Here is a 576716-nt window from a genome sequence, read left to right as displayed (position 1 = left end):
GGGGCGTGTCAACTGTGTGGGAGATTCGTGTGGAAAAAACGGAAATCTGATTTTCCCTTGGAGCAGGAACGGGTCCTGTTAGGATCCACCCGAAAATGGTTTCTTGCCCGAGGACAGAGCCACAAATATTCGGACGGGTGCCGCTTAGGAGAATGGATGGCAGTATGTCGGCCCCGACCAGAACATCTATCTGTGCGCTCTCGTAGAACTTTGGATCCGCTAGTGACAGTTCGGGAAGATCCCGTAGAAACTGTTGCGGAATCGGACAAGATGGAAGGTTTCCAGCTAATTGAGGAAGAACATAGGCCGTCGTGTTTATTTGCAAGCCAGGCCTGGTCGGAGAACGGATGGTAAACTGACAGAGCTTTTTGGATTCAGCGGATACTGTCTGGTTTAAGCCTGATACTTGGGCTCGGATTACCTGGTGAGGCAACTTAATCAGTTTGAAAAGCCGCTCAGAAATAAAGGTTGCCTCTGATCCTGAATCTATCAAGGCGCGAGCTTTAAAATTTGACCCCAGGTGACATATGTCAATTATGGCGGTGCCCAGCAAGACGGATCTATACCCCGTCGCGAAGTAATTTTGGACTGTAGAGTCCGTGGACCGGGAAGCGGTGGCAACTGGTGTACTTGGTCTTGATCTGGGTCTTGGGGCGGGATTCGAAGGCGATTGGGAGGAGTTGCCTCTGGGTAGTAAGGTGTGATGGCGGCCGCGGCACGTAAAGCAACTATGAGTGCTCTCACAATCTGGCAGCTGATGCCCTCGTGCGAAGCAGTTTAGACACAGCTGCTTCCTCTTTATGTATGCCGAACGCTCGTCGACCGTCATCTGGAGGAACCGTGCACATGTGCGGACAGGATGGTTTTCCTTCTTACAAAGGTCACATCCTTTTGGCTTGGGTGCTACCCTTGTCTCGTAAGAATTTATTCTTCGAGGCGCTGCAGTGGGGGCGGATGTTTTTGGCAGAGATTGACTCGAGCCTGACGGCCGTACGTCGTCTATGGCTTCTAAGGTCCGGTGACGCTCCGTAAGGAAGGCGTTCAGTTCCTGCCACGTCGGAATCTCTGCCTTATTGTGCAGGGACTGTTCCCACAAGGATAGCGTGAGCTTAGGAAGTTTGGAGGAGCACATGTACACTAGAAGGCAATCCCAATTTTCGGTTTCAATTCCGGACATTTCTAAAGCCGTAAGGCAACCCTGGATGGTACGTTGAAGTTCACGGATAGCTGACCCAGATTCCTGATTAACGGACTGCAGATTGAAAAGTATTTTCAATTGGCTATTTACTAACAATCGCTTGTTTTCGAAACGCTCAGTTAGGTTAGCCCAAGCTGAGCGAAAGCCGTCGTTAGTAAGGGGGGAGTTCGACACTATCGTGTGTGCATCGCCGCTTGTTTTGGCATTTAGGTGAAACAATTTTTCGACTGGCGTCAGCCTTGGATTATTTATATAAATGGCTTTAGATCCCTAAAGGTCGGCCACCGCAGATAATCTCCGGTGAAAACCTCGGTATCGCACGGAGGCAACCGACATCCAGAGGAAATATAATTCTGGGTAGGAACAGCTTGAACTTGGGGAGCCTGGGCTATCATATCCGCGATCTGAGCCCCACATCTCTCGTAAACGGAATAGCAGTAGCCGTATTTAGCCTTGAGAACTGGCAAACTATCAGCTGCACTGTCTCCGGCTGCTGCTATGCACCCGGTGCATTCATCGTATTCTGCTTTGATGCGGTCCCATAACGCGCGTATTTCTTCGCGGCGGATGTTCAGCATGGACAGAGTAGGAGGGATCGGCGAAGGAGTGTTTGCTCTGGATTCAAACTCACTCAGCCGATCTGAGACCTCAGTAAATTTGCTTAGAGCGATTTGGGAAGGTGTTAGTGCCATTTTGACGTTTGCACGGGTGGCCCTTTTTCGGGGCGACGTGGTCTTGGCGGTTAGTTCGGGTGTGGGCGGATCTACGGATATGCCTGGGACTACGGCAGGTGGAATAGACAACGTGTTGTTATCACTTCCAACGGACATTTAAAAGAAATGACCTTTCTTTTTTTTTGGGTCAGAATCTGCTCGCCTTTGTTTATGTCGGAGAAATAGGAAACCTGGCCCACTTCGGGAGCAGTGGAACGAGGTGTCGACACAAAAAAGTAGTGGATCGGAGAAATAGAAATTGGAAGCAAGTACCGACATGGTTACTTTGCGGAATTAAACCCAATGATACGGATTAGGAACGGTGAGTAAGGAGTTCGAATATCACCCGTTGAGAAGTAATACTATAATATTTAACCCTTTTGGTATATGTATTATGGTTGGGATCAAGTTTGGTATATTTTTGCTGGTATTTTTTGCGTTTGGATAAATTGAGGGGGATAAATACCAACTATGTGTTAATATATAGTCCCCGGTGGAGTAATTGTAATATTTCGCCTTTAATTAAACTTCTGAATGAAGAAAAAATACCAAATTATGCCAATAAGTTGTTGGCTGGAGGATGCGATCGGTTGATTATTTAACATTGGAGTATTGCTTTAATTTGATTTAATATTCCGAGGGAAAAATACTAAAAATATATACCAAAAAAATTGGTGGACGGAGAATGCTATGCATGAGGTGGAGTGCTGGTATTTTTCTCGTTTAAATAAAATAAATTTTACGGAGTAAATACCAAATACCGAAAAAAATACTAAAAAGTTTGATGGTAAATAAAACACAGTGACCAAAAAAATTTTCACGTCGGTTGGTGTAAGTTTTATTTTATTATTTTTGACCGGATGGCCGACGGAAAACTTTAATTAGTCGGAACGGGATGGTGGAGTGACTGACGTCCAAAGCACCGCCAATGTGATATACACCGTAGAGATCGTTGACAACCAAGATGATATTCAAGATGTCAACAAAACCATGAAGCTCATCGTTGGACTACTACTGGTTATAGTGATCCTTAAAGTGGTCAAGATGTACAAGCGCTCTGTTCAGAGACGCCGCGACCAACATCATGCCCTGGAGAAAGTGGTGACCCACATTGGAGCATAAGCCGAGCCGATACAGTGAAGTGAAACCACAAAAAGACAATAAAAGCAGCAAAAAGACAATAGAAACAATACAAATAATAATAAATAAGTTGCACTCCAGTATTATAAACAAAAAGTGAATCGCCAAAACAGTCAAAAACAATTTGCGAGTACATGCATTTCTGAATGCAAGTGTAAACAGAATCCCCAATTACATACGCTGAACAAGAAATTGGAGCTGCACCGACCAGCCCAGCCCGAGCATTGGAACTGACGTGTGCCTCAGTGGAACTCTCATACAATGCATACATACATACATATCTATACAGCGATAGTGTTATTTTTTTTGTGTAACGTAATTTTTGTGTTTTGTTTTTGTAAGCCACCATCAAATCTTGCACGTATATATATGTATAAACCAATTCTAAAATCTCCCAAAGCCCAGGATCCGGAGCGTCGAGATCTCATCGCCCAGGATTAAAAAGAAGGTAAGTTTGTCGGAACACGGTTCCTTTTCTTATACATACATATATATATCCTTTCGACATGATTACATCAGAAGCTTTAGCAAAAACAATAGATACCGATCCACAATTTAACGTAAGAATTTTATACTTGTTATCCAAAGCCAAACTGCCAATAACAGTGAGTGAATTAGAATACTTATATATTGAGACCTTCCGTCTAGATTTTTCACCACTTGTCCACTGCAATAAGACACAAAAGGCTATCATTATCTCTACCGTTCCAACGGTCATTGTCCTTTCCCGTCTGGATAAGAATTTGTTTTTGGGCAATGTTAATACTTTCCTAGTTAAGACAAAGGATTAATCTGTTAGGAATACATATAATAATATATAATATCCACATATAATAGTTGTTTCATATATATAATCATTTAGATATACTTTTCTTTTTATTCCTTCTTTATACATAATAATTAAATGTTAATTTTTCAGCGGCGAGTATCAGCCTTGTAATTGTATGACAATTGCAAGAGCCCTCTGAGCGACGTTTGTAGTCGTGAATAGTCAGCATTTTGCTGATGTGTGCACCTTCACAGGTGGTCAAATCGATACTCTCCGCTAAAACAATAATTGTCAATTAATTTAACCCCCATATGAATTAGCCAAAATTATGTTACTCAACACCGGCACACGCCGACCTAAATATTATCCAATAAATTTGTAATGTGAAAAAGTATTTAAAATCATGGTGTGCTGAAGCTTTATTAAAGGGGTGTGCTGACGCGAGAAGTGGAGTAGGTCAAGAACCATGACATAACTTTTGACGGACAACCTTGACAATAGGGGATCGTATTGCGCGGCCCGCGACGATCCATTGGCACACGAACGTGTGAAGGGGAGGGAATATGGCCAAAGCACAGCCCGATCGTATTGCGATCAAGCTACAGCTAAGCTTGTGGGGCAGTGTGGACTGACGACTGACGAACTTTACGAACTAATATTATTTTCCAGGCACTTTTAATATTTATTCTCGTTATGTTGGAGAGGAGAGAGGCTGACCAAGATCCCACGACCCGAATACGACGTAGCTTATGCCGGCAAATGGTGCCAGAATATCGGACGCCTCTCCCTCGGCCCAAGTCCCAGTCAGGACTCGGGCACTAATATGCCCACGTAACAGAATTGGCGCCCAACGCTAGGATTTTTCATATTCCTTAAGGTATATTATTAGGGTCAACCATCTCGATGCCTGCGGTATCGGAGTGGATGCACCTAAGTATGGCAAAGCTTCCATCTTTATTTGCCATGAGTAATTTGACTATTTTATAGAGCAGGGAACTTAAATAATTTTAAATATGCACCTACTTATTTGTTTTTGTCCTTAAATTAATAACTATAAAGTCCCCAACTTCTGTGACTGTCAGTATTGAGTGGCCACTCAATCAGAACTGTCGCAGAATAGAGGCCTGACTTTGAAATGTTTTTAACCTTAGAAATTCTCTGTTTGTTCAGGGACAAATTTACCAGAACTTCCTTAAACCAAGAACTATGAGATATCCTTTTTATAATACTAAACCTACAACTACGTCCTGAACGACTATTTGTTAAAATTAACGTAAATACAATTTATAGGTGCTTTCTGGCCGACGACACACGACGTACTAGGCATTTGCCCGGTCGTTTGAATTGGTTCGATTCCAGAAAGAGCAGGAGCAAGCATTACGGTAACGCATTTAGCAGTTGCGATGCGGGTCTACTGTTCGTTTGTCGATCCAGGACAGAATGGGGGTGGGGGAACTGACAGGAAACGCAAAGCCGACGCCCTACAACGTACTGGGCATTTGTCCGGTCGTTTGCTTGGTTCGAGCCTTTGCTGTTTTCCTTTACATATTTGGGCGGTGGACGATTTTAGTTTCTCTGGCCGACGCCCCACAACGTATTAGGCTAGTTGGTCAGATCGTTTGCTTGGTTCGAGTCCAGAGAAATAGGAGACGGTTGTGGAGCCCGAGAATGATCGGTCAAACAACTTGTTTTCCGACGACTGGCGGGAGGGGGTTTTTGGACAGATTCCTTATCTAGACACAGCCATTCCGTTTGGAACATTTGGGATGTCTAGAAAAAGGGAAAGTAAAGGCATGTTAGCTTAGCGGAACTGCGTTGTGTAGAAGCGGCTAACACCCCTAGTTAGGGAAATTTATTTTGTTTTTGTTTGGGGCTTAAATATCGGACGGTTCTTGACCGAAGAGAAACTTGAGAAGCAGAGAGAAGCACCCCCAGTTTATAAACATTTTTATTGTCGACTTATTCAGCGTATACGTCGCTGACCGGGTGTTTTGAAAAGAATCACGTGAACCTTTTATACCAAAACGCAAAAAAAAAAAGTGAAGACAAATTTTAGTGCGTGTGTTAATCCGCACAAAGTGACAATCTATAAAAAGAAAGCGGAGGCCTTTATAGAAGGTCCAATCATATAAATGAAGGGGGCCAAGAAGAAGGTCTTATTCCAACCCAGCACCGGAAGAGTGACCCGAGCAACAACGCGCGGAGACAATCACTAACCCCGGAGTGCGAGAGCGGCAAGGCTAGGAGACTCATCTGAAAGAGAGCCGTGGGAGCTCGCACAGAATCAGCCAGGACAGGTAGATACCCTGTCCGAAGAAAACAATTTGGACCAATACACTGAAATGGAAGGAGCCGCCGGAGGGGAGAATCTACCCCTAGGACCGCCGAAAGGGAGATCAAGTATGCTTCCCCAATTTCAGAGGCACGAGGAGGACAACCTAGAGGCTGCCGAGCGACGTGAACAAAGATTGATGGAGCTCTTGAGGCAGAGCAACGAAATGCATCGTGGAATGAGTGCCCAGATAGAAGCGCTGAAAGCACAAATAACAAAATTGCAGTCTCCGACACTCAGGAGACCCGAACAGAAGGGACTGCCTTCGCCGCCCCGAACTGTTCCGAATCCAACGGATTCCACTACCGGGAGTGACCTTATGAAAGTCAAGGAACTGATGGAAAGGAAGCAAGGGCCACACGAAACCTTTAGCGATTATGTCTCGGATATGCATAACTTGCATTTCAAGCTCAAGCACAAAATCGCTGAAGATGAATTCGTTGAGCTCTTAAAGGACAACATGAACTCCCAGATGGGGGGATTGCTACTAACATCCCCAATAACCTCATTAGCGGAGCTCAAAAGAGAAGGTCTCAGAGTGGATCGCTGGTTGAGAAATACTAGAAGAAACCTGCGCAGCCGAGCTGCAGTCAACGAAATAGAGGAATTCCAGACACTGGAGGACTTGCCGGACGCGGTCACGGTAGAGGAATTCAACCGGCAGCGGAAAGATACGCGAGGGCGTTACGAGGATGGACAAGGATGCCGAGGCCCATTACACGCGCTGGTGTGTTACAAGTGTGGCAAAGGAGCAGACTTCTACAGGAAGCATCCTTCGAAGGAAGAATCCTGCCCGATCAAATTCCACGATGCCACTTGCAGGTTCTGCGAGAAAGTCGGGACGGATGCAGATGCTAACCAAGCGGCTTTTGCGCGGAGTCCGTCAGGCAAGACCGGGATAGCCGGGCGGACCAGGACCAACCCTTTCCGGTAAAAACACCGAAGCCCAACCAAATCTCCCCCCATAAGAGCCTAGAACAACGAGAGAGGGAGTACGAACTTGCTCGTGAACGTATCTTCAATCGCTCGGAAGATGCAGACAGCCAGACACGAACAACACGGAAAATACTTAAATTATATGATGCCCGAGCAGACTATCGCCGGCTCAAGCAAAAAGTGGTGGACACGGTGGTGAGCGTGCAAAATGACAACCGTTTCTTTGCCAAAACGAAGGTCGATGGAGAAGAGATACTCGCGTAACTGGACACAGGCGCCAGTGCGAACTGTATTGGCAGAGGAGCACACGCTTTCTTGGAAAACCGGACGCGGCCGATAAGAAAGCTAAGCGAAGAATGCGTACGCACAGCAAGCGGTGGTGACCCAAGTAACCGGAGCCATAACGTTACCTGTGGCATGGGAAGGAGAAACCAAGGACCTAGAGTTTTTGATAGTGCCAGGTCTGACACAACGATTTTATTTCGGAATTAATTTCTGGGATACATTCGGCCTCTCCTTCCTCGGTAAAGGTAGACGCGAGGTTGCCGCCGTGGAAGCAACACCGGATCTCGACCTTATGACCGGCGACCTAGACATGAACAACACGCTCAAGCCCGAGACCGCCTATACCCCACATCAGCTTACACCAGAACAACATTGTAAGCTGCAGCAAGTGATAGACACATATCCCTCTTGTCTAGAAAAGGGATTAGGAAAGACGAGCTTAGAGCAACATGTAATTGAAGTGACCAACGAGGACCTACCAATCAAGCAGCGTCATTACCCGATATGCCCAGCTAAACAGAAGCTGGTGTACGCCGAACTAGATCGCATGTTAGGTATAGGCGTGATCGAGGAGAGCAATAGCAGCTGGAGTTCACCAGTAACTCTGGTGCAAAAAGGGCCGAAAAATCGCCTATGCCTCGATGCGCGTAAAGTAAATTCCCGGACAATCAAAGATGCGTATCCACTACCACATATTGAGGGTCTGTTGAGTCGACTACAGGAAACGTATTACATTTCCGCAATTGACTTAAAAGACGCCTTTTGGCAAATACCTCTCGAAACCAAAAGTAGAGAGAAAACCGCGTTTACAGTGCCCGGCAGGCCACTGTATCAGTTTACAGTCATGCCGTTCGGCTTGTGCAATGCCGCGCAGCGAATGTGCCGACTAATGGATAAAGTTATACCAGCGGCGCTACGCGAGAATGTATTTGTGTATCTGGATGACTTACTGGTCTGTTCACCTACATTCGAAGCCCACATGGATATGTTGAGCCAGGTCAGTGCCTGCTTACAGCGGGCAGGGCTAATGATAAATGTAGACAAGAGCAAGTTTTGCTACAGCCAGGCAAGATATTTAGGAAATGTAGTTGGGGGAGGATGCATCCGAACGGATGACACGAAAATACAATCGATACAGGAATTTCCCCAGCCTAGCTCCGCCAAACAGATGCGGAGGTTCCTGGGAATGACAGGCTGGTACAGGAGGTTCATCCAAAACTACGCCCAGACTGCTGCACCGCTTCACGACTGTTTGAAGAAAGACCGCATAAAGAAATTTGAGTTGTCAGAAGAGGCAATCAAGGCGTTTGAACTTTTAAAAACCAGCATGGCAACAGCACCTGTACTCGTCACCCCGGATTTTAAGAAACCATTTACCATCCAATGTGATGCCTCGACCACTGGAGTGGGGGGAGTTTTGTTCCAAACAGATGACGAGGGCGGAGAACATCCAATCGCCTATATGTCAGCCAAATTGAACAAAGCACAGCGGAATTACAGCATAACCGAGTTGGAGTGCTATGCCGCTATCCTCAGCATTACCAAATTCCGTGCCTACGTAGATGGGATGCCCTTCAAAGTGATCACTGACCACGCTAGTCTGAAATGGCTGATGAGCCAGAAAGACTTATCAGGCAGGCTTGCGCGATGGAGTTTGAAGCTACAAGCATTTGACTTCACCATAGAACACAGGAAAGGGTCACTAAATGTAGTCCCAGATGCTCTCTCACGAGTTCATATGGACGAGCTACAGAAGGCTGGAGCGGAAGAACTGGACATACACATCAACCTCGATTCGACAGCGTTCCAGTCATCGGATTATGTCAACCTAGTGCAGGCGGTGGACGAAAATTTAGGTAAAAGTCCAGACCTTCAAACATCAGAAGGCTATGTATATAAACGGATGGGATTCTGCCTAAATGACGCTGTGGATGAAGCCCGAGCATGGAATCTCTGGATTCCCGCCGAGCTGCGTCCTGATTTAGTCTGGAGAGCACATCATGCCATAACCGCAGGGCATGGGGGGTTGCACAAATCGCTAGCCAAATTGAGACAGTTTTACTATTGGCCAGGCATGGCTGTAGATGTCCAAAAGGTAGTGAAGGAATGCGAGGTCTGTAAGATCACCAAGACCGCCAACAAAAATGACCGACCACCCATGGGAGAACAGCGAGTTACGGAGCGGGCTGGCCAAAGGTTGTTCATCGACTTTATGGGACCATACCCGAGGACCAAAGCTGGGAACTCGGTGATTTTTGTATGCCTAGACCATTTCTCCAAATTTGTCTGGCTGCAGCCGATGAGACATGCAGTAGCTGCAGAAGTCATCAAATTCCTTGAGACAAAAATTTCCATCAACTTGGAGTCCCCAAGTTTGTACACTCAGACAACGGCAAACAGTTTGTGTCTCAAATTTTTGGCGAGCTAATGACCCGCTACGGTATTCGACACGTAAAGACTGGACTTTACTCCCCGCAAGCGAACGCGGCTGAGAGGGTAAGCCGATATGTACTTCAAATTTTGCGAGCAACAATTGCCACCGATCAGCGAAATTGGGATACCGAACTAAGTCGAATAGAGTGTGCCCTTAGGAATGGCCTACACGAATCAATAGGCATGGAACCATATTACGCAATGTTCGGCACGCGAATGGTTACCCATGGAACAGCCTACCCGATCCTACGGAAACTAGGGGGAATACAGGCAGGAGATCCACAGATAAGTCTCCCAGACAAAATGGAACTTATCCGACAAAAAGTGACCCAAGGATTAAACCGAACTCATGAACGAGCGGAAAAGGCATATAACACCCGTAGCAAGCTCATAGAGTTTTCCGTAGGACAAGTTGTCTATAGGAAAAACTACAAGCAGAGTAACAAAGCTGACGGATATAATGCCAAGCTTGGCCCGAATCGAATTCGCTGTGTTGTACTCCAGCGTAAGGGCAAAGCGCTATATGAGCTGGGCAATGCAGTGGGGAAAAGTGTCTGGGTATTCCATGCTAAAGACCTGTATGTCGCCTGAACCTCCGAACGTAATCCGACAACTCCAGAAGGCGACAAACTTAGAACTGTGGGATAGCACGAGTTGATAGAAGGTCCCGATCACCTGATGAGGTGAACACGTAATCAGAACTACCCTGATTCCGCTATAAAAGCCACAGCCGGGGACAGAAAATTATCCAGACATTATGAACACGTTCAGCACTTATGAACACGCTATCCAAGCTGCTCACCAGCTTAGGAGGCTGAAGAAGGAATACGAGGGCAGGGCCTCCTATCTGACGGTCCTGACGGAGTGGATGAGTGGGCTCTTCCACAGTATCCACATTGATGAGGAGTGTATCCAGCAGCGCTGGATACAACTCCTTTCGGCGCCTCAAGAACGAGAGACGATAGAACAGGAGATCGGGTAAAGGACCCGAAACCAGGAAAATGACCGTAATCAGTTGCTCCAAGTACAGAGGCAACTTGTACGGACTCAAAGACAGATAGTCAGGATTCAGGACAGTCAAAAGAGGGTGGGGCGGCACATGAACCGCCTCGCCAGAAAATTGGCAAGAAGAAGCCCGCGCCTAGGAATCCTAGTGCGAGAAGACATTGTACTTATTTTAAGAAAACCTTAAATTAAGATTGTAACCATTACGTAAATAAATATATAATAAATAAATATAATATAAAATATACTTATTCTTATTTTCACTTTTCAGCTGAGTAGCCCCTGGTCAAAAACCATGGTTATGGCACACTCAGCAATTTTATTCTCAACTTTTTAGCTGTTACTCACTTCTGATTTTTATATATATATTTATATATTGTTTTTCATTAAAGCTATATTATATATTTTATTATGAGCCATATTTTTATTTACAGGTATAAATATGTATGTATGTATGTTTCCGTGCGAGGCCGGAAAGCTTTTCTTTTTCAGCGTATATAATAATAAAATAAACAAGTACCATAATAAAACGATAAAGTAACAAGAAAGGAAGTTAGCTTCGGCAAGCCGAAGCTTATATACCCTTGCAGCTATAATTATTAAATTTAAAAACACAAAAAATGATATTCCCAATAGTATAAGATAATATGTCAAAAAACACCGAAGCTATAATTTGTTTCATATTATTTTCCTACCAATTTTCCGATCGTTCCTATGGCAGCTATATGATATAGTCGTCCGATTTTGATAAAACTAAATTCGAAACTCAGAACTAATTAAAAAATGTTATTTCCAAGCGTAGGAGGTTATATGTTAAAAAACACCGAAGCTATAATTTGTTTCATATTATTTTCCTACCAATTTTGCGATCGTTCCTATGGCAGCTATATGACATAGTCGTCCGATTTTGATAAAATTTAATTCGAAATTCAGAACTAATTAAAAAATGTAATTTTCCGATCGTTCCTATGGCAGCTATATGATATAGTCGTCCGATTTCGATAAAATTTAATTCAAAATTCAAAATTATTTAAAAATTGTTATTTCCAAGCTTAGGAGTTTATATGCTAAAAAACACCAAAGATATAATTTTTTTTCATTTTTTTGTCCGATTATTCCTATGGGAGCTATAAGATATAGTTGTCCGATCCGGCTGGTTCCGACTTATATACTACCTGCAAAAGATATAAGACTTTTGGGAAAGTTTCAGCCCGATAGCTTTAAAACTGAGAGACTAGTTTGCGTAGAAACGGACGGACAGACGGACAGACGGACATGGCTAGATCGACTCGTCTAGTCATGCTGATCAAGAATATATATACTTTATGGGGTCGGAAACGTCTCCTTCACTGCGTTGCAAACTTCTGACTGAAATCAATATACCCTCTGCAAGGGTATAATAAGCCCGACTAGCTCATCTGAGACTGGGTTAATGTAGTGGGTCGAAGCCACACGTAAATGGCCGCCTAAGAAAAGAATAAAGGAGAAGAAGGAGATCTAAAGAAATGGCCGTACGAAGATTTCTTTTGCGAAGTCATTCCATGCGTAGCCGCATCGATCACTTCGAGCCTGTTACGTACGCCCTCCCCCATACAAAGATTAACCCCGGCAAAACAACTGCCATTAGTTGAGGGTAGGGGCCGTAATGACTAACCACTCTGCGATTGGTAAAGGCAAAACAGCAAAAACAATTCGACAACTCATGGGTGTCGCGTGGCCAGAACAACGACCACGATCGACCTGCTCGTAACCGTACTCCAGTAAAGTGGCAAAGTGCACCAGCCGGCCATTGACTCCTAAAATAGGGGAAATGGAGAAACAGTACCCCTAGGTGGGAACACCTAGTTAATTCATCCAATATGGGGGCTAGCGAAAGCTCTAGTCCGGTATAAAAGACCCCAGCCAATAGGAAAAGAGTACAGAAATTGTTCTGATCTCTCCCTGACGGTGGTCTAGAAGTACAACTCCCATCGACACAGACCACGACTGGAAGAAAGCTGGTGTCCAGAAGGATGTCTTGACGTTTCCCTAGGATCAACTTCACCCAGGAGAAAGTCCCGATAACCGGTCCTGCGATCGACCACAATCTGGAGGAAGTCAACCAGCAAAATCCCGAAGGACGAAAATAACTAGTGAACCAAGTGAATGGCCTAAAGACCCCAAGATGGGTAGCAAAACGTCCAAAGTGACTGGCAGCACCGCCAATGTGATTAACACCGTAGAGATCGTTGACCACCAAGATGATATTCAAGATGTCAACAAAACCATGAAGCTCATCGTTGGACTACTACTGGTTATAGTGATCCTTAAAGTGGTCAAGATGTACAAGCGCTCTGTTCAGAGACGCCGCGACCAACATCATGCCCTGGAGAAAGTGGTGACCCACATTGGAGCATAAGCCGAGCCGATACAGTGAAGTGAAACCACAAAAAGACAATAAAAGCAGCAAAAAGACAATAGAAACAATACAAATAATAATAAATAAATTGCACTCCAATATTATAAACAAAAAGTGAATCGCCAAAACAATCAAAAACAATTTGCGAGTACATGCATTTCTGAATGCAAGTGTAAACAGAATCCCCAATTACATACGCTGAACAAGAAATTGGAGCTGCACCGACCAGCCCAGCCCGAGCATTGGAACTGACGTGTACCTCAGTGGAACTCTCATACAATGCATACATACATACAAGTTATCCAGCTCATGATCCCAGCCTCTTTACCCAATTTATAAACAAACTCTTCATATACAGTTTCTTAGCTGAGAACGACTTCCAGCTCGAGCGCCCAGCCGCCTTACCCAAGTCGTAAACAATTTCTTATAAACAATTCTTAGCTGGGATCCCCTTACTCAGCGTTCCCACAGAATCCCAATTAGCTCCCCCACTTCAATCGAAGTTCATTATTAAGATTCAATTGCGCCGCAGTCCTCCTAACATAAACTAAGCTGGGTCCAGCTAATGTAAACACAAGCATCCGGTCAACACCCGGCGAGCCCCAAAACTGCAGCGTAATCCGTTTGGCAATTGAGCAGAGAATTAGATCATCCGATTTCCCGACTCTCTTGAGTCCAACCCTTGTCCAACTCTTAATGAGTTCCCCAATTCTCTTAAACCGAGGTTTGATTATCAGATAAGCGGCCCTTGGCCAGTCAGTCCGTTTTTGCATCCGAGAAGATCGGTTGTATAAGAAGTTAATTGTGAACCGCCAAGAATAAAAGTCGATACTAAGGAAATGTTGTGAAGTTTAAACTTAGTGAATAAAAAATAAAATAAATTTTTTTAAATAATTCACTAGTGAAGTTATTAATTGGCGCCCAACGTGGGGCCACGCCTAATTTGTTCTAAATAAAGCTTTAAAATAAATAACCAACGGTTTTAAAGTGAAAAGGAACTTGCGTGGTCTAATAAAAACCCAACCGACAAAAAAGTTTGTGTTAAAAATAAAAGGAGGAAATTAATAAATGAAATAATCCCCTTTTACTTACAACAATCTGCTAATTAGTAATCGACATAATAAACCTTCGGTTCAACAAAAAACTAAACGGTCTCAAAAAATAAAACCAAACAATTTACAAAGTTAAACAACAAATATAATAACTGTGAAAGTGAAAGCTGATACAAAAAATTTTTTAAAAAAAAACTGTGAAAGCTGATACAAAAAACAACTGAGAAACAAAATTCAAAAACAATTAAAAATTCAAATATCAAATCCAACAAGAAGGAAGAGCTGAGGGCAATCCCTCGCTAAGCAGCGACGACCAGAAATCAAATTGAAGGAAGAGCTGAGGGCAATCCCTCGCTAAAAATTAACGACCGAAAAATATATTGAAGGAAGAGCTGAGGGCCATCCCTCGCTAAAAACAACCAAGAAGGACGACCCCAGCAGGATCATCAAAGGAAAACAGACGATATCACACTAAATCCAGAAGAAAAGAAAACAATTAGTGAGCGTATACTGTTTATTTTTTATATTCTATTTAAGTACTATAAGCAGACAAATTTAAATAAAATCAAACAAGGTGGAAGACCTCATTTACGATTTTGAAAGAATTCTCACCATGCCCCTACCACAACCTGCAATGGCTTCTAGCAGCCAAGCTAATAACCAAGTGAGCGAATTAATTGCACATATTGTAAATAATGAATTGAATCCCTTTAGGAATGAGATCGTGAGTTTAAAAGCACAACTAAATCAAAATATAAAAAAGGTTGAAGATTTTCAAGTAGAAGTCATTGACCCAAATATTAAATGTGAAACTTCCTTTGAAATTATCAAATCAGTCAGGGAATTTAAAGGAGAAGAAGACAAATATGTGAGTTGGAGGGAATCAGCAGAAATAGCCATGGGACAATATGCTAGAGGTAGCGAAAGGTTCTTTTCTGCATTATCAATCTTGAGGAACAAAATAACTGGCACAGCAAACGATGCCCTAACACACAATGGAACTGTACTAAATTTTGACGCCATAATGGCAAGGTTGGACTTTGTTTTTAGCGACAAACGTCCAATCCATATAATTGAGCAAGACTTAGGAGTACTAAGTCAAGGGAAACTGTCCATAATGGAATATTATGGGTTAGTTAATAAAAAACTAACTCTTCTAATAAATAAAACCATTATGACTTATGGCAGAAATAAGCCTTTAACTGCTGAAATGAACGAAAAACACAAAAAGACAGCTCTAAGAGTATTCATAACTGGCCTCAACGGCCATATCTCAGACGTCATATTTTCTATGAATCCGCCAGACTTACCGAACGCTATGGTAATAGTACAAGAACTAGAAAGCAATAATTTGAGGGCCCAATTCGCTAACAATTTCACATCATCACAGCGCAGGAGTTATGAGTCAAATTTATTCGGGTACCAAAACTCAAATAATAGACCCAAGCAAGGTAACAATAATAACCTTAATAGTAACCAAAGGAATACTAACAACTTGAGGTTTAATCAACCCGATAGCCAGAATAGAAACAATTATAATCAAAATAAAAATCATAATTGGAATCAGGGCAGACAGTATAATCCACAATATAATTCCCATAATCAATGGAATTCCAATAAAGCTCAGCAAAGCAAGCCAGAACCGATGGACGTAGATGAATCCTTACAGATTCAGAATAGGCCAAAATACAATCAGGGTTATAACAATTATAGTAACAACAACTATAATCAGAATAAATGGAATCAGAATAAAAAACCAGAGACACAAACAACTCAGCAAAATAATCCTCAGAACAAAAGAGAACCAACAGGTACGGTTAACCAACCGGCAAACAAAACTATGCGATTAAATAATATCGAAGAGGACCATTTTTTAGGCCAGAATCCGGAGTAGGATTACCCTACCTAATTCGATATGATAGCAAAATAAATAAAAAGCTTAAAATCTTAATTGACACAGGAGCAACCTCCTGCTATATCAAAACAGGAATTTATAAAAACAAAAACGAGCTTCCTATATATAAAAGAGTATCTACGGTTAATGGATATTCTATAATTAAATATTATCACATGGTAACGATCTTTGACACGCGTTACACATTTTATGAAATAGACGGGTTAAAATCAGATTTTCTAATAGGCTACAACCTATTAAAAAAAATAGGAGCTGTAATAGACACAGAAAAAGGAGTAATAAAATATGGGGGAAAAGAAGAAAAATTAATTTATGATAATGACAGTTCTTTTAACCAACTTTCCTTATCTGAAGATAAAACAATTCTTCCATTAAAGGAATTTATTATACAAAAATACTTTGATGAAAAGGCCAAAATCAGAACTGAGTCTGAAGAGGCAAATCAAAGCGAAACAAGTTTGGGATTAAAATATCCTGAACACGCCGTCGTTGAAGTATCCGACAAAAATTCTAGTTTGGGATTCAAAAATCCTGAGCGCGCCGTCGTTGAAGTATCCGACAAAAATTCTAGTTTGGGATTAAAAAGTCCTGAACAAGCCGTCGTTGATTTATCCGACAACAATGAAATAAACAATATAAGTAAATCAACTCCAGACCAAAGAATGGATTTGGAAAATGAGATAATAAATATTATCAATAAAGAGCACTCGAAGATAAACATGCAAGTCCCATTCAGGACTGATATTCGCGGTGAAATAAACACCGAAAACGATAGAGCTATTTATAGCAAGCAGTATCCCTATGCTCTATCGGCTTCAGATTTCGTAAACTCTGAAGTTAATCGCATGTTAAAAGAAGGAATTATAAGACCAAGCAAAAGCCCTTATAATTCTCCAGTTTTAGTGGTACCAAAAAAGGGATTTAATGAAGATGGTACTGCAAAACTAAGATTAGTTATAGACTATAAGAAACTAAATGAAAACACCATTCCCGACAGATATCCAATGCAAGATCCTTCAGTGATTTTGTCAAATCTTGGAAAGGCTAAATACTTTTCCACGATCGACTTGGAGTCTGGGTTTCACCAGATTCTAATGAAAGAAACAGACATTAAAAAAACCTCATTTTCTATAAATAACGGAAAATATGAATTCTTGAGAATGCCATTTGGGCTAACGAACGCTCCCAGAATATTCCAACGAGCAATGGATGATATTTTGAGAGAACAAGTAGGTAAAACATGTCACGTATATATGGATGACATTATTATATTTTCTAAAACAATAGAACAACACTACAAGGACTTAATCGTCATAATTAATATATTGCTGAACGCAAATATGAAAATTTCAATTGAAAAATCAAAGTTCTTTAAATTAGAAACCACATTTCTTGGCTACGTTGTTTCCCAAAATGTAATCAAAACAGACCCCGAAAAAATATCTACAATATTAAAGTATCCAATTCCAAAAAACATTCGAGAGCTTAGAAGCTTCCTAGGCCTTACCGGCTATTACAGAAAATTTGTACAAAACTACGCAAAAATTGCAAAACCGCTAACAAAGTACTTGGAAGGTCAAAATGGTAAAGTATCCAAAAAAATGTCTCGTAAAACTTCCATACAGTTGGACGATTCAGCTGTAAGAGCTTTCAACGAGCTCAAAGATAATTTAATTGCACAAATCGAATTGGTACAACCTGATTATAATAAAAAATTCACTTTAACGACCGATGCGTCCGATCTAGCCATCGGTGCTGTTCTTTCTCAGGAAGGAAAACCAATAACCTTCATTTCAAAAACTCTAACAAAAGCCGAACAAGTATATGCCACCAATAAGAAAGAACTTTTAGCAATAGTTTGGGCATTTAAAAATTTGCGAAACTATTTATACGGCGTTAACAACATAGAAATCTATACAGATCACCAACCACTGTCTTTCTCGATATCTCAAAAAAATCCAAACATCGAGATGAAAAGATGGTACTCATTCATTGAGAGTTACTCTCCCAAAATAATTTATAAACCAGGATCTACCAATGTAGTTGCTGATGCCCTATCAAGAATTCAAATTAACAACCTAACGGACAGTAACGAGTCGGTCTCAGATCAAAACACTCAGCATTCTGCAGAGAGTAGTTTTGAGAATGTTATACAAGAAACCCGCAAACCCTTAAACCAGTTTAAGCAACAATTGCTAATAGCAACGGGGAGGTATACAATACATGAGATGGTCAATATATTCGGAAATACCAGACATATAATAGAATTTGATACCCCTGAAAATTTGGTATCAATCTTAAGGGAATATATCCCTCCTAACATAACAATAGGTATTCACTGTACTTTAGAAGACTTATACAAAATTCAAAACTCACTTAAAGAAAATTTCACGAATAAATTCCTTTATACAAAAATATTCGTCCAAGATGTAGAAAACCCTGAAGACAGAGCATTAATAATAGAAGAAACTCATTGTAGAGCACACAGGGGACTGGACGAAAATTACAAGCAAATCAACAGGCTATACTATTGGCCAAATTTGAACAAAAAACTTCAGGAGTACATAAAGAACTGTACAATTTGTAATAGTAACAAATATAATAGACACCCTGTACTAATTCCTATTGGTCAAGCACCCATCCCAAATAAAGAAGGAGAAAATTTGCATATCGACATTTTTTACGCTCAAAATTTAATGTTCATTACTTGTATTGATTCATATTCAAAATACTTAGTTGTAAAGGAGATTCAAAATAAACTCAACATAGAAACCAAAATTTCAGAAATATTGCAACATTTTCCACTTGCTAAAACTTTAATGATGGATAACGAGCCTAGTTTTTCATCAACACAATTTAAATCCTTCGCACAAAGATGCGGTATTAATTTATATTTCGCAGATCCTCGCCATAGTACGTCCAATGGACAAATAGAAAGAGCTCATTCAACCCTTACTGAAATCGCTCGTTGCATCAAAGATGAACTTAACTTAGTTGATTATTCTGAAGTTATAATTAGAGCAGCTCAGAAATATAACATGACAATACATTCCATTACCAACCAACGACCGTACGATATATTATACAATAAAATCGAACATGATACTATTCCACAGTTATTAAAACAGGCACAGGAGAAAATGTTAAGTTCTCACAACAAAGGTATAAAGGAAAAGGACTATCTCGTAGGAGAAGTCATATATGAGAAAAAACACGGGGAAAGGAATAAGCTTAACTCTAGATATAAAAAACAAGTAGTTAAGGAGAATTTACATAATAAGGTTATCATAAACAATAGAAATCGCACGATTCATAAAGATAACATCAAATCTTAAACACAGTTTGTCTTAAATTACAGAAAATGAATTCAATAATATTTGTATTATTGATAGTAGCGGCCACCAATTCCGAAATAATGGATTACACGAACCATGATTTTTTCCTCTACAAGGATACAAAAGACATTCTTATTTATGATTCATACGCTGACCTATTTCATATAACTAATTTAAGTTTATATAAAGACATAATCAAACTCGAATCAGCACACATAAACAAAAATAATAATGTACAGTGGGAAATTTCCTATGATTTAGATATTATCTCTTATCTCTCACAAATTTTACCAAGTAGGGCAAAAAGAGGAATTAATGAATTAGGCACCCTTTGGAAATGGATAGCAGGGACTCCCGATCACGATGATTTGATAACGGTGCAAAATAAAATTGATGATTTAATCCAAAATAATAACAATCAATTTGTTATTAACTCTAAATTATTTAAAGAAATAAAAACCCTATCTGAGAATCTTCAAACAGTTATTTCAAATCAAGAATTTCCATTCAGAAAACACCGCCTTCGCTTGCTCACTTACGATCTGATGAATTTAATGGATACAATTACATTAGCAAAAATAGATGTTTTCAACACTAAAATTTTGAACGCTGAAGAAATCCAAGAAATATATAAACACGAACAGAAACCTGTAGTAATTACTGACATATTAGATATATCAAAATTTAAAATCGCCATACACCAAGAATTAATTGTAATATATATAAAATACCCCATCATAACAAACCGTTGCGAAGTGTATAACGCAAGATCCATTTCACACAATGATGGAAAACTATTAATTGATAATCATGTCGCCAAATGTAACAATAGGTACTATGTAATTTCTAATTTTAAGACAGAAATATTTAATAATTATGGCACTTTAAGCCCAGAAAGTACTTGTTTTACTAGGCTGCTAAATGGAGAAAAATCCCTTTGTAATAAAATCAGGGAATATAACAAAAAAATTGATGTAATCCAAGAAGGAGCTATTTTCATAAATGGTTATAATACTGTTAATGATACTCATTTAAATGGGTCATTTTTAATTACTTTTAATAGTACTACTACAATAAATAATATACCCTACTCTAATCTGGACCATAAGATAATAGAATATGTCACTGCTAAACAGTATAATGATTTTTTAGTATCCGAATATCTTATGTCAAATGATTCGGAACTTTCATTCGATAACATTAATATATTAAACCCATTTATTCAAATTAAACAAACTCAAATCCCAATAACATTTATACTGATCATGTTAATTTTAATATATGTAATTATCACGCTTGTATTTAAATTCAAAAAATATCTAATATTCAAACCACGGCAAATTCATATTGAAATAACCCCCGAAAATAATCTGTCCGAAAATGAAAGTACCACTGAGGATCAAATTATAGTCGAATTGACAAATCATCTAAATTCAGTTTATCCGACACTTCCAATGAATCGGGACGATTCAATTTAGAAGGGGGAGAGTTATCCAGCTCATGATCCCAGCCTCTTTACCCAATTTATAAACAAACTCTTCATATACAGTTTCTTAGCTGAGAACGACTTCCAGCTCGAGCGCCCAGCCGCCTTACCCAAGTCGTAAACAATTTCTTATAAACAATTCTTAGCTGGGATCCCCTTACTCAGCGTTCCCACAGAATCCCAATTAGCTCCCCCACTTCAATCGAAGTTCATTATTAAGATTCAATTGCGCCGCAGTCCTCCTAACATAAACTAAGCTGGGTCCAGCTAATGTAAACACAAGCATCCGGTCAACACCCGGCGAGCCCCAAAACTGCAGCGTAATCCGTTTGGCAATTGAGCAGAGAATTAGATCATCCGATTTCCCGACTCTCTTGAGTCCAACCCTTGTCCAACTCTTAATGAGTTCCCCAATTCTCTTAAACCGAGGTTTGATTATCAGATAAGCGGCCCTTGGCCAGTCAGTCCGTTTTTGCATCCGAGAAGATCGGTTGTATAAGAAGTTAATTGTGAACCGCCAAGAATAAAAGTCGATACTAAGGAAATGTTGTGAAGTTTAAACTTAGTGAATAAAAAATAAAATAAATTTTTTTAAATAATTCACTAGTGAAGTTATTAACTTACATATCTATACAGCGATAGTGTTATTTTTTTTGTGTAACGTAATTTTTGTGTTTTGTTTTTGTAAGCCACCATCAAATCTTGCACGTATATATATGTATAAACCAATTCTAAAATCTCCCAAAGCCCAGGGTCCGGAGCGTCGAGATCTCATCGCCCAGGATTAAAAAGAGGGTAAGTTTGTCGGAACACGGTTCCTTTTCTTATACATACATATATATCCTTTCGACATGATTACATACGAAGCTTTAGCAAAAACAATAGATACCGATCCACAATTTAACGTAAGAATTTTATACTTGTTATCCAAAGCCAAACTGCCAATAACAGTGAGTGAATTAGAATACTTATATATTGAGACCTTCCGTCTAGATTTTTCACCACTTGTCCACTGCAATAAGACACAAAAGGCTATCATTATCTCTACCGTTCCAACGGTCATTGTTCTTTCCCGCCTGGATAAGAATTTGTTTTTGGGCAATGTTAATACTTTCCTAGTTAAGACAAAGGATTAATCTGTTAGGAATACATATAATAATATATAATATCCACATATAATAGTTGTTTCATATATATAATCATTTAGATATACTTTTCTTTTTATATCTTCTTTATACATAATAATTAAATGTTAATTTTTCAGCGGCGAGTATCAGCCTTGTAATTGGGTGTGCACCTTCACAGGTGGTCAAATCGATACTATCCGCTAAAACAATAATTGTCCATTAATTTAACCCCCATATGAATTAGCCAAAATTATGTTACTCAACACCGGCACACGCCGACCTAAATATTATCCAATAAATTTGTAATGTGAAAAAGTATTTAAAATCATGGTGTGTTGAAACTTTATTAAAGGGGTGTGCTGACGCGAGAAGTGGAGTAGGTCAAGAACCATGACATAACTTTTGACGGACAACCTTGACAATAGGGGATCGTATTGCGCGGCCCGCGACGATCTATTGGCACACGAACGTGTGAAGGGGAGGGAATATGGCCAAAGCACAGCCCGATCGTATTGCGATCAAGCTACAGCTAAGCTTGTGGGGCAGTGTGGACTGACGACTGACGAACTTTACGAACTAATATTATTTTCCAGGCACTTTTAATATTTATTCTCGTTATGTTGGAGAGGAGAGAGGCTGACCAAGATCCCATGACCCGAATACGACGTAGCTTATGCCGGCAAATGGTGCCAGAATATCGGACGCCTCTTCCTCGGCCCAAGTCCCAGTCAGGACTCGGGCACTAATATGCCCACGTAACATTTGCTAATGAATTTGGTGAATTTTCCAAGTAAAATAATTTATTTTCGTTATTTACAAAATATTCATAATTATCATTTATATCAATATGTCGGCCCATATGATCTGGATATTTAATAATTCTATATTTTTGTGTTTCTTTAAATGAAGTGGGTATATGGGCTAGAATAAAAGTGTCTTTAGTTTGACTGCTTAACCAAGCTGAAGTTTTGATTGATAGTAATTTTTCTTCGTTTATGTTCTCTAACTCTTCATGGGTTAGTATTTTAGGATTAAATATTTTAACTCTTGTTAATTGTAAACTCATTTGTAAATCTTCAATGTATTCTAGGAATATATTTAAGGAATATCTAAAAATGTGCAAAACTTTTTCTTCTTGTTTAGGTTTTACGAGTTTGTTTATATCTTTTGATTGTTCATTTATTATTTGAATTATTTTATTAAATTCTTTGTTTTCAATTATCATTTCTTGTAAGTTTTGTAGTTTATCTTCCAACTCTTTTTTATCATCTTCACTTAATGTTCCAAATAGATACTTGTGAGCTGTCCCTAAAAAGTTAATTAATCCCCGTTTTTGTCTCGATGACGAAGTAATTCCCTTGATTTCATGTTTTAATTGTTTCAATGTTAATGCAATGTCTGGTACGTTTTTAAATTGGTTTTCGTACTTTATAAATTCCTGATATGTTTCAAATATTTTAGTTTGATTTATTTTAATCATATGATGTTCATACTTTAGAGGTATTTTTATAGTCCCTGTGTTCAGAAGTAAATAACCGTTGTTCGAAGTAATGGGAGTAATGCTAATTTGTTGAGCTGTTGTCTATGGTATTTTCGTCCATGTCACTATCATGATCAATTTCATTATCAGAATCAAAACTGTCAGTTTCCCTGGAATGAGGAGAGAGAATTTGCACTTTAGCTTTTTTAAATTTACTTATGTGTTTTACTACTTTATGACCCCTATTAGTTTCTTGCCAGTGCTTTTCGTCTTTTTGTTCTAACGCTCCTGTCTTTTTGAATGGGTTTACTAATTTAGCTTTACGTTTCATTTCTTTATCAACTTTAGTGTATTCCAGATCTACTTCATGTTCCTCGCGGTCTTTATGAAGTTTATCTATCTTATGTTCTTTTTGTTTTTGCATATTTTTGCTTGGTTTTATTCCATAAAGAAATATTTCAGCAGGAGTTTTACCTGTGGCATCATGGGTTATTTCGTGATTATAAACATATGTTGCCTTTTCTATGTTCATTAACTTATTTTCAGCGTCCGGAAGTGTATTAATAGTTCTAAGTTTTTCATTGATTGTTTTATGTACCCTTTCTATATCGGCTATACCATTCTTGCTAGTTGTAATTTCAATGTTAATATTTTCCTTTTGTAACCAATTTTGTAATGATTTAGATACTAGGCCAGGATCTTGATCCATTTTAATTGTTTTCGGTTTACCTATCATATTAAAGATTTTAAGAAGAGCTTTTTTACTTTCAATCCAATCTGTGGTTTTTGTTTCAATAATAGAGATGAATTTTGAATGTCGATGCATGTTAAAAATTTACGTTGGTCAAAAAAGTAATAGTCTGTAACATATTTATCGCGAATATTTTTGGTTTCTGGAGTTTTTTAAAACGAAAGAGCAACTTTTCTGTGTTCTGCTTTGCATAAATTACAAATTTCAAATTTATTAAAAATGTTTTGAATAAGTTTTTGTGCGTCTGGGAAGTAGTATTTCGTTTTAAAAGTGTCCATTGGCTCAGACTTACGTTGTTGATCTGAGTCTGAAACTCGGGGACGTTTTTGGGGAATATTGGTACTCTGAGTACTTTGGTTACCCTGTCCTTGATTGTTTTGAAAAGTTTTAGGATAATAGTTATTTCCTAAATTATTATTATTAGAATTATTGTTGTTACCCCAATTTCTTTTAGAGTCGAATCTATTCTGTCCCTTCTGGTTGTTGTTATATTTGTTTTGATAATTGTTATTTTGGAATCTACCCCCTTGGTTATTATCTGAATGATAGTTGTGTTTTGTATTTGAATATGATTTTGATGTTTTAAAATCCTGAAATTCATCATCTTCTTGAGAGTTTTGGAACATATAAGAACGATTGTTTATGGATTTATCTTCATAGATTCCTACAGCTTGGGCAGCTTGTTTTAATTTAAGAGGAGAGGAAATATCAAATTTACTTAATGTAATAAAAGTTTTGACTGGTAATTTTTCACGAATCACTTCAGCTAATGTATCACTCAATGTCCTCGAAACTAGAACTGTGTTTGATGGGTTATTGTCTAAGCTCAATTTACAACAAATTCTACTAGTCTGTTCCTCTAATTCTTCAACAAATTTTCGTAAATTAATTTTATACCCTTGCAGAGGGTATATTGATTTCAGTCAGAAGTTTGCAACGCAGTGAAGGAGACGTTTCCGACCCCATAAAGTATATATATTCTTGATCAGCATGACTAGACGAGTCGATCTAGCCATGTCCGTCTGTCCGTCTGTCCGTCCGTTTCTACGCAAACTAGTCTCTCAGTTTTAAAGCTATCGGACTGAAACTTTCCCAAAAGTCTTATATCTGTTGCAGGTAGTATATAAGTCGGAACCAGCCGGATCGGACAACTATATCTTATAGCTCCCATAGGAATAATCGGACAAAAAATGAAAAAAAATTATATCTTTGGTGTTTTTTAGCATATAAACTCCTAAGGTTGGAAATAACAATTTTTAAATAATTTTGAATTTTGAATTAAATTTTATCGAAATCGGACGACTATATCATATAGCTGCCATAGGAACAATCGGAAAATTTGTGGAAAAATAATATGAAAAAAATTATAGCTTCGGTGTTTTTCAACATATAACCTCCAACGCTTGGAAATAACATTTTTTAATTAGTTCTGAATTTCGAATTTAATTTTATCAAAATCGGACGACTATGTCATATAGCTGCCATAGGAACGATCGGAAAATTGGTAGGAAAATAATATGAAACAAATTATAGCTTCGGTGTTTTGTAACATATAACCTCCTACGCTTGGAAATAACATTTCTTAATTAGTTCTGAATTTCGAATTTAATTTTATCAAAATCGGACGACTATATCATATAGCTGCCATAGGAACGATCGGAAAATTGGTAGGAAAATAATATGAAACAAATTATAGCTTCGGTGTTTTTTGACATATTATCTTATACTATTGGGAATATCATTTTTTGTGTTTTTAAATTTAATAATTATAGCTGCAAGGGTATATAAGCTTCGGCTTGCCGAAGCTAACTTCCTTTCTTGTTATATTTAGTCTCACGTAATTCTGCTATCATTCGACGTGGAGGTGTTGCGCTGTTGAACACGCTGATAAGTAGGGTTCTCAATTCCTTCCAGTCCTGTGGTATGTTTCTCATCAAGAGTGATCTGGCTTGTCCAACTAGGAGGTTCCTGATGGCTGCTTGGATAATTTGATTTCGGCCCTCTGATGTTGTAGGGTAATGGTAGACTAATTTATCGACTTCTTTTATAAAGAGAGCCAAATAGAGGTGGTCTCCATTGAATTTATTTATCTGTTTTAGTTGCAGAAGGAAATGATTCATGGATACATCTGAGAGGGTTTGTGATGCTTTTGCTGCTGCGGCTACGGCTGCTGCTGCTTCTGATGTTGATGGGAATTCCATTTTTAACGGTTTTTAGGCGAAATTAATTAGATTTATTATCGCTGGGTTAGACACTAGAAATCCTCATTCGTGACTTAACTAATGTTGGTAAGTTCGTTTTGCGGATACAAATAATGTTTTTATTTTCGAGAAATGATTTTTTAAGTCCTTTTTAGGTAGTCACTCGCGAGGATATTACTTGTATCCTACCGACTGCGCCAACTATGTTTTTTCTTTGGGATATATTAAAAAAAGCGATTTTTATTTTAATATACAGCGGAGTTTTTATTGGTAAAGTTCTTTCAAGTTAGATCCCCAGTCTTAAACTGATTTTACAAAATGCATTATTCTTATAACTATGGCTTTTAGCGGTGACAGCGACGCGAGCAGCGCAAGTGGACTTTGATTGAGAATTTTGATTGGTCAAATCTGTGGCCCGATGAAACGGTTTCTAGGCTGCATCTTTTGTTTAATTAATTTGGATTGGCCAAAGCTTTTATGCTGACGAATGGGTTCTCAGGCTGGACCCTTTGTTTAAATGTTTGAATATTGTTTATGTCTACCGTCGTCGATAAAGGCGTGAGAAGTGTTTATAATTCTGGTGCTGCCGATTGAAGGCGTGGGAAAGATTTGTGTCTGAGGGGTTAAATGTTTATGTCGGATTGATTTGAATAACTGCGATAGGTTGCTCTGGACTTATGTTATTGACAATTGGAATAATGGGTATCTCGGGATGTACTGGTTGTATGTTGGGTTTGGTATCCAGGGTATTTGCGTATACGTCACTTGCATTGTTAGAGCACAACCCCGCCCTTAAGGTGTGTTTCACAATAGGGAATACGGTTTCCCTTAAACCTGTTTAATGACGTACAGCCCATTTTCTCGATATTAATGTGGGATTGGTTTTTCTGATTTAAATGAAAAGTCCCACTAATTGTAATTTTATTATAATATGTTTATAGTTTTATTTAAAAGGAATAGTGATAAGTAGTTCTGAATATAGTTTTAGGTATTGAATTGGAATTTTAACAGCGTTTTAGATTATTATTCGCGTCGTTCTTTTACTTCGTATATATTTCACGTCTTTCTTCTTCGTCTCTCTCGTTCTAAGTGCTCGTCAAAGACTTCCTTTTTCACCTCGCTCATAATTAGTAGTGCTGTTCATCTGTGGTGGGTTCGGCTGACAAGGATGCCATACCTATTCCCACAACTCGGCCATCCTTCTAAACATTCGTCCCGAATGTATCCTCGTCGTCCTCGGAAGATATTTTCATCCATGGCTTCATATACTCAGCGCAAGAGGTTGTGTATCTTGGTCCGTCCGTAGTTAGCGATTCTTTTACAACATCGTAAGTGTCCTTCGGCTTGACTTTTGTAACGCGGTAGGGACCCAAGTACTTAGGCTTTAACTTAAGTCCACCACCAAGTTGCGTGCGTTTGATAGCGACAATATCGCCAACTTCACGTCTGAGGTTGTATGAGTGCTTGTTTTCATTCTGCATAGCCAGGATCTGTTGCTTTGCAGCTTTGCGGATCTCGTCTCGATTGTCCTGAAACATTTGTATCAACTCTTGCTCAATCATTTCTTTCAACTGGACGTCTGTTTTAGTGCGCATCTTGATGCCTACAAGAAGTTCGAATGGAGTTGTGTGTGTACTTCTGCAGTACGTCGAATTAATTGTCTGCTGCACCTGGTTTACGAACTTATACCACTTGCTGGGATCATCTAAAGACAGTTTGGACAGTACAGATACAATTGTGGCGTTGAGGCGTTCGACTTGACCGTTTGCTCTCGGAACTCCAGTTGTTACTGCGTGAAGTTCAATTCCCTCGCTCTCGCAATACTTCTTGAACTCGTCTGAAGTGAACGCTGTGCCTCGATCGGATATTATTTGAGCAGGATTTCAAAATATTGCGCTCTGAGCCTCTAGTCTAGTGATGACGTCCTTAGAGGACGTTGATTTCGTAGGATATAGCCAACAAAATTTGGTGAATCCGTCAATGACAGCAAGAATGTGCTTGTACGCCTTGTGGGTTGATTAGAGAGGTCCCAAAAAATCAATGTGGAATGTTTGAAGTGGCTCCGCTTTTTTGGGCAATGGGTGCAACTCTCCTTCTTTTTTCCCAAGTTTGCGGTTGGATACGATACACGGAATGCAGCATTTAATCTGTCTTTGGATCTTGTCTTCAAGTTTCGGAATGTAATATTTCTTTCCGATGATCTCTTTGGTTTTCTTTACAGAAAAATGTCCTTTTTCATGAGCCTGCCGAATGATTTCACGTTGAAGGATCGGTGGTAAAACTATAAGCTCATCGTCGTTCACCAATTTGTACAGCAATCCAGATCGTAAAAAGAAATTCTTGTGGATAGATTTCTCAGCAAGGATGTCAATTATGGCTTTTAATTTATCGACTTGCGATTGAACAGACTTCAATTTGCTGTGCAAACTTTCGTCGGAGATCATCATTACAGGGTAACGGCTTAGAGCATCAGCATGGCGTATGCGTGTGCCTGATCTGTGTTCGACTTCAAAGTCAAACTCCTGAAGTTCGAGGATCCAACGTGCGACTCTGGTGCAGACTTCTCTTTTCTCAATCGTCTTCGTGAAAGCATTGCAATCGCTGATCAGCTTGAAGTGCATACCCAGCAGGTATACTCGGAAATTTCTGAAAGCTTCTACCACTGCAAGGATCTCCAACTCGTAGCTAGAAAACTTTCTTTCTGCGTCTGTAGTTTTCTTACTCATGTAATACACTGGATGAACTTGGTTATCCTTAGGAGATTTTTGGAGTAAAACTGCCCCAAAACCGTCAATCGAAGCATCTGTATAAAGTTCTGTTTCGTGCTGTGGATGAAAAATTTTGAGCACAGGTTTTTGGGTAATCAAACTCTTAAGCTTGTTAAAAGCGTCAATCTCTCTGCCAGAAAAACCAAACTTGGCGTCATGCTTCATAAGATCGGTCAAAGGTTTGGCGATGATCGAAAAGCTCAGGATGAATTTGCGAAAATATCCAACCAGACCCAGAAAACTTTGTAATTGCTTCTGGTTTGTCGGGAGAGGAAACTTCGTCACAGCTTTCGTCTTGTCGTCTGAGATGCTGATCGATTGGTTTTCAATACAATGGCCTAGAAACTCGATTTTCTTTTTTAGGAAGCAGCATTTCTTCAGGTTGATAACTAAACCATACTCCTCACATCGCTTGACGACTGTCTTGAGATTGGCTACTGCTTCGCCTTCGTCTGCAGCTGGGACAATGATATCGTCGACGTAGGGAATCGCAATACCAGATCGGGTCAAGTCTCGGAAAATGGCGTTAACGTGTCTTTGAAATACGCCTGGAGAATTCGTGAGGCCAAAAGGGACTTTCAGGAACTGGTACTGGCCATTGTGAGTTAAAAAGGATGTGAACTTGCGGCTTTCTTCATCGACATTAACGTGGAAAAATCCGTTTTTGAGGTCCAGCGTGCTGAATACATGGGCATCTTGCAGGCGGTCTAATTGGTCTTCGATCAAGGGAAGGGGAAACATATCTCGTACTATTACCTTGTTAATCCTACTATAGTCAATGCAGAGTCGAGGTGTGATATCGCGTTTCTTTACCAGGACGACCGGACTGCTGTACTCGGACTCAGAATGCTCGATGATTCCGTCCTTGAGCCAATGTTCGATTTGATCGTCTATAATACACCACTCGGAAAACGCGAATCTACGCGGGCGCGAATGTACGGGAGTGTCGTCCTTTAAAACGATACGCATTGAAACGTTTGTTGTTTTTGTACTTATCAGCTTATAGTTATTAATTAGATCGTAAACTTCGCGTTTTGCCTCAGTTGTTGCACTCTCGTCAATGTTTATGTTTACATTTTCGGCATTTTCGACGTTGATTTTCATTAGTGCACCTAATTCAGTTTCGGCATGCTTTTCTTGGCTTTGTATTTTTATTCCGTCACGATTAATTGTTATTTCAGCGTTGTTACAAAATTCGGCACCTAACACAACTTGCACGTCTAGAAAGTCAGATGAGACAACAAGAAAGTGTTCTTCAAACACTTGATCGTCAACTTCGAATACTTCTTTAAAAGAACCGAATGGTTTTACCCGGTTGTTGTTCCCGAAACCGACAAGAAAAATGTTCGCAGCACTTAGTTTTGGCTTGTTCAAGCTTACGTACGTTGTTTCACTTACAATGTTGTATTTGCTGCCTGTGTCAATAAGGGCTGTGTACTTGTTGCTTTTCATATAAATGTCTTTACACATCGAAAGTTTATCATCGGATACTTTGCGCGTATTTTTCGGAGTTTCAAACGTTTCTATCTTGCCTGTGGGGCAGTCTTTCGATTTGTGTCCAAAATTGTTGCAGTTAAAGCACTTTCGACCACTGTTTCGATTGGGGCACTGATTTGATGTATGGCCACCGGCACCACAGTTGAAGCGATGTACCTTTCTTTGCACTGACACTTCCTTATGACCCGCACTTTCTTTACCTATCGGGTACTTCGACTTGTCTTCGTAAATTTTAGGCTTTCCGGATTTTTCGCGAATTTTCTCGTAGCACTTCAATTTTTCCTTGAACTCTTTCAAGTCTTTGGCATTGTACAAAATCGATTTGTTTACACTTAAGTCATTGATGCCATCGATTACATATTGCATGAGTGCACAGTTGTCTACACTGCCACGAGAAGCAATTTCTTTCATTTTGAGAAGATGTTCTTGAACACTTTCATTGTTTTTGATTTTCCTTTCGGACAGTTACTTATGCAATTGATCGCTATTTACTTCGGCCTTGAACTCTTTGCTCAACGCGTTTTTTAACATTTGCCAATTTTCGATACCACGTTCACTCATAATAAAGACTTTAGCGAGACCTTTTACAGAACGTTTCGCGAAGATGAGTTTTTGCAGGTCATCCCAATACATAATGGAAGACATGTCCTCGAAATCGGAAATCCACACCTCAACTGCAAGGGTGTCATCTCCACTGAACGGTCGAATAGAGTCTTCTACATCGCGGAAGTTTACAGAAAATTCACAGCGAAATTTTGTACAGAGGCGGAATCGTTATTATTGGACGCCACTGTGCCAGCCCGTGCGTTTTTCAGTTTCATCTGCTTCTCTGCGTTGCTTCGCACAGAGCGAAACTCGTCGTCGTCACCGTTAGAACTTTTCTCGTCGTTATCTTCGTCATTCTCTTCTCGTTCGTCTATTTCATCATCTTCGGAGTCGTCTGTATCTGCATCTTCCAGCAGTTTTCCTGCGCTCAAATTTCGGAAAATGTGAAGCATGAGATCACTTTTGTCGTGTTGCAAGCCCAAAATGTTGCAAATTATGGTAAGGTCGCTATTTGATAAATTTTGCGCAACGTAAGACACCTTCTGGTTGAAAAGTCCATCAGATTCCGAAAGTCAAACCCATCGAAACCTCGTAGTCGCTTTCGGTTATGCCGATCGCCTTGATTTTCGTAGACAAACTTATGCAATAGGTCGACATTCTTCTTTTTTTCAGATTTCAGTGCCTGAAAAACTTACTCAAAATCAGCTAGACTGGACATGTTTGCAGAAACAGTTTTTGTAAGTGTTCGCTCGTACTCGTTGTTCTTCCTTACACTCGTATTCGTCGTTCTCACTCACGTTCTCTACCCGTCGTTTATATACACATACGCGTCGTTATATATGTATATGGCAGATCACAGTGGTGGTTGTAGCGTCGTTTTCACACACTCGTACGTCGTTTTTTAAAGTTTTCCTCGTTTTCCACAGCTTTCGTCGTTTTAAATCTTTTCTTAAGCACACTTTTCGTCGTTTTACTTTTCACTTTTCACGTAGGTTGAGCCCCCATATTTGTGGGATTGGTTTTTCTGATTTAAATGAAAAGTTCCACTAATTGTAATTTTATTATAATATGTTTATAGTTTTATTTAAAAGGAATAGTGATAAGTAGTTCTGAATATAGTTTTAAGTATTGAATAGGGATTTTAACAGCGTTTTAAATTATTACTCGCGTCGTTCTTTTACTTCGTATATATTTCACGTCTTTCTTCTTCGTCTCTCTCGTTCTAAGTGCTTGTGAAAGACTTCCTTTTTCACCTCGCCCATAATTAGTAGTGCTGTTCATCTGTGGTGGGTTCGGCTGACAAGGATGCCAGACCTATTCCCACATTAATGAGCTGACGACTCCCAAAAAACGTCGTTGAAATCGTTTATTTTCCACACCTTTACAAAAAATTTGTTTTCCGCTTGTAATTGTCCTTAAATACTTTCGAGTTTGCGGAATACTGATAGAGACATCGTTCCAAAAAATGTTGTGATGTGTATTAGTTAACCAAATTGCAGTCTGGTGGCTCAAATAAAAAACTATTATTCAAGTTTGGATCTTTTTCAAATACAATTCCAATATCCTTTAGAATAAAATTATTATTATTATCAAAGAAACCTTGAACATCATTCCAAACAGTATCTATCAACATTTTTCTTATGCTAAAGAACTCGTTGTACTAGTCCGTTTAATGGGTTACATTCAACTAAACGGTCATGTACGAGGAGACAATAAGCTTGGGTATTTTCATGACTTGGTGTCTTCAGCTCTATTGAAATTCTCACATCAATAGGACCAGTTTTCACTGATTCGTTTTGATATGAAAGATCAACCACAATAAGAGGGGCCTTCAATTTAAATTCATTTGGGGTCAAAAATGGTTGTGACTCACGATTATAGTAACTATATTGAAATATTTCATGCATTTCATATAGGTGAGCATACTGATTCTTACTAAAATCAACATTCAGATTATCATATGGATATGTCTAAAAAATCTGTGAACTTTCAAGTTTTATAAAAAATTTGTGATAAGTTCTCCATTTAGTGTAAATCCAATTATTGCAAATCTTGGTGTTTCGCGGTTAGCCGACAATTTCACATTCCAGCTGTGTGGACTGCCATACCCCAATTTGGGGTTAGCATATGAATGCCAACTCCGAAATACAATTGGTAGGATTACACCACTTTTAATAATATTGTACATCTTAGTTTTTGCAAAATCGCTCGGAGTTACATGGGGAATTTTCTAGGGTATATTCGTCATTTCCAGTTTAAAAGCTTGTTCAATTCTGGTTTGTTCAAACACATCGCCAAAATTCTTAGTTAGCATCAACACAAGTTCGCGTTTACAATTTAACAAAACTTTTTACAATCATGTGTACTATGGTAGATACTATGTATAGTACCTATAAAGTACTTCGTTTTGGATGGTTACTATCTGTATAGTATCTGTAAAGTGCTTGGTTTTAGATGGTAACTTACTTTTAACAAGTGTTATGAGTTGTTTTAGTCTCTTATTAAGAATGATCAAATCACACAAGTTAATATTTCTCAGATGTGTTCGCAATTCCGTCCCAGAATCATTAACTATACAAATGAGAAAGATTCTCTTTTTTCCGCAAATGATCCATAAACATGTTACCAATAATAGGGAGGCACACAAGACCTACCCCGATCATAAACCTGACTTACAAAAAACCAACCTGCCGTGAACTATCATCACATTCCCAAGACCCAAGGCGCAGGACGACTGATAAGATCATACATCTCAAGACCATTAATAAGGGATGAAACTACGACCGTGCAACAACTTGCAAGTAGCCGACGTACCTCATTGAATAAAATACTTTCCCTTCTTTTATACCTGTAGTTTTAATTACAGTCAGAATCATATTTTGTAGGATCATTTAATAGTTTTTTATTTATTTTATTATTGTAAACATATTTCATTATATTCATAATAAAATAATATATATATATATATTATATATATTATATATATATATATATATATATATATATTAAATAATATATAAAATATATTATATATATTTGTTTACAATTAATTTCCTGACTCCACCCTCTGAAAGAAATATATCGGTTATTAACCTTCGTTCCAAACGCAGATTTTCGCTTGGTTTCCATTAGGTTAGGTAGGTTAGGTAGGAGTGGTTGGAGACTAAATATTATTCCCCTCACTTAGGCCACAATGGGCCCCTTGTGATACCACATGATCTCTGAAAGATCCGTTTCCCTAGTTCATGGGTTTTCTGCCTTCACGAAGTATTCTGTTCTTCTTAAGAAGCATAGTAGTTTTTGAATGCTTACGTCCTGAATGGCCGCAAGGTTCGGAAGTGTGTAACTACCTAGGGTTTGAAAGCGCTTTAGGTTATGCGCTGGGCAGAAGCATAGGAGGTGTTCGATGCTCTCCTCTTCGTCTATCTCCTTGCAGCTGCGGCAGAAGTCGTGGTTACTTAGACCCAGCCTTATCGCATGAGTCCCTATAAGACAGTGGCCCGTGAGGGCATTTAGGAGAGTGGAGATGTCCTCCCTGCTACATTGTAGGAGAGTTTTTGTTCTTTTCGTGTTATAGTTTGGCCATGTGAGTCTAGAATTGTGGCATGTTGAGATTGAGTTCCAACAATTGTTGGAAAGAGTATACAATCTCTGCCTGAGATGGAGCTTGCAGGTAGCCATGGGCATCCCTACCGTGTCCTTATCACGAAGGATATCGGCGGTTGTCCCCTGTCTTGCCAGCTCGTCTGCTATGCAGTTGCCCTCAATGTTGCGGTGCCCAGGCACCCAGATGAGGTTGATTCTCAGATGAGTGGCCATCTCGTTAAGAGAATTGCGGCATTCAGAGATTGTTTTTGAGCTCGTTGTGTAGGAGTCGAGGGCCCTGAGGGCAGCTTGACTATCCGAGAATATGAAGATATCACTGTCTTTATGTACAGACGTGTTCAGGTGGGTAGTGGCTTCTTGAATTGCCATCACTTCCGCTTGGAAAACACTACAGTGGTCTGGTAGGCGGAATGAGACTTTAATGTCTAATTCGGGGGAGAAGACTCCCCCACCTGTTTGGGAGTTAAACTTGGAGCCGTCCGTGTATATGTTGACGGCGTTTACGAATTGATGTGGGAGGTTGTCCCAGTCTGAACGGGTGGGTATATGAATTTTGTATCTTCTTTCGAAGTTGACTATGGGTGGGACGTAGTCTGTATAACGTGGTAGGGGTGAATTTTTTGATAGGATAATGGAGTGACCCGTGGAGCCCGTTGTCCATGCCGCTGCTTCACGGAGCCTCAGCGCTGTTGCAGATGCCCAGCTTTTGGCAAGTAGGTCCAGGGGTTGGAGATCGAGAATTGTGTTTAGAGCCTCAGTGGCGGTAGTGCGCAGCGCCACACTGATGCAGAGCTCTGCGCTCCTTTGGATCTTGTGAAGGATCCGGAGGTTGCAGTTCTTATCTAGAGAAGGCCACCAAACGATGTTTCCGTAGAGGAGAATGGGCCTGACTATTGCAGTATATAGCCAGTGAGCTATCATGGGGGAGAAACCCCACTTCCTCCCTATGGCTTTTTTACAAGCGAAGAGGGCTATGGCCGCTTTGCGTGTGCGATCTAGGATGTTGTCAGTCCAGAGGAGCTTTTTGTCAAGGATGACACCTAGGTACTTTGCTTGGTTGCTGAAGGTTAGGCGCGTTTGGTGTAGTTTTGGGGGAACTAGAATTGGTACCTTGTACTTCCTTGTAAAGAGAACCAGTTCGGTCTTTTCCGGGTTAACTCCCAGTCCACAGCCAGCCGTCCACCGGGAAAGGGTGGATAGGGCTGTCTCCATTAGATTACAAAGGGTTTGCGGGAATTTGCCCTGCAGTAGGATAACCACGTCATCCGCGTAGGCTACCACTTTTGTGCCCGCCTCTTCTAGAAGTGATAGCAGTTTGTTGACCACCAAAACCCATAGAAGAGGTGAGAGTACTCCCGCTTGTGGGGTTCCTCTACTGACATTCCTGGTCGAGAGGGCCGATCCCATAGTGGAGTGCACTACCCTGCTGGTTAGCATGGTGTGTATGAGTCCCACTATGGGCTGCTCAATGCCCAGTTCAGTCAGAGCACCAGTGATCGCCGTTGGGGTGACGTTGTTGAAGGCGCCTTCTATGTCTAGAAACGCTGCAAGAGCGTATTCCTTATTGTGGAAGCCTCGTTCTATACTGTACACTAGAGAGTGGAGGGCGGTATCGGTTGATCTACCCTTACGGTACGCATGCTGTGCGTCAGAGAGTAGGCTATGGTCGATGGTTAGTCTGATATGGGTGTCAATTAGCCTTTCCAGGGTCTTCAACAAGAAGGAAGAGAGACTGATCGGGCGGAAGTCCTTTGGGTTGGTGTGGGAGGGCTTGCCGGCTTTCGGTATAAAAATTACCTTAACGTCCAGCCACCTTGTTGGAATATGGTTTAGAGCAAGGCAGCCGTGGAAGATGGCTGTCAGCCAGGGAAGGGACATATCTAATGTCCGTTGTAGCTGGGCCGGGAAGAACCCATCTGGGCCAGGTGATTTGAAGGGCTTAAACGAGTTAACAGCCCACTGAATGCGGTCAGGGTTTGAAATGTTGGCAATACTCTGGTCGTCTAGATTCACCTCTATGTGGAGGTCCTCCACTACCTGGGTATTGTTAGGGAAGTGTGTGTCTAACAGCAGTTCAAGGGTTTCCTGACTGTTTTCCGTCCAGCCATCATCATTGGTTTTAAGATAGCCAATGGTAGCTGGAGCTTTAGCTAGAATTCTTCTGAGTCTGGATGCCTCCGCAGTAGATTCTATGCCACTGCAGAAGTTAGCCCAGGCTCTTCGTTTTGATATTCTTATTTCCTTTTTGTATAGGCTTAGTTTTGAATGATATAGATTCCAGGAGGACTCGCTATTGTTATATTTAGCTTTGTTGAAGTAAGTTCTACACTCTCTTTTAAGGTTCGCCAGGGTTGGGTTCCACCATGGGGGTTTGTGCTTTGTTTTGACTGTTCTACTTGGGCAAGCCCTTTTTAAGGCCTCCCCGCAGATATCGGTAAAAGGGTTAACTAGGTTATCTAATTCTTGACGGTTGTGTATGCGTGTCGGGGGAGCGAGTAGGTTCCTGCTGAGGAGATTTTTGTAGTATCCCCAGTTGGTTAATCTTAGATTAGTGATGTTCTCGGCTGGAGGATGGTCTAGACTTATTGTAAATTCTATGTACCGGTGGTCTGAGAATGAGTGTTCGATCCCCACCTTCCATGTTTCTAGTTGGTTAAGTAGGGGATCAGATATTAGAGTAATGTCTAGTACTTCCCTCCTATTTCTAGTGATGAAAGTTGGGTCATTACCTTTGTTGCAGATGAATAGATTTGATTGAAGGAGATAATCGTAGAGTAACTCACCCCTTTCGTTGGTGTTTGTACTTCCCCATTGTGTGTGGTGAGAGTTAGCGTCCCCACCCAGGATGAGTTCCTTAGATGAGTGAGTGCGTATGAGTTGTTGTGTGGTGGTGTTTGGTAGTGGCCCTTCGTAGTCGTGAGCCAGATAGAATGATGCTATGGTGTGATGGGTGTGTTCGCTTAGCTCCAGTCTGACCGTGGTAAGGTCGCCTTCGCTAAACTGTGGAATAAGAAATGTGTTAAAGTGTGTTTTTGTAAGAATGCAGGTTCTGGTTTTACCCTTGTCCTTGGTGTAAAATAGCTTGTATAGGGGGGTTGATAAGCCACAGATGTTGTTACCAACAATCCATGGCTCTTGAATGAGGACTACGTCTATGTTGCCTGTTGCCAGGCGGGTGAGGAGGGCAGCGGATGCTGCCTTGCTGTGGTGCAGATTAATTTGCAGAAACTGCACCATCTTTGGGACTGGGGTCGGGCTGGGTACCCTCCGCTTCCTCCGCTATGTCCTGGAGGACAGAGCGCCCTGGTCTGGTTGTGTCCTGGGTGCACAGCTGTTTCAGGCTCTCCGTCAGCTCCGAGTCGGTTGACACGTAGCCGGTGAGGGTGGCCTCCTCGTGATCTGGTTCGTCGTCGCTCGGGGGTTCGTACGACGCACAGGCAGCCAGGTTGTCTGCCGCTATCTTATCTGTGTCATAAATACGAAGCTGCACCTTATCGAACCCGTAGTTCACTCTGTGCTGTTGGGCTGCGAGGGGTTCCAAGCATGCTTGGTTTAGGAGGATGACCACGCTCATGGTGACTCGCTCGGTCTTCTCCACCTTGACCACCTTCCAACCGTCTGTTGGAAGTTTTGGGTTGAACCTGGTCAGCAGGCTGAGTATAGCCTCTGGTTCCGATGGTTCCGACGGCAGCCACACCCTCGCTCTCGGTCGAGACGGGATGTCTGCAGCCTCACAAACTGCCAGCTTGGCCCCGGGGTAGACCTCGCCGACTTTGTCAATTGCAGCCTTGTAGAGTGCTGCCGATCTCTCGTCTTCGCAGGCGATCAACTTTACGTTGCCCTGGTACCACCCTGCATCTGTGCAATCGGGTGGCGGTCCTGGGTTTTCGTCCAGCACTTTCAAGGCCACTGTCGCAAGGGCCCGTCTAACCAGACCCCAATGGTTTCTTGGGATCCTTCCGCCTTCATCGCTCTGGTCGATGACTCCAATGATCTTCCGATCCTTTACCACTTCCGCAAAGGATCTCGACCATGTGCCGCGGTTGGTTACTTTGGCCTTCTTGCTCGCTGGTTGAGCTGACTCCATCGACCTCTCACGCTTGTTGCTGGTAGTCATAGCGATGTCGAAATTTGGGATAACTGCCTTCGCCCAGGCTATGTCCTCTTGGATTTTCTGGTAATCCAATTTCGAGGTCTGATCCTCACGTATCGGATTGGTGGCCAGCCGTTTGAGGATCCTAGAAGCCTTCTTTCTTTCAAGAGGTCCTGCCTGGTTAGGTGGAACCCTCTTAAACTCCTTTGCCCTGGTACTCACCACGAGACCGGCTTTGGCGCTCCCCCCAGGTTGGAGTGGCTGGTTAGCCACACCTACGCTGGTGGGAGGCTTGGGCTTGTCGCTATGGCGAGTTGGGCTTAGCCGGCTGCGTTGTTCGCTGGCCTTGGCAGGGGTAGACGTCACGTGGACTGGGGTAGTCAGAGCCGTGATCTTGCTCTTTCTTTCGTCGTTGGTTACGACTTCCGACTTTATAAGAGTGTCGGGCTCTCGTTTTGTGCAGTCTTTTTGTTTAGTATTAGTTAAGTTCTCCATGTTAAATCCCACGAGCTGCGGAGAAAGGACAGGTCCACCCGGGCAGAGATCCGCCTTACCCGGGTAAGGCTGACTTAGAACAGGCGGTCGCCACTTGCCTGAGCTCACCGTTAGAGACTGAGTTATTTGATGACTCGGGCTCCCAGCCAGATTGACTCTCGGCACGGTACGAGTGACACCTTAGTCCAGCCCGGGGTGAGATGAGTTGTGTGGGTAGGGAAGAGGTAGGTTCAAAGAGTGTGGGAAGGGGTGTGTGTGAGCTATTTGTCGGAGGCGGCAGCACAAGCGCGACGTCGGTACTGCTACGGCGCAGATACCCGCTGACTGTCCGGGGCTACTTATTTGCGCTTCGTGTTGGGGGCTTGGCGGTAGCCGGGCCGTGTCCAACTTCCATGCTTATTCGTAGCTACCCTGGAGAACCAGGGCGCTCGCTATCCGCAACCTGCGACCCGTTCGGTAGCCTTCAGCTCGGCGCCCTCAGAGCCATCCCACTAGCTCTTTGGCCGAATAGGTTTCCATAGATATGGTTTCCATAGATAGATGTAAAATTATTCTTACAATTCAATGTTTCTCGGATGTTGGATTATTTTTAAAGCATTCAAAAGCATCATTGGTTAACATAGGAGGGTCTTTTAATTTAATTCAAGTTTATGATAGAGGTGTTGGGAACTAGTAATATCTGTTTCTAGTTGCCAACTATTTTTCTTATTTTAGTTTTCTAGTTTTATTCTATTAGTACACTATTTGTATGAGTTAGGCATCATTTTCTAAGATTTTGAATAAGTTTAATAAACTCTTTAATTACAAAACTTATCTTGTTTTCGTGATTCATGATGGGGGTTGAGCTGCTTGGACTTATTTTATTGCTGTTATTAACTGTTATGAGCTATTATTAATCAGAAGTACTTCAGTGTTTCAATTTTCCATCAAAATCCTAGATATAAATAATTGTTTGATGGTCTCTAACTAATTGAGTATTGAGTTTTCACGTCCCTATTTAATTTACCAATAACAGTATAAGTTTTCTCTCATAAAGTAAATGCATTAAAATTGATCTTTTGGATCACTCTTAAACCCCACCGGTGAAAAATATGTTGGTCATATTTAATAATGATGGTTTGCCAACCCCGCCCCTCCTCCGCAACATAGATGGATACTTGTAATTCATATTTAAGATATTTCTATCCTTCTCCAAGTAATTTCCTTTTATCCATTATGTGAACAGCCTTAGAATTGTATTGCATGCATCAACCCCTAGCCACACCGACCACTGTAACAGCTTTTTCTTTTCAAATGGCTGCCCCATCTACCTTGTAACGAACTGATTTTGTTGGTCTGCTCGCTACGAGATTCGTGCGGCTAGCTCAGAAGATTGTGTGTTCGTCCCACCAAATTTATATGACGTGACTGCCCTTAGATCAGTGAGAAACACAGGCTTCGAATGCTAACAGTGGGTTTTATTCTCGTGTTGTTAATACAGCGGGTGTGTGGCTGGGCTGGCCTCGGTATCTCCTCGCTCAGGTTCCATAGGCTGCTGATGTTCCTCGTCTTGGCTTGCCGACGTGTTGACTTGACGACCGCTGGCTCCTGTGTCTCGGGATGCTCTTAGTGGCTGCCGCTGCTCGCTTGCCGACGCGCTGCCTCGGGGCCGACGCGCTGCCTCGGGGCCGCTTGTCGCGCCTTGGACCCGCAGAGACTTCGGCCTTGCGGGCTTAGGGAAGCGTCACCGTTCTCAGACTAGGGTGAACAAGCCTCGCTCTCCAGCGCAACGCTTTTCGAGGCAATACCTGGTCCTTGCTCTGTCCCGGACGGTCCCGCTAGGTTCTTGCTCAGATCGCGCTGAGAGTCAAGGCTAACGCCAGGAAGCTGCCTAGCAGTTTACTTTGCTTTACGCCTAGCGCAGACGAACGTTCCACCCAGCTTCACCATAATGCTTGACGTCCGCGTCGCTCTTGCGCTCCCCAATGAGCTCCGCGAGGCGATGGTAACGTGGCTGCCGGTGATGTCTGCTGGCCGATGTCCTCTGCGCTGTTTCCTGTCTTGCGTGTCCTTGGGGAACCGCCGTTCTGGGACTTTCCGAACCGCTGGGCTTCTCCAGGACAACGCCTCCTGAATGCCTCATCGGGTCGATCGCTCGCCCTTCCTGACTGGTAGCTTGGCGTTTCTGGCACTCGGGGTTGTGGGTATTTGCTGTTCGGGAACTTCGCCGGTAATCGCAGGGCTCTTCAGGCCAACGCCTCTTGAAACCACAAATCGATCCACCGCTCGCCCTTTACGCCAGGTCCTTCTTGGTCGGGCAATTCGCCAGGGTGTGGTCATGACAAAGTTGGAAACCAAACGCCTTAGATGGCTTAGCCGTGTGATGCCTTCCGGACCTCAGCGACTTGTGTCTCAATTCGGAGATTCCTGATGTCCCAATCCCGAACGTCTCGACGTGGCGATCTGGCTCCTTGTAGGCTTCCCACGGCGCTGCTTCCGACGACTCGCCTTGTTGTGGGTCACTTGAAGTTTACGTGGTTGACTGACTGTTCACTTTGGTATCTAGACTGATCTTGATGATTTGACTCCTCGTGATCGACTGATCCAGCTATCAGCCCCCTGCGGCTTTATATAGGGCCTCCGGGAACCGTTATTTCCCTTTTGCGCACGGCCTGCTGAATCTCTCCACTCTGGGTCCAAAGTCCGTGGCTCCTGTTTGACCCACTTGTCCTTTACGCACAGCTTCAAACCGAGGTGCCGCCCACTGATGCCGTCGCACGCCTGTGTGCCGCTCCGCTGCCGCAGCAACTTCAAATCATCCGCGCCGATATTTCACACGTTTCCACTGGGACATCGATACTCATCGGCTATCGATCCCCAGCTCATTGCTGCGTCCCACTCCTTTTCATGGTTCCTCCGTTAGGTCACATTATCCGACATTATCCGATGTTTCATCGACTATCGACACCGACAGTGAGGCTTTGCCACCTGCCCGTTGCGATATTTTCATTTGCCGTGTGCCCATCGATCGCACTATGGTCCAGTGCCAATCGATCGCCAATCGATGCGCCCCCTTCCCTGGCTCATAGGTAAGTTTTCGCATTTCTTTACTCCTTTCTATCTCATCCTTTTTCTCTCCTTTTCATCCCGTCTCGCCTTCACTCGTCCTCAGCCGGCTGATCCTGGCTCCATGCTGGCAACACTCGAGAGCGGGTCCGGAGAGGACTTCACATTTGCTTCGCAACTGGGACAGCAGGTAAGTATTGTGATGTTCGTTTTATACTTTCTGCGTTACACCCCTTTGAATTTCAGGTTGCTGGTGCGGCCCGTGTATGCCATCAACTTTTTGGCCCCGTGTTTTTTTTCGGGAATTCATTGTTTTGTACATTTTGTTAAATGTTTATTTATTGCGAAAGCCTCCGTCCGCCTTCGGCGACCAGGACGCACCGGCTGCCACCATTTCCCCGCGCCGTCGCGACCGCGGGTGCCTCCTCGATCCCCTCCGGCCACTCGCTCCGAGCTATCTGCCGCCTTCCTTCGGGGCCGATACTTGCCGCGCGAACTGTGGCCGTGGGCGCGTCACTCCGGGCGCCGAACTCTGCCGCTGCAGCGGGGGTCTATGGGTGGCCGGTGGCTCGGGCCACATCCAGGGTCCCTTCTCCAGTGCCTCCGCTTTCCCCGTTGGGATCCTGTACGTGGGCCTGTACTTGGCGTCGGCGGGACCCACACATCCTGTCGGCCTCTCGTCCGGGGATTCCGAGGGCTCACCTTGGGGCCCCTCTCTTCCCATATCCTGGGCTCCCTCGCAGTCTCCGTCACGGGTCCCTTCGGCCACGTCCACACCACGGTGGCACGCCCTCGGCTACGAATGCCCGCGTGCTGTGCCTCACGTGGGCTGCCGGCACCTCTGTCCGCACCACCGCCGGTTCCTCCGCCTGCGCCCTCGGCTGCTGCCCTCTGGAGCCGCTACTTCCTTTCATCGGCGACGGGATCGCCCACCACCTCCACGTCGCTATCCGAGCTCCGCGGGTTCCGGTGCGGAGTCCTCGGCGTGGGTCCGCTCCAGGGCCCGCCGCGGAGCTCGGGTAGGCCGGGTCACCGACCATCCTTGCCCCGGGCTGGGTCCCTGTAGGGCCGCCGTCCTCCTGCGCGCTTCCGACCTTGTAATTCTGGTGCTCATCTCGACTTCTTGACTTGTAATGCTCGACCGCCGCAAGGCTCCCCTTACATGAAACCTCGGTTGTGCGCCTTCCTCTTTGCTTGACACCGTTATGTCATCCCCTAAGGCGCTCGCTCTCTTACGGTACAGCTCTCTTTGCTGTGCCGTCTTTCCCCTTCCTTCGTAAAACACAAACGTCAGATCATAGTGGCACTCTGAATTCTGCGGTTCTTTGTTCCTCTGGGTTCCCTAACTAACTTGCTTTGACCTTAACTTTGATCGCCCTTGGTGAGTATCCCTGCAGGTTGACCTTGGAGGGTATCCCTCGGGGTGTTCCTGTGCGGTATCCTTGAAGTATCCTTGGGGCGTCCCTGTTTGAATGATGTGCTTTTGCTACTGTTGTTGCGCCGTCCTTGTCAGTGTCCTTCCCGCCTGGCGTAACCACGGATGACTCTGGCAAAAGCCAGACTCCGTTGCCTTGCGGGTGGATCCCTTATCCTTACCAGTATCCATGTGTCGTCCTCGTAAGTGTCCTTTCCGCCTGGCGTAATCACGGATGACTCTGGCAAATGCTCGCCGCCGAATCCTGCCCGACGCAGCGAATCCTTCAACCACTACGTCGCCCACCGCTGGTGACCATTGCCTCCTTCTCAGATTATAGTGTCTGGCTTGGTCCTGGGATGCCTTTTCCATATTTCACCGTACGATCTCAAATACCTTCCTTAGCTTGCTGGCGGTTTCCTCCGGGGTCTCCGTAGCTCGTCCAGTGCCTAGGGTTTCCTTATCATATAGGCTGCTGGGTAGACGCGGATCCCTGCCCTGGGTAAGAAACGCCGGTGTATGGCCGGTGGATTCTGATTTGCTCGTGTTTACTGCTAGCATAATCTCCGGCCACTTCTCGTCCCAGTTTATCTGGCCCTGCCCTGCGAATTGACTGTTCTGTTTGCTCGTTCGGTCGGATTCTCTTGTGGTGTGTATGGCGCGGTGAATTGCTGACTGATCCCCATCTCAGCCAGGAAACTTTTAAAGATACGGCTTGCAAACTGTACTCCGTTGTCCGTTATGACCACCTTCGGGACCCCGTACCTTGCGATTATGCGCTCCCTAAACGCCTTCTTGAGCGACTCGGCTGTCGCACTGCGCAGGGGCACCAGTTCCGTCCATTTCGAAAATCTGTTTATCATGACCAACAGCATTTGGTTGCCGTGCTTAGATTTTGGTAGGGGTCCAACGAAGTCTGCACATACCGTGGCCCATGGTTCCTCCGGGACTTGGATCAACATCTTTTCGGCCGCCTGCATTTTATTGGGCTTAAACCGCATGCAAGTCTCGCATTTTCTTAAGTGGGCTCGGGCGTCTCTATGCATGCCTGGCCAGTAGTATAGGGCTGCCAACCGTGCAATTGTCCTTCGGCTTCCTACGTGTTCCGCCGATGGTGCGTCGTGGTTTTCCCGTAGCGACTTTGGGACTAGGTGTGGTATGTTTCATAGCATAACATCGCATCATAACATAGTCCGGGTACTTCTGCGGTTGGGTCCTTATCTTTTCGCCCATGTCCTTGATCCAGCTGCACCCTCCTGAAGCTATTGTTGCCGATGCCTCTTTTAATCCTCGTAGCGTCTCTGATAGTGGTTGTCTTGATAATGCGTCGGCCACCACGTTTAGCTGACCCTTTCTGTACGCTATCTCAAAGTCGTACTGTTGTAGCTCCAGGGCCCATCTGGCGATCCTTCCTGAAGGGCTTTCGATGCTGTTGAGCCACTTCAGGGCCATGTGGTCGGTTACTACCTTAAAGTGGTACCCTTCCAGATATGGCCTGAGCTTTCGGATCGCCCAGACGATCGCCAAGCACTCCTTCTCCGTTGTTGAATAACTTTTTCCGCGCTGTTCAGTGTTCGGCTCGAATAGGAGATACCTCTTTCGCCGTTTTCGGTGTCCTGGGTCAGTATTGCTCCGACGCCGCAGTCGCTGGCGTCTGTTTGTAGTGTAGTATGCATGTATCATTGTAGCGAGTACCCACTGTACCGACACCAACATTGTGTTACAGTGCACTTAACCAAATACAAAAGTGCCGGCCGCTAAACTCTTGCGGCCAGCCGAAATATGAATGCGCCTCAGAGCCCAACTTATGGGAAGTGCTAGTGTCAGCATATTTCCATGGCCTGAGTGCAGACACATACAAGGCACGCATATACAAACAAATACAATTGTGAGCATATACTTCGATATATACATGACGGCCGCTGCCAATGTTTGCAGGCAGCGCAGCCGCGAATAGCTAGCTGTAAGACACTCCAATATTGAAAGCAGAAGAATAAAGATCAAGCTTGGCCGTTGGCCACTATAAGCAAAATTAATTTTACTGTTTTAATAAAGAAGATAATTTATACATGGCGACCGTGACACTTATGTCGCAGCCGGAGACAAACAAAGTTGAAAATAAGTGCAACAAAAACTGAAGGAAATGATTATGATACAGATTGTGTACAACCAACAAAAATAAGTGCAACAAAAACTGAAGAAAATGATTATACTACAGATTGTGTACAACCAACAAAAATAAGTGCAACAAAAACTGAAGAAAATACTGATACAGATTGTGTGCAACCAACAAATGCTAAAAAATGCAAATGCTGAGAAAAAGCTATTGATGAGATAATCTGCCTGTGCGAGGACCAGCACCGGCGCCGCCTAAACCCATAGGCCAAGGACGACTAAAAGAGGATAAAAAAGTGTGGGAGGCATGGCAATTCCTCCTACACCTACGATGGAAAAGTAATGAGCATAAACGACGACGTTGGACTGGACAAAGCTGCTCCTGTCGAGCAAAGGGATGCACCGAGTCTAAAAGAAGCTCTAGAGGTGTATCCAAACGATGGACCACGCCCCCTCACAATAGCTGAGTACAGGGCACGCCAGCAAAAGAAGAACAAACCCAAAAAGAAGAGGAGCGGCAAGAGAAATAAACTCTTGCCTCAACGGAGGTTGGCTAAGGATTTAATAAAGGCGGCAGCGACACCTGGAGAAGCACAATTACACAAGTCCGAGCTAACTAATATTGAAAACAAACTTCGTACTGGTGCGACGTAACGTAACAAGGCTGCATTAATTGCCAATGCCTAAGTTACCTTTAATATTAAAATCTTACACTCAAGCCGATGCGTGAAAACGCTGCTTGAAAACTACTAACCCCTTGTTAGGCTTTATACTAAAATCATATGGCAGATATTTTAATTATATAGAGCGACAAATTGTAAATCTGCCATGTGAAAAAATTACTATCCAAAATATTTTCTTTACTTTCCAAATTTTTCTTTATGAACAATAGTATATCTAAATCAAAAGATTCGCCATATATACTTGGCATAAAATATAGAATTTTGGAAAATATTTCCAAAATGGGTTTTGTAGACACAAAAGTTGTCGATTCAATGGCGAACGTCGTTAATAACGTAGAATCGAAAAATATTGATTTAGAATCGATAACAATACTATTAATAATAATTGTAATTATAATGTCAGCAAGTGTTTTTCTAAAAATCTATAAATTACACAATAGGTGTTTGAAAAAGAGATTCCAGAGTCGAGCAAACGACCTGGATAAAATTTAAAAAAAAGGATACATAAAAAAAATTGGCGTTTATAATTTCAAGAATTATTGAAAGTAAAAGAAAAAACAAAAAATTACTTTAAAAAAAATATAAATAAAAAAAAAACAAAAACAAAATATTACAACTTCTTCTATTGTGGCCACAAGTATAGGTAGATAAACAAAACAAACAGAATGAATGCAGAGGCAGTTTTCAATACCTATATGAGGAATACACATTTTAGTGAAAGAATAATCACACTGGTCTCAACGACCCCAATTACTATCTATGAGTTAGAAAATTTATATATGTCAACATATAATCTAGAAAGCTCACCATTAATACATTGCTCTAATAAACAAAAAACGATGATATTAAGCACCATCCCGGGTGTCCATGTGAGAACAATTTTAAGCGAACATGACATATTAGGTAGTAATAAAATTTCAGTGGTGTACAAGGATAATTCATATCCATATTATAATGGAATGGAGTGAATTATATTAGGATCTAAATAAATAAAAAAGTGATTTCGATAAATCATATAAATCGTTAACGCAAAATAGATCAATACAACAAGCCACTATAATTAAACATGCTGAAATATTAGTAACTCGCTTTAACAATGCGCGTATGCTAATACATGAGCAAAGAGATCGACTAGATAAAAATCGTTGGTCTAAAGTATCACAATTTCTGACGAGACTTCGATCAAACCTAATAACTATAAAAGAAAGGTATAACTTAAATATTTCAATACCGACCATTCTGAACACCCCTTTGAAAGTAGAAACTGGGGACAAATTGGAATCATCAGACCCACCAGAAGTCGACTCAGTACAGGTAGAAGAATCTGAATTTGACAGCCCAGAAGTAGAAGAGAAAGATTTAAATAATCTCACAATTCCAGCTGTACTTTTTTAATCTGATTTATCAGATCAGGAAACAACTGATTCCGATTGCGAAATCGAACAACACCAAATAACAACAATGACGGACCAAACTGTTGCCCAACGGGCATATATTAAGGATATAGCAAATGAATTCAACTGAATTCAACGGACAAAAAATCATCCTTCAAAGATTCATAACAGCCTTGAAATTAGTAAACCTAACCAAAGGTACATTTGAGGAAATAGCAGTTGAAGTCATAAAATCAAAAATAGTGGGCTCAACCTTGTACAAAGTTCAAAACGAATCCACAATAAACGGAATTATAAAAAAATTACAAGACACAATAATGTCCGCTTTACCCAGCCAGTTTCGGAAAACTCACAGACGCCCTTAGATACGATAAATTAAAAATACCAAAGGTATATACAATTAACCTCAATCTCAATATCTTCGTACCATTTATTAATTCAGAAACAGGAAGGCAGCTTACGTTCCTTGTGGATACGGGAGCAAAGATTTCACTTATAAAAGAAAATGCAGATACCTTTAGCAATATACAAATAAAAAATACAATATGTTCGTTACCAAGGTTACTCGGTTCGATCTAGCCAGGTTGCGTTGCACTGGTCAACAACTCATCAGCGAATAAGAACATATGATCAACGCAACTTATACGGAACAGAGACCAGGCGCACAGTAGCAGAACGATATAGTGTCGACGCTGCAAGTGTGGCACAATCGACCAAGACTCAGCAGAACAGCCCAACAGGTAGCATTGCTGCTGACATTGCATCCAAGATGACCAGCCAACGATGCCAAGGCCAAACTAGGTCAACGCAAGTACCGGGCAGCACCAACGCAGATGCCTGACATTGCAGATAATGTAGACACCCAGTTTTTGGTTAGAATAGTATTTAAGCCCTGATCAACAACCCAATAAAGATAGTTATCAACACACCTCATAACTCCGCGGTTCTACTTCCTACCTCTAGGAATAGGGCTCGTAATACACTATCTCAACTAGCAGCAAACCACGTTAGCTCAACCTCATCGCAGTTCCCGCATCGCCTGTGGTCCGGCATTACAGTAACCATCGTTACCATTGCCCCGTCGCGATCGTCCTGCAAGTGTCTACTTCGGTTAGGCACAAACATTGGTGACCCCGACGTGATCCTTTACCAACAAAGGATCACACTTCAGCAACCCCCTTCCTACCAAAAGCTGAACCTCTGACTGGTGAGAAGACCCGTTAAGTTCACTACATCCACCCGCCCTGGAAACCCTAGCTCATCCAGCTTCAGGGGATACGCTTCGTCATCCAGCGTCACAGGATCGTCAGCTTTATCCAGCTTCACAGGATACGCTTCGTCATCCAGCGTCACAGGATTGTTAGCTTCATCCAGCTTCACAGGATACGCTTCTTCTTCCAGCGTCACAGGAACTCAGCTTAATCCAGCTTCACAGGATACGCTTCTTGTTCCAGCGTCACAGGAACTCAGCTTAATCCAGCTTCACAGGACTCACAGCTTCATTCGGCTTCACAGGATACGCTTCTTCTTCCAGCGTCACAGGAACTCAGCTTCATCCAGCTTCACAGGATTCTTTGTTTCCAAGACACACAACATTTCTACTTCATTCATAGAGGAAACAAGTCACACAAGAATCGATTTACACAATCGATTACTAGACACCCTAAACGAGCTGCAAGGGAAAATCCAACAGCTCATTAAGAATTATGGCAAGGATTCTGTCGACCGACGCCACCGAGACGGCTATTATTCCGGTAAGCTAACTCAGTTGAACGATCTCTGGCAGCAGTTTTGCGACCTAGATGAAGAAGTTCAGCAAGCGGCATTACCCACTGGAAGTGAGTACTCTTCACGACTAGTAGCACTTAAGGAGCTGGTAAAAAAATATCAGAATATCTTTCTGGACAACATGCCGACTGGAAGCGGGCTTCCAAAGGTCCCCAGACGAACTTCGGTCAACTTCAAGATCACAACAGGAGATCAAGTCAAAGGAGACTCCACAATTGACACGGTGATCCGACAGTTGCAGAGAAGATGCAACGAATTGGAATCATCATTAACATTAGCCTCGAACGCCCCAACCGTCACCCCAGCCCTACAAAGGCACTTGGAACTCCATTGGGCGTTACTTAGGCAAGCCCACGACGAATTGGATAGCACACCTGGGGCCGCAGCTCTGGCAGAAGCAGAGCTAGCCCAATTCCACACATTATACGAGGAATACGAAATGAACCTGCTTCGAGAAAACGACGCGCCAATGAGCCTAAACTTGGCACTTCCGCCAATTAGCATTCCGGAGTTCAACGGCGAGTATCTAGACTGGCCACGGTTCCATGATCTCTTTGTGGAATTGCTACATAATAAACCATATTCGGTCAGTCAAAAACTACATATTCTACAGAGTTCACTTCGTGGTGAAGCGAGGAACGTCTTGACAGACACAACCTTCTCACAGGGCGGCTATGACGACACCTGGTTGCGATTGAGGGCCAGGTACCAGAACGGCAAAATACTAGTATTCGCCGCCATAGCAAAAATTATTGACCATAAGCCTATAGACGGCTCCTCGCGCCAACTAAGGGCCTTACATGACACTATCAAAAACTCAATGAGTACTCTTAAAAACCTCGATGTCAGCACGAAATCCTGGGATCCCCTCCTGTGTTTTATTATCAGAAGAAAACTAGACCAGCAGTCTCTAGCTGCACTGGAAAATTCAGCGGATGCACCAGCGGAAATTCCAATGTTAAGAAGGGTTCTGACGTTTATTGAGCGGCGCGCTTGCATGTTGGAGACGAGTAGCGCTCAACCTACAGCAACATTCCGCCATCAGTCAGTTCACAACGAAGAGAGCTGTAAGATTTGTCACCTGGGACCACATCATTTTAGAGCATGTAGCCGCTTCCAGGAAATGGACCCCGAAACGCTGCGCCAAGCCCTTATTCAAGTAGGAGCATGCACAAATTGTTTGTCTACAGCTCATAAGATTGAAAACTGTGGATCACCAGGCACTTGTCGAGGCTGCCAGCAACGGCATCATTCACTGTTACACCAAGTACCGACTAGCAATCTAGTGGCCGGAGCAGTAACCATTGCAGGCTACGACCACTTAGGAGGATATACGCTGCTCGCGACCGCCAAGGTTTTATTACAAGGGTCAAACGGCCAACTAAAAACACGTCGCGCTGTAATAGATGGTGGATCACAGGTGAATCTTATCTCAAGGAGGATGGCAGATCTTCAGGTACAGGCGCACAGTAGCAGCACAATATAGTGTCGACGCTGCAAGTGTGGCACAATCGACCAAGTATCAGCAGAACAGTCCAACAGGTAGCATTGCTGCTGACATTGCATCCTAGATGACCAGCCAACGATGCCAAGGCCAAACTAGGTCAACGCAAGTACCGGAGTAGACGCAAGTACGCAAGTAGACAACCAGTTCCGTCTTAGAATAGTATTTAAGCCCTGATCAACAACCCAATAAAGATAGTTATCAACACACCTCATAACTCCGCGGTTCTACTTCCTACCTCTAGGAATAGGGCTCGTAATACACTATCTCAACTAGCAGCTAACCACGTTAGCTCAACCTCATCGCAGTTCCCGCATCGCCTGTGGTCCGGCATTACAGTAACCATCGTTACCATTGCCGAGACGCGATCGTCCTGCAAGTGTCTACTTCGGTTAGGCACAAACACAATAAATATTCAAGGAATAGGCGGGGGAATCATAAAATCCAAAGGACTTGCTCCAGTAGAACTCCAAAGAGACAAATATATAATTTCATATAATTTTCATATGTGATGGAATAATAGGAATAGATTTTATAAAAGAATTAAATTGCCAAATAGATCTTAACCCTACAGAGGATTGGTTTATAATAAGACCAAATAATATAGACATTCATATTTATATTCCAATAACATATACTTCTGGTAATAATGCAATTCTCCTACCAGCCAGATCTCAAGTTGTACGAAAAATCAAAATAATGTCCGATACTGATACTATATTAATACCAAATCAGGAGATTCAACCTGGTATTTACGTTGCCAATACTATCACATCAAAACAGAATACATTTGTCCGATTACTGAACACAACCAGTACTGATCAATTGATTAGTATAACAAATTTAAAATGTGAAACAATTGCCGATTATAATGTAATTCAAAACACTTCAAGTAATAGAGAGCAAAACATCATAGAAGAACTGAAGAAAAATTTTCCAATTCAATTTAAACAACAAGTAACGGAACTATGTGGAAAATATACTAACGTATTCGGTCCTGAAACCGAATCAATAACAACAAACAATTTTTACAAGCAGAAATTGAGATTGAAGGACGATGAACAGATCTATATAAAAAATTATTGAAGCCCGCACAGCCAAGTTGAGGAAATTCAAGAACAAGTAGGAAAATTAATTAAAGACAATATAGTCGAGCCATCTGTATTAGAATACAACAGCCCACTTCTACTTGTCCCAAAGAAAACCCTTCAGGGTTCAAACGAAAAGAAATGGCGACAAGTAGTTGACTATCGTCAAATCAACAAAAAACTTCTGTCTGATAAATTTCCACTCCCAAGAATTGATGACATCTTGGACCAACTAGGTAGAGCAAAGTATTTCTCATGCCTTGATTTAATGTCAGGTTTCCATCAAATTGAACTAGAAGAAAATTCAAGAAACATAACGTCGTTTTCAACGAGCAATGGCTCATATCGTTTTACGCGATTACCTTTCGGTTTAAAAATAGCCCCAAATTCATTTCAGAGAATGATGACTATTGCATTTTCTGAACTTGAAGCTTCGCAAGCATTCCTCTATATGGATGATTTAATAGTCATTGGATGTTCCGAAAGACATATGCTTAAAAACCTAAAAGACATCTTTGAAATATGCAGAAAATACAACTTAAAATTACACCCACAAAAATGTTCATTTTTTATGCATGAAGTGACCTTCCTTGGTCATAAATGCACAGACAAGGGAATCTTACCAGACGACAAGAAATATAATGTCATAAGAAACTATCCAGTCCCACATGATGCAGATAGCGCTAGACGATTTATAGCATTTTGCAACGCTTCATTAAAAACTTCGCCGACTATTCACGGCACATAACTAGATTATGTAAAAAGAATGTTCCATTTGAATGGTCTTCCGAATGGCAAAAATCATTCCAATATTCAAAAGATAAACTTATAGAACCAACTTTATTACAATATCCTGATTTTCTTAAAGAATTTTGTATAATAACGGATGCAAGTAAACAAGCATGTGGAGCGGTATTAACTCAAAACCATAACGGACTCCAACTCCCGATAGCATATGCATCACGTTCATTTACAAAAGCTGAAGGCAATAAAAGCACTACAGAACAGGAACTAGCAGCAATTCATTGGGCAATTACACACTTTCGACCATATTTATGGCAAACATTTTACAGTTAAAACCGATCACAGACCACTAACATAATTATTTTCAATGGTCAATCCTAGTTCAAAACTCGAATTAGAGGAATACGACTTCACTGTCGAGTATCTAAAGGGAAAAGATAACTTCGTGGCAGACGCCCTTTCTAGGATAACAATTAAAGATCTTCAAAATATTACGGCAAATATATTACAAGTCACTACAAGACAAAAAAGTAGACAAAATTCCTGCGCAGGAAAAGATAAGGTAGAATTGCCTAGGCAATCTCAAGTAAAAGCTTCTAAGCCCAACGTATATGAACTCATTAACAATGACGAAGTACGTAAAGTAGTGACGTTGCATGTGAATAATAATTTATGTTTTTTCAAACATGGAAAAATAATTACAGCAAGATATGATGTTGGAGATTTGTATACTAATGGAACTCTTGACTTAGGTCAATTTTTCCAAAGGCTTGAACTGCAGGCTGGTAAACAAAAAATTACCCAACTCAAAGTGGCACCATGGGATAATATCTTTGAAAATATTTCAATAGATATATTTAAAAAAATGGGCAACAAAATATTAAAATCATTAAGAGTAGCGCTACTCAACCCGGTGACCCTAATAACAACTAATAATGAAAAAGAAGCAATATTGTATATATTACATGACGATCCTATTCAAGGAGGACATTCAGGTATAACAAAAACCTTGGCCAAGGTCAAAAGACACTACTATTGGAAAGGAACGAGTGAAGACATAACCCGGTACATACGTAAATGTCCAAAATGCCAAATGTCAAAAACGACAAGACATACTAAAACTCCTTTAACACTTACAGAAACACTAGAAATGGTTTTCGATAAGGTAATTGTGGATACGATCGGTCCACTGCCGAAATCAGATCAAGGAAATGAATATGCACTCACCTTAATGTGTAATCTGTCAAAATACCTTGTTGCCATACCAGTACCTAATAAAAATTCAAAAACAGTAGCAAAGGCTATATTCGAAGAATTTGTTCTAAAGTACGGTCCAATGAAGACGTTCATTGCGGGCATGGGAACAGAATACAAAAATTCTTTAATCGAACACCTATGCAAAAACTTAAATATCAAACATATAACATCGACAACACACCATCATCAGACTGTCAGAACTTTGGAACGAAGCCACAGAACCTTTAATGAATTTATACGTACATACATCTCAACTGATAAGACGGATTGGGATATCTGGCTAAAATATTTTGTTTATTGTTTCAGCACGACACCCTCTATGGCACATGATTATTGTCCATATGAGTTAGTATTTGGTAGGACTTCGAATTTACCAAAACATTTTAATAGCATAGAGAGAATAGAACCTATTTATAGTAGTGGCGAACGCCCCTTTAACAAAAATTTCTGATATCAACAATTGTGACGAAAAAAGATATTACATTCGATAAAATAAATAAACTATATTAAATTTATGATTTCGGTTCGCAACAGTACATATTTATTTACCTACATGTAAATTTTCTGTTGTAGCGTGCCGAATACATAAATTTAATATAGTTTATTTATTTTATCGAATGTAATATAATTTTTCGTCACAATTGTTGATATCAGAAATGTTTGTTAAAGGCGCGTTCGCCACTACTTTCTACCTCGTTAAGAGGTGTTTTTGTTTGATATCAGAAGTTTTTTTTTGCTCAAGAGTTTAAGTACCCCAATAACATGACTAGGAGTCGTCCCCATATGGCTTGGCTATTGAAAAACCAAACACACAGTTTCGACCCCTAATCTTAGCTGAACGCCACCTTAAATTAGGCACAACAAGTTTTATCGCTTCAATTACCTATTTTAATAGCACAAGTTTAGAATCTCAAGGGCTGTATAGTTTCAGATTCCAAGAGAAATCGGTCGTTTCTTACATTTCCCGCCGAACTAGCGGGTTTTTCCAAAGTGGTAGAACAAATAGATCAAGTTTCCTATTTCGATTAGTTTCTTGCAAGTAAAGATAAAAGATTTTCCGTTTGAAAAATCTAATAAGAATTTTTTTTCATCAAATAGGTTTTTTTCTTGTTTACTCGAATAAGTATGAAATATTACGTATACGGAGCTGAAACGAGTTGCTTTTTTTATCGCTTAATATCTTGCAAACGGTATTTTTTAGGGCAAAAAGTGTTAAACATCAAAAGTTGAGGAATCTCAAGGGCTTTAAAATTAAAATTAATAATATTAATAATATTAATATTAAAATTAAAGAAAATAGTCAAAAAGTGGTTTTAAAAAATTACTTTTTATCATAACTCTAAATCTATTATATGCAGACAATTTTATTGTATGAATTTTTTTTTTTTATGAAGAGTATTTAGAAAACTAAATTATCTTTTCAGAGATTTTTTTATTTTATTTATTTATTCTCAGGCTAAAAGGCAATTGAGAAATTACCTATAGCCTATGCTTTTCATTGTAGCTATAGCTACTGTGGCCTTAAGCTACATCTTTTCAGAGATATATAACTCGTTTCTATAGCATTAGTTGTTTAGATACTATAAGCATTTTAAATCTGGCTTTTTTTTTTTGATTTCCCGCTAAACTAACGGGTTTTTCCAAAAGTCGTAGAACAAACGTTTTCTATTTGAAGCTGCTTTATACACGCATAGGGTTTTCAAAACCCTAAAACTAAGATGGGATGCATACAAACCCACAAACAAAGGGACAAACATTTTCATTTTGGGAAGAAGAAGAAAATCTTGTTTTTGAATTACTTTTGAACGGAACATCGGATTTCAACAAATGAGGTGTCATTCGACGCGTATTCTCAGTAAGCCGGGGGTTTTTATCCCCACCGTATCCAGCAGCTCCAATTTTCTAAATTTTTACTTTTACACTTTCACCGCTTTTTCTTCCAAACAAATCTATATTTCGAAGTCTTGGTATGCAATCTTCTTAGTTTTTACAATACCTTTCGATTGGTGTATTACTCGTTGCGATCGGACCATAATTGCAGATTTTCAATTCTGCGGCTATATATAGTAGTTGTCTTCGCACGCTCTCTTGCGCGCTTCGCCACTACGTGTACTGCCGTCCACAGTGATATAGATGAGTACCCAAAAGAAACAAAGTTTAGATTAGTGCAAGAGCCAGATTAATATTAAAATCAAATAAAAGAAAACAAAAATGTCATTATGATAAAAACTGTTTAGATTTTGAACTAAAAATTGGAGATCAAGTTTTATTAAAGAATGAAACAGGTCACAAATTAGAATACAAGTATACGGGACCATATACAGTAATTGGTATAGGAGATAATGATTATATAAGAATTTCAAATATTAAAAACAAAGAACAAAAAGTTCATAAAGATACGTTAAAAATTTTTATTTCATTATAATTTTTATACAATTTTTAAGTATGGCCATACATAGAATAAATACCATAAGCAAATAAATAAAAAAAAAAAAAAAAAAAAAATTATAGAAAAAATATAAATATAAAAAAAACAAGATAGGAAGTTAGCTTCGGCAAGCCGAAGCTTATATACCCTTGCAGCTAAAATTATTAAATTTAAAAACACAAAAAATGATATTCCCAATAGTATATAAGATAAATGTCAAAAAACACCGAAGCTATAATTTGTTTCATATTATTTTCCTACCAATTTTCCGATCGTTCCTTTGGCAGCTATATGATATAGTCGTCCGATTTTGATAAAATTAAATTCGAAATTCAGAACTGATTAAAAAATGTTGTTTCCAAGCGTTGGAGGTTATATGTTGAAAAACACCGAGGCTATAATTTGTTTCATATTATTTTTCCACCAATTTTCCGATCGTTCCGATGGCAGCTATATGATATAGTCGTCCGATTTCGATCAAATTTAATTCAAAATTCAAAACTAATTAAAAAATGTTATTTCCAAGCTAAGGAGATTATATGCCAAAAAACACCAAAGATATAATTTTAAGAAATTTTTTTTTCCGATTATTCCTATGGGAGCTATAAGATATAGATGTCCGATCCGGCTGGTTCCTACTTATATACTACCTGCAAAAGATATAAGACTTTTGGGAAAGTTTCAGCCCGATAGCTTTAAAACTGAGAGACTAGCTTGCGTACATGGACATGGACATCGCTAGATCAACTCGTCTAGTCATGCTGATCAAGAATATATACACTTTATGGGGTCGGAAACGTCTCCTTCACTGCGTTGCAAACTTCTGACTGAAATCAATATACCCTCTGCAAGGGTATAAAAACATGATATCAATATTTTCTGATTAGAACAACATTTTTGAATAACATGTTTTCCAACTTTCTTATATTTCTTTTACGATACAAAATAATGTCTAAACCTTTTAAATTTTCAAATATATAAGTACTAGAAGATAATTTTAATAACTAGAAATAATTTCATTTTTATTACTTTTTAAAATTAAAAAAAAAAAATAAAAAACCAAACATATTCTTTAGAAAATAGCTTCATTACATTACGTTATTTTTCAAAAGGAGGGAGATGTAGTATTCATGTATTATTGTAGCGAGTACCCATTGTACCGACACCAGCATTGTGCAACAGTGTACTTAACCAAATACAAAAGTGCCGGCCGCTAAACTCTTGCGGCCAGCCGAAATATGAATGCGCCTCAGAGCCCATCTCATGGGAAGTGCAGACGCATACAAGGCATGCATATACAACTTCTCTCGCGCTCTTGGTGCTACCAGCACAAATACAATTGTGAGCATATACTTCGATATATACATGACGGCCGCTGCCAATGTTTGCAGGCAGCGCAGCCGCGAATAGCTAGCTGTAAGACACTCCAATATTGAAAGCAGAAGAATAAAGATCAAGCTTGGCCGTTGGCCACTATAAGCAAAATTCATTTTAATTTTTTAGTAAAGAAGATGATTAATATCGTAGGGTGAAAGTTCTACTGAAGTCTGGGCATGCTAGGACCGGGTCTGCCACGAGACTTGCCTTCACTTTCTCAAATGCAATCTGGTGCTTCGGTGTCCACTCCCACTTACTGCCTTTGCGTAGCAGGTCATTCAGGGGTTAAATGATTCTCGGTTCCGACTTGTTTCAGGAAGTTCCATCCCAACACCAACAGATCCACTACTCCGGGTAAAATCAACGGGCTCATGGTCACTTGTTTGTGACCGAATTTGACCTCCACCTCGAGTTGCGCATTAATTCCGCCGCATCTTCCGTCTGCCAACCTTACTTGCCGTCTCGTCCTTGAAATCCTTCCTAGAGCAGCAATATATTTCGCCATTTCTTCGGTAACGAAGCTTGCCGTTGCTCCGGTGTCGATTGTAGTCTCGTAGCTTTTCCCACCAATCATCACAATCATGGTGATGCCAACTTGGTCTTCGAGAACTTATTCTCCTGTGAGAAAGCTTCCCGTTCTTTTTCGAGATCTTCGTACTCATCAGCTAAGGTCATTAGCGTATCCAGGAGTAGACTTGGTGTGCAGTTCTCTTTAATGATCCTTAATGTCTCTTTCGTAGAAGAGCTAAGTGGCCTCACCATCGTCTGCACGTCAATCATGTAGACCTTGAACGACTCGCTGATCCGCCAGCCTGGTGAAGAAATCTCTCGGTAGAATGTAGGTGTGGAAGCTTTCTATGAACTCCGCCCAGGTTCTCCATTGCTTGTTGTTGGCGATGAACCACTTCAAAGCCCTTCCCTTAAGCAATTCCGGCATCGCTCGGGGGATCATATCTAAATCCAAGCCGTACGTGTTGGCGCACCATTCCAGGTGCTCCAGGAACTCAAATGGTTTTCCGCCCCGTCGAACCTGAACGACCATTCACGGACCTGTTTAGCGACCTTTGCATAGTCCGACTGGCTTGGTCTCGGGGTCAGCGCTGCTGCTTTCTTTTCTTGGCTTGATTCTCTCCTGTGGGCCTCTTTTTGCATGTTGTCCATGCTCAGGCTTGCCACCAGGTTGTCCCCTTCAGCGTTCGTTAGCGTAATGCTTGGGCCGGCTCTGTCGTAGTATGTTGCCTCCAGCTCGGCCCAGATGTCGACGAGTTGTGGATCATTCTCTGTTTCGGAGTAGTATTCCGATAGTGCCTTCCTCATGTCGTCTAGCCTGCCCTCCAGGGTGACATTGAGCCTCTGTGCGACATGGGCGAAGTCTTCCTTCTTGAGGCGGTAAGTCCACTTCTTTCTCATTTTTACTGTGCTGTTCTCACTGTTGGGACAATCACGTTGGGCGCCAGATGTAACGAACTGATTTTGTATGTCTGCTCGCTACGAGATTCGTGCGGCTAGCTCAGAAGATTGTGTGTTCGTCCCACCAAATTTATATGACGTGACTGCCCGTAGATCAGTGAGAAAACACAGGGTTCGAATGGTAACAGTGGGTTTTATTCTTGTGTTGTTAATACAGCGGGTGTGTGGCTGGGCTGGCCTCGGTATCTCCTCGCTCTGGTTCCACAGGCTGCTGATGTTCCTCGTCTTGGCTTGCCGACGCGTTGACTTGACGACCGCTGGCTCCTGTGTCTCGGGATGCTCGTAGTAGCCGCCGCTGCTCGCTTGCCGACGCGCTGCCTCGGGGCCGCTTGTCGTGCCTTGGACTCGCAGAGAGTTCGGCCTTGCGGTCATAGGGAAGCGTCACCGTTCTCAGACTAGGGTGAACAAGCCTCGCACTCCAGCGCAACGCTTTTCGAGGCAATACCTGGTCCTTGCTCTGTCCCGGACGGTCCCGCTAGGTTCTTGCTCAAATCGCGACTGTCAGTCAAGGCTGCCGCCAGGAAGCCGCCTAGCAGTTTACTTTGCTTTACGCCTAGCGCAGACGAACGTTCCACCCGGCTTCACCCTAATGCTTGACGTCCGCGTCGCTCTTGCGCTTCCCAATGAGCTCCGCGAGGCGATGGTAACGTGGCTACCGGTGATGTCTGCTGGCCGATGTCCTCTGCGCTGTTTCCTGTCTTGCGTGTCCTTGGGGAACCGCCGTTCTGGGACTTGCCGAACCGCTGGGCTTCTCCAGGACAACGCCTCCTGACTGGTAGCTTGGCGTTTCTGGCACTCGGGGTTTTGGACAGTTGCTGTTCGGGAACTTCGTCGGTAATCGCAGGGCTCTTTAGGCCAACGCCTCTTGAAACCACAAATTGATCCACCGCTTGTCCTTTACGCCAGGTCCTGCTAGGTCGGGCAAGGTACGCTGGGTCTTAGACAACATTCCTCCCCGAGGAATGCCCGCCGGGCGATTCGCCAGGGTGTGTTCGTGACAAAGTTGGAAACCAAACGCCTTTACTTAGCCGAGTGATGCCTTCCGGACCTCAGCCACTTGTGTCTCAATTCGGAGATTCCTGATGTCCCAATCCCGAACGTCTCGACGTGGCGATCTTGCTCCTTGTAGGCTTCCCACGGCACTGCTTCGGACGACTCGCCTTGTTGTAGCTCCTTTGTAGCTTACGTGGTTGACTGCTAACTTTGGTATCTTGACTGATCTTGATGGTTTGACTCCTCGTGATCGACTGATCCAGCTGCCAGCCCCCTGCTGCCTTATATAGGGCCTCCGGGAACCATTATTTCCCTTTTGCGCACGGCCCGCTGAATCTCTCCACTCTGGGTCCAAAGCCCGTGGCTCCTGTTTGACCCACTTGTCCTTTACGCACAGCTTCCAACCGAGGTGCCGCCTACTGCTGCCGTCGCACGCCTGTGTGCCGCTCCGCTGCCGAGATGTGGCACTTCTTCTCCCGGTCCAAAGTTCACGGCAGAGTCCAAAGTCCGGTGGAGTTCCGTTATCCGCTTTTGCACACGGCACTATTGCTTTGCCCGCCAAGTCTCCACTCTCTCATTTTCCGTTACTTGGTCTCCAAACTCTCTTCTTCTCCAACCGCTCCTCGCCGCGCCGTTACTACGCGAATTCGCCGCGTATCTGGTATGCGGCCGGCCATCTGTTGCTGCTGCTACTGAGAATTGTGGGGAGTTAATCAACCCTTCACAGCCTGCAATGCACATTCATTATGACTTTCCCATTTCTCTTCTAAGCAATGTACACAATTTTAAAACTGGTTCTGACCTCCCTCTTTTATCGCATCCTCACTTTATTTTCGTTATATTTCAGATCTTTCACTAAACTTTTATCATTTTATGGGATTATTGATCACCCCAAATCTCAGATACTAACTCATAACATGTAACTAGCAGAATATAGTCAAAAACATCAGACTCTAAAAAGAAAAGATTTACCTACAATTCAATTTACCATCTACAATCCCAGGAGTACCGTTTAGTACAGTTCAATTTTCTAATTTCACAGATTCCCGCCGGTGAATACCAATTTTTAACAAGGATGGAATCCAACTTCATCCCATTCAGACACATTTACTCCTAAATTCAAAACTGGTTTACAACGTCATAGAACTGACTTTCAAGGTGTCTGTAATGTACAATATATTTACGTCTCTTTCCTTTTAATCAATATAAAAAAATTTCAAAAAGTTGTTTTGGAGTTAATTTTATTCTTATAATAAAAATAGGAAAAAATCCTTAAGCCAACAGAGAGAAATATACTATCACTTGGTTTCGTGTTGATATCTCAAGAAAAATACATACTTCTTATATTCATATTTTCAAAATTATTTATTTTTGAAAATTATTTAATTATTGCATTCAAATAATTATCAGATAAAAAGGGACTATCATTTCGATAGTAGTGAACTGTTGTTATACTAGTATGTATTTATTTATTTACATTTTATTTGGTATTTTTTGATAACGGTGATTAAATAATTAGTATAAATATCATATCCACATCATGTCAGATCAAACACAAACCAATAAACATATCAACTCAAACCGAAAACAAGTTCATGGCTTAAGTACAGGTAAAACTTTAAAACTACTTGTAAAACCTTTGATTACCACCGTCCTGGGCTTAAAATTAATAAATGAAGGTGATCTTTTTCTAATTCAATATATTCTCTGAATAAAGGAGGAAACGGGTGTTAGTTACTTGTTATATTTTTTGATTTATTTATTATTTGTATATTATTGTTTTTTTTGCTAAGTTACTTAGAAAGAAAATCGCCGAAATGCCCTCTTTTCCGGGAAGAGTGGCTCCTCCGCCTCTCTGCCAGCCGCCGGCGGTATTCGCTCCTCGGTCGGGAATAAGGCCAGACCTGGGTGGATGCTCGTCCGCCTGGTGGCGGGAAAGGCCGGGAACATTGGTCCTCAGCGCGCCTTCTGCATCGCTTCTGCCTGTTGGCTCGCCCATTCTAAGGTCGTGTAGGACTGTCCTTTCGCGCCCCACTAGCGCCTTTGCTCGCTCAGGCGAGCGCGCATTTTAGCGATGTCGCTAGGGAATTCGTGAGCGCTCATAGATCTGCTGTGGTGTCATCAAGCAGCGAACAGCTCTTTAAATAATGTTAGTGCTGGCGAGAAATTTATGACTAACCCTTGTGTTAGTTTTGAGTCTGTTATTCCATTTACATTTTTTTAAAATCTTGAATGGATATTGCGTTGTGTGTGTTTACTTTTTGATGGTAACAGTTATTACTTTGAGTGTATGGTTTGCAAATAAAAAAGTACTTTCCTAATTATATTTTGTATGTCTTTTTTTATGAAGGGATAATATTCCATGAATTTTTTCCATTACCTTTTCGCCTGCGTCGAGGCATTTAAGCAATCCTTTACACCTCCACGTTTTGTATTGTAGGCAACCAACTTGACTTTGGGATTATGGTACGGTTAGCAATGGGTGATTTGCTTAATGGGACTACACATTCATAAGTGAAAGTCACAGACATTTTGGACAAGATACAATTGGTCATTTAGGTGTGGGTACACCCTTTTTTATATGGTGATAGAAAATGGGATAATCACAGTGTTTTTGTTTTACTTTCCCAATTATAGGTAGTTTCAAATCTTTTTTTGACATTCATATTTTTGTTTCCTTCTAGACGTTTTATTGTAGCTAATAACTTTAGTTATGGGATGTAAGGCTAGCTATCGTAGTTAAGGATAAATTTATTATGGGACCCTAGAAGCAATCGATACCTACATAAGATGAAAGAACAAGATAGAAAAAAATGTTTTATTTTTACATTATACTAGTTTAAGTGGATGATATTATTACATGTTCTTAATATCTGTCAACATTAATCGAAATTGTTTATTAAACGAGCTTCTAAACAGCCTTTAGACAGCTCGTAAACAACTTATGGGGTTCATTTGATTTCTTAATTAGTTTTACAATTACAGGATACATCTTTCCCCAACATAATCGGACATGTTCCTCTAAGATATCAATCTTCAGATATTTTGGTAGTGCGATCTTTCTCACGTACACAGCAAACACATTGAAAATCAGAGTTTAAGTTTTTACTTCACATCGAATATCGTCTAGTGGTCAAGAATTTTAGATCATTCTTAACAAAAGACTATTACAGCTCATAGAAGTTAATAACAGCTAGTAACCAGCTAATAAGAATTAATAAAAATATAGTAAGCAGCTAATAACAACTAGTAGAGATCTACTAAACAGATAGTAACCATTTAATACTAGCTGATAACAGTTAATAACAGTTAGTAATCAAAGTCCAATCAGCTTAACCCCCATCATGAATCACGAAAACCAGATGAGCTTTGTAATTAAAGAGTTTATTAAACTTATTCAAAATCTTAGACAATGATGCCTAACTCATACAAATAGTGTACAAATAGAATAGAACTAGAAAACTAGAACTAGAAAAATAGTTGATTTGTATGAACCTTGAGATGAGTTAAGAGGTTTTTATGTCCACAAGGATCGAGGTGTTCTTGGCGAAGGCAAGAATTTCCCCTGGTTTCCTGCTGGAGGCGTCTCGTAGTGATGCCAGTACTGGGGCACCGAGGTATCTTCTTCTTGCTCGTGAGAGAGCCGGGGTTCCAGGGTTTCGCTAGCCACCGATCGATGTTGAGTATTCCGAGTGTCGTTGCGTGTGATATGGTCAGACAGTGGCCTGTGAGGATTCCCACTAACAGTCTGCAGTCTTTCCGTGGTAGATGCAGTACATAGTGGCTGAGTTTCCAACAGGCGGCTCCAGGGCGCTTTGTAGCGTTTGAAAGGAGCTAGGCACGTTCTCCGTTCTGTCGTTCGCCAGCTCTATGTCCTTCTTTGCGAGAACGTCAGCTGTCTCGTTGCCATCGATGCCCTGGTGGCTGGGAACCCAATAGATCCGCACTGACTTTGTCGTGCTGAGGCTGTCTAGTGCCTCCCTGCTCGCCATTACATTTTTGGAACTGACCGTTTACGCCGCTTGGCTGTCCACGAACAAATTGACCACCTCATGTGGTCTGTTTATATTTTGAGCCACTTCTGCTGTTTTTCTTATGGCAAAGACTTCTGCCTGGAATATGCTGCAGTCGCTGGGTAGCTTATAAGACAGCCTAATTTCCGTCCGTGCAGTATAAGCCCGCTCCTACTCCCCCTTCCATCTTGGAGCCGTCTGTGTATTTGTTAAGGTGTTGAGTCTGGACCCGACCCGTTTTCCAGTCGTCTGGGCCTATGAGCGAGGTTGTTTTAACCTCCGGGCACGTTCTGGGGATCATGTAGTCCGTTTTGTTGATCATGCATGCCCAAAACTTTGCGTCGTTATGATACGTGTTGCAACTAGACGATGTGCTGCCTTTCCTGCAGTCAGTTGGGCGTGGATATCTATGGGGTCGATTCCGAGGATCGTTTCTAGAACTTTAGTTGGGGTTGACCTCAGCGCCCCCGTTATGCAGGTTATTGCCTGCCGCTGAGTTCTCGCCATAACCTCGGTGTCGCCTTTTTAGGGTCTTTCCACCACACTAAGGCTTCATACAGCAGAGTCGGACGCACCACCGAGATGTGGGTCCAGTGCATCAGAGCAGGTGACTGGCCCCATTTGCTGCTAAGCATCTTCTTGGATGCATATAGCGCCTCGGTGGCCTTTTTCACCCTTTCCACTTCATTGGGTCTCCATGCCAGCTTGCAATCCAGTATTGTGTCGAGGTATTTGACCTGTGTTTTCGGGGTCAGCCTGGTTGCGCCAATTTTCGAGGGGGTCCATTTCGGTACCTTGTATCTCTTAGTAAAGAGAATGAGGTCCGTCTTGTGCGCATTGATACTGAGTCCCACCTTTTCCGCCCACTAACAAACCTCCCAGAGTGTTGATTCCATTGTGGAGTTGAGGGTCGATGGACAGACTCCTGTAATAATTATGCCTATGTAGTCCGCATAGGCTGTTATTATACCCGTTACTCGTAGAGTAAAATGGTATACTAGATTCGTCGGAAAGTATGTAACAGGCATAAAGAAGCGTTTCCGACCCCATAAAGTATATATATTCTTGATCAGGAGCCACAAAACTGTGGCTCCTACAGTTTTGATGCTAGAGAAAAAATTTTTAACTGAAATGTATTGCTCTCGGCAATACCTATCGATTGACCCAAAAAAAAGTTTGCCACGCCCACTTTAAAGCCCACAAACCGCCCACAAACTTCAAAAAATCGTAGGTATGAACGTGGATATCTCGGAAACTATCAAAGATAAAGAATTGGGATCTGAGATTTAGATTCCGTAGCCTTGTGCGCAGCGCAAGTTTGTAAAGCGAATATGCCACGCCCACTATAACGCCCACAAACCGCCCAAACCTTGTGGCGCCCACAATTTTCATGCTAGATAAAATTTTTTTACTGAAATGTATTGGTCTCGTCAATACCTATCGAAAAATTGCCACGCCCACTCTAACGCCCATAACGCTTAAATCTGTTTACCGCTGGTAGGTGGCGCATTTCAATCTCGCTTTGCTGCTTGCGTATCTCCATTTCCCTTTGGTCCCTTTAGCTGAGTAACGGGTATCTAATAGTCGAGGTACTCGACTATAGCGTTCTTCCTTGTTTTTGGTGTAGTATGCTTATATTGAATATCTACTGTACCAAAAGTACTTAGAGCGAACACACTAAAACACTTTGTTGCAGTGTTTACATAAACAAAGTCCCGGTCAAAAACCTAAGTGGCCGAAACATGAGTCGATCGGTTCGCTCACAGAAAGTGCAAGTGTCAGCATTTTGTTACACATGCAGGCCGCTTAACCGAACTCAAGTACACGCATCTACCCTTTTCTCTACATGGCGACCGTGCCAAGTGTTCACATGTAACCCAACAACAACAATAACAAAAATCAATTCATTCAACTGCAACAACAAAAATTGAGAAAAAAGTTCATAAGTCTTTGCGGCCAGCAGCCTACAAGTACAAGGGGTAGTCCGCCGATGATACCAACGCTGGAATAAAGCAGCAAATATTCAATCAAATATAGAGGACGTCTTTCTCCCAATATTCAACAAGTGTGCGAGGCAATCCGCCCCTTACGCCAACGCGGGAAACTGGCAAATATGAAGGAAAAATCGAAAGTCTGAGTGAGTAGAGTGCGAGTAATGGGCAAACGCGGAGGCCAGAAAAACAAGATAAATAAAAGAATAGCACACATTAAGTGGCTATTATATACAAATACGCCGCCCACATGAGCAACAGCAGAAAAATTAACTGCTGAGCTTGATTTTCCAAAAGAATGCCTTCAGCAAAGAAACCCAAATACCGCAACTCACTCAGCAAATATCAAAGTTATAAATGAAACAGTAATTAATAAACCACCATCTCCAAAGCCTTTGCCGAAGAAACCTGACGTCTGCCCGAACGACTGCCCTGGACCACTAGACGCTGCTGCATGCAAATACACATGCATGAAAAAGACCAGTTCTACTTGGAAGATTATATGAAAAGTAGAACAATAATCTTTTTACACAAAGTTATATACACTAGGGAGCCATCGTACTTATTTGAAAAATTACAATTCTCTAGATCTACAAAAACAAAGAATATTATCTGCATCCGACACAGGTTTCTGCTTTCAAATGGACAATTTCTTATAAATGCGATTAGAACGTGGAACGAGCTTCCCAACTACATAAAAGAAACTAGGAGCGCAACACTATTTAAGACAAAACTTCTCTCACACCTAAAAAATAGCAGTTCTAGTCTACTATAAGATATATTATCCTATTTTAACATTGCGACTTATCCCCAAAACCTTTTCCTTAGTTTTTTAATTTCGATTTAACTTCATTTCTATTTATCTAAATGTTCAACAATAAATGTAACAATGTATGTCATTAGATTTAAGAACTAATTTTGTCCAAATTTAAATATGTTTACCAGTTGTGACTAGCGCTGTAATTTATAAGTTTTAGAACTTGTAGCGTTAGGAAGCCTAGAACAATAAATAATAATAATAATAAGACCGGCACCAGCCTCGCCTGAGCCAATAGGCCTCGGACATCAGCAGCAGTGAATCCAACAGCGCGAGGGGCACCCCGCCCCTTTCGCCTACGAAGGAGCGTCAGCGTAGCCAAACCGGCGGCGACCAGCTGACGCGGAACATATCCGATGCAGTGAGCGGAACCTTTTCTGCCCAATTAGAAGCGTAGCCCGTAAAGCTATACAAAACAATAGGTATAAAACTTATAAAAGTAGATGCAAAGTAATGCAATAAGTAAATTTTCTGAAGAATCAGATAGTTATAATTATAATTTAAATATATATAAGCCAAAAATGGCTATAGTAGTCGTTAAGTCAGTGGACTCCACTGCTAATGTAATTAATAAAGATTAACAATGACTTAGAATTAATACACACACTGTTAATAATAATTGTTGTTATAATGTGCGCAAATTGTGTTTAAAAAAGAAATATATGAGCCAGGCAAATGATCTGGACAAAAATTAAAAAAAAAAATAGAGCACAGACAACATTAATTGAAAAATAATTCTGCAATCAACTGTTAAACATTAAGAAAATGGATTAAAATAAATACAAATAAAACAAGAAAGGAAGTTAACTTCGGCAAGCCGAAGCTTATATACCCTTGCAGCTATAATTATTAAATTTAAAAACACAAAAAATGATATTCCCAATAGTATAAGATAATATGTCAAAAAACACCGAAGCCGATTTTGATAAAATTAAATTCGAAGTTCAAAATGTAACAGGCTGGCTATTATATAGTGTAACAGGCGTGCTAGTTTATATACAATACACTAGTTCTAAGTATTATATTGTTATACTTAAAGTTATAGGAACAGGACAGAGTATATGAATCTGCTCTGGTCACACTATTCGATCCTCGAGAGAGGAGATGCTCTCTCGAGAGAACCTGAAAACGGGGTTGAAAGGAGAGTTGCTTGCGAGCAGCGAGTTAGTTCTAACCGAGAGTGCGAATAAAGAAGACCTAAAACTAAAAACCGTTTGTGAACTTCATCCTGATACAATCTCAGAAGTGGGATACCGGAAAATCTAAAAAAAACTTAAACAGTGAAATGGATATCCAAATTAGTGACGTGTCTGTGACACAACTAAAACGGTGGTTGGAACTCCTTAATTTGCCGACAACTGGATCCAAGGCCGAACTTTTTTCGCGACTTAGCAGTGTTCCGCCGGAAAATCGGGGAGTCGTTCCGCAAGTCGATCAGGAAGTCGGAGAAATTGTGGACACTGTGACTACAGACTCGGAAGACGAAAATATCGAGTCACAAGGTCCGATGGAGCCGATTTGTGGCTTTGAAACCATGGACAAGTTGCGCTTGGAAATCGAGAAGGCCCAGAAATTTCTAGAATTTCTGCATAAGCAAGTCGACAGCGTTAGTTCAGCCAGTGGCGCCAAAAGCCACAATTCGCAGAATTTTACGAAGTCGGACGCCGGTGCAAGCAAGAGTTCGGAGAGCTCCAAGAACGGGCATGAACGAGATGGCAAGGCAAGCAGCGGTTCGGAGAATTCCGAGAGCGGGCAAGAACGAGATGGCAAGGCAAGCAGCGGTTCGGAGAATTCCGAGAACGGGCAAGAACGAGTTGGCATGGCAACCAACAGTTCGGAGAATTCCGAGAACAGGCGAGAGCGAGTTGGCGAGCGAAGCAGCGGTTCTACGAACATTGTACAAGGAAATTTCGAGATCTTGCAACAACTTGGCTGCGCAGATTACGGTGGCAACAACGGCAGAGATGCGCATCGAACTTCTGACGAAGTTGTGACCCAGCGCCCCGTGGGAAGGGCTGAGTTTTCGTCAGCTGGATTTAATCTAGCCAAGGAAATTTTGATGGACTTTGCCGAGAAGATTCCTGTGCGGGTAGAGATTTTATGAAAGCCTGCGACTTGGAAATTAATTTAGAAACTTTAAATATAATAACTGTAGAGAGTACTGAGACCCAAGATAATAGAAAAATTGGGTCAATTTGTAAGGTGCCTTGCAATTTAAGAAAAGATTTGGTATGTGAACGAAATGAAAAGTTAGGAAATGAGATGTTAGAGGATGAAATGTTAGATAGTGAAATATTAGGAAATGAAAAGTTAGGGATTGAGATGTTAGAGGATAAAATGTTTTTTTTTTTTTTTTTTTTTCTTGGACGTTGATGCACTATGGTCAGTACAAACAAGTGGCTTGTTACGCGCGGAGCCCATCACCGTTTTGGGCGAGTAAACATAATCGCGGACAAAGAAAAGGACAATGTAACAATAGACAATTAAAAATACAGGTCAATATACGAATAGACAAAATACATCAAGTAAAACTAATTAGTTACTAGGGAGGATAGTATTATTGATTTAAAGATAGGAAGTGAGTCAGTAGTAGATATTAGATGATATAGTCTATTATAATCATTGCAAAGTACTCTAAAAGGTTCATGCATTTCGTAATTAGAGATACAGTGATTTAATACTAAAGGAATATAGTTTCTAGTGAATCTATTTGGCACATTAAAATGCAGGCGACCCAGTAACTCGGGACTCTCTACATCACCATGAATAAGATTTCTAATAAACGTAATACCAAGCATAGTTCTACGGTTAGCTAACGATGGTAAGTTAACTAGAAGTAGTCTACTAGAGTAGGATGGTAGTATTAGGCTTGTATCCCAGTTAAGTCTCCGTAAGGCAAATATTAAGAAGTTTTTTTGCACAGACTCAATCCGGTCTATATGCACCCCATATTGGGGACTCCAAACAGGAGCGCAGTACTCAAGAATTGGTCGGACTAATGAAATAAACAAGGTCTTTGTGACATAGGGATCATCGAATTTCTTCGACCACCTTTTGATAAATGCAAGCACGCCCCTGGCTTTATTTACCATAGTAGTAATGTGATCGGAAAATTTAAGTCTAGGATCCATGTAGACTCCAAGGTCGTCAGCATGCGTTATCCTATCTAACGCACAACCACTCAAAGTATACGTTGAGTAGTGGGGGCTGACACGAAAAAAGGTCATTAGTTTACACTTAGAACCATTTAAATTCAATTCATTATCCATGCACCATGTTTGAAATGCATTTAGATCCGATTGTAAAGCTAAACTTTGTGCGGGGTCATTATATTGCAGGCACAACTTAACGTCATCTGCGTACATAAGAACCCGTGACTTCGTTAAGACTAATGGAAGGTCATTTATAAATAATGTAAACAGGAGCGGACCAAGATGACTTCCTTGTGGTACACCGGAAGTAACTCGGATTAGGGATGACAAAGAGTTTTTAAAAATGACCCTTTGAGTCCTATCATTCAAATAACTTAAAATCCACCTCAGAAGATCTCCTGGAAACCCTAAAAGGTCCAATTTCCGGACTAAAATCGGGTGATTTACAGAATCAAACGCCTTACTAAAATCAGTGTAGACCACATCAGTCTGACGATTCTTTCTAAAACCTCCTAAAACAAATGAAGTAAACTCCAAAAGGTTGGTTGTCGTTGACCTACGTTTTATAAATCCGTGTTGACAAGAGGAAATAAGGGACCTACAACTGTGTTGTAAATGAGGCGTAATAATGTTGTCAAAGAGCTTCGGTATAGCTGATAGCTTTGAAATACCTCTGTAATTACATGCGTTCAATTTACTCCCTTTTTTATGAAGCGGGATAACAAACGATTCCTTCCATCTGTGTGGGAAATCGGATGTTTCTAAAGACAAAGTAAACAGTTTGTGCAATGGTCTACACAAAGTCTCAGCGCAATACCTAAGCACACATCCAGGGACTCCGTCAGGACCCGGAGAGTAGACTGGTTTGACCCTTTGCAAATCTAAAAGAAGTGAGCTTTTACTTATAACAGGACAACAAATAAAGTTTGATTTAGGAATGACATATGGGTAAGACTGATCTGGAGGACTTGATGTTGAATAGGTGGTTTGAAAAAACTGTGCAAAAAGATCGGCTATGGCTTGATCAGTGCTAGCAGCCGAATTTTCAAATTTAAGTGATGATGGGTAACTAGAAGATTTACGCTTTGTGTTAACAAACTTATAAAACTGTTTTGGATCCAGTGTAAACTGGGTCTTGCAACGAGCTAAATAGTTTTTATAACACTGGGCGTTAAGCACGGTGAAATCAGACCGAGCACTTAAGTATCGGGAAAAGGCAGCTTGTGAACCTGAAGCTCTAAACTTTTTGTAGAGTCTAGACTTTACATTTTTAAGTCGTGCCAGCTCTTTGTTAAACCACGGAGGTTGATTTGAAATTTTAGGATAATACGTAGGAACGCATGTATCAAAAACTTCGTTTAATATGTTATAAAATATATTAACCGCTTCATTTATATTAGTACTTAAGTACAGATTGGACCAATCCGAGCAAGCTATAAGGCTATTAATGAGTGCAAAGTTCGCTCTACGAAAGCAGGGGATGCGTTTAGCTATTTTTTCAGATACTTCATACACTTTTGTACCCGTGTCAATAGTCAGCTCTAGCGTTGGGAGATAAGGGTCTTCTGGTAAAGTAATTGCAGAGGTTCTAGCTATGCAGACACAATCTGGACTGGAAACAAAGCATAGATCCAGTAATCGTCCTAAGAAATTTAATACATGATTTACTTGAGACAATGAAATATCAAGCAAACCGTCAAGAAAATCATGCTGCGTTGAAGGTAACAATATATTTGAGGTTTCGACGGTGGACCATGTCGCCCTAGGTATATTAAAGTCACCTAAAACTATTAACTGATCCCTATCTGATAGTTTACTTGAAATAAACTGGATAGCGGACAGATGATTCGCATATGTCGGGAATTCCGATGATGGCGGAATATATGAACATGTTATGTATATAGAAATACCCGGAAGGGATAGTTTTATACACAGAAATTCAATGTCATTTATTTCGTCGGACGTTATTACTTCAGACGTTAATTCTGAGTCAACTGCAATTAAAACTCCACCTCCACGTCGGGACGGACGATCAAGCCTGTAAGTTGTGTACTTACTTGGAAAAACTTCGGAACTTAGAACTTCCGGTTTTAACCAGGTTTCAGTAAAAACAATAACATGGGAAGACAAGGAAAAACTATCAGTATACAATTTGGTCAACTTACTTTGTAAACCTCTTGTATTCTGATAATAAAGCTGAAGAAAAGAATCTAGTTTTTTGAGGTAGATGGGGATGTAGATGTGGATGGCTCTTTAAAGGGATTTCCAACTTCCTTTGAACGAATTTTCTTTTTTTTAGCTTCGTACTCTTTAACAAAAATGCCAACAGGCCAAAAATTGGCTGAGCACATAGTTGCAAAATGAGCACAGGGAACACCGATCTTAAAAGATGATACTTCCCTAGCATATGGAAAATTAAATCGTTCAACCTTTAGATCATCAATCTGAACTTTGTTACGGATATAGGCCGTAATGTCCAGGGATGAAAGGTCAGGATTTAGCCGAGAAACAAAAATTTGCTTCCGCTGCGGTACACAGGTGACTGTTTTAGGTACCACGCATGTGACAGGTTTTGGTACTACGGCATTTACGGCTGCTCTACCAGTTTCATTCGGTACTCCGGACGTTAAGTCAACATGCAGCGTTGGAATTATTAAAGTATTGTTTCTAGCAGATTTTTCGGGCGTCTCATGCGGCAAAATCTCGCGTCCTTTGCATTCGGAAACCGAATCTTTTTTAGCTTTCGATCTCAGTACCATTTGTGCGGCGGCTGAGATCGACTGCTGTGCTGCAGACCCCGGATCGCCAGAGAGAGTTATACTAGCGGCTACCGTGGGTTGTCTATCGACCGCGATCTTTTTACGCTTAGGAGAATCGGGCTCAGATAGCATACGGCTAGTGAGCTGCGACTCAAGCGCCACAAGCAGATCCGTATTTTTACGGCTGTTCCGGATTAATTCCGTAACAGTGCTTTTTGTAAGCCGCCTTATAGAGAGTGCCTGGGTTTCATAAGCAATGCATTCATCACAATAGTAGCGCAAGCCACTTCTCATGTCGATTGCATCGCGTACCAGGCCCGAATAGCCAAGGCATTTTGCATGAAAAATATTCTCACACGAATGGCACGGAATGCTCTGTTGTCCAGCCGAAATTAACGACTTGCATTTCTTTAAATTGCAGACAGCCATTATCGCGATATTCCGAACCACAGTGCCAAGAGAATAAAGCTACGCAAGTAAAAGAGAGAGTTAGAGAGCGGGAGAGAATGAGCGGGAGTAAGTAAGCTGGGGGAGCGTAAGTTTTAGATGTTCCAAAAACAAAGTTATACGCGGGAGTGCGGGAGAGCGGGTAACTACCGTTTAGACACTTACCGCTCCAAACAGCGTTTGGAAGAAAAGAAGAAGGAAGGCAATTAGAAAAAAACAATAACAACAAACACTGCACAGAGATTAGACGTGCAAACTAATTTTGTTAATTTAAACACAAAACAATCACTATGCACTCGCGAAGCGAACGGATGTTGTTAGGGACATAAAAAGTTATATAGACGTATGAAAATATGAATTAAACCCCGATGGTTTATGGACAAAAAGAACAAAAATTCGGAGCGCAAGACAAAAACACGACCGTTCACTGAAAGAGTACGAAATGTGATATGTTAGGTAGTGAAATATTAGGAAATGAAAAGTTAGGAAATGAGATGTTAGGGTATGAAATGGTAGGTGGTGAAAAATTAGAAAGTGAAATTTTAGAAGAAACTTTAGAAAGTAAAATTTTAAAAGTAGAAATGGAAACAATTTTTAATAGTTTTGAACAACAGATGATAATTATAGTAAGATGATAAATATAGTAGAAGATTCGGAAGAGGAAAGTGTTTATAATATTGGTGAACAAGTTAGCTATATGGATCAAAACAAGTTAATTGAATTAGTGGAAAATAAGTTAGAATTGAGAATGGACAAATGCAAATTTTTACAAGACAAGGTCAAATATTTGGGATTCTTCATTTCATGCGATGGAATCAAAGCTGATGATAGGGGTTTAGAAGCCATACAAAATTTTCCAATTCCGACTAAAGTACAAGCAGTCCAAAGTTTTTTGGGGCTCTGCTCTTATTTCCGCCGATTTATTAAATACTTTTCAATAATAGCGAAACCCTTATACGATTTAGTGAAAAAAGATAGGGTATTTAAGTTTGATGAAGATGAATTAAATTGTTTTTCACACTTGAAAGCGAAATTGATGGAAGCGCCCGTTTTAGCTATATACGATCACAGAGACGAAGTTTAGTTACACTGCGATGCCAGTGCTTTAGGGTTTGGGGCGGTACTTCTTCAACGAAAAGCAGACAAGAAGTTGCATCCTATATTCTATTTTTCAAAAAGGTCAACAACTACAGAAGCGAAATACCACAGCTTTGAGCTGGAGACTTTAGCCATTATTTACGCATTAAGATGATTTAGGATATACTTACAGGGCAAGCGGTTCAAAATTGTAACGGACTGCAACTCCCTTACGTTAACGCTTAATAAAATTGATCTGAATCCAAGAATAGCAAGGTGGGCTTTAGAGCTTCAGGAGTTTGATTACGACTTAAAGCATAGGGCAGGTAGTCAAACGCAACACGTGGATGCACTGAGTCGTTGCAATAACATAATGGTAATAGAATCGAACACATTTGAAACTAATTTAATAATTTGCCAATCAAAGGATGATAAAATACAAGAGATTAGGAAAATTTTAGAAAATAGTGAGCATAAATGGTTTGAAATGAGGAATGGTGTTATATACAGGAAAAGTAATGACAAGAGGATATTATTTTATGTGCCGAATCGGATGCAGGATCATGTCTTATATAAGTATCATGATGAATTAGGCCATATAGGAAGGGACAAAATGATTGAAGCAATTGGCAAAAGCTACTGGTTTCCAAACATGAAGAGTAAAGTTTCTGATCATGTTCAAAATTGTTTGAAGTGTATAGCACATTCTCCAAAGGTAGGCAAAGGTGATGGATACTTGCACAGTATCCCAAAGGGCAATAAGCCTTTCGAAATCATTCACATAGATTATTATGGACCTGTGGATAATAGTAGATCGAAAAAACACATAATAGCTGTTGTAGATGCGTTCACAAAATTTGTTAGGCTGTATACGACCAAAACAACGAATACGAAAGAGGCAGTAAATGCATTGACAGATTACTTTCGAGCTTATAGCAGGCCCAAATGTGTTATTTCAGATCGCGGAAGCTGCTTTACTTCGACAGATTTTGCTAAATTTATGGAGGAAAATAACATAAAGCATATTAAAATTGCAACGGGATCGCCACAGGCCAACGGCCAAGTTGAGCGAATCAATAGAAGCTTAGGACCTATGATAGCGAAGTTAGCGGAACCAGAGAATGGTTTATATTGTGATAATGTCATTGAAAAAGTAGAGTATTCTATGAATAATACAATTCACAATAGTATTAAGCAGAGGCCTAGTGAAACGCTGTTTGGCATAACTCAAAGGGGAAAAGTTTGTGATGAGTTAAAAGAAATATTAGAGGAGAGTAGTTATGAAATAGAGGTTAGGAAAACGTTAGAAGATATTAGAAAAGAAGCTGAAGAAACACAAGCACATTCGCAGAGGAAAAATGAAGCATACTACAATGCGAGAAGAAAAAACGCAACCGAATTTAGAGAAGGTGATTATGTCATGGTTAGGAACTTTTATAGTACGGCGGGTGTAGCGAGAAAACTTATTCCAAAGAACAAGGGACCTTATGTAATTGAGAAGATTTTGAAAAATGACAGATATTTGATCAAAGACATTGATGGGTTTCAGTTATCTCGAAACCCATATCAGGGTGTTTGGAGTGTTAATAACATTCGACATTGGATGAAAAAATAGTAGTATAATATAATAATGAATTGTATACATATATATATTTACTAGATTGTAAGCAACAGATAACCAAATGATTCAATTGTAAAAAGTAAATTATAAAATATCAGAGATAGTGGGATATCTCAATGTCAGGACGGCCGAGTTGTAACAGGCTGGCTATTATATAGTGTAACAGGCGTGCTTGTTTATATACAATACACTAGTTCTAAGTATTATATTGTTATACTTAAAGTTATAGGAACAGGACAGAGTATATGAATCTGCTCTGGTCACACTATTCGATCCTCGAGAGAGGAGATGCTCTCTCGAGAGAACCTGAAAACGGGGTTAGAGTTAGTTCTAACCGAGAGTGCGAATAAAGAAGACCTAAAACTAAAACCGTTTGTGAACTTCATCCTGATACAAAAACTAATTAAAAAATGTTATTTCCAAGCGTTGGAGGTTATATGTTGAAAAACACCGAAGCTATAATTTGTTTCATATTATTTTTCCACCAATTTTCCGATCGTTCCTATGGCAGCTATATGATATAGTCGTCCGATTTCGATCAAATTTAATTCAAAATTCAAAACTAATTAAAAAATGTTATTTCCAAGCTAAGGAGATTATATGCCAAAAAACACCAAAGATATAATTTTAAGAAATTTTTTTTTCCGATTATTCCTATGGGAGCTATAAGATATAGATGTCCGATCCGGCTGGTTCCTACTTATATACTACCTGCAAAAGATATAAGACTTTTGGGAAAGTTTCAGCCCGATAGCTTTAAAACTGAGAGACTAGCTTGCGTACATGGACATGGACATGGCTAGATCAACTCGTCTAGTCATGCTGATCAAGAATATATACACTTTATGGGGTCGGAAACGTCTCCTTCACTGCGTTGCAAACTTCTGACTGAAATCAATATACCCTCTGCAAGGGTATAAAAACATGATATCAATATTTTCTGATTAGAACAACATTTTTGAATAACATGTTTTCCAACTTTCTTATATTTCTTTTACGATACAAAATAATGTCTAAACCTCTTATATGTTGAAAAACACCGAAGCTATAATTTGTTTCATATTATTTTTCCACCAATTTTCCGATCGTTCCTATGGCAGCTATATGATATAGTCGTCAGATTTCGATAAAATTTAATTCAAAATTCAAAACTAATTAAAAAATGATATTTCCAATGCTAAGAAACACCAAAGATATAATTTTTTTAATTTTTTTTCCGATTATTCGTATGGGAGCTATAAGATATAGTTGTCTGATCCGGCTGGTTCCGACTTATATACTACCTGCAAAAGATATAAGACTTTTGGGAAAGTTTCGGCCCGATAGCTTTTAAACTGAGAGACTAATATGCGTAAAAACGGACGGACAGACGGACATGGCTAGATCGACTCGTCTAGTCATGCTGATCAAGAATATATATACTTTATGGGGTCGGAAACGTCTCCTTCACTGCGTTGCAAGCTTCTGACTGAAATCAATATACCCTCTGCAAGGGTATAAATATATTAACTAAAATATGGCTACGCTAAAGGCAATAAGAGAGACATATGATAGGGCCCCTTTTTTTAAGAAAGAGTTCAGCAATTAGTCTCAGCGATTTCAGTAAGCATATACGATTTAGAAAATGTATATACTGAAACCTTTAATTTAGATTTTTCCCCACTAATACATTGCACAAGCACCCAAAATGGAATTGTATTATCCACCTTTCCAGGTGTGCAGGTTAGCTCAGCAATAAACGATCACCCAATACTAGGAAGAACAATAGTGATGATGGTCTTTAAGAAATAATTCATATTATAATCATCATCATCATATAATATAATAAAATGGAATATAACCAAATAAATAATACAAAAATTGACTTTGATAAGTCATATAAGTCACTTACTCAAAACAGGCCAATTCAAAATAATACTATTAAAAAACATGTAGAAATACTAGTAACATGCTTTAATGAAGCACGAATACTAAAACATGGCCAGAGGAAAAAATTAAATCAAGATCATTGGTCCTAAGTATCAAAATTTTTGATCAGACTACGATCTAATTTAATATCAATTAAACAAAAGTTCAATTTAGATGTATCGGTACCGACCATACTTAACACTTCTCTAACAGTTGAAACTGGTGATGAACCGGAATCAACAGAACAAACTGACATTGACCAAATAGAATCAGAAGAGCTTACAGAGACAAACCCTAAAATAGAAGAGCAAGGTTTAAATAATCTTACTATTCCAGCTGTTTTAATGTCAGATCTGGATAATTCTACAGATTCTGATGCTAGTTCAAGCATAATAGAAAATAAACTTAGCAGCAATATCACAATTGCACAATCTAATATTGATTTTATTAATACAGCATCCAAGCTTATACCAGTTTTCGATGGTAACGCTGAAAACTTAACAAGTTTTATCCATGCATTACAAATAATAGAATCAATAAAAGGAGAGCACGAACAATAAGCAGTTTCCATAATAAAACAAGGAAGAACGCTATAGTCGAGTACCTCGCCTATCAGATACCCGTTACTCAGCTAAAGGGACCAAAGGAAAATGGAGATATGCAAGCAGCAAAGCGAGATTGAAATGCGCCACCTACCGGCGGTAGAAAGATTTAAGCGATGTGGGCGTTAGAGTGGGCGTGGCAACCTTTTTTTTTGATCAATCGATAGGTATTGACGAGACCAATACATTTCAGTTAAAATTTTGTATCTAGCATGAAAATTGTGAGCGCCACAGGCTTGGGCGGCTTGTGGGCTTTAGAGTGGGCGTGGCATATTCGCGTAACCAACTTGCGCTGCGTACAAGGCTACGGAATCTAAATCTGAGATCCCAATTCTCTATCTATGATAGTTTCCGAGATATCCACGTTCATATGTACGATTTTTTGAAGTTTGTGGGCGGCTTGTGGGCGTTTAAGTGGGCGTGGCAAACTTTTTTTGGGTCAATTGATATGTATTGACGAGAGCAATACCTTTCAGTTAAAATTTTTATTGTAGCATAAAAACTGTAGGAGCCACAGTTTTGGGCGGTTTGTGGGCGTTAGAGTGCTCAGGAATCTGCACGCCAAATCTCAATAGCCTAGCTCTCATAGTTTCCGAGATCTGAGCTTTCATCCGGACAGACGGACATGGCTAGATCGACTCGGCTAGTGATCCTGATGAAGAATATATATACTCTATGGGGTCGGAAACACTTCCTTCTGCCTGTTACATACTTTTCGACGAATCTAGTATACCCTTGTACTCTACGAGTAACGGGTACAAAAAACAAAGCTAAAAGGTGTCGCCAGAAATCTAATCGGAAATGAAACAACAATAACTGAAGTCATTTCCAGATTAAAAAGCAACGTCAAAGGCGAAACTGTAGAATTGTTGTCAGCAAAACTGATGAACCTACAGCAACGCAATATAACTGCTAACCAGTACACACAAGAGGTTGAGCAGACGACAAAAGCTTTAGAAGGTGCAAGTTATGTAACACATTATTTAGGGGCTCTTACCCAATTTATAAACATCTTTGAGCCGAGAACTAATTTCCAAATAACTCTGACAGACCCGAAATAAATCCGTGGTCAGCTATTTCTGTCAACCAGGCCTCCACCCAGATCATTTTCACGCAGCCCGAATCAAACGGATGCTGTAAACATCCAAGCCGATATTGTAAACTTCGGAGTTCCAAGCGAGCCCTAAGTCCGCTAACGTAAACAAAAGATCTCCAAAGCGAGCCCCGAGTCCGCTAACGTAAACAAAAAGATCCCCAAAGCGGTCCCTAATCTCCGCTAATGTAAACACCAATTTCCGGCCAAGATTGGACTTCACATTTAATTGGCAAATTGCATCATCCTATTTTCCGACTCTGTTGAGTCATTCTCTTTATCAATATTTTGGGGATAAATTCTCTTAAGCCGAGGTTTGATTATTGATCATTGAACTAGAGAGCAGGCAGTCCGTTCTTAAGATCCGAATCGAGCGGTAAAAACAAGGAAGCACGCTATAGTCGAGTACCTCGACTATCAGATACCGGTTACTCTGCTAAAGGGACCAAAGGAAAGTGGAGATATGCAAGCAGCAAATGCGCCACCTACCGGCGGTAGACAGATTTAAGCGTTGTGGGCGTTAGAGTGGGCGTGGCAAAGTTTTTTTTAATCAATCGATGGGTATTGACGAGACCAATACATTTCAGTTAAAATTTTTTATCTAGCACGAAAATTGTGGGCGCCACAGGCTTGTGCGGTATGTGGGCGTTAGAGTGGGCGTGGCAAACTTTTTTTAAATCAATCGATAGGTTTTGACGAGACCAATACATTTCAGTTAAAATTTTTTATCTGGCATGAAAATTGTGGGCGCCACGGACTTGGGCGGTTTGTGGGCGTTAGAGTGGGCGTGGCATATTCGCGTAACAAACTTGCGCTGCGCTCAAGCCTACGGAATCTAAATCTGAAATTCCGTTTCTCTATCTTTGATATTTTCCGAGATATCCGCGTTCATATTTACGATTTTTTGAAGTTTGTGGGCGGTTTGTGGGCGTTAAAGTGGGCGTGGCAAACTTTTTTTTAGGTCAATCGGTAGGTATTGATGAGAACAATACATTTCAGTTAAAATTTTTGTTCTAGCATCAAAACTTTAGGAGCCACAGTTTTGGGCGGTTTGTGGGCGTTAGAGTGGGCGTGGCACTCTTCTGAAACAAACTTGCGCTGCGCAGGAATCTCAGGAATCTGCATGCCTAATCTCAGTATTGTAGCTCTTATAGTTTCCGAGATCTCAGCGTTCATACGGACAGACGAACAGACGGACAGACGGACAGACGGACAGACGGACAGACGGACAGACGGACATGGCTAGATCGACTCGGCTAGTGATCCTGATCAAGAATATATATACTTTATGGGGTCGGAAACGCTTCCTTCTGCCTGTTACATACTTTCCGACGAATCTAGTATACCCTTTTACTCTACGAGTAACGGGTATAAAAATCGAGAAAAAGTAAGCGAGCAGTGAATAAAATAAGTTCGACATATTAAAAAATTGTAATAGTGTTTAAGTGATTAAAAAATAAAAATAAATTTATTTACTTAATTCACAAGTGAGAAATTTAATTGGCGCCCAGCGTGGGGCCGTGTGATTAAGAAATTCTAAAAACAAAGCTTTAAAATAAACGAAAAGCAGTTTTAAAGTGAAAAAAGAATTTAGCGCGGCCAAAAACCCGATACAACCGACGAATATATAAAGCCTGTGTTGATAAAAATAAGGTGGAAATTAATAAATGCAATAATCCCCTTAAACTCTATACAACCGGTCGAGTACCTCGACTATCAGATACCCGTTACTCAGCTAAAGGGACCAAAGGGAAATGGAGATATGCAAGCAGCAAAGCGATATTGAAATGCGCCACCTACCGCTGGTAGACATACTTAAGCGTTGTGGGCGTTAGAGTAGGCGTGGAAAATTTTTTTTTGGTCAATCAATTTGTACTGACGAGACCAATACATTTCAGTTAAAATTTTGTATCTAGCATGAAAATTGTGGGCGCCACAAGGTTTGGGCGGTTTGTGGGCGTTAACAAACTTGCGCTGCGTACAAGGCTACGGAATCTAAATCTGAGATCCTTACGATTTTTCGAAGTTTGTAGGCGGTTTGTGGGCGTTAAAGTGGGCGTGGCAAGTTTTTTTTGGGTCAATCGATAGGTACTAATGAGAACAATACATTTCAGTTAAAATTTGTATTTTAGCATCACAACTGTAGGAGCCACAGTTTTGGGCGGTTTGTGGGCGTTAGAGTGGGCGTGGCACTCTGCTGAATCAAACTTGCGCTACGCAGGAATCTCAGGAGTCTGCATGCCTAATTATAGTTTCCGAGATCTCAGCGTTCATACGGACAGACGGACAGACGGACAGACGGTCGACTCGGCTAGTGATCCTGATCAAGAATATATATACTTGTTGTCGGAAACGCTTCCTTCTGCCTGATACATACTTTCCGACGAATCTAGTATACCCTTTTACTCTACGGGTATAATTAACAAAAAATCTTCGAAATCATCAACAAAAAGACGTTCAAAGAAAACAGGCGGAACGGCAATCCCTCGCCAAATATAAACATTGGAATAGAAGGAAGACCCCAATTTAAAATCCGAAAAAAAAGGAAGACCCCAAGATAAAATCGGAGAACCAAAAATGAAAGAACGACCCCAAACAGGATCATCAACCAAGAAAATGACGACCCCAACAAGATCAGAAAACAACGAGAAGAAAAATAAGGAGGACGATTCGTGAGCGATACTATCTTTTTTTTTATTATTATTATTATATAAGAAATTTGTAAGAAAAGAAATATAAATATACAAAGGAGAAGTATTAATTTCTGATTTCGATAAAATTCTCAAAATGTCAGAACGTTCAACAAGCCAGACTGGAGCTAATAAAAGACTCCACATGAATCCGCCTCAAGAACATACAAACCATCAGGCAATAACAAACAATACAATGTTAAATGTGGGAGATTTAATTAAACAAATTGTAAATTATGAATTAAATTCATTAAAGGAGGAGATCGTTAACTTAAGATAGCAGCTTTCTCACAAAATTAAAACGGTTGAGGATTATCAGATAGAGATTGTAGATCCAAATATCAAGTGCGACAAATCTTATGAGATCATCAAATCTGTTAGGAAGTATAAAGGTGAAGAAGATAAATATGTAAGCTGGAGGGAATCAGCTGAAGTAGCCGAGGGGCAATATGCCAGAGGGAGTGAAAGATTTTATTCTGCCTTATCTATATTAAGATACAAGATAACAGGAATGGCAAACGATGCCTTAACGGTAGAAAAAAAACCGATAACAGCAGAAATGAATGGGAAACATAGGAAGACAGCTCTTAGAGTTTTCATTACCGGCCTTAACGGCCAAATTTCAGATACTATTTTCTCAATGAATCAACCTGACCTACCAAATGCAATGGTCATAGTTCAGGAATTGGAAAGCAAGAACATGAGGGCTCATTTCGCAAATAGTTTCTCAACTACTCAGAGAAAACATAGTGAGCCAAACTATAGTGGAAATGGACAAACACATTTCAACCACAAAACAAGACAACAAAACAATAATTACAGTTACCAGCGAAACAATAATAATTAAAGGTTTAATCATGACAACAACCAGAACAAAACTACTTATGGTTATTATAATCAGAATAAAACTAATTCTTGGAACCAGGGTAGATTTAATAATAACCAACAAAATCAGTGGAACACCTATAGGCAGCCAGAAAATTAGCCAGAACCAATGGAGGAAGACGACTCTATCCAGGTTCAGAATAGGGCTAAGAACGGCTATAATCAAAGCTATAATAAATATCAAAATAATAATTATAGCCAGAACAAGTGGGACCAAACTTAAAAATTTGAGACCAAGAATACTCAGCAAGGACAAGCCGGAAATAAAACGATACCAACTAGAACTGTTAACCAACCGGCTAACAAGACGATGAGACTAAATAACATTGAGGAGAACCATTTTTTAGACAAAAGTCAGGAGAAGGCTTACCCTACTTAATTAGAAATGACCCGAAAATACATAAAAAATTAAAAATATTAATTGACACCGGGGCAACCTCGTGTTATATTCGGAAAGGAATTTATAAAAATAAGAATGATCTTCCAATATACAAAGGAGTATAAACAGTGAATGGATATTAAACTATTATATATTATCATATGATAACTATTTTTGATACGCGATATACTTTTTATGAAATAGATGGACTAGACTCAGATTTACTGGTCGGCTATAATCTATTTAAAACAAGAAAGGAAGATAACTTCGGCAAGCCGAAGCTTATATACCCTTGCAGCTATAATTATTAAATTCAAAAACACAAAAAATTATATTCCCAATAGTATAAGATAATATGTCAAAAAACACCGAAGCTATAATTTGTTTCATATTATTTTCCTACCAATTTTCCGATCATTCCTATGGCAGCTATATGATATAGTCGTCCGATTTTGATAAAATTAAATTAAAAATTCAGAACTAATTAAAAAATGTTATTTCCAAGCGTAGGAGGTTGTATGTTAAAAAACACCGAAGCAATAATTTGTTTCATATTATTTTCCTACCAATTTTTCGATCGTTCCTATGGCAACTATATGATATAGTCGTCCGATTTTGATAAAATTAAAATCGAAATTCAGAACTAATTACAAAAAGTTATTTCCAAGCGTTGGAGGTTATATGTTGAAAAACACCGAAGCTATAATTTGTTTCATATTATTTTTCCACCAATTTTCCGATCGTTTCGATAAAATTTAATTCAAAACTCAAAACTAAATAAAAAATGTTATTTCCAAGCTTAGGAAGTTATATGCTAAAAAACACCAAAGATATAATTTTTTTACATTTTTGTTTCCGATTATTCCTATGGGAGCTATAAGATATAGTTGTCCGATCCGGCTGGTTCCGACTTATATACTACCTGCAAAAGATATAAGACTTTTGCGAAAGTTTCAGCCCGATAGCTTTAAAACTGAGAGACTAGTTTCGTAGAAACGAACGGACAGACGGACAGACGGACATGGCTAGATCGAATCGTCTAGTCATGCTAATCAAGAATATATATACTTTATGGGGTCGGGAACGTCTCCTTCACTGCGTTGCAAACTTCTGACTGAAATCAATATATAAAAATAAAAATGTAGATGTACTCCAAGATGGAGCCATTTTTGTAAATAGAGAAAATACAGTTAATGGCACTAATTTAAATGGGTCATATTTAATAACTATTAATGGCACCACTCAAATTAATAATATTTCCTACACAAATGTAGACAATAAGATATTGGAATACATCACAGCTCGAAAATATACAGATTTTTTAGTATCCGAATATATTATATCTAATGATTCGGAAATCTTATTTGATAATATTAACATACTGAATCCATTTATTTAAATTAAACAAACTCAAATAATAGTTACGTTAATTTTAATCATATTTACATTTATATATTTAAATTTTATGGTTATAATAAATTTTAGAAAATTTTTAATATTTAAACCATGGCAAAGTCATATAGAAATTGAACCAGAAAGCAATATTTCCGATAATGAAATAAATAATATCCCCGACAATGAAAATACCCTAGAGGAAAATAACATTGTCGAATTAACCAATCAATTACATTCAATATACCCATCAGTTCCTATGAATCTGGACGATTCAATTTAGAATGGGGGGAGTTATATGACACATTATTTAGGGGCTGTTACCCAATTTATAAACAATTTTGAGCCGAGAGCTAATTTCCAAATAACTCTGACAGACCCGAGATAAATCCGTGGTCAGCTATTTCTGTCAACCAGGCCTCCAAATCATTCCAACCCAGAGCAATTTGACGCAGCCCGAATCAAACGGATTCTGTAAACATCCAAGCCGATATTGTAAACATCGTAGTCCCAAGCGAGCCCTGAGTCCGCTAACGTAAACAAAAGATCCCTAAAGCGAGCCCCGAGTCCACTAACGTAAACAAAAAGATCCCCAAAGCGGTCCCTAAGCTCCGCTAATGTAAACACCAATTTCCGGCCAAGATTTACTTCGCAAATTGCATCATCCTATTTTCCGATTCTCTCGAGTCATTCTCTTTATCAATTTTTGGGGATAAATTCTCTTAAGCCGAGGTTTGATTATTGATCATTGAACTAGAGATCAGGCATTCCGTTTTTGAGATCCGAATCGAGCAGTAGAACAAATCGAGAAAAAGTAAACGAGCAGTTATAAAAATAAGTTCGACCTATTAAAAAATTGTAATAGTGAATAAGTGATTAAAAAATAAAAATATTTTTTTTTAATTAATTCAGAAGTGAGAAACTTATTTTGCATATATAACAGACGGCTTTCCCCTAGAGTTAGCCAGAAGTTATTCCACTCAGCATCCAGTCAAAGCAATGACTAAAAATTGTACAATGACTAAAAATTGTAAAACATATCATGCAAGCTGGTACCTTCAATACTATGAGTGACGCCATATCAAAATTTGTAAACATTTGCACAGAAGCAACCGGACAGCCAAACACTGTCCTATATAACAAAAATTATCCGCAACGCGGCGGAAACCGCGGACGTGGAAATTACAGAGGTAACTTTCGTAGTATAGTATTCCAATATAAAGGAAACTATAGAGGCCGTGGCAACTCGAGTCGAGGCCACTACAATAATAACCAAAATAATGTCCGAGTAACCAATAGTACATCGGAAAACTCACAAAACCCTTTAGATACTCAACAGTAGAAAATGCATAGGTTCATACCGTTAATCTCAGTCAGAACATATTTGTATCATTCAATCATCTGGCTACATAAAAAGAACTTGTCTTTTTAGTAGACACAGGTGCAGACATTTCAATAGTTAAAGAATATTCTGATGTCTTGTATGACATATAAGATAATTATATTATAGACATAAAAGGAATAAGCCAAAAGGTAACCAAATCCAAGGGACTAACTTCTATTGAGATACAGACCACTATGTACATAATCCAACACGATTTTCATATCGTGGATTTACATTTCGCTATTCCTTGTTATGGCATATTAGGAATCGATTTTATAATAAAATACAACTGTCAATTAGACTTCAAGCTACTGAAGATTGGCTTATAATTAGACCTAATAACTTAACATTTTCAGTTTATGTTCCAATAACATACAGTTTTTGCAACAACTCAATACTTCTGCCAGCAAGATACCAAGTTATTAGAAAAATTCAACTAAATTCAAAAGAAGAAGATAGTGTATTGATTCCGAATCAAGAAATTAAGCATGGTATTTATATAGCAAGTACCATAGCAACATCTAAAAACGCTTTCATAAGACTACTCAATACCACAAATAAAGATCAAGTAGTCAATTCAAATAACTTAGCTTATGAATCACTTTCGAACTACGAAGTAGTCAAAACTAATCCAGAAAATAGAGAAAAATCTGTATTATCTCAACTTTGAAAGAACTTTTCTCCACAATTCAAATCACAGCTTTCAAGCTTATGCACCCAATATAATGATATATTCGAATTGGAAACCGAACCAATAAGCACAAATAATTTTTATAAACATAAACTGAGATTAAAGGATGGTGAACCAGTGTATATAAAAAACAAGGAAGAACGCTATAGTCGAGTACCTCGACTATAAGATACCCGTTACTCAGCCAAAGGGACCAAAAGGATATGGAGATATACAAGCAGCAAAGCGAGTTTGAAATGCGCCACCTACCGGCGGTAGACTGATTTAAGCGTTATGGGCGTTAGAGTGGGCGTGCAATTTTTTTTTTGATCAATCGATAGGTATTGACGAGACCAATACATTTCAGCTAAAATTTTATATCTACCATGGGCGCCACAGGTTTGGGCGGTTTGTGGGCGTAAGAATGGGCGTGGCATATTCGCGTAACAAACTTGCGCTGCGTACAAGGCTACGGAATCTAAATCTGAGATCCCAATTCTCTATCCTTGATAGTTTCCGAGATATCTACGTTCATATCTACGATTTTTTGAAGTTTGTGGGCGGTTTGTGGGCGTTAAAGTGGGCGTGGCAAACTTTTTTGGATCAATCTATAGGTATTGATGAGAACAATACATTTCAGTTAAAATTTTTATTCTAGCATCAAAACTATAGGAGCCACAGTTTTGGGCGGCTTGTGGGCGTTAGAGTGGGCGTGGCACTCTACTGAAACAAACTTGCGCTGCGTAAGAAGCTCAGGAATCTGCACGCCAAATCTCAATAGCCTAGCTCTTATAGTTTCCGAGATTTCAGCGTTCATCCGGACAGACGGACATGGCTAGATGGACTCGTCTAGTGATCCTGATCCAGAAAATATATACTTTATGGGGTCGGAAACGCTTCCTTCTGCCTGTTAGATACTTTCCGACAAATCTAGTATACCCTTTTACTCTACGAGTAACGGGTATAATTACTGTAAGATAAATTTCCACTCCAGGAATTGATGATATTTTGGATCAACTGGGACGAGCAAAATATTTTTCATGCCTTGACTTAATGTCAGGATTTCATCAAATTGAACTCGAAAAAAGTTCAACGTCATTTTCAACGAGCAATGGTTCGTATCGCTTCACTCGATTACCTTTCGGATTAAAATACATACGAAAATGTCAGAAATGCCAAAAAGCTAGAATAACTAAGCACAATAAGACTCCATTAATAATAACTGATACGCCTATAAATGTCAATGTGACTAAATATTTAGTTGCCATACCAGTTCCAAGTAAGAACGTGAACACTGTCGCTAAAGCAATTTTTGAATCATTTATTCTGAAATACGGTCCAATGAAGACGTTCATTACGGACATGGGTACAGAATATAAGAATTCAATTATAAATGACTTGTGCAAATACCTAAAAATTGAAAATATAACATCTACGGCACACCACCATCACACAGTCGGAACAATAGAACGAAGTCATAGACCTTTCAATGAATACATACGCTCTTATAAATCGGTTGATAAAACTGATTGGGACTTATGGCTTCAATATTTCGTATTTTGTTTCAACACGACCCCTTCAATGGCACATAATTACAATTTAATAGTATAGAAAATATAGAACCCTTATACATAATATAGATGGCTATGCTAAGGAAAGTAAATATACTCATAGATTAGAAGAAAATAAGAAAAATAATATGATACTATATATATTATACTATGAGCAGAGAATAAACAACATAGATATGTCAGTAGGTGATCAAGTCCTTTTAAGAAATGAAACAGGTCATAAGTTAGATTATCAATATACCGGTCCGTATAAAGTAACGAAAATAGGAGAAAGAAATAATATTATAATAACGAATAATAAGAAACAAAAAACAAACAGTTCATAAGGATAGATAAAAAATGTTTATTTCATAATTGTATTTAGTATGGCCATGCTTAGAAGTAATTTTTCTTTACGTACTAATATTATTCCCAATTCCATTTTATTTGTAACTAATGAAAAAAAAAGTTTTTTTTAAAGACAGATTATCGAAAAAAAGTATTCTTTTAAGTAAAATATACTAATAAAATAACTTCATAATATTACGTTATTTTTCAAAAGAAGGGAGATGTAGTATGCATATTTTGAACATCTACTGTACCAAGAGTACTTAGAGCGAACACACTGAAACACTTTGTTGCAGTGTTTACATAAACAAAGTCACGGTCAAAAACCTAAGTGGCCGAAACATGAGTCGATCGGCGCGCTCACAGAAAGTGCAAGTGTCAGCATTCTGTTACACACGCAGGCCGCTTAACCGAACTCCAGTACATGCATCTACCCTCGCGCTCCAGCTCAAGAGAGCATAATTAAATACATATAATAAATACACAGCCGTCTCCAAGTGTGGGCAGCGCAGCCACGAGACTTAGGCTTACTTAGAACCTAAGGAAAAATGTAAGATTAGAAACAACTTGGTAGCGGCACCTTTGCTGCTCCAAATTTAAATAAAAGGTTATTAAAACAAATTTTCTCTACATTGGGGCTCTCCCCTCGAATCTCTTAATTGGGGCGTCGACCACCAAATTCCATGGGAGAGGCGAGAGGACCCCACCTTGTGGTGTGCCTCTGTCTGCCCCCTTTACCATGGAAGCAGGGCCCCACTCTGAATGTACCCGCCTGCAGCTAGGCAGGTTTCTTATCCAAAAGCTTTTTGCGGGGTGCGTATTGGTCGCTTCTAGGCGATCTATTATAGCATCCGTTTTGACATTGTTGAATGTTCCGGTTATATCTACGAATACTCCAAGCGCATATTCCTTTCTCAACGGTTACTACTAGCGAGTTTATTGCCGTTTCCACAGATTTCCCTTTGGCGTAGGCATGCTGGTTGGATGACATGCGTCTTCGTACATCGATCCTGCAGCTTTTCCATTGTTTTGAGTAAGAGGTAAGGCTTATCGGCCTGTCATCCTTGGGACTTGCGTGACTGCACTTTCTCGCCTTTGTGAGGAAGACAATCCGAGAGGTCCTCCATTGGATTGGGATATAGCCCGTGCTTAGACATGCCGAGTATATTTCATATAGCCATGGGGTGATCCTTTCCTTGGTCACCTCTAGCATGACTGGAAACATTCCATCTAGTTCTGGTGCCTTATAGCCCGCAAAGGAGTCTATGGCCCAGTTGATTTTCCTAGGTGTTATTAGATCGTTCGGGGGGCGCTCTTCGCCAGTAGCTATGTCCTGACGCGTGCTGGCGTCTAGGACATCTGTACATCCTAGGAAGTGCAATTGCATAAGTGCTGTTAGGGTCTCTTCACTGTCCTCAGTCCACTGTCCGTCGCTGCATTTTAGCTGACTGTATGGTAGGTTGCTTCGAAAGCAGCCTCCGGAGTCTGGCTGTTTCCGGGACGTTCTCGATACTGAAGCAGAAGTTTCTTCACGAGCTTTGTGCCCTGCGTGATTCCTTCTCATTGTCTGCCTTTTTTGGCGATTTTGAAAAATTCTCGGAGTTTATTTCTTTAAGTCAGTTCCCGATTCCACCTTGGTGGCTTGGTCTTCTTCCTTGTTCTTGAAGTCAGGCATGATGCGTGATACGCATTCAGTAATTCCTTGGAGAGGGTCTCTAGGGATTTTACTACGCCCGGGCTAGTCGCGAGTTTCGAGGTAACTGTCCTTATAAACTTTTCCCAGTTCTTGTTCCGGGGGTTTCTATAGACAGTTACCTTTGGAGTACTTTTAAAATCGTACCTGAACTGAATATACCTATGGTCTGAGAAGAATGGTGTTCTTAGGACTCTCCATTCAGAGACCAAAGTACTCTGTCCCCTTAGAAGCAATGCACCAATGATGAGTTTGTCATCCTTCGAGCCGAATTCCACCAAGCTGCTCAGCTTGTGTAGCAGGAGGCTACCAAGAGGAGCTGCTCCTCGCTTTCTAGCATCACAGTATTCAAGTCATCAGAGCTGTAATGAGGCAAAAGGCTTGCATGGATACCCTTCCGCACGGCGCTTCTGTTCCTGCTTACCGTTGGTGAGTGGAATGTATTGTAGTTTGAGGACCTTAGTCCGGCCACGATATTGCCCGAGGCAATCCATGGCTCTTGATCTAGTGCTATGTCGACGGGCCCTTGCTCCTGGGCAATCAGGAGCTCCGCCGACGCGAGTCTGTCTTTATGGAGACTGAGCTGCAGCACCCTCAGTGTCATGGGTGACTCAATCCTTTGTTCTGCCCAGGCTAGCTTTTCCTTCTCCTCTTGGGAGGGGTTCGCTTTGGCCTGGAGCCGGCTTATTATCTTGAGGGTTGCCTTGGTATACGCATTAGCCTGCACCCGTGCGGATTAACTAAGCCTGAGGCAGTAGCATTACCACTGAGATGACCTGCTCCCGTCCTCCCAGGGGTTCGATAGCTGATGACACGCAGAGAGGATTGCTCCTCCCCGTGCCCGCCGATGGTATCAGTCGTACTTCCCATCGACGATTGGTCTGGTTTCCATACTGGTTTGTTCTTCCTGGGCACCACCCACTTGCGTTTTATGCCTACCGCCAGGCACCTCCAGCCAGGCACTACCCCGCTCGGGGTAATGCAGTGTCCATTGCCCAGCCGGCACCCTCGTGAAGGGTTCAACTGGAGGATTTTCGCCAGCCGAGGTGGCTGACTTGATCAGAAATTAAATTTAAAAAACGCTCCTATGTTAGGCAATGATGCCTATGATGTTAATGTGGGATGGAACAAATGAAACTTTGAAAATAATCCAACATCAGAGATACATTAAAATGTAAGAATTATTTTACATGTATCTATGGAAACCAAGCGAAAATCTGCGCTTGGAACGAAGGTTAATAACCGATATATTTCTTTCAGAGGGTGGAGTCAGGAAATTAATTATATAAAAATATTATATTTAACTGTGAATATAATGAAATATGTTTACAATAATAAAATTAATAAAAAACTATTATATGATCCTACAAAATATGATTCTGACTGTAATTAAAACTCTAGGTATAAAAGAAGGGAAAGTATTTTTTTCAATGAGGTACGTCGGCTGCTTGCGAGTTGTTGCACGGTCGAAGTTTCATCCCTTATTAATGGTCTTGAGATGTATGATCTTATCAGTCGTCCTGCGCCTTGGGTCTTGGGCATGTGATGATAGTTCACGGCAGGTTGGTTTTTCGTAAGTCAGGTTTATGATCGGGGTAGGTCTTGTGTGCGTCCCTATTGTTGGTAACATGTTTATGGATCATTTGCGGAAAAAAGAGAATATTTCTCATTTGTATAGTTAATGATTCTGGGACGGAATTGCGAACACATCTGAGAAATATTAACTTGTGTGATTTGATCATTCTTAATAAGAGACTTAAAAAACTCATAACACTTGTTAAAATTTAGTTACCATCTAAAACCAAGCACCTTACAGATACTAAACAGATAGTAACCATCGAAAACCAAGTACTTTGTAGGTACTATACAGATAGTAACCATCCAAAACCAAGACTAAACAGATAGGTTAGGTTAGGTTAGGTAGGAGTTTTTGGAGATTAGATATTAATCCCCTCACTTAGACCACATTGGGCCCCTTGTGATACCACATGATCTGTGAACAGATCCGTTTCCCTAGCTCATGGGTTATCTGCTTTCGCGAAGTATTCTGTTCTTCTTAAGAAACATAAGAGTTTTTGGATGCTTACGCCCTGAATGGCCGCAAGGTTCGGAAGTGTGTAGCTACCTAGGGTTTGAAAGCGCTTTAGGTTATGCGCTGGGCAGAAGCATAGGAGGTGTTCGATGCTCTCCTCTTCGTCTATCTGTTTGCAGCTGCGGCAGAAGTCGTGGTTACTGAGTTCCAGCCTGAGCGCATGAGTCCCTATAAGACAGTGGCCCGTGAGGGCATTTAGGAGAGTGGAGATGTCCTTTTTGTTCTTTTCGAGTTGTAGTTTGGCCATGTGAGTCTAGAATTGTGGCATGTTGAGATTGAGTTCCAACGGTTGTTGGATAGTGTGTACAGTCTCTGCCTGAGATGGAGCTTGCAGGTAGCCATGGGGATACCCACCGTGTCCTTATCACGAAGGATGTCGGCGGTTGTCCCCTGTCTTGCTAGCTCGTCTGCTATGCAGTTGTTCTCAATATTGCGGTGTTCAGGCACCCAGATGAGGTTGATTCTCAGATGAGTGGCCATCTCGTTAAGAGATTTGCGGCATTCAGAGATTGTTTTTGAGTTCGTTGTGTAGGAGTCGAGGGCCCTGAGGGCTGCTTGACTATCCGAGAAGATGAAGATATCTATGTCATGATGTACTGACGTGTCCAGGTGGGTCATGGCTTCCTGAATTGCCATGACTTCCGCTTGGAAAACACTACAGTGGTCTGGTAGGCGGAATGAGACTTTTATGTCTAGTTCGGGGGAAAAGACTCCCCCACCTGTTTGGGAATTAAGCTTGGAGCCGTCAGTGTATATGTTGACGGCGTTTTCGATTTGGTGTGGGAGGTTGTCCCAGTCTGTACGGGTGGGTATAAAGATCTTGTATCTTCTTTCGAAGTTGACTATGGGTGGAACGTAGTCTGTACTACGTGGTAAGGGTGTATGTTTTGATAGGATATTGGAGTGACCCGTAGAGCCTGTTGTCCATGCCGCTGCTTCGCGGAGCCTCAGCGCTGTTGCAGATGCCCAGCTTCTGGCAAGTAGGTCCAGGGGTTGGAGGTCGAGAATTGTGTTTAGTGCTTCAGTGGCGGCTGTGCGAAGCGCCCCACTGATGCAGAGCTCTGCGCTTCTTTGGGTCTTGTGAAAGATCCGGAGGTTGCAATTCTTTCCTAGGGAAGGCCACCAAACGATGTTTCCGTAGAGGAGAATGAGCCTGACTATTGCAGTGTATAGCCAGTGATCTAGGATGTTATCTGTCCAGAGGAGCTTTTTGTCAAGGATGACACCTAGGTACTTTGCTTGGTTGCTGAAGGTTAGGCGCGTTTGGTGTAGTTTTGGGGAATTAGAATTGGTACCTTATACTTCCTTGTAAAGAGAACTAGTTCGGTCTTTTCTGGGTTAACTCCCAGTCCACAGCCAGCCGTCCACAGGGAGAGAGTGGATAAGGCTGTCTCCATTAGATTGCAAAGGGTTTGCGGGTATTTGCCCTGAAGTAGGATAACCACGTCGTCCGCGTAGGCTACCACATTAGTGGCCGCCTTCTAGAAGTGATAGCAGTTTGTTGACCACTAAAACCCATAGAAGAGGTGAGAGTACGCCTCCTTGTGGGGTTCCTCTGCTGACATTCCTGGTCGAGTGGGCCGATCCCATAGTGGAGTACACTACTCTGCTGGTTAGCATGGTGTGTATGAGTCCCACTATGGGCCGCTCAATGAACAGTTCAGTCAGAGCACCAGTAATCGCCGTTGGGGTGACGTTGTTAAAGGCGCCTTCTATGTCTAGAAACGCTGCAAGAGAGTATTCCTTATTGCGGAAACCTCTCTCTATACTGTACACTAGAGAGTGGAGGGCGGTATCTGTTGATCTACCCTTACGGTACGCATGCTGTGCGTCAGAGAGTAGGCTATGGTCGATGGTTAGCCTGATATGGGTGTCAATTAGCCTTTCCAGGGTCTTCAACAAGAAAGAAGAGAGACTAATCGGGCGGAAGTCCTTTGGGTTGGTGTGGGAGGGTTTGCCGGCTTTCGGTTTAAAAATTACCTTAACGTCCAGCCACCTTGTTGGAATATGGTTTAGAGCAAGGCAGCCGTGGAAGATGGCTGTCAGCCAAGGTAGGGAAATATCTAGTGTCCGTTGTACCTGGGCCGGGAAGAACCCATCTGGTGATTTGAAGGGCTTAAAAGAGTTGACAGCCCACTGAATGCTGCCAGGGCTCGAAATGTTGTCAATACTTTGGTCGTCTAAGTTCTCCCCTATGTAGAGGTCCTCCACTACATGGGTGTTCTTAGGGAAGTGGTGTCTAACAGTAGTTCAAGGGTTTCCTGACTGTTTTCCGTCCAGCTGTCAGCATTGGTTTTTAGAAAGCCAATGGTTGCTGGAGATTTTGCTAAAATTCTTCTGAGTCTGGATGCCTCCGCAGTAGATTCTATGCTACTGCAGAAATTAGCCCAAGCTCTTCGTTTTGATATTCTAATTTCCTTTTTGTATAGGCTTAGTTTTGTATGGTATAAATTCCAGGAAGATTCGCTATTGTTGTATTAAGCTCTATTAAAGTAAGTTCTAAACTCTCTTTTAAGGTTGGCCAGGGTTGCGTTCCTCCAAGGGGGTTTGTGCTTTGCTTGGGCAAGCCCTTTTTACCTTTCACCGCAGATATCAGTAAAAGTGTTAGCTAGGTTATCTAATTCTTGACCGTTGCGAATGTGCGTCGGTGGAGCGTGTAGGTTCCTGTTGAGAAGATTTTTGTAATATCCCCAGTTGGTTAATCTTAGATTAGTAATGTTCTCGGCGGGAGGACAGTCTAGAGTTAATATAAATTCTATGTATCGGTGGTCTGAAAATGAGTGCTCGATCCCCACCTTCCACGCTTCTAGTTGGTTAAGTAGGGGATATTAGTGTAATGTCTAGTACTTCCCTCCTATTTCTAGTGATGAAAGTTGGGTCATTACCTTTGTTGCAGATGAATAGATTTGAGAGGAGATAGTCGTAGAGTAACTCACCCCTTTCGTTTGTGTTTGTACTTCCCCATTGTGTGTGGTGTGAGTTAGCGTCCCCACCCAGGATGAGTTCCTTAGATGAGTGTGTATTTATGAGTTGTTGTGTAGTGGTGTTTGGTAGTGGCCCTTCGTAGTCGTGAGCCAGATAGAATGAAGCTATGGTGTGATGAGTGTGTTCGATTAGCTCCAGTTTGACCGTGGTGAGGTCGCCTTCGCTAAACTGTGGAATAAGAAATGTGTTAAAGTGCGTCTTTGTAAGAATGCAGGTTCTGGTTTTACCCTTATCCTTGGTGTAAAATAGCTTGTATAGGGGGGCTGATAAGCCACAGATGTTGTTACAAACAATCCATGGCTCTTGAATGAGGACTACGTCTATGTTGCCTGTTGCCAGGCGGGTGAGGAGGGCAGCGGATGCTGCCTTGCTGTGGTGCGGGTTAATCTGCAGAAACTGCACCATCTTTGGGACCGAGGTCGGGCTGGGTACGCTCCGCTTCCTCCGCTATGTCCTGGAGAACAGTGCGCCCTGGTCGGGTTTGTTATGTGCTAAACGACAAAAATATGCACAAATTATGAATTTAACAAAGCTACATTAAGACTGATAACGATAGGCGAAAAATCGATACACGACTATCGACGACTCGTGAGTTCAGGGAGTCGTGCAGCTTAGTCAAATCATGGAACTGGTTCCTTAAGCCGGATAACTCCCAAATGAACCAAGGCTTAAATCCGAAAAGTTTGGGTGGTTTTTGGCGGAGAGAGGCTTGAAAAAGTGAAACAAGTGATTAAAGGGCAAATATAATTGGTCGCTGACGGTTCTGTTAAAAAAAATATAATATTAGCAGAAGTCAAGTTCCTACCTAGTGAGTGATACAAAAAATACTTGTTGATGTGAGTGGAGTTTAAATATAAATATTTTTAGAATATTCCGTGAGGAATAAGCCTGGATCAGGAAAAATAGACTTACATAAGGAGAGACGAAGACCAGCCACCAGGAGGAGATCTAAATTTTTGACAAGAAAATTGGCCACTCATCCCCGGGTGGCCACAGATTTTTATTCGCCCTTAAAATTACATTTGCCACAAAGAAATAAAACTGCAAGCGGCAAACAAATTCAGCAAGCCGAAAATTAATACATAAAAATTGAGGCTGATATCATTGATTATGTAACCCGCCCAAATTAATTTATTCCTACTTATATCTATTCAAATTATTTATTTATTTAACCTATTTATATACACCAACCCAAAACTATTGGAATATTGTTTATTGTTATTAATTTATTTATTTATATATATTACTGCGCTTATGCGATGGCCACTAGTTTTCATCTCTTATTTTGACGGTAAAAAAATGTTATATTGGCTTGCACACACTTTATCATTAAAATTAGCAAGATTATTTCATGCGAATCGAAAAAAATAATCGGTTTAATAATTTCTAACACCTTTTTTTACCGGTACGGCATCTTTGTCAGCTGAGATTGATAAAATGCATGAATTCGTCCGTCTCGCATAAACAGGAGCAAATTTTATTTCACGCTTTTAAGAAATCATGAAACCCTTAGCATAAACATAGTATATATGTGTTCCCTGTAAATGTTCGGTACCGTAGGTAGGATTATTAAATGTTAAAATTTAAGAAAAAATTCTGAATTATAATGTGAAAACGAAATGATATCGTGTGAGTAGAAATTCGTGTTGGGGGTGAGATGAGTTAGGCGAGGTAGCACCACCCTCAAAACAGAATTGGGAGATGTGTCCAAAAGAATGTTGAGGGATGCACTCATGGTTGGGAGGGACTCCAGGACCACGATGACAACTGTGTTGTCCAGTCCAGATGTTCAAGAAAAATCCGTCGTGAAGATTGCCGTTGTCCGAGTTTGAATTTCCGTTTTGTTTTTGTTGTGTCTGCTGCGTAGACAACATTGTTGGTTGTCCCCCTCCCTGGGACGTTCGATGACTAGCCGGCATCTACACTGCGCGAAAAGCAGGACACGACAAATGGCGCCCAATAAAAATATAAGAAATTAATGAAATGGAATCAATAAAAGAAAAATTTTCAAGCATAACGTAAAAAGTAAATACTCACCAAAGAATGTGTCAATAGAAAGCGACATCGGAAACCAGCTGTTTGGACCGTGGGCGGGCTTAGAAGGTCGAACCCATCGTAGCCACAGTGAGTGAAATTCCGAAAGGTCCTTTCTGCTAAGCACAATCCTTGCTGAGAGAGAGAAGACCGACTAGAAATGGACCCATGACCGAGTAAATGTGGGACATGCAAGGCCAGGCTAGGAGGTTCATCAGTATATGAAATAAAAAAGTAAACAATTATCTTTTTAATATGTTGTCTGTGGTAAAGTAAATTTGTAATAACTTATCTAAATTTGTTGTCTATGTTTGGAGTTGGTGTGGTCCATGTACACTGTGAATAAAGTTTGACATCGTTGCTCAGCTAATTTCAAGTCGAGGCTGAAAGATAAAGAGTACGTAAATTAGTAAAATCGTTTAAATAATTGTAAAAAATTGACACGAACGGATTAGAAACTGAAGGAAAGGAGAGAAAAGTTGGTGGGTAATGTAATGTATTTACAGTAGCTACGTCTCATCCCCCCCAGATTAGAAAAATTGGAAGAGATAAGAAAAACAAATATAAATAAGAAAGGAGCTAGGATATGCCAAATAGTGATAGGAATAGAGTTCAAATCGGAAGAAAATTGAGGAAAAGTTTGGAGTTCATCCGGAATAGGGGACCAGCAGGTATGACTCCGCCAGTAACTCGCTCACAAGCAAATCAAGAGGAGAAATTGGAGAACATATCGGCACCCGAAGGCATGGAGTCGCTAAGGGAGCAGAATCCTGAAGGAATGGGAAGCGGAAGTCCAGGAGAAGCTAGTGGTCTTCAGTCGGTAGGCGGAACCGGGGCCATACCAAAGTCGTTGCCATCTGAAATAAAGTCAGGGGTTAATGCAGCATTGGTTCAAGCACAACATACGTACCAGGTGGGAATGTCGACGGAATACAAGAGTCTTAAACAGCAGATGCAGCAGGATATGATGCAGTTCATGAAGGACATTAATGACTGCATGGCGGAGTGGCGCAGAGATTTCGTAAAGGAAAACGCAGCATGGCAAGCATCCACGTAGGTTCGTCAGGCTCGAGGACAACAAGTTGGACAGGGCCAAATACCCTCTTCGCGGACGCCGATGCCGCCACCTCAAGGCCTTGCAGAGCAGCCGCGGACAAATCCGAGTCAGATGCCACCATTCGACCCTAGGATGCTACAGCAACCTCCGCCAATCATACTGCCGGGGGTACGTCACCACATGGGATTCCCGCCGCCAACATCTGGGACGCTGTCCGAGAAGCAGGAGATGAATCGTCACGCATCGGAAGGGTGTCGGCAAACCGCCTGGTCGACGGAGCAGGAACCAAGGAGATGGAATGGGTCTCACATGACGCCGCCAGAACATCCTCCTGGAAACGGTGGGACACACAACAACTTCAATCCAGGACCAGATCAGCGTCGGTCAAGCGGTGCAGCAGGCGATTCTGCGTTTAAAGTCGGCCAGCTGCGGAAATGCGGGCTAAGTATCGATGGAAGTCCCAGAAGCATGCCCGTGTCAGAGTTTATATTCCGCCTCGAGCATCTCCAAAGGTCGTATCAGGTGCCGTGGAAGGAGGTCCTAAGAGAATTTCACGTGTTAGTGGAAGGACAAGCCAAGGAATGGTACTGGATGTACTTGAGGTCGACGGAGAAGCAAGAGTGGACTTACCTGAGGTACGCACTACAACAGCAGTTCCAGAGTCACTGATCCAACTTCGAGCGAGAGTATGAGCTGCGAGAACGGAAGCAGAAGCCAGGAGAAACCATCGAGGTGTACATCCAGACCATGCTAGCTCTCAGATCTCGACTAGAGATGCCGTTTTCCGACATCGACCTGATAAAGGTGATAAAAATGAACATTAGAGATCAGATTTCGAGAATTATATACCCGATATACATCACGAACATGGATAAACTCCGACATGAACGCTACGATGCGGAGAGAATATTGGCGAATCGATGGACCCGACATCCAAGCAACCTCGAGACTCACCGAGGGTATAAAGATCGTCCGAGGATCGATGAGCTTTGTCAGGAATCAGTCGGAGAAGAGAGTTTACCTGGAGAACAAGAGGAAGTGGAGGCATTAGCTAGACACTGGGAGAACAACAGGGAACGACAGCCACTTACATGCTGGAATTGTGGAACCGTGGGACACCCCTTCAACGCATGTGAATCGGAGGTGTTAAAGGTGTTATGTTTCAAGTGTGGACTACCCGGTGTGAGGACTCCAAGATGTACTCGATGCCAAACGGGAAACGGTGTGAGGAGCTTGGGCAAGAACGAGGAACCACGCTCCAATCCGTTTGCCACGAACAAGTGAAAGCCTCGTCAAATTGCATGCCTAATGATAAGGATAGCTGTAAGGAGAATAAAATTAGTAAGATTCTGATAAATAAAAATAAACCAGTACATACCATTAAATGGTCAAAACGTGAACCTATAGCAGTCCGAGAAGCACACTACCAAGAGGTCAGGAACCGAATATTTGGGAAACATGATTCGGACCGGAACATTTCGCCAAAAATGGCCAGAGCCCGTAGGAGAAGTCAGCAGCGGAAGGCAGAAAGAGGGATGATCTGTTCGGCCATCACAGCTGCGGTGGAAGGCGACAACAGACCATTCGCACAGGTCAAGATAGAAGATCTGGAGGTCGTGGGTCTCTTGGATTCCGGGGCATCAGTAAGCTTGCTTGGGGAAGGTTGCCTAGAAACAGTGGAAGGGTTAGTACTGAGATTAGAGAGATCACAATCGATAATGAAATCAGCAGGAGGTACGCAGCATCGAGTAGTGGGGAAGATTCAACCCAAAATCTCGTATCTCCTTTGTCCTTCCTTGAAACAAAAATTATACCTGGGTATAGATTTCTGGAGAAAATTCGAATTGGCACCAGAGGTGGTGGGGGTAGAGTCCTTACACCAGGTGGAATCCAAATTTATGGCCAAAGGAGAACCGATAGAGGCACATATCCTATCCCCCGAACAGACTGGACAACTGGAAGAAGCAAAAGGACGTTTTCTGACATACGAAAGTCAAGGACTAGGACTTACCATGGTAGAAGAACACTCGATCCAGTTAGTTGAAGGAGCCGCACCCGTCAAGGAGAGATTCTTTCCCGTGTCTCCGGCGAAACAACAACTGCTGTTCGCAGAAGTCGATGAAATACTACGGTTAGGAGTCATCGAGTTAAGTGAAAGTCCCTGGAACAACCGAACGACGCTGGTACAGAAACCTGGAAAGAATAGGCTCCCTTCAGTTCTGCATTAGGGACGCGGTGACATGGCTCAAGCCAAAAAGCTTTTTTGTTTTTTTTTGTGCCTAAAACGCTGTGCCGCTGTTGACGTCAGCAGAGCAGTCGGCGCAGCGTAGAAGACTGCCCACGAAAACGATCGTGCAACAAAGAGAGGCAGAAATTCGGATATTTCCCTCTCTTTCTTGTCTTATAATCTGCCTGCACTCCGCGCTCGCAGAGACAAATTTCGGCCGGTCCGTTATTTTTTTTTGAGTCTCTCCGTTATGTTCGGCTAGCGACTAATATTTCGGCGGAAAATTTTTCGTGGAGCAGCGACATGTGAATGCTTTAATATTTTAGGAGCATCATTGTATATCGAAAATAAAAAACTTTATTGATTTATAAAAGTATATTATTTGATTATAGTAAAATTAAGTAAATTGAATTTACTTATTATACATTTTTATTACAATATAATTTTTTAGTTTAGTTATAGAAATTTAGTTCGTTAAAATTAATTTAAATATTTAAAACATTTTAGAATTAACATTTTTTTAAAAATTCACATTGTGTTTTTACTCAAGAAGTAAAAATTATGTAGTCGGATATTTTTCGCTTTAGAAAGGGTATAGGTGCAGTGGCACGCGCCAACAACGAAGAGAAAACAAAAGAAATCAAGTAAAGGGCTGAGAAGACTTTGTGCATTCTATTTGAGTGATTGAAAGGGAAGCATCCATTTTAATTGTGCGCAGCAGAGTTACTTTAATCGTTTAGTTATAAAGTCAGGTAAGTGCTACACTAAGTTAAAGATGTTGTGCATTGTTCTTAGTTTAAAGTACGTTAATTTTGAAGGTATTCAATGGGTTCCGTTAGCCGAAAGTGGACGATGAAATGTTTTGTGCCAGAAAAAATCGCTCAAAGGGTTTATACACAGCTCTAAAAGGTAAATATACAAATAAACAAGTAAACCGCATTTTTTAATCATATGCCCATACACTTTTTTTTAGGAGCGTTGGCCAAGGACTACAAAGACCCGGACAAATGTTTAAGAAAGGCGATGACGAACGTGAAATACAAGCTAACCAAACAAAAAAACAGAAATACTAACAATAATTGTCCCCTTATTGAAAATCTGAATAATACGATTTAATTAAAATGAACTTAAATGTAATTATAAATTTATTTTTTTTAAATTCTATATTTTCATAAGTGAAAACTCATGAAAAAGTTCTGATTTTCACAAGAGATTTCACTCGGGACGTGTCACTTGCAAGTGATTTCACAAGTAAAAGCTCATGGAAAAATTCGGATTTTCACAAGTGATTTCACTTGGGACGTGTCACTTGCCAGTGATTTCATAAGTGAAAGCTCATAGAAAAATTCTGATTTTCACAAGTGATTCACTTGGGACGTGTCACCGGCAAGTGACAGGCCATACGAAAAATGAGTATAAGGAACAAGTGAAATCCCGTAGGACTTCGAAAAATTTTCATTTGAATTTTCACTTGTGAAAATGCGGACATCCCATACAATTTTCTATATGGAGCGTCACTTGTTCTTCACTTGTGCAAGAGGACATGTCCCACGTGATTCTCAAGGTGATTCACAAGTGAAACTTTTTTTTGGAACTGAAGGGCTGTGCTTAGCCGCGAGAAAACTGATCACACTTACAGTGAAGGATGTTTACCCACTACAGAACATTGAGTCGATTTTAAGCCGGGTGGATGAGACGATTTTCATCAGCAGTATCCATTTGAAACATGCGTTCTGGCAAGTGGAACTCGATGAGAAAAGTCGTCCCTTGACCGCTTTCACAATACCTACAAGGCCACTTTATCAGTTTCCACGAATGCCATTCGGATTATGTAATTCGGCTCAAAGGTTGTGTAGGGTAACGGACAAGGTAATCCTACAGCGTCTTCGCAGCCGCGTCTTTGTATACTTGGATGACTTGCTGATGATATCCAAGACTTTCGAAGAACACTGCATGTTGCTGAAAGAAGTGGCAGAGTGTTTAAATAAAGAAAATTTGACGATCGGCCTACACAAGTCAAAATTTTGTTTTAAATACTTGCGATATTTGGGATTCATAATCGGTTCCAAAGAAAGTTGAGGCGATTATGAAGATAGAGGAGCACAACTCAATTACAGCGTAATGGAAAAAGAGTGTCTCGCAGCAGTAAAAGCCGTGGAAAGATTCCGTCCCTATGTGGAGTTGATGCCATTTACGATCGTTACCGACCACGCAAGCCTGCAATGGCTTATGACGCTTAAGGATTTGAACGGTAGGCTGTCGCGATGGTCGTTAGCGTTACAGGCATTCGACTTCAACATAGAGCAGAAAGGGAAAGACAACATCGTGGCCGACATGCTATATCGGCCGAATGAAACCGCCAAAGTAGAGTTCTTCGATTTTGAGACTACGGAATTCGAGAGTCCTGAATACCTGGAAAGACTTCAGTTGATTGAAGAGCAAGGGAGAGATAAATTTCCGGACTTACGGGTGGAAGAAGGACTTCTATTCAAGAAGACACACTTCAATAGAGAGGAAAGTGAGGAATTTGAATGGAAACTGTGGATTCCGGAAGCATTGACGACAACTCTAATCCAGCAAGCCCACGGCGGCGACATGGCGATGCATGGGGGTATGGCAAAGACCTTAGCGAGACTTCAGCAGATGTATTACTGGCCCAAAATGGTAGTTCAAGTCCGAGAATTTGTAGCAGCCTGCGAAAACTGCAAAGAGAACAAGCACACAACACAGATAAAGCGACCAGTGATGGGGAAGGAAGTACGGACAGATCGACCCATTCTAAAGTTGTACCTTGATTTCTAAGGAAAGTATCCGCGGTTTCGCCGAGGAAATACCATGCTGTTTATCGCGCTAGATCACTTGACCAAGTTTGTGTGGCTAAAAGCGATGCCGAAGGCCACATCGACAGCTGTAGTCCGATTCCTGCAAGAAGGAATATTCACCCAATTCGGAGTTCCGGAAACAATCCACACGGACAACGGAAGACAGTTTATCTCCAAGGAATTCGAGAATATGCTACAAGAATATGGAATTACACACATGAAGACAGGGAGATACGCACCACAATCCAATCCGTGTTAGCAGCAATTCGAGTAAACATCCAGGACGACCACACGCGATGGGATGAACACTTAGCGGACATACAAGCGTCGCTGAGGTCATCCATACATAGCAGCACCGGAACTTCGCCGTATTTTGCCATGTTCGGACAGCACATGTTCATTAACGGGAAAGATTACTCGCTGGCTCGCAAGTTGAATGCCCTGAATGAAGCTGAGATAGCCCAATTGCCCAGGTCGGAACGACAACAGCTATCCAGAGAAAAAATAAAAGAAAAGATACATCAGGCCTACGAGAAAGCAGCGAAGAGTTACAACATAAAGGCCCGAGAGATTCGATACTCACCGGGGCAAGAAATATATAAGAAAAACTTTGTCCTAAGTGACTTCAGCAAGAATAGGAATTCCAAGTTTTGCAGAAAGTACACTAAATGTCGAGTCACAAAAGCGTTGGGAAACTCTTTGTACGCTTTGGGAAACTTGCGCGGCAATCCTTTGGGAGTTTTCCATGCAAAGGATCTGAAACTATAGTGCCCGGCTAGCAAATCACACTCACCAGGCATTAATCTCAGGGTTGTGGGCGGTGGCCTACGTTGGGCAGTACAACCAGCAGCACACGCACATCCTCCACTCCTGTTCCGAGACGAGCATTGAAACCGTAGTGTGCTTGTTATGTGCTAAACGACAAAAATATGCACAAATTATGAATTTAACAAAGCTGTTTACATTAAGACTGATAACGATAGGCGAAAAATCGATACACGACTATCGACGACTCGTGAGTTCAGGGAGTCGTGCAGCTTAGTCAATTCATGGAACTGGTTCCTTAAACCGGATAACTCCCAAATGAACCAAGGTTTAAATCCGAAAAGTTTGGGTGGTTTTTGGCCGATAGAGGCTTGAAAAAGTGAAACAAGCAAGGGTGATTAAAGGGCAAAAATAATTGGTGGCAGACGTTTCTGTTAAAAACAAGGAAGCACGCTATAGTCGAGTACCTCGACTATCAGATACCCGTTACTCAGCTAAAGGGACCAAAGGAAAGTGGAGATATGCAAGCAGCAAAAGCGCCACCTACCGGCGGTAGACAGATTTAAGCGTTGTGGGCGTTAGAGTGGGCGTGGCAAAGTTTTTTTTAATCAATCGATAGGTATTGACGAGACCAATACATTTCAGTTAAAATTTTTTATCTGGCATGAAAATTGTGGGCGCCACAGACTTGGCCGGTTTGTGGGCGTTAGAGTGGGCGTGGCATATTCGCGTAACAAACTTGCGCTGCGCTCAAGCCTACGGAATCTAAATCTGAAATTCCGTTTCTCTATCTTTGATATTTTCCGAGATATCCGCGTTCATATTTACGATTTTTTGAAGTTTGTGGGCGGTTTGTGGGCGTTAAAGTGGGCGTGGCAAACTTTTTTTTAGGTCAATCGGTAGGTATTGATGAGAACAATACATTTCAGTTACAATTTTTGTTCTAGCATCAAAACTGTAGGAACCACAGTTTTTGGCGGTTTGTGGGCGTTAGAGTGGGCGTGGCACTCTTCTGAAACAAACTTGCGCTGCGCAGGAATCTCAGGAATCTGCATGCCTAATCTCAGTATTGTAGCTCTTATAGTTTCCGAGATCTCAGCGTTCATACGGACAGACGGACAGACGGACAGACGGACAGACGGACATGGCTAGATCGACTCGGCTAGTGATCCTGATCAAGAATATATATACTTTATGGGGTCGGAAACGCTTCCTTCTGCCTGTTACATACTTTCCGACGAATCTAGTTTACCCTTTTACTCTACGAGTAACGGGTATAAAAATATAATATTAGCAGAAGTCAAGTTCCTACCCAGGAGTGATAAAAAAATACTTGTTGATGTGAGTGGAGTTTAAATATAAATATTTGTAGAATATTCCGTTAGGGATAAGCCTGGATCAGGAAAAATAGACTTACTTAAGGAGAGACGAAGACCAGCCACCAGGAGGAGATCTAAATTTTCGACAAGAAAATTGGCCAATCATCCCCGGGTGGCCACAGGTTTTTATTCGCCCTTAAAATTACATTTGCCACAGAGAAATAAAACTGCAAGCGGCAAACAAATTCAGCAAGCCGAAAATTAATACAAAAAAATCGAGACTGATATCATTGATTATGTAACCCGCCCAAATTAATTTACACCTACTTGTATATATTCAAATTATTTGTTTATTTAACCTATTTATTTACACCAACCCAAATCTATTGGAATATTGTTTATTGTTATTTATTTATTTATTTATTTATATATATATGTGTTCCCTGTAAATGTTCGGTACCGTAGGTAGGATTATTAAATGTTAAAATTTAAGAAAAAATTCTGAATTATAATGTGAAAACGAAATGATATCGTGTGAGTAGAAATTCGTGTTGGGGGTGAGATGAGTTAGGCGAGGTAGCACCACCCTCAAAACAGAATTGGGAGATGTGTCCAAAAGAATGTTGAGGGATGCACTCATGGTTGGGAGGGACTCCAGGACCACGATGACAACTGTGTTGTCCAGTCCAGATGTTCAAGAAAAATCCGTCGTGAAGATTGCCGTTGTCCGAGTTTGAATTTCCGTTTTGTTTTTGTTGTGTCTGCTGCGTAGACAACATTGTTGGTTGTTCCCCTCCCTGGGACGTTCGATGACTAGCCGGCATCTACACTGCGCGAAAAGCAGGACACGACAGGTTATGTCCTGAGTGCACAGCAGCTTCAGGCTCTCTGTCAGCTCCGAGTCGGTTACGTAGCCGGTTAGGGTGGCCTCCTCATGTTCCAATTCGTCGTCGCTCGGGGGCTCGTACGACGCACAGGCAGCCAGGTTGTCTGCCGCTAGCTTATATGTGTCATAGATGCGTAGCTGCACCTTATCGAACCCGTAGTTCACCCGGTTTTGTTGGGCTGCGAGGGGTTCCAAGCAGACCTGGTTCAAGAGGATAACCACGTTCATGGTGACGCGCTCGGTTTTCCCACATTGACCACCTTCCAACCGTCTGTTGGAAGCTTCGGGTTGAACCTGGCCAGCAGGCTGAGTATAGCCTCTGGATCCGATGGTTCCGACGGCAGCCACACCCTCGCTCTCGGTCGAGACGGGATGTCTACGGCCTCGCAAACTGCCAGCTTGGCCCCGGGGTAGACCTCGCCGACCTTGTTAATGGCAGCCTTGTAAAATGCTGCCGATCTCTCGTCTTCGCAGGGGATCAACTTAACATTCCTTTGGTACCACCCTGCATCTGTGCAATCGGGTGGCGGACCTGGGTTTTCGTCCAGCACTTCCAAGGCCACTGACGCAAGGGCCCGTCTAACCAGACCCCATTGGTTCCTTGGGATCCTACCGCCTTCATCGCTCTGGTCGATGACTCCAATGATCTTCCGATCCTTTACCTCTTCAGCAAAGGATCTCGACCATGTGCCGCGGTTGGTTACTTTGGCCTTCTTGCTCGCTGGTAGAGCTGTCTCCATCGACCTCTCTCGCTTGTTGCTGTTGCTGGTAGTCATTGCGATGTCGAAGTCTGGGATTACCGCCCTTGTCCAGGTTATGTCCTCTTGGATTTTTAGGTAATCCAATTTTTACGTCTGATCCTCACGTATCGGGTTGGTGGCCAGCCGTTTGAGGATCCGAAAAGCTTTCTTTCGTTCAAGAGGTCCTGCCTGGTTAGGTGGTATCCTCTTGAACTCCTTTGCCCTGGTACTCACCACGAGACCGGCTTTTGCGCTTCCCTCAGGTTGAAGTAGCTGGTTAGCCACACCTACGCTGGTGCGGGGCTTGGACTAGTCGCTACGGCGAGTTGGACCTAGCCGGCTGCGTTGTTCGCTGGCCTTGGCAGGGGTAGACGTCACATGGACTAGGGTAATCGGAGCCGTGATCCTTGCTCTTCTTGTCGTCGTTGGTTACGACTTCCGACTTTTTGAGAGTGTCGGGCTCTTTTTTGGTGCTGTATTTTTTGTTGTTATTAATTAAATTCTCCATGTTAAATCACACGAGCTGCGGAGAAGGGACAGGTCCACCCGGGCAGAGATCCGCTGTACCCGGGTAAGGCTGACTGAGAACAGGCGGTCGCCACTTGCCTGAGCTCACCGTTTGAGACTGAGTTTTTTGATGACTCGGGCTCCCAGTCAGATTGACTCTCGGCACGGTACGAGTGACACCTTAGTCCAGCCCGGGGTGAGATGAGTTGTGTGGGTAGGGAAGAGGTAGGTTCAAAGAGTGTGGGAAGGGGGTATGTGTGAGCTATTTGTCGGAGGCAGCAGCACAAGCGCGACGTCGGTACTGCTACGGCGCAGATACCCGCTGACTGTCCGGGGCTACTTATTTACGCTTCGTGTTGGGGGCTTGGCGGTAGCCGGGCCGTGTCCAACTTCCACGCTTATTCGTAGCCTTCAGCTCGGCGCCCTCCGAGCCATCCCACTAGCTCTTTGGCCGAACAGATAGTAACAACTAAATACAACGTGTCCAACGTGTCTAGTCCATGTAGGTATGACTACTACCCTAAAAAATGTAATATCTCTGGATAATCTTCAAAGTCAAAATCTATTAAATTCCCACTTCAACATTTCTGTATCATTAAAAAATTTATTGGATTGGCTGATTATAAAAAGTTTTGTTAAATTGTAAACACGAACTTGTGTTAATGCTAACTAAGAATTTTGGTGATGTGTTTGAACAAACCAGAAATGAACAAGCTTTTAAACTGGAAATGACGAATATAACCTGGAAAATTCCCCATGTAACTCCGAGCGATTTTGCAAAAACTAAGATGTACGGTATTATTAAAAGTGGTGTTAACCCCAAATTGGGGTTGGCGGTCAACACAGCTGGACTGTGAAATTGTCGGCTAACCGCGAAAAACCAAGATTTGCAATAATTGGATTTACACTAAATGGAGAACTTATCACAAATTATTTATAAAACTTGAAAGTTCACTGGAATTCTTAGTCTTATCCATATGATAATCTGAATGTTGATTCTAATAAGAATCAGTATGCTGACCTATATGAAATATATGAAATATTTCAACCTAGTTACTATAATCGTGAGTCACAACCATTTTTGACCCTAAATGAACTTAAATTGAAGGCCCCTATTATTGTGGTTGATCTTTCATATCAAAACGAATCACTGAAACTGGTCCTATTGATGTGAGAATTTCAATAGAACTGAAGACACCAAGTCATGAAAATTCCCAAGCTTATTGTCTCCTCATACATGACCGTTTAGTTGAAAATAACCCATTAAACGGACTAGTACAACGAGTTGTTTAACATTCGAAAAATGTTGAAGGATGGTGTTTCGATTGATGTTCAAGGTTTCTTTGATAAAAGTAATAATTTTATCTAAGGACAATTACAAGCGAAAAACAAATTATTTGTAAAGGGGTGGAAAAGAAACGATTTTAGCTCATTAATATCGAGGAAAAAGGCTGTCCGTCATTAAACAGGTTCAAGGGAACGTGTTTACCAATTGTGAAACACACCTTAAGGGCGGGGCTTGTGCTCTTAACAATGCCTACATTATTTTGAGATTTTTTAAAAGTAGCTCCAAAGCAATAAAATAAACTTATACATCATTTTTATGTTGAGAATAGGTGTGTAAGGACCTACAAGAAAACAAAATTAATAAAATGAAATTTCAAAAAAAAACTTCTTACTTTTAATTTCGAGTTAAGATAACAGGTACGGGGAATGGAAAATATTTCCTTGACTGAGATATGTCGGCTTCCAGCCCTATTATGGGACGTGTTAGAGCTAGCAGTCAGTCGTGAGGCCCATGATCTTGTAATTAACGTGCGCCTTCGGGCTTGTGCATGTGTCCCTTTTATTGCGATCAGATAATGGACAGGTGCGCATGTTCGGGTAGCTCTTGCTTGAATCCCCTTAATGACATGTTTATGACCCATTTGTGGAAAGGAGAGAATCTTAGACAAATTACCAGCTAAACGTTCTGGGGCGGAAACAAAAATGTGTTGAAAATATTCCACGTCTGAGAATCATTAACTTGTGAGATTTATTTTATTGGGGATTCTTTTGATTTCTAAATTAGTTTTACAATCATAGAAAACCGTATTCCCCAACATGATGGGGACATGTTCCTCCAAGACAATCATATTTAGGTACTTTGGTGGTGCGACCTTTTTCACGTGCACAGCAACACCTGTGATATTGAGGCAAAATGGTACGTGATCACACCTTTCCCCAACATGATCGGATATGTTCCTCTAAATAACATCCTTTGGATACTATGGGTGTGCGACCTTTCTCACGTGCACCTTTCATACGTGAATATTAATTGCTCATAATAAGGGGATGAATTCATAATCAATACTGTCACATGGGGATGTGGGGGCGATGTGGGCAATTAAGTTTACTCTTTATGGACCCGATCGTGACATTTTTATGACTTCAAAGCCCATTAAAATTACATAATTTATGGATTATGCTAATATTCCTAGAACTTGCATAGTTCCCCCCGGGCCATCATCCCCTCAGGTTGGAGTAGCTGGTTAGCCACACCTACGCTGGTGGGGGGCTTGGACTTGTCGCTACGGCGAGTTGGACCTAGCCGGCTGCGTTGTTCGCTGGCCTTGGCAGGGGTAGACGTCACATGGACTAGGGTAATCGGAGCCGTGATCTTGCTCTTCTTGTCGTCGTTGGTTACGACTTCCGACTTTTTGAGAGTGTCGGGCTCTTTTTTGGTGCTGTCTTTTTTGTTGTTATTAATTAAATTCTCCATGTTAAATCACACGAGCTGCGGAGAAGGGACAGGTCCACCCGGGCAGAGATCCGCTGTACCCGGGTAAGGCTGACTGAGAACAGGCGGTCGCCACTTGCCTGAGCTCACCGTTTGAGACTGAGTTTTTTGATGACTCGGGCTCCCAGTCAGATTGACTCTCGGCACGGTACGAGTGACACCTTAGTCCAGCCCGGGGTGAGATGAGTTGTGTGGGTAGGGAAGAGGTAGGTTCAAAGAGTGTGGGAAGGGGGTATGTGTGAGCTATTTGTCGGAGGCAGCAGCACAAGCGCGACGTCGGTACTGCTACGGCGCAGATACCCGCTGACTGTCCGGGGCTACTTATTTACGCTTCGTGTTGGGGGCTTGGCGGTAGCCGGGCCGTGTCCAACTTCCACGCTTATTCGTAGCCTTCAGCTCGGCGCCCTCCGAGCCATCCCACTAGCTCTTTGGCCGAACAGATAGTAACAACTAAATACAACGTGTCCAACGTGTCTAGTCCATGTAGGTATGACTACTACCCTAAAAAATGTAATATCTCTGGATAATCTTCAAAGTCAAAATCTATTAAATTCCCACTTCAACTTTTCTGTATCATTAAAAAATTTATTGGATTGGCTGATTATAAAAAGTTTTGTTAAATTGTAAACACGAACTTGTGTTAATGCTAACTAAGAATTTTGGTGATGTGTTTGAACAAACCAGAAATGAACAAGCTTTTAAACTGGAAATGACGAATATAACCTGGAAAATTCCCCATGTAACTCCGAGCGATTTTGCAAAAACTAAGATGTATGGTATTATTAAAAGTGGTGTTAACCCCAAATTGGGGTTGGCGGTCAACACAGCTGGACTGTGAAATTGTCGGCTAACCGCGAAAAACCAAGATTTGCAATAATTGGATTTACACTAAATGGAGAACTTATCACAAATTATTTATAAAACTTCAAAGTTCACTGGAATTCTTAGTCTTATCCATATGATAATCTGAATGTTGATTCTAATAAGAATCAGTATGCTGACCTATATGAATTATATGAAATATTTCAACCTAGTTACTATAATCGTGAGTCACAACCATTTTTGACCCTAAATGAACTTAAATTGAAGGCCCCTATTATTGTGGTTGATCTTTCATATCAAAACGAATCACTGAAACTGGTCCTATTGATGTGAGAATTTCAATAGAACTGAAGACACCAAGTCATGAAAATTCCCAAGCTTATTGTCTCCTCATACATGACCGTTTAGTTGAAAATAACCCATTAAACGGACTAGTACAACGAGTTGTTTAACATTCGAAAAATGTTGAAGGATGGTGTTTCGATTGATGTTCAAGGTTTCTTTGATAAAAGTAATAATTTTATCTAAGGACAATTACAAGCGAAAAACAAATTATTTGTAAAGGGGTGGAAAAGAAACGATTTTAGCTCATTAATATCGAGGAAAAAGGCTGTCCGTCATTAAACAGGTTCAAGGGAACGTGTTTACCAATTGTGAAACACACCTTAAGGGCGGGGCTTGTGCTCTTAACAATGCCTACATTATTTTGAGATTTTTTAAAAGTAGCTCCAAAGCAATAAAATAAACTTATACATCATTTTTATGTTGAGAATAGGTGTGTAAGGACCTACAAGAAAACAAAATTAATAAAATGAAATTTCAAAAAAAAACTTCTTACTTTTAATTTCGAGTTAAGATAACAGGTACGGGGAATGGAAAATATTTCCTTGACTGAGATATGTCGGCTTCCAGCCCTATTATGGGACGTGTTAGAGCTAGCAGTCAGTCGTGAGGCCCATGATCTTGTAATTAACGTGCGCCTTCGGGCTTGTGCATGTGTCCCTTTTATTGCGATCAGATAATGGACAGGTGCGCATGCTCGGGTAGCTCTTGCTTGAATCCCCTTAATGACATGTTTATGACCCATTTGTGGAAAGGAGAGAATCTTAGACAAATTACCAGCTAAACGTTCTGGGGCGGAAACAAAAATGTGTTGAAAATATTCCACGTCTGAGAATCATTAACTTGTGAGATTTATTTTATTGGGGATTCTTTTGATTTCTAAATTAGTTTTACAATCATAGAAAACCGTATTCCCCAACATGATGGGGACATGTTCCTCCAAGATAATCATACTTAGGTACTTTGGTGGTGCGACCTTTTTCACGTGCACAGCAACACCTGTGATATTGAGGCAAAATGGTACGTGATCACACCTTTCCCCAACATGATCGGATATGTTCCTCATGTTGATACAAATTTTTCGAAAATTTTTTTAACTGTCAGTTAAAGGGAATACGTCCGTTTTTAAATATAAGTTCAAAGAATCTTTTTGAGTGGAACATGAGATTGGCGACTAAGCATTAAGAGCGCGGTTATAATCTTCCTGTGAGCATTAAAATTTGGCTAAATTACTATAGAATGCTTACGGCGGTGAAAGAGAAGTTTCCTCAAGTCAACCAGCGGAATCTAAATATTCATACGGAATTATTGAAAAATTATTTTACAGTCCTTAGTTGATCATCGACTGAATGAAATGCTAGCTTGATGGGATAAATCTAAATGTATCGAGAAACCGAATTCCAAAACTAATCACGCCAAAAACATTTTATTTCCTTTGAAACAGAAATATAGTTTTCTTAATTTATTGGTATCACGAAAATGTCACCGGAAATGTTAGGTAATTTTGAATAAATAAATTACAGTCGAATTTCGAAAAATTATGAAAAATAACGGTATTAATATGCTTACTTTATAGTCCAAGTTTTGTTTAGAGTGGGCTGCACTTCTGAAGCACCCTGTGAATTTTAATCGAGCTGTTTAGTCGCCTTATCTAACCTAACTACCCTATACGCTAGTACATTTAAATGTAACATGATCTTGATATATCTGTGATTATTTTTAATTTTCTGAAAGTCGAACATTTTTATATACTTTGCTCCTGCATGACCTGCAAGGGCAAATAAACTTCTCGGATAATAATGATGAACGTTTTTAAAATTGGAATACGCTTGGAAAATTCGTAAAAGATACGAGATTAATGGGAAAACGAAAAGATTTACAGCACTGTAAAGTTTTTGCTCGTCAATCTTACGTGCACTGTCGTCGGTACTTTTACTGCCTTTAGTGCTTTGCCACACTGGGTATATGATCTTCCGTCTCTCTCTGTTTGGCGCATGTGAATGCACTGGAGGTCAGAATGGAGAGAGAAAGTGCAAAGAGCGAGAAGCCCCCTTCCCGCGCCCATACCATTCTTTTTCAGGAATTTTAAATATACCCGTTACATGTAGAGTAAAAGGGTGTTCTAGATTCGTCGGAAAGTATGTAACAGGCAGAAGGAAACGTTTCCGACCCCATTAAGTATATATATTCTTGATCAGGATCACTAGCCGAGTCGATCTAGCCATGTCCGTCTGTCCGTATGAACGCTGAGATCTCGGAAACTATAAGAGCTACAATACTGGGATTAGGCATGCAGATTCCTGAGATTCCTGCGCAGCGCAAGTTTGTTTCAGTAGAGTTCCACGCCCACTCTAACGCCCACAAACCGCACAAAACTGTGGCTCCTACAGTTTTGATGCTAGAATAAAAATTTTAACTGAAATGTATTGTTCTCATCAATACCTATCGATTGACCCAAAAAAAATTTGCCACGCCCACTTTAACGCCCACAAACTTCAAAAAATCGTAAGTATGAACGTGGATATCTCGGAAACTATCAGAGATAGAGAATCGGGATCTCAGATTTAGATTCCGTAGCTTTGTACGCAACGCAATTTTGTCACGAATATGCCACGCCCACTATAACGCCCACAAACCGCCCAAACCTGTGGCGCCCACAATTTTCATGCTAGATAAAAAATTTTAACTGAAATTTATTGGTCTCGTCAATACCTATCGATTGATCCAAAAAAATTTGCCACGCTTACCCTAACGCCCACAATGCTTAAATCTGTCTTCCGCCGGTAGGTGGCGCATTTAAATCTCGCTTTGCTGCTTGCATATCTCCATTTCCCTTTGGTCCCTTAAGCTGAGTAACGGGTATCTGATAGTCGAGGTAATCGACTATAGCGTTCTCCCTTGTTTTTATTTTACTTTTTTTGTGTACCAGCAGATTACTTCTTTTAAAAATTCTCCAATTGCTTTGTTTTCCGTTTGGCAACAAACCTAGCCGCTTGACAGTAAGACCATGCTACATGCATTGCGGGTGAACTTTGTAAACTTCGGTCACACTACAAAGAATAAGATTTTTTGACTAGTGAAACTCTTAGCCGATCTGAGTACTAGGCTTAAAGGTGTGAGTTCCAACCACAATTTCCATACAAAATAGTTTTCAAGGCCTACAACACCCCAGCCTATGTATACAAATCTGTTGTACTTGTGTAGAAATAGGGGGTTAAAAATGGGTAGGAATTTTATCTAAAATACTAAAAATATACTGAAAAGTTGGATTTAAATCTATGGTAATGACAGTGAAAGGAAAGAAACAAATTTGAATTTTAAATGCATAAGAAAAAAATGTGTCTTCTATAAAACAAAATCATTGAATAACAATTTCAATGGAAGAAAAACCCTCAAGAAAGCGAGCCAGGGAGGTCGAAACTAAGCGATGGTCTGAGAGCGAAGTTAATAAAGTCCTAAATTATATGTTGGAGCAATACAAAAATTTAAAAGTTATCTTTCTTTTGTACCTCAATTTCCTGCAACGATGATTTAAAATAGAGGGCGTCCACAATTCTCGTCTGGCAAACTTACAAAGTTTACACTTTTGCTACGCAATTGAATACCTTAATTGTCTACAATCCAAGCATTCGATTCCAACAAATTAAAGTTTTCCGTCGGCCATCCTATTACCTATAATTAAATAAAAATCCACCAACCGAAGTGAACAATTTTTTAGACAAGTGTGTTTTTTATTGCGAGCAACATTCTCAATAAAGCCTAGTACTCACATCGACGAAAACCGCGAGCTAACCATAGGAGTGAGCGAGAGGCAAACAGGCGGCTAAAGCTTTTCGTCGGGTCTGTTTTTCAGCGTGGTACTCAGATAAGCAAAGGAAATATTTAAAAAAAAAAACAGATTTCGCGAGTGAATTTTCGATGAACGCCGTTAGCCGCGGCCCAAAGAATAGGAAGTTTAATCTTTGGCGGTGTTCGTGCACGATCGGAGTGGAAACTAAAAATAAAAAATGGAAAGAAAACCCAAAATACGACTCAGGTGGTCAGAGCAGTTGAAAAAGAACCCCTATTCCAAGCTGTTGCATATTATTGTGGGTCTTCACCGACGGGAAGCAACACCACAACAGGGCAAATCCGCAGAATAGTTGAAGTGCAGGAGGAGATCCACTAGAAAATTTCAGTGATAAGGAACATCCCGAGTGGGACTTCGCTCCCTACATGGACATCCTACCGGCCGTGTCCCCACAAAGAAAGTAATTTCTAACCAAAACAACTTGGTTTCGTTGTACTATAGAAGTATCTTTTTAGCAGAACCACCAGAACGATCTCCGACAAGCTTTTCAATGGTGGACCACAGGACTCCACTTCCACCAGCTATTTGGCAGCTAAAGCGGATATGCAGGCTTCTATAGGGAGTCGGAAAAAAGGGCGCCGGCTATGGGACAGCTGGAGGAGCCATTGCCAGGATGCTGGGCGACTTCATGCAGCATCAGGCGGTACAACCCCGTTCCCAATCCGGCTCCCACTTCCTCAAGGTCCAATATGCATATTGGGATTCGAAGCTGGACTACGGGTGGTGCGGGAAAGATGGCGAAACATCCGTGGGACGAGAAGGAAGCTACATTTGTTGAACATTCAATTTATTTTTATTTTAATTTCTTTGTGCACCAGCAGACTGTTCTTTTTAAAATGCTTCAATCGATTCGTTTTTCGTTTGGCAACAAACAGTAAGACCATGCTACTGTATTGCGGGTGAACTTTCAAAACATCGGTCACATTACAAAGAATAAGATTTTTCGACTAGTAAAACTCTTAGCCGATGTGAGTACTAGGCTTAAGTCTCCTAATTCCAGTGCATTCCTGCCTTTGCACTATAGGCTGGCTCACCCCTTTTTGTGGCCAAAAATCCATTTCTTAAAAGTCGTTAATATTAAAATCTAATGACGTCAAAGTGTTGGGAAAACATCAAACTTCAATGTTACGTAACAGAAATTTTAAACAGAAATTTTAAATTTGAAGACAGCTGTTCGGTGTCACGGGCGCACAAAAGCTACTTTGCGAAAAAAAGAGTCGGCTTAAAATTATTAAAAATAGGGCGCCAAACTAAGTTTGTGTCAAACAAGTTGTAATGGCATCGAAAGAGAGCGGTTTGTACTTTATGTTTGTGGTCGTCACAAGTTGGATTTGTTTGTGCTGTCCATGTAATTGAGTGTTTTTAATAGCCGCTTTACATGTACAAATTAACAATGAAAACTAACATTTAAATATAGATATAAAAGTTTCACCTAGTTTTACCTTAATATTTACACTGTGTTGTCGGTAGTTCAGTTCTTGTTCATATGAATGCAATCCTAAAGTGCACTTTTGCGCACTTACGTCGCAATTTACCTTTTTAGGTCACCGCCTTAGGTTGACCAATACAGAATTGATCGGGACTTGGATTTCTGGAGAGACAAAGCGTGAGAAAGAGCAGGCAATATTTTACAGACTTAGACCTTCGATAGCTGGTACAGATGCTTATGAGGGTGTTTTGAAAAACAAAGCGAAGCTTTTTGTTATAGATTGTCCCGCAATTTCAAAAGAAAGTACTCAACTTGGCTTACATCCTACACTGAGGTTTGCATAAAAAGGCGGAGATCGACAGGCAGGCCAAAATTGCCTTATTTGTTGTCGGGAGCAAAGGCTCAGAGAAGAGCAGCTTCAAGTCTAATCAAATCCACGGTTGGAAATATTACATTATTAATAAATTCAGCTAGTGCTGCTGCTCGTTACGGCGGTAAATCAGATCTTGCATATATTTTAAAATTGTTGGTTATCTGTCCTGAAAAAGCTAAGAGCATGCGCACCTTAATAAGTCAGCCCATCGCGAAATTAGAGAAAATACCAGTTAACGACGCACTAGCTTAAGAAGCTCTGAAGACCACTCCGAGGAGATGGTATTTGATACCGAAGAAGATGTTACAATACCATGATAATAATAATTATTAATGTCCAGGGCTTTCAAAGACCACTTCTTAACAAGCAGTAAAGCGAGATTGAAATGCGCCACTTACCCGCGATCTCAATATATGGATATGTGGGCGGTAGACAGATTTAGGCGTATGGGCGTTAGAGTGGGCGTGAACAATTTTTTTAGGGGTAAATCGATAGGTATTGACGAGATTAATACACTTCAGTTAAAATTTTTAGTCTTGCATGGAAATTGTGGGCTCCACAGGCTTGGGCGGTATGTGGGCGTTAGAGTGGGCGTGGCAAACTTTTTTTGCGTCAATCGATAGATTGATGAGAACAATACATTTCAGTTAAAATGTTTGTTCTAGCATGAAAATTGTAGGAGCCACTGTTTTCGGCGGCTTGTGGGCGTTAGAGTGGGCGTGGCACCTAGCTGAAACAAACTTGCGCTGCGTAAGAAGGTCAGGAATCTGCATCCCAAATGCCAAATAGCCTAGCTCTTATAGTTTCCGAGATCTCAGCGTTCATACGGACAGACGGACATGGCTAGATCGACTCGGCTAGTGGTCCTGATCAAGAATATATATACTTTATGTAGTCGGGCACGCTTCCTTCTGCCTGTTACATACTTTCCGACGAATCTATTATACCCTTTTACTTTACGAGTAACGGGGTACCTCGAGTACCTCGACTATCAGATACCCGTTATGGAGATATGCAAGCAGCAAAGCGAGATTGAAATGCGCTACCTATCGGCGGTAGACAGATTTAAGCGTTATGGGCGTTAGAGTGGGCGTGGCAAATTTTTTTTTGGGTCAATCGATAGGTATTGACGAGACCAATACAGTTCAGTTAAAATTTTGTATCTAGCATGAAAATTGTGGGCGCCACAGGCTTGGGCGGCTTGTGGGCGTTAAAGTGGGCGTGGCATATTTGCGTAACAAACTTGCGCTGTGCACAAAGCTACGGAATCTAAATCTGAGATCCCAATTCTCTATCCTTGATAGTTTCCGAGATATCCACGTTCATATTTTCGATTTTTTGAAGTTTGTGGGCGTAAAAGTGAGCGTGGCAAACTTATTTTTTATCAATCGATAGGTATTGATGAGAACAATACATTTCAGTTAATATTCTAGCATCAAAACTGTAGGAGTCACAGTTTTGGGCGGTTTGTGGGCGTTAGAGTGGGCGTGGCACTCTACTGAAAAAAACTTGCGCTGCGTAAGAAGCTCAGGAATCTGCACGCCAAATCTCAATAGCCTAGCTCTCGTAGTTTCCGAGATCTCAGCGTTCATCCGGACAGACAGACGGACAGACGGACAGACGGACATGGCTAGATCGACTCGGCTAGTGATCCTGATCAAGAATATATATACTTTATAGGGTCGGAAACGCTTCCTTCTGCCCGTTACATACTTTCCGACGAATTTAGTATACCCTTTTACTCTACGAGTAACGGGTATAAATATCCTTGCACAGGGCTTATGTATTTTAGACAAGATTTCGATGGAAACATTCTCCTCCCAGCAAATTGCTCTCTTCGTGGAGCTCTCAAGAGCTAGATATAAACTACGCCAGTCTGAGAATTATTCTTTGTTTAAGAGGGGTCGAAAAGTTTCAATGGCGAACAGTCCTTGACGTACTCCCGCTTGCGTTGTACCCATTTCGCAGTGGCTTGGACATTGAAATGGCTCAAGCAAAAAGAAATTCCGGGGACCGCTGAGCCATTTTTTGGCGTTTTTGAGGCTGGTGGACTTCGTCGCTAGGTTAAAGTGGGTAGGCACCCACCTCCATTCGTTCACGTTGGTATGTTCCAGCTCCGAGTCCCAATGAGCACATTGAACCTTGAGGAAGTGGGAGCCGGATTGGGAACGGGGTTGGTCGGCCTGATGCCACATGAAGTTGCCCAGCATCCTGGCAGTGGCTGGCTATGGCTTCTCCATATGTTCCTAAGCGGGTGCCTTATTTTCCTCCACCCTATAGAAGCCAGCGGGTCCTCAAGCTCCGCTTAAGCTGGCCGAGTAGCTGGTGGTGGTGGTGTCCGGAGGCCTAATGAAGAGGTCGTCGGATATCGTATTACTGGTGGTTCTGCTAAAAATATACTTATAATAATACAACGTAACCAAATTCTTTTGACCAGGTCTTACTTTATTTACGAGGACACGCCCGGGAGGATGTCTATGTAGAGAGCGAAATCCCATTCGGCATGTTCCTTCGCACTGGGATTCTTTAGTGGATCTCCTCCAGCACTTCAACTATTCTGCGGATTTGCCCCTATTGTGGTTTTGCTTCCTGTCAGTGAAATCCCACAATAAAGGGCAACAGCTTTTTTTTAAATTTGAGTACCGCGCTGAAAAACAGACTCGACGAAAAGCGTTAGCCGCGTATTTGCGTCTCGCTCACTCCTATGGTTAGCTCGATGTGAGTACTAGGCTTTATCAACAAACCCAGCTGCTTGCCAGTAAGACCATGCTGCATACATTGCGGATGAACTTTGAAAACTTCGGTCACACTACAAAGAATACGATTTATCGACGAGTGAAACTCTTAGCCGACCTGAGTACTAGGCTTTACGCAGCTTTCCGCAATTCCGGGTTTAAATAAGAATTAAAGGCCATCCACCAAATTATTTGGAATGTTTTCATATTTGGTATTTTGTTCTTTCGTCAACTTATTAAAGAAGGTTCCTCACCGGGTACTACAATAACAAATAAGTAGCATCCTCCAACCACCAAATTTTTGGTATCTTTTGAAATTTTTTTCCCTCAGAGTATTAAATAAAGGCAAAATAATACATGTACCACAAAAAATCTACGTAGATCCGCCCACACCCGAACTAAGCACTAAGTCTTCGTCGCCCAGGAAAAGGGTCACCCGTACAAACGTCAAAATGGCTCTAACAGCTTCTCAAATTGCTCTGAGCAAATTCATTGAGGTCTCGGATCGACTAAGTGAATTTGAATCCAGGACAAACACTCCATCGCCGGTCTCTCCTACTCTATGGATGTTAAACATTCGCCGCGAAGAAATCCGCGCGTTATGGGAGCGCATCAAGGCAGAGTTTGACGAATGTACCGGGTGCATAGTGGCAGCCGGAAAAAGTGCAGCTGATAGTTTATCGATTCTCCGAGCAAAATACAGCTATTGCTTTATTTATTTATTTTGGTTTTGACCTGTCCTAACGCTACAAGTACAAGAGTACTTATACATTAGTGCGCTAGTCACAATTTAATTTACTTCATTAACATAATAAAAATTTCTTAACTATGTAGTTCTAATACAAGACATTAAAGCTATGACATTTGACATATGAAAAATTAAGTTCTTAAGGACAAAGTTTTGTTTTAAGTTATATACTGCTTTGAAGATGTGTGTGTAATTCCGTTTTGAATTGCGTGGCAGACTTAATTGTTTTTAATGGATGTGGTAGTTTATTCCAAGAACGTACAGCACAGATAAAAAAGTGTTTCTCAGCATAGGCATGTTTTACTTTTTGACAAATTAGATTGTTTGTTCTGTTGGAAGCGCTGAATTTTAGTTTACTCAAGAGATATTTTGGCTCGTAAGTTGTTATTACTTTGTGCAATAGTACTAGTGTTTTGTACTCGATCCAGACTTTTAGCGGCATATCAAAAATTTTAAAAGTTGCATCAGATACTCGATCTGTGCCCCTGCGATTAAATATATACCTCGTTACATTATTGAAGGCCACAAGGAGTTTGTGCTAGCTAGTAGCATCACAATTTCCAAAGGCTTCGACTCTATAGAATAGTAGTGGTGTCTGCTTAGTTTTCGCAATAAGCATTTTTAAATTTGTTGATAAAAAGGTTTTCGTGTCGTTAAGTTGTCTATCGTACAATTTACGTGATTACTCCTGGATAGAGTGGAATTTATTGTAAACCCCAAGTTCCTCGTTCTGTCTACATACAGGGTGGCTGATGAAAGAAGCTACCAAAAAAAATTAAATAACTTTTTTTTTATTTAATGAATCTGGTTAATATTTTTTTTATTTTGCAGATTGACTTTTACATTTAACAAAAATGGATACCTGGGACACTGAATCAAGAATTTGGATTGTCCGCCGCTATCACGCACTGGAGTCCGTAGTTTCGTTTCAAAGAAAGTATAGGCGCACGTTTGGCGGCAATCCTCCGAGCAGATGGACCATAATGAGACTTGTAAACAATTTTGCCGAGCATGGGACAGTCAACAGAAGACCTTACCATCGGAACCCTTCAGTTCGAACGGAGGAAACAATCGCTGCTGTAGCTGCTGCCATACAAAACAATCCACGTGTTTCGACAAGAAGCTTATCTGCTTAAATGGGTGTAAGCAGACAGTCATTACAGTCAATTATGCACAAAGATTTCGACTTATTCCCATATAAAATTCAAATGGCCAACAAACTGAACGCTGCAGACTTGCCGATTCGCTTGGAATTTTGCCAGAAGATGCTTCAAATGGTGGTGTCTTTTCATGTCTGACGAGGCCCATTTCGATTTAAACGGCAACATAAACAAACAAAATTGTCGAATATGGAGTGCTTCCAACCCACAGATACTCCATGAGACGGAATTGCATCCACTTCGTGTCACAGTGTGGTGTGCAGTTTCATCACGCTGCATTGCCGGGCTCTACTTCTTCGAAGAAAACGGTCACACCGTTACGGTTACTGGAGACCGTTACTTGAGCATGTTGAGAGAGTTTTTCTATCCAGAATTACGCTGAATGAGAATTTCTTTCAACTCTGTGTGGTTTCAGCAAGATGGTGCAGCTCTTCACATAGCCCAACTTGTTATGACAGAATTGGGACAAAAATTTCCCAATAAGCTGATATCCAGAAACTGCACATTCCGTTGGCCACCCAGGTCGCCTGACCTTACTGCATCTGACTTTTTCTTGTGGGATTATTGCAAACAGGAAGTCTACAAAGCAAAACCAAAAAATTTGAGTGAACTAAGGCAATCCATTCGAGAAACAGTTGCGGCTATTCCTGTCTCAACTCTCCAAGCAGTAATGAACAACTTTTTGGTAAGATGCCGCACATGCATCAACGAGCAGGGGGGCATTTAAATTCCATTATTTTTAAAACTAATAAAGCTATATTTAATAAAATTGAATGAGCTTTAACATGAATAAAAGAAAAATGAATTCCATACACTGAAAAAAAAATTATTTGAGTTTCTTAAAGTAGCAAAATTCATCAGCAACCCTGTAGTTGGACGTCATTCGGCATACATGTGCGTGTCACATTTTGTAAGATTATTTGGCAAATCATTAACATAAAGACTGAACAAAAGAGGTCAAAGAATGGACCCCTGCGGTACACCACGTTTTACGGACAGAATAGATGATTTAGATGATTGTGTAGCTACTAGTTGTGATCGTTGAGTTAAGTAGGATTTCATAAAACTTGTTGCAAAGGTTGAAAACATATAAAGACGACTTAGTTTAGTTAAAAGAATTTCGTGGTTTACCGTGTCAAAAGCTTTACTAAAATCTAAAAGCGTCAATAAAGTAATATTGCATCTATCCATTTGTAGTCTAATATCTTCAGTGATTTTTAAAACAGCTGTTGTGCAACTTCTGTTCTTCCGAAAACCGGACGTTTCTCTGATAAAATATTGTGTGCATCCATAAAACTCACAATTTGGTTAGCAATTAACCGCTCAAGAACTATTGACAAAAAAGGCAGGATGGCAATAGGTCGATATTCTGTACCTGATTTGGGAATTGGTAATATTTTTGCTATTTTCCAGGATTTGGGAAACGTAGAGGTGGTGATGGAGCAGTTTAAAATGTGTGTTATAACAGGAAGAATTTTGGGAAGGATTAGTTTTAAAAATTTTTGATTTATCTCATCTAAACCCGTTGCGTTGGATTTAATGCTTAAAATTGATTTAAGGACATCGCACTCGCTGACACAATTAAAACTAAAAATAATATCACAGTTATTTCTATCACAAGATTCAAGGGATGTCAGGTAGCTGTTATTAGTGAATTCAGGTACGGTCGATTGCAAAAACTTATGATTTAGATCATCAGGATCAGTATCACAGCTTAAAGTTGGTTTAATATTGCCGATCTCCAATTCCCTTAAAATTGACCATGTATTATTATTGTTTTTTGAATGTTGGCATTTATGTATGTAGTAATTTCGTTTCGCCTCTGCAATGGTTTCATTGACCAATTTTTTATTTGATTTAAAATCGTTGTAAAAATTCTCTGTCTTGTAGCGTTTCCATTTCGCATACGATTTGTCGCGCTTTTGTATTAGGTTTTTTTTGTTATAATTAAACCACGATTTGGCCCTGAGCTTACACATTTTGCGCTTCAAAGGAACCGTTCTGTCGTAGAGGATTTTTACCTTCCGTTTTAAAATTTCTAGCTGAGTGTTAACCTCAGCAGTGCAATATAAGGAATTCCAGTCGCAAGGGTCTAAATCAGCACTAAGTAAAGCATAGTCTATGTTGATGAAGTCCCTATACTCTATGTAATAGTCATCGTAGTCAATATAAATGTTGTACGTGAAAAAAATCAGATCTTGTTTGGAAAAGGCAGGCAACGATATTTGGTCAAAATTCTGGACTTTTTTACAGTCACTTACAAAGAATACAACCAGTAGGGTGTTGCAGGTAGTGGAAAAATGTGTAGGATATTTAAAGTTTACAGGAAATAAGCCAAGTGATTCCATATCGCTTGACAAATGCTTTTCAATTAAAATATTACTGTTGAAATCGCCAGCAAGAATTACATCGGAGTATTTCAATGAGAGGGTGGATAACAACTCAATCAGCTCAGAGTATTCTGTTGTTTTGTGTGGTCTGTATATACAGCCAATTAAAATATAAGTGTTTTTTTTTGTTCAAGATACTTAGAAATATATATTCAATCGCACTCGTCTCTGGTTGAACTCATACTTTTTTAGCGTTAAGTTTCTTGTTTATATAAATAGCAACTCCTCCACCTCGACCACTACGATCGGAGCGAAAAAGATTAAAACTTTCACACATAATTGACATATTACTAACATCGGAGACAAACCACGTTTCGGATACACAGATAACATAAATATTTGAGTTTATAAATAAAAAACGGAATTCCTCAATCTTTTTAGCTAAACTTTGCGCGATCAAGTGTATTATTTTTAAGCCTGGCTTTTGTTTGGCTAGAATTCTGATTATTGCCTAGCTGCTTGTCCTGGAGATGAGTGGACTATCCATACTTAATACATAAAAATAGGTCATGCAATTTAAAGTTATGTACACACACAATTAATTTTCTAAAAATATAATAGTAAGTACTAGGAAATATAAAAAGACAAAAATCTAAGCATAATTTAAGGCTAATTTTATGTGCGAAACGAACTAGATGCAGACAGCTGTTCTAGAGACAACTCGAACTGCAGCTGATAAAGCTTATGCATGGTCTCCAGACTCATAACATCTTCTCTCCCATGCACTCTAACGTGAACAAAACCACGACGAGAGAAAACAGCTGATAGGAGCTTTTGTTTTTTCATAGTCATTGCTGTTTGAAAATAATATTGTTTTCCTTCATTAATTGCTCGTTTAAATAAATTGCCGCATTCTAATTTAAACCTAACAGCCCCAGAACCAGCGGTTTCTTGTGAGTACGCCTGTATTCGGCAGCGTGCCGCAACATCGTTATTTTGTCCCTCAAGTGCTCGAATTTGAGTTTTATTATTGGGTCAACAATAGTGCTCGTTTCGTTTCGTGTTTTGACCCTAAAAATCTCCAAAAGTTTTGGTGCCGGTGTGATTCCAAGTGAGAAGGAGAGTGTATTAAACAATGTTTTTAGTGACTCGCCCTCTTTGTAGGGCACGCCGTGCAATCTGACTTCGCACTGGACATCAGCATTTTTCTGAGCAGATATTTTGCGGATGGCTCACCCACTTGCTTCTCCAGACTTCGCATATCTGCAATTTCAAACTCCAGATGTTGTATGTCGTCACCACGCGAGTGCACCTTCTCTACTTTGGCCTTCAACTTGTCGAAGTTCATCTTTAGAGCCTGCAACTCTTTCAACTCCTCCTCCAGTTGTGCCACCCGTCCTGCGAGTTGAACCACTTGGTCGCATACGTCGCGCAGCTTCCCTTCCAGTAAAGTAACAATACGCTCCTCGCAAGAACGCATTACAGACGTTAGTTTTTCGGTCTGCTGCTCCACATGGGCCTTCAATTTGTCCCCAATAAGCCGATCGAGAAGCTGGATAAGATGTGGTGAAGGGGCATCTGAGTCCCGACCAGGCTTCAGATCGGTGGTCGTCGCTTTTCGTGCTCGTTTGGGGGCAGGCATGGCTGAGTGATTTATTTCTGAGTCAATTTTGTTAATTGAGTGTCTTCTGTTGTTTTGTTATACACTTCTTTAGCTAGTGCAAGACAAATTGTAGCTTTTTTTTTGGTTTTCGAGTGTTTCGTGCTTGTTTTATTGAGTGATTTTCGGCTTGTGCCTGCGAGTTAAAATTTTAAATATTTATTGACAATTTTCACGTTTTGCACAATATAAAACAGCAATTTTTGATGATATCGTTGCTCGGAAGCCATAAAACATTCGTTTTCTTCGTTTATTAAAATTATTAGACTGCTTTAATTCAATTTAAATCCATAAATAGTTTAGACCCGACGCTTTCATAAGATAAAATTTCAAGATTTTTTTAAAATCTGCCTTCGCGATTCCGAGGTTTTCACCGGAGATTATCTTCGTTGGCCAACCTTTAGGGATCTCTTTACGGTAACTAATATAAATAATCCAGGGCTGACGCCGGTCAAAAAATTGTTGCAGCTGAATGCCAAAAGGAGTTGCGATGCGCACAACACAGTTTCGAACTCCCCCCTTACCAACGATAGCTTTCGCTCAGCCTGGGCTAACCTAACTGAGCGTTTTGAGAAAAAGCGATTGTTAGTAAATAGCCAATTAAAAATACTTTTTAATGTGCAGTCCGTTAATCGGGAATCTTTGTCATCTATTCTCCTTCTTCAAATCACCATCCAGGTTTGCCTTACGGCATTGGAAATGTCCGGAATTGAAGCCTAAAATTTGGATTGCCTCTTGGTGTACATGTGCTCATCCAAACTCCCTAAGCTCGCTCAATCCTTGTGGGAATAGTTCTTGCACAACAAGGCCGAGATTCCAACGTGGCAGGAGTTTAACGCATTCCTTATAGAGCGTCATTGTCAGGTTTGAGTCAATCTTAGCCGAAACATCCGCCTCCAGAGCAGCGGCTCGAAGAATAAATTCTTACAAGACAAGGGTAGCACCCATGCCTAAAGGATGTGACCTTTGCAAAAAGGAAAACCATCCTGTCCGCACATGTGCACGATTTCTCCAGATGACGGTTGACAAGCGGTCGGCATGTATAAAGAGGAAGCAGCTGTATCTGAACTGCTTTGCACGAGGGCATCAGCTGCGTGGTTGCAAAAGCATTCACAGTTGCTTTATGTACTGCGGCCGCCATCACAGCCTACTACACCAAGGAAACTCCTCCCCAGCGCCTTCAAATCCTTCTCCGAGACCCAGATCAAACAAAAATAAACCCGTTGCCCCCGCTACCTTGTCCACGGATTTCAGAGTCTAAAATTACATTGCGACGGGGTATAGATCCGTCTTGCTGGGTACCGCCATAATAGACATCTGTCAGCTGGGGTCAAATTTCAAAGATCGTGCCCTGATAGATTCAGGATCGGATGCAACTTTTACTTCTGAGCGGCTTTTCAAATTAATTAAGTTGCTTCACCAAGTAATCCAAGCCTAAGTATCAGGCTTAATCAGTACCCGCTGCATCCTTAAAGCTTTGTCAGTTTACCATTCGATCGCCAAACAGGCCTTGTTTTCAAATAAACACGACTGCCTATGCTCTTCCGCAGTTAGCTGGAAACCTCCCATCTTGTCCGATTCCGCAACAGTTTCCTTTTCCACGCGAGTTCCCCCCGCGTTTGACACATCTCTGGACAAAATACTTACCAAATTTTGGGAGGTGGAGGAACTGCCAGTAAAAGTGAAAAAATCATCCCATGTGACTTGAGAGAAAATTGTCTTTCGGAATATCACGAGGGATGAGAGCGGCAGGTATATAGTAAGCCTTCCGTTCCGTGATCCTAAAAAAGTAAAATCCGCCCTAGCACACTCCAGATCCTTTGCGTTGTCGCAATTCCCAATAACCGAGCAACGCCTAAAAAGGCACAGTCAGTTGAAAACCAAATATGACTCCGTGATTCAAGGGTATCTCGATCTCAACTACATTACGCCGTGCTCAAGCCGTAAAGTACGACCCCCAAGCTGCGTGTGGTACTCAATTCCTCCAGCCCTTCAGAAAATGGGGTTGGCTTAAATGATGTCCTTCAAGCTGGCCCAGTCTTACAGTCTGATCTAACCCTCCGGATTCTAAAGTGGCGATATTTCCGATACGTCTACAGTGCCGATATCAAGAAAATTTATCGACAGATCTGGCTAGATCCGAAGCATATCCCGTTCCAACGAAGTTTATTCCGCAACAGCGAGGTGCACATTCGAGATTTTGAATTACAGACGGTAAGCTTTGGAGTCAATTGTACGCCATTCCTGCCGATTCCAGTCCTCTGCAATCCAAGAGCGAGCAACGTCATTCGCAATCACATGTATGTAGACGATGTCCTTTCGGGAGCCGACTCCGCAGAGGACGAAGATCACCGAATCCACGGAGTCAGCCAATTGGTAGCACGTTCTATTCAATCAATCAATTAATTGCTGGACCGTCTCCACGTTTTGGAATAGTTTGCCAAAACAGCGTGTCATTGGACAACGCTCGTTGCCAACAGACTGACGAAAATCACCGAGTCCACAGAGGCAGCCAATTGGTAGCATGTTCTATCCGAACGAAATCCAGCTGATTTGGCAAGTCGAGGAGTTTCCCCTTAAGGAGCAGGTAAATAACCCCCTTTGGTGGCATGGACCCACTTGGCTGGGTGCCTAGCCAAGGCACCGACTTGCCGGTGACCGAGGTCGAAAAACATGCCGTCCAAGCCCATGTGGTGTCTTGTTAAGCGATGTCGAAAACAATCGCCGCTTTCAGACGTCCGTCTAGGGGCCCAGCACGTTGCACGTATGATCATTTTTACTCAGCGCACATATTTTTCTGAAGAATACTGCTGCTTGAGTCAAAAAGGGATGGACTACGCCATGCCTTTTGATATAAAATCAAGATAATACGCTGTAGTCGATGGCCTCGACTATTAGATACCCGTTACTCAGCTGAAGGCAGTGCGAGAGGGATGGAGATATGGTTAAAGAAGCTATGTTTTTTCGCTAACACACCTAGTTAACAGCGCCACCTATCTTCTTCTGTAGCGCCACTTGGCCTACAGCGCCAACTAGCCCATAGCGCCCCTAGCGGCTTGGTGGCGTATAAGTGAAATCGGTTTATGTGCTGCATGCGCAATCTCGATTGAGTTCCAAAATATTGATTATTATTTAAATATAACTTTTAAAGTGAGTGGTCCGAATTCAATAATTTTTGGCATTTAGATTGTAATGCCGCCATATTTTTAGGTTTTCTGTTTTGATTATCACAGTTACAGATTTGGATAGTAAATATAAGCGCAGAGTTACGAAATTATGGACCACAATTGGGCTGCCGATCAGAACATCTTCGTGGTCACCCGAAAGACGGAGAAAAATCGTTACCAACCGGACATCGAGCGACTGGAGAAGACGCACTGGCTCAGCGACTATGCCCCCCTGCCAATGTTTTTTTTTTCCTCCCAAGTAGATGATCGCCAGAAACTGCTACAGTTCTTCCAACTGGTGGCCCGCACCCACAAATTGAGTCGCTGTGCACTGCACTTCGACGTTTACTACCTGGATCGGTTCCTTGACTACTACAAAGTCCGACCGGACAAATTGTTTGTGGTGTCCATCACCTGTCTTAACTAGGCAGCTCAGATCGAAAACTCCGATGCGTTTATACCGCGCTTACAAGAGTGTAGAGAGGAAGCTGCGTTGCTTCCTCAACTTCGAGTTAGTGCGTCTCACAACGGCCAGTTTTGTGGAGCTCTTCGCCTGCGGCTTCCTCACTCGCTCCCATTTCGCGGCCGATACCGAGATGTTGGATGAGTGCGAGTGACGGTAAGGAAGCTTCGAACAAATGCTGTCTAGTTAGGCTTAGCAGCTGTTCCGCATGGCGGACATTGGGCACTTACAGCTTTTCCAATGATTCAACCTCGCTTTAGACCACCGCATGCATTGCTAAGGCTCGACAGGTCAGCGGGGTCGCGCTGGTCGCAGTACCTCATTGAACTGACCTCCTACACCGAAGCCCATGTGGAGCCCAACATGGACGTGCTCACCGACTACTTTTACTATCAAACCATTCAGCATATCTGCGAGTTTCCCTTCGGCCAGAACAACCAGACTTTGTCCAGTCCCGATTCTGGACTTAAGGAGTCGCTGACTGAAATCACATAGCTATTTGTCTCTGATGAAGTGGTCGTCGTGGAGGTGGAGAGCTACAACATTATCACCGTGCAGCTGCAGAACACTGCTCCGGAATCTACGAAATCTCTTCCCGAAAGATGCGATTTTATTTCGGGAAGAGATTTCGCTTTGAAGATAATACAGACACCCCCCATCCATTTAAGCAAGCCAGATTCAGAAACAAAACCAAAGATTTGTAATCCAAAACTAGTTATATTGATATAGACTGTTCAATTGTGTTGAACACGCAACACATCGAAATCGTATTAATCTGCTTTAATATATAAACTAAGTCCTTCCCAAGGGCCCACACATGTCCTTGGGAAGGACCGTCTTATACCTAGCCATTCCCGTAGGGTGGAGTCCTCTTGGAGTGTTCTCCCTCAGGTGATTTAGAGGTGGTTTTTCCCAAGTAATTACTCAGACCTTTGGTTCTTCGTAGTAAGTGTGTTTTATTTAATAAGCTTAAGCTATCCAGATGAGTCTGTTCGCCGGTCCAATTCGTTCTGCCCTTCGATTCGGTGCTCCGTCACCCACCAGGGCTCGGTGAGTGACCGTCCCGGCGTCGGCGTCACCGTCAGCGTCAGCGGCCGGCTGAAATTTGACGTGCTCCACTTGCACGGTGAGCGGTTTCGCAAGAATATTCTAACCTATTTGGGTCAAAGACAAGTTGGTTTCTAAACACGTTAATAGGGGCTTCCACGTGTGGAATTAAGTCCGATGCGTCTTGAAGCGCACTGTGGACGGTAGCAACGGAGTCCGTTGTTGAAGTTGAGGCTGTGTCGGCATTGAGGTAGTTTACATTCGAGGTGATGCGGGAAAGAGCGTCAGCAACCACATTGGATTTGCCCAGCTTGTAAATAAGCTCGCAGTTGTATTCTTCTATGCGCTTTCCAGCGTTTCAGCTTAGCATTATAGTTCCGATTGCCTAATAAAAAGGTTAGGTGTTGGTGATCGGTATAAACTTTAATTGACGCGGCGCCGTAGAGGTAGGATCGTAAATTATCAAGGGCCCATACTCTCGCTAGCATTTCTCTCTCGTTTACTGCGTAGTTCTCCTCCGCTTTGTTCAGAGACCGCGAAATATTGGCGATTGAGTGGTCTTTCCCGTCGTCGCTTTGAGAGAGAACGGCTCCTATGGCATAATTGGAAGCATCGGTTGTCAGATGGAAAGGCTTACTAAAGTCTGGGAATGCCAAAACTTCTGAAAAGGCAAGGATGGTTTTCAAGTTGTCGAAGACTTTCACGCCTTCTTCGTCAAGCGAAATTGAAATATTCTTGGATTGAGATGCCTTGACCTGGGCATGTTCCCCCTCGTGAGGTTCCTCAGAGGTTTTGCGACCTTGCGTAATCGCAGCGTAATCGCAGATATATTTCCTATAACAAGAGGTCATTCCTAGGAAACTTTTAAGTTCCTTCAAATTCGTGGGTGGAGGCATTTCTTTTATCTGCTTCCCTTCATCTGCGCGGATCCCATCCGCCGTTACCACATAACCCAGAAATTCAACCTGGGTGCGCAAAAACTGCGTCTTATCCAAATTCACTTGAAACCTGGCCTGCCTCAATTTTTCAAATACGTCGCGAAGGTTACGCCAGTGAGACTCGTAGTCTTTACTAAAGACAAAAGTATTGTCGATGTATACGTAGAAAATTTTACCTATGCGCTATCGCAATACGTCGTCGATCGTTCTTTGGAAAACAGCCGTGGCGTTTTTCAACCCGAATGGCAGGCGCAGAAACTCATATTTCCCGTTCAGGGTAAAAAAGGCTGTTTTGCGTATGTCGGATTCCTCCATGTGAATTTGGTGGAACCCGGACGTTAAGTCAAGAGTAGTAAATAGTTTTGCCTCTCCCAGACTGGACAAGGTAGATGTTATATCAGGGATTGGGTAGGTGTCGGAGATGGTGACTGCGTTGAGACGCTTGAAGTCTATCACCATTCGGTACTGCTTTTCCCCATTTGGCTTTGGTTTTTTTGGGACTACCCATATCGGGCTATTGTAGGGGCTCTTGGAGGGTCTAATTTTTACCTCGCGCAGGAGCTCGTCGACCTGGTTTTCCACTTCCCCTCTCATGTTCGCCTGACCGGCGAGTCATTACCTATGGGCCTGAAGAATGGTCCGGTCACATGATGCATTATTTTTATCTCCCATCCAGCGGATTGAACCGGGAAGGGTTTCGACAAGGGCTTGCATCCCTTGGCTATCTGGGGGCTAATGAAGTTCTTATTCGCGCCAGTGTCTATCTGAAACTGTAGCTTAGCCCCATCTTTCACGCCATACTCTATGTATGGAACGCTAGAGAGGCGTCGGCCATAAAATTTACCGCCCCAGTACTACCAGCCTCCTGGTGAGGTTGGTGGCCAGCCTGATTGTCTGGTAAGGCTTCATCGTAGTAAGCCTCACAGACGGATTTTTCCTCATGCTGGCTCAAAGCGGCCTCACCCGTGGATGGGACAGCATTTAATTGATACAGTCTTTGGGATTTTCGGAAAGGGTTAAGGCTACCCTGGTTTGAGCGATAGGAGTGGCCGCACTGGTGGGGCTCCATTTTGATTGCTCGGGGATTTGAATATCTATGCGAGGACTGAGAATTCCTGCCTGCGTCCTAATACTGGTATTAGTTATTAGAAGAAGAGTAGTTAGGTTGGGGCCAAGAGTACTTTTGGCGGTAAGGCTGAAAACTTACAAGGGTATGTGACATAATTCATTGAGGCCAGATTCTGTAACTCTAAACAGATTGCGTAGGCCTCTGGCAAATTCTTTGGGCCGCGAATCACTAGTAGCTTAGAGAGGTCACCGCTCAGACCTCTAAGTTTCGACGAGCGCACCAAGAATTTCCGGGTTTTGCTTACCGTTTTTAAGGCAGCGTATTATCGGGGCAAAATTAGCATTTATTCCCGAGTAAAATGCTTCTATGGTCTTCGCCCTATGAGTCATTTGCCCATTTGGTATTCTAGTGTGCGCAGATCTCGCTTATCGGCGCATTAGGACGCGTTTCGTCTCGGGCCAGTCGTCTTCTGCCACGTTGTATGACAAAAGGGTCGTCTCGGCGTTACCCCAAATCTTTTGCCTAATGCGACTATAGAACGATAGAGGGGTCTTGCCTTGATTATTTCGTAATCTTTCAAAATGGCCTCCGCTAAACCCATCCAAGGGTCGTAGCCACCAGCTTCGCCCTCAAACACCTGCAGTTCTTTTACGCAGTCCGGCAATCTGGCTATCTCTTTTAACTAGTACTCCGTGCGGGCAGGAGTCAAGGGCTTCGGTTGGGGAGCAACTAAGTTGCTTGTATATATTTTTTCTTTTTTCTAATTTGTTCCGATTCCTCTTTTATGCGGTGTTATGCACGGTGGGCCGTATCGGTCCTTTTTGGTTTATCACCTACTAAGGTACGGTTGCCAAACAATCCACTAGGCGGCTCTTTCTGTGCTGGTAACACTGAACGTATCTAGTGAACTACCCACACCACTTTCCACGTTATATATTCTTTATTATAGACAGCGGCCGCTCGTAAACAAGTTACCGCAGCGGTTATCGAAATATATATATTTTTATATTTGCAACACAAATGGAAACCACCGCGGCGGTTTCGTCGCTTCTTTTTTTCACGATAACCTTTTGCGCTCGTGAATCAGATCACCGCAGCTATTTTTATAAATTATTTTTTCCTCGTTCATTATCTTTCTTTGGAATCGACTGGGAACACATCTTTTTATCGTATTGTTTTCATTTTTACTTTATTTCCAATATTTTGCACTTTTCTCACGACACACACAATTTTCACTTCCCACCTTTTATCCTAGGGATCCTCATCGCTTAATCGAGAGGTCCCAGTTCGGGCCCCAGTTAAGTCCTTCCCAGGGACCCACACATGTCCTTGGGAAGAACCGTCTTATACCTGGCCATTGCCATATGGTCGAGTCCTTTTGGAGTGTTCTCCCTTTAGTAATTCAGAGCTGGTTCCTTTCTGTAGTCCAGAGTTTAATTCTTCCAAAGAAATTCTACAGACTTTGATTTTACGTTATAAAGTGTATTTTTATTCAATAAAATTAAGCTACCCGTTTGGCTCGTTCGCCGGTCCAATTAGTTCTGCCCTTCGATTCGCTGCTCCGTCATCTCCAGGGCTCGGTGGGTGACCGGCCCGGCGGCGACGTCGGCGTCAGCGTCAGCGGCCGGCTGAAGTTTTGCCGACCTTGCAGTTCTCTCCGTGCTCCACTTGCACGGTAAGCGGTCGGTGTTCCCGTGCCAGGCCGGCGGATGTCGCCGTGCTGAGTCGGCACAGGGTGCGGAGGGCAGGTAGGTCGGTGCTCGGGCGGCGCATGTTGCCGTGCTGAGTCGGCACAGCGGCGGGGGGAATGTGAAGTCGGCCGGTCAGCCCACTTCTTTTTACTAGTCGGGCGGTCAGCCCTCTGTTGTTAACTTATATATTTGAAATTATCATATAAACTTATGAATACAAAATGTCAAAAACTCAACAAATCTCAGCAAAGCGAGATTGAAATGCGCCACCTACCCGTCATCTCAATGTATGGTTATGTGGGCGGTAGACAGATTTAAGCGTTATGGGAGTTAGATTGGGCGTGCAAACTTTTTTTTGGGTCAATCGATAGGTATTGACGAGACTAATGCATATCAGTTAAAATTTGTTTCTACCATGGAAATTGTGGGCGCCACAGGATTGGGCGGCTTGTGGGCGTTAGAGTGGGCGTGGCATATACGGGTGACAAACTTGCGCTGCGTACAAGGCTACGGAATCTAAATCTGAAATTTCAGTTCTCTATCTTTGATAGTTTCCGAGATATCTGCGTTCATATTTCCGAAGGGACAGACGGACATGGCTAGATCGACTCGGCTAGTGATCCTGATCAAGAATATATATACTTTAAGGGGTTGGAAACGCTTTCTTCTACCTGTCACATACTTTCCGACGAATCTAGTATACCCTTTTACTCTACGAATAACGGGTATAAAAATATCGGTTGCCACCGCAACTGTTGCATTGCGCAAAGCAATCGTGGACACTTATAGTTAGGTTGCCCACTCGATTTCTTATGGGATGACGTTAGGAAACCCGAGAATAAACTACCGCTAACTGACCGAAATAGGGTAGTCCAGGGACGCTCGAGCCTCTTTGGAGTGCCAATAAAAGACGAGCAAACACGCTAAAGATCACCTACGTCGACGCGAGCAGAGAAAGGGGAGTTGGATTAACTTTAGTTAGGTTAAGGTACTTCTGACTAAGACCACGCAGGGATGCTCGAGCACCTACGGGATACCAACAGTAAACGAACGAAACACGCTGAAAGGTTTATTAAGGTTAGGTTACTTTGGGCTAAGACCACTCAGGGGCTTGGACATTAAATTATTGGAATCACCTTGGAATAATAGTTCTTTAAGGCAACTCTTCCTGGCCGAGACTAAGGGCCAGACACTTGGCGACCGAGACGAGACAGCGACGTCCATCGAAGAAAGAAAGTTAAGCAATTAACGCGCTCAACGCAATACTGTGGAAAAACACATCTCAAAAATTCATGAAGCTATGCGGAAGCCAGGAGGATGCAGGGTGCTTCAGTGCCGACTACAAATCCGAGAGGGCCACTGCCGACAATTATCTAGCATTCACTCACACATACCGATGAGCTCAACGTTTCCATGGCAGTCCGGCCAGCTCACGCAACCAGGTTGCCGAAATTGAAATTTAATTCAGGACACATCCATTCACCAGGCTTTATTTAGAATTTGTACATAGAACCAATCTTCACGCTGGACCCAAGCTTCTGTTGTCTACGCAAACAACTTTGGATTATAAACGCACGCTCACTGCTCCGACGATAACGTGCTTCTATTTCAAGCCTCGTTTGCTGAAACAAGTGATGGGAGACCAGCCCGCAGATCGGTTGCAAGGAGGTCGACCATTCCTAGGGTCGGGCGTTGACTTATGCGGCCCGTTCTATGGCCTTCGAAGAGCTTCAAACAATCCCAACGATACCATTGCAGTTACCCTGTTAATTGGAACTCCATTTCCCAGCGTTTCCGAAGAGCACCTGTATCATTCCAAGGATGATCACCAAAAGGATAGGTTCCAACGGAATACCTACATCAAACAGCGCTCTCCAGAAGCGTGGGAAGTGGACAAAGGGCTTCCCAAACATTCAGGTGGGTCAGCTTGTAATCGTTTATGAAGACAACACTCCGCCCCAGCAGTGGCTCTGGCTCGTGAGGTCGCAGCTTTTCCTGGCAAAGATGGTCGAGTCCGCGTTACTGATATCAAAACTACCAAAGGAACTTATCGTCGTCCAATTCACAAATTGGCCCCCTTCCTATATCATCAGATCTGTTATTTGAAAGCTACATCTTTAATCCCGGGAAGGATATTCGGGAAAAGCACGATTTATCAATTGGAGTTGTTTATATTTGAAAAAAACCAAATCGATATCGGGATCCCCCGATCTATATCTAAGCAAATTATCGTACTAGGGCCGACGTAAATGGCCGACGTAAAACTTTAATTTGTGGGAATAAAATGCTGGGGATGTAGAAAACATGTGCTTACAACAATTTATGAAATAGTCCATTTAAAAATATTAGGTTGATTTAAAGGTGGACCGAAGATCTAACTGACAAGCATAACATCAAGAACTCTATAAAATCAAAATAAAATCAAAACGCACAACATAATCAAATTTGTTCGAAGGAACCCCAAAGAAGGAAGGCCATTCCCTTGCAACAACACTGGAACAAAATTTTCGCTACGATCGGAAGAAGGAAGAACATCCCACAACCTGAAGGTTGAATAATCGAAAGGCTTATTGAAGTCCGTAAAATGACATCGCTTTATTATTATTTTTAAAAGCGCTTGTAATGACTAAAGTAAATTCGAGAAGATTGGTATACGTTGACCTTTGTTTTATAAAGCCATACTGAGTGCATTGGTGCTGTAGCTGAGCGGTAATAAGCCTTTAATCGCGCTCAGTTTTGCAATACCGCGGTAGTTTTTAATACTTAAAAATTTACTATTTAATAACCATAATGACATAGGGAAAGGACAACGTAATTACAAGGGAAACAAACAAAACAATAAGGATCAATGTTCTACGAATTTGTATCTCTGGACTAAATGGTTCAATCTCAGAAACCCTTTTCTCATTAAATCCAAATCATTGCAAAGGTCCAGGAATAAGAATAATATAATTTCCGTGCCCATTTTGCAAAGAGGTATTATGGTTTTTAAAATGAAAGCAAAAATACGGAAAATAATTTTAGATTTAATTCAACGAATTCCAAAGAAAAAACAAGGAAGAACGCTATAGTCGAGTACCTCGACTATCAGATACCCGTTACTCAGCTAAAGGGACCAAAGGAAAATGGAGATATGCAAGCAGCAAATGCGCCACCTACCGGCGGTAGACAGATTTAAGCGTTGTGGGCGTTAGAGTGGGCGTGGCAAAGTTTTTTTTAAATCAATCGATAGGTATTGACGAGACCAATACATTTCAGTTTAAATTTTTTATCTACCATGAAAATTGTGGGCGCCACAGACTTGGGCGGTTTGTGGGCGTTGGAGTGGGCGTGGCATATTCGCGTAATAAACTTGCGCTGCGCTCAAGCCTACGGAATCTAAATCTGAAATCTCGTTTCTCTATCTTTCATATTTTCCGAGATATCCGCGTTCATAATTACGATTTTTTGAAGTTTGTGGGCGGTTTGTGGGCGTTAAAGTGGGCGTGGCAAACTTTTTTTAGGTCAGTCGGTAGGTATTGATGAGAACAATACATTTCAGTTAAAATTTTTGTTCTAGCATCAAAACTGTAGGAGCCACAGTTTTGGGCGGTTTGTGGGCGTTAGAGTGGGCGTGGCACTCTTTTGAAACAAACTTGCGCTGCGCAGGAATCTCAGGAATCTGCATGCCTAATCCCAGTATTGTAACTCTTATAGTTTCCAAGATCTCAGCGTTCATACGGACAGACGGACAGACGGACGGACGGACAGACGGACATGGCTAGATCGACTCGGCTAGTGATCCTGATCAAGAATATATATACTTTATGGGGTCGGAAACGCTTCCTTCTGCCTGTTACATACTTTCCGACGAATCTAGTATACCCTTTTACTCTACGAGTAACGGGTATAAAAATAATACTAAGCGAAGGGGAAATAATTGGAATTATAATCAAAATAATAACTGGCCACAAAATGAGAATTCTTGACAGAACAATAATCAGAATAACAATCAAAAACAAGAAACTATTGAGCCGAATTCAAAACCAACCTTGTAATAATTGGCAGGTAATTAATAATCGAGGCAGATATAATAATAATTATAAGCAAAACAATAATCATTCAAACTATTATGTGCAAACCAAACCAGAGAGCAAACTGAAGCTCAAGAAAGGGAACCGGAAGGTTGTTAATCAGTCTGCTGATAAGCTAACAAGACTAAGAAATATCAATGAAGATAATTTTTTAGATCAGACCGGTTTGTGGGCGTTAGAGTGGGCGTGGCATATTCGCGTAACAAACTTGCGCTGCGCTCAAGCCTACGGAATCTAAATCTGAAATCCCAATTCTCTATCTTTGATATTTTCCCAGATATCCGCGTTAATATTTACGATTTTTTGAAGTTTGTGGGCGTTAAAGTGGGAGTGGCAAACATGCTCTAGCGAGTTCGTTTGGATGGGTTGACAGCTTTGCATAGTAATTTTCCATGTGTTGCGCTATTACGTCTCGAACGGGGAGTATATTCAAGTCTCTCTGAATATTTCCACTCCGAACGTACCACGGTGCCCCGGTGATAGTTCTCAGGATCTTTGCTTGGGCTCTCTGCACGATTTCTACGTTGCTGTTGCTGTTGCTGGCGCTCCCCCACAACTGGGAGCCATAAGTCCAGATTGGTTTCAAAACGTAGAGAAGGACCTTGTAGTCCAGACTGAGGGGGGAGCGGGAGTTTATAAGCCAATGCAGACTGTTTGCCTTCAGCCTTAGGTGAGTTCGTTTAGCTTTAATATGCGTGCGCCAGGTAAGCAGTCTGTCGAGATGTACGCCAATATATGTTACTTCATCTGACTAAGAAAGCATGGTGTTGTTTAGTGTAAGGTTTGGGCAATTTCGTCTATTTAAGGTAAAGGTTACTTGTTTATATTTTTGCTCATTTACTTTTATTCGCCAGTCTGAGAGCCATTTCTCTACTACATCTAGATGGGCCGCAAGTTGCGCTGATGTTTGTTGTGCGCGAACGCCTCCGCCACGGGCGCATCTGCGCCTAAAGCAGCGATAGGCACTGCCAAGGCGCTCGGGCTACCCGCTGGAGCAAATAAATATACTTACGCAGAAAGGCGGACTGCCTCCCAGACTCTGCGCTCTCATACTAGGAGCAACGTTGCCACACCTTCGCCTGAATGGCTAAAGAAGGTAGAGTGGGCAAGAAAGGTGCTTCCTAACTACGGGCTGGATAAGCCCACTCAAGAAGGGGCTGAAGGTGGTGGCCTTCGGCAGTCAGCGGTCGGCCGACCTGTACAAACAGGCGACGAGCAGGCTCGGTGAGGTCTCCGAAGGGGCGAACATCGTCGCACTAGACTGGTGAGATGTCCCCAGTAGGCCCCGAGCCAGGATTTGGCTCCCAGCAGCGATCAAGGTGCCGGAGGACATCCTCTTCATGTTGCAAGAATGCAACCCGCACCTCCCCACGAAGGACTGGCAAGTCGTGAAGGTGGAGGAGCATGAAGGGGATGTCAACCAGGCGGTGTTGGTCCTAAACAAGGAGTCAGTTGCTCCGATCGAGACTGCTCGAGGAGTGCTGAACTTCGGGCTTAGTGCGATCCACATCAAGGTGTACAAGAGCGACTCCAACGCCGCTAGCAGCTCTGCCGGCAACCCAGCCGAGCAGTTGCTTGCTGAGGAGTTGGAGGCGCCTGGTGGGCTGGAGGACGGCTACTGTACTGATTTGTCGCTAAGCAGAGAGATGCGAGCGCTCGGACTGGCTATCGAGGACGTGGACCTCAGCGACACAGAGGAGGCCGACGTCACTGTGGTGGAGGTTGGTACAAATAAACCTGCACCACAATAAAGCAGCGTCTGCTGCACTTCTGCTTCGCCTGACCGAAGTCGGAGCCGACCTACTCCTTGTACAGGAACCTTGGGTAGTAGGAGGCAAGGTTGCTGGACTAGGAACAAAGGAATACAAGCTAATGCTTGACCCCATGGAAGGTCAAATTCGAACCTGCATATTAGCCAAAAGGCATCTTAGTATATTTCTGCTTCGCAATTACAGCAACGAAGACAACACCGCAGTAAGCCTGGAGCTGCAAAGTGTCTCTATAAGGGTCCTTCCGGCCTACTTGACCTTTGAAAAGGAAAACCCCCCAGATACGCTGGTCAGAGGACTGGCAGAGGAATGCGAAAAGCTCAGTAAAGGTTTGGTAATAGGCTGTGACGCCAACGCCCATCACACCCAGTGGGGTTGCCCAAACAACAACGACAGAGGTGAGTCTCTTTTTGATTTTATTCTAAATTCGAACCTATTCTTATGCAATAGGAGCAATGTCCCTACATTCATAACTAAAGCGATCATAGATCTAACTTTGGTATCAGACTCACTCGTAGGCGCAGTCAAAAACTGGGAAGTCTCTGACGAGCACTCCTTTTCGGACCATAGATTCATAGAAACCGTATTGTCCCTTGATTCGCCCTTGCCGGTCAGCTTCGCTAACCCCAGACGAGCCGACTGGCACAGGTACAAAGAAGTTCTGACGAATATCCTCCCCATGGAACCGTTAGAAAGCATCACAAACCCACAGGAGCTGGACGGAACTGTATATAAATTCACAGAGGCATGCAACACTGCCTTCAAAAAGCCCCCCTGGTGGACCCAACAACTATCAATCCTCAGAACCAACTGCAGATGCCTGTTTAACAGAGCAAAGGCGGGAAATGAGGACTCTAGCTGGCAGAACTACAAGTATGAACTAACCTCTTACAGAAAGGCCATTAGAAGAGCAAAACGAACTGCATGGCAGTCCTTCTGCTCCAACATAGAAAAAACGACTGATGCCGCAAGGCTCAAGAAAATACTCTCATAGACAGCCGCGCCTTTGGGCTATCTTCAGATAGCAAACGGATCATGGTCACACTCTAGTAAAGAGTCCTGAGACCTGCTCCTAGACGCTCACTTCCCGGGGAGCCAACAAACAGGTCATCCTCCAGAAAGAGGAGCAGGAGAGGGAATCGAATTAGATCCACTCCTATCAAACCGCAACATGAAATGGTCCATTCATAGTTTCAAACCATACAAATCGCCGGGACCGGACGGGATAACACCGGCTCACATCCAACAAGCAGGACAAATAGCCATAAACTGGTTGAAAAAAATATTCCAATCCATCCTGGCGGTAGGAGAACTACCAACAGCATGCCAAGAAACAAAGGCGGTTTTCATTCCCAAGGCAGGGAAGGCCACTCACACCACAGCAAAGGATTTTAGGCCAATAAGCCTAACATCATTCCTGCTTAAGAGCTTTGAAAGAATGATAAGCCTACACATAAGGGCGACCGAAGACCTGACACAAATATCAGAAGCACAGCACGCTTACACCAAAGGTAAGTCAACCGAATCGGCGCTACACTTGGTGGTAAGCAGCAACGAGAAATCACTCAGCATCAAGGAATACACACTGATCGCCTTCCTGGACATAGAGGGAGCCTTCAATAACGTGCTTCCCACTGCAATAACAGAATCTCTCACAGAACTAGCCGCCGATGTTGGGGTTGATCTATAAATTGCTGATAAGCAGAATGGTCACAGCCACACTAGGGACCTCTACCCAGACTAGAGTAGTGAACAGAGGCAGCCCGCAAGGAGTTGTACTATCACCCATCCTGTGGAATATCGCAGTAAATAAACTACTGCGGATTCTGGAAGGAGGAGGATGTAAGGTTGTGGCATACGCAGACGATGTCGCCATCATCTTTAATGGAAAATATCCTCAATTTTCGATCTTATGACCGCTAAACTTAAAATACTATCGGAATGGACGATAGAGAACAGACTTGGGGTAAATCCCTCGAAAACGGAACTTGTTCTATTCCACAAATTCCAAAATTCCACAACCCATTCTAAGCAATTGTAATCTCTCTTTAAGCGATCACGCCAGATACTTGGGGTTAATAAAGCGACCATTGCACTTTACTCCTGTAAAAAAATCAATTGGGCTAAGATGGGGCATGTCCCCTAGAATAGTCAACTGGATACACACAGCGGTAGTCAAGCCAATCCTACTATACCGAATGGCTCTGTGGTGGACCGTTCTGCACAAACAATGCATACAGACTCCTCTAAACAAAGTACAGCGAATGGCGGCTTTGTGTATTAGTGGAGCCCTTCGAACCACCCCGAATGAAGCGCTGAATGCGATCTTTAACCTCCCTAGCCTGGACTTAGCAGGCATGGAAAGGGCCAAATCGGCAGCTATTCGACTGGGGGACACAGGGCAGTGAAAAGCACAATTTTATGGCCATGCTAAAATTCTCCAGCATGATAAATCGATTCCGAAGATCACGGATCTATGCAAATCCATTGAATATAGTCACACATCATTTGAGGCCCTGATTCCAGATAGAGAGGAATGGGAGCAGGGCCGACCGGGCACGACGGACGCAATCTGCTTCTATACAGATGGCTCAAAATTAGAAGGACAAGTTGGCGAAGGTGTATACTCCGAACAATTAGATATCAGGAAGTCAGTCGGGCTCCCGAACCACTTTAGCGTCTTCCAGGCGGAGGTCCACGCTATAAAATAAGCACTAACCTGTTTAGGGAACATAAGCCTCCAAAGAGGATACCTAAACATATATAGTGACAGCCAAGCGGCTATTAAATCGATCTACTCGACAAACACCAACTCCCGTACAATAGCAGACTGTCGCAGATCTCTCCACGAGATGGCTAATCAGTTTACTATCAGCCTAATATGGGTTCCGGGTCACCGGGATATCGTAGGCAACTGCATAGCGGACGAGTTAGCCAGGCAGGGCCTCTCCTCCCAGGAAAGGAGAATGTCGGTATGCCCATGGCAACTTGCAAGCTAAATATAAAAAACTACTTTAACAAACTAGCCAACACCCATTGGCAAAACGCACCACAGTGTTGTACCTCTCACCAGACAAGGCCTGTGATAAACAACAAAAAAACCTCGGAATTACTCAAATTCAGCCGCACAGAGTGAAGCATGTTGATTTGAGCTCTTACAGGCCACAGGCTTGTTGGCACACATGCCGGCAGGCTAAACGCCCCACAAAATGATTTCAGCAGAAGCTGTAGGGATGAGGAAGAATAGGAACCAGTTGAACACCTTCTCTGCTTTTGCCCAGCCCTATGCAGACTCAGACTGAAACACTTAAGAAGTCCCTTCATTGACGGTCTTACCGAAATATCGGAGATTAATCTCAAAAACATAAGTGCCTTTATAAAATCTTCCGGGTGGACATGCTGATCAGCTTAACATCAGCCAATTTTACATGCAGCAATTAAGCTATTTTCACTAAAACGCCACCAAGCCGCTAGGGGCGCTATGAGCTAGTTAGCGCCAAGTGGCGCTTAAGAAGAAGAAGATAGGTTGCGCAATTAACAAGGCGTGTTAGTGAAAAAAGCGGAGCTTCCTTAAGCGTATCTCTATCCCTTCCTTCAGCTGAGTAACGGGTATCTAATAATCGAGGCCATCGACTATGGCATAGTCTCTTGTTTTTTTATTTTCTCCCTTAATCGAAAGTGGTAAACGTGCAGACTTTGTGCTCTTCCCGCACTTGTAACTGCTCGTTTGCAAATTTTCGAATTTTAAATTTCCCTGGATACAGTGGTCTGAATTAATCAAATTATGGATACTTTTGTATATTTTGCCTTCAATTAATCAGAGCAGACCAGTCAAAACTGACGTGTTGGCTTTGGGAACAAGTGGCTCATACCAAGTGTGCTGGGTATACCGGTAGGCAGCCTATGGGGAGCACCCCGAAACCTCCGAAAAGTGATGATCAGAGCTCCATCACGGAGCAGAGATCGACCACAACAAATCCTCAAACGCTGTTAGGATCAGCAGCTAAAAAAGATACGGGTTAAATGCAATCTGGATCGTCTGCAATTGACTTAACAACTCCTCTTTCCTTAATTAGCCTGCCACCTTCACTAAATATTAAGCCGATTATACCGGCACAAGTTGGCTGTACAGAAACACAATCTGCCGCACCAAAACCCCTATCAGTGGTTCTGCCAAAAAAAAATATTTGTTTCTCGCCTCTTCCTTGACAAAACGGCCTCCGAGGTGTTGGACTATTTACAACATTAAACAAAGGCCAAAAATATTACCGTGGAAAAAGATCTTAAGATCTCTGTCCCAAACAAGCTCTTTTCAACAATATGTTTTGCAGATTTTTGTCCTGCACTTAAGGTGGTAAAGGAATTCGAAACTAGGAATAGGAATTCAAGTAAAATAAAAAGACCTGCAGAAACAAGACTTCCCAGTAGTGTCGAACCTTTATCTTCCACCGTAGCACCTTCTTCAAAAAATTAAAAACTAGCTTAGCTCTTTCTTATCAGAATACCAGAGGCTAGTGTAGCAAATTAACTAAATTGCATTCGGAAAGTCTTTCTGTACCATCTCATATTATTGTTTTCACTGAGACCTGGTTAAACCAGAGATTGAAAACTCCAACATTTTTTCCTGGTAAGTACACCATTTATAGGCGTGATCGACCATCCAGGCGAGGAGGTGGAGTCTTAATTGCCACTGACTCTACCCTCAAGTCGGAAGAGATACTTGTTAAGGAATCCTATAATATTGAATCTATATGGGTATTTCTATCGTTTCCTGGTGTTCTTATATGTACCACTTGCTCGTACATTCCGCCTGCATCTGAATTTCCCGAGTATTTAAATCATATTTTCGCTACACAGTTTGTCTCGAAAAAGCTGCCTATTAGATATCAACTTGTGGTTCTAGGAAATTTTAATATACTTATAACTTCGTGGTCCACAGATAAAAAACGAATGTCTTACTTTCAATAGCTCATTATGACTTTACTGAAGGTTTGCTTGACGTATCTCTGATTCAAGTCAACTACATTTGAAACTCTTAAGGCCGTTTACTGGACGTGTGCTTTGTAACTAATCCGGACTGCGTGTTTCTGTCCAAAGTAGCACCTCTTACTCAACCCGAAGAATCATATCATTCTGCTATCGAGGTCTCAATCAACACTGTTGCTGTGTTAGTAGAACAATCAGAGAAGTAAACTAAGCGATTATATTGTTTTCGCAAGGCTGACTTCCGGAGGCTACTCTTATATCAAACAAAAACACCTCTTAGCGAGGTAAAAAGTAGTGGCGAACGCGCCTTTACCAAAAATTTCTTATATCAACAATTGTGACGAAGAATGATATAACATTCGATAAAATAAATAACTATATAAAATTTATGATTTCGGCCCGCAACAGTAAATATCTATTTACCTACACGTAAATTGTGTGTTGTAGCGTGCCGAATACATAAAATAATATATTTATTTATTTTATCGAATGTAATATCATTTTTCGACACAATTGTTGATATCAGAAATTTTTGTTAAAGGCGCGTTCGCCACTACTTTTTACCTCGTTAAGAGGTGTTTTTGTTTGATATCAGAAGTTTTTTTTTGCTCAAGAGTTTAAGTACCCCAATATCATGACTAGGAGTCGTCCTTATATAGCTTGGCTATTGGAAAACCAAACACACAAATTCGACCCCTAATCTTAGCTGAACGCCACCTTAAATTAGGCACAACAAGTTTTATCGCTTGTTACCTATTTTAATAGCACAAGTTTGGAATCTAAATGGCTGTATAGTTTCAGATTCCAAGAGAAATCGGTCGTTTCTTACATTTCCCGCCGAACTAGCGGGTTTTTCCAAAGTGGTAGAACAAATAGATCAAGTTTCCTATTTCGATTAGTTTCTTGCAAGTAAAGGAACCTAAAACCATAAAAGATTTTCCGTTTGAAAAATATAATAAGAATTTTTTTTCATCATATAGGTTTTTTTCTTGTTTACTCGAATAAGTATGAAATATTACGTATACGGAGCTGAAACGAGTTGCTTTTTTTATCGCTTAATATCTTGCAAACGGTATTTTTTAGGGCAAAAAGTGTTAAACATCAAAAGTTGAGGAATCTCAAGGGCTATATGATTTGAAATTTAAAAATAAATCGTTCGACTCAATTTTGAGAAAATAGTCAAAAAGTGGTTTAAAAAAAAACTTTTTGTCATAATTCTAAATCTATTATATTAAGACAATTTTACTATATGAAGAGTATTTAGCAAATTAAATTATCTTTTCAGAAATATATAGCACGTTTCTGTAGCAATAGTTGTTTAGATACTATAAACATTTAAAATCTGGCTTTTTTTTTGATTTTCCGCTAAACTAGCTGGTCTTTCCAAAAGTCGTAGAAGAAAAATTTTCTATTTCAAGCCAATTTCATTACAGCCATAGGGTTTCCGAAACCCTAAAACTAAGATGGGATGAAAACAAACCCACAAACAAAGGGACAAACATTTTCATTTTGGGAAGAAGAAGAAAATCTTGTTTTTTGAATTACTTTTGAACGGGACATCGAATTTCAACAAATGAGGTGTCATTCGACGCGTATTCTCAGTAAGAATAAAACTAGCTAAACAACCGGGGGCTTTTATCCCCACCGTATCCAGCAGCTTCAATTTTCAAAATTTTTTCTTTTACACTTACACCGCTTTTTCTCCCAAACAAATCTATATTTCGAAAGTCTTGGTATGCAATCTTCTTAGTTTTTGCGATACCTTTCGATTTGTGTTACGATCGGACCATAATGCCAGATTTTCAATTCTGCGGCTATATATAGTAGTTGTCTTTGCACGCTCTCTTGCGCGCTTCGCCACTACGTATACTGCCGTCCACAATAATATGTCATATGTATCCCAAAATATGGATGATGCTATAAATATTTTCTATAGTACCGTAAATTCGTTTTTTAATTATTGGGTTCCGTTATACTATCCGTCAGCTTCCAACAAGCCACCTTGGCCACACAACTAACAAGGAAGAACGCTATAGTCGAGTACCTCGACTATCAGATACCCGTTACTCAGCTAAAGGGACCAAAGGGAAATGGAGATATGCAAGCAGCAAAGCGAGATTGAAATGCGCCACCTATCGGCGGTAGACAGACTTAAGCGTTATGGACGTTATAGTGGGCGTGGCAAATTTTTTTTGCGTCAATCGATAGGTATTGACGAGACCAATACAGTTCAGTTAAAATTTTGTATCTAGCATGAAAATTGTGGGCGGCTTGTGGGCGTTAGTGTGGGCGTGGCATATTTGCGTAACAAACTTGCGCTGCGCACAAGGCTACGAAATCTAACTCTGAGATCCCAATACTCTATCCTTGATAGTTTCCGAGATATCCACGTTCATACTTACGATTTTTTGAAGTTTGTGGGCGGTTTGTGGGCGTAAAAGTGGGCTTGGCAAACTTTTTTTTTATCAATCGATAGGTATTGATGAGAATAATACATTTCAGTTAAAATTTTTATTCTAGCATCAAAACTGTAGGAGCCACAGCATTGGGCGGTTTGTGGGCGTTAGAGTGGGCGTGGCATTCTACTGAAACAAACTTGCGCTGCGTAAGAAGCTCAGGAATCTGCACGCCATATCTCAATAGCCTCAGCGTTCATCCGGACAGACAGACGGACAGACGGACATGGCTAGATCGACTCGGCTAGTGATCCTGATCAAGAATATATATACTTTATGGGGTCGGAAACGCTTCCTTCTACCTGTTACATACTTTCCGACGAATCTAGAACACCCTTTTACTCTACGAGTAACGGGTATAAAAAGTAAGAAGTCCAGACTTTATAGGAGATTCAAAGATACCGGTTCTCAATCTATTTATTCTAGATATTTATTCTGCTTGTTGATATTCAACGTTTTAAGCCCGTCTATTCACCTGGTCTCGATGGAAATCCTGGGTGCGGGCATAGATATTGCGCGGAGACCTTATGCAAGCCCCTTTTCGAATTGTTTACTTTATCTTTTGAATATTTACAGTTTCCCCGTACGCGGAAGGAATCGTTTGTAGTTCTTCTCCACAAGAAGGGTAGCAAAGCGGAAGCAAGCAATAGAGGTATCTCTAAATTGTCAGCGATCCCAAAGTTCTTTCAAAATATTATTACTTCCCACTTTCATCACCGCTGTAGGTCAGTTATATCTCCGTGTGAACACGTGTTTATGAAACGTAGATCAATAAAGGGATAATAAAGGGACTTAAAAAACATCTTCAAACAGAAGACACTTACACTGACTTTAGTATATAATTTGACTCTGTAAATCACGTTCTTCTGATTAGAAAACTCGATTTATTATCTGAATTGCAGAATACAAAGATTACTTATTAAAAATTCTCTATCTTGTCTACTTTACGATACGTCCGATGTCTCGCAAGGGAGCCACCTGCGGCCGCCACTTTTTACTTTATTTATAAATGTCCTTCCCTCAGTTATAACACATTTTCGCGTACAAATGTACGCAGATAAATTATGCCTGCAGTACAAAAATACTTCTTGCCACTCCATCTTACAATCAGAATTGAATAATTTTCAATTTACTGGATTTAGAATGCTCTAAGTGTAAGGTAACTTGTTACATGACTTATTGTCGAGTCAATCTTCAATATGCGACATAGTGAGGGCTCATTGGATAGAATAACTCTGCTAAACGATTTTGTTTTTTTTTCAATCCAAGATTAAACTTTGCTGATCATATCTCGTGATCTATTAAAAGGTGGTCAAAGGAACTTTATGATCCTTTTATTACTAAAACCTTATTTATTTCTCTAGTCCGCCCGAAAAGGTAAAAAAGAATTTATGGATTATGAAACACTTATGAAAAATTGTCAAAAATGTTCGGAGGATAAACATGGCTTCTTATTAATTAGCAAGGACAATAATATTGAAAATGAAAGGTACAGAAAAGGATTAGATCAGTTTATTATGATTAAAAGAAAAAGATCAACAAATACTTGCATTTCCAAAGTTTAACATCAGACATTGGCCGCGTTCAACAGAGCAAAATAATTACTGATATCAAAGTTAAAAAAAAAAAAAACAAGAAAGGAAGTTAACTTCGGCAAGCCGAACTTTGTATACCCTTGCAGCTATAATTATTAAATTTAAAAATACAAAAAATTATATTCCCAATAGTATAAGATAATATGTCAAAAAACGCCGAAGCTATAATTTGTTTTATATTATTTTCCCACCAATTTTCCGATCGTTCCTATGGCAGCTATATGATATAGTCGTCGGATTTTGATAAAATTAATTTCAAAATTCAGAACTAATTAAGAAATGTTATTTCCAAGCGTAGGAGGTTATATGTTAAAAAACACCGAAGCTATAATTTGTTTCATATTATTTTCCCACCAATCTTACGATCGTTCCTATGGCAGCTATATGATATAGTCGTCCGATTTTGATAAAATTAAATTCGAAACTCAGAACTAATTAAAAAATGTTATTTCCAAGCGTAGGAGGTTATATGTTGAAAAACACCGAAGCTATAATTTGTTTCATATTATTTTCCCACCAATTTCCCAATCGTTCCTATAGCAGCTATATGATATAGTCGTCCGGTTTCGATAAAATTTAATTAGAAATTCAAAACTAATTAGAAAATGTTATTTCCAAGCTTAGGAGGTTATAAGCTAAAAAAACACCAAAGATATAATTACCTGCAAAAAGTTATACGACTTTTGGGAAAGTTTCTCGCTCTTATTGTTTCCAGGATCTCAGCGTTCATCAGGACGGAAGGACAGACGGACATGGCTAGATCGACTCGGCTAGTGATCCTGGTCAAGAATATATATACTTTATGGGGTCGGATACGCTTCCTTCTACCTCCGACGAATCTAGTATACCCTTTTACTCTACGAATAACGGGTATAAAAATATCGGTTGCCACCGCAACTGTTGCATTGCGCAAAGCAATCGTGGACACTTATAGTTAGGTTGCCCACTCGATTTCTTATGGGATGACGTTAGGAAACCCGAGAATAAACTACCGCTAACTGACCGAAATAGGGTAGTCCAGGGACGCTCGAGCCTCTTTGGAGTGCCAATAAAAGACGAGCAAACACGCTAAAGATCACCTACGTCGACGCGAGCAGAGAAAGGGGAGTTGGATTAACTTTAGTTAGGTTAAGGTACTTCTGACTAAGACCACGCAGGGATGCTCGAGCACCTACGGGATACCAACAGTAAACGAACGAAACACGCTGATAAGTTAATTAAGGTTAGGTTACTTTGGGCTAAGACCACTCAGGGGCTTGGACATTAAATTATTGGAATCACCTTGGAATAATAGATCTTTAAGGCAACTCTTCCTGGCCGAGACTAAGGGCCAGACACTTGGCGACCGAGACGAGACAGCGACGTCCATCGAAGAAAGAAAGTTAAGCAATTAACGCGCTCAACGCAATACTGTGGAAAAACACATCTCAAAAATTCATGAAGCTATGCGGAAGCCAGGAGGATGCAGGGTGCTTCAGTGCCGACTACAAATCCGAGTGGGCCACTACCGACCATTATCTAGCATTCATTCACACATACCGATGAGCTCAACGTTTCCATGGCAGTCCGGCCAGCTCATGCAACCAGGTTGCTGAAATTGAAATTATCAACCTAGTGCATAACGATCGAAGCCTAGCAACGAAAGATATATTAAATTACCTTCTGAGTTGTTTGTCAGGTTCGGCACTCGAGCTTGTTCAATCTGTTTAGGTTACGCAGAACAACTACAAAAAGGACATGCGAACATTACGCTGGTCGCTGCAAGGGCATCACCGAGCTGTCGGTTCAGCAGCTCCTCGACGCGGTCAGAAGTACAAACTCAACCACTCACCCGGGCAGTGAGCTTATGACTCAACCGAATACAACAACTAGCAGAACACTGAATGCACGCTGCAATCGGCAAGGCGTTATTCCAACGGCTCTCATCCAATTTAGAGACAGGCAACGACACCTTCGGTATTCGTACGATTCATCTCGCTTCGGACATTGTCCCAGATTCCCAGTTTTTTAGGTCAAACTAAATTAATGTCCTGATTAATATTCAGGGTTCATGGATTTTCAGACGCAACGAAACGAGCGTTTGGGTGTTGTATCAACATACGGACGGAGACTCAAAACGGAGTTCGGGTCAATTTACAGATTGCCAAGTCTAAGGTCGCACCGACTTAATCCGTATCATCAGCCAAGCTCGAGTTATGCGCTGCAGTACTGCTTAATCAGACGTGGAAAAAAATCGCCACAGCTCTGGATCCATTTTGTACGCGCCCCTACTTTTGGAGCTACTCAACAACCGTGCTCCAGTGGATTAAGATGCACCCATTAAGATTGGAATGCTTTATTGGTAAAAGAGTCTCTACACTATAACAGAATTCAGAGGCGGTTACTTGGCAATACGTTCCATCGGCTAAAAGTCCAGCGGACATTGTCTCTTGCGGCTGTCGCACCACGGATAAGATCTCAAACATGTGGTTCCCAGTACCACAATTTCTGCTGCACTTCCATCACCAATAAACGAATGTAATCTAATCTAAAACAAATTTAATCCTGAGAAATCTCATCTCTAACTGTTTGTCGTACATCAGAGTACTTCGCACTGTTTCATACATGTATCACTGCGAAAACAAGATCAAGTCGGACCCATCCAAGCAAGGTGATAACGAACTCCATTTGCCTGCGACCGAATTGAATCTGACTTTCTGGAAAATTGTTTCGAAAACTCAGCATGTTTTCAACGAGTCACGCCATTCTTACAAAATTCGGTTTACAAAGGCGTTGAAGTGTGTGTGATGACAATGGGTAGTAGGTTGGCAGAGGCTCACATACCATTCGACGCAAAATGTCCGGCCTTGTTATTCAGGACACATCCATTCAATAGGCTTTATTTGGAGTTTGTACATAGAACCAATCTTCACGCTGGACCCAAGCTTCTGTTGTCTACGCAAACAACTTTGGATTATAAACGCACGCTCACTGCTCCGACGATTTGTACGAAGCTGCATAACGTGCTTCTATTTCAAGCCTCGTTTGCTGAAACAAGTGATGGGAGACCAGCCCGCAGATCGGTTGCAAGGAGGTCGACCATTCCTAGGGTCGGGCGTTGACTTATGCGGCCCGTTCTATGGCCTTCGAAGAGCTTCAAACAATCCCAACGATACCATTGCAGTTACCCTGTTAATTGGAACTCCATTTCCCAGCGTTTCCGAAGAGCACCTGTATCATTCCAAGGATGATCCCCAAAAGGAAGCCCAGTACGTCGATAGGTTTCAACGGAATACCTACATTAAACAGCGCTCTCCAGAAGCGTGGGAAGTGGACAAAGGGCTTCCCAAACATTCAGGTGGGTCAGCTTGTAATCGTTTATGAAGACAACACTCCGCCCCAGCAGTGGCTCTGGCTCGTGAGGTCGCAGCTTTTCCTGGCAAAGATGGTCGAGTCCGCGTTACTGATATCAAAACTACCAAAGGAACTTATCGTCGTCCAATTCACAAATTGGCCCCCTTCCTATATCATCAGATCTGTTATTTGAAAGCTACATCTTTCAACCCGGGAAGGATATTCGGGAAAAGCACAATTTATCAATTGGAGTTGTTTATATTTGAAAAAAACCAAATCGATATCGGGATCCCCCAATCTATATCTAAGCAAATTATCGTACCAGGGTCAGGCAACGCCTTCAGCTGTGAGTGGTCTTCATTTTGTTCACTTATACTTTGCTACTTTTGTGAAAGAGAATCGTAGCCACAGCGCTACAATAAACTTTTAAACGAAACGGCAACAATTTGGATATTAAATTACTGGAAACATCTTGAACAAGTTGTTTTCAGAAGCAATTCTACGTGGCCGAGACTAGGGGCCAGACAAAAGACACTGACGAAAGAGTTGTTCACGTCGGTTGGTTGATTTTTTTTTCTATATAACGGGATGGCCGACGGAAAACTTTAATTTGTGGGAATAAAATGCTGGGGATGTAGAAAACATGTGCTTACAACAATTTATGAAATAGTCCATTTAAAAATATTAGGTTGATTTAAAGGTGGACCGAAGATCTAACTGACAAGCATAACATCAAGAACTCTATAAAATCAAAATAAAATCAAAACGCACAACATAATCAAATTTGTTTAACTTAAAAAACAAACCAAGACAAAGAAAACAATTCGAAGGAACCCCAAAGAAGGAAGGGCATTCCCTTGCAAACAACACTGGAACAAAATTTTCGCTACGATCGGAAGAAGGAAGAACATCCCACAACCTGAAGGTTGAATAATCGAAAGCCTTATTGAAGTCCTTAAATGACATCAGCTTTATTATTATTTTTAAAAGCGCTTGTAATGACTAAAGTAAATTCGAGAAGATTGGTAGACGTTGACCTTTGTTTCATAAAGCCATACTGAGTGCATTGGTGCTGTAGCTGAGCGGTAATAAGCCTTTAATCGCGCTCAGTTTTGCAATACCGCGGTAGTTTTTAATACTTAAAAATTTACTATTTAATAACCATAATGACATAGGGAAAGGACAACGTAATTACAAGGGAAACAAACAAAACAATAAGGATCAATGTTCTACGAATTTGTATCTCTGGACTAAATGGTTCAATCTCAGAAACCCTTTTCTCATTAAATCCAAATCATTGCAAAGGTCCAGGAATAAGGATAATATAATTTCCGTGCCCATTTTGCAAAGAGGTATTATGGTTTTTAAAATGAAAGCAAAAATACGGAAAATAATTTTAGATTTAATCCAACGAATTCCAAAGAAAAAAAAATAATACTAAGCGAAGGGGAAATAATTGGAATTATAATCAAAATAATAACTGGCCACAAAATGAGAATTCTTGACAGAACAATAATCAGAATAACAATCAAAAACAAGAAACTATTGAGCCGAATTCAAAACCAACCTTGTAATAATTGGCAGGTAATTAATAATCGAGGCAGATATAATAATAATTATAAGCAAAACAATAATCATTCAAACTATTATGTGCAAACCAAACCAGAGAGCAAACTGAAGCTCAAGAAAGGGAACCGGAAGGTTGTTAATCAGTCTGCTGATAAGCTAACAAGACTAAGAAATATCAGTGAAGATAATTTTTTATATCAGACCGGTTTGTGGGCGTTAGAGTGGGCGTGGCATATTCGCGTAACAAACTTGCGCTGCGCTCAAGCCTACGGAATCTAAATCTGAAATCCCAATTCTCTATCTTTGATATTTTCCCAGATATCTGCGTTAATATTTACGATTTTTTGAAGTTTGTGGGCGTTAAAGTGGGAGTGGCAAACATGCTCTAGCGAGGTCGTTTGGATGGGTTGACAGCTTTGTATTGTAATTTTCCATGTGTTGCGCTATTACGTCTCGAACGGGGAGTATATTCAAGTCTTTCTGAATATTTCCACTCCGAACGTACCACGGTGCCCCGGTGATAGTTCTCAGGATCTTTGCTTGGGCTCTCTGCACGATTTCTACGTTGCTGTTGCTGTTGCTGGCGCTCCCCCACAACTGGGAGCCATAAGTCCAGATTGGTTTCAAAACGGAGTTGTAGAGAAGGACCTTGTAGTCCAGACTGAGGGGGGAGCGGGAGTTTATAAGCCAATGCAGACTGTTTGCCTTCAGCCTTAGGTGAGTTCGTTTAGCTTCAATATGCGTGCGCCAGGTAAGCAGTCTGTCGAGATGTACGCCAATATATGTTACTTCATCTGACTAAGAAAGCATGGTGTTGTTTAGTGTAAGGTTTGGGCAATTTCGTCTATTTAAGGTAAAGGTTACTTGTTTATATTTTTGCTCATTTACTTTTATTCGCCAGTCTGAGAGCCATTTCTCTACTACATCTAGATGGGCCGCAAGTTGCGCTGATGTTTGTTGTGCGCGAACGCCTCCGCCACGGGCGCATCTGCGCCTAGAGCAGCGATAGGCACTGCCAAGCCGCTCGGGCTACCCGCTGGAGCAAATAAATATACTTACGCAGAAAGGCGGACTTCCGCCCATACTCTGCGCTCTCATACTAGGAGCAACGTTGCCACACCTTCGCCTGAATGGCTAAAGAAGGTAGAGTGGGCAAGAAAGGTGCTTCCTAACTACGGGCAGGATAAGCCCACTCAAGAAGGGGCTCAGGGTGGTGGCCTTCGGCAGTCAGCGGTCGGCCGACCTGTACAAACAGGCGACGAGCAAGCTCGGTGAGGTCTCCGAAGGGGCGAACATCGTCGCACTAGACTGGTGAGATGTCCCCAGTAGGCCCCGAGCCAGGATTTGGCTCCCAGCAGCGATCAAGGTGCCGGAGGACATCCTCTTCATGTTGCAAGAATGCAACCCGCACCTCCCCACGAAGGACTGGCAAGTCGTGAAGGTGGAGGAGCATGAAGGGGATGTCAACCAGGCGGTGTTGGTCCTAAACAAGGAGTCAGTTGCTCCGATCGAGACTGCTCGAGGAGTGCTGAACTTCGGGCTTAGTGCGATCCACATCAAGGTGTACAAGAGCGACTCCAACGCCGCTAGCAGCTCTGCCGGCAACCCAGCCGAGCAGTTGCTTGCTGAGGAGTTGGAGGCGCCTGGTGGGCTGGAGGACGGCTACTGTACTGATTTGTCGCTAAGCAGAGAGATGCGAGCGCTCGGACTGGCTATCGAGGACGTGGACCTCAGCGACACAGAGGAGGCCGACGTCACTGTGGTGGAGGTTGGTACAAATAAACCTGCACCACAATAAAGCAGCGTCTGCTGCACTTCTGCTTCGTCTGACCGAAGTCGGAGCCGACCTACTCCTTGTACAGGAACCTTGGGTAGTAGGAGGCAAGGTTGCTGGACTAGGAACAAAGGAATACAAGCTAATGCTTGACCCCATGGAAGGTCAAATTCGAACCTGCATATTAGCCAAAAGGCATCTTAGTATATTTCTGCTTCGCAATTACAGCAACGAAGACAACACCGCAGTAAGCCTGGAGCTGCAAAGTGGCTCTATAAGGGTCCTACCGGCCTACTTGACCTTTGAAAAGGAAAACCCCCCAGATGCGCTGGTCAGAGGACTGGCAGAGGAATGCGAAAAGCTCAGTAAAGGTTTGGTAATAGGCTGTGACGCCAACGCCCATCACACCCAGTGGGGTTGCCCAAACAACAACGACAGAGGTGAGTCTCTTTTTGATTTTATTCTAAATTCGAACCTATTCTTATGCAATAGGAGCAATGTCCCTACATTCATAACTAAAGCGATCATAGATCTAACTTTGGTATCAGACTCACTCATAGGCGCAGTCGAAAACTGGGCAGTCTCTGACGAGCACTCCTTTTCGGACCATAGATTCATAGGAACCGTATTGTCCCTTGATTCGCCCTTGCCGGTCAGCTTCGCTAACCCCAGACGAGCCGACTGGCACAGGTACAAAGAAGTTCTGACGAATATCCTCCCCATGGAACCGTCAGAAAGCATCACAAACCCACAGGAGCTGGACGGAACAGTATATAAATTCACAGAGGCATGCAACACTGCCTTCAAAAAACCCCCCTGGTGGACTCAACAACTATCAATCCTCAGAACCAACTGTAGATGCCTGTTTAACAGAGCAAAGGCGGGAAATGAGGACACTGCATGGCAGACCTTCTGCTCCGACTTAGAAGAAACGACTGATGCCGCAAGGCTCAGGAAAATACTCTCTAAGACAGCCGCGCCTTTGGACTATCTTCAGAAAGCAAACGGATCATGGTCACACTCTAGTAAAGAGTCCTGAGACCTGCTCCTAGACGCTCACTTCCCGGGGAGCCAACAAACAGGTCATCCTCCAGAAAGAGGAGCAGGAGAGGGAATCGAATTAGATCCACTCCTATCAGACCGCAACATGAAATGGTCCATTCATAGTTTCAAACCATACAAATCGCGTGGACCGGACGGGATAACACCGGCGCACATCCAACAAGCAGGACAAATAGCCATAAACTGGTTGAAAAACATCTTTCAATCCATCCTGGCGGTAGGAGAACTACCAACAGCATGGCAAGAAACAAAGGTGGTTTTCATTCCCAAGGCAGGGAAGGCCACTCACACCACATCATTCCTGCTTAAGAGCTTTGAAAGAATGATAAGCCTACACATAAGGGCCACCGAAGACCCGACACAAATATCAGAAGCACAGCACAAAAAAAAAAGCATCGAGAAATCAGTCAGCATCAAGGAATACACACTGATCGCCTTCCTGGACATAGAGGGAGCCTTCAATAACGTGCTTCCCACTGCAATAACAGAATCTCTCACAGAACTAGCCGCCAATGTTGGGGTTGATCTATAAATTGCTGATAAGCAGAATGGTCACAGCCACACTAGGGACCTCTACCCAGACTAGAGTAGTGAACAGAGGCAGCCCGCAAGGAGTTGTACTATCACCCTTCCTGTGGAATATCGCAGTAAATAAACTACTGCGGATTCTGGAAGGAGGAGGATGTAAGGTTGTGGCATACGCAGACGAAGTCGCCATCCTCTTTAATGGAAAATATCCACAATTTTCGATCTTATGACCGCTAAACTTAAAATTCTATCGGAATAAACGATAGAGAACGGACTTGGGTTAAATCCCTCGAAAACGGAACTTGTTCTGTTCCACAAATTCCAAAATTCCACAACTCAATCCACCCATCCTAAACAATTGTAATCTCTCTTTTAGCGATCACGCCAGATACTTGGAGTTAGTATTAGATAAGCACCTCAAATTTGGCTTAAATAACCAAGAGAGAACCAATAAAGCGACCATTGCACTTTACTCCTGAAAAAAATCAATTGGGCTAAGATGGGTCATGTCCCCTAGAATAGTCAACTGGATATACACAGCGGTAGTCAAGCCATTCCTACTATACGGAATGGCTCTGTGGTGGACCGTTCTGCACAAACAATGCATACAGACTCCGCTAAACAAAGTACAGCGAATGGCGGCTTTGTGTATTAGTGGAGCCCTTCGAACCACCCCGAATGAAGCACTGAATGCGATCTTGAACCTCCCTAGCCTGGACTTATCAGGCATGGAAAGGGCCAAATCGGCAGCTATTCGACTGAGGGACACAGGGCAGTGGAAAGCCCAATTTTATGGCCATGCTAAAATTCTCCAGCATAATAGATCTATTCTGAAGATAACGGATCTACGCAAATCCATTGAATATAGTCACACACCCTTTGAGGCCCTGATTCCAGATAGAGAGGAATGGGAGCAGGGCCGACCGGGCAAATTAGAAGGACAAGTTGGCGGAGGTGTATACTCCGAAAAATTAGATATCAGGAAGTCAGTCGGGCTCCCGAACCACTTTAGCGTCTTCCAGGCGGAGGTCCACGCTATAAAATAAGCACTAACCTGTTTAGGGAACATAAGCCTCCAAAGAGGATACCTAAACATATATAGTGACAGCCAAGCGGCTATTAAATCGATCTACTCGACAAACACCAACTCCCGTACAATAGCAGACTGTCGCAGATCTCTCCACGAGATGGCTAATCAGTTTACTATCAGCCTAATATGGGTTCCGGGTCACCGGGATATCGTAGGCAACTGCATAGCGGACGAGTTAGCCAGGCAGGGCCTCTCCTCCCAGGAAAGGAGAATGTCGGTATGCCCATGGCAACTTGCAAGCTAAATATAAAAAACTACTTTAACAAACTAGCCAACACCCATTGGCAAAACGCACCACAGTGTTGTACCTCTCACCAGACAAGGCCTGTGATAAACAACAAAAAAACCTCGGAATTACTCAAATTCAGCCGCACAGAGTGAAGCATGTTGATTTGAGCTCTTACAGGCCACAGGCTTGTTGGCACACATGCCGGCAGGCTAAACGCCCCACAAAATGATTTCAGCAGAAGCTGTAGGGATGAGGAAGAATAGGAACCAGTTGAACACCTTCTCTGCTTTTGCCCAGCCCTATGCAGACTCAGACTGAAACACTTAAGAAGTCCCTTCATTGACGGTCTTACCGAAATATCGGAGATTAATCTCAAAAACATAAGTGCCTTTATAAAATCTTCCGGGTGGACATGCTGATCAGCTTAACATCAGCCAATTTTACATGCAGCAATTAAGCTGTTTTCACTAAAACGCCACCAAGCCGCTAGGGGCGCTATGAGCTAGTTAGCGCCAAGTGGCGCTTAAGAAGAAGAAGATAGGTTGCGCAATTAACAAGGCGTGTTAGTGAAAAAAGCGGAGCTTCCTTAAGCGTATCTCTATCCCTTCCTTCAGCTGAGTAACGGGTATCTAATAATCGAGGCCATCGACTATGGCATAATCTCTTGTTTTTTTATTTTCTCCCTTAATCGAAAGTGTTAAACGTGCAGACTTTGTGCTCTTCCCGCACTTGTAACTGCTCGTTTGCAAATTTTCGAATTTTAAATTTCCCTGGATACAGTGGTCTGAATTAATCAAATTATGGATACTTTTGTATATTTTGCCTTCAATTAATCAGAGCAGACCAGTCAAAACTGACGTGTTGGCTTTGGGAACAAGTGGCTCATACCAAGTGTGCTGGGTATACCGGTAGGCAGCCTATGGGGAGCACCCCGAAACCTCCGAAAAGTGATGATCAGAGCTCCATCACGGAGCAGAGATCGACCACAACAAATCCTCAAACGCTGTTAGGATCAGCAGCTAAAAAAGATACGGGTTAAATGCAATCTGGATCGTCTGCAATTGACTTACCAACTCCTCTTTCCTTAAGTAGCCTGCCACCTTCACTAAATATTAAGCCGATTATACCGGCACAAGTTGGCTGTACAGAAACACAATCTGCCGCACCAAAACCCCTATCAGTGGTTCTGCCAAAAAAAAAATATTTGTTTCTCGCCTCTTCCTTGACAAAACGGCCTCCGAGGTGTTGGACTATTTACAACATTAAACAAAGGCCAAAAATATTACCGTGGAAAAAGATCTTAAGATCTCTGTCCCAAACAAGCTCTTTTCAACAATATGTTTTGCAGATTTTTGTCCTGCACTTAAGGTGGTAAAGGAATTCGAAACTAGGAATAGGAATTCAAGTAAAATAAAAAGACCTGCAGAAACAAGACTTCCCAGTAGTGTCGAACCTTTATCTTCCACCGTAGCACCTTCTTCAAAAAATTAAAAACTAGCTTAGCTCTTTCTTATCAGAATACCAGAGGCTAGTGTAGCAAATTAACTAAATTGCATTCGGAAAGTCTTTCTGTACCATCTCATATTATTGTTTTCACTGAGACCTGGTTAAACCAGAGATTGAAAACTCCAACATTTTTTCCTGGTAAGTACACCATTTATAGGCATGATCGACCATCCAGGCGAGGAGGTGGAGTCTTAATTGCCACTGACTCTACCCTCAAGTCGGAAGAGATACTTGTTAAGGAATCCTATAATATTGAATCTATATGGGTATTTCTATCGTTTCCTGGTGTTCTTATATGTACCACTTGCTCGTACATTCCGCCTGCATCTGAATTTCCCGAGTATTTAAATCATCATATTAAATCAAAGCTGCCTATTAGATATCAACTTGTGGTTCTAGGAAATTTTAATATACTTATAACTTCGTGGTCCACAGATAAAAAACGAATGTCTTACTTTCAATAGCTCATTATGACTTTACTGAAGGTTTGCTTGACGTATCTTTGATTCAAGTCAACTACATTTGAAACTCTTAAGGCCGTTTACTGGACGTGTGCTTTGTAACTAATCCGGACTGCGTGTTTCTGTCCAAAGTAGCACCTCTTACTCAACCCGAAGAATCATATCATTCTGCTATCGAGGTCTCAATCAACACTGTTGCTGTGTTAGTAGAACAATCAGAGAAGTCAACTAAGCGATTATATTGTTTTCGCAAGGCTGACTTCCGGAGGCTACTCTTATATCAAACAAAAACACCTCTTAACGAGGTAAAAAGTAGTGGCGAACGCGCCTTTACCAAAAATTTCTTATATCAACAATTGTGACGAAGAATGATATAACATTCGATAAAATAAATAACTATATAAAATTTATGATTTCGGCCCGCAACAGTAAATATTTATTTACCTACACGTAAATTGTGTGCTGTAGCGTGCCGAATACATAAATTTAATATAGTTTATTTATTTTATCGAATGTAATATCATTTTTCGTCACAATTCTTGATATCAGAAATTTTTGTTAAAGGCGCGTTCGCCACTACTTTTTACCTCGTTAAGAGGTGTTTTTGTTTGATATCAGAAGTTTTTTTTTGCTCAAGAGTTTAAGTACCCCAATATCATGACTAGGAGTCGTCCTTATATAGCTTGGCTATTGGAAAACCAAACACACAAATTCGACCCCTAATCTTAGCTGAACGCCACCTTAAATTAGGCACAACAAGTTTTATCGCTTGTTACCTATTTTAATAGCACAAGTTTGGAATCTAAATGGCTGTATAGTTTCAGATTCCAAGAGAAATCTGTCGTTTCTTACATTTCCCGCCGAACTAGCGTGTTTTTCCAAAGTGGTAGAACAAATAGATCAAGTTTCCTATTTCGATTAGCTTCATGCTAAACCATAACAGATTTTCCGTTTGAAAAAATCTAATAAGAATATTTTTCATCAATTTGGATTTTTTTTCTTGTTTATTCCAATAAGTATGAAATATTTCGTATACGGAGCTGAAACGAGTTGCACTTTTTATCGCTTAATATCTTCCAAACGGTAGTTTTTATGGCAAAAAGTGTTATGAATAAAAAGTTGAGGAATCTTAAGGGCTATATGATTTGAAATTTAAAAAGAAATAGTTCGACTCAATTTTGAGAAAATAGTCAAAAAGTGGTTTAAAAAAAAACTTTTTGTCATAATTCTAAATCTATTACATTAAGACAATTTTACTACATCAAGAGTATTTAGCAAATAAAATTATCTTTTCAGAGGTATATAGCACGTTTCTCGTCGACACCACTGTCGCTACATTGTCACAAGCACACTTGCCTTCATCGACGAAGGACAACCCGACGCGTATCGGGAATCAAGCTGGGTTTCTGGCGAGATTGGTTGCGCGAATACCTTGCAAGATTGCAACAACGAACCAAAAGTAAAAAGGACTTCGCAAACATGGTTGCTCGGCATGTTCACTGAAGTGATCCCTGGGTAAGGTGCGAGTGGCAGTTAAGAAAACCAAATGCGGAACCTACAAGCGAGCAAGTTACTATCTGGCCCACTACCATTAGATCGAAGGCCTGGAGCTCTTCATGATCATGTTAGCCAACCCTGTAAGTCTGCTAGAAGCAACCCTGAGCTCAGTTAGCTTTTCGACTCCACGGCGAGTTGGAACAGAAATATATTTTTGAAATCAACAACGAACAAAAAACATCGTGTTTGTCTAATTTCCTACCGACCAAAGGTCGACTGTTAAATATGTTTAACAAAATGGCGGTCGATGTCTCTTTCGTCTCAAATCGTTACTTTAACAGGTTCTTGAAATATTTCCACTCAAGACCGGTGTAGCCCACTTGCACACTGCGAAGCACTGCCCTCCATGCAATTGCTAAATCCTATAATTAGACCACTATCAGTTAGTGAATTTTCCGCTAAAATTATGTCCGCAGATAAAACAATTTCGGCAGAGTAACAGCAGTCTTCTGTGTAGTTGATGCCGGCATAGCTTTGGGCAGCTCCAGAACTAAGCGTAACAAGTCCCCGGACATAGGAGGAACTGGTACAGTTCTGATATTGATTCCAGATTGTCCTGAACAGAATGTCGGAATCGTTCAGTTAAATCAACTTCTCGAAAGCTTCGAACTTTACGGACCGCCAAGTCAAAGGCGTTAACTCAAAGTGTGCTTCTTTAAGTCTCTTCGACTAATTCCTTCAGTATACTTTGTCTCGTCAAAATAACGAACAGGATTAAACTGGCGATTGAAACATATACTTGCCTTTAGCCTTGATAACGAACTCTATAATGACGAGAGAAGGCAAGGGAGAACGCAAAAGTACACTAAAAAGAATTACATGAAGCAACGAATGGTCTAAAATACACTGACAATATATTATGTTCCAACATACTCTTTTATAAAAGACTTTCATTACTTGCATATTATATTAAGAAGGCCACTACTATAACGCTAATAAATAAAAATCTGCTGTGATGCTACACGCTAGTACCAGCCCGTCTCATTAAGGAAGCTTAGAAGAGCTGCAATTGCAATACCTCCTACTACCTGCAGATACTCTAGCTGGTGTCTTCTCAAGTGTCGCACCTTTAGTTGTTCAGCGCTAAGCAGAAGCAGAGTAGGTGCTCTGGTGTTTCCGGATTTGTTGGTTTCCTGCAACTTCTGCAGAATTAGCTGTAGGGCAATCTCGTCATAAAGGCCAGCGTACCTACGGGCCAATGGCCCGTGGTCATTGCTGTTATCCTACTGATGTCCCTTTTGTCCTTGCAGCTCATTAAGCAGCCGTCAGTGTAGAGTGATACCTCCCACGGTTCGATTACCGTTCCACTCTTCAGGTTCTCTCTTGATGAGCATGCAGGCCTTTGGCTAGGTTCTTGCTTAGCCTTGCTGTATATTTAATTCCTTCGAGCGATTTACAATAGTTACTCTTGTACTTACTTTGTAGTACCTTGTATGGTTCCCTTATCTTGGTATCATAGCTGATATTGAAGGCTCTGCGCACCCTTTTCCTAAGTTCGCATAGCTTCTTGGTCCGTGTATGTTTACTTTGAGTAGGAGATTTTGCACGTCTCCTTGAAAGCGTTTGTTAGTATATTCGTGAGCTCTCTTACGTCCTTGTCCAGAGCCTCGGCAGAGGTTTGTTTAGACTTGTATTAGACAATCTTACCAAACTGAAGTGTCATAGAAAATATACATGTGGTCTGAGAAGGAATTTTATTTCCGCACAATCCATTTCTCACCTTTGTGATTGCTGAATTCAAAATGTAGAGTCAGGTCTAGTACCTCTTCCCACCCCTGAAAATCTACTGTACTTGAAAAGACAAAGTACGACAAAATACATTGTCAAAAAGAGACTTACTCCCTTCATTTGTTTGCGATCTGCCCCAGAGCGTGTACCTGGCACTGGCATCGCATCCGTCCACTAGAGTTGTCCTGTTCTCTTTTGACAATGTAAGCTGATGCTGGGAGTCCCAGTCCCTGCTCGGTCGGCGGTGCTGAGGTTGGAACAAAGAAAAGCATTGCGGTTGTTTTGACTCGACCTACCTGACGAGTGTGTGTATATTGTGTAGTATCCTTGAAATTTCAGACCACAGACTAGACCTTCCCTAGTTCGCTAGAACGGCTGATCGACATTCGACATTGGTTGCTGGCGTGGTAAATAAAGTCCTGTCGTTGATGACTATGGTCCAACAGCTTTTTGGCGTCCTCAACCTCCTCCAGTACCTCACTTGATTATTCCGAATCGGACCTTGTGGTCCAGCTTCTCTAGCTGCGGCAGTCAACGTTGACGTCATTTCCTTCTCTACCTTGAGGAAGGCCCAGTCGCTAGACTTTTTCGAAACTTGACGAAGGACGTTGGTCGCACTTTTCCTTTAGCGTCACGTCCCCTCTTTGGTGCGCTCTCGCTGACCTCCTGCTAGAGCTGACGCTTTGATTACGATTGAAACGGCTCCGGGTGTTCCTATTTCTCTAAGCCGGCGATTTCTTCCAGGAATCTGGCCTGGTCCTCTGTGTCCCTAGGGTCCGTCTTAAACGTCTCCTCGTTCTTGATAATCTATCTAAGAATAAAGTGGGCTCGTCTGTCATGAGGCATGAGGCATTGCCTACGATATCCCGGTGACCCGGAACCCACATTAGGCTGATAGAAAACTGACTAGCCATCTCGTGGAGATGGCTACGGGAGTTGGTGCTTGTCGAGTAGATCGATTTAATATCCGCTTGGCTGTCACTATATATACTTAGGTGTCCTCTATGGAGGCTTATGTTCCCTAAACAGTTTAGTGCTTCTTTTATAGCGTGGACCTCCGCTTGGAAGACGCTACAGTGGTCCGGGAGCCTGAAAGACTTCCTGATATCTAATTGTTCGGAGTATGCACCTCCGCCAACTTGTCCTTCTAATTTGGAGCCATCTGTATGTCCAATTGTCGCTTTCTTGGTTATCTCTTGGTTATTTAATCCTCATTTGAGACGCTTATCTAATACTAACCCCAAGTATCTGGCGTGATCGCTAAAGCAGAAATTACAATTGTTTAAAATAGGTGGGTTGAGTTGAGGAATTTTGTATCGTTTTGTAAATAGAATCAGTTCCGTTTTTGAGGGACTTACCCCAAGTCTCTATCGTCCATTCCGATCGTATTTATAGTTTAGCGGTCATAAGATCGCAAAGTGTTTGTGGATATTTATACCCGTTACTCGTAGAGTAAAAGGGTATACTAGATTCGTCGGAAAGTATGTAACAGGCAGAAGGAAGCGTTTCCGACCCCATAAAGTATATATATTCTTGATCAGGATCACTAGCCGAGTCGATCTAGCCATGTCCGTCTGTCCGTCTGTCCGTCTGTCCGGATGAACGCTGAGATCTTGGAAACTATGAGAGCTAGGCTATTGAGATTTGGCGAGCAGATTCCTGAGCTTCTTACGCAGCGCAAGTTTGTTTCAGTAGAGTGCCACGCCCACTCTAACGCCCACAAACCGCCCAAAACTGTGGCTTCTACAGTTTTGATGCTAGAGTAAAAATTTAAACTGAAATGAATTGTTCTCATCAATACCTATCGATTGACCCAAAAAAAAGTTTGCCACGCCCACTTTAACGCCCACAAACCGCCTACAAACTTCAAAAAATCGTAAATATGAACGCGGATATCTCGGAAACTATCAAAGATAGAGTATTGGGATTTCAGATTTAGATTCCGTAGGCTTGTACGCAGCGCAAGTTTGTTATGCGAATATGCCACGCCCACTCTAACGCCCACAAACCGCCCAAGCCTGTGGCGCCCACAATTTTTATGCTAGATTAAAAATTTTAACTGAAATGTATTGGTCTTGTCAATGCCTATCGATTGATCCAAAAAAAAATTTGCCACGCCTACCCTAACGCCCACAATGCTTAAATCTGTCTTCCGCCGGTAGGTGGCGCATTTAAATCTCGCTTTGCTGCTTGCATATCTCCATTTCCCTTTGGTCCCTTTAGCTGAGTAACGGGTATCTGATAGTCGAGGTACTCGACTATAGCGTTCTTCCTTGTTTCCATTAAAGATGATGGCGGCATCGTCTGCGTATGCCACTACCTTACAGCCTCCCCCTTCCAGAATCCGCAGTAGTTTATTTACTGCGATATTCCACAGGAGGGGTGATAGTACACCTCCTTGCGGGCTGCCTCTGTTCACTAGTCTAGTCTGGGTAGAGGTCCCTAGTGTGGCTGTGACCATTCTGCTTATCAGCAATTTATGGATCAACCCCACCATTGGCGGCTCAACCCGTAGTTCTGTGAGAGATTCTGTTATAGCAATGCACGTTATTGAAGGCTCCCTCTATGTCCAGGAAGGCAATCAGTGTGTATTCGTGTTGTGCCTCTGATATTTGTGTCGAGTCGATAGTGGCCCTTATGTTAAGGCTTATCATTCTTTCAAAGCTCTTAAGCAGGAAAGATGTTAGGCATATTGGCCTAAAATCCTTTGCTGTGGTGTGGGTGGCCTTCCCTGCCTTGGGAATGAAAACCACCTTCGTTTCTTGCCATGCTGTTGTTAGTTCTCCTACCGCCAGGATGGAGTGGAAGATTTTTTTTCAACCAGTTTATGGCTATTTGTCCTGCTTGTTGGATGTGTGCCGGTGTTATCCCGCCCGGTCCCGGCGATTTGTATGGTTTGAAACTTTATATGGACCATTCCATGTTTAATCAGAGGAGATCTATTTTGATTCCTTCTCCGGCACTTCTTTTTGGAGGATGACCTGTTTGTTGGCTCCCTGGAAAGTGAGCGCCTAGGAGCAGGTCCAAGGACTCTCTACTGGAGTCTATCCATTTGCATTCTGAAGATAGCCCAAAGGCGCGGCTGTTTTAGAGAGTATTTTCCTGAGCCTTGCGGCATCAGTCGTTTTTTCTATATCAGAGCAGAAGGTCTGCCATGCAGTTCGTTTCGCTCTTCTAATAGCCTTTTTGTAAGAGGCTAGTTCATGCTTGTAGTTCTACCAGTTAGTGTCCTCATTTTCCGCCTTTGCTCTGTTAGGTAGGCCTCTGCAGTTGGTTCTGAGGATTGATAATTGTTGGGTCCACCACCACTTGGTTTCCCTGTGCAACACAGTTGCATGCTTCTGTAAATTTATCTTCTGTTCTGTCCAGCTCCTGTGGGTCTGTAATGCTTTCTGGCGGTTCCATGGGGAGGATATTCGTTAGAACTTCTTTGTACCTGTGCCAGTCGACTCGTCTGGGGTTGGCGAAACTAACCGGCAAGGGCGAATCAAGGGACAATATTATTTCTATGAATCTAAGGTCTGAAAAAGACTGCCCTGTTTTTGACTGCGCCTACGAGTGAGTCTGATACCAATGTTAGATCTATGATCGTTTGGCAAGTTTTAGTTATGAAGGTAGGGACATTGCCCCTGTCGCATAAGAATAGGTTCGAGTTTAGAATAGAATCAAAAAGAGACCCATTCTGTCGTTATTAATTGGGCAACCCCATTGGGTGTGATGGGTGTTGGCGTCACAACCTATTACCAAACTTTTCCTGAGCTTTTCTCATTTCTCTGCCAGTCCTCTGACCAGCGCATTTGGGGGTTTTCCTTTTCAAAGGCCAAGTAGGCTTATAGTATCCGTATAGAGCCGCTTTGCAGCTCCAGTCTTACTGCGGTGTTATCTCCGTTGCTGTAATTGCGAAGCAAAAATATACTTAGATGCCTTTTTGCTAATATACAGGTCGAATTTGACCTTTTTTGGGGTCAAGCATAAGCTTGTATTCCTTTGTTCCTAGTTCAGCAACCATGCCTCCTAACACCCAAGGTTCCTGAACCAGGAGTAGGTCGGCTCCGCCTTCGGTCAGGCGAAGCAAAAGTGCAGCAGACGCTTCTTTACAGTGGTGCAAGCTTATTTGTAGAAGTCTTAGTGACATCTACAGCTTCAACCTCCACCACAGTGACGTCGGCCTCCTCTGTGTCGCTGAGGTCTAAGTCCTCGATGGCCGGTCCGAGCGCTAGCATCTCTCTGGTTAGCGACGAATCGGTAGAGTAACCGTCCTCCGGCCCACCAGGTGCCTCCAACTCCTCAGCAAGCACCTGCTCGGCTGGGTTGCCGGCAGAGCTGCTAGCGGCGTTGGTGTCGCCCTTGTACACCTTGATGTGGACCGCACTGAACCCGAAATTCTGCACTCCTCGAGCAGTCTCGATCGGAGCAACTGACTCCTTGTTCAGGACCAACACCGCCTGGTTGACGTCCCCTTCATGCTCCTCCACCTTGTCGACTTTCCAGTCCTTCGTGGGGAGGTGCGGGTTGCATTCTTGCAACATGAAGAGGATGTCCTCCGGCACCTTGATCGCTGCTGGAAGCCAAATCCTAGCTCGGGGCCTACTGGGGACATCACACCAGTCTAGCGCGATGATGTTCGCCCCTTCGTAGACCTCACCGAGCTTGCTTGTCGCCTATTTGTACAAGTCGGCCGACCGCTGACTGTCGCAGGCCACCACCTTGACGCTGCCCTGGTACCAGCCCGCGTTCATGCAGCAGTGCGAGGTGTCTGGCTTCTCCCGTACCATGCGCAGGCTGATGAGGGAAAGGTGGGACTCCACTGCCTTCCACTTGTTCCTGGGGATCCTGCCCTCCGGATTTCCCCTGTCAATTAGGCCGGGTAGGACGCGGTTCTTCGTGATTTCGGCGAACGAGACCGATGGCTGGATCTTAGATCTCTTCGCCCTTCTTCTTTCGCCTGAGTCCCTTATTGAGTGGGCTTATCCTGCCCGTAGTTAGGAAGCACCTACCTTGCCCACTCTACCTTTATTAGCCATTCAGGCGAAGATGTGGCAACGGTGCTCCTAATATGAGAGCGCAGAGTCTGGGCGGCAGTCCGCCTTTCTGCGTATGTATATTTGTTTGCTCAAGCGGGTGGCCCGAGCGCCTTGGCAGTGCCTACCGCTGCTTTAGGCGCAGATGAGCCCGTGGCGGAGGCGTTTGCGGCTGGCTTTCTGCCACCCGTCATCCCCAGTTTGGGGTGCGGCCCTTTCGGGACCGTGCTGGTGCGGATGGTGGAACCAGTGTTCAGCTTATCCGAGGGTTTTTTGAGAGTTCCCGTCTCTGTGTTTTGTTTTGTTTTGTTAATTGACTTTGTTTGTTCCATAATTGGTCTTATAAGTTGCGGAGAAGGGGAAAAGTCCGCCCGGGCAGAGATCCGCGATGCCCGGGTAAGGCGATAGTTAGAACAGGGGGTCGCCATGTCTCTGGGCTAGTTCTTGATCCGGGCCCCCAGCCAGGCTGACTCTTGGCACGGTCCGTATTACACCGTAGTTCGGCCCGGAGTGAGATGTTGTTTGGGAGGGGAGATGGGTAGGTGTTGTGTTGGGAGTGGGTTTGTGTAAAGCAACTATTTAGATGCGGCTGAACAACTCGCATCGTCGGTATTACTTCGTTGCAATATACCCGCTGGCTGTCCGGGACTGTTTATTTACTGGGGTTTCCGTCCACGATTCCGTGTTTGACTTCTCCCACCAGCTTATTCACGGTTGGCCTCGAGAGAGGTCGTCCGCTATCCGCAACCTGCGACCCGCTCGGTTGCCCCAGCTAGGCGACTTTGGAACAATCTCACAAGTTCCTCAGCCGAGTAGCTAGTTGTAAGTCACTCTAATTTTGATCATCGAACAATAAAGATCTTGCTGTGGCTGATGGCCACTAAGACCGAGTTTATGTACTTTTATCTGGGTTCAACATCTATTCTATCTGATGAAAAGGAGGACAAATAATTCACTTGATCGTAATACGACCGTGCAATACGATCTCCTATTGTCAAGGTTGTCCGTCGAAAGTTCTGTCGTTGTTCTTGACCTACTCCACTTCTCGCGTCAGCAACACCGCCTGGTTGACGTCCCCTTCATGCTCCTTCACCTTGTCGATTTTCCAGTCCTTCGTGGGGAGGTGCGGGTTGCATTCTTGCAAGATGAAGAGGATGTCCTCCGGCGCCTTGATCGCTGCTGGAAGCCAAATCCTAGCTCGGGGCCTACTGGGGACATCACACCAGTCTAGCGCGATGATGTTCGCCCCTTCGTAGACCTCACCGAGCTTGCTTGTCGCCTGTTTGTACAAGTCGGCCGACCGCTAACTGTCGCAGGCCACCACCTTGACGCTGCCCTGGTACCAGCCCGCGTTCATTCAGCAGTGCGAGGTGCCTGGCTTCTCCCGTACCATGCGCAGGCTGATGAGGGAAAGGTGGGACTGCACTGCCTTCCACTTGTTCCTGGGGATCCTGCCCTCCGGATTTCCCCTGTCAATTAGGCCGGGTAGGACGCGGTTCTTCGTGATTTCGGCGAACGAGACCGATGGCTGGATCTTAGATCTCTTCGCCGATGGTCCGGGTAGTTCGAGGGATCGCTGCCTTTTCGCCTGAGTCCCTTCTTGAGTGGGCTTATCCTGCCCGTAGTTAGGAAGCACCTACCTTGCCCACTCTACCTTTATTAGCCATTCAGGCGAAGATGTGGCAACGGTGCTCCTAATATGAGAGCGCAGAGTCTGGGCGGCAGTCCGCCTTTCTGCGTATGTATATTTGTTTTGCTCAAGCGGGTGGCCCGAGCGCCTTGGCAGTGCCTACCGCTGCTTTAGGCGCAGATGAGCCCGTGGCGGAGGCGTTTGCGGCTGGCTTTCTGCCACCCGTCATCCCCAGTTTGGGGTGCGGCCCTTTCGGGACCGTGCTGGTGCGGATGGTGGAACCAGTGTTCAGCTTATCCGAGGGTTTTTTGAGAGTTCCCGTCTCTGTGTTTTGTTTTGTTTTGTTAATTGACTTTGTTTGTTCCATAATTGGTCTTATGAGTTGCGGAGAAGGGGAAAAGTCCACCCGGGCAGAGATCCGCGATGCCCGGGTAAGGCGATAGTTAGAACAGGGGGTCGCCATGTCTCTGGGCTAGTTCTTGATCCGGGCCCCCAGCCAGGCTGACTCTTGGCACGGTCCGTATTACACCGTAGTTCGTCCCCGAAGTGAGATGTTGTTTGGGAGGGGAGATGGGTAGGTTTTGTGTTGGGAGTGGGTTTGTGTAAAGCAACTATTTAGATGCGGCTGAACAACTCGCATCGTCGGTATTGCTTCGTTGCAATATACCCGCTGGCTGTCCGGGACTGTTTATTTACTGGGGTTTCCGTCCACGATTCCGTGTTTGACTTCTCCCACCAGCTTATTCACGGTTGGCCTCGAGAGAGGTCGTCCGCTATCCGCAACCTGCGACCCGCTCGGTTGCCCCAGCTAGGCGACTTTGGAACAATCTCACAAGTTCCTCAGCCGAGTAGCTAGTTGTAAGTCACTCTAATTTTGATCATCGAACAATAAAGATCTTGCTGTGGCTGATGGCCACTAAGACCGAATTTATGTACTTTTATCTGGGTTCAACATCTATTCTATCTTATGAAAAGAAGGACAAATAATACACTTGATCGTAATACGACCGTGCAAAACGATCTCCTATTGTCAAGGTTGTCCGTCGAAAGTTCTGTCGTTGTTCTTGACCTACTCCACTTCTCGCGTCAGCACATCCCACCTTCTGTTAAAAGACCAGCACCAGCGCCATTGTTGAGTAATATAGTATCGGCTATTGCATATGGAATTAATTTAATTGACAATTACTTTATTAAAGGAGAGTATCGAATTTATCACCTGTAAAGGTGCACACATCAGCAAAACGCTGACTATTCACGACTGCAAACGTCGCTCTGAGGGCTCTTGCAATTGCACATTCAACTACTAGGCTGGTACTCGCCGCTGAAAAGTTAATCTTTAACTATTATATAAAAATGTAAATCTATAAAAATATGCTAAGTATATCTAAATGATTATGTATCTACGGTTCTTTACCAGAAACTAATTCTTAAATTTGGTATATGTACGCCGGGGGGTAGCGGGGTACGGCGCTGGCGGAATGGCGTGGGAGGCGACGGCGGGAAACTGGCGGCGTCGGCGGGCTGCTGCGTTGGGCTTCGGCGTAGGGCTGCTGGTGCGGCTGACGGGCGTTGGATGCGGCGATCTGCTTGTGGTCGCTGTAGGGGAGAAAACACACGCTGCGCGAATTGCCCCTTAACCGAAAAGAAGTTACGCACAAAAGTTAACTTGCAAAGTAGGCGGGGGTGCGACCGCGGTTTATTTCAATTGAAACTCCAAAATCGAACTAACTAAGTCTAAGCTCCGCTCTGCGCTCCAAAGCGCAGCGGAGACTTCATGGAGGGAGCTGGGAACAGCGCAGGAGAGCGGGAGCGCGAGAGAGCGGGAGAGCGGGAGAGCGGTAGAGCGGTAGAGCGGTGCAGCTGGATAGCGGGGCTGTATCACCTTCGGGTAGACATCCGCGCCCAGGATCAATGAAATAGTGGCTGGCCGGTGGAAACGCTCATCCGCGAGCGGTAGCTCCTTAAATTTCTGGACGACGCTCTCACTGAGCGCACGGATGGGGGTGCGGATGCGCACGTTCGGCTCGATCTTGAGGACCACCTCCAGCTTGATGGCCTCGTCGACCTTCGAACGAATCGTCGCCGTGCATATGCTCTCATCGCCCACGTTTGTTGTCGGCAAACGAAACGCGGCGACCAGGGATGCATCGATGGAGCTTGTCGGGGTGCACGGATCGATGAGTGCGGCGGTGTCGAACGTCTTCTCTCCGGTCTCGACGATCACCAAAGCAGTCGGGAGGACATTGACGCTATGACGCTGGAGAAGTGCGGCGAGCGACGGAGCTGGTGTCGAGGTTGCTGAGCGCGGTGGAGGGGCAGGCGTTCGGCGAGTTGGCGGATCTTGCCGGCGCGAACGCTGCGGAGAAGCGGGCTGTTGCTTGGAGCCGGACTTTTTCCGGGAAACAAGTTCGTGCATGTGGAGCAGCGTGTGATGATTCCGGTTGCACGTTCTGCACCGGTCACCGCTACGACAGCTCCCAGTGGAGTGCTCGTGTGCGAGACAGTTCGCGCAGTACTTGTTAATAAGAACTGCCCGCAGCCGCTTCTCTGCGCTCAGCTTTAGGAACCTCTGACACTTCCCAAGAGGATGGATTCCGCGGCAGACTCGGCATCGGTAGGACTGAGTACCTCTAGTACGTCTGCTATCCAAGGCCTGAGCGCTACGTGGACGGGGAGCCATTTTTCTGTTTAGAGTGTGGATAAGGAAAAAAACAAACAGGGCTGATTAACAATGACGTGGATAATGGCTACGGACTAAGGTGTGTAAGAAACGCGGCTCGTTACGAGGTAGTTTTGGGCGGCTCTCTTGGAAGAAGAACCAGTTTGGTCACTGGACGTTTGACAATGCCGCGTGTCGTACGAATGTCGACTACGCGGACATTGCCATCGGCTCCCGGAAAAACGGAGTCTATTCTTCCGAGTCGCCACTCATTTGAGGGCAAATTGTCATCCTTAATGACGACCAGATCGCCAACACGCAGATTTTCTGTGGGGACTTGCCACTTGTTGCGCTTGTGGAGCTCCTTAAGGTACTCATCCTTCCATCGAGTGCGGAATTGTTGATGGAGAGACTTTAAGTGCTGCCACCGGTTCAGAATGGACTTGGATTCGCCCTTTAATTCAGGTTCCACTATGGATAGAAGAGGTCCACCAACAAGAAAGTGCCCTGGTGTCAACGCTAAGAGATCAGTTGGATCCTCGGACATGGGAGATAGCGGTCTGGAATTCAGACAAGCTTCGATTCTCGCTAGGAGGGTGGGCAGCTCTTCAAAGGTGTACTTCCGTGTAGCGGTGGACTTGTAAAACAAGGTCTTGAAGCTCTTGACACCAGCTTTCCATAGGCCTCCCATATGGGGTGCCCCAGGAGGAATGAATTGCCAAGTGAGCTGCTAATGACTATACGCATCGGTCACAGACTCCTTAACGGCTTGCAGGAAGTCTCGGGAAAGCACGGTGGAGGCGCCGACGAAGGTCTTTCCATTGTCGGACTGGACTTGACGAGGTTACCCTCTTCTAGAGACGAAACGAGCGAAAGCGGCAAGAAACTTTTCAGTCGTTAAGTCAGATGTAGGCTCTAGATGGATGGCCTTTGTAAAAAAACAAACGAAAACCAACACATACCCTTTCGTAATGAGACAAGCTCTTCCGGTATAATTTTTTATATCAAACGGGCCGGCGTAGTCCATCCCTGTGTACGTGAACGGACGGGAAAAAGACACTCGCTCTTTCGGAAAACTTTCCATCATCTGGACTTGCAATCTCTTTTTGTGGATAACGCAGACCTTGCAGGAGTTAACCACTGCCTTCACCAAGTTTTTTATTCTCGGAACCCAGTATCTGGACCGAGTGAGACGCACCACTAACTGGTTACCACCATGTAACGTAATGAGATGCGTGAATTTTACCAGAAGCCGCGAGAGTGCACATTCGTACGGCAGGATTATCGGATGTCGTTCATCATACCGCAAACTGTCGGAGGCCGTTACGCGGCCGCATGCCCTGATTACCCCTTTCTTATCTAGAAAGGGGTTCAGGGAGAGAATCGAACTTGCCGCGGGCACAGGACGCTTCTGACTCAAGCAGCGGTATTCTTCAGAAAAATACCTGCGCTGAGTGCAAATTGTCATGAGTTCTTCCGCGGCGGCAACGTCCTGGGCCTCTAGACGGACCCCGGAAAGCGGTGATCGTCTTCGACATCGTTGGACAAATCGATGGACATACGCGAGGACCCGCAAAGCTCTATCTAAATTGGAAAAGCGATCTACCACATGGACTTTAACGGCACGCTTTTCGATCTCAGTCACCGGCAGGTCGGTTCCCTGGCTGGGCGAATGATCGCGTGGACGTTGCAGCCAAGTGGGTCCATGCCACCAAAGCGGGTTATCCACCAGCTCTTGAAGGGGAACTCCTCGACTAGCCAAATCAGCAGGATTATGTTCGGATTGAACGTGCGACCGATTGACCGTCTCAGTGGACTCGGTGATCTTCGTCACCCTGTTGGCAACGAACGTTGTCCAATGGCACGCTGGTTTGGCTAACCATGCTAGCACAATCGTGGAATCGGTCCAACAATGGAATTTTGAGGTCAGCCTCGGCATATTAGGAAGAATGGCTTCGGCCATCTCTGACAAAAGGAGAGCCCCACATAACTCCAGCCTGGGAAGGGACACCGTTTTGACTGGCGCCACACGCGTCTTGGCCGTGAGCAAGTGCACCATCGTCTTGTGGCCCACTTCTACGCGCACATAGATCGCAGCACCGTATACCTTTTGCGAGGCGTCACAGAATCCGTGATTCTGGGTATTCTGACCTGGTCTAGGACCGAATAGCTCTGGAGAAAGCTGTTCCACCTTTGGCACAGCTCAATTGGAAGTTTATCGTCCCAGCCTAGATCCTGAAGCCAAATCTCTTGCATAAAGATTTTAACACACTCAACAAATGGAGCGAGCTAGCCTGCTGGATCAAACAGCTTGGCAATTTGGGAAAGGACTTGGCGTTTCGTGTGGGAGATTTCCGTTGCTAAATCTGGTGGGACGAAAAAGAACTCATCGGACGTCGCCTTCCATCGTACGCCGAGAGTTTTGGCTGTGCTCTCAGTGTCGATCTCGAGGAAGTCGGTTGTCAGAAGATGATCGTTTTGGATATGAGCTAATATTTCTTTGTGGTTGGAGGTCCATTTTCTCAATGGAAACCCCGCGGAATTTAGAGCACTTTGTAGCTCGCGAGCAATGAACTTAGCATGCTCGGCGGAGTCAGCTCCCGAAAGGACATCGTCTACATACATATGATTTCGAATGACGTTGCTCGCTCTTGGATGGCTGAGCTGCACGTCAGTTGCCAACTGTTGCAGGACTCGAATGGCCAGGAATGGCGCGCAATTGACTCCAAAAGTTACCGTCTGTAATTCGAAATCTCGAATGTGCCCCTCGCTGTTGCGGAATAAGATGCGCTGGAACGGGGAATGCTTCGGATCTACCCATATCTGCCGATACATTTTCTCGATATCGGCACTGTAGACGTATCGGAAATATCGCCACTTCAGGATCTGGATAGTTAGATCGGACTGTAAGACTGGGCCAGCATGAAGGATATCATTTAAACTGACCCCATTCTCTGAAGGGCTGGAGGCATTGAAACCCACACGTAACTTAGTGGTTGTATTTTCCGGCTTGAGCACGGCATGATGCGGAAGGTAATAACTGGCAGAAATATGGGTAGGACGGACTTCTTTCATGGGATGGAGGTCGAGATACTCTTGAATCACGGAGTCGTATTTGGCTATCAGCTGACTGTCCCTCTTTAGGCGTTGCTCGGTTCTTAGGAACTGCGACAACGCGGAGGATCTGGAGTGACCGAGGGCGGATTTTACGTTTTGGGGTTAACGAAACGGAAGACTTACGACATACCTGCCGTTATCGTCTCTCATAGTCGTTCGGAGAAAATTTTCCTCACATGTCAAATCGGAAGATTTTTTTACTTTTACTGGCAGATCCTCCACCTCCCAAAATTTGGTGAGAAGCCTATCCAGGGACGTGTCAACCGTGTGGGAGATTCGTGTAGAAAAAACGGAAATCTGATTTTCCCTTGGAGCAGGAACGGGACCTGTTAGGATCCACCCGAAAATGGTTTCTTGACCGACGAGAGAGCCACAAATGTTCAGCCGGGTGCCGCTTAGGAGAATGGATGGCAGTATGTCGGCCCCGACCAGAATATCTATCTGTCCGCTCTCGTAGACGGATCTATACCCCGTCGCGAAGTAATTACACCCGTTACTCGTAGAGTAAAGGGGTAAAGGCAGGGGTAAAGGCAGAAGGAAGCGTTTCCGACACCAAAAGTATATATATTTTTGATCAGGATCACTAGACGAGTCGATATAGCCATGCCCGTCTGTCCGTCTGTCCGTCCGTCCGTCTGTCCGTCTGTCCGTCTGTCCGGATGAACGCTGAGATCTCGGAAACTATGAGAGCTAGGCTATTGAGATTTGGCGTGTAGATTCCTGAGCTTCTTACTCAGCGCAAGTTTGTTTCAGTAAAGTGCCGCGCCCACTCTTACGCCCACAAACCGCCCAAAACTGTGGCTCCTACAGTTTTTATGCTAGAATAAAAATTTTAACTGAAATGTATTGCTCTTGTAAATACCTATCGATTGACCCAAAAAAAAGTTTGTCACGCCCACTTTAACGCCCACAAACTGCCCACAAACTGCCCACAAACTTAAAAAAATCGTAAATATGAACATCGATATCTTGGAAACTATCAAAGATAGAGAATTGGGATCTCAGATATAGATTCCATAGCCTTGTACGCAGCGCAAGATTGTTATGCGAATATGCCACGCCCACTCTAACGCCCACAAGCCGCCCAAGCCTGTGGCGCCCACAATTTTTATGCAAGATACAAAATTTTAACTGAGATGTATTGGCCTTGTCAATACCTATCGATTGATCCAAAACAAATTTTGCCACGTCCACTCTAACGCCCATAACGCTTAAATCTGTCTACCGCCGGTAGGTGGCGCATTTCAGTCTAGCTTTGCTGCTTGCATATCTCCATTTCCCTTTGGTCCCTTTAGCTGAGTAACGGGTATCTGATAGTCGAGGTACTCGACTATAGCGTTCTTCCTTGTTTTGGACTGTAGAGTCCGTGGACCGGGAAGCGGCGGCAACTGGTGTACTTGGTCTTGATCTGGGTCATGGGGCGGGATTCGAAGGCGATTGGGAGGAGTTGCCTCTGTGTAGTAAGGTGTGATGGCGGCCGCGGCACGTAAAGCAGCTATGAGTGCTTTCACAATCACGCAGCTGATGCCCTCGTGCGAAGCAGTTCAGACAAAGCTGCTTCCCCTTTATATATGCCGACCGCTCGTCTACCGTCATCTGGAGAAACCGTGCACATGTGCGGACAGGATGGTTTTCCTTCTTACAAAGGTCACATCCTTTTGGCTTGGGTGCTACCCTTGTCTCGTAAGAATTTATTCTTCGAGGCGCTGCAGTGGGGGTGGATGTTTTTGGCAGAGATTGACTCGAGCCTGTCGGCCGTACGTCGTCTATGGCTTCTAAGGTCCGGTGACGCTCCGTAAGAAGGCGTTCAGTTCCTGCCACGTCGGAATCTCTGTCTTATTGTGCAGGGACTGTTCCCACAAGGATAGCGTGAGCTTAGGAAGTTTGGAGGAGCCCATGTACACTAAGAGGCAATCCCAATTTTCGGTTTAAATTCCGGACACTTCTAAAGCCGTGAGGCAAATCTGGATGGTGCGTTGAAGTTCACGGATAGCTGACCCAGGTTCCTGCTTAACGGACTGCACATTGAAAAGTATTTTTAACTGGCTATTTACTAACAACTGCTTGTTTTCGAAACGCTCAGTTAGGTTAGCCCAAGCTGAGCGAAAGCCGTCGTTAGTAAGGGGGGAGTTTGACACTGTCGTGTGTGCATCACCGCTTGTTTTGGCATTTAGATGAAACAGTTTTCGACTGGCGTCAGCCTTGGATTGTTTATATAAATGGCCGTAAACAGATCCCTAAAGGTCGGCCACCGCAGATAATCTCCGGTGAAAACCTCGGTATCGCACGGAGGCAGCCAACATCCAGAGGAAATGTAAGTCTGGGTAGGAACAGCTTGAACTTGGGGAGCCTGGGCTATCATATCCGCGATCTGAGCCCCACATCTCACGTAAACGGAATAGCAGTAGCCGTATTTAGCCTTGAAAACTGGCAAACTATCAGCTGCACTGTCTCCGGCTGCTGCTATGCACCCGGTGCATTCATCGTATTCTGCTTTGATGCGGTCCCATAACGCGCGTATTTCTTCGCGGCGGATGTTCAGCATGGACAGAGTAGGAGGGATCGGCGAAGGAGTGTTTGCTCTGGATTCAAACTCACTCAGCCGATCTGAGACCTCAGTAAATTTGCTTAGAGCGATTTTGACGTCTGCACGGGTGGCCCTTTTTCGGGGCGACGAGGTCCTGGCGGTTAGTTCGGGTGTGGGCGGATCTACGGATATGCCTGGGACTACGGCAGGTGGAATAGACAACGTGTTGTTATCACTTCCAACGGACATTTAAATGAAATGACCTTTCTTTTTTTTTGGGTCAGAATCTGCTCGCCTTTGTTTATGTCGGAGAAATAGGAAACCTGGCCCACTTCGGGAGCAGTGGAACGAGGTGTCGACACAAAAAAGTAGTGGATCGGAGAAATAGAAATTGGAAGCAAGTACCGACCTGGTTACTTTGCGGAATTAAACCCAATGATACGGATTAGGAACGGTGAGTAAGGAGTTCGCATATCACCCGTTGAGAAGTAATACTATAATATTTAACCCTTTTGGTATATGTATAATGGTTGGGATCAAGTTTGGTATATTTTTGCTGGTATTTTTTGCGTTTGGATAAATTGAGGGGGAAAAATACCAACTATGTGTTAATATATAGTCCCCGGTGGAGTAATTGTAACATTTCGCCTTTATTTAAACTTCTGAATGAAGAAAAATACCAAATTATGCCAATAAGTTGTTGGCTGGAGGATGCGATCGATTGATTATTTAATATTGGAGTATTGCTTTAATTTGATTTAATATTCCGAGGGAAAAATACTAAAAATATATACAAAAAAAAATTGGTGGACGGAAGATGCTATGCATGCGGTGAAGTGCTGGTATTTTTCTCGTTTAAATAAAATAAATTTTACGGAGTAAATACCAAATACCGAAAAAAATACTAAAAAGTTTGATGGTAAATAAAACACAATGACCAAAAAAAAATTTCACGTCGGTTGGTGTAATTTTTATTTAATTATTTTTGACCGGACGGCCGACGGAAAACTTTAATTAGTCGGAACGGGATGGTGGAGTTAAAAATTATATGTGAATGTATGTAGATATTTGTATGGATGTAGATATTTGTATGGATGTAGATATTTGTATGTATGTAGATATTTGTATGTATGTAGATATTTGTATGTATGTAATTTTCACCGGTTTTAAATTTATTAAATAATTATTGCCGGCGGGGTATGTGTTGTTGTGGACGTTTTCGATTTATTTGTATGTGGACTGTATTTGGAAAAACGAAAAAATATGTGCAAGTACTTTAGCGGCTGCGGATATACAGTGAGAAAATCTTGGAAGGTTTTGGGGGCCTGAATTGGCAGAACACTGGAAATTAAATAATTCTCACTGAATGCTTGGCTTGTATTTGCACAATATTTTCTCTAAGCTTGAAATATATTTTCTCGATTTTATACAAGTGTATGTATGTATGGATGAGCGGCTAAATGCAATTAAAAAAGGAGTCGGAAAAAATTAGCAATATGGCCGCACGTTGCAAAAGGAAAATCGAAGAAAAAAATGGCGAAGTAACTTATTAATTGCCGTTGTCGGATTTAATCGGACTTGGATTTTGGACAAATCGTACAGAAAGTCAAACGAATTATATTTTCGAGTGGCTGACTGCAGACCGGCAATTAATGAGACGAAAAAGCTTTACTTATCTTATCGGGTCGAATGGACCAAAATGTACGCCGGAGGGTAGCGGGGTACGGCGCTGGTGGAATGGCGTGGGAGGCGACGGCGGGAAACTGGCGGCGTCGGCGGGCTGCTGCGGTGGGCTTCGGCGAAAGGCTGCTGGTGCGGCTGACGGGCGTTGGATGCGGCGATCTGCTTGTGGTCGCTGTAGGGGAGAAAACACACGCTGCGCGAATTGCCCCTTAACCGAAAAGAAGTTACGCACAAAAGTTAACTTGCAAAGTAGGCGGGGGTGCGACCGCGGTTTATTTCAATTGAAACTTCAAAATGGAACTAACTAAGTCTAAGCTCCGCTCTGCGATCCAAAGCGCAGCGGAGACTTCATGGAGGGAGCTGGGAACAGCGCAGGAGAGCAGGAGCGCGAGAGAGCGGGAGAGCGGGAGAGCGGGAGAGCGGTAGAGCGGTAGAGCGGTAGAGCGGTAGAGCGGTAGAGCGTTAGAGCGGTAGAGCGGTGCAGCTGGATAGCGGGGTTGGTCCAGATTCGCCGGACAGTGGGCCTGAACAGTATATAATTTCTACAACTCGGTTATAGTTATCGGTACGTTTACTTCCGACAATAAATACTGAATTCTTACATTGAACTTTGTTGATCGTACTTATTAAAGCTTGTGTGGTAACCATGATGCACGGATATATATATGTATATAAAGCAGCGGTCGGCAGCGTCTCATTAACTTAGCATAGGAAATTGTTCTGCGCACTTTTTTGCTGCTGCGGCAGAGGTTCGGCGTCGCAAAGCAACAGAAATTGGAAGGCATTCAATTGGGCTTATATAAGTTAAAAGAATGATTATTAATTTTATATAAAAAAATCAAACTTCACTTTATTGAATTGGATTAAGAACTGATTTTACTTAAGCTAAACAATTATTCATTATGACTACGCGTCGATCCATCGCTGGCACCGTCTCTGCCGCTGCTGCTGTTTCTCCCAGCGTTCTTTATTATCATTGGCTGCTGCTCTTCATCGCTGTCACTGTTGACCAAATTTAGTTGTCATTAGCCAATGCATTTAAGTTATTGTTATTGTTGTATGCACTTGGCTGGGTTCGATTAACTTTGGAAATGGGCTATTCTGCATTCCCACGATCGTTTATTAAGAGGTGCAAGCTCAGCGCAAGTGGCTTAGCTCGTGTGAACTTTATTAGGGGCATTGATTGCACAATCAATACTTCTACTTCGGTCAACTTTGGCTATTCTGCATTCCTAATCGAAAGGTGCTAGCTCAGCGCAATAATGCAAGAGTATTTGTCATTTGGACACATGTCAGTAACAGACAATGTCATTCCCAGCAAACCCTAATACTTCATCCCATAGCAGTGCATACTCAGACCTCAAAGCTCTTCTACAGAGCTTAGGGTCATGTTCGATGTTTTTTTAAGAAAAACATCTCAGCTCTCACTGAACAACCTTCTTATGGTGGGTGCAACGATCCAACCATGTGTTTATGCCACCTTGCTGAGATTTTGCATACGACCATTCGTTGACCGCCAACATCACAAAGATGTACCATCAAGTGTTGGTAGAGGAGACTCATCGAGATTTCCAAAATATTGCCTGGCGGAGCAGCACGCTTACATATGGCACCGCAAGCGCTCTTGCTATACGTTGCTTTAATAGTTGACCGAAATCTTTGCGAAATCATATTCAAAAGGATCACAGGCAATCTCTTATCACGAGCCGTTTCCCTGGACGATCTCGTATCGCGAACCGATTCCCTGGACGATTTTAAATCAGTCAGGTAGGACATTTCACAAATCTTGGAATCGGAAAAGCTCTGTTAAGGGAAGATGAAGTTCAGGCTGTGCTCCTCGATGTCAAAGCGGTGGTAAACTTATGTAGAGGCTATCACTCCTGCACACTTTCCCGTCGACACCACTGTCGCTACATTGTCACAAGCATACTTGCCTTCGTCGACGAAGGACAACCCGACGCGTATCGGCAATCAAGCTGGGTTTCTGTTTTCGCGAATACCTTGCAAGATTGCATTAACGAACTAAAAGTAAAAAGGACTTCGCAAACATGGTTGCTGGGCATGTTCACTGAAGTGATCCCAGGGTAAGGTGCGAGTGGCAGTTGTGAAAACCAAATGCGGAACCTACAAGCGAGCAAGTTACTATCTGGCCCACTACCATTAGATTGAAGGCCTGGAGCTCTTCATGATCATGTTAGCCAACCCTGTAAGTCTGCTAGAAGCAACCCTGAGCTCAGTTAGCTTTTCGACTCCACGGCGAGTTGGAACAGAAAACAGAAAACTTGCACACTGCGAAGCACTGCCCTCCATGCAATTGCTAAATCCTATAATTAGACCACTATCAGTTAGTGAATTTTCCGCTAAAATTATGTCATACGGCAAAGCTTCGGGCAGCTCCAGAACTAAGCGTAACAAGTCCGCGGATATAGGAGGAACTGGTACAGTTCTGATATTGATTCCAGATTGTCCTGAACAGAATGTCGGGATCGTTCAGTCATAATCAACATCTCGAAAGCTTCGAACTTTACGGACCGCCAAGTCAAAGGCGTTAACTCAAAGTGTGCTCCTTTAAGTCTCTCCGACTCATTCCTTCAGTATACTTTGTCTCGTCAAAATAACGAACAAGATTAAACTGGCGATTGAAACATATGCTTACCTTAAGCCTTGATAACGAACTCTATAATGACGAGAGAAGGCAAGGAAGAACGCAAAAGTACATGAAGCAACGAATGGTCTAAAATACACTGACAATATATTATGTTCCAACATACTCTTTTATAAAAGACTTTCATTACTTGCATATTATATTAAGAAGGCCACTACTATAACGCTAATAAATAAAAATCTGCTGTGATGCTACACGCTAGTACCAGCCCGTCTCATTAAGGAAGCTTAGAAGAGCTGCAATTGCAATACCTCCTACTACCTGCAGATACTCTAGCTATTAGTACTATTAGTTCTAGTGGACGACTTTTGTCCTGTTTCGGCCAGTAACGTTTTGATCTCCCGAGTCCTCCCTTTTCTGACCAATCCTTGCAGCTCATTAAGCAGCCGTCAGTGTAGAGTGATACCTCCCACGGTTCGATTACCGTTCCACTCTTCAGGTCCTCTCTTGATGAGCATGCAGGCCTTTGGCTAGGTTCTGTCTTAGCCTTGCTGTATATTTGATTTCTTCGAGCGATTTACAATAGTTACTCTTGTACTTACTTTGTAGTACCTTGTATGGTTCCCTTATCTTGGTATCATAGCTGATATTGAAAGCTCTGCGCACCCTTTTCCTAAGTTCCCATAGCTTCTTGGTCCGTGTATGTTTACTTTCAGTAGGAGACTTTGCACGTCTCCTTGAAAGCGTTTGTTAGTATATTCGTGAGCTCTCTTACGTCCTTGTCCAGAGCCTTGGCAGAGGTTTGTTTAGACTTGTATTAGACAATCTTACCAAACTGAAGTGTCATAGAAAATATACATGTGGTCTGCCCCAGAGCGTGTACCTGGCACTGGCATCGCATCCGTCCACTAGAGTTGTCCTGTTGTCTTTTGACAATGTAAGCTGATGCTAGGAGTCCCAGTCCCTGCTCGGTCCGCGGTGCTGAGGTTGGAACAAAGAAAAGCATTGCGGTTGTTTTGACTCGACCTACCTGACGAGTGTGTGTATATTGTGTAGTATCCTTGAAATTTCAGACCACAGACTAGACCTTCCCTAGTTCGCTAGAACGGCTGATCGACATTCGACATTGGTTGCTGGCGTGGTAAATAAAGTCCTGTCGTTGATGACTATGGTCCAACAGCTTTTTGGCGTCCTCGACCTCCTCCAGTACCTCACCTGATTATTCCGAATCGGACCTTGTGGTCCAGCTTCTCTTGACGTCATTTCCTTCTCTACCTTGAGGAAGGCCCAGTCGCAAAAGGGTGGTTAAAACCCAAAAAAAAAAAGAACGCCACAAAAATTAAGAATTATAATGTTTCTATGGTTTAGCCTCACGTTTCAGCTGAGAATTGCTCCATAAGATGATTCGTTCTGCTTTCCTAACTGTAAAATTATGACTAGCAACTATCCATGCTACAGAAATCGCGCAGCCCTGATATTTTGATAAGCCCAACCCATTCAGCGCTGTCCGATTCCTTAGGCACCCCGATAATCAGCGATTATAACCGAATACTACCTTATTTTAAGTGTAAATTTGTTATTTGTAAAGGCAGGTATTCAATTTCATTTCATGCAGATGCAGACTTAAGAATTTACCTCCATTCTAATGACTTTATATTATATTGTTACTATTTTTCCTGGTCAAAACAAGTGGGCGCAACACATCAATACATGCCAACTTGCCGATGTGCATGTGTGCCGCTGTGTTTACTATTAATGAGGGCAAAAGGTGAGGTGAATTTGCTTGTAAAATGAAAACTCTTATTTATTCCTTTAAACTAATTTAATTCCCTAAAAAGTAATCCCCTCTCGATGAAATACTTTTATGCCAGCGATTTTTACAATCCTCGAAACATGCCAAATAGTACCTTTCCGGTATATCAACTCGAAACGCATTCCCCGGAGTCGTCTCTTGAGTTTTTGAAAATAGCCCAAATTAAGTTAAGTTTTTGGCGAAATGGTCACGAAGAATGAGTGTAGTGTAAGACGGTACAATATCGTAATGAAAAATCACTCAAATAATATGCCGTAATAACAGTTTGTCCGGGTGGAAGACATTATTAGTGCACCAAAACACGAAAATCGACCAAAACAAATTCACTTCCTTTTTTCCCACATGAACTAAAGTGAAGAATGTAACAAATTAAAAAAATCATAATAAGGAAAGATCCGAAAAAAAAAATAATCTGAGGATTGCACCTTCGACGTACACAAGTTCTGATATCAACTTTAGTGACGAAAAAGGATTTGGAATTCGATTTACCAACTTGGGTGATATATTTTTTAGTTAAGAACTATAATGTCAGGCTTTAATATTGCCGAGTATATTGTGTGTATGTTGATATTGTGAAACTCGAACAAAATCCGACCACAGAAACCTTGAAATAAATTGGTTGGACTCGAACTTTTTGGCTGATTTACTACCTCCTTAACTGGAGGCTTCAACAGTATGATTCGGCGAGTAACAGCTTTGCCTCTGAAATTGGAATTTCAGTACTGATCAATTTATTGGGGTTTATCATATTCCGGAAACCAAGTTTGCTGTTGAAGGGGGCGGACGTGTCTCGTACGAGCTCCGGGAAAAGTGCAAGAAAGTTGATGAATAAAATGCAAACAAAACACAAAAACCTGTTTAATTTCAAATAAGCGAAAAAAAACGCTAAAACTCATAAAATCAGTGTAACGACCTAAACAAGTTTATGTATATTTTATTTTATTATAATAAATAAGTGCCACGCTAAAAAAGCTCAATGACACATGTCAGTAACAGACATTGTCATTCCCAGCAAACCCTAATACTTCATCCTATAGCAGTGCATACTCAGACCTAAATGCTCTTCTACAAAGCTTAGAGTCGTGTTCGATGCTTTTTTAAGAAAGACAGCTCTCACTGAACAACCTTCTTATGGTGGGTGCAACGATCCAACCATGTGTATGCCACCTTGCTGAGATTTTGCATACGACCATTCGCTATGACCGCCAACATCACAAAGATGTACCATCAAGTGTTGGTAGAGGAGACTCATAGAGATCTCCAAAATATTTCTTGGCGGCGCAGCAGAGAGGAGCCATTCCAACTGTATCGACTCAACACGCATACATTTGGGACCGCCAGTGCTCTTGATATACGTTGCTTTAATAGTTGAGCGAAATCTTTGCCAAATCATTTCCGAAAAGATCACAGGCAATAGTCGAAGACTTCTATGTCGACGATCTCTTATCACGAACCATTTCCCTGGACGATCTTGTATCGCGAGCCGATTCCCTGGACGATTTTAAATCAGTCAGGTAGGAAATTTCACAAATCTAGGAATCGGAAACGCTCTGTTAAAAGAAGATGAAGTTCAGGCTGTGCTCCTCGATGTCGACGCGGTGATAAACTCATAAGGAAGCTATCACCCCTACACACTTTCTCGTCGACACCACTGTCGCTACATTGTCACAAGCACACTTGCCTTCATCGACGAAGGACAGCCCGACACGTATCGGCAATCAAGCTGGGTTTCTGGCGAGATTGGTTGCGTGAATACCTTGCAAGATTGCAACAACGAACCAAAAGTTAAAAGGACTTCGCAAACATGGTTGCTCGGCATGTTCACTGAAGTGATCCCAGGGTAAGGTGCGAGTGGCAGTTGTGAAACCAAATGCGGAACCTACAAGCGAGCAATTTACTATCTGGCTCACTACCATTAGATTTAAGGCCTGGAGCTCTTCATGATCATGTTAGCCAACCCTGTAAGTCTGCTAGAAGCAACCCTGAGCTCAGTTAGCTTTTCGACTCCACGGCGAGTTGGAACAGAAATATATTTTTGAAATCAACAACGAACAAAAAACATCGTGTTTGTCTAATTTCCTACCGACCAAAGGTCGACTGTTAAATATGTTTAACAAAATGGCGGTCGATGTCTCTTTCGTCTCAAATCGTTACTTTAACAGGTTCTTGAAATATTTCCACTCAAGACCGGTGTAGACCACTTGCACACTGCGAAGCACTGCCCTCCATGCAATTGCTAAATCCTATAATTAGACCACTATCAGTTAGTGAATTTTCCGCTAAAATTATGTCCGCAGATAAAACAATTTCGGCAGAGTAACAGCAGTCTTCTGTGTAGTTGATGCCGGCATAGCTTTGGGCAGCTCCAGAACTAAGCGTAACAAGTCCCCGGACATAGGAGGAACTGGTACAGTTCTGATATTGATTCCAGATTGTCCTGAACAGAATGTCGGAATCGTTCAGTCATAATCAACTTCTCGAAAGCTTCGAACTTTACGGACCGCCAAGTCAAAGGCGTTAACTCAAAGTGTGCTCCTTTAAGTCTCTTCGACTCATTCCTTCAGTATACTTTGTCTCGTCAAAATAACGAACAAGATTAAACTGGCGATTGAAACATATGCTTACCTTAAGCCTTGATAACGAACTCTATAATGACGAGAGAAGGCAAGGAAGAACGCAAAAGTACACTAAAAAGAATTACATGAAGCAACGAATGGTCTAAAATACACTGATATATATATTATATATTATGTTCCAACATACTCTTTTATAAAAGACTTTCATTACTTGCATATTATATTAAGAAGGCCACTACTATAACGCTAATAAATAAAAATCTGCTGTGATGCTACACGCTAGTACCAGCCCGTCTCATTAAGGAAGCTTAGAAGAGCTGCAATTGCAATACCTCCTACTACCTGCAGATACTCTAGCTGGTGTCTTCTCAAGTGTCGCACCTTTAGTTGTTCAGCGCTAAGCAGAAGCAGAGTAGGTGCTCTGGTGTTTCCGGATTTGTTGGTTTCCTGCAACTTCTGCAGAATTAGCTGTAGGGCAATCTCGTCATAAAGGCCAGCGTACCTACGGGCCAATGGCCCGTGGTCATTGCTGTTATCCTACTGATGTCCCTTTTGTCCTTGCAGCTCATTAAGCAGCCGTCAGTGTAGAGTGATACCTCCCACGGTTCGATTACCGTTCCACTCTTCAGGTTCTCTCTTGATGAGCATGCAGGCCTTTGGCTAGGTTCTTGCTTAGCCTTGCTGTATATTTGATTCCTTCGAGCGATTTACAATAGTTACTCTTGTGCTTACTTTGTAGTACCTTGTATGGTTCCCTTATCTTGGTATCATAGCTGATATTGAAGGCTCTGCGCACCCTTTTCCTAAGTTCGCATAGCTTCTTGGTCCGTGTATGTTTACTTTGAGTAGGAGATTTTGCACGTCTCCTTGAAAGCGTTTGTTAGTATATTCGTGAGCTCTCTTACGTCCTTGTCCAGAGCCTCGGCAGAGGTTTGTTTAGACTTGTATTAGACAATCTTACCAAACTGAAGTGTCATAGAAAATATACATGTGGTCTGACATTTTATTTCCGCACAATCCATTTCTCACCTTTGTGATTGCTGATTTCAAAATGTAGAGTCAAATCTAGTTCCTCTTCCCACCCCTGAAAATCTACTGTACTTGAAAGACAAAGACGACAAAATACATTGTCAAAAAGAGGCTTACTCCCTTCATTTGTTTCCGATCTGCCCCAGAGCGTGTACCTGGCACTGGCATCGCATCCGTCCACTAGAGTTGTCCTGTTGTCTTTTGACAATGTAAGCTGATGCTAGGAGTTCCAGTCCCTGCTCGGTCGGCGGTGCTGAGGTTGGAACAAAGAAAAGCATTGCGGTTGTTGTGACTCGTAGTATTCTTGAAATTTCAGACCACAGACTAGACCTTCCCTAGTTCGCTAGAACGGCTGATCGACATTCGACATTGGTTGCTGGCGAGGTAAATAAAGTCCTGTCGTTGATGACTATGGTCCAACAGCTTTTTGGCGTCCTCGACCTCCTCCAGTACCTCACCTGATTATTCCGAATCGGACCTTGTGGTCCAGCTTCTCTAGCTGCGGCAGTCAACGTTGACGTCATTTCCTTCTCTACCTTGAGGAAGGCCCAGTCGCTAGACTTTTTCGAAACTTGACGAAGGACGTTGGTCGCACTTTTCCTTTAGCGTCACTTCCCCTCTTTGGTGCGCTCTCGCTGACCTCCTGCTACAGCTGACGCTTTGATTACGATTGAAACGGCTCCGGGTGTTCCTATTTCTCTAAGCCCGTCTTTTCTTCTAGGAATCTGGCCTTGTCCTCTGTGTCCCTAGGGTCCGTCTTAAACGTCTCCTCCTTCTTGACAATCTATCTTAGAATAAAGTTGGCTCGTCTGTCCCTTGACTTCCTGTTGATTCATATATTCAGTTATATATTCAGCTTGCAAGTTGCCATGGGCATGCCGACATTCGCCTTTCCTGGGAGGAGAGGCATGAGGCATTGCCTACGATATCCCGGTGACCTGATACGGGAGTTGGTGCTTGTCGAGTAGATCGATTTAATATCCGCTTGGCTGTCACTATATATACTTAGGTGTCCTCTATGGAGGCTTATGTTCCCTAAACAGTTTAGTGCTTCTTTTATAGCGTGGACCTCCGCTTGGAAGACGCTACAGTGGTCCGGGAGCCTGAATGATTTCCTGATATCTAATTGTTCGGAGTATACACCTCCGCCAACTTGTCCTTCTAATTTGGAGCCATCTGTATGTCCAATTGTCGCTATCTTGGTTATCTCTTGGTTATTTAATCTTCATTTGAGACGCTTATCTAATACTAACCCCAAGTATCTGGCGTGATCGCTAAAGGAGAAATTACAATTGTTTAAAATAGGTGGGTTGAGTTGTGGAATTTTGTATCCTTTTGTAAATAGAACAAGTTCCGTTTTTGAGGGATTTACCCCAAGTCCGTTCTCTATCGTCCATTCCGATCGTATTTATAGTTTGTGGATATTTTCCATTAAAGATGATGGCGGCATCGTCTGCGTATGCCACTACCTTACAGCCTCCCCCTTCCAGAATCCGCAGTAGTTTATTTACTGCGATATTCCACAGAAGGGGTGATAGTACACCTTCTTGCGGGCTGCCTCTGTTCACTAGTCTAGTCTGGGTAGAGGTCCCTAGTGTGGCTGTGACCATTCTGCTAATCAGCAATTTATGGATCAACCCCACCATTGGCGGCTCAACCCGTATTTCTGTGAGAGATTCTGTTATAGCAATGCACGTTATTGAAGGCTCCCTCTATGTCCAGGAAGGCAATCAGTGTGTATTCGTGTTGTGCCTCTGATATTTGTGTCGAGTCGATAGTGGCCCTTATGTGTAGGCTTATCATTCTTTCAAAGGCTTATTGGCCTAAAATCCTTTGCTGTGGTGTGGGTGGCCTTCCCTGCCTTGGGAATGAAAACCACCTTCGTTTCTTGCCATGCTGTTGGTAGTTCTCCTACCGCCAGGATGGAGTGGAAGATTTTTTTTCAACCAGTTTATGGCTATTTGTCCTGCTTGTTGGATGTGTGCCGGTGTTATCCCGCCCGGTCCCGGCGATTTGAATGGTTTGAAACTTACTATGGACCATTTCATGTTGCGGTCTAATCAGAGGAGATCTATTTTGATTCCTTCTCCGGCACTTCTTTTTGGAGGATGACCTGTTTGTTGGCTCCCTGGAAAGTGAGCGCCTAGGAGCAGGTCCAAGGACTCTCTACTGGAGTCTGACCATTTGCCTTCTAAAGATAGCCCAAAGGCGCGGCTGTTTTAGAGATTATTTTCCTGAGCCTTGCGGCATCAGTCGTTTTTTCTATATCAGAGCAGAAGGTCTGCCATGCAGTTCGTTTCGCTCTTCTAATAGCCTTTTTGTAAGAGGCTAGTTCATGCTTGTAGTTCTGCCAGTTAGTGTCCTCATTTTCCGCCTTTGCTCTGTTAGGTAGACCTCTGAGGATTGATAATTATTGGGTCCACCACCACTTGGTTTCCCTGTGGGGCATGCAACTTTGAAGGCAGTGTTGCATGCTTCTGTGAATTTATCTTCTGTTCTGTCCAGCTCCTGTGGGTCTGTAATACTTTCTGGCGGTTCCATGGGGAGGATATTCGTCAGAACTTCTTTGTACCTGTGCCAGTCGACTCATCTGGGGTTTGCGAAACTGACCGGCAAGGGCGAATCAAGGGACAATATTATTTCTATGAATCTAAGGTCTGAAAAAGACTGCCCTGTTTTTGACTGCGCCTACGAGTGAGTCTGATACCAATGTTAGATCTATGATCGTTTGGCAAGTTTTAGTTATGAACGTAGGGACATTGCCCTTGTCGCATAAGAATAGGTTCGAATTTAGAATAGAATCAAAAAGAGACCCATTCTGTCGTTATTAATTGGGCAACCCCACTGGGTGTGATGGGCGTTGGCGTCACAACCTATTACCAAACCTTTCCTGAGCTTTTCTCATTTCTCTGCCAGTCCTCTGACCAGCGCATCTGGGGGTTTTCCTTTTCAAAGGCCAAGTAGGCCGATAGTATCCGTATAGAGCCGCTTTGCAGCTCCAGTCTTACTGCGGTGTTATCTCCGTTGCTGTAATTGCGAAGCAAAAATATACTTAGATGCCTTTTTGCTAATATGCAGGTCGAATTTGACCTTTTTTGGGGTCAAGCATAAGCTTGTATTCCTTGTACCTAGTTCAGCAACCATGCCTCCTACTACCCAAGGTTCCTGAACCAGGACTAGGTCGGCTCCGCCTTCGGTCAGGCGAAGCAAAAGTGCAGCAGACGCTTCTTTACAGTGGTGCAGGTTTATTTGTAGAAGTCTTATTGACATATACAGCTGCAACCTCCACCACAGTGACGTCGGCCTCCTCTGTGTCGCTGAGGTCCACTTCCTCGATAGCCGGTCCGAGCGCCCGCATCTCTCCGCTCAGCGACGAATCGGTAGAGTAGCCGTCCTCAGGCCCACCAGGTGCCTCCAACTCCTCAGCAAGCACCTGCTTGGCTGAGTTGCCGGCAGAGCTTCCAGCGGCGTTGGACTCGCCCTTGTAAATCTTTAAGTGGATTGCACTAAGCCCGAAGTTCAGCACTCCTCGAGCACTCTCTATTGGAGCAACTGACTCCTTGTTTAGGAGCAACACCGCCTGGCTGACATCCCCTTCATGCTCCTCCACCTTGACGACTTTCCAGTCCTTCGTGGGTGCGGGTTGCGTTCTTTCAACATGTAGAGGATGTTCTCCGGCGCCTTAATCGCTGTTGGGAGCCAAATCCGAGCTCTGGACCTACTGGTGTCTAGTGCGACAATGTTCGTCCCTTCGTAGACCTCACCGAGCTTGCTCGTCGCCTGTTTGTATAAGTCAGCCGACCGCTGACTATCGCAGGCCACCACCTTGACGCTGCCCTGGTACCAGCCCACGTCCATACAGCAGGGCTATGTGCCTGGCTTCTCCCGCACCATGCGCAGGCAAATGAGGGAAAGCTGGGACTCCACTGCCTTCCACTTGTTCCTGGGAATCCTGCCCTCCGGATTGCCCTTGTTTATGAGATTTCGGCGAAAGAAACCGATGGCTGGATTTTTGATCTCTTCGCCGATGGTCCGGGTAGATCGAGGGATCGCTGCCTTTTCGCCTAAGCCCCATCTTGGATGGGCTTATCCTGCCCGTAATTAGGAAGCACCTTCCTTGCCCATTCCAACTTCTTTAGCCATTCAGGCGAAGGTGTGGCAATATTGCTCCTATCAGCGGCAGTCCGCCTTTCTGCGTAAGTAAATTTATTTGCGACAGCGGGTAGCCCGAGCGCCTTGGCTGTGCCTACCGCTGTTTTGGGCGCAGAAGCGCCCGGGGCGGAGGAAATCGCGGCTGGCTTTCTGCCACCCGACATCCCCAGTTTGGGATGCGGCCCTTTCAGGACTGTGCTGGTGCGGATGTTGAAACCAGTGTTCGGCATTTCCGTGGGATTTTTAAGAGTTCCCGTCTCTGTTTCTTGTTGTATGTTAGTTTTGTTGTCCATAGTAGGTCCCGCGAGTTGCGGAGAAGGGGAAAGGTCCGCCAGGGCAGAGATCCGCGATGCCCGGATAAGGCGTTAGTTAGAACAGGTTGTCGACGTGTCCCTGAGCACACCGTTTGAGACTGGGCTAGGTAGTTAAAGCCCTAAAAAGACCGCCACAAAAAATATTTTTAAGAATTAAGATTTATAATGTTTCTATGGTTTAGCTTTACGTTTCGACTGAGAATTGCTCCATAAGATGATCCGTTCTGCTTTCCTAACTGTAAAATTATGGCTTGCAACTAGCCGTGCTACAGAAATCGCTCAGTCCTGATATTTTGATAAGCCCAACCCATTCAGCGCTGCCCGATTTCTTAGGCACCCCGATATTCAGCGATTCTAACCGAATACTACCTTATTTTAATTGTAAATGTTTTATTTGTAAACGCAGGTATTAAATTTCATATCATAAGGATATATGCGCATAGGCGCATTTGTTCTTTATTTTTACAGACTTAAGAGTTGACCTCCTTTCTAATGACTTTGTATTATATTGTTACTATTTTTCCTGGTCAAAATAAGTGGGCGCAACACATCAATAAATGCCAACTTGCCGATGTGCATGTGTGCCGCTGTGTTTACTATTAATGAGGTCAAAAGGTGAGGTTTTTGTTTTTAAAATGAAACCTCTCATTTATTCCTTTAAACTAATTTAGCTCCTACAAAATAATCCCCTCTCGATGAAATACACTTATGCCAGCGATTTTTACATTCCTCGAAACATGCCAAATAGCACCTTTCCGGTATATCAACTCGAAACGCATTCCCCGGAGTGGTCTCTTGAGTTTTGGAAAACAGCCAGAATTCACACGGAGCCAAATGCGTTCAATTTTTGGCGAAATGGTAACGAAGAATGAGTGCAATGTGAGACGGCGCAATATCGTAATGATATCGCACGAATAATAAGCCGTAATAACAGTTTGGCCGGGTGGAAGACATTAATAGTGCACCAAAACACGAAAACTGACTAAAACAAATTCACCTTCCTTTTTGCCCACATGAACTAAAGTGATGAATGTACCAAATTAAAAAAATCATAATAAAGGGAAGATCCGAAAAAAAAATTATTTAAGGATGGCACCTTCGACGTACACAAGTTCTGATATCAACTTAGGTGACGAAAAAGGATTTGGAATTCGACAAAATAGATGCATTATCTACATTAGCTATAATAGAAAATTCCCGTTTGCGTCAAAGCTTAAACATTTTGCTGGAGCGGGAGAATGACTACATTTTAGATAGCAGTATCCTAAACAAGGATGGGTGTAACTCCCAGTTTCGGAAGAAAACTTCAAGATCGAAGCGGCTAATAATCCAAATCAAGAATATATTACTAGTTAAGGTTCGAAACGCTCTCTTCTTCCTGTGAAATACTTTCCAACCGTTTACCATTTTATTCCACGAGTAACGGTTATAGATACTTACTAAGTTCCACAGCTAAAAATATAATATAATACAAAGCGTTTTATTTAATGCGATATAAAATACAAAAATCGTTGGGTTTTTAGAGATAGAAAAGTTTGTCCGAAAGCGAATCGGCCACATCTCGTTGAATACTTTGTCCAATCAAAAAAGCCAGTTTGTTGATTGATATTTTAATTATGATTAGTTCAATGAAATACAATTTAACATGAAAAGGTGATCTATCTTCGGCAAGCCGAAGTTTATATGCCCTTGCAGTTGATATAGTCGAGTCAAATACTGGATTTCGAAAATAATAATTAGAAAAAGGATAACGGTAGTTCCTGATAGAGTTGAGCCCTTAGATCACAGAAAAAAGTCAAAAAATTGTTTATGGATAATTTTTTTTAATGAATATATAGCAGAAATTTGTTGGTATTTTTTTTCCCCTGCGAGGCCTTTTCTTTATCAGTAATAAATATATATTGTAATAAATATATAATAATAACATATTTAATAATAATAGATACAATAATAATATATTAGCCCGAATAGCTCTTCTGCGACTGGGTTAAAGGAGTGGGTCGAAGACACACGTTAATGGGCACCTAAGAAAAAATAAAAGAAGAAATAAAGAAATGGATGTACGAAGATTTCTTTTGCGAAGTCATTCCATGCGTAGCTGCATTGATCACTTTGATCCTGTTACGTACGCCCTCCCGCATACAAAGATTCACCCCAGCAAAAAACTCTGGTTTAAGTTGAAGGGCCCCTACCCTAATGGCTTACCACCCTCAGATTGATAAGGGCAAACCAGCAATACAATTCAACAACAACGACCACGATCGACCTACTCGTAACCGTACTCCAGTAGGTGGCAAAGTGCACCAGCCGGCCGTTGACTCCTAGGATACGGGAAACAAAGAAAGAGTACCCCTAGGTGGGAACGCCTAGTTAATTCATCCAGTATGGGAGGCTAGCGAAAGCTCTAGTCCGGTATATTAAAATGGCTTAGAAGTACAACTCCCATCAGCGCAGACCACGACTGGTAGAAAGCTGGTGTCCAGAAGGACGTCTTGACCTTTTTCCTAGGATCAACTTTACCCAGGAAAAAGTTCTGGTTACCGGTCCTGCGATCGACCGCATCCTGAACTCCAAAGGACGAAAAGTACTGGTGAACTACGTATCTGGCCCAAGGTCAATAAGATGGGTAGCAAAACATCCAAAGTGGCCGGCAGTACCGCCAACGTTATAAACACAGTGGAGATTATCGATCATAAGGACGATATCCAGGATGTCAACAAAACGCTGAAGCTCGTCGTTGAACTACTCCTTGTTCTGGTCATCCTGAAAGTCGTTTAAATGTACAAATGGATTTGTGCAGAGACGCCGCGACCATCATCACGCCCTGGAGAAAGTAGTAAGCTACATCGGAGCCTGAACAGAGCAAGTTCCAAAACAGACAATTAATAAAAAAAAAGGGGAATAAATTGCAATTAATTACAAACAAAAGTGAATCGCCATACCAATTAAAAACAATTTGCTAGTGCATGCATTTATGAATGCAAGTGAAACAGAACCAACAAATTCGTTGAACAAGAAATCGGAGCTGCACCAAACAGCCCCAGCCCGAGCTTTGGGACTGACGTGTGCCGCAGTGGAACTCCCATACGATGCAAACATACTGCCATAGTGTTATTTTTTTTGTGTAACGTAGCTTTTGTGTTATGTTTTTGTGAACCGCCAACTAACATCGCACAAATAATACCCCAAAGCCCAGGATCCAGAGCGTGGAGCGCGCAGAGCGTTGAAGGGTGACGTTTCTCTGCTTTGCACTGATTTCTGTCGCGCTTTAGCTGAGAAATAGAAGACCCGAAAACCCATGCCGTAGTCACACGAACATCTACGTTGTACGTGAGCGAGTGCGGATGGGCAGAACAATTCCCTATGCTAACTTAATGGGGCGCTGCCAACTATCCCCAGTTTGGGATGCGGCCCTTTCAGGACCGTGCTAGTGTGGATGTTGGAACCAGTTTTCGGCATTTCCGTGGGTTTCTTAAGAGTTTCCGTCTCTGTTTTCTGTTGTATGTTAGTTTTGTTGTAATAGTTGGTCCCACGAGTTGCGGAGAAGGGGAAAGGTCCGCCAGGGCAGAGATCCGCGATGCCCGGATAGTCCCTGAGCACACCGTTTGAGACTGGGCTAGGTGGTTAAGACCCTAAACAGACCGCCAAAAAAATATTTTAGAATTAAGAATTATAATGTTTCAATGGTTTAGCTTCACGTTTCAACTAAGAATTGCTTCATAAAATGATTCGTTCTGCTTTCCTAACTGTAATATTATGACTAGCAACTAGCCATGCTACAGAAATCGCGTAGGCCTGATATTTTGATAAGCCCAACCCATTCAGCGCTGTCCGATTCCTTAGGCACCCCGATAATCAGCGATTCTAACCGAATACTACCTTATTTTAAGTGTAAATTTTTTATTTGTAAACGCAGGTATTAAATTTCTTTTCATGAAGATATATGCGCATAGGCGCATTCTGTTCTTTATTTGTACAGACTTAAGAGTTGACCTCCATTCTAATGATTTTATATTTATACCCGTTACTCGTAGAGTAAAAGGGTATACTAGATTCGTCGGAAAGTATGTAACAGGCAGAAGGAAGCGTTTCCGACCCCATAAAATATATATGTTCTTGATCAGGATCACTAGCCGAATCGATCTAGCCATGTCCGTCTGTCCGTCTGTCCGTCTGTCCGTCTGTCCGTCTGTCCGTCTGTCCGTCTGTCCGTCTGTCCGTCCGTCCGTCTGTCCGTCTGTCCGTATGAACGCTGAGATCTCGGAAACTATAAGAGCTACAATACTGGGATTAGGCATGCAGATTCCTCAGATTCCTGCGCAGCGCAAGTTTGTTTCAGAAGAGTGCCATGCCCACTCTAACGCCCACAAACCGCCCAAAACTGTGGCTCCTACAGTTTTGATGCTAGAAATGTATTGTTCTCATCAATACCTACCGATTGACCTAAAAAAAATTTGCCACGCCCACTTTAACGCCCACAAACCGCCCACAAACTTCAAAAAATCGTAAATATGAACGCGGATATCTCAGAAAATATCAAAGATAGAGAAACGGGATTTAAGATTTAGATTCCCTAGGCCTGAGCGCAGCGCAAGTTTGTTACGCGAATATGCCACGCCCACTCTAACGCCCACAAACCTCCCAAATCTGTGGCGCCCATAATTTTCATGCTAGATACAAAATTTTAACTGAAATGTATTGGTCTCGTCAATACCTATCGATTGATTAAAAAAAAACTTTGCCACGCCCACTCTAACGCCCACAACGCTTAAATCTGTCTACCGCCGGTAGGTGGCGCATTTGCTGCTTGCATATCTCCATTTTCCTTGGGTCCCTTTAGCTGAGTAACGGGTATCTGATAGTCGAGGTACTCGACTATAGCGTTCTTCCTTGTTTATTGTTACTATTTTTCCTGGTCAAAATAAGTGGGCGCAACACATCAATACATGCCAACTTGCCGATGTGCATGTGTGCCGCTGTGTTTACTATTAATGAGGGCAAAAGGTGGTGAATTTCTCGTAAAATGAAACTAAATCCTTTAAACTAATGTAATTCCCTACAAAGTAATCCCCTCTCGATGAAATACACTTATGCCAGCGATTTTTACATTCCTCGAAACTTGCCAAATAGTACCTTTCCGGTAACGCATTTCCGAAATGCATTCCCCAAAGTCGTCTCTTGAGTTTTGGAAAATAGCCAGAATTCACACGGAGCCAAATGCGTTTAATTTTTGGCGAAATGGTCACGAAGAATGAGTGCAGTGTGAGACGGCGCAATATCGTAATGAAAAATCGCTCAAATAATATGCCGTAATAACAGTTTGGCCGGGTGGAAGACATTAATAGTGCACCAAAACACGAAAATTGACGAAAACAAATTCACCTTCCTTTTTGCCCACATGAACTAAAGTGATGAATGTACCAAATTAAAAAAATCATAATAAAGGGAAGATCCGAAAAAAAAATTATTTAAGGATTGCAATTAAGTTCTAATATCAACTTAGGTGAGGAAAAAGGATTTGGAATTCGACAAAATAGATGAATTATCTACATTAGCTATAATAGAAAATGCCCGTTTGCGTCAAAGCTTAAATATTTTGCTGGAGCGGGAGAATGAGTACATTTTAGATAGCAGTATCCTAAGCAAGGATGGGTGTAACTCCCAGTTTCGGAAGAAAACTTCAAGGTCGAAGCGGCTAATAATTCAAATCAAGAATATATTACTAGTTAAGGTTCGAAACGCTATCTTCTTCCTGTGAAATACTTTCCAACCGTTTACCATTTTATTCCACGAGTAACGGTTATAGATACTTACTAAGTTCCACAGTTAAAAATATAATATAATACAAAGCGTTTTATTTAATGCGATATAAAATACAAAAATCGTTGGGTTTTTAGAGATAGAAAAGTTTGTCCGAAAGCGAATCGGCCACATCTCGTTGAATACTTTGTCCAATCAAAAAAGCCAGTTTGTGAGCATACTGAAAATACAATGAAATACAATTTAACATGAAAAGGTTATCTATCTTCGGCAAGCCGAAGTTTATATGCCCTTGCAGTTGATTTAGTCGAGTCCAATACTACTGGATTTCAAAATATTAATTCGAAAAAGGATAACGGTAGTTCCTCATAGAGTTGAGCCCTTAGATCACAGAAAAAAGTCAAAAAATTGTTTATGGATAATTTTTTTAAATGATTTTATACCAGAAATTTGTTGAAATTTATTTTTTTGGTATTTTTATATTTATCTCGAGTTTAAATTTACCAACTTAGGTGATATACTTTTTAGTTAACAACTACAATTGCCGAGAATATTGTGTGTCTGTGAAACTCGAATAAAATCCGACCGCAAATCGAAACGCGTAACATTTTAAAGTTACCGTCCAAACGAACCAAGCAAGGCATTTGGACAAAATGGTAAAATACATTTTATTTTGCTTGTTTAAAGTTTGTGGTTAATTTCAACACCAATATTTTATTCTATAATACGCAATCCTAATCAAGATTCGATAAGTGTAACAATCTTATACTAAGTTTTCTCTATTCTTATATTAACCACGAAAGCCTAGTACTCAGATCGGCTAAGAGTTTCACTAGTCGAAAAATCTTATTTATTGCAGTGTTAGTGTTACCGAAGTTTTCAAAGTTCACCCGCAATGTATGTAGCATGGCCTTAGGTTAGGTTAGGTAGGAGTGGTTGGAGACTAAATATTAGTCCCCTCACTTAGGCCACAATGGGCCCCTTGTGATCCGTTTCCCTAGCTCATGGGTTTTCTGCCTTCGCGAAGTATTCTGTTCTTCTTAAGAAACATAAGAGTTTTTGGATGCTTACGCCCTGAATGGCCGCAAGGTTCGGAAGTGTGTAGCTACCTAGGGTTTGAAAGCGCTTTAGGTTATGCGCTGGGCAGAAGCATAGGAGGTGTTCGATGCTCTCCTCTTCGTCTATCTGTTTGCAGCTGCGGCAGAAGTCGTGGTTACTGAGTTCCAGCCTGAGCGCATGAGCCCCTATAAGACAGTGGCCCGTGAGGGCATTTAGGAGAGTGGAGATGTCCTTTTTGTTCTTTTCGAGTTGTAGTTTGGCCATGTGAGTCTAGAATTGTGGCATGTTGAGATTGAGTTCCAACGGTTGTTGGATAGTGTGTACAGTCTCTGCCTGAGATGGAGCTTGCAGGTAGCCATGGGGATACCCACCGTGTCCTTATCACGAATGATGTCGGCGGTTGTCCCCTGTCTTGCTAGCTCGTCTGCTATGCAGTTGCCCTCAATATTGCGGTGTTCAGGCACCCAGATGAGGTTGATTCTCAGATGAGTGGCCATCTCGTTAAGAGATTTGCGGCATTCAGAGATTGTTTTTGAGTTCGTTGTGTAGGAGTCGAGGGCCCTGAGGGCTGCTTGACTATCCGAGAAGATGAAGATATCTATGTCATGATGTACTGACGTGTCCAGGTGGGTCATGGCTTCCTGAATTGCCATGACTTCCGCTTGGAAAACACTACAGTGGTCTGGTAGGCGGAATGAGACTTTTATGTCTAGTTCGGGGGAAAAGACTCCCCCACCTGTTTGGGAGTTAAGCTTGGAGCCGTCCGTGTATATGTTGACGGCGTTTACGAATTGATGTGGGAGGTTGTCCCAGTCTGAACGGGTGGGTATATAAATTTTGTATCTTCTTTCGAAGTTGACTATGGGTGGGACGTAGTCTGTATAACGTGGTAGGGGTGAATGTTTTGATAGGATAATGGAGTGACCCGTGGAGCCCGTTGTCCATGCCGCTGCTTCACGGAGCCTCAGCGCTGTTGCAGATGCCCAGCTTTTGGCAAGTAGGTCCAGGGGTTGGAGATCGAGAATTGTGTTCAGCCCCACTGATGCAGAGCTCTGCGCTCCTTTGGATCTTGTGAAGGATCCGGAGGTTGCAGTTCTTATCTAGAGAAGGCCACCAAACGATGTTTCCGTAGAGGAGAATGGCTATTGCAGTATATAGCCAGTGAACTATCATGGGGGAGATACCCCACTTCCTCCCTATGGCTTTTTTACAAGCGAAGAGGGCTATGGCCGCTTTGCGTGTGCGATCTATGATGTTATCAATCCAGAGGAGCTTTTTGTCAAGAATGACACCTAGGTACTTTGCTTGGTTGCTAAAGGTTAGGCGCGTTTGGTGTAGTTTTGGGGGAACTAGAATTGGTACCTTGTACTTCCTTGTAAAGAGAACTAGTTCGGTCTTTTCCGGGTTAACTCCCAGTCCACAGCCAGCCGGCCACCGGGAAAGGGTGGATAGGGCTGTCTCCATTAGATTACAAAGGGTTTGCGGGAATTCGCCCTGCAGTAGGATAACCACGTCATCCGCGTAGGCTACCACTTTTGTGCCCGCCTCTTCTAGAAGTGATAGCAGTTTGTTGACCACTAAAACCCATAGAAGAGGTGAGAGTACGCCCCCTTGTGGGGTTCCTCTACTGACATTCCTGGTTGAGTGGGCCGATCCCATAGTGGAGTGCACTACCCTGCTGGTTAGCATGGTGTGAATGAGTCCCACTATGGGCCGCTCAATGCCCAGTTCAGTCAGAGCACCAGTAATCGCCGTTGGGGTGACGTTGTTGAAGGCGCCTTCTATGTCTAGAAACGCTGCAAGAGAGTATTCCTTATTGTGGAAGCCTCGTTCTATACTGTACACTAGAGAGTGGAGGGCGGTATCGGTTGATCTACCCTTACGGTACGCATGCTGTGCGTCAGAGAGTAGGCTATGGTCGATGGTTAGTCTGATATGGGTGTCAATTAGCCTTTCCAGGGTCTTCAACAAGAAGGAAGAGAGACTGATCGGGGGGAAGTCCTTTGGGTTGGTGTGGGAGGGCTTGCCGGCTTTCGGTATAAAAATTACCTTAACGTCCAGCCACCTTGTTGGAATATGGTTTAGAGCAAGGCAGCCGTGGAAGATGGCTGTCAGCCAGGGAAGGGACATATCTAATGTCCGTTGTAGCTGGGCCGGGAAGAACCCATCTGGGCCAGGTGATTTGAAGGGCTTAAAAGAGTTAACAGCCCACTGAATGCGGTCAGGGTTTGAAATGTTGTCAATACTCTGGTCGTCTAGATTCACCTCTATGTGGAGGTCCTCCACTACCTGGGTATTGTTAGGGAAGTGTGTGTCTAACAGTAGTTCAAGGGTTTCCTGACTGTTTTCCGTCCAGCCATCAGCATTGGTTTTAAGATAGCCAATGGTAGCTGGAGCTTTAGCTAGAATTCTTCTGAGTCTGGATGCCTCCGCAGTAGATTCTATGCCACTGCAGAAGTTAGCCCAGGGTCTTCGTTTTGATATTCTTATTTCCTTTTTGTATAGGCTTAGTTTTGAATGATATAGATTCCAGGAGGACTCGCTATTGTTATATTTAGCTTTGTTGAAGTAAGTTCTACACTCTCTTTTAAGGTTCGCCAGGGTTGGGTTCCACCATGGAGGTTTGTGCTTTGTTTTGACTGTTCTACTTGGGCAAGCCCTTTTTAAGGCCTCACCGCAGATATCAGTAAAAGTGTTAACTAGGTTATCTAATTCTTGACGGTTGCGTATGCGTGTCGGGGGAGCGAGTAGGTTCCTGTTGAGGAGATTTTTGTAGTATCCCCAGTTGGTTAATCTTAGATTAGTGATGTTCTCGGCGGGAGAATGGTCTAGGCTTATTGTAAATTCTATGTAACGGTGGTCTGAGAATGAGTGTTCGATCCCCACCTTCCACGCTTCTAGTTGGTTAAGTAGTGGATCAGATATTAGAGTAATGTCTAGTACTTCCCTCCTATTTCTAGTGATGAAAGTTGGGTCATTACCTTTGTTGCAGATGAATAGATTTGATTGAAGGAGATAATCGTAGAGTAACTCACCCCTTTCGTTGGTGTTTGTACTTCCCCATTGTGTGTGGTGAGAGTTAGCGTCCCCACCCAGGATGAGTTCCTTAGATGAGTGAGTGCGTATGAGTTGTTGTGTGGTGGTGTTTGGTAGTGGCCCTTCGTAGTCGTGAGCCAGATAGAATGATGCTATGGTGTGATGGGTGTGTTCGCTTAGCTCCAGTCTGACCGTGGTAAGGTCGCCTTCGCTAAACTGTGGAATAAGAAATGTGTTAAAGTGTGTTTTTGTAAGAATGCAGGTTCTGGTTTTACCCTTGTCCTTGGTGTAAAATAGCTTGTATAGGGGGGTTGATAAGCCACAGATGTTGTTACCAACAATCCATGGCTCTTGAATGAGGACTACGTCTATGTTGCCTGTTGCCAGGCGGGTGAGGAGGGCAGCGGATGCTGCCTTGCTGTGGTGCAGATTAATTTGCAGAAACTGCACCATCTTTGGGACTGGGGTCGGGCTGGGTACCCTCCGCTTCCTCCGCTATGTCCTGGAGGACAGAGCGCCCTGGTCTGGTTGTGTCCTGGGTGCACAGCTGTTTCAGGCTCTCCGTCAGCTCCGAGTCGGTTGACACGTAGCCGGTGAGGGTGGCCTCCTCGTGATCTGGTTCGTCGTCGCTCGGGGGTTCGTACGACGCACAGGCAGCCAGGTTGTCTGCCGCTATCTTATCTGTGTCATAAATACGAAGCTGCACCTTATCGAACCCGTAGTTCACTCTGTGCTGTTGGGCTGCGAGGGGTTCCAAGCATGCTTGGTTTAGGAGGATGACCACGCTCATGGTGACTCGCTCGGTCTTCTCCACCTTGACCACCTTCCAACCGTCTGTTGGAAGTTTTGGGTTGAACCTGGTCAGCAGGCTGAGTATAGCCTCTGGTTCCGATGGTTCCGACGGCAGCCACACCCTCGCTCTCGGTCGAGACGGGATGTCTGCAGCCTCACAAACTGCCAGCTTGGCCCCGGGGTAGACCTCGCCGACTTTGTCAATTGCAGCCTTGTAGAGTGCTGCCGATCTCTCGTCTTCGCAGGCGATCAACTTTACGTTGCCCTGGTACCACCCTGCATCTGTGCAATCGGGTGGCGGTCCTGGGTTTTCGTCCAGCACTTTCAAGGCCACTGTCGCAAGGGCCCGTCTAACCAGACCCCAATGGTTTCTTGGGATCCTTCCGCCTTCATCTCTCTGGTCGATGACTCCAATGATCTTCCGATCCTTTACCACTTCCGCAAAGGATCTCGACCATGTGCCGCGGTTGGTTACTTTGGCCTTCTTGCTCGCTGGTTGAGCTGACTCCATCGACCTCTCACGCTTGTTGCTGGTAGTCATAGCGATGTCGAAATCTGGGATAACTGCCTTCGCCCAGGCTATGTCCTCTTGGATTTTCTGGTAATCCAATTTCGAGGTCTGATCCTCACGTATCGGATTGGTGGCCAGCCGTTTGAGGATCCTAGAAGCCTTCTTTCTTTCAAGAGGTCCTGCCTGGTTAGGTGGAACCCTCTTAAACTCCTTTGCCCTGGTACTCACCACGAGACCGGCTTTGGCGCTCCCCTCAGGTTGGAGTGGCTGGTTAGCCACACCTACGCTGGTGGGAGGCTTGGGCTTGTCGCTATGGCGAGTTGGGCTTAGCCGGCTGCGTTGTTCGCTGGCCTTGGCAGGGGTAGACGTCACGTGGACTGGGGTAGTCAGAGCCGTGATCTTGCTCTTTCTTTCGTCGTTGGTTACGACTTCCGACTTTATAAGAGTGTCGGGCTCTCGTTTTGTGCAGTCTTTTTGTTTAGTATTAGTTAAGTTCTCCATGTTAAATCCCACGAGCTGCGGAGAAAGGACAGGTCCACCCGGGCAGAGATCCGCCTTACCCGGGTAAGGCTGACTTAGAACAGGCGGTCGCCACTTGCCTGAGCTCACCGTTAGAGACTGAGTTATTTGATGACTCGGGCTCCCAGCCAGATTGACTCTCGGCACGGTACGAGTGACACCTTAGTCCAGCCCGGGGTGAGATGAGTTGTGTGGGTAGGGAAGAGGTAGGTTCAAAGAGTGTGGGAAGGGGTGTGTGTGAGCTATTTGTCGGAGGCGGCAGCACAAGCGCGACGTCGGTACTGCTACGGCGCAGATACCCGCTGACTGTCCGGGGCTACTTATTTGCGCTTCGTGTTGGGGGCTTGGCGGTAGCCGGGCCGTGTCCAACTTCCACGCTTATTCGTAGCTACCCTGGAGAACCAGGGCGCTCGCTATCCGCAACCTGCGACCCGTTCGGTAGCCTTCAGCTCGGCGCCCTCAGAGCCATCCCACTAGCTCTTTGGCCTTACTGTCAAGCACTTGGGGTTATTGGCAAACGGAAAACATATCAATTGGAGAAATTTAAAAAGGAGGAGTCTGCTGGTACACAAAGAAAGTAAAATAAAAATAAATGGAATGTTCAACGAATGTTTTTATCTTTGTAAATTTGTAGTTTAAAGCTTCCTTAACGTCCCACGAATGCTTCGCCATCTTTCCCGCTCCACCGCAGTCCAGCTCCGAGTCCCAATGGGCATATTGGACCTTGAGCCGGATTGGGAACGGGGTTGATCCGCTGATGCTGCAGGAAGTCACCCAGCATCCTGGCAGTGGCTGGCTATGGCTTCTCCAACTGTTCCTTAGTTGTCGCCCTATTTTTCTTCTCCCTATAAAAGCCAGCGGGTCCTCCAGCTTCGCTTAAGCTGCCAAGTAGCTGGTGATGGTGTTGTCTGGAGTCCTAATGAAGAGGTCGTCGGAGATCGTATTACTGGCGGTTTTGCCAAAAAGATACTTCTATTAGTACAACGTAACCAAATTCTTCTGGCCAGATCTTACTTTCTATACGAAGACACGCTCGGTAGGATGTCCATGTAGAGAGCGAAGTCCCACTCGGCATGTTCCATCGCACTGGGATTCTCTAGTGGATCTCCTCCCGCATTTCAACTATTCTGCGGATTTGCCCCTGTTGTGGTATTGCTTCATGTCGGTGAAATCCCACAATAAAGGACAACAGCTTGGATTAGGCGTCCTATTTCATCTGCACTGACCTCCTGCAGTCGATTTTGGGGTTTACCTTCCATTTTTAATTTTTAGTTTCCACATCGCCTTTGCACGATAACCGCCAAAGATCAAGTTTCTTATTCTTTGGGCCGCGGCTAACGGCGTTCATCGAAATTCACTTGCTAAGCCTGGTATTTCCTTAGCTCATTTAAGTACCGCGCTGAAAAACAGACCCGGCGAAAAGCGTTAGCCGCGTATTTGCCTCTCGCTCACTGCTATGGTTAGCTCGCGGTTTTCGTCGATGTGAGTACTAGGCTGAAGTCTGTAACCACGAAGTCTGTGACCACGAAGTCTGTAACAACGAAGTCTGTAACCACGAAGTCTGTAACCACGAATTCTGTAATTCCGATGCTTGTCAATATGAATTTTGTACACACTTGGACTCGAACTTTTTGGCTGATTTACTACCTCCTTAACTGGAGGCTTCAACAGTATGATTTGGCGAGTAAAAGCTTTGCCCCTGAAATTTGAATTTCAGTATTGATCAATTTAATGGGGTTTATGATATTCCGGAAACCGAGCTTGCAGTTGAAGTGGCGGGCGTGTCTCGTGCGAGCTCCGGGAAAAGTGCAAGAAAGTTGATGAATAAAATGCAAACAAAACACAAAAACCTGTTTAATTTCAAATAAGCGAAAAAACGGTAAAACTCATAAAGTCAGTGTAACGACCTAAACAAGTTTATATATATTTTATTTTATTAAAATAAATAAGTGATACGCTAAAAAAGCTCAATGAGCAACGAACAAAATAAAGAGCGACTTCTTGCTTAGCCTTCCTATATCTTTGATTCCTTCCAGCGATTCACAATAGTTACTCCAAGATTCTCTCTTCGCTCCTAAGATCGCTCTCTTGTACTTTCTATGTAGTACCATGTATGGTTCCCTTATCTTGGTATCATAGCTGATATTGAAATCTCTGCGCACGCTTTTTCTAAGTTCGCATAGCTTCTTGGTCCGTGTATGTTTACTTTGAGAAGGAGATTTTGCACGTCTCCTTGAAGGCGTTTGTTAGTATATTCGTGAGCTCTCTTACGTCCTTGTCCAGAGCCTCGGCAGAGGTTTGTTTAAACTTGTATTGGACAATTTTATCAAACTGAAGTGTCATAGAAAATATACATGTGGTCTGAGAAGGAATCAATCCATTTCTCACCTTTGTGAGTCCGCCAGAACGGCTGATCGACATTCGACATTGGTTGCTGGCGTGGTAAATAAAGGCCTGTCGTTGATGACCATGTGGTCCAATAGCTTTTTGGCGTCCTCGACCTCCTCCAGTACCTCACCCGATTATTCCGAATCGGACCTTGTGGTCCAGCTTCTCTAGCTGCGGCAGTCAACGTTGACGTCATTTCCTTCTCTACCTTGAGGAAGGCCCAGTCGCAAAAGGGTGGTTAAAACACAAAAAAAAAAAAAGAACGCCACAAAAATTAAGAATTATAATGTTTATATGGTTTAGCTTCACGTTTCGACTGAGAATTGCTCCATAAGATGATCCGTTCTGCTTTCCTAACTGTAAAATTATGGCTTGCAACTAGCCGTGCAACAGAAATCGCTCAGTGCTGATATTTTGATAAGCCCAACCCATTCAGCGCTGTCCGATTTCTTAGGCACCCCGATAATCAGCGATTATAACCGAATACTACCTTATTTTAAGTGTAAATTTGTTATTTGTAAACGCAGGTATTAAATTTCATTTCATGCAGATATATGCGCATAGGCGCATTCTGTTCTTTATTTTTACAGACTTAAGAGTTGACCTCCATTCTAATGACTTTATATTATATTGTTACTACTTTTCCTGGTCAAAATAAGTGGGCGCAATACATCAATTCATGCCAACTTGCCGATGTGCATGTGTGCCGCTGTGTTTACTAATAATGAGGTCAAAAGGTGAGGTGAATTTGTTTGTAAAATAAAACCTCTCATTTATTCCTTTAAACTAATTTAATTTCTACAAAATAATCCCCTCTCGATGAAATACACTTATGCCAGAGATTTTTACATTCCTCGAAACATGCCAAATAGCACCTTTCCGGTATATCAACTCGAAACGCATTCCCCGGAGTGGTCTCTTGAGTTTTGGAAAACAGCCAGAATTCACACGGAGCCAAATGCGTTCAATTTTTGGCGAAATGGAAACGAAGAATGAGTGCAGTGTGAGACGGCGCAATATCGTAATGAAAAATCGCTCAAATAATATGCCGTAATAACAGTTTGGCCGGGTGGAAGACATTAATAGTGCACCAAAACACGAAAATCGACGAAAACAAATTCACCTTCCTTTTTGCCCACATGAACTAAAGTGAAGAATGTACTAAATTAAAAAAATCATAATAAAGGGAAGATCCGAAAAAAAAATAATTTAAGGATTGCACCTTCGACGTACACATGTTCTGATATCAACTTAGGTGACGAAAAAGGATTTGGAATTCGACGAAATAGATGCATTATCTACATTAGCTACAATAGAAAATGCCCGTTTGCATCAAAGCTTAAATATTTTGCTGGAGCGGGAGAATGAGTAAATTTTAGGTAGCAGTATCCTAAACAAGGATCGGTGTAACTCCCAATTTCGGAAGAAAACTTCAAGATCGAAGCGGCTAATAATCCAAATCAAGAATATATTACTAGTTAAGGTTCGAAACGCATTGTTCTTCCTGTGAAGTACTTTCCAACCGTTTACCATTTTATTCCACGAGTAACGGGTTAAGATACTTACTAAGTTCCACAGTTAAAAATATAATATAATACAAAGCGTTTTATTCAATGCGATATAAAATACAAAAATCGTTGGGTTTTTAGAGATAGAAAAGTTTGTCCGAAAGCGAATCGGCCACATCTCGTTGAATACTTTGTCCAATCAAAAAAGCCAGTTTGTGAGCATACTGAAAAAATTGATATTTTAATTATGATTAGTTCAATGAAATACAATTTAACATGAAAAGGTTATCTATCTTCGGCAAGCCGAAGTTTATATGCCCTTGCAGTTTATATAGTCGAGTCAAATACTGGATTTCGAAAATAATAATTCGAAAAAGGATAACGGTAGTTCCTGATAGAGTTGAGCCCTTAGATCACAGAAAAAAGTCAAAAAATTGTTTATGGATAATTTTTTTTAATGAATATATAGCAGAAATTTGTTGGTATTTTTTTTCCCTGCGAGGCCGGAAAGCTTTTCTTTATCAGTAATAAATATATATTGTAATAAATATATAATAATAACATATTTAATAATAATAGATACAATAATAAACTATTAAGCCCGACTAGCCCTTCTGAGACTGGGTTAAAGGAGTGGGTCGAAGACACACGTTAATGGGCACCTAAGAAAAATAAGAGAAGAAGAAATAAAGAAATGGATGTACGAAGATTTCTTTTGCGAAGTCATTCCATGCGTAGCTGCATCGATCACTTCGATCCTGTTACGTACGCCCTCCCGCATACAAAGATTCACCCCAGCGAAAAAACTGGCCCTGGAGAAGTTAAAGCTACATCGGAGCCTGAACAGAGCAAGTTCCAAAACAGACAATTAATAAAAAACAAGGAAGAACGCTATAGTCGAGTACCTCGACTATCAGATACCCGTTACTCAGCTAAAGGGACCAAAGGAAAATGGAGATATGCAAGCAGCAAATGCGCCACCTACCGGCGGTAGACAGATTTAAGCGTTGTGGGCGTTAGAGTGGGCGTGGCAAAGTTTTTTTTAAATCAATCGATAGGTATTGACGAGACCAATACATTTCAGTTTAAATTTTTTATCTACCATGAAAATTGTGGGCGCCACAGACTTGGGCGGTTTGTGGGCGTTGGAGTGGGCGTGGCATATTCGCGTAATAAACTTGCGCTGCGCTCAAGCCTACGGAATCTAAATCTGAAATCTCGTTTCTCTATCTTTGATATTTTCCGAGATATCCGCGTACATATTTACGATTTTTTGAAGTTTGTGGGCGGTTTGTGGGCGTTAAAGTGGGCGTGGCAAACTTTTTTTAGGTCAGTCGGTAGGTATTGATGAGAACAATACATTTCAGTTAAAATTTTTGTTCTAGCATCAAAACTGTAGGAGCCACAGTTTTGGGCGGTTTGTGGGCGTTAGAGTGGGCGTGGCACTCTTTTGAAACAAACTTGCGCTGCGCAGGAATCTCAGGAATCTGCATGCCTAATCCCAGTATTGTAACTCTTATAGTTTCCAAGATCTCAGCGTTCATACGGACAGACGGACAGACGGACAGACGGACAGACGGACATGGCTAGATCGACTCGGCTAGTGATCCTGATCAAGAATATATATACTTTATGGGGTCGGAAACGCTTCCTTCTGCCTGTTACATACTTTCCGACGAATCTAGTATACCCTTTTACTCTACGAGTAACGGGTATAAAAAGGCGAATAAATTGAAATTAATTACAAACAAAAGTGAATCGCCATACCAATTAAAAACAATTTGCTAGTGCATGCATTTATGAATGCAAGTGAAACAGAACCAACAAATTCGTTGAACAAGAAATCAGAGCTGCACCGAACAGCCCCAGCCCGAGCTTTGGGACTGACGTGTGCCGCAGTGGAACTCCCATACGATGCAAACATACTGCCATAGTGTTATTTTTTTGTGTAACGTAGCTTTTGTGTTATGTTTTTGTGAACCGCCAACTAACATCGCACAAATAATACCCCAAAGCCCAGGATCCAGAGCGTGGAGCGCGCAGAGCGTTGAAGGGTGACGTTTCTCTGCTTTGCATTGATTTCTGTCGCGCTGTAGCTGAGAAATAGAAGACCTGAAAACCCATGCCGAAGTCACACGAACATCTACGTTGTACGTGAGCGAGTGCGGATGGGCAGAACAATTTCCTATGCTAACTTAATGGGGCGCTGCCAACTATCCCCAGTTTGGGATGCGGCCCTTTCAGGACCGTGCTAGTGCGGATGTTGGAACCAGTTTTCGGCATTTCCGTGGGTTTCTTAAGAGTTTCCGTCTCTGTTTTCTGTTGTATGTTAGTTTTGTTGTCCATAGTTGGTCCCACGAGTTGCGGAGAAGGGGAAAGGTCCGCCAGGGCAGAGATCCGCGATGCCCGGATAGTCCCTGAGCACACCGTTTGAGACTGGGCTAGGTGGTTAAGACCCTAAGCAGACCGCCAAAAAAATATTTTAGAATTAAGAATTATAATGTTTCAATGGTTTAGCTTCACGTTTCAACTGAGAATTGCTTCATAAAATGATTCGTTCTGCTTTCCTAACTGTAATATTATGACTAGCAACTAGCCATGCTACAGAAATCGCGTAGCCCTGATATTTTGATAAGCCCAACCCATTCAGCGCTGTCCGATTCCTTAGGCACCCCGATAATCAGCGATTCTAACCGAATACTACCTTATTTTAAGTGTAAATTTTTTATTTGTAAACGCAGGTATTAAATTTCTTTTCATGAAGATATATGCGCATAGGCGCATTCTGTTCTTTATTTGTACAGACTTAAGAGTTGACCTCCATTCTAATGATTTTATATTTATACCCGTTACTCGTAGAGTAAAAGGGTATACTAGATTCGTCGGAAAGTATGTAACAGGCAGAAGGAAGCGTTTCCGACCCCATAAAATATATTTGTTCTTGATCAGGATCACTAGCCGAATCGATCTAGCCATGTCCGTCTGTCCGTCTGTCCGTCTGTCCGTCCGTCCGTCTGTCCGTCTGTCCGTATGAACGCTGAGATCTCGGAAACTATAAGAGCTACAATACTGGGATTAGGCATGCAGATTCCTCAGATTCCTGCGCAGCGCAAGTTTGTTTCAGAAGAGTGCCATGCCCACTCTAACGCCCACAAACCGCCCAAAACTGTGGCTCCTACAGTTTTGATGCTAGAAATGTATTGTTCTCATCAATACCTACCGATTGACCTAAAAAAAATTTGCCACGCCCACTTTAACGCCCACAAACCGCCCACAAACTTCAAAAAATCGTAAATATGAACGCGGATATCTCAGAAAATATCAAAGATAGAGAAACGGGATTTAAGATTTAGATTCCCTAGGCCTGAGCGCAGCGCAAGTTTGTTACGCGAATATGCCACGCCCACTCTAACGCCCACAAACCTCCCAAATCTGTGGCGCCCATAATTTTCATGCTAGATACAAAATTTTAACTGAAATGTATTGGTCTCGTCAATACCTATCGATTGATTAAAAAAAAACTTTGCCACGCCCACTCTAACGCCCACAACGCTTAAATCTGTCTACCGCCGGTAGGTGGCGCATTTGCTGCTTGCATATCTCCATTTTCCTTGGGTCCCTTTAGCTGAGTAACGGGTATCTGATAGTCGAGGTACTCGACTATAGCGTTCTTCCTTGTTTATTGTTACTATTTTTCCTGGTCAAAATAAGTGGGCGCAACACATCAATACATGCCAACTTGCCGATGTGCATGTGTGCCGCTGTGTTTACTATTAATGAGGGCAAAAGGTGGTGAATTTCTCGTAAAATGAAACTAAATCCTTTAAACTAATGTAATTCCCTACAAAGTAATCCCCTCTCGATGAAATACACTTATGCCAGCGATTTTTACATTCCTCGAAACTTGCCAAATAGTACCTTTCCGGTAACGCATTTCCGAAATGCATTCCCCAAAGTCGTCTCTTGAGTTTTGGAAAATAGCCAGAATTCACACGGAGCCAAATGCGTTTAATTTTTGGCGAAATGGTCACGAAGAATGAGTGCAGTGTGAGACGGCGCAATATCGTAATGAAAAATCGCTCAAATAATATGCCGTAATAACAGTTTGGCCGGGTGGAAGACATTAATAGTGCACCAAAACACGAAAATTGACGAAAACAAATTCACCTTCCTTTTTGCCCACATGAACTAAAGTGATGAATGTACCAAATTAAAAAAATCATAATAAAGGGAAGATCCGAAAAAAAAATTATTTAAGGATTGCAATTAAGTTCTAATATCAACTTAGGTGAGGAAAAAGGATTTGGAATTCGACAAAATAGATGAATTATCTACATTAGCTATAATAGAAAATGCCCGTTTGCGTCAAAGCTTAAATATTTTGCTGGAGCGGGAGAATGAGTACATTTTAGATAGCAGTATCCTAAACAAGGATGGGTGTAACTCCCAGTTTCGGAAGAAAACTTCAAGGTCGAAGCGGCTAATAATTCAAATCAAGAATATATTACTAGTTAAGGTTCGAAACGCTATCTTCTTCCTGTGAAATACTTTCCAACCGTTTACCATTTTATTCCACGAGTAACGGTTATAGATACTTACTAAGTTCCACAGTTAAAAATATAATATAATACAAAGCGTTTTATTTAATGCGATATAAAATACAAAAATCGTTGGGTTTTTAGAGATAGAAAAGTTTGTCCGAAAGCGAATCGGCCACATCTCGTTGAATACTTTGTCCAATCAAAAAAGCCAGTTTGTGAGCATACTGAAAATACAATGAAATACAATTTAACATGAAAAGGTTATCTATCTTCGGCAAGCCGAAGTTTATATGCCCTTGCAGTTGATTTAGTCGAGTCCAATACTACTGGATTTCAAAATATTAATTCGAAAAAGGATAACGGTAGTTCCTCATAGAGTTGAGCCCTTAGATCACAGAAAAAAGTCAAAAAATTGTTTATGGATAATTTTTTTAAATGATTTTATACCAGAAATTTGTTGAAATTTATTTTTTTGGTATTTTTATATTTATCTCGAGTTTAAATTTACCAACTTAGGTGATATACTTTTTAGTTAACAACTACAATTGCCGAGAATATTGTGTGTCTGTGAAACTCGAATAAAATCCGACCGCAAATCGAAACGCGTAACATTTTAAAGTTACCGTCCAAACGAACCAAGCAAGGCATTTGGACAAAATGGTAAAATACATTTTATTTTGCTTGTTTAAAGTTTGTGGTTAATTTCAACACCAATATTTTATTCTATAATACGCAATCCTAATCAAGATTCGATAAGTGTAACAATCTTATACTAAGTTTTCTCTATTCTTATATTAACCAAGAAAGCCTAGTACTCAGATCGGCTAAGAGTTTCACTAGTCGAAAAATCTTATTTATTGCAGTGTTAGTGTTACCGAAGTTTTCAAAGTTCACCCGCAATGTATGTAGCATGGCCTTAGGTTAGGTTAGGTAGGAGTGGTTGGAGACTAAATATTAGTCCCCTCACTTAGGCCACAATGGGCCCCTTGTGATCCGTTTCCCTAGCTCATGGGTTTTCTGCCTTCGCGAAGTATTCTGTTCTTCTTAAGAAACATAAGAGTTTTTGGATGCTTACGCCCTGAATGGCCGCAAGGTTCGGAAGTGTGTAGCTACCTAGGGTTTGAAAGCGCTTTAGGTTATGCGCTGGGCAGAAGCATAGGAGGTGTTCGATGCTCTCCTCTTCGTCTATCTGTTTGCAGCTGCGGCAGAAGTCGTGGTTACTGAGTTCCAGCCTGAGCGCATGAGCCCCTATAAGACAGTGGCCCGTGAGGGCATTTAGGAGAGTGGAGATGTCCTTTTTGTTCTTTTCGAGTTGTAGTTTGGCCATGTGAGTCTAGAATTGTGGCATGTTGAGATTGAGTTCCAACGGTTGTTGGATAGTGTGTACAGTCTCTGCCTGAGATGGAGCTTGCAGGTAGCCATGGGGATACCCACCGTGTCCTTATCACGAATGATGTCGGCGGTTGTCCCCTGTCTTGCTAGCTCGTCTGCTATGCAGTTGCCCTCAATATTGCGGTGTTCAGGCACCCAGATGAGGTTGATTCTCAGATGAGTGACCATCTCGTTAAGAGATTTGCGGCATTCAGAGATTGTTTTTGAGTTCGTTGTGTAGGAGTCGAGGGCCCTGAGGGCTGCTTGACTATCCGAGAAGATGAAGATATCTATGTCATGATGTACTGACGTGTCCAGGTGGGTCATGGCTTCCTGAATTGCCATGACTTCCGCTTGGAAAACACTACAGTGGTCTGGTAGGCGGAATGAGACTTTTATGTCTAGTTCGGGGGAAAAGACTCCCCCACCTGTTTGGGAGTTAAGCTTGGATCCGTCCGTGTATATGTTGACGGCGTTTACGAATTGATGTGGGAGGTTGTCCCAGTCTGAACGGGTGGGTATATAAATTTTGTATCTTCTTTCGAAGTTGACTATGGGTGGGACGTAGTCTGTATAACGTGGTAGGGGTGAATGTTTTGATAGGATAATGGAGTGACCCGTGGAGCCCGTTGTCCATGCCGCTGCTTCACGGAGCCTCAGCGCTGTTGCAGATGCCCAGCTTTTGGCAAGTAGGTCCAGGGGTTGGAGATCGAGAATTGTGTTCAGCCCCACTGATGCAGAGCTCTGCGCTCCTTTGGATCTTGTGAAGGATCCGGAGGTTGCAGTTCTTATCTAGAGAAGGCCACCAAACGATGTTTCCGTAGAGGAGAATGGCTATTGCAGTATATAGCCAGTGAACTATCATGGGGGAGATACCCCACTTCCTCCCTATGGCTTTTTTACAAGCGAAGAGGGCTATGGCCGCTTTGCGTGTGCGATCTATGATGTTATCAGTCCAGAGGAGCTTTTTGTCAAGAATGACACCTAGGTACTTTGCTTGGTTGCTAAAGGTTAGGCGCGTTTGGTGTAGTTTTGGGGGAACTAGAATTGGTACCTTGTACTTCCTTGTAAAGAGAACTAGTTCGGTCTTTTCCGGGTTAACTCCCAGTCCACAGCCAGCCGGCCACCGGGAAAGGGTGGATAGGGCTGTCTCCATTAGATTACAAAGGGTTTGCGGGAATTCGCCCTGCAGTAGGATAACCACGTCATCCGCGTAGGCTACCACTTTTGTGCCCGCCTCTTCTAGAAGTGATAGCAGTTTGTTGACCACTAAAACCCATAGAAGAGGTGAGAGTACGCCCCCTTGTGGGGTTCCTCTACTGACATTCCTGGTTGAGTGGGCCGATCCCATAGTGGAGTGCACTACCCTGCTGGTTAGCATGGTGTGAATGAGTCCCACTATGGGCCGCTCAATGCCCAGTTCAGTCAGAGCACCAGTAATCGCCGTTGGGGTGACGTTGTTGAAGGCGCCTTCTATGTCTAGAAACGCTGCAAGAGAGTATTCCTTATTGTGGAAGCCTCGTTCTATACTGTACACTAGAGAGTGGAGGGCGGTATCGGTTGATCTACCCTTACGGTACGCATGCTGTGCGTCAGAGAGTAGGCTATGGTCGATGGTTAGTCTGATATAGGTGTCAATTAGCCTTTCCAGGGTCTTCAACAAGAAGGAAGAGAGACTGATCGGGCGGAAGTCCTTTGGGTTGGTGTGGGAGGGCTTGCCGGCTTTCGGTATAAAAATTACCTTAACGTCCAGCCACCTTGTTGGAATATGGTTTAGAGCAAGGCAGCCGTGGAAGATGGCTGTCAGCCAGGGAAGGGACATATCTAATGTCCGTTGTAGCTGGGCCGGGAAGAACCCATCTGGGCCAGGTGATTTGAAGGGCTTAAAAGAGTTAACAGCCCACTGAATGCGGTCAGGGTTTGAAATGTTGTCAATACTCTGGTCGTCTAGATTCACCTCTATGTGGAGGTCCTCCACTACCTGGGTATTGTTAGGGAAGTGTGTGTCTAACAGTAGTTCAAGGGTTTCCTGACTGTTTTCCGTCCAGCCATCAGCATTGGTTTTAAGATAGCCAATGGTAGCTGGAGCTTTAGCTAGAATTCTTCTGAGTCTGGATGCCTCCGCAGTAGATTCTATGCTACTGCAGAAGTTAGCCCAGGCTTTTGGTTTTGATATTCTTATTTCCTTTTTGTATAGGCTTAGTTTTGAATGATATAGATTCCAGGAGGATTCGCTATTGTTATATTTAGCTTTATTGAAGTAAGTTCTACACTCTCTTTTAAGGTTCGCCAGGGTTGGGTTCCACCATGGAGGTTTGTGCTTTGTTTTGACTGTTCTACTTGGGCAAGCCCTTTTTAAGGCCTCACCGCAGATATCAGTAAAAGTGTTAACTAGGTTATCTAATTCTTGACGGTTGCGTATGCGTGTCGGGGGAGCGAGTAGGTTCCTGTTGAGGAGATTTTTGTAGTATCCCCAGTTGGTTAATCTTAGATTAGTGATGTTCTCGGCGGGAGAATGGTCTAGGCTTATTGTAAATTCTATGTAACGGTGGTCTGAGAATGAGTGTTCGATCCCCACCTTCCACGCTTCTAGTTGGTTAAGTAGGGGATCAGATATTAGAGTAATGTCTAGTACTTCCCTCCTATTTCTAGTGATGAAAGTTGGGTCATTACCTTTGTTGCAGATGAATAGATTTGATTGAAGGAGATAATCGTAGAGTAACTCACCCCTTTCGTTGGTGTTTGTACTTCCCCATTGTGTGTGGTGAGAGTTAGCGTCCCCACCCAGGATGAGTTCCTTAGATGAGTGAGTGCGTATGAGTTGTTGTGTGGTGGTGTTTGGTAGTGGCCCTTCGTAGTCGTGAGCCAGATAGAATGATGCTATGGTGTGATGGGTGTGTTCGCTTAGCTCCAGTCTGACCGTGGTAAGGTCGCCTTCGCTAAACTGTGGAATAAGAAATGTGTTAAAGTGTGTTTTTGTAAGAATGCAGGTTCTGGTTTTACCCTTGTCCTTGGTGTAAAATAGCTTGTATAGGGGGGTTGATAAGCCACAGATGTTGTTACCAACAATCCATGGCTCTTGAATGAGGACTACGTCTATGTTGCCTGTTGCCAGGCGGGTGAGGAGGGCAGCGGATGCTGCCTTGCTGTGGTGCAGATTAATTTGCAGAAACTGCACCATCTTTGGGACTGGGGTCGGGCTGGGTACCCTCCGCTTCCTCCGCTATGTCCTGGAGGACAGAGCGCCCTGGTCTGGTTGTGTCCTGGGTGCACAGCTGTTTCAGGCTCTCCGTCAGCTCCGAGTCGGTTGACACGTAGCCGGTGAGGGTGGCCTCCTCGTGATCTGGTTCGTCGTCGCTCGGGGGTTCGTACGACGCACAGGCAGCCAGGTTGTCTGCCGCTATCTTATCTGTGTCATAAATACGAAGCTGCACCTTATCGAACCCGTAGTTCACTCTGTGCTGTTGGGCTGCGAGGGGTTCCAAGCATGCTTGGTTTAGGAGGATGACCACGCTCATGGTGACTCGCTCGGTCTTCTCCACCTTGACCACCTTCCAACCGTCTGTTGGAAGTTTTGGGTTGAACCTGGTCAGCAGGCTGAGTATAGCCTCTGGTTCCGATGGTTCCGACGGCAGCCACACCCTCGCTCTCGGTCGAGACGGGATGTCTGCAGCCTCACAAACTGCCAGCTTGGCCCCGGGGTAGACCTCGCCGACTTTGTCAATTGCAGCCTTGTAGAGTGCTGCCGATCTCTCGTCTTCGCAGGCGATCAACTTTACGTTGCCCTGGTACCACCCTGCATCTGTGCAATCGGGTGGCGGTCCTGGGTTTTCGTCCAGCACTTTCAAGGCCACTGTCGCAAGGGCCCGTCTAACCAGACCCCAATGGTTTCTTGGGATCCTTCCGCCTTCATCTCTCTGGTCGATGACTCCAATGATCTTCCGATCCTTTACCACTTCCGCAAAGGATCTCGACCATGTGCCGCGGTTGGTTACTTTGGCCTTCTTGCTCGCTGGTTGAGCTGACTCCATCGACCTCTCACGCTTGTTGCTGGTAGTCATAGCGATGTCGAAATCTGGGATAACTGCCTTCGCCCAGGCTATGTCCTCTTGGATTTTCTGGTAATCCAATTTCGAGGTCTGATCCTCACGTATCGGATTGGTGGCCAGCCGTTTGAGGATCCTAGAAGCCTTCTTTCTTTCAAGAGGTCCTGCCTGGTTAGGTGGAACCCTCTTAAACTCCTTTGCCCTGGTACTCACCACGAGACCGGCTTTGGCGCTCCCCTCAGGTTGGAGTGGCTGGTTAGCCACACCTACGCTGGTGGGAGGCTTGGGCTTGTCGCTATGGCGAGTTGGGCTTAGCCGGCTGCGTTGTTCGCTGGCCTTGGCAGGGGTAGACGTCACGTGGACTGGGGTAGTCAGAGCCGTGATCTTGCTCTTTCTTTCGTCGTTGGTTACGACTTCCGACTTTATAAGAGTGTCGGGCTCTCGTTTTGTGCAGTCTTTTTGTTTAGTATTAGTTAAGTTCTCCATGTTAAATCCCACGAGCTGCGGAGAAAGGACAGGTCCACCCGGGCAGAGATCCGCCTTACCCGGGTAAGGCTGACTTAGAACAGGCGGTCGCCACTTGCCTGAGCTCACCGTTAGAGACTGAGTTATTTGATGACTCGGGCTCCCAGCCAGATTGACTCTCGGCACGGTACGAGTGACACCTTAGTCCAGCCCGGGGTGAGATGAGTTGTGTGGGTAGGGAAGAGGTAGGTTCAAAGAGTGTGGGAAGGGGTGTGTGTGAGCTATTTGTCGGAGGCGGCAGCACAAGCGCGACGTCGGTACTGCTACGGCGCAGATACCCGCTGACTGTCCGGGGCTACTTATTTGCGCTTCGTGTTGGGGGCTTGGCGGTAGCCGGGCCGTGTCCAACTTCCACGCTTATTCGTAGCTACCCTGGAGAACCAGGGCGCTCGCTATCCGCAACCTGCGACCCGTTCGGTAGCCTTCAGCTTGGCGCCCTCAGAGCCATCCCACTAGCTCTTTGGCCTTACTGTCAAGCACTTGGGGTTATTGGCAAACGGAAAACATATCAATTGGAGAAATTTAAAAAGGAGGAGTCTGCTGGTACACAAAGAAAGTAAAATAAAAATAAATGGAATGTTCAACGAATGTTTTTATCTTTGTAAATTTGTAGTTTAAAGCTTCCTTAACGTCCCACGAATGCTTCGCCATCTTTCCCGCTCCACCGCAGTCCAGCTCCGAGTCCCAATGGGCATATTGGACCTTGAGCCGGATTGGGAACGGGGTTGATCCGCTGATGCTGCAGGAAGTCACCCAGCATCCTGGCAGTGGCTGGCTATGGCTTCTCCAACTGTTCCTTAGTTGTCGCCCTATTTTTCTTCTCCCTATAAAAGCCAGCGGGTCCTCCAGCTTCGCTTAAGCTGCCAAGTAGCTGGTGATGGTGTTGTCTGGAGTCCTAATGAAGAGGTCGTCGGAGATCGTATTACTGGCGGTTTTGCCAAAAAGATACTTCTATTAGTACAACGTAACCAAATTCTTCTGGCCAGATCTTACTTTCTATACGAAGACACGCTCGGTAGGATGTCCATGTAGAGAGCGAAGTCCCACTCGGCATGTTCCATCGCACTGGGATTCTCTAGTGGATCTCCTCCCGCATTTCAACTATTCTGCGGATTTGCCCCTGTTGTGGTATTGCTTCATGTCGGTGAAATCCCACAATAAAGGACAACAGCTTGGATTAGGCGTCCTATTTCATCTGCACTGACCTCCTGCAGTCGATTTTGGGGTTTACCTTCCATTTTTAATTTTTAGTTTCCACATCGCCTTTGCACGATAACCGCCAAAGATCAAGTTTCTTATTCTTTGGGCCGCGGCTAACGGCGTTCATCGAAATTCACTTGCTAAACCTGGTATTTCCTTAGCTCATTTAAGTACCGCGCTGAAAAACAGACCCGGCGAAAAGCGTTAGCCGCGTATTTGCCTCTCGCTCACTGCTATGGTTAGCTCGCGGTTTTCGTCGATGTGAGTACTAGGCTGAAGTCTGTAACCACGAAGTCTGTGACCACGAAGTCTGTAACAACGAAGTCTGTAACCACGAAGTCTGTAACCACGAAGTCTGTAATTCCGATGCTTGTCAATATGAATTTTGTACACACTTGGACTCGAACTTTTTGGCTGATTTACTACCTCCTTAACTGGAGGCTTCAACAGTATGATTTGGCGAGTAAAAGCTTTGCCCCTGAAATTTGAATTTCAGTATTGATCAATTTAATGGGGTTTATGATATTCCGGAAACCGAGCTTGCAGTTGAAGTGGCGGGCGTGTCTCGTGCGAGCTCCGGGAAAAGTGCAAGAAAGTTGATGAATAAAATGCAAACAAAACACAAAAACCTGTTTAATTTCAAATAAGCGAAAAAACGGTAAAACTCATAAAGTCAGTGTAACGACCTAAACAAGTTTATATATATTTTATTTTATTAAAATAAATAAGTGATACGCTAAAAAAGCTCAATGAGCAACGAACAAAATAAAGAGCGACTTCTTGCTTAGCCTTCCTATATCTTTGATTCCTTCCAGCGATTCACAATAGTTACTCCAAGATTCTCTCTTCGCTCCTAAGATCGCTCTCTTGTACTTTCTATGTAGTACCATGTATGGTTCCCTTATCTTGGTATCATAGCTGATATTGAAATCTCTGCGCACGCTTTTTCTAAGTTCGCATAGCTTCTTGGTCCGTGTATGTTTACTTTGAGAAGGAGATTTTGCACGTTTCCTTGAAGGCGTTTGTTAGTATATTCGTGAGCTCTCTTACGTCCTTGTCCAGAGCCTCGGCAGAGGTTTGTTTAAACTTGTATTGGACAATTTTATCAAACTGAAGTGTCATAGAAAATATACATGTGGTCTGAGAAGGAATTTTGTTTCCGCACAATCCATTTCTCACCTTTGTGAGTCCGCCAGAACGGCTGATCGACATTCGACATTGGTTGCTGGCGTGGTAAATAAAGGCCTGTCGTTGATGACCATGTGGTCCAACAGCTTTTTGGCGTCCTCGACCTCCTCCAGTACCTCACCCGATTATTCCGAATCGGACCTTGTGGTCCAGCTTCTCTAGCTGCGGCAGTCAACGTTGACGTCATTTCCTTCTCTACCTTGAGGAAGGCCCAGTCGCAAAAGGGTGGTTAAAACACAAAAAAAAAAAAGAACGCCACAAAAATTAAGAATTATAATGTTTATATGGTTTAGCTTCACGTTTCGACTGAGAATTGCTCCATAAGATGATCCGTTCTGCTTTCCTAACTGTAAAATTATGGCTTGCAACTAGCCGTGCTACAGAAATCGCTCAGTGCTGATATTTTGATAAGCCCAACCCATTCAGCGCTGTCCGATTCCTTAGGCACCCCGATAATCAGCGATTATAACCGAATACTACCTTATTTTAAGTGTAAATTTGTTATTTGTAAACGCAGGTATTAAATTTCATTTCATGCAGATATATGCGCATAGGCGCATTCTGTTCTTTATTTTTACAGACTTAAGAGTTGACCTCCATTCTAATGACTTTATATTATATTGTTACTACTTTTCCTGGTCAAAATAAGTGGGCGCAATACATCAATTCATGCCAACTTGCCGATGTGCATGTGTGCCGCTGTGTTTACTAATAATGAGGTCAAAAGGTGAGGTGAATTTGTTTGTGAAATAAAACCTCTCATTTATTCCTTTAAACTAATTTAATTCCTACAAAATAATCCCCTCTCGATGAAATACACTTATGCCAGAGATTTTTACATTCCTCGAAACATGCCAAATAGCACCTTTCCGGTATATCAACTCGAAACGCATTCCCCGGAGTGGTCTCTTGAGTTTTGGAAAACAGCCAGAATTCACACGGAGCCAAATGCGTTCAATTTTTGGCGAAATGGAAACGAAGAATGAGTGCAGTGTGAGACGGCGCAATATCGTAATGAAAAATCGCTCAAATAATATGCCGTAATAACAGTTTGGCCGGGTGGAAGACATTAATAGTGCACCAAAACACGAAAATCGACGAAAACAAATTCACCTTCCTTTTTGCCCACATGAACTAAAGTGAAGAATGTACTAAATTAAAAAAATCATAATAAAGGGAAGATCCGAAAAAAAAATAATTTGAGGATTGCACCTTCGACGTACACATGTTCTGATATCAACTTAGGTGACGAAAAAGGATTTGGAATTCGACGAAATAGATGCATTATCTACATTAGCTACAATAGAAAATGCCCGTTTGCATCAAAGCTTAAATATTTTGCTGGAGCGGGAGAATGAGTAAATTTTAGGTAGCAGTATCCTAAACAAGGATCGGTGTAACTCCCAATTTCGGAAGAAAGCTTTAAGATCGAAGCGGCTAATAATCCAAATCAAGAATATATTACTAGTTAAGGTTCGAAACGCATTGTTCTTCCTGTGAAGTACTTTCCAACCGTTTACCATTTTATTCCACGAGTAACGGGTTAAGATACTTACTAAGTTCCACAGTTAAAAATATAATATAATACAAAGCGTTTTATTCAATGCGATATAAAATACAAAAATCGTTGGGTTTTTAGAGATAGAAAAGTTTGTCCGAAAGCGAATCGGCCACATCTCGTTGAATACTTTGTCCAATCAAAAAAGCCAGTTTGTGAGCATACTGAAAAAATTGATATTTTAATTATGATTAGTTCAATGAAATACAATTTAACATGAAAAGGTTATCTATCTTCGGCAAGCCGAAGTTTATATGCCCTTGCAGTTTATATAGTCGAGTCAAATACTGGATTTCGAAAATAATAATTCGAAAAAGGATAACGGTAGTTCCTGATAGAGTTGAGCCCTTAGATCACAGAAAAAAGTCAAAAAATTGTTTATGGATAATTTTTTTTAATGAATATATAGCAGAAATTTGTTGGTATTTTTTTTTCCCTGCGAGGCCGGAAAGCTTTTCTTTATCAGTAATAAATATATATTGTAATAAATATATAATAATAACATATTTAATAATAATAGATACAATAATAAACTATTAAGCCCGACTAGCCCTTCTGAGACTGGGTTAAAGGAGTGGGTCGAAGACACACGTTAATGGGCACCTAAGAAAAAATAAGAGAAGAAGAAATAAAGAAATGGATGTACGAAGATTTCTTTTGCGAAGTCATTCCATGCGTAGCTGCATCGATCACTTCGATCCTGTTACGTACGCCCTCCCGCATACAAAGATTCACCCCAGCGAAAAAACTGGCCCTGGAGAAGTTAAAGCTACATCGGAGCCTGAACAGAGCAAGTTCCAAAACAGACAATTAATAAAAAACAAGGAAGAACGCTATAGTCGAGTACCTCGACTATCAGATACCCGTTACTCAGCTAAAGGGACCAAAGGAAAATGGAGATATGCAAGCAGCAAATGCGCCACCTACCGGCGGTAGACAGATTTAAGCGTTGTGGGCGTTAGAGTGGGCGTGGCAAAGTTTTTTTTAAATCAATCGATAGGTATTGACGAGACCAATACATTTCAGTTTAAATTTTTTATCTACCATGAAAATTGTGGGCGCCACAGACTTGGGCGGTTTGTGGGCGTTGGAGTGGGCGTGGCATATTCGCGTAATAAACTTGCGCTGCGCTCAAGCCTACGGAATCTAAATCTGAAATCTCGTTTCTCTATCTTTGATATTTTCCGAGATATCCGCGTACATATTTACGATTTTTTGAAGTTTGTGGGCGGTTTGTGGGCGTTAAAGTGGGCGTGGCAAACTTTTTTTAGGTCAGTCGGTAGGTATTGATGAGAACAATACATTTCAGTTAAAATTTTTGTTCTAGCATCAAAACTGTAGGAGCCACAGTTTTGGGCGGTTTGTGGGCGTTAGAGTGGGCGTGGCACTCTTTTGAAACAAACTTGCGCTGCGCAGGAATCTCAGGAATCTGCATGCCTAATCCCAGTATTGTAACTCTTATAGTTTCCAAGATCTCAGCGTTCATACGGACAGACGGACAGACGGACAGACGGACAGACGGACAGACGGACATGGCTAGATCGACTCGGCTAGTGATCCTGATCAAGAATATATATACTTTATGAGGTCGGAAACGCTTCCTTCTGCCTGTTACATACTTTCCGACGAATCTAGTATACCCTTTTACTCTACGAGTAACGGGTATAAAAAGGCGAATAAATTGAAATTAATTACAAACAAAAGTGAATCGCCATACCAATTAAAAACAATTTGCTAGTGCATGCATTTATGAATGCAAGTGAAACAGAACCAACAAATTCGTTGAACAAGAAATCAGAGCTGCACCGAACAGCCCCAGCCCGAGCTTTGGGACTGACGTGTGCCGCAGTGGAACTCCCATACGATGCAAACATACTGCCATAGTGTTATTTTTTTGTGTAACGTAGCTTTTGTGTTATGTTTTTGTGAACCGCCAACTAACATCGCACAAATAATACCCCAAAGCCCAGGATCCAGAGCGTGGAGCGCGCAGAGCGTTGAAGGGTGACGTTTCTCTGCTTTGCATTGATTTCTGTCGCGCTGTAGCTGAGAAATAGAAGACCCGAAAACCCATGCCGAAGTCACACGAACATCTACGTTGTACGTGAGCGAGTGCGGATGGGCAGAATAATTTCCTATGCTAACTTAATGGGGCGCTGCCAACTATCCCCAGTTTGGGATGCGGCCCTTTCAGGACCGTGCTAGTGCGGATGTTGGAACCAGTTTTCGGCATTTCCGTGGGTTTCTTAAGAGTTTCCGTCTCTGTTTTCTGTTGTATGTTAGTTTTGTTGTCCATAGTTGGTCCCACGAGTTGCGGAGAAGGGGAAAGGTCCTCCAGGGCAGAGATCCGCGATGCCCGGATAGTCCCTGAGCACACCGTTTGAGACTGGGCTAGGTGGTTAAGACCCTAAACAGACCGCCAAAAAATATTTTAGAATTAAGAATTATAATGTTTCAATGGTTTAGCTTCACGTTTCAACTGAGAATTGCTTCATAAAATGATTCGTTCTGCTTTCCTAACTGTAATATTATGACTAGCAACTAGCCATGCTACAGAAATCGCGCAGCCCTGATATTTTGATAAGCCCAACCCATTCAGCGCTGTCCGATTCCTTAGGCACCCCGATAATCAGCGATTCTAACCGAATACTACCTTATTTTAAGTGTAAATTTTTTATTTCTAAACGCAGGTATTAAATTTCTTTTCATGAAGATATATGCGCATAGGCGCATTCTGTTCTTTATTTGTACAGACTTAAGAGTTGACCTCCATTCGAATGATTTTATATTTTATTGTTACTATTTTTCCTGGTCAAAATAAGTGGGCGCAACACATCAATACATGCCAACTTGCCGATGTGCATGTGTGCCGCTGTGTTTATTATTAATGAGGGCAAAAGGTGGTGAATTTGCTCGTAAAATGAAACTAAATCCTTTAAACTAATGTAATTCCCTACAAAGTAATCCCCTCTCGATGAAATACACTTATGCCAGCGATTTTTACATTCCTCGAAACTTGCCAAATAGTACCTTTCCGGTAACGCATTTCCGAAACGCATTCCCCAAAGTCGTCTCTTGAGTTTTGGAAAATAGCCAGAATTCACACGGAGCCAAATGCGTTTAATTTTTGGCGAAATGGTCACGAAGAATGAGTGCAGTGTGAGACGGCGCAATATCGTAATGAAAAATCGCTCAAATAATATGCCGTAATAACAGTTTGGCCGGGTGGAAGACATTAATAGTGCACCAAAACACGAAAATTGACGAAAACAAATTCACCTTCCTTTTTGCCCACATGAACTAAAGTGATGAATGTACCAAATTAAAAAAATCATAATAAAGGGAAGATCCGAAAAAAAAATTATTTAAGGATTGCAATTAAGTTCTGATATCAACTTAGGTGAGGAAAAAGGATTTGGAATTCGACAAAATAGATGCATTATCTACATTAGCTATAATAGAAAATGCCCGTTTGCGTCAAAGCTTAAATATTTTGCTGGAGCGGGAGAATGAGTACATTTTAGATAGCAGTATCCTAAACAAGGATGGGTGTAACTCCCAGTTTCGGAAGAAAACTTCAAGATCGAAGCGGCTAATAATTCAAATCAAGAATATATTACTAGTTAAGGTTCGAAACGCTTTCTTCTTCCTGTGAAATACTTTCCAACCGTTTACCATTTTATTCCACGAGTAACGGTTATAGATACTTACTAAGTTCCACAGTTAAAAATATAATATAATACAAAGCGTTTTATTTAATGCGATATAAAATACAAAAATCGTTGGGTTTTTAGAGATAGAAAAGTTTGTCCGAAAGCGAATCGGCCACATCTCGTTGAATACTTTGTCCAATCAAAAAAGCCAGTTTGTGAGCATACTGAAAAAATTGATATTTTAATTATGACTAGTTCAATGAAATACAATTTAACATGAAAAGGTTATCTATCTTCAGCAAGCCGAAGTTTATATGCCCTTGCAGTTGATATAGTCGAGTCAAATAATACTGGATTTCGAAAATAATAATTCGAAAAAGGATAACGGTAGTTCCTGATAGAGTTGAGCCCTCAGATCACAGAAAAAAGTCAAAAAATTGTTTATGGATAATTTTTTTAAATGATTTTATACCAGAAATTTGTTGAAATTTATTTTTTTGGTATTTTTATATTTATCTCGAGTTTAAATTTACCAACTTAGGTGATATACTTTTTAGTTAACAACTACAATTGCCGAGAATATTGTGTGTCTGTGAAACTCGAATAAAATCCGACCGCAAATCGAAACGCGTAACATTTTAAAGTTACCGTCCAAACGAACCAAGCAAGGCATTTGGACAAAATGGTAAAATACATTTTATTTTGCTTGTTTAAAGTTTGTGGTTAATTTCAACACCAATATTTTATTCTATAATACGCAATCCTAATCAAGATTCGATAAGTGTAACAATCTTATACTAAGTTTTCTCTATTCTTATATTAACCACGAAAGCCTAGTACTCAGATCGGCTAAGAGTTTCACTAGTCGAAAAATCTTATTTATTGCAGTGTTAGTGTTACCGAAGTTTTCAAAGTTCACCCGCAATGTATGTAGCATGGCCTTACTGTCAAGCACTTGGGGTAATTGGCAAACGGAAAACATATCAATTGGAAAAATTTAAAAAGGAGGAGTCTGCTGGTACACAAAGAAAGTAAAATAAAAATAAATGGAATGTTCAACGAATGTTTTTATCTTTGTAAATTTGTAGTTTAAAGCTTCCTTAACGTCCCACGAATGCTTCGCCATCTCTCCCGCTCCACCGCAGTCCAGCTCCGAGTCCCAATGGGCATATTGGACCTTGAGGAAGTGTGAGCCGGATTGGGAACGGGGTTGATCCGCTGATGCTGCAGGAAGTCACCCAGCATCCTGGCAGTGGCTGGCTATGGCTTCTCCAACTGTTCCTTAGTTGTCGCCCTATTTTTCTTCTCCCTATAAAAGCCAGCGGGTCCTCCAGCTTCGCTTAAGCTGCCAAGTAGCTGGTGATGGTGTTGTCTGGAGTCCTAATGAAGAGGTCGTCGGAGATCGTATTACTGGCGGTTCTGCCAAAAAGATACTTCTATTAGTACAACGTAACCAAATTCTTCTGGCCAGATCTTACTTTCTATACGAAGACACGCTCGGTAGGATGTCCATGTAGAGAGCGAAGTCCCACTCGGCATGTTCCATCGCACTGGGATTCTCTAGTGGATCTCCTCCCGCATTTCAACTATTCTGCGGATTTGCCCCTGTTGTGGTATTGCTTCATGTCGGTGAAATCCCACAATAAAGGACAACAGCTTGGATTAGGCGTCCTATTTCATCTGCACTGACCTCCTGCAGTCGATTTTGGGGTTTTCCTTCCATTTTTAATTTTTAGTTTCCACATCGCCTTTGCACGATAACCGCCAAAGATCAAGTTTCTTATTCTTTGGGCCGCGGCTAACGGCGTTCATCGAAATTCACTCGCTAAACCTGGTATTTTTTCTGGTATTTCCTTAGCTCATTTAAGTACCGCGCTGAAAAACAGACCCGGCGAAAAGCGTTAGCCGCGTATTTGCCTCTCGCTCACTCCTATGGTTAGCTCGCGGTTTTCGTCGATGTGAGTACTAGGCTGAAGTCTGTAACCACGAAGTCTGTAACCACGAATTCTGTGACCACGAAGTCTGTAACAACGAAGTCTGTAACCACGAAGTCTGTAACCACGAAGTCTGTAATTCCGATGCTTGTCAATATGAATTTTATATTTGTTGAACGTTGATGCACTAAGAGCAGTACAAACAAGTGGCCCAAACGACACCAAGCACGTGCTTGTTACGCGCGGGCCCATTTTTATTTCGGGCAAATACGGTTCGCGAGGAAGGTACATAGAACAAACAAGGACAGGACAAAACATAGATCAACAAGACTAAAGCAAATGAGCTAAGATTTTAGTTTTTAATACAGGGATAGAGGTTGAGGAACAAATTAAATGATATAGGTTGTTATAATTATTACAAAGAACGCGAAAAGGCTCATGCTGACTAAAATTAGATGAACATCGTGGCAAGTTTATAGGATAGTAGTTTCGCATTAGTTTAACAGGAACATTGAAAGTAAGGCGGCTTACCAAATCTACAGAATCAATATCGCCTCTGATACACACTTGGACTCGAACTTTTTGGCTGATTTACTACCTTCTTAACTGGAGGCTTCAACAGTATGATTTGGCGAGTAAAAGCTTTGCCCCTGAAATTTGAATTTCAGTATTGATCAATTTAATGGGGTTTATGATATTCCGGAAACCGAGCTTGCAGTTGAAGTGGCGGACGTGTCTCGTGCGAGCTCCGGGAAAAGTGCAAGAAAGTTGATGAATAAAATGCAAACAAAACACAAAAACCTGTTTAATTTCAAATAAGCGAAAAAAACGCTAAAACTCATAAAATCAGTGTAACGACCTAAACAAGTTTATATATATTTTATTTTATTAAAATAAATAAGTGACACGCTAAAAAAGCTCAATGAGCAACGAACAAAATAAAGAGCGACTTCTTGCTTAGCCTTTCTATATCTTTGATTCCTTCCAGCGATTCACAATAGTTACTCCAAGATTCTCTCTTGGCTCCTAAGATCGCTCTCTTGTACTTTCTATGTAGTACCATGTATGGTTCCCTTATCTTGGTATCATAGCTGATATTGAAATCTCTGCGCACGCTTTTTCTAAGTTCGCATAGCTTCTTGGTCCGTGTATGTTTACTTTGAGAAGGAGATTTTGCACGTCTCCTTGAAGGCGTTTGTTAGTATATTCGTGAGCTCTCTTACGTCCTTGTCCAGAGCCTCGGCAGAGGTTTGTTTAAACTTGTATTGGACAATTTTATCAAACTGAAGTGTCATAGAAAATATACATGTGGTCTGAGAAGGAATTTTGTTTCCGCACAATCCATTTCTCACCTTTGTGAGTCCGCCAGAACGGCTGATCGACATTCGACATTGGTTGCTGGCGTGGTAAATAAAGGCCTGTCGTTGATGACCATGTGGTCCAACAGCTTTTTGGCGTCCTCGACCTCCTCCAGTACCTCACCCGATTATTCCGAATCGGACCTTGTGGTCCAGCTTCTCTAGCTGCGGCAGTCAACGTTGACGTCATTTCCTTCTCTACCTTGAGGAAGGCCCAGTCGCAAAAGGGTGGTTAAAACACAAAAAAAAAAGAACGCCACAAAAATTAAGAATTATAATGTTTATATGGTTTAGCTTCACGTTTCGACTGAGAATTGCTCCATAAGATGATCCGTTCTGCTTTCCTAACTGTAAAATTATGGCTTGCAACTAGCCGTGCTACAGAAATCGCTCAGTGCTGATATTTTGATAAGCCCAACCCATTCAGCGCTGTCCGATTCCTTAGGCACCCCGATAATCAGCGATTATAACCGAATACTACCTTATTTTAAGTGTAAATTTGTTATTTGTAAACGCAGGTATTAAATTTCATTTCATGCAGATATATGCGCATAGGCGCATCCTGTTCTTTATTTTTACAGACTTAAGAGTTGACCTCCATTCTAATGACTTTATATTATATTGTTACTACTTTTCCTGGTCAAAATAAGTGGGCGCAATACATCAATTCATGCCAACTTGCCGATGTGCATGTGTGCCGCTGTGTTTACTATTAATGAGGTCAAAAGGTGAGGTGAATTTGTTTGTAAAATAAAACCTCTCATTTATTCCTTTAAACTAATTTAATTCCTACAAAATAATCCCCTCTCGATGAAATACACTTATGCCAGAGATTTTTTCATTCCTCGAAACATGCCAAATAGCCCCTTTCCGGTATATCAACTCGAAACGCATTCCCCGGAGTGGTCTCTTGAGTTTTGGAAAACAGCCAGAATTCACACGGAGCCAAATGCGTTCAATTTTTGGCGAAATGGAAACGAAGAATGAGTGCAGTGTGAGACGGCGCAATATCGTAATGAAAAATCGCTCAAATAATATGCCGTAATAACAGTTTGGCCGGGTGGAAGACATTAATAGTGCACCAAAACACGAAAATCGACGAAAACAAATTCACCTTCCTTTTTGCCCACATGAACTAAAGTGAAGAATGTACTAAATTAAAACAAGGAAGAACGCTATAGTCGAGTACCTCGACTATCAGATACCCGTTACTCAGCTAAAGGGACCAAAGGAAAATGGAGATATGCAAGCAGCAAATGCGCAACCTACCGGCGGTAGACAGATTTAAGCGTTGTGGGCGTTAGAGTGGGCGTGGCAAAGTTTTTTTTAAATCAATCGATAGGTATTGACGAGACCAATACATTTCAGTTTAAATTTTTTATCTACCATGAAAATTGTGTGCGCCACAGACTTGGGCGGTTTGTGGGCGTTGGAGTGGGCGTGGCATATTCGCGTAATAAACTTGCGCTGCGCTCAAGCCTACGGAATCTAAATCTGAAATCTCGTTTCTCTATCTTTGATATTTTCCGAGATATCCGCGTACATATTTACGATTTTTTGAAGTTTGTGGGCGGTTTGTGGGCGTTAAAGTGGGCGTGGCAAACTTTTTTTTTGGGTCAATCGGTAGGTATTGATGAGAACAATACATTTCAGTTAAAATTTTTTTCTAGCATCAAAACTGTAGGAGCCACAGTTTTGGGCGGTTTGTGGGCGTTAGAGTGGGCGTGGCACTCTTCTGAAACAAACTTGCGCTGCGCAGGAATCTCAGGAATCTGCATGCCTAATCTCAGTATTGTAGCTCTTATAGTTTCCGAGATCTCAGCGTTCATACGGACAGACGGACAGACGGACAGACGGACATGGCTAGATCGACTCGGCTAGTGATCGTGATCAAGAATATATATACTTTATGGGGTCGGAAACGCTTCCTTCTGCCTGTTACATACTTTCCGACGAATCTAGTATACCCTTTTACTCTACGAGTAACGGGTATAACAAGAAAGGAAGTTAGCTTCGGCAAGCCGAAGCTTATATACCCTTGCAGCTATAATTATTAAATTTAAAAACACAACAAGGAAGAACGCTATAGTCGAGTACCTCGACTATCAGATACCCGTTACTCAGCTTAAGGGACCAAAGGAAAGTGGAGATATGCAAGCAGCAAATGCGCCACCTACCGGCGGTATACAGACTTAAGCGTTGTGGGCGTTAGAGTGGGCGTGGCAAACTTTTTTTTTAATCAATCGATAGGTATTGACGAGACCAATACATTTAAGTTAAAATTTTTTATCTAGCACGAAAATTGTGGGCGCCACAGGCTTGGGCGGTTTGTGGGCGTTAGAGTGGGCGTGGCAAACTTTTTTTTAAATCAATCGATAGGTATTGACGAGACCAATACATTTCAGTTAAAATTTTTTATCTAGCATGAAAATTGTGGGCGCCACAGGCTTGGGCGGTTTGTGGGCGTTAGAGTGGGCGTGGCAAACTTTTTTTTAAATCAATCGATAGGTATTGACGAGACCAATACATTTCCGTTTTAACTTTTTATCTACCATGAAAATTGTGAGCGCCACAGACTTGGGCGGTTTGTGGGCGTTGGAGTGGGCGTGGCATATTCGCGTAATAAACTTGCGCTGCGCTCAAGCCTACGGAATCTAAATCTGAAATCTCGTTTCTCTATCTTTGATATTTTCCGAGATATCCGCGTTCAAATTTACGATTTTTTGAAGTTTGTGGGCGGTTTGTGGGCGTTAAAGTGGGCGTGGCAAACTTTTTTTAGGTCAGTCGGTAGGTATTGATGAGAACAATACATTTCAGTTAAAATTTTTGTTCTAGCATCAAAACTGTAGGAGCCACAGTTTTGGGCGGTTTGTGGGCGTTAGAGTGGGCGTGGCACTCTTTTGAAACAAACTTGCGCTGCGCAGGAATCTCAGGAATCTGCATGCCTAATCCCAGTATTGTAACTCTTATAGTTTCCAAGATCTCAGCGTTCATACGGACAGACGGACAGACGGACAGACGGACAGACGGACATGGCTAGATCGACTCGGCTAGTGATCCTGATCAAGAATATATATACTTTATGAGGTCGGAAACGCTTCCTTCTGCCTGTTACATACTTTCCGACGAATCTAGTATACCCTTTTACTCTACGAGTAACGGGTATAAAAATCATAATAAAGGGAAGATCCGAAAAAAAAATAATTTAAGGATTGCACCTTCGACGTACACATGTTCTGATATCAACTTAGGTGACGAAAAAGGATTTGGAATTCGACGAAATAGATGCATTATCTACATTAGCTACAATAGAAAATGCCCGTTTGCGTCAAAGCTTAAATATTTTGCTGGAGCGAGAGAATGAGTACATTTTAGGTAGCAGTATCCTAAACAAGGATCGGTGTAACTCCCAATTTCGGAAGAAAACTTCAAGATCGAAGCGGCTAATAATCCAAATCAAGAATATATTACTAGTTAAGGTTCGAAACGCATTGTTCTTCCTGTGAAGTACTTTCCAACCGTTTACCATTTTATTCCACGAGTAACGGGTTTAGATACTTACTAAGTTCCACAGTTAAAAATATAATATAATACAAAGCGTTTTATTCAATGCGATACAAAAATCGTTGGGTTTTTAGAGATAGAAAAGTTTGTCCGAAAGCGAATCGGCCACATCTCGTTGAATACTTTGTCCAATCAAAAAAGCCAGTTTGTGAGCATACTGAAAAAATTGATATTTTAATTATGACTAGTTCAATGAAATACAATTTAACATGAAAAGGTGATCTATCTTCGGCAAGCCGAAGTTTATATGCCCTTGCAGTTGATATAGTCGAGTCAAATAATACTGGATTTCGAAAATAATAATTCGAAAAAGGATAACGGTAGTTCCTGATAGAGTTGAGCCCTTAGATCACAGAAAAAAGTCAAAAAATTGTTTATGGATAATTTTTTTTAATGAATATATAGCAGAAATTTGTTGGTATTTTTTTTTTCCCTGCGAGGCCGGAAAGCTTTTCTTTATCAGTAATAAATATATATTGTAATAAATATATAATAATAACATATTTAATAATAATAGATACAATAATAATATATTATGCCCGACCACCTCTTCTGAGACTGGGTTAAAGGAGTGGGTCGAAGACACACGTTAATGGGCACCTAAGAAAAAATAAGAGAAGAAATAAAGAAATGGATGTACGAAGATTTCTTTTGCGAAGTCATTCCATGCGTAGCTGCATCGATCACTTCGATCCTGTTACGTACGCCCTCCCGCATACAAAGATTCACCCCAGCGAAAAAACTGGTTTAAGTTTAAGCTCAACGTGTGCTGAATGTGTGCTTTTTCTGCTGGTTAATCGAGCGCTCAACGTGTGCTTTTTCTGCTGCTGAAAAGAGCGCTCAAAAGATTGCTCATTTTGGTTTTGTTTTGTTTTATTTTTGGGGCTTAAATATCGGACGGTTGGTCAAATCAGATTGCCGTTTTGGCCCGTATAAAGGATATCATTTAAGCTGTGCCCGTTTGACGATTTATTGGAGGCGTTAGACACGACGCGAACCTTTGGGGTGGTACAGTCTGGCTTGAAAACCGCGTTGAGTGGTAAATAAAAATGGCTGGAGTCGTTATTTGGAGATACTGACGATCCCCAACACTGAAATTTTAAAATAATGCCGCTGCTCCCGAATACTGAACTTGGGTATATACGTTTCAAAATCTGTAAAAAATCGATTTACCGACGGATTGTCGTGATCAATGGCTCATATTCTTCGGAAAAATTCAGCCTACAAGAAAAAAACATAAAATTAATTTTGGTTTTTGGGCGTGTATTTTTAAAGAAGCAATTTATGCCAGCGTTTTTGCATATTTTTCAACTTTGACGAAGTGCAGCTTCTATACTAATGAATGGAACTCAATGATGTTTATCAGAACTCGAGTTAGAAAATAAAAGTGTCAAAAGCGCAGAGCGCTGAAGCGTGACATTTCTCTGCTTTGCACTGATTTCTGTCGTTCTGCGACGCCGAACCTCTGCCGCAGCAGCAAAAAAGCGCGCTGTAGCTGAGAAATAGAAGACCCGAAAACCCGTGTCGAAGTCACACGAACATCTTCAGTGGTCGGCATAAGTATTTTGACAAAACAAAAGTTAAATATACTCATAATTTGAACTTATTTCTTGTAAACTTTGGCATCAATGGAAAGGTAATTTAAATGCCGTTTTAATGATACAATACATTTCTTAACCCATTCAGTACTTATTGAAAAGGACGAATTTGTGTTAACATCTACTTTTTAAACTTTTTTCCTCGACTAGAAAACTTAAATTTTTTGATGCAAAAGGTCTCTTCAAACAAATATAATAGTAACTGCAAAAAGAATTTTTCAAAAATCATTTTGCTAATATTTTTTATGATTTTTTGAAATTGCTTAAAAAAATGCATTTGAGCCATATTTTTCTCTTATTCATACAAATTTTTTTGGAATATAAATGGGAACTGTGTGTCTGCTGCATATAGTCGTTTATTTGAAAGAATACAGTTTTTATTTTTATACCCGTTACTCGTAGAGTAAAAAGGTAAACTAGATTCGTCGGAAAGTATGTAACAAGCAGAAGGAAGCGTTTCCGACCCCATAAAGTATATATATTCTTGATCAAGATCACTAGCCGAGTCGATCTAGCCATGTCCGTCTGTCCGTCTGTCCGTCCGTCCGGATGAACGCTGAGATCTCGGAAACTGTAAGAGCTAGGCTATTGAGACTTGGCGTGCAGATTCCTGAGCTTCTTACGCAGCGCAAGTTTGTTTCAGCAGAGTGCCACGCCCACTCTAACGCCCACAAACCGCCCAAAACTGTGGCTCCTACAGTTTTGATGCTAGAATAAAAATTTTAACTGAAATGTATTGTTCTCATCAATACCTATCGACTGACCCAAAAAAAAGTTTGCCACGCCCACTTTAACGCCCACAAACTTCAAAAAATCGTAAATATGAGCGCGGATATCTCGGAAAATATCAAAGATACAGAAATGGGATTTCAGATTTAGATTACGTAGGCTTGAGCGCAGCGCAAGTTTGTTCGCGTATGCCACGCCCACTCTAACGCCCACAAACCACCCAAGGTGGCCGGTAGGTGGTGCATTTCAATCTCGCTTTGCTGCTTGCATATCTCCATTTTCCTTTGGTCCCTTTAGCTGAGTAGCGGGTACCTGATAGTCGAGGTACTCGACTATAGCGTTCTTCCTTGTTTTGTTTGTTTTCCTGGTAATTACGTTGTCCTTTCCGTATGTCATTATGGATTTGTTTATTAGTAAAGTCATTTTTTTTATTGACTTCATTATAATATTCAATAACTGTCATTCTACCCTGTCTAAGGATACATAATTCTGATTCAAGCATATGAAATTATATATCCTTACGTATAAAGTCCAATCTAGACAAGATTGCTTTTAAATATAAAACTGTGCCGCGCTTAGTTAAAGCGTCGTGGGCAAAAAATGGTAAAACGATAAAAAACTGTTGACTCTGAATTTTATAAAGACTCATTTCAGTTTCTGCAGCTTTCCTCCAACCTACGTATTGAGTTGGTTCACCTGTGAATTTTGGTAATGATTTTATTACTACATGAGTTGTTTCACATTTTATAGTTGTGTCGATTTATTGAATTTGTTAGTCCTCCACTGCGATTGCATTTGTAGCTAACTTTTCTTCTAAGCCATCTATTTTCTAAATCACTTCGCTCAGCTGAACATTAGTTAATCTATTAATTGATTCCACTGAACACTGAACCTCCGGTTTCCATTCTTAAATTGAATTCAAAATTATTTATTAAATTTTCGAGATTGTTTTCTTATAAGTCAGTTGTAAAAATATCTTACAGATACTTAATTTTATTTTAAATAAAATTTTATTTTTAAATTTAAATTTAAAATAACATTTTATTTTTAAATTTAAAAATAAAATGTTATTTTAAATTTAAAAATAAAATGTTATTTTAAATAATTTTATATACAATTTATTTATTAAATTGTTTTTTTTTTAACTTTTGATGGCGCAGCCCCACGTCTGAAAGAGACACAAAACTATTATATGATATTAAACTTTCTTTAATTCAAAATCAAAAAGACCTCCTGGGTTTGCCAATTCGCTTTATGGACTTAGAATTTTGAAAACAAACACATATAAAAAGTACAAACCGTCGGGTAAGAGATCCGATTTCTCACGATATGGCTCGATTGAATTTTAATGTTCCAAACAGTCATTTCCTGCAGTTCCACGATTGAATCATCACGAAGTCGACTGCGAAGTCGGCAGAGCAGCCAGCGACGCCGGCAGAGCTGAGCGCGACGGCGGCAAAGCAGACGCGCTCTCAGTCGGGAACCGCAAGGAAGAACGCACAAAAAATAATTTTGTGCCTCTCCCTCTCTCGCCATGTCTCCGCTGGAAAAATGCGGATAAAAGCAAAGGGGCCCAGCAAAAAAAAAATTTTGCTAGTCTTTTGTGCACCCTTGCATTTTAAAAATGTAAGCCAATTAAAATATTTTGTGTGGGCTTTAAAATATTTGTATTTCTTAAAAAATTGCTCAGCTTATTATTTGGTATTATGTGAAGTTAATTAAATGTATTTTTATATAACGATTTGCATAGCGGATATGTCTTTATAACGGAACATGCATAAACAAACGGGACACGCAAAAAAAGCAGAACAACAACGGAGTAGCGGAACCGTTGTTGTTGTTGCTGCTTGTTGTTCTTTTCGTTTTTCTGGAAAGCACGCGCCTTTGTTCGCCTTTTTCACTTGCGTTTACTTATTTGAAGGAATTGAAGTTACCAAAGTTAAAGATTTTATAATAAACAAAACCAGTGCTATTTAAAAAATATATAAGATAGGTACGTCTCTCGCAAACAAATATTTTTTTAAACAGTGAAACTAAAAACAAGTTATTGTATATTAAAAAAGGGAACAAAAAACACAGTGGCGGATAAGAATAGCAGTGAAAATATTATTTTTTCAATTGAAAAAACAGAAATAGTGCATATAAATAAACAATTGAATGGTAATACAAATCTGGGAAAGAATCTTTAAATCTTATTGAGCGCAAACTTCCTAGGGACCAAAAATAAGAACTATTTGGTTTTAGATCTTATATTTGTTGTTAAAGTTCTTTTAAAATGAATAACAATTATATTTAACCACTATTTTTAGTTTTGTGTACGTAAAAAAATTCCTACCATGGCTATTTAAATAAAAATCTCAAACATCTCTTATTTTCAGTCCCTGAAAAAGTGTTATTTTTTCCGCAACCGCAAAATAAGTACATTTTTTAATAAATAATAAACAAATATATATATAATGTGGTATGTTTTTCTTTATCATTTTTTACAACAAAGTTAAATAAATCAAGTGACTGAAAACAAAAACGTGCAAAATTCTTCTCGTTTTTTAAATATTATCTTATATTTTTAGACAAAGCTGGTGGTAAGTCTATTGGAAAATGGAAGGCTAAGTCGTTCCATTTTAAGCATATTATCCAAGGAACTTGTTCTGTTCCACAACTTAATGGGGGAACAGAACAAAAAGAAGCTTAAGGTCTACCCAAATTGTAAGTTTAGCTTTTAAAAGACTTTTGGAATTTTTACATTAAATGCCAAAAAGAACAGTTCCTTTACTCAAAATAAAACTTACAAACAACGATTACTTTCGGTCATTCGTTTTTATTCTTGTCTCGTTCTATTTTTAAAACACATTTTTTTTCTAATGCTAGGTGCAATCGCTAAGGTGAAGCCCTCGGAGCCTCCGAAAATGGAGCTGCTCAAAAAATAACGCGACGCAGACACCAGATGCTGACAAGGAGGTGCCAACGACCCCGAGAACCCCGTGTTGAGTCGCCACAAAAAAAATTTCTTCTTTTTGCCCTACCTTCTTACCCAAGTAGATTTCTTTTGCTTAATGAGCGTGCACAAGTAAATCGTTGAATAATGTTTGGTACTATTTTTATGCATAATCTTATCAGCGGTAATATTGATTTCGTAGATTTAATAAAAAGCCTAACTTGTAATGCTCCTGCTAGACTAACGCGCAATTACTATCCAGTTCACTTGCCGCGATATGCATCAAATTTTAGTCTGCACGAGCCCTTTCGCGTTCTCTTTAATAATCTCATAATACAAAAAATAATTAAATTTGTTCCTTAACTTCTATCCCTGTATTGTAAACTAAAATTTTAACTAATTTGGGTAATTCTCTAATTTACGGTCCCCACCCCCAAAAATTCGCGAAAAAATTATCATCGACGGACCGCGAATTCTTAAGAATTTATATGAAGAAATTAAGGCGCGCGAAAAAAGGCTTTTGAATTTTCGTAACGCAACTACAAAATGCCTCTGTGCGAGTCCTTCCTAAAGAAACACAAATCCCACACCACATTAATTCACGGCATCTTCACAGCGATGGCCAATTTATACAATCCAAAGATAAATTTATTGATGTATGCTTAAAAAAGAAAACTAAAGATTCGTGAACTTAAAAATTTATAAAAATCGTTCAAAACAAATTAGGCATAAAATTTAAAAAAAAAATTGCGGCTGTGGGGCCTGGCCTGCTACAAAAACAATTACTCATTTTTGTCACATTATTCAGAATGCTTATTATTTTGACAAGGGATAAAAACCCCTTATGTCTTTTATAGCAAAACACTCAAAATCATAGTGTGAGGAGTTGAATAACTCCCCACAAATAGAAGCAGCAGCGGATGGCCGGCCGCTTACCAGATACGCGGCGAATTGGCGTAGTAACGGCGCGGCGAGGAGATCGAGAGAGTTTGGAGACCAGCGAAGGAGAGCGAGAGAGTTTGGAGACCAGCGAAGGAGAGCGAGAGAGTTTAGAGACCAACGAAGGAGAGCGAGAGAGATTGGAGACCAAGGATGGAGATCGAGAGAGAATGGAGACTTGGCGGGCAGAGCAAGAGTGCCGTGTGCAAAATCGGATAACGGAACTGCACCGGACTTTGGACTCTCCCGTGAACTTTGGACCGGGAGAAGAAGTGCCACATCTCGGCAGTGGAGTGGCACACAGGCGTGCCACAAACATCATGTGAATCAGCGGGACGGCAGCAGTGGGCGGAACATCGATTGGAGCGGTACGTGAAGGACAAGTGGGTCAACCAGGAGGCGCGGACTTTGGACCCGGAGTGGAGAGATCCAGCGAGCCGTGCGCAAAAGGGGAATAACGGTTCCCGGAAGCCCTATATAAGGCCGCAGAGCGCTGGCAGCTGGATCAGTCGATCACGAGGAGTCAAGCCTTCAAGATCAGTCAAAGTACCAAGTGAACAATCAGTCAAGCAAGTAATCTACGAGGGAGCTACAACCAAGCGAGTCGTCGGAAGCAGCGCCGTGGGAAGCACACAAGGAGCAAGATCGCCACGTCGAGACGTTCGGGATTGGGACATCAGGAATCTCCGAATTGAGACACAAGTGGCTGAGTTCCGGAAGGCAACACACGGCTAAGTCAAGGCGTTCGTTTTCCAACTTTGTCGCGACCACACCCTGGCGAGTCGCCCGGCGGGTCCGTCAGAGACAAGCGGAGGAGTCCTACGACGAGGAACCGTCAGTTTGGGGAGGAAAGTTGTCTGAGACCCAGCGTACCTTGCCCGACCAAGCAGGACCTGGCGTGACGGACGAGCGGTAGATCGATTTGCGGTTTCAAGAGGCGAGCGCCTGGAGAGCCCTGCGAGTACCGGCGAAGTTCCTGAACAGCAACCGCCCAACTCCCCGAGTGCCAGAACGACAAGCTACTGGTCAGGAGACAACGCAGAAGACATCGACAGCGACGCCAGCAGACATCTCCGGCAGCCACGTTACCATCGCCGCGCGGAGCTCATTGGGGAGCGCAGGCGCGTCACGGACGTTAAGCAGTAGGGTGAAGTCGGGTGGAACGTTCGTCTGCGCTAGGCGTAAAGCGAAGTGAACTGCTAGGCAGCCTCCTGGCGACAGCCTGGACTGTCAGCGCGATCTGAGCAAGAACCTAGCGGGACCGTCCGGGACAGAGCAAGGGACAGGTATTGCCTCGAAAGGCGTCGGCCTGGAGAGCAAGGCTTGTTCACCCTAGTCTGAGAACGGTGACGCTTCCCTAAGCCCACAAGGCCGAACTCTCTGCGAGTCTAAGGCGCAACAAGCGACCCCGAGGCAGCGCGTCGGCGAGTGAGCAGAGGCGGCCACTACGAGCGTCCCGAGACCCAGGAGCCAAGCGGAAGCCGAGTCAACGCGTCGACAAGCCAGAAGGAGGAGCACCAGCAGCCGGCGGAACCAGAACGAGGAGATACAGAAGCCAGCATAGCCACACACCCGCTGTACCAATACCACGAGAATAAATCCCACTGTTGCCATTTGAACCCATTGTTTTCTCACTGATCTACGGGGCAGTCACGTCATATAAATTTGGTGGGACGAACGCACAATCTTCTGAGCTAGCCGCACGAATCTCGTAGCGAGCAGACATACAAAATCAGTTCGTTACATCTGGCGCCCAACGTGATTGTCCCAACAGTGAGAACAGCACAGTAAAAATGGGAAAGAAGTGGATTTACCGCCTCAAGAAGGAAGACTTCGCCCATGTCGCACAGAGGCTCAATGTCGCCCTGGAGGGCAGGCTAGACGACATGAGGAAGGCACTATCGGAATACTACTCCGAAACAGAGAATGATCCACAACTCGCCGACATCTGGGCCGAGCTGGAGGCAACATACTACGACAGAGCCGGCCCAAGCATCACGCTAACGAACGCTGAAGGGGACAACTTGGTGGCAAGCCTGAGCATTGACAACATGCAAAAAGAGGCCCACAGGAGAGAATCAAGCCAAGAAAAGAAAGCAGCAGCGCTAACCCCGAGACCAAGCCAGTCGGACTATGCAAAGGTCGCTAAACAGGTCCGTGAATGGTCGTTCAGGTTCGACGGGGCGGAAAAACCATTCGAGTTCCTGGAGCAAGTAGAATGGTCCGCCAACACGTACGGTTTGGAGCTCGATATGATCCCTCGAGCGATGCCAGAGTTGCTAAAAGGAAGGGCTTTGAAATGGTTCATCGCCAACAATAAGCAGTGGAGAACTTGGGCAGAGTTCATTGAAAGTTTCCACACATATTTCCTGCCAAGAGATTTCTTCACCAGGATGGCGGACCAGGTCCGGCAAAGGAAGCAGGGCTTCAGCGAGTCGTTCAAGGACTACATGATCGACATGCAGACGATGGTGAGGCCACTTAATTACTCCGCTAAAGAGACCCTAAGGATCATCAAGGAAAACTGCACCCCTAGTCTAAGGATCTTCCTAAGGGCATACAAAGTGTCGGACCTGGACACGCTGATGATACTAGCAGACGAGTACGAAGAACTTGAAAAGGAACGGGAAGTTTTCGCACAGGAGAACAAGTTCTCAAGGACCAAGTCGGCGTCACCAACACAGGTGACATGCAGAAGATGCGAGGAGACAGATAACCAGGACATACGAGGAAACGACCAATGGTCACCACCACACCAAGCCAGACGACAGCAGGCAACAGACGCACCACGCGGAGGTCATGGCACACCACCCCCACAGCAACAGAGACATCCAAACAACACCTTGTGGAGGCCGCCAAGCAACACACAGAGGCCACAAGATGCCACCCATATCACAGACCCGCAGGAGGCCTGTCGGAAATGCGGTGGGAACGGACACTGGGCTAGAGGATGTCGTAACCAGCGGCTGCTGTTTTGCTGGATATGCGGCAAGGTGGGTGTTAGGAGCGTTGATTGCTGCCAACGATCGGGAAATGGCCAGCGATCTCAGCCGCAGAGAGGCGAGCGGGGATCGCACAATGCCACCTCTCCAAACTAACGGGCGAGCTAATCGAGGAGGAGCAGCAGTTGTCCGCAGCTGTGATGATTGGTGGGAAAAGCTACAAAGCCACAATCGACACCGGAGCAACGGCAAGCTTCGTTAGCGAAGAATTGGCGGACAATATTGCTGCTCTAGGAAAGATTACCAGGACGAGACGGCAAGTTAGGTTGGCAGATGGAAGGTGCGGCGGAATTAATGCGCAGCTCGAGGTGGAGGTCAAATTCGGCAACAAACAAGTGACCATGAGCCTGTTGATTTTACCCGGGGTAGTGGATCCATTAGTGTTGGGATGGAACTTCCTGAAACAAGTCGGAACCAAAATAAGGTGTGCTGGACACGAAGTAATAATACCAGCCAGGAACCGACACAATGGATGGCTCGAGGAGAAGCTATCAGTAGCAGTCGTTCAACAAGTAAACGAGTTGGACGATACTACAGCGTTCCTTGAAACAGAGCTGGCAGACTTCAGCACAATGTCGGGAACATCGAATATGGCAGAACACCAGATCAAAATGAAGGACGACAAGCCAATCAAGCAGAGATACTACCCAAAGAACCCAAAAATTCAAGGGGAAATCAACGCAAAGGTGGACGAGCTTCTCCAAATGGGGTTCATAGAGCATTCAAAGAGCCCATACAGCTCCCCCATCGTGATGGTGAAAAAGAAGACAGGCAAGTGGAGACTGTGTGTCGACTTCAGGCAGATCAACGCGAAGTCAGTGAAGGATGCCTACCCAATGCCCCGCATAAACTACATCCTAGATCAACTAAGAGAAGCGCGGTACATCAGCAGTTTGGACCTGAAGGATGGATACTGGCAGATCCCACTGGAAGAAAGTAGCAGGCAATATACAGCATTTACGGTACCAGGCAAAGGTCTGTTTCAGTGGAGGGTAATGCCGTTCGGACTTCACTCGGCGTCGGCAACGTTTCAGCGAGTCTTGGACCAAGTAATTGGCCCCGAAATGTCACCTCACGCATTCGCGTACCAGGATGACATAATAGTGATCGGTCGCACGCTAGAAGAACACAAAAGAAACCTGAGGGAAGTGTTCCGGCGTCTAAAGGAGGCAAATCTGAGGCTGAATCCAGAAAAATGCCAATTCTTCAAAAAGGAGCTGCTGTATCTGGGACATCGAGTGACTAGCGAGGGAATAGGAACAGATCCAGAAAAAGTAGCCGCCATCGCCGAACTAGAACCGCCATCGACTGTCAAAGAGCTCCGGCAATACCTAGGAGTATCGTCGTGGTACCGCCGGTTTGTACCAGATTTTTCCAGAATCGTCAAACCCCTGAACGACCTGCTGCGCAAAGGCAGTAAGTGGGAGTGGACACCAGAGCACCAGATGGCGTTTGAGGAGGTTAAGGCAAGACTCGTGGCAGATCCAGTGCTAGCATGCCCGGACTTCAGTAGAACTTTCATCCTGCAAACAGACGCCAGCGACTACGGCATCGGAGCGATACTGACCCAGGACACCGAAAAGGGCGAAAGAGTAATCTCCTACTCGAGCCGAACACTGAACGGCGCGGAAAAGAACTACTCGACAACGGAGAAGGAGTGCTTGGCGATCGTCTGGGCGATCCGGAAGCTCAGGCCATATCTGGAAGGTTACCACTTTAAGGTAGTAACCGACCACATGGCCCTGAAGTGGCTCAACAGCATCGAAAGCCCTTCAGGAAGGATCGCCAGATGGGCCCTGGAGCTACAACAGTACGACTTTGAGATAGCGTAGAGAAAGGGCCAGCTAAACGTGGTGGCCGACGCATTATCAAGACAACCACTACCAGAGACGCTACGAGGAGTAAAAGAGGCATCGGCAACAATAACCTCAGGAGAGTGCAGCTGGATCAAGGACATGGGCGAAAAGATAAGGACCCAACCGCAGAAGTACCCGGACTATGTTATGGATGGTGAGACACTGTACAGAAACATACCTCACCGAGCAGGCAGTGAAGACGTCGCGTCATGGAAGATGTGCGTCCCGAAGTCGCTACGAGAAACAGTGTTGAGGGAAAACCACGACGCACCGTCCGCGGGACACGTAGGAAGCCGAAGGACAATCGCACGGTTGGCAGCCCGATACTACTGGCCAGGCATGCATAGAGACGCCCGAGCCCACGTACGAAAATGCGAGATTTGCATGCGGTTTAAGCCCAATCAGATGCAGGCGGCCGGGAAGATGTTGACCCAAGTGCCGGAGGAACCATGGGCCACGGTATGTGCAGACTTCGTGGGACCCCTACCAAGATCTAAGCACGGGAACCAAATGCTGCTGGTCATGATTGACAGGTTTTCGAAATGGACGGAACTGGTGCCCCTACGCAGTGCGACAGCAGAGTCGCTCAAGAAGGCGTTTAGGGAGCGCATAATCGCAAGGTACGGGGTCCCGAAGGTGGTCATAACGGACAATGGAGTACAGTTTGAGAGATGGGTATCAGTCAACAATTCACCGCGCCATACACACCACAAGAGAATCCGACCGAACGAGCAAACAGAACGGTCAAGACCATGATTGCGCAGTTCGCAGGGCAGGACCAGAGAAACTGGGACGAGAAGTGGCCGGAGATTATGCTAGCAGTCAACACGAGCACATCGGAATCCACCGGCCATACACCGGCGTTTCTTACCCAGGGAAGGGAACCTCGTCTACCCAGCAGCCTATACGATAAGGAAACCCTAGGAACTGGACGAGCTACGGAGACCCCTGAGGAAAATGCCAACAAACTAAGAGAGGTATTCGAGGTCGTGCGGCGAAATATGGAAAAGGCGTCCCAGGACCAAGCCAGACACTACAATCTGAGAAGGAGACAATGGTCACCAGCGGTGGGCGACATAGTGTGGGCCAAGGAACATCACCTGTCCAAAGCGGCTGAAGGATTCGCTGCAAAACTAGCCCCGAGGTACGACGGACCTTACCAGGTTGTAGATTTCGTCTCTCCAGTGATCTGCAAAATTCGCCACACACAGTCGAAGAAAGAAAGGACAGTTCACGTTGGCGAGCTCAAGCAACAACAAATCGAGCAGACAGCAGAAACGTCAGGTACGAGGCGACAGGATTAGGCGTCAGGCCGAAGCGAGAGTCATCAATACGCCACACGGAAAGGACAATCAGCATAGCACAAGGACATGGATAAGGATTTCACGTTGATCCAGACTGCGAGGCTACAGGATTATGCGTCAGGCCTAAGCGAGAGTCATCCACAAGCCACGCAGAAAGATCAACCATAAGGATAGGTCACAAGGACATGGATAAGGAATTCACATTGATCCAGTCTGCGAGGCGACAGGATTATGCGTCAGGCCTAAGCGAGAGTCATCCACACGCCACGCAGAAAGGACAATTACAAGGACAGGTCACAAGGACGTGGATAAGGATGGATGGTGATCCCGACCGCAAGGCAACAGGATTCAGCGTCGGGCAGTTGCCAGAGTCATCCGAGATTACGCCAGGCGGAAAGGACACTTAAGAGGACGACACAAAGACACGAGTAACGATAAGGGATCCACCCGCAAGGCAACAGGTTTTAAGCGTCGGGCGCGAGCCAGAGTCAACCGATTACGCGACGTAGAAGAGAGTATGCGCGGAGGGAGACAAGCAAAACAAGGCGCGCAGTCCAGGCATACACCGTAGCATCCGGAGATTCTATACGGAGCACCGAACGAGCTCGTCTAGTTGTTACCCGAGGAAAGGGGGAGGACGGTGCAGAATCAGATCTACACCGTATCCAGTTGGTCACAAGAGATAGGAACACGCATCGCACCAACAGTTGACAGAAAAAAAACACACGAACAAACCCTGAAAGGAAAGAAAAGTAAATGCCGGTTCAACCAAATGTGCAACTCACCACGGGCAGAAAAGCTCTGCTGCAAACGAAGCCCAAACGTTATTCAAGGCCACTGGGGCCATTGTACTGGAGGTTGAGGGCAACGAACGGCATAGGCTGGAAGGAGCTGAGATGAGAAAATGGAAAAGACAGATCAGCCAGAAGCTGTGCGGGCAGATCAAAAGTTGCAAAATCACCACGAGCCAGGGAAGGGGGCGCCTCGATAGGCGATCGATTGGCATTAGATGAAAGTGCGATCGATGGGTACACGTCAAATGGTAATATCGGCCAACGGTGGAAATATCGCAACGAGCAGGTGGCAACGCCGCACCGTCGATATCGATAACGCACATCGATCACGCACGATTGGTGTGACCAGGCGGAGGAAGCGAATAAAAGGAGTAGAACGCAGCAATGAGCAGCGAGCTGGGGATCGATAGCCCAGGAGTATCGATGTCCCAGTGGGAACACAGGAAATATCGGCGCGGGAGATTTAAAGTTGCTACGAGGAGGATGACCCCGCTGTAGAAACCCAAGGGAGTTAAGAGCGTCGAGGGAGCATCGAGGGAGCAACGAGGGAGCGCCGCGGGAATCACAAGGACTCAAAGGCTAGGATAAGCAAGGAAACGCCGGAGAATAGGAACCAGTCTTAAATGTTTCCCGAAGTAAGGGGGGAATGTGAGGAGTTGAATAACTCCCCACAAATAGAAGCAGCAGCGGATACGCGGCGAATTGGCGTAGTAACGGCGCGGCGAGGAGATCGAGAGAGTTTGGAGACCAGCGAAGGAGAGCGAGAGAGTTTGGAGACCAGCGAAGGAGAGCGAGAGAGTTTGGAGACCAACGAAGGAGAGCGAGAGAGATTGGAGACCAAGGATGGAGATCGAGAGAGAATGGAGACTTGGCGGGCAGAGCAAGAGTGCCGTGTGCAAAATCGGATAACGGAACTGCACCGGACTTTGGACTCTCCCGTGAACTTTGGACCGGGAGAAGAAGTGCCACATCTCGGCAGTGGAGTGGCACACAGGCGTGCCACAAACATCATGTGAATCAGCGGGACGGCAGCAGTGGGCGGAACATCGATTGGAGCGGTACGTGAAGGACAAGTGGGTCAACCAGGAGGCGCGGACTTTGGACCCGGAGTGGAGAGATCCAGCGTGCCGTGCGCAAAAGGGGAATAACGGTTCCCGGAAGCCCTATATAAGGCCGCAGAGCGCTGGCAGCTGGATCAGTCGATCACGAAGAGTCAAGCCTTCAAGATCAGTCGATCACGAAGAGTCAAGCCTTCAAGATCAGTCAAAGTACCAAGTGAACAATCAGTCAAGCAAGTAATCTACGAGGGAGCTACAACCAAGCGAGTCGTCGGAAGCAGCGCCGTGGGAAGCACACAAGGAGCAAGATCGCCACGTCGAGACGTTCGGGATTGGGACATCAGGAATCTCCGAATTGAGACACAAGTGGCTGAGTTCCGGAAGGCAACACACGGCTAAGTCAAGGCGTTCGTTTTCCAACTTTGTCGCGACCACACCCTGGCGAGTCGCCCTGCGGGTCCGTCAGAGACAAGCGGAGGAGTCCTACGACGAGGAACCGTCAGTTTGGGGAGGAAAGTTGTCTGAGACCCAGCGTACCTTGCCCGACCAAGCAGGACCTGGCGTGACGGACGAGCGGTAGATCGATTTGCGGTTTCAAGAGGCGAGCGCCTGGAGAGCCCTGCGAGTACCGGCGAAGTTCCTGAACAGCAACCGCCCATCTCCCCGAGTGCCAGAACGACAAGCTACTGGTCAGGAGACAACGCAGAAGACATCGACAGCGACGCCAGCAGACATCTCCGGCAGCCACGTTACCATCGCCGCGCGGAGCTCATTGGGGAGCGCAGGCGCGTCACGGACGTTAAGCAGTAGGGTGAAGTCGGGTGGAACGTTCGTCTGCGCTAGGCGTAAAGCGAAGTGAACTGCTAGGCAGCCTCCTGGCGACAGCCTGGACTGTCAGCGCGATCTGAGCAAGAACCTAGCGGGACCGTCCGGGACAGAGCAAGGGACAGGTATTGCCTCGAAAGGCGTCGGCCTGGAGAGCAAGGCTTGTTCACCCTAGTCTGAGAACGGTGACGCTTCCCTAAGCCCACAAGGCCGAACTCTCTGCGAGTCTAAGGCGCAACAAGCGACCCCGAGGCAGCGCGTCGGCGAGTGAGCAGAGGCGGCCACTACGAGCGTCCCGAGACCCAGGAGCCAAGCGGAAGCCGAGTCAACGCGTCGACAAGCCAGAAGGAGGAGCACCAGCAGCCGGCGGAACCAGAACGAGGAGATACAGACGCCAGCATAGCCACACACCCGCTGTACCAATACCACGAGAATAAATCCCACTGTTGCCATTTGAACCCATTGTTTTCTCACTGATCTACGGGGCAGTCACGTCATATAAATTTGGTGGGACGAACGCACAATCTTCTGAGCTAGCCGCACGAATCTCGTAGCGAGCAGACATACAAAATCAGTTCGTTACAATAGAAAAGGCAACTTTGTTTTTATGGTAAAACACGTAACTTTGAAATTCGATTACAAGAGAACCATGGCAGACCGCGCCTTTATTTCTTCATGTAAATTCTTAAGAATTCGCGGTCCGTCGAGGATAATTTTTTCGCGAATTTTGGGGGTGAGGACCGTAAACTACAGTATTACCCTAATGTTCTTCACCTGTAGTGCATCAACGTTTAACAATAACAAAAAGTATTCAAATCTTAAAATAGTATAATATAATTTAAGTTTATCTGAACTTAAGTTACAAGTTCCTAATATTTATTGCTGGATGGGAAGGTCATTACGACGAAGACGAGAGCAGCTGCTCACTCTGGTTAGGGCTCTTGCGAAGTGGTTTGGGTGTGATACAGTTTATTGTAGTATCTTTCTATGGTTTGCGCTATTTCATCTCTGACGGGGAGTATATGCAGATCTTTCTGAATGTTATCGTTCCGAACAAACCACGGTGCACCGGTGATGGTTCTGAGGATTTTCGACAGAGCGACTGAGCTCTCTGCATAATTTCTACGCTACTTTTACTGGAGCTCCCTCACGACTGAGAGCCATATGTCCAGCTCTCTGCATAATTTCTACGCTACTTTTACTGGAGCTCCCTCACAACTGACAGCCATATGTCCAGATTAGTTTTAGGACTGAGTTGTAGAGCAGTACCTTGTAGTCTAGACTAAGTGGAGAGCGGGAGTTTATAAGCCAGTGCAGGCTACCAGCCTTCAGCATTCGGTGTGTTCTCTTGGCACAGTATTGTTTAATGTAAGCGGAGGGCAATCTCGTCTGTTTAATGTAAATGTAACGTGCTTACACTTTTTTGTGGACATTTTGATCGACTAAGGATTGCAGTATAGTCAGCAAACGTAAACATAGTCAGTCGTCCGCTCGTGGGAGTGTCGGAAGTATAGAGGAGGTAAACCGTTGGGCCAATGGTTTCAATGTTATGGTCAGCAGATATGGTGTTGTTGCATCTCACCGCTAATTTCTCAAATGTTCTTAAATGCGGTTCGAATTTCCGATGATATATGGTTTACCTGCTCGACGGTATCAAAGCCGAATTGATGTGCTGGGATTATGTTGTGGTTTCTTAGATCCGGTACAATACGGGTCAAAAAGGCACTTTTCAAAGAGCTTTGATAGGCATGATAGTATACTTATAGGTCTATAGATGGAGCGGCTGTGTGGTCTTGTCGAGGCTTAGGTATCACTATGATGATCGACTTCATCCACTTCTCAGCCGACTCTCATCATTGCATTGAAGAGCTGGCATATGGTGAAAATGGCACATTGAAGAAGCTCAATGATCTTCGGAGTTATTAGATCACAGCCTGGAGATTTTTGTGGTTGCAGCTGCTCCTTTATGACCTTGGCTATATCACTCGGCTTAAATTCAATGTGATCGTGTACGTTGTCGTCTACTCGTGGTTGTATAGGTAGTACGTCTGATGCTGGGTATGGGTGGAAGACATTCTCAAGATGGATAGCGAATGTTTCCGCTCTTTCTTTGTCACTGCTGGCCCAATTACCAGATGTAGTTCTTATTGGGTAACGGTTTCAACTGGTGTGCTTAGTGTTGAATAAGCACATGGGGTACTTTGAGCTAGTTGGAGATATTTGCTCTACATAGCGCCTTTGGAATCTGTCCTCTTTTTGTCGCCTCGTGTGGCTTCATTTAACTTTACCTTTGCGAATGGCGATCTTAGCATCTCTCGATTTGTGCATTTGTGTAGCTTTGGTTGCACGTTTAGTTTTTCTTTGGGGTGTTGAGATTCGAGCCGCTAAGAGCAATACAGAATCGAGTGTGTTGGTGAAGCTGTTAATGTCTTCTACGTTGTTTAGCCGTGGGTTTAGCTCAATTTGCCAGCTTACGAACTTTTTAAATTTGAACCAGTTCGTTCTGTTTCATGTTATTTTGGAAGGATTGTCTTTGGTTTCTGGTTGCTGGTGTAGACTAAGGAGCATAGGCGAGTGGTGCGATGATAGGTCTGACAATGAACTGGCGCTGATCAGATTACGTTGAATGTTTTTCGTAACTGCGAAGTCAATCAAGTCTGGCCGTTTTCTGGGATCTGTATGTGGGTGAAGCAGGAAAAACACAGTCCAGCCAATTGCTAACCTCTATAATGGCGTTGTACAGTTGCCTTCCTATTAGAGTCACAAGGCGAGAACCCCAGTGCGTGTGCTTGGCGTTACAGTCTTCTGCTGCTATGAAGTGTTCGCCTTGTGTGTTGAAGTAGTCCATAAACTGTGCTTCGGGTTTTGTGAAACGGGGAGGACGGTATACAGCCGCTAGAATTATATTATGACCATCCGTTTGTAGATTTATAGAAGTGGCTTGCGAATAGTTTGTTGCGAACTCATGGTGGAAGTGATGGCTTCTGCGATTTCTGATTAAGATTCCGGTGCCTTCATGTGTTTTCCGTCAGGATGACCTGTACTGTAGAACAAGTAAACACGGAGTTGGAAATTGTATTTGTTTGTAAGGTGTGTTTCAGCAAAAAGCTTGACGTCAATTTCGTTATCATTAATAAATTGAGCTATCTCAAGTTTGTGCCGTGAAACGCCATTAGCATTCCACAGTGCTACACGCAGGGAAGCTATTGATTACTTTGATAAGGTGTTTTGGAGCAACTGAATCAAAATATCTTGATTTCTCATCAGAGATTGCATGGTCGTCTCCATAAATTCCATGAACTCTTGCATCCTTTGTTGCAGGTTACGTATCAATATATCCATTTTGGTACCTGTCTGCTTTATAGGTCTGCCACCATAGGTAGGAGGATGCAGGTGATTTCCATCATTGAAGGTAGTGCCGGCAAGGTTGGATTTTAGAACGCTCGCAAAGCTTACATTCTTGGAAACGTTTGAACTACCCAATGAAGATCTCGCTGCAGTTCAAAAGAAGACGTCTGGGGTAGTTTTCGAAGGTATTAATGGTGCTGCCTGGAACAGAGATGTATGCATTTTGTGTTGGATCCGGATAGTCATCTCCTTGTAAACCGGACAACCTCTTTAGTTTGCCGTGTGGAGGTAACCCCACACCTTCCACACATTTTGTTGCTGGGGTCCTCTTTGTTTAATTTGCATTCCGCAGAGCCATGGAGCTCGCCACAAACTACACATACGGGGCGAAGCTTGCAGTAAGATATCGTGATTCCAAATTCTTGGCAATTTGTGCATTGTACCGGGCCATTGCGCTTATGCGGCTCCTCAACAGAGACTCTGCGGGGAAGTAAGTACTGGAGCTTGTAGATGGGGTGCACTTTATTCCTTTTTAAAGCTTTAAGCGCTGGTACCAGTTCCACCTTGAACTAGGGTTGAGAGCGTCGATTTTTATTAATTATGTTGGTAATAGTTTTTACTTCAAATCCCATCTCCCTAAGTGCATGTGCTACTTTTGCTGGTTGTACGTCTGCTTCAATGCCCTTAATTACTACTTGTTGGTCTTTACTGCTTTTAAGCTGATAAGTGTAGTAGATCTGAGTTCTGACATAATCTTCGTGTTTCACTTGGACTTTAGTCCCATGAATATTTCCTTTTGTTAAGGGAATAACGTTGAAGTTATCATTCCCAATAAGTTCCAATATATAATTCTCGAGGGAGTTAGAAGTTTTCTCTCGTATACAAATTGGATGCGGCATTGGTTTTCTCTTCTACGATTCAGTGGCTGTGTCGACCAGAACATTGGACTGGTCCTCCAGAATTCCAAATCTTTTCTCTCTGCTTGTGCTCTCCACCTTAAGTTGTTTGGAGGCAACACGGTTAACCTTTGCCATATTGCCCGACTAAGCATTCTGTGGGCTAAGTTTCCGCTTTATTTAAATGTAGCGGTTTATTCCAGTCTGCACGGTCGAACTTGTTTTTGCCGGCAGTGTTGCGCTCGTGAAAGTCGTCGATTCGGCAACTTAACCAATCGATGGTATCGTGAGCACGGCTAATACAGTTGCCATTGTTATTGTTGTTGCGGTTGCCGTGATTAGTGAGGTTACTGGTAGAACAAGTTAAGAGAAATAATGTTAAAATGTGGAAGATGTCAATAGTCACCTTGACAAACATAATGGCGAATACATATTTGATAATCAAGGCGCATTCTTAAAAAATTTTAATTTAAGGTTGCACTTGAAATCGGGCACAAACTATTTCACTCATCCAATAATATACGTTATATGAAATAAGATAAATCCGAACGCGATAGTCCACATACTCGAATATTAAATACCTCGTTACTTATATAAAGGGAGTGCAAGGGAATTGAAGATATGAATGCAGCGAATCGGCTATTTCCGAGATATCACACCACGCCAAACTCGTGACCTACTCCTTTACCTGTCTACCTATCTTTAAACTGAATTGTTCTATTTGATGAATTTTTGACATTCTGATGAGTATTGATAATCAAAACAAAACCGATCGAGAGGCCAAGAGATTTAGCGAAGTATTCGAGCCTGTAAGGATCCAAGGCGAGCTGTCGTCCAAAGGGATCAAATGGATATTTAACTGCCCAGCGAACCCATCTGAGGGTGGTGCTTTGGAGAGGATGGTCCAGTGCGTGAAGAAGGTGCTGGCGCATACAATGAAGGAGCTTGCACCCAAGAAGAACGTACTGAAGAATTTATTGATTGAGGCGGAGACCATAGTGAAGTCTCGTCCGCTCACTCATTTACCGGTTACGGTGGACCAGGAGGCTCCACTAACACCCAACGATTTGCTGAAAGGAGTGCCCGATGTACCGAATCTTCCCAGAGATGACGGACAGGTGTCCGAGAAGTGCGTCACCAGGAAGCAGTGGCGCATCGCACGAATGAGGGACAGATTCTGGAAACGATGGGCACATGAGTACCTGCCAACACTTGTGCGCAGAGAGAAATGGTGCCAGCACGTCGAGCCCATACGTCGAGGAGATCTGGTGTTAATCTGCGATCCGGCCATACCACGTAGAGAGTGGAGACGAGGCGTCGTTGAAGAGGTGTTCGCCGGAAGGGATGGAGTACCTCGACGAGCGGCGGTGCGGACTTACAATCGAGCCAAGACTACTATGCGTCCCGCTTCGAAGCTAGCTGTACTGGATGTGGAGAATGCGGCTGCTTCACGGGGGCGGGGATGTCGCGGAACGGATTAGTTTGTCGATAGTCAGATAAGTTTGAATTTAGAGCTACCAGTGTTAGTATATTCTCGTGTGAGATGTTTGAAATTGTTAAGATTGATCATACTGAATCGGCTTAGGTTTAACCGATGTTTACCGCTTTGGATCACTCCGATTGCGCTATCCCATAGAGAGGGAAGGGAAATTGCGGTACGTAAGATAAATTGTGTATTTCAAGTTAGGCTAACTGATGTACATTTATAGAATAAAACAACTCTTATTGCATTCATAGCTCACTGTTATAGAAAGGCGATTGTTTGCTTGTTGTTGAAGGCATTACCTCGGGATAGCAAGGTCGGCGTCGGACTCTAAGCATTATACAGGAGCTCAAAAAATGACGTGACGGCCAGAGGATCCCCGAAATTTGGTTCGCCGTGGGAGTAGCATTTAGCCTCACATTATGCGGCCATGTCCTGCTTCAACAACACTGTAGTCGGAGACGAGCCTCAGTCAAGTTGCAGATGGCTATCATCGTGTTGGTCACCCCCAAGGACACCGATAAACTTAAGGCGGAGTAGTTGACAAGTAACAGCTCTGATTAACGCCAAATAACCGAAGTATTAGTACACATTTTTATATAACAAGGGATAACGTTATAGTCGATCCCATCGACTATCAAATACCCGTTACGTTTCTAGCCTTTACAGTTTCCGAGTTTACAGTTTCAGCGTTCATACGGACGGACAGACAGACGGACATGGCTAGATCGACTCCACTAGTGATCCGGATCAAGAATATATATACGTTGTAGACTAACAAAGAGCGCATAGCGTCTAATTGCAACTCCAGCAAGGGTGTAACTTTATTATTGAAATTGGCTTTTTGCGCCTTAAAGACCGATAGCAACGGATGTTAATTACCTTCCATTCAAATTTACTCCTAGAAGGAAGATCAGCTGGCAACAGACGCTTGCCACGACGGTGGGCGTGGCACTCCGATGAAACAAATTTGCCTTGGGCAGAAAGCCCACGAATTTTCATGTTTTATCCCAACATTCAAACTTTTATAGTTTCCGAGATCTCCGCGTTCATACAGACAGACATGCCTGATTTGTGTGGTCGGAAACGCTTTCTTCTACCTTTCTTCTACGAGTAACGGGTATAAAAATATGATTTCGCCATAAAGGGTGCTCGAACAAGGGTACGAACACGATGTAAATTTATTAGTCAGTATTACATTGAATAATTCTAGTTTAAACAATATTTTCGTGTTTTTAAGATATAAAGAAAGAAATAGGAAGTAAGAAATGTACATTGTACTTACCATACAACAAGCTGGAATCCTTACAGTACCAGCCCAATTGTAATATAAGAAACATAGCTTATAGCTCAACTTTTGAATTATGTCCGGTCCATAATCGGCGTCATCTCTTAGTACAACAAAGTGAGTGGGGGTAACTGTACCCTGTCGTACCAATTGCGAAACCAAAAAGAAATCGTACATCCTCAATCTGGTTATATGTTTATCAACGATAGTTCCTGGCAACGGGTTTTCAAATCGATTTTCGCTCCCCTAAAAAAAGGTTCGTATAACGATAGAGAAAAAGTATTTAGAGGACAATACAATTATAAAAAAAATTCAGAAGAATGTATCGTTAAGAAATTGGGTCAAGGAAATCACGATTACATAGCATTGAAAATATTACGTTTTCTTTCAAAAAGTGTTGCTAAGCTAACTTTCTTAACAAATGCATCGCTTAAGTATTACCCTAATTTAATCGTTCGGTGGTACATCAGTAATCTTAATTACTACACAGAAAAAAATTGATGACAAAAAAACACGAGATGGTTCTTCTCAGTTTGAGAATTTTGTCTTCTTACATTTTCTTCTCGATATCGAGGCGAAAGCGATGTCGATTTTCGCATTTTGAGCTAAAAGCAATCTCGGTTTTTGGGTTATCAGAGTGGGACGTTAGGGAAAGACGTAGACAAAATAAGAGTGAGGGGAGAGAGACCGAACTCCTCTCTTGAAATTCGACTCAGTGTCGCTGCAAATTAACTTCTTTGTTTTTGTACAACGTGTACGGCTAAGTTGATGAAAAAAAGAAAGAGACGAAAAATAGGAAGACGTGACTCGGGAGTTCAACTTAAAAAAAAGCCTTTCCCCACCTACAACGCACATTGGGATGAAAATCATTTTTTTGGCATAAAACCCAAATTTATTTTGTGAAATTTGCATCATTTTTTTTTAATCCGTTTAAATAATGTTCAACTATAATACAACTTTTTTTCAAATATTTTTCTGACCATCGGTGGCTGTTTGACAACCCCCTAAAGTCAGCATTTTGAGCTAAGTTGGGTTGCGCCTTAATTTTTCTACATAGCTGGCCAAAAGTTTAATTTATTATTCTTTAGCAAATATCGCGCATTCCCTTCGGTTAAATTATGGAAAATGTTCGTCGTCTTATATTGCTTACAGGGCTTACACTAGAAACGCTTTTGTTCCGCGCTGTATTTAATTGTTTTATTGAACCATGTGTTATGTTGAAGTTAACCTATAAACATTTGCGTTTCGTGGAGTAGAACTAGCAAGAATACGCAGGATTGCGAAAAGTGCAAATGTGGTAATATGTGTTATTGTATATATGATTAAATGGAGTAAATAACTTTAGCGCATACTTGCTCCATTTCGTAATATTTAAATAGATTTGGAACAACTCCACATTAGTAGGGGCGAACTGCTGGAAAATTGACTGAAGAATATTGTAACAAACTGATTTTATATGTCTGCTCGCTACGAGATTCGTGCGGCTAGCTCAGAAGATTGTGTGTTCGTTCCACCAAATTTATATGACGTGACTGCCCCGTAGATCAGTGAGAAAACAATGGGTTCAAATGGCAACAGTGGGATTTATTCTCGTGGTATTGGTACAGCGGGTGTGTGGCTATGCTGGCTTCTGTATCTCCTCGTTCTGGTTCCGCCGGCTGCTGGTGCTCCTCCTTCTGGCTTGTCGACGCGTTAACTCGGCCTCCGCTTGGCTCCTGGGTCTCGGGACGCTCGTAGTGGCCGCCTCTGCTCACTCGCCGACGCGCTGCCTCGGGGTCGCTTGTTGCGCCTTAGACTCGCAGAGAGTTCGGCCTTGTGGGCTTAGGGAAGCGTCACCGTTCTCAGACTAGGGTGAACAAGCCTTGCTCTCCAGGCCGACGCCTTTCGAGGCAATACCTGTCCCTTGCTCTGTCCCGGACGGTCCCGCTAGGTTCTTGCTCAGATCGCGCTGACAGTCCAGGCTGTCGCCAGGAGGCTGCCTAGCAGTTCACTTCGCTTTACGCCTAGCGCAGACGAACGTTCCACCCGACTTCACCCTACTGCTTAACGTCCGTGACGCGCCTGCGCTCCCCAATGAGCTCCGCGCGGCGATGGTAACGTGGCTGCCGGAGATGTCTGCTGGCGTCGCTGCCGATGTCTTCTGCGTTGTCTCCTGACCAGTAGCTTGTCGTTCTGGCACTCGGGGAGTTGGGCGGTTGCTGTTTAGGAACTTCGCCGGTAATCGCAGGGCTCTCCAGGCGCTCGCCTCTTGAAACCGCAAATCGATCTACCGCTCGTCCGTCACGCCAGGTCCTGCTTGGTCGGGCAAGGTACGCTGGGTCTCAGACAACTTTTCTCCCCAAACTGACGGTTCCTCGTCGTAGGACTCTTCCGCTTGTCTCTGACGGACCCGCCGGGCGACTCGCCAGGGTGTGGTCGCGACAAAGTTGGAAAACGAACGCCTTGACTTAGCCGTGTGTTGCCTTCCGGAACTCAGCCACTTGTGTCTCAATTCGGAGATTCCTGATGTCCCAATCCCGAACGTCTCGACGTGGCGATCTTGCTCCTTGTGTGCTTCCCACGGCGCTGCTTCCGACGACTCGCTTGGTTGTAGCTCCCTCGTAGATTACTTGCTTGACTGATTGTTCACTTGGTACTTTGACTGATCTTGAAGGCTTGACTCTTCGTGATCGACTGATCTTGAAGGCTTGACTCTTCGTGATCGACTGATCCAGCTGCCAGCGCTCTGCGGCCTTATATAGGGCTTCCGGGAACCGTTATTCCCCTTTTGGGCACGGCACGCTGGATCTCTCCACTCCGGGTCCAAAGTCCGCGCCTCCTGGTTGACCCACTTGTCCTTCACGTACCGCTCCAATCGATGTTCCGCCCACTGCTGCCGTCCCGCTGATTCACATGATGTTTGTGGCACGCCTGTGTGCCACTCCACTGCCGAGATGTGGCACTTCTTCTCCCGGTCCAAAGTTCACGGGAGAGTCCAAAGTCCGGTGCAGTTCCGTTATCCGCTTTTGCACACGGCACTCTTGCTCTGCCCGCCAAGTCTCCATTCTCTCTCGATCTCCAATCTCTCTCGCTCTCCTTCGTTGGTCTCCAAACTCTCTCGCTCTCCTTCGCTGGTCTCCCAAACTCTCTCGCTCTCCTTCGCTGGTCTCCAAACTCTCTCGATCTCCTCGCCGCGCCGTTACTACGCGAATTCGCCGCGTATCTGGTAAGCGGCCGGCCATCTGCTGCCGCTTCTATTTGTGGGGAGTTATTCAACTCCTCACATTCCCCCCTTACTTCGGGAAACATTTTAGACTGGTTCCTACTCTCCGGCGTTTCCTTGCTTATCCTAGCCTTTGAGTCCTTGTGATTCCCACGGCGCTCCCTCGTTGCTCCCTCGATGCTCCCTCGATGCTCCCTCGATGCTCCCTCGACGCTTTTAACTCCCTTGAGTTTCTACAGCGGGGGTCATCCTCCTCGTAGCAACTTTAAATCTCCCGCGCCGATATTTCCTGTGTTCCCACTGGGACATCGATACTCCTGGGCTATCGATCCCCAGCTCGCTGCTCATTGCTGCGTTCTACTCCTCTTATTCGCTTCCTCCGCCTGGTCACACCAATCGTGCGTGATCGATGTGCGTTATCGATATCGACGGTGCGGCGTTGCCACCTGCTCGTTGCGATATTTCCACCATGGGCCGATATTACCATTTGACGTGTACCCATCGATCGCACTTTCATCTAATGCCAATCGATCGCCTATCGAGGCGCCCCCTTCCCTGGCTCGTGGTGATTTTGCAACTTTTGATCTGCCCGCATAGCTTCTGGCTGATTCTGTCTTTTCCATTTGCTCTTCTCAGCTCCTTCCAGCCTATGCCGTTCGTTGCCCTCAACCTCCAGTACAATGGCCCCAGTGGCCTTGAATAACGTTTGGGCTTCGTTTGCAGCAGAGCTTTTCTGCCCGTGGTGAGTTGCACATTTGGTTGAACCGGCATTTACTTTTCTTTCCTTTCAGGGTTTGTTCGTGTGTTTTTTTTCTGTCAACTGTTGGTGCGATGCGTGTTCCTATCTCTTGTGACCAACTGGATACGGTGTAGATCTGATTCTCGGGTAACAACTAGACGAGCTCGTCCGGTGCTCCGTATAGAATCTCCGGATGCTACGGTGTATGCCTGGACTGCGCGCCTTGTTTTGCTTGTCTCCCTCCGCGCATACTCTCTTCTACGTCGCGTAATCGGTTGACTCTGGCTCGCGCCCGACGCTTAAAACCTGTTGCCTTGCGGGTGGATCCCTTATCGTTACTCGTGTCTTTGTGTCGTCCTCTTAAGTGTCCTTTCCGCCTGGCGTAATCTCGGATGACTCTGGCAACTGCCCGACGCTGAATCCTGTTGCCTTGCGGTCGGGATCACCATCCATCCTTATCCACGTCCTTGTGACCTGTCCTTGTAATTGTCCTTTCTGCGTGGCGTGTGGATGACTCTCGCTTAGGCCTGACGCATAATCCTGTCGCCTCGCAGACTGGATCAATGTGAATTCCTTATCCATGTCCTTGTGACCTATCCTTATGGTTGATCTTTCTGCGTGGCTTGTGGATGACTCTCGCTTAGGCCTGACGCATAATCCTGTAGCCTCGCAGTCTGGATCAACGTGAAATCCTTATCCATGTCCTTGTGCTATGCTGATTGTCCTTTCCGTGTGGCGTATGGATGACTCTCGCTTCGGCCTGACGCCTAATCCTGTCGCCTCGTACCTGACGTTTCTGCTGTCTGCTCGTTTTGTTGTTGCTTGAGCTCGCCAACGTGAACCGTCCTTTCTTTCTTCGACTGTGTGTGGCGAATTTTGCAGATCACTGGAGAGACGAAATCTACCACCTGGTAAGGGCCATCGTACCTCGGGGCTAGTTTTGCAGCGAATCCTTCAGCCGCTTTGGACAGGTGATGTTCCTTGGCCCACACTATGTCGCCCACCGCTGGTGACCATTGTCTCCTTCTCAGATTATAGTGTCTGGCTTGGTCCTGGGACGCCTTTTCCATATTTCGCCGTACGATCTCGAATACCTCCCTCAGTTTGTTGGCATTTTCCTCAGGGGTCTCCGTAGCTCGTCCAGTTCCTAGGGTTTCCTTATCGTATAGGCTGCTGGGTAGACGTGGTTCCCTTCCCTGGGTAAGAAACGCCGGTGTATGGCCGGTAGATTCCGATGTGCTCGTGTTCACTGCTAGCATAATCTCCGGCCACTTCTCGTCCCAGTTTCTCTGGTCCTGCCCTGCGAACTGCGCAATCATGGTCTTGACCGTTCTGTTTGCTCGTTCGGTCGGATTCTCTTGTGGTGTGTATGGCGCGGTGAATTGTTGACTGATACCCATCTCAGCCAGGAAATTTTTAAATATGCGGCTTGCAAACTGTACTCCATTGTCCGTTATGACCACCTTCGGGACCCCGTACCTTGCGATTATGCGCTCCCTAAACGCCTTCTTGAGCGACTCTGCTGTCGCACTGCGTAGGGGCACCAGTTCCGTCCATTTCGAAAACCTGTCAATCATGACCAGCAGCATTTGGTTCCCGTGCTTAGATCTTGGTAGGGGTCCCACGAAGTCTGCACATACCGTGGCCCATGGTTCCTCCGGCACTTGGGTCAACATCTTCCCGGCCGCCTGCATCTGATTGGGCTTAAACCGCATGCAAATCTCGCATTTTCGTACGTGGGCTCGGGCGTCTCTATGCATGCCTGGCCAGTAGTATCGGGCTGCCAATCGTGCAATTGTCCTTCGGCTTCCTACGTGTCCCGCGGACGGTGCGTCGTGGTTTTCCCTCAACACTGTTTCTCGTAGCGACTTCGGGACGCACATCTTCCATGACGCGACGTCTTCACTGCCTGCTCGGTGAGGTATGTTTCTGTACAGTGTCTCACCATCCATAACATAGTCCGGGTACTTCTGCGGTTGGGTCCTTATCTTTTCGCCCATGTCCTTGATCCAGCTGCACTCTCCTGAGGTTATTGTTGCCGATGCCTCTTTTACTCCTCGTAGCGTCTCTGGTAGTGGTTGTCTTGATAATGCGTCGGCCACCACGTTTAGCTGGCCCTTTCTGTACGCTATCTCAAAGTCGTACTGTTGTAGCTCCAGGGCCCATCTGGCGATCCTTCCTGAAGGGCTTTCGATGCTGTTGAGCCACTTCAGGGCCATGTGGTCGGTTACTACCTTAAAGTGGTAACCTTCCAGATATGGCCTGAGCTTCCGGATCGCCCAGACGATCGCCAAGCACTCCTTCTCCGTTGTCGAGTAGTTCTTTTCCGCGCCGTTCAGTGTTCGGCTCGAGTAGGAGATTACTCGTTCGCCCTTTTCGGTGTCCTGGGTCAGTATCGCTCCGATGCCGTAGTCGCTGGCGTCTGTTTGCAGGATGAAAGTTCTACTGAAGTCCGGGCATGCTAGCACTGGATCTGCCACGAGTCTTGCCTTAACCTCCTCAAACGCCATCTGGTGCTCTGGTGTCCACTCCCACTTACTGCCTTTGCGCAGCAGGTCGTTCAGGGGTTTGACGATTCTGGAAAAATCTGGTACAAACCGGCGGTACCACGACGCTACTCCTAGGTATTGCCGGAGCTCTTTGACAGTCGATGGCGGTTCTAGTTCGGCGATGGCGGCTACTTTTTCTGGATCTGTTCCTATTCCCTCGCTAGTCACTCGATGTCCCAGATACAGCAGCTCCTTTTTGAAGAATTGGCATTTTTCTGGATTCAGCCTCAGATTTGCCTCCTTTAGACGCCGGAACACTTCCCTCAGGTTTCTTTTGTGTTCTTCTAGCGTGCGACCGATCACTATTATGTCATCCTGGTACGCGAATGCGTGAGGTGACATCTCGGGGCCAATTACTTGGTCCAAGACTCGCTGAAACGTTGCCGACGCCGAGTGAAGTCCGAACGGCATTACCCTCCACTGAAACAGACCTTTGCCTGGTACCGTAAATGCTGTATATTGCCTGCTACTTTCTTCCAGTGGGATCTGCCAGTATCCATCCTGCAGGTCCAAACTGCTGATGTACCGCGCTTCTCTTAGTTGATCTAGGATGTAGTTTATGCGGGGCATTGGGTAGGCATCCTTCACTGACTTCGCGTTGATCTGCCTGAAGTCGACACACAGTCTCCACTTGCCTGTCTTCTTTTTCACCATCACGATGGGGGAGCTGTATGGGCTCTTTGAATGCTCTATGAACCCCATTTGGAGAAGCTCGTCCACCTTTGCGTTGATTTCCCCTTGAATTTTTGGGTTCTTTGGGTAGTATCTCTGCTTGATTGGCTTGTCGTCCTTCATTTTGATCTGGTGTTCTGCCATATTCGATGTTCCCGACATTGTGCTGAAGTCTGCCAGCTCTGTTTCAAGGAACGCTGTAGTATCGTCCAACTCGTTTACTTGTTGAACGACTGCTACTGATAGCTTTTCCTCGAGCCATCCATTGTGTCGGTTCCTGGCTGGTATTATTATTTCGTGTCCAGCACACCTTATCTCGGTTCCGACTTGTTTCAGGAAGTTCCATCCCAACACTAATGGATCCACTACCCCGGGTAAAATCAACAGGCTCATGGTCACTTGTTTGTTGCCGAATTTGACCTCCACCTCGAGCTGCGCATTAATTCCGCCGCACCTTCCATCTGCCAACCTAACTTGCCGTCTCGTCCTGGTAATCTTTCCTAGAGCAGCAATATTGTCCGCCAATTCTTCGCTAACGAAGCTTGCCGTTGCTCCGGTGTCGATTGTGGCTTTGTAGCTTTTCCCACCAATCATCACAGCTGCGGACAACTGCTGCTCCTCCTCGATTAGCTCGCCCGTTAGTTTGGAGAGGTGGCATTGTGCGATCCCCGCTCGCCTCTCTGCGGCTGAGATCGCTGGCCATTTCCCGATCGTTGGCAGCAATCAACGCTCCTAACACCCACCTTGCCGCATATCCAGCAAAACAGCAGCCGCTGGTTACGACATCCTCTAGCCCAGTGTCCGTTCCCACCGCATTTCCGACAGGCCTCCTGCGGGTCTGTGATATGGGTGGCATCTTGTGGCCTCTGTGTGTTGCTTGGCGGCCTCCACAAGGTGTTGTTTGGATGTCTCTGTTGCTGTGGGGGTGGTGTGCCATGACCTCCGCGTGGTGCGTCTGTTGCCTGCTGTCGTCTGGCTTGGTGTGGTGGTGACCATTGGTCGTTTCCTCGTATGTCCTGGTTATCTGCCTCCTCGCATCTTCTGCATGTCACCTGTGTTGGTGACGCCGACTTGGTCCTTGAGAACTTGTTCTCCTGTGCGAAAACTTCCCGTTCCTTTTCAAGTTCTTCGTACTCGTCTGCTAATATCATCAGCGTGTCCAGGTCCGACACTTTGTATGCCCTTAGGAAGATCCTTAGACTAGGGGTGCAGTTTTCCTTGATGATCCTTAGGGTCTCTTTAGCGGAGTAATTAAGTGGCCTCACCATCGTCTGCATGTCGATCATGTAGTCCTTGAACGACTCGCTGAAGCCCTGCTTCCTTTGCCGGACCTGGTCCGCCAGCCTGGTGAAGAAATCTCTTGGCAGGAAATATGTGTGGAAACTTTCAATGAATTCTGCCCAAGTTCTCCACTGCTTATTGTTGGCGATGAACCATTTCAAAGCCCTTCCTTTTAGCAACTCTGGCATCGCTCGAGGGATCATATCGAGCTCCAAACCGTACGTGTTGGCGGACCATTCTACTTGCTCCAGGAACTCGAATGGTTTTTCCGCCCCGTCGAACCTGAACGACCATTCACGGACCTGTTTAGCGACCTTTGCATAGTCCGACTGGCTTGGTCTCGGGGTTAGCGCTGCTGCTTTCTTTTCTTGGCTTGATTCTCTCCTGTGGGCCTCTTTCTGCATGTTGTCAATGCTCAGGCTTGCCACCAAGTTGTCCCCTTCAGCGTTCGTTAGCGTAATGCTCGGGCCGGCTCTGTCGTAGTATGTTGCCTCCAGCTCGGCCCAGATGTCGACGAGTTGTGGATCATTCTCTGTTTCGGAGTAGTATTCCGATAGTGCCTTCCTCATGTCGTCTAGCCTGCCCTCCAGGGCGACATTGAGCCTCTGTGCGACATGGGCGAAGTCTTCCTTCTTGAGGCGGTAAATCCACTTCTTTCCCATTTTTACTGTGCTGTTCTCACTGTTGGGACAATCACGTTGGGCGCCAGATGTAACGAACTGATTTTATATGTCTGCTCGCTACGAGATTCGTGCGGCTAGCTCAGAAGATTGTGTGTTCGTTCCACCAAATTTATATGACGTGACTGCCCCGTAGATCAGTGAGAAAACAATGGGTTCAAATGGCAACAGTGGGATTTATTCTCGTGGTATTGGTACAGCGGGTGTGTGGCTATGCTGGCTTCTGTATCTCCTCGTTCTGGTTCCGCCGGCTGCTGGTGCTCCTCCTTCTGGCTTGTCGACGCGTTAACTCGGCCTCCGCTTGGCTCCTGGGTCTCGGGACGCTCGTAGTGGCCGCCTCTGCTCACTCGCCGACGCGCTGCCTCGGGGTCGCTTGTTGCGCCTTAGACTCGCAGAGAGTTCGGCCTTGTGGGCTTAGGGAAGCGTCACCGTTCTCAGACTAGGGTGAACAAGCCTTGCTCTCCAGGCCGACGCCTTTCGAGGCAATACCTGTCCCTTGCTCTGTCCCGGACGGTCCCGCTAGGTTCTTGCTCAGATCGCGCTGACAGTCCAGGCTGTCGCCAGGAGGCTGCCTAGCAGTTCACTTCGCTTTACGCCTAGCGCAGACGAACGTTCCACCCGACTTCACCCTACTGCTTAACGTCCGTGACGCGCCTGCGCTCCCCAATGAGCTCCGCGCGGCGATGGTAACGTGGCTGCCGGAGATGTCTGCTGGCGTCGCTGCCGATGTCTTCTGCGTTGTCTCCTGACCAGTAGCTTGTCGTTCTGGCACTCGGGGAGTTGGGCGGTTGCTGTTTAGGAACTTCGCCGGTAATCGCAGGGCTCTCCAGGCGCTCGCCTCTTGAAACCGCAAATCGATCTACCGCTCGTCCGTCACGCCAGGTCCTGCTTGGTCGGGCAAGGTACGCTGGGTCTCAGACAACTTTCCTCCCCAAACTGACGGTTCCTCGTCGTAGGACTCTTCCGCTTGTCTCTGACGGACCCGCCGGGCGACTCGCCAGGGTGTGGTCGCGACAAAGTTGGAAAACGAACGCCTTGACTTAGCCGTGTGTTGCCTTCCGGAACTCAGCCACTTGTGTCTCAATTCGGAGATTCCTGATGTCCCAATCCCGAACGTCTCGACGTGGCGATCTTGCTCCTTGTGTGCTTCCCACGGCGCTGCTTCCGACGACTCGCTTGGTTGTAGCTCCCTCGTAGATTACTTGCTTGACTGATTGTTCACTTGGTACTTTGACTGATCTTGAAGGCTTGACTCTTCGTGATCGACTGATCTTGAAGGCTTGACTCTTCGTGATCGACTGATCCAGCTGCCAGCGCTCTGCGGCCTTATATAGGGCTTCCGGGAACCGTTATTCCCCTTTTGCGCACGGCACGCTGGATCTCTCCACTCCGGGTCCAAAGTCCGCGCCTCCTGGTTGACCCACTTGTCCTTCACGTACCGCTCCAATCGATGTTCCGCCCACTGCTGCCGTCCCGCTGATTCACATGATGTTTGTGGCACGCCTGTGTGCCACTCCACTGCCGAGATGTGGCACTTCTTCTCCCGGTCCAAAGTTCACGGGAGAGTCCAAAGTCCGGTGCAGTTCCGTTATCCGCTTTTGCACACGGCACTCTTGCTCTGCCCGCCAAGTCTCCATTCTCTCTCGATCTCCAATCTCTCTCGCTCTCCTTCGTTGGTCTCCAAACTCTCTCGCTCTCCTTCGCTGGTCTCCCAAACTCTCTCGCTCTCCTTCGCTGGTCTCCAAACTCTCTCGATCTCCTCGCCGCGCCGTTACTACGCGAATTCGCCGCGTATCTGGTAAGCGGCCGGCCATCTGCTGCCGCTTCTATTTGTGGGGAGTTATTCAACTCCTCACAATATTCGCAGCTTTGTCGATACCCCTAACTGGTTGTGATTAAAATTCAATAATAAAAATCGACTGTCTGAAAATTCGCTGAATGACATCAAGACATTAAAAAATTTTGTTTCACATACAAGGGTGGTAAAAAGTATTTTCACAAAACAAATGTTAAATGTACTCATAATTTGAACTGTCTTATTGGTAACTTTGGCTTCAATGGAAAGGTAATTAAAATGCCGTTTGAATGATACAACACATTTATTAACCCATTCAGTACTTATTGAAAAGGACGAATTTGTGTGAAAATCTAGAATTTTTCAAAAATCATGTTGCTTATATTTTTTATGATTTTTGAAAATTAAAAAAATGCATTTGAGCCATCTTTTTCTGTTTTTCATACAAATTTTTTTCCGACATTGTCAACTTCAAGCAAGAAGAACGCTATAGTCGAGTACCTCGACTATCAGATACCCGTTGCTCAGCTAAAGGGACCAAAGGAAAATGGAGATATGCAAGCAGCAAAGCGAGATTGAAATGCGCCACATACCGGCGGTAGACAGATTTAAGCGTTGTGGGCGTTAGAGTGGGCGTGGCAAAGTTTTTTTTTGGATCAATCGATAGGTATTGACAAGACCAAGTTAAAATTTTGTATCTAACATGAAAATTGTGGGCGCCACGGGCTTGGGCGGTTTGTGGGCGTTAGAGTGGGCGTGGCATATTCGCGTAACAAACTTGCGCTGCGCTCAAGCCTACGGAATCTAAATCTGAGATCCCATTTCTCTATCTTTGATATTTTCCGAGATATCCGCGTTCATATTTACGATTTTTTGAAGTTTGAGGGCGGTTTGTGAGCGTTCAAGTAGGCATGGCAAACTTTTTTTTGGGTCAATCGATAGGTATTGATGAAAACAATACGTTTCAGTTAAAATTTTTATTCTAGCATGAAAACTGTAGGAGCCACTGTTTTGGGCGGCTTGTGGGCGTTAGAGTGGGCGTGGCACTCTTCTGAAACAAACTTGCTCTGCCTAAGAAGCTCAGGAATCTGCACGCCCAATCTCAATAGCCTTGCTCTTATAGTTTCCGAGATCTCAGCGTTCATCCGGACGGACAGACAGACGGACAGACGGGCATGGCTAGATCGACTCGGCTAGTGATCCTGATCAAGAATATATATACTTTATGGGGTCGGAAACGCTTCCTTCTGCCTGTTACATACTTTCCGACGAATCTAGTATACCCTTTTACTCTACGAGTAACGGGTATAAAAATAGCTCCCTTTCCACGACTTCTTTGTCGGCGCCCAGCTCTGATATAAATTCAAAAAACTAAATTTTCTAATTCACTATCAGAATGTTCGAGGGCTTCTTAGTAAACTCTCTACGCTTTATATAAATAGTTCAATTTTTGAGGCCAATGTTATTGTACTCACTGAGACCTGGCTTAACCCATCCGTACACGATAGTGAGATTTTGTCTAATAACTTTTTTGTTTATCGGAAGGATCGTCAGACCCGTCGAGGTGGAGGCGTTCTTATTGGAGTCAAATCCAATTTAACTTCTGAGTTTGTTGATATTACTGAATCATCAGGTATTGAATTTATTTCCGTAAAATTATCTTTCCCAAAAAGTAACATTTTTTTAACCTGCTCGTATATACCTCCTGGCTCTGAATTTAACGTGTATCTATTGCACCTGTCTGCCATACATTCTATCTCCTTGTTGCTTGCTGAAACTGACCAACTTCTTGTGCTTGGTGACTTTAATCTTCCCAATATCTCTTGGTTGGAGAGTAAGGACTCATTGACAATGATTCCGAGGATGCAAAATGATTTTATTGATGGTCTTGTTGAACTATCTTTGCAGCAAGCTAACAGGATTCCTAATCATATTGGTCGTCTTCTTGACTTAATCTTTGTTTTTGATAGTATCGATGCTGAAGTCAGTCGTATTTCGCCACTATCATTACCTGAAGATTGTTATCATCCTACCCTTCAGCTCTGTATTAATGGATTTTTTAATAATCCTCGGACTGCAATAAATGTACAGCCTAGGTTGTGTTTTAAGAGGACTGATTACGGCAGACTAGTGGAATCTTTATCGACAGTAAGCTGGTCCTTTCTAGTTGACCTTCCTGTTGATGATGCAGTTAAGTACTTTTATGAGGTCCTTTACCGTCTACTTGATGAACATGTCCCTCTTTCCTCCATGAAGAATTCTTACAGCTCTCCACGGTTTACCCGTCAACTATCTTATCTAAAGAATAAAAAAATCAGGCTATTTAAACGTTTCAAAATATCCGGCTTACAGACAGACTTCACCAAATATAGTTCAGCTAAGGTGGAATTTGTCCAGTACAATTCTGATTGTTACAAAAATTACCTGTCTCGTTGTAAGCGTGATTTCAAAAGTTATCCTAAGCTTTTCTTTTCTTTCGTCAATTCTAAACGGAAATCTAACTGCTTCCCTCCCTCTCTTTTTCTCAATAATAATGTAGCATCTGATGATAATGATATTTCCAACTTATTCGCAGACTTTTTTCAATCGACATATACGAAATGCAATAGTGTTATTAATAAAGACCGGCGAGTGGTCCGACGATAAGGCCGATAGAGATTCGCGCGTGGTCGATTTCTTGGGATGTATTTTGTCACAGCGAAGTCAATTAAGTAATTAAGAAACTTTCCTGGGGTCAACTGGCCTGTATGTAGGGCTGCCAGGGGAAAACTTAAAGTCCGGTTTCTTTCTTTTTTTTGCTTCTTGTAAAAAAACATTTATCTTATCGCTAATGGAGGAATTTGTTTGTGAACTTTGAATTTTCGTCAAAAAAAGTCTTTTTTTTTACATAGGAACACCCTTTTTTTTTAACTACCGCCATTTCCGATGCAATCAAAATTTTCCAAATTTCTTCGTTTAGCGATAAGATAATGGAAAAACTAAGGGCTGGTCTCTTGAGTGCCTGTCTGCTACTTATCTGTTCAAAAAATTATAAATAATGTGTTTCACGACACCAAAAACCGATCTTGGATAAAACTTCTCCTTCATATACTATGCTATAGTTTCATTTAAAAATTGCATCCAAAGATACAACGGATGAACGGTCAAGTTTTTGTTTCGCGCTCCGAATTTTAGTTATTTTTGTTAGAAACCTTCGGTGCTTAACAAATGTTTTTACATTAATATATTTAGTTTTGTTTCCTACAACATTCGTTCGCTTCACGAATGAATGCACAGTGAATTTTATACCCTTGCTGTGTAATGATTTCAGTCAGAAGTTTGCAACGCAGTGAAGGAGACGTTTCCGACCCCATAAAGTATATTAATTCTTGATCAGCACCACTAGACGAGTCGATCTAGCCATGTCTGAACCAGTCTCTCAGTTTTAAAGCTGTCGTGATAATAAGTCAGAATCAGTCGGATGGGACAACTACAAAGTCGGCATAAGTATTTTGACGAAACAAAAGTAATATACACTCATAATATGAACAAAATTCAGGTTGATGATCTAAAAGTTGAATAATTTTAATTTTCATATTTATTAATTTATTTATTTATTTATTTCGCGAACGGAATACCGTCGCAGGGATCAAAATTCCGAAGTTGTCTAGGCGGAGCGTAAAATCCAACTTTCGAGAGTAGTTTCGGACAGTCAATACCACCATCAAATGAGAGATGAAGCAAATGGCGAAAATACTTCTACGATGCGCAAGGGATGGTAGGTAACCAAGCCAACATTGCTGGTGATATGAGGGGACAGGGTCTAATAACCTTAGCGGCAACCCAGCGAATTTCAGAAATTGTTTCTGTAGTCGTTCTATTCTATTTCCATGGGTGGTAGTAAAGAGATTACAAATAAGAGCTGCATATTCTAGTTTAGATCGGACAAATGCAAAATAAAGCGCAAGTCTGGTGTAGGGATCGGTGAATAGTGATGCCTTCCGTTTCACAAATCGAACTTAAATTTCGAGTCAAACATCACACTTAGATCCAAGTATTCCTGCCACTGTTGTAGAGGTTGACCATTTTTATTGTAGGATGTGACGAAATTGTATACCGATTTACTTTAAGTAACAGAAGCACTTATTTATATTAAGAGGAAGCGAATTTCGGCTACACCAAAAGCTCAACGAATCTAAGTCATGTTGAACCAATTGTGAGTCTGTCGCTATATTAATAGACTTAAACATTTTTAAATCATCTGCATACAGTAGACACTCTGAAGATAGACAGCACTGTGGCTAACTTTGTCAAAGGCTTTCGCAAAATCAGTGTATATATCATCAACCTGAGATCGCTTATCAAAGGCTTGAATGCAATAGTTGCTGAAAACTACAAGGTTAGTCGTGGTTGACCGACCTTCTACAAAATCATGCTGAGAAGTGCTTATGTATGTTTTTACAAGAAATGATCATTTATGGGCAACAATGCGTTCGAAGAGTTTAGCGATATTACTTATCTTTGCTATAGGCCTTTAATTGGCAATGTTATTCTTCGGCCCTGATTTTAAAATTGGAGTCACGATTGCGACTTTCCATGTATCCGCAAAGTGTTCACTGGAAAGGCATTTATCAAGGAGAGTTTTTAGTGCTACGCATAGCACCTCTATACAATGTTTCAGACTGTAAGTCGGAATCCCTTCACAGTCCTGAGTGTAAGAATTCATCAACGTCTTTTACAGCCATATCAATAAACTACCTAAATTCAATAGAGGAGTGATCGCATTTATGGTTTGAGAATCATGTCGATTTAGCGTCGCTTGTGAACAGATGTGTTTACTTTTGTGCTCTGAGTTTTTGTCTTTTTCGGTGATTTTTTGCGAGTTTCTTGTGTTTGTTTTTTAACAAAGCTTAGCCTAATAGTTGTGTTAGTGTTTTTGACTTGATCCCCCATTAAACGGGTATGTGGTTATAGATATTTTAACATTTCTATTAGATTTGTTTAATCTCCTAGCTTTGTTAGTGTAATTTTACACTCACTAATCTTGCTAAAACTCTTTTATTCCCACTCTCTCTCCCGCTCTATATTACAACTGTAATTTAAACTCTCTTGGAACCTGCCGATTTTCTGGTAGATTTTTGGAGTGCTTTTCTCTTATTCTCTCTCTCTTGCTTGCTTTACATTGTAACTGTTCGTGCGTAAAGTTGTCAGTGTCCCACAAGCAACGCTCAGTCGATAGAAGATTTATTCTCTCGTGCTCTCTTACATTTAAACTAAAACGCGATCTCGCGCTCTTATTTTTTTTCGTGTTTTGTGCCTTTGTTTTTGGAATTTGATCCCAGTGCCAAATTTACTTAAGGTATTTTTCATATTTTATTTTATTTTTATTTCATCTCCTAAAATGGCTCTTGTCTGCTGCAAGAAAAATTGTACTCTTTCGGCTTCGACTAAAGACCCTTTTATTTTCTGCTGGCTCTGCGAATCGATGATGCACGTTAAATGCGCAGGATTTACTGGCAGAGTCAAAGACTTCATTGATCTGAATTCTGGTCTCATGTGGTCATGTGGATCCTGCAAGGAAATGGTAGTTGAGATGAGCGGCTTTATGAAGCAGACTCGAGACAGCCTTTTGAATCTCTCAGGTGCTTTTAAACAGCTCAATGAGGGGTTTAATTCCGTTTGTGCCCAATTTAATAATAAAAAATTACTAACTGAGTCGCCTAAACGCAAAAAAGCCAGCTTAGCGGCAGTTAACACGGTCACGGTATCCTCCCCTAATCCGAACTTGGTAGCTGCAGCAGTTTCTGTCGACACTGGGGTAAGCGAACCAACTGCGCCTAGGGATACAGCTGATTCAGGTGGAGTCACTGTTTCTCGAAGTCTGGTGGTAAAAAAATCTTCAGTGCCGGCTACGGTGCCGACCGTACCTATAGGTACAGTAGGAACCGATTCTGGCTCTCAGCTTAGTGTGGTTCAATCTGCTGCTGGGGGACGTAAGAAACTGTCAGTTGTTCCTCATAGGAAGCAATTATTTGTTTCTAGATTCACCCCAGATACTACATCTGAGGATGTTTTGGAATTTATACGTGAAAAATTCCCATCCGAGAATATTTCAGTTGAACAATTTCGATTTTCATACGCTCGTAGTATATCCTCTTTTAAAATATTTGCACCGCCAGATGTGTTTAAGGTACTACTTTCTGAAAGCTTTTGGCTTAATGATGATTTAGTAATAAAAGAATTTGTTCCCAATAAACCGAGAACAAATAACAGACCTTGCACTGCGCCAAAAAACTAAAAAGTTTATTTTTGGCTTATCAAAATGTTAGAGACTAAATATGAAGCTACCCAAGCTTTATGCTGACTCCTCTGCATTTACCGCAGATATTTTGGCTTTTACGGAAACTTGGCTGAAACCTGAGATATCTGACTCTGAAGTTCTGTCAAATAGCTTTAATGCCTATAGGACCGATCGCTCCTCACGTAGGGGAGGCGGTGTGCTGATTGCCGTTACCACTAGCCTAACATCCGAAAAAATTCACTATGATACCCCTAACGAAATTGAATTTGTTAGTGTGAAAAGTTTCCTTGCAATCCTTATCCATTTTTGTTACATGTTCCTATATTCCACCTGGCTCTGATTTAATAATTTATGAGCACCATCTGTCTGCGATAAAATCTGTTCTATCCCTTCTTTCTAACAGAGACTTTTTGATTGTTTTGGAATGACTTTAATCTCCCTGATATTTCTTGGTCTCCTCCTACTGACTTACTTGTCGCTAAACCCTTATCCGTCCATGATTTTGTAGATGGCCTTTTAGAATTATCGTTACAGCAAGTAAGCTTTATACGGAATTCATTAAATAGACAACTAGATCTCGTGTTTGTTTCAGACCCGTCTGAAGTCACGGTATCTAGAATTGACGCTCTTGTTGTACCTGAAGACCGATATCATCCAACAATGGAATTGACAATCTGCCTCCCATGCGTCGATACCCTCTCTCCTTTAGTTCCTCAAACTAAAATGAGATGTTTTCGAAAATGTGACTATAAAAAACTTAACGATATGATTTCTCAATATAATTGGACAGACTTGTACAATTGTATGGATATTGAAAGTGCCACTGAACTATTCTATATAGTGTTAAATACTTTTTTTAATGAATGCGTTCCTGATAGGCTTCCTTCAAAGCTAAACAGGCCTCCTTGGTTTACCAATGCGCTTCAAAGACTTAAAAACCTTAAAACAAACACCTATAAAAAGTATAAAAAATCGGGTAAGCCATCTGATTTTTCGAAATATGTGGTGGCTCGATCGGACTTTAATGTTCTCAATAGTCATTGCTATTCTATGTATTTAAGTCGATGTAAATTCGAATTTTCAAATGATCCGAAGCAGTTTTATAACTTTGTTAATGCCAAGCGTAAGTCGTCGGCATTGCCTTCATCGGTACGTTTTAACTCAATGGAGGCATCGACGGATTCTGAAATTGCTGATTTATTTGCCGAGTTTTTCCAAACTACTTATAGTTCGGCTGCTTGGTCAAATTCTAACTACCCTAATCCCTTAAATAGGGCAAATTGTATTTTTACCCCTGAAATTACGGAAAGTTCTCTCTTAAGAGACTTAGCAACAACAACGCCAACTTATTCTCCCGGTCCAGGTGGACTCCCCGGGTGTGTGCTTAAGTTTTGTGCGTCAACCATATGTAAACCGATTCTTAAACTTTTTAATTTGTCTATTTCATCATCAGTTTTTCCTACTATCTGGAAGGACTCTTTTATCATTCCACTTCACAAAAAGGGTGCGAAGGCGGATGCACAGAATTATAGAGGTATTTCCAAATTGTCGGCAATTCCTAAAGCATTTGAACGTATTATTACTTCTCATTTGCAACATTTATGTTCCTCGCTAATATCACCGTGTCAGCATGGTTTTGTTAAGCGAAGATCGACCACCACCAACCTTCTTGAATTGTCATCTATTGTAATTAATGGATTTAAGAAAAAAATGCAGACTGACGTTATATATACAGATTTTAGTAAGGCCTTTGACTCAGTCAACCACTCTCTTCTATTATTCAAATTAAATCAGCTTGGGTTTCCATGTAAGCTATTAACTTGGATTTCAAGTTATTTGAATTGTAGGACTCAGAGGGATATATTTAAGAACGCTGTTTCAAAATTGATCTACGTGACATCTGGAGTGCCTCAGGGTAGTCATTTGGGTCCTTTGCTGTTTACTTTGTTTATTAACGATCTTCCCTCTACCATAAAACATTCTCGTGTACTAATGTATGCTGATGATGTTAAGCTTTGTTTATCATATAACGATATAGCGTCGGGTTTCAACTTACAGTCAGATATTGATTGTTTTCAGGGATGGTGTGAGTATAACCTTTTAAATTTGAACTGCCTTAAATGCAACGTTATGACTTTTTATAGGGGTACTCCTACTTTTGTTAGTTACTCTCTTCAAAATACGTCACTCGACCGTATATATTCCGTTAATGACTTAGGCGTTCTTCTGGACCCAAAACTTAAATTTGACTGCCACATAATGTCCACTGTCAACAAGGCCATGAGTGTTCTTGGGTTTATAAAGCGTTGGTCAAAAGAATTTGATGACCCTTATACAACCAAATTATTATTTACCTCCCTTGTCCGTCCTATCTTGGAATATTGTTCTTCGGTTTGGAGTCCACAATATCAAGTGCACATTGACCGTATTGAGTCGGTACAAAAAAAATTTCTTCTTTTTGCCCTTCGTAGTTTGAACTGGGATCAAAACGTAAGGCTACCTTCCTATCAGAGTAGATTACTATTGCTTAATTTACCTACACTTGTAAATCGTAGAACAATGCTTGGTACTATTTTTATGCAAAATCTTATTAGAGGTGATATTGATTCTGTAGAACTAGTAAACCGCCTAACTTTCAATGTCCCTACTAGACTAACACGAAATTATTATCCCCTAAATTTGCCACGATGTACATCAAATTTTTGTCTGCACGAGCCCTTTCGCGTTCTATGTAATAATTATAACAATCTTTACCATTTAATTTGCACATCATCTTCTATCCCGGTATTAAAAACTAATATTTTAACTCATTTGCTTCACTCTTAGTTGCTTCTTTCATTTTCATTTGTGTCCCGTCTCTATTTGTTTTTTGTATCTTCCTCGCGAACTCGCATTTTTGCCCAAATTTATAGAAGGGCCCCGCGCGTAACAAGCACGTGCTTGGTGTCGTTGGGCCACTTGTTTGTACTGCTCGTAGTGCATCAACGTCCATCATATATCATTCCAGGCTGCTGTTGACTCAAAATTAGCTTTAAAATAAGAGGCAGAGATTTGCAGTTTCTGTATTTGAACGCGCAGATAAATTCCCTAGGAACGTAGCAGATGGGACTGAAGAAGCGTTCTTCTTCGAACTGATAAATCGCCAAAAAGAGTTGGGATTAATTTTTAGCCCGATCTAAATTTTCGCTAGTACTGTAAAGTAATTTATTTAGAAATTAAAATTCTCGTTTGTCCTGCAAGTGTCTATTCCAATCACTAGGATCCTGTGTAACTAAGAACCTATTATAGAATTTATTTCTAAGATTTTTAAGCTTTTTCCAACCTTTCTTATACCAAGGCAACTTAAAAGAACTGTGGACCCTTTTCCGAGCATTTTTTATGATGTTTAAAGTAACAACTAAAAAAGTGTCATAACACGACTCCAAACTGACGCGATAAAACTGATTTCCAATTAATGGCAGATATCTCATTTCTGATGGAACAAAGGCTAGTTTCGTTGAAAATAAATCTAGGAGAATGTTCAGTTGAAGGCGCAAAACCGTAAAAGTTTATACCTAGTAGCAATAGTCTATGATGGATATCACAAATCCTTATAGGTGAATTACAAGTTAATATCAGCGCTAGCGAATACTAAGTCTAAAATTTTATGTAAGTTTTGAATATATTATTGACTTGTATTAAGCCTATACTGAAAATATCATCGATGAAAAGAATCTCGTATGGTTGATGTATGTTGCTTGACAGTGAAGAGTGGTGCTCAGGATCCTGAGACCAAACGAGTGATGATTGATTAAAGTCGCCAGTCACAGATATGTTGATAGTCTTGCAGATTATTGAAGATGCCGGTATTGTTTTCCAGATGATCCTTGTATAGTTTATATGAACCATTCCGTGGTATGTATGACACAACAATTTGCAGCGTTTCCGATTCTCCAATTATCGACACCGCAACTTCAATGATAAGACCAATTGCAGAGCAGCGCAAATTGCAGCGCAAATTGCAGCGAACAGCAACAATTACACCACCCCCTCTAGCACAGTGGGTTTTCGTGATATCTCTGTCTTTGCGGAACACATGGAACAAAAAAAAAGTTTATGTTGAGCCAAGTTTCAACTAAAACTATAACATCAAACTTGCAATGTGATGTGGAAAGGTATACTTGATCCGCGTTTGTCTGCATTCCAGAGATGTTTAGAAAATAAACTTTTAGTGGGGTTGTACTCAGAATAGAACGATCAACAACCTCCAGATTCGCATTTAAGGCATCATAGTCCAATGACGTAAGAAGTATTTGATTTTGCGTTCCCAATGTTGTAGGCCCGCAGATCGCCTTCAGTAATGTAGTAACTTTGATACGAGTTTTATCATGCAGACTAGGATCGATACATTCCTGAGGTTTGCTAGATACTTTTAGTAAAGAGCAACTAGTTCTTAAGAGCGATGGCAAAGCCGCCGTTAAATGTGCATATCTATCCAAGTTGAGAAGAGAAGGGCAATGTTGTTGTTGATGCAGCCATCGAAAAAAGCCACACAAAGCAGTCGATGAGAAATCCAAGCAATTTTGAAGCGTCAGAGAGGAGAGCGCTCATAAGGCAATGATATTGTGACCAAGAGTATTAATCAAAGCAAATTTCGAAAGCTCAAACCGTTGAATTTTTGTGAGCATCAGACGAACGTAACACAAATCAGGCAACGACAACTCCAGCTGACGTTGTTGTTGGTTCGATTGTGATGAGCGCACAACTCCGATGAGCGCACAACTCCGATAATCGCACAACTCCGAAGAGCGCGCTTAGAGCGGGAATCTTTATGGAATCTAAAATAGGATGAGAGCTGATTATGTTTTTGATTTGGCATTGACGAGCGCCCAATACTTAAGAGTGCACTGCGACCGGCGTATAAGTGGGTAATGGTAGCAGCTAGCGATATCGAATCCAGCAAACGTTGACATTGCAAATAAGTAGCATGAAGATGAGGAAGAGGATCACACAAATTTGCCGTAGTAAAATCCACACCAGAGGCACCGATTATTGCGTGTTTTTTCAGTCCGATGTATGATTATTGTGCAAATCCAAAACGTTCCCATCAACAGTCGGCCTATCTCTAAGGATGAATCGGCTGACTTTGATTGGATTGGGCCAGAATGCATCACTAAACACAGTCTGAAAGTGCTGCTCAGGTATTCCTTTTTTAAAGTTGACGAATTCCAATGTAGCAACATCTAGACCATTTTTGACTAAAGGCTTGCAGATTATGGTGGCCGTATCCACGCCTAGCTTATTTGCAACATATTCACACTCAGAATCAGATTTTACGTGCGCTTTGAATCTACCAATATGAAGGAATTTATTGCTCGGCAAAACTTCGAGCTGTTCACAACTAGGAGCTTGACCAACTATTTTCCTCTTGTTCCTGTGAGTAGAAACTGGTGCGGGGGGTACCAGGTCTGCATGGCTGGCTTGACGACCAATTGAAGAAGCTGGAGCCAATGGTTTCACCACTTTATTACGATGACTGACATTGTTATTGTCATTAGCAGAAATGGGAAAAGCCTTCAGAAACTTTGAGTTTAAACCAATTTATATATAGGTCTTCCATTACTTCATCGATTTTGGAGTGTGAATCATTACTCACAACAGAGCCATCACACTGCCAGAGTAGGTTCGCAATATTTGTTAATAATCTAAAAGCATCCTCCGGGAGATCAACACATGCAGTGTGAAAAGTACGACGACAAAGCGATGGGCAACGAACCGCCTCAAAACCGAAAAGCTGCGCTGCTGTAACTTCAGCCTTGCACTAAGAGCACGAATATAATTTCATAGCGAAAATAATGCTATTCTTTTCATATTCAACTCCTTTTGTTCATTTTGCAACTATCTGGTTGGTATTCATTTTTGTTAAAAGGAAGTTGAAAATTTCTTTAAAGAGCTATCTATTTTAGGTTCTTTCCCACTTTCCTATTAAGATACAATAAATTTATTAAGTAAGCAGACTAAATTGTGTTCTTATAGTTAGTTATGTAAAAGGAAAGCGTTTTCGACCCCATAAAGTATATAGTTATATTCTTGATTAAAGTCACTGACCGAATCGATCCAACCATGTCGCCTATCCATATGAACGCTGTGATCTCGAAAACAACATAAAAAAGTTCGACACTCGCACTCTAACCTGTCAGACCTGTCTGAAGTACTAACATTCGAGAAAGATGACAGAAAATTTCTAAGTATAAAACTATCCCTTCTCGGTAGTTCTATGTACATAATGTGTTTCGTAACGGGTATACAAATCGAAAAAAAATTTGGTACATGGATTTTGTCCAATAAGGCTTGTTTTATTCGTTTGGACGATAACTTTAAATTGGTTTACGTCTCGATTTGTGGGGGCGACGAAGATTTATTGCTTAGTTCGGGTGCGGGCGGATCTACTGAGATGCCTGGGACTACTGCAAGTGGAATAGACAACTTGTTGTTATAACTTCCAAGGGACATGGCAAAAATGTGGTACTGTTTCGATTCGGAATATGCGCGCTTATATTTTTGTCAAAAAAAAGGAAACCTGGCACACTTCTGGAACGGTGAAACGAGGTATAGACAAGAAAAACGCTATATGTGGCACTTGGTCGAGGGTTGGAATTGGAGCACGGACCAACCTTAAATTAGTGTGCGAAACTAACCCCAATAATATTGTATAGGGACGGTCCGAAAGGAATTTATATGTCACCCGTGGAAAAACAACAGTATTTATTTTGGGTATTTTTGTTGTATGGTATAATTGGGACCGAATACTGGAATTTTTGCCTTTTCAATAATTTCAGGAAAGAAAAAATACCAACTTATTGGTGGATGGTACTTAATTTTTATTAATAAAAAAAAATTTTCGTGTCGGTTAGTGGAATTTTTATTTAATTTATTTAATGGGATGGCCGACGGAAAAATGTAATTTGTGGAAATAGAATGCTGGGAATGAAGAAAATATGTATATCCGATTGTATTTATTAATGAATCCTCTCCCATTGGATACTAACAACAAGTGTATCAAGTCTTATACTATTAACCTGACTAACAGTGTATGACTGGTAAGGGGCCCCGAAAGTTATTGCTGGGTTGGGAGGTCGTTGCGTTGTAGGCGGGATCTGCTGGAAACCCAAGTCAAGCCTCTTGCGAGACGATTGTGGTGCACAGAGAGTTTTTCATTGTAGGGCGCTTTTTGTTTGTATATTTCATCTTTTACAGCAAGAATGCTGAGGTCCCTGTGGATGTTTTGGTTGCGAACATGGTGCCCTGGGGATTTTCGATTGCTGCTGCTCGTGTTGTCCAGATGGGCTTGAGAGTAGAGTTGTAGAGCAGGACTTTGTAGACCAGGCGCAGGGGCGAACGAGCGTTTAAGATACAGTGGAATCTGCTTTCTTTTAATTTTAGATGTAGTTTCTTGCATTCGATGTGTCTTCTCCAGGTTAGTCGTTCGTCGTTGACTTGGGGAATCTGCGTTCTATTCAATGATAGTGGAGGGCATGTTTGCCTGTTGAGAGTAAACGTTGTGTTTAAATTTTTGTTAATTTATTTTAATAAGCCAGTCAGATAGCCACCTCTTGTTGTTGTTGCTCAGCTTGTGCACCTTGAGCGACTTAGGACTGCAGTGTCGTCAGCGAACGTAGATGTTGTTAGCTGAGCGTTTGTAGGAATATCCGCTGTGTATAGGACGAACGGAGTAGGCCCAAGTACGTTTCCTTGCGGGACTCCAGCTTCGATAATGTAGTCGTCGTCGGATGTTGTTGTGTTGCACCTTACTGCACCTGTTGCAGAGATACGACTCAAGTAGCTTGTGAATGTAAACAGACAAGTGTGATAATTTTATGCATGAGGACATCGAGCCATATTCGATCGAAAGCTTGAGATACATCGAGAAATAATGCGCTGCATTATTCCGGATGCAGCGCATTATTCTCAATGTTCTTGCCAGGCACGTCCCAGGTGCCTCTTTTCTAGGCCGTTAAATTCGCAAACAACAAGCAAACAATTGCCTTTCCAAAACAGTGAGCGATGAACGCAATAAGAGTTGTTTTATTCTAAAAATGTACATCAGTTAGCTTAACTTGAAATACACAATTTATCTTCCCTTCCCTCTCTATGGGATAGCGCAATCGGAGTGATCCGAAGCGGTAAACATCGGTTAAACCTAAGCCGATTCAGTATGACCAATCTTAAAAATTTCGAACATCTCACAAGAGAATATACTAACACTGGTGGCTCTAAATTCAAACTTATCTGACTATCGATAAACTAACCCGTTCCGCGACATCCCCGCCCCCGTGAAGCAGCCGCATTCACCACATCCAGCACATCTAGCTTCGAAGCGGGACGCATAGTAGTCTTGGCTCGATCGTCAGTCCGCACAGCTGCTCGTCGAGGTACTCCATCACTTCCGACGCACACCTCTTCCACGACGCCTCGTCTCCACTCTCTACGGCCGGGTCGCAGATGAACACCAGATCTCCTCGACGTATGGGCTCGACGCGCTGGCACCATTTCTCCCTGCGCACAAGTGTTGGCAGGTACTCATGTACCGATCGTTTCCAGAATCTGTCCCTCATCATTCGTGCGATGCGCCACTGCTTCCTGGTGGCGCACTTCTCGGACACCTGTCCGTCATCTCTGGGAAGATTCGGAACATCGGGCACTCCTTTCAGCAAATCGTTGGGTGTTAGTGGAGCCTCCTGGTCCACCGTAACCGGTAAATGAGTGAGCGGACGAGAGTTCACTATGCTCTCCGCCTCAATCAATAAATTCTCCAGTACGTTCTTCTTGGGTGCAAGCTCCTTCATTGTATGCGCCTGCACCTTCTTCACGCACTGGACCATCCTCTCCCAGGCACCACCCTCAGCTGGGTTCGCTGGGCAGTTAAATATCTATTCGATCCCTTTGGACGGCAGCTCGCCTTGGATCCTTACAGGCTCGAATAGTTCGCTGAATCTCTTGGCCTCTCGATTGGCTCCAACGAAGTTATTTCCATTGTCGCTCATTATCCTGACTACCGGTCCAAGCCGGCTCATGAAGTTCCTCATAGCGATGATGCAGGAATCTGTCGACAAATCATGGGCCATCTCCAGGTGTATGGCCCTTGTGGTTAGACAGGTGAATAAAGCCACCCACCTTTTCTCAGTGCGACGTCTAATCGTCACAAACAAGGGTCCGAAGTAGTCCAGGCCGGTGTACTTAAACGGCCATCCATTGGCCTCCAGCCAATCAGCCAATCCATCAGGGGCTGCGTTGGTCGCGCCCTCCGTAGTTTACATATCTGGCAGTTAGCTACCACCTTCCGCAGCAGCCTCCGTAAGTTCGTAATCCAGAACTTCTGCCGGATCTCGCTGACAGTCGCCTCCAGGTTTTGGTGGCACATCTTCTTGTGGTGGTGATACACAATCATCTCCGCCAGTGCGTCCTTGTGGAACAGTATGATCGGGTGTCGCGTGCTGTATGGCACACAAGACGCTTCGTCTATGCTCCCACTGACACGCATAACTCCCTCGCCGTCGAAGTACGGGAATAATGCCCTTGGCGACGGCCTTTCCTTGGATTTCCTCAGCAAACGCTTCTCGCTGCGATTGCCGGATCAGTGTGCGGTCTGCATCAGCGCATTCTATCGACGTAAGTCCGTGGTCCTCTCGTTCGCTACGTAGTACACGCGGTACTCTTAACCAATCGGTTATAGCTCGAAAATCTCTGTAACGAAATAAAGGGGTCGTTTGCCATGACCAGTGCAAACTCACATTTCATCTCTTTTTCATCATCGTCCGGTGGGGAGTCTCTCGATGAAGATCATGGCCAGCTTTCTTCAGGTTCCTTCAGGAATGGAGGCCCGCTTAGCCACAGCAAACCGATACTGAGGTCCACGTGCTGCTGCGCCCTCGTCACGTCGTCTGCCACGTTTTTGGCAGACGGTATCCATTTCCATTGGGACATCTTCGTGGATTCCAAGATTTCTGCCACCCGGTTTCCGACAAACTGCTTGTATCTCCGGTGGGTTCCGCTTATCCGATGCAGAACTGTCTTAGAATCCGTCCAGAGTACGCATCGGCTGATCGCCACACCGTGCTCCTGTTTGAAGATCGGACAGCCCCTGTAGTTTGGCGTGTGGTTTTCTTGGCTGTTTACGCATTTCTTCTTTTTGGGGTCTTTCTTGTTGACAGGAGAGTTTGCCGAATTGTGGAAGTCTGCACAAACTATACAGACTGTTTGAAGTGAACAGTATGCCCTGGTGTGTCCATATTCCAGACAATTTGTGCATTGCATTGGGCCGATCCTTTTCCACCTTAATTCATCGGTGCAGGTGATAAATGGGATGCACTTCATTTTTCTTTAAGACTCTGCTGTCTGGCTCCACTTTGAGCTTGAATAGTGGTTAAGGCTCTTTTTTTCCTGTCGATGATGTTACTGAAGTTCTTTGCAGAAAAGCCGTATTTTTTAGACCATCGATGACTTCCTTGAGGGCTACACGTCGGGCTAGATTCCTTTTAGTACCACTTGGAGAAAAATATGTGCAAATATTTATGCGGATATACAATGAAAAGATATCGAACAATTTTTGGGAGCCTAAATTGGCAGATGACTGGGAACCTTTTAATTCTCACTGTATGCTTGGCACATATTTGCACAATATTCTGATGCTTGGAATTATGCATTTTTTCTTCGATTTAATTTATAGACTTAACAATAATTTAACAATGTACGTACGGCCAAATTCAGTGCCATTTATTGTACATTACTTTGCATACGAATGAGAGTCGGAGAATATGCAATATAATTAATAGTGTTTTAATATTAATGTATTTTAGATATTTCTCGTTTATTTCATATTCAGTTTCAAATAAAAATTGTTTATCTTAAAAATACAAAAAAAAAATTTCAAAATATTAGAACAAATTGTTATAGATTTAAATTTTTTATTCCCATTTTCAAAGTAATTTTTGATTTTTGTTGTTGTAAAGATATCTCACAAAGAGACAAAAAACAAGAAAGGAAGTTAACTTCGGCAAGCCGAAGTTTGTATACCCTTGAAGTTATAATTATTAAATTTAACAAGGGAGAATGCTATAGTCGAGTACCTCGACTACCTCGACTACCTCGACTACCTCAGCTAAAGGGACCAAATGGAAATGGAAATATGCAAGCAGCAAAGCGAGATTGAAATGCGCCACCTACCGGCGGTTTACAGATTTAAGCGTGATGGGCGTTAGAGTGGGCGTGGCAACATTTTTTTTGGATCAATCGATAGGTATTGACGAGACCAATACATTTCAGTTAAAATTTTTTATCTAGCATAAAAATTGTGGGTGCCACAGGCTTGGGCGGTTTGTGGGCGTTAGAGTGGGCGTGGCATATTCGCATAACAAACTTACGCTGCGGAATCTAAATAAGAAATCCCAATACTCTATCTTTGATAGTTTCCGAGATATCCGCGTTCATACTAACGATTTTTTGAAGTTTGTGGGCGTTTAAGTGGGCGTGGCAATTTTTTTTTGGGTCAATCGATAGGTATTGATGAGAACAATTTATTTCAGTTTAAATTTTTACTCTAGCATCAAAACTGTAGGAGCCACAGTTTTGGGCGGTTTGTGGGCGTTAGAGTGGGCGTGGCACTCTACTGAAACAAACTTGCGCTGCGTAAGAAGCTCAGGAATCTGCACGCCAAATCTCAATAGCCTAGCTCTTATAGTTTCCAAGATCTCGGCGTTCATCCGGACAGACAGACAGACGGACAGACGGACATGGCTAGATCGACTCGGCTAGTGATCCTGATCAAGAATATATATACTTTATGGGGTCGGAAACGCTTCCTTCTGCCTGTTACATACTTTAAGACGAATCTAGTATACCCTTTTACTCTACGAGTAACGGGTATAAAAATACATAAAATGATATTCCCAATAGTCCCAATAGATAATATGTCAAAAAATATCGAAGCTATAATTTGTTTCATATTATTTTCACACCAATTTTCCGATCCTTCCTATGGCAGCTATATGATATAGTCGTCCGATTTTGAAAAAATTAAATTGGAAATTCAGAACTAATTAAAATATGTCATTTCCAAGCGTAGGAGGTTTTATGTTAAAAAGCACCGAAGATATAATTTGTTTCATATTATTTTCCCACCAATTTTCCGATCGTTCCTATGGCAGCTTTATGATATAGTCGTCCGATTTTGATAAAATTAAATTCGAAACTCAGAACTAATTAACAAATGTTATTTCCAAGCGTAGGAGGTTATATGATAAAAAACACCGAAGCTAAAATTTGTTCCATATTATTTCCCCACCAATTTTCCGATCGTTCCTATGGCAGCTTTATGATATAGTCGTCCGATTTCGGTAAAATTTAATTCGAAATTCAAAACTAATTAAAAAATGTTATTTCCAAGCTTAGGAGGTTATAAGCTAAAAAACACCAAAGATATAATTAAAAAAAAATTTTTTTCCGATTTTCCCATGGGAGCTATAAGATATAGCTGTCCGATCCGGCTGGTACTACCTGCAAAAGATATAAGACTTTTGGGAAAGTTTCAGCCCGATGGCTTTAAAACTGAGAGACTAGTTTGCGTAGAAACGGACGGACAGACGGACAGACGGACATGGCTAGATCGACTCGTCTAGTCATGCTGATCAAGAATATATATACTTTATGGTGTCGGAAACGTCTCCTTCACTGCGTTGCAAACTTCTGACTGAAATCAATATACCCTCTCCAAGGGTATAAAAATATTTGTTGTTGGTTCGTTTTTTTTTGTAAAATCGTCGCCATTTTATTGTTTTTCTTTTCCTTCGTTTAAACGGTAGATTTCGAGGTTCTCAACATACAAAATTTACATAATACTTTTCTGATGATCCTCTTACCAGTCATCAAGCCAACCGAATGACTACATTTTTTAATTCTCCGAATAACTGCTCTTGGAAATAGGAGAGATTTCGATATATTTAAAATGTTGTTTTTTTTATTACTAAGCAAACATGAATTTAAATGTACAAAATCACGTAGGCTTGAAATACCAAATATCATTCATTATATAAAAAACTTATAAAAGTGCTTGTTTGTGGGGTAAAACCCTATCTTACCCCTTTATATTTGGCTTAAGGAAAGCGATATACTGGATAGAAAAATGTTGTTTCCCTTCGCCCGCACCTTACCAATTAAACAATAAAAAACGAACCAAAATTAAAGTTTACAAATAATGTGCTACAAACTGTAATCTTTAATCTTTAAGTAAATTCACCTTACTCAAATCGTGACAAGCGCTCCAATAATCAAATTGTAGAACTCGGAAATTGATAATAACAAATAGAAAATAAACACAATAAAATGCCAGCGGTTACTTTAAGACTGTGCCACGCGATGGCTTACAAATTCAAAATCGTTTACTTCTTGAATTTTTTACAAAAAGATTCAAAATAGAAAGCCTTTGAATTGAGCTCGACAAAGTCCTCAAGTCGAACATTTAATGTAATTCGGTTTTAGGCTGCCCGGAATGAGAATAGCCTTTGCAAGGGCAAAAATTTTGAATGCTCTGCAGAAAAAAAGAACCTTTCTCCTATGTTATCTTGCATTTTTCCCAAAAACATACATTTATATACTAAATACGTCAATAACTTACCATAAAAATTCGAGTATTTATGCGCTTTTGGACCACAATAAATGAAATTTTGATCCGATCTCCACAAACCATTTCAAACTGTGGAATTTCATACTTATAGCATGTACATAGCTGACCATCTCCAATTCCATCCCTAAAATATTGCGAAGATTTAAAACAAATGTGATATTAGTTTTTAAAATATAAATTTGAGCTAGCATCGGCGAAACAAAATGGATATTCCCTTGCAGATAAGCCATAACATGGAATTAAAATCATACATATAATACAGAAACCGTACATTCGAAAGGTTTGCAGGAGAGTCTGCAGGTCAAATGTTAACTCTATAGCTTTAAAAATGTGGGCGCTAAGTAAAACTTAGCGTTATGGGCGTTAAAGTGAGCGTAGGCACTCTGTTGAATCAAACAGGGCCTTATTAGGCGCTACTAAAATGTACATGCAACATTTTAACACGCTAGCTTTTAAATCCCCAATTGCCAATTACTTTTTTATCAATAGTCCAATTTGACATATGGGCAAATCCGCCAAATGGTCAACCAGGACCGAAACAAAAAAATCTTCATAATCATCGTATTTTTTGCGTATTTCCACAAATAAATGGTCATAATACAGTGGAACCACAGCATAATTCATTTGTTTTGTTGAAGAAATTTCACTGAAAACTGAAAAAATGTATTTTTTTTCATTTGTAGCCACTTTTAAAGGCTTTTTTACAATTAATTAATTCGCTAGGAAAACATATGATTTGCTTCCACTTTTTCTGCCAAATATCTTTGTTACAATCTTATAATAAGATAAACATCCAAAGAGGGCGAAAAAATGTTCAATTAACTGTTAATAAAACAACATAAAAAAAGGGACGTTCGCGACCAGTACGTTCGCGACCGGTACTTAACTCAATAAAAAAAAAACAAATGGAGAAATTTCCTTGGGAACAGACTAAATAGAAAGCTACATGAATTCATTTTGAAAGTAAAGTTATTGCTTTAGAATATTCCGTCCCAATTTGCAGATTTTAGCATTTTACTAGATTAAGCCGAAGTCGACTTCCATTTTACGTACGTTCGCGATCGCATTTTTTTGCCAATATTATGAAAATGATAGCTCAATAAACCCTATAATTTACACTAAGCAAAGAGCTAACAAAATAAATGCTCTCGAATAGCAAAAAAAAAATTCAGAAAACGTTTATTTTTTTTTATTTTATTTGCTCATATTTTAGTGGTTATATGGATAATCTAAACTGTTCACGCCAAAAGGATGTTTAATTTGAGCGGCAGTTTTCTCCAGATGACTACATCTCGCTCGCTCGCACTGCCCTCCGCTCTTCACCTCTCCACTAAGTCTCAGATCCTCTCTGGAACGCTTCATTATTTTTCAAGTGTCCAAATAAACACCCAGGCACGTCGCGCAACAACCCGAAAATACTCCCGTGTTTTTTGAACCTTCGTTCTTGGGATTTGCTTCTATTTCAGCGATCAAGCCATCCCCGCCCCGACAAAAACAAAAATCTTGAATAGTAAAAGTGGCATTCTTATAACAAGATTGAACTAAATGAAAAGCTAAGGAATCTAAATCTCAAATCCCAACTCTCTAGCTTTTATAGTTTCCGAAACCAAATCGTTCAAATGGACAAACCGATAGTCGGACATGGCTGTATCAACTCGTTTCGTGATGCTGATGAAGTATACAGTGGTCGGCATAAGAATTTTTACAAAACAAAAGTTAAATATACTCATAATTTGAACTTACTTCTTGTAAACTTTGGCATCAATGGAAAGGTAATTTAAATGCCGTTTGAATGATACAATACATTTCTTAACCCATACAGTACTTATTGAAAAATACGAATTTGAGTAAACATCTACTTTTTAAACTTTTTTCCTCGACTTGAAAACTTAAATTTTTGGATGCAAAAAGTTTCTTTAAACAAAAATAATAGTAACTGCAAAAAGAATTTTTCAAAAATCATTTTGCTTATATTTGTTATGATTTTTTGAATGTGACAATGTCGGAAAAAATTTGTATGAAAAGGAGAAAAGTTTGTATACCCTTGCAGTTATAATTATTAAATTTAACAAGGGAGAACGCTATAGTCGAGTACCTCGACTATCAGATACCCGTTACTCAACTAAAGGGACCAAAGGGAGATGAAGAAATGGAAGCAGCAAAGCGAGATTGTAATGCGCCACCTACCCGCGATCTAAATATACGGTTAAGTGGGCGGCAGACAGATTTAAGCGTTATGGGCGTTGGGTCAATCGATAGGTATTTATGAGACTAATAAATTTCAGTTTTGGTCTGTTTGTGGGCGTTAGAGTGGGCGTGGCACACTGACGAAACAAACTTGCGATGCTCTGGAATCTATAGAATCTACATGCCAAATACCAGAATTGCAGCATTTATAGTCTTCGCGATGACAGCGTTCATACGGACAGACAGACGGACATGGCTAGATCGACTCGGCTAGTGATGCTGATCAAGAATATATATACTTTATGGGGTCGGAAACACTTCCTTCTACCTGTTACATAATTTCCAACGAATCTTGTATACCCTTTTGCTCTACGAGTATCGGGTATAAAAACCTGAACAATATGGAAGACAAGTTGCAGCTATGTTCCACATACTGGGTTCACTCTCAAACAATTCCTCTAGTTCAGCAAGTTCATTTTTTGCACCCACAAAATTAGTGGCATTTTCAGACCACAACGTTCTAGGCTTTCCCCAACAGCCGTTGCAAGCAGCACGTATTGATCGGGATATTGGATGCTATTTATGAGGGGTGGAGGGTATGATAATGTGGATGAACATGCAATTAATGTGGATGCTTGAGAAGATGGGTCGATGCCGCCTGATGAAGATGATGGTAATGGCGCATGTGGGCTAGGGGTCAAATGACAGTTTTTGCAATTGCCAGAGTTGCTGCAAGCCATGATCCTTCCTTAAGCAATTAAGGCACAGATGCAATTTCTTTGCCTCTTTATAGCGCAAGGTAGGAGAAAGATTTAAATAACTTGACATGATCCCTCCCCTCGCAAAAATTATATAAAGTTTTATTGGAGTTAGTAGATGCCGCAATGAGTTCGCTATGGTTATGTTTATGCGATTGTCTTCCCACCTGATGTTTGTGTTACCAAGGCGCTATCCAAATTTTCCATTAACCTGCATCGTTTTTCAAAAAATGAAGCGATAGAGGTCCACGTAGACAGGATGTGGGATGATAATTCCTCTTCCCAGCGTTCCAGAGCTCTCGAATCTAACTTAGAAGACACGATGCTAATAAAAAATCCATCCAGAATTTGGTCTGTAGTAGCAAGCGTCCTGATTGCTCGCAGATGGGAGTTCATTTTATCGCTTAGCTCGCGAAGACCTGCCGCAGATCCCATCTCAACACCCTTTAACACAAATATCGCCTTTACGTGTGCCACGAAATGTCAATGCTTGTTATCAAAACGATTAATTAATAATTCCACAGCCTTATCATAGTTCGCATCTGATGGCTCTAGCGAACGTATGGTTTCCAACGCTACGCCGATATTGGAATTTTTCAATTTTACTTAGCTCTTGATCATTGTTCTTCACAGTTGAAAACATCGCGTAGAAGTCCTGCCAGTCTGTATAATTTCCACAAAAACAAGGAAGTTCCAAGTGCGGGAGCTTTGATCTCCTACTTGAGTTCAGGCTGCCATCTCCTATAAAATGTCGTCGCAGGGCGGTTGAATTTGCATTGCTGTTGCGCCTTTGTTCCACAAGTAATTCTCGAGAGAGTTTTGACTCGATGTCAAAACAAATAGATGCAATATTAGGCCGCGCATCACACGATAATTCCGCCAAATCCAATTTTTCCAAACTGGCCTGCGCAGCGTTAAAATCTGTTGACACCGATTCAACATATTTTAGCCGCGCTTGCAAATCTTCCTCATTGTTATTAATAATTACTTCTCTGGTTAGAAAAGAATTGGAGGCCGATAATTGTCGCACCACAGATATCACCTTGGCTCTGTAAAAGTCGATTTCGATTAAAGAGCGAAGACCGATATAATAGTCACCCTGTAGTTGCGTAACCGCCAATTTAGGCGTCAAAAATATCAACGGGTTTTCTTTTTATACCCTTAACTCGTAGAGTAAAAGGGTATACTAGATTCGTCGGAAAGTATGTAACAGGCAGAAGGATGCGTTTCCGACCCCATAAATTATATATATTCTTGATCAGGATCACTAGCAGAGTCGATCTAGCCATGTCCGTCCGTCCGTCTGTCTGTCTGTCCGGATGAACGCTGAGATCTCGGAAACTATAAGAGCTAGGCTATTGAGATTTGGCATGCAGATTTCTGAGCCTCTTGCGAAGCGCAAGTTTGTTTCAGGAGGAAACTGAAATGTATTGGTCTCGTCAATACCTACGATTGACCTAAAAATAAGTTTGCGACGCCCACTCTAATAATATGAAATAAAATGTTCGATAAAAGATATCTTAAAAAAAAAAATAATTTAAGTTCAGCAAGCCGAAGTTTCTCTACCCTACTAACTAAAATAAAACTATCTAAAACTAAACTAACTAAAACTAAAAACTAGTTGCAGAAATTCTAAGATATTGTTCCATATCAATTAACAACCGTATATATTTACCGAAAACGAAATATAACGGTCTTTGATTCGTTTTGACATTAATTATAAGATCGTTCCAATGGCAGATGTATGATAATGTCGTCCGACTTAAAACAATTTTTATTTTTCGAAATTCTGAAATATTATAATCCCAAGAGTAGAAAAACTATACCAAAAACCACCAGTAATCTTTTTTTTACATTGAAAATAAGATTTTTTAATCCTTCCTATCGGAGCTTTAGGACTTAGTTATCCGATCCGGCTCGTTCCGACTTAGCAGCATGAGAAGGGCGACGTTTTTATTATTGGAGAAATGCCAGATCTTTCCCACCTCCACATATAAAGAGAGGACTGAGTAGTCCCCGCTTATAGCCTATCCGCCTCTCTTTTCTAAAGATTTACTTATTTATTTGCTTATGGTTAATTTTTTATGTACTGTAATGTTTAATTGCTGTGCGCTACAAAACTCTAATTTAAAAATTTCTTCTCTCTACTCTTTGAATTGTATCTAGTCGTTGTGAAGGCTTGCATATCTGCAGGAAAAAAGGCAAACTTTGTAAACTCCAATGCTGATGTTATCTGTGTTTCCGAGACGTGGTTTCAACTAGAGTATGTAATTCCTTCATCTTTTGTGAAGGTTATAATTTCTTTCGTTCTGACTATGAAGGGCATGGTGGTTAAGCAGCAATCTTACCTAAGTTATAAAGGTGCAAATAAGAAAAATGGCAAGTAGCTCCTGCAGCAAAAATAGCTTGAAATAAAAATATAAAATAAGCAACAAAAATTCGGAAATAATTCGAAGACGCGTGCTAAGTTTAAATTGGTACAATAAGCGATCCCAAACTGCCCTAAAATTCAATGTTTTTTCTAATTTTTTATTTTAGCCACTGCTCAGTTGTACAATTTGCCAAAGTGGTTTTAAAAGGCATACCCGCAAATACCTGCATACATTTTTTTCGGATATTAGGCCTCCTTAACCAAGTCCCCCAATTTTTTCCTATTCCGCTTGTCCATCGTGTCTTGGCACATGGCACTCTGGCTCATGGAAACAGCAAAGCAATTGGAAAATGGCGTTTAAGGGAACAAAGAAAATGTTTCCATAAAAATATGAATACTGAAAACAAGATATATGTGTGTTTATATGCATGCATTCTTGTGTGTGTATACGTATTATTTAGGTGACGGGGAAAAAGAGATTCGCTTAAATACAAATTCTTTTTAATACTGATATCCTTTAACAGTTTTAACACATTTCATTCAAAGGGCATAACTAAAATTAATTCCAAAAATTTTTTTTTAAAAACAAAGTTTTCAAATCTTAAAATAGTATATTATTATTTCAGTTAATCTGAACTTAGTTAACACGTTCCTAATAATTATTTCTGGATGGGAAGGTCATTACGATGAAGACGAGAGCGGCTGCTCATTCTGCCTATGGGTCTTGCGAAGTGGTTTGGGTGTGTTTACAGTTTATTGTAGTATCTTTCTATGGTTTGCGCTATTTCATCTCTGATGGGGAGCATATTCAGATCTCTCTGAATGTTGTCGTTCCGAACGAACCACGGTGCAACGGTAATGGTTCTGAGGATCTTCGACTGAGCATTATTTCTCTGCATAATTTCGACACTGAAAGTAGAGTTGTAGAGCAGTACCTTGTGGTCCAGACTAAGAGGAGAGCGGGAGTTTATAAGCCAGTGCACAGTGGTCGGGCTTGTATGGAGCCGCGGCCATAAATACTTCTAGATGTGCTATCGCTATGAAACTTTCACCAAAAATCTATAAAAATATTATAAATATATAGTAAAACAAGGAAGAACGCTATAGTCGAGTACCTCGACTATCAGATACCCGTTACTCAGCTAAAGGGACCAAAGGAAAGTGGAGATATGCAAGCAGCAAATGCGCCACCTACCGGCGGTAGACATATTTAAGCATTGTGGGCGTTAGAGTGGGCGTGGCAAAGTTTTTTTAAATCAATCGATAGGTATTGACGAGACCAATACATTTCAGTTAAAATTTTTTATCTAGCACGAAAATTGTGGGCGCCACAGGCTTGGGCGGTTTGTGGGCGTTAGAGTGGGCGTGGCAAACTTTTTTTAAATCAATCTATAGGTATTGACGAGACCAATACATTTCAGTTAAAATTTTTTATCTAGCATAAAAATTGTGGGCGCCACAGATTTGGGCGGTTTGTGGGCGTTAGAGTTTTCGTGGCATATTCGCGTAACAAACTTACGCTGCGCTCAAGCCTACGGAATCTAAATCTGAAATCCCGTTTCTCTATCTTTGATATTTTCCGAGATATCCGCGTTCATATTTACGATTTTTTGAAGTTTGTGGGCGGTTTGTGGGCGGTTTGTGGGCGGTTTGTGGGCGGTTTGTGGGCGTTAAAGTGGGCGTGGAAAATTTTTTTTTAGGTCAATCGGTAGGTATTGATGAGAACAATACATTTCAGTTAAAATTTTTGTTCTAGCATTAAAACTGTAGGAGCCACAGTTTTGGGCGGTTTGTGGGCGTTAGAGTGGGCGTGGCACTCTTCTGAAACAAACTTGCGCTGCGCAGGAATCTCAGGAATCTGCATGCCTAATCTAAGTATTGTAGCTCTTATAGTTTCCGAGATCTCAGCGTTCATACGGACAGACGGACAGACGGACATGGCTAAATCGACTCGGCTAGTGATCCTGATCAAGAATATATATACTTTATGGGGTCGGAAACGCTTCCTTCTGCCTGTTACATACTTTCCGACGAATCTAGTATACCCTTTTACTCTACGAGTAACGGGTATAAAAATTGACCAGATCGTACAACTGTATCCTGTAGCTTCCTTCGGAACGATTTCCTCAGTAATTGCGCTTACTGGAGAAAGCAGTCATAAGTTCAGTAAATTCATAAATTCAGGCTGATATTTTTACTGTAAGTTATTTAACAACCTAGATCTATAATACCTGCATGTATGGGTGTAATTACTTATTTCCACCCCCACGCACACCCTCTCAGATAACAGACAAAAAGCTTAAGATATACAAGGGTGGTCAAAAGTATTTTCACAAAACAAAAGTTAAATATACTCATAATTTGAACTTACATCTTGTTAACTTTGGCATCAATTGAAAGGTAATTAAAATGCCGTTTGAATGATACAATACATTTTTTAACGTATTCAGTACTTATTGAAAAGGACGAATTTTTGTTTGAAGAAACTTTTTGCATCAAAAAATTTAAGTTTTCAAGTCGAGGATAAAGTTCAAAAAGGACATTTTCACTCAAATTCGTCCTATTCAATAAGTACTGAATGGGTTAAAAAATGTATTGTATCATTCAAACGGCATTTGAATTACCTTTCTATTGATGCCAAAGTTAACAAGATGTAAATTCAAATTATGAGTATATTCAACTTTTGTTTTGTGAAAATACTTTTGACCACCCCTGTATACAAATATTTTTAATGTGGAAAACAAACAACAAAACAAAATCATATTCTTTTTAAATTGTTTCATTAAGTAATGAAGTAGTTGACTCTAGTAGCGTTGATTTTTGGTTGTAAGTAATTTTTCTTTGTCCAGTTATATATGGATCAGAGCTTAAAAGCAATCTGTTTAACAAATCTGTATTTCACGACTAATATTAGTTACTTTTGGTGGCAAGGAGTATTTTATAATTATAGTTTCCTCGCACTCCAGCCAATCAGAATTTTTGTTAAGAAATCTCTCTTTATTCCGATTAGCAATCTGAAAAAGCGATGCCAGCTTTTTACAAATATAGCTTATTTGTGATTGGAATTCGTCCAAATTCGGCTCATATCCCTTATTTCTTATGTCCTTAACTAGGGCATCCAGTACATTTTTAAATCTTTCCGCAAGTGTGCCAGATTCCTCAATCCAAATGTTAAAAACATAATTTCGAGTATACTCGCTTTGAATTTGGGTACCTGAGAAAATAATTAAATAATCAAACAAAAAAATAATCTCAAAACATAAAACACATAACGAATAACGCAACAACAACAACAAACTACAACGGCAACAACAACATAACAGACACCGAACAAAAAAGTGCGTCCCTCCTAGATAGAGCTGCTGAAAAATAAAAGGGGTTATGTTGAATTTTGCAATGGCAAATGTGCAGACGCAGGTTGTCGCAGCTGAAGTCAACATTTTTATAATCTAAAAATATTAATAAATAATAAAATGTGTACTTTATTGGGGGGGCAACGGGGGGAAAACACTTAAAACTTTACCTAAACTTTGTAATGGACAACAAATACAAACTAAAAAAGACGCACTTCTTTAAAAATAGATATAGACAAGAACACAGCACAAAATATTTATATATTTATCTGTATAAATAAAGTATATACCACTATGAACAATATTCATTTGAGTTCTATTGATTTTACGGGTGTTTTATAATTAATTTGCCTTTTTTAAATTTGGGCTGTTGCACTTGACTGCTGGCAAATTGCAAATACGTAAACACGTGCTCGCTCTTTTCGTTCTATTTTTAGAGAGTCCCTTTAGAATTGCCGAACAAACGGTATTGTGTCGTTTAGTTTGGACAATCAGCTGTTCGAAAAAGTGGGTTTCGATGGAATAGCTCAAAATCAATTTTTTGATTTATGGCCTATGGCTGCAACTGGACCACTGTGCAGTGTAGGCTACCAGCCTTCAGCTTGAGGGGTGTTCCCTTGGCTTCAATGTGTCTGCGCCAAGTGACTCGTTTGTCAAGGTGCGTTGCTTCGTTTGCTTGAGGCAGCACAGTATTGTTTAATGTAAGCGTAGGACTATCTTGTCTGTTTAATGTAAATGTAACGTGCTTACACTAGCCAGCCATTTTTCAACAGCATCTAGGTTATCTGCTAGTTGCGCTGATTCTTTATGTGGACACTTTGATCGACTAAGGATTACAGTATCGTCAGCAAACGTAGACATGGTCAGCCGTTCGCTCGTGGGAATATCGGAAGTATAGAGGAGGTAAAGTGTTGGGCCAAAAACACTGCCTTGAGGAACTCCCGCATCGATGTTATGGTCAGCAGATATGGTGTTATTGCATCTCACCGCGAATTTCCTATGTAGAGGTATGACTTTAGGAGTTTGTGAGTGCTAGGGAGCATTAAAGTAATTTTATGCATTAGGCCGTTAAGCCATACCCTGTCAAAGGTCTGAGAGACGTCAAAAAATATGGCAGTACAGTATTCCCTGTTTTTAAATGCGAATGCCGAATTGATGTGCTGGGATTATGTTGTGGTTTATTAGATACGGTACAATGCGGGTCAACAGGCACTTTTCAAAGAGCTTGAAAAGACCGCTGTGTGGTCTTTTGCAGGCTTAGGTATCATTTCGATGATCGACTTCTTCCACCTCTCAGGAAAGTAGCCGACTCTCATCACTGCATTAAAGAACTGGCATATGGTGAAAATGGCACATTGTGGAATGATCATCTTCGGAGTTATTAGATAGCAGCTGCTCCTTTATGACCTTGGCTATATCACTTGCCGTAAATTCAATGTGATCGTCTACGTTGTCTACCTTATCTTTGCGAATGGCGATCTAAGCAACTGCCACTCTCTTCGTGATCGACGCTTTTCCCGGACCAGCCTCTCGATTTGTGCATTTGCGTATCTTTTGTTCTACGTTCTTTGTGGTGTTGAGGAGAAAAAAAATTGGAAAAAATCAAATCAAGTAGAAATTTGGGGCAATTTGGGGTTGCTTATACCAATTTATACTTAGCCCGCGTCTTTGAAATATTTCAGAATTTCTGTTTTTTTTTTAAAGTTTAATGTCAGTCCGTTTTTGCTGCAGGAGCTACTTGCCATTTTTATACCCGTTACTTGTGAGTAAAAGTATGTAACAGGTAAAAGGAAGCGATTCCGACCCTATAAAGAATATATATTCTTGATCAGGATCACTAGCCGAGTAGATCTAGCCATGTCCGTCGGTCCATACCACATACCATTTATGCGCGCGAGCTTTGCAATTCTCTTTTAAATTAATTGTGACAAGTTATTTAATAAATAATTATTATTAGAATTGCACAGGAACACAAAATTTAACTATGTAACATTTCCTGAAACCATTACTACATTTCCATAATATTTGAGTCCTTCTGAGTAAAAGTATTTTTTTTTTTATATATGCCAATGTAGGCACATAGTTTATTAACATGCCTCACAAGTAAGGTTCATGTTTTCATGTTGGATGTTGTAACAAAAAACAAGGAAGAACGCTATAGTCGAGTACCCCGTTACTCAGCTAAAGGGACCAAAGGAAAATTGAGATATGGAAGCAGCAAAGCGAGATTAAAATGCGCCACCTACCGGCGGTAGACAGACTTAAGCGTTGTGGGCGTTAGAGTGGGCGAGGCAAAGTTTTTTTTTGGATCAATCGATAGGTATTGACGGCACCAATACATTTCAGTTAACATTTTGTATCTAGCATGCAAATTGTGGGCGCAACAGGCTTTCGCGATTTGTGGGCGTTAGAGTGGGCGTGGCATATTCGCGTAACAAACTTGCGCTGCGCTCAAGCCTACGGAATCTAAATCTGAAATCCCATTTCTCTATCTTTGATATTTTCCGAGATATCTGCGTTCGTATTTACGATTTTTGAAGTTTGTGGGCGGTTTGTGGGCGTTAAAGTGGGCGTGGCAAACTTTTTTTTGGGTCAATCGATAGGTATGGATGAGAACAATACATTTGAGTTAAAATTTTTATTCTAGCATAAAAACTGTAGGAGCCAGTTTTGGGCGGTTTGTGGGCGTTAGAGTGGGCGTGGCACTCTACTGAAACAAACTTGCGCTGCGTAAGAAGCTCAGGAATCTGCACGCCAAATCTCAATAGCCTAGCTCTTATAGTTTCCGAGATCTCAGCGTTCATCCGGACGGACAGACAGACGGACAGGCGGACAGACGGACAGACGGACATGGCTAGATCGACTCGGCTAGTGATCCTGATCAAGAATATAAATACTTTATGGGGTCTGAAAAGCTTCCTTCTGCCTGTTACATACTTTCCGACGAATCTAGTATACCCTTTTACTCTACGAGTAACGGTTATAAAAAGTCCCGAAATCCAGGGGTAGGTGAAGCGACAGTGGGGCATGTTCTATATCTGGTTAATGAACTTTAAATTATAAAAGTCGCCCATGTCTATCACTGCCGAGGATCCATAGGTCTGCAGGGTGTCGTCTGCGTGGTGAGGCAATACGTCTGGCCAGGCGGTTAGAATGCACAGCGATTTGAGAATAGTGTTATCATCTCAGTAACGGTTGGTAACCGACATAATGGTGCCACTTCACCCCATGCATCCTCCGTATAGCTTTTTCTGACGCAAGTTTGTACTCTTTTTTACGACGTGTCGCAAGCGGTGCCCCAGCATGTTATCCCCCAATTAAGGGTCGGGAGAACAATGGTTTTTAAGAGTCGTACTTTAGCCTGAAGGGATAATCCACTATCTGGTCGAAGAGCAAAGGTGGAGTGTTGCATTTTGTCAACGTTCAGCGCAATATTTAATCGAGAGGCTTAACATTCAAAATCATTCAAGAAAGTCTGGTCACGCCAAGAGAACGAGGATGGGGTGCTGCCATTGGCTAGAAATGCAGTATCATCTGCGTAGGTGGCAAGAAGAGTACCACGAGCTACTGGGTTTGGGAGATCCGAAGTGTAAATTGTGTACAGAACCGAGCCAAGGACGCTTCCCTGTGGGACACCAGCTCGAATTTGACGTAGTCCAGAAAGATGTCCACGAATGTCAACGGCAAACCTCCTATAGTCCAGAAATGACACAACGAGCTTCCAGAGTCCCTTAGGCAATAGTGGCATTAGCCATGCCAAACCCTATTAAAAGTCTGTCTGACATCAAGAAAAACGGTCGAGCAGTATTTATGACCTTCTAAAGCATCTAGAATGTGATTCATGACTGTGTGAACCTGTTTAATAGCTGAGTGGCGACTACGGAAACCAAATTGATGGTTTAGTAAAGCGTCATTAAACGTCATATTAAACAATATCCAGGAGCCTATTATGTACGATCCGCTAAAAAATCTTGGAAAACGTGTACAGAAGACTTATTGGTCTGTAAGACTCAGGCGAGCACGGATCTTTAATCTTTTTGGGGACTATTGTAACTAGAGCACGCTTCCAAGGGGATGGAAAATGGCCAAGGTTCAGTGACGCATTGAAGAGATGGCAGAGCTGCGCATTGACAGAGTTAGGGAGTGACTTTGCAACTTTACCATCAATTTTATCCATGCCAGGAGCTTTTGTGGGGGTCAATCTCTTTATATGATTTCAATTTTTTCATACATAATATTGAGACCATTGTAAAATTTAACATTTTTTTTTTATCTATTTTGATTTTGACCACGCCTACATAAACCACCCCAAATATATCACGTTTATAGAACTTATTTCGAGAGATCTGAAGTCATCTTTCTTTTCAAACGCGATCCACCATTCTCGTAATTTAAATAAAGGCGACCAGTCTTGTTTGCACCAAGTTCATTTTTTGCAGAAAGTTGTAACGAACTGATTTTGTATGTCTGCTCGCTACGAGACTCGTGCGGCTAGCTCAGAAGATTGTGCGTTCGTCCCACCAAATTTATATGACGTGACTGCCCCGTAGATCAGTGAGAAAACAAAGGTTCAAATGGCAACAGTGGGATTTATTCTCGTGGTATTGGTACAGCGGGTGTGTGGCTATGCTGGCTCCTGTATCTCCTTGCTCTGGCTCCGCCGGCTGCTGGTGCTCCTCCTTCTGGCTTGTCGACGCGTTGACTCGGCTTCCGCTTGGCTCCTGGGTCTCGGGACGCTCGTAGTGGCCGCCTCTGCTCACTCGCCGACGCGCTGCCTCGGGGTCGCTTGTTGCGCCTTAGACTCGCAGAGAGTTCGGCCTTGTGGGCTTAGGGAAGCGTCACCGTTCTCAGACTAGGGTGAAAAAGCCTTGCTCTCCAGGCCGACGCCTTTCGAGGCAATACCTGTCCCTTCTTGCTCAGATCGCGCTGACAGTCCAGGCTGTCGCCAGGAGGCTGCCTAGCAGTTCACTTCGCTTTACGCCTAGCGCAGACGAACGTTCCACCCGACTTCACCCTACTGCTTAACGTCCGTGACGCGCCTGCGCTCCCCAATGAGCTCCGCGCGGCGATGGTAACGTGGCTGCCGGAGATGTCTGCTGGCGTCGCTGCCGATGTCTTCTGCGTTGTCTCCTGACCAGTAGCTTGTCGTTCTGGCTCTCGGGGAGTCGGGCGGTTGCTGTTCAGGAACTTCGCCGGTAATCGCAGGGCTCTCCAGGCGCTCGCCTCTTGAAACCGCAAATCGATCTACCGCTCGTCCGTCACGCCAGGTCCTGCTTGGTCGGGCAAGGTACGCTGGGTCTCAGACAACTTTCCTCCCCAAACTGACGGTTCCTCGTCGTAGGACTCTTCCGCTTGTCTCTGACAGACCCGCCGGGCGACTCGCCAGGGTGTGGTCGTGACAAAGTTGGAAAACGAACGCCTTGACTTAGCCGTGTGATGCCTTCCGGAACTCAGCCACTTGTGTCTCAATTCGGAGATTCCTGATGTCCCAATCCCGAACGTCTCGACGTGGCGATCTCGCTCCTTGTGTGCTTCCCACGGCGCTGCTTCCGACGACTCGCTTGGTTGTAGCTCCCTCGTAGATTACTTGCTTGACTGGTTGTTCACTTGGTACTTTTGACTGATCTTGAAGGTTTGACTCCTCGTGATCGACTGATCCAACTGCCAGCGCTCTGCGGCCTTATATAGGGCCTCCGGGAACCGTTACTTCCCCTTTTGCGCACGGCACGCTGGATCTCTCCACTCCGGGTCCAAAGTCCGTGCCTCCTGGTTGACCCACTTGTCCTTCATGTACCGCTTCCAATCGATGTTCCGCCCACTGCTGCCGTCCCGCTGATTCCCACGATGTTTGTGGCACGTCTGTGTGCCACTCCACTGCCGAGATGTGGCACTTCTTCTCTCGGTCCAAAGTTCACGGGAGAGTCCAAAGTCCGGTGCAGTTCCGTTATCTGCTTTTGCACACGGCACTCTTGCTCTGCCCGCGAAGTCTCCATTCTCTCTCGATCTCCATCCTTGGTCTCCAATCTCTCTCGCTCTCCATCGTTGGTCTCCAAACTCTCTCGCTCTCCTTCGCTGGTCTCCAAACTCTCTCGATCTCCACCCTTGGTCTCCAAACTCTCTCGTTCTCCTCGCCGCGCCGTTACTACGCGAATTCGCCGCGTATCTGGTAAGCGGCCGGCCATCTGCTGCTGCTTCTATTTGTGGGGAGTTATTCAACTCCTCACAAAGTTAAATTTCTGATGGAAGCCAGCTTGAATTTGCCTTTTTGATTGTCATTAAGCGAATTTTCAGACAGTCGATTTTTATTACTTGAACCTTTAGCACAACCAGCTAAGGGTATCGACAAAGCTGCGATTATTATGTGGAGTTGTTCCGAATCTATTTAAATATTATGAAATGGAGCAGGTATGCGCAAAAGTTAATAACTCCATTTAATCATATATACAATAACACATATTACCACATTTGCACTATTCGCTATCTGGCGTACTCTTGCTAGTTCTACTCCACAAAAAAACAAATATTTATAGATTAACTTCTACATAACACATGGTTCAATAAAACAATTAAATACAACACGACACGAAAGCATTTCTAGTGTAAGCCCTCTAAGCAATATTATACATACCTTGACGAAAGGAATGAGCGATATTTGCTAAAGAATAATTAATTAAACATTTGGAACGCTTTGTAGAACAATTAGGACGTACCCAACTTAGCTCGAACAGCTGACTTTAGAGGGTTGCCAAAAAGCCAGGGATGGTGACAAAAATATTTTAAAAATAGTTTTATGATAGTAGAACATTTCTTCAACGGATTGAAAAAAAAGTCTGAAAATTTCACATTCTTCCCAATGTGCAGTGGTCGCGCAAACCTAGAAATTGTGGTTCGAACTTCCCGTCTTGTTGCAAAATCGAACTTTCGGAATTACTGTGAGCCCAAGTACCATCTCTTCGTTTAAGAGAAAACCTGTGATGGGGATGTCTTTTCAGATTTCGTGTGCATTTCCATAATGCGAATCCATGATCCTGGTTGGGATTAATGGCACTGAGATGACTCACAAAAAATTATGATTTGGACATTCTGAGGACTTTTTTGAGTTCTGACACGGCAGGGTATGCCTTGTCCTCATCCAAACGCGGAGAAGTGTACGACCTTTTTTGGCCAAGACTGCAATTTCAAGTTTCGAAGAAGCCCATGTTGGCGGCGGAATTGGTACACTTCTAGCAGGAAGGGCAGCTTGGTGGATCTTGTCTACCAAAACCTGAGCAAAGGAATCAACGTCATCTGTAGTGACATGCAGAGGGTTATTTTCAGTCAAAGCAGTGAGCCTGGCACTGAAACTTCTAATATCCGACCAGCGAGGTAAAAGCCTTGTCTTGGCAACGACCTGATAGGCAGCAACAGAGAAATATATCAGAAACGGAATATGATCAGAGGAAAGGCCCGAAAACTCAGAGATGGAAAGGTGGCTGCAAAAGTCTCATACAAACTTTTGTACCATCACCCACCTACAGGCTCCGCGATATAGCCAAGAATACAAAAATCCGATGTTTGAATTCGACCTTTATGAAATATTTTGGGGAATCAGAGATCTCGTGAAAAAGGTTATTGATTGAATTTTTAAAAGCTACTATTTGAGTCCAGTTCGATAAATATGTTGAATGCCATTTTGTAAACGTGATCGGGAACCCTAATACAAGGGCTGCTATTTAAGTTTTTGGCCTAGGTCACTTGGGGACTTTGGGACTTTTATCGACAAAAGCTCCATACAACTTTTTCATGTGCGACGATTAATAAAAAACTTACCTCTGCAGAAAAATGAAATAATCTCGTGAACATCTTCGTGCAAGCATTATTCACAACTTTCGACGTCAATTATCACGACAAGAGTGCATCGAAAAACTTAAATCTTTGTATGGCGTGGGAGCACCATGCACAAGGGCTTAAAAAATGTTGGTTTTCGTTGCATCCCGCACAACTTGACTATAGCTCAAAAAAAAAAAAAGGCTCGTGTGAATTGGTGCAAAGAAATTTTGGAAAAATACAATCACAGTGTTTCAAAAGACGTTTATATGAACGTCACAGGTGAATAATCATGGATCAATGCTTATGAGCCCGAAACAAAACAGCAATCGACCGTGTCGGTTTTCAAAGACAAGGGAGAAGCACGTTCGTGGAAGAAGCACTTCAAAACAAAGGTTCGTCTGTTTCTTCGGTAAAACTGGTCATGTGGCGACTGTTCCGCTTAAGCAACGTAGGACGGTCAATTCTGAGTGGTACACCACAATTTTTAATAAAGCTATGCTAAGTTTGGGACTTTATTGCGCCGAGGGGAACCTAAATCCGAACAACGAAATACTCTGAGGTGCTAACAGTATCAATTATGGGAATACATTTGGAAAAAAATCGGACTACGGCATTAAGAACACTGCGGCCAAAGCATGTTGGAACATCACATCAATAAATTACATAATTTGCCGAAAATATTTCGCAGTTTGATACGGAGGAATTAAGCCACGTTTCAGTTATTGCTATCACATTGACATCGAAAGAGACTCTGTTCACGTGCAGTTTATATTTGTATTTCACGTATCTGTAAATACGTTTGAAAGTCATTCAATTTGTTGTTCAAGTAGATTTTACATCGTCCTGTGAAGCACCGCGATATGGGACTACGCACTGCAGTGGATGTTCTCATCATGCATTTATCGCAACAGCATTCTCACTATTGGATCATTGTAATAAAGCAGGGTTTAATGCTTTGCGTTCTGCAAGAGTACCCGTGGCGGCCATGCAAAATGTACTTTCAAAAAATAACGAATTTCATTGGTATTCCAGACCGGTTTATTTTTATTTAAAACACTCTTGTAGCTCCCTTATTGAAAACCCCTTTCCATGAAGTTTCAATGAACGTATTGAAGCCATTTATTCGAAAATCAAATTGATTTATAATCCTGTATCAAGCAGAGCTGTACAGGTAGCAACTTGCCCATTGCTACTCTTTACTGATAACTTGACTGTGTCGAGTAGGCTATAATTATCTTCTCGCTGCACCTACAATAGGTGATTGCGGCTCGGTTGCTGCACCTGATGTGGTTTCAAGATACAACCATGAATGAATGAACAATGAGATCGTCATCGAATTTCCAAATACTGACTGACTCATAGTAAATGCAAATTATCGTATAAATTCAAAAGTGTATATAAATGGAAGTTTTCGAATTCCTTGTAAAAAATATATTTTGTGAAATCTACATTCACTCAGGTAAACTTAGATAGAAGAAAATTTTGGAAAAAAACTAATAGCTAATAAATATTATAATTATATTTATAATTGCTTAATATCGGTCACTAACATTTATTTTAAATTGTTATAATTATCCTCAAATGGAAACATACGAAATACGAAATCTCGTATTAATCTATTTAGCTTTAATAAACCAATTGTAATGTTTGTTAATGTTTTGCCCCGCTAAGTAAGCCCCAAACCCGTAACATAAAGCTACACCAGGTGACTAGTGCGGGTATGATGCGGTGTATGAGGCTGAAAAAGGTGACAAGTTATACCATTTTAGAGCATAAGTTTGTTCGGCAATATTGCTTAAAATCCTTTAAAGATTACGTGTTTCCCCCATACAATATTAGGTACCCGAATAAGCCCGCCCTACCGAACACAACACATAAAAAATATCAAGCTACTACTATAGATGAAAACAAAAGAGAACGCTATAGTTGATGGCCTCGAATTTCAGGGAGATATGCAAGTCGCAAAGCGATCGTTTCCAAGATTGCACACCCCGCCACTCCGTCATTTTAGATGGATATTTAAAATCAAAACAAAATTACATTTACACTTTTACAAAATCTTCAAAAATGTGAGCGCTAGACAGGTTTTAGAGTTATGAGCGTTGGAGGCAAGAACCTTAAGAATCTGCATCCTAAATCCCAAAAATAAATGTCAAAATAATACAATAACTCTTGTATTTCGTTTTCAAAAAATAAAAAGGTTTTGTATATATATTGCTCCCATAGAAAGAACCTTCAAGAGTACATAAACTTCGGCTTGTAAAGCCATCTTTCTTTCTTGTTTTAAATTTTTTCGAAAAATTTGGAAACCAGTTTTTAAATTTTAGATTTTTTTAAGAACATTTTTTTTGTTGGTGGGCCTTAAATTGTGTTTCGAGTTGCGCCTCACCAATTTAAGTGATATATATGGGCATTTCCAGGGATCGCGAACGTGCAAATAGTGCAAATAAAAAATAGAAAACAAACGTTTTCTAAATTTTTTTTTTGCTATTCGATAGCATTTTGTTAGCTCTTTGCTTAGTGTAAATGGTGGGGTTTATTGAGCTATAATTTTCAGTATATTGGCAAAAAACATGCGGTCGCGAACGTACACAAAATGGAAGTCGACTTTGGCTTAATCTAGTAAAATGCAAATATCTGCGAATTGGGGCGGAATATTCTAAAGCAATAACTTTACTTTTAAAATGGATTCATGAAGCATTTGAGTCTGTTCCCAAGGAAATATCTCCATTTGTTTTTTTTATATTGAATTAAGTACCGGTCGCGAACGTACGGGTCGCGAACGTACGATTTTTCCATGTCGTTTTATTAATAGTTAATTGAACATTTTTTTGACCTCCTAGGATTTTTATCTTCTTATTAGCTTGCAATAAAGAGATTTGGTAGAAAAAGTTCAAATAAATCATATGTTTTCCTTGCGAAATAATTAATCATAAAAATGCCTTTAAAAGTGCTAAAAAATGAAAATAAAGTACATTTTTCAATTTTCAGGGAAATTTCTTCAACAAAACAAATGAAATATGCTTTGGTTCCACTGAATTATGAAAATATAGCCATTGATTTGTGAAAATACGCAAAAAATTCCATGATTTTGAAAATTTTTTTGTTTCGGTCCTGGTTGACCATTTTTCGGATTAGCCCAAATGCATACAACTATAATTTTATCCTTTAATTGTAAAATCAAAATGTAAAATTTTTATGTTACCGTCCATCGAACCAAACCAGCCCTATTTGGACAAAATGCATGGTAAAATAGATTTAATTTTATTTATAAAAGCATTGCATTGTTAGCCCAGTATCAGAATTGAAATTTGAAATTCAGTATTGACCAACGTAAGGAGGTTAATGTAATTCCCTTAGGCAGTGTTGTAAAGAAACTATGTAACCAAATAATCAAGTAATAATACAATTAAAAACATGGAGATACCATAATCATTTTCCATAAAAAATCGTAAAAAAAAACTTCATTAAAAAGGCTTTAGTCTTAATTTTATTAATTTTTATTTTATTTTTTTTGGGTCCAACTCTACCAACAGCTACCATCATCCTTCTTGGTGCATTTTGGCTGTAAACTAGTGTTATTGAATTAAGTTCAATACGATGAATACATACTTTATGAATCAACATATGAATTACATTTTTATAAAATAGTGATTTCTAACCCAAGCTGAATATAAAATACGCTTCAAATGAATCTTCGAGCAAATAAATCCGGCCAGGCTCACCGTCTGGGTAGCAAAGAAATAGTTCGAAAGTCCTCATAATGCAATTTAAAGTGACTCGGTTGATAATAACCCAACCAAAAATCTTACTTTTTCTTAAAAACAGCACTTCCCTATAACTACACACAAAAACAAATATAAAACAATGTGAAAACAACATAGAAAATTTGTAATTTACTATTTTCCATATTGTTAAGGTTTTTATACCCGTTACTCGTAGATTAAAAGGGTACACTAGATTCGTCGGAAAGTATGTAGCAGGCAGAAGGAAGCGTTTCCGACCCCATAAAGTATATATATTCTTGATCAGAATCACAAGCCGAGTCGATCTAGCCATGTCCGTCTGTCCGTATGAACGCTGAGATCTCGGAATCTATAAAAGCTACAATACTGGGATTAGGCATGCAGATTCCTGAGATTCCTGCGCAGCGAAAGTTTGTTTCAGCAGAGTGCCACGCCCATTTGAACGCCCGCAAACCGCCCACAAACTTCAAAAAATCGTAGGTATGAACGTGGATATCTCGGAAACTATCAAAGATAGAGAATTGGGATCTCAGATTTAGATTCCGTAGCCTTATGCGCAGCGCAAGTTTGTTACGCGAATATGCCACTCCCACTCTAACGCCCACAAACCGCCCAGACCTGTGGCGCCCACAGTTTTCATGCTAGATACAAAATTTTAGCTGAAATGTATTGGTGTCGTCAATACCTATCGATTGATCCACTCTAACGCCAATAACGCTTAAGTCTGTCTACCGCCGGTAGGTGGCGCATTTCAATCTCGCTTCGCTGCTTGCATATCTCCATTTCCCTTTAATCCCTTTAGCTGAGTAACGGGTAACTGATAGCCGGGGTACTCGACTATAGCGTTCTTCCTTGTTCAAAAGTAGTGTCCCCATGAGGTATAATACACGTAAAGAAGATCTATAATTATAACCTTTAATGTAAAACCTCTTTATAAACAATTTTTTTTTATTTTCCATTGGGTGCCAAAATAATGAAATCGCTTACCAAACTAACTCGGAAACAGGATTTAAATTACGAAGCAACCTTATTGTTATGGTCACATTTGAAGCGTAAAATTTTGGCAAGGAAAACCTGAAGGAATCTGTTTGTTCGGAAACTTGACAGGAAAATGTACAGCTTCTTCTAATACCGTGACTGAGTCAATATATTTCTGTGTTACCACATTACCGTCAAATGACTTTTTTTTTATTCCTCGAAGTTAAAATTCGGACAACCAATTAAGCTACTTTTCTGATATATTTGAAATGTCAGGAAATATATTTAAAGTAAGGTCTTCAACAGAAGTTTCTAAAGTTCCCAAACATGTTGGGATGCTTACCTTTTCTTCGATTGTTGTAGATATGACGTCTCCAATTTGAAGTAATGTTCTTGCAAACAATCACGGATATTTTTGGTTAAGGATAATTTCCTGATATCAGGCCACGCAAAATAAGATTTAAGGCACGATTTTTTTTTCATTGGCCTTGGTTTCGCGTGTTACTTTAAGAAGGGTTTGACGAAAATGTTTTGCTAAGAGACCAGTAACGTCACCCATTACAAGTTATTGTCTCGTTTATCCGTCAAAGCCATATCTAGGGGTTCGTAGCCGCCCGCCCTTATACGCCTTTGTCCATTCATCCCAAACAAAAAGCTCAGTACCTTTTAGAACCATGGCCATGTTGGACTGTTTCGAAATAGAGCAATACTGCATTTCCATATTTTTTTAATCCAATGGAAGTTTAAACGCACAATGCGGTGTTCGACCTTCTGTTAGCAAGGTGACAGCTATACCAGAAGAAGTTTGTTTTTCCAGTCCCACAAGGAGCACCAAAAAAATATATTCCTCCTCGTTCAGCTACTACACTTTCTAATATGTGTTTATATGTCACGATTTGCTCGGCATTGACTGAGTTTTCGTCTTTTGTAGTACTTAATTCATTATTTTCATATTTCATTTCTCTCAAATAGTACCTCTTTTCTAACGTTTCATCGATTGTGTTTGGCTCAGGTCAACCGTACTATGATAAATTATTTCCTCCTATTGATAATACGATATCTTCAATTTGAATCAGACACTTGGTGTGCGCACGTTCCTTTAAAGCTGTATCTAGACTTTTATTTACTCGCATTTGTAATTGAAACCCAATATCTTCAAAGAGGTTTGTTTTGTGCTTATCCCAAGGAGCAGTGGACCAGTAATTTGGCAGGATACTAATATGGAATGAAAAGCGTATACTCGACCCAAACAGTGACTTTTTTAATCCCAGGGAAATTGGGAACATCAACCAGTCGATTTCTTTTTTTAAATGTTTTGTAATTCCAGGTGTAAAAAAGAGGCACTTCGGCATTAAGATGGGTTTTCGCAAAGGAGTCCATTTTGCAAAGCTTAATAAAGGCAATTAGTGTCGTGTTTGGTAGATTCATTATCAAATTAGCTTATTGATTTGGATTATCTGTACTGCTATTATGTACTGCTAATTGAGTTATTGCTGTATAACATACCTCTCATGTATGGGAAATGCTAGAATTCTCCATACCGCTCCATTCGGTTGATCACTCCAGTTATTATCCAGTACATAAGCCAACAAAAATGTAGTATTTCTTCAATTAAACAACAGATAATAAAAAATCTATTAGCTCAACAGTTACTATTGATTAAAATAGTGAAACCGCCATCACTTTCAGTCCTTTTCTTAAATTGTGGGTAACCATCTTTTCTATTAACAGTGTCTTTTCATCAACTGTCGGTTGTTTTTTTTTGTGCATCTACCTGCATGCATGCAAGGCGATCACATTCCATTTAGGATTGCATATAAATGTTATAAATAGATCAAGACGACCGTAGTGTCGAGCATATTCGCGTAACAAACTTCCGCTGCGCTCAAGCCTACGGAATCTAAATTTGATATCCCATTTCTCTATCTTTGATATTTTCCGAGATATTCGCGTTTATATTTACGATTTTTTGAGTCAATCGATAGATATTGTTGAGAACAATAAATTTTAGTTAAAATTTTTTCTCTACCATTAAAACTGTAGGGGCCACAGTTTTGGGCGGTTTGTGGGCGTTAGAGTGGGCGTAACACTCTGCCAAATCTCAGTAGCCTAGCTCTTATAGTTTCCGAGATCTCAGCGTTCATCCGGACGGACAGACAGACGGACAGACGGACATGGCTAGATCGACTCGGCTAGTGATCCTGATCAAAAACATATATACTTTATGGGGTCGGAAACGCTTCCTTCTGCCTGTTACATACTTTCCGACGAATCTAGTATACCCTTTTACTCTACGAGTAACGGGTATAATTAACATCTGACCAAGTTGACCTGCATCTGCATCTTGGGCGTCTACTGCATCTTTAAGATGTACAAAGGTTTCTGCTCTTAATTTTTCTTGATTGTTTTATATAAAATGTAGTCTTCCAGTTTCAATTTTCGCGTACATACCTACCAAAAATTGACTAAACAAAGACCACCAAATGATTAGCATCAGATGGTCGGACCATTAGTCTATAATTAGTTATAGTTAGTTAGAGAAGTCTACTGCTGACACGATCTTTTTTAGGTGTTTCTTTGCGAGTGGATCAATTTGAGGTATGTTAATAGAATATCCATTTTCTCCGTGACAAAAAAGTAAAGGATATTGTAAACTATCAAATAAGCGATGGATTTCACTTATTCGTTGAAGTTTGTTACCCTAGCATCCAATTACAATGCCTCGCTTTTTAAATTGTTGGCCAATTAATACCAAAGGCATTTCTTTTGCTTGAGGAGCATTATAGCGACCTCTATGAGCATAAGCTGTTTTTTTTTCAGCGTGAATAATCATTTGAAAATCCTTGGAATTCTTTGAACCCATTAATATATGGGTTACATTTGACATGCACTAATTGGAGTGACTTTACTAAGACATGTTTCTCGTCAGAAAAATGTTTTCTCCCTTAATAAAGTTCTGCTTCGTCTTCGCCAACAAGATATATTTACAAAAACGCAGCTTCCTTTTGAGGAGCCGGAAACAGGCTACGAACTAGATTATACACTTGACCTTGAACTTTAAATGTAGGCATAAGCCTATCTTTGACAACTTCGTGCTACCAAATGACGTCATTTGATAACAATTGTACTTTCTTATAAACGCTATAAAATAAGTATGGTGAGGATGACTACCCATCATCAAGCTATTTAGGGGCTGTGGTAAATTGTTGTAAGACGGAAGATCAACTCTTCCTTCATTACAACTTATACCCGTTCCTCGTAGAGTAATAGGGTATACTAAATTCGTCCAAAAGTAACAGGATCACTAGCCGAGTAGATCTAGGAGCCCACATTTTTGAATATTTTGTTAAATAAATAAGATTTTGTTCTTATTAACAATACACATTTATATGCGAAAATGATTAAAATCGGACGATTCATTAAAAAGTTATAACCAAATAATAATTAATAAATAGCAAACTTAATAGAGTGCAAGAGGGATGCAGATATATTAATACAGAAAATCGTTTGCCTGCGAAATTTGACTATTGTCAGCTAGGTTTCACGTTATGTGGTGTGTTAGTGATTTCTCGTAAACAGCCGATAGGAATGAACGATAGGTGCTAGCTGAGTAACGGGTATCTCATAGTCAAGGCCGTCGTCTATAGCGTTTTCTCTTATTTTTCCATTTTAAGGTCCACAAAATCCGCATTTCTTATCCATCTCTCCCAATTGAACAGACTTATCCGTATCATTGTCTACCGCATTATAATGAAGTGCTGAACTTTCTTTTGTTTTGCAAGACGCTTAAATGTTCAAATTAAGCCAAGCAGCTTCTAAGATTTCTAACTGATTTGTTAATCTTTTATATTTAACCTTTTCACGATTCTTTTCTGATGCAGTCTTAAATTTTTTCCTTTTTCGGTCAGAAAATCGGACTCGCCTGTTTTTTTATAAAAATTCGCTTGGAGAAGGGGTATCCGTATTTTGCTTATCTTTAAATGGAATGTAAATGTCCAAATGTCCATTGAAAAGGTACCTACTAAAACGCAGTCTTTTTATTTGACTCCCTTAAGAGTTCCAATCTTAGCGAGAGGGTTTTTATTTTTGAAGACTTCATACAAATTGTGTACAATTACCCTGCAGCTATTAACTCAGCAGTCGAACCATAAGTGTGAGGCCGCATAATTTCTCATTAATAATCTAAAGGATTGGCATAAACTTTTTTCCAGAATTACACGTATTTAGGTACTTTCCTAACTATGGTCTAATGTTTTATAGCAGACAATTCTTCGGTTCCATCAATAAATTTAAGAAAGTGACCTAAAGAAGCAATCGCTTGTTATTGAAAATACGGAGTGAAGGACTAAAACCCCGTTAATTTTAGGTTTTCAATATCCATATTAATAATTGATAACTTAATATAAAGATGAAAGATTTTAGAGTATAAAATGTTATAATAGAAACTACTTAAAATTGAAATACATAGATACAACTGAGTTTACCACGAATACAAAGTAAAATTGAGTTTGCATTCAGACTGCAATACAGACTGTAGGAGACTTGGATAAACTTCCGTTTAGCTCCAACGCCCGATTTTTTTCAAACTTTCCACATCAACGTGTTTTTGGGTCCTGATTACGGGAAAAATAGTCAAAGTTGGCGCAAATAACGGGATCTTGGAAAACCGTAAACATTTTTGTTTCTTGCTGTTTTTTTCCGAAAACATAAGGAAAATTAAGAAATGTCTCATACAAAAACAAAAGATATATATATGTAAAACGGCTCTTTTTTTAATAATCATTTATTCCGAAAACTTAATGGTTTTCGAAAAAAACGGAAAAGAAATATTTTAAATAGGAGGTGAACATTTAAAAATATTGCATTATCCCGCCATAAAAATGACGTCAGATAGTTTCGATGATGGACCTCTTTCGAATTTTTTACAATATATCGTGCTTATGTTTCTTTTTCCCATTTAGCGAAATATACAATCACTATGCATTCAGAGCTTGAACTGAGAAGACCTGAAAATGGAACAACTTAATTTGTTCAAATTGGTCCCCATTCTGAGCACTCGGGAGAGTACTTTGCAATGGCTGCGGGATGTCGGGTTAATACCCTAAGACCGCTATTGCCATAAACATAAGCAGAGCATGATTTTGTTAGATCATAAATCAATATGCGGGGAATTAAGATGCGTTAAAAGGGGAAAGCAGGACCATTCCAAGAGTGTTGCGTAGAACACGTGGCTGGAAAGGTGTCATATATCGCCAGCATCATGCATCATTATAACCTATTGCTTTGCAAAGTCTTTCACGTTTGCCCAAACTATACGGGAATGTAGCGTAAAAGAAGATCAAACTGTTTCCTCAGAAACTGTGGCAGACAGATTTTCTTTTTGCCGCGAAGTTTGTATGGCAGCTTTGGATACAGATTTTGATTGGAGGTCTAGGCAAAGTTGTAGAAATAGACGAATGTAAAATTGGCAGACGGAAGTTCGAAAGAGGTCGCGTTGTTGAAGGTTCGTGGATTTTGGGACTTATAGAGCGAGGATGTCCCGAAAATTATAGATTAGAAATCTGTCCCGACAATAAAAGGGACAAGGACACCCTGTTATCCTTAATAAAAAAAACATGTTAAGCCAGGGACCGAAATTCATACAGATTGCTGGAAGGGGTATATTGGTTTGGAAACCGAGGGATATATTCACAAGACCGTCAACCACTCGGAACAATTTGTGGATTCGGTAACCGGTGCTCATACCCAAAATATTGAGTCTTTCTGGCGGTCGATGCGGCGTAATTTGTCTCGTAGGGGCGTTCACAAAGCCAAGTTGGACGAGCATCTTTGCGAATTTTTGTGGCGACGACGGGCTACAAAGCTTAAGCTTGACCCGTTTTCATTACTATTGAAATACATTGGGAAACTATATCCCGGAAACTAATTTAATTGTTTTGCTATTTAAAAATGAAAAAAGGCCAAAAAAAAGTCAGGTACACACAAACATAGTGAAGTGCAAGGAGCCGAGGAAGTAAAGCGCCGCAGGGAAAAATGTTTGCTTGCGACATTAGAAATGCTTTTTATATTTTTTTTGGTTAATACATTTTATTTCCGTTTTATAATTTGAATTTGATTTTGTTTTCTTATCTTATTTTTAACTACGACAACTGAAATGGTCCTTCCAACATTTCAATTTTGCTTTTTCTTTTCATTTAGACTTTATTATTTTAATTTCGTGTTCATAAAACTTTTAATGCCGTTCTCGTGTCTTGGTCGTTCCATCACTAAAACATCGAGTGACATCGATATCAATATCGACACGCCGATATAACAACAAGCTTTCGTGCGATACACCGGTCAAAAGGACGCAAGTGTGCTCCAACGGTTTTTTTTCTTTCAAACCTTGTGAAAATGTAATCTTATTCAGCGTTTTTAACGAAAACTATTAGTTTTACAGAAAAAATTTATAAAACATAAGTTACTCATTTCTTTAACAGCTTTCACTTCTCCTTGGCAATCTTTTTGATTAGGTTAATATATTCGAAGATATTTACGAAAAACTGTTTTTACCGTTATTTTCCATGATTCCGTTATTTGCGCCAACTTTGACTATTTTTCCCGTAATCAGGACCCCAAATAACGTGGATACTGAAAGTTTGAAAGAAATCGGGCGTTGGAGCTAAACGGAAGTTCACCCGAAGACTTATAGTCAGCCATTTATGCAAATAGAAATCATATGTTTTTAATAAAGAACAAGAAAGAACGCTATAGTCGAGTACCTCGACCATCAGATACCCGTTACTTAGCTAAAGGCACCAAAGGGAAATGGAGATATGCAAGCAGCAAAGCGAGATTGAAATGCGCCACGTACTCGCGAGCTCAATATAAGGTTATGTGGGCGGTAGACAGAATTAAGCGCTATGGTCGTTAGAGTGGGCGTGGTCAACTTTTTTTTGGATCAATCGTTAGGTATTGACGAGACTAATACATTTCAGTTAAAATTTTTTTTATCTAGCATGAAAATTGTTGGCGCCACAGGCTTGGACGGTTTGTGGGCGTTAGAGTGGGCGTGGCACTCTGCTGAAACAAACTTGAGCTGCGCAGGAATCTCAGGAATCTGCATGCCTAATCCCAGTATTGTAGCTTTTATAGTTTCCGAGATCTCAGCGTTCATACGGACAGACGGACATGGGTAGATCGACTCGGGTAGTGATCCTGATCAAGAATATATATACTTTATGGGGTCGGAAACGCTTCCTTCTGCCTGTTACATACTGTTACCCCACCCGTGGGGATTCCTGAACCATTTGAGACAAAAATTTGGATAGGAGGCAGTTTTATCCAGATGTCTACATCTCGCGCGCTCTCACTGCCGTCCGCTCTCCCTCTCCATCTCACCCTCTAAGTCTCCGCTCCGCACTGGAGCGCTTAAGTCAAGTTAGGCTTAACGAGTTCTTATGTCCAAGTGTACCAATAAACACCTATGCACGTCGCGCAAAAAACCTCAAAGTACCCCCGTGTTTTTTTGCAATGGTAATGTATTCTAGTTTATTTTTATTTTGACTGAACAAAAAACAATATTTGTTTCTGTTTCTTTTAGAAATGGTTATTAGTAAATTTCTTATGGCGGAGCTGGACCTAAATAACATTGTTCAGAAAAAATTTCCTACACGCCAGGGATCTTCTATACAAGCGGACAAAGTCCTTATACAAAGAATAAATGCAAAATATTGAAAGTTTAAAAAAATATGTTTTCCTCAAGATTTTGCAATTGGGAAAGACTCTTCTAGGTATCTTCTACAAGCATATGTAATGTCACTTCCGAGTGACTTCCAGAAGTTACTTCGTCGATATCGCATTCGGATCGCGGAAGTGTCTCCCGTCGGGAAGAAATGTGCCACTTCGGCGACACTTTCAGGAGTGACTTCGAAGACACTTCCAGAAGTTACTTCGGCGATATCGCATTCGGATCGTTTTCATCTTCTAGAAGTCACTTAATAGTTCCTTCCACGATAGAAAATGCTTGCAGGGGAGTAACGGGTATAAATATATAACCTAAGTTGGTAAATTGCAACTCGAGATAAATATAAAAAGACTACAAAAATAAATACCAACAAATTTCTGCTATACATTTTTTTTTACTTTTTTCTGTGATCTAAGGGCTCAACCGTATCAGGAACTACCGTTATCCTTTTTCGAATTATTATTTTGAAATCCAGTATTATCGTACTCGACTATATGAACGGCAAGAACATATAAACTTCGGCTTGCCGAAGATAGATAACATTTTCATGTTAAATTGTATTTCATTGAACTTTACAGTTAGACCCTTCCTTGTATAGGATACTGCTATCACTTTAGTTCATGTGGGCAAAAAGGAAGGTGAATTTGTTTTGGTCGATTTTCGTGTTTTGGTGCACTATTAATGTCTTCCACCCGGCCAAACTGTTATTACGGCATATTTTTTGATCGATTTTTCATTACGATGTTGCACCGTCTCACACTGCACTCATTCTTCGTGACCATTTCGCCAAAAATTCAACGCATTTAACTCCGTGTGAATTCTGGCTATTTTACAAAACTCAAGAGACCACACCGGGGAATGCGTTTCGAGTTGATATACCGGAAAGGGACTATTTGGCATGTTTCGATGATTGTAAAAATCGCTATCACCCATTAATATATGGGTTACATTTGACATGCACTAATTGGAGTGACTTTACTAAGACATGTTTCTCGTCAGAAAAATGTTTTCTCCCTTAATAAAGTTCTGTTTCGTCTTCGCCAACAAGATATATTTACAAAAACGCAGCTTCCTTTTGAGGAGCCGGAAACAGGCTACGAACTAGATTATACACTTGACCTTGAACTTTAAATGTAGGCATAAGCCTATCTTTGACAACTTCGTGCTACCAAATGACGTCATTTGATAACAATTGTACTTTCTTATAAACGCTATAAAATAAGTATGGTGAGGATGACTACCCATCATCAAGCTATTTAGGGGCTGTGGTAAATTGTTGTAAGACGGAAGATCAACTCTTCCTTCATTACAACTTATACCCGTTCCTCGTAGAGTAATAGGGTATACTAAATTCGTCCAAAAGTAACAGGATCACTAGCCGAGTAGATCTAGGAGCCCACATTTTTGAATATTTTGTTAAATAAATAAGATTTTGTTCTTATTAACAATACACATTTATATGCGAAAATGATTAAAATCGGACGATTCATTAAAAAGTTATAACCAAATAATAATTAATAAATAGCAAACTTAATAGAGTGCAAGAGGGATGCAGATATATTAATACAGAAAATCGTTTGCCTGCGAAATTTGACTATTGTCAGCTAGGTTTCACGTTATGTGGTGTGTTAGTGATTTCTCGTAAACAGCCGATAGGAATGAACGATAGGTGCTAGCTGAGTAACGGGTATCTCATAGTCAAGGCCGTCGTCTATAGCGTTTTCTCTTATTTTTCCATTTTAAGGTCCACAAAATCCGCATTTCTTATCCATCTCTCCCAATTGAACAGACTTATCCGTATCATTGTCTACCGCATTATAATGAAGTGCTGAACTTTCTTTTGTTTTGCAAGACGCTTAAATGTTCAAATTAAGCCAAGCAGCTTCTAAGATTTCTAACTGATTTGTTAATCTTTTATATTTAACCTTTTCACGATTCTTTTCTGATGCAGTCTTAAATTTTTTCCTTTTTCGGTCAGAAAATCGGACTCGCCTGTTTTTTTATAAAAATTCGCTTGGAGAAGGGGTATCCGTATTTTGCTTATCTTTAAATGGAATGTAAATGTCCAAATGTCCATTGAAAAGGTACCTACTAAAACGCAGTCTTTTTATTTGACTCCCTTAAGAGTTCCAATCTTAGCGAGAGGGTTTTTATTTTTGAAGACTTCATACAAATTGTGTACAATTACCCTGCAGCTATTAACTCAGCAGTCGAACCATAAGTGTGAGGCCGCATAATTTCTCATTAATAATCTAAAGGATTGGCATAAACTTTTTTCCAGAATTACACGTATTTAGGTACTTTCCTAACTATGGTCTAATGTTTTATAGCAGACAATTCTTCGGTTCCATCAATAAATTTAAGAAAGTGACCTAAAGAAGCAATCGCTTGTTATTGAAAATACGGAGTGAAGGACTAAAACCCCGTTAATTTTAGGTTTTCAATATCCATATTAATAATTGATAACTTAATATAAAGATGAAAGATTTTAGAGTATAAAATGTTATAATAGAAACTACTTAAAATTGAAATACATAGATACAACTGAGTTTACCACGAATACAAAGTAAAATTGAGTTTGCATTCAGACTGCAATACAGACTGTAGGAGACTTGGATAAACTTCCGTTTAGCTCCAACGCCCGATTTTTTTCAAACTTTCCACATCAACGTGTTTTTGGGTCCTGATTACGGGAAAAATAGTCAAAGTTGGCGCAAATAACGGGATCTTGGAAAACCGTAAACATTTTTGTTTCTTGCTGTTTTTTTCCGAAAACATAAGGAAAATTAAGAAATGTCTCATACAAAAACAAAAGATATATATATGTAAAACGGCTCTTTTTTTAATAATCATTTATTCCGAAAACTTAATGGTTTTCGAAAAAAACGGAAAAGAAATATTTTAAATAGGAGGTGAACATTTAAAAATATTGCATTATCCCGCCATAAAAATGACGTCAGATAGTTTCGATGATGGACCTCTTTCGAATTTTTTACAATATATCGTGCTTATGTTTCTTTTTCCCATTTAGCGAAATATACAATCACTATGCATTCAGAGCTTGAACTGAGAAGACCTGAAAATGGAACAACTTAATTTGTTCAAATTGGTCCCCATTCTGAGCACTCGGGAGAGTACTTTGCAATGGCTGCGGGATGTCGGGTTAATACCCTAAGACCGCTATTGCCATAAACATAAGCAGAGCATGATTTTGTTAGATCATAAATCAATATGCGGGGAATTAAGATGCGTTAAAAGGGGAAAGCAGGACCATTCCAAGAGTGTTGCGTAGAACACGTGGCTGGAAAGGTGTCATATATCGCCAGCATCATGCATCATTATAACCTATTGCTTTGCAAAGTCTTTCACGTTTGCCCAAACTATACGGGAATGTAGCGTAAAAGAAGATCAAACTGTTTCCTCAGAAACTGTGGCAGACAGATTTTCTTTTTGCCGCGAAGTTTGTATGGCAGCTTTGGATACAGATTTTGATTGGAGGTCTAGGCAAAGTTGTAGAAATAGACGAATGTAAAATTGGCAGACGGAAGTTCGAAAGAGGTCGCGTTGTTGAAGGTTCGTGGATTTTGGGACTTATAGAGCGAGGATGTCCCGAAAATTATAGATTAGAAATCTGTCCCGACAATAAAAGGGACAAGGACACCCTGTTATCCTTAATAAAAAAAACATGTTAAGCCAGGGACCGAAATTCATACAGATTGCTGGAAGGGGTATATTGGTTTGGAAACCGAGGGATATATTCACAAGACCGTCAACCACTCGGAACAATTTGTGGATTCGGTAACCGGTGCTCATACCCAAAATATTGAGTCTTTCTGGCGGTCGATGCGGCGTAATTTGTCTCGTAGGGGCGTTCACAAAGCCAAGTTGGACGAGCATCTTTGCGAATTTTTGTGGCGACGACGGGCTACAAAGCTTAAGCTTGACCCGTTTTCATTACTATTGAAATACATTGGGAAAGTATATCCCGGAAACTAATTTAATTGTTTTGCTATTTAAAAATGAAAAAAGGCCAAAAAAAAGTCAGGTACACACAAACATAGTGAAGTGCAAGGAGCCGAGGAAGTAAAGCGCCGCAGGGAAAAATGTTTGCTTGCGACATTAGAAATGCTTTTTATATTTTTTTTGGTTAATACATTTTATTTCCGTTTTATAATTTGAATTTGATTTTGTTTTCTTATCTTATTTTTAACTACGACAACTGAAATGGTCCTTCCAACATTTCAATTTTGCTTTTTCTTTTCATTTAGACTTTATTATTTTAATTTCGTGTTCATAAAACTTTTAATGCCGTTCTCGTGTCTTGGTCGTTCCATCACTAAAACATCGAGTGACATCGATATCAATATCGACACGCCGATATAACAACAAGCTTTCGTGCGATACACCGGTCAAAAGGACGCAAGTGTGCTCCAACGGTTTTTTTTCTTTCAAACCTTGTGAAAATGTAATCTTATTCAGCGTTTTTAACGAAAACTATTAGTTTTACAGAAAAAATTTATAAAACATAAGTTACTCATTTCTTTAACAGCTTTCACTTCTCCTTGGCAATCTTTTTGATTAGGTTAATATATTCGAAGATATTTACGAAAAACTGTTTTTACCGTTATTTTCCATGATTCCGTTATTTGCGCCAACTTTGACTATTTTTCCCGTAATCAGGACCCCAAATAACGTGGATACTGAAAGTTTGAAAGAAATCGGGCGTTGGAGCTAAACGGAAGTTCACCCGAAGACTTATAGTCAGCCATTTATGCAAATAGAAATCATATGTTTTTAATAAAGAACAAGAAAGAACGCTATAGTCAAGTACCTCGACCATCAGATACCCGTTACTTAGCTAAAGGCACCAAAGGGAAATGGAGATATGCAAGCAGCAAAGCGAGATTGAAATGCGCCACGTACTCGCGAGCTCAATATAAGGTTATGTGGGCGGTAGACAGAATTAAGCGCTATGGTCGTTAGAGTGGGCGTGGTCAACTTTTTTTTGGATCAATCGTTAGGTATTGACGAGACTAATACATTTCAGTTAAAATTTTTTTTATCTAGCATGAAAATTGTTGGCGCCACAGGCTTGGACGGTTTGTGGGCGTTAGAGTGGGCGTGGCACTCTGCTGAAACAAACTTGAGCTGCGCAGGAATCTCAGGAATCTGCATGCCTAATCCCAGTATTGTAGCTTTTATAGTTTCCGAGATCTCAGCGTTCATACGGACAGACGGACATGGGTAGATCGACTCGGGTAGTGATCCTGATCAAGAATATATATACTTTATGGGGTCGGAAACGCTTCCTTCTGCCTGTTACATACTGTTACCCCACCCGTGGGGATTCCTGAACCATTTGAGACAAAAATTTGGATAGGAGGCAGTTTTATCCAGATGTCTACATCTCGCGCGCTCTCACTGCCGTCCGCTCTCCCTCTCCATCTCACCCTCTAAGTCTCCGCTCCGCACTGGAGCGCTTAAGTCAAGTTAGGCTTAACGAGTTCTTATGTCCAAGTGTACCAATAAACACCTATGCACGTCGCGCAAAAAACCTCAAAATACCCCCGTGTTTTTTTGCGAATCTTTCGTGAGCTGTACGATTATTTAAAGCTATTTACGGTCAAGCTAGCTCTGGACATTACTTGGCGAGTAACTGAATCCAACGATTCTCAACATATTTCATTGTAAAAGGTAATGTATTCTAGTTTATTTTTATTTTGACTGAACAAAAAACAATATTTGTTTCTGTTTCTTTTAGAAATGGTTATTAGTAAATTTCTTATGGCGGAGCTGGACCTAAATAACATTGTTCAGAAAAAATTTCCTACACGCCAGGGATCTTCTATACAAGCGGACAAAGTCCTTATACAAAGAATAAATGCAAAATATTGAAAGTTTAAAAAAATATGTTTTCCTCAAGATTTTGCAATTGGGAAAGACTCTTCTAGGTATCTTCTACAAGCATATGTAATGTCACTTCCGAGTGACTTCCAGAAGTTACTTCGTCGATATCGCATTCGGATCGCGGAAGTGTCTCCCGTCGGGAAGAAATGTGCCACTTCGGCGACACTTTCAGGAGTGACTTCGAAGACACTTCCAGAAGTTACTTCGGCGATATCGCATTCGGATCGTTTTCATCTTCTAGAAGTCACTTAATAGTTCCTTCCACGATAGAAAATGCTTGCAGGGGAGTAACGGGTATAAATATATAACCTAAGTTGGTAAATTGCAACTCGAGATAAATATAAAAAGACTACAAAAATAAATACCAACAAATTTCTGCTATACATTTTTTTTTACTTTTTTCTGTGATCTAAGGGCTCAACCGTATCAGGAACTACCGTTATCCTTTTTCGAATTATTATTTTGAAATCCAGTATTATCGTACTCGACTATATGAACGGCAAGAACATATAAACTTCGGCTTGCCGAAGATAGATAACATTTTCATGTTAAATTGTATTTCATTGAACTTTACAGTTAGACCCTTCCTTGTATAGGATACTGCTATCACTTTAGTTCATGTGGGCAAAAAGGAAGGTGAATTTGTTTTGGTCGATTTTCGTGTTTTGGTGCACTATTAATGTCTTCCACCCGGCCAAACTGTTATTACGGCATATTTTTTGATCGATTTTTCATTACGATGTTGCACCGTCTCACACTGCACTCATTCTTCGTGACCATTTCGCCAAAAATTCAACGCATTTGACTCCGTGTGAATTCTGGCTATTTTACAAAACTCAAGAGACCACACCGGGGAATGCGTTTCGAGTTGATATACCGGAAAGGGACTATTTGGCATGTTTCGATGATTGTAAAAATCGCTAGCATATTTGTATTTCATCGAGAGGGGATTACTTTGTAGGGAATTAAATTAGTTTAAAGGAATAAATAATAAACACAGCGGCACACATGCAAATTAAAATTGTCACTGGTAACATATTTAAAAAAATATATTTTATTTTATCAAACTTGGTGTTAAACCTTTTATTTTTTATCACTAATACAAGACACTTATTTCTATCTTTCGAACCGATCGCGGTTTCGGACAAAATAGGACTGCCGGCTTAATTCTAAAACCTTATCCAACGAACCTCGACCAGAAGCTTTTCTTTGAGCTTCAAGAACTTTTCTTGTGTTTAAAATAAAAGTTTGGGATGAAATCATGGCATCCTATTGTGATATGTAAATATGATGACCGATGCAATTTGTTTGGGCTTGGAACGCAATAGTTTGAACTTGCAACGCAATTGATTGGGCTTCGAGCGGAAGCTGATGTTTACTTTGGTTTGGTTTGTTTATCTTGGCTGGGCCACCAAGAGCGGACCCCAAAGCCAAAGGCAAGGGCAAAGACAAAGGCAAATGCAAAGGCATAGGCAAAGATCGCTTAGATTGCATTTTGAAAATTAATTATTAATTCCATATGAGGCCCGGTTTCACAGGTTGGATAACTTGCACATCGGCAAGATGGCTTGTATTGATGAGAGGGAGTTGTGAAGGCAGAGAGAGTGCGGACGCGTTTTAAAATCGATCCGTCTATTTCTTCAAGTTTTCAGCATAAAGCCAAAAGTGAAGCCGGTTATCCGGCGTGGAGCATTTAGACACGCACCTGGACATCAGCTGGTGGACAGGAGGCCGTGGACGACACCTGGGAACAGCCTGGGAATCTATCCCCAACAGGTTTGGTGGCCAGTAGCTGTTGCCAAATTTTTCACTCGCGCTTTTTATTTTTGTAAACACTAAATCAGTGGTGGAAAGCGATTGCGCGATCAGCTGATCGTAGTGCGCGAAAGGGGCTGCGGGTGCTATAGCAGCAAGCTTCGGACAGGGTGCAGGCCAAGCCCATAAGTGCGTGCCGTAGCACGTAGGCAAATTTTGGGCGGCTCTTTTAAAAATTTAGAAAATTAAAACCTTAAAACCGTATTACAAAGATTTGATTTTTTTATTAAAAAATTTATTAAAATAGTAAAGTCCGTTCGAAGAACAGCAGGATACTGCGGGTAAACTGAACTCCCCAGGCGGGGAAATGGCGGGTAGGGGATCGGGGGCACAACACCCTGGCGCTAGCCTAGGGGTTACGCCAATCAATAGTGGAGGCACGCCTGCCAACAAAGGCCTGGTGGCGGCGGCTATTGCCGACGGCTTCCACACGCCATTGTCCAGTCTACCTGACTGGGCCAACATGGGAGCTGACCCGTTTAAAAAAAGAAGTGCAGAAAAAGAGGGTGGAGTGCAGTGGCAGGCAGCCTGACACTCCCAGCAGGAGAAAAAAGCAGCCCAAAAGCTGCTAATGAAGAGCAGGGGGATGTGCTGAAACAGCTGATTGGCCTGGGATCGAAGGCCAGGGAGCTGAATAAGCTAATGGACGAAAAGCGTTCCATTACAAACCCCATGAAGGATATTGTCGACGAAATTTACTATCTTCAGAGGGAAGTCCTGTCGGCTGTGCAATGCATAATCGAAGAACAGGAAAAAGCTAAGGAGACAGCTAAAAAAAACCTGCGCAGAAGTGCTCGCGAGCGGCAACTGCAAGCGACCCAGGTGAAAAGACGCTAGCGGTATCAGCAAAAAAGGCGATGCATAACGCACCGGAAAGCGATGCCAGTCAAGGTGGAAATAAAGGGAAACATGCTGGGACAGTGAGCACCAGCAAGCCCCAAAAACCTGGGAAGAAGCCAGAGGAGTACAGGTGAAGAAGAAGGTTAGGAAGCCCAGTCATCGCAACCTCCATTGGAGGGTCCTAGTCCTATGCCGATATCCTTAAAAAGATAAAGGCTGAACCGCAGCTGAAGGAGCAAGGACAATCCGTACAGGCTGTTAGACGCAGAGCTAAGGGGGAACTCCTAATCCGTCTAAATAAGGTCTCTGACCCTTAAACCGCAGAGCTCCAGACCACAATGAAGGCTGTCCTAGGCAGCAGTGTTTAGAGATCACCGATAAAACGGACATTCTAAGTGCGGTTCAATCACAGTTCGATGTGGAACTGCCAGAATCCGCGGTCTAGGGGCGGCATACGGAGGCACCCAAACCGCCACACTAAGAGTCATGCCCGACATAGGGAGACGACTCATGGAGAAGGGCAAAATAAGGCTGGGATAGACCTGGTGTAGAGTTCGCCCAAAGATAACACCTAAAAGGTGTTTTAAGTGTATGGAGTTTAACCATCTAGCAGGAGGACTGCTCAAAATGCTGCTACAAATGTGGCGCAAAGGAGCACCAAGCCAGAGGCTGCAAAGCAAAGGCCTGCTGCATGCAGGCCAAAGGAAAAAAGATAGCGACCACCCAAAAATGAGTGGAAGATGTCCGTACTTCAGGAGGGCTATGCAAGGGCTTAGGGGTAAATGAAGTTCCTTCAGATAAACCTAAGCCATTGCGAGTTTGCCCAATCGTTGCTACAGCAAAATGTCATCGAGAAAAAAAAATTCAGGAGAATGTGTAGCAAATAATAGCAAAAAATCGACAATATGGAGCTGCGAAAGTGTAAGGCGACAGATTAGCATGAAAAAAAGCGGAAATTGCTTCGCTGGGGCCCATGTGAATGGTTTAGCTTTCTATAGCTGTTACCTGCCGCCAAGCCTTAGCCTTCCCCAGGCAATATCTGCGCTCGAAGAGATTGCAGAAGACGCCCGGGAAATCGCCCTGCCGTAATTGCCGGGGACTTTAATGCCTGGACTTCGGAGTGGGGCTCCTCCCGAACCAACGCGAGGGGAAAGGCGCTACTTGAGAGCTTCGCCGCACTTGACCTAGTGCAGCTGAACTCTGGAACAAATCCGACTTTTTCAAGAGCCGGCATCAGTTCTATTATTGACCTGACATTTGTGAACGCTGGATTGGCCTGGGGCTCCAGCTGGGAGGTTAGTGACACCTACACGGGTAGTGACCATGCAGCAATAATCTGCACGATAAAGTCTAGAAATGGCCCAACACGAGTTCCTAAGACCGTGCCAGGGTACAAAATGGAAACGCTAGATGTGGAGATGGTACAGATGTTGTCGAGGACCTCTCCAAAAGCGGCTCAGCCCCCAAGGTAGCCCGAATAAAGTTCTTAAAATTACCATAAAAGCAAATACAAAAGAGTATGTTGACATGTATAACGCATGCCCAACAGAAGGTGTGTTCCCTAGTCGCTGGAAAACACAGCGTCTGGTACTCATACCAAAAAGGGGAAAAGCCGGCGGAGGAGCCTTTTTCGTATAGGCCACTCTGCATGCTGGATAAGGTGGGTAAAATTCTTGAAAAGGTGCCCTTGTCGAAACCAATGGCCTCTCAGAGATGCAGTATGGTTTTCGGAGGGGGCTATCTACCATCGACGCCGTCGGTAAACTGTGCGAAGTCGCAGACAAAGCCCTCGGGGGGAAAAGGGCGTTGTACGGCACTAAGCAGTACTGCATAGCGGCAACGTTGGATGTTTAAAACGCATTCAACTCCGCTAGCTGGTACCAAACACTAAATGCACTGAGCAACCTAAATGTACCAGTGTATGTAAATAATCTTATCAGAGGCGATATTGATTCTGTAGATTTGGTAAGCCGCCTTACTTTCAATGCTCCTGTTAGACTGATGCGAAACTACTATCCTATAAACTTGCCACGATGTTCATCTAATTTTAGTCAGCATGAGCCTTTTCGCGTTCTTTGTAATAATTATAACAACCTATATCATTTAATTTGTTCCTCAACCTCTATCCCTGTATTAAGAACTAAAATCTTAGCTCATTTGCTTTAGTCTTGTTGATCTATGTTTTGTCCTGTCCTTGTTTGTTTTATGTACCTTCCTCGCGAACCGTAACAAGCACGTGCTTGGTGTCGTTTGGGCCACTTGTTTGTACTGCTCTTAGTGCATCAACGTTCAACAAATATATACAGAGAGTAATAGCGAGCTACTTCGAAGGCCGCCTGCTCCTGTACGAAACTGATTCCGGATCACGATGCCCGAAGGGGCACGACTCATTGGCTTCGCGGATGACGTGGCCATAGAAGTTACGGCAAAGAAACTCCCAGATGCGGAAAGAATCTGCAACGAAGCGGGTAAACGAGCAAGCGCATGGCTCGACTCCAAAGGACTCGCCTTGGCAGCGCACAAGACTGAAGCAGTCCTGATAAGTAGCCGGCAGAAAGTGGAGGCGGCTACTATCAAAATTGGAGAAGCCACAATTAAATCTCGCCCAAGGCTAAAATACTTGGGTGTCATGATCGACTACCGGCTTTTTTTCAAAGAACATCTGGCGGACGCTAGTGTCAAGACAAACATTTGGGGACCGAGGCAACCAGGTCGTATTTTACTGGTTAGCGTTGTCACATCGACGCTGGTGTATGTACGCTGCTCCCATATGGGCTCTAGCCACAAAAAATGAAAGTTATATGCAAGACGGCGACTCCGTGCAGAGATTGTGTGCCCTGCGGGTATGCTGTGCGTTCCCCACGGTATCCCATGACGCGGCGCTGGTAATATCGGGAGTCATACCGATTGACCTGCTAGCAGTGGAATCAGCTGATATCCGCGCAGGCAGCACAGGGGTCGCAAATGCTGAATCCCTACGGAAAAGGTGCAGAGAGCTTACCATTTTTAAGTGGCAAGAGATGTGGGTAAATAGTAGCAAAGGACGATGGAGGTATAAGCTTACCCCAGAACTGCAGAGATGGCTGGGACGGAAGCATGGACATTTGGACTTTTACTTAACGCAACTGCTGACAGGACATGGATGCTTTAAATACTACCTAAATAGGTTTAAGCATAAACGTTATCCGCCCTGCTCACTCTGCGAATCGGATAATGAACACGCAGAGCTAAGCCTGAAGACAGGCTGTTAGGCGCAGAGCTAAGGGGGAACTCCTTATCCTTCTAAATAAGGTCTCTGACCCTTAAACCGCAGAGCTCCAGACCACAATGAAGGCTGTCCTAGGCAGCAGTGTTGAGAGATCACCGATAAAACGGACATTCTAAGTGCGGTTCAATCACAGTTTGATGTGGAACTGCCAGAACCCGCGGTGGTAAGTCTAAGGGCGGCATACGGAGGCACCCAAACCGCCACACTAAGAGTCATGCCCCACATAGGGAGACGACTCATGGAGAAGGGCAAAATGAGGCTGGGATGGACCTGGTGTAGAGTTCGCCCAAAGATAACACCTAAAAGGTGTTTTAAGTGTGTAGACGGCACTTTCTAGGTGTTTCTTCTTAGGCGGTCGTAGCAAAAGTGATCTTTATTGCACAGATTTGTACAGGCTTAGCCTATTTCACAAGCGTTGGGGGTATACAGTATGAGGGAGTGAGACAAGCATAGTGTTTCTTAAGAGTAACAGAGATGTATATATGTGTTTAATTATAGTGTGACCTAACTTAATATAGTATGTATGTATGACAGATGCTTAGGAATATGTATGTGTATGTGTGTATGTGTGTGTGTGTGTGTGTGTGCGTGTCTGCTTGCTACAATTCGGCCATCCTGACCAGAGAGCTCCTGATCTCTTAACTATTTGCATTATTAATCCATGGTCAATGTTCGCTACTGCCCAAACTCCCTTATAAGGAAGCCTAGACTGTTGAAAACCTTCAACATCCTCCAAGACATATCTATCATTACGAAGTACCTTTGTCACTCTGTAAGGGCCTTTGAATTTTGGAATTAGCTTTTTAGATACGCCTACATGAGAATCGAAGTTTTTGATCATAACTAAATCGTCCGTCTGGTACTCTTTAGGATTCTTTCTCTTAAGGTCTGTGCGTAACTTATTGTATTCTTGCAGCTTCTCGATGCTCTGAGTAGCTTTTTCTCTAATTACTTATATTTTTCTACTTTCCCTAACTTTATTCAACTCTTCTAATTTCTCTTTTAAGCTATCTATAACTTTCCCTTTTGAGACACTCCGAATAAAACTTGACTTGGGTGCTGACTAACTGATCTTTGGATCGTATTATTACAAGGTGAGTTCCAAAGTAAACAGGACTTTTAAAAAAAAAGACAGAACATTTATAACATATTTTATTCAAAATAGTCTCCTTCTGCTTTAATACAGCGTTTTGCACGGTCCAAAAGCATGTCGAACGAGTGTTTTAGCTCGTTGCCCGGTATGGCCGCCAGTATGCCGGTGCCAGCCTTTTGAATGGCCTCTACGTCTGCATAACGCTTTCCTTTCATCGGCAAATGCATTTTTCCGAAAAGGTAGAAGTCGCACGGTGCCATATCAGGTGAATAAGGGGAGTGGTTGATGGTTAAAATGTGATTTTTGGTTAAATAGTCATTATCGTGCAACAAACGCCAACTTCCATCTTCGCGATATTCGGGCCGAACACGTTGAATACGGCGCACCAAACGCTTTAAAACTCCAAGGTAGAATACCGCATTAACGTTTTGGCCGGGTGGAACAAATTCTTTGTGGACAATACCCTTGGAATCATAAAAACAAATCAGCATTGTCTTCAATTTTGACTTCTCCAGGCGCGATTTTTTGGGTTTCGGCTCGTCCGGCGCCTTCCATTCAGCACTCTGGCGTTTCGTTTCGGGATCATATTGAAAACACCACGTTTCGTCACCAGTCACAATCTTGTAAAGGAAGTTCGGGTCTTTTTTTGCCTCTTTAATGATGTCCTTCGAATGTTGAATTCTGAGCAATTTTTGGACGTCAGTCAATTTGTGCGGAACAAACCGTGCACACACCTTTTGTAAGCCCAAATGTTCGGTCAAAATGCGATAAATCGATGTTTTGGAGATGTTCAATTCAATTTCCATGAATTTCAATGATGATTTCGGCTGATTTTTTATGAAATCACGCACAGTTTCGATGGAATTTTCGGTGACCACGGATTTTGGTTGGCCCACATGTTCATCGTCATTTATGTCCTCACGACCACTTTGAAAATGTTGAAACCACTCGTGCACTCTGCTACGGGATAGGCAATCATCGCCATAAACTTGTTTCATCAATTGAAACGTTTCGGTAAAAGTTTTACCAATTTTAAAACAAAATTTAATGTTGGCTCTTTGTTCGAAGCTTATTTTCGCACCGATGACAAAAACATACTGACACTTAAAACGCAATAACCTCACTTCCAATAGATGAAATGTCATGCAATTTTTACTGGAAGCCGATAAACGATAGCAGATTCTAACGCACCAGTTGACATATAGATGGCGCCACTAGAGGGCGCTAGATTCAAAAAGTCCTGTTTACTTTGGAACTGTTTCTAAAACTGTATCCCAGAACAATCCTTTGTTTAGATAAGTCAATTTAGCGATCATGGGTCCTATGCTTCTATTTACTCTTTCGACTTGCCCAAGAAGCCTGCGGCGATCCAGTGGCTATCTTAATGTGTGTCATAAAATTCTTTAGATGTGAAGCATGTCCCACGGTCTGAGATCACGCATCGCGGCCTACTATACGACCTGAAATAGTCCTTTAATGCTACTATTGCTTCCCTAGACTTTGTAGTTTTTGCCGGATAAAGTCTTACAAACATTGTAAATGCGTCTATAATCACCAGTACGTGTTTGTTGGCTCTACTCTTGTTTACCGGGCCATGATGGTCTATGTGTATGACATCAAAGGGAACGCTTACTTTGGGGATGCTGTGAAGGAAACCTTCGTCTTTACCAGCCTTATCGGAATAGGCGATACATTTCAAACAATTATTAATGTGCCGCTTGCATTTTTCACGAACTTTGGGGAACCAGTAACTTTTTGAGATAATTTCTACCATCTTATCTATTCCAACATGTCCTAACTGATCGTGGTAACTAAAAAGAACGTGGCTTTCCATTTCGCTTGGCACATAAAATAAAAGACCATCCTTATCCTTTTTTTGTAAATTATTCCATTCCGCATCTCATAATCCTTTAATTCTGTTTCCTGAAGTTTCTCAGCTATACTTTTGATTTTCTCATCTCTGCTTTGACATACATATAACTAAGTTTTCTTCAAATGAATTAGAATCGATTGTCAGTATGTGTGTGTTCCTGCTAAGTGCATCGACATGCTGCATACGCTTGCCGGCTCTATGTTCTAGAGTGTAGTCATAATCTTGAAGAAAAAGTGCCCACCTGGCAATTCTTGGGCATAATTCCTTTTTATTTAACGCCAGGGTAAAAGCACTACAATCTGTAACTATTTTGAACTGTATTCCTTGAAGATAGATTATAAAGCGTTGTTACGAGTAAACTACAGCGAGCGTTTCTAATTCGAAACTATGGTACTTCGGCTCCACATCCGTCGTGCGTTTAGAAAAATAGAACATGGGGTAAAACTTACTATCTTTCTTCTTCTGCACTAAAATTGAACCAAAACCTACGGCGCTTGCATCACAATGTAACTCTGTTGGGGCTTTTGGATTGTACAAGGCCAGAATAGGGGCTTCCAAAAGATTTACTTTTAATATTTTAAAACACTCTAACTCTTTCGCACCAAATTCGAACTTTCTGTCCTTTCTTACAAGATCATACAACGGCTTTGCTTTTGTTGAAAAATATTTGACAAAGCGTCTGTAATAGAAGCACTGTCCAAGAAAACTTTAAACCTCATGAGATTTTGTCGGTACAGGAAAGTCTTTTACTGCTTGCATACCTTTCGAATCAGGTTTAATACCCTCTCTCGATATTATGTATCCTAAATACTTTATTTCTCTTTGAAGGAACTCACACATGTCTAACCTAAGCTCAAGCTTGTTATCTATCAGTCGTTTAAAGACCTCCGTTAATATCTCCATATGACTCTTACTATCTTTCGTTGCTATTAAAATGTCATCCATATAAATTAGAACCTTATCTTCTTTAACCAAATCGGCAAAGATTTTGTTTACAAATCTTTGAAAAACTGCTGGTGCGTTTCGTAAACCAAACGGCATTCTAAGCCATTCATACTGACCCATAGGTGTTGTAAAAGCCGTATACTTAATTGAATCTTGGTAAATCTAGTTTTTTCAGACAGTTTATCAATAAGGTCATCTATTAAGGGGGTGGGATAGTTATCTTTAAGCATGTTTTTGTTGAGGGTTTAACGGTTTAGTTTTATCAAAATTCAGTTTCATTTCCCATTTTACTAAGGGGATCTCTGGCCGTTTCGGTTTCGTATAAAACTTATCAAAAATATCTCAGTTTTTTTCTTAACGTAAACTCACACTTGTCGCTAATATTTAACAGGTTGCTTTCGGCTGGATCAGGGTATTCAATTGACATAATTTCTGACTCAAAATGATCGCTGGGTTGGACACTTAAATTTTGACTTAACTCTATCGTAACCACAATAAACCTTTATACTATTATTTAGACAATCATCTTTCTCACAGCTATCAGTAGTACAATCGTTTCCAATCTGACCAACATTTGAGCAATTAAATTTAAAACTATTATCCTTCTCACTATTACCATTATCTGAGCGATCATTTGCAACACAACTATCTTTTGAAAAATTTTTTTTTTAACGATCATCAACCCCACTGTCATTTAAACGATCATCAGCACGACCATAATTTGAACGATCATCAGTACAACTATCATTTGAACAATCATCAGTACAACTATCATTTGAACAATCATCAGTACAACTATCATTTGAACGATCATCAGTACAACTATCATTTGAACAATCATTTTCCCTAACAATCTTAAAGTTACAAATGTTCATAAAATCTCTTCCCAAAACAGTGCTATATGCCATCGATTTATTTGCCACAATTAATAATTCGAAATTAAACTTCACTTTATTCATAATAACAAAACATGATATCTTTCCATATATATCTAAAGGGCTGTGGTTCAAACCAAAGTAATGCGACAAGTTGTTTTCATTAACGTTAACGATATTACTACTTAGAATGTTTTCAACGCAGGATAACTTCGTAAAACTAATTGGACTCCCAGAATGGATTAGGCATTCTGTGAATAGGCACTGATTAGACTGTGAATTAAAGTAAATTTTAAACGGTCTCACATATTCATTTTTGGTTGCGTTCTCCTTCTCGTTGCAATGGGATATCAGGTGCTCCAAACTTCCGCAACCGTAGCAAGCGCCGTACGCGCGCTTAGGCTTGCGGCAGTCGGCTGCGAAGTGACCCATGGAGTTACAGTTGAAGCATCTTACAGCGGGTCCGGGCTGATTTCCGGAAACGTCTTTGTGGCGTCCAAATGCGAGAGATGGTTTCCGCAATGTTACTTTGGAGAATGCCTGCAACAGCTGGTGTCGTAGAAGAGTATCCGGTATTCCTTCGATAATACTGTCGATTAATTCCTCGTCGTCTATCCGGATGTGTGCAGCCAACAGGGTCTTGTCGTTGAAGTACGTGGCAAAGTCTTCAGCTGGTTGCCACTTTCGCTCCTGGAACTTGCGTCTGGACATTATCTTGCTCTCTTTTGACTGAAAAGCCTCTGCGTGTTGAGTTAAGAGGTCCTGGACTGGCAAGGACAGAAAGTTCTCAGAAGAGTACAACCAAATTTGAGCACGGTCTTTCAACTTTGACATAACCAGCATGCGAGTTATGTCTTCGCTCAGCTTGTACATTTTTATGATCGCGTTGAGCTGTGCGATCCAAGTGTTAACTGGCACTTTGCTGTTAACAGCACCGTCAAAAGGTGGAAGCATTTCCTTTACCGTGGTCACCAAAGAGTTGTTGTTAAAAATTGTTGTATTAGGTCTGGCAGCCTCTGCAACAATATTCCCCAAATCCGATAGGGTGACATTGGTTTGATTTGGTGTGGAAAAATTGTTCTGGATTTCTGGTAAGTTGCTCGTCGAAGGTGCGGTCACTCTATTCAATGGCTGACGCCGGGAAACTTCCAATTTGAGAAACTTATTTTCCAATTGGACGACTTCTAAGTGACGCTTCAGAGATTCTGGAACGCACATGTTGTTGGCAGCTTCGTCGTTGTTTTGGGCATCCAGCGATGTGGCCCCGACATCGTCCTGATCGGTTCCTTGATTTGCAGCAGTATTTGACCTTTCCTCGGGCCCAGCTTCAATGTCGGTCATGTCCTTGGGGTCCAGTACTGGACAATCTTCTTCTTCTTCATTCAACCGCGCTGCTAGTGTTGCCTTGGTGCCGCTTTTCGGCAACCCAAGTTTTTCCAGCCAACATCGAAGTTCTGATGCTGTGTAGTCGTCCGCAGCGATGGTGTCCATGACTACAAACTATTTTTAAAAAAACTCACTTAATAACTTTTGCTTTATTATGCTCGTAGGCAGAGTTAAGGACGCGAGAAAAAAATATTTCGCGGTAATCCCACTTCTGAAGTTGTAGACGGCACTTTCTAGGTGTTTCTTAGGCGGTCGCAGCAAAAGTGATCTTTATTGCACAGATTTGTACAGGCTTAGCCTACAAGGTGAGTTCCAAAGTAAACAGGACTTTTTGAATCTAGTGTCCTCTAGTGGCGCCATCTATATGTCAACTGGTGCGTTAAAATCTGCTATCGTTTCTCGACTTCCAGTAAAAATTGCATGGCATTTCATCTATTGGAAGTGAGGTTATTGCGTTTTAAGTGTCAGTATGTTTTTGTCATCGGTGCGAAAATGAGCTTCGAACAAAGAGCCAACATTAAATTTTGTTTTAAAATTGGTAAAACTTTTACCGAAACGTTTCAATTGATGAAACAAGTTTATGGCGATGATTGCCTATCCCGTAGCAGAGTGCACGAGTGGTTTCAACATTTTCAAAGTGGTCGTGAGGACATAAATGACGATGAACATGTGGGCCAACCAAAATCCGTGATCACCGAAAATTCCATCGAAACTGTGCGTGGTTTCATAAAAAATCAGCCGAAATCATCATTGAAATTCATGGAAATAGAATTGAACATCTCCAAAACATCGATTTATCGCATTTTGACCGAACATTTGGGCTTACAAAAGGTGTGTGCACGGTTTGTTCCGCACAAATTGACTGACGTCCAAAAATTGCTCAGAATTCAACATTCGAAGGACATCATTAAAGAGGCAAAAAAAGACCCGAACTTCCTTTACAAGATTGTGACTGGTGACGAAACGTGGTGTTTTCAATATGATCCCGAAACGAAACGCCAGAGTGCTGAATGGAAGGCGCCGGACGGGCCGAAACCCAAAAAATCGCGCCTGGAGAAGTCAAAATTGAAGACAATGCTGATTTGTTTTTATGCTTCCAAGGGTATTGTCCACAAAGAATTTGTTCCACCCGGCCAAAACGTTAATGCGGTATTCTACCTTGGAGTTTTGAAGCGTTTGGTGCGCCGTATTCAACGTGTTCGGCCCGAATATCGCGAAGATAGAAGTTGGCGTTTGTTGCACGATAATGCGCCGTCTCATCGATCGACGCTTGTGTCCGACCAAAAATCACATTTTAACCATCAACCACTCCCCGTACTGGCGGCCATACCGGGCAACGAGCTAAAACACTCGTTCGACATGCTTTTGGACCGTGCAAAACGCTGTATTAAAGCAGAAAGAGACTATTTTGAATAAAATAAATTGATTTTGACCAAAAATCACATTTTAACCATCAACCACTCCCCGTACTGGCGGCCATACCGGGCAACGAGCTAAAACACTCGTTCGACATGCTTTTGGACCGTGCAAAACGCTGTATTAAAGCAGAAAGAGACTATTTTGAATAAAATAAATTGATTTTGCCGAAAAAACTATTTGTTCTGTCTTTTTTTTAAAAGTCTTGTTTACTTTGGAACTCACCTTGTATTTCACAAGCGTTGGGGTATACAGTATGAGGGAGTGAGACAAGCATGGTGTTTCTTAAGAGTAACAGAGATGTATATATGTATTTAATTACAGTGTGACCTAACTTAATGTAGTATGTATGTATGACAGATGCTTAGGAATATGTATGTGTGTGTGTGTCTGCTTGCTACAAGTGTATGGAGTTTAACCATCTAGCAGGGAATTGCAGGATCCAGGAGGACTGCTTAAAATGTTGCTACAAATGTGGCGCAAAGGAGCACCAAGCCAGAGGCTGCAAAGCAAAGGCCTGCTGCATGCTATGCAAAAGTAAAAAGGAAAAAAGATAGCGACCACCCAAAAATGAGTGGGAGATGTCCGTACTTCAGGAGGGCTATGCAAGGGCTTAGGGGTAAATGAAGTTCCTTCAGATAAACCTAAGCCATTGCGAGTTTGCCCAATCGTTGCTACAGCAAAATGTCATCGAGAAAAAAAATTCCGGAGAATGTGTAGCAAATAATAGCAAAAAATCGGCAATATGGAGCTGCGGAAATCTAAGGCGACAGATTAGCATGAAAAAAAGCGAAAATTGCTTCGCTGGGGCCCATGTGAATGGTTTAGCTTTCTATAGCTGTTACCTGCCGCCAAGCCTTAGCCTTCCCCAGGCAATATCTGCGCTCGAAGAGATTGCAGAAGACGCCCGGGAAATCGCCCTGCCGTAATTGCCGGGGACTTTAATGCCTGGACTTCGGAGTGGGGCTCCTCCCGAACCAACGCGAGGGGAAAGGCGCTACTTGAGAGCTTCGCCGCACTTGACCTAGTGCAGCTGAACTCTGGAACAAATCCGACTTTTTCAAGAGCCGGCATCAGTTCTATTATTGACCTGACATTTGTGAACGCTGGATTGGCCTGGGGCTCCAGCTGGGAGGTTAGTGACACCTACACGGGTAGTGACCATGCAGCAATAATCTGCACGATAAAGTCTAGAAATGGCCCAACACGAGTTCCTAAGACCTAAGAAAAGCCTGCGGAGGAGCCTTTTTCGTATAGGCCACTCTGCATGCTGGAAACGGTGGGTAAAATTCTTGAAAAGGTGCCCTTGTCGAAACCAATGGCCTCTCAGAGATGCAGTATGGTTTTCGGAAGGGGCTATCTACCATCGACGCCGTCGATAAACTGTGCGAAGTCGCAGACAAAGCCATCGGGGGGAAAAGGGCGTTGTACGGCACTAAGCAGTACTGCATAGCGGTAACGTTGGATGTTTAAAACGCATTCAACCCCGCTAGCTGGTACCAAACACTAAATGCACTGAGCAACCTAAATGTACCAGTGTATATAAATAATCTTATCAGAGGCGATATTGATTCTGTAGATTTGGTAAGCCGCCTTACTTTCAATGTTCCTGTTAGACTAATGCGAAACTACTATCCTATAAACTTGCCACGATGTTCATCTAGTTTTAGTCAGCATGAGCCTTTTCGCGTTCCTTGTAATAATTATAACAACCTATATCATTTAATTTGTTCCTCAACCTCTATCCCTGTATTAAAAACTAAAATCTTAGCTCATTTGCTTTAGTCTTGTTGATCTATGTTTTGTCCTGTCCTTGTCTGTTCTATGTACCTTCCTCGCGAACCGTAATAATAATGGGCCCGCGCGTAACAAGCACGTGCTTGGTGTCGTTTGGGCCACTTGTTTGTACTGCTCTTAGTGCATCAACGTTCAACAAATATATACAGAGAGTAATAGCGAGCTACTTCGAAGGCCGCCTGCTCCTGTACGAAACTGATTCCGGATCACGATGCCCGAAGGGGCACGACTCATTGGCTTCGCGGATGACGTGGCCATAGAAGTTACGGCAAAGAAACTCCCAGATGCGGAAAGAATCTGCAACGAAGCGGGGAAACGAGCAAGCGCATGGCTCGACTCCAAAGGACTCGCCTTGGCAGCGCACAAGACTGAAGCAGTCCTGATAAGTAGCCGGCAGAAAGTGGAGGCGGCTACTATCAAAATTGGAGAAGCCACAATTAAATCTCGCCCAAGGCTAAAATACTTGGGTGTCATGATCGACTACCGGCTTTTTTTCAAAGAACATCTGGCGGACGCTAGTGTCAAGACAAACATTTGGGGACCGAGGCAACCAGGTCGTATTTTACTGGTTAGCGTTGTCACATCGACGCTGGTGTATGTACGCTGCTCCCATATGGGCTCTAGCCACAAAAAATGAAAGTTATATGTAAGACGGCGACTCCGTGCAGAGATTGTGTGCCCTGCGGGTATGCTGTGCGTTCCGCACGGTATCCCATGACGCGGCGCTGGTAATATCGGGAGTCATACCGATTGACCTGCTAGCAGTGGAATCAGCTGATATCCGCGCAGGCAGCACAGGGGTCGCAAATGCTGAATCTCTACGGAAAAGGTGCAAAGAGCTTACCATTTTTAAGTGGCAAGAGATGTGGGTAAATAGTAGCAAAGGACGATGGACGTATAAGCTTGCCCCAGAACTGCAGGGATGGGTGGGGCGGAAGCATGGACATGTGGACTTTTACTTAACGCAACTGCTGACAGGACATGGATGCTTTTAATACTACCTGAATAGGTTTAAGCATGAACGTTATACGTACTGCCCACTCTGCGAGTTGGATAATGAAGACGCAGAACACGTGTTTTTTGTCTGTCCGAGATTCGAAAATGAACGAAGAGATCTGAGCATAAGGGTTGGGAGGACGCCAGCCGCTTGTAACCTGGTGGACATTATGCTTGAATCAGAAGTAAATTGGTCTGCGGTATGCAACATTGCCACAATAGTACTCAAAAAACTTCGCATCGCAGAAAGACTGCGAAATTCCAATAGGATAGAATCCTAGAGAGCCTTAAGAGCATTCCCCCCTGACGAAGTAATACCTAACGGCAGTACCACCGGGTAAGCGGGGAGGGGGTGGAGCCCCAGACTTCGTCCAGCTCCGAGTTGGCTTTGGATGCTTTAAGCCACCACTAAAAAAAAACAAAAAAAAAACTTATTTTGACCAGGAAAAATAGTAACAATAGAATATAAAGTCATTAGAATGGAGGTCAACTTATTAGTCTTTAAAAATAAAGAACAGAATGCGCCTATGCATATATCTTGATGAAATAAAATGTAATACCTGCGTTTACAAATAAAACATTTACACTTAAAATAAGGTAGTATTCGGTTAGAATCGCTGATTATCAGGGTGCCTAAGAAATCGGGCAGCGCTGATGGGTATCAGCACTGCGCGATTTCTGTAGCATGGCTAGTTTCTAGCCATAATTTTACAATTAGGAAAGCAGAACAGATCATCTTATGGAGCAATTCTCAGACGAAACTTGAAGCTAAGCCATAGAAACATTATAATTCTTAATTCTTAAAAATATTTTTTTGTGGCGGTCTTTTTTTTAGGGTTCTAACCACCCTTTTGTGGCCTTCTTCTGCAAGCACTATCAATGCTTTGCTGATTGTCGCAGATAACGTACCGGCGGGGATTGCTAGTCCTAGTATACCTCAATACCATGACCAGAAGTCGTCCCTATATAACTTGATTTCTTTTTGTTGTTAGAAAGTTAAATTTGATCATGACCATTCTAAGATTTTCAATAATTTTTTTTAGTGTACGTTTTATTTTATTTTACTTGTCAATATGCATCGACAAGCCAAAAATTATTTAAAACTATTATAAGTTAACAGGGCCATCTGGAAGTAGATCCGTGACCCAAGAAAGATTTCCGTATGCTGACGAATGTTAGTCGGGCGGACCTAGGCAGGTTATAAAACTACCTCTCAAGTCAGGCGTGTCATGCGACCCGTGCCTGCCAACTTTCCGTTTTAGCAGAGCTGGCGAAGAAGGAGGAGACGGTTAAGACGGACCCTAGGGACACAGAGGACAAGGCCAGATGCCTGGCAGAAATCGACGGCTTCGAGAAATAGGAACACCCGGAGCCGTTCCAATCACAATCAAAGCGTGAGTTCTAGCAGGAGGTCAGCGAGAGCGCACCAAAGAGGGGAAGTGACGCTAAAGGAAAAGTGCGACCAACGTCCTTTGTCAAGTTTCGAAAAAGTTTAACGACTGGGCCTCCTCAAGGTAGAGAAGGAAATGACGTCAACGTTGACTGCCGCAGCTAGAGAAGCTGGACCACAAGGTCCGACTCGGAATAATCGGGTGAGGTACTGGAGGAGGTCGAGGACGCCAAAATGCTGTTGGACCACATGGTTATCAACGACAGGACAGCAACCAATGTCGAATGTCGATCAGCCGTTCTGGCGATCTAGGAAAGGTCTAGTCTGTGGTCTGAAACTTCAAGGATACTACACAATATACACACAGTCGTCAGGTAGGTCGAGGGCGTGTGTTATTTTTTTGTATTTGGTTCTTTGTTCCAACCTCAGCACCGCGGACCGAGCGGGGACAGGGACTCCTAGCATCAGCTTCCATTGTCAAAAGACAACAGTACAACTCTAGTGGACGGATGCGATGCCAGTGCCAGGTACACGCTTTGCGGCAGATCGGAAACAAATGAAGGGAAGTCTCTTTTTGACAATATATTTTGTCGTACCTTGTCCTTTCAAGTACAGTGGATTTTCAGAGGTGGGAAGAGGTACTAGACCTTTACATTTTGAATTCAGCAATCACAAAGGTGAGAAATGGATTGTGCAGACCACATGTATATTTTCTATGACACTTCAGTTTGGTAAAATTGTCCAATACAAGTCTAAACAAACCTCTGCAGAGGCTCTGGACAAGGGCGTAAGAGAGCTCACGAATATACTAACAAACGCTTTCAAGGAGACGTGCAAAATCTCCTACTTAAAGTAAACATACACGGACCTATGCGAACTTAGAAAAGAATGTGCAGAGCTTTCAATATCAGCTATGATACCAAGATAAGGGAACCATACAAGGTACTACAAAGTAAGTACAAGAGTAACTATTGTAAATCGCTCGAAGGAATCAAATATACAGCAAGGCTAGCAAGAACCTAGCCAAAGGCCTGAATGCTCATCGAGAGAGGTCCTGAAGAGCGGAACGGTAATCGAACCGTCGGTGGTAACACTCTACACTGGCGGCTGCAAAATGAGCTGCAAGAATTGGTCAGAAAAAGGAGGACTCGGGAGATCAAAACGTTACTGGCCGAAACAGGACAAAAGTCGAACACTAGAACTAATAGTACTAATAGCTAGAGTACCTGCAGGTAGTAGGAGGTATTGCAATTGCAGCTCTTCTAAGCTTCCTTAATGAGACGGGCTGGTACTAGCGTGTAGCATCACAGCAGATTTTTATTTATTAGCGTTATAGTAGTGGCCTTCTTAATATAATATGCAAGTAATGAAAGTCTTTTATAAAAGAGTATGTTGGAACATAATATATTGTCAGTGTATTTTAGACCATTCGTTGCTTCATGTAATTCTTATTAGTGTACTTTTGCGTTCTCCCTTGCCTTCTCTCGTCATTATAGAGTTCGTTATCAAGGCTAAAGGCAAGTATATGTTTCAATCGCCAGTTTAATCTTGTTCGTTATTTTGACGAGACAAAGTATACTGAAGGAATTAGTCGAAGAGACTTAAAGGAGCACACTTTGAGTTAACGCCTTTGACTTGGCGGTCCGTAAGGTTCGAAGCTTTCGAGAAGTTGATTATGACTGAACGATTCCGACATTCTGTCCAGGACAATCTGGAATCAATATCAGAACTGTACCAGTTCCTCCTATGTCCGGGGACTTGTTACGCTTAGTTCTGGAGCTGCCCAAAGCTATGCCGGCATCAACTACACAGAAGACTGCTGTTACTCTGCCGAAATTGTTTTATCTGCGGACATAATTTTAGCGGAAAATTCACTAACTGATAGTGGTCTAATTATAGGATTTAGCAATTGCATGGAGGGCAGTGCTTCGCAGTGTGCAAGTGGGCTACACCGGTCTTGAGTGGAAATATTTCAAGAACCTGTTAAAGTAACGATTTGAGACGAAAGAGACATCGACCGCCATTTTGTTAAACATATTTAACAGTCGACCTTTGGTCGGTAGAAAATTAGACAAACACGATGTTTTTTGTTCGTTGTTGAATTCAAAAATATATTTCTGTTCCAACTCGCCGTGAAGTCGAGAAAGCTAACTGAGCTCAGGGTTGCTTCTAGCAGACTTACAGGGTTGGCTAACATGATCATGAAGAGCTCCAGGCCTTAAATCTAATGTTAGTGAGCCAGATAGTAAATTGCTCTCTTGCATGTTCCGCATTTGGTTTCACAACTGCCACTCGCACCTTACCCTGGGATCACTTCAGTGAACATGCCGAGCAACCATGTTTGCGAAGTCCTTTTTACTTTTGGTCCGTTGTTGCAATCTTGTAAGGTATTCGCGCAACCAATCTCGCCAAAAAACCCAGCTTGATTGCCGATACGCGCTCCGGTTGTCATTCGTCGATGGTGGCAAGTTTGCAATGTAGGGACAGTGGTGTCGACGAGAAAGTGTGCAGGAGTAATAGCTTCCATATGAGTTTACCACCGCTTCGACATCGAGGAGCACATTATGAACTTCGTCTTCCCTTAACAGAGGGTTTCCGACTCCTTTAATGAAAAGATGTTCAGCGTACTTCACAGCCCCCAAAATGGGGTGTCCGTGGGGGTATGAACACGAAATCGAATAAGCGGCTTTTGTCCGGGAATGTCTATGGATTTGAATTGGGCCAAAAAGATCAACTCCACTAACTCTGAATGGCTGACTACTTAAAATTGGGCTTGTATCGGAAGCAGTGTGTGCATCGAACACACATCACAGTTTGCTGCTCATTTGGCCAGCACAATGCCAGCAGACTTCTGGGTTTGTGAAATTTCCTACCTGAGTGATATAAGATCGTACAGGGAATTGGCTCGCGATACGAAATCGTCCAGGGAAACGGCTCGTGATAAGAGATCGGCGACATAGAAGTCTTCGACTATTGCCTGTGATCTTTTCGAAAATGATTTGGCAAAGATTTCGCTCAACTATTAAAGCAACGTATAGCAAGAGAGCTGGCGGTGCAATATGTAGGCGTGTTGAGTCAATACAGTTAGAATGGCTCCTCTCTGCTGCGCCGCCAGGCAATATTTTGGAAATCTCGATGAGTCTCCTCTACCAACACTTGATGGTACATCTTTGTGATGTTGGCGGTCATAGCGAATGGTCGTATGCAAAATCCCAGCAAGGTGGCATAGAAGGTTGTTCAGTGAGAGCTGCGATGTTTTTCTTTAAAAAGCATCGAACGCGACCCTAAGCTTTGTAGAAGAGCTTTGAGGTCTGACTATGCACTGCTATGGGATGAAGTATTATGGTTTGCTGGGAATGACATTGTCTGTTACTGACATGTGTCCGAATGACAAATACTAATGCATTAGTTGTATATACGTTCCGTGCACTGTAGGGTTAGCATACATGCGTCGCTGGAGCGCTATCAATCGTCCGGGCTGTTTCGTAGAGAGTTCAGTGCAGGACGCTCGTCATCCATTCCTAACATGCAGCACGCTGATAATGCAAAGGGTCGGGAAACCTAACAACTACCCGAAAATACACAACCGAATACTGTGTTCTTTAAAGTTTGACCGTAGTCACTATGTCGAATCTTTCTTGTTTTAAAACAATTCGGAAAACACGACTGCCCCGATAAAAATATCGAGTCGCTTAGGCGTATTTAATATGAGATCTGCAAGGCGAAGGTTTTCGGGAATCCAATAAGTGGGTGCTGTGGACTGCATGGGATAATACAATTAACTGGCTTGACCGCTTTCTTGACCTGGCCACCTTATTTGTAATTACCTATATTGTCTTTTGTCTTTCGGTAGTTTTATTTATTTATCTACATACTGCTTGCTTCAAGTTACACACTAAAGCAACAGGGATAGGCAGCCATAGCTTCTTAGGCTTTAGGCTGGCTTAAAGTCCACAGTTTCAATTTTGTATTCGGTTCTTAATTACTATGGGTATAATTCATTCATTTTGGTATTCGCTTCTTAATTAATAAAGTATATTTCATGTGTATAAAGAACTATCTTAATTACAAGAGGTTTGATAAGTTATATTTCTTAAGGAAATCGAGAAGTTAAAGGAGGTTGGTGGTCGTAGGATTGGAAAAAAGTGGAGTAAGGTTTTTATTCGGGATGTGGGACATGGTCTATTGACATTGAGTTATTGTTGCAGAACTTACAGGGGTTGTCTGTAGCCTGAAGGAGTCTAAATTCATGGGTAAGTCTGGTGTGGCCCAGACGTAATCTTATTAATCGGGTTTGGTCTTTTCTTGTAAGCTTGATTATTTTTTTTGCTTTTGTGTAGTCGCTTATGTTAAGATGGTTGCTGTTTATGGATTGGTACCAACTGGAAGAGTATTGGAAAAAATGGAGGGTCAGGTCGTGATGTTGGCCCCGGCGTTTTTGTTCATATCGTTTGTCCTATACATTTTTATAATCTTCACGGTCTTCATGGTCTGGCGAACTTCCCAGATACCGTCCTTGTGTTTATGACATTGGCTCGTGCCATATGTACAGCTAAATATAATTTTCGTCCCTTAGGAACAATGGTCGGCACTGTATCCTTCAGGATAAGGGACTCTTTTAGGGAACGCAGACAGGACTTCCTTCTGGACACCAGTTTTCCTCCAGTCTTCGGACTGCGTTTGTAGTACCTACCTAGAAGTATTACTTCTTCATATCCTCTATCTTGGGAGACAATGCCCAACTGTTCCATTTTGCCAGCTGTAGGGGTACAGCTACTAGTATAATGATCATGGCCGTAATTCCGGCAGTAGCTCACCTGAGAACCGTTGGATTTTACACCCCTCATCTCAAGACTCTTAGTTGTTGTTTTTTATGTCAATTTTAACAACTCAACAACTTTCGAGCAAGAGAAACCATAGCCGCTCATTAATGACCAAATTAACAGATTTTTAAGAGCTTCTTTTTTTACTTGTTTAAGCAGGGCTAGCATATATCATCAGTTACCAACGTACTTTGATTCCGTTGAACACACTGTGTTTGTAACGAAACACGATCAATGGGAGTGTTTGAAAATTACATTTGTGTTGAAAAATTCACCTTCCATTTTTTAGTGATTGCTATGAATGCTCTTAACGATTTGGCTTAGGCAAACGTTATATCTTACACGGAATTTAATATGGTGGTGTTGCCTGCGATTTAGTTGGGATTGGAGAAATTACATATTGTCTGAAAACTTTGAGCAGGGTTTGTTTCTCGCTCAACATTTTGAAGTGAAGCTTTTTAAAAACGGCTTTTCAGTATTTGGGACATGAGGTTTCAACTTCTTAGCTCCCTCGGAATCAGTAGTTATGTTCCAGGATTTTTATAAAATATAAAATTACTTTATTCTCTGAAATCTCCGAACGGAAATTTTGGTTCGAATGAAGAGCAAAAGGGATTCTCAAAAATATGACAGTTCTTGTTATTTTTAATAAGGAATATCCAATTGAACTGCAGTTTCCCTGGCTATGGGGCCGTGTTGATCAAACAAAATTCGTCGCATTGTCGCAAAAAATGTCTGAAGGCAGACCTCGCCTGGCGATTATCCGCTTTGGAGCACCCGAAAAGGAATCAGTTGAAAATTCTCCGACTATTGGCTTTAAACGAGCATGTTCCTTCGAACGCGTAAATATTTGTGAACCGGACTGCAGAATACTATTTCACATCCAACTCCAACAGCATCAGTCCACAAGGACCTTCGGATCAGCGTGGTAATTTCGACGGTATAGATGGCGCACGTAGTTGACGACAGCAACAACCTTTTGCGACCCTTGGCAAAAAAATTATTTCCTCTGTTTTAAGTTTCATGCTTTGCAAATCATGGCTCTAGTTCTAACGGAGAGGGTGAGGCTTCTTCTTCGTTGTTGGTGCTAAATGTGACTTTGAGGTGGTTTTTATTTTTTTATTTGTTGTATTTATTTATTTTATTTTATTTTAACAAATTAAAGCTAGTATATAATACTAAAATTAATATTTAAAAAAAGAAGGGGCGCTGGAAGCTAAAGTCCTTCGGCCCGGCTGTTTAAGCTAAATTACGATATCTAAATTCGAGGATGAACTCTAGTAATGAATTCTTTTAATTTTTTAATGTTTGGTATGGAGGGGGATGTGAGGAGGGAGGATGGAAGGGTGACGGATCCAAAAATCGAAGAAATAATACCTCTGCAGAAGCGGCAAGGCGGGGGAGCCAGTCCTTGAAGAAGATGTTTGTGGGTTTCCTATGTGTGTCCGATGCGAAGGCGGGTGTAAGTTCTGCGATCATGTTTGTTGAGGTCGGTAGGAAATGTTGGATAATAACTTCCCAGTCAGATTTTAGCTTGTCTTTGTTGGTGGATGTAACAAGTCCAAAAATGTCTTTGACACTGATGGGTGTAAATAGATGGGTTGGTGTGGTGCTCATAAATCGGGCGGCTGCGTCAGCATCCCCATTTCCAAGAATTGCCTGATTGCTGGTGACCTAAACGATGATTATTTTCGATGCCTTACAGGAAATAATTTTCCTTATCTGGCATATTGTGGGATCTGATTGTCCGGGGTTTTCCAGAGCAGAAATGGTGGATAGGCTGTCGGTGCAAATTGCGAATTTCCCTTTATTTTTGTTGGCATATTGACAGGACTGTAAAACTGCAAAAGCTTCGATGGTAAATATGGAGTTGAAGCTTGGAAGGGTTTCTGCCGCGATGATGTTGTTGTCCCCGTTCACGACTGCGAAAGTAGACGATGAATCCGTTTCAGAACCATCCGTATATAGCCAGTTCATTGCCCCTAGTTGACTTCTTAGAAGACCAAATTGTGCTTGGAAAACTCTGCTGGGTGTGTCACTTTTGGCGAAGAAGTGAAGATCCTTTTTTATATAGTGCGATGTAACTTTTCAGGGTGGGATGGAACTAACTATTATTCTCGGCTTAGGGGCTACAAGGCCTATCTGGGCAGCTTGCTTGGCGCATCTGTGAAGGGTTGAGGGAACCCTGCGGGTGCGTGTTTTTCTGAAGCAGGCTTTGAAATCCTTGACCAGCGAGTGATTTGGACTTGTGAATAAGTTCTGTATTAAATTCATGGTGACTTCGTTTAGTCTATACATTATGGTTGGTAACCCTGCTTCGGGCAGAATGCATCGTGTTGGTGATGTTGGGAATGCGTTTATTGATCTGCGAACTGAGATATTGTAAGGTGATTGCAGTTTCCTTAGGTGGGTTGCTGCACACCAACCGTAGATTGGGAGTCCGTATTCGATTTTGGAGAGGATAAGGACACGGGTTTTATTGGTTAGGATGTTGGGATGGATGTGTGAAAATTTTGAACTTAAAAATTTTATAATGTTGGCACGGACTTCAAGTTATTTTCTTAAAGTAATACAGTGTTCCTTAAAACTAAACCTAGAATCAAATATAATGCATAGTATTTTTAAATATCTAACTGGTTGGATGGTTTTTTTCTAAACTCCAAAGTTGGCAAGCAACAGTGTCATTTTTCTATGGTAAGAGACGTGCCTGAGGATATTCCCCAAGACTCTAAGTCCTGGAGAATTTTAAAAAATGTATTTTGTACCGTCCTGAGGTTCTTTTCTTTTGTGTAAATTATTATGTCATCTGCAAAGGTTTATTTTCTTGTACCTAGCTAAACTAAGGTTTACGTGGTCAAAAGTTATGATGAACAGGACTACCGAAAGAGGTGAGCCTTGTGGGATTCCGTTAAGCAAGTTGGCCGAGCTTGAGGTCTTGTCGTTTACTCTGACTTTAAAGGTCCTATTCGTCATAAAGGCTTTAACCAGGTTGTAAAGCCTTGGACCAATGCCCCAAAGCTGGAGTCAAGAGAGAACTGCATGTTGCCCCACGCAATCGAAGGCCTTTTCAAAATCCGTCGCCAGGATGGAGACGTAATTCCTGGTCGAAATGACATTCGACACGAACTGTTGGATCTTCAGAAGTGCGTCCAACTTGGTTGCCGTTAATCAGATTGCGGCGGTTGATGAACCGCATAAGTCGGAGTGCAATCATTTTCTCTATTATTTAGCTAAGACAGGGTATTAGAGATATTGGGCGATAGCCATGAATTTCTGAGAAGTTGGTTTTGGGTTTAGGGATGGGGTAATTGCCGGTGGATAGCATAGAGTTGTAAATGTCAAAAAGTCTCTGCCTAAGACATGGTGGTATCTGTTTTAGGGCATTTGCCTTTGGCGGTTTGAAGAGCTGCCTCGATTTCGTGCAATCTAAAGGGAGTGTCTTAACTCCGAGCTGTTGGGGATATTGTGGTAGGATTGTATGATGAGGATAGGTAGACCTATGTAAGCGTTGCTGAAGTTTTCATCCGCTCCGTATTTGGCCCAGATTTCCTTGAATTTTTCTGATATGCTACTGGAGTCTGTTATAAGTGCGTTTGCTGTTTTGATGCATTTTATTGGGATCTTCGGAGAGCCTGCCAGACGATTAATGTCAGACCATATCTTTTTGGTGGCCGTTTTTTGGAAAGGACAGTTTTTTTTAATAATCGCATTGTCTCTTTTATAATTAATAAGGTTTATGGATGGCATCTGAGATTTAATGTGTGGAATAGTTTCTACTTTGTTTCCCTGAGCTGTTGATGTTGCGGGCTCCACCATGGGATTTTTAATTTATGAGGTATCATGAGTTGTGGAGGAGTTAGCGGACGTTCTGATGTATTTCGTAAGTAGAGCAACCTGATGATTTAAGCACCCGGGTACCCACCTGGATTTAAGTTCGATGCAGATTTGGACGAACCTATTCCAGTCAGCGAGATCAATTTTATACTTTGGAATTGGTAGGGTTTTGTCTGGGGAGAAAAATAATTCTAAGGAAACGAAAATGGGGAAATGATCGCTTCCATGCAATTGATCACATATAGACCAACTGCTAAGGTGGGCTATTCTGGGTGAAATTAGAGAAACATCAATGTGGGCTATGGTGTTGTGGGTGGAGAGGAGTTGGGTTCCAGACCCGTCGAGGGTGGAAAGCTCTGGATGTTCACTGTGTACATTTCAGGAGGGATAGAGAGAGTTTGATGAGTGTTTTAAGTGTTCGAAGTCTTCGATCGTTTTCATATTGGGGCTTATTTGCAGCTTTTGATTGGGTGATGTTTGACTTGGAGAGCGAAGCTCGAAGCGTGTAATGGGATTGTTTGAGGAGGGAGTAGTTGAGAGAGATTGGGGTTGAGAGTCTGCTTTAGCAGGCTCTTTGGAGTTTTGAGTATTACTGATTGTGTTAGGTAAAGAGTTTAAGTTGGACACAGATTGTGCATAATTCGGTGATGGATGGGTTGTTGTTGTAGATTGTGGTTTAAGAATCAGTCTAGCTTCTCTTACACTGCACTTACGTGTAGCTTTAATTTTTATAAGTTATTTTTGTTGTTGGTATTTTGAGCATGAGGGGGGCGAGGAAGCGTAACCGCTAGAGGAATTAGCGCACTGGGTACGTGTGCAGAGCCAGGGGGTGTGAGGGGGGAAGTTACATATTTCGCAAGTGGGCGTATTTTTACAGAATTTGGCTCTATGACCTATAATTTGGCGAGATTAACACCTCATAGGGTTGGGAATGTATTCCCTTACCTTGATAGTGTGCCAGGAGACGTCTAATTTGCTAGGTCGAATGTTACGAGTATAACACCCGAGAATTTGAATACAGAGTGTACATTTTGGTCGGCCAGTTCTTTCACGATCTCGTCATCGGGGACATTTATGAGGAACGGGGAATATATAGTACCCTTGACAAAGTTAAGGGACTCATGGAGTTTGCATTCAATTGTGCATATACCAGCAAGATTTTTTGATTTCAAGAATTTTTCTGCCACATTTTTGGTTTTCATCACCAAGGTGAAGATGAATACTATTTCTTTGCGTATAATATTCAACGCGCGGTATACAGCGAAGCAGGAGTATTCTGAAATTTTCTTCTTGGGATCTTCGGAAGATATAATGTTGAATTTGGGGTTTTAACAAAAGGTCTTTTCTTTTTTTTTTGCGGCAATCGCTAAGCATAGCAGAGCGATTGTCTGCGAATTTGGAAGGCCCTGAGGCCATGATCGAAGGCACTTGCACGTGATAAATTAATGACCGTTTATAAGCGAAGAACGGTGTGGATCAATCCACGAAAAGAAGAGAGATAAGACACAAGATTGGGCACTGACATCTGCGCTCGAAAAGAGTTAGTCGGTGACTGTATTTGTTATATATTTCAACGGTCTTCTCAAATTTTTTTATTAAAATATATGTCATATTATGCCTGGTACAAGCATTTCGCCGGGGCTCCTCGAGTGTGCATGTGTCGTGCGGCGGTAAATTCACTTCAGATTGTAAAAAGTGGGTTAATAATAACTTTCTTGAGGTTTTTTAGGTTCAACTAGAACGAATTTAGTCCCGAATTCAGTAAGTTTTCTTTCGTTTCGATAGGACGATTAATTTTTTCCCGATCTTTCCCGCCAATTAGGAAAAATCGTAAAAATGAAAAACCGAGAAATCGCACGTCAAAGCGATCCGGCCGCTCGACGATTTATCACTATTTCTCCTGTAACTTTAAAAAAATTTGGATTTGCTTCTGAATTTATAGGGACACATTCTTGGATAGTTTGGGTAGACATTTATGCAAAAAAAAATTATATTTTTTGAAGCCTCTGATGCAGGTTTCCCCCCTAAAACCCGACTTTCTAGCTTTTAGTGTTTTTATACCCTTGCAGAGGGTCTATTGATTTCAGTCAGAAGTTTGCAACGCAGTGAAGGAGACGTTTCCGACCCCATAAAGTATATATATTCTTGATCAGCATCACTAGACGAGTCGATCTAGCCATGTCCGTCTGTCCGTCCGTTTCTACGCAAACTAGTCTCTGAGTTTTAAAGCTATCGGGCTGAAACTTTCCCAAAAAGTCTTATATCTTTTGCAGGTAGTACAGGGTTGCCCATATTCGACGGACCCATCTGACGACGCCATAACTTTTGACAGAGATGCCAGATCGCTTAATGACATACCGCGTTTGAAGCGTCAGTCCAAGCAGATTTTTACCATGGAACAATACACGCCACGCGAGCGCTCTGAAATAGTTGAAATTTACATTCAACAGAACAAGTCAATTGTGAAAACTCAACGTGCTTTTAAAAAATTAAAAAATGTGAAAAGTGCGCCTTCTAAGAACACCATTAAGCGTTTATACGAAAAATTTACGACTGGTGAGGCTCTTTCTAATCCGAAGAGGCCAAATAAAAGTCGACCAAGGCGATCGGACGAGAATATCGCTGCCGTACGAGCCAGTGTTGAGATGTCCCCAAGAACATCCCAAAAACGCCGTTCTCAGCAGTTGGGCATGGCTCGGTCCACTTTACAACGGATTATTCGCGTTGATTTGAAGTCAAAGGTTTACGTTAACAAGCCAAGGACCCTAGAAGAGCTCAAGGACAACAAGAAATAGCCGCTATTCCGGCCGAAATGTTGGCGAAAACGATGGAAAATGCTGCAAAAAGGGCACAATACGCCATCAACCCCAGAGGCGGCCATTTGAAAGATATCATATTCAAAAATTGATGTAAACAAATCTACTTGGAACAAATTAAATGATTAAGATTGCCAACCGCCAAATTTTTATTTTTTTCTTTGATTTTTTAAAAAAAACAAGGAAGAACGCTATAGTCGAGTACCTCGACTATCAGATACCCGTTACTCACCTTAAGGGACTAAAGGGAAATGGAGATATGCAAGCAGCAAAGCGATATTGAAATGCGCCACCTATCAGCGGTAGACAGATTTAAGCGTTATGGGCGTTAGAGTGGGCGTGGCAATTTTTTTTTCGGGTCAATCGATAGGTTTTGACGAGACCAATAAAGTTCAGTTAAAATTTTGTATCTAGCATGAAAATTGTGGGCGCCACAGGTTTGGGCGGTTTGTGGGCGTTAGAGTGGGCGTGGCATATTTGCGTGACAAACTTGCGCTGCGCACAAAGCTACGGAATCTAAATCTGTGATCCCAATTCTCTATCCTTGATAGTTTCCGAGATATCCACGTTCATATTTACGATTTTTTAAAGTTTGTGGGCGGTTTGTGGGCGTAGCATCAAAACTGTAGGAGCCAAAGTTTTGGGCGGTTTGTGGGCGTTAGAGTGGGCGTGGCACTCTACTGAAACAAACTTGCGCTGCGTAAGAAGCTCAGGAATCTTCACGCCAAATCTCAATAGCCTAGCTCTCATAGTTTCCGAGACCTCAGCGTTCATCCGGACAGACAGACGGACAGACGGACAGACGGACAGACGGACATGGCTAGATCGACTCGGCTAGTGATCCTGATCAAGAATATATATACTTTATGGGGTCGGAAACGCTTCCTTCTGCCTGTTACATACTTTCCGACGAATCTAGTATACCCTTTTACTCTACGAGTAACGGGTATAAACATGGGTCCGTCGAATATGGGCAACCCTGTATATAAGTCGGAACCAGCCGGATCGGACGACTATATATTATAGCTCCCATAGGAATAATAGGAAAAACAAATTTAAAAAAATTATATCTTTGGTGTTTTTAGCATATAACCTCCTAAGCTTGGAAATAACATTTTTAAATTAGTTTTGAATTTCGAATTAAATTTTATCAAAATCGGAAGACTATATCATATAGCTGCCATAGGAACGATCGTAAAATTGGTGGGAAAATAATATGAAACAAATGATAGCTTCGGTGTTTTTTAGCATATAACCTCCTAAGCTTGGAAATAACATTTTTTAATTAGTTTTGTATTTTGAATTAAATTTTATCGAAATCGGACGACTATATCATATAGCTGCCATAGAAACGATCGGAAAATTGGTGGAAAAATAATATGAAACAAATTATAGCTTCGGTGTTTTTCAACATATAACCTCCAACGCTTGGAAATAACATTTTTTAATTAGTTCTGAATTTCGAATTTATTTTTTTTTAAATCGGACGACTATATCATATAGCTGTCATAGGAACGATCGGAAAATTGGTAGGAAAATAATATGAAACAAATTATAGCTTCGGTGTTTTTTGACATATTATCTTATACTATTGGGAATATAATTTTTTGTGTTTTTAAATTTAATAATTATAGCTGCAAGGGTATATAAGCTTCGGCTTGCCGAACCTAACTTTCTTTCTTGTTTAACATATAACCTCCTACGCTAGGAAATAACATTTTTAATTAACTCTGAATTTCGAATTTAATTTTATTAAAATCGGACTACTATATCATATAGCTGCCATAGGATCGATCGGAAAATTGGTGGGAAAATAAAATGAAACAAATTATAGCTTCGATGTTTTTTGACATATTATCTTATACTATTGGGAATATAATTATTTTGTATTTTTAAGAATTTTGAATTAATTTTAATAATTTTAACTGCAAGGGTATATAAACTTCGGCAAGCCGAAGTTAACTTCCTTTCTTGTTATACCCTTGCAGAGGGTATATTGATGTCAGTCAGAAGTTTGCAACGCAGTGAAGGAGACGTTTCCGACCCCATAAAGTATATATATTCTTGATCAGCATGACTAGACGAGTCGATCTAGCCATGTCCGTCTGTCCGTCCGTTTCTACGAAAACTAGTCTCTTAGTTTTAAAACTATCGGGCTGAAACTTTCCCAAAAGTCTTATATCTTTTGCAGGTAGTATAAAAGTCGGAACCAGCCGGATCAAACAACTATATCTTATAGCTCCCATAGGAATAGGAAAAACAAATTTAAAAAAATTATATCTTTGGTGTTTTTTAGCATATAACCTCCTAAGCTTGGAAATAACATTTTTTATTTAGTTTTGAATTTCGAATTAAATTTTATCAAAATCGGAAGACTATATCATATAGCTGCCATAAGAACGATCGGAAAATTGGTCGGAAAATTGGTGGAAAAATAATATGAAACAAATTATAGCTTCGGTGTTCCTTAACATATAACCTCCTACGCTTGGAAATAACATTTTTTAATTAGTTCTGAGTTTCGAATTAAATTTTATCAAAATCGGACGACTATATCATATAGCTGCCATAGGAACGATCGTAAAATCGGTGGAAAAATAATATGAAACAAATTATAGCTTCGGTGTTCCTTAACATATAACCACCTACGCTTGGAAATAACATTTTTTAATTAGTTCTGAGTTTCGAATTAAATTTTATCAAAATCGGACGACTATATCATATAGCTGCCATAGGAACGGTCGTAAAATTGGTGGGAAAATAATATGAAACAAATTATAGCTTCGGTGTTTTTCAACATATAACCTCCAACGCTTGGAAATAACATTTGTTAATTAGTTCTGAGTTTCGAATTTAATTTTATCAAAATCGGACGACTATATCATATAGCTACCATAGGAACGATCGTAAAATTGGTGGGAAAATAATATGAAACAAATTATAGCTTCGGTGGTTTTTAACATATAACCTCCAACGCTTGGAAATAACATTTTTTAATTAGTTCTGAATTTCGAATTTAATTTTATCAAAATCGGACGACTATATCATATAGCTGCCATAGGAACGATCGGAAAATTGGTAGAAAAATAATATGAAACATATTACACTGGTCGGCATATGTATTTTGACAAAACAAAAGTTAAATATACGCATAACTTGAATTTACTTCTTGTAAACTATAGGCACCAATGGAAAGGTAATTTAAATGCCGTTTGAATAATACAATACATTTCTTAACCCATCCAGTATTTATTGAAAAGGACGAATTTGTGTAAATCAACTTTTAAATTTTTTTTTAAAACTTTTTTCTTCGACTTGAAAATTTAAATTTTTTGATGCAAAAAGTTTCTTCAAACAAAAATAATAGTAACTGCAAAAAGAATTTTTCAAAAATCATTTTTCTTATATTTTTTATGATTTTTTGAAAAGGCTTAAAAACATGCATTTGAGCCATATTTTTCTCTTTTTCATACAAATTTTTTCCGACATTGTCACCTTCAAAAAATCATAAGAAATATAAGCAAAATGATTTTTGAAAAATTATTTTTGCAGTTACTATTATTTTTGTTTGAAGAAACTTGTTGCATCAAAAAATTTAAGTTTTCAAGTCGAGGAAAAAAGTTTAAAAGTAGATGTTTACACAAATTCGTCCTTTTCAATAAGTACTGAATGGGTTAAGAAATGTATTGTATCATTCAAATGGCATTTAAATTACCTTTCCATTTATGCCAAAGTTTACAAGAAGTAAGTTCAAATTATGAGTATATTTAACTTTTGTTTTGTCAAAATACTTATGCCGACCACTGTATAGCTTCGGTGTCTTTTGACATATTATCTTATACTATTGGGAATATAATTATTTGTGTTTTTAAATTTAATAATTATAGCTGCAAGGGTATATAAGCTTCGGCTTGCCGAAGCTAACTTCCTTTCTTGTTTGTTCTAACACAGTTGGTCTGTGCAGCTGTAAACACATTTTTTTACTGGTTTACTAGTGTGTATTTTTGAGTTATTTTGTATTTAATTTTTCAATCCATCCTATGGCAGCTAAATGACAAAGAAGTCAGATTTTTAATAAATTGAAATCCTTATTCTGAAATATCAAGATTTTTCGTAATTCTGAAAGATATGATTAAAAATAACGAAGATGTTATTATTTTCTCACTAGTTATTCGATAGTTCCTATGGCAGCTAAATGATAAAGTCAACCGATTTTTTGAATATTAAAATTCAATTTTTGAAGTTTTAAAAGAATGAGTTCCTATGAGTAAAAGTTATATGTCAAAGGACACAAAATTTAATTTTTATACCCTTGCAGAGGGTATTTTGATTTCAGTCAGAAGTTTGCAACGCAGTGAAGGAGACGTTTCCGACCCCATAAAGTATATATATTCTTGATCAGCATGACTAGACGTCCGATTCTATCTGTCCGTTTCTACGCAAACTAGTCTCTCAGTTTTAAAGCTATCGGGCTGAAACTTTCCCAAAAGTCTTATATCTTTTGCAGGTAGTATATATGTAAGTCGGAACCAGCCGGATCTGACAACTATATCTTACGGCTCCCATTGGAATAATCGGAAAAAAATTTAAAAAATTATATATTTGGTGTTTTTTAACATATAACCTTCTACGCTTGGAAATAACATTTTGTCATTATTGCTGAATTTCGAATTTAATTTTATAAAAAGTGGACGACTATATCATATAGCTGCCATAGAAACGATCGGAAAATTGGTGGAAAAAAAATATGAAACAAATTATAGCTTCGATATTTTTTGGGAATATCATTTTTGTATTTATACCCGTTACTCGTAGAGTAAAAGGGTATACTAGATTCGTCGGAAAGTATGTAACAGGCAGAAGGAAGCGTTTCCGACCCTATAAAGTATATATATTCTTGATCAGGATCACTAGCCGAGTCGATCTAGCTATGTCCGTCTGTCCGTCTGTCCGTATGAACGCTGAGATCTCGGAAACTATAAAAGCTACAATACTGGGATTAGGCATGCAGATTCCTGCGCAGCGCAAGTTTGTTTCAGCAGAGTGCCACGCCCACTCTAACGCCCACAAACCGCCCAAAACTGTGGCTCCTACAGTTTTGATGCTAGAGTAAAAAATTTTAACTGAAATGTATTGCTCTCATCAATACCTATCGATTGATAAAAAAAAGTTTGCCACGCCCACTTTAACGCCCACAAGCCCCCCACAAACTTCAAAAAATCGTAAGCATGAACGTAGATATCTCAAAAACTATTAAAGATAGAGAAATGGGATCTCAGATTTAGATTCCGTAGCCTGGTACGCAGCGCAAGTTTGTAAGCGAATATGCCACGCCCACTCTAACGCCCACAAGCCGCCCAAACCTGTGGTGTCACCAATTTGTATCAATACCTATCGATTGATCCAAAAAAAAGTCTGCCATTTAATAATTATAACTGCAAGGGTATACAAACTTCGGCTTTCCGAAGCTAACATCCTTTCTTGTTTTTAACTGCCTTCAATAAAGCAAACATTCTTAGAAGAAAGGAACAAATTTAGCGCATATCCACTAGATTTCCTGTTATTGAACAAACTAAAAAATCAAAATTTATATAAGCTTCGGCTTGCCGAACCCTTTATATATAGTTTTTTATATTTATATAAACAGGAAATCTTAGTTACACTATTATCATTAATTTTCCGATGTTTAATAAATTGATATTGATAATCAAAACAAGGAATTTACATTTACACTTTTACACAATTTTCAAAAATGTCGGCGCTAGAACGCTTTTGGCGTTTCAACGTACGCTGCGCAAGAATCTCTAAGCTCTATATGCCTAGTCCCAACTCTCTAGCTTTTAAAGTTTCCGAGAGCACAGATTTCGTACGGACCGACGACAGAGCGGCAGGCAGAAAGACGGACGGACGAACATGACTAGATCGATTCGGCTAGTGATATATACTAGAATATATAGGGGAGTGTTTGGGTATACTGACGAAGGATTCGTTTTTTGAATGTCCTTCTTCCAAAATTCTATATTTTTTAAAAGTTTAAAAGCAATAAGCTGCTGACATCTATTGAGCATATTCCTGTGAAAGTTTAATAGTAAAATTCCACCGGAGTTAAGTACTACAGCTCTCGGCGTAAGCCAATCTTTTTTTTTTCTTTTATAAGTTGTAGGGTAACGTTACAAACTAATAAATATACAATAAATCTCTATGCAGATATGAAAATTATTTTTTTTTTCTTTGAGGTTGAAAGTGTACAATAATGGAATACAAATTTAACTGTATACTAAAAAATCTCTACCTCTCTAACCCTTCTGGGTTAAAATTGAATAAATTCAGTTGTTTATTTCAAGTTCACAAGAATCAACAAAAAATTATTGTTTTTTAGCTTTCAGCTAAAGATATTAAACAAATAACCATATAGTCACCAAATACCGAAATAAATAAATCTTTATACCCTACAAAATGTTTGCCACGATGCCCAACAAGGTACTGTTGGGAATATGATGGTGCGACTTTCATAAGCCGCAAAAGAAAAAAACACAAGGATCCTAGAACTGTTGCAAAAGATCTTATTATTTCTTGTATATTGCTCTGGCACTGCTGAAACACATATAAATTAATTATGTTTTTTTATTTTCTCTCCACCCTTTTAGTCAAACTTATCTCACGAACAGATTACGCGAACTCTTAATAATATTATGGAAAAAACAATGTCGACACGATAATAGAAATCGACTAAAAATAATTGGGATTTTTGAGGTGACGTCACATGTGATATTTGACGAGCTCATCACCTTACCCTGCTCGTCACCTTACCCTACACTCCACCATTCTTTATGGCGTCGGATACTCTTCTTTCTACCTGTTACATACTTTCCGACGAATACAATATTCTCTACCTCATAACAAGAGAGAAAGGCTTTAGTCGAGTGGCTAAACTTTTGGCACAACAAAAGATTAGACACATAAATCTTCAAAAATGGGTCGTAAAATCTAAAAGTCAAATTTTAAGTCTCTATCTTCAACAATTTAAGCGCTAGGCAGAACTTTGCATTATGAACGTTTGTGGGCGGTAGAGTTGGCGCTCGGCTGAAACATAGAAGGACATCATAACCACTACTAGAATCTGTGTATATGCAACATTTTACTCTCTAGCTTTTATAATGTTGGAGCCAGAGGGAATGTTTTCGGTTTTGCAAACTGGTATATTGCTAATAACTTTTTTATGAATGTCCGATTGTATCAGTTTTTGGGAATAAGATGGGTATTGGTAACCAAATTACAGTCTCATTTTCACTTTTACAAAATCTATAACAATTTGGGGATTAGACAGACTAGTGTCTTAGATATTTGTGGGTGCTAGAGTGGATGTGGCACATTTAAGCAACAAAGGCGCTGAATCAGAAGTTAAGGAATCTGAAACTCAAGTTTGAACTCTATAGATGGCAGTCAGTCAACAGATACGCAGGGGGTCTAACGATACCTGCCGTATACGTGTATACCGCCGATAGTGCGACTATACTCTCCCCGTGAGAGCAGCTGGAAAGGTCATGTCTCTGCCGCGGAGTGGTAGTCGGGCGAGGAGAAGACATCTCCCTTAACCAAACCACACCGATTCAAGGTATATCAGCATATGCCGAGGGATTCGTGTTCGGAGGAAGCTCGACCGTGAATTTGAGGACTCTACTTGGCCGGACCATTTTCACGAAAAGAGTGGCTTGTCAGGATGTCAAAGCCGCGGTGAAATCCCTTCGGAAGACCTACCTGGAAGCCAAGCACGAAGTGGTAGACTGGGACAATATCCCAAGCAAGTCCAAAGCTTGATTAAGGCTCTCGAAAAACCAGCGGAGCCGGAGAGGATCCTTAATATGGTCAAGGCCTGCAACCCAAATTTGAAAGCCACTGATTGGCAATTCTAAAAGTGCAGGAGGCGGAGATCAAAAAGATGTGTTGTCCTCTCGATAAACGAGGAGTCCAGCAACTTGCTGAAGGCGGCCGAGTGTCGCACGTACTACAGGATTGTGGACGTAGTGCGCGTTTACAAAGGTGCAAGAAGGCAAGAAGTCAGCCGCAAGACAAGGGTAGCCCTGCAAACGGCCTTGATGGCTATGTCTCGGAGGAGACCTTACAAGAGATATGCAAGGCGTTGGGGTCGACGACGACTCACCCTCTTAATCGGACCTAGAAGCCGACAAAACCGTGGTTAAAAGGATCGTACATGATTTCTCAGACAATTCTCAAGATCAACCTTCACCATTCTGAGGCAGCCTCGCGGAGCATGAGGCAGACATCGTCCTGATTCGGGTACCCTAAATCTCATGTGACAGGTTATCTAGACTGGGCGCATCAAACTATCAGCTGTGCATAGCTGAATGTGCAGGTAAAACTAGAGGCTGCATATTCGCTAGGAATAACCTTAACCTTTTCCTTGGAAGGTCCAGGCGGATCTCTAAGGATCTGCTCAGCTATAAAAAAGGCTAGTGCAGTACAACGAGCGCGATAACACGGGCCTAATCCTGGATTGCGACGCAAACGCCCATCATCATCAGTGGGGTAGCACGCCACCTAGCGTATATTACTGTACACGTCACCTATAGGAATACGCTAGATGGCGTGTTGGTGGGGCGTATATGGCGAAGTATGTGTGCCATTAAAGTTTATTGAGATTAAGAAATACAAAGATTATTAATTGCTGATTCTTGCCGATAAATCCGCCGAGTGTTGCCACGCCGTTCTTTTAATTCTGCTGCCATATTAGGTTGCCACAGTACTCCCCCTCCAGTGAATGCGTCACGAATCCTGGTTTGAAAATTTAACTCCATGACTTCTCTCATATGTCCTGGTCAGTCTAGGGGTAACTTCTACTGAATCCAACTGGCGGTCGTCCTTTACTAAAAATGCTGGTTTGAGGCGATCGACTGATACTGCAGTCTCATGGCCATTGAGTCTAATAGTGAAAACACGATCGTTTTCGCGTCTGACAATCTCATGAGGACCAGTGTAAGGGGCTTCCGGAGGCTGCTTTACGGCGTCAGTGCGGAGAAACACATGCGTACATTTATCGATCCCTTTCAATACGAACATCTTCTGCTTGGTGCTGTTAATGTCTTTTTTGCATGTGCTGTCGGAAGATACTCAAGCGTATTGTCCAAGTCGGTAAAGAACTCATTTGGCAATCGAATAGGTGTTCCGTATACCATTTCTGAGGCTGACGATTTGATGTCCTCCTTGAAACAGGTACGAGGTCCAAGGAAAACTGTTGGCAGTAACTCCGGCCACGGAGTACCTCTGTTGCACATCAAAGATGACTTAAAGGATCTGTGCCACCTCTCTAAGAGTCCGTTTGACTGAGGATGGTAGGCCGTCGTGTGTTTGTGTTTACTTCCAACCAGATTAGCAAGATGTTTGAAAACTGTTGACTCAAATTGTGTTCCTTGGTCCGTAGTTATCATTCTTGGAGAACCGAATCGAGATAACCAGTGAGTCCAGAACGCCGTAGCTATTGTCTCAGCAGTAATATTTGAGAGAGGTACAGCTTCTGGCCATCGCGTAAATCTATCAATCATCGTCAGACAGTACCGATAGTTTTGTTGTAATGGCATAACTACAATGTCAAGGTGAACGTGGTCAAATCTACCGTTCGGCACTTCGATCTTTTCTGGTGAGAGGTGGTTGTGTTTGTGGATCTTAGAGCGCTGACAAGCTAGACAAACTCTGCACCATTCGAGGACATTTTTTTTCATCGAGGGCCATACAAACATTTAGCGAACTTGACGAACTGTTGACCGAACGCTTGGATGAGACAAACCGTGAATGAACGAAAACACAGCACTGCGCAAAGACTTGGGTACACAAGGACGAACGCTTCCTGTAGAAACACCGCAGTAGAGTGAGATGTCGTCATCAAATCGAACCCTTTGAAGTTTTAAAGATGTGGTACCTATTAAAAGGTGTACCAGTTCAGGATCTGACGCTTGCTTCTCTTCTATTTGCGATAATTTGAAGTTATAGAGCATAATCTTGAAAAGCGTTTGCGACTGCATTCTCGGATCCTTTCACATGCATAATAGTCCTGCAGCATTGAGAGATGTAAGCCAAATGTCGAAGCTGTCTCGGTGATGCTTTCTCTGGTCGCTGCTGAAATGCGTACACAAGCGGCTGTGATCCGTTCTGATGACAAAAATGCGTCCGTCAACAAGGTGTTTGAAATATTTAATGGATTCGAAGATAGCAAGCAGCTCTCCGTCGTACGTCAAGTAATTTTTCTCCGTGTTGCTCAGCTTCTTTGAGAAAAATCCTAGAGATTGCCAATTTCCGTGTGTACGCTGCTCCAAAACTGCTCCGATTGCCAAATCGGAAGCGTCGCAAACCAGCTGAAGTTCAGATTTTGGTGCGGGAAAAGACAAAAGAGCTGCGTCTGCTATGCATTGTTTGCAAGCTTCAAAAGCTGCATGGAGCTGTGATGTCCATTCAATTTTACGTTGATCATTTTTTTAACATCCTTTAGCAACACAGTGAGTGGTGCTTGTATGAGTGATGATAGAGCCAAACATCTGCGATAGTAATTTATAACGCCCAAGAAACGACCAAGTTGGCTTATGGTTTCAGGACGTGCATAATTAAGAATGGCATCTATGCGTTCGGTGGGTGGTTTATTCCAGATTCGTTGATCGTATAGCTGAGAAAGTTTACTTGATATTGCGCAAACTGGCATTTGGTCAGATTGATGCTTAGGCCATGTTTCTGAAGTACTTGCAAGACAGCCCGAAGATGTCCATGCCGCGAAAGATGTTGTCCATAAAGCGTTGAAATGTTTGAGTCGCGTTTTTTAACCCAAACGGCATGTACTGAAAACTCAATAAGTCCAAAAAGAGTGCACACCGCTGTTTTTTGGATTTGTCACGTCGACAAATTCACTTACAAGGTTTTGAAATTTGGACATACATTGCACTGTGGAAACTGATATGTGTTTCGCTTGTGCAAGACATGCTGGTGTTGATAGTCCAGTAATTGAATCGATCAAGCATTGGTTTTTAAGATCAATGGGCAATTGGAATTTGCTCAAAAAGTCTGCCCCAATAATAGCTGTGTGCACGTCAGCGATAATGAACGGCATGTAAAGTTTCGGCGAAAATCCAAGATCAGCTGAGTGACGTACTTTCCATGAGTATGAATGACTGTCTGGATCGCTGCGTACAGTGTCAAATCGCTCAGAGAAGTTTTTTGTCTAACCAGCATTCGTGGTATGACGGAAACCACAGATCCAGAATTAACGAGGAAGCGGATGTGAGACGTGCGACCGCGGGTCTTCGGTGGAAGTTGCGAAAACAGGTGGGCCCGCTGCAGTCGTGGTATTCGTGCTGATCGCAAAAGTGGCGTTGTGATTTACTGCTTCGAGCATCTTGTCTGCGATCTTAGCGAGCTTATCCAAATCCGTCTCTTCCCAGACTGTAAGAGTGGGACGAATTGACGCCGGCATCTCTGCCAGGAAAAGAGTGAGAATGATGTTCTCGCTGCCCGGGTCCGGAGCTAGTCATCGCATGTTGGCCAGGATCTCAGATGGTTTTGAACCAGATGTCCCTCCACCCTGCAGAAGTCGGCGTAGTTTCGACTCTGGAGATTCCGCAAGTTTTGTAGTAAGCGATTTTTAATTGCTACGTACTTGTTTTCGTTGGGTGGTCGAATGACTAAGTCTTCCACTGCCAAAACTACATGCTCCTCCAGGTGAAGGGTCACAAGGTCGAACTTGTCGGTGTCGTCGATAATCTGGTGCAATCGAAATGACCGCTCCACTTGCGCAAACCATAGTTGAGGGTTGCTATGTGCGAGTTTTGGCAAGGGGACAGTCGTACGTGTGTGTGTGCGAGAAGTCTCATCCCGGTTGCCAGGTACATTTGTCCGAAGTGCCTCGAGTTGTTGCTGCAGATCTCGGACATGAGTATTAAACAGGATTTGAATCCGGCATGATGAATGGAAAATCGGAGCGATCGATTTCTTCGTCAAAAGTTAGCCGCCTACCTTTTATTTTTCGCAAATCGTATTGGCGTCTGTTCATTCAGTGCGCAAATTCCTAATTGTGAACGCGTGTGTGTCAATTTCGTAAAATAAGTAACTTTTATTATGATTTTACTTTCCGGGGTCACCACTATGGCGAAGAATGTTTGCCATTAAAGTTTATTGAGAATAAGAAATACAAAGATTATTAATATTATCAATACACGTGTGTCACATGTACAATCGTGTGTGCCACATGTACAATCTCTAATTATTGATTGTTATTTGGTTTAAATTTATTAACGATTTTAAAAACAAAATTCAAATTTACGCTTTTACAAAATCTTTAAGTGTGGGCGCTAGACAGGTTTAAGCGACATGGGCGTTTGTGTGCGTTTTAGTTTTTAGTTTTGAGTTTCCAGATCACAGTCTATCTTTTTTTCGCTTTATAAGTGCTCGGTCTGATTTTAGCGTGCTTAATTCCCGGGATATATAAAATATTTAGCTCGTTGCAAGAACCAGATTACACCCTTTTTGCGCAGCTTATTCAAACGACTCATTTAGCTTGAAGTCTCCCAGATCAGTTCTATTTATAAAAGTGAAAGCTCACCTCATTCAGTATAAATATTCTCCGGGAACTGACGGAGTGCAGGGCTGTGTGCTCAGGAACAGCGCTGAGGCCCTATCTAGACTATTGCATAAAGATTTTTCCCTTGCCTTTAGAATTACGTTTCCCCTTTAACTCTAAGAGTAACGCGGATAAAAAGATTGTAATACAACAATCTACATCTACTACATAAGTAATTTAAAAATTGTAATATTACAACGATTAAAATTTTGATAAATCAAGGAAGAACGTTATAGTCGAGTACCTCGACTATCAGATACCCGTTACTCAGCTAAAGGGTCCAAAGGAAAATTGAGATATGCAAGCAGCAAAGCGAGATTGAAATGCGCCACCTACCGACGGTAGACAGATTTAAGCGTTGTGGGCGTTAGAGTGGGCGTGTCAAAGTTTTTTAGATCAATAGACAGGTATTGACGAGACCATTACATTTCAATTAAAATTTTGTACCTAGCATGAAAACTGTGGGCGCCACAGGCTTAGGCGATTTGTGGGCGTTAGAGTGGGCGTGGCATATTCGCGTAACCAAATTGCGCTGCGCTCAAGTCTACGGAATCTAAATCTGAAATCCCATTTCTCTATCTTTGATATTTTCCGAGATATCCGCGTTCATATTTACGATTTTTTTAAGTTTGTGGGCGTTAAAGTGGGCGTGGGTCAATCGATAGGTATTGATGAGAACAATACATTTCAGTAAACATATTTTATTCTAGCATCAAAACTGTAGGAGCCACAGTTTTGGGCGGTTTGTGGGCGTTAGTGTGGGCGTGGCACTCTACTGAAACAAACTTGCGCTGCGTAAGAAGCTCAGGAATCTGCACGCCAAATCTCAATAGCCTAGCTCTCATAGTTTCCGAGATCTCAGCGTTCATCCGGACAGACGGACATGGCTAGAGCGACTCGGCTAGTGACTCTGATCAAGAATATATATACTTTATGGGGTCGGAAACGCTTCCTTCTGCCTGTTACATACTTTCCAACGAACCTAGTATACCCTTTTACTCTAAGAGTAACGGGTATAAAAATATAAATATTCCCGTGGTTAGTGTAATATATTATCTTGTCGCAAAAAGGTTTATTATTTTCAATAATTAAAATAAAAGTACTAAAAATAATAAAATTCAATTTATCAAGGGAGAACGCTATAGAAGAGTACCTCGACTATCAGATACCCGTTTCTCGGCTAAAGCGACCAAAGGGAAATGGAGATATGCAAGCAGCAAAGCGAGATTTAAAAGCGCCACCTACCCGCGATCTCAATATATGGTTATGTGGGCGGTAGACAGACTTCAGCGTTACGGGCGTTAGAGTGGGCATGGCAACTTTTTTTTGGTTCAATCGATAGGTATTGACGAGACGAATACATATCAGTTACAATCTTTTTCTAGCATGGAAATTTTGGGTGCCACAGTCTTAGGCGGTTAGTGGGCAATAGAGTGGGCGTGGATAACTTATGACGAGACTAAAAGACTTCAGTTTTGACGAGACTGAGAGACTTCAGTTAAAATTTTTTATCTAGCATGAAAATTGTGGGCGCCATAGGTTTGGGCGGTTTGTGGGCGTTGGAGTGGGCGTGGCACATTCGCGTAACATACTTGCGCTGCGTACAAGGCTACGGAATCTAAATCTGAAATCCCAATTCTTTTATAGTTTTCGAGATATCCGCGTTCATATCTACTATTTTTTGAAGTTTGTGGGCGGCTTGTGGGCATTTTTTCGTGGCAATTTTTTTTGGGTCAATCGATAGGTGTTGATGAGAACAATACATTTAATTTAAAATTTTTATTCTAGCATCAAAACTGTAGGAGCCACAGTTTTGGGCGGTTTGTGGGCGTTAGAGTGGGCGTGGCACCTTGTTGAAACAAACTTGCGTTGCGCTTAAAGCTTCGGAATCTAAATCTGAAATCCCAATTCTCTATCCTTAATAGTTTCCGAGATCTCAGCGTTCATACGGACAGACGGTGATCAAGACTATATATACTTTGTGGGGTCGGCAACGCTTCCTTCTGCCTGTTACATACTTTCCGACGAATCTAGTATATCCTTTTACTCTCCGAGTAAAACGGGTATAAAAAGTAAATAAACAAAACAAAAGGATTTAATATAATAAAACTAAAATTAAAGAGTAGCTTGATTAATGTTAGATGTGTTTGCTTTGGTACCTTTTTAGCTACCCTGTCCATCGAAAAGTACTTTCCTAAGGGGAGGAACATTTTTTGGTTTTTTTGTCAAAATACAAACACTGAAAAAACAAATTAAGATTTTTGATTGCATTATAAACAAGCGAGTTCCTATAAAAAAAACTGTAAATTGTTTTCAGTTTATATTTAACCCTTTCTTTGCTTTCCCAAAGCTCATTTTATGTTTCAAGCTTATAAAAGATAAATGGTTGTTGTGGCATTGCTTTTGTAAATTTTGATGTCTATATGACCCTTTACATAAAAAAAAGTTCTCCTTTTACCAAGTTTAACATTGGCAATCTTCGATCTAATTATCAAGCTCAGTCTCTAATTTAGCAAAGACACTTTTTATTGTTCCACTCGTGTTAGGGGTCTGAACGTTACTAGATCAGAAACACATGAAAGTGTAACGAACTGATTTTGTATGTCTGCTCGCTACGAGATTCGTGCGGCTAGCTCAGAAGATTGTGTGTTCGTCCCACCAAATTAATATGACGTGACTGCCCCGTAGATCAGTGAGAAAACAAAAGGTTCAAATGGCAACAGTGGGATTTATTCTCGTGGTATTGGTACAGCGGGTGTGCGGCTATGCTGGCTCCTGTATCTCCTTGCTCTGGCTCCGCCGGCTGCTGGTGCTCCTCCTTCTGGCTTGTCGACGCGTTGACTCGGCTTCCGCTTGGCTCCTGGGTCTCGGGACGCTCGTAGTGGCCGCCTCTGCTCACTCGCCGACGCGCTGCCTCGGGGTCGCTTGTTGCGCCTTAGACTCGCAGGGAGTTCGGCCTTGTGGGCTTAGGGAAGCGTCACCGTTCTCAGACTAGGGTGAACAAGCCTTGCTCTCCAGGCCGACGCCTTTCGAGGCAATACCTGTCCCTTGCTCTGTCCCGGACGGTCCCGCTAGGTTCTTGCTCAGGTCGCGCTGACAGTCCAGGCTGTCGCCAGGAGGCTGCCTAGCGGTTCACGTTGCTTTACGCCTAGCGCAGACGAACGTTCCACCCGACTTCACCCTACTGCTTATCGTCCGTGACGCGCCTGCGCTCCCCAATGAGCTCCGCGCGGCGATGGTAACGTGGCTACCGGAAATTGTCTGCTGGCGTCGCTGCCGATGTCTTCTGCGTTGTCTCCTGACCAGTAGCTTGTCGTTCTGGCACTCGGGGAGTTGGGCGGTTGCTGTTCAGGAACTTCGCCGGTAATCGCAGGGCTCTCCAGGCGTTCGCCTCTTGAAACCGCAAATCGATCTACCGCTCGTCCGTCACGCCAGGTCCTGCTCGGTCGGGCAAGGTACGCTGGGTCTCAGGCAACTTTCCTCCCCAAACTGTCGGTTCCTCGTCGTAGGACTCTTCCGCTTGTCTCTGACAGACCCGCCGGGCGACTCGCCAGGGTGTGGTCGTGACAAAGTTGGAAAACGAACGCCTTGACTTAGCCGTGTGATGCCTTCCGGAACTCAGCCACTTGTGTCTCAATTCGGAGATTCCTGATGTCCCAATCCCGAACGTCTCGACGTGGTGATCTCGCTCCTTGTGTGCTTCCCACGGCGCTGCTTCCGACGACTCGCTTGGTTGTAGCTCCCTCGTAGATTACTTGCTTGACTGGTTGTTCACTTGGTACTTTTGACTGATCTTGAAGGTTTGACTCCTCGTGATCGACTGATCCAGCTGCCAGCGCTCTGCGGCCTTATATAGGGCTTCCGGGAACCGTTATTCCCCTTTTGCGCACGGCACGCTGGATCTCTCCACTCCGGGTCCAAAGTCCGTGCCTCCTGGTTGACCCACTTGTCCTTCATGTACCGCTTCCAATCGATGCTCCGCCCACTGCTGCCGTCCCGCTGACTCCCGTGATGCTTGTGGCACGCCTGTGTGCCACTCCACTGCCGAGATGTGGCACTTCTTCTCTCGGTCCAAAGTTCACGGGAGAGTCCAAAGTCCGGTGCAGTTCCGTTATCCGCTTTTGCACACGGCACTCTTGCTCTGCCCGCCAAGTCTCCATTCTCTCATTCTCCGCTCCTTGGTCTCCAATCTCTCCCGCTCTCCTTCATTGGTCTCCAAACTCTCTCGATCGCCATCCTTGGTCTCCAAACTCTCTCGCTCTCCATCCAAGTCTCCAAACTCTCTTCGCCGCGCCGTTACTAAGCGAATTCGCCGCGTATCTGGTAAGCGGCCGGCCCTCTGCTACTGCTTCTATTTGTGGGGAGTTATTCAACTCCTCACAGTACCAAAATAACATTTGGGACCTGTGGCAGTGTGATGATTTTAAAATGGAATTACTTTCCTGATTTTGTTAGAAATTTAAAATTTCTTATATTGCCTTATAATTTTAAACATCTTAACGAAAATTGCATACAATTTCAATTACATTTTTGTGGGAAAAAAGGCTTTGCGAGCTCACTAATATGTAATACATTTTGCTTCGTGATACTATTTTTGATTATCACTGTTAATAGGTAAACGGAAGAATTCGCGGTTGGCTGTTTTGTATTCTTTAGGGGAGGATTGATCTGACGTTCCTCTCCTTTATACCAAAAACCTCTGATGAATTCGCGGTAATTTTATTTATGATCGTTCTGTTGAGCTTGCCTAACAAGTCTTTAGAAAGTTACCAATTCTTAAGCAAGGATATGAAAGCTGCGGTTCATATCCTTCTTGGAATTTTATGGACAACAAGGTAGGTTTTTAAAAAAGCAATGGTTAACTAAATTAACACCAATTTATTTTGGCTTATGGTTGCATTGACTTCCATATTTTTTACTGCTCCTTTTTTATGATACTATTACTTACTATTTTTATTTTTAGAAAAGTCAAAACACATTTAACATGAAAAGACACTTTTGCCAGACTCTGAAAGAAAAACGTCTCAGAAAAACTGGATCCCAAATAGAGCAAACAGAAATGCTCAGTGTCTGAGCTAGACACTTTGAAAAAAAAAAACACTTTGAGAGTGTCTTTCGATTCAATTTTTCATAGGTTCCTTAGGTAACTGATATTTTTCGGGTACTCTTTTTGGGAGCTCTGGATGTAAAGTATTTTGCAAGTGACGTTAATAAGCTCAAATTTAGTGTTTTTTGAGTACAAAATTGGTAAAGTTTGAAGGGGCATATCTTTTACAAAAAAATCGGTGCATGGCTAAAGATTGCATTTTCGCTAGGAAACCCCAACCTTTTCCTGCTACCTAATTCCAGTGACGATGACAACTGAACAACGAGCTTAAAATGTCCAGATGAACCTCTAAGGACATACTCAGCTTACATAGGTCATTGCAATTGCATTCACAGACAAGATCGCTAGCCACGGTCAGGGAGTCTGAAAGAGATATTTAAGCTAAAGTGATCAGGAAGTCTGAAAGAGATGTTTTGTCCAAGGTGTTTGGAGTAGACTCCTCCTACGTGGTCTTGAATTTCGGTTCATCATCAACTACGCTAGTGAACCGATAGAGTATATATAGTTATAGGGTTAAAATATTTGAGAAATTTGACTGTCCCAACACACCTTCGCTATTAAAATAAAAATACATAAATTACCTGTATATAATGACTTTTTCGGGTAGATTGCCATTCGTTTTTTGATATAATTTTAAAGCAGTTTCAAAAGAAGCAGTTAGCCCATTCACAATTTCTTCACTTTTTGTTTGCACGACAGCCTTACTATACCAACGGGTGTACGACGAATTGAGAGACGCCACAAATGCTGTAATACACAAAATTATTTTATAAATGTTAATAACTTTTCAAAAGTCAAAATTGCAAAATGTAAGCCAACACGTACCAACACTGTATTGAAAATGAATCAAATATGAACATAATACTCGAAGAGTGGATCATATTGTATTCGGGACAAGTATGTAACACGTAAAAGAAAGACTTCACGACCCTATAAAGAATATATGGGGCGTTCTTTTACAAACCGAACGCCTATTTTTGGGTCACATGTTTAATTTGCCTAAAACATTTCTTACGTATAAGTAAATAAGTAAACATGTGTATCAGGACTTGCCCGAAAATATTATTTTTTAGTTAAAAAATGTTAAAGTTGGAAAAAAATTGATAAGTTATGTTTCAACATCTACAGCTTTGATCATGAAAAAAGTGCAGAGCTCTACCGCACTGCGTTGGGCACGAAAATCGATAGATAGTTGCAAATTATTTATTATTATTATTAATAATAAATAAATAATTTTCAATAAATAATTTTATTTTTAACAAAAAAAAACAACATTTTGCCGCTCATGAAAATAGTAGTGACTATTAAAATTTGGAAACTTCACTTATAAGTTCAAAATACATCCATAAATTTTGATATCTTATTATCTAAAAACTAATACTTCGTGGAATATCCGCTGCTTTATAGGAATGTCATACCAAACTTGATGAACCACAAGCCACAGCTGAGTTTTGCTTGATTGTTTTATATAAGTCCGGTTTTAGTTTTTATTATAAGTCCGGAGACTGAGTTGGCCATGTCATTACGTCGATCTTTTTAGATGCAAACTAAGCCTTTGCTTGCTTACTTATATGCTTGTGGTCGTTATCCTGTTGGAACGTTCACTTTAAGGGCATTTCCCAACTGGCATATGGTAGCATTACGTTTTGCAAAATATCAACGAAAATTTTGTTGTTCAAGATGCCATCTATCTTATGGATTTTACCAAACCCATCATATAAGAAAGAATCACAAATCTTGATGCTCAGACCATTGTGTTTAAGTAAAAGCTCTAGTCTGGTTCTTTTATACCAGAGCCATCTTAGCCGATTAGAGAAGAGAGGAGAACCAACTGTCCTTGAGAAGGAACCGCAAAGCAACTCCAAAGAATCTTTTGTGTCGAACCACCGCTGCCAGTGTAATCAAAGAACGTGGAGGGGATCAACCATAAGAACGACATCCGACATACTGTGATGTCTGTGGCTGCAGTACTCGTGATCCCCATGCTTCTGGGAATTGTTAAGATGTACGAGCCATCCGTAGATGGCGTAAATGGCCGACCCACAAATAAATATTTATTTAGTTTTTATAGTTATTTTAACATACTTATGGAGCTTTCAACTTTTTTGAAAAATTTTTTTTCAATGTCACTCAAAGATAACATTTCGCATGCTACAACTAACGGCACTTTCATTCGTCTTCCTTACCTTCCATTCTGAGCAAATAGTGGAAACATGTTCTAAGGATAAGGGTAAAATAACCGTAAAACTCCTTTCAAATGTTTTATTGATTTGCACTACTATTTTCATGATCGCAACTGTTTATCTTCAGCTGAGGTTATCCGATTGACTTCGTATTTCGCACGTTGCAGCAAGTAGGGCATCTCGCTCACTCATATTTTATGCTTATGGTCATAGACGCAAGATCTATTTGACTTTGACTTGAATACGGATGGTAGTAAGGGGACATTGCAAGATAGACTTTTTGATGATTTTTTGATGTTGCCAATTGTTGTTGATGTTGATCAATATAATACAAGCAATTAACTACAAGCTATTAACTACATAAAGAAGAAAATAAAGTATATCCGCAGAATACGCAGAAGCAAGCCAACAAGGTAGAGAACATTTCGTCCACATTGTGCTACAAATGTAGAAAGGAGGTCATTTTGCAAAACAATGCGCCTAGGAAGTTATTTGATACAGATGCCGGACACCTGCGACCACTTCTAAGCAGTGAGGTGAGACGCAACAGTCTTCTCTAGGCAAAAAGAAGACAACCAATGTTCTTGAGGATATATCCCCAAACCACGTCTTAATTACAAAATCTTCTGGCAGTGTTCTGAGTCTCATAAGAGATGATGTTTTTAGAAAATTCGAAGGTCTTCAGCATAAAAAAGAGATCGAACATATAAAAGGCATAGGGAACGTGAACTGATTAGCATTGGAAGATTCGAATTAGATGTTTCAATTGAAAATATAAGTTTTACAACAATAATAATAATAAGTTAGAGTATACATCTATGACTGGAAACAATGTTCTTCGTTTTATTTAAAAAAAAACTCCGAAAGTGAGTGATTAAGGTGATTAAGTCTCCAGTCAAGATGAAAATAATATTGAAAGATATTAAACCAACATTCCAACATCCGAGGCGAACATCCTACGAAAACGGGATTCTAATCAAAAAATAAGTTTAGGAATGGCTCAAGGCAGGGATTTTTATTCCTAGTAGCTAACCTACGGTGCTAATGTCAAAAAAATGGTTCAAAACGTTTTTCTTGCTATTATAGGAGGCTCAATCTGATAATAAAGAGGACAGCAACTAGATCGTTTGCATGGTTTAAAAGTTGTTAATACTCTAGATTTAGCAATTTAGTCATCTTTGCACTTGTCAATCGAAGTCCAGAAAGTTAACTAACAGATAACGAATATACCAACAACTGATGAAGAAGCAGAACTATCGGTATGGAAGAAAGGTTTTAGAAGTCGCATCTAAAACTGTGTTGCGCATTAAGTAAGAAAAAAAACCGTTTTTAAAGCGAAAAATCAAATTTTTCGACTACTTAATCGAAAACGGAACGATTGCTACCATACACAACCAGGTCAAGACAGTTCCCAGAAGCAACAAGGGACTAAAGCGATTTTTGGGTTTATAATCATATTTGCGTCGTATCATGAAAGGCTATCTGGCAGCGAAACCTTTAAGTGATCTACACGTGACAATCATTCCTTAGTTAGCTTCAAAAATCTTTAAAGTACGCCCCTTGTTTCGTAACTGAAGTCCATACGGACGCGAGAAAATTCGGAATCCTCATGAAAAGAGACTCCGAAGAATTTAGTAGTAGAATTTATGAGCAGAAAAACTACACAATGGGAGGAACAATATGTCATCCATAAATATTAGCTTTAATCAACGGTGTTAAGAAGTGACGGATTTACCTGTTAGGAATCAATTTTACAATTGTCACCGACTGCTTAGCGTTCGCGATGACTATGAAGAAAGACGATGTCCCACCAAGAGTCGTCAGATTGTCTATTTTTGTATAGGAACTAAAATTTTCCTAACAGAATTAAAGCTGAAACAACCGTTCTCGATAGCGTCGAGAGTAACGAGGATTTTTTCGTTGAAAATAATATTATTTTTAAAGATGTTTGGAAAGTGCTTCTAGTCGTTCCAGAATCCATGCATGGGGACATAATAGGATTAGTGCATCGCGAGGAACACTATGGTGCTAAAAAGACTCGAGAGGTAGTTGAAAAATCTTATTAGAGAGGATTTTTTGTGTTTCGTTAAACTCAAGCAAACATGGCAAAATCAAAGAGAGAAAAGTAGGAAGGATTGTTAGCGCCAATAGAGAAAGTCTAATAACTGTAGGTTACTTACCACATTGATCATGTCGGACCTCTCACCGAAACCAAAAAGCTGTACAACCATATTTTAGACGTGGTAGATGAACCAACGCGATCAACAGAAACAGACGAAATCAACAGGTTAGAAAAACAATCAGCAATTTTCGGAGACGCTCGACGCATTATAACAGACATAGGCACCGCATTTACGTCCAGTACCTTCATGGACTATTACAGTTGCCAAGGAATAAAATTTTTGCACTTGAAAGGTTAAAAGGGTCCATTATTTTGTTATACCCATGCTATGCTTTGCCAGCACACACCTTCAAAAACGACAAAAAAAAGTTTCTTTTGAGCGATTGTCGAATTGTGCTGGATCCAACGAGAACAAACCCTTTTCCGCCATGTTTTCTTGCAATACCAAGTGTATGCTGTTAAAAGAAATGCCCAAGGATGCTTCTTACTCACGGTATGTCACATGACGATCTTGCCATATCAGTTCACAGCTTAACAGTGCTATAGGATGGTGCTTCATCTCCATACAAAGATTTAAGTTCATCGTCGCACTCTTGACGTCATAAAATCCACGTCAAAAGTTGTGAAAAATGACTGCATTTTTCTGCCGAAGTAAGTTTTTGATTAATCGTTAATCGATATCAAACGTGATTACGTATGAAAAAGTTGTACGGAGCTTTTGTCAAATAAAGTTCAATCTTTTTTTTGGGAAAAGTCCACTTGGTCCTAAGTTGGAGGGAAGTGACCTAGGTCAGAAACTTAGGTAACTAGGTGCTATAAGCACCGATACACAGAAGCTATCAAAATTGTAACAAACAGAAGAGAAAAGTTTTTTATCTGCTAGGAGTCCGCACAACATTTACCCTCAACAAATACCCTGCATAGATCAAAAACACAACAAAAATTCAAATATTATGGACATCATTCCATTCTTACATTATTGGAAATGAACTCGCAGACAACATTGCAAAAGAGACAAGAAAAATTTAAAATACAAAAATTATAATACTCACTTGTTGACCCAATAAACTCACTCGTTGACCCAATAATAATAATAAAAATGGATCACGTGCGCGAAAAAGCTGCGTTGCTGCGGGCGATTGGATTGCACCGACAAACAACCAAATCGCAGCTGAGCTTACAGCTGATCGGTTTTGCCTCGCCGGCATTTATATACTTAAACGAACAATTAACGAAAACAATTACGACATTTTTAAGCATGCCATGCGCCTCAAAAAACAAAAGCGCGTAGCGGCCGTCTTTACTCGCCGTGCAGTCCTTGTCTTTTTATACCCTTGCAGAGGGTATAATGATTTCAGTCAGAAGTTTGCAACGCAGTGAAGGAGACGTTTCCGACCCCATAAAGTATATATATTCTTGATCAGCATCACTAGACGAGTCGATCTAGCCATGTCCGTCTGTCCGTCTGTCCGTCCGTTTCTACGCAAACTAGTCTCTCAGTTTTAAAGCTATCGGGCTGAAACTTTCCCAAAAGTCTTATATCTTTTGCAGGTAGTATATAAGTCGGAACCAGCCGGATCGGACAACTATATCTTATAGCTCCCATAGGAATAATCGGAAAAAAAAATGTTAAAAAATTATATCTTTGGTGTTTTTTAACATATTACCTCCTTTCCTTGGAAATAACATTTTTTAATTAGTCTTGAATTTCGAATTAAATTTTATCAAAATCGGAAGACTATATCATATAGCTGCCATAGGAACGATCGTAAAATTGGTGGGAAAATAATATAAAACAAATTATAGCTTCGGTGTTCCTTAACATATATCCTCCTACGCTTGGAAATAACATTTTTTAATTAGTTCTGAATTTCAAATTTAATTTTATCAAATTCGGACGACTATATCATATAGCTGCCATAGGAACGATCGTAAAATTGGTGGGAAAATAATATGAAACAAATTATAGCTTCGGTGTTCCTTAACATATAACCTCCTACGCTTGGAAATAACATTTTTTAATTAGTTCTGAATTTCGAATTAAATTTTATCAAAATCGGACGACTATATCATATAGCTGCCATAGGAACGATCGTAAAATCGGTGGGAAAATAATATGAAACAAATTATAACTTCTGTGTTTTTTCACATATAACCTCCTACGCTTGTATATAACATTTTTTAATTCATTCTGAATTTCGAATTTAGTTTTATCAAAATCGGACGACTATTTCATATAGCTACCAAAGGAAAGATCGTAAAATTGGAAATAAAATTTTTAATTAGCTCTGAATTTTTTTATTTGAATATAATTTTATCAAAATCGGACGACTATATCATATAGCTGCCATAGGGACGATCGGAAAATTGGTGGGAAAATAATATGAAACAAATTATAGCTTCGGTGTTTTTTTTTATACCCTTGCAGAGGGTATATTGATTTCAGTCAGAAGTTTGCAACGCAGTGAAGGAGACGTTTCCGACCCCATAAAGTATATATATTCTTGATCAGCATGACTAGACGAGTCGATCTAGCCATGTCCGTCTGTCCGTCTGTCCGTCTGTCCGTCCGTTTCTACGCAAACTAGTCTCTCAGTTTTAAAGCTATCGGGCTGAAACTTTCCCAAAAGTCTTATATCTTTTGCAGGTAGTATATAAGTCGGAACCAGCCGGATCGGACAACTATATCTTATAGCTCCCATAGGAATAATCGGAAAAAAAAATGTTAAAAAATTATATCTTTGGTGTTTTTTAACATATTACCTCCTTTCCTTGGAAATAACATTTTTAATTAGTCTTGAATTTCGAATTAAATTTTATCAAAATCGGAAGACTATATCATATAGCTGCCATAGGAACGATCGTAAAATTGGTGGGAAAATAATATAAAACAAATTATAGCTTCGGTGTTCCTTAACATATATCCTCCTACGCTTGGAAATAACATTTTTTAATTAGTTCTGAATTTCAAATTTAATTTTATCAAATTCGGACGACTATATCATATAGCTGCCATAGGAACGATCGTAAAATTGGTGGGAAAATAATATGAAACAAATTATAGCTTCGGTGTTGCTTAACATATAACCTCCTACGCTTGGAAATAACATTTTTTAATTAGTTCTGAATTTCGAATTAAATTTTATCAAAATCGGACGACTATATCATATAGCTGCCATAGGAACGATCGTAAAATCGGTGGGAAAATAATATGAAACAAATTATAGCTTCTGTGTTTTTTCACATATAACCTCCTACGCTTGTATATAACATTTTTTAATTCATTCTGAATTTCGAATTTAGTTTTATCAAAATCGGACGACTATTTCATATAGCTACCAAAGGAAAGATCGTAAAATTGGAAATAAAATTTTTAATTAGCTCTGAATTTTTTTATTTGAATATAATTTTATCAAAATCGGACGACTATATCATATAGCTGCCATAGGAACGATCCGAAAATTGGTAGGAATATAATATGAAAGAAATTATAGCTTCGGTGTTTTTTGACATATTATCTTATACTATTTTGAATATCATTGTTTGTGTTTTTAAATTTAATAATTATAGCTGCAAGGGTATATAAGCTTCGGCTTGCCGAAGCTAACTTCCTTTCTTGTTTAATTTGGAAATTTAAAACTATTCACAATGGAAGAAAACCTGAATAATTCAACAGCAAATAGTCATGCCCTTCTGTGCATCCTGGCAAAGCAGAGGACCTGGTCTCAAGACTTGTCATATAAATGCCCAAAGCCTGCCAAAGAAAATTGAAGAGTTTAGGCACAGGGTTGCCCATATTCGACGGACCCATGTTTTTTTTTTTAAAATCAAAGAAAACAAGAAAGGAAGTTAGCTTCGGCAAGCCGAAGCTTATATACCCTTGCAGCTATAATTATTAAATTTAAAAACACAAAAAATGATATTCCCAATAGTATAAGATAATATGTCAAAAAACACCGAAGCTATAATTTGTTTCATATTATTTTCCTACCAATTTTCCGATCGTTCCTATGGCAGCTATATGATATAGTCGTCCGATTTTGATAAAATTAAATTCGAAACTCAGAACTAATTAAAAAATGTTATTTCCAAGCGTAGGAGGTTATATGTTAAAAAACACCGAAGCTATAATTTGTTTCATATTATTTTCCTACCAATTTTGCGATCGTTCCTATGGCAGCTATATGACATAGTCGTCCGATTTTGATAAAATTTAATTCGAAATTCAGAACTAATTAAAAAATGTTATTTCCAAGCGTTGGAGGTTATATGTTGAAAAACACCGAAGCTAAAATTTTTTTCATATTATTTTTCCACAAATTTTCCGATCGTTCCTATGGCAGCTATATGATATAGTCGTCCGATTTCGATAAAATTTAATTCAAAATTCAAAATTATTTAAAAATTGTTATTTCCAAGCTTAGGAGTTTATATGCTAAAAAACACCAAAGATATAATTTTTTTTCATTTTTTTGTCCGATTATTCCTATGGGAGCTATAAGATATAGTTGTCCGATCCGGCTGGTTCCGACTTATATACTACCTGCAAAAGATATAAGACTTTTGGGAAAGTTTCAGCCCGATAGCTTTAAAACTGAGAGACTAGTTTGCGTAGAAACGGACGGACAGACGGACAGACGGACAGACGGACAGACGGACAGACGGACAGACGGACATGGCTAGATCGACTCGTCTAGTCATGCTGATCAAGAATATATATACTTTATGGGGTCGGAAACGTCTCCTTCACTGCGTTGCAAACTTCTGACTGAAATCAATATACCCTCTGCAAGGGTATAAAAATAAAAATTTGGCGGTTGGCAATCTTAATCATTTAATTTGTTCCAAGTAGATTTGTTTACATCAATTTTTGAATATGATATCTTTCAAATGGCCGCCTCTGGCGTTGATGGCGTATTGTGCCCTTTTTGCAGCATTTTCCATCGTTTTCGCCAACATTTCGGCCGGAATAGCGGCTATTTCTTCAGGAATGTTGTCCTTGAGCTCTTCTAGGGTCCTTGGCTTGTTAACGTAAACCTTTGACTTCAAATATCCCCACAAGAAGAAGTCAGGCGGCGTCAAATCGGGCGAACGCGGTGGCCAGTCCAAATCACCACTTTTCGTCATCAAACGGCCCGGAAACAATTTCTTCAGAAAATCGATTGTTATGCGACTTGTGTGCGGTGGAGCGCCGTCTTGTTGAAACCAGAACTGCCTCATACGCTTTCGACGAATAATTGGCATCACAAAATTGGTCATCATGTCGCGATAACGCTCCTGGTTGATGGTAACAGCATGGCCATTTTCATTTCAGAAAAACGGCCCAATGACCGTTTTCGAACTAACGCCGCACCAAACTGTGACTTTTTCGTCGTGAAGAGGCACTTCTAAATACGGCAATTTTGCGTATTTACGGTCCCATTCAATGTGAAATGGGCTTCATCGGACATGATAATTTTGTTCCAAAATTGATCGTCATCTTCGGCCATTTCGATGACTCTTTGGGCCCATTCCAATCGACGAGGCTTGTCCGTAAGCAACAATCTTTGCGTCAATTGAATTTTGTACGGGAACAAATGCAAATCAACGCGAATAATCCGTTGTAAAGTGGACCGAGCCATGCCCAACTGCTGAGAACGGCGTTTTTGGGATGTTCTTGGGGACATCTCAACACTGGCTCGTACGGCAGCGATATTCTCGTCCGATCGCCTTGGTCGACTTTTATTTGGCCTCTTCGGATTAGAAAGAGCCTCACCAGTCGTAAATTTTTCGTATATACGCTTAATGGTGTTCTTAGAAGGCGCACTTTTCACATTTTTTAATTTTTTAAAAGCACGTTGAGTTTTCACAACTGACTTGTTCTGTTGAATGTAAATTTCAACTATTTCAGAGCGCTCGCGTGGCGTGTATTGTTCCATGGTAAAAATCTGCTTGGACTGACGCTTCAAACGCGGTATGTCATTAAGCGATCTGGCATCTCTGTCAAAAGTTATGGCGTCGTCAGATGGGTCCGTCGAATATGGGCAACCCTGTACATGTTTGTAAATTCGGAAATTGATGTTATATGCGTGTCTGAAACATGGTTTGTCCAGAGTCTATGTGATGTGCTAATATCGTGTGATGGATATAATGTGTACCGTTCTGATCGTGTTAGTCATGGGGGAGGAGTTGCTATATATGTAAACAAAAAGCTAAAAGCAAAAATTATTTGCCAACGCACAATTAACAGTGCAATAGAATATATTTTTCTTGAAATACAAAACCCGATTATGGAGAAAAATCTGTTAATTGGCTGCATTTATCGGCCGCAATGCAACACAAATTATGACGATTTAATCAATATTCTGACAGACATTACAGTAAACTTCACTGATGTAATCCTTGCAGGCGATCTTAATAATGATATTCTGAGGGAATCTCACCTTACCAGCAACATGGAATCGCTAGGTCTGAAACCAGTGAATCTTTCATTTCCAACCCACTTCAGCAGAACACGTAACACATTATTAGATTTGATTTTTGTGAGTGATGTTAATAAAATATGTTTGTATGATCAGCTAATCGTTCCGTCCTTTTCAAAGCATGACCTTATATACCTGACCTATAACTTTGACCTTAACTACACGGACCATACAATATTTGATCGTGATTTTAATAATATTATACAAATATATACTGCTGAACGAAGCATTTGACTAGTGTGTATGGAACAATATTTACAATCTTCCAACAGTCGATCGTCAACTTAAACTTCTACAACATAATATTAGCCACGTATACGATAGTTTTGTTTCAGTTGAAAGTAAAACAATTCGACCTTCCGAAAAACCATGGTTTACTAATAATATAAAATTGGCAATTATAAAACGTAATGAAGCATACCAGAAGTGGAAAAGATACAAAACACCGCAACATTACAGCATGTTTGTATCTCTGAGAAAAACGGTTACCAAACTAATCGACTCTGCAATATCAAACTTGTTTAGTCAAAAAATTAAAAACTCAACCTCTTCGAGTCAAACATGGAAACAGATTAAAGCTCTAGGAATAGGTAAACAAAAGACATCAGAGGAACTAGATGTTGACATAGATGAACTCAACCTTAAATTAGCAGAATGCCAAGTTCCTGAGGTCACAACCAACACGTACCTGAATTCAGTACCTGAAAACATCTGTTATACTAGGTTTAGATTTCTGTGTGTTGTCCAATGTGATGTTTTAGACAATATTCCTAAAATTAAGTCTAACGCAATTGAACCTGACGATATTCATCCTAAATTTATAAAAATTCTACTTCCTAAACTTATCCCTTACCTTACGCACACATTGCTGGAAAACCGCCAAAATTATCCCAATGCCTAAATCAAACAAAGAATACCGGCTCTCAAAGGTGTTTGAAAATATTGTCGCATCACAAATAAATAATTTTATATCTGTCAATAGCCTCTTAAATGACCATTAATCTGGATTTAGAAAAAATCGTAGCTGCACTTCAGCCATCTTAAAAATAACTGAAGATATTCGTCAACAGACGGACAACTCGTATGTCACCTTCTTACTATTGCTGGACTACAGCAAAGCGTTCGACACAGTAAATCATGAAATCCTGTGCTCAAAACTCAAAAATTTGTATTTCTTCTCCAATACTGCCGTCAAACTTTTGTGTACGTATCTTAAAAATCGTCGCCAATATGTTGTATCGTCAAATATTTGCTCTTCGTTTGCCTATCTGAAACGTGGTGTACCCTAGGGTTCGGTTCTTGGACCACTATTATGCACACTATATATAAATGATCTTCCTTCTGTGCTGTAGAAATGTAATGTCCATTTATATGCTGATAATGTTCAGATGTATGTTAGTCGTCCCTTAAACAGAATTAGTGAGTGTTTAGATATTTGTAGAATGGAGCTTGGAAGAGTAAATGAATGGGCAAAAAACAACGGTCTTGCCATCAATCCATTGAAATCAAAGTGCTTAATCATTTTTAAGAAGAAATTATGCAATATTGAACTATTCCCCCTGATGATTATCAAAACACCAATTGAGTACGTGGAAACCGCCAATAATTTGGGTATCACATTTAATAGAACCTTGAACTGGAGTGACCACGTAAACAAAGCTGTAGGCAAAACATACGGACTAATAAGATCCTTGTCACTATTTAAATGTTCCTTACCTGTTAGTGTACGACTTCTAATTGCGAAGTCTTGTATAATACCCACACTCTTTTATGGTCTAGAGATCTAAGCAAATTGTGATGTAGCAAATCAACATAAGCTGAAAATAGCATACAATAGTATTGCGCGTTTATTTAGTTTGCATAGATCTGACCATGTAACTTAATTTGCTTACAAGATATTTGATATAAGCTTGGCAAATTATATGAAAAGTAGAACAATAATCTTTTTACACAAAGTTATATACACCAGAGAGCCATCGTACTTATTTGAACAATTACAATTCTCCAGATCTACAAGAACAAAGAATATTATCTGCATCCGACACAGGTTTCTACTTTCAAATAGACAATTTTTTATAAATGCGATTAGAACGTGGAACGAGCTTCCCAACTACATAAAAGAAACTTGGAGCGCAACACTATTTAAGACAAAACTTCTCTCAAACCTAAAAAATAGCAGTTCTAGTCTGCTAAAAGGTATATTATCCTACTTATCCCCAAAACCTTTTCCTTAGTTTTTATACCCGTTACTCGTAGAGTAAAAGGGTATACTAGATTCGTCGGAAAGTATGTAACAGGAAGGAAGCGTTTCCGACCCCATAAAGTATATATATTCTTGATCAGGATCACTAGCCGAGTCGATCTAGCCATGTCCGGATGAACGCTGAGATCTCGGAAACTATGAGAGCTAGGCTGTTGAGATTTGGCGTGCAGATTCCTGAGCTTCTTACGCAGCGCAAGTTTGTTTCAGTAGAGTGCCACGCCCACACCAACGCCCACAAACCGCCCAAGACTGTGGCTCCTACAGTTTAGATGCTAGAATAAAAAATTTTAACTGAAATGTATTGTTCTCATCAATACCTATCGATTGACCCAAAAAAAAGTTTGCCACGCCCACTTTAACGCCCACAAACTTAAAAAAATCGTAAATATGAACGCGGATATCTTGGAAAATATCAAAGATAGAGAAATGGGATTTCAGATTTAGATTCCGTGGACTTGAGCGCAGCGCAATTTGGTTACGCGAATATGCCACGCCCACTCTAACGCCCTCAAATCGCCTAAGCCTGCGGCGCCCACAGTTTTCATGCTAGGTACAAAATTTTAATTGAAATGTAATGGTCTCGTCAATACCTGTCTATTGATCTAAAAAACTTTGCCACGCCCACTCTAACGCCCACAACGCTTAAATCTGTCTACCGTCGGTAGGTGGCGCATTTCAATCTCGCTTTGCTGCTTGCATATCTCCATTTTCTCTTGGACCCTTTAGCTGAGTAACGGGTATCTGATAGTCGAGGTACTCGACTATAGCGTTCTTTCTTGTTTTAATTTCGATTTATCTTTATTTGTCATTCTAAATGTAACAATGTATGTCATTAGATTTAAGAACCAATTTTGTCCAAATTTAAATATGTTTACCAGATGTGACTAAAGCTGTAATTTATAAGTTTTAGAACTTGTAGCGTTAGGAAGCCTAAAACAATAAATAATAATAATAATTAAGACATTAACAAATTTCTGAAAAAGAATTAATCCAAGAAAATGAGACCATGGTACAAAAACATGAACACTAACAGCATACACACGTTCTACCATAACTCAAGACGAATTAAGCAGAATTGACCAAATTTAATTTTTATGACCCCGGCTAACACACTAGCACCTCCTGGACCCCACAATCATAAACACGATTCACATCCTAGATTCATGCCCAGTACCCATGCCTTAAGTACCCAATATTAAAAATTAAAATTATAAAATCCCCAAAAATAAAATTCTCAAAAATATCCAATTTAATATACAAGGTGAGTTCCAAAGTAAACAGAACTTTTAAAAAAAGACAACAAATAGTTTTTTCGGCAAAATAAATTTATTTTATTCAAAATAGTCTCCTTCTGCTTTAATACAGCGTTTTGCACGGTCCAAAAGCATGTCGAACGAGTGTTTTAGCTCGTTGCCCGGTATGGCCGCCAGTATGCCGGTGCCAGCCTTTTGAATGGCCTCTACGTCTGCATAACGCTTTCCTTTCATCGGCAAATGCATTTTTCCGAAAAGGTAGAAGTCGCACGGTGCCATATCAGGTGAATAAGGGGAGTGGTTGATGGTTAAAATGTGATTTTTGGTTAAATAGTCATTATCGTGCAACAAACGCCAACTTCCATCTTCGCGATATTCGGGCCGAACACGTTGAATACGGCGCACCAAACGCTTCAAAACTCCAAGGTAGAATACCGCATTAATGTTTTGGCCGGGTGGAACAAATTCTTTGTGGACAATACCCTTGGAATCATAAAAACAAATCAGCATTGTCTTCAATTTTGACTTCTCCAGGCGCGATTTTTTGGGTTTCGGCTCGTCCGGCGCCTTCCATTCAGCACTCTGGCGTTTCGTTTTGGGATCATATTGAAAACACCACGTTTCGTCACCAGTCACAATCTTGTAAAGGAAGTTCGGGTCTTTTTTTGCCTCTTTAATGATGTCCTTCGAATGTTGAATTCTGAGCAATTTTTGGACGTCAGTCAATTTGTGCGGAACAAACCGTGCACACACCTTTTGTAAGCCCAAATGTTCGGTCAAAATGCGATAAATCGATGTTTTGGAGACGTACAATTCTATTTCCATGAATTTCAATGACGATTTCGGCTGATTTTTTATGAAATCACGCACAGTTTCGATGGAATTTTCGGTGATCACGTGGTGGTTGGCCCACATGTTCATCGTCATTTATGTCCTCACGACCACTTTGAAAACATTGAAACGACTCGTGCACTCTGCTACGGGATAGGCAATCATCGCCATAAAATTGTTTCATCAATTGAAACGTTTCGGTAAAAGTTTTAAAACAAAATTTAATGTTGGCTCTTTGTTCGAAGCTCATTTTCTCACCGATGACAAAAACATACTGACACTTAAAACGCAATAACCTCACTTCCAATAGATGAAATGTCATGCAATTTTACTGGAAGTCGATAAACGATAGCAGATTCTAACGCACCAGTTGACATATAGATGGCGCCACTAGAGGGCGCTAGATTCAAAAAGTCCTGTTTACTATGGAACTCACCTTGTAAGCTCAGAAAAAAAAATGTTTATAATTAAGTTTACCTACCAAAATTACGTACTCAAAGGTCCGGCAGCTATCAACACAACCTCCCACGTTAGTCTTAGGTATATAAACTTTACTATCATCTTTAATACAACAATAAATGAATATATGGTTGTTTGCATACATGGAAGAACAAAGTATGGTTTCGATTTTGTATCCTTTCTCAATACGGGTTCGGGAATACGTGAATTACATTGTTAGATTCAGGTCTTAAAATTCATATTTTAGGGAAAGAGCGCAAAAGTGTACGTTTAGACTAACTGAGTTTAACGGCACATAGCATCGATGTGTGTACGGCACAGATTGAACAGAGCTATTCTCCATGCCCTTTAATGGAAAGCTGCCGACCGCTGCAAATGCTGTAATAGGATTTAATTTAATAGTAAACTAGGAAGAACGCCTTAGTCGAGTACCTCGACTATCAGATACCCGTTACTCAGCTAAGGGGACCATAGGGAGATGGAGATATACGAGCAGCAAAGCCAGATTGGAATGCGCCACCTACCTATATGGATATGTGTGCGGCAGACAGATTTAAGCGTTATGGGTGTTAGAGTGAGCGTGGTCAATTTTGGGTCAATCGATAGGTATTGGTAGGAGCAATAAATTTCAGTTAAAATTTTTATTCTAGCATCAAAACTGCAGGAGCCACCGTTTTGGGCGGATTATGGGTGTTACGAAATAAGCTTGCGCTGCGCAAGAAGCTCAGGAATCTACATGCAAAGTCCCAACATTCTAGCTCTTGTAGTTTCCGAGATCTCAGCGTTCATACGGAAATACAGACTGACGGACAGACGGACATGGCTAGATCGACTTGGCTAGTGATCCTGATCAAGAATATCTATACTTTATAGGGTCGGAAACGCTTCCTTCTGCCTGTTACATACTTTCCGACGAGTTTACTCTACAAGTAACGGGTACAAAAACTAATTATATAAAGTGTATTTTTCGCTAGATAGTGACAATAACTCAAACGCGTCAGCTTAACTTATCAAGTTACCTATCGAAAATCACAAAATCGGACGACTTTATCATATAGCTGCCATAGGAACGATCGGAAAATTGGTGGGAAAATAATATGAAACAAATTATAGCTTCGGTGGTTTTTAACATATAACCTCCTACGCTTGGAAATAACATTTTTTAATTAGTTCTGAATTTCGAATTTAATTTGATCAAAATCGGACGACTATATCATATAGGTGCCATAGGAACGATCGGAAAATTGGTAGGAAAATAATATGAAACAAATTATAGCTTCGGTGTTTTTTAACATATAACCTCCTACGCTTGGAAATAACATTTTTTAATTAGTTCTGAATTTCGATTTTAATTTTATCAAAAATCGGACCACTGTATCATACAACTGCCATAGGAACGATCGGTAAATTGGTGGGAAAATAATAAGAAACAAATTATAGCTTCGATGTTTTTTGACATATTATCTATTGGGACTATTGGGAATATCATTTTTTGTATTTTTAAACTTAATAATTATAACTGCAAGGGTATACTTCCTTTCTTGTTTTTAGTTAGTTAATGATTTATTTATCTTACCAGCAACAGAGCTTCCTTGATTGTATGGGTCATGATAGGAGTCGATACCGCAAACCATGACATTTTTAAAAGGTATTTTAACCGTCCATAATGATCCTCCAATTTTACAATTCATTTGTAGAGCAATCTTTTGCACAACAGAACGATTTTTTGATTCGTTTAACAAATTTTTCGCAATTATGACCTGAAAAAATATTGAATACAATTAATACATTTATTTTAATTTTTCTCACGGTAAGGGTATATGACGGTTGGTACAGGAAATTTCATTGTTCAGACAAATTTTTCCAAAAAATACTTGTGCTGGATGCATATATACTCTCGACTTTGTCCACGTTAAAAAAACGGCTTTTAACTGTAGTCGGAAGATTTCAGCACTATTTTTTTCAAAAAATATTTTAAATTGTCAGATTTAAACAAGGAAGAACGCTATAGTCCAGTACCTCGACTATCAGATACCCGTTACTCAGCTAAAGGGACCAAAGTTAAATGGAGATACGCAAGCAGCAAAGCGAGATTGAAATGCGCCACCTATCGGCGGTAGACAGCTTTAAGCGTTATGGGCGTTAGAGTGGGCGTGGCAATTTTTTTTTCGGGTCAATCGATAGGTTTTGACGAGACCAATAAAGTTCAGTTAAAATTTTGTATCTAGCATGAAAATTGTGGGCGCCACCGGTTTGGGCGGTTTGTGGGCGTTAGAGTGGGCGTGGCATATTTGCGTGACAAACTTGCGCTGCGCACAAAGCTACGGAATCTAAATCTGCGATCCCAATTCTCTATCCTTGATAGTTTCCGAGATATCCACGTTCATATTTACGATTTTTTAAAGTTTGTGGGCGGTTTGTGGGCGTAGCATCAAAACTGTAGGAGCCACAGTTTTGGGCGGTTTGTGGGCGTTAGAGTGGGCGTGGCACTCTACTGAAACAAACTTGCGCTGCGTAAGAAGCTCAGGAATCTTCACGCCAAATCTCAATAGCCTAGCTCTCATAGTTTCCGAGATCTCAGCGTTCATCCGGACAGACAGACGGACAGACGGACAGACGGACAGACGGACATGGCTAGATCGACTCGGCTAGTGATCCTGATCAAGAATATATATACTTTATGGGGTCGGAAACGCTTCCTTCTGCCTGTTACATACTTTCCGACGAATCTAGTATACCCTTTTACTCTACGAGTAACGGGTATAAACATGGGTCCGTCGAATATGGGCAACCCTGTATATAAGTCGGAACCAGCCGGATCAAACAACTATATCTTATAGCTCCCATAGGAATAGGAAAAACAAATTTAAAAAAATTATATCTTTGGTGTTTTTTAGCATATAACCTCCTAAGCTTGGAAATAACATTTTTTATTTAGTTTTGAATTTCGAATTAAATTTTATCAAAATCGGAAGACTATATCATATAGCTGCCATAAGAACGATCGGAAAATTGGTCGGAAAATTGGTGGAAAAATAATATGAAACAAATTATAGCTTCGGTGTTCCTTAACATATAACCTCCTACGCTTGGAAATAACATTTTTTAATTAGTTCTGAGTTTCGAATTAAATTTTATCAAAATCAGACGACTATATCATATAGCTGCCATAGGAACGATCGTAAAATCGGTGGAAAAATAATATGAAACAAATTATAGCTTCGGTGTTCCTTAACATATAACCACCTACGCTTGGAAATAACATTTTTTAATTAGTTCTGAGTTTCGAATTAAATTTTATCAAAATCGGACAACTATATCATATAGCTGCCATAGGAACGGTCGTAAAATTGGTGGGAAAATAATATGAAACAAATTATAGCTTCGGTGTTTTTCAACATATAACCTCCAACGCTTGGAAATAACATTTGTTAATTAGTTCTGAGTTTCGAATTTAATTTTATCAAAATCGGACGACTATATCATATAGCTACCATAGGAACGATCGTAAAATTGGTGGGAAAATAATATGAAACAAATTATAGCTTCGGTGGTTTTTAACATATAACCTCCAACGCTTGGAAATAACATTTTTTAATTAGTTCTGAATTTCGAATTTAATTTTATCAAAATCGGACGACTATATCATATAGCTGCCATAGGAACGATCGGAAAATTGGTAGAAAAATAATATGAAACATATTATAGCTTCGGTGTCTTTTGACATATTATCTTATACTATTGGGAATATAATTATTTGTGTTTTTAAATTTAATAATTATAGCTGCAAGGGTATATAAGCTTCGGCTTGCCGAAGCTAACTTCGTTAACACAGTTGGTCTGTGCAGCTGTAAACACATTTTTTTACTGGTTTACTAGTGTGTATTTTTGAGTTATTTTGTCTTTAATTTTTCAATCCATCCTATAGCAGCTAAATGACAAAGAAGTCAGATTTTTAATAAATTGAAATCCTTATTCTGAAATATCAAGATTTTTCGTAATTCTGAAAGATATGATTAAAAATAACGAAGATAACGAAGACAAATTTTTCCAAAAAATACTTGTGCTGGATGCATATATACTCTCGACTTTGTCCACGTTAAAAAAACGGCTTTTAACTGTAGTCGGAAGATTTCAGCACTATTTTTTTCAAAAAATATTTTAAATTGTCAGATTTAAACAAGGAAGAACGCTATAGTCCAGTACCTCGACTATCAGATACCCGTTACTCAGCTAAAGGGACCAAAGTTAAATGGAGATATGCAAGCAGCAAAGCGAGATTGAAATGCGCCACCTATCGGCGGTAGACAGCTTTAAGCGTTATGGGCGTTAGAGTGGGCGTGGCAAAGACCAGTACAGTTCAGTTAAAATTTTGTATCTAGCATGAAAATTGTGGGCGCCACAGGCTTGGGCGGTTTGTGGGCGTTAGAGTGGGCGTGGCATATTTGCGTAACAAACTTGCGCTGCGCACAAGGCTACGGAATCTAAATCTGAGATCCCAATTCTCTATTCTTGATAGTTTCCGAGATATCCACGTTCATATTTACGATTTTTGGAAGTTTGTGGGCGGTTTGTGGGCGTAAAAGTGGGCGTGGCAAACTTTTTTTTTTATCAATCGATAGGTATTCATGAGAACAATACATTTCAGTTAACATTTTTATTCTAGCATCAAAACTGTAGGAGCCACAGTTTTGTGCGGTTTGTGGGCGTTAGAGTGGGCGTGGCACTCTACTGAAACAAACTTGCGCTGCGTAAAAAGCTCAGGAATCTGCACGCCAAATCTCAACAGCCTAGCTCTTATAGTTTCCGAGATCTCAGCGTTCATCCGGACAGACGGACAGACGGACATGGCTAGATCGACTCAGCTAGTGATCCTGATCAAGAATATAAATACTTTATGGGGTCGGAAACGCTTCCTTCTGCCTGCTTCATACTGTCCGACGAATCTAGTATACCCTTTTACTCTACGAGTAATGGGTATAAAAAGAATTAGACTTAAAAAAAATACTTTTCCCCTTTTGCACCGTTCGCCAATTTTTACCGTTATTTCATAACCACGTTTGCCTTTTGCCCATTTTTCCCAGTCGCCTTTGCGCTTTTGCAATTGTTTCCTTGCCCGCTTGTCCAGTAACCCTGGCCATTTTTAACAAACCGTCATTACTAAAACGACTTCAATTATATAATAAATGGCGGAAATTGGTCTGAGGAAATGCCGTGAATAACATCCACATTTGTATTTGGAACATTTTAACATTTTTCAAACTTACCTTTTGCATACAGGATGATTTGTAAATAAAAATTAGTTTTGCCATTTTAAGAAAATGTTAATTTATGTTTAAAGAACGGAAAATAAAATTTGAATGGGACAGTTTTAAGGTTACGAGTGGGGTAAGAGGTCGACTCGTGAAATCTCGTATGTGGCGTCACGTCAAAAATTCCAAATAATTATAGGCGATTTCTCTTATTTTGCCGATAATGTATCTCCAATAATGTTATCAAGAATTCGCTCAATTCGTGAAAAAAATAAAATGCGTTTATAGAAGTCTGGCAATGCTGGCATGTACTTTAGTGTCATCTCGCTCTTACGAAGATGAATTGTAATTTCCTTTTAAGTTAGTTGCAAATAAACACTTCATGTGAACGCACGCACGGCGGCTTCAAATTCAAGATTTGCCAGCTCAATAGGTTATGGGCCCAGGCACGGTTAAATCGCAAGTGTTTAAAAGGTTAGAAGACAATAACTATGATTCGTGGAGCATACCGATGCGATCTGTGTTGGTGCATTCTGGATTGTGTAACGTCGGGAGACTTGACTGCTACAAATGCACCTGAAGACGTCGATTGGAGTGCTCTAGACCAAAAGACTTTGGCGACAATTACATTAAGTGTAAAAAAATTGCAGTTGGCCGACATCCAAAATGGTTAAGCTTTGCCAGAAGCATGGGGAATGCTTCCGGTACGGAAGGTACAGATGTACAAAAAGTTGCTTGGAAAGCGAATGGGACAAGGCCAAAATATATCCAGTTTTATTAATGAATTCCTGGAAGTTTTGGATGGTCTAATTTCAGTTGAAAAGAGGAGCTACGGACAATTGTTTTACTGTCGAGCCTTCCAGAATAATTCGTAAATTTCGTAGTGGCTATCGTGACCAGGGATGAATTGCCTTCGTTAGAGACATTAAGGTCAAAAGAGAGGGCGAACGAAAGGGAATTGCAGATGAGCAGGATGACAATACCAAGGCGTTTGACGCCACACAGATCAAAAATTCATATACGAAGATGAATAGGTAGAAGAATGTAAGCAATATCGTTTTTTTCAAATGTGGTGAGTGTGGACGAGTTAAGTCCCAGTGTCCACATGCGGTTGAAAGAAACAACCATATTCGCACGCCGACCAACAGTGGACCGAACTGACAGTGCAGCTTGATAAATTCGTTGGAAGCTGGCAATTATAGAAACTCGATGTGGTCTTTGGACAGTGGGGCGTCAAGCCATATGTGTTGTGAAAGAGAGCTTTTCACTGATTTCGAAAAACACACAGAGATGATCGGTTTTGCCAATGCTGGTTTTCTTGAATCTGAAGGAAAAGGCTGTGAAGTTGCGGCCTGAGCTGTGTATATTAACCTTAAAGAACGTGATTTATGTTCCAAGAACGCATTGCAATTTTATGTCAGTCGGCAATGCGGTGAAATACAGGTGCACGGTGATTTTCAAAACGCAAAGGTTCTGCAAGACGGCGAATGCATTGTCAGTGCCAACAGAATTGGCAATCTATGCTTGTTTCAAAGCACAAACAGCAAGTGTTTTTCAGCCACTGCACACTGGGCCAGTCGATCCGATTTTTGGCCAAAAATACGTTTTTTTTTAGGAAAATGACCAGACCGAGTATGGAGTCCTTTTTAAAATACATTAAACTAATTTATGCCAAAGTTTCAACGAATTCGGGCAAGTAGTTTTCTTTTACCGTATTTTTAAAGTAAAAAATTAATCAAATATTGATGGAAATGAAAAAAATCTAGAAGTCAAAGATGCCGATGTAGCTGTTCCACTTCTTCACAAAACTTTTATAAGTCATTATTTTCAACAAGTAAAAAATATAAAATAGCTCGTATGTGTTACTTGTTTTTTTAAGGTTTTTTTTAGCATATGAGTACTTTGCTTTTCGAGTGCTTTTGAGTGCCATTCCCAAATGGAGTCATTACATCAAAAATAAATTCTTTGATTAATTTACTAAAATCGCTCATCGCCGACTTGATGCGGTTTTATCTTAGTTTTCAGTAATTTTAGTTTTAAATGATGGCTTAATTTGAAGTCGAACAATTTTGATGAGCTTTACTAAGAATGCCCAAAAGTATGCCGTATTTGTTTTCTTCAGGTTTTAATGTACGTTGTGCGCGCCAATATTTGATTTTAGTTTGCCTAACATCTAAAATCTTCTTTTTTCATTCATTCCCGCTTCTTTTATTTCTGAAACCAATCGAAAACAAACGAATAAATATCGATATTTCGAAAAGAGAAATATAAACTTTTCATTCATAAGGGAGGACTTAAGTATGCCTAAAGGTACGCTGCATTTCTTGACCTTCCTTCGGATGAGAACTAAAATATATTATACAAATATAAATGTAGCATAAATAAATACGTAGTCGAAGGCCTCGTAGCTAGCACTACACCCCCTATGTTAGTATTAGTTTTGTAAACTTTACTATGATGTTAAATAAATAAATAAATAAATAACTGAAGCATACTTTTGTGATGACTTCAGAAATTGTCAAATTAACGTTAAACAAATTAAAAAACAATATGTTACAAACAATTTATTTATAATAATTTGATTTTAAGAATCTAAAGAGATAACAAGAAAACAAAAATAGAACATTTTGTTAGGTCGATTATTAAATAAACGTTAAAGTGGGAGCCTCCGAAAGTAGCAATTTTTAACGGTTTATAAATCTTTAACGACATAATATTTTATAGTGGTGTTCATTTTTTTAAATTTGTTTTCTCTCATACTTAATCGTGTATGAAAATGGATTGAGTGCGTCTTCTATTTATTTTTTTAAGAATACAAAACCGAAAAGTATGTAAAATTTTCCGATTTTGGCTTGTATTATCTATACCATATAAAATTCCAATAAATTTTACTTTTAGTTCGTTGAAAAGTTCAATCTTTTAAGAGAAACACGCAAAAAACTGCATTCTTCTAACTATCCAGGAAAGAAATTACAGATTTTTAGCCAAAAAATTAACTTTCTGGCCCAGTGTGCACTGTAATTGACGGCATTTTATTGCACAAGAGATAGTGTCACCTTAATTGTTCTAGTCTGAGGGAAATTGTTTCGAAAGGCATTGTGCGTGGTGTAGAAAATTTGATTCTTGCACAGAATGTCAAGTGCAGGACTTGCATACTGAGCAAAATCCTCCAACAACTTCCCACACAATCGCTGGCGGGATCAAAGTATTTCCTGACGTTAATTAATGACAACCCAGGAGAATTTTTGTGTATTTGGTTGAACAGCAGACAGATAGAAAGCTTAGATGTCTTCGCACGGACAACGGAAGAGGGTTCGTCAAGAAAGAGTTCGATGACTTTCTTCGTCATCATGGTATCTATAGGCAGACCGCAGCAGAATGGAGTTGCTGAAAGGGCTAATAGGCAGTCAGGGTTATGCGAATCCTTATGGGCTGAGGCTGTTAACACAGCTGTTTATTTACGAAATCGTTCTCCTACCACCGCATTGAATTGCATGACCCCAATAGAAGCGTGGACTGGTAAGATACCTTGTATAAATCATCTAAAGGTTTTTGGTTCTATTGTAGTTGCTCTGGACAAGGGTTCACGAAAAGGAAGCAAGTTTTACCCAATAGGTAAGGAGTATACAATGGTTGAATACTCGGTGGGGGTCAAAGGTTATCGTCTGTACGATTCAACTACTCGACTAGCAGAAGAAAAAAGATATGTCCTATTTGATGAAAATCATGATGCAGTAGATGACGATCTTTTCCCGGAGGCGGATAAGATTGACGGTCGCGATTCTAGCAAAACTGGTGGAAATGACAGCTCTATTGAAAGTTTCGATTAGTTGGAGAGGGCGTCAGAAACTGACGAAAAGGATAAGGACAAAAAAAGATGACAATTATTGAAGAAAAAGATAGGCCGAAGTTCATTCGGACTGATAAGCCTGGTCGTCCCAAATAGCAATACAACGTCCTAGGTGCCTTAGTGTCAAAAGATGTCCCAATACCATGAACATATAAAGAGGCTATTAGCAGCCCATATGCATCCGAATGGCGTGATGCTATGCAAAGGAAATACGATTCTCTTCTCGCAAACCAGACCTGGCAGATGGCCGATTTACCAAGAAATCAGCGTGCGATCGAATGCAAATGGGTATTCAACGATAAGCGCGTCAAGGATGGTCAAATAAAATGCTTCAAGGCCTGTCTGGCTGCAAAAGAATGCTCCCAGCAGTACGGCGTTAACTATCAAGAAACTTTCTCTACATGTGTGGACAAAGGTTCACTAAACCTTTTCTAGGACACGGAGATAGAACGTGAAGGAGAGCTAGGAGCAATGGGTCATTCGCTGTATATAAAAGATCTACTGCAATCTCACGGCATTGAACATTGCAGACAGGCGGCCACACCATTGGATACAGGTTTCCACGTAGCTTGCATTAGCGATCAGTGCGAAAAGATTGATCCAACTCTATATAAGTCTGCTATTGGCGAGCTAATGTGGCTTTCACTTACAACCAGGCCGGACACTTTCCCTTCCGTTTTCAATCTGGCTCAACGGAATCAGGATCCACATACCGAACACCTGGCCGGTATCAAGCAAGGCATCTCACATCAACAGTGGACATGAAACTACACTACAGACAGTGTGGTAAAACCCTTTTTTGGACGCGGATCGGGCTGGTGACAAAGTCGACAGGAAGTCATGTACCGGGTACATAACCTTCCTAGCTGGAGGTCCAATTTCTTGGCGATCTGAAAAGCAGCGAAGTGTCGCCCTTAGCAGTGCAGAAGCGGAGTATATGGCGCTATCATCAGCTTGCAAGGAGGCCATTCTGAAGCGCAGACTTATAAACGAAATTGGTCGCGGAGACGTCAAGACTCCAATCATCCTGTACGGCGACAATTTAAGTTCCCAAGCTCTGGCCATTCATCATTCATCATTACAGAACAAAACATATTGATATACGCTATCATTTTGTAAGACAAGTTGTCAAAGAAGGTCAAGATTCATTAAAGTATGAATGTACTAATAAAATGATTGCTGATATTTTGATCAAAAATCTCCCAAAGAAGAAACATTTAGAATATACAGAGATGTTACAATTAAATTCGATTTTCATTTTTGTAAAGATGCAAGCATTGAGGAAGGGTATAGAAAATAAAATGCGTTTATAGAAGTCTGGCAATGCTGGCATGTACTTTAGTGTCATCTCGCTCTTACGAAGATGGTGCATCGATAATGTATGATAATTGTATTTTCCTTTTAAGTTAGTTGCAAATAAACTCTTCGTGTGAACGCACGCACGGCGGCTTCAATTATGAGATTTCGCGGGTCAATATTTCGTTCGTGAGACAATTTTAACAAAAAGGTGAAGCAAAAATTTAAAAACTATTAAATTTAAAAGTTATTCAACAGAGCCAGAGCAAAGATTTGTGGAAAGCCTAGTCAGTTAAATATATACACGTATTAATAAGATCTTTTTCAACAGTTCTTGGTACTGCACGCCTGCAGGAAGTCAGTGCAGATGAAAACGGATATCTAATACAAGCCTTATCCAAAAAGCCCATTATTGTGGGACTTGACCCACAAGAAGCACCAATGCCACACCGTCAAATTCGCAGAATAGTGGAAGTGCTGGAGATAATCCAATCGAGAAGCCCATTGGGAAGGAGCATGACGAGTGGGACTTCGCTCCCTACATCCTGCCGGACGCGTACGCAAAGTATGTTCTGACCAAAAGAATTTTGTTACGTTGTATGTATATTATTATCTTTTTAGCAGAGCCACCAGTCGTACGACCTCTGATGAGCTCTTGTTTGTAGAATCGCAGGACTCCATTTCCACCAGCTACTTGGCTGCTAATGCGGAGCTGGAGGACGCGTTGGTTTCTATGGGGAGAAGGAAAAAAGTACGCTTGCTAAGGGAGAACTGGAGAAGCTAGAACCCAGAACTGAAGTAGACATTTTTTTAAGTGTACACATGTATTGCATTATTAAAAAAAAGAAAACTAAATATTTTTCACGTCTGCATAGAGTTTTAGTGTGTTATCAGTTCGTCACCTTACCCTACAACTTTTAAAAGTGAAAAAAAATATTAAATATATTAATATATAAATAATATGTTTACGCCAAGAACTGTAGTATTAAACACTGCAGGGATTTTACAATCGAACTTTTACAGAAATATGCTCAATATATGTCAGCAACTTTCTGTTTTTAAACTTTTGAAAAATATTAATTTTTGGAAAGGTGTCATTCAAGTAACGATTCGTTTGTCGTTATACCCTACACTCCCCTACTTTATATTTCAAACTTCTGACTGATATCATTTTACCCTTTTCAAGGGTATAAAAACTAATCGTTCTTCACTGTATCGTATACTTCTCAAGTTTTTTCCGTCATTTTCATAAAGTCGACAATGGTATTCTTAAGCATCATTGCCACATGGGCCGTTCTTTTACAATCCGAATGATATCGCAAAAAATATTGTTTGAAATTTTTAAATTGCTTGCAACATTTTTTATCATACTAATAAGAAAGCTTCATCGCTGGAATAGTAGAACGAAGGTACGAACAACACGGGAGTATTTTCGAGGTGTGGCGCGACGTGCGTGGGTGTTTGTTGTGACACTTGGAAAATTGAACTGCTTAAGCATAACTTAACTAAAGCGCTCCAAAGCGGAGCGGAGATGTAGGGGAGCGAGTGCGATCGAACAAGATGAAGCATCTGGAGAAAACTGCCGCTCGACACTGCCTGCAGAAATTAAACGCCTGTTTGGCGTGAACAGTCTTCACTCACTCCCCACCTTGCGAGGACACCCGTAGCGAGAACCTCAGGAAACTAGGCTCAGGAGCATGACGGATGCGAAAATCGGTCGTCCGTATGTAGGAGACTGTTGTGGCTCTTTCCACACTTGTGCCAGTGATGACCACTGCGGCAAGAGTCTTTGAAAAGATTGTGAGCCTTGTATATATGTAAGTCATATGACACATTATTTAGGGGTACTTACCCAATATATAAACAACTTTGAGCCGAGAGTCATTCTCCAAATAACTCTGTCTGACTCCGAAATAAGTCCGTGGACAGCTATTTCTCTCAACTACGCCTCAAAATTATTATACTCAAAAAAATACTGTAAACATCCTAGCCGAAATTGTAAACATCAGAGTCTCAGAGTGGGCCCTGAAGTTCGCTAACGTAAACACAAGATCCCTAAAGCAGTCCCTAAAGCCCGCTAACGTAAACACAAGATCCTCAAAGCGATCCCTAAACTCCGGAGATTGCTCCGGACGAATTTTAATTTCAAATTTAATTGCCCAATTGAGTCATTTTCTTTATCAATTTAGAGATAAACAATTTTTAGATAAATTGTAATAGTGAATGAGTGAAGTTAAAAAAAATTATTTTTTTATATTCACTAGTGAGAAAGTTAATTGGCGCCAACTAGTGGCCGCATGACTAAAATTCTAAAACGAGGCTTTAAAGAAAAACCTAAAAAATTGTAAAGTGAAAAAAGCATTAGTAAGGTGAAAATTAATAAATGTATCCCCTTAAAATGATCAAAAAAATTAAGGTGGAAAATAATTAATGTTATAGTTATGTAAAAATCTCCAAATTAAAAATAGCGATGGTAACGAAAAAATTCACTGCTCTAGACAATTAAACAAAATAAAAAATTAAAGACAAAATTAAACAAATAAAAAACAGGCTGAAAGGCAATCAATCGCCAAATAAAAACAGTTTCAAAGAAGGAAGACCCAAAACTTTTAAATCGAAAAAACAAAAAGTGAAGGACAAACCCCAAAGGGATCATCAATCAAGAGAAGGACGACCCCAAAACAGGATCATCAAGCAACCGGAAAACAAATAGAGAAGACGATTCGTGAGCGATACATTTTTTTTATAATAATATAAGAATTTTGTAGAAGGGAAATTATAAACCAAAGTGGAAGATTCATTTCTGATTTCGTAAGTAAGTAAGTGTAAATTTGGAATTGAGTCCATTAAAAAAAGAGGAGATTGTGAAAATATAAAAGGTTGAAGATTATCAGATAGAGATTATTGATCGCAATATTAAATCCATAATGCATTATCATGGTATGGTTAATAGAAAATGTACTCTATAAATCAATAAAACTTTTACGGCCAATGGTAGGAATAAACCAATAACAAAAGAAATGAACGAAAATCATAGAAAGACAGCTCTCAGAGTTTTCATTACCGGCCTTAATGGCCAAATTTCGGACACCATTTTCTCAATGAATCCTCCTGACTTTCCAAATGCAATGGTAATTGTTTAAGTTTAAAGTCAAAGCAACAGCATGAGGGCTCATTTCGCAAATAGTTTCTCAACTTCTTAGAGAAAGTATAACGAGCCAAACTCGGGTGGAAATGGACAAAAACATTTAAACCAAAAAGCAAGACAATAAAACAATAATTTTAACAACCAGATAAACAATAATTTAAGGTTTAACCAAGACAACAATCAGAACAAAAATTCTTATAGTAATTATAATCAAATTAAAAATAACTCCTGGAACCCGGGCAGGTTTAATTAACAAGATCAGTGGAAGATTTGTAGGCAGCCACAAAATAAGCCAGAGCCAATGGACATAGACGATTCTACACAGATTCAGAATAGGGCCAATAAGGGCCTAATAGGCCCTATAATCAAGACAACAACAAACATCAAAATAACAATTACAATCAGAACAAGTGGGATCAAACCAAAATAAATGAAACCCAGAACACTCAGCAAGGTCAAGAAGAAAGAAAAGGGTACCAACTGGAACTGTTAACCACCGGCTAACAAGACGATAAGATTGAACAATAGTGAGGAGCACAATTTTTTTGACAAAAGTCAGGAGTAGGGTTACCCTGCCTCATAAGAAGTGATAGTAAAATAAATAAAAAGTTCAAAATATTAATTGACACTGGGGCAACCTCGTGCTATGTTAAAAGAGGAATTTATAAAAATTGAAATGAGCTTCCATTATATAAAAGAGTATCCACATTAAATGGATACTCAATAATTAAATACTGTCATATAATATTTGATACACGATATACATTTTATAAAATAGAAGGGTTAGATTCTAATTTACTAATTGGCTATAACCTTTTAAAAAAGTAATAGCTGTGAATGATACAGCTAAAGGAGTAATTAAATACAACGGAAAGGAAGAAAAATTAAATTACGACAACGGGAACATTTTAAACCAACTTTCCTTAACAGTAGAAACACCATTCTTCCATTCAAGGAATTTATATTATTGAATATTATCAATGAAGAGCATTCAAAAATAGATATGCAGATCCCTTTTAGGAGAGATATTCGCGGTTAAATAAATACCGAAAATTATAGAGCTATTTACAGCAAACAGTATCCTTATGCTCTATCAGATTTTTTAAACTCTGAAATTAGTCGAATGCTAAATGAAGAAATTATAAGCCAAGTAGAAGTCTACTAGTGGTACCAACAAAGGGTTTCAACGAAGAAACTCAGACTCGTAATTCATTATAAAAAACGTAATAAAAATACTGTACCTGATAGATATCCAATGCAGGACCGGTGATTTTGTAAGATCTTGAAAAAGCTAAATACTTTTCCGCAATTGATTTGGTTTCTGGATTCTCATGAATGAAACAAACTATCAGAAAACCTCATTCTCAATAAACAATGGGAAATACGAATTCCTAAGAATGCCTTATATATATGAATGACATATATTATGCCCAAAATCTTATCATTACTTGTATAGATTCTTATTCAAAATACTGAGTAGCTAAAGAAATTTCGAATAAACTAAATATAGAAAACGAAGTTTTAGAAATTTTGCAACAATTTCTATTAGCCAAAACACTGATGATAGATAATGAGCCAAGTGTTTCTTCATCCCAATTTTTGCACTAAGAGACGGAATATATTTTTTTTTAAGTTTTATTTTCGCAAGGGATCTCACGGCCACTCCTCCCGCCCAACCGACCGAGGGGCGCTGCCGTGTGTCGTACAGCACGAATTCGCGAGATGAGAGACGCTTAGAAAAAGTAAGATATAGTTCAAGGAAAAAAAGGAGGATCTAAATCTGTTTGAGAAAATGTAATATTAATAGTTTTAAGAGAGGCAGAGAGTCCGATTTTGAGATAATATGATGAAGTCTATTATAGTCAGAACATAATACTCTGAAAGGCAAGGCTCATGCAAGTCATAGTTCGATTTTAATGATTTAAAATTAGGAGAATGTGATTTCTTTTTAATCTGCATGGAACAGAAAAGTTTAGCTGGCTAGGGAGGGTAAGTTAACTAGGAGTAATCTACTAGAATAAGAAGGTAAAATCAGGCTTGCATTCCAGTTTAGCCGCCTTAGAGCAAATAGCAAAAATTTATTCTGTACAGACTCGATACGATCAACATAAATTCCCTATTGGGTGCTTCAGACGGGAGATCCATACTCAAGTATCGGGCGAGCAAGGGAAATAAATAAGGTCTTTGTAATATAAGGATCATTAAATTAGGTTCAACACCTTTAAATAAAGTCAGCGCACCCCTAGCTTTATTCACCAAGAACGCCAAAATCGTTTACTAGAGTTATTCTATCCAATGAACCATCACTCAGCGTGTATGTCGCATATTGAGAATTGACTCGACAAAAAGTCATAACCTTACACTTAGACCCATTAAAATGTAGTAAATTGCCATAGCACCATGTTTGAAAATTGTTTAAATCGGATTGTAGTTTGGACTGGCAAGAAGTATCCTTGTACTGCAGGCATAATTTAACATCACCTGCGTACATTAGTACACCAGAATGAGTTATAACTGAGGAAAGGTCATTTATAAATAAAGTAAAAAATAGCGGCGCGAGGTGGCTTGTGGGACACCGGAGGTAACGTGGAGTATACAAGAGAGAGAATTGTTAAAAAGTACTCTTTGTGTTCTGCAATTCAGATAACTTCAGATCCATCTTTAAAGATCAACAGGGAACCCTAATAAATCCAGTTTTTTAATCAGAAATAACATTAATAACTGAGTCAAATGCTTTACTAAAGTAGGTGTAAATGGTGTCTGTTTATAGATGATTTTTAAATCCCCTTATTACAAATGATGTAAGCTCCAAAAGATTAAACCCGATTTGACACGGAGATATAACTGACCTACAGAGGTGCTGTACTAAGGGGAGTGGGGAGTAATAATATTTTCAAAGAGCTTTGGGTTCGCTGACAATTAAGAGATACCTCTATACTTAGATGTTTCCATTGCAATTACAAATGATTCCTTCCACATATTGGAAAATTTTTAAGATTCTAACGATAAGGTAAATAATTTGAGAAGGAGCTTGCATAACGGAAACAGAAAAAAATAAGTTAAGAGTAGCACAGTAGCTACGACGGACAACGCACAAAAGAAAACAATAGAAATCACAGAAACAACATTTAGAGAAAGAGTATGCGGGAGAACGGAAGCGTAATGCAGTTAATGTCCATGCAGAAAACAACAACACAAAATGTCACTGCAGCTTCTACAGCAGTGGTCGGCACACACATACCATCACAAGTTTGCCTTGCATTAGTGTGAGTGTAAAAAACACGAAGTAGGCGCGCAGCGCACTGAAATTCTCTGCCGCAGCACCAAAAAAGTGCGCCGAAGCTGAGAAAAAAAAGACCCGAACATCTACGTTATACGTGAGCGAGCAGAGGATGGGCAGAACACTTCCCTATGCTCACTAGATAGGCCGCTGCCGACCACTGTTCTACAGCAACGCACAAATCAATATAAATCACAAAAACAAGTAACAGAACATAAAATTAAAATTGTAAATCGATTTACTCAGAATTTGCACAGAATATAATAAATTCACTCGCGAAGAGAACGAAATAATGATCCTAATCAATTTAAGAACCGAATATCAAAAGTTTTTATTAAGGCCGTCCTAGGCAAACACGAAAACAAATAAAAATTCGGAGCGCAGAAAAAAACACGACCGTTCACTTTAAGAGTCAATAGTTAGTTGCGGATCTTTATTCTTTGCGGATCCTCGAAATGTAGAAGAAGCACACTCTACTTTAACAGAAATTGCTCGCTGCATTAAATACGAGCTTAGTTTAATTGATTATTCCAAAATTATATTCAGAGCAGCACAAAAATATAATTTAATAATTCACTCTATAACAAACCAACGACCTCTTGATACATTATTTAATAAAATCAAACATGGTCAGTGTAAAACTTAATCTCTGTATCAATTACCCTAAATAAAACTATTATTCACAACTCAAGCTAAATTACAACAGGTTATGGGCCCAGCACGCTTCCACTGCGCCAGAAAATAGTTAGCAGAAAGATATTGAACAAACAGATAGATTAAAAGGCAAAAATTTTAATTTGTGGTGAAATTGCCGACGCGCACATACATATGCATGTGCAAGAATTTGAGACTTCTGGGGACAAGACTGAAGGCGTCTAATTGGCGATCGAGAAAAGAAGAGTGTTCGTTGCTTGTGTAGCTCCGTGAAAAAAGTTTGCTTGTGTAGCAAAACTAAACGCAAACAGAAGGCGTCTAATTGGCGATCGAGAAAAGAAGAGTGTTCGTTGCATGTGTGGCTTCGTGAAATAGGTGCTTGTGTAGCAAAACTAAACGCAAATTATAAAGAAAAATGAGTATTGCTAGTATACGCATAGAGCCCTAGGGCAAAGATAATTTCGACACCTGGAAAATTCAAATGCAGGCCTTGTTAGTCAAGAACGACTCGTGGAAATATTTGAACGGGACGCATTTAAAACCCGAAGCAAACGACACGCAGTGGATAAACGAAGATGCAAAGGCTAAGTCCGATCTCATTTTGGCCATGTCAACATCGGAACTAAGGCATACAAAAAACTGCGAAACTTCAAATGATGTCTGGAAGAAGCTGCATAGCACTTACCAGTCTACAGGGCCAGCCCGTAAAGCCGCACTGTTGAAATCCCTGATCCTACTAAAAATGAATGCAGGCGGAGACATGAGAAGCCACATAGATATGTTTTCCGATTTAGTAGACAAAATAAACGAAGTTGATCTCATGAATATTGACGATCTGTTAACCATTTTGCTACTGTACAGTATCCCTGAGGAATATGAACAGTTTCGAATTGCGATTGAAACGCAGGAAAACCTAATCTCAACGGAGGCACTTAAAATAAAGTTATTAGACGAATATGAGGCGAGAAACAGAAATCAAAGCGAGTCGACGCCCGGAGCATTGTTGGCACACAAGAAGTATAATAACAGCAAACCGAAAGAATTAAGCACTAATCAAAAGTTTAAGTTTAAATGTTACAGCTGCGGAAAAGTCGGTCACCGTGCAGCTGAGTGCAGGTCGAAGCCAATAAAGAACCAGAATGAATCAACGCAGCTTATCATACAAGCAGTGATTGCAGTAACTGGTGTCTAGACTCTGGAGCAACGTCACACATGTGCTCACAACAAAATATGATCGTGAATCTTGAGCCTGCAAAAGGCCCGAAGCTTAAACTGGCAAATGATGAGGCTACAGACATAAAAGGATATGGATCCGTGCAGTTCTCGCCAAACAACAAGTTCACCGCCAGCCTGAAGAACACGCTCTATGTGACGGATTTAAGGACCAATCTCTTATCGGTCTCAAAAGTATGTGATCACTGCTTCAATATTGTTTTTTAAAAGGAGAAAGCTGAAATAATTAGAGCTACAGGAGGAGAAAGAACAAAAACACGAATGCAGCCAGATCGCTGCAGGTAAGCAAAACAGCATCAAAGATTGGCATGAACGTTTCGGCCATCTTAAGACCTAAGAGAACTAATAAGAAAAGGTAAAGTACAAGGAGCCAAAGTAAACCTCAAGGAGACTCTTCCAATTTGCGAAGTATGTATCAAGGGGAAGCAGTCCCAAAAGCCGTTCCCAGTATCAAATTCAAGGACAAGAGACGTACTATAACTAATCCACAGCGACGTATGCGGTCCCATGCGTGTAAATAGCCACGGCGGCAGCCGCTATTTTTTAACATTCATCGATGATTGCTCAAAACGGTGCGAGCTCTACACTATCAAAAGCAAGTCTGAAGTGTTCCAGAAATTTAAGGAATTCAAAAACTATGTTGAACGGCGAACTGGAAAGAAGATAAAAACAATCAGGTCAGATAACGGTACAGAATACACTAATAATGAGTTCAAAAGTTATCTTGCAGCCCAGGGAATAAAGCACCAGTATTCCGTAGAATATACTCCTCAACAAAATTGTACAGCCGAACGTAAGAACCGGACCCTTGTTGAAATGGCTCGCTGCCTGATGTTGCAGGCCGCACTTCTTGCGGGCTACTGGGCTGAAGCAGTAAACACAGCAAACTACATAAGAAACAGATGTCCTTCAAGAAGCCTATGTGGAGAAACGCCTTTTAATTGTAATTGTAATTCGGTCAAATTGCATATTCACTGGACAAACGATCGAAGAGTAAGTTCAGCCCAAAATCCAAGAAATGCGTATTCGTTGGATACTGCACCGACGCCAAAGCTTATAGGCTGTACGATGTAAAAAACCAAACGTTAATTAAAAGCCGAGACGTCGTTTTCACAAATCTATTTGGGCACGAGTATAAGTTCGAAGAGTTCATTGAACCCCAGATCGATGTCAACATTGAGCCGGTAGCAGACAATCAATCGGAAAATGACCAAGATGACAACGAAAGCATCCAACCAGAAGATCCTGAGTCAGAGGACAATGAGCCAGACAATAGACAGCCTGTAAAACGTGGTCGTAGAAGGCCAAGGAAGCTGTTAACAGGTAAACCAGGAAGACCCAGATTAATTTACAATCAAATACTTCCAGACCAGATCGACACACCCAATCAGCAGTTTGATTCCGACCCAGAAGATGTGTTTCACGAAGCCACTTCACTTGCAACGAACCCAAAGGAACTAACTGCGAGCGCAGCACTTAAAGGTACAAATGCCATTGAATGGAAGGAGGCGTTAATAAACGAGTACAGGTCATTGAAAATGAACAATACCTGGGAAGTTGTTGATCGGCAGAAGAAACATAGGGTTATCGAAACGAAATGGGTACTTCGAACAAAGTACTTACCCGACGGAAGGGTAAATTGCCGTAAAGCTCGCCTGGTTGCTAAAGGATTCACCCAACGCGAAGGTATTGACTATTATGAGACCTTCTCCCCAGTGTCCAGAATGAGCTCGATTCGAATTGTAATAGCTCTAGCTGCGGAACTCGGACTGGATCTTAATCAATTCGACTTCAATAGCGCCTATTTGAATGGAGATATTGAGGAAGAACTTTACATCAGCGTCCCACCTGAGTTCCAAGAAATCTTGACAGCTAAAGAAAAAAAAATGTATGGACCCGAAAAAGTGTGTAAGTTAAAAAGGGCTCTATATGGCCTAAAGCAGAGTGGACGACAGTGGTACAAAAAGCTAGATAGTAAACTCAAAGAACTGAACCCTAAGCCACTCGCCGCCGACAAATGCGTGTACCTGAAAAATGAACAAAACGGAATCCTAATCGTATCGCTTTATGTAGACGACCTCATAATTGCGACCAATAACACCCAAATGCTTTTACAATTGAAGCGCGAATTGTCCAACAAGTTCCAGATGAAAGATTTGGGTAAGCTATCGTATTGCATGGGCATCGAGTTTAAACAAAACAAAGACAAAACAGAGTTTACCATGGGCCAGCAAAAATATATCGCAGATATTCTCAAACGGTTCAATATGGAGAATTGTAAGCCCGTAAATACACCAATCAACACAAATGAAATTATTGTCAACTGAAATGTGTCCAAAAACCGAAGACGAGAAAGAAGATGTTTCCAACGTGCCGTACCAGAGTTTAGTGTTTAGTAGGAGCCCTAATGTGGTTGGCAGTATCAACGCGCCCTGATATTGCATTTGCAGTGAGTGCACTTAGTCAATACAATACTAACTTTGGAAAACAACATTGGATTGCTGCGAAAAGGGTATTACGTTACCTAAAAGGCACTCAGAACTGTTGCCTGGTTTACAAACGAAGTGGCAAAGACCGTGTAGGCTACGCCGATGCTGACTGGGCCGCCAACATTGATGATCGCAGATCTTTTTCAGGTTTTGCTTTTAAGTTCGCAGGTGCAGCAATATCCTGGGAATGCCGAAAGCAACGGACGGTTGCATTATCAAGCACAGAAGCAGAGTATATGGCTCTGTCTGACTCCTCAAAGGAAGCTGTTCATCTTAGAAGCTTTCTACAAGAAGTTTTGGGCCAACTGAAGACGCCCATCATCTACAACGACAATCAAGGAGCTGGCCAACTTACACGCAACCCCGTGTTCCACAAACGCACCAAGCATGTTGACATCCGCCACCATTTCATCTGAGAGCTGGTTGAAGAAGGGACTGTTTCAGTAAACTACATTCCAACAACCGAGATGCCAGCAGACATATTGACAAAGGGACTCGGTGCTTCAAAACACAATACCTGCAAGACCTGTATAAGTCCAGTCGATCAACGCCTTACCAATTGAGGGGAAGTATTGGAAATGCAATTGGCACCGTATTGATCTGCATTCACATATCGTATACCGAACTATCGATAGTAAAGTCTTTGTATAATGTAACCTCTCCAACGATTGTCTTCCTCTCTCTCTGCCCACCGCTATCGCCAACGAATGTGTAAAACTTGATCTCTGTATTAATTATCCCAAATAAAACTATTATTCACAACTCAAGCTAAATTACAACAATCAGACTCCTAAATTATTGCAGCTCAAGAGAAAATGTTACATTTGCACAATAAAGATAGATAAGATAAGAATTATCACGTGAGAGGAAATCTACGAAAAGAAAGACGGGGAAAGAAACGAGCCTAATTCTAGAAATAAAAAACAAGTAGTTAAGGAAAACCTTCCCAATAAAGTTATTATAAATAACAGAAACCATACGATTCACAAAGATAATATTACATAATTTGTCTCAAATTTCAGATAATGATTTCAATAATGTACCTATTGTTGCTGGTAACTACAACCAAATCAGAAATTATGGATTATGCAAACTATGATTTCGTTCTTTACAAGGATACCAAAGATTTTCTAATTTATGATTCATACGCAGAAATATTTCATGTAACTAATATAAGTTTTTATAGATACATAATTTATCTTGAAACAGAATTTTTAAACAATCATGACAGTCAGAGTTTTCTTTGGAAATATCCCACGATCTAAAAATTATCAAATTACTTATCTCACAAATAATACCCAATAGATCAAAAAGAGGTATTAATAAACTAGGCACCGTTTGGAATGGATAGCAGGAAAATTAGATCATGATGATATCATAACTGTCAAATTAATATCAATGATTAAATATAAAATAATAATTCTTAAATATTCCAAGAAATAAAATTGTTATCTGACGAATTTAAAACAGCATTCAAAGATCAAGAATTTTCACTTAGAAAATATCGTCTCCGCTTGCTTACTTACGATCTTATGAATTTAATGGACACAATTGCACTAGCAAAAATTGATGTATTTAATACTAAAAATCTAAATAATGAAGACATGCAAGAAATTTATAAACATGAACAAAAACCTGAACGATCATTTACTGTCATTTCGGGGATGCGTAGACATATACGCACGGGGTGAGCTTCATTAAACACAGATCGCAGGCTTTTAGTACTGGAACGATCCTAGTCGTAAACAAATTTATTTTTGGGCTAGAGAATTGGCAGATCGGAAGCTATCGACGGCCTCAAGGCCGTTCAAGCTATCAAGCTCGAACCACGTAGGAATTATGGGTTTTATGTTGGGTAAATTGGTCCCATATTAAGAGCGTGAGCTTTGGGAGTTTTGTCGAGCACAAATAAATCAGGGTAGGGTCCAAATTCTCAGTATTAATGCCGAAAAATTGTAAGGATGTTAAGCAATCTTGAATAGTGCGTTGAAGTTTCTTAAGGCTGCTCCAGACTCATGTGCTACGGATTGCACATTGAAGAGAGTTTTCAGGGTACTCTTCACCTGCAATCGTCTATTTTCGAAAAGCTCAGCTAGGTTCGTTCAGCCTGAGCGAAAGCCATTACTAGCAAGAGGGGATTTCGAAACAATGGAATGAGCTTCGTGACTAGTTTTTGAATTTAAGTGGAAAAATATTTCAACGGGCGTTAGACTCGGATTGTCTATGTATATCGCCGTGAAAAGGAAAGTCGGCCAGCGAAGATAATCGCCCGAGAAAACGTGTGTCGATGGGAGGGAGCCGACAGCCTTAAGAAGTGGAATTTTGGGGAAACTGCTGTTGGATTTTGGATAATTTGGGAGGAGCACTGTTGGAGTACGTTTAATAATACTTGGATTTTACAAGGTGAGTTCCAAAGTAAACAGGACTTAAAAAAAAAAAGACAGAACAAATAGTTTTTTCGGCAAAATCAATTTATTTTATTCAAAATAGTCTCCTTTTGCATTAATACAGCGTCTTGCACGGTCCAAAAGCATGTCGAACGAGTGTTTTAGCTCGTTGCCCGGTATGGCTGCCAGTATGCCGGTGCAAGCCTTTTGAATGGCCTCTACGTCTGCATAACGCTTTCCTTTCATCGGCAAATGCATTTTTCTGAAAAGGTAGAAGTCGCACGGTACCATGTCAGGTGAATACGGGGAGTGGTTGATGGTTAAAATGTGAATTTTGGTCAAGTAGTCGGACACAAGCGTCGATCGATGAGACGGCGCATTATCGTGCAACAAACGCCAACTTCCATCTTCGCGATATTCGGGCCGAACACGTCGAATACGGCGCACCAAACGCTTCAAAACTCCAAGGTAGAATACCGCATTAACGTTTTGGCCGGGTGGAACAAATTCTTTGTGGACAATACCCTTGGAATCATAAAAACAAACCAGCATTGTCTTCACTTTTGACTTCTCCAGACGCGATTTTTTGGGTTTCGGCTCGTCCGGCGCCTTCCATTCAGCACTCTGGCGTTTCGTTTCGGGATCATATTAAAAACACCACGTTTCGTCACCAGTCACAATCTTGTAAGGGAAGTTCGGGTCTTTTTTTGCCTCTTTAATGATGTCCTTCGAATGTTGAATTCTGAGCAATTTTTGGACGTCAGTCAATTTGTGCGGAACAAACCGTGCACACACCTTTTGTAAGCCCAAATGTTCGGTCAAAATGCGAAAAATCGATGTTTTGGAGATGTTCAATTCTATTTCCATGAATTTCAATGATGATTTCGGCTGATTTTCTATGAGTTCACGCACAGTTTCGATGGAATTTTCGGTGATCACGGATTTTGGTTGGCCCACATGTTCATCGTCATTTATGTCCTCACGACCACTTTGAAAACGTTGAAACCACTCGTGCACTCTGCTACGGGATAGGCAATCATCGCCATAAACTTGTTTCATCAATTGAAACGTTTCGGTAAAAGTTTTACCAATTTTAAAACAAAATTTAATGTTGGCTCTTTGTTCGAAGCTCATTTTTGCACCGATGACAAAAACATACTGACACTTAAAACGCAATAACCTCACTTCCAATAGATGAAATGTCATGAAATTTTTACTGGAAGTCGATAAACGATAGCAGATTCTAACGCACCAGTTGACATATAGATGGCGCAACTAGAGGGCGCTAGATTCAAAAAGTCCTGTTTACTTTGGAACTCACCTTGTAGTATGGATTTGGTGTCTGCGGGGCTCTCGCCTCCAGCCACAACACATTCGGAGCATATGTAATATGCTAGCGATAAGGAATCGAAATGATCGCGACGGATTTTACAGGCGGATAACGTTGGGGTAGGAGCACCTGGAGCGTTCACAGTGGCCTCAAATTGGATCAGACAGTCGGCTGTGGCCATAAATTGGGCTAAGGAGGTTTTTGCTGATAATGCCGTGACGGAAAATAATTTAAAATTGTAATTTATTGTCGGGCACAAATAATGGAATTGAAATACATATATTAAATGCCGTTGCATCGGATTTATTACTTTTGGACTTAAACAATATATCATACAGAAAATTAGTTGAAATAGGGTTCGAAAAACTGGTTGTATGACCGGAAAGAATATGAATGGCTTGATCGCTGAAATAGTAGAAAATCCCAAGAACGAAGGTATGATACTTGGAAAATAGAACTGCTTACTAAAGCGCTCCAGATCGGAGCGGTGACTTAGGGAAAAGTTGAAGAGGGAGATCGGATGGCAGTGCGCGCGAGAGTAGACATCTGGAGAAAACTGCCGCTCGACACTGCCTCCAGAAATAAAACGCCCTTTTGGCGTGAACACAAGTAAGCACGTGTATCAGAATTTGGCCCAAACAAATTATTTTGTATAGTAAAAGGGTAGAGTAGAAGGGTATACTAGTTTCGTCGGAAAGTATGTAACAGGCAGAAGGAAGCGTTTCCGACCCCATAAAGTATATATATTCTTGATCAGGATCACTAGCCGAGTCGATCTAGCCATGTCCGTCTGTCCGTCTGTCCGTTTGTTCGTCTGACCGTCTGTCCGTCTGTCCGTATGAACGCTGAGATCTCGGAATAATTTTTATTGTATGAAACATTTCTGTAATCGAACCTAGTTCTAAGCTGAGTACTTTATCAACGTGCTTGTAAACATTTATTATTCGCAACATATATCTCTAATTTTCTAGAATGTGGTACGAAGTAATGGGCTTCCCGATCAATAAACGACTTGAAATCGAATCAGCAAACTGAGTGCACGCGTTTGGTTTCACCCTAGATACGCTAGGGAACGTACAGATAAATAATGTATGTTTTGTTGCAACAGTTGCCAGGTCTTGCCAAGAAGGACATAAGATGGAGATTGGATTTCTTTAAAAAAAAAAAGAATTATTTATTTTTAAGATGAGATCTTTTGCTGAGTTCTGAAACTTTGGAAGGCTTGGTCCTGCGCCAACGACAATTCCATTAAACCGGTGCCATTGCGCACAGAAATCACTTAAACTCGTAAAAATACTAAATAACAAGAAAAGAAGTCAACTTCGGCAAGCCGAAGTTTGTATACCCTTGCAGTTATAAGAAATAATCAATGTAAGTAACACCATGTTATATTTTTATGGATTGTTGCTAGCTTCATAAAAGTTGAAAAGTTATAATATTCTATATTCCAGAGTAAAAGGAAATACGATTAAGATCAACAAAGCAAAATTTTTTTAAAAATAATTATATCATTATTTCTTTTACCGTTTCTTTGACAGCTATATGTTAGAGTCGTCCGATTTTTATTAATCCGAAATTCGTAAAAATACAAAAAATGATATTGCCAATAGTATAAAATAAAATGTCAAAAAACACCGAAGCTATAGTTTGTTTCATATTATTTTCCCACCAATTTTCCGATCGTTCCTATGGCAGCTATATGATATAGTCGTCCGAATTTGATAAAATATAATTCGAAATTCAGAACAAATTGAAAAATGTTATTTCCAAGCTAAGGAGGTTAGATGTTAAGAAACACCAAAGATATAATTTTTTAAAAATTTTTTTCCGATTATTCCAATGGGAGCTATAAGATATAGTTGTCCGATCCGGCTGGTTCCGACTTATATACTACCTGCAAAAGAAATAAGACTTTTGGGAAAGTTTCAGCCCGATAGTTTTAAAACTGAGAGACTAGTTTGCGTAGAAACAGACAGACAGACGGGCAGACGGACATGGCTAGATCGACTCGTCTAGTCATGCTGATCAAGAATATATATACTTTATGGGGTCGGAAACGCCTCCTTCACTGCGTTGCAAACTTCTGACTGAAATCATTATACCCTCTGCAAGGGTATAAAAATAACGCAATGATTTGTATGAACAAATCTGATCTGTATGAACAGGCTATAAGGTTGCAATTGCACTTATGTACATGAAGCCATTTGTTTTATCGACGTGCCACGCCCACTTTAACGCCCATAACGTTAAAACAACATTAAAAAAAAATTTTTTTAAGTGTGAATTTAATTTTGAGTTTAATATCAATACACATCTACGTGCCAGCAAAGACCATAGAATAACAAGATGCGTAACAGCCATACAACTGAATGTACGGCAAAATTTTTGGTGTGGATTTTCGATGTGGATTTTCGATCTTGCTTGTGTGCGTTGTCCGTGTAAAGCTCTTTGGTTGTGTTGGTGAATCATTTCGTGTGGTCTGCTGCAATAAGGGCTCAATGTCGCATTTGACTAACGCAAGGTGTAGGCCAGGGGTCTAGTCGCTCAACCACGGAATTGCAGGTTGGAGTTCAACTCCGACTGGGGACGACTTTTTTTTTTTTATGCAGCCGGTCTTTTATTTAAACAATTAAATTAAATTAAACCTCAAGCCAATATTTTGTAGGTTATATTGCTAAGGAATCAAACAACTGCAAAAGATGTGAAGCGATTATTTTAAAACAGGGAAAAATGTTAAATTCGCCTTCCGAAATTTTTATTGCAGAAAAAAATTTCTGTAACGATTCGGACTTTGGAAAGTTAAGTGCTCCTTCAGATATATTTTTTAATGTATGTAAAATACGTATCAAGGTTTTTGAAAACATTTTTAATAAAAATAAAAACAAGAACACAATAAACAGTTTATAATGAGTAAATGTGTAACGTGTACTGGAGAAAGCGATTTTTCAGCGGTTTGATGAAAATGATAAGTGCTATTCACATAAAATGCTTATGTTAGATAAATTGATTAGAGTTTTGCTGTATAAACATTGTAAGTGGCAAGACTCCCCAGACAAATGTAAAACTAGCAGCTAAATATACTTCGTCATAAATAAATAAATATCTGGGTATCTTTGAACAGTAAAGCTCAAATCTATTTATCGAACATTTGTATTTTATATGGAAAGCACTCACCATATTCATCAAAATATAATGAAAAATCCTTTTCTCGAGTACACACTTTGATTCAAAGTAAATTGCTTATTGTGTTCATGTTTTTATTGTTATTAGATATTTTATTAAAACCTTTGATATGTAATTTACCCAAAATAAAATATATCTATAGGAGCGATTAATTCCTAAAGTCCAAGTTGGTACATCTAAAATAACATAAAAAAAACTTAATAAAAAGTAAGAAAAACTAAAAAAAATAAAAAAACAAAAAATAAATAAAAAAACTAAAAAATCTATTTGTAGAAAACTAAAAAAAATAAAAAAACAAAAAAAATCTATTTGTGAAAAATTAAAAAAATAAAAAAACAAAAAATAAATTTAAAAAACTAAAAAATCTATCAAAAATATTAAAAAAAAAAATTTTTCAAAAAAGTACAGCTAAAAAAATATAAAAATAAAAAAAAAATATAAAAAAATATTAAGTTGAATCCAGCCTCAGAGTGGACTCGAACATGGAACTCAAATCCATTATCCGCGGGTCACCAACATACGCAGAGCGCCACAGCCCGCTTATAATTCGCATGAGCAATGCGTCTTTTAGATCGATTCCTTTTCGTCAACATAATTCAAGAATCGACAATTGAGACAAAAATTGGATTTTGACATTTTCACAGCGCGGAGTGTCGTGAGCGAGATAGCAAGAGAGAGGGAGAGAGAAGGAAGCAAAGCAACGGCATTCTAAAAATAGATTCCCATACGTGTAAGGGTTGCTTTGCAAAAATGAGCCCGCCTGTGTACATTTTTGTACTCCTAGTTACGCATCTTGTTATTCTATGGTCTTTGGTGCCAGCAATTTCAAACCGAACCATTCACTAAAAAGTAATAACCAAGTAAGAATCAGTAATAGGCAAATACAACCATTCTACATATGCGATTTCCTACATGCAAATTACAAAAACGGATTCCGATTTTATAAAAAATATAAATATTTATTTAAACTTTATTTTCACAATTATTTTTCGACAGTCATATCTAAGCTAATTTTCCGACTGCCTAAGCTTGAGTTGGTTCTCTTCCCTTGTTACCTCGTAATCGAAGCTTTTGAAAGATTGTTCTCGTAATTTCCCAAAGTCTTGATTCCGAAATTAATAATCAAGTAGGATTGCTGTGATCAGCATGGAAACTTTGGAAGCAAGGGTGACGCCTAAAATATGGGATCGAGGTGTCATAATTCTAGCGGATGTTTAGTCTTGAGCTTGTCTCGACTTTGCTGGTTAGCTGGGGGGGATTTGTTACATCTGTCTCAAGCTTGGCTCGCCGTTTGTATATTAGGTGCGAGTGTGAGAATGTTTATGTGATAAGAACTCGTGAGAACTCAGTAGCAAGTTTAGCCAAAATAAATTGTTTACAATATTAATAAGAATAGTTAATTAAAGCTATAGTTAATTTGCATATCTCACATTCTCTCGCATTCCATTTAGCTGAGTAACGGGTATCTGATATCGAGGCGCGTACAGCGTTTTTTCTTGTTAAAAATGGTACGTTCGCGCCAACAAAAAAAATTAGCAATAAAGTTGATAGCAATAAAATGATCTGTGTATTAATTTTTGTATATCAGCCAACAATCCAAAACAAAGCAAAATAAATTGTTGCGATCAAATTAACTACTAATATCCAACTTAGCTAATAGCCCGGATGTTAATCAATACTTAGCTAGATAAATTTAGTCGTTTATGTTATATTTGTTGCTCTTATCTTGAATTCACCCGCACATACTACTTTTTAGTTTCTTTCTAAGATTAAGACAATAGTGACAGCCAGGAGCAAAACGCATATTTGGTTAGTCGGGCCGAGAAGCGAATTATTACATTTAACAATGCTTCCATCAATTAATGAAGCCCTAAAATCTTTATTTTTCTGTAAGCTAGAAAAAAAAGAATCTAAAAGTATTACTGCCGATCTTACATCTCGAAATATCTTGTCAATGTGGACCTCGAAAATTTCAACATGTAAATAAGTAGCTTCTAGGATACTTTAAGGAATGGCCTAGACTGAAGAAAAATATTGAAAATAAGTCAAACAAAAAATGAATCGACTTGGCAAGAAAATCTCAAAAGTATCTTGTCTGTCTTGTTGATGCAACACATGCAAATGCTTAAAAAATGCCAGCGATCGAAGAGGATAAAAATTACGTAATTTTGAAAAGGCAAAACCGATTTGGAAGAATTGCTACTCTGAAAATATCATATTGTTATGATTGACCATTGACACAAAACACGACACTGTTAAATTTGTGTTTTCACTGGCGAGGCGGAAGTGCCCGAATTACTTCTGTGGTCCGGAGGTGGCTGGTCACAGTATTATAGATATAGGTGCTTATTTTAGTGTTCCAATGAAATAAAGACAAGGATAAACTTCTCTGCTCGAGTGTCACACTTCGACTAATTTTATTCTGTTCTCAGTATACAAATGAGTGCTAACTTGGGAGTGGGGTACATATGTTGAGATTGCGAAACTCCTTAGGTCAGCAGTTCTCGGCCGGATGCCTGTGGCCCAGTTGTTTACTCGGTTCGGTATCCCGTCTGCTGTGTCGGCGGTTTGGTGTCCGGGTTGAATGGCATCTCCGCTAGTGGGACAATACCCGAGGGGGTTTAGGTGGAGGTGATGTCATGAGGAAGACATCAGCGGTAACTCCTCCCCCCTTAGCTTGGAACGATGGCCATAACGAAGGCATGGTGGGAGTGACAATGGGGTCCGCCGGGGTGGGTGAAAGAATTATCTCCTTCCTGTTAAAGGTCCAGGCAACAGCCGTAATCAGAATCGACAATGCAACGAGTATGTATATAATCGACAGGTGAGTAGTGGTTCGTTCCTCTATGTTGGTGACTGCCAATCCATTTTCCAGATTACTAAGGTGTAGTACCTGAAGGTTTATGGGTTCGTCCGTTGGGATTGTTGTTAAATTCTGGACATGGGGAAGGTTTATCTCGATGTCGTCAATTATTGTAGTGGCGGCCTCGACGTATTTTGTCCCATTAGCGGATATAGAACAATTATCGTATTTTATGAGCATGGAACCGTTGAAGATCCTGCTCGAAATGCAGTTGGAAGTAATGTTCAGATTCTCCACGTTGAGGATCACCATCAACCCTTTTAAAGGAACGAAGATCTGTGGTTGGTGACCTCTGTTCGTTGTGCTGCAGGTCGCTTCTTTGCCGTACAGCAGGTTGTGAAGGCATTCTGTGTTATTGGGTGTCAGAGGAGTTTCGCAAATGTGTGTACCTCCCACTTTTGTACAAGGTGTCTCAATTATCTTAATTTCTAGGTCATTCTTAATTATAACATTAGGTAAGTTTACAAACATAGTTTTGTTTAGTGGTAGTGAAATAAGACGGTACAAATTTTAAGATTCTTTTGACAAAATTGGAACTTTGATATGGAATATGAGTGTTTTATTAAGGGTGGTTGATTCTAAAGAAAGCACATTGTATAGTTCGTGTTCTAGCTGTACTTATATTTTTTGTTCTGATAGTACGTTTTTAATTTTCTCTAATTCGACCGAATTTAATAGGTATTTTGGTACTAACTTTAATTTAGCAAATAGCAAGCTTTCCGCAATATTGTTGAAGTGATTGAAGAGTAAGTCTATATTAAAGTTAATCCTATCTATATATTGGATGAGTTGAATGTTTTTATATTCTTCATCTATTTCTTTAAAAATTTTATTTTGATACGAGTTTATAAAGTTGCTTATAAGTACCTGTTCCCTGTTAATATGTTCATTTATCTCTTCGAATCTTACAAGTGTTTCGATCTGGAAATTAGTGTTAAATTCGGAATTTCCACGTAAGAAGTTTAGTTCCTTGTTTATTCTTGCCTCGTCATAGGCGTCCATATTCCCCGAGACTACTTTCACTATATGGCCTAACCCATTAATTAATCCTCTTTTAGGCCTACTTCTTCCATTGTTAGGAAGCAAGGAATTTAATCTTTGTTGAACCTGAGCTAATCTTTGGTGTAACGTGAGTTTCAGCTCTTCCAGGCCCTGTTGGTCGGGTAAATTTCCTATCACCTCGTGTATCTTAGTTACTAAGTCTTCATAGTTGGTAAGGTGAATGACATGATTAAAAATTTTAAAGAACTTCACCACTCTCGCCGTTCCCAAGTTGGATTTCACTAACGAACCGTTGAGTAGTTCCCAGGGTCAATCTGTAAAATTATATTGTAAGTAAAGTGTCCAAGTCTCGAAAGTAGGTTTATAAGTTATCTGTTTGTAGTGTGGTTTTCCTAATTTTCTGCTTGTGCAGTTTTTGTTTTCTTATAGTCCGCAATGTTACCCCGCTATCTAGCAGAACCTTGTGTTTACTAAACCGAGGTGTTATTTTTTTTCTCCTATTTTCCGTGCGGAGGATAGAAATACCAACCGGTAAGTCAGGAGGATCTGTCCTGTTTTCGTTTAGACGGTCCGTTCGTTTTCTTGTGGCATCCTCCATGCGCTTTTTTAGGTCGGGGTATAAGGTAGTTTGGAATTCGTTTAGTTTTAGTAAATAATCATGTTCATTGTCGAACTTAATTGTTTTGTCGAAAATGTGGGTACGACCACTAAAAAGTTTAATGGGGGTTAAATTTGTACTAGTGTGGATCGCATTGTTGTAAGTTATTATTGTTTCGGAAAGTATCTCGTCATGCTCTATGGTTAATTTTAATTCCTTCCTTATACTCAGAATTATCCTATAGATTTCAGTTAAGGTTGAATGTAGCCGTTCCACTGTCGAGTTACTACTTGATTGTTGGAAAGAAGTGACATGTAGCTCTATTTCGTATTGTGCCAAAAAGTCCCTAAAAATGGCTCCAGAGAACTCGGCTCCCTGGTCAAGTATTAACTTTTTAGGGATCCCAAATTGGCAAAAGAAGGTCTTGAAAGCTTTAGTAACAAGTATGGAGTTTCTATTGGTGAGTGGGTAGGCTTGAGCGAATTTAGAGAATTTGTCAATAATTGTTAAGTTATAATTATTATTAATAGTATATATGTCTGTGTGTAATATATCCAGGGGCCTATTTGGTATTTCTGGCAGTACAAATGGTGGTTTCTGTGGGGACCTATCGTACTTGAGAGTGAGGCATATTTCGCAATCCCGAATATTCTGGGAGATTAGAGACTTTAATTGGGGTACATAGATTTCCCTTTTTAGATGCTGGTACATCTCTTCCACCCCTCTATGATTGTTGTTAGAGTGGTGGGTTCTTATCAAACTGTTAATTTCCTCGGGGTCAACAGGTTCGTGTAGAACAATAAGACACCTGTAAACATTATACAGTTGAGAGTCCGCGAAATATTTTGAGTAAGCTTCTTGTATTACTTCGAAAATTTCGTCGGACGAGTGAACGGCTAAGGTTTTGTTGGGTATTAAAATGGGTTTCAAAATATCTGTGATTTTTTGTAAGGTAAAAGAAGGTTCCGTTATGTGTGTCCGGTTTTTATTTTTGAAGGGTGTGCTTACCACGACCGAGGAGGTCTGTCCAATTTCAAATATAACCTGCATGTTAAATGTGTTAAGTGGCTTCTTGGCTAACGGAACTCTGTCTAAAATATGTGGGTCAACGTCATTGATAAGTGTGTTTGGTTCGATTCTACTTAAAGCATCCGCAATGACATTTTGTGAGCCTTTTTTGTAGACTATATCGTAGTCATACTCGGAAAGTGTTAGTTTCCATCGGAGGAGTTTCGGGTTTTGGCCCTTGAAATTTTGCAACCAAACTAAGGGTTTATGGTCGGTAATGATCTTGAACTTGTTGCCATACACATATGGCCGAAAGTACTTAACTGCCCAGATTATTGCCAGCATCTCTTTCTCTATTGTTGAATACCGAGTTTCTGCCTCGTTCAAGGTTCTACTCGCGAAACAAATTGGTCTGTCGGACCCGTCGGGGCCTTGAGAAAGGCCTTCCTTCCCTAGGAAATTCGACTTGGTGATTTGGATTTTTAGGTTCGCTTGACGTAATTTCTGAAATACGGAGTTTATGTCCATCAAGTGTTTCTGAAGAGAGGCCGAGAATATAATTATATCGTCAAGATAGACCAGGCAAATGTCCCCTACTAGTTCTCCTAGTACGTTGTCCATTACCCTTTGGAATGTAGCTGGGGCGTTTTTTAGCCCGAACGGCATTCTCATGAATTCGTAGTGTCCGTTCTCTACCGAAAAAGCTGTCTTGGCCATATCCCGAGGGTCCATCTGAATTTGGTGGAACCCACTCGCTAAATCTAAGGTGGAAAAATATTTTGCCCTGCCAATGTTGTCAAGAAGGTCGTTAATATTGGGGATTGGGTACCTGTCCGTGATGGTTTTGTCATTCAGTTTCCTAAAGTCTATTACTAATCTCCATTTCTTTTGGCTGGATGAGTCCGATTTCTTAGGGACTACCCAAACAGGGGCGCCCCAAGGGGAATGGCTGTTTCTTATTATATTCTGGTCGAGCATTTTTGCTATTTGCTTGCGGACCTCTTCCTTATGTATATAAGGGTATCTGTACGTTTTAACATGAACGGGGATATTGTCGATAGTCGGGATGGGGTGCTTAACTGTGTTGGAGAATGTGAGAGGTGTCGCGTCGTCGTAAAATATTGGGTTGGCAAGAAAGTCATGTCGTTTTTTTTCAATATTTTCAAAGATGATTTATTTATATCAGGACTTATAATTAATCAATTATGTATTGGCCGTTTTGTTCGACCACTAATGACCATCTCTCGGGCAGCTGCATAATTCCGCGCTCGAAGAACTTTTGGTCTTTTCCAGCAAAGAATCGAGACAAGTGGTTTTCGACAGCCTCATCTGAATCAAAGTTTTTACCATTCAATGAGTTTTGAAGAGATCGAAACAAATGGTAATCTGAAGGTGCTAAGTCCGGACTATAAGGTGGATGTGGTAGCACTTCCCAATTCAGCTCCGTTAATTTTTGCCGAGTGACCAAAGATGTGTGGGGCCTAGCGTTGTCATGGTGAAAGACTATACCCTTGCGATTAGCTAGTGCCGGCTCCTTTTCTTTAATTTTTTCCGCCAAATTGGATAGCTGGCGACAGTACACATCTGAATTGATGGTTTCATTCCGTCCCAGCAGCTCAAAGTGCACTACACCCTTCCAATTCCACCAAACAGACAGCATAACTTTCCTCTGATGGATATCGGCCTTTGATGTGGCTTGGGCTGGCTCATCTTTCTTGCTCCATGATCTTTTTCGTTGGACATTATTGTAAACAACCCACTTTTCGTCGCCAGTAATGATCCGCTTCAAAAAAGGATCGTTTTTAATCCGTTGCAGCAGAGAATAGCAGATGTTGATACGCTTAGTTAGGTGAATTTCCTTTAAGTTATGCGGAACCCAAACATCGAGCTTGCTTACGTAGCCAAGTTTCTTCAAATGGTTTTCAACCGTTGTATGCGACACACTGAGCTTCTCTGACATCTCCCGCGTTGAATAGCGCCGGTTTTCATCCAGCAAAGCCTGAATTTGTTCGTCAAAAACGGCCGATGGTCGACCAGAACGTGGGGCGTCTTTAACTCCAAAATCTCCAAGCCTGAATTTGGCAAACCAGCGCTGACATTGGCGATCACTCATGGCATCTTTACCATACACTTCGCACAATTTTTCGCGAGCTTCGACCGCTTTTTTTCCTTTTCGGAAGTAAAAAAGCAAAATATGCCGAAAATGCTCACTTTGGTCCTCCATGTTTAATTTGCTATAGCTTCCACAAATGTTATCGAATAATTACCAAATTTTCGTCGATAGTACCTAAGACAATAAGCTTTAAAACGATACTAAAAAGTGTGACCCTGGTACTCGATTAGTCGTAAATAAATTAGATTAAAAACGATTACTAAAAAAAACGACATGACTTTCTTGCCCACCCAATAGATCCTGAAATTTTTTGCAAATTTTAAGCAATCCTTGCTTTTCCTCGTCATTTAAGTGGATGTGCTCGTTAAGATTTCTCCTGATCTGTTGGTAACTTGGATTAAGCGTTACCCCGTTTATCTGATCGTAACATTCTTTGTTGTATGGCTCCACGTTTAGTGGTTGGTCGAGACAAAGGATCTGCCCAGTCTCGGAACTGTTAGTTATTTCCAGCAAGCTATGTCCGTCCGAGGCGGTGTAGAGTCCCCCAGAAACAGAAAGATTACTGTCTATCTCCAGAGAATTACAAAGAAAATCACCTTCACTAAGGTCGACTGGTAGTTTTATAATGGCTTTACTTTGGGGTTGGATAAAAAGTTCGTCGGTGCTTCTATTAATTTCCGTTATAATGTTAATCGATGTGAATGGGGTTTCGAGTTTGAGTTCTTCTATATTTATTTTCGCTTTTCGGTCTGTCAAGAAATTCATCCCAAGGAGGCCATCGAAGTATGGGTGGAATTTGAAAAGTAATAACTGAATTTCGCCTTGCTCTTTAAATTCTACTGGTATAGGTAAATTAGCAGTTCGGGTCAGTGAATAGCTTTCCAGGACTGTTGTGATACGTACATTATTTTCTAATTTTTGTATGGCGCCTTGCAGAATAAGAGTTGGGTCCACGAAGGAATAGGTGGAACCGGTGTCCACGAGAAATTTTAGTGGTTCTGGAGAGTTAGATAAAGTGACAATTATATATGGAAGAGACAGACCGTGCGTTTTTTTGTTTATGTAACCGACTTGTCGGTTGAGGCTTCTTGCTGAAAATTTGAGCTATCTTCAATGTTGTTGAAGTTGGAGGCAGATCTTTGTGGAGGATTTCGGTCAGTGCTATGCCCCCCTGCTCTGTTGTCATTATTCTGTCTGTTGTTATTGGTACGATTCTGGCTTTGGTACGAGCCTTGACGGAATGGGTTTGCCGAGGAATAAGAATTGCCCCGATAGTCTTGCCCATGAGTATTGGAAGAGTAGTTATTACGGCCACTAGAGTTGTTTTGATACGAACTCTTCTGGTAGGGCCTATTACGGTCCGAGTTGAACCTATTGTTCTGCGATTTGTTTTGTTTTTGGTAAATAAAACTCTGCTCGGCTTGGCACCACTCATAAGCCGTCTCGATCGTTGTCGGATTTCGAGCCCGGATGACTGTTCTGAGTGGGTCGCGTAGCCCCACTAAAAAGGCATTAAGACAGATCCCATCGTAAAGAGCTCGTTTTGATGCCGCACTTACTCCGTGGTCGGAGTCTGCAGGGAGTGACAACAAGTCACTACGGTGTCTGGTGATCTCAAAGAATAATTTACCCAGAGACAACCCACTGGGGAGGTTCTGAATTTCGGCGATGAGTATCGGTTCTGTCTTTTTGCATGCATACATGCGTTTAAGGTTTTCCCTAATTCTGTCCCATTCAAGTCTAGTGTCCAACATGTTCAAAGTCTCGTCCGCCTTGCCTATAATTTTGTTCCTCAAAGTTCTTAATATCAACTGTCCGTACGGGGTTTGGTCCGTACCCCTTACCAACATAATAATTTCCTCAACGCTCACAATAAATTTCTGAAGGGTACCTGGGGTCCCCTCGAAAGTAGGCAATTGCTTGACAAAGGCTAGTATATCTGTAGGGTTTAGGGTGGTATTTAGGGTAGTGGTGGTTGACGTGTTCGAAATGGTACTAGCATTCGCTATATTGTTACTGTTGGTAGGGCTAGTGGTCCTAGAACCCCCGGAGGCGTTACCCGAGTCCATGATCAAAATTTCCTCCTCTCTTATTTCAGGTAAGCTGGTACTATTCCTGAGGCCTAGTCTAGTTTTAGTTTTTTGTACTAAGGTTTTCCTTGACATTAGGTGAAACTGCGTATTTGCGTAATTAAAGGTTTCGAGAGAAAAAAATTTGAATTGTAAATACTGTTCAATATATGTGCTTTAGTCAGAATTTTCCTGTTTAAGTGTTTCCACGTGTGAGAATTTTGTTTAGTGTATCTATCTTAGGAATTTATTTTCTCTTTTTGTAAAGTGTGTTTAGAAAATATGTTTTTTTCTAATATATATGTAATAATGTTGTGTAAATATGTATGTAGAGATAGGGCTTAATATGTAAATTTAGTTACTATTGTTCGTGTTGTTGTTTTATGTTGGTAATCTGTAATGCAGACAATATTAGTGTATGTGTGTGTCTTATTGTGGTGTCGTGGCAACCATGAGGCAAAGTGATTGGTCTCGTTGGGGGAATAGGGAGCATTATAAAAAGTTGTTACTCAATCTTAATTCTCTTTTTTTTCTTAGTCAGCGAGTTTTTGAGTTTGTGTTGTTTTTCTGCAACATTGTAGCTGCTCTTCGTCGGGTCTAAGACCCAAAAGTATCGGGTTTCGTGGCAATGGGGGAAAAGGGAGACAATACCCGGCCATGCATATACACATTTTTGTATGGGTGGAGATGTGAGGCTCCAAAAAATTTTAAATGAGTGCATCCATTTTTTTTTTATATATATAACCATATAATGCGCGATGCATTTTAGTGCCGATCAGCGATTGATGGTCACAATTTGATATGGATGCAAAAAAAAAATAATTTTCAGTGTACGATTTTTTATATATATATATATCCATATAATGCGCGATGCATTTTGTGCCGATCAGCGATTGATGGTCACAATTTGATATGGGTGCAAAAATATAATTTTCAGTGTAAGATTTTTTATATAAATACATATCCATATAATGCGCGATGCATTTTGTGCCGATCAGCGATTGATGGTCACAATTTATATGGATACACACACAAAAATTTTCCGATTTAATTAGCCATAATACCAGCGATTCACAGTAAGTAGGAAAATAGAATTTCGTTTAGCATATTATTTTGGACTAATCATGACGATTACACTATAGGTATTTATTTTTTGTTGGAAAAAAAATTTTGTACACAACACATTGTTATAATAATTAATTTTTTCTTTTAGGCCTCACTAACTCGCTGGCTGAGATCGTTGTTTTATTTATTCTTTTTTCCATTGTTCACCTTTCCGAAAACGTTTGCCCCTTTTGTTTCACTTTTCACTCTGCACCTTGGCTTACCCAATTTATTACATGGTTGTTATAATTATGATCCTCGTCAATTTCATCCTTTGTTCTTTTAGATAACGGCTGCGCCAAGTATTATAGATATAGGTGCTTATTTTAGTGTTCCAATGAAATAAAGACAAGGATAAACTTCTCTGCTCGAGTGTCACTCTTCGACTAATTTTATTCTGTTCTCAGTATACAAATGAGAGCTAACTTGGGAGTGGGGTACATATGTTGAGATTGCGAAACTCCTTAGGTCAGCAGTTCTCGGCCGGATGCCTGTGGCCCAGTTGTTTACTCGGTTCGGTATCCCGTCTGCTGTGTCGGCGGTTTGGTGTCCGGGTTGAATGGCATCTCCGCTAGTGGGACAATGCCCGAGGGGGTTTAGGTGGAGGTGATGTCATGAGGAAGACATCAGCGGTAACTCCCGCGCTCGCCCCAGGTTTAATAATGATTTCAAATTTTATAAATGCATGCAATGAGGGTCTTATGCGACACGTCGTATGCCAAGAGAAGTCGGAAGAGAGCTCTACATAAATCGTTCAATGTATATGCATTGCAGAGCCTTGACATGTTCGTGTTACAAAAACTCTAGTGCAACTGTATGTATATATGTACAATGCATATCTAAATTGTAACTAGAGCCTTGCCTCGCTACTGTAGTATGTTCACATATTGAATGCACACTGTACTCAGTGTTTCGCATTAATATTATTACATATACATTGTAGCACTTGGCCACAATAAGTAAGCCACAAATACAAGTCCCAAACAGTTCTTCAAGTGCCCGGTAATAAGATCGCCGTTTAGTGCACTGGGACTGGGCTGGGACTGGACAGTGCTGAGTCTGCATATTTGACATGCGCGACCGCTCTGTCACCAAGTGAACAAAAGACCTCCCCTCCGCCGCGGCTACTCTTCGCCAGCGGCTACTAATACATACATCTATACATAAGCATTGAACGCTGCTCTGCCGGCGTCTCTGGCGGCGCAGCTACACTCTAAGTAGCTGTACAAAGAATTGTAATAGCCTTAAGAATTCATTGAATAAAGAGAACTCTAAATAAAAGGCTGGCGTATAATCTTAATTGGGCAACATATTACAATTGGGACAATAGCTATCACATGGCGACCTCAGAAGATCGCAGGACGAAGGACAACCCACTAAATTGAAGAAAAAATCTGATAAGCTGGCGGAAATCTGGAGGAACGAAAAAATATCTGGAGGCCACTGAAAAAACTGAGTGAGTAGAGATTGAGTTATGGCTAAACGCGGGGGCGTGCAGCATAAAATAAACAAAAGAATAGCGCACGTAAAGTGGCTATTATTTAAGAAACAACCACCACCCCCCTGGGCAACTGCCCAAAAACTACAAGATGAACTTGATTTTTAAAATCAAGTATCGAGCAAAAAGACACTAGCTCCAGCTCACTCAGCCATAAAAGTTATAAATACAAAAATAACACATCCTCTCCCGAAGCCTCTCCCCAAAAGAGAGAGAACGTGCCCGACGGACTGCCCTGGACCGCTGGAAAGACCCTTCTGCCAAATGACCAGTGGAGAAAAACCGAAAGAAAAAACCTGTGCGATGACCGGCACCTGTACCGCCTGTGCCCAGAGGCCCCGGACAGCAGCAGCAGAAACTACAAGTGTACAAGTACAAAAGTATCAGCGTGCCAACCCCGGCGACGCCCAGCTGATGCAATAGAGGGTCTGAAGAAAAGCGGATTTAAAAAAACAATCAAAACAAATTTAAGTTAATATATGTTATTATAATTCAAATTTGTAAAATTGAGCGGAACCCTTTCTGCCCAATAGCAGTATAGCCCGTAAGGCTATACGAACAAATAGGCAGAGAACTGTAATTTTTTTTCTCAATCAAAAAAAAATCAAAACAAAAACTTAAAAAATTAAACAAAAAGAAGAAAGACCAAAAAATTAAAATAATTACTAATGAAAAGTAATAGTATAAGTAAATTCGATCAAAGTAATGAGATAAGTTATATAAACACAATGGGATTGATCGATACGAAAACAGTGGACTCCACTGCAAACGTGATTAATAAAACACAATCGACAAATATCGATCCCCATTTAACAAATATGTTGTTATTGATAATTGTCATAATTTTGTGCGGATATATACTTTATAAACAATAGGTGTATAAGAATAAGGGCCCTAAGCCAAGAAAACGATCTAGATAAGATCTAAATGCATACGCACAACAATATGATAATTATAATTAATATATACACTGGTCGGCATATGTATTTTGACAAAATAAAAGTTAAGTATACTCATAACTTGAATATACTTCTTGTAAACTATAGGCATCAATGGAAAGGTAATTTCAATGCCGTTTGAATGATACAATACATTTCTTTACCCATTCAGTACTTATTGAAAAGGACGAATTTGTGTAAATCAACTTTGAAATTTTTAAAAAAAACTTTTTTCCTCGTCTTGAAAACTTAAATTTTTTGATGCAAAAAGTTTCTTCAAACAAAAACAATAGTAACTGCAAAAAGAATTTTTCAAAAATCATTTTTCTTATATTTTTTATGATTTTTTGAAAATGCTTAAAAACAGGCATTTGAGCCATATTTTTGTCTTTTTCATACAAATTTTTTCCGACATTGTCATCTTCAAAAAATCATAAAAAATATAAGCAAAATGATATTTGAAAAATTCTTTTTGCAGTTACTATTATTTTTGTTTGAAGAAACTTTTTGCATCAAAAAATTTAAGTTTTCAAGACGAGGAAAAAAGTTTTTTTTTAAAATTTCAAAGTTGATTTACACAAATTCGTCCTTTTCAATAAGTACTGAATGGGTAAAGAAATGTATTGTATCATTCAAACGGCATTGAAATTACCTTTCCATTGATGCCTATAGTTTACAAGAAGTATATTCAAGTTATGAGTATACTTAACTTTTATTTTGTCAAAATACTTATGCCGACCACTGTATATTCAAAAATCTTGAAATAAATATATAAAAATTAAAAACAAAACTTTTTCAAAATAATGGTCTAAGTAATGAGAAATGAATTGATTGTCTAAGAAACATAATTTCTGAATAATGAAATTAATAAAATACAAATAAAGATAATAAATAAAAACTTAAAAAAAAAACATGATCGTAAAAGAACACAGAAAAAAGAGAACTAGATTTTGAGAATAGAGAATAGGGTATTTTTGATAAATCAAAAGATAACAGAGCCCCTGTAATTTCCTATGCAAATATATGGATATGTACGAATGAAAAAATAGGTGAACAATAAACACAAACGTCGCTTAAAATATTTTAATTATGCCAACAAATAAAGCGATAAGGAAAACCTTTAAAAAGGACCCCAAATTTTCTGAGCGAGTGCAAGCCATACTTCAATTGCACAACTTAACAATGTCAATCAATGAACTCGAAAATGAATACATTGAAGGATATACCCTACAATTTTCACCATTGATCCATTGCACTGCAACACAAAAAGGAATTATTCTGAGTACAGTACCAAATTGTAAAATTTTTTCGGAAGTAAATAAAGATCCGTTTCTTGGTAATGTAATAGTGATAAAAGCAGCATGGAATGGAATGAAAAAGGATAGGCTGACAGAAGTAAAAAAAACGTTTGACATATCCTTTAAATGCCTAAATCAAAACAGAAATATACAAGAAGGCACCATAAGCAAACATGCTAAAATATTAGTAGAATGCTTTAATGAAGCACGAACGCTAGTACATAATAACAGAGAAAAACTAAACCAGTCACACTGGTCATGTTCCTCAAAATTATTCCTACGGATAAGATCCAATCTTATTTCTTTCAAAGAAAAACCCGATTTCGATATATCTATTCCCACTGTTCTTAATACCCAACTGACGGCTGAACCTAGTCAACAACTAGAGTCCGATACCGACACTACTGAAATTATAAATTCAGAATAAGAAGTAGAAAATATAGACGAGAAAAATATAAATGATTTAACAATACCTGTCGCAATCACATTACCTCAGGCAGAAGAAGAAAGTTGGTTAGAATCTGAATCTAATTGTAGTACTGTTGAGGATAAACCAGTCATAATACCGGAACAAGAAGAAATGGCCATCACCCAATTGAATTCCTAAAATTAGCCTCATCACTCATTCCAGAGGTTGCAGAAAATTTAAAAAGTTTCTTAGATTCCTTAAATTTGGTAAACTCCCTGAAGGAATCACATGAAGCTTTAGCAGTTAATCTGATCAAGACTAAGCTAAAAGGCCATGAAAGAAACTTAGTAGACAATGAGAATTCAATCTCAGAAATAATAGAGAAACTAAAAAATAAAGTTAAAGGAGAATCAGTAGATGTCATTTCGGCAAAACTAGTGAATCTCCAACAGAGACAGAAAACAGCCACTCAGTACGTTCAAGAAGTAGAGAAATTGGCAAAGGCACTAGAAGGAGCCTACATAAATGTCGGACTGTCCACAGAATTAGCCACTCAGTACAGCAAAACACATGCCGTCAAAGCAATGACCAAAAACTGTACAATCGATAAGATTAAACTTATCATGGAGGCTGGCACATTCAACACATTGGATGATGCCATGTCCAAATTCGTAAACAGTTGTACGGATGCAACAGTCCAATCGAACACGGTCCTGTTTTACAATAGAAGTAACCGTAGAAATTACCGCGGAAGAGGTAATTTCCGCTCTTATAACAACAATAATAGTAACCGTGGTTACTATAACAATAATAGAGGACGAGGCCCAAATAGAGGAAGTTATAGAGGAAATAACCACCAAAATAGGGGTTATTACTATAACAATAATGTTAGGGTAGCCCAAAACGTTTCGGGAAACTCCCAACAACCTTTAGATACCCAGCAATGGGAACCACAAAAATTCACACAATCAATCTCAGCCAAAATATATTGTAACTTTCAAAAATGTCGCAACCTGAAAAGAACTTGTATTTTTAGTAGACACTGGTGCGGACATATGTATACTCAAAGAAAATTCAGATGTTTTTCCTAACATTCATTCCGACTATGTAATAAACATACAAGGAATCAGTCAAGAAATTACAAAATCTATAGGACAAATATCCATTGAGATACAGACTACTAAATATATAATCCCACATAATTTTCATATTGTTAATTTACAATTCGCCATTCCCTGTGATGGAATATTAGGAATCGACTTTATCATAAAACACAACTGTCAGTTAGACTTCAAGCCATCCGAAGATTGGCTTAAAATTAGACCAAATAACCTAAAATTCACCATTTTTGTTCCGATAATATACAGTTCTGGCAATAACTCCATAATTCTGCCAGCAAGATCCCAAGTTGTCCGAAAAATAAAAATAGATTCAATAGAAGACAGTGTGTTGATTCCAAACCAAGAAACTGAGCATGGTATATACATAGTAAATACCAAAGCATCCCCTGAAAATGCATTTATTAGAATACTTAACACAACAAATAAAGATAAAGTAGTCACCATTAATAAATTAAATTATGAATCACTTTCGAACTACGACGTAGTTCAATCAAGCAAAGAAAATAGAGAAAAGTCTGTATTATCTCAACTTTCCAAAAAAATTTTTTTCATTCGAATTGGAAACCGAATCGTTGAGTACAAATAATTTTTATAAACAAAAGCTGAGATTGAAGGACGAAGAACCGGTTTATATAAAAAACTACAGAAGTCCTCATAGTCAAAAAGACGAAATCCAAGCCCAGGTACAAAAATTAATAAAAGACAAAATTGTGGAACCATCTGTATCTGCATATAACAGCCCACTCTTATTAGTTCCGAAAAAGTGGATCCGAGGCTCAGATAAAAAGAAGTGGCAATTAGTAATTGACTATCGTCAGATCAATAAAAAACAAGGAAAAACGCTACAGTCGAGTACCTCGACTATCAGATACCCGGTACTCAGCTAAAGGGACCACAGGGAAATGGAGATAGCTAGTAGCAAAGCGAGATTAAAATGCGCCACCTACCGGCGGTAGACAGATTTAAGCGTTATGGGCGTTAGTGTGGGCGTGGCAATCTTTTTTTTTGGGTCAATCGATAGGTATTGACGAGGCCAATACAGTTAAAATTTTTTATCTAGCATGAAAATTGTGGGCGCCACAGGCTTGGACGGTTTGTAGGCGTTAGAGTGGGCGTGGCATATTCGCGAAAAAAACTTGCGCTGAATAAAAAGCTACGGAATCTAAATCTGAGATCTCAGATCTGTATCTTTAATAGTTTCCGAGATATCCACGTTCAAATTTACGAGTTTTTGAAGTTTGGGGCGGTTTGTGGGCGTTAAAGTGGACGTGTCACTCTGCTGAAACAAACTTGCGCTGCGCAGGAATCTCAGGAATCTGCATGCCTAATCCCAGTATTGTAGCTCTTATAGTTTCCGAGATCTGAGCGTTCATACGGACAGACGGACAGACGGTCAGACGAACAAACGGACAGACGGACATGGCTAGATCGACTCGGCTAGTGATCCTGATCAAGAATATATATACTTTATGGGTTAGCGAAACGCTTCTTTCTGCCTGTTACATACTTTCCGACGAATCTAGTATACCCTTTTACTCTACGAGTAACGGGTATAGCAAGAAAGAACGCTATAGTCGAGTGCCTCGACTATCAGATATCCGTTACTCAGCTAAAGGGACCAAAGGGAAATGGAGATAAGCAAGCAGCAAAGTGAGATTGAAATGCGCCACCTACCGGCGGTAGACAGATTTAAGCGTTATGGGCGTTAGGGTGGGCGTGGCAAATTTTTTTTTTGGGTCAACCGATAGGTATTGACGAGACCAATACAGTCCTGCATGAAAATTGTGGGCGCCTCAGGTTTGGGCGGTTTGTGGGCGTTAGAGTGGGCATGGCATATTCGCGTTACAAACTTGCGCTGCGCACAAGGCTACGGAATCTAAATCTTATATCCCGATTCTCTATCTTTGATAGTTTCCGAGATATCCACGTTCATATTTACGATTTTTTTAAGTTTGTGGGCGTTAAAGTGGGCGTGGCAAACTTTTTTTTGGGTCAATCGATAGGTATTGATGAGAACAATACATTTCAGTTAAAATTTTTTATTCTAGCATCTAAACTGTAGGAGCCACAGTCTTGGGCGGTTTGTGGGCGTTGGTGTGGGCGTGGCACTCTACTGAAACAAACTTGCGCTGCGTAAGAAGCTCAGGAATCTGCACGCCAAATCTCAACAGCCTAGCTCTCATAGTTTCCGAGATCTCAGCGTTCATCCGGACATGCAGATGCAGGTCAACTTGGTCAGATGTTAATTATACCCGTTACTCGTAGAGTAAAAGGGTATACTAGATTCGTCGGAAAGTATGTAACAGGCAGAAGGAAGCGTTTCCGACCCCATAAAGTATATATGTTTTTGATCAGGATCACTAGCCGAGTCGATCTAGCCATGTCCGTCTGTCCGTCTGTCTGTCCGTCCGGATGAACGCTGAGATCTCGGAAACTATAAGAGCTAGGCTACTGAGATTTGGCAGAGTGTTACGCCCACTCTAACGCCCACAAACCGCCCAAAACTGTGGCCCCTACAGTTTTAATGGTAGAGAAAAAATTTTAACTAAAATTTATTGTTCTCAACAATATCTATCGATTGACTCAAAAAATCGTAAATATGAACGCGAATATCTCGGAAAATATCAAAGATAGAGAAATGGGATATCAAATTTAGATTCCGTAGGCTTGAGCGCAGCGGAAGTTTGTTACGCGAATATGCTCGACACTACGGTCGTCTTGATCTATTTATAACATTTATATGCAATCCTAAATGGAATGTGATCGCCTTGCATGCATGCAGGTAGATGCACAAAAAAAAACAACCGACAGTTGATGAAAAGACACTGTTAATAGAAAAGATGGTTACCCACAATTTAAGAAAAGGACTGAAAGTGATGGCGGTTTCACTATTTTAATCAATAGTAACTGTTGAGCTAATAGATTTTTTATTATCTGTTGTTTAATTGAAGAAATACTACATTTTTGTTGGCTTATGTACTGGATAATAACTGGAGTGATCAACCGAATGGAGCGGTATGGAGAATTCTAGCATTTCCCATACATGAGAGGTATGTTATACAGCAATAACTCAATTAGCAGTACATAATAGCAGTACAGATAATCCAAATCAATAAGCTAATTTGATAATGAATCTACCAAACACGACACTAATTGCCTTTATTAAGCTTTGCAAAATGGACTCTGTTCGGAGCAGATCGCCAACGCCTAGTCATGCGCGCATAGGTGTACGACGGCACCTGCATAGCTCTCTGCTTATCTTTCGCCTTCTTTCTTATACCCATAAAGCTGTCGCTTATCTATTCAGCAACTACTTTGTAAGCCTGCATATGTCTATATGAAGATCTTGGAGCCAAGCTTTTTATACATTCACAGTCCGTCTGCCGCTCCGAATAAACGCTATACATTTTAATATAACCTATTCGTGCGTTATTAATTATAAATATAAGGGTGGCATATTTGTTGTCTTCCCCACAAACATTTGGTGACCCCGACGTGATAGCAGTTTTTATCGGAGTCTGCAACTCGGTCTCGCGATTGTTTAATATAGTTTAAACAAACGCTTTGTTTCGCTGTCGTTTTCGTGCATTCGGTCACAAACATACGAACATACATACATACATATGTGCATATAAAAGTGCACAGCCGGCCGTTGGATTTTTTGTACATTTTGCGCTGTGAAAAACACCAAAACTGTGTTGTGCAAATAATTCTTAACAAAGTGAATTGCATTTAATCTTTGTTAATAGCGCATATTACATATATATATGTACATATAGCCATACATACATTCGTTTGCCAGTTACATAATCCGCTGTTGCTAGGCAGGCAATTTATCGACAAGAACAACAACAACCAAGATAAAGGTTCCGTTGCATCTCGGCGACGCTTGTTAACCTTCACGTTTTCGCGGCAAAGGGTATACGGTATTTTGTGCCTCTAACGCGGTCGGACATTTTATTTTATTTCATTTTCATTTCATTTTTTTCCATTCTCGTAATTGAAAAATGTCTGATACGGAAAACTCGGTTCGGGCTCAAAATGAATCCACAAGTGACGTCGACTACTACCGAGTCAAAGCCCAATCTATTTTGCGGCAAATGAGCTCGATGAAATGTTATTTAAACGCTGATGCGGTTAATCAGTTTGACGAAGCTGATTTGCTGGCGCGAATGGAATGGATCAATTCTTTAAACCAGGCATTTGATTCTGCGCAGACATCGTTGGAAAGACTGGATTTTGCAGAGATCTCAAGCGACCATCGGATTGAATTTGCTGAAGTCTTCATGGATGTGAAGGCGAAACTAAACCGAGGCTTGGCGGCTCATCGCAAGTCACAATTGCCGGCTTCAACCGCTGCAAATTCAACATCTATTGACATCACTAATAATGCGGATCTTTCTTTTCGATCTAGGAAGCCTCGGTTGCCAAATTTGGAAATTGCTCGTTTTCATGGATCCTACTCTGAGTGGCCGGATTTTCTTGCGACTTTCACTACGGTCATCGGAAATGATGATGAGCTAAGCGACATTGAAAAATTACAATATTTGCGTTCGAGTTTGGGCGGCGTGGCTCTGGAAACCATACGCTCGCTCGAACCCTCGAATGCGAATTTTAAAAAGGCTATGAATTTGCTGGTTAATCGATTTGATAATAAAGTTTTACACTTTCAGGCACATGTACAGGCAATATTCGGTTTAAAGGGTGTCGAGAAGGGATCTTCGAAGGGTCTTCGGGAGCTGAGCGATTGCATGAATTCGCATCTGCGAGCAATTCGAACCCTGGCCAATACGCAACAAATTTTGGATGGACTTTTAATTCACATCGTCACTCGGAAACTGGATCAGAGGACGCGGGAAAAATGGGAAGAGGATTTGTCAATCACTGAGCTGTCTACCTGGGATGCTATGGAATCGTTTTTGGAAAAGAGGTGCAGGATGATGGAAAACTTGGATCAAGCCTTGGTAACTCAAACACCAGGCCAGCAGGTGGGAAAAAACTTGCACAAATATAACCAAAATACACTTATTGCATCTGCTACTAACTCAAATCATTTGACATGCTTATTTTGCGATGCACGGGATCATTATTTGCCAAAGTGTTCTCGATTTTTAAATTTGAGTCCGAATCTTCGATATAGAGAAGCAAAGAAGTTGCACCTTTGCCTCAACTGTTTGCGCAAGGGGCATAGTTTGCAGCAATGCAAGTCGACTCACTGCAAGTATTGTCGCATGAAGCATCATTCATTATTACACATGAACCATGACCCATCCGCAACATCAACCTCATTTTCATCTCCATCATGCGATCCATCCTCGAGCTCTCAGCCATTACCATCTACTTCATCAGCATTAGTATCATGTTCGCATACATCATCGCATCCTGATCATCATATACCAAGCCCTCCACCCAAAACCTTAAATATTTTGCCGATCGACTACGTGTTGCTTCCAACTGCTATTATCTACGTTAGAAATAGAATTGGAGCATTCATGCCTTGCCGAGCAATTTTAGATTCGGCCTCCCAGCTAAACTTCATAACCTCTCGCTTAGCTAGCCAACTAAACTTGAATCATAGAAGATCGCAAACGTCGATTTCTGGGATAGGAGAATCTTCCATGATCTCTGATAAGACTGTCGATATTCTTGTGCAATCACGGGATGCAAGCTATCGTGCGGCATTCACAGCGGTTGTGACTCACAGTATTACTGATTATCAACCCCATTTCAATATAAATGCAACATCGTGGAGGATACCGCAAAACATTTCACTCGCTGACCCTAATTTCAATCAATCACAACGAATTGACCTTTTACTCGGCGCTGGGTTGTTTTTCGAAATAATTTCTATGGGACAAATTCATTTGGATAGGGCTTTGCCAACTCTTCAGAACACCAAGCTTGGTTGGATAGTCTCTGGAGGGTTATCATCGAACATGCCAACTCATAAGTCGGTTTTACAAGCCAGCATCAAGGACCCAGCTGATCATTCCGATGACACACTTTCCGCCATTGTAAAGCGATTTTGGGAAATTGAGGACTTCACTTCGTCTAAGCCATCTTTGTTGTCGGAAGACTTGCGATGTGAGCAACTTTTTACTGAAAATTGCATTCGACTTGGAAACGGCCAATACTCTGTTCGTCTCTTGACCACTTCCGGATTCGAATCTTTAGGTGATTCTTATTGCTTGGCTCGTCGTCGTTTCAAGAGTTTGGAAGCTAAATTAGATAAAAACCCAGCCCTGAAAGCACAGTATTCAGCATTTTTGAGGGAGTATATCGATCTAGGTCACATGTCTCTTGTAACTAAGGAACCGCCAGAAACACAATTCTTTTTGCCCCACCATTGCGTACATAAGCAGGAGAGCACGAGTACGAAGCTTCGTGTCGTTTTTGATGGATCTGCTAAAACAACTTCTGGTAGCTCTCTGAACGACTTACTTCTGGCAGGACCAACAATTCAACAAAAAATCTTTAATATACTGCTTCGCTTTCGATTTTTTAAAGTTGCTCTTTTTGGAGATATCTGCAAGATGTACCGTTGCGTGCGTTCTTGCAGTGCATCGTTTGGAGAGAAAGCTCCACGGAAGAGTTGAGTGTTTTTAAATTGAACACGGTGACTTACGGAACCAAGCCAGCTGCCTTCTTGGCTATAAGAGCCATGCATCAACTCGCTTACGATGAGGAGGAATCATTTCCTATTGGAGCAAAAATTGTTCGTAGAGATTTCTATGTGGATGATTTAATATCTGGTGGGGACTCAGTTGAGGAGGTGAGAGAAATTCGTCGTCAGGTGAAGGAACTACTGTCGCGAGGCCACTTTCCAATTCGGAAATGGTGTTCGAATGAGTCAGCAGCCCTGAAGGGAGAGTCTGAATGCGACAAGGAGCAGTTAATCAAATTTCACGATGGATCGGATGTCGCCAAGGCATTGGGACTAGTCTGGGATCCATCTTCTGATCAGCTCCTATTTCATTTTTCTCAACTGCCAACCAATCAACGACCCACTAAGCGGGTTGCATTGTCGACGATTGCCAAATTCTATGATCCACTCGGTTTAATAACTCCTATTATCACAAAATCTAAGATTTTTTTGCAATCTCTATGGAGTGCGAACGTGGATTGGGATGATGCACTGCCAGAGCCCATTCTTTCGTCATGGGGGGAGTTGACCTCACAGTTATCGGTCGTACAGAACTTAAAATTCCCACGATTCGTACTGCAACCAAGGGCTTCCGTTGAGTTGCATGGATTCTGCGATGCTAGCATGTCAGCTTATGGAGCGTGTCTATACTTGCGATCGGAGACCAATGGAGAATCAAAAGTCCATCTGCTCTGTGCCAAGTCAAGGGTAGCTCCATTGAAGGCCTTAACAATTCCAAGATTAGAACTTTCCGCAGCGCTTTTATTGGCTGAGCTAATCGTAAACGCCAAGGAAGCCATAGATTTCGATTGCACCTCTCATTGCTGGTCGGACTCGTCCATTGTGTTGGCGTGGATTCGGCAACCTCCGAGGGAGTTTAACGTTTTCGTATCAAACAGAATCGCGAAAATTCAGGAGATGACGAAAGACATGTCTTGGCATCACGTTCCTACAAACTTGAACCCGGCAGACGTCGTATCGCGAGGATGTACCCCAAGAGAATTGTTGGAACATTCCCTTTGGGCTAACGGGCCTCCATTCCTTCTGCAAAGCTCGTCAAATTGGCCGTCCCTGCTAGACTCAGTAAAGGATCTTCCAGAGCGCCGTTCTGTGGCTCTAATTGGGGCCGTTTGCATAGACAGTTCATCAAACTGCAAATTCCTCAACTCTTTCGATAAGTTGCAGCGCGTATTTGCATACATTTATCGATTCATTTCAAATTGCAGAGCCAAATCTGCGCCGTTAAAAGGTCGACTTTCGGTGGAGGAGATCAATTCTGGAACTGTACTTCTTCTGAGGAGCATCCAACAGGTTAACTTGGCGAAGGAGTATGGATCTCTCAGCCAGGGCAAGCCGTTTCCACAGAAAAGCAAGCTGGTTTCGCTTAGACCTATACTCGGCTCCGATGGGTTACTTCGCGTGGGTGGAAGGCTTCAGAACGCAAACTTGGACTACGACACGAGGCATCCGATACTGTTGCCCAAGGATCATCCAGTCACCAAGGCGATCATCGTTTATTATCATGAGAAATATTTGCATGGAGGATCGCAGGCGCTGCTTGCCGCATTACGGCAAAGGTACTGGCCGATTGGAGGCCGCAAGTTCGTCGCCAGCGTTATCAACAAATGCGTCCGATGTTTCCGAATGAAGCCTGTTACTTGGGAGCACGTCATGGGTAGCCTTCCCGCAAATAGAGTGCAGCCTAATCCAGCGTTTTATACCACAGGAGTGGACTATTGTGGGCCATTCTATCATAAAGCAGAGGCCAGAAATAAGGCACCCCACAAGTGCTATATCGCCGTCTTTGTCTGTTTTTCCACGAAGGCTGCTCATTTGGAAGTGGTCCAGGATCTTACGACGGATTCTTTCATCGCAGCGCTGAGGAGATTCATCAGCCTTAGAGGCAGTCCGCGTACCATTTGGAGCGACAATGCTACAAACTTTGTCGGTGCAAAGAGAGAGCTTGCCGAGCTGAAAGAGCTCTTTTTGAGCGAGCAGCACACAGCATCGATATCTTCCGTCTGTTTAGCTGATGGGATCGATTGGAAGTTCATCCCTCCGCGTGCCCCGCACTTCGGTGGTTTATGGGAGGCCGCTGTGAAGTCAGCTAAATTTCACTTCTACAGAGTCGTCGGTGCATCCATTTTAGCCATCGATGAATTAAGAACTCTTGCATATGAGATTTCTGCCATCCTTAACTCCCGTCCACTCTGTCCAATTTCAGAAAATGCTGAAAGCCTTGAGGTGCTAACACCGGCGCATTTCCTGAAGGGTTCCAGCTACACTAAGTTTCCTGAGCCTGGCATTACTCATCTCCGCGAAGACCGCCTCAGCAGATGGCAGCGGGTTACCCAGATGCAGCAACATTTCTGGAAAAGGTGGAGCAGCGAGTATTTGTCCCTACTTCAAGAGAGGAGCAAGTGGCGCGTCGAAACGTCTAACATCAAGGTTGGACGCATAGTTTTGCTTAAGGAGGACAACGTTCCACCCTTGAGATGGCAGCTTGGGTGCATCCAAGAAGTCATACCCGGCGGGGACGGAGTCATCAGAGTAGCTATGGTCCGTACAGCTACGGGTCTGATCAAGAGAGCCGTCGCCAAGCTAGCCGTTCTGCCCATCGATTCCGAGATAGTTGGAACCTTACCCCTTCCAACGGGGGGAGTATGTTCGGAGCAGATCGCCAACGCCTAGTCATGCGCGCATAGGTGTACGACGGCACCTGCATAGCTCTCTGCTTATCTTTCGCCTTCTTTCTTATACCCATAAAGCTGTCGCTTATCTATTCAGCAACTACTTTGTAAGCCTGCATATGTCTATATGAAGATCTTGGAGCCAAGCTTTTTATACATTCACAGTCCGTCTGCCGCTCCGAATAAACGCTATACATTTTAATATAACCTATTCGTGCGTTATTAATTATAAATATAAGGGTGGCATATTTGTTGTCTTCCCCACAAACAGACTCCTTTGCGAAAACCCATCTTAATGCCGAAGTGCCTCTTTTTTACACCTGGAATTACAAAACATTTAAAAAAAGAAATCGACTGGTTGATGTTCCCAATTTCCCTGGGATTAAAAAAGTCACTGTTTGGGTCGAGTATACGCTTTTCATTCCATATTAGTATCCTGCCAAATTACTGGTCCACTGCTCCTTGGGATAAGCACAAAACAAACCTCTTTGAAGATATTGGGTTTCAATTACAAATGCGAGTAAATAAAAGTCTAGATACAGCTTTAAAGGAGCGTGCGCACACCAAGTGTCTGATTCAAATTGAAGATATCGTATTATCAATAGGAGGAAATAATTTATCATAGTACGGTTGACCTGAGCCAAACACAATCGATGAAACGTTAGAAAAGAGGTACTATTTGAGAGAAATGAAATATGAAAATAATGAATTAAGTACTACAAAAGACGAAAACTCAGTCAATGCCGAGCAAATCGTGGCATATAAACACATATTAGAAAGTGTTGTAGCTGAACGAGGTGGAATATATTTTTTTGGTGCTCCTTGTGGGACTGGAAAAACAAACTTCTTCTGGTATAGCTGTCACCTTGCTAACAGAAGGTCGAACACCGCATTGTGCGTTTAAACTTCCATTGGATTAAAAAAATATGGAAATGCAGTATTGCTCTATTTCGAAACAGTCCAACATGGCCATGGTTCTAAAAGATACTGGGCTTTTTGTTTGGGATGAATGGACAAAGGCGTATAAGGGCGGGCGGCTACGAACCCCTAGATATGGCTTTGACGGATAAACGAGACAATAACTTGTAATGGGTGACGTTACTGGTCTCTTAGCAAAACATTTTCGTCAAACCCTTCTTAAAGTAACACGCGAAACCAAGGCCAATGAAAAAAAAATCGTGCCTTAAATCTTATTTTGCGTGGCCTGATATCAGGAAATTATCCTTAACCAAAAATATCCGTGATTGTTTGCAAGAACATTACTTCAAATTGGAGACGTCATATCTACAACAATCGAAGAAAAGGTAAGCATCCCAACATGTTTGGGAACTTTAGAAACTTCTGTTGAAGACCTTACTTTAAATATATTTCCTGACATTTCAAATATATCAGAAAAGTAGCTTAATTGGTTGTCCGAATTTTAACTTCGAGGAATAAAAAAAAGTCATTTGACGGTAATGTGGTAACACAGAAATATATTGACTCAGTCACGGTATTAGAAGAAGCTGTACATTTTCCTGTCAAGTTTCCGAACAAACAGATTCCTTCAGGTTTTCCTTGCCAAAATTTTACGCTTCAAATGTGACCATAACAATAAGGTTGCTTCGTAATTTAAATCCTGTTTCCGAGTTAGTTTGGTAAGCGATTTCATTATTTTGGCACCCAATGGAAAATAAAAAAAAATTGTTTATAAAGAGGTTTTACATTAAAGGTTATAATTATAGATCTTCTTTACGTGTATTATACCTCATGGGGACACTACTTTTGAACAAGGAAGAACGCTATAGTCGAGTACCCCGGCTATCAGTTACCCGTTACTCAGCTAAAGGGATTAAAGGGAAATGGAGATATGCACGCAGCAAAGCGAGATTGAAATGCGCCACCTACCGGCGGTAGACAGATTTAAGCGTTGTGGGCGTTAGAGTGGGCGTGGTATATTCGCGTAACAAACTTGCGCTGCGCACAAGGCTACGGAATCTAAATCTGAGATCCCAATTCTCTAACTTTGATAGTTTCCGAGATATCCACGTTCATATTTACGATTTTGTAAAGTTTGTGGGCGGTTTGTGGGCATAAAAGTGGGCGTGGCAAACTTTTTTTTAATCAATCGATAGGTATTGATGATAACAATACATTTCAGTTAAAATTTTTATTCTAGCATCAAAACTGTAGGAGCCACAGTTTTGGGCGGTTTGTGGGCGTTAGAGTGGGCGTGGCACTCTACTGAAACAAACTGTCGCTGCGTAAGAAGCTCAGGAATCTGCACGCCAAATCTCAATAGCCTAGCTCTCATAGTTTCATCCAGACAGACAGACGGACAGACGGACATGGCTAGATCAACTCGGCTAGTGATCCTGATCAAGAATATATATACTTTATGGGGTCGGAAACGCTTCCTTCTGCCTGTTACATACTTTCCGACGATTAAAAACCACAATAAACACTCCTACTACTTGTATATAACATTAATAAGAAACATCATAACCAAAAACTTCCCAAAATAAGCCTTATTTGGATTCCTAGCCACATAGGAATAAAAGGCAACGAAACTGCCGACTCATTTGCCAAACTTAGCCTTCAATCCCCCCTTATATACACCCCTAACTACAATTTTACCGACATCGCTCGACACCTAAAACTGATAGACACCTTGGAAACAGCATCTCCTTGGTACAAACTTGTAAAACCCCCAACATTACCACACGAATACGAAATGAATAGAAGAAAACAAATTATTATCAACAGAATACGATTTGGACACACCAAGTTCACCAACGCGCATTACATTAATAGAAACCTTTCCTCTATCAGCCCCCTGTGCAACATCAGCCCAATTAGCCTAACCCATATTATTACCTCATGCCCCGCCCTTATTCTCCAAAGAACTGCATCTTTCAACTCTCAAAACCCTATCCACATTATATCAAATCCTACTTTATTTAATACCAAGAAAATCCTACTCTTTCTTAATAATTCCAACATACTATATAAGATATAATAAACTGTCAAATGTAATAAAAATAATAATCATCACCACTAAATTACCATAAGCGAGCTTGAGGCCTTTTGCTGCTATAGCTCCAAAATAAACCCACTGTTAGCTTATAGTTTTAACCATAAGTTAGCATTAGATAATAATAATAATAATAATAATTATTACATAGAACGCGAAAGTGCTCGTGCAGACAAAAATTTGATGTATATCGTGGCAAATTTAGGGGATAATAATTTCGTGTCAGTCTAACAGGAACATTGAAAGTTAGGCGGTTTACAGGTTCTACAGAATCAATATCACCTCTTATAAGATTTTGCATAAAAATAGTACCAAGCATTGTTCTACGATTTGCAAGGGTAGGTAAATTAAGCAATAGTAATCTACTCTGATAGGAAGGTAGCCTTATGTTTTGATCCCAGTTCAAACTACGAAGGGCAAAAAGAAGAAATTTTTTTTGTACCGACTCAATACGGTCAATATGCACTTGATATTGTGGACTCCAAACCGAAGAACAATATTCCAAAATAGGACGGACAAGGGAGGTAAATAATAATTTGGTTGTATAAGGGTCATCAAATTCTTTTGACCAACGCTTTATAAACCCAAGAACACTCATGGCCTTGCTGACAGTGGACATTGTGTGGCAGTCAAATTTAAGTTTTGGGTCCAGAAGAACGCCTAAGTCATTAACTGAATATATACGGTCGAGTGGCGTATTTTGAAGAGAGTAACTAACAAAAGTAGGAGTACCCCTATGAAAAGTCATAACGTTGCATTTAAGGCAGTTCAAATTTAAAAGGTTATACTCACAGCATCCCTGAAAACAATCAATATCTGACTGTAAGTTGAAACCCGACGCTATATCATTATGTGATAAACAAAGCTTAACATCATCAGCATACATTAGTACACGAGAGTGTGTTATGATAGAGGGAAGATCGTTAATAAACAAAGTAAACAGCAAAGGGCCCAAACGACTACCCTGAGGCACTCCAGATGTCACGTAGATCAATTTTAAAGCAGCGTTCTTGAATATAACCCTCTGAGTCCTACCATTTCAATAACTTGAAATCCAAGATAATAGTTTACATGAAAACCCAAGCTGATTTAATTTGAATAAGAGAAGAGAGTGGTTGACAGAGTCAAAGGCCTTACTAAAATCTGTGTATATAACGTCAGTCTGCATTTTATTCTTAAATCCATTTATTACAATAGATGACAATTCCAGAAGGTTGGTGGTGGTCGATCTTCGCTTAACAAAACCATGCTGACACGGTGATATTAGCGAGGAACATAAATGTTGCAAATGAGAAGTAATAATACGTTGAAATGCTTTAGGAATTGCCGACAATTTAGAAATACCTCTGTAATTCTGGGCATCCGCCTTCGCATCCTTTTTGTGAAGTGGAATGATAAAAGAGTCCTTCCAGATAGTAGGAAAAACTGACGATGAAATAGACACATTAAAAAGTTTAAGAATCGGTTTACATATGGTTGACGCACAAAACTTAAGCACACACCCGGGGAGTCCATCAGGACCGGGAGAATAAGTTGGCGTTGTTTTTTCTAAGTCTCTTACGAGAGAAATTTCCGTAATTTCAGGGGTAAAGATACAATTTGCCTTATTTAAGGGATTAGGGTAGTTAGAATTTGACCAAGCAGCCGAACTATAAGTAGTTTGGAAAAACTCGGCAAATAAATCAGCAATTTCAGAAAATTTCTTGAAAATCGTTAAAATATACAAACGATCTGTGACGGGACGCCGCGACCAACATCACTCCCTGAAGAAAGTGATGACATTGGAGCCTAAGGGGAACAGTCACAGCAAAGTGCACAAAAGCACAATAAGCTAACCAAAGGCGAATAAATTTCAATTAATTACAAACCAAAGTGAACCGCCAATACAATTAGCTGCAGCGACCAGCCCCGAGCCATTGGAACCGACGTGTCCCTCAGTGGAACATCTATTCGATGCATTCATACATTCATATTTATTCTGCCATAGACGGGATAACACCGGCACACATTCAACAACCAAGACAAATAGCCATTAACTGGTTGAAAAAAAATTGTCCACTCCATCCTTGCGGTAGGAGAACTACCAACAGCATGGCAAGAAACGAAGGTGGTTTTCATTCCCAAGGCAGGGAAGGCCACCCACACCACAGCAAAGGATTTTAGGCCAATAACCCTAACATCATTCCTGCTTAAGAGCTTTGAAAGATTGATAAGCCTACACATAAGGGCCACCGTTGACCCGACACAAATATCAGAAGCACGCTTACACCAAAGGTAAGTCAACCGAATCGGCGCTACACTTGGTGGTAAGCAGCATCGAGAAATCACTCAGCATCAAGGAATAGACACTGATCGCCTTCCTGGATATAGAGGGAGCCTTCAATAACGTGCTTCCCATTGCTATAATAGAATCTCTCACAGAGCTAGGGGTTGAGCCGCCAATGGTGGGGTTGATTCATAAATTGCTGATAAGCACAATGGTCACAGCCACACTAGGGACATCTACCCGGACTAGACTAGTGAACAGGGGCACCCCGCAAGGAGGTGTACTATATCCCCTCCTGTGGAATATCGCAGTAAATAAACTACTGCGGATTCTGGAAGGAGGAGGTTGTAAGGTCGTGGCATACGCAGACGACGTCGCCAATATCTTTAATGGAAAATATCCACAAATACTTTGCGATCTCATGATCGCTAAACTTAAAATACTATCGGACTTGGGGTAAATCCCTCGAAAACGGAACTTATTCTTTTTACAAATAGGTACAAAATTCCACAACTTAACCCACCCATTCTAAGCAATTGTAATCTCTCTTTTAGCGATCACGCCAGGTACTTGGGGTTAGTACTAGATAAGCGCCTCAAATGGGGCTTAAACAACCAAGAGAGAACCAAAAAAGCGACCATTGCCCTTTACTCCTGTAAAAAAGCAATTGGGCTAAGATGGGGCATGTCCCTTAGAATAGTCAACTGGATATACACAGCGGTAGTCAAGCCAATCCTACTGTACGGAGTGGCTCTGTGGTGGACCGCCTTGCACAACCAATGCATACTGACTCCTCTAAACAAAGTACAGCGAATGGCGGCTTTGTGTATTAGTGGAGCCCTTCGAACCACCCCGAATGAAGCGCTGAATGCGATCTTTAACCTCCCTAGCCTGGACTTAGCAGGCGTGGAAAGGGCCAAATCGGCAGATATTCGACTGAGGGACACAGGGCAGTGGTAAGCCCAATTTTATGGCCATGCTAAAATTCTCCAGCATGAGAAATCGATTCCGAAGATCAGAGATCTATGCAAATCCATTGAATATAGTCACTCACCTTTTGAGGCCCTGATTCCAGACAGAGAGGAATGGGAGCAGGGCCGACCGGGCACGACGGACACAATCTGTTTCTATACAGATGGCTCCAAATTAGAAGGACACGTTGGTGGAGGTGTATACTCCGAACAATTAGATATCAGGAAGTCATTCAGGCTCCCGGACCACTGTAGCGTCTTTCAGGCGGAGGTCCACGCTATAAAAGAAGCACTAACCTGTTTAGGGAACTTAAGCCTCCAAAGAGGACACCTAAACATATATAGTGACACCCAAGCGGCTATTAAATCGATCTACTCGACAAACACCAACTCCAGTACAATAGCAGACTGTCGCAGATCTCTCCACGAGATGGGTCACCGGGATATCGTAGGCAACTGCATAGCGGACGACTTAGCCAGGCAGTGCACTATCAAGCCTCTCCTCCCAGGAAAGGAGAATGTCGGTATGCCCATGGCAACTTGTAAGCTAAATATAAAAAACTATTTTAACAAACTAGGCAACACCCATTGGCAAAACGCGCCACAGTGTCGTATCTCTCACCAGACTTGGCCTGTGATAAACAACAAAAAATCCTCGGAATTACTCAAACTCATCCGCACAGAGTGTGGCATGTTGATTCGAGCTCTTACAGGCCACTGGCTTGTTGGCGCACATGCCGGCAGGCTAAAAGCCCCAAAAAATGACTTCTGTAGAAGCTGCAGGGATGAAGAAGAAGAAGAAGAAACGCTAGAACACCTTCTCTGCTTCCAGCCCTATGTATACACAGAATGAAACACTTAGGAAACCCCTTCATCGACGAACTTACCGAAATATCGGGGATTAATCTGAAAAACATAAGCGCTGTCATTAAATCTTCCGGGTGGAACACTTGCTGATCACTTAAACACAGGTTGAAACATATAAGTTATGGGACCCTAGAGAAGGAAAGAACGAGATCATGCGGTATCACAATGGACCCACCCAAACTACAGTCCGACAGCCGCCCTAACCTAACATAACCTAACCTAGTGTTCTTTTTTTTGTGTAACATAGTTTTTGTGAACCGCCAAATAATATTGCACGCATATATATAAGTTAAAAGAATGATTATTAATTTTATATAAAAAAAATCAAACTTCACTTTATTGAGTTGGATTAAGAACTGATTTTACTTAAGCTAAACAATTATTCATTATGACTACGCGTCGATCCATCGCTGCCACCGTCTCTGCCGCTGCTGCGGTTTCTGCCAGCGTTCTTTATTATCATTGGCTGCTGCTCTTCATCGCTGACGCTGTTGACCAAATTTAGTTGTCGGCCAATGCATTTAAGTTATTGTTATTGTTGTATGCACTTGGCTGGGTTCGATAAACTTTGGAAATAGGCTATTCTGCATTCCCACGATCGCTAATTAAAAGGTGCACGCTCAGCGCGCATGGCTTAGCTCGTGTGAACTTCATAGGGGGCATTGATTGTGCAATCAATGCTTACTTCTACTTCGGTCAACTTTGGAAATTGGCTATTCTGCATTCCCACGATAGCTAATCAGAAGGTGCTAGCTCAGCGCACGTGGCTTAGTTCGTGTGAACTTTATTGGGGGCATTGGTTGTGCAATCAATGCTTACTTCTACTTATGTCTGGATCTTTATATCATTTTGGGTGTTAACTTATATATTAGCCCAATTAATTGCCTCCCAAACCCCAGGATCCAGAGCTTCGAGATCTGAACGCCCAGGATTAAAAAGAGGGTAAGTGTGTCGGAACAAGGTTTCCATTTTTACACATACATTTATATCTGCGGTCGGCACACTGGTATGTGTGTCACAAGTTTGTCTTGCATTAGTGTGAGTGTAAGAAACACGAAGTTGGCGCGTTGCGCGCTGAAGCGTGACGTTTCTCTGCTTTGCACTAGTTTCTGTTGCTCTGCGACGCCGGACCTCTGCCGCAGCAGCAAAAAAGCGCGCCGAAGCTGAAAAAGACCCGAAAACCCGTGCCGAAGTCAGACGAACATCTACGTTATACGTGAGCGAACAGCGGATGGGCAGAACAATTCCCTATGCTAAGTTAATGAGACGCTGCCGACCGCTGCTTTATATACATATATATATACGTGCATCATGGTTACCACACAAGCTTTAACAAGTACGATCAACAAAGTTTAATGTAAGAATTCAGTATTTATTGTCGATAGTAATGTTAACGATAACTATAACCGAGTTGGAAAAATTATATACCAAATTTAAGAATTAATTTCTGGTAATGAACAGAAAATACATAATCACTTAGATATACTAAGCATATTTTTATAAATTTACATTTTTATATAATAATTAAAGATTAACTTTTCAGCGGCGAGTACCAGCCTAGTAGTTGAACGTGCAATTGCAAGAGCCCTCAGAGCGACGTTTGCAGTTGTGAATAGTCAGCGTTTTGCTGATGTGTGCACCTTTACAAGTGATATATTCGATACTCTCCGCTAATTAAATAATTGTCTATTAAATTAATTCGATATGCATTACCCGATACTATATAACTCATCCATGGTGCACGCCGATATATTATTCAATAAATTTATAATGTGAAAAAGAATTCTAAACCATAATGTGCTGGTCTTTTAACAAAAGGGGGGATGTGCTGACGCGAGAAGTGGAGTAGGTCAAGAACAATGACAGAACTTTCGTCGGACAACCTTGACAATAGGAGATCGTATTGCACGGTCCGCGACGATCCATTTCGTACACGAATATGTGAAAGGGTGGGAATATGGCCAAAATGCAGCCCGATCGTATTACAATCAAGCGACAGCTAAGCGTGTGGGGCAGTGTGGACTGTCGAACTAATCGCAATGGCACTAATTTTATATTCCCGGCATTTTTAGGTATTTATTCTCGTTTGTTGGAGAGGAGAGGGGCTTACCAAGATCCAACGACCAAATTACGAAGTAGCTTATGCCGGCAAATGGTGCCTGAACATCGGGCACCCCTCCCTCAGCCCAAGTCCTTTTCATGACTCGGGCACTAATGTGTCCTTAGGGAGTTTTCGTTTGGAACATTTGAGCTGACTAGAAAGGGAAATAAAGCGGAACCCAGTTGTGTAGAAGCGGATAACACCCCCATTTAGAGGTATTTGTTTTTTTTATTTTTGGGGCTTAAATATCGGACGGTTCTAGACCGAAAAGAGACTTGAGCATAGAAAAGCTCGTAAAGTCCTCTCGAATGCTGAAAAACGCTCTAAAATGTCAGTTTTCGGGGGCGCTATAGCGATGGGCGTTGTTCGAGCTCTGCTTCGAGCTAGACCGACGAAATGAGTGGCCACTGCACATGGTTGCGAAGCAAACACTCAGGCCCGTACCACCAGAGGTTGCTGTCCTTGAGCTCATGGACTGAGACGCCTCTGCTTGCCAGATCACCTGGGTTACCTTCCGATTTTACCTCTCTGTTGGTGAGTTGATCAATTCTCGCGATTCTGTTGGCAACGAATGTAATCCAGGTGCATGCTGGCTTGCTTAGCCATGCAGGCACTTCCGTGGAATCTGTCCAATAATATGTATTATAAAAAGTAGGAGGTATTTCGGAGAGAACTGCTGCAGCTAGTTCGGAGAGCAGCATCGCACCACCTTACTGGAGCAACTCGGGTTTGGGATGAAAGCAAGTGGGTGAAGCAGGCGTCAGTCTTTTCGACGCGAACAAAGATGGCAGCACCATAGGCGCTCTAATATGCATCGCAAAACCTGTGGTACTGCAGTTTTGCCGTTGGATGAAATCTTACCCATCTTGGAACGCGAACTTCTTTCAGGGTTGAATACTCTTTAAGAAAGTCATGCCACTTTGTGACTAGATCAGTCGAAAGAGGCTGGTTCCAGCTTAACTCCTCCCGCAGCCAAATTTCTTGCATGAAAATTTTGGCCTGAACCATCCTGCTGGATCAAACAGTTTGGATATCTGGGATAAAACCTCTCGTTAAGTGTAATCTGTTTGGAGAGAAATGTCCATCGGCAGAAAAAGGAAACTATTAGATGTCGAGTGCCAACGGATTCCCAGAGTTTTTGCCATACTGGCGTCTTCCATCTCAAGAAAGACGGCCCTGATCAAGTGTTTTTTTGTAATACCTTGTAAAGTTTCATCTCGTTTGAGGTCCACTTGCGCAGTGGAAGGCCTGCACTCTCGAGGGCACCACGGAGCTCTTTGGTAACTAAAACAGCGGACTGCTGCGTGTGGTTGTAGGCTAGAACATCGGCGACATACATAAAGTTAGAATTTTTGTCACTTGCCAAAGAATATTGGTCACATACATCCTGGGCCAGTTGTCGAAGCACGCGTATGGCCAGAAAGGTTGCACAGTTGACGCCGAAAGTAACAGTGTTGTGCTCACAGTCCCAGAGTCTCCCTTCTTTATGGCGGAAAAGGATTCTTTGGAAATGTGTATGATCGGAATGGACGAATCTGCAGATATATCTTTGTGATGTCAGCACTGAAGACGTATTTAAAGAAACGCCATTTGAGGATCTGGGCGGTCAAATCAGATTGCCGTTTTTGACCCGTATGAAGGATATCATTTAAGCTGTGCCCGTTTGACGATTTATTGGAGGCGTTAAACACGACGCGAACCTTAGTGGTGGTACAGTCTGCCTTGAAAAATGAAAATTGCTGGAGTCGTTATTTGGAGAGACTAGGTGCATATGACCTAAATCTAAATACTCCTGAATAACTGAGTCTTACTGCTCTTTCAAGGAGGCGTTTTTACTCAACCGTACTTCATTTCTAAGGAGTTGGGCTAGTGCGATGGACCTTGAATGCCCATTGTTGTTAGGCTCTTTAAAGGGCTGTGACGAACCCGCCTAGAAGGCGCGTACGCCACAATCATTATTACTTTCATTTCCCGTTAGTGCATCAACGTTCAACAGCATATAATAGCTTTAAGAGAAATACCGTGAATTACAATAAATATTAAGTCAAATTAAAAATAAATAAGTTAAAACTAAGTTCAGAACCCGGGGTGGCAACGCCAACCGATAGTTCTCCAAGACATGTTCAATACTAGAAAAGCAAAGGAGCTAAAATACCAGCAGTAGGAAAATACTAGAAATCCCGAATGCAGGAAAAGGGCAGAAAAGGGAAGGCGGTCACGCAGCGATCGTGGCGTGGGAGCTTCTCTCGGGATCGCGGAACGGGTAAGACGTGTTATTTAGGCACGGCTTAGCGAGGCTTTGAAAACCACGTGTGCTCCTCGAGCTTTTCCGCCGGTGGAGAATCGCAGCACAGGCCAGCCTTGACGCCTGACGCGACCACTCTCGGCCCTTCTGATCGCGCTTGTTCCGACAGTCTAAGGCGACCAAGTTCTACGCGGTGGTTACGCGGGTGATTTTAGGGAATATATATATATATATAAACAAGTCAGCTGAGGTTAGTACGACCAGATTCTCATGTGCTCAAAACGGTGTAGCGGACCCTAGTGAGGATAAATTGAATAAATGGTAAAGAATATATAACCGCACCTCTCGTTCGTGTGTTTCCTTCTCGTAGTCAGGTACTAATTCTAACCTAACCTTACCTCATTCACACTGCTCCTTCGGACCTGAATGTGGACCCCCTTCCCGTTCGGTCCAGTAGTTTTTCCTGCCTCTTCCGTAGTTTTGGGATTTGCGCGTGGACACCCTTCCCGCCATATCCTGAATCCTAGTTTTTCCTGCCTCTTTCGTAATTTTGGGATTTGCGCATGGGCACCCTTCCCGCCTTATCCGCAATCCTAGTTTCCCTGCCTCTTCCGTGGTTTGGGATTTGCGCGTGGACCCCCTTCCCGCCTTATCCGGAATACTAGTTTTTCCTGCCTCTTCCGTAGTTTTGGGATTTGCGCGTGAACACCCTTCCCACCTTATCCGTAGTCCTAGTTTTCCCTGCCTCTTCCGTAGTTTTGGGATTTGCGCGTGAACACCCTTCCCGCCTTATCCGCAATCCTAGCTCCTTCGTTGTTCTGGGGCTCGTGCACGGCCCCGCCCTCGTGCTACCTGACGCCCGCAAAGTATCCCCCCGGCTTGGCCTCGCCCGAAGGTCCAGCCCAGTGGATTTTTCGCCTCTGACGCAAAGTTCAAGACTCCGGCCAGACCGTTAGGTCGCAGCCCAGGAATTAGACTCTGCATAACCAACGTCATCTGCGTTTTCCTCGACGCAAATAAGTACCTCTGGTGAAGACTCCCCTCAAAGTTACCCGTTCCCCTGTGGAGTGGAACCCTCTAGTCCGGTGATTCGGTGATTTACAAATTTTCTTGTAAAGGACTCTTCGTTCCGACTGAGATCTGTACCCCGGCCGAGAAAGCATCCTTACAGGGCAAAGAAAAAACATACCTCCCTTCTTCATCCGATGCGGTGGTTTGCGGGATGTTATTTTCACACATTGAGCTGGGTTCCTTATCCGTCTTCACTGGAACATCCTCCACCTTCCAACATTTGGTAAGGATGCCGTCTAGTTGAGACTCGATGACACACAACCGTGCTGAGAAGATAGATTTTCTGTGAGTGGGATTCTTCGCGATTGGGCCGCAAAGAATTTAACCAAATATGGTCTCTTGGCCAAGGATGGTTCCCCAAACATTTGAATGAATGCCGCCTAAAATATTCGATGGAAGGATATCGGTACCTATGAGCACGTCAATTTGCGAAATCTGGTAGAACTTCGGATATACTTACTGGATGGGGGGTAGGTCCCTCAACGACACTTCGGGTATCGTATAGGATGGGATTTTCGGATAAATGTGGTAAAACATATACGGAGGCTTCGATTTGGATATGTGGCTTAATCGGGAAGCCTATATGGAATTGACAGCTCTTACGAGGGTGGGCAGCAACAGTTTGATTTACTTACCGAAATTCATAAGGGAACTTATTTAGAATGAATAACCGTTCCGATATAAAGGTCGCTTCGGATCCGGAGTCAATTAAGGCAAGTGCTGAGTACCTAATGCCCAAGTGGCAGATCTCTATGAGCGGTAGGTATGTTTGGACGTTCGACGGAGAGGACTGTATCTATGGCTGGAGGTCAGGTGCGAGTGCTGACTGGAGTTGTGCAGGACCGCCACGATGCAGGACAGTTTTGTGGCGACTTTTGCGAGTATAGAAATTGTGCGTACTGGTGCAGTCTGTCAACATGTGGGTTCTTGCTAAACGTCTGTGGATTTACGGGGACCCTATTTTTAAAGTTATGGATAATTCGCGGCCCACTTTCAGGACATGGGGCTCTGAAATGAGCGGTCAAAGTAGGTTTAAATGCTTTTATTTGGGTTTGATGACGACCTTGTAAGAAGGTCTTGAATTCTCAACACCCTGGAATCTCGGATGGTTTGAGGAGGGACTGCTCCTACAGGGCCAACGACAACTTCGGCAGCTTTGAGGAGCACAGGAAGACGAGAAGACCATCCCAATTTGTTATATCTACTTTAACTATTTTCAGAGCTGTCAAACATCCTTGGATAGTGCTCTCTAGGTGCTTTAAGGTATTGCCATTTTTAGCTGGCTGTTGACGAGCAGTCGTTTGTTTTCGAAACGAGTCTGCAGATTTCACTATGCGGATTCAAACCTTTCGTTGGTCAACGGTGATAATGCAACTACGGACCTTGCCTCTCCGCTCGTTTTCGAGTTGAGGTGGAACAACTTCTCAACGCCAGAAGCCTAAGATTATGGACATAGATGGCGAAAAAAATGTTTCGAAACGTCGGCCAATGAACAAGTCGCCACTGAAAATTTCAGTCTATTGGAGGTACGCGGCATCCACTAGGAAGAGGCACAGGTGTGGAAGGTTCGGGAATATGTTGAACGCTAGCTCTTTCAATTGTTTCGTTTAATTTGGCAGCGCATCGATCGAAGACAGAGTAACAGTAGTCATACTTGGATTGCATGACTTCCATCGTGTCTGTACTATTTAATACAGAAGAACCTCAGAGCACATCTCATACTCTTTCTCTTCCTTGTCCCAGGGAGCCTGTATCTGCTTAAGACGGACCTTATTAGTGTAAACAGACGGAGGTGGGTCTGCTGGGATATTGACCCTGGCTTCGAATTGACTAACCCTATCGGTTACAGTCACAAATTTCATCAAAGCAGTTTTAGCCCAAGCCATTTTCGCAGTTGATATCGTGAATTCCAGGGACAAAACTCGCTGTGACGCAGCAGTTCTTACGGGTTTTAAAGGAGTTAAATCAAACCTTTGGTCAATCGATAGGTATTGACGAGACCAATTCATTTCAGTTAAAATTTTTTATCTACCATGAAAATTGTGGGCGACACAGGTTTGGGAGGTTTGTGGGCGTTAGAGTGGGTGTGGCATATTCGCGTTACAAATTTGCGCTGCGTACAAGGCTACGGAATCTAAATCTGAAATCCCTATTCTCTATCTTTGATAGTTTCTGAGATATCCGCGATCATATTTACGATTTTTTTAAGTTTGTGGGCGGTTTATGGGCGTTAAAGTTGGTGTGGCAAACATTTTTTTGGGTCAATCGATAGGTATTGATAGGAGCAATAAATTTCAGTTAAAATTTTTATTCTAACATCAGAACTGCAGGAGCCACCGTTTTGGGCGGATTGTGGGCGTTACGATACAAACTTGCGCTGCGCAAGAAGCTCAGGAATCTACATGCCAAATCCCAACTTTCTAGCTTTTGTTGTTTTCGATATCTCAGCGTTCATACGGACAGACAAACAGAAGGACAGACGGGCATGGCTAGATCGACTTGGCTAGTGATCCTGATCAAGAATATATATATAACTGCCTGCCTATAACTACCCTTTTACTCTACGAGTAACAGGTATAATAATATGTAGTTGGATAGAGTAATTCATAAAATGAACCAGAAGGAATGGATGCGAAACGGGTGAAATCGGAACGCTGTTAATTCATTTTTGGCTGAAACACTTCCAAATAATTTAATTGGTTTTTATTTTTAAGTTTAAAAGATAATCGAGTTTCTTGTTATCGGCGTCCCAAACGCAATGCAGTGTGAACGGCCTGACTTAGTCTGTATGCGATAGGCTGCAAAACGGAATGCACGGAAAAATAAATATAAATACAACCTCCCAATAATTTAAACAATGAAATATCAGCGAAATGATTATTGGGTTGTGTTTCCATTCGGCATGCCCCGAAAAACATGGCTGCCGCCACCCTCAGACTCGCCGGTCCGACAAGTGTGTACCAAGTGGATGGTGGTGTTGCAATGAAATGCGTAAGCCAGCAAAGTGTACATATGTACAAGTGTACATAGATTTACCAGAAAAAGTCTGCGTACAAACATGTTACGCAAGTTTGGAGTTTAAAAATACGTGTTAAAAAATTCTGAAAAATATTTTTTTTTTTACTTTTTGTTATATTTATTTACCTTTAGTTTGATGTAACTCATTTAGGGTATTCAATTGTGTTGGGGCGGTGCGGCTTGATCGATGGAAATAGTTGAAGCCCCAAGACTGAATGGTACCCAAAAAACACGGGAGTACTTTTGGGGTTTTTTCGCGACGAGCTTAGGTGTTTATTAGTACACTTTGAAACATGAACTCCCTAAGCCTAACTTAACTTAAGCGCTCCAGAGCAGAGCGGAGACTTAGGGGAGAGCTGGAGAGGGAGAGCGGACGGCAGTGCGAGCGCGCGAGATGTAGACATCTGGATAAAACTGCCGCTCGACACTGCCTCCTGAAATTAATCGCCCTTTTGACGTGAACATTCTCCCCCCCCCCCCTTGCGAGGACACCCGTAGCAAGAACTTCCGGATAGTAGGCTCAGGAATACGTTGGAAGTGTAGATCGGTCGTCCGTATGTAGGAGAGTGTGGTGGTCCTTTCCACACTTGTGGCAGTGATGACCACTACGGCAGGAGTCCTTGGTATGATTGTGAGCCAAGCAATTGGAGCAGTACTTCTGGATATGTACTTCCTGGAGCCGATTCTGGGGGCTTAGACGTAGAAAGTGGTGGCACTTCCGTAGAGGATGGATCTTTTGGCAGACTCGGCATTGGTAGGATTTAATACCTCGAGTACGTCTGCCACCCAAGAATGGGTATGGAACCCAATACTCGGATGGAGTATTCTTAGGAAAGACTTTTTGTACGGAAACTTGCGCTGAATAGGACGAAATGATGTGTGGAACTGAGGCGGTTACTGGCCTTGGAGGGTCGGATGGAATCGTCGGAGTAGTAGGGCCGCTGTTTCGATGCAGCAATGTGTGATGCCGATCTTGGCAAGTGAGACAGTTGTGAGCGCTTGTGCAATCCCGGAATTGATGGCTACTTGCAAAGCAATTGGAGCACAACTGCTTCCTTTGAATATAGGCTAGGCGATCGTCTACCGTCATCTGTAGGAAGCGTGGACATATACGCACGGGGTGGTTCTTCTTGGAACACAGATCGCAGCCCTTGGGTATCGGAACTAACCTTGTGTTGAAGGAATTTATTTTTGGAAATTCTGCCACTCGATTTGTGTCTTTGGACTGGACGTGGTGGAAATTGGCAGATCGGAAGCTATCGACGGCCTCAAGAGTTCGATGGCGCTCTGTCAAATATGAATCAAGCTCAAGCCACGTAGGAATTTCGGCTTTATTTTGGATGGATTGCTCCCATAATGAGAGAGTGAGCTTTGGTAGTTTTGTCGAGCACATATAAACCAGGATAGGGTCCCAATTCTCAATATTAACACCGGAAAATTTTAAGGAAGTTAAGCAACCTTGAAAAGTGCGTTGAAGTTCCTTTAAGGCTGCTCCCGACTCCTGTGCTAAGGATTGCACATTGAAAAGTGTTTTCAGGTGACTGTTTACCTGCAATCGCTTATTTTCGAAACGCTCAGTTAGGTTATTCCAGGCTGAGCGAAAGCCATCATTGGTGAGTGGGGATCTTGAAACTATGGAATGAGCTTCGCCACTTGTTTTTGAATTTAAGTGGAATAATTTTTCAACGGGCGTTAGACTCGGATTGTCTATGTATATTGCCGTGAAAAGGTCCCGGAAAGTCGGCCAGCGAAGATAGTCGCCAGAGAAAACCTCTGTGTCGATAGGAGGGAGCCGACAGCCATAAGACGTGGAATTTCGGGACGGAGTTACTGGAGCTTGAGGTATTTGGGAGGAGCCTTTTTGGATTTGTTCCATCAACTGCGCGGCAAATATTTCGTAAGTGGAGTACGTTTGGTAATACGTGGTCTTTAGTATGGATTTTGTGTCTGCGGCGCTCTCGCCTGCAGATATAATGCTGTCGGAGCATATGTCGTATGCTGCCTTTACCGTTTGCCACAAGGAATTGAGGTGATCGCGACGGATGTTACAGGCGGATAACGTTGGTGTAGGAGCACCTGGAGCGTTCACAGTGGCCTCAAAGTGGATCACACAGTCAGCTGTGGCCATAAATCGGGTTAAAGCGGATTTTACTGATGTTGCCATGACGTTAAATAATTTAGAATTTTAATTCAGATGTAAGGAAACGGATTGGAATCAAATTGGAATTTAGGAACCAATTAAGATTGTAAATATATACGGTCACACTGTCGGATAGGCAATAAATATTTATTATATCGGATGGTCGGACTTATGTAAGGAATTACGGACTTTAATATTGTTTGTTTGAAAGGAACACTTTTTGTGAGCTCTTGACCCACTGTGCACTGGCGATATACGTATGTATGCACACTGTACATATGTACATATGTGGGGTGCGAATAGCGGAATAACGTTGCGGGAATTGGAAAGACTTCGCTTATGTTTGTATGTCGGTGCGTTTGTTTGTCACCTGCACAACTAAATTGCAAACGACTTGCTGGAGTAAATTTGTGGATATTGTCACTTTGTTTTTAATTTTAGAAATAGTTTAGCCGTATTTATAGGTCGAGAAAAGTAGTTGGAGTGGACTGTATTAGAAAAAAGTAGTTCGAGTGGACTGTATCAGATTGTTTTTGTAAATATACACATGCAGCTGGAACACAGTAAAAAATAAAGATCGGGAATTTTTTACTGTGGCTGAGTTATATTTTACACACAATTGGAATTGAAAATATATTTGAGAAATATTTTTGTTGAATAGTAGCACTGAAATATCTTCTGGAATTGTTTCAAGTGTACAATTGTGGGCAAAGGAAACTGGAATATTGTCGGGCACAAGTAACGGAATCGAAATACATATATTAAATGCCGTTGCGTCGGATTAATCACTTTTGGATTTAGACAATATATCATACAGAAAGTTAGTCGAAATAGGGTTCGAAAAACTGGCGTATGACCGGCAATTATAGTAAGTGGAACTTATCTGGAGCGGTTCAAGCCTGCTGGGACAAAATCAGTAGTAGGGAAACGCGGGTTCTGGGACAATTAGCATATTAATGGCCCCAAGCCCCCCCCTCCCCCTCATTAACCTATGCGGGTTCTGGGACAATTAGCATAATCCAATAAATTAAGTGATTTTAATGGATTTTGAACTCATAAAAATGTCACGATCATGTCTATAAAGAGTATACTTAATTGCCCCCATCGCCCCCAAATCCCCAATGTGACAATATTGATCATGTATCCTTCCCCTCATTATGTGCAATTAATAGTCAGGTGAGAAAGGTGCACGTGAGAAAGGTCGCACAACCATAGTATCCAAAGGTTGTTATCTTAGAGGAACATATCCGATCATGTTGGGGAAAGGTGTGATCACGTACCCTTTTGCCTCATTATCACAGGTGTTGCTGTGCACGTGTGAAAGGTCGCACACCCAAAGTATTCAAAGATGGTTATCTTAGAGGAACATGTCCGATCATGTTGAGGAATAATATTTTCTATGATTGTAAATTTAATTTAGAAATCAAAAGAACCCCAATAAAATAAATCTCACAAGTTAATGATTCTCAGATGTGAAAAATTTTCAAACACACATTTTTGTTTCCGCCCCAGAACGTTTAACTGGTAAATTCTCTAAGATTCTCTCCTTTCCACAAATGGGTCATAAACATGTCATAAAAGGGATTCAAGCAAGAGCTACCCGAACATGCGCACCTGTCCATTACCTGACCGCAATAAAAGGGGCACATGCCCAAGCCTGAAGGCGCACGCTCATTGACAGGCGCAATAAAAGGGACACATGCACAAGCCTAAAGGCGCACGCTCATTGACAAGATCATGGGCCTCACGCCAACGACCTCACGGCTGACTGCTAGCTCTAATACGTTCCCATAATAGGGGTTGAAATCACGACCGCGCAACAACTCGCAAGTAGCCGACATATCTCAGTCAAGGAAATATTTTCCATTCTCCATACCTGTAAATTTAACTCGAAATAAAGAGTCAGAAGTGTACTTTGTAGCATAATAATACATTTATTCATTTAATTTGGTATTGCGAACGTGTTGTTTACGTTATTTAATATTTTTCATTCTTTTTTCAAGATTATAGTATATATTCATAATGTTGAGTGCTTCCTTTTTGTAATCCGAAATTCGATGGCATACACAAGTATCAACTCCCTCGGTGGCTGCATTATTGCTCCACACGCAGGTGTTCATATGATTTCCATGAATAGATATTTTCATATTACCTCCATCACATTCAAAGAGTTTTGATTGTATGAACTGGAGCCGTACATAGTGTGCATTGAACAGAACTCCGTCAAATGCGTTCAGAAAATTATTTATTTTAACTGAATGCATGTTGCCTATCTAAGTCATCAATCTCGTCTTACACTTTTAAATATGGTTACAGAGATTATAAGGAAATTTTATATAGGTTTTCATCTTCATCTTTTTACCCAAAGATATGCATTCTCGAAATTCAACAAATGAAAATCTTTGATTTTTCCCAAACTCGAAATGTTTTTTACCAAACTGTCCCCTATTGGCTACCTGAGTATGATTGTGTGTATAAATTGACAAGATCTTTCATTTCCCACCTGCAGCAAAGTATTTGCGACCTCCTGACCGCAATAAAAGGGACACATGCACAACTCAGAAGGCGCACGCTTATTGACAAGATCATAGGTCTCACGCCAACGACCTCATGGCTGACTTCTAGCTCTAATACGTTCCCATAATAGGGGTTGAAACCACGACCGCACAACAACTAGCCGACAAATCTCAGTCAAGGAAATATTTTCCATTCTCCATACCTGTAAATTTAACTCGAAATAAAAAGTCAGAAGTTTATTTTGTAGCATAATAATATATTTATTCTTTTATTTTCGTATTGTGAACATTTTTATTATATATAGAAATTAATTTTCTGCTTTGATTCAAGCGATTTGCATAGAAGAAGCAGGCGCACGTTTCCGACGTCATTTCTGGATTACAAAATGTAAAGTATTCACCATAATTCGTACTTTTGAGATCATGTCCACCTCGATTCATGAACATAGTTTTTGTGTTTAGAAGGTATTGAAAATGCTGACCAATTATCTGTCCTTTAAATTGTTCAATAAATTGGTCAATTTCCTCATGAAATTTCATTTTGTTAATTTTATTTTCTTGTAGGTCTTTACACATCTAGTCTCAACTTTAAAATGATGTATAAAAATTATTTTATTGTTTTGGAGCTACTTTTAAAAAATGTCAAAATAATGTATGCATTGTTAAGAGCACAAACCCCGCCCTTAAGGTGTGTTTCACAATAGGGAAACCGGTTTCCTTTAAACCTGTTTAATGACGGACAGACCATTTCCTCGATATTAATGAGCTGACGACTCCCAAAAAACTTCTGTAGAAATCGTTTCTTTTCCACACCTTTACAAATAATTTGTTTTCCGCTAGTAATTGTCCTTAGATACTTTCGACTTTGTGGAAAACTATTTTCTCCATCGTTCCAAAAAATTTTGTGATGTGTATTGGTTAACCAAATTGCAGTCTTTCGAGATTTTGTATTTAGCAAAGTAAAATCATATGGTGATTCTATTAAAAAACTATTATTCAAGTTTGGTTCTTTTTCGAATACGATTCCGATTTCCTTTAGAATAAAATTATTATTTTATCAAAGAAACCTTGAACATCAATCGAAACAGTATCTTTCAACATTTTTCTAATGTTAAACAACTCATTGTACTAGTCCGTTTAATGGGTTATATTCAACTAAGCGGTCATGTATAAGGAGACAGTAAGCTTGGGTATTTTCATGACTTGGTGTCTTCAGTTCTATTGAAATTCTCACATCAATAGGACCAGTTTTCACTGATTCGTTTAGATATGAAAGATCAACCACAACAATAGGGACCTTCAATTAAAATTCATTTGGGGTCAAAAATGGTTTTGATTCACGATTATAGTAACTAGATTGAAATCTTGTATACATTTCATATAGGTGAGCATACTAATTCTTACTAAAATCGACATTCAGATTATTATGGAAATGACTCAGAATTCATGTGAACTTTCAAGTTTGATAAGTTGTTTGTGATAAGTTCTCCATTTAGTGTAAATCCAATTATGGCAAATCTTGGTTTTTTTCAAGGTTAACCGACAATTTCACATTTCAGCTCTATTGATTCCCATACCCCAATTTGGGGTTAACATATAAATCCCAACTCTGGAATGCGATTGGTAGGTTTACACAACTTTTATTAACATCGTACATCTAAATTTTTGCAAAATAGCTCAGAGTTACATGGGGAACTTTCCAGGTTTTTTTCGTAATTTTCAGTTTAAAAGTTTTTTCATTTCTGGTTTGTTCATTCATGTTCATTCATTCACCACAATTCTTAGTTAGCATCAACACTAGTTCGTGTTTACAATTTAACAAAACTTTTTTATAAACCTCAGCCAATCCCAACAAAATTTGATTGGTACAGAAAAGATGAAGTTGGGTCCTGTAGAAATTTCATCTCCACTGCTCCATCCAGAATTTAATAGGTATTGACTTTGAAGATTATCCAGAGATATATAATTTTTTAGGGTAGTACTCATATTGACATGGACTTGACACGTTGAACACGTTGTATTTAGTTGTTACCTAGCAGTATTTTGATGGTTACTTTCTGTTTAGTCTTGTTTTTGGATGGTTACTTTTTGTATAGTACCTGTACAGTACTTGGTTTTGGATGGTTACTATCTGTATAGTATCTGTAAAGTACTTGGTTTTAGATGGTTACTAAATGTTAACAAGTATTATGAGATGCTATAGTCTCTTATTAAGAATTATCAAAGAACACAAGTTAAAGTTTCTAAGATGTGTTAGCCAAACACACTTTCAGTGAACTATCATTACCTGACCGTCATCAAAGTCACATGCCCAAGACCCAAGGACATTGAATAAAATACTTCCCCTTCATTTGTACCTGTCGTTTTAATTACAGTCAGAAGCAAAATTTGTAGGATAATTCAATATTTTGTTATATATTTAATTATTGTAAACATATTTCATTAAATTCATAATTAATTATATTTGATGTATATTTGTATATAATTAATTTTCTTACTCAATCCCTCTGTAAGAAACATGCCGGTTATTCCAAACGCAGATTTTCGCTTGGTTCCCATAGATAGATGTAAAATAGGTCTCACAATGTAATCTTTCTCAGATGTTGGATTATTTTTAAAGCATTCATTTGTTCTAACCCATAATAATATTATATCATATTTCGAAAGCATCATTAGCTAGCATAGGAGCGTCTTTCAATTTAATTTCTGATTCAAGTTTATGATAGAGGTGTTGGGACCTGGTAATATCGGTTTTTGTTGTCAACTATTTTTCTAGTTCTAGTTTTCTAGTTCTATTCTAATTGTATACTATTTGTATGAGTAAGGCATCATTGTGTAAGATTCTGAATAAGTTTAATAAACTCTTTTATTACAATACTCATCTCGTTTTCGTGATTCATGATGGCGGTTGAGCTGCTTGGACTTTGATTACTAGCTATTATTAGATGGTTACTATCTGCTTGGTAGATGTCTATTAGTTGCTTACTAGTTTTTATTAGCTGGTTACTATATGTTTAGTAGATGTATACAAGTTGTTTAGTAGATGTATACAAGTTGTTTACTAGATGTATACAAGTTGTTTACTAGATGTATACAAGTTGTTTTTAGCTGTTTAGTATCTGGTTTTATATGTTTAGTAGATGTATACAAGTTGTTTAGTAGATGTATACAAGTTGTTTAGTATCGGGTTTCTATATGTTTAGTATCTGTTTACTTGATATTTACTAGTTATTATTAGCTGGTTACTAGTTGTTATTAACGTCTACGAGCTTTTATAGTCTTTTGTTAAGAATGATCAAAAATTCTTGATCACTAGACGACTTTCGATGTGAAGTAAAAACTTACACTCTGATTTTCAATGTGTTTGCTATGTACATGAGAAAGATCGCAAAGCCAAAATATCTCAGGACTGATATATAAATCTTAGAGGAACATATCCGATTATGTTGGGGGAAGATGTATCCTGTGATTGTAAAACTAATTAAGAAATAAATTGTTCACAAGCTGTCTAAAAACTGTTTAGAAGCTCTTTTGATAAACAATTTTGATTCATAATGACAGATACTAAGAATATATAATAATATCATCCACTTTAACTAGTATATTGTTAAAATAAAACATTTTCATTTTTCATGTTCTTTCATCTTATGTAGGTTTAATAAATGTAATCTTAACTAGCTAGCCTTACATCCCATAACTATAGTTATAAGCTACAATAAAATGTCTAGAAAGAACAAAATATATGAATGTCAAAAACGATTTAAAACTAACTATAATTGAGAAAGTAATTGAAATCACTCCGGCGTAATACAGTAAAAAGAAAAAACACTGTGATTATCCCATTTTCTATCACCATAACAAATGTGTATACCCACACCTATATGACCAATTGTATCCTTTGTCCAAAAATGTCTGTGACTTTCACTTATAAATTTGTCACCGATAATTTAAATCCCATTAAGCAAACCACCCATTGCTATCCGTACCATAACCCCAGAGTAAAGTTGGTTACCTTCAATAAAGTCAGGTGATGGTGTAAGGGATTGCTAAAATACCTCGACGCAGGCGCAAAGGTTAAGGTAATGGAACAAATTCATGGAATATTATCCCTTCATAAAAAAGGTCATAAAAATATAATTGGGAAAGTATTTTTTTCTTTGCGAACCATTTGTAACTGTTACCATCAACACAAATAGTTATGATACGAAGGATTGCTAAAATACCTCGACGCAGGCGCAAAGGTTAAGGTAATGGAACAAATTCATAGAAATATTATCCCTTCATAAAAAAGGTCATACAAAATATAATTGGGAAAGTATTTTTTATTTGCGAACCATTTATAACTGTTACCAACAACACAAATAGTTGTGATGCAAAGGATTGCTGAAATACCTCGACGCAGGCGCAAAGGTCAAGGTAATCGAAAAAATTCATGGAATATCACCCCTTCATTAAAAAGGTCATAAAAATATAATTGGGAAAGTATTTTTTTATTTGCGAACCATTTATAACTGTTACCAACAACACAAATAGTTGTGATGCAAAGGATTGCTGAAATACCTCGACGCAGGCGCAAAGGTCAAGGTAATGGAACAAATTCATAGAAATATTATCCCTTCATAAAAAAGGTCATAAAAAATATAATTGGGAAAGTATTTTTTATTTGCGAACCATTTATAACTGTTACCAACAACACAAATAGTTATGTTACAAAGGATTGCGAAAAGGTACACAGCGAAGGTGCAAAAGTAAACACAAACAATAAAAAATCCTTGGAAGATTGGAAAAAACAAAATTTTAAATTTAAGTGGTATAACAGTCTCAAAACTAATACAAGGGTTAGTCATAAATTTTTCGCCAGCACTAACAATATTTAAAGAGCTGTTCGCTGCTTGATAACCCAGGCAGAACACCAGAAGACAACACAGCAGAAGGATGAGCGAAATTCCTAGCGACATCACTGAAATGCGCGCTCGCCTGAGCGAGCAAAGGCGCGAGTGGGCCGCGAAAGGAGAGCCTTACCCGACGGAAGAATGGGCACGCCAACAGGCGGAAGCTCTGCAGGATGAAGCAGAGCAACAGTATTGGGAGGAACTCCCACTTATAGACGCGCTGAGGACCACTGCGTTCCAGCTCCGGAGGGTTCTCTCGAATCATCCGGTAAACGAGGATAGGTTGCTTGCGCTGGTAGATCGCCAGGAGCAAAACATGCTGAACTATGAAGCATGGATGGCGACCCACGACAGGATGAAGGAAGAGACGGAATGGTATACCGCAGTGTACCAGGGCCTGTTCCGCAACCCATTGTTCCCGATCTTTCCCGTCACCAGGCGGAGGAGCATCCGCCCAGGTATGGCCTTATTCCCGACCGAGGAGCGGAGACAGCAGGCGGCTGAGAGAGAGGCGGAGGAGCCACTCTTCCCGGGAGAAGGCACATTTCGGCGATTTTCGTTCTAAGGAAAATTAAGTAACTTAGCAAAAGAAAAAAAAAAAAAAATAAATAAATAAATAAATAAAATAATTATAAAAATAAGAAATATAACAAATAAAGAAATATATAATAAGTACAAAAAAAAAAAAAAAAAATAAATAAATAAATAAAGGAAACAGATATTACCTTGGCCCTTGCACCTTCGCTGTGTACCTTTTCGCAATCCTTTGTAACATAACTATTTGTGTTGTTGGTAACAGTTATAAATGGTTCGCAAATAAAAAATACTTTCCCAATTATATTTTTTATGACCTTTTTTATGAAGGGATAATATTTCTATGAATTTGTTCCATTACCTTGACCTTTGCGCCTGCGTCGAGGTATTTCAGCAATCCTTTGCATCACAACTATTTGTGTTGTTGGTAACAGTTATAAATGGTTCGCAAATAAAAAATACTTTCCCAATTATATTTTTTATGACCTTTTTTATGAAGGGATAATATTTCTATGAATTTGTTCCATTACCTTGACCTTTGCGCCTGCGTCGAGGTATTTCAGCAATCCTTTGCATCACAACTATTTGTGTTGTTGGTAACAGTTATAAATGGTTCGCAAATAAAAAAATACTTTCCCAATTATATTTTTATGACCTTTTTAATGAAGGGGTGATATTCCATGAATTTTTTCGATTACCTTGACCTTTGCGCCTGCGTCGAGGTATTTCAGCAATCCTTTGCATCACAACTATTTGTGTTGTTGGTAACAGTTATAAATGGTTCGCAAATAAAAAATACTTTCCCAATTATATTTTTTATGACCTTTTTTATGAAGGGATAATATTTCTATGAATTTGTTCCATTACCTTGACCTTTGCGCCTGCGTCGAGGTATTTCAGCAATCCTTTGCATCACAACTATTTGTGTTGTTGGTAACAGTTATAAATGGTTCGCAAATAAAAAATACTTTCCCAATTATATTTTGTATGACCTTTTTTATGAAGGGATAATATTTCTATGAATTTGTTCCATTACCTTAACCTTTGCGCCTGCGTCGAGGTATTTTAGCAATCCTTCGTATCATAACTATTTGTGTTGATGGTAACAGTTACAAATGGTTCGCAAAGAAAAAAATACTTTCCCAATTATATTTTTATGACCTTTTTTATGAAGGGATAATATTCCATGAATTTGTTCCATTACCTTAACCTTTGCGCCTGCGTCGAGGTATTTTAGCAATCCCTTACACCATCACCTGACTTTATTGAAGGTAACCAACTTTACTCTGGGGTTATGGTACGGATAGCAATGGGTGGTTTGCTTAATGGGATTTAAATTATCGGTGACAAATTTATAAGTGAAAGTCACAGACATTTTTGGACAAAGGATACAATTGGTCATATAGGTGTGGGTATACACATTTGTTATGGTGATAGAAAATGGGATAATCACAGTGTTTTTTCTTTTTACTGTATTACGCCGGAGTGATTTCAATTACTTTCTCAATTATAGTTAGTTTTAAATCGTTTTTGACATTCATATATTTTGTTCTTTCTAGACATTTTATTGTAGCTTATAACTATAGTTATGGGATGTAAGGCTAGCTAGTTAAGATTACATTTATTAAACCTACATAAGATGAAAGAACATGAAAAATGAAAATGTTTTATTTTAACAATATACTAGTTAAAGTGGATGATATTATTATATATTCTTAGTATCTGTCATTATGAATCAAAATTGTTTATCAAAAGAGCTTCTAAACAGTTTTTAGACAGCTTGTGAACAATTTATTTCTTAATTAGTTTTACAATCACAGGATACATCTTCCCCCAACATAATCGGATATGTTCCTCTAAGATTTATATATCAGTCCTGAGATATTTTGGCTTTGCGATCTTTCTCATGTACATAGCAAACACATTGAAAATCAGAGTGTAAGTTTTTACTTCACATCGAAAGTCGTCTAGTGATCAAGAATTTTTGATCATTCTTAACAAAAGACTATAAAAGCTCGTAGACGTTAATAACAACTAGTAACCAGCTAATAATAACTAGTAAATATCAAGTAAACAGATACTAAACATATAGAAACCCGATACTAAACAACTTGTATACATCTACTAAACAACTTGTATACATCTACTAAACATATAAAACCAGATACTAAACAGCTAAAAACAACTTGTATACATCTAGTAAACAACTTGTATACATCTAGTAAACAACTTGTATACATCTACTAAACAACTTGTATACATCTACTAAACATATAGTAACCAGCTAATAAAAACTAGTAAGCAACTAATAGACATCTACCAAGCAGATAGTAACCATCTAATAATAGCTAGTAATCAAAGTCCAAGCAGCTCAACCGCCATCATGAATCACGAAAACGAGATGAGTATTGTAATAAAAGAGTTTATTAAACTTATTCAGAATCTTACACAATGATGCCTTACTCATACAAATAGTATACAATTAGAATAGAACTAGAAAACTAGAACTAGAAAAATAGTTGACAACAAAAACCGATATTACCAGGTCCCAACACCTCTATCATAAACTTGAATCAGAAATTAAATTGAAAGACGCTCCTATGCTAGCTAATGATGCTTTCGAAATATGATATAATATTATTATGGGTTAGAACAAATGAATGCTTTAAAAATAATCCAACATCTGAGAAAGATTACATTGTGAGACCTATTTTACATCTATCTATGGGAACCAAGCGAAAATCTGCGTTTGGAATAACCGGCATGTTTCTTACAGAGGGATTGAGTAAGAAAATTAATTATATACAAATATACATCAAATATAATTAATTATGAATTTAATGAAATATGTTTACAATAATTAAATATATAACAAAATATTGAATTATCCTACAAATTTTGCTTCTGACTGTAATTAAAACGACAGGTACAAATGAAGGGGAAGTATTTTATTCAATGTCCTTGGGTCTTGGGCATGTGACTTTGATGACGGTCAGGTAATGATAGTTCACTGAAAGTGTGTTTGGCTAACACATCTTAGAAACTTTAACTTGTGTTCTTTGATAATTCTTAATAAGAGACTATAGCATCTCATAATACTTGTTAACATTTAGTAACCATCTAAAACCAAGTACTTTACAGATACTATACAGATAGTAACCATCCAAAACCAAGTACTGTACAGGTACTATACAAAAAGTAACCATCCAAAAACAAGACTAAACAGAAAGTAACCATCAAAATACTGCTAGGTAACAACTAAATACAACGTGTTCAACGTGTCAAGTCCATGTCAATATGAGTACTACCCTAAAAAATTATATATCTCTGGATAATCTTCAAAGTCAATACCTATTAAATTCTGGATGGAGCAGTGGAGATGAAATTTCTACAGGACCCAACTTCATCTTTTCTGTACCAATCAAATTTTGTTGGGATTGGCTGAGGTTTATAAAAAAGTTTTGTTAAATTGTAAACACGAACTAGTGTTGATGCTAACTAAGAATTGTGGTGAATGAATGAACATGAATGAACAAACCAGAAATGAAAAAACTTTTAAACTGAAAATTACGAAAAAAACCTGGAAAGTTCCCCATGTAACTCTGAGCTATTTTGCAAAAATTTAGATGTACGATGTTAATAAAAGTTGTGTAAACCTACCAATCGCATTCCAGAGTTGGGATTTATATGTTAACCCCAAATTGGGGTATGGGAATCAATAGAGCTGAAATGTGAAATTGTCGGTTAACCTTGAAAAAAACCAAGATTTGCCATAATTGGATTTACACTAAATGGAGAACTTATCACAAACAACTTATCAAACTTGAAAGTTCACATGAATTCTGAGTCATTTCCATAATAATCTGAATGTCGATTTTAGTAAGAATTAGTATGCTCACCTATATGAAATGTATACAAGATTTCAATCTAGTTACTATAATCGTGAATCAAAACCATTTTTGACCCCAAATGAATTTTAATTGAAGGTCCCTATTGTTGTGGTTGATCTTTCATATCTAAACGAATCAGTGAAAACTGGTCCTATTGATGTGAGAATTTCAATAGAACTGAAGACACCAAGTCATGAAAATACCCAAGCTTACTGTCTCCTTATACATGACCGCTTAGTTGAATATAACCCATTAAACGGACTAGTACAATGAGTTGTTTAACATTAGAAAAATGTTGAAAGATACTGTTTCGATTGATGTTCAAGGTTTCTTTGATAAAATAATAATTTTATTCTAAAGGAAATCGGAATCGTATTCGAAAAAGAACCAAACTTGAATAATAGTTTTTTAATAGAATCACCATATGATTTTACTTTGCTAAATACAAAATCTCGAAAGACTGCAATTTGGTTAACCAATACACATCACAAAATTTTTTGGAACGATGGAGAAAATAGTTTTCCACAAAGTCGAAAGTATCTAAGGACAATTACTAGCGGAAAACAAATTATTTGTAAAGGTGTGGAAAAGAAACGATTTCTACAGAAGTTTTTTGGGAGTCGTCAGCTCATTAATATCGAGGAAATGGTCTGTCCGTCATTAAACAGGTTTAAAGGAAACCGGTTTCCCTATTGTGAAACACACCTTAAGGGCGGGGTTTGTGCTCTTAACAATGCATACATTATTTTGACATTTTTTAAAAGTAGCTCCAAAACAATAAAATAATTTTTATACATCATTTTAAAGTTGAGACTAGATGTGTAAAGACCTACAAGAAAATAAAATTAACAAAATGAAATTTCATGAGGAAATTGACCAATTTATTGAACAATTTAAAGGACAGATAATTGGTCAGCATTTTCAATACCTTCTAAACACAAAAACTATGTTCATGAATCGAGGTGGACATGATCTCAAAAGTACGAATTATGGTGAATACTTTACATTTTGTAATCCAGAAATGACGTCGGAAACGTGCGCCTGCTTCTTCTATGCAAATCGCTTGAATCAAAGCAGAAAATTAATTTCTATATATAATAAAAATGTTCACAATACGAAAATAAAAGAATAAATATATTATTATGCTACAAAATAAACTTCTGACTTTTTATTTCGAGTTAAATTTACAGGTATGGAGAATGGAAAATATTTCCTTGACTGAGATTTGTCGGCTAGTTGTTGTGCGGTCGTGGTTTCAACCCCTATTATGGGAACGTATTAGAGCTAGAAGTCAGCCATGAGGTCGTTGGCGTGAGACCTATGATCTTGTCAATAAGCGTGCGCCTTCTGAGTTGTGCATGTGTCCCTTTTATTGCGGTCAGGAGGTCGCAAATACTTTGCTGCAGGTGGGAAATGAAAGATCTTGTCAATTTATACACACAATCATACTCAGGTAGCCAATAGGGGACAGTTTGGTAAAAAACATTTCGAGTTTGGGAAAAATCAAAGATTTTCATTTGTTGAATTTCGAGAATGCATATCTTTGGGTAAAAAGATGAAGATGAAAACCTATATAAAATTTCCTTATAATCTCTGTAACCATATTTAAAAGTGTAAGACGAGATTGATGACTTAGATAGGCAACATGCATTCAGTTAAAATAAATAATTTTCTGAACGCATTTGACGGAGTTCTGTTCAATGCACACTATGTACGGCTCCAGTTCATACAATCAAAACTCTTTGAATGTGATGGAGGTAATATGAAAATATCTATTCATGGAAATCATATGAACACCTGCGTGTGGAGCAATAATGCAGCCACCGAGGGAGTTGATACTTGTGTATGCCATCGAATTTCGGATTACAAAAAGGAAGCACTCAACATTATGAATATATACTATAATCTTGAAAAAAGAATGAAAAATATTAAATAACGTAAACAACACGTTCGCAATACCAAATTAAATGAATAAATGTATTATTATGCTACAAAGTACACTTCTGACTCTTTATTTCGAGTTAAATTTACAGGTATGGAGAATGGAAAATATTTCCTTGACTGAGATATGTCGGCTACTTGCGAGTTGTTGCGCGGTCGTGATTTCAACCCCTATTATGGGAACGTATTAGAGCTAGCAGTCAGCCGTGAGGTCGTTGGCGTGAGGCCCATGATCTTGTCAATGAGCGTGCGCCTTTAGGCTTGTGCATGTGTCCCTTTTATTGCGCCTGTCAATGAGCGTGCGCCTTCAGGCTTGGGCATGTGCCCCTTTTATTGCGGTCAGGTAATGGACAGGTGCGCATGTTCGGGTAGCTCTTGCTTGAATCCCTTTTATGACATGTTTATGACCCATTTGTGGAAAGGAGAGAATCTTAGAGAATTTACCAGTTAAACGTTCTGGGGCGGAAACAAAAATGTGTGTTTGAAAATTTTTCACATCTGAGAATCATTAACTTGTGAGATTTATTTTATTGGGGTTCTTTTGATTTCTAAATTAAATTTACAATCATAGAAAATATTATTCCTCAACATGATCGGACATGTTCCTCTAAGATAACCATCTTTGAATACTTTGGGTGTGCGACCTTTCACACGTGCACAGCAACACCTGTGATAATGAGGCAAAAGGGTACGTGATCACACCTTTCCCCAACATGATCGGATATGTTCCTCTAAGATAACAACCTTTGGATACTATGGTTGTGCGACCTTTCTCACGTGCACCTTTCTCACCTGACTATTAATTGCACATAATGAGGGGAAGGATACATGATCAATATTGTCACATTGGGGATTTGGGGGCGATGGGGGCAATTAAGTATACTCTTTATAGACATGATCGTGACATTTTTATGAGTTCAAAATCCATTAAAATCACTTAATTTATTGGATTATGCTAATTGTCCCAGAACCCGCATAGGTTAATGAGGGGGAGGGGGGGGGCTTGGGGCCATTAATATGCTAATTGTCCCAGAACCCGCGTTTCCCTACTACTAAAATCAAAGAAAACTCCAGGAGAGGAAAATCCAAAGATTTTGAAATCCGGCTCGAAGGACCAAAATGTTGGGGCGGTGCGGCTTGATCGATGGAAATAGTTGAAGCCCCAAGACTGAATGGTACCCAAAAAACACGGGAGTACTTTTGGGGTTTTTTCGCGACGAGCGTAGGTGTTTATTAGTACACTTTGAAACATGAACTCCCTAAGCCTAACTTAACTTAAGCGTTCCAGAGTAGAGCGGAGACTTAGGGGAGAGATGGAGAGGGAGAGCGGACGGCAGTGCGAGCGCGCGAGATGTAGACATCTGGATAAAACTGCCGCTCGACACTGCCTCCTGAAATTAAACGCCCTTTTGACGTGAACAAATTGCATTGCAAAAGTGTAAACTTTGTAAGTTTGCCAGACGAGAACTGTGAACGCCCTCTATTTTAAAACATCGTTGCAGGAAATTGACGTACAAAAGAAACATAACTTTTAAATTTTTGTATTGCTCCAACATATAATCTAGGACTTTATTAACTTCGCTCTCTGACCATCGCTTAGTTTCGACCTCCCTGGCTCGCTTTCTTGACGATTTCTCTTCCATTGAAATTGTTATTCAATGATTTTGTTTGATAGAAGACACATTTTTTTTCTTTTGCATTTAAAATTCAAATTTGTTTCTTTCCTTTCACTGTCATTGCCATGGATTTAAACCCAACTTTTCAGTATATTTTTAGTATTTTAGATAAAAATCCTACCCATTATTAACCCCCTATTTCTACACAAGTACAACAGATTTGTATACATAGGCTGGGGTGTTGTAGGCCATGAATTGTTGTTTTTGGAACTGCCTACACTTTTACACTTTTCAAACGTTTGCAACGCAATTGAATACCCTAATTAACTTTCAGCACTTTAACTTTTCAAAATATGAAAAACAAGAAAGGAAGTTGTCTTCGGCATGCCGCAGTTTGTATACCCTTGCAGTTATAAGAAATAATCAATGTTAGTAACACCATGTTAAATTTTTAAGGATTGTTTCTAGCTTCAGTGATATTTGTGTAAAATTAAAATTGTAATGCTGAAAAGTTAAAATGTTCTATATCCCAGAGCAAATGAAATTACGATCAAAATCAACAAAACAACATTTTTTTGATTTAATTTGTTTCATATTATTTTCCCACCAATTTTCCGATCGTTCCTATGGCAGCTTATGATATAGTCGTCCGATTTGGATATAATTAAATTCGAAATTCAGAACTTAAAAAATGTTGTTTACGTCAAAAGGGCGTTTAATTTCAGGAGGCAGTGTCGAGCGGCAGTTTTATCCAGATGTTTACATCTCGCACGTCCGCACTGCCGTCCGCTCTCCCTCTCCATCTCTCCCCTAAGTCTCCGCTCCGCTCTGGAGCGCTTAAGTTAAGTTAGGCTTAATGAGTTCTTATGTCTAAGTGTACCAATAAACACCTATGCACGTCACGCATAAAACCTCAAAGTACCCCCGTGTTTTTTGCGTACCCTTCGTTCTTGGGACTTCATCTATTTCAAGCCACCCCGCCTCAACACATGTTAAGGGATCAATTAGAGAAAAATCAGCTTTAAATGTTTGAAATGAGAAACGACGTTGTCTACAGAAAAACGAAACGAAGGACGACAGGTTGATATTTTATGTCCCTGAACTCGAACTTCAAACTTACGATTACGAAGTGGTTCACCGATCGGGAAAAAAAATGCAGCATGTTGACGCTCTAGGTAGGTGTCACCTTTTTATTGTTGAGGCTAATAGTTTTGAAAATAATCTGTTAATCCGCAAATCAAAGGACCTAAATATACAATATAATATATAAGGAATCAATTAGAAAAAAATCAGCATAAAATGTTTGAAATGAGGAACGGGGTTGTCTACAGAAAAACGAACGACGACAGGTTGATATTTTATGTCCCTGAAGAAATGGAAAACAGTGTTTGAAAAGCTACGCAACTCTCATATGCTTTCGTTTTGCTATTGCTATCGCTCTCTTTTTGACGAGAGCCGTAGCAGAGCCATAGCAGGACAACGATAAAGTATGTGGTCTGCTCTGCTCTCAGTTTTGTCACTTGAGAAACTTTAGCAATAGCGATAGCAGAAAATGAAGTTCTGTGATCTGTGTAGCAGTAACGGTAGCAACAAAATGATAGCGCTTGTGTTTGTTTTTTTATTTTCTGCACCTCTTTTATGCACCGTTTTTTTTTAGAGATAAAAGTTTAAGGATATGAAAGAAAAATGCAGTAGTCATATTGAAAATTGCTTGAAATGTGTGTCGTTTTCCCCGAAAACTGGAAAATCAGAAGGTTTCCTCAATAGTATTCCGAAAAGGGATAAGCCATTTCAACTATTGCATATAGATCATTATGGACCAGAAGCTAAAGGTAGGGCGAATAAACACATCTTTCTCATTGTAGATGGGTTTACTTAATTTCTAAGACTGTACACAACTAAAACGACAAATACAAAAGAAGTTTTGAAAGCATTAAGCGACTACTTCAGAGCTTATAGCATATCAATGTCAATCGTTTCAGATAGAAGCAGGTGCTTTGCCTCTAACTAATTCGAACAATTCCTGTCGAAAAGAAACGTAAAACACTTAAAAACAGCTACTGGATCCCCACAAGCAAATGGGCAGGTCGAACGAATAAATAGAAGCATTGGTCCTATGATTGCAAAACTTACGGAACCTGAACACGGTGGACATTGGGACACAGCAATTGCGCAAATAGAGTATACACTTAATAACACTGTACACAGAAGTACAAGAAGTCCCAAGCAAAATTCTATTTGGTGTACAACAGAAGGGTGAGATTGTAGATGAGCTTAGAGAAGGATTGGAAGATGTACAGGATACAATTGTTACAGAAAGCTTAGAAAACATTCGAGTAAAGGCTATGTATAATCAAAATGAAGCGCAGGCATACAATAAGACTTATTTTGACAAAGCAAAGAAAAAGGCGAAGGATTATGCAAAGGGGGATTACGTAATGGTTAAAAATTTTGATAGTACAGCGGGAGTGGCAAGAAACTTGATACCCAAGAATAAAGGCCCATACATTATAGCAAAGGTACTTCGCAACGACAGGTTCATGTTAAAGGCTGTTGAGGGCTTCCAAGACTCTCGAAATCCATACAAGGGTGTTTGGAGTGCTCAAAATATAAGACCGTGGATAGGTAAAAGGAAATCATTTTAATGCAGAGGTTCAATATAAGATGTAAAGAAACATAAGAATATTGTAATTAGATTTATCTTTAGTCCTAAGTACATCAGGGTCAGGAGATCCAATACGCAGGATGGCCGAATTGTATTAGACTCATCGGATGGTCACATTATTACCGATAACTCTGGTAAGAGAGACGAATTGATAGTTGTTAAGCAATCGAAACGAAAGGCATTCTTGTGTGAATAGTCGAATTAAACGAACGTGCTAATAAATATTAATTTGTGTCTTCCGACTTAAAGTTGTTTCCTTCCACAGTTTTCACTCATTTTTTCGGCGAAAAAGGTGAAAAGCAGAGAGAAGAGACGTGTTGAACCGGCGTGGGAAGAAGTAAACTAGACTAAGCTAGGTGGTACCATCAGCTGGTCGCAGCCTATCCGGTAGCGGACACCGTTGGAGGGCCGTATCCTACTAGGCGGGTAGATTGTAAGTGTAGTAGTCATGTCGAGTTCGGATGAAAAGGATAACTACTTATCACCAGTGTAGGCACCACAAAAGCTGAACTTGGAGAATATGTCTCAAAACATTGCAGGACGAGCATCCTTGAAGGATCTGAAATCAGCTAGGTCGAAGCTACTCGACATAAAGTTAAAAGATCTGCCAACTAAATCTGACGTCGAATGGCTAGCTAAAACAAGATCTGAGCGATATTGGAGCTATTTCGTTGCAGGTCAAACAGCTATCCGACGACAGGACGCGGCTCAAAGAAGGGGTTATAAGCCTTCGCTCAGATAGAAAGGCTGACAAGCGAATAATAAATATGTTGCTAGAACAACAAAAGAAAAAAAAAATGTTGTTGTAATAGGTCTGAAGGTGGATTAAAATTGGCTGTCAAAACACTGATTGAAGAGAAACAGCAATTAAAGGGTTTCGGGGTTTCCGATGTGCGAAAGATTAATGAGCGGGATGGCAAAATGATGGTTCTAGTGCAATGTGAATCCCAAGCGGAGAATATTTTGAAGAATGGTCATAAATTGCGTGGAAGTCAAATGTTCCTTGGCAAGGATTTGACAGTGGAAAAAAAACGAATAAAGTGGCTGGTAGAGCTAAAAAAGATTCTTCTCGCCATTCGCAGGGAAACAAAAAAAAAGTCCAAAACGACGGTATCCACGTAATCGGAAATTGGATGTCGTTTAAGAATAATAAAGTGCTTATGTGGCAAGGAAAACCAGCTGAAACAAAATTAAAGGAAATTTACGAACAAAGTTTGGAAATGTCTCACATTAATTATACACACATTCCTAAGGCAAAATTCGAAGTCAAAAAACTAAAATGAAACAAAAATTAATGCATTAAATGTAGTCCTATGTTAGATTGTAGTAGTGTTGCAGATGGAAATGAGATCAGAATATTGTCCTATAACGTGGCAGGCATAAAAAATAAGCTTATATATAATTATTTCTTTCGTTCTATCTGAAACATTTCTTGAAACCAAATTGGATGCTGTCGAAGTCCAATTTAAAGACTTTGTGCCCGCCATCCGAACCAGCGCCAGAGGCCGAGCAAGTGGTGGAATGATATATGGAATAAAAAAACAAGGAAGAACGCTATAGTCGAGTACCTCGACTATAAGAAACGTTACTCAGCTAAAAGGACCAAGGGGAAATGGAGATATGCAAGCAGCAAAGCGAGATTGAAATGCGCCACCTACCGGCGGTAGACAGATTTAAGCGTTATGGGCGTGGCAACATTTTTTTGGATCAATCGATAGGTATTGACGAGACCAATACATTTCAGTTAAAATTTTTTATCTAGCATAAAAATTGTGGGCGCCACAGGCTTGGGCGGTTTGTGGGCGTTATCCACGTTCATATTTACGATTTTTTGAATTTTGTGGGCGGTTTGTGGGCGTTAAAGGGGGCGTGGCAAACTTTTTTCGGGTCAATCGATAGGTATTGACGAGAGCAATACATTCCAATTAAAATTTTTATTCTAGCATAAAAACTGCAGGAGCCACAGTTTTGGGTGGTTTGTAGGCGTTAGAGTGGGCATGGCACTCTGCTGAAACAAACTTACGCTGCGTAAGAAGCTCAGGAATCTGCACGCCAAATCGCATTAGCCTAGCTCTTATAGTTTCCGAGATCTCAGCGTTCATCCGGACAGACGGACATGGCTAGATCGACTCGGCTAGTGATCCTGATCAAGAAAATATATTTTTTTTGGGGTCGGAAAAGCTTCCTTCTGCCTGTTACATACTTTCCGCGAATCTAGTAAACCCTTTTACTCTACGAGTAACGGGTATAAAAAAGAACTTCACGGACAGAATATGATCAGTTTCATAAATGTAGATGAGACCATTATTATCCAACTGAGGAATGTAGAAAATGAAAGCCTGCACCTACTGCCAGTGTATATTAATTTAAATCATTGGGAAAGATTCTGGGAAGTTATACGAGGTTTTAAGCCGTACTCGATTAAATGAAAGTGCACTGATCATAGGAGATTGTAACGCAAGGCTTCTCCCAGCCTCAGCTTCACGGATTCGACCAGCTGTTGGTCACAAGTCACAAGCTCCCTCAATGAAGCCCGTTATCCCAAAGGCAAAGGGACAGGCACCAATGCCCGGCACCTAATGGACTTGATTGAGCTGTTTGGCTTCACGGCGGTCAATGGAAGGTCATCAAGCGATCCTTTGGGCGATTAAAGTTTTATGAGAGGTGAAGCTCGGTCCACCATCGACCTATGTATGGCACGCGGTACCTGGATAGAACCAAAGTGAGCAGTAAAATATTCTCTGACCATCTCCCGCTGGAAGAAAGAAAAGCCCCCGGGCCTGACAGGTTACCATCGGAATACCATCATAAGTACGCTACACCTCAATTCAAAGCCAGCCTTGTCACTGCATTCAGCAAGTTCTTGGAATCGGAAACAATCCCAAAGAGCTTTCAAAAAGCAATAATTTTTCAAATTAAGAAATGGCGAAAAGAAAGTAGCTGAAGTCTTCTCTCCGCTACTACTCGATCGGCTTGAAAACTGGTTAAAAGACTAAATATACTTACTGAATTCCAAGCCGGTTTTAGAAAAGGGTATTCGACAGTAGATAAAATTTTCAGCCCCCTTCTGTTTTCCCTGTTATTTAACGACATCACGGATAGCCTGCCTTGCGGTATTCAAATAGGCGGATGCGCTATTAAGGCGCTGCTGTATGCAGATGACATTGTGATCCTCGCCGAATCACCAGTCGAACTGAGAGAACTGAGAGGCATTGGAGAAGGTTAGCACAAAGCGAAAAGTGGAATTTAGGGTCTATTTAGCCAGAAATTGTCCAGTCGTATAAGTATCTGGGAGTCTGGATTTACCACAACGGTCGTGTTAACGACCATTTACAGGAGAAACTTCCATAAATTGCACATGTAAATCGCTGCTAGGAAAATAAGAAGTTCCAATGAGTAGCAAGTACAAGCTGTTTAGTGCAGCAATGCGGTCAATCCATTGTTACGGCGCACAGGTCTGGGGCATCTCACATTATGAAGAATTTCAAAGCCTTCTAAGACTTTTCTTAAAAAAAAATTTTTTTGTCTTCCCAGATTTACCCCGTACAGGATGCTATATCATGAAACAGGACTGTCGCCGCTGACTATCTTTACAGCCAAAATGCATTTCAGGTATATCCAGAAAGTGGTAACCATGCCCGAACATAGCCTGCCACGAATTCTAGCGAACTATTTAGTGCAAGAACGTAAGTAATGGGTCATAGAATGGGAGACGCTTGCCGAGACCTACGGAGAAAGGCTACAGTTATGGGCGAAAAGTATTTTAGTACATATGGAAGAAACCTATACGACTCAGATAAAAACGGAATCAAGGAGAAGAACTCGGCCAACTGAATATTATCTGGGAGTTGAGAACTATTTTACTGACGCTTTCACTGTGGAGAAGTTCCGTACCATTTTAATGGCCAGGGGAGAAATCCTCCCACTAAGCTATATCCCAAACGTGAGCAGGAAAACGTTGTGTACTTTATAGGACGCTGCCCCATTTTACGGGAAATCCGCCTGCCGCAGTTTGGTCAGACACAGCTGCAGCCGCGTGATGTATACAACTCGCTGGATGGGTAATGTTGGTCGACTCTCTACAACTACATCAACCAGGCTCTGATACTTAATATTCTAAATTAAACACGTAATTCAGCTCACCTAGTTATTTAACTGATTGGTGGAACGATCTGATATCTGGGTTAGACCCGGGAAGTCAGGCGTAGTTAACTGTGCAGTTTTGACACTGGGAAAGCCGAGATCGACAGACTGTTAAAATAACCAAGTCGATATATTTTTTTTCCTTTTTTTAAATTTATTCTTGTATATATACAAATTTGTGAATCCTTTACACTTGAAATGCCGTTTATTCAATGATTTTTATAAATAAACAAAATTATATGTTATATAAAAACAAGAAAGGAAGTTAACTTCGGCAAGCCCAAGTTTGTATACCCTTGCAGTTATAAGAAATTATCAATGTTAGTAGCACCATGTTAAATTCTTAAGGATTTTTGCTAGCTTCAGTTAAATTTGTGTAAAATTAAATTCGTAATGTTGAAAAGTTAAAATATTTTATATCCCAGAATAAAAGAAAATACGATCAAAATCAACAAAGCAAAATTTTTTAAAAATAATTATTTCGTTATTTCTTTGACCGTTTCTTAGAGTCGTCCGATTTTTATTAAATTTAATTTGAAATTCCTGAAAATACAAAAAATTATATTCCCAATAGTATAAGATAATATATCAAAAAACACCGAAGCTATAATTTGTTTCATATTATTTTCCCACCCCTTTTCCGATCGTTCCTATGGCAGCAATGATATAGTCGTCCGATTTTGATAAAATAAAATTCGAAGTTCAGAACTAATTAAAAAATGTTCTTTCCAAGCGTTGGAGGTTATATGTTAAAAAACACCTAAGATATAATTTTTTAAAAATTTTTTCCCGGTTATTTCCGATCCGGCTGGTTCCGACTTATATACTACCTGCAAAAGAAAGAAAACTTTTGGGAAAGTTTCAGCCCGATAGCTTAACAACTGAGAGACTAGTTTGCGCAGAAACGGACGGACAGACGGACATGTCTAGATCGACTCGTCTAGTGATGCTGATCAAGAATATATATACTTTATGGGGCCGGAAACGTCTCCTTCACTGCGTTGCAAACTTCTGACTTAAATCATTATACCCTCTGCAAGGGTATACAAATGTCAAATGGCGCTGATGATTCAGTGATGATTCTTTAATTTTCATTAATGAATGAATCACGGATGTTAAGCACTAGACATTTTTGAGAGCTGATTTATCGCAAAAGGCGATGAACGGTAATGCAATTTTATAGTAATACAATTTATTTCTAACGGTTATTTTACCTGTGATGGTATTGGTAATTCCGAACAACATATTTTTTTTATTGCAGAATATCGATCATCCCTACTGTTATGGCAAATACAGACGACAATTTGTGCATCCATAGTTAAGTTTCGTCGCAAAGCTTGGATGTATGCATCGATTCGATCATGGTCCAAAGAAATCATTGTTGGTTTAGAAACGTTCATCCCAAGAGGCTTACAACACTGTTTCATATTATCAAGTAGGTTAGTTGCAGCTCGTGTATCATTCCTCAAATGAATTATAATCCATTTGTTAAGGTGAATTACTTCCAGCATTTCATTGCTGACAGCATATTTGGAGAACTCCGCATTTTTTCCGGCTGACACGTTCATTTTCGAAAAATATATTTGCTCTGCTTCCATTTGACGTCCTTTCAAATTATTGTAATTTATGGTTAGTGAAAGACCCCAGCTGTTCAGTATTTTTTGAGCTTCCGGACTTTTTGAGACATTTTGGTGGAACTTATTTAACGCCAGCTGTCGTTGATTTGGCGAAACTCTTGTAAAAGTTGCTATCTCACGCATAAGTTTGTTGTCTGAACGAACTTCATCCCGCAGCCCAGTCAGATAACACAGTTCTGGAATTAAACAGAACTGTATACTTTCTTGGTCATGAGGTGTTGCTCTTGATTTCTTTATACTAAGTAGCAATGGTTGATTAATATCTTTAATGTTTATATTGTGGTATTTTTTGTAATATTCCATATAACTTGTGGTCCCAATTTTGGTTTGAAACTCGGATTTCGGACTTTGATTGAAGCAAATCTCATTTATTTTATATGTACGGTTGTTATATCTTGTTAAGACTATGTTTCCAATTAATGTCTTTCTGGCGCATTCTTGGTAAAGATCTACATTTTGCTGATATAGATCAACCAACATTTCTAAAACAGTTTTTTGACAAAGTATACGGTGCGAAACGTCGCAACAAAGCATTAAACCACCTTTGTATTCATCAACGGCTGTAACATAGCCTGGCCAAACTTCTAACTTAGCCAGAGGTATAATTTTTGGACGAGTGGGATCAAACTGTTTCCGGTCAAATTTTACATAATTTAACGTTTTCATAACTCTATCGAACAAAATATTATACAAATGTATGCAATTCTTAAGGTCCTCTTTTTTTTTGAACAAAATTCGAATTTGCACCTCCGTATCTTCCACTTTTGAAACAAGGACGGTCATTTGATTTGGTAACAAAATTGGTAAATATAACGTAATGCCGTCGAATGTTTTCGTTTCTCCGAGCTTATCCCTATGATCGTTTAAATACTTCATTCTTAAATGAACCGAATCAACGGGAGGGGAATAACGTACTTCGTAATGGAAAACTCCTTTTGATCCATCAGTCGTTAGCTCTAAGTAATTACACGATATATTAACTGATGAACCTGCAAAAAAATATTAGTAAATATTTTTGTGTGCAGAAAAAGATAACTCTATAGACGAGTGCCTCGACTATCATATACATGTTCTTCAGTTAACCAACTTTACTTAATTTATGGTCCGATGTTATCATCTTTAGACACGTCTTAGATACTGACAAATAGTATGAAATAAAATGTAATATAAAAGAGATCTTCATCAAAAAAAAATAAGCTAGATTCGGCAAGCCGAAGTTTCTATACCCTACTAACTAAAAGAAAACTATCTAAAACTAAACTAACTAAAACTAAAAACTAATAATATTGTTCCATATCAATTAACAACCGTATATATTTACCGAAAACAAAATATAACGGTCTTTGATTCGTTTTGACATTAATTATAAGATCGTTCCAATTTATTATATTATAATGTCGTCCGATATTCGTCGATATTCTGAAATATTATAATCCCAAGAGTAGAAGTTTATATATCAAAAAACACCAGTAATCTTTTTTTACATTGAAAATAAGATTTTTTCCTATCGGAGCTATAGGACTTAGTTATCCGATCCGGCTCGTTCCGACCTAGCAGCATGAGAAGGGCGACGTTTTTATTATTGGAGAAATGCCAGATCTTTCCCACCTTCACATATAAAGAGAAGAGGGAGCAGTCCCCGCTCTAGTGATGGGTTTTCGCCACCAAGAGATGTAATGGCCTATCCGACTCTCTTTTCTAAAGATTTACTTATTTATTTGCTTATGGTTAATTTTTTATGTACTGTAATGTTTAATTGCTGTGCGCTACAAAACTCTAATTTAAAAATTTCTTCTCTCTACTCTTTGAATTGTATTTAGTCGTTGTGAAGGCTTGCATATCTGCAGGAAAAAAGGCAAACTTTGTAAACTCCAATGCTGATGTTATTTGTGTTTCCGAGACGTGGTTTTCAACTAGAGTATGTAATTCCTTCATCTTTTGTGAAGGTTATAATTTCTTTCGTTCTGACTATGAAGGGCATGGTGGTTAAGCAGCAATCTTACCTAAGTTATAAAGGTGCAAATAAGAAAAATGGCAAGTAGCTCCTGCAGCAAAAATAGCTTGACATAAAAATATAAAATAAGCAACAGAAATTCGGAAATAATTCGAAGACGCGTGCTAAGTTTAAATTGGTACAATAAGCGATCCCAAACTGCCCTAAAATTCAATGTTTTTTCTAATTTTTTATTTTAGCCACTGCTCAGTTGTACAATTTGCCAAAGTGGTTTTAAAAGGCATACCCGCAAATACCTGCATACATTTTTTTCGGATATTAGGCCTCCTTAACCAAGTCCCCCAATTTTTTCCTATTCCGCTTGTCCATCGTGTCTTGGCACATGGCACTCTGGCTCATGGAAACAGCAAAGCAATTGGAAAATGGCGTTTAAGGGAACAAAGAAAATGTTTCCATAAAAATATGAATACTGAAAACAAGATATATGTGTGTTTATATGCATGCATTCTTGTGTGTGTATACGTATTATTTAGGTGACGGGGAAAAAGAGATTCGCTTAAATACAAATTCTTTTTAATACTGATATCCTTTAACAGATTTAACACATTTCATTCAAAGGGCATAACTAAAATTAATTCCAAAATTTTTTTTTCAAAAACAAAGTTTTCAAATCTTAAAATAGTATATTATTATTTCAGTTAATCTGAACTTAGTTAACACGTTCCTAATAATTATTTCTGGATGGGAAGGTCATTACGATGAAGACGGGAGCGGCTGCTCATTCTGCCTATGGGTCTTGCGAGGTGGATTGGGTGTGTTGACAGTTTATTGTAGTATCTTTCTATGGTTTGCGCTATTTCATCTCTGATGGGGAGCATATTCAGATCTCTCTGAATGTTGTCGTTCCGAACGTACCACGGTGCAACGGTAATGGTTCTGAGGATCTTCGACTGAGCATTATTTCTCTGCATAAATTCGACACTGAAAGTAGAGTTGTAGAGCAGTACCTTGTGGTCCAGACTAAGAGGAGAGCGGGAGTTTATAAGCCAGTGTAGGCTACCAGCCTTCAGCTTGGGGGGTGTTCCCTTTAGTGATGTAAAAAAACATCGATGCATCGAGCATCGATGATTTTTCGCCGATGTTTTTCGATGTTTTATGTTATGCCGATGTTTATCGATGCATCGATGTTTAACCAAAACATCGGGCGTCGAGTTGCACAACATTGCAGAACATATGGTTTCAGTGCCGCACAGACAAATTCGCGGTTTTTGTTTTAGTTTACCGTGTTTGCAATGCCAAAGTAAGTATTATGTGAAATATATATGTATATAAATATAGTTATTTGCAATTACAAATGTATTCAAAGACAAGCTTTAACGGAATGGGTTGAAAACATCGATGCATCGATGTTTTTAGCCGATGTTTCACAAAACATCGATGTATCATTTTGCAAACAACGATGAAGATCGACATCGATGTTTCGACCCAAATTTACATCACTAGTTCCCTTGGCTTCAATGTGTCTGCGCCAAGTGACTCGTTTGTCAAGGTGCGTTACTTCGTTTGCTTGAGGCAGCACAGTATTGTTTAATGTAAGCGTAGGACTATCTTGTCTGTTTAATGTAAATGTAACGTGCTTACACTAGCCAGCCATTTTTCAACAGCATCTAGGTTATCTGCTAGTGGCGCTGATTCTTTATGTGGACACTTTGATCGACTAAGGATTACAGTATCGTCAGCAAACGTAGACATAGTCAGACGTTCGCTCGTGGGAATGTCGGAAGTATAGAGGAGGTAAGGTGTTGGGCCAAAAACACTGCCTTGAAGAACTCCCGCATCGATGTTATGGTCAGCAGATATGGTGTTGTTGCATCTCACCGCGAATTTCCTATGTAGAGGTATGACTTTAGGAGTTTGTGAGTGCTAGGGAGCATTAAAGTAATTTTATGCATTAGGCCGTTAAGCCATACCCTGTCAAAGGTCTGAGAGACGTCAAAAAATATGGCAGTACAGAATTCCCTGTTTTTAAATGCGGCTCGAATTTCCGATGTTATACGGTTTACCTGCTCAACGGTACCATGTTTTTCGCGAATGCCGAATTGATGTGCTGGGATTATGTTGTGGTTTATTAGATACGGTACAATGCGGGTCAACAGGCACTTTTCAAAGAGCTTGAAAAGACCGCTGTGTGGTCTTTTGCAGGCTTAGGTATCATTTCGATGATGGACTTCTTCCACCTCTCAGGAAAGTAGCCGACTCTCATCACTGCATTAAAGAGCTGGCATATGGTGAAAATGGCACATTGTGGAATGATCATCTTCGGAGTTATTAGATAGCAGCCTGGAGATTTTTGTGGTTACAGCTGCTCCTTTATGACCTTGGCTATATCACTTGCCGTAAATTCAATGTGATCGTCTACGTTGTCTACCTTATCTTTGCGAATGGCGATCTAAGCAACTGCCACTCTCTTCGTGATCGACGCTTTTCCCGGACCAGCCTCTCGATTTGTGCATTTGCGTATCTTTTGTTCTACGTTCTTTGTGGTGTTGAGGAGAAAAAAAATTGGAAAAAATCAAATCAAGTAGAAATTTGGGGCAATTTGGGGTTGCTTATACCAATTTATATTTAGCCCGCGTCTTTGAAATATTTCAGAATTTCTGTTTTTTTTTAAAGATTAATGTCAGTCCGTTTTTGCTGCAGGAGCTACTTGCCATTTTTATACCCGTTACTTGTGAGTAAAAGTATGTAACAGGTAAAAGGAAGCGATTCCGACCCTATAAAGAATATATATTCTTGATCAGGATCACTAGCCGAGTCGATCTAGCCATGTCCGTCGGTCCATACCACATACCATTTATGCGCGCGAGCTTTGCAATTCTCTTTTAAATTAATTGTGACAAGTTATTTAATAAATAATTATTATTAGAATTGCACAGGAACACAAAATTTACCTATGTAACATTTCCTGAAACCATTACTACATTTCCATAATACTTGAGTCCTTCTGAGTAAAAGTATTTTTTTTTTTTATATATGCCAATGTAGGCACATAGTTTATTAACATGCCTCACAAGTAAGGTTCATGTTTTCATGTTGGATGTTGTAATAAAAAACAAGGAAGAACGCTATAGTCGAGTACCTGGATTATCAGATACCCGTTACTGAGCTAAAGGGACCAAAGGAAAATGGAGATATGGAAGCAGCAAAGCGAGATTAAAATGCGCCACCTACCGGCGGTAGACAGACTTAAGCGTTGTGGGCGTTAGAGTGGGCGAGGCAAAGTTTTTTTTGGATCAATCGATAGGTATTGACGACACCAATACATTTCAGTTAAAATTTTGTATCTAGCATGCAAATTGTGGGCGCAACAGGCCTTCGCGGTTTGTGGGCGTTAGAGTGGGCGTGGCATATTCGCGTAACAAACTTGCGCTGCGCTCAAGCCTACGGAATCTAAATATGAAATCCCATTTCTCTATCTTTGATATCTTCCGAGATATCCGCGTTCATATTAACGATTTTTGAAGTTTGTGGGCGGTTTGTGGGCGTTAAAGTGGGCGTGGCAAACTTTTTTTTGGGTCAATCGAGAGGTATGAATGAGAATAATACATTTGAGTTAAAATTTTTATTCTAGCATAAAAACTGTAGGAGCCAGTTTTGGGCGTTAGAGCGGGCGTGGCAAACTTTTTTTTGGATCAATCGATAGGTATTGACGAGACCAATACATATAAGTTAAAATTTTGAATCTTGCATGAAAATTGTGGGCGCCACAGGTTTGGGCGGTTTGTGGGCGTTAGAGTGGGCGTGGCATATTCGCGTAACAAACTTGCGCCGCGCTCTAGGCTACGGAATCTAAATCTGAGATCCCAGTTCCCTATCTTTGATAGTTTCCGTGATATCCACGTTCATATTTACGATTTTTTTAAGTTTGTGGGCGGTTTGTGGGCGTTAAAGTGGGCGTGGCACTCTGCTGAAACAAACTTGCGCTGCGTAAGAAGCTCAGGAATCTGCACGCCAAATCTCAATAGCCTAGCTCTTATAGTTTCCGAGATCTCAGCGTTCAGCCGGACGGACAGACAGACGGACAGGCGGACAGACGGACATGGCTAGATCGACTCGGCTAGTGATCCTGATCAAGAATATATATACTTTATGGGGTCTGAAAAGCTTCCTTCTGCCTGTTACATACTTTCCGACGAATCTAGTATACCCTTTTACTCTACGAGTAACGGGTATAAAAAGTCCCGAAATCCAGGGGTAGGTGAAGCGACAGTGGGGCATGTTCTATATCTGGTTAATGTACTTTAAATTATAAAAGTCGCCCATGTCTATCACGGCCGAGGGTCCATAGGTCTGCAGGGTGTCGTCTGCGTGGTGAGGCAAGACGTCTGGCCAGGCGGTTGGAATTCACAGCGATTTGAGAATAGTGTTATCATCTCAGTAACGGTTGGTAACCGACATAATGGTGCCACTTCACCCCATGCATCCTCCGTATAGCTTTTTCTGACGCAAGTTTGTACTCTTTTTTACGACGTGTCGCAAGCGGTGCCCCAGCATGTTATCCCCCAATTAAGGGTCGGGAGAACAATGGTTTTTAAGAGTCGTACTTTAGCCTGAAGGGATAATCCACTATCTGGTCGAAGAGCAAAGGTGGAGTGTTGCATTTTGTCAACGTTCAGCGCAATATTTAATCGAGAGGCTTAACATTCAAAATCATTCAAGAAAGTCTGGTCACGCCAAGAGAACGAGGATGGGGTGCTGCCATTGGCTAGAAATGCAGTATCATCTGCGTAGGTGGCAAGAAGAGTACCACGAGCTACTGGGTTTGGGAGATCCGAAGTGTAAATTGTGTACAGAACCGAGCCAAGGACGCTTCCCTGTGGGACACCAGCTCGAATTTGACGTAGTCCAGAAAGATGTCCACGAATGTCAACGGCAAACCTCCTATAGTCCAGAAATGACACAACGAGCTTCCAGAGTCCCTTAGGCAATAGTGGCATTAGCCATGCCAAACCCTATTAAAAGTCTGTCTGACATCAAGAAAAACGGTCGAGCAGTATTTATGACCTTCTAAAGCATCTAGAATGTGATTCATGACTGTGTGAACCTGTTTAATAGCTGAGTGGCGACTACGGAAACCAAATTGATGGTTTAGTAAAGCGTCATTAAACGTCATATTAAACAATATCCAGGAGCCTATTATGTACGATCCGCTAAAAAATCTTGGAAAACGTGTACAGAAGACTTATTGGTCTGTAAGACTCAGGCGAGCACGGATCTTTAATCTTTTTGGGGACTATTGTAACTAGAGCACGCTTCCAAGGGGATGGAAAATGGCCAAGGTTCAGTGACGCATTGAAGAGATGGCAGAGCTGCGCATTGACAGAGTTAGGGAGTGACTTTGCAACTTTACCATCAATCTTATCCATGCCAGGAGCTTTTGTGGGGGTCAATCTCTTTATATGATTTCAATTTTTTAATACATAATATTGAGACCATTGTAAAATTTAACATTTTTTTTAATCTATTTTGATTTTGACCACGCCTACATAAACCACCCCAAATATATCACGTTTATAGAACTTATTTCGAGAGATCTGAAGTCATCTTTCTTTTCAAACGCGATCCACCATTCTCGTAATTTAAATAAAGGCGACCAGTCTTGTTTGCACCAAGTTCATTTTTTGCAGAAAGTTAAATTTCTGATGGAAGCCAGCTTGAATTTGCCTTTTTGAATGTCATTAAGCGAATTTTCAGACAGTCGATTTTTATTACTTGAACCTTTAGCACAACCAGCTAAGGGTATCGACAAAGCTGCGATTATTATGTGGAGTTGTTCCGAATCTATTTAAATATTATGAAATGGCGCAAGTATGCGCAAAAGTTAATAACTCCATTTAATCATATATACAATAACACATATTACCACATTTGCACTATTCGCTATCTGGCGTACTCTTGCTAGTTCTACTCCACAAAAAAACAAATATTTATAGATTAACTTCTACATAACACATGGTTCAATAAAACAATTAAATACAACACGACACGAAAGCATTTCTAGTGTAAGCCCTCTAAGCAATATTATACATACCTTGACGAAAGGAATGAGCGATATTTGCTAAAGAATAATTAATTAAACTTTTGGAACGCTTTGTAGAACAATTAGGACGTACCCAACTTAGCTCGAACAGCTGACTTTAGAGGGTTGCCAAAAAGCCAGGGATGGTGACAAAAATATTTTAAAAATAGTTTTATGATAGTAGAACATTTCTTCAACGGATTGAAAAAAAAGTCTGAAAATTTCACATTCTTCCCAATGTGCAGTGGTCGCGCAAACCTAGAAATTGTGGTTCGAACTTCCCGTCTTGTTGCAAAATCGAACTTTCGGAATTACTGTGAGCCCAAGTACCATCTCTTCGTTTAAGAGAAAACCTGTGATGGGGATGTCTTTTCAGATTTCGTGTGCATTTCCATAATGCGAATCCATGATCCTGGTTGGGATTAATGGCACTGAGATGACTCAAAAAATTATGATTTGGACATTCTGAGGACTTTTTTGAGTTCTGACACGGCAGGGTATGCCTTGTCCTCATCCAAACGCGGAGAAGTGTACGACCTTTTTTGGCCAAGACTGCAATTTCAAGTTTCGAAGAAGCCCATGTTGGCGGCGGAATTGGTACACTTCTAGCAGGAAGGGCAGCTTGGTGGATCTTGTCTACCAAAACCTGAGCAAAGGAATCAACGTCATCTGTAGTGACATGCAGAGGGTTATTTTCAGTCAAAGCAGTGAGCCTGGCACTGAAACTTCTAATATCCGACCAGCGAGGTAAAAGCCTTGTCTTGGCAACGACCTGATAGGCAGCAACAGAGAAATATATCAGAAACGGAATATGATCAGAGGAAAGGCCCGAAAACTCAGAGATGGAAAGGTGGCTGCAAAAGTCTCATACAAACTTTTGTACCATCACCCACCTACAGGCTCCGCGATATAGCCAAGAATACAAAAATCCGATGTTTGAATTCGACCTTCATGAAATATTTTGGGGAATCAGAGATCTCGTGAACAAGGTTATTGATTGATTTTTTAAAAGCTACTATTTGAGTGCAGTTTGATAAATATGTTGAATGCCATTTTGTAAACGTGATCGGGAACCCTAATACAAGGGCTGCTATTTAAGTTTTTGGCCTAGGTCACTTCTAGCATTAATTGCCAAAAAAAAAGTTGGGACTTTTATCGACAAAAGCTCCATACAACTTTAACATGTGCGACGATTAATAAAAAACTTACCTCTGCAAAAAAATGAAATAATCTCGTGAACATCTTCGTGCAAGCATTATCACAACTTTCGACGTCAATTATCACGACAAGAGTGCATCGATAAACTTAAATCTTTGATGGCGTTGAAGCACCATCATATGCACTGTGAAAAACTGGTTTAATGAATTCAATCGTGGCCGACGCTCTCTTGAAGACGAAAGTCGTGAAGGTCGTCCAAAAACATTCGATGTGTTAGAGACCATTTATGCCGTGGGTGAACAGATAATGCAAGATCGTCATTTGACGTAGAGGACTCCTTGCATGAACAAGGACGTAAAAAATGTTGGTTTTCGTTGCATTCGTCCCGCATAACTTGACTATAGCTCAAAAAAAAGGCTCGTGTGAATTGGTGCAAAGAAATTTTGGAAAAATACAATCACAGTGTTTCAAAAGACGTTTATATGAACGTCACACGTGAAGAATCATGGATCTATGCTTATGAGTCCGAAACAAAACAGCAATCGACCGTGTCGGTTTTCAAAGACAAGGGAGAAGCACGTTCGTGGAAGAAGCACTTCAAAACAAAGGTTCGTCTGTTTCTTCGGTAAAACTGGAGAAGGATAAGGAGTTCCCCCTTAGCTCTGCGCCTAACAGCCTGTCTTCAGGCTTAGCTCTGCGTCTTCATTATCCGATTCGCAGAGTGAGCAGGGCGGATAACGTTTATGCTTAAACCTATTTAGGTAGTATTTAAAGCATCCATGTCCTGTCAGCAGTTGCGTTAAGTAAAAGTCCAAATGTCCATGCTTCCGTCCCACCCATCCCTGCAGTTCTGGGGCAAGCTTATACGTCCATCGTCCTTTGCTACTATTTACCCACATCTCTGCCACTTAAAAATGGTAAGCTCTCTGCACCTTTTCCGTAGGGATTCAGCATTTGCGACCCCTGTGCTGCCTGCGCGGATATCAGCTGATTCCACTGCTAGCAGGTCAATCGGTATGACTCCCGATATTACCAGCGCCGCGTCATGGGATACCGTGCGGAACGCACAGCATACCCGCAGGGCACACAATCTCTGCACGGAGTCGCCGTCTTGCATATAACTTTCATTTTTTGTGGCTAGAGCCCATATGGGAGCAGCGTACATACACCAGCGTCGATGTGACAACGCTAACCAGTAAAATACGACCTGGTTGCCTCGGTCCCCAAATGTTTGTCTTGACACTTTTCGTACGCCAGATGTTCTTTGAAAAAAGCCGGTAGTCGATCATGACACCCAAGTATTTTAGCCTTGGGCGAGATTTAATTGTGGCTTCTCCAATTTTGATAGTAGCCGGCTCCACTTTCTGCCGGCTACTTATCAGGACTGCTTCAGTCTTGTGCGCTGCCAAGGCGAGTCCTTTGGAGTCGAGCCATGCGCTTGCTCGTTTCCCCGCTTCGTTGCAGATTCTTTCCGCATCTGGGAGTTTCTTTGCCGTAACTTCTATGGCCACGTCATCCGCGAAGCCAATGAGTCGTGCCCCTTCGGGCATCGTGATCCGGAATCAGTTTCGTACAGGAGCAGGCGGCCTTCGAAGTAGCTCGCTATTACTCTCTGTATATATTTGTTGAACGTTGATGCACTAAGAGCAGTACAAACAAGTGGCGACACCAAGCACGTGCTTGTTACGCGCGGACCCATTATTATTACGGTTCGCGAGGAAGGTACATAGAACAAACAAGGACAGGACAAAACATAGATCAACAAGACTAAAGCAAATGAGCTAAGATTTTAGTTCTTAATACAGGGATAGAGGTTGAGGAACAAATTAAATGATATAGGTTGTTATAATTATTACAAGGAACGCGAAAAGGCTCATGCTGACTAAAATTAGATGAACATCGTGGCAAGTTTATAGGATAGTAGTTTCGCATTAGTCTAACAGGAACATTGAAAGTAAGGCGGCTTACCAAATCTACAGAATCAATATTGCCTCTGATAAGATTATTTATATACACTGGTACATTTAGGTTGCTCAGTGCATTTAGTGTTTGGTACCAGCTAGCGGGGTTGAATGCGTTTTAAACATCCAACGTTGCCGCTATGCAGTACTGCTTAGTGCCGTACAACGCCCTTTTCCCCCCGATGGCTTTGTCTGCGACTTCGCACAGTTTACCGTCGGCGTCGATGGTAGATAGCCCCTTCCGAAAACCATACTGCATCTCTGAGAGGCCATTGGTTTCGACAAGGGCACCTTTTCAAGAATTTTACCCACCGTATCCAGCATGCAGAGTGGTCTATACGAAAAAGGCTCCTCCGCAGGCTTTTCTTAGGTCTTAGGAACTCGTGTTGGGCCATTTCTAGACTTTATCGTGCAGATTATTGCTGCATGGTCACTACCCGTGTAGGTGTCACTAACCTCCCAGCTGGAGCCCCAGGCCAATCCAGCGTTCACAAATGTCAGGTCAATAATAGAACTGATGCCGGCTCTTGAAAAAGTCGGATTTGTTCCAGAGTTCAGCTGCACTAGGTCAAGTGCGGCGAAGCTCTCAAGTAGCGCCTTTCCCCTCGCGTTGGTTCGGGAGGAGCCCCACTCCGAAGCCCAGGCATTAAAGTCCCCGGCAATTACGGCAGGGCGATTTCCCGGGCGTCTTCTGCAATCTCTTCGAGCGCAGATATTGCCTGGGGAAGGCTAAGGCTTGGCGGCAGGTAACAGCTATAGAAAGCTAAACCATTCACATGGGCCCCAGCGAAGCAATTTCCGCTTTTTTTCATGCTAATCTGTCGCCTTACACTTTCGCAGCTCCATATTGTCGATTTTTTGCTATTATTTGCTACACATTCTCCTGAATTTTTTTTTCTCGATGACATTTTGCTGTAGCAACGATTGGGCAAACTCGCAATGGCTTAGGTTTATCTGAAGGAACTTCATTTACCCCTAAGCCCTTGCATAGCCCTCCTGAAGTACGGACATCTTCCACTCATTTTTGGGTGGTCGCTATCTTTTTTCCTTTGGCCTGCATGCAGCAGGCCTTTGCTTTGCAGCCTCTGGCTTGGTGCTCCTTTGCGCCACATTTGTAGCAGCATTTTGAGCAGTCCTCCTGCTAGATGGTTAAACTCCATACACTTAAAACACCTTTTAGGTGTTATCTTTGGGCGAACTCTACACCAGGTCCATCCCAGCCTTATTTTGCCCTTCTCCATGAGTCGTCTCCCTATGTCGGGCATGACTCTTAGTGTGGCGGTTTGGGTGCCTCCGTATGCCGCCCCTAGACCGCGGATTCTGGCAGTTCCACATCGAACTGTGATTGAACCGCACTTAGAATGTCCGTTTTATCGGTGATCTCTAAACACTGCTGCCTAGGACAGCCTTCATTGTGGTCTGGAGCTCTGCGGTTTAAGGGTCAGAGACCTTATTTAGACGGATTAGGAGTTCCCCCTTAGCTCTGCGTCTAACAGCCTGTACGGATTGTCCTTGCTCCTTCAGCTGCGGTTCAGCCTTTATCTTTTTAAGGATATCGGCATAGGACTAGGACCCTCCAATGGAGGTTGCGATGACTGGGCTTCCTAACCTTCTTCTTCACCTGTACTCCTCTGGCTTCTTCCCAGGTTTTTGGGGCTTACTGGTGCTCACTGTCCCAGCATGTTTCCCTTTATTTCCACCTTGACTGGCATCGCTTTCCGGTGCGTTATGCATCGCCTTTTTTGCTGATACCGCTAGCGTCTTTTCACCTGGGTCGCTTGCAGTTGCCGCTCGCGAGCACTTCTGCGCAGGTTTTTTTTAGCTGTCTCCTTAGCTTTTTCCTGTTCTTCGATTATGCATTGCACAGCCGACAGGACTTCCCTCTGAAGATAGTAAATTTCGTCGACAATATCCTTCATGGGGTTTGTAATGGAACGCTTTTCGTCCATTAGCTTATTCAGCTCCCTGGCCTTCGATCCCAGGCCAATCAGCTGTTTCAGCACATCCCCCTGCTCTTCATTAGCAGCTTTTGGGCTGCTTTTTTCTCCTGCTGGGAGTGTCAGGCTGCCTGCCACCCTCTTTTTCTGCACTTCTTTTTTTAAACGGGTCAGCTCCCATGTTGGCCCAGTCAGGTAGACTGGACAATGGCGTGTGGAAGCCGTCGGCAATAGCCGCCGCCACCAGGCCTTTGTTGGCAGGCGTGCCTCCACTATTGATTGACGTAACCCCTAGGCTAGCGCCAGGGTGTTGTGCCCCCGATCCCCTACCCGCCATTTCCCCGCCTGGGGAGTTCAGTTTACCCGCAGTATCCTGCTGTTCTTCGAACGGACTTTACTATTTTAATAAATTTTTTAATAAAAAAAACAAATCTTTGTAATACGGCTTTAAGGTTTTAATTTTCTAAATTTTCAAAAGAGCCGCCCAAAATTTGCCTACGTGCTACGGCACGCACTTATGGGCTTGGCCTGCACCCTGCCCGAAGCTTGCTGCTATAGCACCCGCAGCTCCTTTCGCGCACTACGATCAGCTGATCGCGCAATCGCTTTCCACCACTGATTTAGTGTTTACGAAAATAGAAAGCGCGAGTGAAAAATTTGGCAACAGCTACTGGCCGCCAAACCTGATGGGGATAGATTCCCAGGCTGTTCCCAGGTGTCGTCCACGGCCTCCTGTCCACCAGCTGATGTCCAGGTGCGTGTCTAAATGCTCCACGCCGGATAACCGGCTTCACTTTTGGCTTTATGCTGAAAACTTGAAGAAATAGACGGATCGATTTTAAAACGCGTCCGCACTCTCTCTGCCTTCACAACTCCCTCTCATCAATACAAGCCATCTTGCCGATGTGCAAGTTATCCAACCTGTGAAACCGGGCCTCATATGGAATTCATAATTAATTTTCAAAATGCAATCTAAGCGATCTTTGCCTATGCCTTTGCATTTGCCTTTGTCTTTGCCCTTGCCTTTGGCTTTGGGGTCCGCTCTTGGTGGCCCAGCCAAGATAAACAAACCAAACCAAAGTAAACATCAGCTTCCGCTCGAAGCCCAATCAATTGCGTTGCAAGTTCAAACTATTGCGTTCCAAGCCCAAACAAATTGCATCGGTCATCATATTTACATATCACAATAGGATGCCATGATTTCATCCCAAACTTTTATTTTAAACACAAGAAAAGTTCTTGAAGCTCAAAGAAAAGCTTCTGGTCGAGGTTCGTTGGATAAGGTTTTAGAATTAAGCCGGCAGTCCTATTTTGTCCGAAACCGCGATCGGTTCGAAAGATAGAAATAAGTGTCTTGTATTAGTGATAAAAAATAAAAGGTTTAACACCAAGTTTGATAAAATAAAATATATTTTTTTAAATATGTTACCAGTGACAATTTTAATTTGCATGTGTGCCGCTGTGTTTATTATTTATTCCTTTAAACTAATTTAATTCCCTACAAAGTAATCCCCTCTCGATGAAATACAAATATGCTAGCGATTTTCACAATCATCGAAACATGCCAAATAGTCCCTTTCCGGTATATCAACTCGAAACGCATTCCCCGGTGTGGTCTCTTGAGTTTTGTAAAATAGCCAGAATTCACACGGAGTCAAATGCGTTGAATTTTTGGCGAAATGGTCACGAAGAATGAGTGCAGTGTGAGACGGTGCAACATCGTAATGAAAAATCGATCAAAAAATATGCCGTAATAACAGTTTGGCCGGGTGGAAGACATTAATAGTGCACCAAAACACGAAAATCGACCAAAACAAATTCACCTTCCTTTTTGCCCACATGAACTAAAGTGATAGCAGTATCCTAAACAAGGAAGGGTGTAACTGTAAAGTTCAATGAAATACAATTTAACTTGAAAATGTTATCTATCTTCGGCAAGCCGAAGTTTATATGTTCTTGCCGTTCATATAGTCGAGTACGATAATACTGGATTTCAAAATAATAATTCGAAAAAGGATAACGGTAGTTCCTGATAGAGTTGAGCCCTTAGATCACAGAAAAAAGTCAAAAAAATGTATAGCAGAAATTTGTTGGCATTTATTTTTGTAGTATTTTTATATTTATCTCGAGTTACAATTTACCAACTTAGGTGATATATTTATACCCGTTACTCCCCTGCAAGCATTTTCTATCGCGGAAGGAACTATTAAGTGACTTCTAGAAGATGAAAACGATCGTCCGCGATCCGAATGCGATATCGCCGAAGTAACTTCTGGAAGTGTCTTCGAAGTCACTCCTAGAAGTGTCGCCGAAGTGGCACATTTCTTCCCGACGGGAGTCACCTCCGCGATCCGAATGCGATATCGACGAAGTAACTTCTGGAAGTCACTCGGAAGTGACATTACATATGCTTGTAGAAGATACCTAGAAGAGTCTTTCCCAATTGCAAAATCTTGAGGAAAAACATATTTTTTTAAACTTTCAATATTTTGCATTAATTTTCTGTACAAGGACTTTGTCCGCTTGTATAGAATATCCCTGGCGTGTAGGAAATTTTGCTGAACAATGTTATTTAGGTCCAGCTCCGCCATAAGAAATTTACTAATAACCATTTCTAAAAGAAACAGAAACAAATATTGTTTTTTGTTCAGTCAAAGTAAAAATAAACTAGAATAACATTACCTTTTACAATGAAATATGTTGACAATCGTTGGATTCAGTTACTCGCCAAGTAATGTCCAGAGCTTACTTGACCGTAAATAGCTTTAAATAATCGTACAGCTCACGAAAGATTCGCAAAAAAACACGGGGGTACTTTGAGGTTTTTTGCGCGACGTGCATAGGTGTTTATTGGTACACTTGGACATAAGAACTCGTTAAGCCTAACTTAACTTAAGCGCTCCAGTGCGGAGCGGAGACTTAGGGGGTGAGATGGAGAGGGAGAGCGGACGGCAGTGAGAGCGCGCGAGATGTAGACATCTGGATAAAACTGCCTCCTGAAATTAAACGCCCTTTCGACGTAATCAATGTGTACTATCGCCTTTCTATCGGACAGAAGTGTCTCAGAAGTAACTTCTTCGCGATCCCGACCCTTTTTGTTTTTGTAAAATGTGTACTATCGCCTTTCTATCGTCTAGAACTGACTTAGAAGTGATTTCTACGCGATATAAGTATATTATGTTTTTGTAAAATGTGTTCTATCGTGTTTCTATCGCGCAGAAGTTACTAAAATGTGCCTTCTGGACGACAGGCTATAGAAATATCGCCCTTTTGCTTGCAGGGTCGTAGAGTAAAAGGGTAGGGGAGAGTGGGGATAGGTGAACCACTTTTTTTTATTAACATTATTATGTCTGAACAATTCGACGTAAGGGTCTGCTGTATATAGAAATCTAAAAGAGCCCACATTCCTTGGAATATTAAGTATTATGCAAAAATACTATCTTTTGTTGTGTAAAGTTTATTTGCTTTCCAAATTTTTGTCTTTAATTTATTTCTTTGTGCATGCCTTCTTTCTGTTCGAGTATAAACATTGCACCTTTACAGCATGAAATCAAACATTACAATATTGCTATTTATTCTTATTTTTGTTTTTATTCTCTCTTTTTTCGAAGGTTTTCTTGAGTTTTCTGATTGTGTTTTTCCGCAATCAATTTTTCTGCGGTGAGTCTGTAGCAATGATATTCCTTCCTCGTTTTCTTCCCCGAGTCGTCTGTTTTCGTGGTTTAGCCTTTGGGTACCCTCGTAAGTCCTCCTGGTTCATGTATCCCCATAAGTCATAAGCCTATTAGAAGTGATTTGAAGAAAACATGAAATATTTAAACTGCGTGAGCTATCCGTGGAAATATCATAATTTACGATAAAATACAATTTTATTAAGTTCAATGCCACTGGCGAAGCACGATAAAATTTTTCCAAGAAAACGTTAGGTCACAATTGAAGCTGCAAACGGCGAATACAAACTTCGATTAGCGATAAAAACGACAACAATCGTTTGACGCGACTGTGCGTGCGTGTGAGGTTAGGATATCAACTAAGTAAGCAACACACATATAGATGGCGCACAAAATCATGACAGAAGGTGAAATATTTGTAGTGGTTCATCTATCCCCGTGGTTCACCTATCCCCACTCTCCCCTATACTAGATTCGTCGGAAAGTATGTAACAGGCAGAAGGAAGCGTTTCCGACCCCATAAAGTATATATATTCTTGATCAGGATCACTACCCGAGTCGATCTACCCATGTCCGTCTGTCCGTATGAACGCTGAGATCTCGGAAACTATAAAAGCTACAATACTGGGATTAGGCATGCAGATTCCTGAGATTCCTGCGCAGCGAAAGTTTGTTTCAGCAGAGTGCCACGCCCACTCTAACGCCCACAAACCGTCCAAGCCTGTGGCGCCCACAAATTTCATGCTAGATAAAAAATTTTTAACTGAAATGTATTAGTCTCGTCAATACCTAACGATTGATCCAAAAAAAAGTTGACCACGCCGCCTCTAACGACCATAGCGCTTAATTCTGTCTACCGCCCACATAACCTTATATTGAGCTCGCGAGTAGGTGGCGCATTTCAATCTCGCTTTGCTGCTTGCATATCTCCATTTCCCTTTGGTCCCTTTAGCTAAGTAACGGGTATCTGATGGTCGAGGTACTCGACTATAGCGTTCTTCCTTGTTCAAAAGTAGTGTCCCCATGAGGTATAATACACGTAAAGAAGATCTATAATTATAACCTTTAATGTAAAACCTCTTTATAAACAATTTTTTTTTATTTTCCATTGGGTGCCAAAATAATGAAATCGCTTACCAAACTAACTCGGAAACAGGATTTAAATTACGAAGCAACCTTATTGTTATGGTCACATTTGAAGCGTAAAATTTTGGCAAGGAAAACCTGAAGGAATCTGTTTGTTCGGAAACTTGACAGGAAAATGTACAGCTTCTTCTAATACCGTGACTGAGTCAATATATTTCTGTGTTACCACATTACCGTCAAATGACTTTTTTTTTATTCCTCGAAGTTAAAATTCGGACAACCAATTAAGCTACTTTTCTGATATATTTGAAATGTCAGGAAATATATTTAAAGTAAGGTCTTCAACAGAAGTTTCTAAAGTTCCCAAACATGTTGGGATGCTTACCTTTTCTTCGATTGTTGTAGATATGACGTCTCCAATTTGAAGTAATGTTCTTGCAAACAATCACGGATATTTTTGGTTAAGGATAATTTCCTGATATCAGGCCACGCAAAATAAGATTTAAGGCACGATTTTTTTTTCATTGGCCTTGGTTTCGCGTGTTACTTTAAGAAGGGTTTGACGAAAATGTTTTGCTAAGAGACCAGTAACGTCACCCATTACAAGTTATTGTCTCGTTTATCCGTCAAAGCCATATCTAGGGGTTCGTAGCCGCCCGCCCTTATACGCCTTTGTCCATTCATCCCAAACAAAAAGCCCAGTATCTTTTAGAACCATGGCCATGTTGGACTGTTTCGAAATAGAGCAATACTGCATTTCCATATTTTTTTAATCCAATGGAAGTTTAAACGCACAATGCGGTGTTCGACCTTCTGTTAGCAAGGTGACAGCTATACCAGAAGAAGTTTGTTTTTCCAGTCCCACAAGGAGCACCAAAAAAATATATTCCACCTCGTTCAGCTACAACACTTTCTAATATGTGTTTATATGCCACGATTTGCTCGGCATTGACTGAGTTTTCGTCTTTTGTAGTACTTAATTCATTATTTTCATATTTCATTTCTCTCAAATAGTACCTCTTTTCTAACGATTCATCGATTGTGTTTGGCTCAGGTCAACCGTACTATGATAAATTATTTCCTCCTATTGATAATACGATATCTTCAATTTGAATCAGACACTTGGTGTGCGCACGCTCCTTTAAAGCTGTATCTAGACTTTTATTTACTCGCATTTGTAATTGAAACCCAATATCTTCAAAGAGGTTTGTTTTGTGCTTATCCCAAGGAGCAGTGGACCAGTAATTTGGCAGGATACTAATATGGAATGAAAAGCGTATACTCGACCCAAACAGTGACTTTTTTAATCCCAGGGAAATTGGGAACATCAACCAGTCGATTTCTTTTTTTAAATGTTTTGTAATTCCAGGTGTAAAAAAGAGGCACTTCGGCATTAAGATGGGTTTTCGCAAAGGAGTCCATTTTGCAAAGCTTAATAAAGGCAATTAGTGTCGTGTTTGGTAGATTCATTATCAAATTAGCTTATTGATTTGGATTATCTGTACTGCTATTATGTACTGCTAATTGAGTTATTGCTGTATAACATACCTCTCATGTATGGGAAATGCTAGAATTCTCCATACCGCTCCATTCGGTTGATCACTCCAGTTATTATCCAGTACATAAGCCAACAAAAATGTAGTATTTCTTCAATTAAACAACAGATAATAAAAAATCTATTAGCTCAACAGTTACTATTGATTAAAATAGTGAAACCGCCATCACTTTCAGTCCTTTTCTTAAATTGTGGGTAACCATCTTTTCTATTAACAGTGTCTTTTCATCAACTGTCGGTTGTTTTTTTTTTGTGCATCTACCTGCATGCATGCAAGGCGATCACATTCCATTTAGGATTGCATATAAATGTTATAAATAGATCAAGACGACCGTAGTGTCGAGCATATTCGCGTAACAAACTTCCGCTGCGCTCAAGCCTACGGAATCTAAATTTGATATCCCATTTCTCTATCTTTGATATTTTCCGAGATATTCGCGTTCATATTTACGATTTTTTGAGTCAATCGATAGATATTGTTGAGAACAATAAATTTTAGTTAAAATTTTTTCTCTACCATTAAAACTGTAGGGGCCACAGTTTTGGGCGGTTTGTGGGCGTTAGAGTGGGCGTAACACTCTGCCAAATCTCAGTAGCCTAGCTCTTATAGTTTCCGAGATCTCAGCGTTCATCCGGACGGACAGACAGACGGACAGACGGACATGGCTAGATCGACTCGGCTAGTGATCCTGATCAAAAACATATATACTTTATGGGGTCGGAAACGCTTCCTTCTGCCTGTTACATACTTTCCGACGAATCTAGTATACCCTTTTACTCTACGAGTAACGGGTATAATTAACATCTGACCAAGTTGACCTGCATCTGCATCTTGGGCGTCTACTGCATCTTTAAGATGTACAAAGGTTTCTGCTCTTAATTTTTCTTGATTGTTTTATATAAAATGTAGTCTTCCAGTTTCAATTTTCGCGTACATACCTACCAAAAATTGACTAAACAAAGACCACCAAATGATTAGCATCAGATGGTCGGACCATTAGTCTATAATTAGTTATAGTTAGTTAGAGAAGTCTACTGCTGACACGATATTTTTTAGGTGTTTCTTTGCGAGTGGATCAATTTGAGGTATGTTAATAGAATATCCATTTTCTCCGTGACAAAAAAGTAAAGGATATTGTAAACTATCAAATAAGCGATGGATTTCACTTATTCGTTGAAGTTTGTTACCCTAGCATCCAATTACAATGCCTCGCTTTTTAAATTGTTGGCCAATTAATACCAAAGGCATTTCTTTTGCTTGAGGAGCATTATAGCGACCTCTATGAGCATAAGCTGTTTTTTTTTCAGCGTGAATAATCATTTGAAAATCCTTGGAATTCTTTGAACCCATTAATATATGGGTTACATTTGACATGCACTAATTGGAGTGACTTTACTAAGACATGTTTCTCGTCAGAAAAATGTTTTCTCCCTTAATAAAGTTCTGTTTCGTCTTCGCCAACAAGATATATTTACAAAAACGCAGCTTCCTTTTGAGGAGCCGGAAACAGGCTACGAACTAGATTATACACTTGACCTTGAACTTTAAATGTAGGCATAAGCCTATCTTTGACAACTTCGTGCTACCAAATGACGTCATTTGATAACAATTGTACTTTCTTATAAACGCTATAAAATAAGTATGGTGAGGATGACTACCCATCATCAAGCTATTTAGGGGCTGTGGTAAATTGTTGTAAGACGGAAGATCAACTCTTCCTTCATTACAACTTATACCCGTTCCTCGTAGAGTAATAGGGTATACTAAATTCGTCCAAAAGTAACAGGATCACTAGCCGAGTAGATCTAGGAGCCCACATTTTTGAATATTTTGTTAAATAAATAAGATTTTGTTCTTATTAACAATACACATTTATATGCGAAAATGATTAAAATCGGACGATTCATTAAAAAGTTATAACCAAATAATAATTAATAAATAGCAAACTTAATAGAGTGCAAGAGGGATGCAGATATATTAATACAGAAAATCGTTTGCCTGCGAAATTTGACTATTGTCAGCTAGGTTTCACGTTATGTGGTGTGTTAGTGATTTCTCGTAAACAGCCGATAGGAATGAACGATAGGTGCTAGCTGAGTAACGGGTATCTCATAGTCAAGGCCGTCGTCTATAGCGTTTTCTCTTATTTTTCCATTTTAAGGTCCACAAAATCCGCATTTCTTATCCATCTCTCCCAATTGAACAGACTTATCCGTATCATTGTCTACCGCATTATAATGAAGTGCTGAACTTTCTTTTGTTTTGCAAGACGCTTAAATGTTCAAATTAAGCCAAGCAGCTTCTAAGATTTCTAACTGATTTGTTAATCTTTTATATTTAACCTTTTCACGATTCTTTTCTGATGCAGTCTTAAATTTTTTCCTTTTTCGGTCAGAAAATCGGACTCGCCTGTTTTTTTATAAAAATTCGCTTGGAGAAGGGGTATCCGTATTTTGCTTATCTTTAAATGGAATGTAAATGTCCAAATGTCCATTGAAAAGGTACCTACTAAAACGCAGTCTTTTTATTTGACTCCCTTAAGAGTTCCAATCTTAGCGAGAGGGTTTTTATTTTTGAAGACTTCATACAAATTGTGTACAATTACCCTGCAGCTATTAACTCAGCAGTCGAACCATAAGTGTGAGGCCGCATCATTTCTCATTAATAATCTAAAGGATTGGCATAAACTTTTTTCCAGAATTACACGTATTTAGGTACTTTCCTAACTATGGTCTAATGTTTTATAGCAGACAATTCTTCGGTTCCATCAATAAATTTAAGAAAGTGACCTAAAGAAGCAATCGCTTGTTATTGAAAATACGGAGTGAAGGACTAAAACCCCGTTAATTTTAGGTTTTCAATATCCATATTAATAATTGATAACTTAATATAAAGATGAAAGATTTTAGAGTATAAAATGTTATAATAGAAACTACTTAAAATTGAAATACATAGATACAACTGAGTTTACCACGAATACAAAGTAAAATTGAGTTTGCATTCAGACTGCAATACAGACTGTAGGAGACTTGGATAAACTTCCGTTTAGCTCCAACGCCCGATTTTTTTCAAACTTTCCACATCAACGTGTTTTTGGGTCCTGATTACGGGAAAAATAGTCAAAGTTGGCGCAAATAACGGGATCTTGGAAAACCGTAAACATTTTTGTTTCTTGCTGTTTTTTTCCGAAAACATAAGGAAAATTAAGAAATGTCTCATACAAAAACAAAAGATATATATATGTAAAACGGCTCTTTTTTTAATAATCATTTATTCCGAAAACTTAATGGTTTTCGAAAAAAACGGAAAAGAAATATTTTAAATAGGAGGTGAACATTTAAAAATATTGCATTATCCCGCCATAAAAATGACGTCAGATAGTTTCGATGATGGACCTCTTTCGAATTTTTTACAATATATCGTGCTTATGTTTCTTTTTCCCATTTAGCGAAATATACAATCACTATGCATTCAGAGCTTGAACTGAGAAGACCTGAAAATGGAACAACTTAATTTGTTCAAATTGGTCCCCATTCTGAGCACTCGGGAGAGTACTTTGCAATGGCTGCGGGATGTCGGGTTAATACCCTAAGACCGCTATTGCCATAAACATAAGCAGAGCATGATTTTGTTAGATCATAAATCAATATGCGGGGAATTAAGATGCGTTAAAAGGGGAAAGCAGGACCATTCCAAGAGTGTTGCGTAGAACACGTGGCTGGAAAGGTGTCATATATCGCCAGCATCATGCATCATTATAACCTATTGCTTTGCAAAGTCTTTCACGTTTGCCCAAACTATACGGGAATGTAGCGTAAAAGAAGATCAAACTGTTTCCTCAGAAACTGTGGCAGACAGATTTTCTTTTTGCCGCGAAGTTTGTATGGCAGCTTTGGATACAGATTTTGATTGGAGGTCTAGGCAAAGTTGTAGAAATAGACGAATGTAAAATTGGCAGACGGAAGTTCGAAAGAGGTCGCGTTGTTGAAGGTTCGTGGATTTTGGGACTTATAGAGCGAGGATGTCCCGAAAATTATAGATTAGAAATCTGTCCCGACAATAAAAGGGACAAGGACACCCTGTTATCCTTAATAAAAAAAACATGTTAAGCCAGGGACCGAAATTCATACAGATTGCTGGAAGGGGTATATTGGTTTGGAAACCGAGGGATATATTCACAAGACCGTTAACCACTCGGAACAATTTGTGGATTCGGTAACCGGTGCTCATACCCAAAATATTGAGTCTTTCTGGCGGTCGATGCGGCGTAATTTGTCTCGTAGGGGCGTTCACAAAGCCAAGTTGGACGAGCATCTTTGCGAATTTTTGTGGCGACGACGGGCTACAAAGCTTAAGCTTGACCCGTTTTCATTACTATTGAAATACATTGGGAAAGTATATCCCGGAAACTAATTTAATTGTTTTGCTATTTAAAAATGAAAAAAGGCCAAAAAAAAGTCAGGTACACACAAACATAGTGAAGTGCAAGGAGCCGAGGAAGTAAAGCGCCGCAGGGAAAAATGTTTGCTTGCGACATTAGAAATGCTTTTTATATTTTTTTTGGTTAATACATTTTATTTCCGTTTTATAATTTGAATTTGATTTTGTTTTCTTATCTTATTTTTAACTACGACAACTGAAATGGTCCTTCCAACATTTCAATTTTGCTTTTTCTTTTCATTTAGACTTTATTATTTTAATTTCGTGTTCATAAAACTTTTAATGCCGTTCTCGTGTCTTGGTCGTTCCATCACTAAAACATCGAGTGACATCGATATCAATATCGACACGCCGATATAACAACAAGCTTTCGTGCGATACACCGGTCAAAAGGACGCAAGTGTGCTCCAACGGTTTTTTTTCTTTCAAACCTTGTGAAAATGTAATCTTATTCAGCGTTTTTAACGAAAACTATTAGTTTTACAGAAAAAATTTATAAAACATAAGTTACTCATTTCTTTAACAGCTTTCACTTCTCCTTGGCAATCTTTTTGATTAGGTTAATATATTCGAAGATATTTACGAAAAACTGTTTTTACCGTTATTTTCCATGATTCCGTTATTTGCGCCAGCTTTGACTATTTTTCCCGGCGCATTTCAATCTCGCTTTGCTGCTTGCATATCTCCATTTCCCTTTGGTGCCTTTAGCTAAGTAACGGGTATCTGATGGTCGAGGTACTCGACTATAGCGTTCTTTCTTGTTCTTTATTAAAAACATATGATTTCTATTTGCATAAATGGCTGACTATAAGTCTTCGGGTGAACTTCCGTTTAGCTCCAACGCCCGATTTCTTTCAAACTTTCAGTATCCACGTTATTTGGGGTCCTGATTACGGGAAAAATAGTCAAAGTTGGCGCAAATAACGGAATCATGGAAAATAACGGTAAAAACAGTTTTTCGTAAATATCTTCGAATATATTAACCTAATCAAAAAGATTGCCAAGGAGAAGTGAAAGCTGTTAAAGAAATGAGTAACTTATGTTTTATAAATTTTTTCTGTAAAACTAATAGTTTTCGTTAAAAACGCTGAATAAGATTACATTTTCACAAGGTTTGAAAGAAAAAAAACCGTTGGAGCACACTTGCGTCCTTTTGACCGGTGTATCGCACGAAAGCTTGTTGTTATATCGGCGTGTCGATATTGATATCGATGTCACTCGATGTTTTAGTGATGGAACGACCAAGACACGAGAACGGCATTAAAAGTTTTATGAACACGAAATTAAAATAATAAAGTCTAAATGAAAAGAAAAAGCAAAATTGAAATGTTGGAAGGACCATTTCAGTTGTCGTAGTTAAAAATAAGATAAGAAAACAAAATCAAATTCAAATTATAAAACGGAAATAAAATGTATTAACCAAAAAAAATATAAAAAGCATTTCTAATGTCGCAAGCAAACATTTTTCCCTGCGGCGCTTTACTTCCTCGGCTCCTTGCACTTCACTATGTTTGTGTGTACCTGACTTTTTTTTGGCCTTTTTTCATTTTTAAATAGCAAAACAATTAAATTAGTTTCCGGGATATACTTTCCCAATGTATTTCAATAGTAATGAAAACGGGTCAAGCTTAAGCTTTGTAGCCCGTCGTCGCCACAAAAATTCGCAAAGATGCTCGTCCAACTTGGCTTTGTGAACGCCCCTACGAGACAAATTACGCCGCATCGACCGCCAGAAAGACTCAATATTTTGGGTATGAGCACCGGTTACCGAATCCACAAATTGTTCCGAGTGGTTAACGGTCTTGTGAATATATCCCTCGGTTTCCAAACCAATATACCCCTTCCAGCAATCTGTATGAATTTCGGTCCCTGGCTTAACATGTTTTTTTTATTAAGGATAACAGGGTGTCCTTGTCCCTTTTATTGTCGGGACAGATTTCTAATCTATAATTTTCGGGACATCCTCGCTCTATAAGTCCCAAAATCCACGAACCTTCAACAACGCGACCTCTTTCGAACTTCCGTCTGCCAATTTTACATTCGTCTATTTCTACAACTTTGCCTAGACCTCCAATCAAAATCTGTATCCAAAGCTGCCATACAAACTTCGCGGCAAAAAGAAAATCTGTCTGCCACAGTTTCTGAGGAAACAGTTTGATCTTCTTTTACGCTACATTCCCGTATAGTTTGGCCAAACGTGAAAGACTTTGCAAAGCAATAGGTTATAATGATGCATGATGCTGGCGATATATGACACCTTTCCAGCCACGTGTTCTACGCAACACTCTTGGAATGGTCCTGCTTTCCCCTTTTAACGCATCTTAATTCCCCGCATATTGATTTATGATCTAACAAAATCATGCTCTGCTTATGTTTATGGCAATAGCGGTCTTAGGGTATTAACCCGACATCCCGCAGCCATTGCAAAGTACTCTCCCGAGTGCTCAGAATGGGGACCAATTTGAACAAATTAAGTTGTTCCATTTTCAGGTCTTCTCAGTTCAAGCTCTGAATGCATAGTGATTGTATATTTCGCTAAATGGGAAAAAGAAACATAAGCACGATATATTGTAAAAAATTCGAAAGAGGTCCATCATCGAAACTATCTGACGTCATTTTTATGGCGGGATAATGCAATATTTTTAAATGTTCACCTCCTATTTAAAATATTTCTTTTCCGTTTTTTTCGAAAACCATTAAGTTTTCGGAATAAATGATTATTAAAAAAAGAGCCGTTTTACATATATATATCTTTTGTTTTTGTATGAGACATTTCTTAATTTTCCTTATGTTTTCGGAAAAAAACAGCAAGAAACAAAAATGTTTACGGTTTTCCAAGATCCCGTTATTTGCGCCAACTTTGACTATTTTTCCCGTAATCAGGACCCAAAAACACGTTGATGTGGAAAGTTTGAAAAAAATCGGGCGTTGGAGCTAAACGGAAGTTTATCCAAGTCTCCTACAGTCTGTATTGCAGTCTGAATGCAAACTCAATTTTACTTTGTATTCGTGGTAAACTCAGTTGTATCTATGTATTTCAATTTTAAGTAGTTTCTATTATAACATTTTATACTCTAAAATCTTTCATCTTTATATTAAGTTATCAATTATTAATATGGATATTGAAAACCTAAAATTAACGGGGTTTTAGTCCTTCACTCCGTATTTTCAATAACAAGCGATTGCTTCTTTAGGTCACTTTCTTAAATTTATTGATGGAACCGAAGAATTGTCTGCTATAAAACATTAGACCATAGTTAGGAAAGTACCTAAATACGTGTAATTCTGGAAAAAAGTTTATGCCAATCCTTTAGATTATTAATGAGAAATGATGCGGCCTCACACTTATGGTTCGACTGCTGAGTTAATAGCTGCAGGGTAATTGTACACAATTTGTATGAAGTCTTCAAAAATAAAAACCCTCTCGCTAAGATTGGAACTCTTAAGGGAGTCAAATAAAAAGACTGCGTTTTAGTAGGTACCTTTTCAATGGACATTTGGACATTTACATTCCATTTAAAGATAAGCAAAATACGGATACCCCTTCTCCAAGCGAATTTTTATAAAAAAACAGGCGAGTCCGATTTTCTGACCGAAAAAGGAAAAAATTTAAGACTGCATCAGAAAAGAATCGTGAAAAGGTTAAATATAAAAGATTAACAAATCAGTTAGAAATCTTAGAAGCTGCTTGGCTTAATTTGAACATTTAAGCGTCTTGCAAAACAAAAGAAAGTTCAGCACTTCATTATAATGCGGTAGACAATGATACGGATAAGTCTGTTCAATTGGGAGAGATGGATAAGAAATGCGGATTTTGTGGACCTTAAAATGGAAAAATAAGAGAAAACGCTATAGACGACGGCCTTGACTATGAGATACCCGTTACTCAGCTAGCACCTATCGTTCATTCCTATCGGCTGTTTACGAGAAATCACTAACACACCACATAACGTGAAACCTAGCTGACAATAGTCAAATTTCGCAGGCAAACGATTTTCTGTATTAATATATCTGCATCCCTCTTGCACTCTATTAAGTTTGCTATTTATTAATTATTATTTGGTTATAACTTTTTAATGAATCGTCCGATTTTAATCATTTTCGCATATAAATGTGTATTGTTAATAAGAACAAAATCTTATTTATTTAACAAAATATTCAAAAATGTGGGCTCCTAGATCTACTCGGCTAGTGATCCTGTTACTTTTGGACGAATTTAGTATACCCTATTACTCTACGAGGAACGGGTATAAGTTGTAATGAAGGAAGAGTTGATCTTCCGTCTTACAACAATTTACCACAGCCCCTAAATAGCTTGATGATGGGTAGTCATCCTCACCATACTTATTTTATAGCGTTTATAAGAAAGTACAATTGTTATCAAATGACGTCATTTGGTAGCACGAAGTTGTCAAAGATAGGCTTATGCCTACATTTAAAGTTCAAGGTCAAGTGTATAATCTAGTTCGTAGCCTGTTTCCGGCTCCTCAAAAGGAAGCTGCGTTTTTGTAAATATATCTTGTTGGCGAAGACGAAACAGAACTTTATTAAGGGAGAAAACATTTTTCTGACGAGAAACATGTCTTAGTAAAGTCACTCCAATTAGTGCATGTCAAATGTAACCCATATATTAATGGGTTCAAAGAATTCCAAGGATTTTCAAATGATTATTCACGCTGAAAAAAAAACAGCTTATGCTCATAGAGGTCGCTATAATGCTCCTCAAGCAAAAGAAATGCCTTTGGTATTAATTGGCCAACAATTTAAAAAGCGAGGCATTGTAATTGGATGCTAGGGTAACAAACTTCAACGAATAAGTGAAATCCATCGCTTATTTGATAGTTTACAATATCCTTTACTTTTTTGTCACGGAGAAAATGGATATTCTATTAACATACCTCAAATTGATCCACTCGCAAAGAAACACCTAAAAAAGATCGTGTCAGCAGTAGACTTCTCTAACTAACTATAACTAATTATAGACTAATGGTCCGACCATCTGATGCTAATCATTTGGTGGTCTTTGTTTAGTCAATTTTTGGTAGGTATGTACGCGAAAATTGAAACTGGAAGACTACATTTTATATAAAACAATCAAGAAAAATTAAGAGCAGAAACCTTTGTACATCTTAAAGATGCAGTAGACGCCCAAGATGCAGATGCAGGTCAACTTGGTCAGATGTTAATTATACCCGTTACTCGTAGAGTAAAAGGGTATACTAGATTCGTCGGAAAGTATGTAACAGGCAGAAGGAAGCGTTTCCGACCCCATAAAGTATATATGTTTTTGATCAGGATCACTAGCCGAGTCGATCTAGCCATGTCCGTCTGTCCGTCTGTCTGTCCGTCCGGATGAACGCTGAGATCTCGGAAACTATAAGAGCTAGGCTACTGAGATTTGGCAGAGTGTTACGCCCACTCTAACGCCCACAAACCGCCCAAAACTGTGGCCCCTACAGTTTTAATGGTAGAGAAAAAATTTTAACTAAAATTTATTGTTCTCAACAATATCTATCGATTGACTCAAAAAATCGTAAATATGAACGCGAATATCTCGGAAAATATCAAAGATAGAGAAATGGGATATCAAATTTAGATTCCGTAGGCTTGAGCGCAGCGGAAGTTTGTTACGCGAATATGCTCGACACTACGGTCGTCTTGATCTATTTATAACATTTATATGCAATCCTAAATGGAATGTGATCGCCTTGCATGCATGCAGGTAGATGCACAAAAAAAAACAACCGACAGTTGATGAAAAGACACTGTTAATAGAAAAGATGGTTACCCACAATTTAAGAAAAGGACTGAAAGTGATGGCGGTTTCACTATTTTAATCAATAGTAACTGTTGAGCTAATAGATTTTTTATTATCTGTTGTTTAATTGAAGAAATACTACATTTTTGTTGGCTTATGTACTGGATAATAACTGGAGTGATCAACCGAATGGAGCGGTATGGAGAATTCTAGCATTTCCCATACATGAGAGGTATGTTATACAGCAATAACTCAATTAGCAGTACATAATAGCAGTACAGATAATCCAAATCAATAAGCTAATTTGATAATGAATCTACCAAACACGACACTAATTGCCTTTATTAAGCTTTGCAAAATGGACTCCTTTGCGAAAACCCATCTTAATGCCGAAGTGCCTCTTTTTTACACCTGGAATTACAAAACATTTAAAAAAAGAAATCGACTGGTTGATGTTCCCAATTTCCCTGGGATTAAAAAAGTCACTGTTTGGGTCGAGTATACGCTTTTCATTCCATATTAGTATCCTGCCAAATTACTGGTCCACTGCTCCTTGGGATAAGCACAAAACAAACCTCTTTGAAGATATTGGGATTCAATTACAAATGCGAGTAAATAAAAGTCTAGATACAGCTTTAAAGGAGCGTGCGCACACCAAGTGTCTGATTCAAATTGAAGATATCGTATTATCAATAGGAGGAAATAATTTATCATAGTACGGTTGACCTGAGCCAAACACAATCGATGAAACGTTAGAAAAGAGGTACTATTTGAGAGAAATGAAATATGAAAATAATGAATTAAGTACTACAAAAGACGAAAACTCAGTCAATGCCGAGCAAATCGTGGCATATAAACACATATTAGAAAGTGTTGTAGCTGAACGAGGTGGAATATATTTTTTTGGTGCTCCTTGTGGGACTGGAAAAACAAACTTCTTCTGGTATAGCTGTCACCTTGCTAACAGAAGGTCGAACACCGCATTGTGCGTTTAAACTTCCATTGGATTAAAAAAATATGGAAATGCAGTATTGCTCTATTTCGAAACAGTCCAACATGGCCATGGTTCTAAAAGATACTGGGCTTTTTGTTTGGGATGAATGGACAAAGGCGTATAAGGGCGGGCGGCTACGAACCCCTAGATATGGCTTTGACGGATAAACGAGACAATAACTTGTAATGGGTGACGTTACTGGTCTCTTAGCAAAACATTTTCGTCAAACCCTTCTTAAAGTAACACGCGAAACCAAGGCCAATGAAAAAAAAATCGTGCCTTAAATCTTATTTTGCGTGGCCTGATATCAGGAAATTATCCTTAACCAAAAATATCCGTGATTGTTTGCAAGAACATTACTTCAAATTGGAGACGTCATATCTACAACAATCGAAGAAAAGGTAAGCATCCCAACATGTTTGGGAACTTTAGAAACTTCTGTTGAAGACCTTACTTTAAATATATTTCCTGACATTTCAAATATATCAGAAAAGTAGCTTAATTGGTTGTCCGAATTTTAACTTCGAGGAATAAAAAAAAAGTCATTTGACGGTAATGTGGTAACACAGAAATATATTGACTCAGTCACGGTATTAGAAGAAGCTGTACATTTTCCTGTCAAGTTTCCGAACAAACAGATTCCTTCAGGTTTTCCTTGCCAAAATTTTACGCTTCAAATGTGACCATAACAATAAGGTTGCTTCGTAATTTAAATCCTGTTTCCGAGTTAGTTTGGTAAGCGATTTCATTATTTTGGCACCCAATGGAAAATAAAAAAAAATTGTTTATAAAGAGGTTTTACATTAAAGGTTATAATTATAGATCTTCTTTACGTGTATTATACCTCATGGGGACACTACTTTTGAACAAGGAAGAACGCTATAGTCGAGTACCCCGGCTATCAGTTACCCGTTACTCAGCTAAAGGGATTAAAGGGAAATGGAGATATGCAAGCAGCGAAGCGAGATTGAAATGCGCCACCTACCGGCGGTAGACAGACTTAAGCGTTATTGGCGTTAGAGTGGATCAATCGATAGGTATTGACGACACCAATACATTTCAGCTAAAATTTTGTATCTAGCATGAAAACTGTGGGCGCCACAGGTCTGGGCGGTTTGTGGGCGTTAGAGTGGGAGTGGCATATTCGCGTAACAAACTTGCGCTGCGCATAAGGCTACGGAATCTAAATCTGAGATCCCAATTCTCTATCTTTGATAGTTTCCGATATATCCACGTTCATACCTACGATTTTTTGAAGTTTGTGGGCGGTTTGCGGGCGTTCAAATGGGCGTGGCACCCTGCTGAAACAAACTTTCGCTGCGCAGGAATCTCAGGAATCTGCATGCCTAATCCCAGTATTGTAGCTTTTATAGATTCCGAGATCTCAGCGTTCATACGGACAGACGGACATGGCTAGATCGACTCGGCTTGTGATTCTGATCAAGAATATATATACTTTATGGGGTCGGAAACGCTTCCTTCTGCCTGCTACATACTTTCCGACGAATCTAGTGTACCCTTTTAATCTACGAGTAACGGGTATAAAAACCTTAACAATATGGAAAATAGTAAATTACAAATTTTCTATGTTGTTTTCACATTGTTTTATATTTGTTTTTGTGTGTAGTTATAGGGAAGTGCTGTTTTTAAGAAAAAGTAAGATTTTTGGTTGGGTTATTATCAACCGAGTCACTTTAAATTGCATTATGAGGACTTTCGAACTATTTCTTTGCTACCCAGACGGTGAGCCTGGCCGGATTTATTTGCTCGAAGATTCATTTGAAGCGTATTTTATATTCAGCTTGGGTTAGAAATCACTATTTTATAAAAATGTAATTCATATGTTGATTCATAAAGTATGTATTCATCGTATTGAACTTAATTCAATAACACTAGTTTACAGCCAAAATGCACCAAGAAGGATGATGGTAGCTGTTGGTAGAGTTGGACCCAAAAAAAATAAAATAAAAATTAATAAAATTAAGACTAAAGCCTTTTTAATGAAGTTTTTTTTTACGATTTTTTATGGAAAATGATTATGGTATCTCCATGTTTTTAATTGTATTATTACTTGATTATTTGGTTACATAGTTTCTTTACAACACTGCCTAAGGGAATTACATTAACCTCCTTACGTTGGTCAATACTGAATTTCAAATTTCAATTCTGATACTGGGCTAACAATGCAATGCTTTTATAAATAAAATTAAATCTATTTTACCATGCATTTTGTCCAAATAGGGCTGGTTTGGTTCGATGGACGGTAACATAAAAATTTTACATTTTGATTTTACAATTAAAGGATAAAATTATAGTTGTATGCATTTGGGCTAATCCGAAAAATGGTCAACCAGGACCGAAACAAAAAAATTTTCAAAATCATGGAATTTTTTGCGTATTTTCACAAATCAATGGCTATATTTTCATAATTCAGTGGAACCAAAGCATATTTCATTTGTTTTGTTGAAGAAATTTCCCTGAAAATTGAAAAATGTACTTTATTTTCATTTTTTAGCACTTTTAAAGGCATTTTTATGATTAATTATTTCGCAAGGAAAACATATGATTTATTTGAACTTTTTCTACCAAATCTCTTTATTGCAAGCTAATAAGAAGATAAAAATCCTAGGAGGTCAAAAAAATGTTCAATTAACTATTAATAAAACGACATGGAAAAATCGTACGTTCGCGACCCGTACGTTCGCGACCGGTACTTAATTCAATATAAAAAAAACAAATGGAGATATTTCCTTGGGAACAGACTCAAATGCTTCATGAATCCATTTTAAAAGTAAAGTTATTGCTTTAGAATATTCCGCCCCAATTCGCAGATATTTGCATTTTACTAGATTAAGCCAAAGTCGACTTCCATTTTGTGTACGTTCGCGACCGCATGTTTTTTGCCAATATTATGAAAATTATAGCTCAATAAACCCCACCATTTACACTAAGCAAAGAGCTAACAAAATGCTATCGAATAGCAAAAAAAAAATTTAGAAAACGTTTGTTTTCTATTTTTTATTTGCACTATTTGCACGTTCGCGATCCCTGGAAATGCCCATATATATCACTTAAATTGGTGAGGCGCAACTCGAAACACAATTTAAGGCCCACCAACAAAAAAAATGTTCTTAAAAAAATCTAAAATTTAAAAACTGGTTTCCAAATTTTTCGAAAAAATTTAAAACAAGAAAGAAAGATGGCTTTACAAGCCGAAGTTTATGTACTCTTGAAGGTTCTTTCTATGGGAGCAATATATATACAAAACCTTTTTATTTTTTGAAAACGAAATACAAGAGTTATTGTATTATTTTGACATTTATTTTTGGGATTTAGGATGCAGATTCTTAAGGTTCTTGCCTCCAACGCTCATAACTCTAAAACCTATCTAGCGCTCACATTTTTGAAGATTTTGTAAAAGTGTAAATGTAATTTTGTTTTGATTTTAAATATACATCTAAAATGACGGAGTGGCGGGGTGTGCAATCTTGGAAACGATCGCTTTGCGACTTGCATATCTCCCTGAAATTCGAGGCCATCAACTATAGCGTTCTCTTTTGTTTTCATCTATAGTAGTAGCTTGATATTTTTTATGTGTTGTGTTCGGTAGGGCGGGCTTATTCGGGTACCTAATATTGTATGGGGGAAACACGTAATCTTTAAAGGATTTTAAGCAATATTGCCGAACAAACTTATGCTCTAAAATGGTATAACTTGTCACCTTTTTCATCATACCCGCACTAGTCACCTGGTGTAGCTTTATGTTACGGGTTTGGGGCTTACTTAGCGGGGCAAAACATTAACAAACATTACAATTGGTTTATTAAAGCTAAATAGATTAATACGAGATTTCGTATTTCGTATGTTTCCATTTGAGGATAATTATAACAATTTAAAATAAATGTTAGTGTCCGATATTAAGCAATTATAAATATAATTATAATATTTATTAGCTATTAGTTTTTTTCCAAAATTTTCTTCTATCTAAGTTTACCTGAGTGAATGTAGATTTCACAAATTATATTTTTTACAAGGAATTCGAACTTCCATTTATTTACCCTTTTCAATTTATACGATAATTTGCATTTACTATGAGTCAGTCAGTATTTGGAAATTCGATGACGATCTCATTGTTCATTCATTCATGGTTGTATCTTGAAACCACATCAGGTGCAGCAACCGAGCCGCAATCACCTATTGTAGGTGCAGCGAGAAGATAATTATAGCCTACTCGACACAGTCAAGTTATCAGTAAAGAGTAGCAATGGGCAAGTTGCTACCTGTACAGCTCTGCTTGATACAGGATTATAAATCAATTTGATTTTCGAATAAATGGCTTCAATACGTTCATTGAAACTCCATGGAAACGGGTTTTTTAATAAGGGAGCTACAAGAGTGTTTTAAATAAAAATAAACCGGTCTGGAATATCAATGAAATTCGTTATTTTTTGAAAGTACATTTTGCATGGCCGCCACGGGTACTCTTGCAGAACGCAAAGCATTAAACCCTGCTTTATTACAATGATCCAATAGTGAGAATGCTGTTGCGATAAATGCATGATGAGAACATCCACTGCAGTGCGTAGTCGTTAAGAGCCATTGCCAGACAGCAATCATAGATTCTCAGTGGCGGAATGAATTTTATACCTTTACCTGCGACTGCCAAACTGACCGATCCAAACGTACCTTTTGGTCTGCAACCCGTCAACGCTGCAGACGGCTCCGGCAATGATTCAGCTTCGGCACCCATTCTCAACTCTGGATCCCTCAATGCAAATGCTTGTCGTCAACCTGGCAACAATGCTCTAAGTCGCTTGCCGCTGCATTTGATGGCGTTTTGCCGGCTGCAGCTAATTCTGTAACCAGCTCTGAATGTGCCACCTGCTCGGTACCGTCACAGTCAATCATATCTGGAGTTGCACAAAGGGATCCTAAGTCTTTATCTGACGTTGCACAACAAAAAGTTAATTTTTGTCTTCCGCCCAAATCGCGGTGCTTCACAGGACGATGTAAAATCTACTTGAACAACAAATTGAATGACTTTCAAACGTATTTACAGATACGTGAAATACAAATATAAACTGCACGTGAACAGAGTCTCTTTCGATGTCAATGTGATAGCAATAACTGAAACGTGGCTTAATTCCTCCGTATCAAACTGCGAAATATTTTCGGCAAATTATGTAACCTATTGATGTGATGTTCCAACATGCTTTGGCCGCAGTGTTCTTAATGCCGTAGTCCGATTTTTTTCCAAATGTATTCCCATAATTGATACTGTTAGCACCTCAGAGTATTTCGTTGTTCGGATTTAGGTTCCCCTCGGCGCAATAAAGTCCCAAACTTAGCATAGCTTTATTAAAAATTGTGGTGTACCACTCAGAATTGACCGTCCTACGTTGCTTAAGCGGAACAGTCGCCACATGACCAGTTTTACCGAAGAAACAGACGAACCTTTGTTTTGAAGTGCTTCTTCCACGAACGTGCTTCTCCCTTGTCTTTGAAAACCGACACGGTCGATTGCTGTTTTGTTTCGGGCTCATAAGCATTGATCCATGATTATTCACCTGTGACGTTCATATAAACGTCTTTTGAAACACTGTGATTGTATTTTTCCAAAATTTCTTTGCACCAATTCACACGAGCCTTTTTTTATACCCGTTACTCGTAGAGTAAAAGGGTATACTAGATTTGTCGGAAAGTATGTAACAGGCAGAAGGAAGCGTTTCCGACCCCATAAAGTATATATATTCTTGATCTAGCCATGTCCGTCTGTCCGTCTGTCCGTCTGTCCGTTTGTTCGTCTGACCGTCTGTCCGTCTGTCCGTATGAACGCTGAGATCTCGGAATAATTTTTATTGTATGAAAAATTTCTGTAATCGAACCTAGTTCTAAGCTGTGTACTTTATCAACGTGCTTGTAAACATTTTTTATTCGCAACATATATCTCTAATTTTCTAGAATGTGGTACGAAGTAATGGGCTTCCCGATCAATAAACGACTTGAAATCGAATCAGCAAACTGAGTGCACGCGTTTGGTTTCACCCTAGATACGCTAGGGAACGTACAGATAAATAATGTATGTTTTGTTGCAACAGTTGCCAGGTCTTGCCAAGAAGGACATAAGATGGAGATTGGATTTCTTTAAAAAAAAAAAAAGCAATATTTATTTTTACGATGAGATCTTTTGCTGAGTTCTAAGACTTTGGAAGCCTTGGTCCTGCGCCAACGACAATTCCATTAAACCGGTGCCATTGCGCACAGAAATCACTTAAACTCGTAAAAATACTAAATAACAAGAAAAGAAGTAAACTTCGGCAAGCCGAAGTTTGTATACCCTTGCAGTTATAAGAAATAATCAATGTAAGTAACACCATGTTATATTTTTATGGATTGTTGCTAGCTTCATAAAAGTTGAAAAGTTATAATATTCTATATTCCAGAGTAAAAGGAAATACGATTAAGATCAACAAAGCAAAAAATTTTTAAAAATAATTATATCATTATTTCTTTTACCGTTTCTTTGACAGCTATATGTTAGAGTCGTCCGATTTTTATTAATCCGAAATTCGTAAAAATACAAAAAATGATATTGCCAATAGTATAAAATAAAATGTCAAAAAACACCGAAGCTATAGTTTGTTTCATATTATTTTCCCACCAATTTTCCGATCGTTCCTATGGCAGCTATATGATATAGTCGTCCGAATTTGATAAAATATAATTCGAAATTCAGAACAAATTGAAAAATGTTATTTCCAAGCTAAGGAGGTTAGATGTTAAGAAACACCAAAGATATAATTTTTTAAAAAATTTTTTCCGATTATTCCAATGGGAGCTATAAAATATAGTTGTCCGATCCGGCTGGTTCCGACTTATATACTACCTGAAAAAGAAATAAGACTTTTGGGAAAGTTTCAGCCCGATAGTTTTAAAACTGAGAGACTAGTTTGCGTAGAAACAGACAGACAGACGGGCAGACGGACATGGCTAGATCGACTCGTCTAGTCATGCTGATCAAGAATATATATACTTTATGGGGTCGGAAACGCCTCCTTCACTGCGTTGCAAACTTCTGACTGAAATCATTATACCCTCTGCAAGGGTATAAAAATAACGCAATGATTTGTATGAACAAATCTGATCTGTATGAACAGGCTATAAGGTTGCAATTGCACTTATGTACATGAAGCCATTTGTTTTATCGACGTGCCACGCCCACTTTAACGCCCATAACGTTAAAACAACATTAAAAAAAAATTTTTTTAAGTGTGAATTTAATTTTGAGTTTAATATCAATACACATCTACGTGCCAGCAATTTCAAATCGAACCATTCATTAAAAAGTAATAACCAAGTAAGAATCAGTAATAGGCAAATACAACCATTCTACATATGCGATTTCCTACATGCAAATTCCAAAAACGGATTCCGAGCTAATTTTCCGACTGCCTAAGCTTGAGTTGGTTCTCTTCCCTTGTTACCTATGAATCGAAGCTTTTGAAAGATTGTTCTCGTAATTTCCCAAAGTCTTGATTCCGAAATTAATAATCAAGTAGGATTGCTGTGATCAGCATGGAAACTTTGGAAGCAAGGGTGACGCCTAAAATATGGGATCGAGGTGTCATAATTCTAGCGGATGTTTAGTCTTGAGCTTGTCTCGACTTTGCTGGTTAGCTGGGGGGGATTTGTTACATCTGTCTCAAGCTTGGCTCGCCGTTTGTATATTAGGTGCGAGTGTGAGAATGTTTATGTGATAAGAACTCGTGAGAACTCAGTAGCAAGTTTAGCCAAAATAAATTGTTTACAATATTAATAGGAATAGTTAATTAAAGCTATAGTTAATTTGCATATCTCACACTCTCTCGCATTCCATTTAGCTGAGTAACGGGTATCTGATACTCGAGGCGCGTACAGCGTTTTTTCTTGTTAAAAATGGTACGTTCGCGCCAACAAAAAAATTAGCAATAAAGTTGATAGCAATAAAATGATCTGTGTATTAATTTTTTTATATCAGCCAACAATCCAAAACAAAGCAAAATAAATTGTTGCGATCAAATTAACTACAAATATCCAACTTAGCTAATAGCCCGGATGTTAATCAATACTTAGCTAGATAAATTTAGTCGTTTATGTTATATTTGTTGCTCTTATCTTGAATTCACCCGCACATACTACTTTTTAGTTTCTTTCTAAGATTAAGACAATAGTGACAGCCAGGAGCAAAACGCATATTTGGTTAGTCGGGCCGAGAAGCGAATTATTACATTTAACAATGCTTCCACCAATTAATGAAGCCCTAAAATCTTTATTTTTCTGTAAGATAGAAAAAAAAGAATCTAAAAGTATTACTGCCGATCTTACATCTCGAAATATCTTGTCAATGTGGACCTCGAAAATTTCAACATGTAAATAAGTAGCTTCTAGGATACTTTAAGGAATGGCCTAGACTGAAGAAAAATATTGAAAATAAGTCAAACAAAAAATGAATCGACTTGGCAAGAAAATCTCAAAAGTCTTGTTGATGCAACACATGCAAATGCTTTAAAAATGCCAACGATCGAAGAGGATAAAAATTACGTAATTTTGAAAAGGCAAAACCGATTTGGAAGAATTGCTACTCTGAAAATATCATATTGTTATGATTGACCATTGACACAAAACACGACACTGTTAAATTTGTGTTTTCACTGGCGAGGCGGAAGTGCCCGAATTACTTCTGTGGTCCGGAGGTGGCTGGTCACAGTATTATAGATATAGGTGCTTATTTTAGTGTTCCAATGAAATAAAGACAAGGATAAACTTCTCTGCTCGAGTGTCACACTTCGACTAATTTTATTCTGTTCTCAGTATACAAATGAGTGCTAACTTGGGAGTGGGGTACATATGTTGAGATTGCGAAACTCCTTAGGTCAGCAGTTCTCGGCCGGATGCCTGTGGCCCAGTTGTTTACTCGGTTCGGTATCCCGTCTGCTGTCGGCGGTTTGGTGTCCGGGTTGAATGGCATCTCCGCTAGTGGGACAATACCCGAGGGGGTTTAGGTGGAGGTGATGTCATGAGGAAGACATCAGCGGTAACTCCTCCCCCCTTAGCTTGGAACGATGGCCATAACGAAGGCATGGTGGGAGTGACAATGGGGTCCGCCGGGGTGGGTGAAAGAATTATCTCCTTCCTGTTAAAGGTCCAGGCAACAGCCGTAATCATAATCGACAGTGCAACGACAGAGTGCATTACTAAGGTGTAGTACCTGAAGGTTTATGGGTTCGTCCGTTGGGATTGTTGTTAAATTCTGGACATGGGGAAGGTTTATCTCGATGTCGTCAATTATTGTAGTGGCGGCCTCGACGTATTTTGTCCCATTAGCGGATATAGAACAATTATCGTATTTTATGAGCATGGAACCGTTGAAGATCCTGCTCGAAATGCAGTTGGAAGTAATGTTCAGATTCTCCACGTTGAGGATCACCATCAACCCTTTTAAAGGAACGAAGATCTGTGGTTGGTGACCTCTGTTCGTTGTGCTGCAGGTCGCTTCTTTGCCGTACAGCAGGTTGTGAAGGCATTCTGTGTTATTGGGTGTCAGAGGAGTTTCGCAAATGTGTGTACCTCCCACTTTTGTACAAGGTGTCTCAATTATCTTAATTTCTAGGTCATTCTTAATTATAACATTAGGTAAGTTTACATACATAGTTTTGTTTAGTGGTAGTGAAATAAGACGGTACAAATTTTAAGATTCTTTTGACAAAATTGGAACTTTGATATGGAATATGAGTGTTTTATTAAGGGTGGTTGATTCTAAAGAAAGCACATTGTATAGTTCGTGTTCTAGCTGTACTTATATTTTTTGTTCTGATAGTACGTTTTTAATTTTCTCTAATTCGACCGAATTTAATAGGTATTTTGGTACTAACTTTAATTTAGCAAATAGCAAGCTTTCCGCAATATTGTTGAAGTGATTGAAGAGTAAGTCTATATTAAAGTTAATCCTATCTATATATTGGATGAGTTGAATGTTTTTATATTCTTCATCTATTTCTTTAAAAATTTTATTTTGATACGAGTTTATAAAGTTGCTTATAAGTACCTGTTCCCTGTTAATATGTTCATTTATCTCTTCGAATCTTACAAGTGTTTCGATCTGGAAATTAGTGTTAAATTCGGAATTTCCACGTAAGAAGTTTAGTTCCTTGTTTATTCTTGCCTCGTCATAGGCGTCCATATTCCCCGAGACTACTTTCACTATATGGCCTAACCCATTAATTAATCCTCTTTTAGGCCTACTTCTTCCATTGTTAGGAAGCAAGGAATTTAATCTTTGTTGAACCTGAGCTAATCTTTGGTGTAACGTGAGTTTCAGCTCTTCCAGGCCCTGTTGGTCGGGTAAATTTCCTATCACCTCGTGTATCTTAGTTACTAAGTCTTCATAGTTGGTAAGGTGAATGACATGATTAAAAATTTTAAAGGACTTCACCACTCTCGCCGTTCCCAAGTTGGATTTCACTAACGAACCGTTGAGTAGTTCCCAGGGTCAATCTGTAAAATTATATTGTAAGTAAAGTGTCCAAGTCTCGAAAGTAGGTTTATAAGTTATCTGTTTGTAGTGTGGTTTTCCTAATTTTCTGCTTGTGCAGTTTTTGTTTTCTTATAGTCCGCAATGTTACCCCGCTATCTAGCAGAACCTTGTGTTTACTAAACCGAGGTGTTATTTTTTTTCTCCTATTTTCCGTGCGGAGGATAGAAATACCAACCGGTAAGTCAGGAGGATCTGTCCTGTTTTCGTTTAGACGGTCCGTTCGTTTTCTTGTGGCATCCTCCATGCGCTTTTTTAGGTCGGGGTATAAGGTAGTTTGGAATTCGTTTAGTTTTAGTAAATAATCATGTTCATTGTCGAACTTAATTGTTTTGTCGAAAATGTGGGTACGACCACTAAAAAGTTTAATGGGGGTTAAATTTGTACTAGTGTGGATCGCATTGTTGTAAGTTATTATTGTTTCGGAAAGTATCTCGTCATGCTCTATGGTTAATTTTAATTCCTTCCTTATACTCAGAATTATCCTATAGATTTCAGTTAAGGTTGAATGTAGCCGTTCCACTGTCGAGTTACTACTTGATTGTTGGAAAGAAGTGACATGTAGCTCTATTTCGTATTGTGCCAAAAAGTCCTTAAAAATGGCTCCAGAGAACTCGGCTCCCTGGTCAAGTATTAACTTTTTAGGGATCCCAAATTGGCAAAAGAAGGTCTTGAAAGCTTTAGTAACAAGTATGGAGTTTCTATTGGTGAGTGGGTAGGCTTGAGCGAATTTAGAGAATTTGTCAATAATTGTTAAGTTATAATTATTATTAATAGTATATATGTCTGTGTGTAATATATCCAGGGGCCTATTTGGTATTTCTGGCAGTACAAATGGTGGTTTCTGTGGGGACCTATCGTACTTGAGAGTGAGGCATATTTCGCAATCCCGAATATTCTGGGAGATTAGAGACTTTAATTGGGGTACATAGATTTCCCTTTTTAGATGCTGGTACATCTCTTCCACCCCTCTATGATTGTTGTTAGAGTGGTGGGTTCTTATCAAACTGTTAATTTCCTCGGGGTCAACAGGTTCGTGTAGAACAATAAGACACCTGTAAACCTTATACAGTTGAGAGTCCGCGAAATATTTTGAGTAAGCTTCTTGTATTACTTCGAAAATTTCGTCGGACGAGTGAACGGCTAAGGTTTTGTTGGGTATTAAAATGGGTTTCAAAATATCTGTGATTTTTTGTAAGGTAAAAGAAGGTTCCGTTATGTGTGTCCGGTTTTTATTTTTGAATGGTGTGCTTACCACGACCGAGGAGGTCTGTCCAATTTCAAATATAACCTGCATGTTAAATGTGTTAAGTGGCTTCTTAGCTAACGGAACTCTGTCTAAAATATGTGGGTCAACGTCATTGATAAGTGTGTTTGGTTCGATTCTACTTAAAGCATCCGCAATGACGTTTTGTGAGCCTTTTTTGTAGACTATATCGTAGTCATACTCGGAAAGTGTTAGTTTCCATCGGAGGAGTTTCGGGTTTTGGCCCTTGAAATTTTGCAACCAAACTAAGGGTTTATGGTCGGTAATGATATTGAACTTGTTGCCATACACATATGGCCGAAAGTACTTAACTGCCCAGATTATTGCCAGCATCTCTTTCTCTGTTGTTGAATACCGAGTTTCTGCCTCGTTCAAGGTTCTACTCGCGAAACAAATTGGTCTGTCGGACCCGTCGGGGCCTTGAGAAAGAACGGCTCCAATGGCGAAGTTACTGGCGTCTGTGGTAAGAGTAAATGGTTTGTGGAAGTCTGGGTGTTGTAAAATCGGGTTGTTCGTTAGGAGGGTTTTGCAAATTTCAAATGCCTCTATAAATTCTGCATCTATAACGACAGATTTGCCGCCCTTAGCGAAGTCTTTTATAAATTTCCTATAATAACCCAACAGACCTAAAAAGGATTTTATTTGCTTAGTCGTTTTTGGGCACGGGAAATTTTTTACTGCTGTTATTTTGTCGGGATTTGGTTTGATACCGTCCTGGGTTATTACGTGTCCCAAAAAATCTATTTCCTTCCCTAGGAAATTCGACTTGGTGATTTGGATTTTTAGGTTCGCTTGACGTAATTTCTGAAATACGGAGTTTATGTCCATCAAGTGTTTCTGAAGAGAGGCCGAGAATATAATTATATCGTCAAGATAGACCAGGCAAATGTCCCCTACTAGTTCTCCTAGTACGTTGTCCATTACCCTTTGGAATGTAGCTGGGGCGTTTTTTAGCCCGAACGGCATTCTCATGAATTCGTAGTGTCCGTTCTCTACCGAAAAAGCTGTCTTGGCCATATCCCGAGGGTCCATCTGAATTTGGTGGAACCCACTCGCTAAATCTAAGGTGGAAAAATATTTTGCCCTGCCAATGTTGTCAAGAAGGTCGTTAATATTGGGGATTGGGTACCTGTCCGTGATTGTTTTGTCATTCAGTTTCCTAAAGTCTATTACTAATCTCCATTTCTTTTGGCTGGATGAGTCCGATTTCTTAGGGACTACCCAAACAGGGGCGCCCCAAGGGGAATGGCTGTTTCTTATTATATTCTGGTCGAGCATTTTTGCTATTTGCTTTCGGACCTCTTCCTTATGTATATAAGGGTATCTGTACGTTTTAACATGAACGGGGATATTGTCGATAGTCGGGATGGGGTGCTTAACTGTGTTGGAGAATGTGAGAGGTGTCGCGTCGTCGTAAAATAGATCCTGAAATTTTTTGCAAATTTTAAGAAATCCTTGCTTTTCCTCGTCATTTAAGTGGCCCGTAGGGATGTGCTCGTTAAGATTTCTCCTGATCTGTTGGTAACTTGGATTAAGCGTTACCCCGTTTATCTGATCGTAACATTCTTTGTTGTATGGCTCCACGTTTAGTGGTTGGTCGAGACAAAGGATCTGCCCAGTCTCGGAACTGTTAGTTATTTCCAGCAAGCTATGTCCGTCCGAGGCGGTGTAGAGTCCCCCAGAAACAGAAAGATTACTGTCTATCTCCAGAGAATTACAAAGAAAATCACCTTCACTAAGGTCGACTGGTAGTTTTATAATGGCTTTACTTTGGGGTTGGATAAAAAGTTCGTCGGTGCTTCTATTAATTTCCGTTATAATGTTAATCGATGTGAATGGGGTTTCGAGTTTGAGTTCTTCTATATTTATTTTCGCTTTTCGGTCTGTCAAGAAATCCATCCCAAGGAGGCCATCGAAGTATGGGTGGAATTTGAAAAGTAATAACTGAATTTCGCCTTGTTCTTTAAATTCTACTGGTATAGGTAAATTAGCAGTTCGGGTCAGTGAATAGCTTTCCAGGACTGTTGTGATACGTACATTATTTTCTAATTTTTGTATGGCGCCTTGCGGAATAAGAGTTGGGTCCACGAAGGAATAGGTGGAACCGGTGTCCACGAGAAATTTTAGTGGTTCTGGAGAGTTAGATAAAGTGACAATTATATATGGAAGAGACAGACCCGTGCGTTTTTTTGTTTATGTAACCGACTTGTCGGTTGAGGCTTCTTGCTGAAAATTTGAGCTATCTTCAATGTTGTTGAAGTTGGAGGCAGATCTTTGTGGAGGATTTCGGTCAGTGCTATGCCCCCCTGCTCTGTTGTCATTATTCTGTCTGTTGTTATTGGTACGATTCTGGCTTTGGTACGAGCCTTGACGGAATGGGTTTGCCGAGGAATAAGAATTGCCCCGATAGTCTTGCCCATGAGTATTGGAAGAGTAGTTATTACGGCCACTAGAGTTGTTTTGATACGAACTCTTCTGGTAGGGCCTATTACGGTCCGAGTTGAACCTATTGTTCTGCGATTTGTTTTGTTTTTGGTAAATAAAACTCTGCTCGGCTTGGCACCACTCATAAGCCGTCTCGATCGTTGTCGGATTTCGAGCCCGGATGACTGTTCTGAGTGGGTCGCGTAGCCCCACTAAAAAGGCATTAAGACAGATCCCATCGTAAAGAGCTCGTTTTGATGCCGCACTTACTCCGTGGTCGGAGTCTGCAGGGAGTGACAACAAGTCACTACGGTGTCTGGTGATCTCAAAGAATAATTTACCCAGAGACAACCCACTGGGGAGGTTCTGAATTTCGGCGATGAGTATCGGTTCTGTCTTTTTGCATGCATACATGCGTTTAAGGTTTTCCCTAATTCTGTCCCATTCAAGTCTAGTGTCCAACATGTTCAAAGTCTCGTCCGCCTTGCCTATAATTTTGTTCCTCAAAGTTCTTAATATCAACTGTCCGTACGGGGTTTGGTCCGTACCCCTTACCAACATAATAATTTCCTCAACGCTCACAATAAATTTCTGAAGGGTACCTGGGGTCCCCTCGAAAGTAGGCAATTGCTTGACAAAGGCTAGTATATCTGTAGGGTTTAGGGTGGTATTTAGGGTAGTGGTGGTTGACGTGTTCGAAATGGTACTAGCATTCGCTATATTGTTACTGTTGGTAGGGCTAGTGGTCCTAGAACCCCCGGAGGCGTTACCCGAGTCCATGATCAAAATTTCCTCCTCTCTTATTTCAGGTAAGCTGGTACTATTCCTGAGGCCTAGTCTAGTTTTAGTTTTTTGTACTAAGGTTTTCCTTGACATTAGGTGAAACTGCGTATTTGCGTAATTAAAGGTTTCGAGAGAAAAAAATTTGAATTGTAAATACTGTTCAATATATGTGCTTTAGTCAGAATTTTCCTGTTTAAGTGTTTCCACGTGTGAGAATTTTGTTTAGTGTATCTATCTTAGGAATTTATTTTCTCTTTTTGTAAAGTGTGTTTAGAAAATATGTTTTTTTCTAATATATATGTAATAATGTTGTGTAAATATGTATGTAGAGATAGGGCTTAATATGTAAATTTAGTTACTATTGTTCGTGTTGTTGTTTTATGTTGGTAATCTGTAATGCAGACAATATTAGTGTATGTGTGTGTCTTATTGTGGTGTCGTGGCAACCATGAGGCAAAGTGATTGGTCTCGTTGGGGGAATAGGGAGCATTATAAAAAGTTGTTACTCAATCTTAATTCTCTTTTTTTTCTTAGTCAGCGAGTTTTTGAGTTTGTGTTGTTTTTCTGCAACATTGTAGCTGCTCTTCGTCGGGTCTAAGACCCAAAAGTATCGGGTTTCGTGGCAATGGGGGAAAAGGGAGACAATACCCGGCCATGCATATACACATTTTTGTATGGGTGGAGATGTGAGGCTCCAAAAAATTTTAAATGAGTGCATCCATTTTTTTTTTTATATATATAACCATATAATGCGCGATGCATTTTAGTGCCGATCAGCGATTGATGGTCACAATTTGATATGGATGCAAAAAAAAAATAATTTTCAGTGTACGATTTTTTATATATATATATATCCATATAATGCGCGATGCATTTTGTGCCGATCAGCGATTGATGGTCACAATTTGATATGGGTGCAAAAATATAATTTTCAGTGTAAGATTTTTTATATAAATACATATCCATATAATGCGCGATGCATTTTGTGCCGATCAGCGATTGATGGTCACAATTTATATGGATACACACACAAAAATTTTCCGATTTAATTAGCCATAATACCAGCGATTCACAGTAAGTAGGAAAATAGAATTTCGTTTAGCATATTATTTTGGACTAATCATGACGATTACACTATAGGTATTTATTTTTTGTTGGAAAAAAAATTTTGTACACAACACATTGTTATAATAATTAATTTTTTCTTTTAGGCCTCACTAACTCGCTGGCTGAGATCGTTGTTTTATTTATTCTTTTTTCCATTGTTCACCTTTCCGAAAACGTTTGCCCCTTTTGTTTCACTTTTCACTCTGCACCTTGGCTTACCCAATTTATTACATGGTTGTTATAATTATGATCCTCGTCAATTTCATCCTTTGTTCTTTTAGATAACGGCTGCGCCAAGTATTATAGATATAGGTGCTTATTTTAGTGTTCCAATGAAATAAAGACAAGGATAAACTTCTCTGCTCGAGTGTCACTCTTCGACTAATTTTATTCTGTTCTCAGTATACAAATGAGAGCTAACTTGGGAGTGGGGTACATATGTTGAGATTGCGAAACTCCTTAGGTCAGCAGTTCTCGGCCGGATGCCTGTGGCCCAGTTGTTTACTCGGTTCGGTATCCCGTCTGCTGTGTCGGCGGTTTGGTGTCCGGGTTGAATGGCATCTCCGCTAGTGGGACAATGCCCGAGGGGGTTTAGGTGGAGGTGATGTCATGAGGAAGACATCAGCGGTAACTCCCGCGCTCGCCCCAGGTTTAATAATGATTTCAAATTTTATAAATGCATGCAATGAGGGTCTTATGCGACACGTCGTATGCCAAGAGAAGTCGGAAGAGAGCTCTACATAAATCGTTCAATGTATATGCATTGCAGAGCCTTGACATGTTCGTGTTACAAGAACTCTAGTGCAACTGTATGTATATATGTACAATGCATATCTAAATTGTAACTAGAGCCTTACCTCGCTACTGTAGTATGTTCACATATTGAATGCACACTGTACTCAGTGTTTCGCATTAATATTATTACATATACATTGTAGCACTTGGCCACAATAAGTAAGCCACAAATACAAGTCCCAAACAGTTCTTCAAGTGCCCGGTAATAAGATCGCCGTTTAGTGCACTGGGACTGGGCTGGGACTGGACAGTGCTGAGTCTGCATATTTGACATGCACGACCGCTCTGTCACCAAGTGAACAAAAGACCTCCCCTCCGCCGCGGCTACTCTTCGCCAGCGGCTACTAATACATACATCTATACATAAGCATTGAACGCTGCTCTGCCGGCGTCTCTGGCGGCGCAGCTACACTCTAAGTAGCTGTACAAAGAATTGTAATAGCCTTAAGAATTCATTGAATAAAGAGAACTCTAAATAAAAGGCTGGCGTATAATCTTAATTGGGCAACATATTACAATTGGGACAATAGCTATCACATGGCGACCTCAGAAGATCGCAGGACGAAGGACAACCCACTAAATTGAAGAAAAAATCTGATAAGCTGGCGGAAATCTGGAGGAACGAAAAAATATCTGGAGGCCACTGAAAAAACTGAGTGAGTAGAGATTAAGTTATGGCTAAACGCGGGGGCGTGCAGCATAAAATAAACAAAAGAATAGCGCACGTAAAGTGGCTATTATTTAAGAAACAACCACCACCCCCCTGGGCAACTGCCCAAAAACTACAAGATGAACTTGATTTTTTAAAATCAAGTATCGAGCAAAAAAGACACTAGCTCCAGCTCACTCAGCCATAAAAGTTATAAATACAAAAATAACACATCCTCTCCCGAAGCCTCTCCCCAAAAGAGAGAGAACGTGCCCGACGGACTGCCCTGGACCGCTGGAAAGACCCTTCTGCCAAATGACCAGTGGAGAAAAACCGAAAGAAAAAACCTGTGCGATGACCGGCACCGGTACCGCCTGTGCCCAGAGGCCCCGGACAGCAGCAGCAGAAACTACAAGTGTACAAGTACAAAAGTACAAGGGCAAGCCAAAACCCCTACGCCGTCGATGGAGTATCAGCGTGCCAACCCCGGCGACGCCCAGCTGATGCAATAGAGGGTCTGAAGAAAAGCGGATTTAAAAAAACAATCAAAACAAATTTAAGTTAATATATGTTATTATAATTCAAATTTGTAAAATTGAGCGGAACCCTTTCTGCCCAATAGCAGTATAGCCCGTAAGGCTATACGAACAAATAGGCAGAGAACTGTAATTTTTTTTCTCAATCAAAAAAAAATCAAAACAAAAACTTAAAAAATTAAACAAAAAGAAGAAAGACCAAAAAATTAAAATAATTACTAATGAAAAGTAATAGTATAAGTAAATTCGATCAAAGTAATGAGATAAGTTATATAAACACAATGGGATTGATCGATACGAAAACAGTGGACTCCACTGCAAACGTGATTAATAAAATACAATCGACAAATATCGATCCCCATTTAACAAATATGTTGTTATTGATAATTGTCATAATTTTGTGCGGATATATACTTTATAAAGCATACCTATTAAACAATAGGTGTATAACAATAAGGGCCCTAAGCCAAGCAAACGATCTAGATAAGATCTAAATGCATACGCACAACATTATGATAATTATAATAAATATATATATTCAAAAATCTTGAAATAAATATATAAAAATTGAAAACAAAACTTTTTCAAAATAATGGTCTAAGTAATGAGAAATGAATTGATTGTCTAAGAAACATAATTTCTGAATAATGAAATTAATAAAATACAAATAAAGATAATAAATAAAAATTTAAAAAAAAAACATTATCGTAAGAGAACACAAAAAAAAGAGAACTAGATTTTGAGAATAGAGAATAGGGTATTTTTGATAAATCAAAACATAACAGAGCCCCTGTAACTTCCTATGCAAATAGATGGATAGGAACGAATGAAAAAATAGGTGAACAATAAACACAAACGTCGCTTAAAATATTTTAATTATGCCAACAAATAAAGCGATAAGGAAAACCTTTAAAAAGGACCCCAAATTTTCTGAGCGAGTGCAAGCCATACTTCAATTGCACAACTCAACAATGTCAATCAATGAACTCGAAAATGAATACATTGAAGGATATAACCTACAATTTTCACCATTGATCCATTGCACTGCAACACAAAAAGGAATTATTCTGAGTACAATACCAAATTGTAAAATTTTTTCGGAAGTAAATAAAGATCCGTTTCTTGGTAATGTAATAGTGATAAAAGCAGCATGGAATGGAATGAAAAAGGATAGGCTGACAGAAGTAAAAAATACGTTTGACATATCCTTTAAATGCCTAAATCAAAACAGAAATATACAAGAAGGCACCATAAGCAAACATGCTAAAATATTAGTAGAATGCTTTAATGAAGCACGAACGCTAGTACATAATGACAGAGAAAAACTAAACCAGTCACACTGGTCATGTTCCTCAAAATTATTCCTACGGATAAGATCCAATCTTATTTCTTTCAAAGAAAAATACGATTTCGATATATCTATTCCCACTGTTCTTAATACCCCATTGACGGCTGAACCTAGTCAACAAATAGAGTCAGATACCGATACTACTGAAAAAATAGATTCAGAAAAAGAAAATATAGACGAGAAAAATATAAATGATTTAACAATACCTGCCGTAATAACATTATCTGAGGCAGAAGAAAAAAATTGGTTAGAATCTGAATCTAATTGTAGTACTGTTGACGATAAACCAGTCATAATACCGGAACAAGAAGAAGTGGCTACAGACCAATTGAATTCCTAAAACAAGAAAGAACGCTATAGGCGAGTACCTGGACTTTCAGATACCCGTTACTCAGCTAAAGGGACCAAAGGGAAATGGAGATATGCAAGCAGCAAATCGAGATTGAAATGTGCCACCTATCGGCGGTAGACAGATTTAAGCGTTATGGGCGTTAAAGTGGGCGTGGCAAACTTTTTTTGGATCAATCGATAGGTATTGACGAGACCAATACATATAAGTTAAAATTTTGAATCTTGCATGAAAATTGTGGGCGCCACAGGTCTGGGCGGTTTGTGGGCGTTAGAGTGGGCGTGGCATATTCGCGTAACAAACTTGCGCCGCGCTCTAGGCTACGGAATCTAAATCTGAGATCCCAGTTCCCTATCTTTGATAGTTTCCGTGATATCCACGTTCATATTGACGATTTTTTAAGTTTGTGGGCGTTAAAGTGGGCGTGGCACTCTGCTGAAACAAACTTGCGCTGCGTAAGAAGCTCAGGAATCTGCACGCCAAATCTCAATAGCCTAGCTCTTATAGTTTCCGAGATCTCAGCGTTCATCCGGACAGACAGACAGACGGACAGACGGACATGTCTAGATCGACTCGGCTAGTGATCCTGATCAAGAATATATATACTTTATGGGGTCGGAAACGCTTCCTTCTGCCTGTTACATATTTCCGACGAATCTAGTATACCCTTTTTCTCTACGATTAACGAGTATAATAACCGGGTGCCGGAACGCTGTCATTTGTGCCGGTCATGCACTCACGCCGGCGACTCTCTCGGCACAAGTCCTTCTCATGCATAGAGCACGAGTCTGCGGACGTAACAATAACAAATGGAACCCAACATTTATCTTTTTTCCTTACTCGTAATCATAAGAATATTTTGTATACCTTGTTAACTTTTAATACTGTTATGAACTGCAGTTTAACCTCTTAAAGTTCCTAACCAGGCGACACATTTTCGCTAAGAACTCATATTTCTAGCTTTTGGTTAACTTAGGAGACCAACGGAAGTTTCATATCAATCACTCTCAAAGTTGTGAATCAGGCGAAGGCGAAATTTTAAAGGATATCGAACATTCTTAGACTCCAAAAAATCAGCAACGCAGTTGCTGTAGGACTAGTCAAAGAAATGTTCCAAGTTAATCTTACATCAAGCTCTACAAAGCCAGCCATGAGTCGCACGTCAAATTACGTCATGGAACAACCAAAAAGCGACGACAGGGAAAATCCAGACCTGGCGAGCATACCGCATTATCTGATGGATTCCAAAAATACTCACATTGGCATTCCCGCCGGAATAAATGATCACAAGTCAGTTTATAAAATTGTATATTTACAAACGCAAGAAATGTATTTACCCCTTTAATGATCCAAACAAGAGAGAATATGACAAGAGGTGTTCTCTAAGCCTTGAGGCGGAAATTTTAGATGATCTAATCAAATTATCAATTTAAACGCATCCAGCCACGAAGTTGTCAGCACTCCCAATTCGATCTTCGCAAATCCCATTCAACTTCAAATGCATGGGTCCATGATACTAACATGCCGACGGTACGGAAGATGTGGTCCTAATTATGTATATCATGATTGTGAAGCTAAAATTGCCAACCGATTTTAGTGTTCGATGGATTGTAAGTTAGCAAACATCTATGCTGATGATGCCAAATGTACATAGAAAATGATTTGCTCCCTTTATTGTCTTGGCTGCACAAGCATCTTTGTGATTTTTTTTGTTGACTTGGATCTTGCATGAAGTTCTAAACATGCAGAATGGTCACCTAATTCCGCGGATTTAACACTAAATATTTTTTTTTGCCTCTTTTTCTCGTATTACCTGTACAAGCTGTCAAGCATCAAATTGTATTGGCAAAGGTGCTATCTTGCAGATTGGTCGTCGTATAACTCCTTTGGGCGTTTAAATATCGACCACACTAATGCGTCTATTAAGGCAATGCTACAACCTGACCAGGTTTGTGGTTTGACATTGGAGAAGTCAATTTCGATAGCATCTGAAGCGTGTGCAGGTAATCGCGCCGCCACAGGACCCATAGGAGTCTTTGCAATGCGTTGAAATCGTGTAAGATACAATAACTGGCTGTCATCCACTACCGGTTCATTGAATGCCTTAAGGGACGAGCCAGTGAAGAGATGACCAGGGGTAAGAGCTTCCGCGTCATTGGGGTCCTCTGAATGTCCAGCAATTGGTCGAAAATTCAAGATGGCTTCTGCCTCGATTTCGATCGTCTGCAGTTTCTTATTTGTCATCCCGGTGTCCCACGTACACTTTACTAGTAGTACCGCCGCCTCCCAAAACCCACCGAAATGTGGAGCTTTTGGAGGGATAAAGCAGAATTGTACTATATTATCGTTGCTTAATGTTTCCAGATCCTGTTTACTTTGCTGGCTGAAGAGACCTCGATTGATGCGGTTGAGTTTGACACAGGCTACAGTGAAATGTTTCCCGTTATCACAATGTATGCGACAAGAGCTGCCACGACGAGAGTCAAAACGCTTCAACGAAAGAATGAAAGTATTAGTTGAAAGGTCTGAGAGAAGCTCTATAGCTCTAGATAGCCAAATACGTCTTATATGGCACCTTGCTGCGTATGTGATAGAATGTTAAAAACGGTCCACATAGATCTACTCCAGTTGCAGTAAATGGTCTGACCGTCTGAAGTCGGTCAAAAAGAAGCGAACCTATTATTTGGTTAGCAAGTCTTGGCTGGTAATGGTAGCAGTGGACGTACTGTCTTACTACAAACGATGCCAGTTTTTTAGCATTTGCAATCCAGACGTGCAGACGGTCCAATGCAGATGATTGACAAAAAAACAGGTAAATTCATGGTCCTTTGAGAGGAGCAGGGGTAAATTTGAAATTTGTTCTCTAGTGGGGCGACCTCCTACTCGTAGAACAGTGAGTGTATGGGGTCCTACTTAAACCCTTGACAAGTAAGGCGAGAATCCTCTAATATTTTTATCCTTGATTTCTTGATTCGTGTCGAGCTGGGAGATTTCCTTGGAGAACAAAGAGTTTTGAATTGCAGCAACTATGTTTGTGAAGGGGTGTTTCAGTTCTGTGGGGGCGAATTTCATTGCGCCTTGTACTAAGAATTTCCTGTTGGCTGGAACTCAGTTGAGTACGCAAAGGACGCGTACTGCTACCCTCAGAATTCGCCGTTAGGATCCAACGCGAAAGGCAATTTCTAGCAAGACGCGAATACTTTTCTCCTTGCACATGAATGCGTGAGCCCTTACACTCCTAGTCTAGTCGATTCTGCCGCCAATAAATGTTGACCGAAAGATATTTTTCCTTCTCCCAAGGGCTCGAAGAATTCCTGGGTTTTGATTAAAACATCGATCTTCCTTGGTTCGAAGAAGATGGGGTCTGCCAATTCGATTCCGACCGGAATTTTTCATCCGTTGGTTTCAACTCTCCGATTGGCTCTGAGTGATGGATTTGGTTATGGCAAATTCGAGCAACCACTCTCCGTGTCCAATTCTTGACTTTATTTGACTTGACTTTATTGTTGTAGTGACTGAGAACTTCATTTTAGCACGCGCATCTGCAATGCAATGCCACAGATCTCATACTGCTGCCGAACGCGGGTAAGTTGAAGTCGCGTTGATCTCCGATCCAGAGTCGAGAAGAGCTCGTGCTTGTTGATAGGACCCACAGTTGTCCTTAATGAGCACCACTGCCGTTGGAATGAGCGCGCATTTAGACTGTCTGGCTGAAAGGGATACCGCTTGAGTTATGCAAGGGTCAGCTTGTGAAGTGTCATCCATTGGCGATGCTGTGATGACTTGCTGAGAAGGATGTGTGAATCTGTGCAAACTAGTGTGGTTCAATCCCCGGCTTTTAAAATTGGAGCTGGACTTGCCCGCCATGTGCCCCTTGCCAAGGCAATTTAGGCGCAAGGAATATTGTTTTGCAAAGTTGAACCGCTCATTGACGCTGAGCGCAGCAAATTTGGGACATTTACCGATGTTGTAACTTGCACTTGAGACAGCTGATCAGGGCTGCAACGAAAGCCTTACGTAAGTTGCCATGGCGTATCCCAGGAATTCGCTGTGTCGGCTTAGCGTCTTGTAACAGTTGTCCCAAGTAAGCAACGTGTCATTATCTGAAGATCGATTGTGTGCATGCCGAGCATCTCAATCCACCTTTAAGAGAACATTGTGAATTATAACTGCATTGATCAGTTTCTGAGCCGAGTGACAGCGATAACCCGCGCAGTGCAGAAACAGTGTCCAAGATACCTAGCAGTGAATTTGCGTCCATACTGGGTAGAGCGTACGAGCTGGATATGAGCTGCAGAAAAATGAATTATCCTTGGGATAATTCTCCTTCGAAACTTGAAAAGAAGACACAACACTCAAGGTGAAGTTGAACTTGTCGACTGGGTTAATTGTGACGTCATCGTCCATAAAGTGCGTGAACGCAGTATAAATCAGCTATAATCTCTGTATTTTCCATCAAATTTGGGTAGTTTTATCAAAGGCAATCGAGTGTGATGCGATTGCGCAGCAGTAGAGTTCAGAAAGCTGGTGTTTTCTAGCCTCTCCCGTTTTAGTTTGGAGGAACTTATGAGAATGGCTGCCTTGGTCGCGATGAAAAACTCATCGAGGGTCTCTCTCTCCTTGTTTTCTGGGTCTAGTCGCTCAATGTTGGATTGGTATTCCCAAGTACCGCTTTTTCTACTGGTGATGTGTTTTCGAAAGCCCTTGCTTAGTGTGACCGTTCGTACGAAATATCGATATTTCAGTACTTGCGATTTCCACTTTCCAGTGAAATGAGTGGTAAAGGAAGGACGAAGAACAAAAGGGAGAACCAAGTAATTAGGTTCCAATATGATTGCCCGATGTATGGCACGATTACATAACCAAAGTTATGCAATTTATGTGAACGAAGCTCCAACTTTCTTCCTTTTGGTTAACGGTTTTGCAGACAAATCGAAGTGACGCAAGGTTAAATTTTGAATTCTCCCGAATGGCGATTACTTCGAAATACGAGTTAGGTAACATAGACGCGTGACCGATATCTCGCCACAAACGTTGTGTGTTGACTTGAATGGTTAAATCTACGGTATGCGAATTGAACTTGAACTATAAGATTGTTACAGAACCGATGTCCGGTCATCTAGAATCTAGGGTGAGACCAAAGGCGTGCATTCAGTTTGTTGATTCCATTTCAATTCGTTTATTGATCGGGAAGCCCTTAACTTCGTACCAAAGCTACCACATTCTACAAAATTAGAGATACGTGTTGCGAATAGGTAATGTTTACAAGCATGTTGATAAAGTACATGGCTTAGAATTAGGTTCGAATACAGAAATGTTTCATACAATATAAATGTTTCATACTATATAAATATATATGACTTAATACAAATATAATATAAGGTCCAAACATTCACTTTACGGCCACAAAAAAATTCTTTGTCAATTAAAGTTAATTTTTCAGTTTTAAGAATAACATTTCCTAATGTTTTAAAAATGAAAAGTGTTTAGTTAAATCTGAATTGGATTCAAGCCATGTTTTCAGATACCCGTTTCTCAGCTAAGGGGACCAAAGGGAAATGGAGATATGCAAGCTGCAAAGCGAGATTGTAATGCACCTGCCCGCTATCTTAATATATGGATATGTGGGCGGCAGACAGATTTAAGCGTTATGGGCGTGCGGGTGGGCGTGGTCAATTTTGGGTCAATCGATAGGTATTGACGAGACTAATACATTACAGTTACAAATTTGTTTCTAGCATGAAAATTGTGGGCGATCGTTAGGTGTTGGATGAGAACAATACATTTCAGTTAAAATTTTTATTCTAGCATTATAACTGCCACAGTTTTGTGCGGTTAGAGTGGGCGTGGCACCCTGCTGAATCAAACTTGGGCTGCGCAAGAAGCTTAGGAAAATGCATGCCAAGTCTCAATAGCCTAGCTCTTATAGTTTCCGAGATCTCAGCGTTCATACGGACAGACGGAAATGGCTAGATCAACTCGGCTAGTGATCCTGATCAAGAATATATATACTTTATGGGGTCGGAAACGCTTCCTTTTACCTGTTACATACTTTCCGACGAATCTAGTATACCATTTTACTTTAAGAGTAACGGGTATAAAAACCCACAAATACACTTTCGCAAATTATGTGTTTGTGCCTAACCGAAGTAGATATTTCTGGGTTGCTCCGCGGGACAAGGGGGTAGTGGGCACTTGTCGCAGGAACGGGGACGCTTTGAGGGCAAGACGATCGCGTCGCGACAATTTTAACGATGGTTACTGCTAAGCCGGACAACAGGGACCTGTGTTGAGGTTGAGCTAACGTAGGTTAGCTGCTAGTTGATATAGTGTAGTATTGTGAGCCCTGTTCCGGAGGTATAAAGTAGAACCGCGGAGTCATAAGATGCGCTGATAACTGATTTATTCTTAAATGGATACATGCTTATATACCACGTGGATAACACGGAAGTTTAGTGTAATGAATAGTGAAATAAGTTGTATTCTAAAGTTGGTCAGTGAATTTTAATTATGCTACCAGTTTGCGTAGTTGGTTCGAGTGACAAATGCAGAATGTGTGCCGTCGAGTCGTACGGTGAGTTAGTGAAACGTCGAGTTATGTCATATAACATGCTGATCAGCAATTGTATAGTAAGCAGGTAAAAAATCATCACCATGCCGGATCTTCCTTCAGCTGCGTTGGTACATGTTGTTTATGGTTAAAGTCATCCATATTTTCTTGCTGTTGCTGAACGCCACTTCTTGCGAGGGTACTTTGTGTAGCCTTTGTGTAGCATTGAATGATGTCGTTGTCGGCAGTGATCAACAGCTTTCAACCATATGAGCTGTCGACAAGCAATTTGTGCATACTTAAATAATAGCTTGGGCCACGTTTTCGGATCCATTTGCTGAACACGGCTACACGCCCCGAAGTAAAACATATAATCGACAATTTCTCCTATTGCAGCAAAGACTAATATTTTGCCGTTTTGGTACCTGGTTTGTAGTCGTTGCCAGGCCTCAACAAAAAACAGTAGTTTTTCTTGCAAATGCGGAGTCAAACGTGATTTTCAATGCAAAGATTCTTTGGCAATATTGCTTAGAATTGTCCATAGATTACATTCTAACCATGTTGTTTTAAAAACTGTTTTTTGGGATACACATGTATTTTCAAATTATCGGAATTGTGTATGTAAGCAACAAAACAACTTATAACAGTTTCTAAACAGCTGGTGAACAACAATTAGTTAACAACTGGACACCGATATTATCAAGTTCGAGCAGCTTTACCATCAACATGAATCAGTAAAACAAGATGAGCACTGAAATTAAAAAGTTTAATAAATTTAATTAAAAAGACGCTGCTTTCTTAGCAAGGATGTCGTCGAAACATGTTCTAATGGATATATATTTTAAATCTTCTGCAGAATTTGTTTGTTTAAAATTAATTCACAGCTATCTAAACAAAAAAAACATCATCCCTTGGGGCGCTACTTCATCGTTCCCCTTTGAAGAATGTGCTTTGAATACCTAATTACTAACACATGTCTTTGACTTATCAGGCTGATCATGTTTTCTCGGTTTCTGAAGGTTCAAATGGAATCAAATGGATGTTTTGAAAATACTTAAACATGTGAGAAACATTAACTTGTGAGAATTTGTTTACACCTATCTAAAAGAGACTTGCAGAAATCTGCGTTTGGAGCAAAGGATAATTAGCCAGTTTATTGTTTAATTTCTTAGAGAGGTTAGTAAGAGTTCACCGAAATGGAGACAGAAAATTAACTATATATTATATTATTATTGTTATTATTATTATATAATAAATTATATATTTATATAATGAAGCATGTTCACAATAATACAAAAATGAATAAATATTATATTATGCTAAAAAAATATGATTTTGACTTTTTCAGGGGTGTCAGAGAAACCGGCAACGGATTTGGGACACTTGGTTTGAAAACCAACCCATCAAAACCGTAGGTGTCACAGAAATTCGAGCGATTTCCTTTTTTCGGAAAAATTGCCGAAAAATTGTCAGGGCTGGATACATACATACACTAAATATCGAATATTGAATAAAATTTCGAATTTTATTTGACTTATTTTGACCATTTTCCAATTAGTTTTAAACTTAATTTGTGTTCGTACCCAAGGGTGCTCAACTTGACCAGCAGCCAACAAATCAAGCAGTAGCCAAGTTGGGAACAGTACTAGGCGCTCAGTAGCACGCACTGCAGATGAGAATTGTTGATCAGCATGTTATATGTCTCACTAACTCACCGTCTCACCGACTCAACGGTGAGTGTCAGCCGAGCCAACTACGCAAACTGCTACCATAATCACAATTCCCTGACCTACTCTAGAATATAGCTTATTTCACTAATTATTACACCAAGCTTCCGTGTTCCAAGAAGTATATAAACATGTATCAATTTAAGAATAAGTCAGTTATCAACGCAACTCATAACTCCGCGGTTTTACTTCCTACCTCTGGGAATAGGGCTCGTAATACACTATCTCAACTAGCAGCTAACCACGTTAGCTCAACATCACAGCAGTTCCCGCATCGCCTGTGGTCCGGCGTCGCAGTAACCATAGTTATCATTGCCGCGACGCGGTCGTCTTGCGAGTATCTGTTACGGTAAGGCACAAGCATTATGCTTTTTTTTTTTTGCAAAATTACAAAAAGAATACTTGTTTAAAGCGCATATTGTACAAAATAGAAGAAATTAATTAAAAATTTAAATTACCCGCCAGGCTACATACTGCAGCCCTGAACAGCTGCTTGCGGCTGCTGAATTGGTTTATTTACATTTGTAAATAGTCAAAAATTTTAAAAGCAAATCAAAATGCCATCTGCACGAATTCTTGCTCTAGTGTACTTGCGAAGACAAAAACTTCGAGAGGCTAGGGTGCAAAATATAACGTCTTGTGCTGCTGACCTATGTTTACCCCTGAAAATTAGCAACGTTTATTAGTTTAAATTAATAATAAACAAAAATTTTGTACTTGTTTGTTTGGTATTTTAAAGTTCGAGCAAATTGGTACCACTGTCGGGCTGGACGGTTTGCAGACGGTTATTTTATAGCTAATTTTTTCAAGACGGTTTATAATATACTTATTTTTAAATATAACCCGAAAAAAATATAAAAATTGTAGGTGTCTTAAATAAAGTTTTATTCTTGGCAGGCATTTGTAAGTTGGTTTATTTTATCAAAATGTCTGTCAAAATACGAGGGATTTAGAAACTGCCAAAAATGACGTCTGTGACACCGAGATTTGCTTTTCGGGGGAAATTTGGTTGGAAGGGATTTCTGTGACACCCCCGTTTAATTGTAATTAACATGGCAGGAATGGGAGAACGAAATTATTTTACTGAATGAGGTATGTCGGCAACTTGAGAGATTATACACCGTCCTGATTTCATTCCTTATCAATGGTCTTTAGATGTATCTTATCAGTGATCCTGCGTCTTGGGTATGTGACTTTTATTACGGTCATTATAGGTTACGGCAAGTCGGTTTTTGGTAAGTGAAGTTTATGGTCGGGGTAGGTCTTGTGTGCGTCCCTATAATTGGTGAAATGTATGTACACAACAACACCTGTTGAACATTAATTGCCATCGACAAAAGCGTTTTCTTTTTTATACCCTTGCAGAGGGTATAATGATTTCAGTCAGAAGTTTGCAACGCAGTGAAGGAGACGTTTCCGACCCCATAAAGTATATATATTCTTGATCAGCATAACTCAGTTTTAAAGCTATCGAGCTGAAACTTTCCCAAGAGTCTTATATCTTTTGCAGGTAGTATATAAGTCGGAACCAGCCGGATCGGACAACTATATCTTATAGCTCCCATAGAAATAATCGAAAAAAAATTTTTTTTTTAATTATATCTTTGGTGTTTTTTAGCTTATAACCTCCTAAGCTTGGAAATACCATTTTTTAATTAGTTTTGAATTTTGAATTTATTTTTATCGAAATCGGACGACTATATCATATAGCTGCCATAGGAACAATCGGAAAATTGGTGGAAAAATAATAGGAAACAAATTATAGATTCGGTGTTTTTTAACATATAACCTCCAACGCTTGGAAATAACATTTTTTAATTAGTTCTGAGTTTCGAATTTAATTTTATCAAAATCGGACGACTATATCATATAGCTGCCATAGGAACGATCGGAAAATTGGTAGGATAATAATATGAAACAAATTATAGCTTCGGTGTTTTTTGACTATTATCTTATACTGTTCTTGCCTAGTTTAGCTGGGCAAGGTGCGGGTCACTCGCGGGACGAGGGGTGTTATGGATGCTCGTCGCGGACACGAGGACGCTGTGTGTTATAGTAGGATCGCGTCGCGGCACGGATGACTACGATGTAGTATGGTGCCGGACCACAGGCGATATAGGACTGTTTGGGGGTGAGTACACGAGTGTGCGTGTAGCCGGAGATCAACAGTGTGTTGAAGTCGCGCCGCGGGACAAGGGGGGTAATGAACACTTGTCGCTATCACGGAGACGTTGGTAGAACAGGGAGATCGCGTCGCGACACAGGTAACGAAGGAGCACGGTGCCGGACCACAGGCGATCGATGATCTGTTCTAGGGTGAGTTGACGAGAGTCACTTGTAGATGACAGTGATAAGTCTGGGGAGTGTTTAGATTCGTAACTGACTTTATTGGGTTGTAGATAAGGGCTTAAATACTATTCTAACCCGGAACTGGGTGTCTAAATTATCTGCTCCGTAAGGCATCAACGTTGGTGCTTGCGTTGACCTAGTTTGGCATTGGGTCTGTGGGCTGGTCATCTAGGCTGCAGTGTCAGCAGCAACGCTACTTGTTGGGCTGTTCTGCTGAGTCTTGGTCGATTGTGTCATACTTGTAGTATCGTCACAATATTGTGCTGCTACTGTACGCCTGGTCGCTGCTCCGTATAAGTTGCGTTGATCGTGTGTTCTTGTTCGCTGGTGTGTTGTTGACCCCTGCAACGCAACTTGGCTAGATCGAACCGAGTAACCTTGGTTACGAACATTGGTTAGATCGATCCGAGTAACCGTGGTTACGAACATATACTATTGGGAATATCATTTTTTGTGTTTTTAAATTTAATAAATATAGCTGCAAGGGTATATAAGCTTCGGCTTGCCGAAGCTAACTTCCTTTCTTGTTTCTTTTGAGTTTTGAGATTATTTTAAAAAAAATTGTATAAATTATTTTGATCAAGTGATTGAAAAGATAAGTGTGTCCTTTAAAAGCTGAACTCAAAAAAAATTAATTGTTGTAAACAAGTGTTATCGCTCTATCAAAACTTAGATTCAGTTATTTTTATACGATAAACTCGACATTTTTGTCAATATATTAAATCGAATTTTTTTTCTCAAAATGGAACTTTAGTTCACGGGCACATATCTAAACTTGACCTGAGTCCCAACATAAACAAATATTCATTATCATTTGTAAGGATGCTCTCTGGGCGGGGTACAGCTCTCATTCGGATCCAGAGGTCCTTTTAAATGACAATTGTAAAATCACTGGGCTAGAGAGTAATGTCCGCAGGGCGAACGATGATTTTTAATTAACTATCCCGGAGATTTACGCCTATCCGCTCGAGGGAGGGTATTTCAGGTGGGCGTTATGGTTATGGTGATTTCGGGACACCAAGTACTTTCGTGATGAAAAATTCCACGGGCTAGAACTTCGGCCGAGGCCGCAGCCGGATTTTATCGTGATTAGCCGGTTGGAAGCAAGTTTGATTAATTATGTCGGGTGGACCTTCCGTTACGATGTAGGATTGGTGGGGCAAGTAAGAGGATCTTCCGCCTAATCGTGGAAGTTAGTGGGACACAAAGGGTTCTGCCACTTCGTCGGGGGGAATAAGTGGAAGAGTGAGGGGATCTCCCGCGTCACTGCGCAGGTGGATTAACGGATAAAGGCCAGAAAGTTGTGAGAATATATCTAGTGTCAATATCTTTACCGCTCCCAGTCGGATCGCCGGCCATCGGTAACCTAAGTCACTTGGGGAAAAGGGTGCGTGGAGGTAAAAATAATAAACACTAAGACCTTTGTCGTTTTGCATATACATATATTTCACATATTTTCATTCACTGTCGCCTTTCTTCGTGTTTCCGTTTTATAGACATCTTTTTGTTTCACAAATGCCTTGTGATGTTGTTCTGTTTTTTGTTTCCCTGCACCGATTACACTTCTTGCTCACTAACCTTATTTTTCTACCGACCGCGTTCTTACTCCCCAGCGTGCTTAACTAGCAAATTTTCTCTGCGTCGTCCGCAGTATTTTCCTATATGGTTGCCACCTCGGGCGGATGGTACGGAACTAAACTTGGCCTATTTTGTTTCCATACCCAAAATTTCCATCGGTTCGCTTTCCTATTATTAAATAATAATACTTCACTTCATTTTTCTTACAAACTAATGATTTTAATAATATTAAACTCAAATAACTTTACCTATACCTACTGTGTCGGCCCAGCCGTCAGGCAGGATCGTCACAATATATAAATTGTAATAAATTCAATAATTTGTAAAAAAAAAAAAAGACACTAAATACATAATGGTTTTTAGACCCAATATAACTGCATTATTGAAATGTTTAGTTGTACCTTTTGATCCATGCACTACCGTGGGATAAAAAAAGTCATTTCTTGAAGTATTTGGTTTTAATGGCGGCGATTTTGAATTTTTAGTGTGGTTATCTTTCAAATTCTTGAATTCTTTTAATTCATCAGGATCATTTTCTGTTAATGTTGTGGGGCCATCTTTTTTTAATGTACGTATAAGCTGGGCACGCCCTCGACCGACCGAAATGTTAAAGTTTTGCAGAGTGGTTATAAGATCCGATTCCATATCCTTTTCTAGTCGAAAAGATTCTCCACTTGAACCTGAATGGTCGACATCCAAGCCACTGTCAAGATCATGATCATCGCTCAAAGATGAAATAATCAAGGGACCCGCCTTTTTATTAAATAAACTTAGTATATTTCCTCTGCCAGACATGCTCTGAAAAACATTGGGTATAAACAAAAAAAAAAATTAGGTTAATAAAAAATAAAATGGAAGGTGGTGAAGAAATTGAGTTGGGTTCGGCATTCCAAAATTAACAGAACCATAAAATTAGTTTTAAGCAAAAAGTTTTTCCAAGCAATAGCGTAATGGATGCTGGTTTTGCTTGGACTTCTAAATTTTTCCGAAGCAGGCGAAGAATCAAAAACACACTTCCAAGAATATTTATTTAATATTAAAATATTCGTCAGTGCTCGTTTTTGTAAAGTAAAAACAAGAGAGAACGCTATAGTCGATACCATCGACTATCAAATACCCGTTACTCAGCTAAAGAGAGTACGAGAGGAATAGAAATGCTTGCTTGTGGCTAGCGCCACCTAGCGCTACCTAGTGTGCGCTGCGCAAAAAGCTCAGAAACCTACATGCCAAGTCCCATTCTAGCTTTTCCGGTTTCCAAAATCTCAGCGTTCATACGGACGGAAAGACAGACGGACATAGGTAGATCTAGCATATACATATTTAACGGGGTCGGAAACGCTTTCTTCTATCTGTTACATACTCTACGACGAATTTAGTATACCTTTTTACTCTACGAGTAACGGGTATAATAAAATCTAGGCAAAGTGCTAATATCGCTGATCCGACTTTTTAATGAAGATCTTAAAAGGAAGTATTTTTTCAAATTGCAAGAGTAAAGGTTCCCCGCACAAAACAAAATATATACATTTTTGGCAAATATATTTATACCCGTTACTCGTAGAGTAAAAGGGTATACTAGATTCGTCGGAAAGTATGTAACAGGCAGAAGGAAGCGTCTCCGACCACATAAAGTATATATATTCTTGATCAGGATCACTAGCCGAGTCGATCTAGCCATGTCCGTCTGTCTGTCCGGATGAACGCTGAGATCTTGAAAACTATGAGAGCTAGGATATTGAGATTTGGCGTGCAGATTCCTGAGCTTCTTACGCAGCAAGTTTATTTCAGTAGGGTGCCACGCCCACTCTTACGCCCACAAACCGCCCAAAACTGTGGCTCCTACAGTTTTGATGTTAGAATAAAAATTTTAACTGAGTGGAATTGTTCTCATCAATACCTATCGATAGACCCAAAAAAAAAATATTTGCCACGCCCACTTTTACGCCCACAATTTGCCCACAAACTTTAAAAAAAATGGTAAATATGAACGTGGATATCTCGGAAACTATCAAGGATAGAGAATTGGGATCTCAAATTTAAATTCCGTAGCCTTGTGCGCAGCTCAAGTTTGTTACGCGAATACGCCACGCCCACTCTAACGCCCACAAACCGCCCAAGCCTGTGGCGCCCACAATTTTCAAGCCAGATACAAAATTTTAACTGAACTGTATTGGTCTCGTCAATACCTATCGATTGACCCAAAAAAATTTGCCACGCCCACCCTAACGCTTAAATCTGTCTACCGCCGGTAGGTGGCGCATTTCAGTCTTGCTTTGCTGCTTGCTTATCTCCATTTCCCTTTGGTCCCTTTAGCTGAGTAACGGGTATCTGATAGTCGAGGCACTCGACTATAGCGTTCTTCCTTGTTTTTAATAAACTTTTGCGGAATTCGTACTACTTTATGGCGACATGACATTTACCCCGGCGGAGCCCTAGAATTGGACAGACATGGACTACCGCGATTGAACCGGCGACCACAGTCGGCACACCGAAAAAAGTCCAAGTTGTATTTGGCGGTGAGTTGCAGCGGTCACCGACTACAAAGTCTAAGGGTTTAAACAGAAGCGGCGGTCTAAAGCCTGATGGATCAGGAAAGGTCACGAACGACACGGCATCCAAGTTAGCGGTGCCAAAAGAAAGGATCGCAACCTTGGAAAAGGAGCTATAAAAGGCAAAGTCATGTGAAGGGGAAGATGCAGCCGGAAAGGATCCCGTTAGAAACGGATCAAGCGGTACTGGAGAGAGCCGGGCCGCGAATGTCGAGCATTGTTTGAGTGAAACGTCAGAGAAGAGCTTTAGTGGAAATCTGCCACCATTACTGAGTAGAAATCTGCGTAGAATTTGTCTGAGTCTGTAACGCCATTTTTAGATGAACAGTTGCCACCATTATTGAGTGGAAATTTGCCGCCACAACCGAGTGGGACAAATCAGACTCAACATAAAGTGTACAACGCTAAGCTATTCGACATCATGTACCGTGTCGGCTACGGGCATCCAGTACTGCAATACGTGCAAGTACAACGGGAATTTGATGGTACACCCGCCATCGCACACTGGGCCAGAAAGTTAATTTATTGGCCAAAAATCTGTAATTTCTTTCCTGGGATAGTTAGAAGAATGCAGTTTTTTGCGTTTTTCTCTGGAAAGACTGAACTTTTTAACGCACTAAAAGAACATTTTATTGGAATTTTATATGATATAGATAAAACAATCCAAAATCGGAAAATGTTACATACTTTTCGGTTTTTTATTTTTTAAATAATAACTAGAAGACGCACTCAATCCATTTTCATACACGATTAAGTATGAGAGAAAACCAATTAAATAAAATGAACACCACTAAAAAATATTATGTCGTTAAAGATTTATAAGCCGTTAAAAATTGCTACGGAGGCTCCCACTTCAACGTTTATATAATAATCGACCTAACAAAATGTTATATTTTTGTCTTCTTGTTATCTCTTTAGATTCTTAAAATCAAATTATTAGAAAAAAATTGTTTGTAAAATATTGTTTTTTAATTTGTTTAACGTTAATTTGACATATTCTGAAGTCATCACAAAAGTATGCTTCAGTTATTTATTTATTTATTTAACATCACAGTAAAGTTTACAAAACTAATACTAACGTAGGGGATGTAGTGCTAGCTACGAGGCCTTCGACTACGTATTTATTTAAGCTTCATTTATATTTGTATAATATATTTTAGTTCTCATCCGAAGGAAGTGCAAGAAATGCAGCATACCTTTATGCATACTTAAGTCCTCCCTTATGAATAACAGAAATTGTGAACATTTTTTAGAGACGAGCCAAAAAGTTGGTATTTCTCTTTTCGAAATATTGATATTTCATTCGATTGTTTGATTTCAGAAATAAAATAAGCGGGAATGAATGAAAAAAGTAGATTTTAGATGTTTGGCAATCTAACATCAAATATTGGTGCGCAAAACGTACTTCAAAACCTGAAGAAAAAAAATACGGCATACTTTTGGGCATTCTTAGTAAAGCTCATCAAAATGGTTCGACTTCAAATTAAGCCATCAATTAAAACTTAAATTACTGAAAACTAAAGCAAAACCGCATCGAGTCAACGATGAGCGATTTTAGTAAATTAATCAAAGAATTTATTTTTGATGTAATGACTCCATTTAGGGATGGCACTCAAAAGCACTCGAAAAGCAAAGAACTCATTTGCTAAAAAAAAAGCATTAAAAATCAACGAAAAAGTTTCTTTTACGAAACAAGTAAGACATACGAGCTATTTAATATTTTTTACTTGTTGAAAATAATGACTTCTAAAAGTTTTGTAAAGAAGTCGAACAGCTACATCAGCATCTTTGACTTCCAGATTTTTTTTCATTTCCATCAATATTTGATGCATTTTTTACTTTAAAAATACGGTAAAAGAAGACTACTTGCCCGATTTCTTTGAAACTTTAGCATAAATTAGTTTAATGTATTATAAAAAGGACTCCATACTCGGTCTGGTCATGTTCTTAAAATAAAAAAACCTATTTTTGGCCAAAAATCAAATCGGCTGGCCCAGTGTGCATCGGTTAGTTCCCCTGGAGCAGCTTCTTCGAGTCCTTTAATTGGGCGCAGACTGCCTGATCTTCCAGAGTTCGAAGGTGAGGCCAATTGCCAATATTCCAAAGCGCGTTCATCGAGACGACTTTGGCGTATAATTGTACTACTTTTGAAAACAACCAGAGGCTAGAGAAACACCTGAAGGGTGAAGCGCGAGCATCTGTCCAGCCGCTGTTATACACCCGATTAACGTTCAGGCTTTATAATAGGTCAGCTACGTTTTCGTTACGGACGTCCGGAACAATTGATTCGTAGCCAACTGGAAAGCTTGCGAGAAGTGCAGGCGATCCAAGAGCACAACATAGTGAAGATGCCATTTACCACACGGTTCTACATTCAACTCTGATCGGGGAGTAGCCCCTACATTAATGAAGGAGCTGATCGCCAAGCTATCCTCTGAGCAAAAAGTTGGACAGGGCCAAGACCCCTCCGGAATAGGGTGCTACCCAACAGTCTAGCACTTAAAGAATGGCTAAACAAGCTCGCTAAGCTAGTGTCCACTATTACGAGCGGGATAACAAGGATCCTAAGTGAAGGGTGTTGCCAGCCAGCACCAGTCAAATATACCAAATTGAAAGAAAGCATCGAATTTGATTCTCATGAATGGAGAGTGGACACATGTACAATTCATTTCAACCGGACATCCCGGCGTCGGAAAGCATGGCGCAAGCGGTATGGAAGTCGTCAGCCAAGTGAGAACGTTAGCTGCGTCGAGTCGCATTGAAATCTCTAACTATTCCTTATTTTACCCGTAACTCTGCAGGCGGAAAATACGTAGATAAACACCTACGCGCTGTTAGACTAAGGTTCTTCCTTAACCCTGATCGAAGAAGAGCTCACTCCAAACCTAAAACCGACGGTCAAGTGTCGGCAGCTCAACGTTCAGTGGTTCGGTAGCCAGTCAGCGAAAGAGAACGCAAAGATGGTCAGGCTCCATATTAGGAGTGGGCACACCAAAACGCCGTGGTCTGAAAAATGTGTATGCATATATATGTATGTATATACCTTAATCAACCGATGCAAAGTATGCATCAAGAAGAAGATAAAGCGAAAAAAACCGTCCAGTAATGCGGTCCCGAAGATTTTAATTGGACTAGACCAGTCGCTCCTATGGATACCAATGCAAAATAAGAGCTTCGGAGGAGGAGGACTTTATGCAGCCGCCCCCAAACTTGGATCGGTGGGTTTTCAAGTCAAAAGCTATTAACGGCCTCAAAGGTTCGATTGCGCTCAGTCAAAAGAAAGAAAAGAAAGAAATTAAGCTCGAGCCACGTAGGAATTTCGGCAATTTTTTGGATGGATTGCTTCCATAATGAGAGCGTGAGCTTTGGTAGTTCTGTCGAGCACAAATAAACCAAAATAGTGTCTAAATCTTCAATATTAATCATACGTAATACGATTTAGCGTCGCTTGTGAACGGTTGTGTTTACTCTTGTGCTCTGAATTTTTGTCTATTCTGTGATTTTTTGCGAGTGTTTTGTGTTTGTTTATTAACAAAGCTTAGTCTAACCGCTGGGTTAGTGTGTTTAGTGTTTTTTACTAGATCTCCCAGTGATTATAGTTATTTTAACATTTATATTAGATTTGTTTAATCTCCTAGCTTTGTTAGTGTAATTTTATACTCACTAAACTTGCTAAAACTCTTTGATTCTCACTATCTCTCCCGCTCTATATTACAACTGTAACTTAAACTCTCTCTGAACCTGCCAAATTTCTGGTAGACTTTTGGTGTGCTATTCTCTTGTCTCTCTCTCTCTCTCTCTCTCTCTCTCTCTCTCTCTCTCTCTCTCTCTCTCTTGCTTGATTTACATTGTAACTGTTCTGCGTAAAGTTGTCAGTGTCCCACAAGCAACGCTCAATCGATAGAAGATTTATTCTCTCGTGCTCTCTTACAATTTAAATTAATACTCTATCTCGCGCTCTTATTTTTTTTCGTGTTTTGTGCCTTTGTGGTTTTGGAATTTGATCCCAGTGCCAAATTTACTTGAGGTATTTTTCATATACTATTTTATTTTATTTCATTTTCTTTAAATGGCTCTTGTTTGCTCTAAAGACCCTTTTATTTTCTGCTGGCTCTGCGAATCGATAATGCACGTTAAATGCGCAGGATTTACTGGTAGAGTCAAAGACTTCATTGATCAGAATTCTGGACTCATGTGGTCATGTGAATCCTGCAAGGAAATGGTTGTTGAGATGAGCGGCTTTATGAAGCAGACTCGAGACAGCCTTTTGAATCTCTCTGGTGCTTTTAAACAGCTCAATGAGGGGTTCAATTCCGTTTGTGCCCAATTTAATAATAAAAAATTACTAACTGAGTCGCCTAAGCGTAAAAAAACCAGCTTAGCGGTAGTTAATACGGTCACGGTATCCACCCCAAATCCGAACTTGGTGGCTGCAGCAGTCTCTGTTAACACTGTGGTAAGTGAACCTACTGCGCCTATGGATACAGCTGTTTCAGGTGAAGTCACTGCTTCTCGAAGTCGGGTGGTAAAAAAAACTTCAGTGCCGGCTACGGTGCCGACCGTACCTATAGGTACAGAAGTTACCGTTTCTGGCTCTCAGCTTAGTGAGGTGCAATCTGCTGCTGGGGGACGTAAGAAATTATCAGTTGTTCCACATAGAAAACAATTATTTGTTTTGAGATTCACCCCAGATACCACATGTGAGGATGTTTTGGAATTTATTCGTGAAAAATTCCCATCCGAGAATATTTCAGTTGAACAATTTAGATTTTCATATGCTCGTGGTATATCGTCTTTTAAAATATTTGCTCCGCCTGATGTGTTTAAGGTACTACTTTCTGAAAGCTTTTGGCTTAAGGGGGTATTCTAGTCTAGAAATTTAAAAAAATCGAACATTTTTGTTTTTTCATAATTCGATAGTTTAGATATTCAAAAATATCTCCCTAAACGGATTTTTCAAAATTCAAATTATTTTGAAAATTATGGCTGATTAAGAGAATGTAAGTTATACGTGCTATTCTATCAGTTACACTGCCTGAAATTTAACGTAAAACTTTAAACGCATTTTTCTCCAAACTACTTTTTCTGATACGGTAGCCATAATATTTCAAGTTCTAATCAGCCGATTTACTTAAAATTTGGCATGAATATTCTTTCAATATCTCTCTATCTCATGAACCAACAAAAATTAAGAATTTAAAATTTGTAATATTTTTAAAAAATTCGATAAAATTAAAAAATTTGGAAAAAAAATCGACCTTTTTTTTGAGTGGCCGCCATTTTATGAAAAACATTTTTTTTTTTTAGTTTTGCTGGTTCATGACATAGCGACATTCGTACTGATTAAGAACCTTTTTTTTTTTATTTTTAAGATGACCACAAGGGTAGAAATCATGGCGACGAGGACACGGCCTTTTTTTTCCCCCTCTACTTCAAGGACGCATAACTCGATGAAAAAAAAATTTTTTTTTAAATTTTTTATTATGTACTCTTCTAAGTTAAATAAACAAATGATAAAAAACCCGACACTAAAAATATCAATTGTTTAGTTTTAATTAATTGTTAAAAAAGGCTCGAAACTAGAGCCTCTAGACTAGAATACCCCCTTAATGATGATTTAGTAATAAAAGAATTTGTTCCCAATAAACCGAGAACAAATAACAGACCTTCCACTGCGCCAAAAAACTAAAAAGTTTATTTTTGGCTTATCAAAATGTTAGGGGACTAAATATGAAGCTACCCAAGCTTTATGCTGACTCCTCTGCATTTACCGCAGATATTTTGGCTTTTACGGAAACTTGGCTGAAACCTGAGATATCTGACTCTGAAGTTCTGTCAAATAGCTTTAATGCCTATAGGACCGATCGCTCCTCACGTAGGGGAGGCGGTGTGCTGATTGCCGTTACCACTAGCCTAACATCCGAAAAAATTCACTATGATACCCCTAACGAAATTGAATTTGTTAGTGTGAAAAGTTTCCTTGCAATCCTTATCCATTTTTGTTACATGTTCCTATATTCCACCTGGCTCTGATTTAATAATTTATGAGCACCATCTGTCTGCGATAAAATCTGTTCTATCCCTTCTTTCTAACAGAGACTTTTTGATTGTTTTGGGATGACTTTAATCTCCCTGATATTTCTTGGTCTCCTCCTACTGACTTACTTGTCGCCAAACCCTTATCCGTCCATGATTTTGTAGATGGCCTTTTAGAATTATCGTTACAGCAAGTAAGCTTTATACGGAATTCATTAAATAGACAATTAGATCTTGTGTTTGTTTCAGACCTGTCTGAAGTCACGGTATCTAGAATTGACGCTCTTGTTGTACCTGAAGACCGATATCATCCAACAATGGAATTGACAATCTGCCTCCCCTGCGTTGATACCCTCTCTCCTTTAGTTTCTCCAGCTAAAATGAGATGTTTTCGAAAATGTGACTATAAAAACTTATCGATATGATTTCTCAATATAATTGGACAGACTTGTACAATTGTATGGATATTGAAAGTGCCACTGAACTATTCTATATAGTGTTAAATACTTTTTTAATGAATGCGTTCCTGATAGGCTTCCTTTAAAGCTAAACAGGTCTCCTTGGTTTACCAATGCGTTTCAAAGACTTAAAAACCTTAAAACTAACAATTATAAAAAGTATCGGGTAAGCCATTTGATTTTTCGAAATATGTGGTGGCTCGATCGGATTTTAATGTTCTCAATAGTCATTGCTATTCTATGTATTTAAGTCGATGTAAATGCCATGAATGTCGATGCTTTGTCAATGCCAAGCGTAAGTCGTCAGCATTGCCTTCATCGGTACGTTTTAACTCAATGGAGGCATCGACGGATTCTGAAATTGCTGATTTATTTGCCGAGTTTTTCCAAACTACTTATAGTTCGGCTGCTTGGTCAAATTCTAACTACCCTAATCCCTTAAAAAAGGCAAATTGTATCTTTACCCCTGAAATTACGGAAATTTCTCTCGTAAGAGACTTAGAAAAAACAACGCCAACTTATTCTCCCGGTCCTGATGGACTGACACCCCGGGTGTGTGCTTAAGTTTTGTGCGTCAACCATATGTAAACCGATTCTTAAACTTTTTAATTTGTCTATTTCATCGTCAGTTTTTCCTACTATCTGGAAGGACTCTTTTATCATTCCACTTCACAAAAAGGATGCGATGGCGGATGCCCAGAATTACAGAGGTATTTCTAAATTGTCGGCAATTCCTAAAGCATTTCAACGTATTATTACTTCTCATTTGCAACATTTATGTTCCTCGCTAATATCACCGTGTCAGCATGGTTTTGTTAGGCGAAGATCGACCACCACCAACCTTCTGGAATTGTCATCTATTGTAATAAATGGATTTAAGAATAAAATGCAGACTGACGTTATATCTACAGATTTTAGTAAGGCCTTTGACTCTGTCAATCATTCTCTTCTATTATTCAAATTAAATCAGCTTGGGTTTCCATGTAATCTATTAACTTGGATTTCAAGTTATTAGAATGGTAGGACTCAGAGGGTTATATTCAAGAACGCTGCTTTAAAATTGATCTACGTGACATCTGGAGTGCCTCAGGGTAGTCGTTTGGGCCCTTTGCTGTTTACTTTGTTTATTAACGATCTTCCCTCTATCATAACACACTCTCGTGTACTAATGTATGCTGATGATGTTAAGCTTTGTTTATCACATAATGATATAGCGTCGGGTTTCAACTTACAGTCAGATATTGATTGTTTTCAGGGATGCTGTGAGTATAACGTTTTAAATTTGAACTGCCTTAAATGCAACGTTATGACTTTTCATAGGGGTACTCCTACTTTTGTTAGTTACTCTCTTCAAAATACGCCACTCGACCGTATATATTCAGTTAATGACTTAGGCGTTCTTCTGGACCCAAAACTTAAATTTGACTGCCACATAATGTCCACTGTCAGCAAGGCCATGAGTGTTCTTGGGTTTATAAAGCGTTGGTCAAAAGAATTTGATGACCCTTATACAACCAAATTATTATTTACCTCCCTTGTCCGTCCTATTTTGGAATATTGTTCTTCGGTTTGGAGTCCACAATATCAAGTGCATATTGACCGTATTGAGTCGGTACAAAAAAAATTTCTTCTTTTTGCCCTTCGTAGTTTGAACTGGGATCAAAACATAAGGCTACCTTCCTATCAGAGTAGATTACTATCGCTTAATTTACCTACCCTTGCAAATCGTAGAACAATGCTTGGTACTATTTTTATGCAAAATCTTATAAGAGGTGATATTGATTCTGTAGAACCTGTAAACCGCCTAACTTTCAATGTTCCTGTTAGACTTACACGAAATTATTATCCCCTAAATTTGCCACGATGTACATCTAATTTTTTGTTTTATAACAACCTTTATCATTTAATTTGCACTTCAACTTCTATCCCGGTATTAAAAACTAATATTTTAACTCATTTGCTTCTTTCTTAGATGCTTCTTTTATTTTCATTTGTGTCCCGTCTCTATTTGTTTTTTTTATTGCCCAAATTGATAAAAGGGCCCCGCGCGTAACAAGCACGTGCTTGGTGTCGTTGGGCCACTTGTTTGTACTGCTCGTAGTGCATGTGCATCAACGTCCATCAATATACAAATTAATGCCGGAAAATTGTAGGGATGTTGAGCAACCTTGAATAGTGAGGTGAATTTCCTTTAAGGCTGCTCCACACTACTGTGCTATGGGTTGCACATTGAAGAGAGATTTCAGGCGACTGTTCACCTGCATTCGCATATTTTCCAAACGCTAAGTAAGCTTTCTTCAGGCTGACCGAAAGCTATCATTGTTGAGTGGGGATTTCGATACAATGGAATGGTAATATTTAGATATTAGTATGGATTTCGTGTCTGCGGCGCTCTCGCCTGCAGCCACAACGCAATCGGAGCATATGCTGCCTCTACCGTTTGCCACAAGGAATTGAAATGATTGCGACGGATTTTACAGGCGGATAACGTCGGTGTAGGAGCACCTGACAGTCAGCTGTGGCCATAAATTGGGTTAAAGCCGTTTTTGCTGATAATACTATAAAGGAAAATAATTTAGAATTTTAATTCAGAAGTAAGGAAACGAAACCGAAATTGGAATTTAGGAACCAATCGAAGTCCTTATAAGTATACGGTAACACTGTCTAGTAGGCAAATTTAATATATACGTATTATATCGGATATTCGGATTTTTGTAAAGAATTACGGACTTTAACATTTATTGTAAGCCCTTGACCCACACGCGCACAGTGCGCTGGAGAAATTGTCGATGTACGCATGTATGTAGTTTTTTTTGATTAAATAAAGCTTAAATATATACAGGAATTAAAGTGGTAGAAGAAGAGAAGAGGTAGAAATGTTCCGATCCCGCGGGACTGCCGCAAAGCTGTACTTCTCGGGACGGATGGCGGTCAGGTTGCCGCTCGTCCTTATGACTCGATGCGTCGACTGCGTTCTCGACGCCTTAGATCCTTCAGGATGCCAGCGGCCATGTTGGCTATCGCGTCCCACTTGCTTTGGTTTTTGGTTTAATTTTATATTATGTACTCTTCTAAGTTAAATAAACAAATGATAAAAAACCCGACACTAAAAATATCAATTTTTTAGTTTTAATTAATTGTTAAAAAAGGCTCGAAACTAGAGCCTCTAGACTAGAATACCCCCTTAATGATGATTTAGTAATAAAAGAATTTGTTCCCAATAAACCGAGAACAAATAACAGACCTTGCACTGCGCCAAAAAACTAAAAAGTTTATTTTTGGCTTATCAAAATGTTAGAGACTAAATATGAAGCTACCCAAGCTTTATGCTGACTCCTCTGCATTTACCGCAGATATTTGGGCTTTTACGGAAACTTGGCTGAAACCTAAGATATCTGACTCTGAAGTTCTGTCAAATAGCTTTGATGCCTATAGGACCGATCGCTCCTCACGTAGGGGAGGCGGTGTGCTGATTGCCGTTACCACTAGCCTAACATCCGAAAAAATTCACTATGATACCCCTAACGAAATTGAATTTGTTAGTGTGAAAAGTTTCCTTGCAATCCTTATCCATTTTTGTTACATGTTCCTATATTCCACCTGGCTCTGATTTAATAATTTATGAGCACCATCTGTCTGCGATAAAATCTGTTCTATCCCTTCTTTCTAACAGAGACTTTTTGATTGTTTTGGGATGACTTTAATCTCCCTGATATTTCTTGGTCTCCTCCTACTGACTTACTTGTCGCCAAACCCTTATCCGTCCATGATTTTGTAGATGGCCTTTTAGAATTATCGTTACAGCAAGTAAGCTTTATACGGAATTCATTAAATAGACAATTAGATCTTGTGTTTGTTTCAGACCCGTCTGAAGTCACGGTATCTAGAATTGACGCTCTTGTTGTACCTGAAGACCGATATCATCCAACAATGGAATTGACAATCTGCCTCCCCTGCGTTGATACCCTCTCTCCTTTAGTTTCTCCAGCTAAAATGAGATGTTTTCGAAAATGTGACTATAAAAACTTATCGATATGATTTCTCAATATAATTGGACAGACTTGTACAATTGTATGGATATTGAAAGTGCCACTGAACTATTCTATATAGTGTTAAATACTTTTTTTAATAAATGCGTTCCTGATAGGCTTCCTTTAAAGCTAAACAGGTCTCCTTGGTTTACCAATGCGTTTCAAAGACTTAAAAACCTTAAAACTAACAATTATAAAAAGTATCGGGTAAGCCATTTGATTTTTCGAAATATGTGGTGGCTCGATCGGATTTTAATGTTCTCAATAGTCATTGCTATTCTATGTATTTAAGTCGATGCTTTGTCAATGCCAAGCGTAAGTCGTCAGCATTGCCTTCATCGGTACGTTTTAACTCAATGGAGGCATCGACGGATTCTGAAATTGCTGATTTATTTGCCGAGTTTTTCCAAACTACTTATAGTTCGGCTGCTTGGTCAAATTCTAACTACCCTAATCCCTTAAATAAGGCAAATTGTATCTTTACCCCTGAAATTACGGAAATTTCTCTCGTAAGAGACTTAGAAAAAACAACGCCAACTTATTCTCCCGGTCCTGATGGACTCCCCGGGTGTGTGCTTAAGTTTTGTGCGTCAACCATATGTAAACCGATTCTTAAACTTTTTAATTTGTCTATTTCATCGTCAGTTTTTCCTACTATCTGGAAGGACTCTTTTATCATTCCACTTCACAAAAAGGATGCGATGGCGGATGCCCAGAATTACAGAGGTATTTCTAAATTGTCGGCAATTCCTAAAGCATTTCAACGTATTATTACTTCTCATTTGCAACATTTATGTTCCTCGCTAATATCACCGAGTCAGCATGGTTTTGTTAAGCGAAGATCGACCACCACCAACCTTCTGGAATTGTCATCTATTGTAATAAATGAATTTAAGAATAAAATGCAGACTGACGTTATATACACAGATTTTAGTAAGGCCTTTGACTCTGTCAACCACTCTCTTCTCTTATTCAAATTAAATCAGCTTGGGTTTTCATGTAAACTATTATCTTGGATTTCAAGTTATTGAAATGGTAGGACTCAGAGGCTTATATTCAAGAACGCTGCTTTAAAATTGATCTACGTGACATCTGGAGTGCCTCAGGGTAGTCGTTTGGGCCCTTTGCTGTTTACTTTGTTTATTAACGATCTTCCCTCTATCATAACACACTCTCGTGTACTAATGTATGCTGATGATGTTAAGCTTTGTTTATCACATAATGATATAGCGTCGGGTTTCAACTTACAGTCAGATATCGATTGTTTTCAGGGATGCTGTGAGTATAACGTTTTAAATTTGAACTGCCTTAAATGCAACGTTATGACTTTTCATAGGGGTACTCCTACTTTTGTTAGTTACTCTCTTCAAAATACGCCACTCGACCGTATATATTCAGTTAATGACTTAGGCGTTCTTCTGGACCCAAAACTTAAATTTGACTGCCACATAATGTCCACTGTCAGCAAGGCCATGAGTGTTCTTGGGTTTATAAAGCGTTGGTCAAAAGAATTGGATGACCCTTATACAACCAAATTATTATTTACCTCCCTTGTCCGTCCTATTTTGGAATATTGTTCTTCGGTTTGGAGTCCACAATATCAAGTGCATATTGACCGTATTGAGTCGGTACAAAAAAAATTTCTTCTTTTTGCCCTTCGTAGTTTGAACTGGGATCAAAACATAAGGCTACCTTCCTATCAGAGTAGATTACTATTGCTTAATTTACCTACCCTTGCAAATCGTAGAACAATGCTTGGTACTATTTTTATGCAAAATCTTATAAGAGGTGATATTGATTCTGTAGAACCTGTAAACCGCCTAACTTTCAATGTTCCTGTTAGACTTACACGAAATTATTATCCCCTAAATTTGCCACGATGTACATCTAATTTTTGTCTGCACGAGCCCTTTCGCGTTCTATGTAATAATTATAACATCCTTTATCATTTAATTTGCACTTCAACTTCTATCCCGGTATTAAAAACTAATATTTTAACTCATTTGCTTCTTTCTTAGATGCTTCTTTTATTTTCATTTGTGTCCCGTCTCTATTTGTTTTTTTTATTGCCCAAATTGATAAAAGGGCCCCGCGCGTAACAAGCACGTGCTTGGTGTCGTTGGGCCACTTGTTTGTACTGCTCGTAGTGCATGTGCATCAACGTCCATCAATATACAAATTAATGCCGGAAAATTGTAGGGATGTTGAGCAACCTTGAATAGTGAGGTGAATTTCCTTTAAGGCTGCTCCACACTCCTGTGCTATGGGTTGCACATTGAAGAGAGATTTCAGGCGACTGTTCACCTGCATTCGCATATTTTCCAAACGCTAAGTAAGCTTTCTTCAGGCTGACCGAAAGCTATCATTGTTGAGTGGGGATTTCGATACAATGGAATGGTAATATTTAGATATTAGTATGGATTTCGTGTCTGCGGCGCTCTCGCCTGCAGCCACAACGCAATCGGAGCATATGCTGCCTCTACCGTTTGCCACAAGGAATTGAAATGATTGCGACGGATTTTACAGGCGGATAACGTCGGTGTAGGAGCACCTGACAGTCAGCTGTGGCCATAAATTGGGTTAAAGCCGTTTTTGCTGATAATACTATAAAGGAAAATAGTTTAGAATTTTAATTCAGAAGTAAGGAAACGAAACCGAAATTGGAATTTAGGAACCAATCGAAGTCCTTATAAGTATACGGTAACACTGTCTAGTAGGCAAATTTAATATATATGTATTATATCGGATATTCGGATTTTTGTAAAGAATTACGGACTTTAACATTTATTGTAAGCCCTTGACCCACACGCGCACAGTGCGCTGGAGAAATTGTCGATGTACGCATGTATGTAGTTTTTTTTGATTAAATAAAGCTTAAATATATACAGGAATTAAAGTGGTAGAAGAAGAGAAGAGGTAGAAATGTTCCGATCCCGCGGGACTGCCGCAAAGCTGTACTTCTCGGGACGGATGGCGGTCAGGTTGCCGCTCGTCCTTATGACTCGATGCGTCGACTGCGTTCTCGACGCCTTAGATCCTTCAGGATGCCAGCGGCCATGTTGGCTATCGCGTCCCACTTGCTTTGGTTTTTGGTTTAATTTTATATTATGTACTCTTCTAAGTTAAATAAACAAATGATAAAAAACCCGACACTAAAAATATCAATTGTTTAGTTTTAATTAATTGTTAAAAAAGGCTCGAAACTAGAGCCTCTAGACTAGAATACCCCCTTAATGATGATTTAGTAATAAAAGAATTTGTTCCCAATAAACCGAGAACAAATAACAGACCTTCCACTGCGCCAAAAAACTAAAAAGTTTATTTTTGGCTTATCAAAATGTTAGGGGACTAAATATGAAGCTACCCAAGCTTTATGTTGACTCCTCTGCATTTACCGCAGATATTTTGGCTTTTACGGAAACTTGGCTGAAACCTGAGATATCTGACTCTGAAGTTCTGTCAAATAGCTTTAATGCCTATAGGACCGATCGCTCCTCACGTAGGGGAGGCGGTGTGCTGATTGCCGTTACCACTAGCCTAACATCCGAAAAAATTCACTATGATACCCCTAACGAAATTGAATTTGTTAGTGTGAAAAGTTTCCTTGCAATCCTTATCCATTTTTGTTACATGTTCCTATATTCCACCTGGCTCTGATTTAATAATTTATGAGCACCATCTGTCTGCGATAAAATCTGTTCTATCCCTTCTTTCTAACAGAGACTTTTTGATTGTTTTGGGATGACTTTAATCTCCCTGATATTTCTTGGTCTCCTCCTACTGACTTACTTGTCGCCAAACCCATATCCGTCCATGATTTTGTAGATGGCCTTTTAGAATTATCGTTACAGCAAGTAAGCTTTATACGGAATTCATTAAATAGACAATTAGATCTTGTGTTTGTTTCAGACCTGTCTGAAGTCACGGTATCTAGAATTGACGCTCTTGTTGTACCTGAAGACCGATATCATCCAACAATGGAATTGACAATCTGCCTCCCCTGCGTTGATACCCTCTCTCCTTTAGTTTCTCCAGCTAAAATGAGATGTTTTCGAAAATGTGACTATAAAAACTTATCGATATGATTTCTCAATATAATTGGACAGACTTGTACAATTGTATGGATATTGAAAGTGCCACTAAACTATTCTATATAGTGTTAAATACTTTTTTTAATGAATGCGTTCCTGATAGGCTTCCTTTAAAGCTAAACAGGTCTCCTTGGTTTACCAATGCGTTTCAAAGACTTAAAAACCTTAAAACTAACAATTATAAAAAGTATCGGGTAAGCCATTTGATTTTTCGAAATATGTGGTGGCTCGATCGGATTTTAATGTTCTCAATAGTCATTGCTATTCTATGTATTTAAGTCGATGCTTTGTCAATGCCAAGCGTAAGTCGTCAGCATTGCCTTCATCGGTACGTTTTAACTCAATGGAGGCATCGACGGATTCTGAAATTGCTGATTTATTTGCCGAGTTTTTCCAAACTACTTATAGTTCGGCTGCTTGGTCAAATTCTAACTACCCTAATCCCTTAAATAAGGCAAATTGTATCTTTACCCCTGAAATTACGGAAATTTCTCTCGTAAGAGACTTAGAAAAAACAACGCCAACTTATTCTCCCGGTCCTGATGGACTGACACCCCGGGTGTGTGCTTAAGTTTTGTGCGTCAACCATATGTAAACCGATTCTTAAACTTTTTAATTTGTCTATTTCATCGTCAGTTTTTCCTACTATCTGGAAGGACTCTTTTATCATTCCACTTCACAAAAAGGATGCGATGGCGGATGCCCAGAATTACAGAGGTATTTCTAAATTGTCGGCAATTCCTAAAGCATTTCAACGTATTATTACTTCTCATTTGCAACATTTATGTTCCTCGCTAATATCACCGTGTCAGCATGGTTTTGTTAGGCGAAGATCGACCACCACCAACCTTCTGGAATTGTCATCTATTGTAATAAATGGATTTAAGAATAAAATGCAGACTGACGTTATATCTACAGATTTTAGTAAGGCCTTTGACTCTGTCAATCATTCTCTTCTATTATTCAAATTAAATCAGCTTGGGTTTCCATGTAATCTATTAACTTGGATTTCAAGTTATTAGAATGGTAGGACTCAGAGGGTTATATTCAAGAACGCTGCTTTAAAATTGATCTACGTGACATCTGGAGTGCCTCAGGGTAGTCGTTTGGGCCCTTTGCTGTTTACTTTGTTTATTAACGATCTTCCCTCTATCATAACACACTCTCGTGTACTAATGTATGCTGATGATGTTAAGCTTTGTTTATCACATAATGATATAGCGTCGGGTTTCAACTTACAGTCAGATATTGATTGTTTTCAGGGATGCTGTGAGTATAACGTTTTAAATTTGAACTGCCTTAAATGCAACGTTATGACTTTTCATAGGGGTACTCCTACTTTTGTTAGTTACTCTCTTCAAAATACGCCACTCGACCGTATATATTCAGTTAATGACTTAGGCGTTCTTCTGGACCCAAAACTTAAATTTGACTGCCACATAATGTCCACTGTCAGCAAGGCCATGAGTGTTCTTGGGTTTATAAAGCGTTGGTCAAAAGAATTTGATGACCCTTATACAACCAAATTATTATTTACCTCCCTTGTCCGTCCTATTTTGGAATATTGTTCTTCGGTTTGGAGTCCACAATATCAAGTGCATATTGACCGTATTGAGTCGGTACAAAAAAAATTTCTTCTTTTTGCCCTTCGTAGTTTGAACTGGGATCAAAACATAAGGCTACCTTCCTATCAGAGTAGATTACTATCGCTTAATTTACCTACCCTTGCAAATCGTAGAACAATGCTTGGTACTATTTTTATGCAAAATCTTATAAGAGGTGATATTGATTCTGTAGAACCTGTAAACCGCCTAACTTTCAATGTTCCTGTTAGACTTACACGAAATTATTATCCCCTAAATTTGCCACGATGTACATCTAATTTTTTGTTTTATAACAACCTTTATCATTTAATTTGCACTTCAACTTCTATCCCGGTATTAAAAACTAATATTTTAACTCATTTGCTTCTTTCTTAGATGCTTCTTTTATTTTCATTTGTGTCCCGTCTCTATTTGTTTTTTTTATTGCCCAAATTGATAAAAGGGCCCCGCGCGTAACAAGCACGTGCTTGGTGTCGTTGGGCCACTTGTTTGTACTGCTCGTAGTGCATGTGCATCAACGTCCATCAATATACAAATTAATGCCGGAAAATTGTAGGGATGTTGAGCAACCTTGAATAGTGAGGTGAATTTCCTTTAAGGCTGCTCCACACTACTGTGCTATGGGTTGCACATTGAAGAGAGATTTCAGGCGACTGTTCACCTGCATTCGCATATTTTCCAAACGCTAAGTAAGCTTTCTTCAGGCTGACCGAAAGCTATCATTGTTGAGTGGGGATTTCGATACAATGGAATGGTAATATTTAGATATTAGTATGGATTTCGTGTCTGCGGCGCTCTCGCCTGCAGCCACAACGCAATCGGAGCATATGCTGCCTCTACCGTTTGCCACAAGGAATTGAAATGATTGCGACGGATTTTACAGGCGGATAACGTCGGTGTAGGAGCACCTGACAGTCAGCTGTGGCCATAAATTGGGTTAAAGCCGTTTTTGCTGATAATACTATAAAGGAAAATAATTTAGAATTTTAATTCAGAAGTAAGGAAACGAAACCGAAATTGGAATTTAGGAACCAATCGAAGTCCTTATAAGTATACGGTAACACTGTCTAGTAGGCAAATTTAATATATACGTATTATATCGGATATTCGGATTTTTGTAAAGAATTACGGACTTTAACATTTATTGTAAGCCCTTGACCCACACGCGCACAGTGCGCTGGAGAAATTGTCGATGTACGCATGTATGTAGTTTTTTTTGATTAAATAAAGCTTAAATATATACAGGAATTAAAGTGGTAGAAGAAGAGAAGAGGTAGAAATGTTCCGATCCCGCGGGACTGCCGCAAAGCTGTACTTCTCGGGACGGATGGCGGTCAGGTTGCCGCTCGTCCTTATGACTCGATGCGTCGACTGCGTTCTCGACGCCTTAGATCCTTCAGGATGCCAGCGGCCATGTTGGCTATCGCGTCCCACTTGCTTTGGTTTTTGGTTTAATTTTATATTATGTACTCTTCTAAGTTAAATAAACAAATGATAAAAAACCCGACACTAAAAATATCAATTTTTTAGTTTTAATTAATTGTTAAAAAAGGCTCGAAACTAGAGCCTCTAGACTAGAATACCCCCTTAATGATGATTTAGTAATAAAAGAATTTGTTCCCAATAAACCGAGAACAAATAACAGACCTTGCACTGCGCCAAAAAACTAAAAAGTTTATTTTTGGCTTATCAAAATGTTAGAGACTAAATATGAAGCTACCCAAGCTTTATGCTGACTCCTCTGCATTTACCGCAGATATTTGGGCTTTTACGGAAACTTGGCTGAAACCTGAGATATCTGACTCTGAAGTTCTGTCAAATAGCTTTGATGCCTATAGGACCGATCGCTCCTCACGTAGGGGAGGCGGTGTGCTGATTGCCGTTACCACTAGCCTAACATCCGAAAAAATTCACTATGATACCCCTAACGAAATTGAATTTGTTAGTGTGAAAAGTTTCCTTGCAATCCTTATCCATTTTTGTTACATGTTCCTATATTCCACCTGGCTCTGATTTAATAATTTATGAGCACCATCTGTCTGCGATAAAATCTGTTCTATCCCTTCTTTCTAACAGAGACTTTTTGATTGTTTTGGGATGACTTTAATCTCCCTGATATTTCTTGGTCTCCTCCTACTGACTTACTTGTCGCCAAACCCATATCCGTCCATGATTTTGTAGATGGCCTTTTAGAATTATCGTTACAGCAAGTAAGCTTTATACGGAATTCATTAAATAGACAATTAGATCTTGTGTTTGTTTCAGACCTGTCTGAAGTCTCGGTATCTAGAATTGACGCTCTTGTTGTACCTGAAGACCGATATCATCCAACAATGGAATTGACAATCTGCCTCCCCTGCGTTGATACCCTCTCTCCTTTAGTTTCTCCAGCTAAAATGAGATGTTTTCGAAAATGTGACTATAAAAACTTATCGATATGATTTCTCAATATAATTGGACAGACTTGTACAATTGTATGGATATTGAAAGTGCCACTAAACTATTCTATATAGTGTTAAATACTTTTTTTAATGAATGCGTTCCTGATAGGCTTCCTTTAAAGCTAAACAGGTCTCCTTGGTTTACCAATGCGTTTCAAAGACTTAAAAACCTTAAAACTAACAATTATAAAAAGTATCGGGTAAGCCATTTGATTTTTCGAAATATGTGGTGGCTCGATCGGATTTTAATGTTCTCAATAGTCATTGCTATTCTATGTATTTAAGTCGATGTAAATGCCATTAATGTCGATGCTTTGTCAATGCCAAGCGTAAGTCGTCAGCATTGCCTTCATCGGTACGTTTTAACTCAATGGAGGCATCGACGGATTCTGAAATTGCTGATTTATTTGCCGAGTTTTTCCAAACTACTTATAGTTCGGCTGCTTGGTCAAATTCTAACTACCCTAATCCCTTAAATAAGGCAAATTGTATCTTTACCCCTGAAATTACGGAAATTTCTCTCGTAAGAGACTTAGAAAAAACAACGCCAACTTATTCTCCCGGTCCTGATGGACTCCCCGGGTGTGTGCTTAAGTTTTGTGCGTCAACCATATGTAAACCGATTCTTAAACTTTTTAATTTGTCTATTTCATCGTCAGTTTTTCCTACTATCTGGAAGGACTCTTTTATCATTCCACTTCACAAAAAGGATGCGATGGCGGATGCCCAGAATTACAGAGGTATTTCTAAATTGTCGGCAATTCCTAAAGCATTTCAACGTATTATTACTTCTCATTTGCAACATTTATGTTCCTCGCTAATATCACCGAGTCAGCATGGTTTTGTTAAGCGAAGATCGACCACCACCAACCTTCTGGAATTGTCATCTATTGTAATAAATGGATTTAAGAATAAAATGCAGACTGACGTTATATACACAGATTTTAGTAAGGCCTTTGACTCTGTCAACCACTCTCTTCTCTTATTCAAATTAAATCAGCTTGGGTTTTCATGTAAACTATTATCTTGGATTTCAAGTTATTTAAATGGTAGGACTCAGAGGCTTATATTCAAGAACGCTGCTTTAAAATTGATCTACGTGACATCTGGAGTGCCTCAGGGTAGTCGTTTGGGCCCTTTGCTGTTTACTTTGTTTATTAACGATCTTCCCTCTATCATAACCCACTCTCGTGTACTAATGTATGCTGATGATGTTAAGCTTTGTTTATCACATAACGATATAGCGTCGGGTTTCAACTTACAGTCAGATATTGATTGTTTTCAGGGATGCTGTGAGTATAACGTTTTAAATTTGAACTGCCTTAAATGCAACGTTATGACTTTTCATAGGGGTACTCCTACTTTTGTTAGTTACTCTCTTCAAAATACGCCACTCGACCGTATATATTCAGTTAATGACTTAGGCGTTCTTCTGGACCCAAAACTTAAATTTGACTGCCACATAATGTCCACTGTCAGCAAGGCCATGAGTGTTCTTGGGTTTATAAAGCGTTGGTCAAAAGAATTTGATGACCCTTATACAACCAAATTATTATTTACCTCCCTTGTCCGTCCTATTTTGGAATATTGTTCTTCGGTTTGGAGTCTACAATATCAAGTGCATATTGACCGTATTGAGTCGGTACAAAAAAATTTCTTCTTTTTGCCCTTCGTAGTTTGAACTGGGATCAAAACATAAGGCTACCTTCCTATCAGAGTAGATTACTATTGCTTAATTTACCTACCCTTGCAAATCGTAGAACAATGCTTGGTACTATTTTTATGCAAAATCTTATAAGAGGTGATATTGATTCTGTAGAACCTGTAAACCGCCTAACTTTCAATGTTCCTGTTAGACTTACACGAAATTATTATCCCCTAAATTTGCCACGATGTACATCTAATTTTTGTCTGCACGAGCCCTTTCGCGTTCTATGTAATAATTATAACAACCTTTATCATTTAATTTGCACTTCAACTTCTATCCCGGTATTAAAAACTAATATTTTAACTCATTTGCTTCTTTCTTAGATGCTTCTTTTATTTTCATTTGTGTCCCGTCTCTATTTGTTTTTTTTATTGCCCAAATTGATAAAAGGGCCCCGCGCGTAACAAGCACGTGCTTGGTGTCGTTGGGCCACTTGTTTGTACTGCTCGTAGTGCATGTGCATCAACGTCCATCAATATACAAATTAATGCCGGAAAATTGAAGGGATGTTGAGCAACCTTGAATAGTGAGGTGAATTTCCTTTAAGGCTGTTCCACACTCCTGTGCTATGGGTTGCACATTGAAGAGAGATTTCAGGCGACTGTTCACCTGCATTCGCATATTTTCCAAACGCTAAGTAAGCTTTCTTCAGGCTGACCGAAAGCTATCATTGTTGAGTGGGGATTTCGATACAATGGAATGGTAATATTTAGATATTAGTATGGATTTCGTGTCTGCGGCGCTCTCGCCTGCAGCCACAACGCAATCGGAGCATATGCTGCCTCTACCGTTTTCCACAAGGAATTGAAATGATTGCGACGGATTTTACAGGCGGATAACGTCGGTGTAGGAGCACCTGACAGTCAGCTGTGGCCATAAATTGGGTTAAAGCCGTTTTTGCTGATAATACTATAAAGGAAAATAATTTAGAATTTTAATTCAGAAATAAGGAAACGAAACCGAAATTGGAATTTAGGAACCAATCGAAGTCCTTATAAGTATACGGTAACACTGTCTAGTAGGCAAATTTAATATATATGTATTATATCGGATATTCGGATTTTTGTAAAGAATTACGGACTTTAACATTTATTGTAAGCCCTTGACCCACACGCGCACAGTGCGCTGGAGAAATTGTCGATGTACGCATGTATGTAGTTTTTTTTAAATAAATAAAGCTTAAATATATACAGGAATTAAAGTGGTAGAAGAAGAGAAGAGGTAGAAATGTTCCGATCCCGCGGGACTGCCGCAAAGCTGTACTTCTCGGGACGGATGGCGGTCAGGTTGCCGCTCGTCCTTATGACTCGATGCGTCGACTACGTTCTTGACGCCTTAATCCTTACAGATTAAGAATCGGCCAAAGTACAATAAGGGTTATAACAATTATAGCAACAACAACTATAATCAGAATAAATAGAATCAAAATAAAAAGCCAGAGACACAAACAACTCAGCAAAATAATCCACAGAACAAAAGAGAACCAACAGGAACGGTTAACCAACCGGCAAACAAAACTAGGCGATTAAATAATATTGAAGAGGACCATTTTTTAGGTCAGAATCCGGAGTAGGTTTACCCTACTTAATACGATATGATAGCAAGATAAATAAAAAACTTAAAATTTTAATTGACACAGCAGCAACCCCCTGCTATATCAAAACAGGGATTTATAAAAACAAAAACGAGCTTACTATATATAAAGGAGTATCTACGGTTAATGGATATTCTATAATTAAATATTATCACATGGTAACGATCTTTGACACGCGTTTCACATTTTATGAAATAGATGGGTTAAAATCAGACTTTCTAATAGGTTACAACCAATTTTTAAAAAATAGGAGCTGTAATAGACACAGAAAAAGGAGTAAAAAGATATGGGGGAAAAGAAGAAAAATAGATTTATGATAACGACAGTTCTATTAACCAACTTTCCTTATCTGAAGAAAAACAATTCTTCCATTAAAGGAATTTATTATACGAAAATACTTTGAAAAGGCCAAAATATTAACTGAGTCTGAAGAGGCAAATCAAAGCAAAACTAGTTTGGGACTCAAAAATCCTGAGCGCCGTCGTTGAAGTATCCGACAAAAATTCTAGTTTGGGATTAAAAAGTCCTGAACAAGCCATCGTTGATTTATCCGAAAACAATGAAATAAACAATATGAGTGAATCAACTCGAAACCAAAGAATGGATTTGGAAAATGAGATAATAAATATTATCAATAAAGAGCACTCGAAGATAAACATGCAAGTCCCTTTCAGGACTGATATTCGCGGTGAAATAAACACCGAAAACGATAGAGCTATTTATAGCAAACAGTATCCCTATGCTCTATCAGCTTCAGATTTCGTAAACTATGAAGTTAGTCGCATGATGAAAGAAGGAATTATAAGACCAAACAAAAGCCCTTATAATTCTCCTGTTTTAGTAGTAACAAAAAAGGGTTTTAATGAAGATGGTACCCCAAAACTTAGATTAGTTATGGACTATAAAAACTAAATGAAAACACCAATCCGGACAGATATCCAATGCAAGATTCTTCGGTGATTTTGTCAAACCTTGGGAAAGCTAAATACTTTTCCACGATCAACTTGGAGTCTGGGCAGGATCATCAAAGGAAAACAGAAGACATCACATTAATCCCAGGAAGAAGAGAAGACAATTAGTGAGCGTATACTGTTTATTTTTTTATATTTTATTTAAGTACTATAAGCAACAACAACAGTATTAAATTTTGACGCCATAATGGCAAGGTTGGACTTTGTTTTTAGCGACAAACGTCCAATCCATATAATTGAACAAGACTTAGAAGTGCTAAGTCAAGGGAAACTGTCCATAATGGAATATTATGGGTTAGTTAATAAAAAACGAACTCTTCTAATAAATAAAACCATTATGACTTACGGCAGAAATAAACCATTAACTGCTGAAATTAACGAAAAACACAAAAAGACAGCACTAAGGGTATTCATAACAGGCCTCAACGGCCATATCTCAGACGTTATATTTTCTATGAATCCACCAGACTTACCGAACGCTATGGTAATAGTACAAGAACTAGAAAGCAATAATCTGAGGGCCCTATTCGCAAACAATTTCACATCATCACAGCGCAAGAATTATGAGTCCAATTTATTCGGGTACCAAAACTTAAGTAATAGACCAAAACAAAGTAACCATTATAAGCATAATAGTAATCAAAGGAATACTAATAACTTGAGGTTTAACCAACCCGATAGCCAGAATAGAAGCAATTATAACCAGAATAAAAATCATAATTGGAATCAGGGCAGACAGTATAATGCACAATATAATTCTCATAATCAATGGAATTCCAATAAAGCTTAACAAAACAAGCCAGAGCCGATGGACATAGATAAATCCTTACAGATTAAGAATAGGCAAAAGTACAATCAGGGTTATAACAATTATAGCAATAACAACTATAATTCTAAGTTCAGATCATATTGCGTTCCGATTTTCAATCAAATTGCATCGGTAAGCATAATTTCATTTCACAACGAGATGCGCCAATTTCAGCATAAGCTTTTATTTTAAACAAAAATTAAAGTTCTGGAAGCTTAAGAAAAGGAAAGCTTCTGGCCGAGGTTCGTTGGATAATTTTTTAGAATTAAGAAGGCAGTCCTATTTTGTCCGAGACCGCGATCGGTTCGAATGTTAGAAATAAGTGTCTTGTAATTGTGTATTAAAAAAGGTTGAACACCAAGTTTGAGTAAATAATAAAATATATTTTTTTAAATATGTTACCAGTGACAATTTTAATTTGTACACTGATACGTAACGCGTCTTGTCGTCGATGAATGTAGCATAAAACCGCGCTCCTCTTTTGGAAACAGTTCTTATAGGACCGCATACGTCCTTATGAATCAATCCCAACACATTGCTTGAACGATTTTCCGACATTTTTGGAAATTGGCACACGTCTTGCAAACAAAGTCACTTGTGGTTACTTGTTGCAGACCATATACCAATTGGTTTCGAATCATGGATTTTAAACATTCAAAAAATATAAGCAAATTGATTTTTGAAAAATTCTTTTTGCATTTACTATTATTTTTGTTTGAAGAAACTTATTACATCAAAAAATTTAAGTTTTCAAGACGAGGAAAAAAGTTTAAAAAGTAGATCTTCACACAAATTCGTCCTTTTCAATAAGTACTGTATGGGTTAAGAAAGGCATTGTATTATTCAAACGGCACTTAAATTACCTTCAGTAAGTTCAAATTATGAGTATACTTAACTTTTGTTTTGTCAAAATACTTATGCCGATCAGTGTACTTTTCGAAAAACTTATTTCGAACCCGTTGTTAGTTGCTTTCGATACGACCACCAATTTACACTGAAGGTTTATTATGTTTTCTTCCCAACACAGCTTTACTGTTCCAATGCCGTCCGCTTAAATGTAACTTTCTCCGACTAGTTCGACGGAAAGTATGCAACAGGCAAAAGAAGGTATATATATTCTTGATCAGAATCACTAGCCAAATTTTTTTTGGATCAATCGATAGGTATTGACGAGATCAATACATTTCAGTTAAAATTTTTCTTCTAGCATAAAAATTGTGGGCGCCACAGGTTTGGGCGGTTTGTGGGCGTGGCATATTGGCGTCACAAAATTGAGCTGCGTACATAGCTACGGAATCTAAATCTGAAATCCCGATTCTCTATATTTGATAGTTTTCGAGATATCCACGTTCATACTTACGATTTTTTGAAGTTTGTGGGCGGTTTGTGGGCGTGGCAAACTTTTTTTTGGGTCAATCGATAGGTATTTATGAGAACAACGAATTTCAGATAAAATTTTTATTCTAGCATTAAAACTGTAAGAGCCACAGTTTTGGGCGGTTTTTGGGCGTTAGAGTGGGCGTGGCACTCTGCTGAAACAAACTTGCGTTGCGCAGGAATCTCAGGAATCTGCTTGCCTAATCCCAGTATTGTAGCATTTATAGTTTCCGAGATCTCAGCGTTCATACGGACAGACGGACATGGCTAGATCGACTCGGCTAGTGATCTTGATCAAGAATATATATACTTTATGGGGTCGGAAACGCTTCCTTCTGCCTGTTACTCTACGAGTAACGGGTATAAACATATCGAATATTAATGGAATCCACTGTATAACATGTAGAATTGCAAAAAGAATGGAGCTTTTTTTTTGCCGCCACTGTATATGTAAGTATGCTCATGTAAGTCGTACTACAAGCATTCATTTTAAATGAATGGACGTCTGATGTAAAATATTGAGAAGTCTATAATGATATATTTATGATTTTTCACTGTGATGGACAATTGAAATTAAATATTGACGAGAAGTTGAGTTGATCGAGTTAAATCAGTAATTCTTTTGTGAATTAATCAATACTATATGTATATATAGAAAATGTAAGTTTGTTTGGTGAATGGGACTGCAGCCGGGATATACACACCTACATATGTACAAACAATATATATGTATATTGCCCATTTACTAGAAGAGTCCTGAAGTGGATTACAGAGATAAGAATGAAGAAGGTATGCGTGTTTATTGAGTCTATATTATGTATAAGACAGAACGTGGAAACCGTGAAAATTTGATCGCTTTGCTGGAAAACTTATGGCGCTTTAAAACTTACAATGCGTTTTCCTCGAAATTGTATTTTCTTGTTGTAGATTACTACAGTAATTTTTAGACGAATACTTACGTGATAATTTATTTCAGAATTAAAACCGTTAAGGCTTTTTTTTATTAAATTGGTTCTCAAAATTAATTTAATTAAGGAAACAAAACTCGACACAATTCACACCTTGTACAAGCACATTTGCAAATATGTAAAATATTAAGTGATATCGATTAACATTAAGGCTATATTAGGGCACGTTCACCTCATACAACCTTAAAGCCTAGCACTCACATCGACGAAAACCGCGAACCATAGGAGTGAGCGAGAGGCAAATACGCGGCTAACGCTTTTCGTCGGGCCTGTTTTTCAACGCGGTACTCAGATGAGCTAAGGAAATATACCAGAAAAAATACCAGATTTAGCGAGTGAATTTCGATGAACGCCGTTAGCCGCGGCGCAAAGAATAAAAAATTTAATCTTTGGTGTGGAAACTAAAAAATAAAAATGGTAGGAAAACTCAAAAACAGACTGCTAAAGATCAGTGCAGATAAAAAAAAAACTCATATTCCAAGTTGTTGTATATTATTGTGGAACTTCTCCGACAGGAAGCAGTACCACAACAGGGCAAACCGCAGAATAGTTGAAGTGCTGGAGGAGATCCACTAGAGGATTTCAGTTTGAAGGAACATGCCGAATAGAACTTCGCTCCCTACATGGACATCCTGCCAGGCGTGTCCTCGCAAAGAAAGTAAGTTCTGGCCAACAGAATTTGGTTACGTTGTACTAATAGAAGCATCTTCTTATCAGAACCACCAGTAATACGATCTCCGACGAGCTCTCCATTGGGGAACCACAGGACTCCACCTCCACCAGCTATTTGACAGCTAATACGGAACTATGGAGGAGGAAAAAAGGCCGCCCGCTAAGGGACAGCTGGAGGAGCCATTACCAGTCATTGCCAGGATGCTGGGCGATTTCCTGCAGCGTCTGCGGAACAACCATGTTGGCTTATTTCGAATCGAAGCTGGACTGCAGATGACGCGGAGAAGATGGCAAGGCATCCGCGATACGAGAAGGATGCTTTTGAACCATTAAATAATATAAATAAAAACAACCCTTGAACATTCCATGTATATTTATTTTTTTGTGCACCAGCAGATTAGACTTTTTTAAGTCGTCAACAGAACAAACCCTGCTGCTTGAAAGTAAGACAATGCTACATGCAAACACGATTTTTCGACTAGTGGAACTCTTAGACGATCTGAATACTAGGCTTAATAGGCTTAATAGTACTCAGATCGGCTAAGAGGTTCGAAAAATCGTGTCCTTTGTAGTGTGACCGGAGTTTTCAAAGCTTACCCGCAATATATGTAGCTTCCTTCTCGTCCCACGGATGTATCGCCATCTTTCACAGCTCCAAGTCCCAATGAGCATATTGGACCTTAAGGAAGTGGGAGCCGTATTGGAAAAGGGGTTGTTCTGCTTGATGCTGCAGGAAGTCGCTCAGCATACTGACAATGGCTGGTAATGGCTCCTCCAGCTGTCCCTTACAATCTTCTCATTGGTTCCCCAATGAAGAACTCGTCAGAAATAGTTCCGGTGGTTCTGCTAAAAAGATACTCCTTAGTACAACGTAACCAAATTATTTTGCCCAGAACTTACTTTCTTTGCGAGGACACGCCCGGCAGGATGTCCATGTAGGGAGCGAAGTCTTAATCGGCATGTTCCTTCCCAATAAATTCTCTAATGGATCTCCTCCAGCACTTTGACTATTCTGCTACTATTTAGGAAAAAAAAAAAAATGGTAGGAAAACTCAAAAACAGACTGCTAAAGATCAGTGCAGATAAAAAAAAAACTCATATTCCAAGTTGTTGTATATTATTGTGGAACTTCTCCGACAGGAAGCAGTACCACAACAGGGCAAACCGCAGAATAGTTGAAGTGCTGGAGGAGATCCACTAGAGGATTTCAGTTTGAAGGAACATGCCGAATAGAACTTCGCTCCCTACATGGACATCCTGCCAGGCGTGTCCTCGCAAAGAAAGTAAGTTCTGGCCAACAGAATTTGGTTACGTTGTACTAATAGAAGCATCTTCTTATCAGAACCACCAGTAATACGATCTCCGACGAGCTCTCCATTGGGGAACCACAGGACTCCACCTCCACCAGCTATTTGACAGCTAATACGGAACTATGGAGGAGGAAAAAAGGCCGCCCGCTAAGGGACAGCTGGAGGAGCCATTACCAGTCATTGCCAGGATGCTGGGCGATTTCCTGCAGCGTCTGCGGAACAACCATGTTGGCTTATTTCGAATCGAAGCTGGACTGCAGATGACGCGGAGAAGATGGCAAGGCATCCGCGATACGAGAAGGATGCTTTTGAACCATTAAATAATATAAGTAAAAACAACCCTTGAACATTCCATGTATATTTATTTTTTTGTGCACCAGCAGATTAGACTTTTTTAAGTCGTCAACAGAACAAACCCTGCTGCTTGAAAGTAAGACAATGCTACATGCAAACACGATTTTTCGACTAGTGGAACTCTTAGACGATCTGAATACTAGGCTTAATAGGCTTAATAGTACTCAGATCGGCTAAGAGGTTCGAAAAATCGTGTCCTTTGTAGTGTGACCGGAGTTTTCAAAGCTTACCCGCAATATATGTAGCTTCCTTCTCGTCCCACGGATGTATCGCCATCTTTCACAGCTCCAAGTCCCAATGAGCATATTGGACCTTAAGGAAGTGGGAGCCGTATTGGAAAAGGGGTTGTTCTGCTTGATGCTGCAGGAAGTCGCTCAGCATACTGACAATGGCTGGTAATGGCTCCTCCAGCTGTCCCTTACAATCTTCTCATTGGTTCCCCAATGAAGAACTCGTCAGAAATAGTTCCGGTGGTTCTGCTAAAAAGATACTCCTTAGTACAACGTAACCAAATTATTTTGCCCAGAACTTACTTTCTTTGCGAGGACACGCCCGGCAGGATGTCCATGTAGGGAGCGAAGTCTTAATCGGCATGTTCCTTCCCAATAAATTCTCTAATGGATCTCCTCCAGCACTTTGACTATTCTGCGAATTTTCTCTGTTGTGGTATTGCTTCCTGTCGGTAAAGTCCCACAATAATATGCAACAGCAACAGCTGTCCTTTTTCATCTGCACTGACCTTCATCCATCAGGGGTTTTTGGGGTTTTCCTTCCGTTTATAATTTTTCAATTCCTCGCCGCTTGTGTACGAACACCGCCAAAATTCAGATTTCTTTTTCTTTGGGCCACGGCTAATGACGTTAATCGAAATTCACTCGCTAAATTTGCTACTTTTCTGGTATTTCCTTAGCTCATCTGAGTATCGCGCTGAGAAACAGACCCAATGAAAAGCGTTTGGTGCCTATTCGCTTCTCGCTCACTCCTAAGGTTTACAAAACAATAGTTAGCATGAACCCCCTTACGTTAGTCAATATTGAAATTCAAATTTCAGGCGCCAATCTGTTATCGGCCTAGCAATGCAAGGCTATGACAAATAAAATTAAACTTATTTTAACATGGATTTTGTGCACATAGGGCTTGTTTGGTTCGTATGGACGGTAACTTTAAAGTGGTGAACTTCTTTATTAGTAGTCGGCTTTTTTTCGGATTTTCCTATATCAACAGACGCCTCCACATTTTTGTAGTTGGCCAAATTGTAGCTCTCAATATACTCAATGTAGCCTATTTTTTTATTCTGCAAAATTAAAGGGTCACATTAAAATTGTAAGCTAAAACATATATCACCTAAATTGGTGAAGAATTATTCGAGATATAACTAATAACACGGAGACACCAAGAAAATGTTCTTTAAAAAAACATTAAGAAAACATTATCCAGAGAAAAATTTTTTGACTTTTTTTCGTGATCTAGGTCCAATTCTATCAGGAACTACCAGTATCCTTCTTGGGGCAGTTTCAAAACATTATTTTGTAAAAAACTTGTGGTTAAAATTTTTGGGAGTAATTTTAGTTTTAAATCAAAATAACGCGATCTTTAATGTATGCTATCTAAATGAAAGAACAGTTTAGTATTCCCTCCCCAAAGATTCCAATCGAGTGAAACAATCGGAAGTATATCAGCTGACAAGCACAGCATTTGATCACAGTACCTTAAAACATATCTGAGCCTGCGAACAATTAGCTGACAGCGGTAATTCCTAGACTCCCCAACCCCCATTCTTTGTTTTAGTAGGCCTCTAATTAACAAATATTTACATTGCCAAATTTTAAACAAACCAAAAGTCCGGATTCTTTATTCACGCTATAAGACTTATAATCCAAAATTAACTTCATTGTTACAAAATCAGTTTCAGTTTTGACCCACACACATCATTCTGCTTGCAAATTTTTTCCGCTAGGAACAAACTAACAATAATTTGATATTTGTCGTACACCAATGAATTGAATTTTTTTCATTTTTACCGGCATTGGTTTGATTACGTTGTTGTGGTGAATGTTCCACTTCTCACTGTCAAGAGGAAGAATTTACAGTTACACCCAAAAATATCTTCTAACTATCGCATAAAAGAGTCCGTCGAATTCGGATGGCGGAGTAACGGGGTAATTTTTGGAGAGCAAAACCTTATGGACATTCCGTTGAACGAATGGCGGAGGCTTGATATGGATTAAAACAAAACATACTGCGTATTCCCGGAATTGCTAAATTAATAAATTTCAACAACAAATTTTTGCAATAGAGCTGACGACCCTAAATTATGCCTGTTGAATTAAAACGGATGTGATTAGTTGTAAAACTATTCGTTACTAAAATCAGTTTAATTTTGTATTATTAATTTTATTAATATGAACTTTCTAAATAAAATAAAGATTTATAAAAGAAAAAAGGTAAGATACAGAGATTATGCCCACAGACCAATATGTAAGACTTAGAGCATCTAAATTATTACTCCACATTCCATAGGTAGCCTAGTGTTGCAGTTGGAGTCGGATGGGAGGGACTTTATCGATAGGTTAGGTCGATAGGGCGATAGTTGCAGCAGCGGAATGAGTCTGGCGGGCGATCTGGCCATTTGAAGATTAATCCCGGTTCGCTCTGGGATTACACTTTATTGTCATCATTACTTAAATAAGGTAATTAGTGCTTTCGGGCATAGTCATATAAACATGAGGTAGCTCGGTGGCTCTGCCGCTCAGTGAGTGCAAATATTTCACTGAAGTTTATTATAATAATAAGAAATAATTTCAAATTGTCTTTGCTTTAATTGACGCTGCAAGTCTAATACTTTTAGGGCCAATTTTCACCGAGTTGTGTATTAGGCATTTGTTTAGGGCAGTGGTCGGCACACACATACCATCACAAGTTTTCCTTGCATTAGTGTGAGTGTAAAAAACACGAAGTTTTTCAGTTTTGCACTGAAACTCTCTGCCGCAGCAGCAAAAAAGTGCGCCGAAGCTGAGAAAAAAAAGACCCGAAGAGCCATGCCGAAGTCATACGAGCATCTACGTTATACGTGACCGAGCAGAGGATGGGCAGAACACTTCCCTATGCTCACTAGATAGGCCGCTGCCGACCCCTGAGTTCATGCAAGTACAGCAAAAGTCTTAAATTCCATGTTCAAATTACGTTCAAGATTTTTAACATATAAAT

The 576716-nt window shown here is 40.9% G+C and overlaps 1 protein-coding gene and 1 pseudogene across 3 annotated transcripts; one reads left to right on the top strand and one right to left on the bottom strand.

Annotated features, from left to right (window-relative positions):
- The first annotated feature begins 130264 nt into the window (after window positions 1-130264).
- Window positions 130265-131328, top strand: LOC119559652 (annotated as a pseudogene).
- A 103338-nt stretch (window positions 131329-234666) lies between these two features.
- Window positions 234667-571299, bottom strand: LOC119559655 (protein argonaute-3). Of its 3 annotated transcripts, XM_037872703.1 has the most exons (8): window positions 571165-571298; window positions 542939-543335; window positions 479489-480900; window positions 386506-386689; window positions 369939-370104; window positions 287624-287756; window positions 256775-257023; window positions 234667-234879 (listed from the first exon to the last, which is right to left on the bottom strand). In XM_037872703.1, the coding sequence occupies exons 2-8, from the start codon at window positions 543330-543332 to the stop codon at window positions 234793-234795; spliced, it is 2625 nt and encodes an 874-aa protein (XP_037728631.1). In that variant the 5' UTR covers window positions 543333-543335; window positions 571165-571298; the 3' UTR covers window positions 234667-234792. The 3 variants fall into 3 exon arrangements, with proteins under 3 accessions (XP_037728631.1, XP_037728632.1, XP_037728633.1); XM_037872704.1 differs by lacking the exons at window positions 234667-234879; window positions 287624-287756 and having other exon boundaries at window positions 256825-257023; window positions 571165-571299; XM_037872705.1 differs by lacking the exons at window positions 234667-234879; window positions 369939-370104 and having other exon boundaries at window positions 256896-257023; window positions 571165-571299.
- Window positions 571300-576716: the final 5417 nt, after the last annotated feature.

Source organism: Drosophila subpulchrella, unplaced genomic scaffold (genome assembly GCF_014743375.2).
Source record: "Drosophila subpulchrella strain 33 F10 #4 breed RU33 unplaced genomic scaffold, RU_Dsub_v1.1 Primary Assembly Seq28, whole genome shotgun sequence".
Classification (NCBI taxonomy): domain Eukaryota; kingdom Metazoa; phylum Arthropoda; class Insecta; order Diptera; family Drosophilidae; genus Drosophila; species Drosophila subpulchrella.
Note: the sequence above shows the minus strand (reverse complement) of the source record. Positions and strands in the feature narration are given on the sequence as shown.

Excerpts from the sequence above, each read along its gene's own strand:
- LOC119559655 (XM_037872703.1), bottom strand. The coding sequence starts at position 543,332 with ATGTCTGGCAGAGGAAATATACTAAGTTTATTTAATAAAAAGGCGGGT. Across the intron at positions 386,690-479,488 it reads AATTACCAATACCATCACAG|GTCATAATTGCGAAAAATTT; the intron begins GTAAAATAACCG and ends ATATTTTTTCAG. Across the intron at positions 370,105-386,505 it reads TCAAGGAAGCTCTGTTGCTG|CATTTGTGGCGTCTCTCAAT; the intron begins GTAAGATAAATA and ends TGTGTATTACAG.